Source organism: Tachyglossus aculeatus, chromosome 2 (assembly GCF_015852505.1).
Source record: "Tachyglossus aculeatus isolate mTacAcu1 chromosome 2, mTacAcu1.pri, whole genome shotgun sequence".
Taxonomy (NCBI): Eukaryota; Metazoa; Chordata; class Mammalia; order Monotremata; family Tachyglossidae; genus Tachyglossus; species Tachyglossus aculeatus.
This window is the reverse complement of record NC_052067.1, coordinates 4,436,015-4,946,837: the sequence shown is the minus strand read 5'-3', so window position 1 is coordinate 4,946,837 and position 510,823 is coordinate 4,436,015. Positions and strand designations below refer to the sequence as shown.

Sequence of the window (510,823 nt, the reverse complement as noted above, 5' to 3'; positions counted from 1 at the left end):
ACAAAATGATTGTGATGATGAAAGCCATTCATTCAGTTGTAATTCTTGAGCACTTACAGTGTGCAGAACACTGTACTAAGTGCTTTGGAGAGGGCAATACAACAATAAACAGTCACATTCCTTGCCCACAAAGAGCTTACAGTTGGGGAGACAGACATCAATACAAATAAATAAATTACAGATGTGAACAAAGTGCTGTGGGGTTGGGTGGGGGGAGAGAGGAAAGGGAGCAAGTCAGGGCAAAGCAGAAGGGCGGGGGAGATGAGGAAAAGTGGGGTTTAGTCTGGGAAGGCCTCTTGGAGGAGATGGGCCTTCAATAAGAAGTGGGGAGAAAGCAAATGTATTGATTTCTATTGGTGTCTGTCTCGCCCCGCTAGACTGTAAGCTCGCTTTTGGCAGGGAATGTGTCAGTTTACTGTTGTATTGTTCTGTTCCGAGTGCTTGGTACAGTGCTCTGCACACAGTCAGCACTCAGTAAATACATTTGAAATGGAGCTCACTGTTGGGTAGGGACTGTCTTTATATGTTGCCAATTTGTACTTCCCAAGCGCTTAGTACAGTGCTCTGCGCATAGTAAGCGCTCAATAAATACGATTGATGATGATGATGAATGAAGGAAGGACTGCAGCTAGAGAAAGCAGCTGCCTGGTGAAGTGCTGGTTATTCTCCTCAATGCCACAAGATGATGCTAAAAAGCTTTCAAAGCGGGTTTTAGGCCCAGATCAGTGAAGCCTCTAATAGAAAATAAAGATAAAAAGGATAGGTGCTGGTAATTCCCCTCCATGCCACAATAATAATAATTGTGGTATTTGTTAAGCACTTACTTGGTGACGCTACAAAGCCTCTGTGCTGGATTTTGGGGTGAGATCAGTGAAAGATGATAATAATAATAATGATGATGGCATTTATTAAGCACTTACTATGTGCAAAGCACTGTTCTTAAGTGCTGGGGAGGTTACAAGGTGATCAGGTTGTCCCATGGGGGGGGCTCACAGTCAAACCCCATTTTACAGATGAGGTAACTGAGGCCCAGAGAAGTGGTGACTTGCCCAAAGTCACACAGCAGACAGTGGCGGAGCCGGGATTTGAACCCATGACTCCAAAGCCTGGGCTCTTTCCACTGAGCCACGCTGCTTCTCGCAGTGAAGCCTCTAACGGAAAATAATGATAAAAAGGATAGGTGCTGGTAATTCCCCTTCATGCCACAATAATAATAATTGCGGTATTTGTTAAGCACTTACTTGGAGAGGCTACAAGCCTCTGTGCTGGATTTTGGGGTGAGATCAGTGAAAGATAATAATAATAATAATGGCATTTATTAAGCACTTACTGTGTGCAAAGCACTATTCTAAGTGCTGGGGAGGTTATAAGGTGATCAGGTTGTCCCATGGGGGGCTCACGGCCAATCCCCATTTTACAGATGAGGTAACTGAGGCAGAGAGAAGTGAAGTGACTTGCCCAAAGTCACACAGCTGAGAATTGGCAGAGCCTGGGATTCAAACCCATGACCACTGACTCCAAAGCCTAGGCCCTTTCCATTGAGCCATGCTGTTTCTTGCAGTGAAGCCTCTAATGGAAAATAATGATAAAAAGGTTAGGTGCTGGTAATTCCCCTCCATGCCACAATAATAATAATTGTGGTATTTATTAAGCACTTACTTGGTGATGCTACAAAGCCTCTGCGCTGGATTTTAGCGTGCGATCGGTGAAAGATCTATCTGAAAATAATAGCAAGGAGAGGAGGAGAGAAGCAACGTGGCCTACTGGAAAGAGCACAGACCTGGAAGTTAGAGGATCTGGGATCTAATCCCGGCTCTGCCAATTGCCAGCAAGTCACTTAATTTCTCTGTGCCTCAGTTACCTCATCTGTAAAATGGGGATGAAGACTCTGAGCCCCACGTGGGACAACCCGATCACCTTGTATCCTCCCCAGCGCTTAGAACATTGCTTTGCACATAGTAAGCGCTTAACAAATGCCATCGTTATTATTTCACTTATCTGGACCTCAGCTTCCTCACCTGTATAATGGGGATTAAGTACCTGTTCTCCCCCTCCTACTTTGACTGCGGGACAAGGGACTGTGTCCAACCTGATGATGAGGATGATGGTATTTGTTAAGCACTTACTATGTGCCAAGCACTGTTCTAAGCGCTGAGGTAGATACAAGGTAGATAAAGGTTGTCATTCATTCATTCATTCATTCAACCGTATTTATTAATAATAATAATAATAATGGCATTTATTAAGCACTTACTATGTGCAAAGCACAGTTCTAAGCGCTGGGAAGGTTACAAGGTGATCAGGTTGTCCCAAGGAGGGCTTACAGTCTTAATCCCCATTTTACAGATGAGGTAATTGAGGCACAGAGAAGTTAAGTGACTTGCCCAAAGTCACATAGCTGACAATTGGCGGAGCTGGGATATGAACCCATGTCCTCCGACTCCAAAGTCCAGGCTCTTTCCACTGAGCCACGCTGCTTCTCTAATACTTATTGAGCACTTACTGTGTGCAGAGCACTGTACTAAGCGCTTGGGAAGTCCAAGTTGGCAACATATAGAGACGGTCCCTACCCAACGGTGGGCTCACAGTCTAGAACTGGGGCTCGCAGTCTTCATCCCCATTTTACAGATGAGGGAACTGAGGCACAGAGAAGTTAAGTCTCTTGCCCAAAGTCACACAGCTGACAAGCGGTCGAGTCAGGATTAGAACCCACAACCTCTGACTCCCAAGCCCATGCTCTCGCCACTAAGCCACGCTGCTTTTTCGCATCTACCCCAAAACTTAAAACAGTGCTTGACACATAGTAAGCACTTAACAGTGCCATAGCAATAAGAATAATATTTAAGTGCTTACTCTGTGCCAAGCACTGTTCTAAGCACTGCGGTACATATAAAAGAATCAGGTAGGACACAGAGGCAGTGTGTATGTTGAAAGATCCAATTAAACTTGCACAACTTCAACACAACTGCCATCAACTAGCACTGAGACACACGTCACACACACTTCCAGCGCTTAGAACAGTGCTTTGCACAGAGTAAGCGCTTAATAAATGCCATCATTATTATTATTATCTAAGAGAAAGGTCAAACAACCAGAAGGAGAAAACAGAGGGCTGTACAAATGAGAAACGAAGCTTCTCTGGGCCTTAGTTCCCTCATCTGTAAAATGGGGTTTCAGACTGTAAGCCCCATATGTGGCATGGACTGTGTCCAACCTGATTGCCTTGCATTTACCGCAGCGTTTATAACAGTGCCTGGCACATAGTAAGCACTTGATAAATACCATAAAAAAATCCTGAGTCTCAAAATCCATGTATTGTCATCCGTGTGATTGCCAGCAAACCCAACATGGCTCGGTGTGGGGGTAGAATTGTTTCCACTCCATCATCATCATCATCATCAATCGTATTTATTGAGCGCTTACTATGTGCAGAGCACTGTACTAAGCGCTTGGGAAGTACAAATTGGCAACATATAGAGACAGTCCCTACCCAACAGTGGGCTCACAGTCTAAAAGGGGGAGACAGAGAACACTCCAGGCAAGTTGAGAAGTACCGTGGCCTAATGGTTAGAGCCTGGGCCTGGAAATCAGAAGGATCTGGGTTCTACTCCTGCCTCCACCACTTGTCCGCCATGTGGCCTTGGGCAAGTCACTTCACTTTTAGTACACAGCCTGGCACATAGCAAGCCCTTAACAGAGAAGCAGCGTGGCTCAGTGGAAAGAGCAGGGGTTTTGGAGTTAGAGGTCATGGGTTCAAATCCCGGCTCCATCAGCTGTGTGACTTTGGGCAAGTCACTGGACTTCTCTGCGCCTCAGTTACCTCCCCTGTTAAATGGGGATTAAAACTGTGAGCCCCCCGTGGGACAACTGAATCACCTTGTAACCTCCCCAGTGCTTAGAACAGTGCTTTGCACATAGTAAGCGCTTAACAAATACCATTATTATTATTATTATTATTATTATTATTATTATTATTATTAACAAATACTATAATTATTATTCTCTGTGCCTCCGACCTGTAAAACGGGGATTAAGACTGTGAGCCCCATGTGGGACAGGGACTGTGTCCAACCGGATTGTCCTGTATCACCTGTACATATTTATGCTATTCTACTTATTTTATTTTATTAATATGTTTGGTTTTGTTGTCCGTCTCCCCCTTCTAGACGGTGAGCCCGCTGTTGGGTAGGGACCGTCTCTAGATGTGGCCAACTTGGACTTCCCAAGCGCTTAGTACAGTGCTCTGCACACAGTAAGTGCTCAATAAATACGACTGATTGATTGATTGTCTCCCCCTTCTAGACGGTGAGCCCGCTGTTGGGTAGGGACCGTCTCTATATGTGGCCAACGTGTACTTCCCAAGCGCTTAGTACAGTGCTCTGCACACAGTAAGTGCTCAATAAATACGATTGATTGATTGATTGTCTCCCCCTTCTAGACGGTGAGCCCGCTGTTGGGTCGGGACCGTCTCTAGATGTGGCCAACTTGGACTTCCCAAGCGCTTAGTACAGTGCTCTGCACACAGTAAGTGCTCAATAAATACGATTGATTGATTGATTGTCTCCCCCTTCTAGACGGTGAGCCCGCTGTTGGGTCGGGACCGTCTCTAGATGTGGCCAACTTGGACTTCCCAAGCGCTTAGTACAGTGCTCTGCACACAGTGAGTGCTCAATAAATACGATTGAATGAATGAATGAATAGTACAGTGCTTGGTATATAGTAAGCACTTAACAAACACCACATTTACCACAATTATTATAGATGAGGAAAGGACTTTCTCTGGAAGACTACCCACTATCGCTTCTTGACTCCAAGAGATGGCAGTAAGCCCTCAGTTTTGGAGGAATCCCACTTGCCAGCTTCAATTTCACTCTCCTTTCCTCCTCTTTAATGTCTTTTCGAGGCAAACAGCTGATGGCTGCAAAGAGTTTTCACCGCCGTTAGCAGACGGTCAGGCACACAACAAATTTTGCAGGCGTGAACCCGAATTAACCCTCTGCCCAGCTGACATGACAACCCCAAGGCGATATAAATAAGGACCGGGCCCACTCCTGAAAGAGGTGAATAGCAGTCTGATCAAGCAATCAATCAATCAATTGTATTTATTAAGCGCTTATTGTGTGCAGAGGAAGCGCTTGGGAAAGTACAATATAGGAGAGTTGGTGGACACGTTCCCTGACTAGAATGAGCCCTGGGCTCTTATCCTAACTCTGCTGCTTGTCTGCTATGTGATCTGGGGCAAGTCACTTCAATACTACTAATAATAATGGCATTTATTATTTATATTATATTTATATTATATTTATATTATTTATTCTCAGCAGGGCATTTATTGGCCCTGCTGAGACCTCACCTCCTCCAGGAGGCCTTCCCAGACTGAGCCACTTCCTTCTTCTCCCCCTCGTCCCCCTCTCCATTCCCCCCATCTTACCTCCTTCCCTTTCCCACAGCACCTGTATATATGTATATATGTTTGTACATATTTTTTACTCTATTTATTTATTTATTTTATTTGTACATATCTATTCTATTTATTTTATTTTGTTAGTATGTTTGGTTTTGTTCTCTGTCTCCCCCTTTTAGACCGTGAGCCCACTGTTGGGTAGGGACTGTCTCTATATGTTGCCAATTTGTACTTGCCAAGCGCTTAGTACAGTGTTCTGCACATAGTAAGCGCTCAATAAATACGATTGATGATGGTGATGATTTATTAAGTGCTTACTATGTGCAAAGCACTGTTCTAAGTGCTGGGGACATTACAGGGTGATTACAGTCCTAATCCCCATTTTACAGGTGAGTCTCTGATCCTCAGTTTCCGGATCTGTAAAATGGTAATTAAGACTGTGAATCCCATGTGGGCCGGGGACTGTTCCCAACCTGATTAACGTGTATCTCCCCCAGCGCTTAGGGAAGCAGCGTGGCTTAGTGGAAAGAGCACAGGCTTTGGAGTCAGAGGTCATGGGTTCGAATTCCGCTCCTCCACATGTCTGCTGTGTGACACTGGGTAGTTAGAGAAGCAGCGTGGCTCAGCAGAAAAGAGCCCAGGCTTTGGAGTCGGAGGTCATTGGTTCAAATCCCGGCTCTGCCAATTGCCAGTTGTGTGACTGTGGGCAAGTCACTTCACTTCTCTGTTCCTCAGTTACCTCATCTGTAAAATGGGGATTAAGACTGTGAGCCCCCCGTGGGACAACCTGACCACCTTGTAACCTCCCCAGCGCTTAGAACAGTGCTTTGCACATAGCAAGTACTTAATAAATACCATAAAAAAGTCACTTAACTTCTCTGAGCCTCAGTTACCTCATCTGTAAAATGGGGATTAAGACTGTGAGCTCCACGTGGGACAACCCGTTCACCTTATATTCCCCCCAGCGCTTAGAACAGTGCCTTGCACATAGTAAGTGCTCAACAAATGCCATCATTATTATTATTATTATTAAAACAATGCCTGGCACATGGTAAGCACTGTGAGCCCATTGTTGGGTAGGGACCGTCTCTACATGTTGCCAACTTGTACTTCCCAAGCGCTTAATACAGTGCCCTGCACACAGTAAGTGCTCACTAAATACGATTGAATGAATGAATGAATAAATGAACAAATGCCATTTTAAAAAATATGAGCCAACAGTTTATACTTTAAGCTGTAGGAATTTCAAAGTGTATTGTATAGCTTCTCAAACAATCAATCAGTGGTATTTATTGAGTGCTTACTCCACACTGTCCCAAGATCTTGGGAAAGTACAGTAAAATAGAGTTGGTAAACCAATCTCTACCCACAGGGAGTTTACAATCTACAGAGTTTGGGAGGATTTAATGTGCTTCATGTAAGTTCATTGTGGGCAGGGAATGTGTCTGTTTATTGTTAAATTTTCCTCTCTCAAGTGCTTAGCACAGTGCTCTGCTCACAGTAAGCGCTCAATAAATACAACTGAATGAAGGAAGGGAAGCTACTCCGTTCTTTTGCACTGGTAAATATTCATTAAATCCTGTTAAAAGAAGTGCATCACCCCCCTGGCAGAGTCACTTGATAGCTGTGTGACCTTGGGTAAGTCACCTCTCTTCTCTGTGCCTCAGTTCCCTCATGTGGAAAATGGGGATGAAGACTGTGAGCCCCACACTGGGCCCAACCTGATTATCTTGTATCTACCCCAGTGCTTAGTACAATGCCTGGCATTTATTCACTCACATATATATTGAACACTTATTGTGTGCACAGCACTGTACTAAGTGCTTGGGAGAGTACAGTATAACAATAAACAGAACCATTCCCTGCCCACAAGGAGGATATAGTCTAGAGGAGCTCTTAACAAATATCATAAAAAATAAAAGAACAGATCATCCATCATCTAACAAAGAAAGAGTTTCAGAGCTCTGCAGCCTCTTGCTGTGAATTAACATTTATTGAGCTCAAACCAGAGGCTGGAGCCCTTCTGAAGCGAAGCATTAGATGAAATACGCTTGGACTTTCACTTCCTTGGGCAGGATCATTTGTTCATTTCCAAATCCTCCCTCCACCCCTCAGCCGGGTGACATTTCAGAAGAAATTTCGCCAAATGTTTTTAACCCCAGAAAATTTGATCCTAGGGTCACGGTGTGGTTTCTTCACCACACAAGAAAAACGGACTGTTTGGTATCTAAAGACTTTGATCCCCCTGTGCCACGAAAACATTCTCCTAAGAAAAAGCGTTTTTATCTTCCACTAGTTGGGAGATAAAGATTTTCTTCCAGGATTTTCCCCAAGCTTGGACTGTCATCCTCCTTCCCCTCCCCACAGCACCTGTATATATGTTTGTACAGATTTATTACTCTATTTATTTTACTTGTACATATTTACTATTCTATTTATTTTGTTAGTTACGTGCATTTAGCTTTAATTCTGTTTGTTCTGCAGATGACACCTGTCCACATGTTTTGTTTTGTTGTCTGTCTCCCCCTTCTAGACTGTGAGCCCGTTGTTGGGTAGGGACGGTCTCTATATGTTGCCGACTTGTACTTCCCAAGCGGTTAGTACAGTGCTCTGCACACAGTAAACGCTCAATAAATACAATTGAATGAATGAATGAATGAATGTGAGCCCCTTGTTGGGTAGGGACTGTCTCTATATGTTGCCAACTTGTACATCCCAAGCACTTAGTACAGTGCTCTGCACACAGTAAGTGCTCAATAAATATGATTGAATGAATGAATGAATGAAAGCCCATTAGCTGGGAGGTGGAAATTTCATCTGGGATTTTTCTCAGGTTTGGGCTGTTGTAAGAGCAAATGGGGACAGATATGGAGTTTTTTTGTTTTGCTTTTTTCCCCGTGAAACTTCTACACCCTCAGCTTCTCTCTCTTGATCTTGAGATGCAGCATAGCCTAATGGAAAGATCACGGACGAAGAACCTGGGTTGTAATCTCGGCTCCTCCAATGGCCTGTTGTATGTCCTTAGGTAAGTCACTTCACTTCTCTGGGCCTCAGTTTCCTCATCTTTAAAATGAGGGTTCAATGTCTAGTCTTCCATCCTACTTGGATCAGGGACTGTGTCCAAACTGACTAACTTGTATCTGCCCTGGTGCTCAGAACAGTGCTGTAAATACAAATACAATAATAGTAATCAATCAATTGTATTTATTGAGTGCTTACTGTGTGCAGAGGACTGTACTAGCGCTTGGGAGAGGACAATGTAACAGAGTTGGTAGGAACGTTCCCTGCCCACAATGAGCTTGCTGTCTAGAGGAGGAGACAGACATTAATAGAAATGAATAATAATAATAAAAATAACGGTATTTATTAAGCACTTACTATATGCAAAGCACTGTTCTAAGCGCTGGGGAGGTTACAAGGTGATCAGGTTGTCCCACGGGGGGCTCACAGTCTTAATCCCCATTTTACAGATGAGGGAACTGAGGCACAGAGAAGTTAAGTGACTTACCCAAAGTCACACAGCTGACAATTGGCGGAGCCAGTATTTGAACCCATGACCTCTGACTCCAAAGCCCGTACTTTTTTCCACTGAGCCAGGCTACTTCTCTAGAAATAAATTACAGACATGTCCACAAGTGCTTTGGAGCTGAGGGAGGAGTGAATAAAGGGAGCAAATCCAAGTGCAAGGATGACACAGAAGGGAATGGGCCAAGAGGAAATGAGGACTTAGTCAGGGAAGGTTTTTGGAAGAGTTGTACCTTCAATTAGGAGAAGCAGCGTGGCTCAGTGGAAAGAGCCCAGGTTTTGGAGTCAGATGTCATGGGTTCAAATTCTGGCTCCACCAATTATCAGCTGTGTGACTTCGGGCAAGTCACTTAACTTCTCTGTGCCTCAGTTCCCTCATCTGTAAAATAGGGATTAAGACTGTGAACCCCTCTTGGGACAACCTGATCACCTTGTAACCTCCCCAGCACTTAGAACAGTGCTTTGCACATAGTAAGGCTTAATAAATGCCATAATAGTATCAGTATAGTATCATAGTATCATAAGAATAATCAGTACAGTGCTCTGCACACAGTAAGCGCTCAATAAATATGATTGATTGATTGATAATAATAATAATAAGGCTTTGAAGAAAAATAGTATTCTCCACCTCTCACAGCTGATTTCTGATCCTTGCTGTACGAAGAGTGGTGTAAAAGGACCAGGATCAGCTTGCTAAGCTCACCTATGCACACATTTCAAATTTTCCTTTTCCCACCCTCTCGACAACCAGAATGTAGAATCCTCGAATCCCTCCAAAGCACAAGCATTTTATCCCCACGTTACAGATGAGGAAACTGAGTCCCAGAGCAGTTGATTGCCGTGCCAAGGAGAGGGAGGGATCCAGACCAAAACCATATCTCACAACTCCCAGTTTCAGGCACTTTCCATTAGGCCACACTGTTTTCTCCTTTCCCTTTCTCCTTCTCCCTTCTGCTTCATCTATTCATTTAGATCTGCCCCCCTTACGCACTTGATATTCACCCCACAGTGCTAATGTACATATCCAGAATCTCTTTTATAATTTGTGTCCCCCTCTAGATTGTAAGCTCCTTATAGGCAGGGAATGTGTCAACCAATTCTGTTATATTGTACTCTCCTAAGCCCTTAGTACAGTGCTCTGCATATAGTAAGTGCTTAATAAAGGAACGTGACTACCAACTCTGTTGCATTGTATTCTCCAAAGCACTTAGAACAGTTCTGTACATGGTAAGTGCTCAATAAATATTGTTGATGATGAATAAATATGACGGATGGGTGGATGGATGGATGGATGGATGGGTGGATGGGTGGACAGGTCAGCTTGAATCAAATATCACCTCTCACTGAGACACCGAGACTCTTCCCCACCCCAGGATCATTCAGTCTTGTCCGAAAGGGACTGATCCTACTGTGACCAGGACCAGAGAGACCCCTCTGGTTAGCCCTGGACCAGGCCGGCTGCCCAGAAATGCTTCTGGCAATTTACCGTCGCAGGTTTGACTGCTCCGAATGTGTGGCGTCACCAGTCCACTGGCAAAAATCCATGGAGGGCTTGGGGCCCTTATTAAGAGATGTGGCGTCTGTCAGTGGAGCCCGCATCTATAATCTAACCCTCCCAGGGAGCAGATCCAGGCTTCTGGAAGGAAACAAATGGTCACATTTAATGCGCTAGGCCTCCAGAAGGATTAGTCCAGTGACAGGAAAAGTTGATTCTGCTGAGGTTAGACTTTAATAGGCTCCTGGCCTTCTTAGAATATTCACGCAGACCTATAGATCAACAGCCGCCTCTCTGTAGCTCCTTCCTCCCTCTTCTCTCTTTCTCCTTACCACCCCCCTTCCTCGTTCTCCATCCTCCCTCTCTCCTTCTCCCACTCTCTCCTCTTCTCCGTCTCTCTCCACCTTTCTCACCCTCCCCGCTTCTTCCCCTTTCCCACTCTCTCTCACTCTCTCTCTTCTTTCCCAATTTCCTTCTACCCCTTCTCCCATTCTCCCACTCTTCCCCTTCTCTCTCTCTCCCACTCTCCTGCTCTTCCTCTCGCCTCTTTAACTCACCCCCTTTTTTTTGTCTTCCACTTCTGCCTCTCCATCTGTCCACCTTCTCTCCCCCTTCTCACCCGCTCTCCACCTTCTCTCCCTCTCCCAAATATTCGGTCAGAGTTTAATGGCCTTTGTCCTGGTTTTTGACCCTCTTCCACTAACCCCAAGAGGGTGAGGGAGGAAAAAGGAAGGCAAGGAAGCAGGCAGCCAGTCAGCAGAAAAAATGGGCTCGGTCGCCCCAGGACAGGACTCACTTTTAACCACACTCTGGATATCAGGACATCTCCACAGCAGTTTTGGCGACGTCCTCTGTCTCTCGGGGAGAGAGTCCACCTCCGCTCAGCCCCGGATCCTTCCCCAACACTAATTGTGTTCCCAGGTGCCCTAAAAGAGGGACGGGAACTTTTTTCCCAATTTAGGGCCTTATGAGATAGCCTGGCCTAGAGGAAAGAAGCCGGGCCTGAGAGTCAGAGGACCAGAGTTCTAAACCCGGCTCTCTCACTTGCCTGCTGGGTGACTTCACTTCTCTGTGCCTTAGTTCCCTCATCTGTAAAATGGAAATTCAATCTCTGTTCTCCTCCTATGTAGATTGTGAGCCCCATGTTCAATCATTCAATCTCATTTATTGAGAACTTATGGTGTGCAACACACTATACTAAGTGCTTGGGAGAGTGCAATAGAACAATACACAGACACATTCCCTGTCCACAGTGAGCTCACAGTCTAGAGGGGGAGACAGACATTAATATAAATAAATAGACAGATGGATAAATAAATTACAGATATATACAGATATATGTGAAACATGTGATGGTGAGACATATCAGACAGGAGTGGTGTCCAAACTGATTATAATACTAATAATAATGATGGTATATGTTAAGTGTTTACTATTAGCAGCGTGGCCCAGTGGAAAGAGCACGGGCTTGGGAGTCAGAGGTCATGGGTTCAAATCCCGGCTCTGCCACTTATCAGCTGTGTGACTTTGGGCAAGTCACTTCACTTCTCTGTGTCTCAGTTCCCTCATCTGTAAAATGGGGATGAAGACTGTGAGCTCCACGTGGGACAACCTTATCACCTTGTAACCTCCCCAGCACTTAGAACAGTGCTTTGCACATAGTAAGCACTTAATAAATGCCATTATTATTATTAGCACTGTTCTAAGCACTGGGGCAGCAGTCTTAATTCCCATTTTACAGATGATGTAACTGAGACACAGAGAAGTTAAATGACTTGCCCAAAGTCACACAGCTGACAAGCGGCAGAGGTGGGATTAGAACCCATGACCTCTGACTCCCAAGCCTGGACTCTTTCCACTGAGCCACGCTGCTTAACCCTACCCCAGCGCTCATTACAGTGATTGGCACATCAACGCTTAACAAACAGACTGTGAGCCCATTGTTGGGTAGGAACCATCTCTATATGTTGCCGTGCGAAACACTTTTCTAAGGTTGTCCCACGTGGGGCTCACAGTCTTAATCCCCATTTTACAGATGAGGTAACTGAGGCACAGAGATGTTAACAGACTTGCCCAAAGTCACACAGCTGACAAGTGGCGGAGCCGGGATTAGAACCCAGGGCATTCCAGGCCAGTATGTAATAGTATATAAATTAAGATCTACTCCAGAACTTCTGGAAAATAACGGGGAATTCCTTTGTGTGCTCAGTGCTGTAAGGATACACTCCACTAGACTATTGTTTGATGTTAAGAAGATAGCATGATATCAGAACCCTCACTTTATGAATAAGTAAGAAATTGTAATCTGTGAGCCTGAGAGAACTGATGGGGAGATGACGAGTCTTAAGGAAGGAAAGATACTGTGCTCTTGGTTCAACCGGCAAGCCGTCAGCATCCTGAACTGAGTTCAGTTATCTTGACCCTCGGGGTCACCTCTGGAGAATCCCACAACTGAATTGGCAACTAAATTCCTCCTTCAAGTCCCCCATCTCCAGCCTGCATGCCTCCCCTCTGCCTCTCCAAATCCACGTGCCTCTGAAAAGCATCATGAAAAGCAGCATGGACTAATGGATAGAGCCCCAGCCTGGGAATGAGAGGACCTGAGTTCCAATTCAGGCTCCATCGCTTGTCCCCGGGGTGACCTTGGGCAAGTCACTTCAATTCCCTATCGCTCAGTTACCTCATCGGTAAAATGAGGAGGAAGACTGTGAGCCCCTAATGTGGGATATGGGCAGTGTGATATGGACAGTGTCCAACCCGGTTAGCTTTTATCTACCCTGAGCACTTAGTACAGTGTCTGGCACGTAGTAAGCACTTAACAAATACCGTTTAAAAAAATCATTAGACACAAGGTGGAATAGCGGCGAAGAAGAATTTTCCGCTTGGGCGAACGCTGACCTTTCATCAATATGCTAGGGGAACTCTGGGATGCCAATATCCCCTACAGTAGAGCATGGCTGCAGATGAAGGGCAATCATCTCTCTGATTTACGGGGAGGGTAAGCAGATGGTTTTTTGAATATCTGGCCTTTTTCCCCAAACCCGCATGCAAGCTGGGCTGTCGTTTCTCCTTGCACGAGAAGGCGGAGGTGTGGGTATCGGCGGCCTCCTTCCGAGAGCCGAGATCGAACAGCTGGGAGAGAAATGGTTCCAACGATCTCCGCAAAGCCAAAAGTTGCTCTTCCTTCCCAACGGCCAGTGGAAGACAGCCAATGCTTAGGTTGGAAATATAGAGACGTCCACTCTGTCCCCCACCCCCCATCAGCCTTAGCTATCGATCAGATTACTGATTTTCCCTCCTTGTGAGTGTGGAGCTTGTGGGGGTGGTGAAATTTATGGTACTTGTTAAGTGCTTACTATGTGCCAAACCCTGTCCAAGCGCTGGAATAGACACAAGTTAATCAGCTGGATGAAGTCCCTGTCCCACACGGGGCTCACACTCTTAATCCCCATAGTACAGATGAGGTAACTGAGGCACAGAGAAATTAAATGACTTGCCCAAAGTTACACAGCAGACATGTGGCAGAATTGGAACCCAGGTCCTTCTGTCTTCCAGGCCTGAGCTCTATCCACTGAGTCGTGCTGCCTCTCAAAGATTAAGGTGACTCTCAAAGAGTTGATGTCTGCTGGGACGAGCTGAACGAAAAGAAAAGAATCATTCCATCCACTGAGCGCTTATTGTGTGCAGAGCACTATACTAAGCTCTTGGGAGAGGACACTACCACAGAGGAGGTTGACATGTTCCCTGCCCACAAGGAGCTTATGGTCTAGAGGAAGTTGCTGTCTACACCTGCTACCTCCACTTCCTCTCCTTGAAATCTGTCCTTGACCCCTTCCAATCTGAGTTCCACTTGTTTTGGTCAGCTGAAAAGCCCTTCTCTAAGGTTACCAATGACCTCGTTCTTGCCAAATCCGGCAGCCTCTACTCCATCCTAATCCTCCTCGACCTCTCAGCTGCTTTCAGTACTATGGACCACCCCCTTCTCCTGGAAACATTATCCAACCTTGGCTTCACTGACATCATTCTCTCCCGGTTCTCCTCCCATCTCTCTGAACGTTCATTCTCAGTGTCCTGTGCGGGCTCCTCCTCTGCCTCCCACCCCCTAACTGTGGGAGTCCCTCAAGGTTCAGATCTGGGCCCTCTTCTATTCTCCATCTACCCCCCACTCCCTTGGAGACCTCAATCGCTCCCATGGTCTCAGCCACCATCTCTACACAGGTGATTCTCAAATCTACCTCTCCAGCCCTGACTTCCCTCCTTCTCTGCAATCTCCTATTTCCTCCTTCCTTCAGGACATCTCTACAGGAACATCTAACATCTGGCCAATACCTCCAATTTAATATGTCAAAAACAGAACTCCTTCTCTCCCAACCCAAACCCTGTCCTCCCCCTGACTTTCCCAACACCGTAAAAAGCTCCACCATCCTCCTTGCCTCAGAAGCCTGTAACTCTGGCATTATCCTTAACTCACCTCTCTCCTTCAAGCCATAAATCCCATCACTCACCAAAGCCTGTCACACCTCTAGAATCCACCCTTTCCTCAACATACAAACATGACCATTCTATTTATTTTGTTAATGATGTGCATCTAGCTTTATTTCTATTTATTCTGATGACTTGACACCTGTCCACATGTTTTGTTCTGTTGTCTGTCTCCCCCTTCTAGACTGTGAGCCCGTTGTTGGGTAGGGACCGTCTCTATATATTGCCAACTTGTACTTCCCAAGTGCTTAGTACAGTGCTCTGCACACAGGAAGTGCTCAATAAATATGATTGAATGAATGAATGACAAGAGGCAGAGGCCGGATTAGAACCCATGACCTCTGACTCCCAAGTCTGGGCTCTTTCCATGAAGTCATGCTACTTCTCTACTGTACTCTTCAAATACCAATTATTCGCCCCACTCTCAGCCCCACAGCATCCATGTACATTTCCTTACAGTCTGCCATTTCATTCATTCACTCATTCATTCAATCCTATTTACTGAGCGTTTACTATGTGCAGAGCACTGCACGAAGCACATGGGAAAGTGCAGTACAACAATAAACAGATGCATTCCCTGTCCACAATGACCTCTCTGTTATTTATTTTCATGCCCACCTCCTCCTCCAGACTGTAAGCTCCTCGTGGGCAGGAAGCATGTCTACCAACTCTATTATATCGTACTCTCCCAAGCTTTTAGTACAGTGCTCTGCACACCTTAAGTGCTCAATGCATAACACTGATTGATTACAACCTACTTCTAGATTGTGAGCCCGTTGTTGGGTAGGGATTGTCTCTATCTGTTGCCGAATTGTACTTTCCAAGCGATTAGTACAGTCTCTGCACACAGTAAGCACTCAATAAATACGATTGAATGAATGAATGAATACATAGAGCACTGAACTCAGTGCTTGGGAGGGTGTGATGGAATTTAGTAAAAGCAATTCCTGACTTCTAAGAGCTTATAATAATGATGGCGTTTATTAAGCACTTACTATGTGCAAAGCACTGTTCTAAGCGCTGGGGAGATTACAAGGTGATCAGGTTGTCCCACGGGGGCCTCACAATCTTAATCCCCGTTTTACAGATGAGGGAACTGAGGCACAGAGAAGTTAAGTGACTTGCCCAAAGTCACATAGCTGACAATTGGCAGAGCTGGGATTTGAACCCATGAACTCTGACTCCAAAGCCCGGGCTCTTTCCACTGAGCCACGCTGCTTATGACTCCAGAAATGGGCCACGTGCTCTGACTAGTCTCAATCTCCTCCTTTATTCCCTTTTTTTTCTTTTTCTCCTTTTCCTCTCTCCTTTTTCTCTGGGTGGAACCCTTCTTTAATTTCCCATTGCCAGGGAGATGTAATGAGAAATGCAGGTATGCAAAGTAAACCACTGAGAATGTCTCTAATCAAATCTGATATGTTTTTTCATCCCATCGTGGACTTAAAGTTTAACTTGTCAAATTAATTTAAAATTGTGAGCACAGATTGATTAAACGCTGACTTTCAGGACCCTGGATTTTTGGATCTTAGTCTCTTGTAGTGAGGTTTCTTTGAACTTGCCCCACCATCATTACCACCTCATTGATCAGCCCAGTGGGTTCATTTTGTGTGAATATCATTCCACTTCTTGACGACTATTTGGAGATGCACTGCGGGCCTCGTTGGTAGTTCATGGACAGAATAAATAGAGATACGTGGCCTTGTGGATAGAGCATGGCCCTGGGAGTCCCAAGGACCTGAGTTTGAATCCTAGCTCCTCTCTATGTCTGCTGAGCACGTCACTTCACTTTTCTGAGCCTGTTACCTCATCTGTAAAATGGGTGTTAAGCCTGTGAGCCCCATGTGAGACAGGGACTGTGTCCAACCTGATTAGCTTGTAATCTACCCCGAGTGCTTAGAACAGTGCCTGGCACATAGTAAGCGTTTTATAAATGCCATAAAAAACATCTTTTAATAATAGTAATACTAATGATGACATTTGCTAAGAGCTTACTATGTGTGAAGCACTGTTCTAAGCACTGGAGGGGATACAAGGTGATCAGGTTGTCCTGCGTGGGATTCACAGTCTTCATCCTCATTTTACAGATGAGGTAACTGAGGCACAGAGAAGTTAAGTGACTTGTCCAAGGTCACACATCAAACATATGGTGGAGCAGGGATTAGAACCCATGACTTCTGACTCCCAAGCCCGTGCTCTTTCCACTGAGCCACACTGCTTCTCTAACTTTTATGTTCTCTAGCTTTTATGATAATGATGGCATTTATTAAGTGCTTACTATGTGCAAAGCCCTGTTCTAAGCGCTGAGGAGATTACAAGGTGATCAGGTTGTCCCACATGGGGCTCACAGTCTTAATCCCCATTTTACAGGTAAGGTAACCGAGGCACAGAGAAGTTAAGTGACTTGCCCAAAGTCAAACAGCAGGCAAGTGGCGGAGCCGGGATTTGAACCCACGACCTCTGACTCCAAAGCCCGGGCTCTTTCCACTGAACCATGCTGCTTCCTCTCATCTGCAGTACATATTATTCATTCATTCATTCACTCAATCGTATTTACTGAGCGCTTACTGTGTGCAGAGCACTGGACTAAGCGCTTGGGAGTACAAGTTGGCAATATATAGAGATGGTCCCTACCCAACAGAAGGCTCACGGTCTAGAAGGGGGAGACAGACAACAAAAAACGAAATATATTAACAAAATAAAATAAATAGAATAGTAAATATGTACAAGTAAAATAGAGTAATAAATCTGTACAAACATATATACAGGTGCTGTGGAGAGGGGAAGGAGGTAGGGCTGGAGAGATGGGGAGGGGGAGAGGAAGGAGGGGGTTCAGTCTGGGAAGGCCTCCTGGAGGAGGTGAGCTCTAGTGCCTATTGCGGTCAGGGCATATTAAAGGTATTTGTTAAGCACTACTAGGGGCTGTGAAGTGACCTGCCCAAGGTCACACAGCAGAACCTATTATATTATACAGTGCTCTGTCCACAACAAGCGCTCAATACAACTGATTGAAGTGGTAGAGCTGGGATGACCTACATAACAATCTTCAGTTAACCAATGGTATTTATTGAGCATTTCTCACGTGCAGAGCACTGTACTAAGTGTTGGGGGAGAGGACATCGCCATAGAGGTGCTCTTTTTCTTAAGCCTCCCTTGCTCAATGTTCTGGTCCTATTTGCTCTGGTAATTTGGCAGAATACCTGTAGTATTTAAGTGCTTACTACATGCCAACCACTGTACTGAGCGTTGGGGAGCTCAAAGAGGGAGAACAGGTACTGAATCCCCATCTTGCAGACAATGGAACTGAGGCCCAGAGAAGTGAGGCTTAGTCACACAGCCAGTAAGCGGTGGAAACGGGATTAGAACCCAGTTCCACCGACTCTGTGCCCAAAATCTTTCCACTAGGCCACACTGCTGCCCTATCTGAGTTTATGATTCAATGTGGAGAATAAGGAGGACCATTTTATTCTAGTGAAGAGAACCCAGAGAATAAATAAAAATGACTAGACCTAGGGGATAATTTATCAGTGTGAGGAATACCATGTAGCAGGTTGTCATCACCTCTGCACTGAGGCATTGTACATTTCATCCTTGAGTTATATCTTACAACATTCTGGGTGATGTGCATATAGCTATATTTCTATTTGTTCTGACGATTTTGACACCTGTCTGCATGTTTTGTTTTGTTGTCTGTCTCCCCCTTCTAGACTGTGAGCCCGGTGTTGGGTAGGGACCGTCTCTATATGTTGCTGACTTGTACTTCCCAAGCGCTTAGTACAGTGCTCTGCACACAGTAAGCGCTCAATAAATATGATTGAATGAATGAATGAATGTTGAGAGCCCTTAATCATAGGGGCAAAAATGGAATCAGACCTGCCTGAGAGATACACAAGCTGTTGGGTAGGGACCGTCTCTATATGTTGCCAACTTGTACTTCCCAAGCACTTAGTACAGTGCTCTGCGCACAGTAAGTGCTCAATAAATACGACTGAATGAATGAATGAATGAAATTTAGCGTGGCTCAGTGGAAAGAGCACACGCTTTGGAGTCAGAGGCCATGGGTTCAAATCCCGTCTCCACCAATTGCCAGCTGTGTGACTTCGGGCAAGTCACTTAACTTCTCTGGACCTCAGTTACCTCATCTGTAAAATGGGGATTAAAACGGTGAGCCCCCCCCCCATGGGACAACCGGATCACCTTGTAACCTCTCCAGCGCTTAGAACAGTGCTTTGCACATAGTAAGCACTTAATAAATGCTACCATTATTATCATTATTATTAAATTTATAGAATTTCCTGAGTCTTAAGGGCCTATGATTTCATTAGCTAGGACACTATGGGAGGTGGGTGGAGAATTAATTGGTAGTAGCTCATTGTCATATCTCAGCACAGGAGGGATAAAAAATAATAGACTAGGAGAAGAAGAGGTGTTAGCATTAGTTTGAGTGCAGGGGAATCTCCTAATTGACCCAGGAGACCATGAGATCGATAGCTGCTGCCCAGGGATACTAACACATCAACAACAACCTCTTGCCTCGTCACATCCCTTCTCCCTTTTTAATCTGGAGACTTAATAATAATAATAATAATGGCATTTGTTAAGCACTTACTGTGTGCAAAGCACTGTTCTAAGTGCTGGGGGGGACACAAGGTGATCACATGGGGCTCACAGTCGTAATCCCCATTTTACAGATGAGGTAACTGAGGCTCAGAGAAGTTAAGTGACTTGCCCAAGGTCACACAGCAGACATATGTTGGAGTCAGGATTCGAATCCATGACCTCTGACTCCAAAGCCCGTGCTCTTACCACTGAGCCACTGCTTCTTCCAGTGGTCGTGGGGGCGTGGATGGGAATTGAAGGCTGAAATGGAATCTGCCAATTCAAGTGCTTAGTACAGTGCTCTGCACACGGTAAGCGATCAATAAATATGAATGAATGATTGACAATGTGTCAACATCCCAGTACCTGAAATGGGTCATTTATTCAATCGCATTCATTGAGTGCTTACTGTGTGCAGAGCACTGTGCTAAGCACTTGAGCACTGTACTAAGCACTTGGCACTGTACTTAGGTCCTGAAGTGAGACGTGTAGTACACATCTCCCAAATCCACTGCCCAGATCGTCTTTGTGCAGAAATGCTCTGGGCATGTCACTCCCCTCCTCAAAAATCTCCAGTGGCTACCAATCAACCTACGCAACAGGCAAAAACTCCTCACCCTGGGCTTCCAGGCTGTCCATCCATCCCCTCGCCCCCTCCTACCTCACCTCCCTTCTCTCCTTCTCCAGCCCAGCCCGCATCCTCCGCTCCTCTGCCGCTCACCTCCTCACCGTACCTCGTTCTCACCTGTCCTGCCGTCGACCCCCGGCCCACGTCCTCCCCCTAACCTGGAATGCCCTCCCTCCGCACATCCGCCAAGCTAGCTCTCTTCCTCCCTTCAAAGCCCTGCTGAGAGCTCACCTCCTCCAGGAGGCCTTCCCACACTGACCCCCTCCTTCCTCTCCCCCCTCCCCATCCCCCCGCCTTACCTCCTTCCCCTCCCCACAGCACCTGTATATATGTATATATGTTTGCACATATTTATTACTCTATTTATTTATATATTTTATTTGTACATATTTATTCTATTTATTTTATTTTGTTAATATGTTTTGTTTTGTTTTCTGTCCCCCCCCACCCCTTCTAGACTGTGAGCCCGCTGTCGGGTAGGGACCATCTCTATATGTTGCAAATTTGTACTTCCCAAGCGCTTAGTACAGTGCTCTGTACACAGTAAGTGCTCAATAAATATGATTGAATGAATGAATGAATAAACACTTAACAAATGCCATCATTATTAGTAGTAGCAGTAGACAAATGGAAGAGCCAGGATGAGCACTTGTATATATATGTACATATCTATCCTCTCTCCTTCCTCCCCCTCCCCATCCCCTTGCCTTCCCTCCTTCCCCTCCCCACAGCACCTGTATATATGCATATATGTTTGTACGTATTTATTACTCTATTTATTTATTTTATTTGTACATATTTATTCTATTTATTTTATTTTGTTAATATGTTTTGTTTTGTTGTCTGTCTCCCCCTTCAAGACTGTGAGCCCACTGTTGAGTAGGTACCATCTCTATATGTTGCCAACTTGGACTTCCCAAGCGCTTAGTCCAGTGCTCTGAACACAGTAAGCACTCAATAAATACGATTGAATGAATGAATGAATCTATCATTGCATTTATTTATATTGATGTCTGTTTATTTGTTTTGATGTGTATGTATCTATAATGCTATTTATTTTGATGCCTGTATACTTGTTTTGTTGTCTGTCTCCCCCCTTCTAGACTGTGAGCCCAGTGTGGGCAGGGACTGTCTCTATTGCTGAATTCTACCTTCCAAGCGCTTAGTACAGTGCTCTGCACACAGTAAGTGTTCAAAAAATACGATTGAATGAATGAATGAATAAGAAAGCAGACATTCTTATTATTTCTCCAATCACTGTTCTCTGAACTGGTCCACTGCCACCATTCCCTCCCTAGCAACCTGCCGGTTACAGACTGTGAGCCCACTGTTGGGTAGGGACTGTCTCTATATGTTGCCAACTTGTACTTCCCAAGCGCTTAGTACAGTGCTCTGCACACAGTAAGCGCTCAGTAAATACGATTGATTGATTGATTGATTGATTGATTATCCCACCTGTTCCCACTGATGACAAATATTCCTCCCATCTCCTCACCCCTCCCACTCAGCAATGGACAGCCCTGTTCAAGAATCGGCTTGGATGATGGAGCCCGGTTTGAGAACCCGAGGATCTGAGTACTAATCCCGGCTCCGCCTGCCGTGTGACCTTGGGCAACTCACTTCACTTCTCTGCGTCTCCGTTTCCTCAACTGTAAAATGAGGATTCAATACCTGGCCTCCCTCCTACTGTGAGGCTCATGGGATAGCGGATAAAGCACAGGCCTGGGGGTCGGAAGGTCACGGGTTCTAATTCCGGCTCCGCCACTCATCTGCTGTGTGACCTCGAGCGAGTCTCTTTACTTCTCTGGGCCTCGGTTATCTCAGCTGTAAATTGGGGATTAAGACTGTGAGTCCCACATGAGACAGGGACTATGTCCACCCTGACTTGCTTGTATCCACACCAGTGCTTAGTACAGTGTCTGGCACATGTAAGCGCTTAACAAATACCACAATTATTATTTTATTATTATTAACATAAGCTCCTTGTGGGCAGAGAGAGTGTCTTTTCATTCTGTTGTATTTTCCCTGTGGATGTTCAACTTATAAGTAGGGCTTTACAGAGCCAAGAAGATGCTCTGAAATTTACAATTACAGGAAACTTTTCTAGAGAAAAGCAATGTTTGATCCATGATTTAAATGCATAATAATACCCACATCTTGAGTAAATTCTATAGTTAGGTGGTGGCTTTGATGTGGCTTTTTTGGAGGTACATTTGTTAAAAAATAAAGCCCGGGGTGTAATGGTTGCTTTTCTTCTCTGACTACATCTCTCCATTTCTCTGGGTGCCTGCTATTGTTTACCTCTGTGATTGTGTTTCAGAACTGAGTAAAAGCCCATTACCTAAGAAAAGAGCCATTTACAGAATAAAGTGGTCTGTTACAGACCGCCTGGCTCATCCAAACAGATGGGAGATCAGGTTCTTTTGGGAAAAAATGAGAATGGAGTCAGGGTTCATTCATTCAAGCATATTTATTGAGCCCTAACTGCATGCAAAGCACTGCAGTAAGTGCTTCGGAGAGTACAACATGACAATAAACAGACACTTTTAAAGCAACAGACAACCCACCACCACCACCGGCATCGCTAATAATAATAATAATAACTGCATTTATTAAGCGCTTACTATGTGCAAAGCACTGTTCTAAGCGCTGGGAAGGTTACAAAGTGATCAGGATCAAACATTGCTTTTCTCTAGAAAAGTTTCCTGTAATTGTAAATTTCAGAGCATCTTCTTGGCTCTGTAAAACCCTACTTATAAGTTGAACATCCACAGGGAAAATACAACAGAAAGAAAAGACGCCCTCTCTGCCCACAAGGAGCTTATGTTAATAATAATAAAATAATAATTGTGGTATTTGTCCCACAAGGGGCTCACAGTCTTAATCCCCATTTTACAGATGAGGTAACTAGGCCCAGACAAGTGAAGCAACTTGCCCAAAGTCACACAGCTGACAAATGGCAGAGCCGGGATTTGAACCCTCAACCTCTGACCGCTACCGCCACATCTCAATCAATCATTTTTATTGAGCGCTTACTGTGTGCGGCACACTGTACTAAGCACTTGGGAGAGTACAATACAACAATAAGCAGACACAGTCCCTGCCAACAACAAGCTTACAAGTCTAGATGGTGGCAGATAGACATCAATACAAATAAATAGATTATGGATATGAACATAAGTGGTGGGGGACTGGGAGGGGGGAAGAACCAAGGGAGAGAGTCAGGGAGGGTCAGAAGAGGAGAAGAGGAAACGAGGGGTTTAGTCTGGGAAGACCTCTTGGAGGAGACGGGCCTTCGATTAGGCTTTGAAGGAGGGGAGAGTCATTGTCTGTCGGATCTGAAGAGAGAGAAATTTCCAGGCCAGAGGCAGGACGTGGGCGAGGGGTCCGCGGCGAGATAGGTGATCTTTCTGGACACATCCATCTTGCAGAAATAAAAGCAGAATCCAGAAAAGATATTAAAAAAAAACACCCGCGAATTAACGTGGCTCTGTTATTTTTGCCCCTGTTGGAACTCCATGGGGATGGACTCCTTTAGTGCCTTTCTATCTGACGACGTTTCAGGTAAACCTCCCTTTATCAAATTTAACTTTGAAAGACACGGGTCTCGCGTCCTCTCAGTAATTCCCCGTGGATCTCTCCTGGGCGGAGAGAATTATGACCAAAGCATATCTTTAAAGTCAGTCTGTTGGCTTAAGCACTGGCTAGATTCGGCACAAAGGTTCTTTATGACTCATAAATCAAGTGAAGAGCATAATAAAATCCCACATCTTTGGGCGGATCCATAGAATGCATTTTCCTGAGAAAGAATCTCCAGTCTCTTTCCCCTTTGGAAACCAAGGAAGTAAAAGAAAAATAGGTCCTATTTATCCAAATCCAGACGGTCTGTCCCTTTTTTCTTTTAAATGAAAAAGTAAAGGAAAGGGGGAACGTTATTTATTCACAATGTGTTCTCCAGAGACCAGCCTTCTGGGAGGCGACATCTTGCTTTCACAGCTCTCTCTTGGGATTGCAGGTATATAAGCAGGCATTCCGCAAGCCATTCCAATTGAAACAAAACAACACTTGATCATACAAATCAAACAGAGGTAATGGAAAAAGTATCCCTAGATGGGAAGGTTAAAAGAAACCACAAAGGGTCATTCACAAAAGTTGCCTAAGTGTATCTCAAAGTGCTTTGGCATGAGAATGGTTAGTGGTTTTCCTCGGAGAGTTTTTTCCAAGATTAAGGAGATGGAGAACAGAGCAGATTTCCAATCCCCCTGAATTTCCCACCACCCTTTTTCATGCTTGCGACTCTCAGAGTTGGGAAAAGAGATGGGAAGCCTTCGAAGAAAGGGAAGCAGCATGGCCTAGTGGAGCATGGGCCTGGAAATCACAAGGACCTGGGTTCTAACCCCGGCTCTGCCACATGTCGGCTGTGTGACCTTGGGCAAGCCACTTCAATACCTCTGTGCCTCAGTTATCCCATCTGGAAAATGAAGATTAAGACTGTGAGCCCCACGCACGACAGGGTCTGTGTCCAACCTGCTTCTCTAATGGGGGGCCAGGAGTGGGGGAAAAGGGGTAATGACCTCCAGCTAAAGTAAAAATAATAATAATAATGATAATGGCATTTGTTAAGTGCTTACTCTGCGACAAGCACTGTTCTAATTGCTGGAGTAGATACAAGGTAATCAGGTTGCCCCATGTGAGGCTCACAGTCTTAATCCCCATTTTACAGATGAGGGAACTGAGGCAGAAGAAGTTAAGTGACTTGTCCAGAGCCACAACCTGACAAGTGGCAGAGCAGGATTAGAACCCACAACCTATGACTCCCAAGCCCATGCTCTGTCCACTAAGAAGTACCCACTGTGATGCCGGGTTGGGAGTGGGAAGGGAAACGACAGGAAGCTCTTCGTAGCGCACACCTCTGCCGACTTTCGTGACTTTTCTTTTTTAATGGTATTCGTTCAGTACTTACTAGATCATCCAGACGGTCAATCAATCACATTTATTGGGCGCTTACTGAATGCAGTGAACTGTACTAAGAGCTTGGGAGAGTATGGTATAACATTATAACAGACACCTTCCCTGCCCACAATGACATTAATAGAAATAAATGACAGATATGTACATAAATGGTGTAGGGCTGGAAGGGGAATGAATAAAGGGAGCAAGTCAGGGCGAAGCAGAAGGGAGTGGGAGAAGAGAAAAGGAGGGTTTAGTCAGGGAAGGCCTCTTGGAGGAGATGGGTCTTCAATAATGCTTTGAATTGGGGGAGAGAATCTGTTGGAAAGGAGGAGGGAGGATGATCCAGGCCGGGGGCAGGTTGTGGGCAAGAGGTTACTAAGGTAATCAGGTCAGATGCAATTCCTGTCCAACATGGGGCTCACAATCTAAGTAGGAGGGAGAACAGGTATTGAATCCCCACTTTACAGCTGAGGAAACTGAGGCCCAGAGCTGTTGTGACTTGCCCAGGGTCACCCCGCAAACAAATGGCAGAGCCGGGATTAGAACCCAGACCTGTGCTCTTGACACTAGGCCACCCTGCTCCTCTAAACATTGCCCCCACATCCTCTAAGGTCATTCTGCCCAGTTGGAGAACGCAAAGCTTTAAGCTTCCTCATGGTTTCAATACACGGTAACTCCTGGGTGGTAAAAATAATGAGGCGATAAAACCGCCCTGCTCCTCTTTAGAAACACGACAGTAGGTCTTGTAGACAAGAATCTCAGAAGTCAAAAAATGGGGATTTCAACAGGATGAGAAAAATGGAGGAGCAGTGTAGCCCAGTGGACAGAGCATAGGTCTAAGAAGTCAAAAGGACCTGATTTCTAGACCTGGCTCCATGACTTGTCTTAGGGAAGCAGCATGGCTCAGTGGAGAGAGCCCGGGCTTTGGAGTCAGAGGTCATGGGTTCAAATCCCACCTCCACCAATTGTCAGCTGTGTGACTTTGGGCAAGTCACTTAACTTCTCTGTGCCTCAGGTACTTCATCTATAAAATGGGGATTTAGACTGTGAGCCCCCCATGGGACCTGATCACCTTGTAACCTCCCCAGCGCTTTGAACAGTGCTTTGTACATAGTAAGCACTTAATAAATGCCATCATTATTATTATTATTGTCTGCTGGGTGACCTTGGGCAAGTCACTTCACTTCTCTATGCCTCAATTACCTCATCTGGAAAGTGATGATGATGATGGTATTTGTTAAGTGCTTACTATGTGCAAAGCACTGTTCTAAGCGCTGGGGGGATATAAGATGATCAGGTTGTCCCACATGGGGCTCACAGTCTTCATCCCCATTTTACAGATGAGGGAACTGAGGCATAGAGAAGTTAAGTGACCTGCCCAGAGTCACACAGCTGACAACTGGCGGAGCTGGGATTTGAACCCATGACCTCTGACTCCAAAGCCCTGGCTCTTTCCATTGAGCCACGCTGATTCTCTAAAAGTAGTACAGAAGGCCCTAGTGAGATTTGAACTCACGACCCCTGGCTTACAGGACCAGTGATCTAAACCTTGTGCTATAGGGCCACTTACAAAATGAGGATTATGACCATGAGCCCCAGGTGGGACACAGCCTGTGTCCAACCCGATTATTTTATCAGTGCTCAGAAAGGTGCCTGGCACATAGTAAGTGCTTAATTGTCTTTTATGCCCTGGAGTCAAATCCAACCTATAGCGATTTAATGGATACATCTCTCCCAGCCTTCCCAGACTGAGCCCCTTCCTTCCTCTCCCCCTCGTCCCCCTCACCATCCCCCCATCTTACCTCCTTCCCTTCCCCACAGCACCTGTATATATGTATATATGTTTGTACATATTTATTACTCTATTTATTGATTGATTTATTTTACTCGTACATATCGATTCTATTTATTTTATTTTGTGAGTATGTTTGGTTTTGTTCTCTGTCTCCCCCTTCTAGACTGTGAGCCCACTGTTGGGTAGGGACCGTCTCTATATGTTGCCAACTTGGACTTCCCAAGCGCTTAGTACAGTGCTCTGCACACAGTAAGCGCTCAATAAATACGATTGATTGATTGATTGATTGATCTCTCCCAGAAAGCCTCACTTTCCCTCTGCGATCGTTCTGGTAGTGAATCCATAGAGTTTTCTTGGTAAAAATCTGGAAGTGGTTTACCATCTCCGCCTTCCGTGCAGTCAACTCGAATCTCCACCCTAGACTCTTTATAATAATGGCATTTATTAAGCGCTGACTATGTGCAAAGCACTGTTCTAAACGCTAAGAGTCTATAGACTCTTTCCCATGCTGCTGTTGCCCAGCACAGGTGGGTTTTGAGTTGGAGCAGATGGTCTGTCACACACTAGCCACTGCCCAAGCTAGGAATGGAATGGGAAGGCCTCGTCTTGACTCTCCCTCCCGGGAGACTGGTAGAGGACCAGAAAATCTCCAGGTGACATCCTAAGAGGGGAAGCGCTTAATAAATACCACACACACAAACACACACACATCCCACCCGAGTGGGTCATTCCGTGTAGTTTCATGAAAATAGAGTGTTAACTGAAAGGATGCTAGATGAAGGGTAGTTTCCCCTGGGAAATAACGTCAAGTGAATTCACACATTCCCAAGAACCACAAAATGTACCTAAACAATATAAAAAATACCCAAAAAAACAGTGACAAAATATGTAAGAAACACAGCTACGTGGTCAAATAACCGTTCAATATGTACCGTTAGTGAAAGATTTTGAATTTCATTACTTTGTGGATATGTTTAGACACAGTACTTAATTTTCGGTCATCTTTCACATCCCATTCAGCAAAATGGCAGTGTTCTCACGAGAGACCTAATTACTCTTTTCAAGTCAGACAAAGGACTTTAAAAACGAAGGGGAAGACAAAGTAAATTACACAGCAGAGGACTCTAAGTACTTCTAGAATTTAAATCAATTGGCCAATCAGTGGCATTTATTGGGCACTTACTATGTGCTTAAACACTGTACTAGGTGCTTGGAGAGAACAATATGGAAGAGTTTATAGACACATTCCAATCTGTTAATCACTCGTATTTATTGAACACTTACTATATGCAGATCACTGTATTAAGCGCTTGGGAGAGTAGTGACACAGTTGATAGACACATTCCCTGCCCACATCAAGCTTATAGTCTACAGGCCTTGCCCACAAGGCACTTAAAATTCAGTGTTATCTTATATTCACCTCTGTTCAGCCCAGCACATGGTACAGAGTAAACCCTTCAAAAATACCATAATTATCAAAAGAGATTCTCCTGCTCAAAGAAGATTATAATGGGGGATGACCATTAACAGGTTTAACTGCTTAACCAGCACAATTATTTTAAAGTTTCACTTAGATTGCCACCAAAGTAGGAACAGCACCGAACCTACAGCTTCCTTTCGAACAATTCCCGGAGTTTTTTTTATTTTGTCCAAAACCAGAAGGCGGCATCACGCCAGCGTTTTTGTCCCTTTGGCAAATGGCTGTTTACTTTGAAAACTCATCCGATCCCTTTCTTCACTTCGGGAAGCTCCAAAATCTGGCACTGGGATGGAGAGAGCCCAGTCTCCACGCTTGAACTGCCTCCAGGAAATAAGGTGGGAACTTTGGATGCACAGGAATAAAACAATTCAGAGAAGCTGGCTGTCTGAATGGTTAAGAAGGAGAGTAATGACTAAATCCCACTGCTACTCCTGTGGAAGCAGCATGGCTCAGTGGAAAGAGCCCGGGCTTTGGAGTCAGAGGTCATGGGTTCAAGTCCTGGCTCCGCCAATTGTCAGCTGTGTGACTTTGGGCAAGTCACAACTTCTCTGTGCCTCAGTTCCCTCATCTGTAAAATGGGATTAAGACTGAGCCCCCCATGGGACAACCTGATCACCTTGTAACCTCCCCAGCCCTTAGAACAGTGCTTTGCACATAGTAAGCACTTAATAAATGCCATTCTCATTCTTCGTATTATTAGACTATTATTATCAGCGCCTAGAACAGCGCTTTGCACATAGTAGGGGCTTAACAAATGCCATTATTATTATTGTTATTAGACTGTAAGCTCCTTGTGGGCAAGGATCAGGCCTACCAAACTTTATCATACTGTTCTTTCTGAAGCGGTTAGTACAGTGCCTTGCCCTCAGTAAACACTCAGTGAATACCATTGATTAATTAAACCATTGCCACAAATACACTATCAACCCTTGCCCTAAAGGGTGAAATTGAAATCAACTTGCAGGGATGTTTGTGCTGCTCCTTTCTTCTACAGAACAGCTCAGGCGCGGCGGCTGAGAAGAAATCAGCTTAACGCTAAAGATTCTATCTAATTTATTGGCCACTCTTCCATCTCAAAGGCCATTTCTCCTCTTGCTGTTAAGTTTAAACTGGGGCCGGGACCGGGGTCTGACACGGAGGCGGAATGAAAATAATGTCACCGTTCTTCAGCTAACATCTGGTCTCTAACATTTGGGTCGGTGTTGTGGAGAATACTGTTTTCCATCTGCAGTGACCAGCCACATTTGAGAGGAGATTAAATGAGAAGTCGTCGTCAGAACAGCTGTTCATTTGATTCGCTTTGTTTTATTTCGTACTGTCATTTAACCTCCACGTAAATTCTCGGGTGACCAAGAGAGCAGAATTTGCATTTTGTGTGTGTGTGTGTGTGTGTGTGACTAGATGTTTGTAAATTAGGGGAGAGTGCGAGAGACTGGAAATTTTATTCCTTAATATGGAGGACAGAGGATAGAAAAACCTTGTTGGCTTGAGGGGTCTATAACTCTATAGCCTCATCTGCTCCCATCTATTACCATTTAGTAGCTACTGGGAGTCATATTTTGTTTTACACCATTTTCATCCAATTAATGTGTCGTCCTTGTTTGAAGATGCATGAGTCCATCAGCTCTTTAAAAACACATTTTAAGACACCGCAGCTCACATTTCAATAACACCTTGCATATTTTCAAAGGCTCCTCTTTTTGTCCTACTCAAAAAAGAAAATTCCCCAAAGCAGGGAATCATATTTTTGGCTCAAAGCGGAGGTAACTTCAAAGGAACCTGCTAACAAAGAGCGGCTTGCAAATGTCGGTGATATTTTTCACAGATCTTCACCAAAAGAACCTGTGAGGGTCCAGGAGACTGGGGGAAGGGAAGAGAGATGGGGGCTTATTGGATGTTTTATATCCTGAGGAGAAAACCAGCAAGATTTTAAAACAACTAACAACCTGTATACATCTTGGGAAAAGCCTTTGCGTTAGAAAACCAAGCGGAACTGCATTTCTACATTTCTTCAAGAATTCTCCCAACCGCACAGTGAGGGTTCAATAAATTCCACTGATTGATTGACTGATTGATTGATTCAAGGCCCCTACTATATTTGCTACTTACCGTCAAAGCAGTGAAGTGAAGAGAAGCAGCGTGGCCTAGGGGAAACAGCACAGGCCTGTGAGTCAGAGGACCTGAGTTCTAATGCTGAACTTGCTTGCTCTGTGACCCTGGGCAAGTCACTTAACTTTTCTGGGCCTCAGTTTCCTCACTGTAAAATGGAATTCCACATCTGTTCCTCCTCTTAGACTGTGAGTTCCATGCGGTGCAGGAACTGTGTGGGACTTGCTTAATTTGTATTTATCCCAGTGCTTAGAACAGTGCTCTTAAATACAATAGTAAATAAATGCAGCAACAAAAAGATGAATTGTTTTTGAGGGGTGCATGGGTGGAATTCGTAGAAGACTATCCAAAGCACCAGAAAAGCAGTAAGATGACAGATCCATTTCCTGCACAATTCTATTTAACTCTATTAAATAATTGAGTTAATTCTTTTTAACGAGCTCTACACTGTAAGCTCCTTATGGGCAGGGAAGCATCTGCTAATACTGTCATTTTGTACTCTCCCCAGTGCTTAATACAATGCTCTGCACACAGTAAACAATACCACTGATTGATTGATAATAATAATAATAGTGGTCTTTGTTAAGCCCTTACTATGTGCCTAGCACTGTACTAAATGGGGTGGATTCAGTGCTTGGAACATAGTAAAGTGCTTAACAAATAGTATCATCATTATTACAAATCACAATCAAATCAAACCAAATCGATAATCAAATCGGGGAAGCAGCATGGCTCAGTGGAAAGAGCACTGGCTTTGGAGTCAAAGGTCATGGGTTCGTATCCTGACTCTGTCATTTGTCAGCTGTGTGACTTTGGGCAAGTCACTTAACTTCTCTGGGCCTCAGTTACCTCATCTGTAAAATGGGGATTAAGACTGTGAGCCCCCCGTGGGACAACCTGATCACCTTGTAACCTCCCCAGCGCTTAGAACGGTGCTTTGCACATAGTAAGCGCTTAATAAATGCCATTATTATTATTATTATTATTACAGACAGAGTTAGATACAGTCCCTGTCCCACGTAGGGCTCACAGTCTCAATCCCCATTTCACAGATGAGGTAACTGAGGCACAGAGAATTAAAGTGACTTGCCCCAAGTCACCCAGCAGACAAGCGGCAGAGTCGGAATTAGAACCCATGACCCTCTGTCTCCCAGCCCTGGGCTCTGTCCACTAGACCACGCTGCTTTTTAGACTGTGAGCCCACTGTTGGGTAGGGACTGTCTCTATGTGATGCCAATTTGTACTTCCCAAGCGCTTAGTACAGTGCTCTGCATATAGTAAGCGCTCAATAAATACGATTGATTGATTCTCCGGTAGTTCTACTATTTTTCACTCCGGCCCTGTATTTGCCATTTCTCCACCGCCCTTCCCGCAACAAAACATCTGCTAGTGATGACCGCTGGTTCTGGGAAGGAGGAGGCATGTTTAAACCAACTAAGCAACCTCTCAGAAGAGCTGAATGATTTGTAATACAATCTATCATTCGTCTAGCCGGGCATTATCGGCAGGGAAAAAAACCAACCTGTCAGCCTTTCCAAAGTCTCAGCTTCTTTGTCCTAAGGGTAAAGCCTACTTGAGTAGAAGCAATCTGTGCTTCTCTTCTACTTCTCCAAGCGCCTAGTACGGTGTGTGCAATTTGATGGGCTCTCAAATTATCTGGTCTTTGAGTACAGCCTCGCCATGTTCCTAGTTCACCTGAACAAGGAAGCGCTCATCTCTGCATTTTTGGATTATTCGGGGGATCTACTGAATGGATTTTTCAAATGTTTCCCGCACATCTCTCCTTCACTGAAAGTAATTTCAGGTCTGGGTGTCATGTCCCTTCAAGGCCCTGCTGAGAGCTCACCTCCTCCAGGAGGCCTTCCCAGACTGAGCCCCTTCCTTCCTCTCCCCCTCATCCCCCTCTCCATCCCCCCATCTTACCTCCTTCCCTTCCCCACAGCACCTGTATATATGTATATATGCTTGTACATATTTATTACTCTATTTATTTATTTATTTTACTTGTACATATCTATCCTATTTATTTTATTTTGTTAGCATGTTTGGTTTTATTCTCTGTCTCCCCCTTTTAGACTGTGAGCCCACTGTTGGGTAGGGACTGTCTCTATATGTTGCCAATTTGTACTTCCCAAGTGCTTAGTACAGTGCTCTGCACATAGTAAGTGCTCAATAAATACGATTGATTGATTGATTGATTGATTGATTGATGAAAGAGAGCTTTTTAATCGTTCAGCGAATCGGTCAATCGATGGTATTTATTGAGCACTTAGGATGTGCAGGGCTTGGGAGAGTACACTAGGAGCAGTATGGCTCAGTGGAAAGAGCCCGGGCTTTGGAGTCGGAGGTCATGGGTTCGAATCCCAACTCCACCACATGTCTGCTGTGTGACCTTGGGCAAGTCACTTCACTTCTCTGAGCCTCAGTTACCTCATCTGTAAAATGCGGATTAAGACTGTGAGCCCCACGTGGGACAACCTGATCACCCTGTAACCCCCCCAGCGCTTAGAACAGTGCTCTGCACATAGTAAGTGCTTAACAAATGCCATCATTATTATTATTATCATTACAAAAAAGTCCATAGGCACATTCCCTGCCCTCTAGGAGCTGACAGTCCAGAAGGGAAGACAGACATTGGCATAAAAAATATGGATATGTACATAAGTGTTATAAATCCGTATAAACCTGAAACTTCTCTCAGGATCCTAATGATGATTTGAGAATTATGGCATTAAGCAACTATTATTGTGCTAAACCCTGGCTTTACCTCAGTTTCCCAGATGGGAACTCCCCAAATACTCTGCAGTCTTGAGAAGCGGCGCGGTCTAGTGGAAAAAGCACCGGCCTGGGACTTGGAAGGATCTGGGTTTTAATCCCAGCTCTGTCACCTGTCTGATGGGTGACCTTGGACAAGTCACTTCACTTCTCTCAGCCTCAGTTACCTCATCTGTAAACTGGGGATTAAGACTGGGGATAAACGCTTAGTACAGTGCTCTACACACAGTAAGCGCTCAATAAGTACGATTGAATGAACTGAATGACTGTGAGCCCCATATGGGACATGGACTATGTCCAACCTGATTAGTTTGTATCTACCTGAGTGCTTAGTACAGTGCATGATGCATAGTAGGTACTTAACAAATACCATTAAAGGAAAAAAAAATATTCTCCTTACTGGAGGAAGGTAACTGAGCAATCGGAATCCTGAACAAGAAATTGGGGTTTGAACTAATACAACTCCAGCAATGAAAGAAGTGAAAAAACATGATGTTCAGAAGTAATACCAGGTGGGTTTGGGGAGTTTTTTTTGTTTTGTTTTCTTTTTTATGGGATTTGTCAAGGGCTTACTATGTGACTGGAACTGTTCTAAGCACTGGGGTAGATACAAGTTAATCAGGTTGGACACAGTCCCTGTCCCAGATAAGGCTCACAGTTTTAATTCTCATTTTACAGATGAGGTAACTGAGGCACAGAGAAATGACTTGTCCAAGGTCACACAGACAAGTCGCGGAGCTGGAATCAAAACCCGTGTCCTTCTGACCCAGGTTCTATCTACTAGGACATCCTGCTCCTCTATTTCTGGTTTGTTTTAACTGAGAATTTTGGTCTAAGCTCCAGGAAAATGAAATATACAAAGGGGAGAAGGCAAAGGCATTCAAGCATGTCACTAGTCTTTTAAAAACAAAATTAACCCAGAGAATAAAGTTTGAAATGGTTCTTTGTGCATTTCCTATTTCTAGGACTTGCTTTAATATGGTTGGGACTGACTGTTTGAGGGCGGTGGAGAACAGTTTGTGTCATTCAAGCCGTAATCGGAAGAGATAGACGTTTGAAGGGTATTGGTTTCTCTCCCGACAGCCAATTTAGCTGTCTTTTGTAACAGCCAATAAATATCAGCAACGATGGAGGCAGACAAAGTGACCTTCTCTTAAACTTAGTCGAACACATCACCACATTTCCCGCTTGACATACTCAGTCCTTTGATGAGAGGGTATGAGAATCAGCGAGGGCTAATGGAAAGAGTCCTGGCGAGGCGTCAGAGGACCTGGGTTCAAATCCTGTCTCCTCCACTTACTTTCCGTGTGACCTTGGGCAAATCACTTCACTTCTCTGGCTCTCAGTTCCCTCATCTGCAAAATGGGGATTCAATTCTCCCTCCTATTTTGACTGTGAGCCCCTTGCGAGGCCTGCTTAACTTGTATCCACCCCAGCACTTAGTACAGTGCTTGGCACATAATAAGTGCTTAACAAATACCACAGTTTATTTTATTTTATTGATGTGGTGATTAAGCTTGCATTTTGTCCAAACCAAACATTGAGGAAGGTCATCTGTAAGCACCCCCATTTGGGGGGATCAGACCACCATCATCATCATCAATGCTATTTATTGAGCACTTACTGTGTGCACAGCACTGGACTGAGTGCTTGGAAGAGGATGACACAGCAATAAACAGACACAATCCCTGCCCACGATGAGCTTATGGTCTAGAGGGGGAGACAGACACTATATATATATAATTTATAGTGTATAATTTATAGATATATACATAAATGTTGTGGGATTGAGGGTGGAGCGAATATCGAATGCCCAAAGGTCGCATATCAGTTACCCTTCCAACCTAGTAGCCACAGAGGACTCTGGAGCCTTGATTCAGGCTGGGACTTTGTCTGAGATGAGTGCACTCTATCTACCCCAGTGTTTAATTATTATTATTATTATTATTATTTATTATTAATACTACTACTACTATTACCACATCTTTAAATTGGAGATTAAGACTGTGAGCCCCATGTGGGACATGGACTGTGTCCAACTTGATTAACTTTTATCAATCAATCAATCTATCGTAGTTATTGAGCGCTTACTGTGTGCAGAGCACTGTACTAAGCGCTTGGGAAGTACAAGTTGGCAACATATAGACACCGTCCCTACCCAACAGTGGGCTCACAGTCTAAAAGGGGGAGACAGAGAACAAAACCAAACATACTAACAAAATAAAATAAATAGAATAGATATGTACAAGTAAATCAATAAATCAATCAATCGTATTCATTGAATGTTTACTGTGTGCACAGCACTGTACTAGAGCCCATTGTTGGGTTGGGATTGTCTCTATCTGTTGCCGAATTGTACTTTCCAAGCGCTTAGTACAGTGCTGTACTGTACTTACTGTACTTAGTAAGTGCTCAATAAATATGATTGAATGAATGAGAAGCAGCATGGCTTAGTGGAAAAAGCCTGGACTTGGGAGTCAAAGGTCATGGGTTCTAATTCCGGCTCTGCCACTTGTCAGCTGGGTGACTTTGGGCAAGTCACTTCACTTCTCTGGGCCTCAGTTACCTCATCTGTAAAATAGAGATTAAGACTGTGAGCCCCACATGGGACAACCTGGTAAATTTGTATCTCCTCCAGCGCTTAGAACAGTGCTTGGTACATAGTAAGCACTTAACAAATACCATCATTATTATTACTAATGAATGAATGAGTGTGCAATATAAAAGAGTCGATAGACACATTCCCTGCTCACCAAGTGCTCAGAACAGCTCTTGGCACATAGTAAGCACTTTAACAAATGCCCTAAAGCATGTCATATTAATAGTAATTATGGTATTTGTTAAGTGCTTACTATGTGCTAAGGACTGTTCTAAACACTTGGGTAGATACAGAGTCATCAGGTTGTCCCACATGGGGCTCACACTTTTTTCCCCATTTTACAGATGAGGTAACTGAGGCACAGAGAAGTTAAGTGACTTGCTCAGGGTCACACAGCAAACAAGTGGTAGAGGTGGGATTAATAATAATAATAATGGCATTTATTAAGCACTTACTGTGTGCAAAGCACCGTTCTAAGCTCTGGGGAGGTTACAAGGTGATCAAGTTGTCCCACCGGGGGTTCACAGTCTTAATCTCCATTTTACAGATGAGGTAACTGAGGCACAGAGAAGTTAAGTGATTTGTCCAAAGTCACACAGCTAACAATTGGCGGAGCTGGGATTTGAACCCATGACCTCTGACTCCAAAGCCCGGGCTCTTTCCACTGAGCCATGCTGCTTTTATCATTATTATTATTATTACTGTTATTATGGAGAGAATCCACTGGACTCCCAAGTTTCTCACTCCAGCTTTCTGGCTTCTCCAGGACGCTCTGAACGTGCTTTGACAAACAGGACTTTGGCAGCGGGAGGAGGGAGAGATCACCGATGTTTTAGAAAGGCTACTGTCGAAACGGTCCAGGTGCGGCCTCGTGCTGGGATCGGAAGGCCTCCGCCAACACAATTTCCACTCGACGAGGGTCACCGATCCTCCGTGCCCTTGACGGACTGAGGGAGCCGCTTTTGGCCAAATATCCCCGAACCCTTCCGCCCCACGACCTGCCCATTTGATCGATGGAGACGAGGCCAACGGACGTGACCCCAGCCCGCCCGGGCCAGCTCCGGCCTAGCGGAAAGACTCTCCAACGGAGCCATGCTGAACGCCCCCCGCCATCCAGTACGGTCACCCCGCCCCCCCACCGCCCCCCGATTTTTCTCCGCTGAAGAGAGCCGCTATTAAGGAAGGAGATCGCTGTGCAGGTAAGTGTGGCAGATGGCATCTAGGAGTGAGCGGTGAGCAATTTACAGTAAACAAATCCTTTATCTCTGACGGGTCGCGGGGAGAACGGAAAGGAAAATCGGAGACCGCGGGAGGAGACTCTGACGTGCGGATTTGCTAATTATAGTGAAATATGTTGGAAAAATCTGAGTCGTCCCCCCCACCAACACACTCACACATACACACAAAAACACACACACAGAGGAAGGGCCTAGTCCCCATGGGAGACGGGGGCCGAGAAAAGGCAGAGACCCGGGCTTGTTGGTCTGATGGCGGGGGGTGATTTTTTGGAGAAGCGGCGTGACTCAGTGGACAAGAGCACGGGCTTTGGAGTCAGAGGTCATGGGTTCAAATCCCGGCTCCAACAATTGTCAGCTGTGTGACTTTGGGCAAGTCACTTCACTTCTCTGGGCCTCAGTTACCTCATCTGTAAAATAGGGATTAAGACTGTGAGCCCCCAGCACTTAGAACAGTGCTTTGCACATAGTAAGCACTTAATAAATGCTATCATCATCATCATTATTATTATTAGAGGCTCGCTTCAGGCTGGTGGGCGTCGGGTCAGAGGAGATCCCTGCCGAGGCTTTGGGGAGCTCAGACGTGGTCCGGGAGCTATCCGGGCACTTTGGGAGCGAGATATGGACCGAAACTCCAGTCCATCGCTCTCTGGGCCTTGGCTCGGAAGCAGAGAAAAACAGCCTCGTTTCCCCTAAAAAGCAGGAGACCAGAGGTCTGTCTGCGGAAGATGAGGGAAGCAGCGTGGCTTAGTGGATAGAGCCCGGGGCTGGGAGTCAAAAGGTCACGGGTTCAAATCCCGGCTCCACCAATTGTCAGCTGTGTGACTTCGGGCAAGTCATTTCACTTCTCTGGGCCTCAGTGATCTCATCTGTAAAATGGAGATTAAGACTGTGAGCCCCACCTGGGACAACCTGACCACCTTTTTATCAACCCCAGAGTTTAGAACGGTGCTTGGCATGTAGTAAGCACTTAACAAATACCGTAATCATTATTATCATTATTTCTGCCATTTTTCGGGAGTTTCGGCTCCGTGGCTGAATAATGCTAATAATAATAATAATAATGGCATTTATTAAGCACTTACTATGTGCAAAGCACTGTTCTAAGCGCAGGGGAGGTTACAAGGCCATCAGGTTGTCCCTCGGGGGACTCACAGTCTTAATCCCCATTTTACAGATGAGGTAACTGAGGCCCAGAGAAGTGAAGTGACTTGCCCAAAGTCACACAGCTGACAAGTGGAGGAGCCGGGATTTGAACCCATGACCTCTGACTCCGAAGCCCGGGCTCTTTTCCACTGAGCCACGCTGCTTCTCTAAGTGAGGGTGGTATTTGTAAAATGCTTACTATGGGCTGAGCACTGCTTTAAGCTCTGGGGTGGGTACAAGCTAATCAGGTTGGACACAGCCCCTGTCCCACATGGAGCTCACAGTCTCAATTCCCATTTTACAGATGAGGTAACTGAGGCACGGAAAAGTGTTGGCTCCCTCCCTACGGGGAAAAGAGAAAAAGGAGGTCCAGGGAAGGGAAGTGACTATCCAAGGTCACCCAGCAGGTGGAGGGGGAAGAGGGAAAGGGAAAAGGAAGCCAGAATAGCAGGCCAGATGCAAAATGGAATTATAGTCCCAGTCTCCTGATTTCCAAACCCATGCTGCCTTCCAGCCAATTCATGCAGGATTAGACTGTAAACTCCCTTCTAGGGTCTAAGCCCCTTGGGGAAGGGAAAGTGTCTCGCAAATCTGTTCTATGTCCTCTCCCAAGCACTTAGTACAGTGTTCTGCCCACAATAAGCCCCCCTACACACACACAAAATACCACCAGTTGATTAATTAATGAGAGGAAAAAAATGGCAAGGGAGAAATAGTCCAAAGGCAGAGGAGCCATTTGCTCCAATTACTGCTGCTCTCACCATTCAGAATCATTAGTATCATTTTGAATTAGCATTATTTATATTTTTTAGACCCTTCTTAAAGGGTCAACTTTCAAGGGAACCATTAAAGGCCCCGATCTTCCCTATGGTGCAGATGGATTTGGGAAAATCCATATCTCCCTTTGTTACAATCCTTTCCTTTTACCCACCAAAGAAGAGAGAGAAGCTAAACTAGGCAGAACAAATAGAACTTCTTTGACTTCTCCGGCAGAAAATTCCCTCAGGTGGAATCTTCTAACGGCTACAATAAATCTTGATTTATAGAGGCATAATATTTCATGAGAGCAGATATTTCATTTTATTAAACCGCAGCATCGCCTATGTCTACAAGAACACACGCCAAAAAAAATGTAAATTTCAAACGGCTGTTGGAGCCGAGCAGGGAGCTGCGTAGATTTTTTAAGAGGGTAGAATCCCACACAACAAAGTGAAACGGGATGGATTAAACTGTGCAATAGATTTTTTAAAAGCTTGCATTTACAGAGAAAATTTCATCTCGACTCAAAATCACTATTTTTCACTCTTTCCTGCTAGTTTCAGTCTCACCTAGAAAACCCCGGTAGACCGTAGGTGTTCGATCAGAAGTATTTATTGGGTGTTTATTTTGTGCACGGCACTAAACTAGGCACTTAGGAAAGTACAATAGAATTAGTAGAGACAAACCTGCCTGATGAGGTTACTGAGGCACAGAGAAGTCAAGTGACTTGACCAAGGTCACACAGCAGACAAGTGGCAGAGTTGCGATTAGAATCTGGGGCCTCTGATTCCCTGGCCTGGGCTATTTTTACGATGCCACGCTGATTCTCCTTTATCTACCCCAGCGCTTAGAACAGCACTTGACACATAGTAAGGGCTTAATAAATACCACAATCATTATTATTCACTGCTTAAAGTACGCCAAGCACTATAATAAACACTGAGGCACATATAAGATCTGTTACAACAGAGTCCACGTCTCACACTCTAATGGGGAGACGGACTTAAAAGATTTACACAGAGCTGAAAGCATAATCAGCAACTGACTGAAAATTCAATATGCACCTATCATCATCAATGGTATTTGAGTGCTTACTGTGTACACAGCTACAAAGTTCTAAGTGCTTTTGGAGAACATTCCTTCATTCATTTAATCATATTTATTGAGCGCTTACTGTTTGCAGAGCAGTGTACTACGTGCTTGGGAGAAATATGCATTTATGTATATATAAGAGAATGTATGTATATGTAAGAGAAGCAGTGTGAGAAATATGCATTTATGTATATATGAGAATGTATGTATATATTAGAGAAGCAGTGTGAGAAATATGCATTTGTGTATATATGAGAATGTATGCATATATTAGAGAAGCAGTGTGAGAAATATGCATTTGTGTATATATAAGAGAATGTATGTATATATTAGAGAAGCAGTGTGGCTCAATGGAAAGAGCCCGGGCTTTGGAGTCAGAGGTCACGGGTTCAAATCCCGCTCCGCCAGTTGTCAGCTGTGTGACTTTGGGCAAGTCACTTAACTTCTCTGTTAACAACCTGATCACTTTGTTAATAATAATAATAATGGCATTTATTAAGTGCTTACTATGTGCAAAGCACTGTTCTAAGCTCTGAGGGGATACAATGTGATCAGGTTGTCCCACGTGGGGCTCACAGTCTTCATCCCCATTTTACAGACGAGGGAACTGAAGCACAGAGAAGTTAAGTGACTTGCCCAAAGTCACACAGCTGACAATTGGAGAAGCAGGGATTTGAACCCGTGACCTCTGACTCCAAAGCCCAGGCTCTTTCCACTGAACCACATATGTGTATGTATGTGTATATATATATATACATATATAATTTATCATTTATTATAGCTAATATATATATCACATATCACATATATCACATATCACATATATCACATATCACATATATCAATCAATCAATCAATCAATCATATTTATTGAGCGCTTACTGTGTGCAGAGCACTGTACTAAGCGCTTGTACTAAGCGATATATATATCACATATATATATGAGTGTGTGTATATATATTTATATATAATCCATGTCTCAATATTCCAGGAAAAGAGAGATACTAAGTTCACACTGATAAACTGAAGGTTCAGTCAATTGATTGCATTTATTCAGAACTTACTGTGTGCAGAGTACTGTAGTAAGCTCTTTAGAGAGTCCAGTATAACAGAGTAGGTAGACACGTTGCCTGCCCACAAGGACCGTACAGTCTAGAAGGGGAGTCAGACGTGGACATAAATAAATCAATTACAGATGTGGACATAAGTGCCGTGGGGCTGAGGGCGGGGTGAATAAAGGGTGCAAATCCAAATGTAAGGATGAGCAACAGAAATCACCCTTTCAGGGGCGGCAAGAATACAGTTGCAATTTAAGAATCAAGAAAAGCTCCATCTGTGCAGAAACGGGCAGTTTCTCTCAGGAATTGCCGTTCTGTCCCTTGCTAGAATTTTCAAAGGAAGTGCAAAACTCCCTTTGGTGAAAGCAAAGACATCCCCCCCCCCACCCCTTTTAGACTGTGAGCCCACTGTTGGGTAGGGACTGTCTCTATATGTTGCCAATTTGTACTTCCCAAGCGCTTAGTACAGTGCTCTGCACATAGTAAGCGCTCAATAAATACGATTGATGATGATGATCTCACAGCCTATAAAAGCGTGGGATAAACATCGCTCAGAACTATTAGCAAGTTCCCAGAATTCCAGGCTGAGTAATAATAATAATAATAATAATAATAATAATAATAATAATAATGGCATTTGTTAAGCACTTACTATGTGCAAAGCACTGTTCTAAGCGCTGGGTACAAGGTGATCAGATTGTCCCATGTGGGGCTCACATCCCCATTTTGCAGATGAGGTAACTGAGCCCCAGAGAAGTTAAGTGACTTGCCCAAAGTCACACAGCGGACACTTGGCGGAGCCGGGATTTGAACCCACGACCTCTGACTCCCAAGCCCGGGCAATTTAATAATAATAGCATTTGTTAAGCACTTACTATGTGCAAAGCACTGTTCTAAGTGCTGGGGAGGTTACAAGGTGATCAGGTTGTCCCATGGGGGGCTCACAGTTTTAATCCCCATTTTACAGATGAGGGAACTGAGGCACAGAGAAGTGAACTGCCTTGCCCAAAGTCACACAGCTGACGGAGCTGGGATTTGAACCCATGACCTCTGACTCCCAAGCCTGGGCTATTTCCATTAAGCCATGCTGCTTCTCACTTGTCTGCGCCTCTAGTCTTCAGATCTTAGAGGTGGCATTTGTTAGGGGCTTACTATATGCCCGGCACTATACTAAGCGCTGGGGCGGTCACAAGTAAATCGGGTTGGACGCGGTCCCTGTCCCACATGGGGCTCACAGTCCCAATCCCCATTTTACAGATGAGGTAACTGAGGCCCAGAGAAGGGAAATGACTTGCCTAAGGTCGCAGAGCAGACAAGTGGCGGAGCCGGGATTAGGTCCTTCCAACTCCCAGGCCTGGGATCTATCTACTAGGCTGTTAGGTTTCGCTGTTCCCAGTGCTTTGCACATAGTAAGCGCTTAACAAATTCATTCATTCATTCATTCATTCAATCGTATTTATTGAGCGCTTACTGTGTGCAGAGCACTGTACTAAGCGCTTGGGAAGTCCAAGTCGGCAACATATAGAGATGGCTCCTACCCAACAGCGGGTTCACAGTCTAGAAGGGGGAGACAGACAACAAAACAGAACATATTAACAAAATAAAATAAATAGAATAAATGCCATCATTATTATTATTATTACCGAGTGAGGCCTAATGCTTTCCCAGGACAGGGTCGGCACGCTACATCTCAGAAGGAAGGAGAGTTGCATCCGGGAGCCCACTGTTGGGTAGGGACTGTCTCTATATGTTGCCAATTTGTACTTCCCAAGCGCTTAGTACAGTGCTCTGCACACAGTAAGCACTCAATAAATACGATAAATATGATTGATGAATAGCAGCTGAGAAACAGGGGTCTGACCCTCAGAAAACCAAGACTTTCAATAGCATGTCATCTAGCTTTCATTCGGCTGTTACCATCCCCGGAACCAAACCGATAATCATAACGGATTCGTGCCTTCTAGCGTAATCAGAGTGACCGCTAATGAAATACGCTTCCCCATTTGGAGGCATAACGCCCCGAGCTTCCCGGATTAAAAAAATAATAAACCCCAAGCAAGTCCAATTCTTTCTAGTTCAGAGACTCCTGATTGTATTCAAGTCCGTGATCCCTAAATACAGGTCTGAAAATTCTCACCTCCCCACCCCTCTCCTCTTTCCCATTTGGAAAGACAATTTTGGATCCGTCCCGCTGAGTCCCATCGCCCTTCAGAGCTCTCCGCTCGAAAACTGTGGGACAGACAGACTCAGCTTGCGAATTCATTTTCATAATGTTCCGATAGCCTCATCATGGCTCTGTGCCTGACGAGTGGGGCTTTAAAAAAAAGAATAAGCACATTATAAGCCAGCAGGAGTCATTGTGCTAGTTACATTTTTATGCAAGGATTCGATATTAGGAAATTCCTAGGTCGGTCTAATCAAGGAGTGATTTTGGCAAAAATGTAGGGCTGTCAGCTTTTAAAGAAACACGGCACTTAGTGTTGCATTGCAAGTCTTTAATATTGGCCTTCTTTAGGCACTTTTCTCCAGGATCTACTCATGGGTCATTCCAGTCCAGTGCTCTGCACACAGTAAGCGTTCAATAAATAGGATTGAATGAATGAATGAATGAACTCATCTTCTATTTCGCTCCCTCTCGTCTCTTGGCTTCGGCATAGAACTCACTCCCCAGGCCCAGATTCAAAGACCACAGCTCTCCTCACATTCATCACCACCACCCCCGCCCTACCTCCTTCCCCTCCCCACAGCACCTGTCAATCTGTTTGTACAGATTGATTACTCTATTTATTTTACTTGTACATATTTACTATTCTATTTATTTTGTTAATGATGTGCATCTAGCTTTATTTCTATTTATTCCGATGACTTGACACCTGTCCACGTGTTTAGTTTTGTTGTCTGTCTCCCCCTTCTAGACTGTGAGCCCGTTGTTGGGTAGGGACCGTTTCTATATGTTGCCGACTTGTACTTCCCAAGCGCTTAGTCCAGTGCTCCGCACACGGTAAGTGCTTAATAAATACGATTGAATGAATGAATGAATGACAGAATTAGCCGACATGGTCCAGCAGCCTTATTTGTAACGACATTAAATCATGTCCAAACACTCAGAAAATCTTCCCCATCCATCAAAACTTTCATTTCCCAGGGCCCCTAAGCCAAAGAAACCCATCAGTCATCTCTCACACTTTTGAACATATCCCTACCCCTATCTTCAACACTTTTGACTATAGGTTTAATCAACTGGACAATTAATTAATTCATTCATTCAATCGTATTTATTGAGCACTTACTGTATGCAGAGCACTGTACTAAGTGCTTGGGAAGTACAAGTTGGCAACATATAGAGACAGTCCCTACCCAACAGTGGGCTCACAGTCTAGAAGGGGGAGACAGACAACAAAACAAAACATATTAATGATTTATTTTAGTTACTCTGTAAATAATTTTACCTCTGTGTCTCCTCTTAGGAATGTAAGCTTATTATGGAGAAGAAATAGGTCACATTGCACGAAGAGGGCAGCCAATCAATCGATTGATTGATGGTATTTATTGAGCCTTTACTACGTGCAGAACACTGTACTAGGAGCTTGGGAGAGTACAACGGAGCTAGCAGACACATTCCCTGCCCATAATGAGCTTACAGTCTAGAGGACAAACTTACAGTTTACACTCATAAATACAAGAATGTACAAGTATCTACTTGTTTTGTTATCCGTCTCCCCCCTTCTAGATCATGAGCCCGTTGTTGGGTAGGGATTGTCTCTATCTGTCGCTGAACTGTAATTTCCAAGCACTTAGTACAGTGCTCTGCACACAGTAGGCGCTCAATAAATACGATTGAATGAATGAAAGTATTCCTATATTTCCCTTGAGAAGGCCCCTGCCTAATTTCCATCTATGTACTCTATCCCAGCACTTATATATGTTTGTACATATTTATTACTCTATTTTACTTGTACATATTTATTCTATTTATTTTATTTTGTTAATGTGCTTTGTTTTGTTGTGTGTCTCCCCCTTCTAGACTGTGATCCCACTGTTGGGTAGGGACTGTCTCTATACGTTGCCAACTTGGACTTCCCAAGCGCTTAGTACAGTGCTCTGCACATAGTAAGAGCTCAATAAATACGATCGAATGAATGAATGAATGAATGAATGAAAGAAATCTGGGCCTGGGCTCTTTCCGCTAGGCCACAGTGCTACTAGCACACTTTTTCCCCTTCAAAGCCCTACTGAAAGTTCACCTCCTCCAGGAGGCCTTCCCAGACTGAGCCCCCCTTTTCTTCTGCTCCTCTTTCCCTCCCCATCGCCCCCATTCCCCCCCTCTGCTCTTCCCCCCTTCCCACCCCACAGCACTTGTGTATATATGTGCATATATATAATTCTATTTATTTTATTAATAATGTTCATTCATTCAGTCGTATTTATTGAATGAATACGTCTCCCCCTTTTAGACTGTGAGCCCACTGTTGGGTAGGGACTGTCTCTATATGTTGCCAACTTGTACTTCCCAAGCGCTTAGTCCAGTGCTCTGCACACGGTAAGCGCTCAATAAATACGATTGATTGAATGATTGATTGATTGATTGAGTGCTTATAATATAATATGCATATTATATTATAATTCTATTCATTTTCTATTGATGCTATTGATGCCTGTTGACTTGTTCTGATGTCTGCCTTCCCCCTTCTAGACTGCGAGCCCACTGTGGGCAGGGATTGTCTCTGTTGCTGAAGTGTATTTCCCAAGCGCTTAGTACAGTGCTCTGCACACATTAAGCACTCAATAAATATGATTGAATGAATGAATGAATGAATGCTCCCCTCCAAGGATTCATCGTTCAGCGGAATGCAATCATCTTACCCAGAAGGAGGCCCACTGCCTTGCTTTGACTTGCCTTTGAGTGGAACTAGAGTAAAGGAATCAAAGACTAAGTCATCATCAATCGTATTTATTGAGCACTTACTATGTGCAGAGCACTGTACTAAGCGCTTGGGAAGTCCAATTTGGCATAACACAGCCGATTTTTATAAGCTCCGATCTCTGCTCGGTAGTCTATAAACTGAGTAAAGTGAAGATGCCACTTTGCTGAGACCATCTTTTTTACAAAGAAGTCAGTGCATGAGCAGAGAAATGAGATGTTTCTATATAGAGGACCCCTCCTGTACTGTTTGACCCACAACAGAGATCAGAAGTATTAATAATAATTATTATTATGGTATCTGTTAAGCGCTTACTATGCGCCAAGCACTGTTCTAAGTGCTGGGGTAGATACAAGGTTATCAGCTTGTCCTACATGGGGCTCACAGTCTTCATCCCCATTTTACAGAGGAGGTCACTGAGGGCACAGAGAAGTGAAGTGACTCGCCCAGAGTCACACAGCTGACGAGTGGTGGAGGCGGGATTAGAACCCATGATCTCTGACGCCAAAGCCCGTTGCTCTTTCCATTGAGCCACGCTGCTTCTTTTAATAGCTTACTGTGTGCCCGGCACTGTTCTAAACACTGGGGTAGATCCAAGCTAATGAGGTTGGACACAGTCCCTGTCCTCCACGGGACTCACAATCTAAATAGGAGGGCAAACAGGAGAAAACACAGGCACAGAGAAATTCAGTCAGTCAGTCAGACAATTGTATTTATTGATGATGATGAAGATGGTATTTGTTAAGCGTTTCCCATGTGCTGCGCACTGTGCTAATCGCCGGGGTGGATTTGAGCGAATCAAGGTGGACACAGACCCTAACCTATTTGGGACTCACAGTCTATCCCCATTTTACAGATGAGGGAACTGAGGCCCAGAGAAGTCCGATGGGGAGGGGAGGAGGAGCGGAGGAAAAGGGGGGGCTCAGTCTGGGAAGGCCTCCTGGAGGAGGTGAGCTCTCGGGAGGGCTTTGAAGGGGGGGAAGAGAGCTAGTTTGGCGGATGTGAGGATTGATTGATTGAATCAATCAATCAATCAATGGTATGGATTGAGCACTTTCTGGTGCAGAGCAATACACCACGGTTGGTAGACACGTTCCCGGCCCCCGGCGGAGAATTACACTAGTAATTCTAACCAGGCTGCCTTATCTTCCGAGTCTTTCCCCTGATCCTCGGTGACTTTTCCGAAATCACTATCATTCCATCTTCATTAGCACGTTGATTTTCTTTCTCTCCAAGCTGGTCCGCGACCCAGAGAAGGCCTTAATTCCATTCCCCGCGCAGACCTCTCAGGGAATCGATAGCTTATTGTTTTCGACCAACTCCAGGCAGTCAATGAGGCTCGGTAATTTTGTCCGCAGACCAGATATTTCGAGAAGCAAAAAAGTTCCCACTGCTGTGTTTGCGAGCGATCAACCCTCCAAGACTTTAATTGCTGCGATGAGCTGGGTTTCTTGCTGAGAGTCTTATCCGTTGTCCATCTCAGCCCGTTGTTGGGAAGGGATTGTCTCTATGTGTTGCCGATTTGTACCTTCCAAGTGCTTAGTACAATGCTCTGCACACAGTAAGTGCTCAATAAATATGAGTGGATTAATGAATAAATGAATGATCACACCTCACCCCCTCCACATTGCCAAACCCTTCCCTCATCACAGCTTTCTCCTCCCATAGCCTTTCCTTCATAAACATAATCATCATCATCAATCGTATTTATTGAGCGCTTACTGTGTGCAGAGCACTGTACTAAGCGCTTGGGAAGTACAAGTTGAAATCATAATAATCATAACAGCAGTTAATAATAATGGCATTTATTAAGCACTTACTATGTACAAAGCGCTGTTCTAAGTGCTGGGGAAGTTACAAGGTGATCAGGTTGTCCCACGGGGGCTCACAGTCAATCCCCATTTTACAGATGAGGTAAGTGAGGCCCAGAGAAGTCACACAGCTGACAAGTGGCAGAGCCGGGATTTGAACCCATGACCTCTGACTCCCAAGCCCGGGCTCTTTCCATTGAACCACGCTGCTTCTCTTAATAGCTTAATAGCTTAGCAGTAGTGTTACTACTCTTAAGCACTTAGCACAGTACTCTGCATACAGTAAGCGCTCAATAAATATGATTGAATGAATGAATACTCCTGCTGGTACTACTACCAGTGGTGTTACTACTCCTAAGCGCTTCGAACAGTACTCTGCACACAGTAAGCACTCAATAAATACGACCGAATGAATGAATACTCCTGCCGGTACTACTACCAGTAGTGTTACTACTCCTAAGTGCTTAGTACAGTACTCTGCACACAGTAAGCGCTCAGTAAATATGATTGAATGAATGAATACTCTTGCTGGTACTACTACCAGTAGTGTTACTACTCCTACGCTCTTAGTACAGTACTCTGCACACAGTAAGCGCTCAATAAATACGATCAAATGAATGAATACTCCTGCTGGTACTACTACCAGTAGCGTTACTACTCCTAAGCGCTTAGTACAGTACTCTGCACACAATAAGCACTCAGTGAATACGATTGAATGAATGAGTACTCCTGCTGGTACTGCTACCAGTAGTGTTACTACTTCTAAGCGCTAGTACAGTACCCTGCGTACAGTAAGCATTCAATAAATACGATCGAATGAATGAATACTCCTGCTGGTACTACTACCAGTAGTGTTACTACTCCTAAGCGCTTAGTACAGTACTCTGCACACAGTTAGTGCTCAGTAAACACGATCGAATGAATGAATACTCCTGCCGGTACTACTACCAGTACTGTTACTACTCCTAAGCGCTAGTACAGTACTCTGCGCACAGTAAGCACTCAATAAATACGATTGAATGAATGAATACTCCTGCTGGTACTACTACCAGTAGTGTTACTACTCCTAAGCGCTTAGTACAGTACTCTGCACACAGTTAGTGCTCAGTAAATACGATCGAATGAATGAATACTCCTGCTGGTACTACTACCAGTAGTGTTACTACTCCTAAGCGCTTAGTACAGTGTATGCAGATCACTGTACTAAGCACTGGAAAAGATTATACAATTAGACACAATCGCGATCCCTCTGGGGTCACACAACCTAAGCATTTACTTGGGGAACAGGGATGGGAGACAGATACAGCCTGTTGTTGTGTAGGGACCGTCTCTATATGTTGCCGACTTGTACTTTCCAAGCGCTTAGTCCAGCGCTCTGCACACAGTAAGCGCTCACTAAATACGATGAATGAATGAATGAATACATCAGGGGAGACCCATTCATTCATTCAATCGTATTTACTGAGCGCTTACTGTGTGCAGAGCGCTGGACTAAGCGCTTGGGAAGCACAAGTCGGCAACAGATAGAGACGGTCTATTAAACCACAACTCCAAATAATATACAAAAATAGTAATATCAGTATTAGTCATACAAAGGGTTCTTTCATTGTGTTCTGGAAGAACCTTGTGTTATGAGGAAATCACGGTAGAATAACTACTGATTCCACTGGAATTAATGATCTAGGTGTTGATTGATTGAAGATGCCCCCACAGTCAACCAAGTTCACAGCACAGGCCGGGGTCGAGTATAGAACCCAGGCCTCCTAACTCCCAGAGTGTAGCTCTTCCCACTGAGCCACACTTCCCCTAGTCTTCCCTACTTCCTTACTCTATTTATTTATTTATTTTACTTGTACATATCTATTCTATTTATTTTATTTTGTTAGTATGTTTGGTTTTGTTCTCTGTCTCCCCCTTTTAGACTGTGAGCCCACTGTTGGGTAGGGACTGTCTCTATATGTTGCCAACTTGTAATTCCCAAGCACTTAGTACAGTGCTCTGTACACAGTAAGTGCTCAATAAATATGATTGATTGATTGATTGATTGATTGATTCCCTGGCAGAACAATAATAATGGTATTCGCTAAGCACTTCCTATGGACCGGGCACTGCATTAAGCACTGGGGTGGATACAAGCCAATCGGGTTGGACACAGTCCCTGTCCCACGTGGGGCTCACGGTCTCAATCCCCACTTTCCAGATGAGGGAACTGAGGCCCAGAGAATCAATCAATCAATCAATCGTATTTATTGAGCGCTTACTGTGTGCAGAGCACTGTACTAAGTGCTTGGGAAGAACAAGCTGGCAACATATAGAGACAGTCCTTACCCAACAGTGGGCTCACAGTCTAGAAGGGGGAGACAGAGAACAAAACCAAACTTACTAACAAAATAAAATAAATAGAATAGATAGGTACAAGTAAAATAAATAAATAGAGTAATAAATATGTACAGACATATATACATATATACAGGTGCTGTGGGGAAGGGAAGGAGGTAAGGCGAGGGGAATGGAGAGGGGGACGAGGGGGAGAGGAAGGAAGGGGCTCAGTCTGGGAAGGCCTCCTGGAGGAGATGAGCTCTCAGTAAGGCCTTGAGAAGTGAAGTGACTTGCCCACGGTAACACAGCAGACAAATGGTGGAGCCAGGATTAGAACCCATGACCTTCTGATTCCCGGGCTCTAGCCTCTATGCCATAATAATAATAATAATAATGGTATTTGTTGAGCGCTTACTATGTGCAAAGCACTGTTCTAAGCGCTGGGGGGATACAAGGTGATCAGGTTGTCCCACGTGGGGCTCACAGTCTTAATCCCCATTTTACAGATGAGGGAACTGAGGCACGGAGAAGTGAAGCGACTTGCCCAAAGTCACCCAGCTGACAAGTGGCGGAGCCGGGATTTGAACCCGTGACCTCTGACTCCAAAGCCCGGGCTCTTTCCACTGAGCTGCTTCTCGCCATGTCCGTGCTCTTCCGCTAATTTATAATCAGAGGAAGGCTGACCTCACCCGGGGAAGCTGCCCTTCCGAAGATCCGGAGAACCGCACTCGGAACGAAAACAATTCCCTCAGACTCGGTAAAAAAGCAAATTTCCAGCTACTGGCCACACGATTTGTCAGTTTCTCACTTCATCCCAAGCGTAAGGATGGAACCAGGAGAAGGTCACTGTTAATTGGAGTGAGTTGTTTAAAGGGTAAATGGTTATAAACGACTCCTTTTGGGCCTCATTTTCTATTGTTCTAGCAGAGAAAAATGCCACGTAGTTTCTTTACAATTTGCGACTTAAATTATGCACAACAAAACTTTCCTTAATTCGCTTCCTACTGTTCATCGCAGCCTTCCACGAAGGGAGTTTATTTGCAGCAATTAAACGTTTTACTCGGAATGTCGCTACGCACGCATCAGGTCTGGCCTCTCATCCCCCTCAAATGTTAGATTCCTAGAAATCAAAAATAAACATGCCATTTAGGAAAACCTTCTGTTTAATGAAGCCAAGGACCCCGGAGACCCCGAACATCTCTGCATACAAATGGCCCCCATAATCCAGAGGGAACACGCGTGTCTCACAACCTATCAGACGTATTAATCCACCGAAACCATCTGGGAAGCTGAGGATTTTGGAATGCCTCTGTGGTGGAAATATTTAAATTGTATAACTGCACATTCAATGGATTGGGATAATGACTCAACATCTTAAATAGATTCCACCACCTAAAGCTTTAGTGGCAAACGTAGCTTTTAACTGCCTCTGAAAATCTCTTTTAATTCACCACGTCGGGCTTTTTACGTCAACACGAATGGGGTGGCTCAGTGGAAAGAGCCCGGGCTTTGGAGTCAGAGGTCACGGGTTCAAATCCCAGCTCTGCCAACTGTCAGCTGTGTGACTTTGGGCAAGTCACTTAACTTCTCTGTGCCTCGGTTACCTCATCTGTAAAATGGGGATTAAAATTGTGAGCCCCCCATGGGACAACCAACCTGATCACTTTGTAACCTCCCCAGCGCTTAGAACAGTGCTTTGCACATAGTAAGCGCTTAACAAATACCAATTATATATATATCTGGGTGTAATTGGTCCCCAGACACTTGTTTGGAGTGTTAAAGACAGTTTCAGACAAGTCACAAAGCATCGTTTAACAAATTCTGGACTCTGGGTGAAGGTATGGGTGGAGTTGGGGTGTAAAAACTCATCCCACAGCACTGAGGCTGCAGCAACCCCGGCTAAGAGGAAAGATCACGGGCATAGTTGTTGAGAGGTTCAAATCCCAGCGATACCACCTGCCTGCTGTGCGATTTTGGGCAAATCACGTCCCATCGCAGGATATCGGTTTCCTGTTCTCCCTCCCCCTTAGACTCTGAGCCCCAAGTGGGATGGTGTCCTATCTATCATATCTATTCTATTTATTTTATTTTGTGAGTATGTTTGGTTTTGTTGTCTGTCTCCCCCTTTTAGACTGTGAGCCCACTGTTGGGTAGGGACTGTCTCTATCTGTTGCCAACTTGGACTTCCCAAGCGCTTAGTACCGTGCTCTGCACACAGTAAGCACTCAATACGATCGATTGATTGATCTGATTGGATTGTATGGACCCCAGCCCCCATTCTAGTGCTTAGCACCTTCTAGGCGCTAAATAAACAGTGCTATCCTAAGAAGATTCAGTTCCGCCAACAAAGTCTGGTCTTCCTCACGAAGCGTCACCCAGACCAAGCAGCCTATGCCCAAAATAGCCTATGCCCAAAATTCAATGTGACCCTTTATTACCAACTGTATTTATGACCAACCATATGTATATATGTTTGTACATATTTATTACTCTATTTATTTATTTATTTATTTTACTTGTACATATCTTTTCTATTTATTTTATTTTGTTAATATGCTTGGTTTTGTTCTCTGTCTCCCCCTTCTAGACTGTGAGCCCACTGTTGGGTAGGGACTGTCTCTATATGTTGCCAACTTGGACTTCCCAAGCGCTTAGCACAGTGCTCTGCACACAGTAAGTGTTCAATAAATACGATTGATTGATTGATTGATTGATTCCTCACAAAGTGTCCCCCAGACCAAGCAGCCTATGCCCAAAATAGCCTATGCCCAAAATTCAATGTGACCCTTTATGACCAACTGTATTTATGACCAACCATATGTATATATGTTTGTACATATTTATTACTCTGTTTATTTATTTATTTATTTTACTTGTACATATCTATTCTATTTATTTTATTTTGTTAATATGTTTGGTTTTGTTCTCTGTCTCCCCCTTCTAGACTGTGAGCCCACTGTTGGGTAGGGACCGTCTCTATATGCTGCCAACTTGTACTTCCCAAGTGCTTAGTACAGTGCTCTGCACACAGTAAGCGCTCAATAAATACAATTGATTGATTGATTGATTCTGCGATAAAAAGGAGTCAGAAGGATCTTGGTTCTAATCCCGGCTCTGCCACTTGTCTGCCGTGTGACCTTGGGCAAATCAATTCACTTCTCTGGGCCTCAGTTCCCTCATCTGTAAAATGGAGATTGAGACTGTGAGCCCCATTTGGGATGGGTAATAATAATAATAATAATAATGATGATGATGATGATGGCATTTGTTAAGCGCTTAACTATGTGCAAAGCACTGTTCTAAGTGCTGGGGAGGTTACAAGGTGATCAGGTTGTCCCTCTTGGGGCTCACAGTCTTAATCCCCATTTTACAGATGAGGTAACTGAGGCCCAGAGAAGTTAAGTGACTTGCCCAAAGTCACACAGCCGACAAGTGGCAGAGTCAGGATTAGAACCCATGACCTCTGGCTCCCAAACCCGGGTTCTTTCCACTGAGCCATGCTGCTTCCCCAATAATGGCATTTATTAAGCGCTTACTATGTGCAAAGCACTGTTCTAAGCGCTGGGGAGGTTACAAGGTGATCAGGTTGTCCCACAGGGGGCTCACAGTCTTAATCCTGAGGGCACTGAGGCCCGGAGAAGTTAAGTGACTTGCCCAAAGTCACACAGCTGACAATTGGTGGAGCTGGGATTTGAACCCATGATCTCTGACTCCAAAGTCCGGGCTCCTTCCACTGAGCCACGCTGTACTGTGTCCAAACTGATTATCTCGTATCTGCTCCGGTGCTTAGTACAGTGCCTGGCAGAGAGAAAGAGCTTAATAAATATAATTTTTAAAAAAGGTGTCAGAGAACCTGGGTTCTAATCCCGGCTCTGCCATGTACCTGTTGTGTGACCTTGGTTAAGTCATTTCACTTCTCTGAGCCTCAGTCCCCATCTGTAAAATGGGGATTAAGACTGTGAGCCCCATGTGGGACAGGAACTGTGTCCAACCTGATTAGTTTGCGTCTATCCCAGAGATTAGTATGGGGCCTAGTACATAATAAGTGCTTAACTAATACAGTTTATATTATCACTGTGTATATATAAAATTACGTATTGTACAAATATATATTATATACCATTGATAATGACAATGATAATAATAAAAGAGAAGGGAAATATGAACTAATTAGCAGATGGTCTCAAAAATCCAACCGATAATGGAAGGACCATTATGGGACGGAATAGCCAGCCTCACTTCTATTTCCAATAAGGAAGTGTTTTCTGGACACTCCTTTAAATCAGCAGAAATAATAATAATGATAATAATGATTATAATGATAATAATGATAATAATAATAATAATACTGGTATTTGTTAAGTGCTTACCATGTGTCAAGCACTGTTCAGGTTAGGGTAGATACAAGGTAATCTGGTTGTCCCACGTGGAGCTCACAGTCTTAATCCCCATTTTACAGATGAGGTAACTGAGGCCCAGAGAAATGAAGTGACTTGCCCAAAGTCACAGAACAGACAAGTGGCTATTGACCCTGAGGAATAAAATAGGAAATCTCATTATCCACTGCCAGCAACGTGGATCATTCTATATCTTCAGATGAGACACCTACTAACCCAATTGTGATATTACGATTCTAATAACGAGGTGGAGAATATCACCCCGCAACTAATTACGAAAGTGGATCAGTGACACACGAAGGTTTCATGTTGGAGAAGAATTGTCTTTGGAGAAACGTAAAACACCGTCATGATTTTTTGATCTTTATTGATCTTTTTCCACCAGGGTCCCGGTCTCGGAGGTGTTTTCCATAATTGGTGGGATTTGGAGAGATGGGTTTACAGCATGGCTCAGCAGAAAGAGCACGGGCTTTGGAGACAGAGGTCACGGGTTCAAATCCCTGCTCCGCCAATCGTCAGCTGTGTGACTTTGGGCAAGTCACTTCACTTCTCTGTGCCTGTTACCTCATCTGTAAAATGGGGATTAAGACTGTGCCGTGGGACAACCAACCTGATCACCTTGTAACCTCCCCAGCGCTTAGTACAGTGCTTTGCACATAGTAAGCGCTTAATAAATGCCATCATTATTATTTACCCCTCCTACCCTCCCGCCCCGGACCCTGTGGGCAATTGTCAAATGCTTGAATTTGGTCCATTTTTGGTTTCCTTATTCCTACCCCATCCCATCAGACTAGACCCCCTCAGAGACAACATTTCACTGTGGGCAGGGAAGGCGTCTCTTTATCTTTCTATGGCACTCTCCCAAGCACTCAATACAGTGCTCTGCGCAGAGTAAGCGTTCAATAAATGTGATTGCACGAATGAACATTTAAAAAGCAAAAAAAAAGTCAGGGAATTTTGTCCCCTTTAAAAAAAGACTAGCAGACCTGAAACAGCTAGGAGCTGTGCCAATAGGACCTCACCCCTGCTGAGAAGCAGCATGGGCTAACGGTTAGAGCACGGGCCTGGAATTCAGAAGGACCTGGATTCTAATCCCGGCTTTGCCACTTGTCTGCCAGGTGGGCTCCGGCAAATCAGTTCACTTCTCAGGGCCTCAGTTACCTCATCTGTAAAATGGAGATTAAGACCGTGGGCCCCAAGTGGGATACGGACTGTGTCCAACCTTAATTAACTTGTATCTACCCCACCACTTAGTACACAGAGTAAGTGTTTAACGTGTGCCATTTAAAAAAAAATAGAATTTGACAACCTGCCATTTCGACTTGTATCATCTGGCAACTTGGGCAAGGCGTTAGGTTACAAGAATCAACTTAAAGTCTCTTGAATCACCTAATTATGTTCATTTTTGTACACATCTATGAAAGATGTACTATAAATTATCTAATAATAATAATAATGGTATTTGTTAAGCGCTTACTATATGCCAAGCACTGTTCTAAGCGTTGGGGCAGATACAAGCTTATCATGTTGACCCACGTGGGGCTTACAGTCTTAGTCCCCATTTTACAGATGAGGTAACTGAGTCACAGAGAAGTGAAGTGACTTGTCCAAAGTCACACAGCTGAGGAGCGGTGGAGCCGGGATTAGAACCCACGACCTCTGGCTTCCAAGCTCGGGCTCTTTCCACTAAGCCACGCTGCTTCTCTATACTGATGCCTGTCTCCCCTTCTAATAATAATAATAATAATAATGGCATTTATTAAGTGCTTACTCTGTGCAAAGCACTGTTCTAAGCGCTGGGAAGGTTACAAGGTGATCAGGTTGTCCCACAGGGGGCTCACAGTCTTAATCCCCATTTTACAGATGAAGGAACTGAGACACAGAGAAGTGAAATGACTTGCCCAAAGTCACCCAGCTGGCAGTTGGCGGAGCCGGGATTTGAACCCATGACCTCTGACTGCAAAGCCCGTGCTCTTTCCACTGAGCCATGCTGCTTCTAGACCCTAAGGTCATTGTGGGCAGGGAATGTATTTACCAACTCTGCTGGATTCTACTCTCCCAAGTGCTTAGTACAGTGCTCTGTATACTGTAAGCGCTCAATGATACTATGGATGATGACGATGATGATGATCTTTTGAGGCAGCTCTATCCACCAAGCCGTGCTGATTTAGGACCTGCTTCCCACACAAACAGCACTTGAATAGCCTCCAAGCTGCTCAATAAATACGACTGAATAAACAGGTTTAGTCTAGAGGACCTTAATGACATCAAACCCCCTCCTTTCACCAATCCTCAAAAACCATAAACCTGAAAGGCAGCATGGATCTTTCTACTCTACTTCTTCCTCCTATCTGTAATTTATTTTAGTGTCTACTTCACTCGCTGGTAAAATCCTTGAGGACAGGGATCATACCCAGCGCTTAGAACAGTGCTCTGCACATAGTAAGCGCTTAACAAATGCCATTATTATTATTATCTACCAATTTTATTTCCCTCCCCAAGCGTTTAGTGAAGTGCACCGCGAAGACTAAGCACTCGATAAATGCTACTGATTGACTGCGGAATGATTCGGTCGTATGTAGTGAGCACTTACCGTGTGCAGGGCACTGTACTAAGGGCTTGGGGGAGGAAAATATAACAACAAACAGACGCAACCCCTGCCCACAACGAGCTCACAGTCTAGAGGGGGATGATAACCGTCAACTGTGAACCCCTATGGGACCCGATTATCTTGTATTCATTCATTCATTCATTCATTCATTCAATCGTATTTATTGAGCGCTTACTGTGTGCAGAGCACTGTACTAAGCGCTTGGGAAGTCCAAGTTGGCAACATATAGAGACGGTATCTACTCCAGTACTTAGTACCAGGCTTGAGAAGTAGCGTGGCCTAGAGGAAAGAGCCCGGGCCTGGAAGTTGGAGGTTGTCGGTTCTTACCCCGACTCCACCACCTGTCTGCTGTGTGACCCTGGGTAAGTCACTTCACTTCTCTGGGCCTCAATTACCTCATCTGTAAAATGGGGATGAAGAATGTGAGCCCCATGTGAGACAGGGACTGTATCCGACCTGCTTAGAACAGTGTTTGGCACATAGTAAGCACTTAGCAAATGCCAAAATTAATATTATTATTATTACTCGGAACCAAGCAAGCGCTCGACAAACAGCATAATTATGTTTTATTGTTATTGACAGGAAGTATGGGAAGAGCGTGTCCATGGCAATAATGCTTACTATGATGTGGGACTTTATTGCACCGTCTCCGATTCCCCACCACTCTCCCAAGGGAGGGGCAGGAATTTCATAATCCTTTGGAAAGTTGCCCAGGGCTGCTTGGATCGCGGGCTCTTGTTAGTGAATTTTCCAACACATCAACTGCTCTCTTCTTCTCCCCAGCTGCACCAACTATCGGATTTCTTCCTTTTTTTTCCTCCCATCAGACGTCCAGAAGACAGACAGATGTCTGGAGGTCATTTCTAATAGGGCGGATCTTTAAGCAAAAAAGAGATGAGGACAGAAGTTCCATCCGCACACGCGGGGCCGGGCGGGAAGACGTGTTCTGGCCGCCTCCGTCTCTCCTGTCGTCCGCAGCTGTCGAAGCAGGCGACCCCGACGACAGACATGAATAAACGCTAGATTTAACACATCTTCCCGGGAACGAGCAATCTTGCAGAACAACGGGGCGGAGAGCTGTCAGTTTGGCAATTCCCCCGTTCCTGGACCTTTCCTCTTCTCCGGTACGGTATTCCCATCCAGAGATGGCCCCCGACCCTCAGGAGGAGGAACGTCGATCGCTGTCTGCCTCCAGCTCATCCGTGATTGAGTGCGGAGGGACTTGGGCTTTCCGAAGGCTTTCTCTTGGAGAGGGAGGGTGGATGGTTGGAGAAGAAATGAGCAGATTGAGCTCAAACAGCTGCGGTGACCCTTGGTGACCTCAAAATGCTCAATGACAGCACTCAACAATCAGCAACCACATCGACGGCTACGCCTCCGCTTGGCTCTGTGTGAAAAGAAGCGGCGTGGCCTAGCGGTTAGAGCCTGGGCCCGGGATTCAAAAGGACCTGGGTTCTAATCCTACCTCCTCCACGCTTCTGCTGGGTCACCTTGGACAGTCATTTCACTTAATAATAATAATAATAATGATGCAAAGCACTGTTCTAAGTGCTGGGGAGGTTACAAGGAGATCAGGATGTCCCACGGGGGCGGGGGGGAGGGGGGTCACAGTCTTAATCCCCAGTTTACAGATGAGGGAACTGAGGCACAGAAAAGTGAAGTGACTTGCCCAAAGTCACACAGCGGACAATTGGCAGAGCTGGGATTTGAACCCAAGACCCCTGACTCCATAGCCCGGGCTCTTTCCACTGAGCCACGCTGCTTCTCTGAGCCACAGTGACCGCATCTGTAAAATGGGCATTCAGACTGTGAGCCCCATGTGGAACGGGAACTGCGTCCAACCTGATTTTCTTGTATCCATCCCAGTGCTTAGTACAGTGCCTGGCATATAATAAGCGCTTAACGAATACCACGATTATTATGATTATTATTATTAAGTATTTACTATGTTCCCAGTACTGAACTTAGCAGGAAAAAAGTATGGGAGTCAGACCGGATATGATCTCTGTCCCACAGAGGGCTCACAATCGGAGAGAAGAGGGGGATATCTTTTCCCCATTTGACAAATGAGGAAACTGAGGTCCCCAAGAAGTAAAATGACTTCTCCGAGGTCATACGACCCGGCTGGGTTTAGAACCCGTGTCTTCTTACTCTCGGCTCCATGATCTTTCCACCAGGCCAGGCTGATGCTCTTGGCTGAAGGGAAAGTGGCTGACTCTTTATTCAAATTTTCAAGTGGCAATTTTAAAGGGTGGTAAAAGGGTCAATCTCGACTAGTAACATGATTGTCATCATTATGGTACTCACTGACAGAAAATAATAATAATAATAATAATAATAATAATAATAATAATAATAATAATAATGGCATTTGTTTAAGCGCTTACTATGTGCAAAGCACTGTTCTAAGCGCTGGGAAGGATACAAGGTGATCAGGTTGTCCCATGTGGGGCTTACAGTCTTAATCCCCATTTTACAGATGAGGTAACTGAGGCACAGAGAAGTTAAGTGACTTGCCCAAAGTCACACAGCTGACAATTGGTAGAGCAGGGATTTGAACCCATGACCTCTGACTCCGAAGCCCATGCTCTTTCCATTGAGCCACTCTGCTTCTCTAACTTGGTAATGGTACTTTCCCAAGAGCTCAGTACAGTGCTCTGCATGTAGTAAGCATTGAAACTTGTACTTCCCAAGCGCTTAGTACAGTGCTCTGCACACAGTAAGCGCTCAATAAATACAATTGAATGAATGAATAAATACCACTGATTGCTTGATTGACTGAGCGAATGAAAAGAGGAGCCGCGTGGCCTAGTGGAAAAAAGCACAGGCCTCAGAGGATCCGGGTTCTAATCCCAGCCACACTATTCGCCTTCTATATCACTTTGGGAAGGTCACTTAACTTTGTGCCTCGGTTTCCTCTACTGGAAAATGGGAATTTGATGCCCATTCTCCCCCTACTTAGACGGTGAGCCCGACTTTGGATAGGGAGTGTGTTCCAACTTTATGATCTTGCAACTACTCCAGTGCTTAGAACACTGTTGACCCATTGGAAGCGCTTAACAAATTAAAGAATAATAATAAAAGGTGGAAGAGAATGTCCCCTGCCCACAAGAGGACTTAACCTCTAGGGTGGGAGGCCAGTGAATGATGTCAAATAGTTAGGCTGAAAGTAGCCAGGGGAGTTAGACTGTGAGCCCGTTGTTGGGAAGGGACTGTCTCTATATGTTGGCGATTTGTAATTCCCAAGCGCTTAGTACAGTGCCTGCACATAGTAAGCGCTCAATAAATAGGATTGAATAGATGAATGAATGAGCTTACTCTGTAAGGCGGGAGAGCACTGAGTGACAACAAACAGAGCACACGCTTGGGAGTCCGAGGACGTGAGTTAGAATCCCGGCCCCACCACTTATCTGCTGTGTGACCGTGGGCAAGTCACTTCACTTCTCTGTGCCTCAGTTACCTCATCTGTAAAATGGGACTATGAGCCCCATGTGAGACAGGGCTGTTTCTAAACTGATTGAATCTATGCCAGCGCTTAGAAGAGTGCTTGTCACAGAGTAAGTGCTTAACAAATACCATAACAAACAGCTACGCTGAAAGTAGCCAGGGGAGCCAACTCTCTAAGGCGGGAGAGCACTGAATGACATCAAACAGGGCACAAGCTTGGGAGTCAGAGGATGTGGGTTCGAATCCCGGCTCCACCACCTGTCTGCTGTGTGACCGTGGGCAAGTCACTTCACTTCTCTGTGCCTCAGTTACCTCATCTGTAAAATGGCGGGTTAAGACTGTGAGCCCCATGTGGGACAGGGACTGTGTCCAAACTGGTTGTATCTATGCCAGCGCTTAGAACAGTGCTTGTCACAGAGTAAGTGCTTAACAGATACCATAACAAACAGCGATGCTGAAAGTAGTCAGGGGAGCTGACTCTCTAAGGGGGAGAGCATTGAGTGACGACAAACAGCTACTTTGAAAGTAGCAAGGGAAGCTTTTTCTCTAAGGTGGGAGAGCATTGAGCAAAAGCAAACAGCTAGGCTAAAAGTAATCATCATCATCATCATCAATCGTATTTATTGAGCACTTACTATGTGCAGAGCACTGTACTAAGCACTTGGGAAGTACAAATTGGCAACATATAGAGACAGTCCCTACCCAACAGTGGGCTCACAGTCTAAAAGGGGGAGACAGAGAACAAAACCAAACATACTAACAAAATAAAATAAATAGAATAGATATGTACAAATAAAATAAATAAATAAATAAATAGAGTAAAAAAATATGTACAAACATATATACATATATACAGGTGCTGTGGGGAAGGGAAGGAGGTAAGATGGGGGGGATGGAGAGGGGGACGAGGGGGAGAGGAAGGAAGGGGCTCAGTCTGGGAAGGCCTCCTGGAGGAGTAATAATAATGATGGTATTTGTTAAACGCTTACTATGTGCAAAGCACTGTTCCAAGCGCTGGGGAGGTTACAAGGTGATCAGGCTGTCCGGGGGGGCTTACGCTCTAAGGTGAAAGGCCACTGAATGATGTTAAAAAAGCTATGGTGAAAGTAGCAAGGGGGCATCGGTCTTTGCATATTCATCCCTGCTGATAAGAAACAGTGCTTGGCACATAGTAAGCGCTTAACAAACACCAACATGATTACTATTCCCCCTCGTCCCCCTCTCCATCCCCCCCATCTTACCTCCTTCCCTTCCCCACAGCACCTGTATATATGTATATATGTTTGTACATATTTATTACTCTATTTATTTATTTATTTTACTTGTACATATCTATTCTATTTATTTTATTTTGTTAGTATGTTTGGTTTTGTTCTCTGTCTCCCCCCTTTTAGACTGTGAGCCCACTGTTGGGTAGGGACTGTCTCTATATGTTGCCAATTTGTACTTCCCAAGCGCTTAATACAGTGCTCTGCACATAGTAAGCGCTCAATAAATACGATTGATGATGATGATGATGATGATATTATTACTATTAAGAAACAGGCCTTGGAAACCTTCTGTTGAGTGCCATCTTCCCTGAGGAGATGGGACGGTGATAATAACAATAATAATAGTGGTATTTTTTAAGCGCTTACTATGTGCCAAGCCCTGTTCTAAGCACTGGGGTAGATACAAGGTCATCAGGTTGTCCCACGTGGGGCTCACAGTCTTCATCCCCATTTTACAGACGAGGGAACTGAAGCACAGAGAAGTTAAGGGACTTGCCCGAAGTCACCCAGCTGACAAGTGGCAGAGCCGGGATTAGAACCCACCACCTCTGACTCTCAAGCCCGGGCTCTTGCCACTGAGCCACGCTGCCTCTCATTATCATGAAATCATGATAATGATAGCGATCATAAAAATAATAATAATTATGGTATTTGCTAAACGCTTACTGGGTACCGCCCACTGTTGGGTAGGGACCGTCTCTACATGTTGCCAACTTGTACTTCCCAAGCGCTTAGTACAGTGCTCTGCACACAGTAAGCACTCAATAAATACGATTGAATGAATGAATGAATGAAAAGCACTGTACTAAGTGCTGGGATAGATACAAGCGAATCAGGTTGGACACAGTCGTGGGGCTTACAGAATTAATCCCCAGTTTTGCAGATGAGGTAACTGAGGCACAGAGAAGTTAAGTGACTTGCCCAAGGTCACACAGCAGATGAACGGCAGAGCCGGGATTAGAATGCGGGTCCTTCCGGCTCCCAGGACCGGCATCAATTCACAAGGCCACGCTGCTTTTGTAATCAATGGTAATTATTGAGGATTTAAAATGTGCACAGCACTATACTAAGTGCTTGGGAGGCGACATTACAACCAAGTTGGTAGAAACGTTCCCTGCCCACAACTAGCTTACAGCATAGAGCGGGAGACAGCCGTTAAGATAATTAACTTACAGATCTGTCCATAAAAAACTGTCAGAGACTCAAAGCCGAACAGAACAGTTTAATAATGCACACTATCAAATTCTGCTCTCTCCATAATCTGCTACATCTGTTTGTCTTCCTAGGTGTAATTAGCATTCACGGATCAATCGCATTTGGTTTGTTGGGTTTAGTCAGAGTGGGATAATTAGAAGTAAATTGAAGCACAAGTACTGAATAAATTTGTTTCTGAAGAGAAATCACGAATCAAGCGGCCTCTCTGGCAAGCTAGAGCTTTGCTATTTGCTCCCTACTGTAGTAATGCTGTAATACTGTAGTAATACTGCAGTATTTTCTCCCTACTGAGAGCTCACCTCCTCCAGGAGGCCTTCCCAGACTGAGCCCCTTCCTTCTTCTCCCCCTCGTCCCCCTCTCCATCCCCCCATCTTACCTCCTTCCCTTCCCCACAGCACCTGTATATATATATATATATATATATATGTTTGTACATATTTATTACTCTATTTATGTACTTTTATTTATTTTACTTGTACATATCTATTCTATTTATTTTATTTTGTTAGTATGTTTGGTTTTGTCTCCCCCTTTTAGACTGTGAGCCCACTGTTGGGTAGGGACTGTATCTATATGTTGCCAATTTGTATTTCCCAAGCGCTTAGTACAGTGCTCTGCACACAGTAAGCACTCAATAAATACGATTGATGATGATGACGATGCTATTCGTCCTTTAAGCGCTCTGACACTCTCTGCCCTATACCTCCTCAAGAAATCGGTGACAGCGCAACTGATCTCCGGTTTCCTGTAAATTACCCAAAAGGAGACTTCTTTTTTTCTCCGTTTGCTGAATTAAGTCTCTTAATAGGTCCTGAATCAATCATTCATCGAATCAACTGTATTCATTTAAGATTAATTCCGTGTAGATTGATGGACCAGTGATATTTATTGAGCACTTACTGTGTTCGGAGCACTGCAATAAGTGCTTGGGAGAGTACAATACAGTTAATAGATATGATACCTGACCTCAAGAAGCTTACAGTCTATGGGGGAAGCAGATTCTAAAATAAATTCTAGGTAGGAGGAAGCCACAGATTTGAAATATAAGAAACTACATGTAAATATATGTAAAATATATGATGTCAAGTAGCTACGCTGAAATTAGCCAGGGGAGCTTACTCTCTAAGCCAGGAGAGCACTGAATGACAACAAACAGAGCACACGCTTGGGAGTCAGAGGACGTGGGTTCTAATCCTGGCTCCACCACTTGTCTGCTGTGTGACCGTGGGCAAATCACTTCACTTCTCTGTGCCTCAGTTACCTCATCTGTAAAATGGGGATGAAGACTGTGCCAAGCACTGTTCTAAGCACTGGGGTGGATGCAAGGTAATCACGTTGTCCCACGTGGGACTCCCAGTCTTCATCCCCATTTTACAGATGAGGAAACTGAGGCCCAGAGAAGTCAAGTGATTTGCCCAAAGTCACACAGCTGATAAGTGGCAGAGCCAGGATTAGAACCCACAATCTCTGAACTCCCAAGCCCATGATCTTTCCACAAAGCCACGCTGCTTCTCTATGCTTCTCTATATATCTTCTCTGCTTCTCTCTCTATATAATAATAATAATAATAATAATAATAATGGCATTTGTTAAGCGCTTACTATGTGCAAAGCACTGTTCCAAGTGCTGGGGAGGATACAAGGTGATCAGGTTGTCAGAAGTACAAGTCGGCAACATATAGAGACGGTCCCTAACCGACAACTGGGGCACAGTCTAGAAGGGGGAGACAGACAACAAAACGAAACATGCGGACAGGTGTCAAGTCGTCAGAACAAACAGAATTAAAGCTAAATGCACCTCATTAACAAAATAGAGTAGTAGATATGTACAAGTAAAATAAATAGAATAATAAATCTGTACAAACAGATATACAGGTGCTGTGGGGAGGGGAAGGGGGTAGGGCAGGGGGGATGGAGAGGAGGAGAGGAAAAAGGGGGCTCAGTCTGATGTGGGCCAGGGGCTGTGTACCATCTGACTATCTTGTATTTCCAGTGCTTAGTACAGTGCTTGGCACATAGTAAGCACATACCAAATACCATAATTACCATTATTATTATTATTAGACTGTCAGCGACCCACAAGAGGTCATCTGGTCCATACTCTTTACAATCACTGATATTTATTGAGCACTTATTGTGCACAGAGAGCACTGTGATAAGCACTTGGGTGAGTACGATAGAGCAGAGTTGGTAGACATGCCACCCAAATGACAAGTCTGGAAAGAATCGGGACATTTCCCACATACAGTCAATCAATCCATCACTCAATGGTATTTACTGCATGCTTATTGGAACTGTACTTCCCAAGTGCTTACTACAGTGCTCTGCACACAGTAAGCACTCAATAAATATGATTGAATGAATGAATGAACGTTGCAGTAAGCGCTTGGGAGAGTACATCCAACAGAGTTGGCCGACACATTCTCTGCCCACAGTGAGCTTCCAGTCTAGAGGGAGAGACAGATCTATCGTTCAATCAATCAACGGTATTTATTGAATGCTTACTTTGTGCAGAGCACTGTACTAAGCACTTGGGAGAGTCTGAGAGAACAGGATCTGTAGACAGGCTCCTCACATGACGGGGGGGAAAGAATTAGGACATTCTCAGCACAGAGTCAATTAATCGGTCAATCGGTGGTATTTATTGAGTGCACAGCACTGTACTAAGCACTTGAAAGAGTCCATTATACGGGGAGAATCTGCATTTTCCCTTGATGAAAGTGCTCTATTTTGAGATAGAAGATGCAGATTCAGTGGCTCAGACCAGAGAAAAGACTAATTTTCCCCAATTCCCTACAACGGCGCTCTCTCTCTCTCTCTCGAAGATGAGCTAATGGCACCGCCATAAATCTACATGTTGAACTCCACAACGATGGGGAATAAGTTTGGGAGGCAAAACAGAGTAGCTCAGCCCGTAATCGATCGGTGGGATGGATGGTGATAACCGCAGGAAGTAGAAGACGCTGTATTTGGGTGAATCTTGGAGACCTTGCTTATTTTTCCTTTCTATCACCCTCCTTCCTGGTCACTACGGCGGGATCTATGGAACTTCACTTTCAGACATTACTCTCCCACCTCCTCCACCTTTCATTACCTTTCCTCCGTATAATTCACGTCCCCGCAGCTATCAGGGTTGAATAAGCAGCTCCTTTCCCCGACGCGATCGATATACCTCCTCCTCAGAGAGAAGCCAGTCAGTCAACAAAGGGTTGGAGGAGCGTAAGGTGAACCACCGCTTCTTTCTGAGATGGAGGATGTCATTTTTTCCGACGCATTTAGTCTCTGAGTCTTCAGAGAGTTGTTAGCTGAAGCGCGGATTAACGCGGCGTCCCTTGACTCTAGGGGCCATTCGGTCTAAAATCTGTTGAAGCTTGTTGGCTGGATGGCAGTCTTGATATTTGCCAAAAAAAAAAATGGTATTTGTCAAAAAAAAATGGTATTTGTTAAGCGCTTCCTTGCGTCAAGCACTGTTCTAAGCGCTGGGGTAGACACAAGCTTATGAAGAAGCAGCGTGGCTCAGTGGAAAGAGCCCGGGCTTGGGAATCAGAGGTGGTGGATTCTAATTCCGGCTCCGCCACTTGTCTGCTTGGTGACTTTGGGCAAGTCGCTTCACTTCTCTGGGCCTCAGTTACCTCATCTGTAAAATGGGGATTAATCAATCAATCAATCAATCAATCAATCGTATTTATTGAGCGCTTACTGTGTGCAGAGCACTGTACTAAGCACTTGGGAAGTCCAAGTTGGCAACATATAGAGACGGTCCCTACCCAACAGCGGGCTCACAGTCTAAAAGGGGGAGACAGAGAACAAAACCAAACATACTAACAAAATAAAATAAATAGAATAGATATGTACAAGTAAAATAAATAAATAAATAAATAGAGTAATAAATATGTACAAACATATGTACATATATACAGGTGCTGTGGGGAAGGGAAGGAGGTAAGATGGGGGGGATGGAGAAGACTGTGAGCCCCCCGTGGGACAACCTGATCACCTTGTAACCTCCCCAGCGCTTAGAACAGTGCTTTGCACATAGTAAGCGCTTAATAAATGCCATGAATGCTTGCCGTTCATTCATTCAATCGCATTTATTGAGCGCTTACTGTGTGCAGTGCACTGGGAAGTACAAGTCGGCAACATATAGAGACGGTCCCTACCCAACAAGGGGCTCACAGTCTAGAAGGGGAAGATGGACAACAAAACATACAAGTAGACAGGTGGCACATAGTAAACACTTAACAAATACTATTATTATTATTTTTTATTTCTATTATTATTATTAGACACAGTCTCTGTCCCACATGGGGCTCACAGTCTTAATCCCCAATTTACATAAGAGGTAACTGAGGCACAGAGAAATGAAATGACTCGCTCAAGGTCGCACGGCAGATGTGGCAGAGCCGGGAAGTAATATTATCTAGAAATAATTGTACCTACTAAACGTTTACTATGTGCAAAGAACTGTGTTAAGTGCTGGGAAAGAATATAAGGATGAGAATTAGATAGGATTCTTAGTCCTCAAGGACTCACGAACGATAGTCTGAGGAGATTAATGGTGTTTATTGAGCATTTACTGTGTGCCAAGCACTGTACTAAGAGTTGGTAGACACATTCCCTGACCATGAGAAGCTTACAATCTAGAGGTAATGACTGTGGTATTTGCTAAGCGCTTCCTATGTGTCAAGCACTGTACTGAGCACTGGGGTAGGTGCAAGATCATCATTCATTCATTCATTCATTCGTATTTACTGAGCACTTTCTGTGTGCAGAGCACTGTACTAAGCACTGGGGAAGTTCAAGTCGGCAACATATAGAGATGGTCCCTAACTCATTAGGTCCCACAGAGGCTCATAGCCCAGGTAGGAGAGAGAAGGGATATTAAATCTCCATTTTACAGACGAGGTATTTGTATTTGTATGAATCTTGGAGACTTTGCTTATTTTTTTCTTGATGCCTCTCTCCTTTCTGGTCGCTAGAGAATGGTCTATCCAGCTTCATTTTCAGACATTACTCTCCCACCTCCTCCACCTGTCATTACCTTTCCCCCATATAATTCACGTCCCCATGGCTATCAGCATTGGTTAATAATAATAATAATTGTGGTATTTGTTAAGCTCTTACTATGTGCCAGACACTGTGCTAAGCAGTGCGGTGGATACAATCAAATAGGATTAGACACAGTCCCTTTCCCGTGTGGGGCTCACAGTCTCAATCCCCATTTTACAGATGAGGTAACTGAGGCCCAGAGAACTGAAGTGACTTGCCCAAGGTCACACAGCAGACAAGTGGCAGAGTCGGGATTAGAACCCATGACCTTCTGATAATAATAATGATGGTATTTGTTAAGTGCTATTTGCCAAGTACTGTTCTGCTATTGAGAGCTCACCTCCTCCATTCATTCATTCATTCAATCATATTTATTGAGCGCTTACTGTGTGCAGAACACTGTACTAAGCGCTTGGGAAGTACAAGTTGGCAACATATAGAGACGGTCCCTGCCCAACAACGGGTTCCAGGAGGCCTTCCCAGACTGAGCCCCCTTTTGGCTTTGAAGGTGGGGAGAGTCATTGTCCGTGGGATGTGACAATGACAAGACGATGACAACGTGATGAGAGGGCGTTTCGGGCCAGATGCGGGATGTGAGCCAGGGGTCGGCACGGAGACAGGTGAGCTGGACGCCCAGGGAGAAGGTTAGAGGCACTGGAGGAGCGGAGGGAGAAAGAGAGAAGCAAGGTGAGGTAGGAGGGGGAAGGCGGTGGACTGCTTTAACGCCGATGGTGCGGACTTTCTGATGGATGCAGAGGTAGATGGGCAACCACTGGAGTTTTTGGAGAAGCGGGGTGACATGTCCTGAACAGTCTGGAGAAAAAGGATCCGGGCAGCAGACTGAAGTTTGGACTGGATTGGGGAGAGACAGGAGGCAGGGAGGTCACCAAGGAGGTCTGAGGCAGTAATCCAGGAACGATGGGATGAGTGATTGTATTAATGGGGTTACACAACCTCACTGCACTGCACAGATGGAGAAAACCATTTATTTTCCCCAGAATTCCTCTCTTCGCAGCATCCCAAACCAGAGTCCCACCTCCGGCTTACAAAATCGCCCCACTGTGATTCTGCATAAACCTCTTCGCCATTCCATCACACTTTCTCCACTCCCCGGTTATAATAATAATAATAATAATAATAATAATAATAATAATAATGGCATTTATTAAGCGCTTACTATGTGTAAAGCACTGTTCTAAGTGCTGGGGAGGTTACAAGGTGATCAGGTTGTCCCACAGGGGGCTCACAGTCTTGATCCCCATTTTACAGATGAGGTAACTGAGGCCCAGAGAATAATAATAATAATAATAATGGCATTTATTAAGCGCTTACTATGTGCAAAGCACTGTTCTAAGCGCTGGAGAGGTTACAAGGTGATCAGGTTGTCCCACAGGGGGCTCACAGTCTTAATCCCCATTTTACAGATGAGGTAACTGAGGCCCAGAGAATAATAATAATAATAATAATGGCATTTATTAAGCACTTACTATGTGCAAAGCACTGTTCTAAGCGCTGGGGAGGTTACAAGGTGATCAGGTTGTCCCACGGGGGGCTCACAGTCTTCATCCCCATTTTACAGATGAGAGAACTGAGGCCCAGAGAAGTGAAGTGACTTGTCCAAAGTCACACAGCTGACAAGTGGCGGAGCTGGAATTCGAACTCATAACCTCTGACTCCAAAGCCCGGGCTCTTTCCACTGAGCCACGCTGCTTCTCAGCGTAGTTATCCTCCTGCATATGCTTAAATTATCCTCCTGCATATGCTTAATCTCCCCCACCTCATCCCGGGGAAGGAAAGCAAATATTTGGAGATTAAAAGAGAACCCCTTCCTCATCCTTCCCAGCTGCTGGCAGAGGAGCCGTTAAGAACAGAAAGTTGAATTAATGGATAGATAGCATTAGAGAAACAGCTGGACTTGCATTCCGATGAGTTGGGGGAGAAGGCCGGAGAAGAGGAAGAGGGTAGGTTAGGAGGCGAATCTCGATTTGAAACTGTTTAGAAAATAGGCCGCCAACGGTCAGCGGTGCGGCCCAAACTGGAGATAAAGAGAAACTATTCAAGGCAATTGGGAAGTGATTCCCGAGGGAAAAGGAAGCTTCCATTGTTTAATTCATTTTCTTTCGGGGAGCGGTGTGCGCCTGATAAGGAAATAGATTTAAAAAATCAAGCTTTTGGAAAAGGGCTGTGGAGTCTTGAGGCTTGAACTGTTATCTACCTGATTAGCAGCCCCTTCGACCCGCCCGCCCCCACCCCAATCCTGCCAATGTGCACATGGAATAAAAGGGCTGTGTGCAATCCGATTGTCTTTTATCTAGCCCAGCGTTTAGTACAGTGCCAGCACACGTTAAGTGTCTAACATATACCATAAAAAAAGCAAAGGCCTGCAAGTCAGAGGACCTGACTTTTAATTCCAGCTCCATCATTTTCTTTCCAGGTGATTCTGGACAATAATAATAATGATGATGATAGCATTTATGAAGTGCTTACTATGTGCAAAGCACTGTTCTAAGCACTGGGGAGGTTACAAGGTAGTCCCAGGTGGGGCTCACAGTCTTAATCCCCATTTTACAGATGAGGGAATTGAGGCCCAGAGAAGTTAAGTGACTTGTCCAAAGTCACACAGCTGGCAAGTGGTGGAGCCGGGATTTGAACCCATGGCCTCTGACTCCAAAGCCCGGGCTCTTTCCAATGACCCACTCTGCTTCTCACGCTGCTTGGATGACTAGTTCAAAGTCACAAGATGACTAATTCCTCATCCCCAAAAGCTATGATAACAATAATTATGGTACTTTGTGTAAGTGCTTAGCATGTGCCAAGCACTGTTCTAAGCGCTGGGGTAGATAATAATAATAGTGGTATTTGTTAAATGCTTACTATGTGCCAGGCACTCTTCTAAGCGCTAGGGTAGATATGAGTTAATCAGGTTGGACAGAGTCCCTGTCCCACATGGAGCTCACAGTCTTAATTCCCATTTTACAATGTTGGGTAGGGACTGTCTCTATATGTTGCAAATTTGTACTTCCCAAGCGCTTAGTACAGTGCTCTGCACACAGTAAGCGCTCAATAAATACAACTGATGATGATGAGGGAACTGTAAAAGTCACCTGGGGCTCACAGTCTTCATCCCCATTTTCCAGATGAGGTAACTGAGGCCCAGAGAAGTGAAGTGACTTGCCCAAAGTCACACAGCTGACAAGTGGCGGAGCCAGGATTTGAACCCATGACCTCCGACTCCAAAGCCTGTGCCCTTTCAATAAATATGTACAAATATACACAAGTGTTGTGGGGCAAGGAGGGGAGGAAAAGGGGGCTCAGTCACTATACTAAGAGCTGGGGTAGATACAAGGTAACTGGGTTGCACACACTCCACGTCCCACATGGGGTTCACAGTTTTAATCCCCATTTTACAGGCGAGGTAACTGAGACACAGAGAAGTGAAGTGACCAGCCCAATGTCACACAGCAGACATGTGGCGGAGCCGGAACCCAGATCCTTCTGACTCCTAGGGCTGTGTTGGGTGTGGTGACATGATACATTTTTTTTTTGCTTTTCCCCTTCTCATCTGAATCTTGGGTTTTTCCTTCACTGGCGCTCAACAAAAACTTCATATTTTTTACATTAAGTCTAAAAAGTCTGACAGGAAGTAATTGCTTTTAAGACTGGGAAGCGCTGGGCTGGAGTGGAATGTCTTTGTCTTCCCCGGAGGAAGACTGATAGGCTCGAGGAGTGAAATTATTTATCGCTCTCCTCTTCTTATTAAGCCTGATGATTAATTAGGTCTTTTCCGGCTTTCTAATGCCAAAATGGTTCTGAACGGTGTCTTCGGAAGACACTTTTGGAGATAGCTAGAAAGTTGAGAAAGACTCAAACCCAGATGATAATGATAGTGGTATTTGTTATGTGTGCTTACTATGCGCCAAGCACTGTACTAAGTACTGGAGTAGATACAAAATCATCAGGTTCCTCATAGGGCTCAGAGTCTAAGTAGGAGGGACAGCAGGGATGGAATCCCCATTTTGCAGAAGAGGAAACTGAGGCACAGAGAAGGAAGTGACTTGCCCAAGGTCACACAGCAGGGAAGTGGCAGAACGCAGATGCTCTGACACACAGGTCAGTGGTCTTTACATTAACCACGTATCTCTATCGAAACCCATTAATTAACCCATTATCAATTAATCAAATGTATTTATTGAGCACCCTTTGAGGGCTAAACATTGTACTGAGTGCCTGGGTGAGTAGAAGAGAAGCAGGAGCTTACAAGCTGATGAAGGAGAGAGTGGTTATTTAAAGCCAGAGAAAGCTGGGAGTAATAATAATAACAATAATAATAATGGCATTTATTAAGCACTTACTATGTGCAAAGCACTGTTCTAAGCGCTGGGGGATACATGGTAATCAGGTTGTCCCACATGGGGCTCACAGTCTTCATCCCCATTTTACAGATGAGGGAACTGAGGCCCAGAGAAGTGAAGCAACTTGCCCAAAGTCACACAGCTGACAAGTGGCGGAGCCGGGATTTGAACCCATGACCTCCGACTCCAAAGTCCGTGCTCTTTCCACCGAGCCACACTGGGAGTAATGAAGACGGTGATAATAATAATAAGCAGCGAAGCAGCATGGTTCAGTGGAAAGAGAATGGGCTTTAGAGTCAGGTCTTGGGTTCAAATCCCAGCTCTGCCAATTGTCAGCTGACTTTGGGCAAGTCACTTAACTTCTCTGTGCCTCAGTGACCTCATCTATAAAATGAGGATTAAGACTGTGAGCCCCCCGTGGGACAACCTGATCACCTTGTAACCTTCCCAGCACTTAGAACAGTGCTGTGCACATAGTAAGCGCTTAATAAATGCCATCATTATATTATTATTATAATCCAGCCCCACATGGGGCTCGCATTTTAAGTAGGAGGGAGAAAAGATATTCACTCCCTATTTTGCAGATGAGCAAACTGAGGCACAGAGAAGTGAAGTGACTTGCCCAAGGTCACATAGCAGACAAGTGGTGGAGCCGGGATTAGACTACAGAACCTCTGACTCCCGAGCCCATGCTCTTTCCACTAGGCCATACTGCTTCTCAAGAGAATAACAATAATAATAATAATAATAATAATAATGATGATGGTATTTGTTAAGCTCTTACAATGTGCCAAGCACTGTTCTAAGCACTGGGGTAGATACAAGGCAATCAGGTTGTCCCATATGGGGCTCACAGCCTTAATCCCCATTTTACAGATGAGGGAACTGACGTACAGAGAAGTTAAGTGACTTGCCCAAAGTCTCACAGCTGAAAAGGGTTGGAGCCAGAATTAGAACCCATGACCTTCGACTCCCAAGCCCGGGCTCTTTCCACTAAGCCAACAAGAAGTAGTACAAACGTTATCTTTTAACTCTTCATGATGAGTTGATTTGGCAGTTGCTTAATCCACTGTCATCGGTTAAAGTGGTGTTACAACTAATGGGTGATGATATTTATGAAGTGGTTTCTATAGGCTAAGCATCACTCTAAGCCTGGGATAATTCCAAGATTATCCCACCAGACGCAGTTCCTATTGCACATGGGTCTCCTAGTCCAAGAGGCAGGGATGGCAGTTATTTTTATCTCCATTTTACAGATGGAGAAACTAAGACCTCAGAGTACTAAAGTGACTTGCCCAAGGTCACAAAGCAGGTCATTGATAGAACTAATACTAGAACCTCGTGCTCTTGATTCCCATCTGGTGCTCTTTCCACTAGACCGCAAATTTTGGTTAAATTAAGAACCTGCCTTTTGGATTGAGATTAGGGGAATTTAAATAGATTTTTTAAAAAAACTACCTATATGCAGCATCGACTACTTTCTTTCTCTCTGCCTGTCTTTTTTTTAATTCTTTGCCCTGCCTTTGTCTCTCTCAATTTTTCTCTGTTTTCCTCCTTTAGAGGCAGAGGGAGGAAAGAATCGGTCCATTCTCACTCTACCTCTTTCTCTCACTCTCTTCCTAACTCTCTATTACTGGGTCCTCCTTTCCTCCTGCTCCTTTTTGGATAACTAGGAGCACATCATATCATCAGGAAGGTTCTTCTGTTAACATTTCCAGCCCTAGCAAAAAAGTGCCATAATCTCTAGAGACAGGCTATGCTACATTTTCTCCACAAAGGGCTGGCCTAAATCTCCCTGGATTAAACCTTCAGAGCAGCAGTTGACTACTCTTCCAGATGGAACCTCCTAGTTCTTTGACATGACTTCCCCCCCTAATTGATATACTTTTTGAAACGCTCCACGTCAGCCGTCTCAGCATAAAAAGGATTGTAGGTCACTTTTGGAAAGGCTGAGACCCGTTTCTAATCTCTCAGACAGCATCGAAAAACTCGGCTTCTGCAGTATTCTACACTCACTCCTTGACTGCTGTTCGCAAACTGGATCTTTGGAATGAGAAAACTGAAGGGGAAATGTGCCATTTCCTAGCTTGGGAACTCAAAGGAGGAAATCTTCAAAAATTCAAATTTACCTGTGATTGAATCTCCTAAGGAGGGTCTTCACTTGGAAGGGGAAAAATGTGCTAAGGTTTCAGATTACTTCTGAGGACTTGGTGATTTTCTCTCGCACTTTTCTTTTAAAGACATGTGAGAACTATACAGCTCTTTCCTGTTAAGAGGGAAGTGAGGCTTCTTGAATCAGAGATCTGGGTTCTAATCCTGACTCCACCACTTGTCCACTGCGTGATCTTGGGCAAATCACTTCACTTGTCTGTGGCTCGGTTCCCTCATTTACAAAAATGAGGATTCAATACCCGTTCTCCCTCTTACTTGGACTGTAAGCCCCATTTGGTTTCAGTTATCTGAAGCCGAAGTACATTTTTCCCCTTCCAAGTGAAGACCCTCCCTAGATTTAATCAAAGGTAAATTTGAATTTTGAAGATTTCCACCTTTGAGTTACTGAGCTAGGAAATAGCACATTTCCCCTTCAGTTTTCTCATTATTTTATATCTACCCCAGAGCTTGGTACAGTGCTTGACACAGAGTAACACAATTTATTTTTATTTTTGTGTGTCGCTTAGAAATGGCAAAAAAAATTCACACAGAAGCAATGCACAATTCAACTTCTGGATTCCTCAGTGACCTAATCTGTAAAATGGGGATTAAGAGTGTGAGCCCTACGTTGGACAGGGACTGTGTCCAACCTGATTAACTTATTAACTTGTATCTACTCCAGTGCTTAGTACAGTGCCCTGGCACATAGTAAATGCTTAAAAAATACCATAAAAAATACAGTGAATCATTTGAGGGAATTAAAATTTTCTCTCTTCCTCCTCTCAAGACTGTAAGTAAACTCGTGAGCTGGAACGTTTCTTCCAACTCCACCTCCAATGTCCAACGTCCTCCACCTCCAACGTCCACCTCCCTCACTAGATTGGAAACTCTTTGAGGGCAGGGCTCATGTAAACTAATTCTACTGACTCTCCCAATTGTTTATTACAACAGGATTCTGAACACAGTAGGCACTCAATAAATAGTATTGATTCTAGTATCAGTGCTGCCACTGGCCTGCTAGGAGCCCTTGGGCAAGTCACTTAACCTCTCTGGGCCTCTGTTTCTTCATCTGTAAAATGGGGGATATGCTTGGCGTAGTGGCTAGAGCCCAGGCCTAGGAATCAGAAGGTCATGGGTTCTAATCCCTGCTCTGCCACTTGTCTGCAAGTCACTTCACTTACCTGTGCCTCAGTTACCTCATCTGTAAAATGGGGATTAAGACCATGAGCACCATGTGGGACAGGGACTGCATCCAACTTGATTTGCTTGTATCCACCCCAGCGCTTAGTACTGTGCCTGGCACACAGTAAGCACTTAACAAATATCACAATTATTATTCATTCATTCAATCGTATTTATTGAGCGCTTACTGTGTGCAGAGCACTGTACTAAGCGCTTGGGAAGTACAAGTTGGAAACATATAGAGACGGTCCTCACCCAACAGCGGTCTCACAGTCTAGAAGGGGGAGACAGACAACAAAACATATTAACAAAATAAAATAAATATGTACAAGAATATAATAAATATGTGCAAGAATTATTATGTATTATAAGCCCTGTGTAGGACAGGGGCTGTGTTTGATCTGCCCTAGTGCTTAAGCACATAGTAAGTGTTTATTTAATGCCACAATTATGTAGCCACACCTATGAAAATGGTCATCTTTCCAAGGGAGTAGGCAAAACAGAGAGAATATATAAAGTTTTCTTCTGTTATAGTGTGCCTCCCCCGTTATAACGCAAGTTCACTGAAACCTTATCTGATGGACACCACCCTCAAAGCCTTATCAAAGGCTCATCACCTCCAAGAGGCCTTCCCTAAGCCCTCTTTTCCTCTTCTCCCGCTCCCTTCCGCGTCTCCCTGATTTGCTCCCTTCATTCACCCTCCCCATTTTACAGATGAGGTAACTGAGGCGCGGAGAAGTGAAGTGACTTGCTGTAGGTCACACAGCAGACCCTGGGGCCGGGATTTGAACCCATGACCACAGGAGTCCCATCAGGAATCGGTGCCCAAGAGAGTAACAGTCTAGTTTCAGCAACGATACCTAACAGGCCTGTCAACAAGTTGATGGAGCGCGTCATGGAAGCTGACATTCTTTTGAGGCGCCACCAGGAAGACTACATCTAGTTTGGCCAGCATTCAATTCATTCATTCATTCATTCAATCATATTTATTGAGCGCTTACTGTGTGCAGAGCACTGTACTAAGCGCTTGGGAAGTACAAGTTGGGACTCAGACAACCAAACAAGTAGACAAAATATTTGTTAAGCGCTTACTACGTGCCAAGCACTGGTCTAAGTGCTAGGGGAGATACAAGGTAATCAGGTTGTCCCACGTGGGGCTCACAGTCTTAAATCCCCATTTTACAGATGAGGGAACCGAGGCACAGAGAAGTTAAGTGACTTGCCCAAAGTCACACAGCTGACAAGTGGTGGCGCTGGGATTAGAACCCATGACCTCTGACTCCCAAGCCCTGAGGAGTGATAAATTCTAAAATCAACCCTAACAAGTCCATTAAATACCTCCAAGATAAATACCCCCATCCCAGATAATAATAATAATAATAATAATAATAATAATAATAATAATAATAATAACGGCATTTGTTAAGCGCTTACTACGTGCACAGCACTGTTCTAAGTGCTGAGGGGGAGTACAAGGTGATCAAGTTGTCCCACGGGGGGCTCACAGTCTTAGTCCCCATTTTACAGATGAGGTAGCTGAGGCTCAGAGAAGTTAAGTGCCTTGCCCAAGGGCACACAGCAGACATGTGGCGGAGTCACGATTCGAACCCATGACCTCTGATTCCGAAGCCCGTGCTCATTCCACTGAGCCACGCTGCTTATTATCAATAATAATCGTGGTATCTGTTAAGTACTTACTATGTGCCAGGCACTGTACCAAGTGTTGGGGTAGATACAACCAAATCGGGTTAGACCCAATCCCCGTCTCAATCCCCATTTTACAGATGAGGTAACTGATCTCCTCAAACGATTCAAACGATTCTCCTTCAAATGATCTCCTCCTCAGTCCTCTCTCGAAGGAACCTCCGAGAACGAATCGTAAGAGAAAGGGCACCAAAGGAGGTCCGAGAGTCGGTGAGACGCTCACAGCTCAGGAGTAGAGTAGATTTCCGAGAGGTAGTTAGCATGCCGTAGGTGTCAACGGAAGACGGAATCCAAGCGTCAAAAGTGAACCTACCAAACGTTAATGTGACAATAGCTGGGCTCTTATGAGGCTAATGATATCGAGCGCACACCACAATCCACAGGAGCCATGCTGGGAAGCCAATGAAGTGGGTCTCATTTTGACTGCGGGCAAAGAATATCTCATCAGAGCTATCAATTTCACGAGCCCGCTCCCCGATTTAAAACCCTTCAGGAAATGGCTTGCACGGTTCGATAGTTTTAAAGGGTTGCTCTTACTTGGCTCTGTAACGAGGAAATTAATAGTTCTTCCCAAACAAATCAGAATTATGCCAGAGACGCATGCATTGCCACGCTGTTGTCTTTCGCACTTAACTTTTCCTCTGGAGAACTTCACTGTCGAATCCACATTGAAGTCGCCGTGGGGAAACGTTCGTTGCCTGTTCCGACTGCTCAGCCTGGCCTACCAAAGGTGCCGCAACCTGCTCGTTCATTGCTGTGGAAAAATCACTTTCTTTAGGTTGGTCTCCCCTAATCCTTCACTTTACTCAGAGAGGAACCGAGTCCAGGGCACATTTCATCTCTCCAGGCTGGCCGGGATCAAACAAATTACCGGCGGGAATCCGGACCTGGGAATCAGAAGAACTGGGTTCTAATCCCGGCTCTGTCACCCGTCTGCTGCGTCACTTCACTTGTCTGTGCCTCAGTTCCCTTGTCTACAAAATGGGGTTTCAATACTCGTTCTCTCTCCTAATCGGACTGTGAGCCCCAGGTGGGACCTGATGAGGGGGGCATCTGCCCCAGCGCTTAGGACAGCGGTTGGCACAGAATAAGCCCTTAACTAATACCACAATTACACAATGATTATTATTACTAGGAGAGTACAATGGAGCAGAGTTGGTAGACACGCGCCCTGCTCATAACGAGCTTACAGTTTAGAGAGGGAGACAGACCCTAAATAAATAATTTACAATGGATAATTTGTAGAGATCCTAACGACCAAATGTGAGAACAGAAATGCCGTAGCAGCTAATGGTGAACTTTTCGAGTCCCCCTCCCAATCCCAACTATTACGAGGAGAGAGATTCATTGCGGAGAAGGGTATTCTTGTATTTAAAGAAAAGTTACCTAAAGGATAATCATAAGTGTGGTATCAGTTAGGCACTTACTATGTGCCGAGCCCTTTTAGACTGTGAGCCCACTGTTGGGTAGGGACTGTCTCTATGTGTTGCCAACTTGTACTTCCCAAGCGCTTAGTACAGTGCTCTGCACACAGTAAGTGCTCAATAAATACAATTGATTGATTGATTACTAGCCATTGGGATAGGTTCAAGACAATCAGATCAGATATTGCCCCATAACTATATGGAACTCACGGACAAGGTAGGAGGGAGAACAGGTACTGAATCCTCATTCTACTTTTGTGGAAATGGAGGCCCGGATAAGTGAAGCGACTTGTCAAAGGTCACACAGTAGAGCCGGGATTAGAACCCAGGTCCTCTGACTCCCAGGCACGGGCTCTTTTTACTAGCCCACGCTGCTTTTGATGATAGCATACGACGTCAATAGCAAACTCTAAAAAGCTTGAGTGAAAGGTAGACACACAAAAACAATTCTTCTCTAACATGGGGAGATTGCATATTCTTGTGGGTAAATCTACGTTGCAGTATTTACCTGTCTCCTCCATGTAGACACAGCGTGACTGCTTACATTGCAAGAGTGGATTCATTCATTCATTCAATCGTATTTATTGAGTGCTTACTGTGTGCAGAGCACTGGACTAAGTGCTTGGGAAGTACAAGTTGGCAGCATCTAGAGACGGTCCCTACCCAACAGCGGGCTCCCAGTCTAGAAGCGAGAGACAGACAACAAAGCAAAACATATTAACAAAATAAAATAAATAGAATAATAAATATGTACAAGTAAAGTAGGGTAATAGTAAAATAGAGTAATAAAGGTTAAAGGTACAGCTCTTCTAGAAACATCCCACATGCCCCCTCTCTACAGTATAGCAGAGGGGACTTCTCTGGGCCTCAGTTTCCTCATCTGCAAAATGGATATTCAGTCTCTCTCCTTAGACTGTGAGCTCCACGTGGGACTTGACTATTTTGTATCTACCTCAGTGCTTAGGACAGTGCTCGACACATAGTAAGCGCTTAATGAAGGCCCCAAGTATTAGTATTATTATTAGTATTGTTATGGTTCTAAAAACTGGGGAAAACCTCTGGTTTGGCGAGAGGGAGAAATCTGGGATTGAAACTTCAAAGCAGGTTTAAAATTTCTTCTTAAGGGGGATCTATTACCAAAACCTTAGCAGTTGTTCATTAGTTTTTGTAGTTGAATAACAACAATGGCTGTTACCACATAGGACCAAATAGTTAATCTTCTGACTCAAATAAATACATCCATGGATTCCAGGACACGCAAGAAAGACTACAAATAAGACGAAGTTCCGAATTGAGTGGGGGGCGAGATGAGGCACTCTCTTTTTGTTACCAATTAAAGGTTTGTTGGACAGCTACAGGGGAAGCAGGGGAAGCAGCGTGGCTCAGTGGAAAGAGCCCGGGCTTTGGGGTCAGAGGTCATCGGTTCAAATCCCGGCTCCACCAATTGTCAGCTGTGTGACTTTGGGCAAGTCACTTCACTTCTCTGTGCCTCAGTTCCCTCATCTGTAAAATGGGGATGAAGCCTGTGAGCCCCAGGTGGGACAACCTGATCACCTTGTAAACTCCCCAGTGATTAGAACAGTGCTTTGCACATAGTGAGTGCTTAATAAATGCCATTATTATTAACTAAATATCATCATCATCAATCGTATTTATTGAGCGCTTACTATGTGCCGAGCACTGTACTAAGCGCTTGGGAAGTACAAATTGGCAACATATAGAGACAGTCCCTACCCAACAGTGGGCTCACAGTCTAAAATATAATAAAAACATGTTAGCACTGACCCATCATGTTTTGAGAACCAGCTGAAGAACAGTCGACTCTCCTTACCTTACCATAAAAAGAAAAAAAAAAGAATTACGAGTAGGCGTTAAGAGAACGATTGCAGTCGGAGGTGGGGCGTTCTGGGGGAATTGGGTCCATGGAGTCGCTGTGGGTCGGAGGCGACTCGACGGTATAAAACAAGATAAGACAAGTTAAGAGTCTTGCTATCCGGCAGGCCGGTGGTGAAGCGGGGTTTGGCTCAGTTAAAAGTGTTGGATAAACAAGAGGCAAAGCTGACCACAAAAGGGACATTCACAATCAGACCCTGCAGATCTGTGAGGCGGGGAGAAAAATCTTTCCCGATTGGATTAGGCGACTCTTACCTGAAGCTGAGAGAATGGATGAGAAGCAGTTTGGCCTAATGGATAGAGCACGGCCCTGGGTGTCAGAAGGTTGTGGGTTCTAATCCCTGCCCTGCCACTAGCCTGCTATGTGAACTGGAGCAGGTCGCTTCACTTCTCTGTGCCTCAGTTTCCTCATCTGTTCATTCATTCAATCGTATTTATTGAGCGCTTACTGTGTGCAGAGCACTGTACGAAGCGCTTGGGCAGCGCAAGTCGGCGACATATAGAGACGGTCCCTACCCGACAACGGGCTCACAGTCTAGAAGGGGGAGACAGACTACAGAACAAAACATGTGGACAGGTGTCAAGTCGTCAGAATAAATAGAATTAAAGCTAAATGCACATCATTAACAAAATAAATAGAATAGTAAATATGTACAAGTAAAATAGAGTAATAAATCTGTACAAACATATATACAGGTGCTGTGGGGAGGGGAAGGAGTTAGGGCGGGGGGATGGGGAGGAGGAGAGGATAAAGGGGGCTCAGTCTGGGAAGGCCTCCTGGAGGAGGTGAGCGCTCAGTAGGGCTTTGAAGGGAGGAAGAGAGCGAGCTTGGCGGATGTTCGGAGGGAGGGCGTTCCAGGCCAGTGGGAGGACGTGGGCTGGGGGTTGACGGCGGGACAATGGGGATAATAATAATAATAATAATAATGGCATTTGTTAAGCACTTACTATGTGCAGAGCACTGTTCTAAGCGCTGGGGGGGGATACAAGGTGATCAAGTTGTCCCACGTGGGGCTCACAGTCTTAATCCCCATTTTACAGATGAGGGAACTGAGGCTCAGAGAAGTTAAGTGACTTGCCCAAGTCACACAGCAGACATGTGGCAGAGCCAGGATTCAAACCCATGACCTCTGACTCCAAAGCCCGGGCTCTTTCCACTGAGCCACGCTGGGGATGGGGATAATGGGGGTAATGTAAAATGGGGATGAAGACTGTGGGCCCCATGTGGCGCTTAAACTGTACGCTGTAAGCGCTTAATCAATCAATCAATCAATCATATTTGTTGAGCGCTATGTGCAGAGCACCGTACTAAGCGCTTGGGAAGTACTGTCCCGGGTGCTGGGGGTAGATATAAGCTAATCAGATTGGACACAGTCCCACATGGGGGTCACAGTCTTCACCCCCAGATCCTAATTATTAATCAAATAATTCTTCTTCTACAGGAGGTTCGGGAAATTCATTATGCCGGTAGTGAAGATGAGTTTTGAATAGTCACAGACCAACCTGGCCTTTTCCAACTCCACAGCGTTTGTTTTCTACACGTGAAGATGCTTGTCTGACTAGCTGAACTCTGCCCCAAAGTACCCTCAGCACCAGCTAATATGGGGGTTCTTATTAATAATAATAATAATAATAATGGCATTTATTAAGCACTTACTATGTGCAAAGCACTGTTCAGGTTACAGGGTGATCAGGTTGTCCCTCGGGGGGCTCACAGTCTTAATCCCCATTTTACAGATGAGGCAACTGAGGCACAGAGAAGTGAAGTGACTTGCCCAAAGTCACACAGCTGACATTTGGCGGAGTTGGGATTTGAACCCATGACCTCTGACTCCAAAGCCCATGCTCTTTTCCACTGAGCCACGCTGCTTCCAATGCTTATTACAAGCTTATGTTCTGTTTAGCAGTGAGGTTTACATAAGGTTATGAGATCAGGCAAAGTCTTTGTCCCGAACAGGCCTCCCAATAATCACAATAATCATAATAATAATGATGGCATTTATTAAGCGCTTACTATGTGCAAAGCACTGTTCTAAGCGCTGGGGAGGTTACAAGGTGATCAGGTTGTCCCACGGGGGGTTCACAGTCTTAATCCCCATTTTACAGATGAGGTAGTTGAGGCACAGAGAAGTGAAGTGACTTGCCCAAAGTCACACAGCTGACAAGTGGCGGAGCCGGGATTTGAACCCATGACCTCTGACTCCATGCTCTTTTCCACTGAGCCACACTGCTTCCAATGCTTATTACATGCTTACGTCCTGTTAAGCGGTGAGGTTTACATAAGGTTATGAGATCAGACCAAGTCTTTGTCCCAAACAGGCCTCCCAGTTGACCTTACCTCCATTTTACAGATGAGAGCTCTGCATAGCGCTTTGAAAAAAAGCTGTCTCTGAAGCACTTTCTCATCTCATTTTCTCCTCACAACATCCCAGAGCAGTAGTGAGAAGTGGACATTATTATTCCCACTTTATAGATGAGGAAACTAAGGCCCAGAGAGGTTGAGTGATTTGCCCAAGGTCACGGAGCAGTCCAGATGCAGCGCTAGGATTTGACCCGGTTCTCTTTTTTTAAAATGGTATTTGTTAAACACATACTGTGTAATAATAATGATGACGATATTTGTTAAATGCTTATATGTGTCAAGAACTGTTCTAAGAGCTGGGGTCGATACGAGCTCATCAGGTTGGACACAGTTCCTGTTCCACACGGGGCTCACAGTCTCCATTCCCATTTTTCAGATGAGGTAACTGAGGCCCAGAGAAGTGAAGTGGCTTGCCCGAGCTCCTAGGAGGCAGGGATTTCTCAGCAGAACCGGGGGAATTTTCACCTCTCCACACACTCCCGATCTTGAAAGAGAATCAACGGCATTGACCGAACACTTATCGTGTACAAAACACTGTACTAAGCGTTGGGAGAGTCCAATATAATGGAGTTGGTAGTCACGTTTCCTGCCCCCAGTGAGCTTACAGTCTAGAGGGGACTTGGGAAGTTGAATTTTGTCCAAGAAAACTCTGTGCCATAGAAGAAGTACTAAAGGCATTTAACAATGTATATTCCTCTGCTCAATGAAGCCAGGGAGGGAGGGAGGTTCAGGGATGTTGAGTTTAGTAGTAGTAGTGATAATAATAATAATAATAATAATAATAAGAATGGCATTTGTTAAGTGCTTACTATGTGCAAAGCACTGTTCTATGTGCTGGGGAGGCTACAAGGTGATCAGGTTGTCCCATGGGGGCTCACAGTCTTCACCCCCATTTTACAGATGAGGTAACTGAGGCCCAAAGAAGTGAAGTGACTGGCCCAAAGTCACACAGCTGACAACTGGCGGAGCCGGGATTTGAACCCATGACCACTGACTCGAAAGCCTGTGCTCTTTCCACCGAACCACGCTGCTTCTCTAGTAGGAGCAGTAGTAGTAGTAGTAATAGCAGCAGTAGCATTTCCCAAACAGATAATAATGATGATGACAATAATAATGATGATAATAGTAGTATTTGATGAGCACTATATGCCAGGCACTGCTCTGAGCGCTGGGGTAGATACAAAATAACCCAAATTGGACACAGGCCCTGTCCCATGTGGGGAACTGAGGCACAGAGAAGTGAAGTGACTCTCCCAAGGTCACACAGCAGACAAGTGGAGAAGCAGGATTAGAACCCAGGTCCTTCTGAGTCCTAGGCCCGTGCCCTATCAACTTGTGAGCCCCTCATGGGACAACCTGATTACCTTGTATTTACCCCAGCGCTTAGAACAGTGCTTTACACATAGTAAGCGCTTAACAAATACCAACATTATTATTATTATTATTATTAACTAGGCCAGGCTGCTTCTCAGCTGGCACGGGACGCTACGCCAGTCATTTGGGAAATAAAAAGAATGAAGAAGAGACCTCTTCCCTAACCACAAAGACCTTACACTCTAAGGGGAGAGATGAACATAAAAAATATTTATAATACTAATAATAGTACTTGTTAAGTGCTTACTATGTGCCAAGCACTGTTGTAAACACTGGGGTAGATATAAGTTAATCGGGTTCGTCACAGTCCCTGTCCCACATGGGGCTCACCCTCTTTATCCCATTTTACAGATGAGGTAACTGAGGCCTAGAGAAGTAAAGTCAAGAACTTACTCTAGACGGTCAGCTAGTTGTGGGCAGGGAATATGTCTGTTTATTGATGTACTCTACTCTCCCAAGCGCTTAGTATAGTGCTCTGCACACAGTAATAATAATAATGAACCCCTCTCCATCCCCCCATCTTACCTCCTTCCCTTCCCCACAGCACCTGTATATATGTATATATGTTTGTACATATTTATTACTCTATTTATTTATTTATTTATTTTACTTGTACATATCTATTCTATTTATTTTATTTTGTTAGTATGTTTGGTTTTGTTCTCTGTCTCCCCCTTTTAGACTGGGAGCCCACTGTTGGGTAGGGACTGTCTCTATATGTTGCCAACTTGTACTTCCCAAGCGCTTAGTACAGTGCTCTGCACACGGTAAGCGCTCAATAAATATGATTGATTGATTGATTGAGATTGATTGATTGTTAAGTGTGTACTATGTGCCAAGCACTGGGCTAATCCCCATTTTCCAGATGAGATGACTGTAGTCCCGAGAAGTGAAGTGATTTGTCCAAGGTCATGGAGCAGACAAGTGGCGGAGCCGGGATTAATTAATTAATTAATGATGGCATTTGTTATGCACTTACTATGTGCCAAGTACTATGTTCTAAGCGCTGGGGTAGATACAAGGTGATCAGGTTGTCCCACGTGGGGCTCACAGTCTTAATCCCCAATTTACAGATGAGGGAACTGAGGCACAGAGAAGTGAAGTGACTTGCCCAACGATACACAACTGATAAGTGGAAGAGCCGGGATTAGAACCCACAGCTTCTGACTCTCAAGTCCGTGCTCTTTCCTCTAAACCACACTGGGATTAGAACTCAGGGCCGGGCTCTACCCATTAGGCCACGCTGTTACCACGCACCAGGCATGGTATTTAAGGCTGGGGTAGAAACAAGCTTAGCCAGGTTCATTCATTCATTCAATCGTATTTATTGAGCGCTTACTGTGTGCAGAGCACTGTACTAAGCGCTTGGGAAGTCCAAGTTGGCAACATAACTTGCGTCCAACTGAGGTTGGACACAGTCTCTGCCCACATGGGGCCCACAGTCTGGAACCCCATTTTACAGATGAATCAACTGAGGCACAGCGCATGCTCCATGCATTAAACCTATGCGACTGAAAGGGGCATTTCGGCTTAGCGGAAAATTTGCGGGAGAGTCAAGGATCACGAAGTGCGGCTTTGGATTTTATTTCTAACAACTTTATTGAGAATGGTCTATGAATTGTACAATGAGAGAGTTTGCTGGCTGTTCCGTGAGTTACCCCCATGCCAGCCCGGTGGGACTCCTTTATTTCTTGGGATTTTTCTGTTCCGCGCTAAGCTCTTGTGATCCATCTTTTCTATCGCCTTCGTTTTCATCTTCCTGAGAAAAGAAGTACAGGACACAATGACTACGCATGCTTTGGAACAATTGACTAAGGACGCCAAAACTCTACGGAAAGGAAACTTGGAAATTCTTCACTTGGAATCAGGTCTGTAAACTGCTGGTCCCTGAAAGTCAGCTCACGTAGTTCAATCTGAAGCAATCTCGCTTTTTATGCCATTCCCTGGCCGGACAATGTTCCCATTCCTTACCCTGGTCTTCAGAATTTCTCCCCAAAAGCAGCTGCCACAGAAAAACGTCCCGTTTGGAGGACACTGGCTACTTTTACTTCCCTGCCTGATAGGAGGCAATGAATTTTGACTTCAGAGACACGTGACGTGCTGCAGTGTAGTACTCCGGGCCCGTCGAGCGTATTTTCCGGACGGGACTGCCGATTTTCCAGTTATTCGTCCCGCCGTATGTTATTCGAGGCTCGGTCGGGTCTAAAATGGGCCACGCGAGATGGTCGGCCAACAGGCGCGCTTCTCATCGGCCCCGGGCTTTCCGCTCTCCGATCTGGATTCGTAACTCACGGCAGGATCCGGGCGCAGCCGGGGAATCGATGAGGTGACATCGCAGTCCTCACCCTCCCGGATCCTCTCTCCCCCAGAGCCCCTCCGCTGCCGTCTTCCCGCTTGTGGGAATGGTGGAAGACAATTTCGAGGTATGACTGGCAAGATCCCGCCTCATCAACCGTGAGCCCATTGTTGGGTACGGACTGTCTCTGTTACCAAATTGTACTTTCCAATAATAATAATGATGGCATTTATCAAGCGCTTACTATGTGCAAAGCACTTTTCTAAGCACTGGGGAGGTTACAAGGTGATCAGGTTGTCCCACAGGGGGCTCATCCCCATTTTACAGATGAGGTCACTGACGCACAGAGAAGTTAAGTGACTTGCCCAGAGTCACACAGCTAAGGGGCGGAGCTGGAATTTGAACCCATGGCCTCTGACTTCAAAGCCCGGGCTCTTTCCACGGAGCCACTTCTGCTTCTGAGCCAATTGCTGCTTCTCGACCAATTAGAACAAGCACTAAGCACTTCCGCGTGCTTCCAAGCACTTAGTACAGTGCTCTGCACACAGTAAGCGCTCAATACATACGACTGAATGAATGAATGAATAAATAAATGAATGAATTGACGGTCAGTCGGTCCGTGGTATTTATTGAGCGCTCACTGCGTGCAGAGCACTGCACTCAGCACGGCCCAGTGGAAAGAATGGGGGCCCAGGAGTCGAAAGACCTGAGTTCTAACACCGGCTCCGCCGGTTGCTCGGTGTGGGACCTTGGGCACGTGACCACTTCTCCGTGCCTCAGTTTCCTCATCTGTGAAATGGGGATTCAGGGCCTGTTTCCCCTCCTACTTAGACTTTGTGTGGATAGGGCCCGGGCCAGGGAATCAGAAGGTCCTGGGTTCTAAATCCGGCTCTGCCACTGGTCTGCTGTGGGACCTCGGCTGAGTCACTTGTACTTCCCAAGTGCTTAGTGCAGTGCTCTGCACGCAGTAAGCGCTCAATAAATACAATTGAATGAATGAATCCCAGAAATGCCTGGCTGTCGCATATGCCCTCAGCAATTTCTGGCCTGTAAACTCCTTGTGGACGGGGACCGGCGTCTGCTAAGTCTGCATTTCTGTTGCATCGTACTCTCCCAAGCGCTTAGTGCAGGTGCTGTGCACATACTGAGCGCTCAAATCACACCCACTGACTGATTTCTGGGCCCCGTTTACTTGCCGGCTGCGCTGGGAAGATTTCCTCCTCCGCCCCACCTGGTCTTTCTCCCTTGACGTAGCCCTTCGTGGTGAACTGGTCTGTGAGCCCACTGTTGGGTAGGGCCCGTCTCTATATGTTGCCAACTTGGACTTCCCAAGCGCTTAGTACAGTGCTCTGCACACAGTAAGCGCTCAATAAATATGATTGAATGAATTTCACTTCTCTGGCCCTCAGTTCCCTCATCTGCAAAATGGGGATGAAGACTGTGAGCCTCGTGTGGGACGGGGGCTGTGTCCAACCTGATTAGCTTGTATCTACCACAGTGCTGGGCACGCAGTAAGTGGTTAACAAATACCACAATTATTATTATTATGAAGTAAAAGGGAGAACAGGTAGTGAATCTTCACAGATGAAGAAACTGAGGGGCAGAGAAATAAAGTGATCTGTTCAACATCATGCAGCAGGCAAGTGGCGGAGCCGCTGTTGGGCGGGGACCGTCTCTATATGTTGTCAACTTGGACTTCCCAAGCGCTTAGTACAGTGCTCTGCACATAGTAAGCGCTCAATAAATACGATTGATGATGACCGTCTCTATATGTTGCCAACTTGGACTTCCCAAGCGCTTAGTACAGTGCTCTGCGCACAGTAAGCGCTCAATAAATACGATTGAATGAATGAATGAATTAGGACCCAGGTGCTGAGATTCCCAGGCCACTGCTCTTTCCCCTGGGTTGCGCTGAATGAGGTGCTCAATAAATACCCCAGATGGAGAGTCGATGAGGCGACACCTTGACAACTGTACCTGAAATGGATTTTGGCCACTCCCACGGTGCGAAGAAAGCTGAGGCCCGGACTCCAGGCTCTTTCCCCCGGGCCAAACTCCGCAGGCAAACGCTGTGCTGAGCGTGTACTGTGAGCACAACGCTGTGAGCCTTTGACAACACAAACGCAAGCCAACGCCCGGAACTTCCTTGCCCTTTATCAGTAGGCTATTTTACAGAACGTTCAATGACAGTGTGGGAAAGCTAAGGAATGAATATGTATATAAAATGAAACCAGGATTTATCTTGGCAAGAAAGTTGTACTCGGAGAGTGCAGAACAATGGAGAATCAAGCGTTCTAAATCAATTAAATGGCTCTTTGATTTATTAAACAATCCCGTAACCTGAATGCCTCTGGGTATATGGAGAAAAATGTGTCTGAAGAATGTTAAATAATCAGGGAACGAAAGGCAGAAAGAGGGAATTAAAAGATCTGCCCGGTGTGTATTTCCAAATCCCACCGATATTGGCTGCATACTGAAACAGAACAAGCTGCACCCAAAATTCCCAAGTTCCCAAATTTATCCCCCAGGAATCTGACTGCTGGTCCCCAGAAAGCTGGTATCGCTGGCACCGTGTACCTACTATGTGCCAAGAACAGGACTAAGTAATGGGGCAGATTCAATAAGGATCAGATCGACACAGTCGCTATATTTATATCTAACCATGAGAAGCAGCGTGGCTCAGTGGAAAGAGCCCGGGGTTGGGAGTCAGAGGTCATGGGTTCTAATCCCAGCTCTGCCACTTGTCCGCTGTGTGACTTTGGGCAAGTCACTTCACTTCTCTAGGCCTCAGTTCCCTCATCTGTATAATGGGGATGAAGACTGTGAGCCCCACGTGGGACAACCTGATCACCTTGTATCCCCCCAGCGCGTAGAACAGGGCTTGGCACATAGCAAGCACTTAACAAATACCATTTTTATTATTATTACACATATCTATATCTCTATTTGTATATCTATCCTCAGTTTCCACACCTGTAAAATGGGGATTTGCTACTTGTATATATGCTTGTATGTATTTATTACTCTATTTATTTATTTATTTATTTTATTTGTACATATTTATTCTATTTATTTTATTTTGTTACTATGTTTTGTTTTGTTCTCTGTCTCCCCATTCTAGGCTGTGAACCCACTGTTGGGTAGGGACCGTCTCTATATGTTGCCAACTTGGACTTCCCAAGCGCTTAGTACAGTGCTCTGCACACAGTAAGTGCTCAATAAATACGATTGAATGAATGAATGAATGAATGCTTTTTTTTTACTGGTATTCGTCAAAGTGCTTACTCTGTGCCAGGCAATGTACTAAGCACTGGGTAAGAAACAAGCTAATTAGGTTGGACACAGTCCCTGTCCCATATGGTGCTCATGGTCTTAATCCCCATTTTCCAGGTGAGGTTGCTGAGGCACAGAGAAGCAAAGTGACTTGCCCCAAGTCACACAGCAGACAAGTGGTGGAGCCGGAATTAGAACTCAGGTTTTCTGACTCCCTTTTCACTAGGCCACACTGCTTCTCCCTCCTCCTTAGACAGCGAGCCCCATGAGGGACCTGATTACCTTGTATCTACCCCAGCACTTAGCACAGGAGCATAGTAAGCGCCTAACAATTACCACAATTACTATAATTATTATAACATAATCTGTACCTCCACATGCATATCTATCATCTATCTCTCAGTGCCCAGCACACAGTAAGTGCTTAACAAGTACCATAATTATTATTACTATATATGTATAAATGGATTTTAAAGCAAATTAAACCACTGTGGTCTTTGGAAGACCAAATGACTCGACTTAGATGAGCATATTTTGGACACATCGTCCGGAGGATGGATTCTCTGGAGAAGACACTAATGCTAGGAAAAGTCCCGGGAAAACATGGAAGAGGCAGCCTGGCAGCTAGATGGATAGAGACCATAACAAGGATAATGGAAGAACCTTTAGAAACGTTGCGAATTGTGGCAGAGGACAGGACGTTATGGAGAAAGTATCATCATCATCATCGATCGTATTTATTGAGCGCTTACTGTGTGCAGAGCACTGTACTAAGCGCTTGGGAAGTACAAGTTGGCAACATATAGAGACAGTCCCTACCCAACAGTGGGCTCACAGTCTAAAAGGGGTAGACAGAGAACAAAACCAAACATACTAACAAAATAAAATAAATAGAATATATATGTACAAAGTATCATCATCATCATCAATCGTATTTATTGAGCGCTTACTGTGGGCAGAGCACTGTACTAAGCGCTTGGGAAGTACAAGTTGGCAACATATAGAGACAGTCCCTACCCAACAGTGGGCTCACAGTCTAAAAGGGGGAGACGGAGAACACAACCAAACATACTAACAACATAAAATAGAATAGATATGTACAAGTAAAATAAATAAATAAATAAATAAAGTAATAAATATGTACAAACATATATACATATATACAGGTGCATATAAAGTGCATAAAGTATATCCAAGGAGTCACTATGAATCGGAAACGACTTGACGGCACTTAGTAATAATAATAAACATATATCACATGGGACAACTTGATCACCTTGTAAATTCCCCAGCGCTTAGAGCAGTGCTTTGCACATAGTAAGCGCTTAATAAATGCCATCATTATTATTATTATATCTCTATACATGTATGGTTATCAATTACCCACCAGTATACATATATATGTATGATAATATTACTGTCTATATATTATTATTATATCTACCACAATTATCATATATATATTTTGTATATATATACACAAATCTACATATCTACCTATATATCCATCACCTATCTATTTATCTATATATCAATCTGTCTGTCCACTATACTCAAAGTACTTGTTACTGGGAAGCAGCGTGGCTCAGTGGAAAGAGCCCGGGCTTTGGAGTCAGAGGTCACAGGTTCAAATCCCTGCTTCTCCAACTGTCAGCTGTGTGACTTTGGGCAAGTCACTTAGCTTCTCTGTGCCTCAGTTCCCTCATCTGTAAAATGGGGGTGAAGACTGAAAGCCCCCCGTGGGACAACCTGATCACCTTGTATCCTCCCCAGCGCTTAGAACAGTGCTTTGCACATGGGAAGCGCTTAACAAATGCCATCGTTATTATTATTGCTGACAGTGAAATTCACCCATCGGTGGATGTGTGACCAAAAAGACTAATACTGGACAACTTTTGTGGTTATTATTATTAGTAATGAATAGATTATCACTAATAATAAGAAGGATAATAACAACAACCACGGTATTTGTTAAGTATCTGCTATGTGGCAAGAACTGGGCTAAGCACTGGGGCAGATATAATAGGATCAGATCAGACAGAGTCACTATCCCACAAGGGGCCGAGAGGGCGGAACTGTGCCTCAGTTCCCTCATCTGTAAAATGGGGATGAAGACTGTGAGCCCCACGTGGGACAGGGACTGTGTCCAACCCGATTAGCTTGTATCTGACCCAGCACTTGGAATAATAATAATAATAATAATAATAATAATAATAATGGCATTTATTAAGCGCTTACTATGTGCAAAGCACTGTTCTAAGCGCTGGGGAGGTTACAAGGTGATCAGGTTGTCCCACAGGGGGCTCACAGTCTTAGTCCCCATTTTACAGATGAGGTAACTGAGGCACAGAAAAGTTAAGTGACTTGCCCAAAGTCACACAGCTGACAATTGGCGGAGCCGGGGTTTGAACCCATGACCTCTGACTCCAAAGCCCAGGCTCTTTTCCACTGAGCCACGCTGCTTCTCTAGTGTCTGGCACAGAGTAAGTGCTTAACAAATACCAAAATCCGGGGAAGCAGCATAGTATAGTGGATAGAGCTCGGGCCTGGGTGTCAGAAGGTCTTGGATTCTAATCTTGGCTCCACTACTTGTCTGCCGTGTGGTCCTGGGCAAGTCACTTCACTTCTCTGGGCCTCAGTTACGTCATCCGGAAAATGGAGATCGAGACCGTGAGCCCCACGTGGGACAGGGACCGTGTCCAACCCAATTTGCTTGTATCCACCCCAGGGCTTAGTGCAGTGCCTGGCACATAGTAAGCACTTAACTAAAACCACAATTATTACAATTATTATATTGTTCTATTGTGTTCTATTGTTCTATCGTGAGAAGCAGCGTGGCTCAGTGGAAAGAGCCCGGGCTGTGGAGTCGGAGTTCATGGGTTCAAATCCCGGCTCTGCCAATTGTCAGCTGTGTGACTTTGGGCAAGTCATTTAACTTCTCTGTGCCTCAGTTCCCTCATCTGTAAAAGGGGGATGAAGACTGTGAGCCCCCCGTGGGACACTCTGATCACCTTGTAACCTCCCCAGCGCTTAGAACACTGCTTTGCACAAAGTAAGTGCTTAATAAATGCCATCTATTGTACCCTCCCAAGCTCTTAGTACAGTGCTCTGCACACAGTAAGTGCTCAGTAAATAACACTGACTGACTGATTGAAACGTTCATGTCCAAAGCAACCTTCGCCATCCAACAGCCCCCTGCCCCGGCCACACCTAGGCCTGTGGCAGGATTTTCCTGCAGAGGAGACCGAAGATGGAGTATCTAGATGGTTCACGTGGCTTTTCCAGAACATCATCATCATCATCATCATCAATCGTATTTATTGAGTGCTTACTATGTGCAGAGCACTGTACTAAGCGCTTGGGAAGTACAAATTGGCAACATATAGAGACAGTCCCTACCCAACAGTGGGCTCACAGTCTAAAATGGGGAGACAGAGAACAAAACCAAACATACAGTGGGATAGTCCTCATGTGGCCTAGTGGGAAGAGCACAGACTTGGAAATCACAGGACCTGGGTTCTAATTCTGGCTCCACAACTTGTCTGCAGAGTGACCTCGGGAAAATGACTTAAATTCTCTGTGCCTTAGCCGTAAAACGGGGGTGAATACTGTGAACCCCACGTGGGACGGGGACGGTGTTCCACTTGATTAGCTTTATCTACCTCAGCGCTTAGAAAAGTGCTTGACGCAGAGTAAGCGCTTAACAAACACCACCATTATTATTATTGTCTACCAATTCTACCATTCTCTCAATCGATCGAAATTATTACCGTGCACTTAATGTGTGCAGAGCACTGTACTGAGTGTTTGGGAGAGTACAATACAACAGAGTTGATATGCATCATTCCCTGCTCTCCCAAGCACTCATCACAGTGCTCTGTACGGGTAAGACAGCAACCTCCGAGCCCCATGTGGGACAGGGACGGTGTTCCACTTGATTAGCTTTAACTACCTCAGCGCTTAGAAAAGTGCTTGACGCAGAGTAAACGCTTAACAAACACCACTATTATTATTATTGCCTACCAATTCTACCACTCTCTCAATCGATCAAAATTATTAGCGTGCACTTAATGTGTGCAGAGCACTGTACTCAGTGTTTGGGAGAGTACAATGCAACAGAGTTGATAGGCATCATTCCCTGCTCTCCCAAGCACTCGTTACTGTGCTCTGTACGGGTAAAACGGCAACCTCCGAGCCCCATGTGGGACAGGGACGGTGTTCCACTTGATTAGCTTTAACTACCTCAGCGCTTAGAAAAGTGCTTGACGCAGAGTAAACGCTTAACAAACACCACTATTATTATTATTGCCTACCAATTCTACCACTCTCTCAATCGATCAAAATTATTAGCGTGCACTTAATGTGTGCAGAGCACTGTACTCAGTGTTTGGGAGAGTACAATGCAACAGAGTTGATAGGCATCATTCCCTGCTCTCCCAAGCACTCGTTACTGTGCTCTGTACGGGTAAAACGGCAACCTCCGAGCCCCATGTGGGACAGGGACGGTGTTCCACTTGATTAGCTTTATCTACCTCAGCGCTTAGAAAAGTGTCTGACACAGAGTAAGCGCTTAACAAACACCACCATTATTATTATTGTCTACCAGTTCTACCATTCTCTCAATCGATCGATCGATTGAAATTATTACCGCGCACTTAATGTGTGCAGAGCACTGTACTGAGTGTTTGGGAGAGTACAATGCAACAGAGTTGATAGGCACCGTTCCCTGCTCTCCCAAGCACTCGTCACAGTGCTCTGTACGGGTAAGACGGCAACCTCCGAGCCCCATGTGGGACATGGACGGTGTTCCACTTGATTAGCTTTATCTACCTCAGCGCTTAGAAAAGTGCTTGACGCAGAGTAAGCGCTTAACAAACACCACCATTATTATCCCAGCTCTGCCAACTGTCAGCTGTGTGACTTTGGGCAAGTCACTTCACTTCTCTGGGCCTCAGTTCCCTCATCTGGAAAAGGGGGAGTAAGACTGTGAGCCCCCCCCGTGGGACAACCTGACCTCCTTGTAATCTCCCCAGTGCTTAGTACAGTTCTTTGCACATTGTAAGCGCTTAATAAATGCCATCATTATTATTATTATTGTCTACCAACTCTACCATTCTCTCAATCGATCGATCGATCGAAATTATTACCGTGCACTTAATGTGCGCAGAGCACTGTACTGAGTGTTTGGGAGAGTACAATGCAACAGAGGTGAAAGGCACCGTTCCCTGCTCTCCCAAGCACTCGTCACTGTGCTCTGTACGGATAAGACAGGAACCCCGGGATGGTAGAGATTGAGAGGCACCATGGGGTAGTGGATGGGGCAATGGCCGGAGAATCAGAAGGTCATTTGTTGACTCATTTATTCATTCATTCTTTCAATCACGTTTCTTGAGCGTTTACTGTGTGCAGAGCACTGTACTAAGCGCTTGGAGAGTACAATTCGGCAACAAATAGAGACAATCCCTACCCAACAACGGCCTCGCAGTCTAGAAGGGGGGAGACAGACAACAAAACAAGGAAACAATCCTGGCTCCACCACTTGTCTGCTGTGTGACCTTGGGCAAGACACTTCACTTCTCTGGATCTCAGTTCCCTCATCTGGAAAATGGGGATTAAGAGTGTGAGCCCCACATGGGAAGGGGACTGTGTCCAACCCGATTTGCTTCTATCCACCCCGGCGCTTAGTACAATGCTTGGCACATAGTGCTTAGCAAATACTGTCATTATTATTATTATTATTATTATTAACTCTAATGTACTCCCCCAAGCACAGTGCTCTGTGAGCCCCACATGGGAAGGGGACTGTGTCCAACCTGATTTGCTTCTATCCACCCCGGCGCTTAGTACAATGCTTGGCACATAGCGCTTAGCAAATACTATCATCATCATCATCATCATTATTATTATTATTGTTAACTCTAATGTACTCCCCAAGCACAGTGCTCTGCACATAATAAGTGCTTACGAGATACGATGGATCGATTGACAAATCGAACCGATTCATGTTGTCAGATGAGCATTCCTTAATTCCCTCTCAGCCTTCCAAATCTACGTCATGACAGAAGCGAGTGCATTCCAAAACCACAGCAGGGGGGTCTTTTTAACGAGCGAAAGACAGGTACTTAGAGGCCCAGAGACCGTGGAAGGAAAGGATTATAATTGGAGTCGCGCCTGACGGCGCATTTTCCCCACTATGACAGAGTGACAATGCACATCGATCTCCCCCCCTGAGCTTTCCTGGGGTGCCCGGGGTCTTCCATGAAACCACGGGCCTATTTACTGGGGCTTCTCTTCAGGGTGGCCGTGCTGCCTAGTGGATAGAACATGCACCTCTGGTGCTTTCCTACAAAAATGTTCAGGAAACTTTCCCCCCACCCTCGAGAACCTCCAGCAGTCGCCCAGCCACCTCCGCATCAAACAGAAACTCCTCACCGTCGGCTTTAAAGCCCTCGATCCCCTTGCCCTCTTCTACCTCACCTCGCTACTCTCCTACTCCAACCCAGCCCACATACTTCATTCCTCTAATTCATTCATTCATTCAATCGTATTTATTGAGCGCTTACTGTGTGCAGAGCACTGTACTAAGCGCTTGGGAAGTACAAGTTGACTAATGCCAACCTACTCACTGTACCTTAATCTCGTCTATCTCGCCGCCAACCTCTCGCCCAGGTCCTGCCTCTGGCCTGGAACGCCCTCCCTCCTCAAATCCCATAGATGATGACTCTCCCCACCTTCAAAGCCTTAATGAAGGCCCATCTCCTCCAAGAGGCCTTCCCTGACTGCGCCCTCCTTTCCTCTTCTCCCATTCCCTTCGGCGTCGCCCCGACTTGCTCCCTTTATTCATCCCCCTCCCAGCCCCACACCACTTATGTCCACATCTGTCATTTATGGTTGTCCGTCTCCCCTTCTAGCCTGTGGTGGGCAGGGAATGTGTCTATTTTCTGTTGTACTGCACTTCCTTCAAGCACTTAGTACAGTGCTCTACACTCAATAAATATGACTGAATGCATGAGTGAATGAATGAAAGGGCCTGAGAGTCAGAAGGACCTGGGTTCTAATCCCAGCTCTGTCACGTCTCGGCCTTGTGACCTGGGGCAAGTCACTTCGCCTCTCTGCATCTCAGTTACCCCATTGGTAAAATGTGGATGAAGACCTTCCCAGACTGAGCCCCTTCCTTCCTCTCCCCCTCGTCCCCCTCTCCATCCCCCCATCTTACCTCCTTCCCTTCCCCACAGCACCTGTATATATGTATATATGTTTGTACATATTTATTACTCTATTTATTTATTTTACTTGTACATATCTATTCTGTTTATTTTATTTTGTTAGTATGTTTGGTTTTGTTCTCTGTCTCCCCCTTTTAGACTGTGAGCCCACTGTTGGGTAGGGACTGCCTCTATATGTTGCCAACTTGTCCTTCCCAAGCACTTAGTACAGTGCTCTGCACACAGTAAGCGCTCAATAAATACAATTGATTGATTGATTGATTGATTGATTGAGAGTAGGGAGAGGCTGGGTTTTGTCGCTCCAATATGTTCTATCTCCCTGACGTGCCTCCGAGAACTACAAGCAGTGTGGCTCAGTGGAAAGTCTTCTAGACTGTGAGCCCACTGTTGGGTTTGGACTGTCTCTACATGTTGCCAACTTGTACTTCCCAAGCGCTTAGTACAGTGCTCTGCACACAGTATGCGCTCAATAAATACGATTGATTGATTGATTGATTGATTGAAAGAGCCCGGGCTTGGAAGTCAGAGGTCATGGGTTCAAATCAGAGCTTAGAACAGTGCTTTGCACATAGTAAGTGCTTGACAAATGCCATCATTATTATTATTATTATCCCGGATCCGCCACTTGTAAGCTGTGTGACTTTGGGAGAGTCACTTCGCTTCTCTGGGCCTCAGTTCCCTCATCTGTAAAATGGGATGAAGACTGTGAGCCCCACAGGGGACAACCTGATCACCTTGTATCCTCCCCAGCACTTAGAACAGGGCTTTGCACATAGTAAGCACTTAACAAATGCCATCATTATCATCATCATCACTTAACAAATACCACCATCATCCTTATTTTATTATTATTAATAAGTAAACACTCCCCCGCCCGCTGTACTAAGTGCTAGGGTGCATACAAGCAAATCGAGTTGGACACAGTTCCTGTCCCACATGGGTCTTAATAGAGCTCGGGCTTGGGAGTTAGAGGACTTGGGTTCTAATCCCAGCTCTGCCACTTGCCTGCTGTGTGACCTTGGACAAGCCATTTAACTTCTCTGTGCCTCAGTTACCTCATCTACGAAAAGGGCATTAGAACTGTGAGCCCCACGTGGGACAACTGACTACCTTTTATCTACCCCAGTGCTTAGAACAGTGCTTGGCACATAGTAAGCGCTTAACAAGACTGCAGACTGTAAGCCCAGTGTGGCTTTTATTGCTGAATTGTACTTTCCAAGTGCTTAGTACAGTGCTCTGCACACAGTACGCGCTCAATAAATACGACTGAATGAATGGATGAACAAATACCATAATTACTATTATTACTCATATCCACTAGGCCATGCTGCTATTTTTCGTAGACTCTGTCCTACTGTCCTCTCCCAAAGTTTTAGTATAGTGCTCTGCACACAGTAAGGGCTCAATAAATATGATTGTTGGATTGCTGGATTCTCAGATGCAGGATTTTCTATGCAGGGTTTTCTTCTTCCCTGTTTCTTCCAGCTGAGCAGAGAGGCTGAAATCAAGCCTTACCTCCTTCCCCTCCCCACAGCACCTGTATATATATATTTATATATGTTTGTAATAATAATAATAATAATGGCCTTTATTAAGCACTTAATATGTGCAAAGCACTGTTCTAAGCACTGGGGAGGATATAAGGTGATCAGGTTGTCCACAGGGGGCTCACAGTCTTCATCCCCATTTTACAGATGAGGTAACTGAGGCCCAGAGAAGTGAAGTGACTTGCCCAAAGTCACACAGTTGACAAGTGGTAGAGCCGGAATTTGAACCCGTGACCTCTGACTCCAAAGCCCGTGCTCTTTCCATTGAGCCACACTCCTTCCCCTCCCCACAGCACCTGCATATATGTATATATGTTTGTACAGATTTATTACTCTATTTTACTTGTACATATTTATTCATTTTATTGTGTTATTATGTTGTGTTTTGTTGTCTGTCTCCCCCTTCTAAACTGTGAGCCCGCTGCTGGATAGGGACCGTCTCTGTATGTTGCCAACTTGGACTTCCCAAGCGCTTAGTACAGTGCTCTGCACACAGTAAGCGCTCAATAAATACGATTGATTGAATGAATGAATGAATGAACCCTGGGAGTGTGCAGTTTTCCCGGAATCCTCTAGATGGAAATCAAAGAGCGGATTTTCACATCAGCAGGCGGGGATTTTGGCTTATCCTCCTTTACCTTAGGACTTTTAGGGATTTCCCTCTCATCCGTAAAACGCTATTCCCACCGAATGGAAGGCTCTTGGGCAGGACCCTGTGAGAGGCCAACTTGGGGAGAGATAATCCCCGGTGAGTGTGTCAGAGACAAAGTGGCGTCCCCCCCGGTTCCCCGCGTGGCTTAGTGGAAAGAGCCCAGGCTTGGGAGTCCGAGGTCGCGGGTTCTAATCCCGCTTGGGGCAAGTCACTTCACTTCTCTGCGCCTCAGTTCCCTCATCTGGAAAATGGGGATTAAGACTGTGAGTCCCACATGGGGCAACCTGAGTACATTGTATCTCCCCCAGGGCTTAGAACAGTGCTTGGTACATGGTAAGCGCTTAACAAATACCATCATCATTATTATTATAAGTAATCACGCTGAAGATTGAACCCCTGGATGGTTCCTAATGCAGGAAAGTTTGTTCAGGTGACAAGAAGCGGTGCGACCTAGTGGGTACAGCCCCAGCTGGGGGGGGGCGGAGGACCTGGGTTCTAATTCCGGTTCTGCCGATTTACCTGCTCTGTCACCTGGGGGCAAGTCACTTCACTTCTCTGGGTCTCAGTTCCCTCATGTGTAAAATCATCATCAATCGTATTTATTGAGCGCTTACTGTGTGCAGAGCACTGTACTAAGTGCTTGGGAAGTCCAAGTTGGCTACATATAGAGACAGTCCCTACCTAACAGTGGGCTCACAGTCTAAAAGGGGGAGAGAGAGAACAAAACCAAACACACTAACAAAATAAAATAAATAGAATAGATATGTACAAGTAAAATAAATAAATAAATAGAGTGACAAATATGTACAAACATATATACATATATACAGGTGCAGTGGGGAAGGGAAGGAGGTAAGATGGGGGGATGGAGAGGGGGACGAGAGGGAGAGGAAGGAAGGGGCTCAGTCTGGGAAGGCCTCCTGGAGGAGGTGAGCTCTCAGTAGGGCCTTGAAAATGAGGATTAAGACTGTGAGCCCTATGTGAGACTGGAACTGTTCCCTACCTGATTAACTTGTATCTACCCCTGCGCTTAGTATAGTGCCTGGCTCATAGTTAGCGCCTAACAAATAACAACAAAAAAAGAAAAAAGGAAGAAAGGAGAGGATTGTAGTAACCGCTGGGGCAGATACAACCTAATCAGGTTGGACACAGTCCCTGTCCCACATGGGGTTCACACTCTATGAAGTATGCAGTGAATGCTTAATAAATACCCTAATTAATATGTCTCCTTGGTTTGCCGGTGAATTTTCCCCTTTGGAAGATTTCTGGATTACACAAAGGACGCCCACGAACACCTTCTCAAGCGTGTCTCGGAAGCTTTAGTACAGCTGTTTCACCACAGGCACGGTTCTCTCTGTGTAAACAAAACATGCCAGGGAAATGGCACCATAATTTAGCTACACCGAAAGGCCGCGGTGATAAAAAAAAATCCCTCCTTTAAATACGCCTGGTGGTTGGGGACGGGGATTTTTGTTCAGAACAGAAGCAGCCTCCTGGTTACCGGCACAGGAGGGCAGTGGGAATGACCCTTCTGACTGCCCCTCACTGCCAGACGGTAACTAACTTTTTCTCATATCGATCAATCCATCAGTCGATCGATCAATCTCCTACTACAACCCAGCCCACACAACCCATTCATTCATTCAATCGTATTTATTGAGCGCTTACTGTGTGCAGAACACCGTACTAAGCGCTTGGGAAGTACAAGTTGGCAACATATAGAGACGGTCCCTACCCAACAGCGGGCTCACAGTCTAGAAGGGGGAGACAGAGAACAAAACAAAACATATTAACAAAATAAAATAAATATGTACAAATAAAATGAATAGAGTAATAAATACATACAGAGCTAGCTCTCTTCCTCCCTTCAAGGCCCTGCTGAAAGCTCACCTCCTCCAGGAGGCCTTCCCAGACTGAGCCCCTTCCTTCCTCTCCCCCTCGTCCCCCCTCCATCCCCCCATCTTACCTCCTTCCCTTCCCCATAGCACCTGTATATATGTATATATGTTTGTACATATTTATTACTCTATTTATTTATTTATTTATTTATTTATTTATTTATTTATTTATTTATTTTACTTGTACATATCTATCCTATTTATTTTATTTTGTTAGTATGTTTGGTTTTGTTCTCTGTCTCTCCCTTTTAGGCTGTGAGCCCACTGTGGGGTAGGGACTGTCTCTATATGTTGCCAATTTGTACTTCCCAAGCGCTTAGTACAGTGCTCTGCACACAGTAAGCGCTCAATAAATACGATTGATGATGATGATGATACAAATATATATATAGGTGCTATGGGGAGGGGAAGGAGGTAAGGGGGGGGATTCATTCAATCGTATTTATTGAGCGCTTACTGTGTGCAGAGCACTGCACTAAGCGCTTGGGAAGTCCAAGTTGGCAACACACAAAGATGGTCCCTACCCAACAGTGGGCCCACAGTCTAGAAGGGGGAGACAAAGAACAAAACCAAACACATCAACAAAATAAAATAAATAGAATAAATATATACAAATAAAACAGAGCAATAAATACACACAAATATATACACATATACACAGGTATACACAGGTATATACACAGGTATACACGTACCCCACTCCTCTGACACCAAAGGAGGGCAGTCGGTTTGACCCCTTCTGCCTGATCCATACTGCTAGATGGTAACTCTTTCTTATAATCAGCCAATCAATCAATCAATCAATCAATCTCATACTACAACCCCTGCGGCACACTTCTCTCCTTGTAACACCAACCCACTCTCTGTAATAATAATAATGGCATTTATTAAGCGCTTACAATGTGCAGAGCACTGTTCTAAGCGCTGGGGAATTTACAAGGTGATCAGCTTGCCCCATGCGGGGCTCCCAGTCTTCATCCCCATTTTACAGATGCGGTAACTGAGGCCCAGAGAAGTGAAGTGACTTGCCCAAAGTCACACAGCTGACGAGTGGTGGATCCAGGATTTGAACTCATGACCTCTGACTCCAAAGCCCGGGCTCTTTCCACTGAGCCACGCTGCTTCCTGGTGGATAAAGCCCAGGCCTGGGACCTGGGTTCTAATTCCAGCTCCGCCACTTTCATTCATTCATTCAATCGTATTTATTGAGCGCTTACTGTGTGCAGAGCACTGTTTGTTGGGTGACCTTGGGCAAGTCACTTCACTTCTCTGAGCCTCAGTTCCCTCACCTGTAAAATGGGGATCAAGACCGGGAGCCCCATGTGGGACAGGGACTGTGCCCGACCTGATTACTTTGTATCTACTCCAGTGCTCAGAACAGTGCTTGGCACATAATAAGGGCTTAACACATACCACAATTATTATTATTATTAATAATATTATTGTTAATAATAATAATAATAGATAGTCTAGAGACTTACTCTATGAAACGGGGAATATGACTGTGAGCCCCATGGGGGACAGGAGCTGTGTCCAACCTGATTAGACTGTGAGCCCACTGTTGGGTAGGGACTGTCTCTATATGTTGCCAACTTGTACTTCCCAAGCGCTTAGTACAGTGCTCTGCACATAGTAAGCGCTCAATAAATACGATTGATGATGATGATGATGATTAGCTTCTATCTACTCCAGTGCTTAGTACAGAGCCTGGCATATAGTAAGCACTTAACAAATGCCGTAAAAAAATCCAACAACAACAAAAAACAAACCAACAAAACACTCGTTACTCATATTCTCCCCAGGGCATGTAACTTTCTCTCTCTTCTAACCCCAACCCCCAGATATCTGACAGTCCCCCATTCTCCCCACCTTCAAAACCCTCCTAAAATCCCATCTCCTCCAAGAAGCCTTCCCAGACTAAGCTCACATTTCCCTCTCTGCCCTCATTCATTCATTCAATCATATTTATTGAGCGCTTACTGTGTGCTCTTTTAGACTGTGAGCCCACTGTTGGGTAGGGACTGTCTCTATATGTTGCCAACTTGTACTTCCCAAGTGCTTAGTACAGTGCTCTGCACACAGTAAGCGCTCAATAAATACGATTGATTGATTGATTGATTGATTGCAGAGCACTGTACTAAGCGGTTGGAAAGTACAATGAGAAGCAGCGTAGCTCAGTGGAAATAGCACAGGCTTTGGAGTCAGAGTTAATGGGTTCTAATCCCGGTTGCGCCAATTATCAGCTGTGTGACTTTGGGAAAGTCACTTAACTTCTCTGGGCCTCAGTTACCTCATCTGTAAAAGGGGGGTTAAGACTGTGAGCCCCTGGTGGGACAACCTGATAATAATAATAATAATGTTGGTATTTGTTAAGCACTTACTATGTGCAAAGCACTGTTCTAAGCGCTGGGGGGAACACGAGGAGATGAGGTTGTCCCGTGTGGGGCTCACAGTCTTAATCCCCATTTTACAGATGAGGGAACTGAGGCACAGAGAAGTGAAGTGACTTGCCCAAGGTCACACACCAGACATGTGGGGGAGGTGGGATTCGAACCCATGACCTCTACCTCCCAAGCCCACGCTCTTTCCTCTGAGCCACGCTGCTTCTCAGCCCTTGTAACCTCTCCAGCGCTTAGAACAGTGCTTTGCACATAGTAAGCGCTTAATAAATGCCATTATTATTATTATTATTATTTATTATTACGATTCAGCAACAAATAGAGACAATCCCTGCCCACAACAGGCTCACAGTCTAGAAGCAGGGAGAAAGGCATCCAAACAAGAGGGCAGGAAACATGTCTGTTACATTGTTTTCTCCCAAGTGCTTAGTACAGTTCTCTGCACACAGTAGGTGCTCAATAAATATGACTCCCCTATGCATCAATGGCCCTGTTTATTTCCTGGGCCTTTCCAGACACACAAGCACTAAAGACGCAAGGTTGTCTATCTGAATCGGCAGGTGATGCGAATGTCAGGCTCTCAATCAATCAACCAATCAATCGTATTTATTAAACACTTATCGTGTACAGGGCACCGTACTAAACGCTTGGGAGAGTCCAACGGAATATAACGGACACATTCCCTGCCCACCACGAGCTTACAGCATGGCCTAGAGGATACGGCATGAGAGTCAGGAGGTCCTGGGTTCTAATCCTGGCTCCGCCGGGTGTCTGCTGTGTGACTTTGGGCAAGTCACTTAACTTCTCTGGGACTGGGTTATCTCATTTGTAAAACAGGGATTAAGAGTGTGAGTCCCATGGGATATAGTTAACTTCTATCTACCCCAGTGCTTGGCAGATAGTAAGCGCTATCAAGTACCATAATTATTATTATAGTCTAGAGGGGATCAATCAATCAATCAATCAATCAATCAATTGTATTTATTGAGCACTTACTGTGTGCAGAGCACTATACTAAGCGCTTGGGAAGTACAAGTTGGCAACATATAGAGACAGTCCCTACCCAACAGTGGGCTCACAGTCTAAAAGGGGGAGCACTTAAGGGGGATGACAGGTGTTAATAGAAATAAATAAAAATATGGAAATGGACGTAATTTTCAGGGAGCTGGGCGATGCAGAAGGGAGAGAGGAAAGAGGAAATGACGCTTTAATTGGGGAAGGCTTCTCTTAAGCATTTCCACACATGAGCTCATGAATGGCCTTATATACTCTTCCCAAAAGCTTAGTACAGGGCTGGATGCAGACTATGCGCTCAATAAGTACTACTGATTGATCTGGCCTGAGTTTAGCAATCACTAGTTTATTTAAAAAAAAATCCTCTTGGGCAGGGACCTTGTCTCCCTCTCTTGAACTCCTCCAAGAGTTTAGTATCCTGCTTTGAATCAATCTTTTTTTTTTAATGGGGTTTGTTAAGAGCTTACAATGTGCCAGACACTGTACTAAGCCCTACTACCCCTACTATGGGGTAGAAGCAAGCTAATCAGGATGGACCCTGTCTCTGTGCCCTGTGGGACTCACAGTCTTAATCCCTATTTTACAGATGAGGGAACTGAAGCACAGAGCAGTGAAGTGACTTGTCCAAGGTCACACAGCGGACGAGTGGCAGAGCTGGGATTAGAACCCAGGTCCTTCTCACTCCTAAGCTCGTGCTCTTTCCACTAGGCCGCACTGCTTCTCAATCAATCAATCACTGGCATTTAATGAGCACTTACTGCGAGCAGAGCACTGTACTAAGTGTTTGGGAGAGAACAAGAGAACAGAGTTGGTAGATAGATTCCCTGCCCACAAGGAGCTACTCTGCATGGACTAAGCACTCTATAAATACTACTGATTGAATAAGTCAGACTGGATTCAAAATATCAGTCCAGTAAATCAATAATGTTTTCATTCATTCATTCATTCAATCGTATTTATTGAGTGCTTACTGTGTGCAGAGCACTGTACTAAGCGCTTGGGAAGTACAAGTTGGTAACATATAGAGATGGTCCCTACCCAACAGCGGTCTCACAGTCTAGAAGGAGGAGGTTTTAAATGCTTAAGGCGGGCAGAGCACTGTGAGCCCACTGTTGGGTAGGGACTGGCTCTATATGTTGCCAACTTGTACTTCCCAAGCGCTTAGTACAGTGCTCTGCACACAGTAAGCGCTCAATAAATACGATTGATGATGATGATGATGATTTGGGAGAGTATGACAGAGCTAACAGACATGCTCCTTGCCCGCGATGCACTTACAATCTAACATTGTGTGTAAAACACTGTACTAAGCGCTTGGCAGAGTATGATAGTTGGTAGACCCTCTCCCCGTCCTCAAGGGCTTACCCCCAACCATGTGCACAGCAGTGTGCTAAGCACTTGGGAGAGCGCAACAGAGCTAGTACGCAGGATCCTTCTCTTCTTTTAGACCGTGAGCCCACTGTTGGGTAGGGACTGTCTCTATATGTTGCCAATTTGTACTTCCCAAGCGCTTAGTACAGTGCTCTGCACATAGTAAGCGCTCAATAAATACGATCGATTGATTGATTCGAGGGATTTATATTCCAGCGGGGGAGATGGACACGAAATACTGTTCAAATGGGAGGAGAAATGGAACGGAAAACGAGTGTGAGCCCGTTGTTGGGTAGGGACCGCCCCATATGTTGCCAACTTGTACTTCCCAAGCGCTTAGTACAGTGCTCTGCACACAGTAAGCGCTCAATCAATAGATACAAGAGATTGAGTGATTTGTTCATGGTCGCAAAGCAGACAAGTGGTCATGGTTCGAATCCTGGCTCCGCCACTTGTCGGCTGTGTGACTGTGGGCAGGTCACTTGGCTTCTCTGTGTCTCGGTTGCCTCATCTGTAAGATGGGGACGAAGACTGTGAGCCCCCCGTGGGACAACCTGATCACCTTGTAGCCCCCCAGCGCTTAGAACAGTGCTTGGCACAGAGTAAGCGCTTAATAAATGCCATTAAAAAAAATACAATTGAATGAATGAACGAAATGAGGGGGCGAATGAATAAGTGCTTAAATAATAGAGTGCTTAAATCAATATATACACAGGTGCTGTGTGCGAGGGCCTAATCTCTGGGAGGAAGGAAATTCAATCAAAGAAGGCTTCTTGGAGGAGAGGTGGCATTTCAGTGCTCTGTACCCAGTTGGCGCTCAATAAATACGACCGCAGGATGGAAAGAATGATCCGGGTGGATCTAAAGGGGGATAAAACGGCCACTTCTGACTTGACTGGCCTGAAGAATCGGCCGATTTCACCGGAGGAAAGCGCTCTCACCCTTGGTGACACCTTAGGGTCGCGCTTTTTAACCCTCAAAATATGCTGCTGCTGCAGCTTGCCGGCGGAACCTCGAGCGTAATGAAAACGTTTTAGATCAAACGAGCCCGCTGCACGCTTCTGACCAAAATTAATTAGAGTTTTTAATGTTTTACCATTCCACCGTAATTCTTTAAATGGCGCGTTTATTTCATAGTAATAAACACTTGGTTCATTAAGTAAAGTTCAAAACGCGTGTTAACGCGCTACGTTTAACAACCTTCGGCCCTCTCCTTCTGTACTTCGGGATTTCGGTTTTCCGACGCATTGAAGAAGCAATTGAGGGACGCGGTTAAATTTCCTGACTCGGCATATTTGGGCTTCTGATTTCATTTAATACAAAAGGCAATTAATTTGCCGTTTTACCACCGAATCCCAGCTTTAGTGGGGCATGATAGAAACGGAAATGAACTTACAAGAAATGCTTAATTAAATTCACTGTAGAAAAGCCCAAGTGAAGGTTTTTTTTTAGAATGTGACAGGATTCCTATCTAATTAGAAGAATGCTGAATTATAGAATCAAAGTCACTTGAGAAGCCTGGGTGAGGCCGGATGAAACACGAGCAAATATAGACATGTTCGAGAGTCTGATCTGAACCGTTCCTCTTTCCTCTAAACTAAAGCAGACGCTTTCGGCTCGTCGGCTGGACATTTGCTCAACGTCCAAGGGATGTACTAGCCCCAGACTGACATGATGCGTTCAGATATTTCCCAGTCCCTATAAACCCAACGGGAGATAGGGCAACTATGAAAACTCACTTTTCTGCATTTAAGAGCAGCTGAATGTAGGTTATCCAAGGACCGATTATTTGGTTTATGGATCGGTGTCTACGCCCTGTAAACGGAGGTAAATTCTAGTGCAGTTTTCTCTGCCGTGTTTCATTCCCTAATCGTTTGGTGGTATTTCTTGAGGGCTTACTGTGTGCAGAGCACCGTGCTAAGCGTTTGGGAGGTTACAACATAAAAATAATCACGATGATGGGATTTGTTAATTGCTTACTATGTGTCAAGCACTGTTCTACGCGCTGCGGTAGATACAAGCTAATCAGGTTGGGTACAGTCCCACATTAGACTGTGAGACCCCCGTGGGACAACCTGATCACCTTGCAACCTCCCCAGAGCTTAGAACAGTGCTTTGCACATAGTAAGCGCTTAATAAATGCCGTTATTATCATTATTGTGGGGTGCACACTTTTAATCCCCAATTTACAGATGAGGGAACTGAGGTCCAGAGAAGTGATTTGCCCGAGGTCACACAGCAGACAAGTAGTGGAGCCGGGATTGGAACTCAGGTCCTTCCCAGGCCTGTGTTCAATCCACTAGGCCGTGCTGCTTCCCTATATCGGAGTCAGAAGACACGTTCCCTGTCCACAATGGGCTTACAGTTTAGAGAACTACTCCCAACTAGACTGTAAACTTGATGCGGACAGGGAACGTCCTCTCCCAAGAGCTCAGTACAGTGCTCTAAGCGCTCTGTTGGGTAGGGACTGTCTCTAAATGTTGCCAACTTGTACTTCCCAAGCGCTTAGTACAGTGCTCTGCACACAGTAAGCGCTCAATAAATACGACTGAATGAATGAATGAATGAATATGATTGAGTGAATGAATGATATCATCCACTGGGTCACCCCTAAGTGTGGTGCTGCCTAATAATGATAATAATAATTGTGGTATTTGTTAAGCTTCTAGACTGTGAGCCCACTGTTGGGTAGGGACCGTCTCTATATGTTGCCAACTTGTACTTCCCAAGCGCTTAGTACAGTGCTCTGCATACAGTAAGTGCTCAATAAATACGATTGATTGATTGATTGATTGATTAAGCGCTTCTTTGTGCCAAGCACTGTACAAAGTGCTGGGGTGGATACAAGCAAATCGGGTTAGACACAGTCCCTGTCCCACAATCAATCAATCAATCAATCAATCGTATTTATTGAGTGCTTACTAGGGCGCTCACAGTCTTAATCCTCATTTACAGATGAGGAAACTGAGGCTCAGAGAGGTGACTTGGCCAAGGTCACCCAGCAGACAAGTGGCAGAGTCAAGATTAGAGGAGCAGCGTGGCTCAGTGGAGAAGAGCATGGGCTTTGGAGTCAGAGGTCATGGGTTCGAGTCCTGGCTCTGCCACATGTCTGCTGTGTGACCTTGGGCAAGTCACTTAACTTCTCTGAGCCTCAGTTACCTCATCTGTAAAATGGGGATTAAGACTGTGAGCCCCATGTGGGACAACTTGATCACCTTGTATTCACCCCCAGCGCTTAGTACAGTGCTCTGCACATAGTAAGCGCTTAGCAAATGCCATTATTATTAGTATTATTATTATTATTAGACTCCCAAGCCTGGGCACTATCCACTAAGCCACGCTGCTTCTGCCCAGTGGAGACAGTGGGAACCAGAGGACCTGGGTTCTAATCCCGGCTCTGCCCCTTGTCTGCTGTGTGACCTTGGCCAAGTTGCTTCGCTCCTCTGGGTCTCGGTTTCCTCATCTGTAAAACGGGGACTCGAAGCAAGAGAGAAGTGGGATGGAGTGGTGACTGACTGGGCTCTGAGCCTGTCGGAGAAGCCAGGACTCTGAGTCACAGGACAGCCCCTCACCCGATCCCTGTGGGAATGAGAAAAAAACAAAGATACAACAAAGTACAAGTTGCAAACTTGTACTTCCGAAGCGCTTAGTACAGTGCTCTGCACACAGTAAGTGCTCAATAAATACGATTGATTGATTGATACAACGAGGATAATGGAGAAGGAAATAACAGAAGGACCCACTGTCAGAATACTGAATACAGAAGCAGCGTGGCTCAGTGGAAAGAGCACGGCCTTTGGAGTCAGAGGTCATGGGTTCGAATACCGGCTCCGCTACATGTCTGCTGTGTCACCTTGGGCAAGTCACTTCACTTCTCTGAGCCTCAGTTCCCTCATCTGTAAAATGGGGATTACGACTGTGAGCCCCACATGGGACAACCTGATCACCTTGTATCCCCCCAGCGCTTAGAACAGGGCTTTGCACATAGTAAGCGCTTAACAAATGCCATCATTATTATTATTTATCAATCAATCAATCGTATTTATTGAGTGCTTACTGTGTGCAGAGCACTGTACTAAGCGCTTGGGAAGTACAAGTTGGCAACATACAGAGACGGTCCCTACCCAACAGTGGGCTCACAGTCTAGAAGGGTTCACAGTCTAGAAGAAATTGAAGAATGCGGGCATCGATCCCGCTACCTCTCGCCTGCTAAGCGAGTGATCTACCATCTGAGCTCATTCCCCTACTGGTACTGGTTCATTGGAAAAAGAGCCCGAGAGGCAGTGTGGCCTAGTGGAAAGAGCCTGGGCCTGGACGTCAGAAGACCTGGGTTCTAATCCCAGTTCTGTCACTTTTTTTTTTCCTATGGTATTTGTTAAGCGATTACTATGTGGCAGGCACTGTACTACGGGATAGACACAGGCTAATCGGGTTGGACACACTCCACGTCCTGGCGCTCGCAGTTTTAATCCCCATTTGACAGACGAGGGACCTGAGGCCCAGAGAAGTGAAGTGACTTACCCAAGGTCACCCAGCGGACGAGTGGCGGAGCCGATATCGGAAGCCGGGTCCTTCCAACTCCCACGCCCGGGCTTTATCCATTAGGCCTTGCTGCTTCTGGTGACAGACCGCCACTTCATCATCATCAATCGTATTTATTGAGCGCTTACTGTGTGCAGAGCACTGTACTAAGTGCTTGGGAAGTACAAATTGGCAACATATAGAGACAGTCCCTACCCAACAGTGGGCTCACAGTCTAAAAGAACAGCGCCACTTGTCCGCTGTGCGACCTTGGGCGAATCCCTCAACCTCTCTGGACCTCAGCTACCTCACCTGTAAAATGGGGGGCTAAGACCGCGTGCCCCATGTGGGACGTGGACTGTGTCCAACCAGATCATCTTGTATCTATCCCGGGGCTTTGGACAGTGCCTGGCACATGTAAGCATTCAACGGATACCATTGTTCAAAAGAAGCGTACACCAACCTCTTTGTTAATTTCTGAGCGTGCACTCCTTTCCTTGAACAGTTCCGGATTTAGTCAGGGTGGGCTGGAGGAGAAAAGCAAAAAGGATGCCCATCTCTTCTCTCAGATAAGTCCGAATCGATAAGGTCACGGCGGCCCTTCCCCACAACACCGCAAGATTGATCTATCTTGCAATAGGCCGGGGTTGACATCAACGCCGCCGATGAAAAAGATTTATAATCCGGCTTTAGTTTTTATCCCTGGCCACAATGACGGTGAGGGAAACAGCTCAGGAACAACAAAGAAGATTCTTGATTTCTTTTTTTGTTCCTTTCAGCAAAAAGAAGTGTGGCCTAAAGGGAACTGACGCCGCTCACTGGTGTCAAAATCCAGCCGGTATCTTCATAGTAATAATAATAATAATGATGGCATTTGTTAAGCGCTTACTATATGCAAAGCACTGTTCTAAGCGCTGGGGAGGATACAAAGTGATCAGGTTGTCCCACGTGGGGCTCCCAGTCTTAATCCCCCTTTTACAGATGAAGTAACCGAGGCACAGCGAAGTGAAGTGACTTGCCCAAAGTCACACAGCTGACAACTGGTGGAGCTGGGATTTGAACCCATGAGCTCTGGCTCCCAAGCCCGTGCTCTTTCCAAAACAAGGAATACCACTTTGGAAGTATATGTACTGTGGTTAATTCTAACGAACTGTACTCTGCAAGCGCTCAGTCTGGTGCTCTGCACACAGTAAGCGCTCCATCAATACCTTACACTGACTGCTTGATTTTTACGATCTTGGTATTTTTCTAGCGAGGTGAAGTGTGCGTTCGGACTGTGCGCCGTGCACCGATTAGGTGGTATTTTGGACGACTACATTCCATACTTCATACTTACTTCATGCTGCTGCCCGGATTATCTTTGTCCAGAAACGCTCTGGGCATATTACTCCCCTCCTCAAAAACCTCCAATGGCTACCGATCAATCTGCGCATCAGGCAGAAACTCCTCACCCTGAGCTTCCAGGCTGCCCATCCCCTCGCCCCCTCCTACCTCACCTCCCTTCTGTCCTTCTCCAGCCCAGCCCGCACCCTCCGCTCCTCCACCGCTAATCTCCTCACTGTACCTCGCTCTCGCCTGTCCCGCCATCGACCCCCGGCCCACGTCATCCCCCGGGCCTGGAATGCCCCCAATCCCTCTGCCCCTCCGCCAAGCTAGCTCTCTTCCTCCCTTCAAGGCCCTGCTGAGAGCTCACCTCCTCCAGGAGGCCTTCCCAGACTGAGCCCCTTCCTTCCTCTCCCCCTCGCCCCCCTCTCCATCCCCCCGTCTTACCTCCTTCCCTTCCCCACAGCACCTGTATATATGTATATATGGTTGTACATATTTATTACTCTATTTATTTATTTATTTATTTATTTATTTTACTTGTACATTTCTATCCTATTTATTTTATTTTGTTGGTATGTTTGGTTCTGTTCTCTGTCTCCCCCTTTAAGACTGTGAGCCCACTGCTGGGTAGGGACTGTCTCTATGTGTTGCCAATTTGTACTTCCCAAGCGCTTAGTACAGTGCTCTGCACATAGTAAGCGCTCAATAAATACGATTGATTGATTGATTGATTGATTCCCTTCCCTCCTTGGGATGGAGGGTGCAGCCGTGAGTTCCCCCCCACATCGCTTCCCTGACAGTTGTCCAATTCGGAACCGATGGGAAACGATCCGGAATCCAAACACTGAGAAGCAGCATGGCTTAGTGGAAAGAGCCCGGGCTTGGGTTCTAATCCCGGCTCCGCCACTTGTCAGCTGGGTGACTTTGGGCAAATCACTTAACTTCTCTCTGCCTCAGTTACCAGTGACCTCATCTGTAAAATGGGGATTAAGACTGTGAGCCCCATGTGGGACAATCTGATAACCTGGCATCTATTCCAGCGCTTAGAACAGTGCTCGGCACATAGTAAGCGCTTAACAAATACATTATTATTGTTATTCTTACTGCACTTATTGTTCACGTTTAATTTGGGAAACTCAGGGGCATTGCCCAAAGAGGGCCTTGGTGCTTAAGCTATAGTACTCTCGTAGAACTATCACCTGTCAAGAACGTCATGGACTGGGGCTATTTATTGTTCTACTGGACTCAGTACAGTGCTCTGCATTCATTCATTCAATTGTATTTAGTGAGCTCTGCATTCACTCAATCGTATTTATCGAGCGCTTACTGTGTGCAGAGCACTGTACTAAGTGCTTGGGAAGTACAAGTTGGCAACATATAGAGATAGTGCAGAGCACTGGACTAAGCGCTTGGGAGAGTCCAGTAAGCACTCGATAAATTTGACTGACTGACTGAATTCATTCATTCAGTCACATTTATTGAGCACTTACTGTGTGCAGAGCACTGTACTAAGCACTTGGGAAGTACAAGTTGGATGTTAGGTGAAATTCAAAGGGTGACTTTTGGTCGGATCTGGGCAATGGGGAGCAATTTCACTTTATTCTCCCAGATGATTTGCTACAATGTCTACAGTAAGCCGCGTGGCTCAGTAGAAAGATCCCGGGCTTTGGAGTCGGAGGTCATGGGTTCAAATCCTGGCTCCACCACTTATCAGCTGTGTGACTTTGAGCAAATCACTTAACTTCTCTGGGCCTCAGTTACCTCATCTGTAAATCAATCAATCAATCAATCAATCGTATTTATTGAGCACTTACTGTGTGCAGAGCACTGAACTAAGCGCTTGGGGATGGGGATGAAGACTGTGAGCCCCCTGTGGGACAACCTCATCACCTTGTTAACCTCCCCAGCGCTTAGAACAGTGCTTTGTACACAGTAAGCGCTTAATAAATGCTATCATTATTATTATTCTTACAGGCCCGCCCTCCCCAAATCCGGCTCCGGAGGAATTTCAGCTTCGCCTCAAAAAACAACAACGAAAAATAAATAAATAAAAAGAGGTTGTTTGGAAGATTTTCTGGGAAAGACTCACGCCGAAGCAATTCATTCCGTCCCTGCCAAGCTCCGCGTGAAGGAGATATGCCCGCGTAGTCGCAGTCGGACCAGAACTAATTAGAGTTCTGCGGCCCTTCAGGGGCGACATCGTATGAGGGGGCTGACGTTATAAATCACTATTTCCCTCTCCGCACTAACCCTCTGCAACCATTTAGTACCATTAGCCGAAGGAGGTGACGTCGACGTCACCATCATCATCATCAATCGTATTTATTGAGCGCTGACTGTGTGCAGAGCACTGTACTAAGCGCTTGGGAAGTCCAAGTTGGCAACATATAGAGACAGTCCCTACCCAACAGTGGGCTCACAGTCTAAAAGGGGGAGACCGAGAACAAAACGTCCACCTTGATCGCACCTTGCCGGTCCCTTCATTCCACGTGGGCTCTGGGGGGCTTCGCGGAAGGGTTACCTTACGGCAGGCGAAAACCGGGCTGAGAACTCACTGCAAGCTCCACAAAATAATCATAACGACTGAGATAACCGCTAACCGCTTACTGAGTGCCAGGCACTGTTCTCAGAGCTGGGGTAGATACAAGCTAATCGGGTTTGGACACAATCCCTGCCCCACATGGGGCTCCAAGTCTCTTAATCCCCATTTTACAGATGAGGGAACGAAGGCACAGAGAAGTGACTTGCACAAGGACATGCATCAGACGGGTGGAGGAGCCGGGATTAGAACCCAGGGCCTTCTGACGCCCAGGCCCAGGCTCTATCAATCAATCAATCAATCAATCATATTTATTGAGCGCTTACTACGTGCAGAGCACTGTACTAAGCGGTTGGAAAGTACAAATTGGCAACATAGAGAGACAGTCAATCAATCAATCAATCAATCGTATTTATTGAGCGCTTACTACGTGCAGAGCACTGTACTAAGCGCTTGGGAAGTACAAATTGGCAACATATAGAGACAGTCCCTACCCAACATTGGGCTCACAGTCTAAAAGGGGGAGACAGAGAACAAAACCAAACATACTAACAAAATAAAATAAATAGAATAGATATGTACAAGTAAAATAAATAAATAAATAAATACATAGAGTAATAAATATGTACAAACATATATACATATATCCACTGGGCCATGTTGCTTCTCACGTCGTCCTAAGCGCCTGAGAGAGTACACCATGACAGAGACGGTAGACCCGTTCCCCGCCCACAAGGAACAAAGTCAATCAATGGTGTTTATATCCTTATCATCAACGGTATTTATTGGGTGCTTACTATGTGCAGGGCACTGCACTAAGCACTTGGGAGAGTACAACATAACCGAGTTATACCGCTGTGACTGAAAGCTCGTTGTGGGCATGGAATGTGTCTGTTAAATTAATGATAGTAATGATGGGACTTCATCATCATCATCATCAATCGTATTTATTGAGCGCTTACTATGTGCAGAGCACTGTACTAAGCGCTTGGGAAGTACAAGTTGGCAACATATAGAGACAGTCCCTACCCAACAGAGGGGTTACAGTCTAAAAGGGGGAGACAGAGAACAAAACCAAGCATACTAACAAAATAAAATAAATAGAATAGATATGTACAAATAAAATAAATAAATAAATAGAGTAATAAATATGTACAAACATATATACATATATACAGGTGCTGTGGGAAAGGGAAGGAGGTAAGATGGGGGGATGGAGAGGGGGACGAGGGGGAGAGGAAGGAAGGGGCTCAGTCTGGGAAGGCCTCCTGGAGGAGGTGAGCTTGTTGAGCTTGTTAAGTGCTAAGTGCCAGGCATTGTTCTAAGCACTGGGGCTGATATAAGATAATTGGATTGGACACAGTCCCTGACCCCGTGGGGCTCACAGTCTCAATCCCCATTTTACAGGTGAGGTAACTGAGGCCCAGAGAAGTGATGTGACTTGCCCAAGGCCACACAGCAGACAGGTGGCGGAGCCGGGATTAGAACCCATGACCTTCTGACTCCCAGGTGCTTAGTACAGTGCTCTGCACATGGTAAGCGCTCGATAAATACATTTGACTGACTGACTGATACTGTCCAGGTTCCTTTCAAAGATCGGGATTCACGGACTTCGGAGGGAGATAGGGAAGGGAGGGAATCAGAAAAGGTGGCCGCGATCAGCTCCTGAGCCATGTAAAGTTCCGGTAATGCCTTGGGTGGATCGTCCTTTTATCCTCAAATAAGCGGATGGTACAGAGGATTTATCATCGAGGCCCCTCAATCCTTGACAGCAGCTCGTGGATAAACGCACTTTCCAAGTGAGGTCTGCCAGCTTCCTATCTATCTGACGGAAACCAAGGGGGCGGAAACTTCTATATAGCCAGCGTCAAGTAGGACTCCAAAAGCTTTTTGTGCTTTGGGAGATGCTTTGGCTACAAAAGTCTTAGTGGGAAAATGCGCCAGGAAGATGCGATTCAAAGCTGGACAACGATACAAGGGAACAAACAAACCGAAGAGCAGTATGCATTTAAAAACATAAGCCTGGGGGTAAAATAATAACAATTGTGATGTTTGTTAAGCACTTATTACGTGTCAGGCGCTGTACTAAGTGTTAGAGTGGATAATAATAATAATAATAATTGGCATTTGTTAAGCGCTTACTATGTGCAAAGCACCGTTCTAAGCGCTGGGGAGGATACAGGGTGATCAGGTTGTCCCACGTGGGGCTCACAGTCTTAATCCCCATTTTACAGATGAGGTAACTGAGGCCCAGAGAGAAGTTAAGTGACTTGCCCAAGATCACACAGCTGACGTGCGGCGGAGTCGGAATTCGAACCCATGACCTCTGACTCCAAAGCCCGGGCTCTTTCCACTGAGCCACGCTGCTTCTCTAAGCAATCGGGTTGGATGCAGTCCTTCGTCCCATATGGGGCTCACAGTGTTAATCCCCATTTTACAGATGAGGGAACTGGGGCACAGAGACGTGAAGTGACTTGCCCCACGTGCCCCGGCAGACAAATGACAGAGCCGAGATTAGAACCCAGGTCCTCTGATTCCCAGGCCCGGGCTCTTTCCAAGCCGCTTCCCAAAATACCCACTACAAAAGTTAACAATTCCATAGGTGCATGAAGCCAACTACACTGAACGGTGGGAAGTTATACATTGAAATGCCCTGAATCCCCGGAAGACAGATGTTCAATAATCAACTTAGTCCATTTCAACTCCACTGATAGCGTGTAACTACGGATTTGATCTACAATTTCTAGGACTTTATCTTCATTTTCCTCTCTTCTCCTTATGGGTTCAGCAGCTAAGCCCTGGGGGAAACACGTAAATTTACCAATGCCAATCACTGTTTTACCGGGGCATCACTGATCTCGGACACAGATTCTCTTCCGTATTTGAGCCTGAAATGTTTTTCTTCTGTCTGATTTGGGAATGCCTTTTTGATACGGAATTTTCAAGGTCCCTAGGATACTTGAGGATATTAAGCGACACACACATACACACAAAATCTACTCTTGGCACAGAAATCTCAGGTACTGAAACTACTTGGCAGGTTCTTCCAGTTCATCTGCCATCACTTCTGGAGAGAGAATCCATGGCATTCAGAAGAAAATCATTTTCTAAGAGTGGTTTTTATAAGGTGGTTTTGTTTCCATATAATGTGGACTGGATGGCTACACAGCATGGCTTAGGAGTAAGATCAGAGAAGCAGCGTGGCTCAGTGGAAAGAGCCCGGGCTTGGGAGTCAGAGGTTGTGGGTTCTAATCCCGACTCCGCCACTTGGCTGTGTGACTTCGGGCAAGCCACTTGACTTCTCTGTGCCTCAGTTACCTCATCTGGAAAATGGGGATTAAGACTGTGAGCTCCATGTGGGACAACCCGATTACCTTGTAGCCCCCCTCAGCGCTTAGAACAGAGCTTGGCACATAGTAAGCGCTTAACAAATGCCATCATTATTATTATTACTATTAAGATTAGGCGCCTGGGAATCAGAGGACCTGGGTTCTCATCCCGGCTCTGCCATGTGCCTGCTGTCACTCAGATCTCTGGGCCTCAGTTTCTGCATCTGTAAAACGGGGATTCAATACCTGTCATCCCTCCTGTTCAGACTGTTGGCCCTATAATGCAAAGGGGCTGGGTCTGACGACTATGTTGTCTCTACCCCACCACTAGGTACAGTGAGAAGCAGCGTGGCTCAGTGGAAAGAGCACGGGCTTTGGAGTCCGGGGTCATGGGTTCGAATCCTGGCTCTGCCATATGTCCGCTGTGTGACCTTGAGCAAGTCACTTAACTTCCCTGAGCCTCAGTTACCTCATCTGTAAAATGGGGATTAAGACTGTGAGCCCCACTTGGGACAACCTGATCACCTTGTATCCCTTCCAGTGCTTAGAACAGTGCTTTGCACATAGTAAGCGCTTAACAAATGCCATTATTATTATTATTATTACAGTGCTTGGCACAGAGTAAAGCACTTAACAAATACTGATTTGTTATTCTTTTGATCAACCCAGCCCAAATAATAATAATAAAAATAATAATTTTGGCATTTGTTAAGTGCTTATTATGTGCGAAGCACTGTTCTAAGCCCTGGGGAGGATACAAGGTGATCAGGTTGTCCCATGCGGGGTTCACAATCTTAATCCCCATTTTACAGATGAGGGAACTGAGGCACAGAGAAGTTAAGTGACTCGCCCAAAGTCACACAGCTGACAATTGGTGGAGCCGGGATTCGAACCCATGAACTCTGACTCCAAAGCCCGGGCTCTTTCCACTGAGCCACAAATTACTCATCCTCCACTGGGGCCCTGGGTAGAACTAGGCCAATCAGTCAATTGATCTTTGGTATTTATTGAGCACTTACTGTGTGCAGAGCACTTTACAAAGTGCTTGGGAGAGTGTGATATAATAGACACAATCTATTTTATTTTGTTTTGTTAATATGTTTTGTTTTGTTGTCTGTCTCCCCCTTCTAGACTGTGAACCCGCTGTTGGGTAGGGACCGTCTTTATGTGTTGCCAACTTGTACTTCCCAAGTGCTTAATACAGTGCTCTGCACACAGTAAGCGCTCAATAAATACGATTGAATGAATGAATGAATGAGGAACTGGAAGAGGCCAGTGATAGTGAATGAAAACACTGGGCCAAGATCCTTCAGCTTCGCAATACTCTACTCTAGAAACGCCGTATGCCACTTTAAAAAACACCCCAACTCCCCAGCTCAGAATCTTAGAAATGCTCTAGACTCAAATGGGGAGTCGGGCAGATCTATATAATCCGTCTGGCTAAGATAAAGAAAGCTGAGATAGCTCCCTAATCTAATGACTTTCTGACCGATTTAATGTTATTTGATTAACTTTCCATTTGATCTGGCCTTCCAAGTGAGCGGTTAAATGGAGTCGAAGGAATTCACCCCTCAAAAGAGAAGGGCTTTATTGAGCCACAACTTTCTTCTGGCTCTCAGAGCGGGGCCTGGAAGAAAGAGTGGGGGTCTGGGAGTGAAGAGAGCTGGATTTTACCGTATTAGATGTTGTCAATTTGCAGAAACAGAAAGTCCCACCCATTGGCATATGTTGCCAATTTGTACTTCCCAAGCGCTTAGTACAGTGCTCTGCACATAGTAAGCGCTCAATAAATACGATTGATGATGATGATGATTGCGAAGCAGGGGCTGGGAAGAATTGCAGCCACAATAATAATAATAATAATAATAATGGTACTTGTGAAGTGCCTATTACGTGCCAAGCCCTGTTATAAGAACTGGGGGTGGATACAAGTTAATCAAGTTGGACACAGTCCTGGTCCCACTTGGGGTGCACAGTCTTCATCCCCATTTTCCAGCTGAGGTAGCTGAGGCCCAGGGAAGTGAAGTGACTTGCCCAAGGTCACACAGCAGACACGCGGTGGAGCCGGAATTAGAACCTGGGTCCTCCCGGCACCCGGGCCCCAAGCCACGACCGACATCTCCCACCTGTGCATGACGGCTTCCCCCCCCGCCAACGGATCTCCTTCTGTCCACGAGTGGATCGTGTTCCAGCGATCAATCGATTGATTGCTGGTGCAGAGCACTGTACTAAGCACCTAGGAGAGTACAATACGATAGGAGTCGGCAGATGTGGTCCCTGTCCACAAGCAGCTTACAGTCTAGAGGGGGACACAGACTTTGAAATACAATATGGATATGGATATAAGTGAGGTGGAGCTGAGGGCAGGTGAATTTCAAGGGCTTAAAGAGCCAAGTGCTCAGATAGTAATCATAATAATAATGACAGTATTTGTTAAGCGCTCACTATCTGCCAAGCACTGTTCATTCATTCATTCATTCATTCAATCGTATTTATTGAGCGCTTACTGTGTGCAGAGCACTGTACTAAGAGCTTGGGAAGTACAAGTTGGCAACGTCTAGAGACGGTCCCTACCCAACAGCGGGCTCACAGATGCAGGGGTAATAATAATCATCATCATAATAGCATTGTTAAGCGCTTACTATGTGCAAAGCACTGTTCTAAGCGCTGGGGGGAATACAAGGTGATCAGGTTGTCCCACGTGGGGCTCACAATCTTAATCCCCATTTTACAGATGAGGGAGCTGAGGCACAGAGAAGTTAGGTGACTTGCCCGAGGTAGATACAAGGTAATCAGGTGGTCCCACGAGGGGCTCCCAGTCTTCATCCCCATTTTACAGATGAGGGAACTGAGGGGCAGAGAAGTGAAGTGACTTGCCCAAAGTCACACAGCCGACCAGAGGCAGAGCCGGGATTAGAATCCACGACTTCAGACTGTGAGCCCACTGTTGGGTAGGGACTGTCTCTATATGTTGCCAATTTGTACTTCCCAAGCGCTTAGTACAGTGCTCTGCACATAGTAAGCGCTCAATAAATACGATTGATGATGATGATGATGATGACTTCTGACTCCCAAGCCCGAGCTCTTTCCACTAAGCGACGTTGCTTCTCAGATGACGCAGAAGGGAGTGGGACTAAGGGAGAGAAGGCCTCTCGGAGGAGACAGGACTTTAGTAAGGCTTTGGAGGTGGGGAGAGTCGTTGTCTGTGGGATTTGAGGAGGGAGGGCGGTCCGGGCCAGAGGCAGGACGTAGCGGGTCGAGAGTGAGATAGACGGGATCGGGATGTGGTGAGTAGGTTGGCGTTAAGAGGAGTGACGCGTGTGGGCTGGGCTCCAGTAGATCGGACAAATCAGCCAAGAGAGGGACAGCCGATCCACTACCTTAGAGCAGATGGTAAGGAGGCTTACCTGCCACCCATTCACTCATTCAATCGTATTTATTGAGCGCTTACTGTGTGCAGAGCTCTGTACTAAGCGCTTGGAAAGTACAATTCGGTAATAGGTAGAGACAATCCCCACCCAACAACAGGCTCACGGTCGAGAAGCGGGGAGACAGACAACAAAACGAAAACTGAAAATGCTCATTTGGATAGGGACCGTCTCTGTATGTTGCCGACTTGTGCTCCCCAAGCGCTTAGTACAGTGCTCTGCACACAGTAAGCGCTCAATAAATACAACTGAATGAATGAATGAATTACTTAGCACTGTGCTAAGCGCTTAACTCAAACGACTTCTTCGCCACCTCATTACTCTATTTATTTATTATTACTCTATTTATTTATTTGACTTGTACATATTTATTCTATTTATTTCATTTTGTTAATATGTTCTGTTTTGTTGTCTGTCTCCCCCTTCTAGACTGTGAGCCCACTGTTGGGTAGGGACCGTCTCAATATGTTGCCAACTTGTACTTCCCAAGTGCTTAGTAGAGTGCTCTGCACACAGTAAGCGCTCAATAAATACGATTGAATGAATGAACGAATGAATGAATTTAACCATAAGAATGGGAGAATTCTTTTCAAAAAAATTGGAGACTGATTCCCCCTAAGAGCATAAATTGGAATGTATGTTGGGAGTTTATTTTTAAGTCGCTGGCCGGGTGCTATTAAATGTATTTCCTTGCCTTATCTCCCAGTAATTAATTTCTTGAATCACGCTAATGACATTCTTATCATCAGTAACATGCTAATGCAATTTGAATATACCACATGATCAATTAGTTGATTCATGTCACTTTCCAAACAAACTGCATGAGTGGCACATAATTATTTGAAAATAGATCACTTCCAAAAGTACAATCGTCCATCTTGTGGAAGCTATTTCAGCCTAAGCGATTCTCACCCGAATCAAATATTATTTTCATGTCCCTTGAACATCATCTATGCCAAGATCCAGGGAACCCATGCATTCTGACGAGGTCACCGTGAGCTCGATTTCTTCTTCATCAAAGCCACTACCCTTGATGAACTTTAGTCTGTTATTTTTCTCCATTAAATCAGAAACCGCTAATAAACCCTTCGAGGGAAACGGGTCGGACTCCAAAAACGGCTTCCCGTTTTTGTTCTTTATTTGGTCTAGGTTTAAAACAAATGAGTACGATGTTGATGCATGGCTGTTGACTCATCCCCTTCCCCCTGCAAACATTTAATCTATCCGGAATCAGGTATTTAATGCGAGGAAGCCGAGATGATGTATGGCTTATTTCAAAAGCAAATTCCTCCAAGAACCAAGTGGTTCCAACAAGAGTAGAGGTTCTTTGGTCCCCTATTCCATATGTTTATCATTCTTTTCTAGAAAAGCCTTTAATAGTTCCGCTACGTAAGTACTTTAATGATAATAATAATAACTACGGTATTTTTCAAGCGCTTACTTTGTGCCGAGCACTGTTTGGGGGAACAAGGTATCAGGTTGTCCCACGTGGGGCTCACAGTCTTCATCCCCATTTTACAGATGAGGTAACTGAGGCACAGGGAACTCGAGTGACTTCCCAAAGTCACACAGCTGATCAGTGGCGGGGTCAGGATTAGAACCCACGACCTCTGACTCCCAAGCCTGGGCTCTTTCCGCTAAGCCACGCTACTTGGTAGATACCACGGAGATTGCTACTTTCTTGGGAGTGGGTGAGTTTCTCTGCCATTCACAAATTGTGGATTGAGAGACAGAGTGTGTGTGTGCATATTCAAACTCTGGTTAACTGATCTAATGGGGGAAAAAATGAGGTTTAAAAACAGGCATTGGAGGCGTATAAAAATATTCTCATTAAATTGTACCGGAGACAAGTAAAAAATGGGATCATCATGCTCTCAGTTCAAACAATCTAAACGCTTAGAACAGTGCTCTGCCCAAAGCAGGCCCTCAACGTGTACAACAGATCGACTCAACACCTAGTAAATAAAAATAATCTGCAGTATGTCCATCACCAACATGGCATTTGGGCTATGAAGTAGACCCTAGTCCTTCTAGACTGTGAGCCCACTGTTGGGTAGGGACCGTCTCTATATGTTGCCAACTTGGACTTCCCAAGCGCTTAGTACAGTGCTCTGCACACAGTGAGCGCTCAATAAATACGATTGATTGATTGACCCTGTAGAGTGATAATAATAATAATAATTATGGTACTTGTTAATCCCTTGCCAGGTGCCAGGCACTGTACTAAGCGCTGGGGTGGATACAAGCAAGCCAAGTTGGACGCAGTCCAGATCCCACGTGAGGCTCACAGTCTCAATCCCCATTTTATAGATGAGGGAACTGAGGCACAGAAAAAAAAAATGACTTGCCCAAGGTCACACAGCAGACATGTGGCGGAGCTGAGATTAGAACCCATAACTTGTATCCCCCCCAGTGCTTAGAACAGTGCTTGGCACATTGTAAGTGCTTAACAAATATCATCATTAGTATTATTATTACTCTTATAACATCCTTAGAACAGCGCTTATCACATAGTAAGCCCTTAACAAACACCATAATTATTATTTACTCCTGAGAAGACTGAAAATCCCTGCCCAAATAATCCCAACTAAGATAAATGTTTGAGAAAGAGTCATGAGACAATTAGGCAAAATTGACATCGCTAAATACGTATAATCCATTCGATTACAAGAAAAAGCAGACTAAAATATATAAATTAATCAGGTATTTCATTTGGGGAGCAAAATATTCATATTTTAAAATGAATCCGGTCAGTGTTTGTTTTCCATCAACTTCGTATCAATTTGTAGAGGCATATGATTTCTAATTTTTTTCTCATTTTCCTATTCCATAAAAATACCATTAAAAACAGGAATTGGGGCAGGAAGGTAAACAAAACAGAAAACCCTTCTGCTGTTGCATTCTCATTCTATCACTGAAGTCATTGATCCACTAGTTGCTAACACAATAAGGCTTTTTAACATGAGGAATACTGAAATGAATTGTGACTCCTTTAGCATATCCCCTCTATCAACGGTACGGACGATTCTCTCCGTTTGCCCGCCGTCCAAAAAAAATTCGGTAAACCCACAGAATTAACATTTGTGAATAATGAAATTCTCTACAGGAAACATCGGGAAAAACTAATTACTTGATGGGGTTGAACCGATTCTTATCTCTGGGATAAAATGCTTATAAACAGTGTAAGGACTTGATTAACATCTCTAGCATGATAACAACTGTACGTTATTGCAAAAACCAATCTGGAAATAATGGGCTTTTATCTCCTGGTGCCTTGATGTTGTTGGGGGTGGGAGGAAGGGGGAGATGTCAGAGATGGAGAAGGAGCATATTAAGTGTCCCATGACCGACAAGTAGCATTTTTTTAAAAAAAGTGGTATTTTTTAAGCACTTTACAATGTGCCAGGCACTGTACAAAGCGCTGGGGTAGATACAATTATCCAACAGACAATGACTCTCTCCAGCTTCAAAGCCTTACTGAAGGCCCATCTCCTCCAATCAATCAATCAATCAATCAATCAATCAATCGTATTTATTGAGCGCTTACTGTGTGCAGAGCACTGTAATAAGCACTTGGGAAGTACAAGTTGGCAACATATAGACAGTCCCTACCCAACAGTGGGCCCCTTTCCTCTTTTCCCGCTCTCTCCTGCTTTTCCCTGACTTGCTCCCTTCATTCATCATCAATCGTATTTATTGAGTGCTTACTATGTGCAGAGCACTGTACTAAGCGCTTGGGAAGTACAAATTGGCAACATATAGAGACAGTCCCTACCCAACAGTGGGCTCACAGTCTAAAATACCTTATTAAATTCATTCAATTCAATTCAATTCATTCATTCAAGTATTAAATTCATCCCCCACTCCCAGCCCCTCACCACTTATGTCCACATCTGTCGTTTTTTTATTGATACTAATGTCTGTCTCCCCCCCTGCTCATTGTGGGCAGGGAATGTGTCTGCTTATTGTACTCTCCCAAGTGCTTAGTACAGTGCTCTGCACACAGTAAGTGCTCAAAAACACATCTGAATGAATGAATATAAGCTAATCAGGTTGGACACGGTCCTTGTCCCACATGGGGTTCACAGCCTTTAACCCCATTTTACAGATGAGGGAACTGAGGCCCGGAGAAGCGAAGTGACTTGCCCAAGGCCACGGAGAAGAGCCAGGGTGGAGCCTGAATTAGAACCCAGGTCCTCTGATTGAGTCACTGAGAACACAATTGGAGACAGGTTAACCATCTCAGCGGTCAACGCGGCTCTCACTGACCACGCCAATCACCTTCCTCCAGGATTCAAATTAACAACTGTCCAATTTGTTGAGCGCTTATTATGTCAAACACTGTACTAAGCGCAGGCGTTGGACACAGTCCCTGTCCCCCACGGGGCTCACAGTCTGAATCCCCATTTTACAGATGAGCTAATGAAGCCCAGAGAATTGAAGTGATTTTACCAAGGTCACACAGCAGACAAGTGGTGGAGCCTGGATTAGAACCCACATCCTCTGACTCCCAAGCCTGGGCTCTTTCCACCAGGCCACACTGCCTCATGCTGAGCCTCTCCTTCCTTCGGAAGCCCTGGGAATTTCTTTGGTCCAGAACCTTCCCTGCTCTTTCCCCTGGGACCGATTGCTCTGCGTGCAATAAGTTACCCCCGAAAACGGAACTGAAAGATCAGAGTAGGTACTAAGCGCTTAATAAATAATAATTAATAATAATTACGGTATTTATTAAGCGCTTACTATGTTCTAAGCGCAGGGGAGGATACAAGGCGATCAGCTTGTCCCACGGTGGGCTCACAGTCTTCATCCCCATTTTACAGATGAGGGAACTGAGGCCCGGAGAAGTGAAGTGACTTGCCCAAAGTCACACGGCTGACAAGTGGCGGAGCTGGAATTTGAACCCATGACCTCAGACTCCAAAGCCCGTGCTCTTTCCACTGAGCCACGCTGCTTCTATTATTATTACTGTTATTATTAAGTTGACAAGAACACTCTTCCAAGGGGAAGAGAAGATTCAGTCTGGAGTTGGAGCCTTTTAAAACAATTGGGAATTGAGGAACTGGGAATTGAATCCCTGCTTCTAACCCTCTTAAGGTTGGAATGACATAATTGTGACAGAGGCAGGTATAATTCCGCGGGACAGATAGGCAGTGGGTAGGATTGGGTGACGCAGCATGGCTGAATGGATAGAGCATGGGCCTGGGAGTAACAAAGACCTGGGTTCTAATCCTGACTCCGTTACCTGTCTGTTGTGTGCTCTTGGTCAAGTCACTGGTGTAGTGGAGGTGCAGTGTACTCTATTTATTTATTTATTTTACTTGCACATATTTATTCTATTTATTTTATTTTGTTAATCTGTTTTGTTTTGTTGCTTGTCTCCCCCTTCTAGACTGTGAGCCCGCTGTTGGGTAGGGACCGTCTCTAGATGTTGCCAATTTGTCCTTCCCAAGCGCTTAGTACAGTGCTCTGCACACAGTAAGCGCTCAATAAATACGACTGAATGAATGAATGAATGAAAGAGAATCCGCAGGTGGAATTAGGCATGGTCCCTGTAATTATTATTATTACTGATGATGATGATGGCATTTATTAAGTGCTTACTATGTGCAAAGCACTGTTATAAGCACTGGGGAGGTTACAAGGTGATCCAGTTGTCCCACGGGGGGCTCACAGTCTTAATCCCCATTTTACAGATGAGGGAATTGAGGCATAGAGAAGTTAAGTGACTTGCCCAAAGTCACACAGCTGACAATTGGCAAAGCTGGGATTTGAACCCATGACTCCTGACTCCAAAGCCCATGCTCTTTCCACTGAGCCATGCTGCTTCCCAATAATTTGTGTTAATATTAATTTGTATTAATATTAATAAGTTGTATTAAAATACAACTGAATGAATAATAGTAATCATTATTAATATTACTATTATTCATTCAGTTGTATTTTTGAGCACTTACCGTCCCGTGGGGGGCTCAAAATCTAACAACCATTGTCATCTAAAACTCGGTAAAACTAGGAAGGGAATTTGATTTCTCCTTCTCCAAAATAAGGTAGAGCTGAAACTATCTGAAGATCAAAAATTCCTCCAACGACCCAGCGGGCAAGTGGCGGAACCGGGATTAGAACCCATGACCTTCTGATTCCCAGGCTCACGCTCTATCCAGTATGCCACAGCAGTAGCAGTGTAGTAGCCGCCACAGTAGTAGCAGCAGTAGTAGAAGTACTTATTGAGTACTCCCTGGGGATGGTGGACTATACTACATGGAACTTGAGAAGAAGAAAGTGACACATTCCCTGTCCACAAAAGGCTTCCGCTCTAAAGGGGGAGGCAGACATACACATGAGAGGCAGCGTGGCTCAGTGGACAGAGCCCGGGGTTGGGAGTCGGAGGTCATGGGTTCTAATCCCGGCTCCACTTGTCAGCTGTGTAACTTTGGGCAAGCCACTTGACTTCTCTGTGCCTCAGTTACTTCATCTGTAAAATGGGGATTAAGACTGTGAGCCCCATGTGGGACAACCGGATTACCTTGTATCTACCCCAGCGCTTAGAACAGTGCTTGGCAAATACCATCATCATTATTATTATTATATTTACAACTAGAGTGCTCAAAATACTGACTTCTCTGTGCCTCAGTTACCTCATCTGTAAAATGGGGATTAAGACTGTGAGCCCCATGGGGGACAAGCGGATTACTTTGTATCTACCCCAGCGCTTAGAACAGTGCTTGGCAAATACCATCATCATTATTATTATTATTATTATTATTATTATATTTACATCTAGAGTGCTCAAAATACTGACTTCTCTGTGCCTCCGTTATCTCATCTGTAAAATGGGGATTAAGACTGTGAGCCCCATGTGGGACAACCTGATTACCTTGTATCTACCCCAGCGCTTAGAACAGTGCTCAGCAAATACCATCATCATTATTATTATTATTGTATTTACATCTAGAGTGCTCAAAATACTGACTTCTCTGTGCCTCTGTTCCCTCATCTGTAAAATGGGGATTAAGACTGTGAGCCCCATGGGGGACAACCTGATTACCTTGTATCTACCCCAGCGCTTAGAACAGTGCTCGGCAAATACCATCATCATTATTATTATTATTACATTTACAACTAGAGTGCTCAAAATACTTGCTCGAGTAGCCATATGCACCTCTTGTGTGGAAGAGAAGTATGAGAAGTATTAGCCCCCTCCTTCCTCTCCCCCTCCTCATCCCCCTAGCCTTACCTCCTCCCCTCCCCACAGCACCTGTATATATGTATATATGTTTGTACGTATTTATTACTCTATTTATTTATTTATTTTATTTGTACATATTTATTCTATTTATTTTATTTTGTTAATGTTTTGTTTTGTTGTCTGTCTCCCACTTCTAGACTGTGAGCCCACTGTTGGGTAGGGACCGTCTCTAGATGTTGCCGACTTGTACTTCCCAAGCGCTTAGTCCAGTGCTCTGCACACAGTAAGCGCTCAATAAATACGATTGAATGAATGAATGAATGAATGAATGAGGGGCAAAAAACAGGCTCGTACTTTTACTTCATTTTGGTATGACCACTGAACAGATCGCCGAGTGTGATTTCTAGTAACGGTGACCAGTTATGAACTTGGGAGTATCCCGGTCTCTCCGGAGATACTACTAGACATTCAATCGTGGACTATTGTTTATTGAGTTCCTATCAGGAGCAAAACAACGTTCTGGGCCGTAGGGGAAAATACGAGCCGAATCCTGACCTGAGACGCGTTCGATCGAGATCGGGCCCGTTTCCATTTCAGACTTTGCCTGAATTCTCGCCGAATGAACACGAGGGTGAAGCCGACACCTTTCAGCCGCCCTTTTCATTCACTCATTCAATCGTATTTATTGAGCGCTTACTGTGTGCAGAGCACTGTTCTAAGCGCTTGGGAAGTACAAGTCGGCGACACATAGTGACGGTCCCTACCCGACAACGGTCTAGAAGGGGTAGACAGACAACAAAACATGCCCTTCTCTCTAAGAGGAGTTTCTTGGGATGAAGAGGAGGACGGGGCTCTGCCTGACACCGGCATTTTAATATAATACTGAAGCCCGCCTTCAATTTATGGCAGATATATTTTCGAAAAGGAAAATGCTGATGTTATCTTGGTTATAAGCTTGCCGCCCACATGATTTAGATACTTTCCCCCCTTCCCCACAGTATCAGCCGAAAACCTTTCTCTGCTGGCAATGAATTACGCTTGACACTTCCAGCCTATTCTCTCTGTATCTTCCTAGTTTGGAAAAATGAGAAAACATAAATATTTATTCTCGCTCTACAGAATGGGCGCAGGAAGCAGATAATAATGATCCATTATGGGGTGCTGAGTGATGGTTACCTGTTTTACGGTGAGAACGGCGAAGGGCAGAAGGGTTTTTCCCGACTTTTAATTGGAGAACATCTGAGACGGGCGCGTAAACAGAGATGCCGTCATTCGATGTCTTTGGGGACCGGGTCTGGCTTGATTATCTTGTCCCTACCCTAGCGCTTAGCACAGTGTTTGGCACCCGATCAGCGCTTAACAAACACCGTAGTATTATTACTATCTGGGCCCGGGATTTCAGGAGCGGGAGCTTCGATATGGGCAGAGAATGTGTCCGTTTGTTGTTCCATTGTCCTCTCCCAAGTGCTCTGCACAAAGTAAGCGCTCGATAAATACGACTGCATGAATGAATGACGGAAAGAACATTCCACCCCGATAAAACCAATAATAGTCATTATAATGATAGAGGAGCGGCGTGGCTCGGTGGAAAGAGCCGGGGCTTTGGAGTCAGAGGTTGTGGGTTCAAATCCTGGCTCCGCCAATTGTCAGCTGTGTGACTTTGGGCAAGTCACTTAACTTCTCTGTGCCTCAGTGACCTCATCTGTAAAATGGGGATTAAGACTGGGAGCCCCCCGTGGGACAACCTCATCACCTTGTAACCTCCCCAGCGCTTAGAACAGTGCTTTGCACATAGTAAGCGCTTAATAAATGCTATTATTATTATTATTATTATTATTATTATTATTACTATGACGACAATCATCGCAGTACTTGTTAAGAGCTTACTATAAGCCCAACGCTGCCCTACGTACTGGGGAAGAAAAGAGATGACCAGGTCTCACACGGGACTCACAGAAAAAGGAGGAGGGAGAACAGGTGGCAATCTCAGGTGATGTAGCTGAGGCCCAGAAAAGTGAAGTGACTTACCCAAGGTCACACAGCAGCAGGTGGCAGAGCCGGGATTAGCACCCAGGTCCTGTGTTGGGTAGGGACTGTCTCTATATGTTGCCAATTTGTACTTCCCAATCGCTTAGTACAGTGCTCTGCACATAGTAAGCGCTCAATAAATACGATTGATGACTCCCAGTCTGGAGTCTTGCCACTAGGCCAAACTGCTTCTCGACTGTGGAGGATCTTCAGCAGACCCATTTCCAGTTGGGAGATGTTCATATAGTCCAGGGACACATTCTTCCCGTTTTCTCTGCTAGTACATCCGTTATCCCCATAATAATTATAATAATAACAATAATAATAATAATAATCACTGTGGTATTTGTTAAGTGCTCCCTATGTGGCAGACACTGTACTAAGCAGTGGGGCAGACACAGCATAATTGATTTAGACACAGTCCCTGTCCCACATAGCTAAAAGTGACCCGAGCTCTTTGCCACCAAGTCACGCTGCTTCTCTAAGAGTGCCATATAACACATATTCAGTTCCAATGTATTAAGTGTTTACTGTGTGCAGGGTACTGTACTAAGTGCTTATTATTCTATTTTACTAATGATGTGTATATAGCTATAATCCTACTTATTCTGATGGTATTGACACCTGTCTACTTGTTTTGGCCTCTTTCTCCCCCTTCTAGACTGTGAGCCCGCTGCTGGATAGGGACCGTCTCTACATGTTGCCGATTTGTACTTCCCAAGCGCTTAGTACAGTGCTCTGCACACAGTAAGCGCTCAATAAATACGATTGAATGAATGAATGAATGAACATAGGGCTCACACTCTTCACCTTCATTTTACAGATGAGGTAACTGAGGCCCAGAGAAGCTAAGTGACTTTCCCAAGGTCAAACAGCAGATAAGTGCCCGTTGTTGGGTAGCTATTGCCTCCATGTGTTGCCAACTTATACTTCCCAAGCGCTTAGGACAGTGCTCTGCACACAGTAAGCGCTCAATAAATATGATTGAATGAATAAATGAGTGAAAGTGGCAGAGCCAGGATTAGAACCCAGGTCCTCTGACTCTAGGCCGGTGCTCTATATATGTATATATGTTTGTACATATTTTTTTACTCTATTTATTTATTTATTTAATTTATTTGTGCATATCTATTCTATTTTATTTTGTTAGTATGTTTGGTTTTGTTCTCTGTCTCCCCCTTTTAGACTGTGAGCCCACTGTTGGGTAGGGACTGTCTCTATATATTGCCAATTTGTACTTCCCAAGCGCTTAGTACAGTGCTCTGCACATAGTAAGCGCTCAATAAATACAATTGATGATGATGATGATGATGCTCTTTCTACTATGCCGCGCTGCTTCCCTCCACGGGGAGCTATTTGTGCTAATGAAAGTCTTACTTTTCCTGACGCCGTTTACCGTTTTTCACGCAAACTCGCAAACCCGGCACCCAAACGATAATGGTGGCCGTTATCGGATTTGGGAATAAATAGGCCCCTCCCCCAATAATGGAGAATGCGCACCTATTTTTCCTCTGGTAAAACAGAGTTGTGGGAGAATCAATCAATCAATCAATCAATCGTATTTATTGAGCGCTTACTGTGTGCAGAGCACTGTACTAAGCGCTTGGGAAGTACAAGTTGGCAACATATAGAGACAGTCCCTACCCAACAGTGGGCTCACAGTCTAAAAGGGGGTGACAGAGAACAAAACCAAACATACTAACAAAATAAAATAGAGAAAGAGAAATAAATAGAGAAATAGAGAAATAAAAGAGAAATAAATAGAGAAAGGAGGGAGGTTGCAGTATTCTTATAAAGCAGGTGAAGAGCATCGGGAAAGAAATCCTAAGCGAAAGGATGAGAAGCAGCGTGGCCTAGTGGAAAGCGAGCGGGCATGGGAGACAGAGGACCTGGGTTCTAATTCATTCATTCATTCAATCGTATTTATTGAGCGCTTACTGTGTGCAGAGCACTGTACTAAGCGCTTGGGAAGTACAAGTCGGCAATATATAGAGGAGACGGTCCCTACCCAACAGTGGGCTCACAGTCTAGAAGTTCTGGCTCCGCCACTTGTCTGTTGTGTACTCTTGGGTATGTCACGCCTCTGAGCCTCAGTTACCTCATCTGTAAAATGGGGATTAAGACTGTGAGCCACTTGATTATCTTGTATCTACCCCAGCACCTAATACAGCGTCTGGCACAGGGTAGATGCGTAACAAATACCATTAAAAAAATCACAATAAGGCGTCATATCAGTGCATACCTTAACCACCCGAATAGTCCAGGAGTCTTATCTTTTGGATGTGTGTAAACTTCTGGAGAAAACAAACGTTGTAGATCTGAAATCCAACCGTGGGTTTCATGCAAATTTTTAAGTTTAATCATGCCACTGCTCTGTGTGATTCTACATATAAAGAAATACACTGGATGTTGAATGCAATCAGAACTTTGGGACTTCGTAAGAAACTGATACCTCTTCTGGGTAAATTTATACGAGAAAATAATAATAATAATAATGGCATTTATTAAGTGCTTACTATGTGCAAAGCACTGTTCTAAGCGCTGGGGTAGATACAAGTTGATCAGGTTGTCCCACGGAGGGCTCACAGTCTTACTCCCCATTTTACAAATGAGGTAACTGAGGCACAGAGAAGTTAAGTGACTTGCCCAAGGTCACACAGCACACCTGGGATTCGAACCCACGACCTCTGACTCCAAAGCCCGTGCTCTTTCCACTGAGCCACGCTGCTTCTCTAGGCTATAAGCTCCTTGTGGGCAGGGAGCGTGCCTATCACCTGTTCTACTGTACTCTCCCAAGCGCTTAGTACACTCTGCACACAACAAGCGCTCAAAAAATACCATTCATCAGTTGATAGGTGAATAAACTTACAGATGCGCACGAACTATAACCGTACTCTTGAAAGGAGCAACTTTTAGAGCTTTCACCTTTTGACAAGAATACTACTACTACTACTAATGGTATTTATTAAGCACTTACTATGTGCAAAGCACTGTTCTGAGCGCTGGGGAGGTTACAAGGTGATCAGGTTGTCCCATGGGGGGGCTCACAGGTTTAATCCCCATTTTCCAGATGAGGGAACTGAGGTACAGAGAACTGAAGTGACTTGCCCAAAGTCACACAGCTGACAATAGCCCACTGTTGGGTAGGGACTGTCTCTATATGTTGCCAACTTGTACTTCCCAAGCTCTTAGTACAGTGCTCTGCACACAGTAAGCGCTCAATAAATACGATTGATTGATTGATTGACAATTGGCGGAGCCGGGATTTGAACCCATGACCTCTGACTCCAAAGCCCGGGCTCTTTCCACTGAGCCACGCTGCTTCTCTAAATACTCGAAATAGTAAATCATCAATCGTATTTATTGAGCGCTTACTATGTGCAGGGTAGTAAATACAGCTAATGGTATTTATTAAGTGCTTATTATTAGCCAAGCAGTGGGCTAAATTCGGGGGATAGATTCAAGAAATCAGACAGGTCCCTGACCCACCCGGGCTCTGACCCAACCCAGAGTCGCCACCAAAGATGACGCTGCTTTTAGCAAAATGTCACTTTGGGACGCCTCAAAAATACGTGGTGGAAAGGGGATTTCTTTCTTTTTCAACTAAGCAAACTGTCCCAGAACTGAAGAACCGACGCAGAAGTTAATCTGTTCGGTTCGACTGAGAAAAAATGACCAAATGAGACACCTCAGTCCTAAACAGCCCCGTACAAGCAGTGTGGCCTAATGGCTATTGTCCGGGCCCGAGAGTCAGGAGGACCTGGCTTCTAATCCCGGCTCCACCACGTGTCTGCTGTGTGACCTTGGGCAAGTCGCTTCCCTTCTCTGGGCCTCAGTTCCCTCATCCGTAAAATGGGGATCAAAACCAACTCTTTCCTACTTAGTCTGTGAGCCCCATGTGGACGGAGACTATGTCCAACCTGATGAGCAATCCATCAATCAATCAATCAATCGTATTTATTGAGCGCTTAGGGCCTCAGTTCCCTCATCTGTAAAATGGGGATCAAAACCAACTCTTTCCCACTTAGTCTGTGAGCCCCATGTGGACGGAGACTATGTCCAACCTGATGAGCAATCCATCAATCAATCAATCAGTCGTATTTATTGAGCGCTTACTGTGTGCAGAGCACTGTACTAAGCGCTTGGGAAGTACAAGTCGGCAACATATAGAGACGGTCCCTACCCAACAGTGGGCTCACAGTCTAAAAGGGAGAGACAGAGAACAAAATCAAACATACTAACAAAATAAAATAAATAGAATAGATACAAGTAAAATAAATAAATAAATAAATAGAGTAATAAATATGTACAAACAGTGCTTGGCACACAGTGAGCACTTAGCAGATCCCGCCATTATCATTGTCACTATTAATAATAATAAAGGCATTTATTAAGCACTTACTATGGGCAAAGCACTGTTCTAAGCGCTGCGGAGGTTACAAGGTGATCAGGTGGTCCCACGGGGGGCTCACAGTTTTAATCCCCATTTTACAGATGAAGTAACTGAGGCACGGAGAAGCGAAGTGATTTCATCATCAATCGTATTTATTGAGCGCTTACTATGTGCAGAGCACTGTACTAAGCGCTTGATTTTTTAATGATGGCATTTATTAAGCGCTTACTATGTGCAAAGCATAGTGATCACGGAGAAGCGAAGTGATTTGCCCAAAGTCGCACAGCTGACAAGTGGCGGAGCCGGGATTTGAACCCATGACTTCTGACTCCAAAGCCCATGCTCTTTCCACTGAGCCACGCTGCTTCTCTGCAATAATAATGGTACTTGTTAAGCGCTTACTACTACAATTAAACAACCATCACCCACGCCAAAGTATTTGAAAGAATTTAAGAGGCAGCCTTGGTATCCTACTTAGTTGATCAAATTGTATTCCGGTGGCACCGGAGTGTGTTTGCAATTCCAAGATAACCCTGAAAGAAGGAGGAGGGGGGAGAAAAAAAATCTATATAACGACATTATTAATGACTACAGTTTGACCTGTTCTTATCTTCACTAACTTAAAGATGACATTGAATTTTTCAATAACGTTCCAGCACTTTTGCCTGACAATGGGATCTTAATGATTTACAGGCTGTTCCGGAGATAGCTTCAAAGCTCCTTTCCGATTTAACGTGCGGAATGAAAACACCTTCCCGTCGGTCCCTACCCAACAGCGGGCTCACAGTCTAGAAGGGGGGGACGGACAACAAAACAAAAACATATTAACAAAATAAAATAAATAGAATAACTATGTACAAATAAAATAAATAAATAATAGCGGAAAAGGGAATGGGAAAACAGGGCTCGGGGCCGCCTCGAGAACAGAGGGAACGGGTGAGAGGGCTCTTCTTAAAATTCAAGGAACCGAAAAGTTTTGCCGTCGGGCCCGGCGAATCCCTGTCAAGTCCGGTGACGTCCAAGCTGTGTTGGGGCTGAGAATGGCTTGATACCTGCTCTTATCACATTCATTCAATCGTATTTATTGAGCGCTTACGGTGTGCAGAGCACTGTACTAAGCGCTTGGGAAGTCCAAGTTGGCAACGTATAGAGACAGTCCCTACCCAACAGCGGGCTCACAGTCTAGAAGGGGGGACGGACAATGAAACAAAACAGATTAACAAAATAAAATAAATAGAATAACTATGTACAAATAAAATAAATTAATAAATAGAGTAATAAATCCGTACAAACATATATACAGGTGGTGTGGAGAGGGGAAGGAGGTAAGGCGGGGGGGATGGGGAGGGGGAAGAGGTGGAGAGGAAGGAGGGGGCTCAGTCTGGGAAGGCCCCTTTGCGGCTGGGGTATTCAATTGTTCAATAATAGTACTTATTGAGCGCTTACTGTGTGCAGAGCACTGTACTGAGCACTTGGGCCAGTACAGAGCAACAATAAATGGACACATTCCCAGTCCACAATGGGCAGAAACACAATCCCTGCCTATGTGAACCTTAACAGAAAGTTCTGCTAGACTGTAAACCCTCAAGGGCAGGGATGAGTCCAAATCAATTATAATAATAATAATGGCATTTGTTAAGCATTTACTATGTGCAAAGCACTGTTCTAAGCGCTGGGGAGGATACAAGGTGATCAGGCTGTCCCACGCGGAGCTCACAGTCTTAATCCCCGTTCTGCAGATGAGGTAACCGAGGCACAGCGAAGTGACTTCATTCATTCATTCATTCATTCAATCGTGTTTATTGAGCACTTACTGTGTGCAGAGTACTGTACTAAGCGCTTGGGAAGTACAAGTTGGCACTGCTCAAAGTCACACAGCTGACAGGCGTTGCACAGTACAGTGCTCTGTACGGAGTAAGCACTCGCATCTAACGTGCGCTCGCACCAAGATGGTAACCCCACGTTCAAATACATGCGGCGATGCCATCTCGGTATCAGAATGAATGGCACCCATTGAGCGCTTCCTGGATTTGGGGTACTGTACTAGCCAGGCACTGTACTAGTCACTCGGGGAACACTCAGGAAACGACAAGACGGTGCGGCCCCCTCCCTGAGAAGCTGGAAAATCAACCCAATGGGGGAAACAGCAGCCGGGTGACGTGTCTGTCTTGGTCAGTCGGTCAGGCAATTGTATTTATTGAGCACTTACTGTGTACAGAGCACTGAACTGAGCGCTTGGGAGAGGACAATAGAACAATATAGCAGACACATTCCCTGCCCACAACGAACTTACAGTCTAGAGGGGGAGTCTGGGTTCACTGTCAGGTATATAATAATAATAATAATAATAATAATAATAATAATAATAATAATAATAATAATGGCATTTATTAAGTGCTTACTATGTGCAAAGCACTGTTCTAAGCACTGGGGAGGTTACAAGGTGATCAGGTTGTTCCACGGGGGGCTCACAGTCTTCATCCCCATTTTACAGATGAGGGAACTGAGGCCCAGAGAAGTGAAGTGACTTGCCCAAAGTCACACAGCTGACAATTGGCGGAGCCGGGATTTGAACCCATGACCTCTGACTCCAAAGCCCGGACTCTTTCCACTGAGCCATGCTGCTACTCATTTGTTATTTGTAAGGTGTCTACTGTGTGCCGAGCATACTATTAAGCGCTTGGGAGAATACGAGGGGAGTAGAAGGCCAAACTAAAGATTTTTAACTTAATAAATTTAATAATAATAATAACAATGGCATTTATTAAGTGCTTACTAGGTGCAAAGCACTGTTCTAAGCACTGGGGAGGTTACAAGGTGATCAGGTTGTCCCATGTGGGGCTCACAGTCTTAATCCCCATTTTCCAGAAGAGGTAACTGAGGCACAGAGAAGTTAAGTGACTTGCCCAAAGCCACACAGCTGACAATTGGCGGAGCAGGGATTTGAACCCATGACCTCTGACTCCCAAGCCCGTACTCTTTCCACTGAGCCACGCTGCACCTTGGGCAAGTCACTTCACTTCTCTGTGCCTCAGTTGCCTCATCAGTAAAATGGGGATGAAGACTGTGAGCCCCACGTAGGAGAACCTGATCACCTTGTATCCTCCCCAGTGCTTAGAACAGTGCTTGGCACATAGTAAGCGCTTAACAAATGCCATCATTATTATTATTATTATTATTATGGCCTCTGGAGGGCAGATCCTGGCACATCGTAAGCACTCAACAAATACCATTATTATTATCAACCAATCAATCAATCAATCGTATTTATTGAGTGCTTACTGTGTGCAGAGCACTGTACTAAGTGCTTGGGAAGTACAAGTTGGCAACATATAGAGACGGTCCCTACCCAACAGTGGGTTCATTATTATTATTATTATTATTACAGGAAATCACGTGGCCTACTATAAAGAGCCCATGTCTCGGAGTCAGAAGGACCTAGGTTCGGATCCCGGCTCCACCACTTGTCTGCTGGGTGACCTTGGGCAAGTTGCTTCACTTCTCTGGGCTTCAATTCCCTCACCTGCAAAATGGAGCTTCAATACCTGTGCTCACTCCTATTCCGAAGGAGAGCCCCATCTGGGACCTGTTGATTGCACATCTACCTCAGCGCTTAGTACAGTTCCCGGAAAATGGTAGGCAAATGGAAGCAGCGTGGTGCAGTGGAAAGAGCTCGGGCTTTGGAGTCAGAGGTCATGGGTTCAAATCCCGGCTCCAAAAATTGTCTGCTGTGTGACTTTAGGCAAGTCACTTCACTTCTCTGGGCCTCCGTTACCACATCTGCAAAATGGGGATTAAGACTGTGAGCCCCCCCCCCCATGGGACAACCTGATCACCTTGTAACCTCCCCAGCGCTTAGTACAGTGCTTTGCACATAGTAAGCGCTTAATAAATGCCATCATCATCATCATCATTAACAAGTACCAACTATTATTTTTCTTTATGGTATTTCTTAAACACTAACTATGAGCCAGGCATTGTTCTAAGTGCTGGAGTAGATGCAAAGTAATAAGGTTGGATAGAGTCCCTGCCCCACATGGGGCTCACAGTCTTAATCCCCATTTTACAGATGAGGGAACTGAGGCATAGGGAAGGGAAGTGACTTGCCCACAGTCACACAGCAGGCAAGTAGCAGAGCCAGACTAAGAACCCAAGTCTTCTGACTCCCAAGCCTGGACTCTATCCTCTAGGCCATACAGTGTCAAGCACTGTACTAAGCGCTGGGTGGATACAAGATCATCAGGTCCTTTATGAGGCTCGCAGTCTAAGTAGGGGGGAGAATAGGAATTGAATCTCCATCTTGCAGGTGAGGAAACTGAGGCGCGGAAGTTGGGTGACTTACCCAAGGTCACACAGCAGACAAGTGGCAGAGCCGCGATTAGAAACCAGCTCCTCTGACTCCCATGCTAGGCTGCTTCCCAAGGTCGCGCCACAGGGGACGACCTGATCACTCTGTAACCTCCCCAGCGCTTAGAACAGTGCTTTGCACATAGTAAGCGCTTAACAAAGGCTGACCACCCGAGGCTGGGGGGAACAAGGAGGCCGACCATCCAAGGCCTGGGCTCTTTCCACTTAGCCACGCTGCTACTCATATATATGTATATGTGTGTATGTGTACATATATGTATGTTTATTTGTATATATGTGTACATGTGTGTATATGTATTTGTATATATATATATATATATATATATATATATATATATATACACACATATATGTGTGTGTGTGTGTGTGCATTTGTATATATATATCTGTGTGTATATGTACATAGACTTCTTGACTGTGAGCCCGTTGTCTGGTAGGGACCGTCTCTATATGTTGCCAACTTGTACTTCCCAAGCGCTTAGTACAGTGCTCTGCACACAGTAAGCGCTCAATAAATACGATTGAATGAATGAATGAATGAATCATCATCATCTGTGACCATTGGGCATTTGATATTCGCCCCACCCTCAGCCCCACAGCACATAGTACAAATCTATAAATTATATACCATGAATTAATTGTTCATATTCATGCCTGTCTCCCCCTTAACGTCTGTCTCCCCCTCTAGACTGTAAGCTCGTCGTGGACAGGGAATGTGTCTACCAACTTTGTCATAGTGTACTCGCCCAAGCGTTCAGTACAGTGCTCTGCACACAGTAAGTGCTCAATAAATACCATTGATAATAATAATAATGGCATTCGTGAAGCGCTTATCTATGTGCCAGGCACTGTACTAAGCACTGGGGTGGATACAAGCAGGTTGGGTTGAACCCGGTCCCTGTCCCACGTGGGGCTCACAGCCTCAATCCCCATTTTACAGATGAGGGAACCGAGGCCCAGAGAAGTGAAGTGACTTGCCCAAGGTCACACAGCAGACAAGTGGTGGAGCCGGGATTAGAACCCGTGACCTTCCGATTCCCGGGCTCGGGCTCTATCCACTATGGCAGGCTGCTTCTTATTGATGATACCCACTGTTGGGTAGGGACCGTCTCTATATGTTGCCAACCTGTACTTCCCAAGCGCTTAGTGCAGTGCTCTGCACACAGTAAGCGCTCAATAAATACGATTGAATGAATGAATGAAGAGAAACACGTTCCCTGCCCTCAGAGAGCTAACACTCTAATGGGGAAGGCAGGGGTAAAAATAAAATAAAATAAAAATGCCTAGAAACAGAATTCATAGAGCCAAGGGCATCAGACGGGAATGAGGAGAAATCCAGGGACACAGTATTGATAAAAGTTCCCTTCTCTACTCCTTCAGCTGGTACTCACATAGGAACAGAAACACGTTTTTCAGTTCTGTGGATGCTAAATTGATCGCTTGTGAAATTAATTTTTCCGGTCTTCGAAACTTTTTTTCTCTCTTCGGGATCAAATCCAAATGCCAAGCAGTAAGGTTGACTACCCCATGAGCGCTCATTATTTAGCTTTTTTCATTTTCTATACCGTGGTCATTACCCCACGCTATTTTCTTCCCCTAAATACAATGATCTTTGTAAATCCTTCAAACTGTGATTCCAAATCAATGGCTGCTCATGTCTATTTGCCTTTCATTTCCTCTCAATACACAATTCACCCGAGTGTGACAATTAATTAACTTAATTAGGCCAACTTAATTATGCTCTTTCATAGGTCAATATGGAGAGCTATTCAGATTAACTGCCGAGCTCGGGAAGTTCATCTCCTTGAGCCGCGTATTAAATACCTTCCACCGAACAAAGAAATCTGAGCGGAGAGGACTTAAAGGGGAGCAGTCAATAGGAAAAGGTTAAATAAAGACAAATGGCCCAAACGGATGAAAATCTAAAACCTAACCTTCCTTTTGGTAAGATAAAATGGATGGCGCTCTTTCAAAATGTCCAGATGGATAATTCGGAAAGCCGAGGACAGACCCCGCATTCGGGTATTGGAAAACAGCCACTGCCGGTGTCAGAGAAAATCCATCAGAACTTGGCGCTCAGAACAGTGGCTGATATATCATAAGCGCTTAACCGATACCAAGGCAGGAACCGCTTCATGTCCTACCCACGGGGAGTTTACAGTCTAGAAGGGGATAGATAATAAATGATATTAATGATATTAAATGATAATAATAATTACTATAATCATGATACTTGTTAAGTGTTTACTATATGCCAAGCACTGTTCTAAGCACCGGGGTAGATACAAGCTCATTCATTCATTCATTCATCCGTTCGTATTTATTGAGTGCTTACTGTATGCAGACCACTGTACTAAGCGCTTGGGAGAGTACAACAATAAACAGTCACATTCCCTGACCAAAATGAAGAGTAAGAAACAAAAAACAAAAAAAAAATGCTTACTATGTGCCAGGCACTGTACTAAGCTTTGGGGTAGATACAAGCAAATCGAATTGCACCCAATCCCTGTCCCACATGGGGCTCACAGTCTTCATCTCCATTTTACAGATGAGGTAACTGAGGCACAGAGAAGTGAAGTGACTTGCCCAAGGGCACACAGCAGATATGTGACCGAGCTGGGATTAGAACCCAGATCCTTTTAACTCCCAGGCCCATGCTCTAGAAGCCAGTCTTCTAGACTGTAACCTCTTTGAGGGCAGGGAATCTGTCGATCACCTCTATTATATTCTACTCCCCCAGTCAATCAATCAGTGGTATTTATTGAGCTCATACAATGTGCACAGCACCATGTAAAGCGCTTGGGAGAGCACACAATCCAAAAGGATTAGCAGACCCGTTCCCTGCCCACAACGAGCTTCCAGGCTAGCGGGGGAGACAGACATTAATATGACTAATGTCCTCGAGCGCTTAGTACAGTGCTCTGTACACAGTAAGCAGTCAATCGATACCACTGATGGGGTGACCGACTGATGGATCCCAAAGTCCTCTAGGTCTGAGGATGGGTAGAATATCAAGGGCTTTAAATATACAGATCCAATCAATCAATCAAATCGTATTTATTGAGCGCTTACTCAAATCCAAATGCGCAGGCGATGCACATGAGAGAGGGAATTGGGAAAGGGTCGTCTATTTTGCACCCAGAAAGCTACGTGGCCAGAAGCCGCCAGATTAAAGAAGGATCCGGCGGCCACAATGGCTCCTAATCCCTGCCACTTGTCTGCTTGTGTGGCCTTGGGCAAGTCATTCATTCATTCAATCGTATTTACTGAGAGCTTACTGTGTGCAGAGCACTGTACTAAACACTTGGGAAGTACAAATGGGCAACATCTAGAGACGGTCCCTACCCAACAACGGGCTCACAGTCTAGAAGGGGGAGACAGACAACAAAACAAAACCAGTAGACAGGTGTCAATACCATCAGAATAAATAGAATTATACATCATCATCAATCGTCATCATCGATCGTATTTATTGAGCGCTTACTGTGTGCAGAGCACTGTACTAAGCGCTTGGGAAGTACAAATTGGCAACATATAGAGACAGTCCCTACCCAACAGTGGGCTCACAGTCTAAAAGGGGGAGACAAAACCAAACATACTAACAAAATAAAATAGAATAGATATGTAGAAGTAAAATAAATAGAGTAATAAATATGTACAAACATATATACATATATACATCATTAATAAAATAGAGTAATAAATATGTATAAAGTCACTTCACACTTCTGTGTCCCTCATTTCCCTCATCTGTAAAGCGCTCAGGGACTGTAAGTTCCTCTCGACTGTAAGCTTGTTGTGGGCAGGGAATGTGTCTGTTTACAGTGTGGCTCAGTGGAAGGAGCCCAGGCTTGGGAGTCAGAGGTCATGGGTTCTAATCCCGGCTCAGCTGCTTGTCAGCTGTGTGGCTTTGGGCAAGTCACTTCACTTCTCTGAGCCTCAGTTAGCTCATCTGTAAAATGGGGATGAAGACTGTGAGCCCCACGTGGGACAACCTCATCACCTTGTATCCCCCCAGCACTTAGAACAGTGCTTTGCACATAGGAAGCGCTTAACAAATGCCATTATTATTATTATTATTGTCCTCTCCCAAGCGCTTAGTACAGTGCTCTGCACACAGAAAGCGCTCAATAAATACGACTGAATGAATGAATGTAAAATGGGAATGAAGACTGTGAGCCCACGCAGGACAGACACGGTGTCCAAATCCCAACAGCTATTCCGCCCAAAACCTACCCCAATCCCCCGCCCGATTCCAACCCGCCTCAGATATGCCTTCACATCCAACAAAGACCTGCTTCTCCCAAACACATTTAAAACACACACACACATACACACACAAACACCACACACAACATGGAAATTGTTCACGCCTCCCAAGAACCCACAGAATGAGCCCGGGCACCCGACGATTGGAAATTTAAACTGCAGTTTCAAAGCCATCGTATTCACCTCCCCACAAAGCTTTACCAATTATTTTTCTGCCACTTCTGCTCCCCTCCCACCCCGCTTTTTTTCCTTTTTATACCCGTTGACTTCAACATGACAGATCTGAATATATTATGTTAACTCTGTATCGGTTTTCATACATCATCCTTTACTCTGGTCCAGTTGGAAATTATGCCAGCCATAAATTAGTTTTAAACAAGCTTTGAATCAGGCTAGAACTGGTTTTCAAATTAAAGAGCCGTCAGTATATTACAAGGTGCTGTCATTTTATTACCCCAATCAATTCTCGGTGGCCCGAGGTGAAAGTAAAATGGATGCTGTCTTCATTTGCAGCGGGTTTTTATCTCTTGCAACAGGCTCTGAAAACCTGACTGTCGTAATGAATCGGAAGCCGAAGTTCCTAACAATGACTTCTCACGGTGGCGAGGAGGGAAGGAGTCGCTTCCCATTTGAGGCTGGGCTTTCTTTTCCAACATTCGACTCATTTCTTAAACCTTCGGGACACTGGAAATGAAGCGGACGCCTGTTTCATTAAGTTCAGCTTAGCTTCCCATAAAAGCCTATTTCGGATGGTCCGATTACCTCCAACGCTGTATCAAGGCCAATTAAAACTGCCTTCTTTTGAAATACCGAAAAAACAAAAAACCCGGCATTGCAGATGGATTCATTTCTGTGGTTGAGGCGGGGGGGAAATAATAAAAAAAATACTAATGAGAGCAAAATGTTTTCTACTTCCATCACACAGAGTCTGTTTCATTTCCTCACTGCTGTCATATTCCATCTTTTCTTTTGAATCTGACACAGTTGTTTCTAAAGTGGTTTCCGGTATACCATATGCTCGTACTTTAATAATAATAATTGCGGTATCTGTTAAGCCCTTACTGTGTGTCAGGCCCGGTCAGAGATGCGGTACGCTCAAGATCGGATACAGTCCACGTCCCGCTTGGGCTTCACAATCCAAGAGGGAGGGAGAACTGGTAACGAATTACTGGTAACGAATTCCATTTTACCGATGCGGTCATTGAGGCACAGAGAAGCTAAGTGCCTTGCTCAAGGTCACACTGCAGACCGAGTGGCAGAGCCGGGATTAGGACCCAGATTCCCAGGCCCGTATTCATCATCATCATCATCATCAATCGTATTTATTGAGCGCTTACTATGTGCAGAGCACTGTACTAAGCGCTTGGGAATTACAAATTGGCAACATACAGAGACAGTCCCTACCCAACGGTGGGCTCACAGTCTAAAAGGGGGAGACATCATCATCATCAATCGTATTTATTGAGCGCTAACTATGTGCAGAGCACTGTACTAAGTGCTTGGGAAGTACAAATTGGCAACATATAGAGACAGTCCCTACCCAACGGTGGGCTCACAGTCTAAAAGGGGGAGACAGAGAACAAAACCAAACATACTAACAAAATAAAATAAATAGAATAGATATGTACAAGTAAAATAAATAAATAAATAAATAGAGTAATAAATATGTACAAACATATATACATATATATCGTCTAGGCCACACTGTTATTTTCACTGTCCTATTTTCACGCTTTCCCACCACAACCCAGACGGCACGCTTTGCTCCTCTAATTCCAACCTACTCGTTGTCCTTCCATCTCATCTCTCTTGACGCCGAGCTTTCGCCCGCATTCAGTCATTCATTCAATCCTATTTATTGAGCGCTTACTGTGTGCAGAGCACCGTACTAAGCGCTTGGGAAGTACAAATCGGCATTACATAGAGGCGGTCATTCATTCATTCAATCGTATTTGGTGAGCGCTTACTGTGTGCAGAGCACTGTACTAAGCGCTCGGGAAGCACAAGTCGGCAACGCACGGAGACGGACCCTACCCAACAGTGGGCTCACAGTCTAGAAAGGGGAGACAGACAACAAAACAAAACGTATTAACAAAATAAAATGATAGAATAAATATATACAAGCTGGGACACCCTCCCTCTTCACATCCGACAGACGAAGACTCTCCCCCACTTCAAAGCCTTATTGAAGGCCCACCTCCTCCAAGAGGCCTTCTCCGACTAAGCCCTCCGGTTCCTCTTCTCTCACTCCCTTCTGCATCACCCTTACATTTGGATTTGCACGAGAAGCGAAAGAGACCGGGCTTTGGAGTCAGAGGTCATGGGTTCAAATCCCGGCTGCGCCAGTTGTCAGCTGTGTGACTTTGGTCAAGTCACTTCACTTCTCTGGGCCTCAGTTCCCTCATCTGTAAAATGGGGATGAAGACTGTGAGCCCCCCGTGGGACAACTTGATGACCTTGTAACCTCCCCAACGCTTAGAACGGTGCTTTGCACATAGTAAGCGCTTAATAAATGCCATCATTATCATTATTATTTGCATCCTTTATTCACCCCCACTCTCAACCCCACAGCAATTCCGTATATACCTGTAATTTATTTTATCGTATGTCATCCCCTTTAGCCTGAAAGCTCTTTGCGGGAAGAAACCGTGTCCACCAACTCCGCTGTATTGTTGTACTATCTCAAGTATGAGCTGCACACAGTAAGCATTCACTAAATACCACTGATGGATCGCTTGGTCGATGCCTCTTTTGATCAAATCTACCTAACAGCTCTGGGATTCAGGAAATCACTGAGACACCACCCATTATTACACGTCTGCTAATTCTGTTGGACTGTATTTGCCCAAGTGCTTAGTACAGTGATGATGATGATGATGATGGCATTTATTAAGCGCTTACTATGTGCAATGCACCATTCTAAGCGCTGGGGAGGTTACAAGGTGATCAGGTATTCCCACGGGGGGCTCACAGTCTTCATCCCCACTTTACAGATGAGGTAACTGAGGCCCAGGGAATAATAATAATAATGATGGCATTTATTAAGCGCTTACTACGTGCAAAGCACTGTTCTAAGTGCTGGGGAGGTTAAAAGGTGATCAGGTTGTCCCACGGGGGGCTCACAGTCTTAATCTCCATTTTAGAGATGAGGAAAGTGAGGCACAGAGAAGTGAAGTGACTTGCCCAAAGTCACACAGCTGACAGGTGGAGGAGCCGGGATTTGAACCCGTGACCTCTGACTCCAAAGCCTGGGCTCTTTCCACTGAGCCACGCTGCTTCTCTGTGCCATTCATCTGCTGTGTGACACTGGGCAGATCACTTCACTTCTTCAGGCCTCAGTTGTCCTGTTCTGCCTCCTACTTAAGACTGGGAGCCCCTTGAAGGAAGAGGACTGTGTCCAACCTAATTCAGATGTACCTACCCAGCACCTAGACTGTGAGCCCACTGTGGGAATACCTGTTCACCTTGTAACCTCCCCAGCGCTTAGAACAGTGCATTGCACATAGTAAGCGCTTAATAAATGCCATCATCATCATCATCATCACTGTACTAAGCACTTGGGCAAATACAATTTGCCCAATTGGGTAGGGACAGTCTCTATATGTTGCCAACTTGGACTTCCCAAGCGCTTAGTACAGTGCTCTGCACACAGTAAGCGCTCAATAAATACGATTGATTGATTGATTGATGTTTGACACATAGTAAGGTCTTAACAAATACCATTAAGCAAAGAAACAAACAAAAAAGACCAGTACAACCTCCCTGTTCTCTCCGTCTTAAGGACGGATGGATCTTCCCCGTGCTTTCTCCCTGGTTACTTTTTCATCCCCACAAATTGCAATCCCCTACCACCTAAATCTTTTCACACGGCCTCAACGCAGCGTGGTCAAGCGGATAGAGCGCGTAGCTGGGAGTCGGAAGGCACTGGGTTCTAATCCCGGCTCCGCCCCTGTCATTCAATCGCATTTACTGAGCGCTTACTGTGTGTAGAGCACTGCTCTAAGCGCTTGGGAAAGTACAATACAACAATAAACAGATACATTGCCTGCCCATGATCATCATCATCATCAATCGTATTTATTGAGCGCTTACTGTGTGCAGAGCACTGTACTAAGCGCTTGGGAAGTACAAATTGGCAACATATAGAGACAGTCCTACCCAACAGTGGGCTCACATGATGAGCTTATAGTCTAGTCAGGGGAGACAGATATTAATAGACAGATATGGACATGAGTGTTTTATTTATTTTACTTGTACATATTTATGCTATTTATTTTATTAATATGTTTTGTTTTGTTGTCTGTCTCCCCCTTCTAAACTGTGAGCCCACTGTTGGGTACGGACCATCTCTAGATGTTGCCAACTTGGACTTCCCAAGCGCTTAGTACAGTGCTCTGCACACAGTAAGTGCTCAATAAATACGATCGAATGAATTCTGTGGGGCTGGGAGGAGGGAAGAACAAAGGGAGCAAGTCAGGGGGATGCAGAAGGGAGGGAGAGAAGAGGAAATAATAATGATAATAATAATGGCATTTATTAAGCGCTTACTATGTGCAAAGCACTGTTCTAAGTGCTGGGGAAGTTACAAGGCAATCAGGTTGTCCCACCAGGGGCTCACAGTCTTAATCCCCATCTTACAGATGAGGGAACTGAGGCACAGAGAAGTTAAGTGACTTGACCAAAGCCACACAGCTTACAATTGGCAGAGCCAGGATTTGAACCCATGACCTCTGATTCCAAAGCCCGGGCTCTTTCCACTGGGCCACGCTAGTGGGGGGCTTAGTCAGGGAATGCCTCCTGGAGGAGATGTCATCTGCTGGGTGACCCTGGGCAAGTCACTTCACTTCTCTGGGCTTCAGCTGCCTCATCTGGAAAATGGGGATTAATGATGATGGCATTTATTAAGTGCTTACAATGTGCAAAGCACTGGTCTAAGCACTGGGGAGGTTACAAGGTGATCAGGTTGTCCCATGGGGGGCTCGATTGTGAGCCCCATCTGGGACGTGGACTGTGTCCAATCCGATCAGCTTGTATCTACCCCAGTGCTTAGTACAGTGTCTGGCACATACTAAACGCTTAACAAATACCATAAAAATATGTATTGACGTAAATATTTTACTACTTAAGCACATCCACATTCCAACCTTTCCATTCTCTCTTTCCCTCCTTTCGGGAAAATTATTTTGTTTCTTTGTCCCCTGCTATATTGTATGCTTCTTCAAGACGGGGATCACACCTGCTATCTTTACTGTACTCTCTGAAATGCTCAGTACAGTGATCTGCCGGTGCTCAATAGCAACTGTTTGTTGGAATGAGAAGGACTCCACGGGAATGGAGTCGCTCCTGTCCCGGGAGAGCCCAGAAAGTCTGAGACTTTTCGGACTGAGATGGACAGGGCGCGTTCTGAGATGATTTAAATTGGCTGTGCATGTCTTAATTCCACCCAGATATTCTTCAGACAAGTTTGATACTGTAAAATGTTTGTCGGAGAACTCTGAGTCATGTAGAGTTAAAAATGTCCCCCCTCGTTCCATGATTTAAAATCTGCTCCACAACTATTTTCCTCTGTCTCTCTCTCCCTTTCAGCAGACTAAGACCCTGCTAGGGGGAAAGGTACAATTTTGATGCCCTGTGTCGCCTTAACTCCAGCCCTTCAAGGCAAGAAACAGACCTGGCGTGGCTTTCAGTGCCCAACTCGGCAGAATTTCAGCTCCGAAATATAACTCAGTACTAAAGTAGCACAGATACGGAGGGGCCGAAGAGGCCTGTCGGCGAAAGCTGTGAGACTTTACGAGGAAAAATAAAAACGAAGCTGGAAAATAGATCGCGTCGAAGCAGTTTGGGAAGGCTAGAAGTGTGCCTGAGAGCACGTTGGCTCTTAATGAGAAGGAGCACGGTGTAGTGGATGGACTGTGAGCCTGTTATTGGGTAGGGACCGTCTCTATATGTTGCCGACTTGTACTTCCCAAGCGCTTAGTACAGTGCTCTGTGCACAGTAAGCGCTCAGTAAATACGATTGAATGAATTGAAGCTCAGAAGGTCTTGGGTTCTAATCTCGATTCCGCCGCTTAATAATAAAAATAATAATAATGATGGCATTTGTTAAGCGCTTACTATGTGCAAAGCACTGTTCTAAGCGCTGAGGAGGATATAAGGTGATCAGGTTGTCCCATGTGGGGCTCACAGTCTTAATCTCCATTTTACAGATGAGGGAACTGAGGCCCAGCGAAGCTACGTGACTTGCCCAAGGTCACACAGCTGACAATTGCTGTCTGCTGTGTGAACTTGGGCTAGTCAGTTCACTTTGCTGGGCCTCAGTTCCCTCATCTGCAAAATGGGGATTAAGACTGCAAGCCTCATGTGGGACAGGGACTGTGTGTCCAACCTGATTAGCTTGTATCTTCCCCAGCGCTGAGTACAGTGCCTAGAACCCAGAGAAGCAGCAGGGCGCAGTGGACAGAGCATGGACCTAGGAACCAGAAGGTCATGGGTTTTAATCTCAGCGCTGCCACTTGTCTGCTGTGCGACTTTGGCCAGGTCACTTCATTTCTCTGGGCCTTTGTTACCTCATCTGTAAAATGGGGATGAAGACTGTGAGATTCACGTGGGATAGGGACTGTGTCCAACCTTCTAGACTGTGAGCACACTGTTGGGTAGGGGCCGTCTCTATATGTTGCCAACTTGGACTTCCCAAGCGCTTAGTACAGTGCTCTGCACACAGTAAGCGCTCAATAAATACGATTGAATGAATGAATGAACCCGGTTACCTTGTATCTCCTCCAGTGCTCAGAACTTGGTGCATAGTAAAATGGGGATTAAGACTGTGAGATTCATGTGGGACAGGGACTGTGTCCAACCTTCTAGACTGTGAGCCCACTGTTGGGTAGGGACCGTCTCTATATGTTGCCAACTTGTACTTCCCAGGCGCTTAGTACAGTGCTCTGCACACAGTAAGCTCTCAATAAATACGATGATTGAATGAATGAATGAATGCCGGTTACCTTGTATCTCCTCCAGTGCTCAGAACTTGGTGCATAGTAAGCGCCTAACAAACATCATCATCATCGTTATTACTATTATTATAGGAAGCACTTAACAAGAACCATGAAAAAAAACCAGATTGCTTATTCCTTTTCCTAGCCTCTCCTACTGCCCTAATCAATCAATCGTATTTATTGAGCGCTTACTATGTGCAGAGCACTGTACTAAGCGCTTAATCAATCAATCCTACTTATTGAGTGCTGTGGGCAGAGCACTGTATTAAATTCATTCAGTCGTATTTATTGAGCTCTTACTGTGTGCAGAGCACTGTACTAAGCGCTTGGGAATGCTTGGAAGGTACGACAGAACAGAGTCGGGAGACACGTTCCCTGCCCACAAGGAGCTTACAGTCTGGAGGGAATGGCAGAGTGCAGCCGATCCTCTCAGAAAGCAGAACAATCTTTCATGGCTTCCAACACCTTTCACTGCTATTTCTCTTTCTCTTCGATTCCGTCTGATGTGGGACAGGGAACCTCATCTATTCTGATGCTCTTGTCTCCACCTCCGTGCTTAGCAATCTGTGGAAGCACTTCGTATCCTGATTATTATCGAGCCACATCGTATCACCGTAATTCCTTAAAACTTTCTGCATCGGGTCTACTCTCTGGCCCTTTGTTTGTTCGCGTCGCTCTCATAAATATGAACGAGGTGCATAGGTTAAAAAAACCCACTGAAACCAACAAAAACAAACAGTTTCCTCAAGGCCTCACGGCTCATGTTTGAATTTACTTTATCTCTTCTTTGTAATTCTACTTTCGTGTGGAAATGGAAAAGTTGGAAAAATCCAAGCCTTGGGAGAATACACTATAACTAGTGGAGAGAACACAGGCATGGGAGTCAAAAGGACCTGGGTTCTGATCCCGGCTCTGCCACTTGTCTGCTGTGTGACCTTGGGCAAGTCACTTAACAGAACAGAACAGTGCTCTGCACATAGTAAGCGCTTAACAAATGCCATTATTATTATTATTATTATTATTATTATTATTATTATCATTATTACTTAACTTCTCTGTGCCTCAGTTGCCTCATCTGTAAAACGGGGATGAAGACCAGGAGCCCCATGTGAGACACGGACTGTGCCCAACCTGACTACCTTGTATCTACCCCAGCGCTCAGTACAGTGCTTGGCGCAAAGTAAAAGCTTAACAAATACCATAAATAAAAACGCTCCTGTGGGCAGGGACCATTTCCGTTATATTATACTCCCTCAAGTTCACAGTGCGGTGCTCTGCACACAGTAAGCGCTTAATAAATATAATTGATCGATTCCTTTCCCACGTGCACAGTGCTCTGCGCAGAGTAAGCACTCAATCGACACCGTTAATTGATCCAAGTAGTCAGGGAATCTCCCAAATAACCCTCAATTATTTCGAGTTAAAAGTGGCTGCATTAGAAATGATCGTGTTTAGGATAAAGGAATGAAAGGCTGATCTGGAGTGGATTAAGGTACGCTATTTATCAGCCGCCTTCTGCTGAGTCCACAGGAAGTGAAAGGTCAAAAACCGATATTGCTGTGCAGAGGATTACTTGAAAATTCTTCATATCTCAATAAATTAAGGACAAGGAAGATAGTGCCCAGACCTTGATCGCTTGTACCATTTGCCACAAACATGGATTTTTAAAAACGGAATATTCCCTCATCTTTTCTAATCTACCTCGAATCTATAACAAACTAATAACACAGACTTCACTGAGATTTTTATTTACAACGATTTATGATCTTGCACATTGCAGAGTTTAATTTGAGCTCAAAATAGAGTACTGGAAGACAGCGATGTGCAGTACACGTAATGCTCATTTATTCAGCATACGCATTCTCTCATAACTTTTTTGTTCTGAATGAACTCATTGTGTGATAATAATAATAGCATTATTACTAGTGAGCACTTATTATGTACTAATTGCTGGGATAGATGAACGACTGTGAGATCAGACACAGTCCCTCATGGGGCACACAGTTTTTCTTATTCCCATTTTCCAGATGAGGAAACTGAGGTCCACTACACCAGAACAGGGGGACTCACTGACACTTGAAAATGTAGATTCATAACGAACACGAGGAAACACTTCACACGGAGAAGGATCGAACGATCGATCAAATGTATTGAGCGCATACTGTGCTCACTGCACTAAGCGCTGGGGAAGCAGCGTGGCTCAGTGGGAAGAGCCCGGGCTTTGAAGTCAGAGGTCATGGGTTCAAATACCGGCTCTGCCACTTGTCAGCTGTGTGACTTTGGGCAAGTCACTTAACTTCTCTGTGTCTCAGCTACCTCATCTATAAAATGGGGACTGTGAGCCCCACGTGGGACAACCTGATCACCTTGTAACCTCCCCAGCGCTTAGAACAGTGCTTTGCACGTAGTAAGCGCTTAATAAATGCCATTATCATTATTTTTATTATAACAGAGTTGGTAGACACTTTCCCTGCCCACATTGAGCTTTTTCAGTCTAAAGGACGAGGTTACACTCTAAGGAAATAGTGATGACAGAAATGGAATTAATTTTTTATTCATTTGGCTTCTTCTTCCTATAATAACAAATAGTATTTGTTAAGCGCTTACTATGTTCCAGGTAACTGTGGTGTTTGCTAAGCACATACTGTATACCAGGCACTGTACTAAGCACTGGGGTGGATCCGAGCAAATAGAATTGGACACAGTCCCTGTCCCACATGGGGCTCACACTCTTTTTTAGGGTCTGTCTCCTCCCGCTAAATTGTAAGCTCCTCGTGGGGTGGGGTTACGTCTACGAATTCTCTTGAATTGTACTCTCATTCATTCAGTCGTATTTATCGAGCGCTTCCTGTGTGCAGAGCACTGTACTAAGTGCTTGGAAAGTACAATTCGGCAACAGAGACAATCCCTACCCAACAACAGGCTCACAGTCTAGAAGGCGGTAGACAGACAACAAAACAGAGACGCAGCGTGGCTCAGTGGAAAGAGCCCGGGCTTTGGAGTCAGAGGTCATGGGTTCAAATCCCGGCTCCACCACTTGTCAGCTGTGTGACTTTGGGCCAGTCACTTCACTTCTCTGGGCCTCAGTTACCTCATCTGTAGAATGGGGGTGAAGACTGTGAGCCCCCCGTGGGACAACCTGATCACCTTGTAACTTCCCCAGAGCTTAGAACAGTGCTTTGCACATAGTGAGCGCTTAATTAATGCCATCATCATCATCATCAAAACAAAACCAGTAGACAGGCATCCATGGCATCAATATCAATGAATAGAATTATAGATATATACACATTATTAATAAAATAAATAGAGTAATAAATATCATCATCATCATCAATCATCATCATCAATCGTATTTATTGAGCGCTTACTATGTGCAGAGCACTGTACGAAGCGCTTGGGAAGTACAAATTGGCAACATATAGAGACAGTCCCTACCCAACAGTGGGCTCACAGTCTAAAAGGGGGAGACAGAGAACAAAACCAAACATACTAACAAAATAATCGTATTTATTGAGCACTTACTGTGTGCAGAGCACTGTACTAAGCGCTTGGGAAGTACAAATTGGCAACATATAGAGACAGTCCCTATATAAACAAGTGCTACGGGGCGGAGAGGGGGTAGAGCAGAGGGAGTGGGGTGAGGGGGAGGAGAGGAGGAGCAGAGGAAAAGGGGGGCATTGTCCAGTGCTCTGCGTACAGTAGAATGCACACTCCTTGAGGGCAGGGATCATGTCTATAACTCTGTTCTCAAGCAAAATAGTAGACTGGAAGCTTCTTGAGGGCAGCGATTGTGTCTACTAATTCGTTTTTACTCTCCCCAGCACTTAATATACCGCTCACTCCCCAGCAGGCACTCAATCAACATGCTTGATTGACTGGATTTGTAATCTTAGGAAGCTGTGTGGGACTGAATTATTAGGCATCTGGAGAGGGGCTGGATAAAGTCACAGAGGAGAAGAGGCTATTCAGAGGGGAAGTTAGGTATGTAAGGGAGAGAGTAACAGGGCCATACAAAAATAACGGGAATATGAGAAGGGAAACTTCACACCCTGAAGGGAAAACTCTGGACACCTACCGACCGAATTTATCCTGGACGGAGAATAACTCCAAATCCACGCTAGCCTCACCGCGTCGAGCGGCTGCAAGATAGCGGCTTATGCCCAGATAACCGAGCAACTATTTCTCAAACCATATTTCATTCCTGTTCCGTGGCGAGAAAAACGACTTAATGGAATCGGGAGATCAGATGGAGCCTTTAATTGGATTTGGGTTGTGAGCATTCACCACCTTCCTCGCTGGTTTGTGAGGGGAAGTGTCTTTCCCGGCAGGGAGACAATAAAAATAAAAAGGGAGACAACAACCTGTACTGGTCAGTAAGGCAGACAATCAATCAATCAATTAATGGTATGTACAGAGTGCTTACTGTGTGCAGAACACTGTACTACGCGCTTGGGAGCATACAGTCAATCGAAGATATTTACTGAGCGCTTACTGTGTGGAAAGCACTGCACTGAGAGCTTGGGAGAATACAATATTGCAATATATCAGACACATTCCCTTCCCACAATGAGCTGACAGTACAATAGAGTTGGTAGACATGTTAATAATAATAATGGTAGTAATAATGGCATTTGTTAGGTACTTACTATGTGCTAAGCACTGTACTGAGTGCTGGGGTGGATACAAGCAAATCGGACTGGAAACAGTCCCTGTCATGCGTGGACTCACTGTCACAATCCCCATTTCACAGCTGAGGTAACTGAGGTCCAGAGAAGTGAAGGGACTTGCCCAAGGCCACACGGCGGACAAGAGGCAGAATCAGGATTAGAACCCATGACCTTCTGATTCCCAGGCCCGTGCTCTATCCACTACAGCATGCTGCTTCTCAATCCATCGTGTTTGTTGAGCGTTTACTTGGTGCAGAGCATTCATTCATTCATTCAATCGCATTTATTCATTCATTCATTCAATCGTATTTATTGAGCGCTTACTGAGGGCAGAGCACTGTACTAAGCACTTGGGAAGTACAAGTTGGACATATAGAGACGGTCCCTACCCAACAGCGGGCTCACAGTCTAGAAGGGGGAGACAGACAACAAAACAAAACATATTAACAAAATAAAATAAATAGAATAAATATGTACAGATAAAATAAATGGAGTAATAAATATATGTACAGACGTATATACATCTATACAGGTGCTGTGGGGAGGGGAAGGAGGTAAGGCGGGGGGATGGGGAGGGGGAAGAGGGGGAGAGGAAAGAGGGGGCTCAGTCTGGAAAGGCCTCCAGAGCACTGTAGTAAGCACTTGGGCGAATCATCATCATCATCATCAATCGTATTTATTGAGAGCCTACTGTGTGCGGAGCACTGTATTAAGCGCTTGGGAAGTACAAGTTGGCAACATATAGAGACAGTCCCCACCCAACAGTGGGCTCACAGTCTAAAAGAATCAGAATGAATTGCTGGGGCACGTTTAAGGGCATTAGATTATCCTGAAATACGATTAGAAGCGAGCACCGCATGGGCGAATCCAATACAAAAGAGTTGGTAGACACGTTCCCTGCCCACAGCGAGCTTCCAGTCTACAGATGAGTTTCCAGTGGTCCTGGCTGTGAGAGCGGGTCAGAGGGAGCTGAGGTCAGGAATGTCCCGGCTTTTCCGGAGAGCATGGAAGAAAGGGAGAGGGGAAGGGGGAGGGCGATGGACAGGGCTTAGTAGCCTGGAAATGTTTCGGGTCAGAGTTCAAGGGACACTTCCTTCTGCCCTATCAATCAATAAATGATATTCATTGAAGAAGAAGAATAATCATGGTATTTGCTAAGCGCTTACTTTGTACTAGTCACTGTACTAAGCGACTAATACAAGCAAATCGGGTTGGACACAGTCCCTGTCCCGCGCGGGGCTCCCGGTCTCGATCCCCATTTTACAGATGAGGTCACTGAGGCACAGACTAATAACAATAATAATAATGATGGCATTTATTAAGTGCTTACTATGTGCAAAGCACTGTTCTAAGCGCTGGGGAGGATACAGGGTGATCAGGTTGTCCCACATGGAGCTCACAGGGACCGTCTCTATATGTTGCCAACTTGTACTTCCCAAGCGCTTAGTACAGTGCTCTGCACACAGTAAGCGCTCAATAAATACGATTCATTGATTGATTGATTAATCCCCATTTTACAGATGAGGTAACTGAGGCACGGAGAAGTTAAGTGGCATGCCCAAAGTCACACAGCTGACAATTGGTGGAGCCGGGATTTGAACCCATGACCTCTGACTCTCAAGCCCATGCTCTTTCCATTGAGCCACACCGCTTCTCTAAGTAGTAGTAGTAAAGCGAGTAGTAAAGTGACTTAATTAATTAATTAATTAATTAATGATGGCATTTGTTAAGCGCTTACTATGTGCAAAGCACTGTTCTAGGCACTGGGGGGGCGGGATACAAGGTGATCAGGTTGTCCCATGTGGGGCTCACAGTCGTAATCCCCATTTTACAGATGAGGTAACTGAGGCTCAGAGAAGTTAAGTGACTTGCCCAAGGTCTCACAGCAGACAAGCGACGGAGCCGGGATAAGAACCCACGACCTACTGATTCCCTAGCCCGGGCTCTATCCACTGTGCCACGCTGCTTCTCTTCTCTCATTAACTCTTACTGTGTGAGGAGCACTGTTCCATGTTCATTCATTCGTTCAATCGTATTTATTGAGTGCTTACTGTGTGCAGAGCACTGCACTAAGTGCTTGAACTCCCAAGTGCTTGGGAGCGTCTAATAAAGCAGACGTGATCCTTGGCATCAGGGAATGTGTCTGTTTATTGTTCTACTGTACTCTCCCAAGTGCTCAGTACAGTGCTCTGTACATAGCGAGTGCTCAATAAACACAAATGGTTATTGACTGGTTACGCAGAAGCACTTGCTTCTGAAGAATCAGGGACATCAGAAAAAGCCATGGGCGGAATGCCCAATTTTGAAAATTTTGATTGCTCTGGGACAATCAGAATTCATTCAATCGTATTTATTGAGCGCTTACTGTGTGCAGAGCACTGTACTAAGTGCTTCGGAAGTACAAGTTGGCAACATATAGAGACGGTCCCTACCCAACAGCGGACTCACAGTCTGCACTAAGTGCTTGAACTCCCAAGTGCTTGGGCGCATCTAATAAAGTAGACATGATCTTTGGCATCAGGGAATGTGTCTGTTTATTGTTCTATTGTACTCTCCCAAGTGCTCAGTACAGTGCTCTGTACATGGCGAGTGCTCAATAAATACAAATGGTTATTGACTGGTTACGCAGAAGCACTTGCTTCAGAAGAATCAGGGACATCAGAAAAAGCCATGGGCGGAATGCCCAATTTTGAAAATTTTGATTGCTCTGGGACAATCAGAATTCATTCAATCGTATTTATTGAGCGCTTACTGTGTGCAGAGCACTGTACTAAGCGCTTCGGAAGTACAAGTTGGCAACATATAGAGACGGTCCCTACCCAACAGCGGACTCACAGTCTGCACTAAGTGCTTGAACTCCCAAGTGCTTGGGCGCATCTAATAAAGTAGACATGATCTTTGGCATCAGGGAATGTGTCTGTTTATTGTTCTACTGTACTCTCCCAAGTGCTCAGTACAGTGCTCTGTACATAGCGAGTGCTCAATAAACACAAATGGTTATTGACTGGTTACGCAGAAGCACTTGCTTCTGAAGAATCAGGGACATCAGAAAAAGCCATGGGCGGAATGCCCAATTTTGAAAATTTTGATTGCTCTGGGACAATCAGAATTCATTCAATCGTATTTATTGAGCGCTTACTGTGTGCAGAGCACTGTACTAAGCGCTTCGGAAGTACAAGTTGGCAACATATAGAGACGGTCCCTACCCAACAGCGGACTCACAGTCTGCACTAAGTGCTTGAACTCCCAAGTGCTTGGGCGCATCTAATAAAGTAGACATGATCTTTGGCATCAGGGAATGTGTCTGTTTATTGTTCTACTGTACTCTCCCAAGTGCTCAGTACAGTGCTCTGTACATAGCGAGTGCTCAATAAACACAAATGGTTATTGACTGGTTACGCAGAAGCACTTGCTTCAGAAGAATTAGGGACATCAGAAAAAGCCATGGGCGGAATGCCCAATTTTGAAAATTTTGATTGCTCTGGGACAATCAGAATTCATTCAATCGTATTTATTGAGCGCTTACTGTGTGCAGAGCACTGTACTAAGCGCTTCGGAAGTACAAGTTGGCAACATATAGAGACGGTCCCTACCCAACAGCGGACTCACAGTCTGCACTAAGTGCTTGAACTCCCAAGTGCTTGGGCGCAACTAATAAAGTAGACATGATCTTTGGCATCAGGGAATGTGTCTGTTTATTGTTCTATTGTACTCTCCCAAGTGCTCAGTACAGTGCTCTGTACATAGCGAGTGCTCAATAAACACAAATGGTTATTGACTGGTTACGCAGAAGCACTTGCTTCAGAAGAATTAGGGACATCAGAAAAAGCCATGGGCGGAATGCCCAATTTTGAAAATTTTGATTGCTCTGGGACAATCAGAATTCATTCAATCGTATTTATTGAGCGCTTACTGTGTGCAGAGCACTGTACTAAGCGCTTCGGAAGTACAAGTTGGCAACATATAGAGACGGTCCCTACCCAACAGCGGGCTCACAGTCTGCACTAAGTGCTTGAACTCCCAAGTGCTTGGGCGCATCTAATAAAGTAGACATGATCTTTGGCATCAGGGAATGTGTCTGTTTATTGTTCTATTGTACTCTCCCAAGTGCTCAGTACAGTGCTCTGTACATGGCGAGTGCTCAATAAATACAAATGGTTACTGACTGGTTACGCAGAAGCACTTGCTTCTGAAGAATTAGGGACATCAGAAAAAGCCATGGGCGGAATGCCCAATTTTGAAAATTTTGATTGCTCTGGGACAATCAGAATTCATTCAATCGTATTTATTGAGCGCTTACTGTGTGCAGAGCACTGTACTAAGCGCTTCGGAAGTACAAGTTGGCAACATATAGAGACGGTCCCTACCCAACAGCGGACGCACATTCTGCACTAAGTGCTTGAACTCCCAAGTGCTTGGGCGCATCTAATAAAGTAGACATGATCTTTGGCATCAGGGAATGTGTCTGTTTATTGTTCTACTGTACTCTCCCAAGTGCTCAGTACAGTGCTCTGTACATGGCGAGTGCTCAATAAATACAAATGGTTATTGACTGGTTACGCAGAAGCACTTGCTTCAGAAGAATTAGGGACATCAGAAAAAGCCATGGTCGGAATGCCCAATTTTGAAAATTTTGACTGCTCTGGGACAATCAGAACTCATTCATTCATTCATTCAATCGTATTTACTGAGCGCTTACTGTGGGCAGAGCACTGTACTAAGCGCTTGGGAAGTACAAGTAGGCAACATATAGAGACGGTCCCTACCCAACAGTGGGCTCACAGTCTAGAAGAATCAGAATGAATTGTTGGGGCATCATCATCATCATCATCAATCGTATTTATTGAGCGCTTACTATGTGCACAGCACTGTACTAAGCGCTTGGGAAGTACAAGTTGGCAACATATAGAGACGGTCCCTACCCAACAGTGGGCTCACAGTCTAGAAGAATCAGAATGAATTGTTGGGGCATGTTTAAGGGCATTAGATTATCCTGAAATACGATTAGAAACGAGCACCGCATGCGACTCTATTTATTTATTTTACTTGTACCTATCTATTCTATTTATTTTATTTTGTTACTATGTTTGGTCTTGTTCCCTGTCTCCCCCTTTTAGACTGTGAGCCCACTGTTGGGTAGGGACTGTCTCTATATGTTGCCAACTTGTACTTCCCAAGCGCTTAGTCCAGTGCTCTGCACACAGTAAGTGCTCAATAAATACGATTGATGATGATGATGACGAAAACTCAACGGTTTTTAAGGATGACATTACGCTTTTAGCCATTTTTGGTCTCCTTTCCAACTGCTTCTTGTGAGGTGTCTTCAGGACAAGCTGAGAATCACAACTGCTCGATATTTTAAAGTTTTGGTGAATGGCAGGTTTTGAGACGATCTGTCTTTGAACTTTTCAAACTGACTGCAAAGAAATGTTAACCTTTTAAGGGCTTCCTAGCCGCTGAACCGGATAATCATTTGCAACTATTAACCAAAGGCATGTTTCATAAAAAGTCTAAATTTACTGTGGGCGGAATTTCACGGCGCGACATAAATCTTTCGGGAGCCCTGCCGAGAACATTAAGGGGGCCTGCACGGAGGGTGATTAGATATTTTATTCCAACACGTTCAGATGGTTTCAGGGGAAGGTGCAGGAAGGTTCAAAAGTCAGGAGCAACTTTTTGAAGATGGAAACCACGGCGAACTTTCTTTGTGACTCAAGTCTGCGGTCAGTGTGGGAAGCTTAATCATTTGCTCCAGAAGGTAGGGGGAAATATATTATATATTTATAATATATATATATATATATTATATATTTTATATTCTCTCCCAAGCGCTTTGAACAGTGCTCTGCATGCAGTAAGCGCTCAGGAAATAAGAATCGATCAATGCAACCATCACTGGCATTTATTGAGCGCGTACTGTACTATTTATTTATTTATTTAATTTATTTGTACATATCTATTCTATTTATTTCATTTTGTTAGTATGTTTGGTCTCTGTCTCCCCCTTTTAGACTGTGAGCCCACTGTTGGGTAGGGACTGTCTCTATATGTTGCCAATTTGTACTTCCCAAGCGCTTAGTACAGTGCTCTGCACATAGTAAGCGCTCAATAAATACGATTGATGATGATGATGATGATGATGTGTGCAAAGCGCTGTAAGCGCTGTATGTTGCCAACTTGTACTTCCCAAGCGCTTAGTACAGTGCTCTGCACACAGTAAGCGCTCAATAAATACGACTGATGGACTGATTGACTATTATGCACTTACGAGAAAACAATTCAGCAGAGGTTTGGTTGGTTTTTTGAATGGTATTTATTAAGCACTTACTATGTGCCAGGCACTCTACTAAGCGCTGGGATAGATACAAGTTAATCAGTTTGGACACAGTCCCCATCCCACATGGGGATCACAGTCTTAATCCTCATTTTACAGATGAGGCAACCGAGGCACGGAGAAGTGAAGTGACTTACCCAAGGTCACTCATGAGGCAAGTGAAGCAGCGTGGCTCCATGGAAAGAGCCCGGGCTTTGGAGTCAGAGGTCATGGGTTCAAATCCCGGCTCCGCCAGTTGTCAGCTGTGTGACTTTGGGCAAGTCACTTCACTTCTCTGGGCCTCAGTTTAAAATGGGGATTAAGACTGTGAGCCCCACGTGGGACAACCTGATTGCCTTTGTAACCTCCCCAGTGCTTAGAACAGTGCTTTGCACATAGTGAGTGCTTAATAAATGCCATTATTATTATTATTATTATTATTATTATTATTATTATTTTAAGACACGTGACGTTTACGGTGTCGCGGAGACATCCAAGTAGAGATGCTTTGATGTCCTGCTATGCACTTTTTTGCGGTATTTGTTAAGCACGGACTATATGCCAAGCACTAACTGTACTAAGCGCTGGGGTACAGGCTGGACACAGTCCCTGTCTCACACAGGGCTCACCGTCTGCATTCGACTAATTTTATTTCACGTGTTTCTCTGGAGCAGATTGTCTGGACACAGTGAGATTAAAATCATGGACCAAAATCTCAGGAGGCTGAGTGGCTATCAGAATCAGCATCTAAAATATCGGGGAGAAGTTTCGAATTGTTTGTTGCCTGTCTCCCCCTTCTAGACTGTGAGCCCGTTGTTGGGTAGGGACTGTCTCTAAAATGTGAATCAAGACTCAAAAGGCAGGAGCCGAAAATTCAATAAGAAGCTCTTCATTTAGGCCTAGTGAATAGAGTAGGGCCTGGAGTCAGAAGGACCTGCCTTATTATTTTTATTATTATTAATAAATGTATTTATTGAGCACTTACTGTGTGCGAGGCACTGTACTAAGCATTTGGGAGAGTACAATATAACATCAAACACATTCGCTGCCCACAACGAGCTCCTTCTAATCCCAGCTCCACCACCTGTCTGTTGTGTGACTTTGGGCAAGTCACTTCACTTCTCTGTGCCTCAGTTACCTCATCTGTAAAATGGGGATGAAGACTGTGAGCCCCACATGGGACAGGGACCGTGTCCAACCTGATTTGCTTGAATCAACCCCAGCACTTAGAAAGGTGCCTGGCACATGGTAAGTGTTTAAAGAACACCGTTAAAAAAATAAAATAAAATAAAAAAATCTGTGAGCACGGGATAGGTCTATTTGGCTACTCAGACTCCCTTTCTACTCCAGGAATGGAATCAACCCCATTCACAATTTCCTAATCGCAGGCCGATAATACTAAGTAGTTAACGGTCCATTACAGTGCATTAATACATTTGTTTACGGTTCCATTGTCAGCATGGAATCCCTAATTACTGGAAACATGAGCATTTTCAAAGGCACTTGAGTTCTTTTATTTTGAGAAATGCGAGAAAGCAGAAAAAGCTATCAAAAAAGCCGTGTTTCTCCAAACCCCCAGATTTTCCAGGGAGTCAACATTTTGACAAATCTGATATTTTAAGTGATTACACAATTATTATGCTCATTCAGAAGAGGAACAGACATTTTAATTCAAGACTCAAAGATGGTTTACCCGGCTTTTATTTTTAGCACATTGAAGATAGAAACGAGCCCAAGTTTACTTCAAGGATATCTGGAAAAAAGGAGAAATTTTCTTTTCACAATAATGCTAATAATAGTGATATTTGTTAATCACAACAATAATGCTAATAATAGTGAAAATGCTGTGATTTCTCACACATTCACAATGTGTGACTCAGAGAGCTCTCTCAAATCACAATGTGTGATTTCTCACACATTTCTCTCAATCAATCTTATTTATTGAGCGCTTACTGTGTGCAGAGCACTGTACTAAGTGCTCACAAATGCAGAGAATCACTATAATAATAGTGATAATGATAATAATAGTGATATTTATTAAGTGCTTACTATGTGCTGGGAGCTGTACTAAGCACTGGGGTGGATACGAGGTAACTGGGGTCGACACAGTCCCTGTCCCATATAGGGCTCACAGTTTCAATCCTCATCGTCACAGACGAGGTAACTGAGGCACAGAGAAGTGAAGCGACTTGTTCGCGGTCACGTGGCAGGTAAGTGGCGGAGGCAGGATTCGAACCCAGGTCCTCCCGATTCCCAGGCCCGCGCTCTATCCATTAGGCCACCCGGCTTCCCACAGTGCTTCCCACTACTCCTCCGGCTGATAGATGCTCAAGTAACATATTGACCATCCTAGAACCTTTATGGCTTAGGAAGACACTATCAATAATAATAATAATTGTGGTATTTATTAAGCGCTTCCTATATGCCACAGTAATAAGCACTTAACAAATATCACTCCGTCCGCCCTGCCCCACTTGGGGCTCACAGTTTCGACCCCCGTTTTATAGAAGAAGGCTTATGAGCGGAGAATTGGACCAACAATTCACAACAATAATCAGACACAGTCCCTGCACACAACGAGCTCACAGTCTCTCGACTGTAAGCTCCTTGGGGGAAGTTCATTCATTCATTCAATCGTATTTATTGAGCGCTTACTGTGTGCAGAGCACTGTACTAAGCGCTTGGGAAGTCCAAGTTGGCAACGTATAGAGACGGTCCCTACCCAACAGCGGGCTCACAGTCTAGAATTGTTATAGAACAGTTGTAGAAGCCCGTTGGGAAGAAGCGTGGCCTAACGGATAGAGCTCGGGCCTGGGAGTTAGAAAGATCTGGATTCCAATCCCGGCTCCACCACTCGTCTGCTGTGTGACCTTGGGCAAGGCACTTTACTTCTCTGGGCCTCAGAAGTTCCCTCATCTGTAAAATGGGGACTTCTAGACTGTGAGCCCGCTGTTGGGTAGGGACTGTCTCTATATGTTGCCAACTTGGACTTCCCAAGCGCTTAGTACAGTGCTCTGCACACAGTAAGCGCTCAATAAATACGATTGATTGATTGATTGACTGAGACTGTGAGCCCCATGTGGGACGGGGGCTGTGTCCAACCTGATTAGTTGTATCTACCCAGCGCTTAGAACAGTGCCTGGCACATAGTAAGCACTAAACAAATATCATCGTGAACATGGGAAGCAGCATGGCACAGTGGAGAGAGCCCGGGCCCAAGAGTCAGAAGGTCATGGGTTCTAATTCCGGCTCCGCCACTCGTCTGCTGTGTGGCCTTGGGCCAGTCACTTCACTTCTCTGGGCCTCGGTTACCTCATCTTTAAATGGGGATTAAGACGGTGGGCTCCACAGGGGACAGGGGCTGTGTCCAACCCTATCTGCCTGTATCCACCCCAGCGCTTAGCACAGTGCCTGGCACATAGAAAGCACTTAACAAATACCACAATTATCATTATCACCGTAATCACTTCTTTCTTTTCATTCATTCATTCATTCATTCATTCAAGCGTATTTATTGAGCGCTTACTGTGTGCAGAGCACTGTACTAAGCGCTTGGGAAGTACAAGCTGGCAACATCTAGAGACGGTCCCTACCCAACAGTGGGCTCACGGTCTAGAATGGGGAGACAGACAACAAAACATAACATATTAACAAAACTTTTGTGCATATCAATCGCTTAGCACAGTGCACTGTGCCAAGTGGACACTCAATGGATTGAGCGCTTACTGTGTGCAGAGCACTGTGCAATTTGGCAACAGATAGAGACAGCCCCTACCCAACGACGAGCATAGTCTAGAAGTCTACTACCACAGGTTATTCTGAAGCGGCGAACTGTTATACCATGAGGAAATGTTCAAGATCCCTTCATTAGTTCTGTAAATAGCTAGGCTTCTCTCACAGAGGCCTGTTCAGTAGGCCTCTGTTAGAAAGAGATTTCAGAGAATTTGATCAATTCCCCGTTGGTGACTTAAAAAATGAATTTGTGAAAAAAAAAACATAAGCACTTCACAAACGAGCACCATTTTTCATGCCTACTACCCATAACATCCATGGTAACAAATAAATTAATTGATGAATTACCTGGCCATAAAATCCACAGTAAAAATAAATTAATTGCTGAACCATATATTTTTGATTCCTTCCTGGCATTTCTTAGCAATGAACTGAAATGATTTTAAAAAAACCTATCCTTCCCAATTTTTCCACTCAAATTACACACAGGTCTGTGGGCATTACTACCGATTGAAGTCAACATTGTATTACTGCTTCCACTATTTTTTTGTTACTTAAATACATCCAATTGTGGAAAGAAAATATTTAATCAGTTTCTCTCGCACTTTGTCTTCAAACCCTAATCTGTTGTTTCTTTCCAGAGTTACCTTTCAGATACAGGCCTGGTAATTACTTTCTCAGAAAGGCGAGATTTAGATCTTAAATCCTAAACTCTTTCAGAACTCTATTAATTATCTTGGCTCCTCAACGTGTATTTGTCTGAGGGGATTTTTATTAATAATGTCTCTGGCGGGACAGAACAGAAGATACTTTAAAAATTGCTCTGCTTAGGTAAAAAAAAAAAACTGGCCCTCCCTGGGGATTTACCTAAAACTGATTTTGGGGGAAACTTTCAGCAGGAAAAAATGAACTCGGCTCCTTTGCACCACACAGCCCTGTCAAGCGACTCAGTCTTAAATGGAGGAGGGTCGGAGAAGTGGAATGGACAGAGGAAACTGGGCAGGAGGGGGGTGATATTGTTTTTGGGGTGGGGGGCAGAAGAAGTAGCAGTTGATTGTCACCAGGTTATGTTCTTCCAAGCAAAGGCCATGTCTCCCCCCTTCAACTGTATCTATCAATCGATCGTCTTCATTCAGTCGCATTTATGGAGCGCTTACCGTGTGCAAAGCGCTGTCCTAAGCACTTGGGAGAGGATAATACAACAGTAAACTGATACATTCCCTACCCACAGCGAGGTTCCAGTCTAGAGGAGTTTACAGTCCCTGAGCGCATGCTGTGTGTAATAATAATAATGATGGTATTTAAGTGCTTACTATGTGCCACGCACTGTTCTACGCTTTGGGTACTAAGAACTTGGGAGAGTATGGTGGAAAGAGTTGATAGACACATCTTCAGTCCTCAACGAGCTTCCTGTCTGTTCTATTGTACTCTCCCAACGGATCTTTTTAATACTCTTCATAACACATACAGCAGAAACATTCAATTTCCAACAATATTAATCCATCCATCGACTAGTCAATCGAATTTACTTAGTGCTTACTGTTTTCGGTTCCTGTTCCAAGCACCTGGGAGGGTGAGATATAACAGAGTTGGCAGACGTGTTCCCTGCCCACAAAACATTTGTAGTCTAGAGGAGAACACGAGTAATTTGAGTAAATTAATAACGGATATGTACATGAGTGTTTGGGGGCAGAGGGAGTGGTGAATAAAGGGAACAAATCGGGGCGACGCAGACGGGACTGGGAAAAGAGGCAATGAGAGCTAAGTCAGGGAAGGCTTCTTGGAGGAGAGGTGCCTTCAAGAGTGGGCAATTCAGTGAGGCAAGTTTTTCTGGTTTTGTTTTGTTTTTCACCAGTGGTAATTTGTTCAGCGCTTACTAAGTTCCAGGCACTGTTCGAAATGCTGGGGTAGACATAGATGGTCAGGTTGGACACAGTCCCCGTCCCCCAGAGGGATCCCAATCTTAGCCCCCATTTTACAGTTGCGGGAACTGAGGAACGGAAAAGTGCAGTCACTTGCCCAAGGTCACGCAGCAATCAGTCGATCAATCAACTGTATTTATTGAGTGCTGACTGTGTGCAGAGCACTGTATATTCAGTACTTGGGAGAGAACAATACAAGAGAATTAGCAAACAGGTGGCGGAGCCGGGATTAGAACTCAGGTCCCCCGACTCTCAGGCCCGGGCTCTTTCCACTAGGCCACGCTGCTTTTTGTCACAGCCTCTGCTGGGAGCTGCGACTCAGAGAAGCCACCCTCCGAGGAAATCGGAGACCGAAGGAAATCGTGGTGGATTTTTCCCTCCTCCAGATGAAAGACCATTTTGCCCCAGGTGGTGTGTTCTGAATATCTAGTCCCGGAAAATTTTCCGGGGGGGGATTTAGATGAGCACCCGATGCATATGCATTCCCCACAAATCACCGCCGAAGATATATGGTTCAGAAGAAAAATGGATAAAGAGGGAACTGATTGGAAGTCTCCGGCCTAAGGCAGCTCATCTTATAGCAGTCAGATAATGATCTGTCATGTATACTCCATTGCTCTGCAAGAAATAGATCTTAAATCGGGATGAAGGACTAGAGAAGACCCCTGGCTGGCCACCTAAACCAACGTGATGCACACTTTAACCCTTACCTACACCTAGGGGATGGATTTATAAAAAGAACATCCCTACCTCCATCTTAAATTAGAAGAAAACATTTATAAACACAGATTTACTACATGTTGGCTAAGGAACTGTGGGAAAAGTCGACCTGCCAACAGCATTTAGAGAGTACCTACTCTGTACTGGGCACTGGACAAATAATAATGATAATAATAATGTTGGCATTTGTTAAGCGCTTACTATGCGCCAAGCTTGTCCCATGTGGGGCTCACAGTCTTCATCCCCATTTTACAGATGAGGTAACTGAGGCACCGAGAAGTTAAGTGACTTGCCCAAGGTCACACAGCTGACAAGTGGCGGAGGCGGAATTAGAATCCACGTCCTCTGACTCCCAAGCCTGGGCTCTTTCCACTAAGCCATTTTGCTTCTCAAAGGGCTTGAAAGTCTAGAAAAGTCTATTGATGGTATTTATTGAGCACTCACAATGTGCAGAGCACTGCTGTCAGGTGACCGTGGGCAAGTCACTTCACTTTACCGGGCCGCGGTTCCCTCATCCGGTTTATTCCAACATCCGTGTGCAGTCACGAAAGGCTCTGTGGCTTTGTGAGGTGAAATGATAATAGTGATAACTGTGGTATTTGCTAAGCTCTTACTCTGTACTAAGTGCTGGGGGCGGGGGGGGGGCATGTACAAACAAATCAGGTTGGACACAGTCCCTGTCCTATAAGAGGCTCACGGTCTCCATCCCCGTTTTACAGAGGAGGTAATTGAGGCCCAGAGAAGTGAGGTGACTTGCCCAAGGTCACAGCAATTAAGAAATCATGTCAGAAGTAGATGGCGGGCAGCCCCATACTCCCGAAACTGACAAGCAGGAATTCCGCCGGCTAAGACGTTGCCCTCCCGGCCTGCAGTGAAGACACTATCTGTCTCTGATTTGACAGACACGGTAACGTGGGAATATGTAGCCGCAGTGGGTAGTAGAAAAAAGACCATTTTCAAGAGCACCTGTGGCATACTTTGAGGAGAAATTTAAGTGGTCCCTAAAAAAAACGGTGAAAAAATAGGCTGCTTTTCCACGTTAAGTGGGGAAATCACACTATTGCTGGCTTGTTGCATTGTTACACCTTCAGAAAAGAAGACCTGAGAAGTCACCTACATTTCTGACAAGCCCCAGAGAGTTCAGATAAGAAGCAGGCCCATCTGGTTGTCCACCAGGGTTGAACAGACGTTCCTTCCTTCTCAGTGCCTCTTCCCTCCATCTCCCTGGAGTTTCCCTCCCATCAATTCTTCTCCCTCCTAGTTTCTCAACTCTTTTGTAGGGTGTCTCTTTTCTCCTCTCCTGTCTTCCTCAAATTTGTCCCTCTCTCTCCCATTTCACCTTGACACCTCTCCTCATTCGCCCTTTCCATTCTCCTTTCCACAGACCTGTATATATGTATATATGTTTGTACATATTTATTACTCTATTTATTAATTTATTTTACTTGTACATATCTATTCTATTTATTTAATTTTGTTAGTATGCTTGGTTTTGTTCTCTGTCTCCCCCTTTTAGACTGTGAGCCCACTGTTGGGTAGGGACTGTCTCTATATGTTGCCAATTTGTACTTCCCAAGCGCTTAGTACAGTGCTCTGCACACAGTAAGCGCTCAATAAATACGACTGATTGATTGATTGATTCTCCTTTTCCTCTGCTCTTCAATATATTGCTAGGGTGTTCCCTGGGACTGAGAGTCCTTCAATCCTTTCTGAACTCTTTGTTTCCACTTCCACTGTTTCTATTGTACCGGATGTCTCTTTTTCCCGTTTCATTGCATAATGTACTCTCTGACAGGCTTTTCAGTCATTTCTTCTCCTTTCTTCCTTCCCAATGGTCTCCTCTCTCTTTCTCTCTCTCTCTCTCTCTCTCTCCCTCTTCGCTCCCATGGTATTTGTTAAGCGCTTACCATGTGCCAGCCTCTACATGTTGCCGACTTGTACTTCCCAAGTGCTTAGTACAGTGCTCTGCACACAGTAAGCGCTCAATAAATACAATTGATTGATTGATTGATTGATTCTAAGCACTGGGTTAGATACAAGATCATCAGGATGGACACAGTCCATGTCCCACGTGGGGCTCATGGTTGCAGTCCCCATTTAACAGATGAGGGAACTGAGGCCTAGAGAAGTGAAGTGACTTGCCCGAGGTCACCAAGCAGACGAGTAGTAGAGCTGGGATTAGAACCCAGATCCTTCCTTACTCCCAGGACCAGGCTCTATCCACTAGGAAACACTATTTCTCTTCCTCTCTCCATTATCATATTTCCCCAATTTCTCTGCTCGCAAGGTTCCCTAAGGTGTTCCTCTGCTCTGGCAATGGGGTGCGAGAGCGCAGTCATCGACTCCCAAAGAAGCCCAGAGGTCTGTTGTTGAAGGGGAGTTGCCCGGCAAATGATCAGTGGTATTTACTCTGATCTCCCATCCTCCTGTCTCTCCCCGCTTCAGTCTATACTTCACTCTGCTGCCCCGATCATCTCTGTAGAGAAATGCTCTGGGCATGTCACTCCCCTCCTCAAAAATCTCCAGTGGCTACCAATCAACCTACGCATCAGGCAGAAACTCCTCACCCTGGGCTTCAAGGCTGTCCATCACCTCGCCCCCTCCTACCTCCCCTCCCTTCTCTCCTTCTCCAGCCCAGCCCGCACCCTCCGCTCCTCTGCCGCTAATCTCCTCACTGTACCTCCTTCTCGCCTGTCCCGCCGTCGACCCCCGGCCCACGTCCTTCCCCTGGCCTGGAATGCCCTCCCTCCCAACATCTGCCAAGCTGGCTCTCTTCCTCCCTTCAAAGCCCTACTGAGAGCTCACCTCCTCCAGGAGGCCTTCCCAGACTGAGCCCCCTTTTTCCTCTCCTCCTCCCTATCCCCGCTGCCCTACCCCCTTCCCCTCCCCATAGCACTTGGATATATTTGTACAGATTTATTACTCTATTTATTTTACTTGTACATATTTACTATTCTATTTATTTTGTTAATGACGTGCATATAGCTGTAATTCTATTTCATTCATTCATTCAATTCATTCAATCGTATTTACTGAGCGCTTACTGTGTGCAGAGCACTGTACTAAGCGCTTGGGAAGTCCAAGTCGGCAACATATAGAGACGGCCCCTACCCAACAGCGGGTTCACAGTCTAGAAGGGGGAGACAGACAACAAAACAAAACATAATAATAAAATAAAATAAATAGAATAAATATGTACAAGTAAAATAGAGTAATAAATATGCACAAACATATATACATATATATATATAGGTGATGTGGGGAGGGGAAGGAGGTAAGGCGGGGGGATGGGGAGGGGGAGGAGGGGGAGAGGACAGTTTTATTCTGACGGTTTTGACACCTGTCTACATGTTTTGTTTTGTTTTGTTTTGTTGTCTGTCTCCCCCTTCTAGACTGTGAGCCCACTGCTGGGTAGAGACCGTCTCTACATGTTGCCAACTTGTACTTCCCAAGCGCTTAGTACAGTGCTCTTCACACTGTAAGCACTCAATAAATACGACTGAATGAATGAATTTACTGAGTGCATCCCATGTGCAGAATGCTGTAGAAAACGCTTGGGAGAAGTATGACAGATTGTACTTCCCAAGAGCTTAGTACAGTGCTCTGCACACAGTAAGCGCTCAATAAATACGACTGAATGAATTAAGCAGATGTGATCCTTGCCCTAAGATCTTACAATCGAGAAGATTGCGTATCTACCCCTCTAGCTGTTAGCTCACTGTGGGCAGAGAATGTGTCTGTTATTATATGGAACTTGTCCATGAGCCTAATACAGTGCTCTGTTTGCAGTAAGCAGCATGCCTCAGTGGAAAGAACACGGGCCTGGGAAGCAGAAGGTCATGGGTTTTAATCCCAGCTCTGCCCTTTGCCTGCTGTGCGACACTGGGCAAGTCACTTTGCTTCTCTGGGCCTCCATTTCTTCATCTGTAAAATGGGGATTAAGGCTGTGAGCTCCATGGGGGACAGAGACGGCGTTCAACCCGATTTGCTTGTATCCACTCCAGTGCTTCGAACAGTGTCCCGCACATAATTACACGCTTAACAAAAATCGTAATTATTATTATTATTGTTATTGAGAGGCTCCTTTTCGATCTCCCCCGGATTCCTCCCAGCCCAGCCTCATTTCCTTTGGGAACTGACCGTTTGCAAAGGCTGTTCTCCAGATTTATAAGCCTGTCTTATCTCTTTACTGGACCGGCAAACATGACAACACCTCACTCTGTCCCTCAGACCAATTTTACCCCAAACCACTCAGCTCGCTGCTGCCAGAGCCAATTTACTCCACTGGCCGGCACTTACATTCCAGCGCCGACGATGACCACGACGGGATCGAGACAGCAAAACAGCCGAGAGAATAAATTAAAGCCCCCCCCCCCGATTAATTTCCCGTTTAAAATACTACATTCAATTTGACTTTTCCCATCCAAGGGAGTGCGGCGGCGAGGATAGTCATCTCAGCCTAAACGAAAAATGAAATCCCATTTTCGCTGCGGTAATCCTTACGGGAAACTCGGCTGTGACATCCCAAAAATTGGATTTTGTGTTTGTGTGAGAGATTGGAAGTGTCGGCCGCTCACATCTGCTATCCATCCACGGGTCAGACGGAGGGCGGCCAACCCAGAGCGAGAATCCCGACCATCTTCCTTCTCGGTGTCTGTCGGGTCCGTCCTATTGTACTCGCCCGAGGGCTCCGTGTAGTGCTCTGCACGCGCTCAGCGCTCAATACGTAGCATTAATCGATGGATTCACTGAGCCGCTCACGGCTCAGAACACACCCTCTGGAAGCGGTTGAGCGATCCCCTTCTTTGGGAAACACACAGTGTGTGCGAATATAAGAGTGAGAAGAGGAGTAAACAAGTTGGCACGGTCTTCTAGACTGCGAGCCCGTTGTGGGCAGGGATTTGTTGCTGAACTGTACTTCCCAAGCGCTTAGTACAGTGCTCAGCACACAGTAAGTGCTCAATAAATATGACAATGAATGAATGGCATATTTCAAATACTATTCAGAGCTTGGAAAATGATGAGGTTCACACAACTGACGTTACGTCACCCGTGTTCAACATACATCTGTGCAGAAGCAGCGTGGCTCAGTGGAAAGAGCCCGGGCTTGGCAGTCAGAGGTCGTGGGTTCTAATCCCGGCTCCGCCAATTGTCAGCTGTGTGACTCTGGGCAGGTCACTTCACTTCTCTGGGCCTCAGTTCCATCATCTGTAAAGAATGGGGATTGACTGTGAGCCCCACATGGGGCAACCTGATCACCTTGTATCCCCCTCAGTGCTTAGAACAGTGCTTTGCACATAGTAAGTGCTTAACAAATGCCATCATTACTATTACTATTGTTATTATGTTCATGCGTACATATATACACATGCATTACACGTGTATATATGTATGCAGTCACATACATGCACTTATATACAGATACCTGCCTACATACATAATATACATGCATATATAATAATGACATTTGTTAAGCTCTAACCACTCATTCAATTGTATCTATTGAGCACTTACTGTGTGCAAGGCACTGTACTAAGCGCTTGGGAAGTACAAGTCGGCAACATCTAGAGACGGTCCCTACCCAACAATGGGGTCACAGTCTAGAAGGGGAGACAGACAACAAAACAAAACATGTGTGTGCCAAGCACTGTTCTAAGCACTGGGGAGGTTACAAGGTGATCAGGTTGTCCCACGGGGGGCTCACACTCTTAATCCCCATTTTACAGATGGGGTAACAGAGGCACAGAGAAGTTAGGTGACTTGCCCAAGGTCACACAGCAGACAAGTGGCGGAGCCAAGATTAGAACCCACGACCTCTGATTCCCAAGCCCAGAATCGTGCCACTAGGCTACGTGTGTGCATGTGTGTGTGTGAGAAAATGTGTATGTGTATATATATATATACACATATATGTATACACACATATATATACATATATATATATACATATATACACACACATATATGTATATGTATACATGTGTGTATATATATATATACACACATATATGTATATGTATACATGTGTATGTGTGTATATATATTCACACATACATATATACAAGCATATACACATACAAACACAAACACACGTATGTGTGTATATTACTGAATTGTCCAGCGCTTAGAACAGTGCTTTGCACATAGTAAGTGCTTCACAAATGCCACCGTTATTATTATTATCACTACTTTCCAAGCACTTAGTACAGTGTTCTGCATACAGCAAGCGCTGACTAAATACGATTGAATGAATATACAGATATATGGAAATGCTAAAGTAAAAGCAAATTTTAAAAAAAGGTTAAAATTAGAGGCCGGCCAGAAACGGGCTGAAATCGACATTACTAGGTTGGCTTTTTTATATTACTGCGCTCGGCTTTCCTTGCAGGGGATTTAAAGAAGGAAAATAAAACTTACTGAGGAACTGTACAAAGCCACAGGGAGGCCCCATAAGACAAGACTTTCATCGTGCCTCATTCTCCACTTTTTCCTCATTGAAGTATAATTACAGCGGGCTAGCTCTTCTTTAAATTGTGTAATAAATCTTTTCAATGATAAATACGTTGGCTGCTAAACCCGAGTCTTTAGAAAATGACGAGCAAATCCTTCTTGAAAATAACATAGGTTGCTTCCTTTAACATGCAGCGGCTGCCAGAGCCAAAGTCTTTGGACCGTGTTTAGAAAACGAGAAAAATCGGAGTATTGTTCTCTCCCACAGATCCTCCCTGGACTAGAAAAGGGAAACCATTCTAACATAATTATTTTTGGTAGCAAAGGGGTCACCGAAGATGGCACCAGTTTGCGGTGGAAACCTAAACTTGCTAAATATTACGTTTTATCCGCGTACCACTCCGGCCTTTGAAATCCAAATCCGAATGTAGTTTGCAAAAAAAGAAAAAGAGGTTTTGGCAGTACCTCCCCAATCATCGCCGGAGCAGATCATTTTAACTAATGATAAAAGAACCCTGACAGGTATTCGATATCAATTTTAATTCACTCCAGGAGTGACCATTGTATTTAAGTGGTATTGAAGAAAGATTGCTTGATGTCCAAACTACAGTAGACAGCTAATTTCCGATGTCTATCTTCGAGTCTTCTCGAGGAAAAAGAATTTGATTAACCCATGGCAGCCTGGAGTCCCTTACTCTTCCCGGTTTATGGGGTTTGGGGGCTCGCGGTAACCTTGCCCACAAAACAGGGACTCACCACATAAACACACACAATGACACACAGCACAACGCGCAATTCGATCTTTCATTAAAAAACATTTTCTGCAACGCTTAGAAGGCTCACGACAATGCATCTTCCACAGTGCATGACCCCTGCACTCGACGCCAAACACACGATCGTCCCTCTAACTTGATGCGGGTGAGATGTGAAATTAGTTCCGTAGCAGTGGAGAAGAGCCCAAATAATTGAGCTTAATTTCTCCATGTTCGAAGGATCGGCCCTGGGGGTTAGGTTGGATCGACTGTGCCCAGAGGAGAGGGAAGAGTATAATAGTAAACAATAGATAATCATTTCCAGACCTCATTAGTATCGCAGAACGGAGCTATTTTTTCGAGGGGGGAAAAAAGAATAGTGGTATCTGATACGAACACCTGGGTTTCCTATTTATCATTCCTCCTTTTACAACTGCTGACACTCCCTCGGCCCCTTTTGGTTCATTTCATTAGAGCGGAAGCTCGAAGCAGATGCGATAGGTGGCCTTCATTCTCCCACGTTCAAGAATGGAAGAATGCCGCTAATACCCGGAGAATTAGCGTGGCTCAGTGGAAAGAGGCTTGGGAGTCAGAGGTTGTGGGTTCTAATCCCGGCTCCGCCACTTGTCCGCTGTGTGACCTTGGGCAAGGCACTTAACTGCTCTGGGCCTCAGTGACCTCATCTGTAAAATGGGGATTAAGACCGTGAGCCCCATGTGGGGCAACCTGATTACCTTGCATCTCCCCCAGTGCTTAGAACAGTGCTTGGCACATAGTAAGCGCTTAACAACTACCATCATTATTATTATTATAACCAACCCGTTAAACAATGGTATTTGTTGGGTAGGGACCTTCTCTATAATGTGCCGAATTCTATTTTCCAAGCACTTAGTCCAGTGCTCTGCCCACAGTAAGTGCTCAATAAATACGACTGAATGAATGAATGAATGAATGAATGAATGAATGAATGAACTGACAAAGACTGCAAGCCCCACGTGGGACAGGGACTGAATCCAACCCAATCTGCTTGATTCCGCCCCAGTGCTTAGTACAGTGCCTGGACTATACTAAGCACTTAACCAATGCCACAGGTATTAATAATAATAATAATAATAATAATGGCATTTGTTAAGCGCTTACTACGTGCAAAGCATTGCTCCAAGCGCTGGGGGGGGATACAAGGTGATCAGGTTGCCCCACATGGGGCTCACAGTCTTCATCCCCATTTTACAGACGAGGTAACTGAGGCTCAGAGAAGTGAAGCGACTTCCCCAAAGTCACACGGCTGACAAGTGGCAGAGCCGGGATTAGAACCCACGCCCTCTGACTCCCGAAGCCCGGGCTCTTTCCACGGAGCCAGGCCGCTTCTCTAATAGCGATACTATTATTACTATTATTGAGCGCTTACAGCGAGCAGAGCCCTGGGCTAAGCGCTGGGGAGAGGCCGCTCTAACGCTGTTGACGGACGCGTCCTTGGAAAGGGAAGGCCTCTCTCCTCTGATCCCAGGAGGGGTTGGACTTACTTTGGAGGATGAGGAGTCGCACTCCTGGCAGATCCAGCCGTAGCCTGTTTGTTTGGGAGACTTTTTCAAGGGAGGGTCCAGGCAGCCGAAATGATAGCAGAGTCGACATTCATCGCACCTACAAAGGGAACAGGTAGATGGAGTTTGGGCAGAAAGGCAGGGCCGATCAGTTCATCCAGCCGGCGAACGGTGGCACTTGCGCTTAGAACAGTGCTTTGCACATAGTAAGCGCTTAATAAATGCCATCATTCCTTACGGAGCGTCTACTGGGTACGGAGCACTGTACCGGGCTTTCTGTACACAGAAAGCGCTCAGGAAATACGATTTAACGAATGAGCTACAGCACTTTCTGTATCTTTGTCCTCAGTTGGTTCAACTAAGCGCTTAATAAATGCCATCATTCCTTACGGAGCGTCTACTGGGTACGGAGCACTGTACCGGGCTTTCTGTACACAGAAAGCGCTCCGGAAATACGATTTAACGAATGAGCTACAGCACTTTCTGTATCTTTGTCCTCAGTTGGTTCAACTAAGCGCTTAATAAATGCCATCATTACTTACGGAGCGTCTACTGGGTACGGAGCACTGTACCGGGCGCCTGGGGGAGGTCAGAGCTTAGAATGGTGCTTGGCACGTGGTAAGCGCTTAACGAATACCATCGTTTTTATTCTTATTGGTTCCACAGAATTGGTGGACTCGTTCCCTGCCCACGACGAGCTTCCAGTCTAGAGAGGGAGACATCGATCGGTGGTGTTTACTGAGCGCTTACTATGATAATGATGGCATTTATTAAGCGCTTACTATGTGCAAAGCACTGTTCGAAGCGCTGGGGGAGATGCAAGGCGATCAGGTGGTCCCACGGTGGGCTCCCAGTCTTAATCCCCATTTTACAGATGAGGGAACTGAGGCCCAGAGAAGTGAAGTGACTTGCCCAAAGCCACAGGGCTGACAAGTGGCGGAGCCGGGATTTGAACCCGTGACCTCTGACTCCAAAGCCCGGGCTCTTTCCATTGAGCCACGCTGCCTCTGTACAGTGCTGTACAGAGCACTGAACTAAGCGCTTGGGAGAGGACAAATTTAAGGGTTGGTGGACTCGTTCCCGGCCCATGACAACCTTACATGCCAGGGGGGAGACAGACAGTGATACAAATGAGCAATTGAAAATATATAACATATAGATAAGGATGCAAGAGCGCATATTTTGTGCAGAGAGAAGCAGTGTGGCGTAGTGGCTAGGAGTCAGAAGGTCATGGGTTCCAATCTCGGCTCTGAAACTTGTCTGCTGTGTGACCGTGGGCAAGTCACTTCACTTCTCTGGGCCTCAGTTCCCTCATCTGGAAAATGGGGATGAAGACTGTGAGCCCCACATGGGACAACCTGATCACCTTATCATCATCATCAATTGTATTTATTGAGCGCTTACTATGTGCAGAGCACTGTACTAAGCGCTTGGGAAGTACAAATTGGCAACATATAGAGACAGTCCCTACCCAACAGTGGGCTCACAGTCTAAGGCTCACCTTATATCTACCCCAGCGCTTAGACTAGGGCTTGGCATGTAGTAAGCGCTTAACAAATACTAGATTTTCCCTCCTAGAGTGTGAGCCCGTTGTTGGGTAGGGATTGTCTCTATCTGTTGCCGAATTGTACTTTCCAAGCGCTTAGTAATAGTAATAATGATGGCATTTATTAAGCGCTTACTATGTGCAAAGCACTGTTCTAAGCGCTGAGCACTGTTCTAGTACAGTGTTCTGCACACAGGAAGCGCTCAATAAATACGATTGAGTGAATGAATTAATGGCGAGCATTTGGGGGTTCAATGGACACAATTCCTGTCTTGAAGGCGTTTCCCCACCTACCACCCTCACAACACATGGAAAACATCTTCCCATCTTTACGAACTCTATGCTCGTCTGGCCTTTCCCATACGGAATCACCAAAACCGAACATTTGACTTAGGGAAATGATTTGAACGCTTTCTATTTAATTAAGAGATTATGGTGGAGAAAATTTTGACGTAGTGAAGACTTAATCCTCATCACTTATTCCTACACATTCATTTCTCTAGTCTGTAAGCTCGCTGTGGGCAGGTAATGTGCTCGTTTATTGTTCTATTGTACTCTCCCAAGCGCTTAATTCAGTGCTCTGTACACAGAAAGCGCTCAGTAAATACGATTTAACGAATGAACTACAGCATTTTCTGTATCTTTGTCCTCAGTTGGTTCAACTACCTGGAATTTATTTTGATGTCGGTTTCCCTCATAGAATTGTCAACTCCTTGTGGGCAGGGATCATGTCTGCCCACTCTACTGGGCTCTCCCTAGCATTTTGAACAGTGCTTTGCACAGATAAGCACTCAGTATATACCACTGATTGAGTGGGCTCACAGTCTAGAAGGGGGAGACAGAGAACAAAACAAAACATATTAACAAAATAAAATAAGTAAAATAAATATGTACAAGTAAAATAAATAAACAGAGTAATAAATAGAGCAAACCAGGCTGTCTCAAGTGAGGTCCTCATCTCCCTCTTCTCATCTTAGAGAAGCAGCGTGGCTCAGTGGCTTTGGAGTCAGGGATCATGGGTTCAAATCTCGCCTCTGCCAGTTGTCAGCTGTGTGACTTCGGGCAAGTCACTTAACTTCTCTGTGCCTCAGTTCCCTCATCTGTAAACTGGGGATTAAGACTGTGAGCCCCCCATGGAACAACCTGATTTCCTTGTAACCTCCCCAGCGCTTAGAACAGTGCTTTGCACATAGTAAGCGCTTAATACATGCCATCATCATCATCATTTATTCAACTGTACAGTTGAGCACAATTCTATTCCTGCTACCCAATGCTCGCTCCTCTCCTACTCCAACCTAGCCAACATACTTTGCTCTTTCAACGCTAACCTTCTCACTGTCCCTCCGTCTCGTCTAATCTCGCCGCCGACCTCTCGCCCACGTCCTGCCTCTGGCCTGGAATGCCTTCCCTCCTCATATTCATTCATTCAGTCGTATTTATTGAGCGCTTACTGTGTGCAGAGCACTGTACTAAGCGCTCGGGAAGTACAAGTTGGCAACTTATAGAGACGGTACCTACCCAACAGTGGGCTCACAGTCAATTAGAGAAGCAGCGTGGCTCAGTAGAAAGAGCACGGGCTTTGGAGTCAGAGGTCATGGGTTCGAGTGCCAGCTCCGCCACACGTCTGCTGTGTGACCTTGGGCAAGTCACTTAGCTTCTAGGAGCCTCAGTTACCCCATCTGTAAAATGGGGATGATGACTGTGAGCCCCACGTGGGACAACCTGATCACCTTGTATCCACCCCCAGCGCTTAGAACAGTGCTCTGCACATAGTAAGCACTTAACAAATGCCATCATTATTATATCAGACAGATAATTGCTCTCCCTCATTTCGAATCCTTACTGAAGGCCCGTCTCCTCCAAGGAGCCTTCCCTGACTGAGCCCTCCTCTCCTCTTCTGCCTCGCTCTTCTGCGCCGCTCTTAATTGCTCCTTCATTCATCCTCCCTCCCATTCCCAAAGCACATATGCATAGGTCTGTTCTTTATTTATTCATTTATTTTAATATCTGTTCCCCCTCTAAACTGTGAGCTCGCTGTGGGCAGGGAATGTCTTTTCGTTGCTATACTGTACTCTCGCAAGCGGTCAGTACAGTGCTTTGCACATAGTAAGTGCCCAATAAATACGACCGGATGCACGAATGAATAAATGAATGAACGTATACATGCACACATGCCAAAATATTCCTCTCATCCACCTTTTCCCTATGAACATCCGTATAAAAAAATCTGTCTAAACACTTCTCAGTTTCCTGTACAATTGAGCACACTTTCTACCACTGAATGAAATGAATGTTCATTCATTCAATCGTATTTATTGAGCGCTTACTGTGTGCAGAGCACTGTACTAAGCGCTTGGAAAGTCCAAGGTGGCAACACACAGAGACGGTCCCTACCCAACAGCGGGCTCACAGTTTAGAAGGGGGAGACAGACAACAAAACAGAACACATTAACAAAATAAAAGAAATAGAATAAACCGTGTAAATATTTATTAGACACTTCATTCATTCAATCATATTTATTGTTCATGCAACTGATTTTGTTTCAACTAATCAGTGGTATTTACTGAGCGCTTTCTGCAGGTGATGCACTGTACTAAGCACTTAGGAGAGGACGATTAAACCAAGTTGGTAGACACAATCTGGAGGGAACTGCACAACTCTGGAGAATATCCAGACCTTTCTCTGCTGAGTTTCTTATGGGTGTCCACATCGAATACTTTACAAAGGTATCCCTGGCAGTCATTTACCTTCGAACATCGCTAACATCCCTTTGTTCCTGTTTTAAAAATCCAGAATGGAGAAACACACAAGTAGGCAACACCCTTTTCTGGAAGATGTTGAATGGGCCATGCACTTGAAAACCCTCTGGCGTCACAGAATATTTCCACTCCACACACACCATTCCCAACCGGTTGATAAGTCGTTTGAAAACGATGATAGTGGTATTCATTAAGCACTTAGCACTGTACTAAGAGCTGGGGTTGGGGGGTGCGGCATGCCTTAGTGGAAAGAGCCCGAGCTCTTGAGTTTTAATCCCGGCTCCGCCTCTCGTCAGCTGTGCGTCCTTGGCAAGTCACTTAACCTCTCTGTGCCTCGGTTACCTCACCTGCAAAATGGGGATGAAGACTGTGAGCCCCACGTGGGAAAACCTAATTACCCTGTATCTACCCCAGCGCTCAGAACAGTGCTTAACAAAGACCACATTATTATAATTATTAAACAAGATGACCAGATCCCACATGGGGGTCACGGTCTAAGCAGGAGGGAGAACAAGAAATGAGTCCCCATTGTGCAGATTCATTCATTCATTCATTCAATCGTATTTACAGAGCGCTTACTGTGTGCAGAGCACTGTACTAAGCGCTTGGGAAGTACAAGTTGGCAACGTATAGAGCCGGTCCCTACCCAACAGTGGGCTCACAGTCTAAAGGGAAATATGGCAGAGAGAAGGGAAATAATAATAGTAACGATAATGATAATTAGGGTGTTGATGGAGTCTGTTAACAGGCGCTGGAGTAGATACAAGCGAATCGGGCTGGACACAGTCCCTATCCCACATGGGGCTTAAAGATGAGGAAATCGAGGCCCAGAAGTGAAGTGACTTGCCCAAGGTCACACAGCAGACAGGCGGCAGAGCCGGGATTAGGATCGGGTCCTTCGGATTCCCAGGCCCGGGCTCTAGCCGCTGCTTCTCTAATGCTGTGGTCGGGAGACGGCCCAGACAATCTAAAATATCTCTCAAAACCAATTCTTTTCCCCCTCATCACTTTAACTCTCTGCCAACGAACAACATCTGCCACACTGCAATGTTTTGTTAAAAGAATTTTCGTCTGACAAGAAAACGGGGAAAAAAAAAAGAATTTCTCTGCAAGTAACGGAGATTCATACATCTTATTGAGGGACTTGTATCCCTTGCTTTATTTACATACACCGGGTGTTATTTTGTAGTGAAAGGAATTCTCTCTCAGAACCAATTCTGTCAGATTCTGTTTATTTGTTCTGGTCTCTTGACTATGTGAATTAAAGTCTTTGGAGGCCAGAAATCCACACATAAGAAACCAGAGAGGAAAAAAAAATCTATCAGAAGACATATTACTAGCGAGGTACAGAATGCAAAATTATTAGTCGACAGGCAAATGAGCTACCTAGATAAGAAAAAAAAAAGACTTTGTGTTGCTAGAAACGATTCAGAGAGGAGAGACAGAAAATGTGTAAATAATGACAATCCCTGTAAGAAACAGGGGAAAGCATAACCCATTTTTCCAAGTTCGGGCCGTAACCTCCCCCATTTGAAATCAAATTCATAAGTACCCCCTACCTCCCAATAGACAATAATTCAAGTATTTCCAACAAGAATTTGGGCCACATGAAAATCACAATCATTTTCTTAGCGTACAAGCCGAAGTTGGCTTGAAACTTCTTCATTGCTAGTAATAACGGTAATGATACGCACTGAATCCCTATTTTGCAGATGAGAAAACCGAGGCCCAGAGAATAACGAGAATAATAATTACGGTATTTGTTAAGTGTTTGTTATGCGCCAGTCACCGTACTTAGCGCTGGGGCGGATTCGAGAAAATCGGATTGGACGCGGTCCCTGTCGCACGTGGGGCTCACGGTCTCGATGCCCCTTTTAGAGATGAGGTCACCGAGGCCCAGAGAAGTGAAGTGATTTGCCCAAGGCCACGCAGCAGACAAGTGACAGAGCGGGGATTCCAACCCAGGTCCTCTGACTTCCCAGGCCCTTCTCTTTCCTTCTTTTTTAGACTGTGAGCCCACTGTTGGGTAGGGACTGTCTCTATATGTTGCCAACTTGTACTTCCCAAGCACTTAGTACAGTGCTCTGCACACAGTAAGCGCTCAATAAATACGATTGATTGATTGATTTCCTCTAGGCCAGGCTGCTTACCTTGGAAAACATCCCCAACAGTTGAGTTAAGCTTTGATTGGAAAGAGAGACGTGAGAGAGAAAGCTTACAACTATTTAGTCTACCAGATATGCAGCTAGTAGCTAATTTGCTCAACCTCACTATCATCCAAATTTACCGTTCTTCAAGCGATCCCCCAACCTTCATCCTCCCATCCTGCTCCTCTCCATGACGCCAATGGACTCTTTCGAGCATTAAGAATAAATATAATAATAATAATAATAATAATAATAATAATAATAATAATAATAATAATAATGTTGGCATTTGCTAAGCGCTTACTGTGTTTCAAGCACTGTTCTAAGCGCTGGGTGGGGGGGGGGAATACAAGGTGATCAGGTTGTCCCCCGTGGGGATCCCAGGCTTCATCCCCATTTTACAGATGAGGGAGCTGAGGCCCAGAGAAGTTAAGTGAGTCGCCCAAAGTCACACGGCAGACAAGTGGTGGAGCCGGGATTAGAACCCACGACCTCTGCCTCCCAAGCCCGGGCTCTTTCCACTGAGCCATGCTGCTTCTCTAATATAGGCTAATATGTAATATTTAAAATATCTAATATACAATATCAAATGCGTTACCTCCCCTGCCCTTGGATGACGGGTCTGAGAAAGAATATGTCTGATTTTATTTCGTTAGTATGTTTGGTTTTGTTCTCTGTCTCCCCCTTTTAGACTGTAAGCCCACTGTTGGGTAGGGACTGTCTCTATATGTTGCCAATTTGTACTTCCCAAGCGCTTAGTACAGTGCTCTGCACATAGTAAGCGCTCAATAAATACGATTGATGATGATGATGGGTAAGACTTTCTGAGTTTTACTTCCAAATCTAGACTGTAAGCTTGTTACGGGCGGGGAACGTGTCTCCCAACTTTGTTCTAGTGTACTCTCCCAAGAGCTCAGTGCAGTGCTCCGAACGCAGTAAGCGCTCAGTAAATACCACCGACTGAAACTGGGCCCCGACGCACTGTGGGTCTAGGCGAGAGCCAGAAATGTGTGTGTCGATGTCCTAAGGAATAACGGCAATCCTACTGTTTTATTTCACTCTTCAGGACTGCGTTGACTTTACTGGCGAGGTTTCCTCAGGTGAACGTCCAGACAGAACAGACAGCAACTGCGCATAGGAAACTTGTTCTATCATCTTAACGACGACTGAGGAATTTGTTCAGTGCTTACTAAGTGCCGAGGACTGTCCTATGAAGTGAGGTAGATACAAGAAAATCAGCACTACATGGGGCTCACAGTGGAGAAGCGGTGTTGAATCCCCATTTTGTAGATGAGGGAACTGAAGCACAGAGATGTGAAGTGACTTACCCAAGGTCACACGGCAGACACGTGGCGAATCGGGGATTAGAACCCAGGACTCCCAGCCTGGTGTTCTTTCCACTAAGTCTAGCTGCTTCCTAAATTTGGTATTTTTCACGTTTTCCCTAGCACCCACTCTGGTGTCCTGAACTCAATAAGGACCCCAATAAGTACCGCTACTATGACTATGTAGTCATAGCGCTTAGTAAAGTGCTCTGCACACAGTACACAGTACTGCACAATTATGTGATGCCAATTTGTACTTCCCAAGCGCTTAGTACAGTGCTCTGCACATAGTAAGCGCTCAATAAATACGATTGATTGATTGATTGATTGATTGCACACACTTGTTCTACACTTTAGCGCACAGTAAGCCCTCAATAAATACGATTGATGATCATATGTATATAACAACTTCTGTCTCCCCCTTTTAGACTGTGAGCCCACTGTTGGGTAGGGACTGTCTCTATATGTTGCCAATTTGTACTTCCCAAGCGCTTAGTACAGTGCTCTGCACATAGTAAGCGCTCAATAAATACGATTGATGATGATAACAACTTGTGTTAAATATAGTTTCTCCTAAAGCCTGGAGCAAAATGAAATGGGCCGCTAAGAGCCACAATGTTGCTTCAATGGCTATCGATCGAACAGTCCATCAGTGGTATTTATTGAGCATTTACTGTGTGCAGAGCACTGTACTAAGATCAATCAATCAATCGTACTTATTGAGCGCTTACTGTGTGCAGAGCACTGTACTAAGCAGGAGTTGATAGACACGATCCAAGCCCAAGACGTGTTTATTGTCTAGATGGGGAGTAATAAAAGAAAAGCCCCAGTCGCAGCTTGGTTTTCTCTGGGTCCCTCAATTTCCCGCTGGGAGAGAGTCAGGTATTTTTTGAGACACTGGAATGGTCGTAGTTTCCATGTTTTTTGACACTGGGTAGCAAGACACTGTGACCCATCTTCTCCCCAAATACTTGCTTCTTCACGAAGGACGGATTTCAGCCCGGGAGAAAAGGTGAAGAAAAGTCTCTCAAAAATGAGCAGAATGACTGAAATTACAAACTGTTTTAGATCGAAGGGGGGGGGGGGGGGAAGCATCCCAAACACTTGATCTATGGAAGTGTCCTTTCCGCTCAAAAGGCAAATTGCACCCTGATGTGAAATGATGATAAATGATTGGGTTTTAAGTGGGTGTAACAAACCCCGGGGATCGATCAATCAATCATATTTATTGAGCGCTTACTGTGTGCAGAGCACTGCACTAAGCGCTTGGGAAGTACAAGTTGGCGACATATAGAGACGGTCCCTACCCAACAGTGGGCTCACAGTCTAGAAGGGGGAGACAGAGAACAAAAGAAAACATACTAACAAAATAAAATAAAGAGAATAGATATGTACAAGTAAAATAAATAAATAAATAGAGTCTCTTATTCACTATCCACCCACAGCGTCCCGGCACTTACACATGAATCTGTAATTTATTTTAATGTCTGTCTCTCTAGACTGTAAGCTTCTCGTGGGCAGGGAACAAGTCTACCAACTCTGCTGGATTGGACTCTCCCGGAGGCTTAGTACAGTGCTCTGCTCCCAGTAAGCACTCACTAAATACCATTGATTGACGGATTGAAGAGGGACATGGAATTTTATCTCCAGCAAATGTTATGACAGGTCTGATCCCTTCTACATGGAAATATCCGAGTCATTCCTTCAGGGTAGTGCAATGGGGTTTGTGCAAGGAGGAACATGGAACTAGAAGAATGGTCACTCAATCAATCCATCATAATTATTTAGCGCTTACTGTGTGCAGGCACTGTACTAAGTGCTCGGGAGAGTATAATATAACCGAGTTAGTAGACGTGTTCCCTGCCCACAGTGAAATTACAGTCTCGAGGGGGGAGACGGACATTAATAGGAAATAAATTATGGATGCGTACTCAAGTGATGTGGGGGAGGGTGCAAATCTAAGCGCAAGGATGATGCAGAAGGGAGTGGGAGAAGAGGAAAGGAGGGCTTAGTCAGGGAAGGCCTCTTGGAGGAGGTGGGCCTTCAATAAGATTTTGAAGGCGGGGAGAGTCACTGTCTGTCGGATTTGAGGAGGGAGGGCGTTCCAGGCCAGGGGTGGGCCGTGAGCGAGAGGTCGGCGGCCAGATGGACAAGATCGGGGTAGACTACAAATCAATCCATCAATGGTATTGAGCGCTTACTGTGTACCGAGCACTGTACTGAACGCTTGGGAGCAAGCCGTATGCTGGGCAGACACAATCCCTGCCCTTAGGGAGCTTACAATCTGATGGGGGAAACCGGCATCACAATAAATTATCGGTAGGGAAGGCAGTCTAGTATAAGGAAATGTAAATGAGCGCTGTTTGGGGCGGGAGGTAGGGTGAGTTGTCCAAGTGCTTAAAAACTACAGACCCAACTGCGCAGGCGACTTAGAATGGGAGGGCGAACACAGAGGGGAAATGGGAAGTTGGTCAAGGATCTGATTCCCAGAGCGAATATGGCAAATCTTTTCAGAGGGCTCCCTGGCCCACCGTCCGTCAAGGCTACGGAGGGCGCCGATGATCGAATGAGATTAAGGTCCTGGAACAAAGCGACGTTCTGAAGTTCACGCCTCGCCTCCCCCGAAGCCGACTGGCGTTGAAAAGAACGGGACAAAACACAACGCTCATTCAAGAAATTCTCAGTTTAATGGGTGGTACACGAAACACCTATTGGGGAAAAAGAAGAACCGAGGCAGCTTTCTCTCCGGACCCCAATTTCCATCCTGCTTCTAAGCATCGGGGGCCGGGAGGGCGGGGGGGTCCTCCTCGGGAGATGACCTTTAACCTTTCCCGGCCATTACAGTGCCAATGGCTGAATTGCTACAGCACTAAGAGCCTCTACTTAGTGATAGTAATAATAATAACAATAATTGCAGCATCTGTTAAGCATTTAAAACTTAGAACAGTGCTTTGCACATAGTAAGCGCTTCATAAATGCCATCATTATTATTATTATTATTTGTTACTACGTGTCAAGCACTGTTCTAAGCCCTGGGGAAGGAAAAGGACAGTCCTTATCCCAAGCACAGTTCACAATCTAAATAAGAGGGAGAAAAGGTCCTGGATCTCCATTTTACAGATGAGGTAACTAGGGGCCGTGCAAGTGAAGTGACTTGCCCAAGGTCACGCAGCAGACAAGTGGCGGAGCCGGAATTAGAACCCGGACCTTCTGATGCCCAGGCCCGGGCTCTTTCCACTACCTGTTCCTCTAGTGATAAACATCCACTGAGCGCTGTGAGCCCACTGTTGGGTAGGGACCGTCTCTACATGTTGCCAACTTGTACTTCCCAAGCGCTTAGTACAGTGCTCTGCACACAGTAAGCGCTCAATAAATACGACTGAATGAATGAATATACCTGTATATATGCTTGTACAAATTTATTACTCTGTTTATTTATTTATTTATTTTACTTGTACATATCTATTCTATTTATTTTATTTTGTTAGTATGTTTGGTTTTGTCCCCCCCTTTTAGACTGTGAGCCCACTATTGGGTAGGGACTGTCTCTATATGTTGCCAATTTGTACTTCCCAAGTGCTTAGTACAGTGCTCTGCACACAGTAAGCGCTCAATAAATATGACTGATAATGATGATGATGATGATGATGAATGAATATGGATTTACAGAGTGAAAGCACAGTTCTTAAGAAACATCAGCAGAATGTGACGTAGCCCCTGGTAAACAGAGAGCCTGGTATGTTAGGATGGCATTACATTTGCGGGAACTTATCTGTATGAAATAAATTCCGTGCTCTCCCCCATCTAAGCCCTTAATTTTCCAGCTTTCTGATCTCCTTTTCCTTCCTATCTGCAAATTATTTTGGGACTGCAAGTCGGCCTCATTAGATCGTAAGCTCCTTAAGGGCAGAGGTGGGATCTTTAGCCTTTATGGTATTTCCTCAAGCGCTCAGTACAGTGCTCTTCCTACGGACGTCCCGTCAGTGAGCCTTGCCGATCGACTCTTCTGCCAGACTTTAACTTCTCAAGGTCATCTCCATCCGGTGTTCCTTAAGAGGAGGCATCTGGTAACCTCATTCATCATCATCATCAATCGTATTTATTGAGTGCTTACTATGTGCAGAGCACTGTACTAAGCGCTTGGGAAGTACAAATTGGCAACATATAGAGACAGTCCCTACCCAACAGTGGGCTCACAACCTCATTCAGGCTGAGGAGAATGAACCTTAGATTTAGTTTTAGGATGAACCTAATTTTGTGATTCTTGCGGGCACAGAATGTGTCTGTTTATTGTTAGATTGTACTCTCCCAAGCGCGTAGTACAGTGCTCTGCACACAGTAGACGCTCAATAAATAACACTGAATGATTGATTTCATATCGGGAATCGAAAAGTTGCTTGTGTATATGAACCACTGAAGCGGGGGGAGAGAGAAGAGAGAGGGAGGGGGTCGCTGACCTTTGAAACTTCAGTGAGCATAGGAAGCTGCTAGGTCTCCTAAGTGTTTCAAAGGGAAGAAATTAATGACCCCGGTCTTCGTATTTAAAGTGGAATCTCGATGGCGACTCGAACAGTTCATCATCATCATCATCATCAATCGTATTTATTGAGCGCTTACTGTGTGCAGAGCACTGTACTAAGCGCTTGGGAAGTACAAGTTGGGAACATATAGAGACAGTCCCTACCCAATAGTGGGCTCACAGTCTAAAAGTCTAAAAGATATCTGAACGGTTATTCAGATATCGCTTGAGAGTACAGTAAAATCTCATTTCCTCAGTCAGAGGAGGGTGCAGCCTAAATAAAAACATTTAGGAACTGCACAAGACCTTTTGAAATTCGATTTAGCGGGATGACCGCCCACATTTCTGGGTGTCTGTGGCAAGCACGGGATTTTTTTAAAAACGGTATTTATTAAGTGCTTATTATACACCAGGCGCTGCACTAAGCACTGGGGTAGATACAAACTAATCGGGGTGGATACGGTCCCTGTCCCACATGGGGCCCCCGGTCTTAATCCCCATTTTACAGATGAGGAAACTGAAGGCCAGAGAAATGAAGTCTCTAGACTGTAAGCTCTTTGTGTCTGTTTACTGTTCTATTGTACTCTCCCAAGAGCTTAGAACAGGGCTGTGCACACATTAGGAGCTCAATAAATTCAAAAGAATGAATGAATGAAAAGTGACTTGCTCAAGGTCCCACGGCAGAAAGGAGCAAAGCCGGAATTAGAACCCAGGTCCTCTGCCTCCCACGGGAGAAGCAGCGTGGCTCAGTGGAAAGAGCCCGGGCTCTGGAGTCAGAGGTCATAGGTTCAAATCCCAGCTCTGCCAATTGTTAGCTGTGTAACTTTGGGGAAGTCACTTCACTTCTCTGGGTATCAGTTACCTCATCTGTAAAATAGGGATGAAGACTGTGAGCCCGCCGTGGGACAACCTGATCACCTTGTAACCTCCCCAGCGCTTAGAACAGTGCTCTGCACATAGTAATAATAATAATAATGGTATTTATTAAGCGCTTACTATGTGCAAAGCACTGTTCTAAGCGCTGGGGAGGTGACAAGGTGATCAGGTTGTCCCCCGGGGGGCTTACAGCTTTAATCCCCATTTTACAGATGAGGGAACTGAGGCCCAGAAGTGACTTGCCCAAAGTCACACAGCTGACAGTTGGTGGAGCTGGTATTTGAACCCATGACCTCTGACTCCAAAGCCCGTGCTCTTTCCACTGGGCCACGGTAAGTGCTTAATAAATGCCATCATTATTATTATTATTATTATTACCTGGGATCTTTCTGTTAAGCCAAGCTACTTCTCCAGTGGGGCTTAGTTGTCTCGATGAGAAGCAGCACAGTGCGGTGGAAAGAGCACAGGCCACGGAATCAGAAGGTCACGGGTTCTAATCTTGGGTCCGGCACTGGTCTGCTGTGTGACCGAGGGCAAGTCACTTCACTTCTCTGGGCCTCAGTTACCTCATCTGTAAAATGGGGATTAAGATGGTGAGCCCCTCTTGGGACACGGGCTGTGTCCAACCCGATTTACTTGTAATACTACTACTAATAATAATCGCATTTATTAAGCACTTACTATATGCAAAGCACCATTCTAAGCGCTGGGGAGGTTACAAAGTGATCAGGTTGTCCCATGGGGGGCTCACGGTCTTAATCCCCATTTTACAGATGAGGTAACTGAGGCCCAGAGAATTGAAGCGACTTGCCCAAATTCACACAGCGGACAATTGGTGGAGCCGGGATTTGAACCCATGACCTCTGACTCCAGAGCCCATTCTCTTTCCACTGAGCAACACTTGTATCCACCCCAGCGCTTAGTACGGTGCTTGGTACAAAGTAAGCACTTAACAAATATCACAATTATTATCATTATTATTATTATTGTTATTACCAGTGCTCCGCTTACAGTAGACTGTAAGCTCTTTGAGGGCAGGGATCATGTTTCTTAGCTCATTATGGGCATGGAATCTGTCTACCAACTCTGCTGTGCTATTATAATAATAATAATGATGATGATAATAATGATCGTGATATTTGTTATGTGATTAGTACGTGCCGGGCACTGTATTAAGCACTGGCAGAGGTGAGACAATTGGATTGGACACAGTCCGGGACCCACGTAGGGCTCTGAGTCTCAATCCCCATTTCACAGATGAGAGAACTGAGGCCCAGAGAATTAAACTGCCCTGCCCACGGTCACACAGCATACTCACACAAGTGCTTAGTACAGTGCCCTCCATTCAACAAGCGCTCAAAAGATACCAATGACTCTACTGTGCTCTCCCAAGTGCTTAGCACAGTGCTCTTAACTGACTGATTTGGAGCCACCTTGATGTCTGGGAACAGCAACCGACCAAACAACCAACGTTTCCGCCACCGAAGACGAAAGAAGCTGGATGGTTTGTGACTTTTTTAAAAAAATGGCATTTGTTGAGCGCTCATCTACATGCCGGGCACTGTATTTAGCGCTGTGATAGATACAATATACTCAGGTGGGACGCAGGCCCTATCCCGTATGGGCTCACAGTCTAAATCGGGGGAGGGACGATTCAATCCCCATTTTACAGATGAGGTAACTGAGTTCAAGCGACTTGCCCAAGGTCAATCAGCAGACAAGTGTCGGGGCCAGGATTAGAACCCAGGTCCTGACACCCAGGCCTGTGTTCTTTCCTCTAGGCCACGCTGCTTCCCAGTTAGGGCACACACTCGGATTACTTGATAAACTGCAGAATTGGGCCATTCAGAGAAGTTTGTTGATGGACTGTGGTATCTCTTCACTGCCTGACACTGAATACGGATTTGCTTGGAATTTTGTCCAGTCTACGGGTTCATGACTACAGTCTGTCAACACGAGAGTGGTGCTTCTAAAACCACTTCCAAATTCTTTCCTCGGGACTGTAAGATCGTTGGGGGCCGGCAATGTGTCTTTGTGGTGTTGTGTTGTACTCTCCCGAGCGCTTACTACGGTGTTCTGCACCCAGTAACTGCTCAATAAATACGACGGACTGATTGACTTTCCCGGCATGGAATCCAGTGTTCTGCACGTTGTGGAAATTTTTAATTAGGCATCATCAGTAATAATAATAATAATAGTGATAGCATTTATTAAGCGCTTACTATGTGCAAAGCACTGTTCTAAGCGCTGGGGAGGTTACAAGGTGATCAGGCTGTCCCACGGGGGGCTCACAGTCTTAATCCCACTGTTGGGTAGGGACAGTACTCCCTTTGTTTATGCCGGGGAGGGGAAAACAAAAGGAGGAAAAACCCAACTTTGAATCCAGTGCTTAGAACAGTGCTTTGCACATAGTAAGCGCTTAACAAATGCCATCATTGTTATTATATTATTATTATTATTATTATCACACTGCTAAATCTTTGGGCCCCCTGGTACCTCTCCTCACTGCTGTCCCATTCCCAGACTGAGCCCCCTCCTTCCTCTCCCCCTCCTCCCCATCCCCCCCACCTCACCTCCTTCCCCTCCCTACAGCACCTGTATATATGTACATATTTGTTACTCTCTTTATTTTACTTGTACATATTTATTCTATTTATTTTATTTTGTTAATATGTTTTGTTCAGTTGTCTGTCTCCCCCTTCTAGACTGTGAGTCCGCAGTCGGGCAGGGACCGTCTCTCTATGTTGCCGACTTGGACTTCCCAAGCGCTTAGTACAGTGCTCTGCACACAGTAAGCGCTCAGTAAATACAATTGAATGAATGAATCAACCGGGTCAGAATGAAAGAGGTCTTTCCGTACCACAGGCCCTGCTGTGGAACGACCGTCCTAGAGGCAAAAAAGGTTTTTGAATGTAAACTTTTGTTCCTCCTATTACCTTTCCCAAGATCCAAACTGTACAGGACTATAAAGGTGAAAACAACCCATTTCTTCTTTATATAAGGCTTCACTGACACGACGCGTTGACGAGCGAGGCGGGAAATAGTTTTATCCTTTCTTCTGTTTATACGTCACGACCGTGTGAGCAGTGAAAAGAGCACAGGGGTGGGAGTCAGAGGACCCGGGTTCTAATCCCGGCTACGCCACTTACCAACTGTGTTGACCTTGGGGATGTCGCTTATCGGAGCCTCAGGTTCCTCGTCTGTAAAATGGGGACTGCACTGGGGAAGCAGCGTGGCTCAGGGGAAAGAGCCCGGGCTTTGGATTCAGAGGTCATGGGTTCAAATCCCGGCTCTGCCAATTGTCAGCTGTGTGATTTTGGGCAAGTCACTTCACGGCTCTGGGCCTCGGTTACCTCATCTCTAAAATAGGGATTAAGATTGTGAGCCCCCCGTGGGACAACCTGATCACCTTGTAACCTCCCCAGCTCTTAGAACAGTGCTTTGCACATAGTAAGTGCTTAATAAATGCTATTATTATTATTATTATTATTATCGGAGCCACAGGTTCCTCGTCCGTAAAATGGGGATTGCATTGGGGAAGCAACATGGCTCAGTGGAAAGAGCCTGGGCTTTGGAGTCAGAGGTCATGGGTTCAAATCCCAGCTCCGCCACTTGTCAGCTGTGTGACTTTGGGCAAGTCACTTCACTTCTCTGTGCCTCGGTTCCCTCATCTGTAAAATGGGGATGAAGACTGTGATCCCCCGGTGGGACAACCTGATCACCTTGTACCTCCAGTGCTTTGCACATAGTAAGCGCTTAATAAATGCCATCATTATTATTATTATTTTTATTACTTAGACTGTGAGCCCCCGGTGGGACAAGCTGATCACCTTGTATCTCCAGTGCTTTGCACATAGTAAGCGCTTAATAAATGTCATCATTATTATTATTATTTTTATTACTTAGACTGTGAGCCCCTTGTGGGTAGGGACTACGTCCAACCTGATTACCTCGTATCTCCCCCAGTGCTTAGTATGGTGTCTGGCACATAATAGTTGCTTAATGAATTCCATAAAAAAAGGGGGACATTGCAACCCGTCCATTTTCTCTTACGGAATATTTTTCCAGGACGGGTTTTATAAAAGGAGCTAGAGAAGAGGCACGGCGTAGTCGATAGAGCCCAGGCCTGGGAGCCAAACGGTCATGGGTTCTATTCCTGGATCCACCAACTGTCTGCTGTGTGACCTCGGGCAAGTCACTTCACTTCTCTGGGCCTCAGTTACCTCATCTGGAAAATGGGGATTCAAACAGTGAGCCCCACGTGGGACAGAGACCGTGTTCAACCCAATTTGCTTGTATAACCCCTGCGCTTAGTAATAGTAATAATAATAATAATAATAATAATGGCATTTATTAAGCACTTACTATGTGCAAAGCACTGTTCTAAGCACTGGGGAGGTTACAAGTACAGTGCCTGGCACATAATAAGCACTCAGCAAAGACCAACACCATTATTATTATTACCCTTTCGGGCGTAAAATGCATTTGAAATTTCTTTTTAGGGGAACAAATGGGCCAGCTGGATAAAAACGAGCATTTTCAACCGTGAGTCGATGAAACGCCGCGGATAAATCCGCAGTACCTGCAATAGGCAGGTTACCGGCTTCAGCTCGGCACCGAAATTCCATCCCCAAGAAAGAAACTATTCACGTGGATGAAATGTAGAATTGGGTCAAGTATTCTCCTCCCAAGCAGTGGGTCTCTTAGGCCCTTTCAGACCTGAAACACATCCGTTTCGTTCTTTAATAATGGGATTTCCATCTGCTTTCGCCCTTGGAGATTTTGCAGCAGACTCTGCTTCTCGGCCCCGCCTAGGTCTGTATTTTCCGGCTCGTAATGAGCTAATTCTGCCCTGATCAATCGGGTAGATCCTGATTTTTACCATGTAAATCGGATCAATGAGATAAAGGCCAAGCGGGGAGGGGAGAGAAGGGTTCCGTGGTGGGGGGTCAACCTTTTTTTATTTAGAAAACCCAGCACACACATCCAATTTCCTTCTCGGGGCAGGGGTCTACCTCCGCAGCAGTGAGCCTTTATCAGTTGGGCTGCAGAAATCTCAGTGTGAACCCAGCGGGGCGAAGAGGACTGCGTTTTCATAAAAGAACAGGAGATGCAAAGCGTTCCCATCACAGAAACATTTGTAAGTCGACAGAGTTGATCTCGTGTAAATTCTCAAAAAGCTGACTCAGGGGGAGTGGGGAAAACTACTTTGTATTCATAAGGCAGAAGTGAGCCTCAGTAGCTGGAAAAGTAATTACCTACAAGTCCCCGAAACACAACATTAATAAGCTAATCTTTAAATACAACTTCACAGCTACAGCTTTGGAGACTAAGCCCCCCCCCACCAGCAGCCCAAGCCCCCCAACCTCAACACACACACACACAAAAAAAATTCTCTTCGCTCTGATATACACCACGGCACACAGAGTCGCTTAAAAAAACCCAAAACACTGTGCAATGGCCGAGATACAATTAAGAACGGAAAATTCGATACGAGGGAGCTCCGTGGATCTGACTAGGCTTGGAGGGAAAATTCTAATTTATAGCATGAGGAGTTTCGGCAGATGGATTTATCTTCGGTAGGGTAGCTCTCACCCCCAGGTCAGAGATGTCTGGCCCGGCGTGGACGGATATTTTCTGTTTACGGAAAGGAGGGACTGCAAATTTAGGCCTCCATGGTGGGAATCGAGTACGGTTGTCGAAATTTCCACAGAGCATGCACAAACCCAACCCGTCTATCCATTTCTGGACTTGAAAGGGCCGGGGACCAAGATGCCCTTTCTGAATTCCTATTTTTCGCGTACAAACCCAGTGGACTTCTGGGCTTTTCCAGAAATGGGTGGGGGACTTAGGCTCCGCTTTTGGGATGTTTTGATGGTTTTCAAGACGGTGCCCGCTATACCGCTCTGTCGAGCGGGGGTGAAGTTTTGCCTTTAGGATGACGAGGATTCCTCGACACCGATACGGACCGAAGGCGTTGGATCCGTTTGGGAACCTGTGGTTTCTTTAGCTCCAGAAACGGCGGATTCCCATCGAGCGCTTGACTGAGGATGGGCCGGCAATGTCGTCCAACGTGTACGACTACGTTGGGGCACCGGCAATAAAATCTGAGCCACCGTGGCCCCTCTGAGGCTGGGTTTGTTACTCATCCATACCCACCTCGTTCCTCTCCCTCTCCACACCAGTCCCAGTTTTCACCTTTCAGTTTTCCCTTTTCCCCACCGAATGATAAATGCACATCACCTTCATGACGTGCAATTTTCCCCAGCATATTAGCACATATTAATATCAGCCGGGAGCACTGAAGTCTTTTTTTAGTATTTAAGAGCACATTAATGTCCTCTCTGAGGAGCAGCAGGCCCCAACACGGACAAGGTCGGTTTTACAGGGTGGAAAATTGAAGGGTTTTCGGGGCGCTCGAATGGTACGGAAGAGCTTCTCCCCACCCCCTCCATCGCTTTGGCAAGAATCCCTCATCTCGTGAATTACACAGTTTATCTTTTATGGGTTGGTCAGGGACTCCTAATATCTGCCAGGCTGAGCCAGGCAGCGAGGCCGGCTCCCTCACTCTTGGAAAGAGAGAATGGAAACCCCAAGGTGTCCTCCGGGAACTGGAGTCGGAGCGCTTCGGCCCTAAGTCATGGGAAGGGAAGTTTCCTGGAAGGAATGCCGATCGAATGCCCGCTCCGCTCACTCGTTAAGGAAGGGCCGAGGAGGAGAGCGCTAGCACTTTTCTCCTTTGCAAAATGGCCACTGGGTTTCCAAAAGACAGTCGGATCCTGACGAGGGTAAAAGAAGGTTGCCCCTTCTCTCCCCATATCCTGAAAACAGCCTAAATATTGGAAATCTGGAACTCCGACAGGAGACGGGATAAGAGGAGTGGGGCAGACGGGGCGGTGTGGGGGGGAGGCCGGATTTTTCATGATCCCGCAAAGTATCGAACCTTTCCCGAAAAGCCATTCCTAACGGATCTTTTCGACACCCTGGTTATCAGACGAGTACACCATTTTAGACAGTTGATTATGTTTCTTTTATTGAGTGTCTTATCTAAACACGAAGCCCTACTTCCTATGGCTTTAATATATTCGCATAGACCCATTTGCATTTATATTCTTTTTCAACACTTAAAACACCTCTACCTCTCTTTCCACATGCCAGTTCCGGGAAGGGCGAGAGGCAGGTTACGCCGATGCTGGCGTTTTGGCCAAAAAAAAAGAAAGAAGAAAAGAAAAGAAAAAGTTTCTTCCAAGCAAGCTCGACTGAGGGTGAAAGCGCCGGGGTGTTCCCGCCGTTGATTTAAAAACTTGACCAGAAAGGCTTGGAGATCAGAATGGTATTTCTGTATCTCTCCGAACGGGCCGTCTCTGTAGAAGAAGTTCTGTCAGCTGCTCGCTGTAGAGTCAATGGGGTCGCAGACATTGCCTTTCATCCGGAATAGTCATTATTTTTACGTGTGGGGTTTAAAAAAAATCGAAAAAAACCCACGACCACACTGGCTGTCGCGGCTCAAATCGGCCATCAGAGACCACCGATAAGTCCCGATTTTCCTCAACGGACGTGCGCAGATACCGTAAGGGAAATGGTTCTGCCCAAAAGGAGTCCCCCTCTTGCAGAAGTAAACAATGAGTGAATCTTAATAGGCACAAAATCAATTCTTCAAAAAACACGGCTACAGGTTCAGAACCGAAGTGACCGCAACGCCCGGCAGGTCTCCCGCGGCCGCTGAACTCAACGTTTTTATTAGCGACAATCCTTGTAGACAGACTTCTAGGTTTACTCCACAACACAGTAGCATATTTTTGATACGGATACACTTCTCAAGCTGCGTCAAAAGGATCGGCAAACCCATCGGTAGCCGTTGCCTTTTTCATTCTACGACACACGACAACACACTGCATTCCATTTTTCCCTTAGGTTTCTGTCAGTCTTCAGCGAATCCAAGCACTAGATATCATCATTTGCCAGGGAAGCACAAGGGAAAAAGACATTACTTAATAGGACAATTCTGACAAGACATTTTTCCAGCACTTTCCAACAATGTGCATATCAAATGTTTCCGATTAGTGCAAAGAGAAAGACAAAAAAAAAAAAAAAAGAGAAAGAAACAAAATAAAATCGCAGGCAAATTAACTGCCGCGTCGGCCCGGGGAACGAACCGATCGATCGCTTTCTATCCAAACCTGACTCGCAAACCCGCCTTTCGGTTGTGAGGAGCTTATGGGGAGGACAAGGTAGTTGTTCTCCTTTTACTTTTGGGTACTCTATCGAGGGTTTTATCCGCGTTTTTAAATCACATCTATAAAAGAGTTTTCCAGGCCTGTCTCCAAGGCTGAGTGCTGTCTGGTGTGGCAGACTGGTGTCTCATGATGGGAATCTATACAGTAAAGTGATAAGAAAAGAATATTAACATTCGAAAGATCAGAGCAGCTCTGCACTACGTCTTGCGGAGGAAAAAAAAAAACATTCCAATAACATCGAAGCAGATTCGAACAGGATGTGTGAGGGAGTCCTGATGGGGAGGGCCTAACCTATCCCCTTCAGGATTTGCCGGGATCCAGGTTAAACGGTCCGAGCTGCCTCCTGAGAAACGGTCTTCTCGGATCCAGAGTGTGTCTCCCCCCACACCTCGGCCCCTCTCGAAAACGGTCCTGACGGTAGCTAGGCGAGGCGTCCCTTCCAATCGCACGGAGGGGCAGAAAAGAACGGACTCGGGAGGCGGAAGGTTTGAAAAAGGCATGGTCCGAGTGGCCCGCGAGAGATCTCCGCGCCAGGGAGATCCGGCGGGGCGGAGGGGGCCGGAGGTATCCGATCCCCCGGGGAATGCGAAGAGGGTTGGATGGATGCCGCAGCTCGCCTACTTTCCAAAAACCCCTCCAGGGCCAAAAGGTCCAGCGGCCCGTGCTGCTTGCAGGACGTCGGGCTGGAACCCGGTAAGCGTGCGTGGCGTGGGGCGGAATCCACTCTAAGGTTCGTGCGGGGGACCCTGCTGGACTTCCCGGACAACCGTGGCCCTGACTACCTCCAAGAGGGGAGTGTCTTTTAAAAAGACAGGCTCTTGAAGCAGCGTGTGGCTCAGTGGAAAGAGCACGGGCTTTGGAGTCGGAGGTCGCGGGTTCGAATCCCGGCTCTGCCACATGTCTGCTGTGTGACCTTGGACAAGTCACTTCTCTGAGCCGCCGGTATCTGCTGTGTGACCTTAACTTCTCTGAGCCGCCGGTACCTCATCTGTAAAACGGGGATTACGACTGTGAGCCCCCCATGGGGCAACCTGATCACCTTGTATCCTCCCCCGGCGCTTAGAACAGTGCTTTGCACATAATAAGCGCTTAACAAATGCCATCATTATTACTATTATTATTATTATTCCCAATGCGGGGGGGCCTTCCGTTCTGCCCATCATTCTGGCCCACGCCTCAAGGTGACCCCTGTTAAATCCGCACTTCTCTCGCCCAGATCCGTTACACCCCATTTCCACGTCGGGGTCTTTTTGTTTCTGTGCGTGAGATTTCAAGGCCTCGGTAATTTCCCCTCACAACTCCCCGGGTTATGGTAAATTGACTCTGACGGGCAAAAGGCCATCGGCTGGCTCCCTGGGAACGGTAGCCCATAGCCGGGACAGAGCATACGCCCGCCCGGCTCTCCGCGCTCACGGTTTTTTGGTGAGGAAACGAGACTCGAGATGTGTTTAATGCTTCGGATTTTCCCTGAGAGAAAGAAAGGGAAAAGTGGCACAGACGCAGATAGAGTGCTACTGAGAAGAGCTGCTGCAAGCCCATGTCAAAGACTATTCGCCCAAAATAAAAGAACAGAAAAGAAAAAACAACAACAAAAAAGGACTGAAAAGGAAAGAAAAGACGGACAATGACCCACAGCGCTGAGTGGCCGTTGGCCCAGGGGAAAAGTCCTGAGGGTCCTGAATGTTAGTGGAACCAAACTGGAGGGATTTAATCCCCACTCAACCCCCTATCACCTGCTAGGGATCCAAAAATTGCACTGGAGCCCTGAAGGAAAGCACTGAGCGACCCCAGGGCTGTGATTACGGGGGAGCCGCTCACGGAGAAATCACGGAGTGCTCCGGAGAACCAGGAGAGTGCCAAGAAAGCAGAGTTGTGAGGCAGAAGGGAAAGACCGAGAAACATGCGATGCCAGACCGTTTAGTGGAAAGAGCCCAGGCCTGGAGTCGGAGGACCTGGGTTCTAATCCCTGCTCTGCCGCTTAACTGCTGGGTGACCCTGGGCAAGTCATTTCACATCCTTCTGCCTCCGTTCCCTCAACCGTGAAGTGGGGATTAAAGCTGCGAGCCCCATGTGAGACCTGGACTGCGTCCAGCCTGACTTTCTTGCGTCTACCCCAGTGCTCGGTATAGTGCTCGGCACTTAGCGCTGAACAAATATTGCTCAAAAAAAAAAAAAGTCTGGCCGCATTTATTAATAATAATAATAATAATATTTCTTAAGCACTTGCTATGTGCAAAGCACTGTTCTAAGCACTGGGGTGGCTACAAGATGACCAGGCTGTCCCATGGGGGGCTCACAGTCTTCATCCCCATTTTGCAGATGAGGTAACTGAGGCACAGAGAAGTGAAGTGCCTTGCCCAAAGTCACACAGCTGACAGTTGGCGGAGCCGGAATTTGAACCCTTGACCTCTGACTCCAAAGCCCGGGCTCTTTTCCACTGAGCCAATCTATTCCACCGCTTAGACACATAGTAACTGCTTAACAAATACCATTATAATCTTCATCATTATTCTTATATTATGAAGATCTCTCAGTCAGACCCCCTTCCACAAGGTCCAGGGGGGTTAGGCCAGGAAGCCCTTTCCAAGGACTGGTCTACCTTCCTTTTCCCTCTCGGCGGACATGAGGGTGGGAAGAAGAGTTGAGTTATTCAAGTCCCGCCAATCAACGAATAAATCAAAATCAAAAATATTTACTGAGTGCCTACTGTGCGCAGAATGCCATGCTAAGCATTTGGGAGGGTCTAGTAGTTAACAGACACGATCCCAATGCTTAGAACAGTGCTTGGCACACAGTAAGTGCTTAACAAATGCCATCACTATTATTATTATCCCTGCCCTCAAGGAGTTTACAGTCGACTGTGCGCAGAGCACTGGACTAAGCGCTTGGGAGAGGACACTAGTAGATCCCTGCTCTCTAAGAGTTTATATTCTTGCGGGGCAGGCGGATACAAAAATAAATTGCACAGGAGAAGGTAAGAGATGTTTAAGGTGTGGACCTCTGGCATTTCTTAGTAATAGCCCAAGTCAGTCAGTCAGTCAGAATCCTATTTATTGAGCACTTACTGCCCATGGTTGGGTAGGGACTGTCTCTATATGTTGCCAATTTGTACTTCCCAAGCGCTTAGTACAGTGCTCTGCACATAGTAAGCGCTCAATAAATACGATTGATGATGATGATGATGCAGAACACTGTACTAAGTGATGGGAGAGGACGATGTAACAGACGCCTCCCCCGCCCACGACAAGTTTATGCTCTAGAGAGAAGTCCCAGAATGCTGAGGGAGCCACTCTAATAATAATAATAATAATAATAATAACAATAATAATAATAATAATAATAATAATGGTTTTTGTTAAGCGCTTACTACATGCCAAGCACTGTGCTAAGCACTGGGGAAGATACAAGGTCATCGGGTTGTCCCACGTGGGGCTCACAGTCTTAATCCCCTTGTTACAGATGAGGTAACTGAGGCTCAGAGAAGTGAAGTGACTTGCCCAAAGTCACACAGCAGACAAGAGGCGGAGCAGGGATTAGAACCCACGACCTCTGGCCCCCAATCGCAGGCTCTTTCCACTAAGCCACGCTGCTTCTCATAAGCACACACTGAGCGTAACCAGGAGCAGAGGATTAGCCAAACAATAATAATAATGATGGCATTTGTTAAGCGCTTACTATGTGCAAAGCACTGTTCTAAGCGCTGGGGGGGATACAAGGTGATCAGGTTGTCCCACTTGGGGCTCTCAGTCTTAATCCCCATTTTACAGGTGAGGTAACTGAGGCCCAGAGAAGTGAAGTGACTTGCCCAAAGTCACACAGCTGACAATTGGCGGAGCCAGGATTTGAACCCATGACTTCTGACTCCAAAGCCCGGGCTCTTTCCAATGAGCCACGCTGCTTCGGGTGTGGCCCCAATCCCACGCCTGGAGCCTGTCGTTTCATTCGCCCCCAGCGTTCCCGGACCCTCCCGGTTGTGGGACGGACAGAGTCACTCACGGATTCCACGCATCACACGCTCTACCGGGGGCCGGTTCGGAAAACGGCAAACGTCATTCGGGAGTCGCTTAGGATTCACAGCGGCAGCCTGCCGCAGGACGATAACCCGAGTCACACCGACCGGATGGCCAACGCTTCCGTCGGAACGATGTCCTGTTTGCCGTTTTTGCGGTGCCTTTCTGGTGCTTTGAGGGTGACTATTTCAAAGCTTACAAGCAACCACGGAGGCTGATAACGGAAACTTTTTCTACCTGATACTTGTTTCGATCATTGCGGAGATTCTACTATTCAAATCGATGGGGAGCGTTACGGGTCCCATTTGGCTTTACTAACGCTCGTTTTCATTATACTTCCTCGCTTCACGTCAGTTATTGCACTTACTTAACGGAGCGGTAAGCCCCTCGTGGACAGGCAACGTGTCACTAGTTTGGCACCCTGGCCACCCACGTGCACGGCAGAGAGAAGGGCGGCAGCCACTCTACTGCCATGACCGCTGGCTTTCAAGCCGTCCATCCCCTCGCCCCCTCCTACCTCACCTCGCTGCTCTCCTCAATCAATCAATCAATCAATCATATTTATTGAGCGCTTACTATGTGCAGAGCACTGTACTAAGCGCTCGGGAAGTACAAATTGGCAACACATAGAGACAGTCCCTACCCAACAGCGGGCTCACAGTCTAAAAGGGGGAGACAGAGAACAGAACCAAACATACCAACAAAATAAAATAAATAGGATAGAAATGTACAAGTAAAATAAATAAATAAATAAATAAATGAATAGAGTAATAAATATGTACAAATAAATATGTAATAAATATGTCCTCCAGCCCACACACTCCAATTCTTTGACGCCAGCTTATTCAACGGGCCCCAATCTCGTCTATCTCGCCGCCAACCCCTTTCCCACGTCCTCCCGCTCCACAGACGCCAGACCCCCACTCTCTCCACCTTCAAAGCATCATTAAGGTCACACCTCCTCCAAGAGGCCTTCCCCCGATGAAGCCCTCTTTCCCTCATTTCCCTCTTCCTTCTGCCTCACCTATGGCCAGAGGTCCTGGCAGAAATCCACTTCCACGTGGGAAAATTGACGATGGAAATGGTGGGGGGGGTCAAGCGTCGGCTTGGTGCTTTCATTGAATTAGCTCTGCTCAAGCCAGACAGTGTCTCCCGTTTCTGTGGGTCCTGTTCTCCCATTCTCCAAACCCCAAGGGAACAGAGTATCCAGAGTGTATCCAGAGGACAGTGGGGTATCATCTGCACATAGTAAGCGCTCAATAAATACGATTGATGATGATGATGATGATGATCTGGAGAACGGTCAATGAATTAAGACCGTGAACCCGTCGTTGGGTAAGGGCTGTCTCTATATGTTGCCGATTTGTACTTCCCAAGCGCTTAGTACAGTGCTCTGCACGCAGTAAGTGCTCAATAAATGCTTTGCACATAGTAAGCTCTTAATGAATGCCATCATTATTATTATTAATAATAAATACGATTGAATGAATGAATGAATGAATCTGTACCCTTTGGACACTTGCTATTCGCCCCAACCCTACAGCGCTTCTTTAAATTATATACGATAAATTACTTATTCGTTCCTATTAATGTCTGTCTCCCACTAGGCTGTAAGCTCGTTGTGGGCTGGGAACATATCTGCTTAATTCTGTTGTACCATACTCTCCCAAGATCTTAGCACAGTGCTCTGCACATAGTAAGCGCTCAATAAATACGATTGACTGATTACCACCACTCTTCCCTTCTGAACTGTAAACTCCCTGTGGGCAGGGAACGTGGCACTAGTTTTGCACCGCCACCCAAGCAGTCAGTATTGCAGCGTGAGAAGCAGCATGGCTCAGTGGAAAGAGCCCGGGCTTGGGAGTCAGAGGTCATGGGTTTTAATCCTGACTCCGCCACTTGTCTGCTGTGTGACTTTGGGCAAGTCACTTAACTTCTCTGGGCCTCAGTTACCTCATCTGTAAAATGGGGATGAAGACTGTAAGCCCCATATGGGACAACCTCATTACCTTGTATCCCCCGCAACGCTTAGAACAGTGCTTGGCACATAGTAAGCACTTGACAAATGCCATTATTATTATTATTATTATTATTATTATTGCCATTCGCTCAGTCAGTGGTATTTACTATTCTATTTATTTTATTTTGTTAATATGAGTTGATTTGTTGTCTGTCTCCCCCTTCTAGACTGTGAGCCCGCTACTGGGTAGGGACCTTCTCTATATGTTACCAACTTGTACTTCCCAAGCGCTTAGTACAGTGCTCTGCACAAAGTAAGCGCTCAATAAATTCGATTGAATGAATGAATGAACTTGTACTTCCCAAGCGCTTAGTACGGTGCTCTGCACAGTAAGCGCTCAATAAATACGACAATGAATGAATGAATTTACTGAGCACATACTGTGTGCAGAGCACTGTACTAAGCACTTGGGAAAATATAACAAGAAACAGACAATATAACAGAAACACTTCTTGCCCACAATAAGCTTACAGCCTAGAGAGGGAGACAGACATTAATATGAATGAACAGGTAATTTATAATATCTACTTTAAAATGCGCACATAAGTACAGCAAGTTGCACCCACTGGGTTGCCAAGACCATTACTCTCGACCTCTAGCCTGTATGTTCCTTGTAGGCAGGGACTCGATCGATTCATCAATTAATGATATTTATTAATCTTATTTAAGAGAAGCAGCGTGGCTCGGTGGAAAGAGCCCGGGCTTTGGAGCCAGAGGTCATGGGTTCAAATCCTGGCTCCGCCAACTGTCAGCTGTGTGACTTTGGGCAAGTCACTTCACTTCTCTGTGCCTCAGTTCCCTCATCTGTAAAATGGGGATTAAAACTGTGAGCCCCCCGGGGGACAACCTGATCACCTTGTCACTCCCCAGTGTTTAGAACAATGCTTTGCACATAGTAAGCGCTTAATACCATTATTATTTATTTATTATTATTATTATTATTACTGATATTTATTTATTATTACCACCGATGACTACAATCTGATCCGTAGATATGACACGCTCATTGAATCAACAACTGCTCACCACCAGTTCTTAGGAAATGGGTTTGGGAAAACCGGCCTTTTTTTTTCCCCCTCCCACAAGTAGTATGAAATTATCTTTTTGATCTTAAAATCCTGAGGTCAGTTCCCAGCTCTGGATGTTCTGTCTCACGTTTAAGGACTCAAAGCACCGTGGCCCGGTGGCTACAGCCTTAGGCAGGTCACACATCACTTCTTTAGGACTCGGTTACCTCATGTGTGAAATGGGGATTGAGACTGTGAGCCCCACGTGGGACGGGGACGGTGTCCCACTTGATTTGCTTGTATCCACCCCACTGCTTAGTACAGTGTCAGGGACACAGTCAGTTCTTAAAAATTCCCATTATTATTATAATTCTTCTCTGGGCCTCAGTTCCCTCCTCTAGAAAATGGGGACTGAGACTGTAAGCCCCATGTGGGACGGTGATTTTTGTCCAATCCAATTTGCTTGCTGGCATCTACCCCAGCGCTTAGTACAGTGTCTGGCACTGACACGTGGACTGTGTCCAACCTGATTAGCTTGGATCTACCCCATCACTTAGTACACTGCCTGCCACATAGTAAGCGCTTAACGAATACCACAATGACTATTATTACCATCATCATCGTGGAGACCCTGAGGACTGCACGGATCAAAGAAACAACCCAAAAGGACCTAATGACATCCAACTGTCGTTTTGATTTTACGGTTTCGGAGGCGCCAAAGACAAAAATCACCTGAGGTGAGCCCACAACACGCTGCCTGAGAAGCAGCGTGGCTCAGCGGGAGGAGCCCGGGCTTTGGAGTCAGAGGTCATGGGTTCGAATCCCAGCTCCACCACAAGTCTGCTGTGTGACCTTGGGCAAGTCACTTAACTTCTCTGAGCCTCAGTTACCTCATCTGTAAAAATGGGGATTAAGACTGTGAGCCCCCCGTGGGACAACGTGATCACATTGTATCCCCCAAGCGCTTAGAACAGTGCTTTGCACATAGTAAGCGCTTAACAAATGCCATCATCATCAGTGGAAAGAGCCCGGGCTTTGGAGTCAGAGGTCATGGGTTCAAATCCCGGCTCCGCCACTTGTCAGCTGGGTGACTTTGGGCAAGTCACGTAACGTCGCTGGGCTTCAGTTACCTCATCTGTAAAATGGGGATTAAGACTGTGAGCCCCACGTGGGACAACCTGATCACCTTGTAAACTCCCGGGTGCTTACAACAGTGCTTTGCACATAGTAAGTGCTTAATAAATGCCATTATTATTATTATTATTATTATTATTATTATTATTAGTGACTGTCTGTGATCCCGCGAACAACAAAAAGGAAGAGATTGGCAAAGGTGCTAACGGGCTCTACCTGGGGCAGGTGAGTGGGGGTCTGCGGGGGGCAGAGCGTGAAGGGAGGCAAGGCTCTCTCTCCCTGTTCTACCCGGTAACGGGGCTGGACCAATCACTTCACTTCTCTGTGCCTCAGTTCCCTCACCTGTAAAATGGGGATTAAGACTGTGAGCCCCACGTGGGACAACCTGATCGCCTTGTAATCTCTCCGGCGCTTAGAAAAGTGCTTTGCACACAGTAAGCGCTTAATAAATGCTATCACGATTATTCATTCATTCAATCGCATTTATTATTATATTGTATTATTATTATATTCTATTATTATAATATTATTATTAATGACTGCCATGTAGAGCCCCAGCCGACCCACGTAGGGCAGGGAGAGAAAAGGCGGTGGCATTGAAGGGCGAAGGGGCATCTGGAGACACACAGAGGGCACGCAGATTGGAAGGAGAAAGAAGCAGCATCGGCAGAACGGGCTGCTTTGACCGCAGACTGGTATTGGACCCTGGGTGGAGTGGAGTCAGTGAATTGCGTATCAATCAATCAATCAATTGTATTTATTGAGCGCTTACTATGTGCAGAGCACTGTACTAAGCGCTTGGGAAGTACAAACTGGCAACACATAGAGACAGTCCCTACCCAACAGTGGGCTCACAGTCTAAAAGGGGGAGACAGAGAACAAAACCAAACATACCAACAAAATAAAACAAATAGGATAGATATGTACAAGTAAAATAAATAAATAAATAAATAAATAAATAAATAAATAAATAAATAAATAAATAAATAGAGTAATAAATATGTACAACCATATATACATATATACAGGTGCTGTGGGGAAGGGAAGGAGGTAAGATGCGGGGGATGGAGAGGGGGACGAGGGGAAGGAAGGGGCTCAGTCTGGGAAGGCCTCCTGGAGGAGGTGAGCTCTCAGCAGGGCCTTGAAGGGAGTGAATTGCGTATGTGTCCCTTGTCCGCTGGTACAACTAAGGAAAAACTTTCCACATTAACCTTGGCGATCAGAGGTGCGTTTTGACTTCTACTACGTGTCACCGAGGCTCCCCGGGGACACGAAGGTCCTGGAGACGGGGGGGAGTTTCCGCGACATCGCCAATAGCGACATTTGAGGAAGACTAACCTTCCAGCCCTTGTATAAGTGCTCTGCACAGAGTAAGCGCTCAATGAATATGACTGAGTGATTGATGCGAACTTTGGTGCACCGTACTGGTCTGGTATTTTACACATTTTCAATTACTTCATTATCAATCAATCGTATTTATTGAGCGCTTACTATGTGCACAGCACTGTACTATCACTAGCATTATCATTTTGCAGGCCCCAAATAATAATAATAATAATAATGATGGCATTTGTTAAGCGCTTACTATGTGCAAAGCACTGTTCTAGGCACTGGGGGGACACGAGGTGATCGAGGGGTCCCACGGGGGGCTCACAGTCTTAATCCCCATTTTACAGATGAGGCAACTGAGGCTCAGAGAAGTTAAGTGACTTGCCCAAGGTCGCACAGCAGACATGTGTGAGCCCACAGTTGGGTAGGGACTGTCTCTATATGTTGCCAATTTGTACTTCCCAAGCGCTTAGTACAGTGCTCTGCACATAGTAAGCTCTCAATAAATACGATTGATGATGTGGCAGAGCCGGGATTCGAACCCATGACCTCTGACTCCAAAGCCCGTGCTTTTTCCACTGAATTCACCAAATGGACACAAAGCAAAGACATGGGATCAAGCCATGAGGGCAAGGAGCTTAAAAGCAATGTCCTGTGCCAATGGGATAAAAAAAAAGCAACTCAGCATGATGTTTATTTGAATTCTTGGGTTTGGTTTTTTTTTTTTTTTTGCAATTGGCACTGGCTCTGTTATTTCAAATGAATGTGCTGCGTTATTGAAACAACAAATAACTTCGTCTCGTAGAGTGCTTCCCGCCAATTTGATTTCCCTACATTTCTTGTAGTGATCTTTACAAAGCGATTATTTATGTATAGATGTCCACTATGACCGTACATTTCATAGACGGGCATAATTAACTCCCTCTTGATAGAAAGCAACCAACTGCAACAAAAGCAAATTCACAGACATGTAGAGAAAATGGATGAAATTCCACAGCGGTGAGATACAAATTTTATCTACTCTGCGACAAATGGCACGTTCTACAAACACTCACACGCCGATGTGTAATACACTTGACACCCAGGCTATTATTTTTATTTAATTAGACAATATTTGCATTCTCTATGCAAATATTCTCAGAGAAGCAGCGTGGCTCAGTGGGAAGGGCCCGGGCTTTGGAGTCCGAGGTCAGGGGTTCAAATCCCGGCTCTGCCAATTGCCAGCTGTGTGACTTTGGGCAAGTCACTTCACTTCTCCGGGCCTCAGTTCCCTCATCTGTAAAATGGGGATGAAGACTGGGAGCCCCCTCTGGGACAACCTGATCACCTTGTAATCTCCCCAGCGCTTAGAACGGCGCTTTGCACACAGTAAGCGCTTAATAAATGCTATTATTATTATTATTATTATAATTATTATTATTATTATTCATTACTTTCATTTGGGGGAAGCCTGAAAAAGTCAAATGAATATCTTTCCAGCGGTTCAAAATCAAAAAAAAAAAAAAGCCAACAGATTTTGAGTACAGACAAAAACTCTGCACTTCGAAGGTGCCCACGACATTACAAATAAGGCTGCTGGACCATGTCGTCTAATTCTGTCACTCATTCGTCCATTCAATCGCATTTATTGAGCGCTTACTGTGTGCAGAGCACTGTACTAAGCGCTTGGGAAGTCCAAGTCGGCAATGTACAGAGACGGTCCCTACTCAACAACGGGCTCACAGTCTAGAAGGGGGAAGACAGACAACGAAACAAAACACATAGACAGGTGTACTGTACTCTCAAGCGCTTAGTACAGTGCTCTGCACACAACACTCAATACGATTGATTTTATACATAACGATTAAGTCACTGGGCATCATTGGTCCGAAAAAAAAGTCAGAAATTTGTCTGTAAACCCGTCCTACCGTCTCCATCACATTCAAGATGACTGTGGGGATGTCAAATTTAGAAACCGCCCCTTTACGATCCATCAATCGATTGTATTTATTGAGCGTTTTTTTTAAGGTACTTAGGAAGCGTTTACTATGTGCCGAGCACACACGTGAGAAGCAGCGTGGCCTCGCGGACAGAGCCCGGGGCCTGGGAGTGAAAAGGACCTGGGTTCTAATCCCGCCACTTGTCCGCTGTGTGATCGTTGGCGAGTCAGTTCGCTTCTCTGGGCCTCAGTTCCCTCATCTGTAAAGTGGGGATTAAGAATGTGAGCCCCAATTTGGGACAGGAACTGTGTCCAACCTGATTATTTTGTGTCTACTATGGCGCATGGTACAGTTCCTGGCATATTCATTCATTCATTCAATCGTATTTATTGAGCACTTACTGTGTGCAGAGCACTGTACTAAGCGCTTGGGAAGTACAAGTTGGCAACATATAGAGACGGTCCCTACCCAACAGTGGGCTCACAGTCTATAGTAAGTCATTAACCTATTTATTTTATTTTGTTAGTATGTTTGGTTTTGTTCTCTGTCTCCCCCTTTTAGACTGTGAGCCCACTGTTGGGTAGGGACTGTCTCTATATGTTGTCAATTTGGACTTCCCAAGCGCTTAGTACAGTGTTCTGCACATAGTAAGCACTCAATAAATACGATTGATGATGATGATGATTAACCAATACCATAAAAAAAAAAATTAAGGGAGTAGAATAGATTCCACTAGAGTAGTAGAGAATTGGTGGATACATTCCCCACCCACCATGAGCTTTTGATGAGGTTGTCCGAAGAATGGGGGAGAGGAGAAGATCCCCCCCGCCGAAGTAAACTGAGTGTCCTCAGTTAGAAGCAGCGTGGCTCGGTGGAAAGAGCCCGGGCTTGGGAGTCCGAGGTCATGGGTTCAAATCCCCAGCTCCGCCGCTTGTAGGCTGCGTGACTCTGGGCAAGTCACTTCACTTCTCCGCGCTTCAGTTGCCTCATCTGTAAAATGGGGATGAAGACTGCGAGCCCTATGTGGGACAACCTGATCATCTTGTATCCGCCCCAGCGCTTAGAACGGTGCTTTGACAGATAGCAAGCGCTTAACAAATGCCATCGTTATTATTATTCTCTGAACGGGGACACTTTCCAAGCCTGCGTCTTCTTTCTCAATCACCGACGTCTACGACTAACTCAACTTCAAGACCCAAGTAACGACTGAATCTCTGAATCTCTGTCTCCCCCTTTTAGACTGTGAGCCCACTGTTGGGTAGGGACTGTCTCTATATGTTGCCAATCTGTATTTCCCAAACGCTTAGTACAGTGCTCTGCACATAGTAAGCGCTCAATAAATACGATTGATGATGATGATGACTGAGTTTAAGAGCGCGCTCTACCTCGTCTTTGACCCCCAGAGGAGCAGTAGTGGTATGTGTTGAATACCCCCGAGTGTGGAGCCCTCGACTTGGCTGGGAGTGAGGGGGAAGACAGTCATTAGCAGAGTTTTTGAAGGGAATTCAAGAAGATGGAGTTTTCCCGAAGTGTGTCATTTGAATCTCATATCTTAATTTTTCTATTCTTGAACAGTTAATTCTCCTGGGGCTTTAAAAAATTTTGGTATTCTTTCCAGTGATCTTCTTTCTGAGGTATTAAGGGCATATTTGCATACACTGTGTTTCATGCTTGGCAGTTACTTGAACTGAATGTAACATGGAGATCCAGGTAGTGGCAGATAAATATTTAATCTTTTTTGTGGATAACCCATATCACGAATGAAAAAAGGACTATGATTCGTTTCAGTGAATTCCATTTTTCCTGTTTTATTCTGTTTCAGATTTTTACAGAGCATATAGACACGCAATTTTTAAAACTCCTTTTTGACCTCAGAATTCATGAGGACTATCAACAGCGCTTAGAACAGTGCTTTGCACGTAGTAAGCGCTTAACAAATGCCATTATTATTATTATTATTATTATTATTACTTATGAAGCACTTGGGAGGAAAGCAAACACAAAGTGCTGTGTTCCCTACAGAGACCCATGGATGCATCGGGGGAATTAACTGAGCCCTCGCTGTGTGCCGAGCACTGCAGCGAAGCGGTATGGCGGAGTGGACGGGAGACAGAAGGTTATGGGTTCTAATTCCCCAGGTCTGCCACTTGTCTGCTGCGTGACCTCGGCCGAGTCACTTTACTTCTCTGGGCCTCGGTTGCTTCGTCTGGAAAATGGGGACCGCGACTGTGAGCCCCGCGTGGGACAGGGACCGTGTCCAGCCCAATTTTTGCATCCGCCCCGGCGCTTAGTAGAGTGCCTGGTACGTAAAAAGTGCTTAACAAATGCCACGATAATTATTACTATGAGGAGAAGCAGTGTGGCCTAGTGGATAGAGAACAGGCCTGAGAGTCAGAAGGTCCTGGGTTCTAATCCCAGCTCAGCCACGTGTCTGCTAGGCACGACACTTCACTTCACTTAAACGGGGATTAAGACTGTGATCCCTGTGTGGGACAACCTGATCACTTTGCATCCACCCCAGTGCTTAGAACAGTGCTTTGCACATAGTAAGCGCTTAACAAATGCCATTATTATTATTATTATTATTTTCTGTGCCTCAGTTCCCCCATCATCATCAATCGTATTTATTGAGCGCTTACTGTGTGCAGAGCACTGTACTAAGCGCTTGGGAAGTACAAATTGGCAACATACAGAGACAGTCCCTACCCAACAGTGGGCTCACAGTCTAAAAGGGGGAGACAAAACCAGACATACTACAAAATAAAATCTGTAAAAGGGGGATTAAGACTGTGAGTCCCATGAGGGACAGGGACTGTGTCCAACCCGATCTGCTTGTATTCACCTCAGCGCTTAGTGCGTGCCTTTGCATATAGTAAGTGCTTAACAAATACCATAATTACTTACTTTTATTACTGAGTGCTTGGGGGAGGACAGTCCTACGGAGTCGGTGGACATGATCCCCGTCCTCAAGGAGCTGGGGCTTGTATTCTCTAGCCCGAAAAGTTTAAAAGTTGTTCGTGAGTGTAACCCCAATGTACCTGAGGCTCCCTGTCCCGGAGCGAAGAGGCATCCGGGATTTTCCTTCTCCATATTACCTACTTAGACGGGCAGTGTTGCCCAGTGGAAAGAGTCAGAACATCTGAGTTTTAATCCCGGCTCTGCCCCTTGCCTGCTGGGTGACCTTGGGCAAGTCACTTCCCTTCTCTGGGCCTCGGTTACCTCATCCGCAAAATGGGGACTAAATCCTCCTCCCTCCAACTGTGACTGTGAATCCCTTGTGGGACAGGGACTGTGTCCAACCTAATAAACCCAGACAATAATTATGGCATCTGTTAAGTGCTTACTATGTACCAGGCCCTGTACTAAGTTCTGGGGTTGATACATGCAAAACTGCTTAAAACATTCCTTGACACACAGAAAGTTAGAGAAGCAGCATGGCACAGTGGGTAATAATAATAATAATAATAATAATAATAATAATAATAATAATGGCATTTATTAAGCGCTTACTATGTGCAAAGCACTGTTCTAAGCGCTGGGGAGGTTACAAGGTGAGCAAGTTGTCCTACGGAGGGCTCACAGTCTTAATCCCCATTTTACAGATGAGGCAACTGAGGCCCAGAGAAGTTAAGTGCCTTGCCCAGAGTCACACAACTGACAGTTGGTGGACCCTGGATTTGAACCCATGACCTCTGACTCCAAAGCCTGTGCTTTTTCCCCTGAGCCATGCTGCTTCTCTAAGCAGAGCCCGGGCTTGGGAGTCAGCGGTCGTGGGTTCGAATCCCAGCTCCGCCGCTTGTCAGCTTGTGGCTTTAGGCAAGTCACTTCGTTTCTCTGGGCCTCAGTTCACTCATCTGCAAAATGGGGACGAAGACTATGAGCCCCACGTGGGACAACCTAATCACCTTGTATCCCCCCCAGCGCTTAGAACAGTGCTTGATACGTAGTAAGCGCTTAACAAATACCATCATTTATTTCAGTGCTTAGAACAGTGCTTGGCACATAGTAAGCGCTTAATAAATGCCATTATTACTATCAAAGTCTGTCTTCCTGCTCTAGACGGCAAGCTCGTTGTGGTAAGGCAATGTGAATGTGTCTGTTGTACTCTCCCACGTGTTCAGTACTGTGCTCTGCACACAGCTGGCGCTCAATAAGTACGAACGAATGAAGTGTACAGCAAATACCATAAAAAAGGTAAAACAAAGCACAATTCCCAGCCCTGGATTCTTTCCCCCGGGCAACCGGTCTCTGGGACCAACCAAGTCACGGGGCTCCGTCTGCCCTCCCGCCCCTGCAGCCCGCCCTGGCCGGGGCGAGTGGGGGACAGGGGGTCGCGTCCGGAGACCGGCGAGCCGGATTTTGGTCGACGGGTCCCCATCCTCTACAGGAAACCGGGGTTTTCTTCGGAGAGACTGCGTTTCCCGACCGTGTCACGACAAAGTCCTCAAGCTAAAAAATTTCTGAGACGCTTTTAATCACTGAGACCCAAATGGATGACCTGAAAAGAGAAACTGGGGCCCGGGAGATTCCCGGCCCTTGCAAGGGAGCTTATTGACCTGGGGAATTACATCGGGTTCGGCCGGCATCGGATGGACGGGGGGGATTCGGGCAAGGCGAGCCCTATCTCCGCGCTGCAGCTCATCCCGTTCGATTCCATCCGATCCCCCGAAAGATTCCGGCTTCCCCGCGCCGTTATTATTATTTCCAACGGACGCACGTAAAGGATGGCTTGCATCTAGCTGCTTGGGCCGTGAGGGAAAGCTGATTGCCTCTTTATGAACTGAACCAATTTGGGCTCCGTTTATGACGTTCGTTACTGAAAATGACGAGCGGCGAGCGTGGGAATGATTTTTCACCGCGATCTCGTCGTAGGACTAGGGAAGCCTTTTCCGGGGAGTCTGAAGGCAGGAGATAACATTCAAAGGGTTTTTCACCGCCCTTTCTGGGCTCGCCGCTTCGGGCCGGGGGGATTCGACGGGAACAAAATTCGTAATGACGGCCGGGCTGCTGAAGAGCTCGCCTCGGTGAGTGTCGACAGCCCCTTGAACCCCCTAAAAGCCGGGGATTTCAGCTAATTCTCACAGGGCGGGGGGATAATTTCCTAGTGTGCACAGTAAATGTCTGAGTAATAATATTAATAACAATAATGACGATAAAGTCACTTGTTCAGCACATCTCATGTGCCAAGCACTGTGGTAGATACGAGTTAATCAGGTCAGACGCGATCCCTGCCCCACACGGGGCTCACAGTCTAAGTAGCATTACTATTATGACTAAATACTCTTACTACTAATGGTTCCGTTGGATTTTCCCCGAGTGCTTAGCACAGGGCTCTGCACCCAGCGGGCGCTCAATACGTCCCGTTCGTGTCCGTCACGACTATTTATGGGGGCTAACGTGGCACAGTTGGTCCTTGAGGGGCGTGAGCTGAGCCCGCTCTTGGGTAGGGACCGTCTCTCTATGTTGCCAACTTGTACTTCCCAAGCGCTTAGTACAGTGCTCTGCACACAGTAAGCGCTCAATAAATACGATTGAATGAATGAAAGAATGAATGAGACCTCGGGATTTCCCAGAAAGGCTGAGGAGACCGAAAATGGTGGCTTTCAAGTCTGTTTGTCCCTCCAAGACTGTTTCCTTCCGTGCTCCAATCAATCAATCGTATTTATTGAGTGCTTACTGTGTGCAGAGCACTGTACTAAGCGCTTGGGAAGTACAAGTTGGCAACATATAGAGACAGTCCCTACCCAACAGTGGGCTCACAGTCTAAAATGGGGAGACGGAGAACAAAACCAAACATACTAACAAAATAAAATAAATAGAATAGATATGTACAAGTAAAATAAATAAATAGAGTAATAAATAAGTACAAACATATATACATGTGCTGTGGGGAAGGGATGGAGGTAAGATGGGGGGGGATGGAGAGGGGGACTTTGTTTATTGTTGTATTATACTCTGCCAAGTGCTGAGTACAGTGCTCTGCACAGAGTAAGAGCTCAATAAAGACGACTGACTGGCTGACTGACTGAAGGTAAACTGAAGAGAAGCAGTGTGGCTCAGTGGAACGAGCCCGGGCTTTGGAGTCAGGGGTCATGGGTTCGAACCCGGCTCCACCAGTTGTCAGCTGTGTGACTTTTTAGACTGTGAGCCCACTGTTGGGTAGGGACTGTCTCTATGTGTTGCCAATTTGTACTTCCCAAGCGCTTAGTACAGTGCTCTGCACATAGTAAGCGCTCAATAAATATGATTGATTGATTGATTGATTGACTTGGGGCAAGTCACTTCACTGTGCCTCAGTTCCCTCATCTGTAAAATGAGGATTAGGACTGTGAGCCCCCCGTGGGACAACCTGATCACCTTGTAACCTCCCCAGTGCTTAGAACAGGGCTTGGCACATAGCAAGCGCTTAAGAAATGTCATTATTAGTATTATTATTAAACTCCTTGCAGACAGCCTTCAGTAGGCTGCATCCCCGCCCGCCGACTGGCTTGTCGCACCTCCTTTATTATAATAATAATAAGAATGATGGCATTTATTAAGCGCTTACTATGTGCCAAGCACTGTTCTAAGTGCTTAATAAATGCTATTATTATTATTATTATTATTATTATTATTGTTATTATTCGGTGCCTCGGTGAACAATGTGACCGCGATCCACTCCTTCATGCTGGTTCTCAAGCCTGATATCTCCGAGACTGGATAGAGGCCCAGCTGGCATTTATGATAATGATAATAATAATAATAATAATGGCATTTATTGAGCGCTTACTATGCGCAGAGCACTGTTCTAAGCGCTGGGGAGGTTACAAGGTGATCAGATTGTCCCATGTGGGGCTCACAGTCTTCATCCCCATTTGACAGATGAGGTAACTGAGGTCCAGAGAAGTGAAGTGACTTGCCCAGAGTCACACAGCTGACAAGTGGCGGAGCCGGGATTTGAACCCATGACCTCTGACTCCAAAGCCCACTGAGCCATGATGGGACACTACACTCATTCACTCATCAACCATCCACTCATCCATCCTTTTGCCAATCAATCCATCCATCCACCAATCCCATCTGACCATTTGCCCACCCAATATAAATATAAATATTTGTGTATATTAATGTCTGCCTCCCGTTCTAGAGTGTAAGGTCATTGTGGGCAGGGAATTTGTCTGTCTTTTGTTTTATTGTACTCTCCCATGCCCTTAGTACAGTGCTCTGCACACAGTAGATGCTTAAAAATACGACTGACCCAACCATCCAACCATCCGTCCATCCACCCAAGTTCAGCCACATGATTCCTTTTAGACTGTGAGCCCACTGTTGGGTAGGGACTGTCTCTATGTGTTGCCAATTTGTACTTCCCAAGCGCTTAGTACAGTGCTCTGCACATAGTAAGCGCTCAATAAATACGATTGATTGATTGACTGATTGATTGTGGTATTTGCTAAGTGCTTACTATGTGCCAGGGACTGTACTAAGTGGTGAGGCATAGATACAAGCTACTAGTCCATGTCCCACAGTCTTAATCCCCATTTTCCAGATGAGGTAACTGAGGCACAGAGTAGCAAAGTGACTTGCCCGAGGTCACACGGCAGGCAAGTGGCGGAACAGGGATTTGAACCCAGGTCTTTCTGACTCCCAAGCCCGGGCTCTAGCCACCAGGCCACACTATAGAAGCCATATAAGGAGAACAGCATGAAACACAATATATTGAAATATTGTTGGGAATTCGACTGTGCTTCCAACCTGTGTATCCCAAGCAATCCTTGGGTGCGGGATTTATAGTCATCAAAAAGGGAGGAAAAAAGTGAACATTATTTTCCCATTAAGAATCTCATTCACTTGCGCTCTTAAGGTGAACTCAATCAACCAGTGGTATTTATTGAGCATTTAGTGTACACAGAGCACTGTACTAAGTGCTTGGGAGAGTACAATATTCATTCATTCAATCGTATTTATTGAGCGCTTACTGTGTGCAGAGCACTGTACTAAGTGCTTGGGAAGTACAAGTTGGCAACATATAGATCAATCAATCAATCAACTGTATTTATTGAGCACTTACTGTGTGCAGAGCACTGTACTAAGCGCTTGGGAAGTCCAAGTTGGCAACATACAGAGACAGTCCCTACCCAACAGTGGGCTCACAGTCTAAAAGGGGGAGACAGAGAACAAAACCAAACATACTAACAAAATAAAATAAATAAATTCATTTATTCATTCAATTGTATTTATTGAGCGCTTACTGTGTGCAGAGCACTGGACTAAGCGCTTGGGAAGTCCAAGTTGGCAACATCAATCCATCAATCATATTTACTGAGTGCTTACCGTGTGCAGAGCGCTGTACTAAGCGCTTGGGAAGTCCAAGTTGGCAACATACAGAGACAGTCCCTACCCAACAGTGGGCTCACAGTCTAAAAGGGGGAGACAGAGAACAAAACCAAACATACTAACAAAATAAAATAAATAAATTCATTTATTCATTCAATCGTATTTATTGAGCGCTTACTGTGTGCAGAGCACTGGACTACGTGCTTGGGAAGTCCAAGTTGGCAACATCAATCCATCAATCGTATTTATTGAGCGCTTACCGTGTGCAGAGCGCTGTACTAAGCGCTTGGGAAGTACAAGTTGGCAACACATAGAGACGGTCCCTACCCAACAGCGGGCTACGATATAACAATAAACAGACGCATTCCTTGCCCACAAGGAGCTTACAGTCTACAGGGTGATAGAGACACTGAAATAAATCACAAGATAAAGGAAATAGGGGAACATAAAAAAATATATCCAAGTGCCGTAGGCCTGAGGATGGGGTGCATGGAAGACTGAAGCACTGGATTAACAATGCTTATTGTGTGCAGAGCACTGTACTAAGAGAAGCAGCGGGGCTCAGTGGAAAGGGAGTCAGGTCATGGGTTCTAATCCCGGCTCCGCCACCTGTCAGCTGTGTACCTTTGGGCAAGTCACTTCACTTCTCTGGGCCTCAGTTCCCTCATCTGGAAAATGGGGATGAAGACTGTGAGCCCCACGCGGGACAATCTGATCACCTTGCATCCTCCGCAGCGCTTAGAACAGCGCTTTGCACCTAGTAAGCGCTTAACGAATGCCATCGTTAATTAATTAATTACTGAGCCCTTGGGAGAGGCACAAGAATCAGTCCACAAAAATCCCTGCGCTCGAGAAGCTTACCATTTAGCCGGGGAGACAGAAGCTAAGATCGATTCCAGATACGAGGAGCTGAGAAGAGTAAATCGGAATGGAGGTTCGTTCATTCATTTACTGAAACATATTTATTGAGCGCTTACGGTGTGCGGAGTGCTTGGAGAGTCCACTACAACCACAAACGGACACATTTCTTTTAGACTGTGAGCCCACTGTTGGGTAGGGATTGTCTCTATATGTTGCCAATTTGTACTTCCCAAGCGCTTAGTACAGTGCTCTGCACATAGTAAGCGCTCAATAAATACGATTGATGATGATGATGATGATTTCCTGCCCACAACAAGCTGACAGTCTAGAGGAGATACCAGATGAGATACCAGAAACACTCAGTAACACTCCATCTCGTCCACCTCGACGCCGACCCCTCGCCCACGTCCTCCCTCCGGCCCTTCGTATCAGACAGACCCCGGCTCTCCCCCCCAAACCACACCTCCTCCAAGAGGTCTTCCCAGATTAAGTCCTCACTTTCCCCAATTTCTTCCCTCCCCCTTCCGCATCACCTGTACGCTCCATAACCGCCCGACCTTCAGCCCCACAGCCCTTATGCGTGGCTCAGTGGAAAGAGCCCCGGCTTTGGAGTCAGAGGTCATGGGTTCAAATCCAGCTCCACCCATTGTCCACTGTGTGACTTTGGGTAAGTCACTTCTCTGGGCCTCAGTTACCTCATCTGAAAAATGGGGATTAAGACTGTGAGCCCCCCTCGGGACAACTTGATCACCTTGCAACCTCTCCAGCGCTTAGAACAGTGCTTTGCACATAGTAAGCACTTAACAGGTGCTATTATTATTATTATTACAATACATCACCTACATACATCACCGCATCACCTACATACTCCATAACCGCCCTACCTTCAGCCCCACAGCCCTTATGCGTGGTTTAATGGAAAGAGCCCGGGCTTGAGAGTCAGAGGTTGTGGGTTCTAATCCCAGCTCTGCCACTTGTCTACTGTGTGACCTTGGGCAAGCCACTTCACTTCTCTGTGCCTCAGTTACCTCATCTGGAAAAGGGGGATTAAGACCGTGAGGGACAACCTAAGTACCTTATATCTACCCCAGTGCTTAGAACAGTGCCTGGCGCATAGTAAGCACTTAATAAATACCATTATTATTATTACTATGACCATCTCCTTGCCCTCCGCCATTTCCCCTCTCTAATTAATTTTAATGTCTGTTTCTCCCTATAGACTGTAAGCTCTTCATGGGCAGGAGTATTATCTTCCAACTCTACTGCACTGTACCCTCCCAAGCGCTTAGTACACTGTCCTGAACACAATAGCGCTCCAATGAATAATGTTAAAGAGAGTATACCAAAAAGTCATCAGGGTAATCATAAGGGAATGTCTGTGTATGTATATGTATGTTGATGTATATATCTGCAATTTATTTTATTTTTTATCTATTTATTTACTTCTATTCATGGCTGTCACCCCCTCTAGACTGTGAGGTCGTTGTGGGCAGGAATGTATCTGTTTGTTGCTATATTGTACTCCCCCAAGCGCCTAGTATAGTGGTTGGCCGTCTCCCCCTCTAGACTGTAAGCTCGTTGTGGGCAGGAATGTGTCTGTTTATTGCTATATTGTACTCTCCCAAGCACCTAGTTTAGTGGTTTGCACACAGTAAACAGTGTTCAATAAATATGATTGACTGAATGAATGTTTACTGTTCTATGGTCTCTCCCAAGCGCTCAGTATAGCGCTTTGCACACAGTAAGTGCTCAATAAATACGATGGACTGAATGAAATCTCAGGTTTCTCCGAGTTATCGGAATCGAAGCAGTCTGGAGTTGTCTTGGAGCCGGGTTCTGCGAACGCGTCTCTCCCGATATTCTCCTCCCCGATCTTCTGTTCCTGATTGCCTTCTCCGGCTCTCAGATAACAGCACAGATTCATCACGGCAGCGGAAATATAATTAAGCCAAGAGCAGCCCCGTGATACAAGTCAGTAAGACAAAATGCAGCTATAAATTAATTCGTAGGAACAGAAGTTAGACACTTACAAGTGTCCTCCGTAATATAAAGTCTAGCGGGTTCCTGCGGCAGTTGCAATTGGCTCTAGTTATTTAATTTTAATAAACAACATGACGCGGAAGTCATCCATCCTTTGGAAAGAGCTAGTCAGCTTAACAGCTCCTGTTGGTTATTTTAGTCATTCTGACAGTCTGGCACCGTGGCATCTCATCATCAATCGTATTTATTGAGCGCTTACTATGTGCAGAGCACTGTACTAATCTCATTCGTTCCTCTTCGCGGACAAATTGGATTCACTGTATTTGTTAAGCGCTTACTATGTGCCAGGCACTGTACGAAGCGCTGGGGTAGATACAAGCTAATCAGGTTGGACGCGGTCCCTGCCCCCATGGTGTTCATAGTCTCATTTTGCAAAGGAGGTCACTGAGACACAGAGAAGCTAGATAATAATAATAATAATAATAATAATAATAATAATAGCACCTATTAAGTGCTTACTATATGCCAAGCACGGTTCTAAGCACTAGGGTAATCAGGTTGTCCCACGTGGGGCTCACGGTCTCCACCCCCATTTTACAGATGAGGTAACTGAGGTATAGAGAAGTTATGTTGCCAACTTGTACTTCCCAAGCGCTTAGTACAGTGCTCTGCACACAGTAAGCGCTCAATAAATACGATTGAATGAATAAAGCGGCTTGCCCAAGATCGCACGGCAGACCAGCTTACTATGTGCCAAGCACCGTTCTAAGCACTGGGGTAATCAGGTTGCCCCACGTGGGGCTCACGGTCTCCACCCCCATTTTACAGATGAGGTAACTGAGGTATAGAGAAGTTATGTTGCCAACTTGTACTTCCCAAGCGCTTAGTACAGTGCTCTGCACACAGTAAGAGCTCAATAAATACGATTGAATGAATAAAGCGGCTTGTCCAAGATCACACGGCAGACCAGCTTACTATGTGCCAAGCACCGCTCTAAGCACTGGGGTAATCAGGTTGTCCCACGTGGGGCTCACGGTCTCCACCCCCATTTTACAGATGAGGTAACTGAGGTATAGAGAAGTTATGTTGCCAACTTGTACTTCCCAAGCGCTTAGTACAGTGCTCTGCACACAGTAAGTGCTCAATAAATACGACTGAATGAATAAAGCGGCTTGTCCAAGATCACATGGCAGACCAGCTTACTATGAGCCAAGCACTGTTCTAAGCACTGGGGTAATCAGGTTGTCCCACGTGGGGCTCACGGTCTCCACCCCCATTTTACAGATGAGGTAACTGAGGTATAGAGAAGTTATGTTGCCAACTTGTTCTTCCCAAGCGCTTAGTACAGTGCTCTGCACACAGTAAGCGCTCAATAAATACGATTGAATGAATAAAGCGGCTTGTCCAAGATCACACGGCAGACCAGCTTACTATGTGCCAAGCACTGCTCTAAGCACTGGGGTAATCAGGTTGTCCCACGTGGGGCTCACGGTCTCTACCCCCATTTTACAGATGAGGTAACTGAGGTATAGAGAAGTTATGTTGCCAACTTGTTCTTCCCAAGCGCTTAGTACAGTGCTCTGCACACAGTAAGCGCTCAATAAATACGATTGAATGAATAAAGCGGCTTGCCCAAGATCGCACGGCAGACCAGCTTACTATGTGCCAAGCACCGCTCTAAGCACTGGGGTAATCAGGTTGTCCCACGTGGGGCTCACGGTCTCCACCCCCATTTTACAGATGAGGTAACTGAGGTATAGAGAAGTTATGTTGCCAACTTGTTCTTCCCAAGCGCTTAGTACAGTGCTCTGCACACAGTTAGCGCTCAATACATACGACTGAATGAATAAAGCGGCTTGTCCAAGATCACCCGGCAGACCAGCTTACTATGTGCCAAGCACCGCTCTAAGCACTGGGGTAATCAGGTTGTCCCACGTGGGGCTCACGGTCTCCACCCCCATTTTACAGATGAGGTAACTGAGGTATAGAGAAGTTATGTTGCCAACTTGTACTTCCCAAGCGCTTACTACAGTCCTCTACACAAAGTAAGTGCTCAATACATATGACTGAATGAATAAAGCGGCTAGTCCAAGATCACACAGCAGACCAGCTTACTATGTGCCAAGCACCGCGCTAAGCACTGGGGTAATCAGGTTGTCCCACGTGGGGCTCACGGTCTCCACCCCCATTTTACAGATGAGGTAACTGAGGTATAGAGAAGTTATGTTGCCAACTTGTACTTCCCAAGCGCTTAGTACAGTGCTCTGCACACAGTAAGCGCTCAATAAATACGACTGAATGAATAAAGCGGCTTGCCCAAGATCACGCAGCGGACCAGCGTGGATTAGAACCCAGGTCCTTCTGATTCCCACGCCTGGGTTCTTCTCTTCACTAGGCCACACTGTTTCCCTCATCTAAACTCGAACCCCTCCCGGGCTGCAGAGACACAAATTGGTGCCTTTCTTGGCTTCTTCTAAAGTATTTATTCGTCACTTACTAGGTACCAGGCACTGTGCTAAGCGCTGGGGTAGATCCAAGCTAATCAGATTGGATACGGTCCCTGTCCCACATGGGGCGCGTAGTCTTAATCCCCATTTTACATTTAAAGGAACTGAGGGCCCGAGAAGGGCCCAAAGTCACACAGCAGGCAGGGGGCAGAGCCGGGATTAGAACCCAGATCCTCCCGATTCCCAGGCCCGGGCTCTAGCCACGAGGCCGTACTGCGTCATCATCATCATCAATCGTATTTATTGAGCGCTTACTATGTGCAGAGCACTGTACTAAGCGCTTGGGAAGTACAAATTGGCAACACATAGAGACAGTCCCTACCCAACAGTGGGCTCACAGTCTAAAAGCATCTCACCTCCTTCCCTTCCCCAGAGCACCTGTATATATGTATATATGTTTGTACATATTTATTACTCCATTTATTTATTTATTTTACTTGTACATATCTATTCTATTTATTTTATTTTGTTAGTATGTTTGGTTTTGTTCTCTGTCTTGCTCTTTTAGACTGTGAGCCCACTGTTGGGTAGGGACCGTCTCTATATGTTGCCAACTTGTACTTCCCAAGCGCTTAGTACAGTGCTCTGCACACAGTAAGCGCTCAATAAATACGATTGATGATGATGACGATGATCTCACTGCATCTTTTAGACTGTGAGCCCACTGTTGGGTAGGGACCGTCTCTATATGTTGCCAACTTGTACTTCCCAAGCGCTTAGTACAGTGCTCTGCACACAGTAAGTGCTCAATAAATACGATTGATTGATGGATTGATCTCAACTTAAGGACCACGGAAAATACACTAAGGTCAATGATAATGGGCAGCATGAATGCAATGCCCTCGCTCACTTACTGGACTGATTTCCGGTAATGGCCGCGTTAGAGCGAGCGGAAACCACGGCTCCGTCAACCCTCACGGCCTCTTTCAATCAATCAATCAATCGTATTTATTGAGCGCTTACTGTGTGCAGAGCACTGTACTAAGCGCCTGGGAAGTACAAGTTGGCAACATATAGAGACAGTCCCTACAGGCCGAACAAATCCAGCCACATTTTCTGGCTCAACAGTATTTTGCTATTCATTGGCCTCCTCCTTCTCCGGTCGGTATCTAGGAATCCCAATTATTCCAGCAAAGACGCCTTTCGGCTTCCTTTAAAACCTTCTCGTTTCCCACCTTGCCTCCGAGCCAACGTGCTCATAATAATAACGGTGGTATTTGTTAAGCGCTTACTATCCTAGTTCCAACTGTGTGAACTTGGGCAAGCCACTTCACTTCTCTTGGCCTCAGTTCCCCCATCCGTAAAATGGGGATGAAGACTGTGAGCCCCACGTGAGACAACCTGCTGATCTTGTATCTACTCCCGCGCTTGGCTCAGTGGAAAAGAGCATGGGCTTTGGAGTCAGAGGCCATGGGTTCAAATCCCCGCTCTGCCAATTGTCAGCTGTGTGACTTTGGGCAAGTCACTTCACTTCTCTGGGCCTCAGTTACCTCATCTGTAAAATGGGGATTAAGACTGTGAGCCCCCCGTGGGACAACCTGATCACCTTGTAACCTCCCCAGCGCTTAGAACAGTGCTTTGCATATAGAAAGCACTTAATAAATGCCACTATTATTATTATTAGAACAGTGCTTGGAACATAGTAAGCGCTGAACAAATACCATTATTATTATTATTATTATTATTATTATTATTATTATTATTATATAGTAGGGGCTGAATAAATACCACAGTAATAATCATAATTAAGCACTTGGGAAAGTACAAGACAACAATAAACAGTGACAATCCCTGCCCACAACGTACTTACAGTCTAGAGGGGGGAGAGGGGGAAGATGAGACCCAGCTTTCCCGAGACTGTGAGCCCGCATGGGTCACGGAGGGTCTGATCTGATGAGCTCAGCGCAAGGCTTGGCACAGAGTAAGCACTTAATAATAATAATAATGGCATTTATTAAGCACTTACTATGTGCAAAGCGCTGTTCTAAGCACTGGGGAGGTCACACGGTGATCAGGTTGTCCCACGGGGGGCTCACAGTCTTAATACCCATTTTACAGATGAGGTACTGAGGCACAGAGAAGTTAAGTGTCTTGCCCAAAGTCACCCAGCTGACAACTGGCGGAGACGGGGTTTGAACCCATGACCTCTGACTCCAAAGCCCGGGCTCTTTCCACTGAGCCAACTTAATAAATACCCCAATATATTTAGAACTGCTGACATAACACCGGCTGATTTGGAGATGATCTCCTTTCCGTCTAGAATGCCCCCGTCCACCGTTTGCCGGGGACGGAGCTGATACCGTTTAAGCTATTTTAAAAAAAAAAGTTCCAACTCCATCAGCAGCGTGGCTCAGTGGAAAGAGCCCGGGCTTTGGCGTCAGAGGTCATGGGTTCGAATCCCGGCTCCGGCAACTGTCAGCTGGGTGACTTTGGGCAAGTCACTTCACTTCTCTGGGCCTCAGTTACCTCATCTGCAAAATGGGGATTAAGACGGTGAACCCCACGTGGGACTACCTGATCACCTTGTAACAAATGGTGGAGCCGGGATTTGAACCCACGACCTCCGACTCCGAAGCCCGGGCTCTTTCCTACTGAGCCACGCTGCTTCTCCAAATCCTGACCCATTAGAGGCTGAGCACCGGGCTCTTTCCAAGAGGAAATCAAAGTTCGGGCTCCGGAGTTACAGGCTGTACCTCTCGGGGCTTTACGGCCCTCTTAAATTTCCCACGGAAACAGCTAATGGCTGCCAAATCCACTCCACCACACCTCCTTAATTTTTAAGACCGCAGGGAAAGAAGCGGCTCGCGGTCGTCACTCGTATATCACTGGCGGGTAAAAGTCAACAAATTGTGTCGCTCGGGTGGCTGCCAAGAGGGCTTCCTCAGTTATTTGTACATATTTATTACTCTATTTATTTAACTTGTACATATCTATTCTATTTATTTCATTTTGTTAGTATGTTTGGTTTTGTTCTCTGTCTCCCGCTTTTAGACTGTGAGCCCGCAGTTGGGTAGGGACTGTCTCTACATGTTGCCAATTTGTCCTTCCCAAGCGCTTAGTACAGTGCTCTGCACACAGTAAGCGCTCAATAAATACGATTGATGATAAGTGCTTAGTCCAGTGCTCTGCACACAGTAAGCGCCCAATAAATACGATTGATGATATGTATATGTATATATGTATGTATATATGTTTGTACTTCCCAAGCGCTTAGTACAGTGCTCTGCACACAGTAAGCGCTCAATAAATACGATTGATTGATTGATATGATTGTACATATTTATTACTCTGTTTATGTATTTATTTATCTTGTACCTATCTATTCTATTTATTTTATTTTGTTAGTATGTTTGGTTTTGTTGTCTGTCTCCCCCGTCTAGACTGTGAGCCCACTGTTGGGTAGGGACTGTCACTCTACGTTGCCAGTTTGTACTTCCCAAGCGCTTAGTACAGTGCTGTGCACACAGTAAGCACTCAATAAATACGATTGATGATGATGATGATGATGATTTGGAAACTTTACTGGAAGACGAGACTATTTTAAACCGCTTTCCGACTCAGTCGTCTGCCCACCTCAGAGCTCTCTGGAGGCTCGGGGCGAGGTCGAATTTCCCCTTTTGGCTTTTCGGGAGCTCTCCGGAGGGCCTTTCACCGCCTCACTTGGTTGAATTTAATAACAATGATGGCACTTATTAAGCGCTGACTATGTGCAAAGCACTGTTCTAAGCGCTGTGGAGTTTACAAGATGATCAGGTTGCCCCACATGGGGCGCGCAGTCTTCATCCCCATTTGACAGATGAGGGAACTGAGGCCCAGAGAATCAATCAATCAATCGTATTTATTGAGCGCTTACTGTGTGCAGAGCACTGTACTAGGCGCTTGGGAAGTCCAAGTTGGCAACATAGAGAGACAGTCCCTACCCAACAGTGGGCTCACAGTCTAAAAGGGGGAGACAGACAACAAAACCAAACATACTAACAAAATAAAATAAATAAATAAATAGAATAGAATAGAATAGATACGTAGTGACTTGCCCAAAGTCACACAGCTGACAAGTGGCAGAGCCGGGATTTGAACCCACGACCTCTGACTCCAAAGCCCGGGCTCTTTCCGCTGAGCCCCGCTGAATTTGATCATCGACAGCTGTTGGGTAGGGACCGTCTCTATCTGTTGCCAAATTGTACTTTCCAAGCGCTTAGTACAGTGCTCTGCACACAGTAAGGGCTCAATGAATACGATTGATTGATTCGGCCCCCGGTTCGCAGCCCTTGCAAAGTCGGAAGGATGCGTTTTCCTGTATGTATGTTCGTACATATTTATTACTCTATTTATTTATTTATTTTACTTGTACATATCTATTCTATTCATTTTATTTTGTTAATACGTTTGGTTTTGTTCTCTGTCTCCCCCTTCTAGACTGTAAGCCCACTGTTGGGTAGGGACTGTCTCTAGATGTTGCCGACTTGTACATCCCAAGCGCTTAGTACAGTGCTCTGCACACAGTGAGCGCTCAATAAATACGACTGATGATTGATTGATTCGGCCCCCGGTTCGCGGCCCTTGCAAAGTCGGAAGGATGCGTTTTCCTATACATATTCATATATGTTTGTACATATTGTACACACAGTAAGCGCTCAATAAATACGATTGATTGATTCAGCCCCCAGTTCGCAGGCCTTGCAAAGTCGGAAAGATGCGTTTTCCTGTATATATGTTTGTACATATTTATTACTCTATTTATTTATTTATTTATTTATTTATTTTATTTATTTTACTTGTACATATCTATTCTATCTATTCTATTTTATTTTGTTAATGTGGTTGGTTTGTTCTCTCCCCCTTCTAGACTGTGAGCCCACTGTTGGGTAGGGACTGTCTCTATATGTTGCCAACTTGTACTTCCCAAGCGCTTAGTACAGTGCTCTGCACACAGTAAGCGCTCAATAAATACGATTGATCGATCTGCACACTGTAAGCGCTCAACAAATATGACCGACTGATTGAATGCATGAATCCGGCAGGCAGGAGAAAATCTGGATTCTATAGAGACTGTAATCACTAGACCGCAAGCTCCTTGCGGGCAGGGAATGTGCCTACCGATTCTACTGTGTTGTCCTCGCCCAAGCGCTCAGTACGGCGCTCCGCACACAGTAAGCGCTCAATAAATATCCCTGACTGACTGTGGCTCCTGGCAGTAAGAGGTGAGAAAGAAAATGGACTATTTTCATACAGAGGCATCCAGATTCTCCACCAAATCATGGGCCCTTACCCAGGTCTATTCATTCAATCGTATTTATTGAGCGCTTACTGTGTGCAGAGCACTGTACTCTGCTACCTTCCCCCCGTCAGTCAGTTGATTGTATTTACTGAGCGCTTACAGAGTGCAGACCCCTTGGGACACTACGATACAACTATAAACAGTGACATTCCCTGACCACAACGAGCTTACAGTCTTGGGGTGGGGTGGAGTGATAAGGGTCCTTGCTAAACTCTTATTATAATAGTAATCATTATGGTACATGTTAATAATAATACTAATGATGATGATGGCATTTATTAAGCGCTTACTATGTGCAAAGCACTGTTCTAAGCGCTGGGGAGGTTACAAGGTGAGCAGGTTGTCCCATGGGGGGCTCACAGTCTTAATTCCCATTTTACAGATGAGGTAACTGAGGCACAGAGAAGTTGCCCAAAGTCACACAGCTGACAACTGGCGGAGCCAGGATTTGAACCCATGACCCCTGACTCCCAAGCCCTTGCTCTTTCCACTGAGCCACGCTGCTTCTCTAAGCACTTACTATAAGAATAATAATAATAATAATGATAATAATGGCATTTATTAAGCGCTTACTATGTGCAAAGCACTGTTCTAAGCGCTGGGGAGGTTACAAAGTGAGCAGGTTGTCCCATGGGGAGCTCACAATCTTAATTCCCATTTTACAGATGAGGTAACTGAGGCACAGAGAAGTTGCCCAAAGTCACACAGCTGACAACTGGCAGAGCCAGGATTTGAACCCATGACCCCTGACTCCCAAGCCCAGGCTCTTTCCACTGAGCCACGCTGCTTCTCTAAGCACTTACTATAATAATAATAATAATAATAATGGCATTTATTAACTGCTTACTATGTGCAAAGCACTGTTCTAAGCACTGGGGAGGTTACAAGGTGATTGGGTTGTCCCATAGGGGGCTCACAATCTTAATAATAATAATAACAATAATAATAATAATAATGATAATAATAATAATAATAATAATAATAATAATAATAATAATAATAATAATAATGGTATTTCTTAAACGCTTACTATTTGCAAAGCACTGTTTTAAGCGCTGGGGAGATTACAAGTTGATCAGGTTGTCCCAAGGGGGGGCTCACAGTTTTTCATCCCTATTTTCCAGATGAGGGAACTGAGGCACAGAGAAGTGAAGTGACTTGCCCAAAGTCACACAGCTGACAATTGGCGGAGCCGGGACTTGAACCCATGACCTCTGACTCCAAAGCCCGGGCTCTTTCCACTGAGCCATGCTACTTCCCATTTTATAAATGAGGTAACTGAGGCACAGAGAAGTTGCCCCAAAGTCACACAGCTGACAATTGACGGAGCCGGGACTTGAACCCATGACCCCTGCTCTGCACACAGTAAGCATTCAATAAATACGATTGAATGAATGAATGAATGTCTAACATGCTTATAATGCATCTCCCCAAGCGCTGAGTGCCACGCTTAACAAGTACCATTATTACTGTCATTCTCATCTCTAGGCCTCGGTTTCCCCATCCGTACAATGGGGTTACAATATGGCTTGCCCTTTTTTTAATGGTATTTGTTAAGCACTTACTATGTCACCAGGGACTGTATTAGGGTAGATACAAACTAATCGGGTTGGACACAATCCACATCCCACACAGGGTTCAGTCTTCACCCCCATTTTCCAGATGAGGTAACTGCGACCCAGAGAAGTAATAATAATAATAATAATGATAATAATAATAATAATAATAATAATAACGATGGGATTTGTTAAGCGCTTACTATGTGCCAAGCGCTGTTCTAAGCGCTGAGGTAGATACAAGGTAATCGGGTTGTCCTACATGAGGCTCACAATAATAATAATAATAATAATAATGATGGGATTTGTTAAGCATTTACTATGTGCCAAGCACTGTTCTAAGCGCTGAGGTAGATACAAGGTAATCTCACAGTCTTAACCCTCATTTTACAGATGAGGTAACTGAGGCCCAGAGACGTTAAGTGACTTGCCCAGGGTCACACAGCAGACAAGTGGCAGTCAGGATTAGAACCCATGACCTCGGACTCCCAAGCCCATATTCTTTCCACTGAGCGACTGTGAGCCCCAAGCCCCCACCACTTGTCATTCATTCAATCGTATTTATTGAGCGCTTACTGTGTGCACAGCGCTGTACTTGTCGGCTGTGTGACTTTGGGCAAGTCACTTCACTTCTCTGTGCCTCAGTTCCTTCATCTGTAAAATGGAGATTAATACTGTGAGCCCCACATGGGGCAACCTGATCACCTTGCATCTCCCCCAGCGCTCAGAACAGTGCTTGGCACATAGTAAGCACTTAACAAATACCAAAATTATTATAATAATGCTGATGATTATGATATTTATTAAGGGCTTACTACAAAATAATAATAATAACAATAATAATAATAATTATCCTTCCCTTCCCCACAGCACCTGCATATATGTATATATGTTTGTACATATTTATTACTCTATTTATTTATTTTACTTGTACATATCTATTCTATTTATTTTATTTTGTTAATATATTTGATTTTGTTCTCTATCTCCCCCTTGTAGACTGTGAGCCCGCTGTTGGGTAGGGACCGTCTCTATATGTTGCCACCTTGTACTTCCCAAGCGCTTAGTACAGTGCTCTGCACGCAGTAAGCACTCAATAAATACGATTGATTGATTGATTGATTAATAATAATAATAATACATGCCAGGCACTGTACTAAGCGCCGGGGTGGATGCAAGCAAATTAGGTTGGACACAATCCCTGTCCCACATGGGGCTCACAGTCTTAATCCCCATTTTCCAGATGAGGGAACTGAGGCCAAAAAAAGTGAAGTGACTTGTCCAAGGCCACACGGCAGGAACGTGGCGGAGCCGGGATTAGAACCCACGACCTTCTGACTCCCGGGCCTGGGCTCTATAATAATAATAATAATGATGGCATTTGTTAAGCGCTTACTACGTACAAAGCACTGTTCTAAGCACTCGGGGAGACAAGGTGACCAGGTTGTCCCACGTGGGGCTCCCAGTCTTCATCCCCGTTTTACAGATGAGGGAACTGAGGCTCAGAGAAGTCAAGTGACTTGCCCAATGTCACACAGCAGACATGTGGCAAAGCCAGGATTCGAACCCATGACCTCTGACTCCAAAGCCCGGGCTCTTTCCACTGAGCCACGCTGCTTCTCTATCCGCGAGGTCCCCTCTTAGAGATGACCTCACATCTCCCCAAACGCTAAGTTCGGGCTTGGGCTCGGAGTAAGCGCTTATTAAGCATCATCCATCGTTCCTTCAGATGTAGTAAGCTCTATTTCGCTGTAACGTGGGAGAACTTCTAAACCTTCACCCTCCCTGGAAATTCATCTTTTTCTGAGTGACAGACGGCTGAGGAGAAAACTAACCCGAGTCCCCTTTCCTTGTCCTCTCTTCCCCGTTATAAAAATGCTCTCCTTTCAGGCCTTTCTCATGGCAGGGCTCCTGAATTTTACTGCCAATAAAGCTGCGGCTGATGCTTTGCTTCCAACCGCTCTCTTCTTCCCTTTCTCCACCTCTGAAGTATTTTGACAGACTTGATAATATACAATTACGAGAATGATAACCATGGTCTTTGTTAATAATAATGATGGCATTTATTAAGCGCTTACTATGCGCAAAGCACTGTTTCACTTGACTCCCCTTTCCTTGTCCTTTCTTCTGACATGGTAATCCCCGTTATAAAAATGCTCTCCTTTCAGGCCTTTCTCGTGGCAGGGCTCCTGAATTTTACTGCCAATAAAGCTGCGACCGATGCTTTGCTTCCAACCGCTCTCTTCTTCCCTTTCTCCACCTCTGAAGTATTTTGACGGATTTGATAATATACAATTATAATAATGATAACCATGGTCTTTGTTAATAATAATGATGGCATTTATTAAGCGCTTACTATGCGCAAAGCACTGTTTCACTTGACTCCCCTTTCCTTGTCCTTTCTTCCGACACGGTAATCCCCGTTATAAAAATGCTCTCCTTTCAGGCCTGTCTGGTGGCAGGGCTCCTGAATTTTACTGCCAATAAAGCTGTGACCGATGCTTTGCTTCAAACCGCTCTCTTCTTCCCTTTCTCCACCTCTGAAGTATTTTGACGGACTTGATAATATACAATTACGAGAATGATAACCATGGTATTTGCTGATAATAATGATGGCATTTATTAAGCGCTTACTATGCGCAAAGCACTGTTCTGAGTGCTGGGGAGCTTACCAGGTGATCAGGTTGTCCCCCGGCGGGGCTCACAGTCTTAATCCCCATTTACAGATGAGGGAACTGAGGCCCAGAGAAGTGAAGTGACTTGCCCGAAGTCACACAGCTGACAATTGGTGGAGCTGGGATTTGAACCCATGACCTCTGACTCCAAAGCCCGTGTTCTTTAACTTGCTATGTGCCAAGCACCGTCCCGAGTGCTGGGGTAGAAACAAGATGAACAGATTCCACGCGGGGCTCACGGTCCAAGGAGGAGGGGGAACAGGGAATGACTCCCCATTCCGTAGATGAGGGGGGGAACCGAGGCAGAGACAAGTGAAGCGACTTGCCCAAGGCCACACGGGAGATAAGCAGTGCTGTCGGCATTAGAACCCAGGTCTTCCCACTCCCTCTTCCAGGGTCTTTCCCCTAAACTCGCTACCTGCTGAGTAGCGATTAAACCCACTTCCATTTAGCAATAGGCAACAGAGGCTCTATTTAAGAGAGAATATCGGGGTAAAAGGTCACGCTCGTTTTTAAACAATAATAATCATAATTATGGTATTTGTTAAGTACTTACTATGTGCTGAGCACTGCTCTAAGCGCTGGGATAGAATACAAGGTTATCAGGCTGTCCCATGGGGGGCTCACAGTCTTAATCCCCATTTTCCAGATGAGGGAACTGAGGAAGAGAAGTGACTCGCCCAGAGTCACCCAGCTGACGAGTGGCGGAGCCGGGATTAGAACCCACGACCTCTGACTCCCAAGCCCGGGCTCTTTCCACTGAGCCACGCTGCTGCCCTTGAAACCACAAGCGGCTTTTGGCAGTTTAGGGTGGGAGCTCTCCAGACTGTGAGCTCACTGGGGATACTGTCCTCTCCCAAACACTTAGTACAGAGCTTTACACACAATAGTACACCAATCAATCAATCAATCAATCAATCAATCGTATTTATTGAGCGCTTACTGTGTGCAGAGCACTGTACTAAGCGCTTGGGAAGTCCAAGTTGGCAACATCTAGAGACGGTCCCTACCCAACAGTGGGCTCACAGTCTAGAAGGGGGAGACAGAGAACAAAACCAAACATATTAACAAAATAAAATAAATAGAATAGAATCCTGGCCTGGAATGCCCTCCCTCCGCACATCCGCCAAGCTAGCTCTCTTCCTCCCTTCAAAGCCCTACTGCGAGCTCACCTCCTCCAGGAGGCCTTCCCACACTCAGCCCCCTTTTTCCTCTCCTCCTCCCCACCCCTCCGCCCTACCTCCTTCCCCTCCCCACAGCACCTGTCTATATGTCTGTACAGATTTGTTACTCTATTTATTTTACTTGTACATATTTACTATTCTATTTATTTTGTTAATGATGCACATCTAAACTTGAGTAGGGACCGTCTCTATATGTTGCCAACTTGTACTTCCCAAGCACTTAGTACAGTGCTCTAAGTGCTCAATAAATACGATTAGAATGAATGACTGCTGGGTAGGGACCGTCTCTATATGTTGCCAACCTGTACTTCCCAAGCGCTTAGTACAGTGCTCTGCACACAGTAAGCGCTCAATAAATACGATTGATTGATTGAATGAATCTAGCTTTATTTCTATTTATTCTGATGACTTGACACCTGTCCATACGCTTTGCTTTGTTGTCTGTCTCCCCCTTCTAGACTGTGAGCCCACTGCTGGGTAGGGACCGTCTCTATATATTGCCAACTTGTACTTCCCATGCGCTTAGTACAGTGCTCTTCTCCGGCCCTCGGAGCGAAAAGATGGCTCCTCTCGGGGCCAAGACGGGAAAACTGTTCTAATTTACCAAAGCTCAGTGCCATTGGTAAAGGAGGGAACAGGGAAGGGAGTGGGGATGAGGCAGTGCAAGCCACCTCCGCTACTGGAAAAAAAAGAAACAAAAAAACCAAAAAACACCCAAGTGCATATCATCATCATCATCATCATCATCATCATCAATCGTATTTATTGAGCGCTTACTGTGTGCATATCCCGCTAGCAGGAAGGATGGTCTCCCCGGCTCGAGGAGTCGGAGCAAACCTCACCTCAAACGACACGAGCCAGAATGGGCGCACGAGTGAGTCAATTCCCCCGGACTTCTCGTTCGCGTCTGCAAGGGATTAGGATTAGTGCTTAGAACAGTGTGTTGCACATAGTAAGCGCTTAGCAAATGCCATCATTATTATTATTATTAGGAGTGTGACACTCGCCCTCGAAAGGCAACCCCACCCGGTCTTAGCCACGTTTCCTTGATCGGGGTTAAATGGAGTATTTTTTTCAGAGAAAATGACCTGCTTCTCTACGACCGCTTTTCTGAGCAATGACTTTTCGCTGCCTCAATCACCATCGGTTAAGGGATCGATTTATATATATGTATATATATATAAATATACATATATGTATGTATATATGTGTATATATATAAATATACATATATATGTATATATGTTTGTACATATTTATTACTCTATTTATTTATTTATTTGACTTGTACATATCTATTCTATTTATTTTATTTTGTTAGTATGTTTGGTTTTGTTCTCTGTCTCCCCCTTTCAGACTGTGAGCCCACTGTTGGGTAGGGACTGTCTCTATATGTTGCCAATTTGTACTTCCCAAGCGCTTAGTACAGTGCTCTGCACATAGTAAGCGCTCAATAAATACGATTGATGATGATGATGATGATGATGATTTCAGATCCGCCTTCTCAGGGCCACGTGGATTCTGCAGAATCCTCCTTGACGGGTCCAACTTGGACTTCCCAAGCGCTTAGTACAGTGCTCTGCACACAGTAAGCGCTCAATAAATACGACTGAATGAATGAATGAATCTGTTCTCTGATGCTGATCGCAGAGATGTAACCCGTTAATACGATTAAATCTTCCTGCTTTCATCAGAAAAATACTATAGGTAAGGCATCACCCCTGACTGAAATGATCAGAGCATTAAGGCATGGAGTGCTGTGTACACAAATCCATTTTGAGATAACGATAATGAGAAAAAAGTAAATGGCGATATTCATTGAGGGCTTACTATTTTCCAAGTACCGTTCCTCGTGCTGGGCTTCGAAGGAGATAATGGAGCCCCTGTCCCAGGTGGGGTTCATAGTCAAAAAGATGTGGATGGAAAAAGAGATTTTAACCCCATTTTACAGAAGAGGAAACTGAGCCTTAGGGAGAAGCAGCGTGGCCTTAGTGGAAAGAACATTGGCCTGCAGTCCGAGGTCGTGGGTTCTAATCCCAACTCCGCCGCTTGTTTCCTGTGCGACAGTGGGCAAGTCGCTTAGCTTCCCTGTGCCTCAGTTGCCTCATATGTAAAATGGGGATGATGACCGTGATCTCCACGTGGGACAGGGACCATGTCTGACTTTATTCATTCATTCGGCTGTATTTATTGAGCGCTTACTGTGTGCAGGGCAATGGACTAAGCGCTTGGAAAGTACAATTCAGCAACCAAGAGAGACTATCCCTGGGCTCAGACCTTGTATCTATTCTAGATTGGTTGTGGGCAAGGAATGTTGCCTGTTTACTGATGCATAATAATAGTAATAATATTTGTTAAGCACTTACTATGTGCCAGGCACTGTACTAAGCGCTGGACTGGATATAAAATAATCAGGTTGGACACAGTCCCTGTCCCACGTGGGGCTCACAGTCTTAATCCCATTTTAACAGATGAGGGAATTGAGCGAAGCAGCGTGGCTCAGTGGAAAGAGCCCGGGCTTTGGAGTCAGAGGTTGTGTGTTCAAATCCCGGCTCCGCCAATTGTCAGCTGTGTGACTTTGGGCAAGTCACTTCACTTCCCTGTGCCTCAGTTCCCTCATCTGTAAAATGAGGACTAAGACTGTGAGCCCCCCGTGGGACAACCTGATCTCCTTGTAACCTCCCCAGCATTTAGAACAGTGCTTTGCACATAGTAAGCGCTTAATAAATGCCATCAGTATTATCATTACTAACTGAGGCCCTGAGAAGAGAAGTGACTGGCCCAAGGTCACACAGCAGACAAGTGGCAGAGCTGGGATTAGAACCCAGGACCTTCTGAGTCCCAGACCCGGGCTCTATCCACTATCCCATGGATTCTCCCAAGCGCTTAATGAAGTGCTCCACATGTATCAATAAATACGGCTGAATGGATATCTCAGGGGTTACCACGATGGTTTGCATCTGGTAAACGCTCAATAAATACCTTACAAAAATGCACACATACACAAAAGAAATTTAAGGGAGAGGACAGAGTTTGGATGGCAAGATGCTAATATTACTGCTATGGCTGCCGATCATCATCATCATCAATCGTATTTATTGAGCGCTTACAGTGTGCAGAGCACTGTACTAAGCGCTTGGGAAGTACAAATTGGCAACATATAGAGACAGTCCCTACCCAACAGTGGGCTCACAGCCGATACTATTGTTGCTACAACTACTGCTAGAGCTCCTCCACCTCCTCCTCTCCCAGGTGCTTAATTTAGCCCCTGTGGGCACTCAACAATAACAGCATGAAAGCATTACTAATCGATCACATTTATTGAGCGCTTACTGTGGGCCGAGCACTCTACTAAGCGCTTGGGAAAGTACACTACAACACAGTTGGTAGACACATCCCTTGCCCACAGCGAGTTTACAGTCTAGAGGGAGAGATAGACATTAATGCAAATTATTAATTTACATTAATAATTTAATATAGCGTGGCTCAGTGGAAAGAGCCCGGGCTTTGGAGTCAGGGGTCCTGGGTTCAAATCCTGGCTCTGCCAACTGTCAGCTGTGTGACTTCGGGCAAGTCACTTCACTTCTTTGTGCCTCAGTGACCTCATCTGTAAAATGGGAATCAAGACTGTGAGCCCCCTGTGGGACAACCTGGTTGCCCTGTAACCTCCCCAGCATTTAGAACAGTGCTTTGCACATAGTAAGCACTTAATAAATGCTATTATTATTATCATTATTAATATTAATATTATGATAATATATAATATAATATATAATGATACAGTATTATATTATTATTGTTAATTATTATTATTATTGATAATAATAATAAATGAAATAAATTATAGATATGGACATCATCCGACATCAGACCTTATCAGACATTAAGCACCTGTCTCACTGAAGAACACGCTGGGAAGGAAAACAGAGGGGACGATTGAACGGGGTCTCCACAGTCTGTCTGTTTATTGCTACACTGTACTCTCCTAAGAGCTCAGTACAGTGCTCTGTAAATACGATCGAATAAGCGAATGAATGATGAAGCATCAGCGATCGAGGAGACTGATGGTTTGTGAGGACATGATGATGAGGCTGATGATGGTATTTGTTAAGTGCTTACTATGTGCAAAGCACTGTTCTAATCAATTCAATCAAGCAATCATATTTATTGAGCGCTTACTATGTGCAGAGCACTGTACTAAGCGCTTGGGAAGTACAAATTGGCAACATATAGAGACAGTCCCTACCCAACAGTGGGCTCACAGTCTAAAAGGCTGTGTTCTAAGCACTGGGGGGGATACAAGGTGATCAGGTTGTCCCACGTGGGGCTCACAGTCTTCATCCCCCTTTTAAAGATGAGGTAACTGAGGCCCAGAGAAGTGAAGTCACTTGCCCAATCACACAGCTGACAATTGCCGGAGCCGGGATTTGAACCCGTGACCTCTGACTCCAAAAGCCAGGCTCTTTCCACTGAGCCACGGCCCCCCGGATCCGAGGAGATACCACCAAGGGAGAGAGGGTGTCGCGGTTCTGAAAAATCACCTGTGCCCCATCAGGCCGGGTTTCGGGGCCGCCTCGTAAGCGTCAGCGTCCACCTCGCCACGGCACTTCCAGCTGCCTCTCGCCGTCCGTTTCCCAGACTCTGTCGCGCGATTTTACCGGCGGAACGAGAACACTTTAAGGTTATGCCGTTCGGAGGTAATAGATTCCCCGAGGGTAAATGCTTCGTGGAGGCTAAAAGGAGTGGATTGGCTTAATGATGCCCGTCTTTGGAACTGATGAAGAACTTGACATTTGTTTTATGAAGATCCCGTACTATCAAATGCTCTTGTTCGCTAAGCTCGCTGCGTTTCCGACGATTGAAACCATTCCCTTAGAATCACCCGCTGTTCCGTCTGCTCGAATGTCCGGGAAATTGGATTCCCGGGGGAACGGGCCGGTGGTTGAAGAGCTTTGTCCGGGATGACCCGCTTTTGTGCCCAGCAAGGCTGACCTTTATTTACTCCATCGTACTAATAAAAATGATGATGATGATGATAATCATCGGGGTATCTGTCAAGCGCTTACTGTGTGCCAGGCACTGTACTAAGCACTAGGGTAGACAGGAGAAAATCGGGTTGGACGCAGTCCCTGTCCCACGTGGGGCTCGCGGTCTCCATCCCCATTTTTACAGATGAGGGAACGGAGGTAGAGAAGTGAAGTGACTTGCCCAAGGTCATACAGCAGATAAGGGACGGGGACGAGATTAGAACCCACGACCTTCTGACTCTCAGGCCCATCTTTATCCCCAAGGCCAGGCACTTTCTGCTCCAAACTTTGGTATAAAGGGTGCTACCTAGTCCACATTCATTCATTCAATCGTATTTATTGAGCACTTACTGTGTGCAGAGCACTGTATTAAGCACTTGGGACGTACAAGTTGGCAACATAAGTGGTTCGAGGACCACTTTGGATTTGGCCAATTTCCCCAACTGGGAAGGAATGATAATAATGGTGGTATTTGTTAAGTACTTACTATGTGCCCAAGCACTGCTCTAAGCACTAGGGTAGATACAAGGTAATCAGGTCAGACACGGTCCCTGCCCCCCATGGACCTCAGAGTCTTAATTCCCATTTTACAGATGAGGTAGAGAAAATAATAATGGTGGCATTTGTTAAGTACTTACTATGTGCCCAAGCACTGCTCTAAGCACTAGGGTAGATACAAGGTAATCAGGTCAGACACGGTCCCTGTCCCCCATGGACCTCAGAGTCTTAATTCCCATTTTACAGATGAGGTAGAGAAAATAATAATGGTGGCATTTGTTAAGTACTCACTATGTGCCCAAGCACTGCTCTAAGCACTAGGGTAGATACAAGGTAATCAGGTCAGACACGGTCCCTGTCTCCCATGGACCTAAGAGTCTTAATTCCCATTTTACAGATGAGGTTGAGAAAATAATAATGGTGGCATTTGTTAAGTACTTACTATGTGCCCAAGCACTGCTCTAAGCACTAGGGCAGATACAAGGTAATCAGGTCAGACACGGTCCCTGTCCCCCGTGGACTTCAGAGTCTAAATCCCCATTTTACAGATCAATCAATCGTATTTATTGAGTGCTTACTGTGTGCAGAGCACTGTACAGATGAGGGAGAGAGAATAATAATGATGGTATTTGTTATGCGCTTACTATGTGCCAAGCACTGTTCCAAGTGCAGGGGCAGAAGCAAGGTAATCAGGTAGTTCCACTTAGGGCTCAGTCTTAATCCCCATTTCAGCGCTTAGAACAGTGCTTTGCACATAGTAAGCGCTTAATAAATGCCATTATTATTATTATTACAGAGGAGGTAACTGAGGCACAGAGAAGTGAAGTGACTTGCCCGAGGTCACACGACATGTGGCCTTACCGCCTTACCTCCTTCCCCTCCCCACAGCACCTGTATATATTTTTGTACATATTTATTACTCTATTTTACTTGTACATATTTACTATTCTATTTATTTTATTTTGTTAATATGTTTTGTTTTGTTGTCTGTTTCCCCCTTCTAGACTGTGAGCCCGCTATTGGGTAAGGGACCGTCTCTAGATGTTGCCAACTTGGACTTCCCAAGCGCTTAGTACAGTGCTCTGCACACAGCAAGCGCTCAATAAATACGATTGAATGGATGAATGAATGAATGGTGGAGCCGGGATTGGAATCTCTACACGGTAAACTCGCCCTCTAGACTGTAAGCTCGTTGCGGGTAGGGAATGGGTCTGTCTATTGGAGAAGTAGCGTGGCTCAGTGGAAAGAGCCCGGGCTTTGGAGTCAGAGGTCATGGGTTCAGATCCCAGCTCCGCCAACTGTCAGCTGTGTAACTTTGGGCAAGTCACTTCACTTCTCTGTGCCTTAGTTACCTCATCTGTAAAATGGGGATGAAGACTGTGAGCCCCGCGTGGGACAACCTGATCACCTTGTAACCTCTCCAGCGCTTAGAACAGTGCTTTGCACACAGTAAGCGCTTAATAAATGCTATCATTATTATTACTATTACTATTGTTGTATTGAACTCTCCCAAGCACTCAGTCCACTGCTCTGCACGCAGTAAACGCTCAACAAACACGACTGAATGAATGAGCGAATGAATGAATGAACCCGTGTCCTCTGGCTTGAAGGCCCGGGCTCAAGGATGGCCGCTGGCACAAGTCCCGTCAGCCCAAAAAGGCACAGACTTACGGATGGGAAGCCCAGACTTTTGGGGCCAACAGGAACCCCAGAAGGGAGCGGCGGGGGCGGTGAATCCATAGGATTTCTTGGGAGCAATTCATTCATTCATTAATTCATTCATTCAATCGTATTTATTGAGCGCTTACTGTGTGCAGAGCACTGTTCTAAGCGCTTGGGAAGTCCAGGTTGGCAACATATAGAGACGGTCCCTACCCAACAGTGGGCTCACAGTCTAGGAAGGGGAGACAGACAACAAAACAAAACATATTAACAAAATAAAATAGAGTTTGTACAAGTAAAATCAATTAGTAAATAGAGCAATAAATATGTACAAACATATATCAGGTACAGTACAATATAGTAAGTAAAGTCCAGTAGAGTGAATCCAATATGAAAAGTCCAGTATAGTGAGTATAGTACAATATAGTAAGTAAAGTCCAGTAGAGTAAGTAAAGTCCAATATAAAAAGTCCAGTATAGTAAGTATAGTACAGTATAGTAAGTAAAGCCCAGGAGAGTGAGTAAAGTCTAATACAACAAGTCCAGTACAGTACAGTATAGTAAGTGAAGTCCAGTAAAGTAAAGTCCAATATAAAAAGTCCGGTATAGTAAGTATAGTACAATATAGTAAGAAAGTCCAGTAGAGTAAGTAAAGTCTAATATAAAAAGTCCAGTATAGGACAGTATAGTACAGTATAGTAAGTAAAGTCCAGTAAAGTCCAATATAAAAAGTCCAGTATAATAAGTATAGTACAATATAGTAAGTAAAGTCCAGTAGAATAGGTAAAGTCCAATATAAAAAGTCCAGTATAGTAAGTAAAGTCCAGTAAAGTCCAATATAAAAAGTCCAGTATAGTAAGTATAGTAAGTAAAGTCCAGTAAAGTCCAATATAAAAAGTCCAGTATAGTAAGTATAGTACAATATAGTAAAGTCCAGTAGAGTAAGTCTAATATAAAAAGTCCAGTATAGTATAGTATAGTAAGTAAAGTCCAGTAAAGTCCAATATAAAAAGTCCAGTATAATAAGTATAGTACAATATAGTAAGTAAAGTCCAGTAGAGTAGGTAAAGTCCAATATAAAAAGTCCAGTATAGTCCAGTACAGTAAGCAAATCAATCAGTCAATCATATTTATTGAGTATAAAGTATAAAAGTCTAAAGTAAAGTCCAATATAAAAAGTCCAGTATAGTAAGTATAGTACAACATAGTAAGTAAAGTCCAGTAGAGTAAGTAAAGTCTCTAAAAGTAAAACTTACTCTAAAAGTAAGTACTTTTAGACTGTGAGCCCACTGTTGGGTAGGGACTGTCTCTATATTTTGCCAACTTGGACTTCCCAAGCACTTAGTACAGTGCTCTGCACACAGTAAGCGCTCAATAAATACGATTGATGATTGAGGGCTTACTCTAGACGAGACTCATATTCTCGCCCCGAGAAGACGCGGCCCTTTCGAAGCGCATCATTCGGAGCCGACGGATGGACGTTCGTCTCATCACCGCCGCCAACGCTCCCCGCTACTTAGTTCTTCGATGGGACCTGGGACCGGGTCCAATTCAATCAACCAATCAATCAATCAATCGTATTTATTAAGCGCTTACTGTGTGCAGAGCACTGTACTAAGCGCTTGGGAAGTACAAGTTGGCAACATATAGAGACAGTCCCTACCCAGCAGTGGGCTCACAGTCTAAAAGGGGGAGACAGAGAACAAAACCAAACATACTAACAAAATAAAATAAATAGAATAGGTATGTACAAGTAAAATAAATAGAGTAATAAATATGTACAAACATATATACATATATACAGGTGCTGTGGGGAAGGGAAGGAGGTAAGATGGGGGGATGGAGAGGGGGATGAGGGGGAGAGGAAGGAAGGGGCTCAGTCTGGGAAGGCCTCCTGGAGGAGGTGAGCTCTCAGCAGGGCCTTGAATTCGGATTTCTCCCACTCTGCGGGCAAAAGCACGCCAGGGGTATTTACCAAGTGCTCGCCGCGTGTGCAATGCTGTACTGACCGTTCGGGAGAATACGCTACGACAGAGCTGGTAGACGCGGATTGGAAATGAATGGGTTTCCCCAGCCCGGGCCTAAAAAAAAAAAAAGTCATTTTTGGAGAATCCCATCATTCGGCGGCAGCGGCTGAGGGCGGGGTGGGTCGGCTGTGCCTCCGGGACTCTGTAGAAGATGTGAAATCCATCTGCCCAGACTTTGGCTGAAAATAATGTTCACTGATTTACAGACAAGACGTCTTGGCAGAGCCCTCTGGATGCTGTCAAGTTTTGCATCGAAACTGACAGCGTCAATCCATCAATCAGTGGAGTGCATTAAGCCCTCACTATTTGTAGAGCACTTAAGAGAGCACAGCACCTGTATATATGTTTGTACATATTTATTACTCTATTTATTTTACTTGTGCATATTTATCCTATTTATTTTACTTTGCTAATATGTTTTGTTTTGTTGTCTGTCTCCTTTTTCTAGACTGTGAGCCCGCTGTTGGGTAGGAACCGTCTCTAGATGTTGCCAACTTGTACTTCCCAAGCGCTTAGTACAGTGCTCTGCACACAGTAGGTGCTCAATAAATACAATTGAATGAATGAATGAATGAATAAGCAGACATTCCCTGCTCCTAACAACCTGACAGTTTAGAGGATGAGTTTACAGTCAAGAGGAGCTGAGCCCTGTACTAAGCACTTGAGAGAATCTAATAGAGCAGAATTAGCAGACATGTTTCCTGTCCGTAACAAGCTTACAGTCTAGAGGGGCAGAGCACTGTACTAAGCACTTGGGAGAGTCCAATACAGTAGAACAAGCAGAGACAGTCCCTGCCCGTAGCAACCTGACAGTTCATTCATTCATTCAATCGTATTTATTAATAATAATAATGTTGGCATTTGTTAAGCGCTTACTATGTGCAAAGCACTGTTCTAAGCACTTGGGGGATACAAAGTGATCAGGTTGTCCCACGTGGGGCTCACAGTCTTAATCCCCATTTTACAGATGAGGTAACTGAAGCTCAGAGAAGTTAAGTGACTTGCCCGAGGTTACACAGCAGACATGTGGCGGAGCCGGGATTCGAACCCATGACCTCTGACTCCAAAGCCCGTGCTCTTTCCACTGAGCCACGCTGCTTATTGAGCGCTTACTGTGTGCAGAGCGCTGTACTAAGTGCTTGGGAAGAACAAGCTGGCAACATATAGAGAAGGTCCCTACCCACCAACGGGCTCATTCATTCAATCATATTAATTGAGCGCTTACTGTGTGCAGAGCACTGTACTAAGCGCTTGGGAAGTACAAGTTGGCAACACATAGAGAAGGTCCCTACCCAACAACGGGCTCATTCATTCAATGGTATTAATTGTGTGCTTACTGTGTGCAGAGCACTGTACTAAGCGCTTGGGAAGTACAAGTTGGCAACAGTGGGCTCATAGTTTAGAGGACAGTTTAATGGGTTTACAGTCAAGAGGAGCAGAGCCCTGTACTAAGCGCTTAGGAGAGACCTAGAATTAGCAGACGTGTTCCCTGCCCATACTGAGTTTACAGTCTAGAGGACAAGCTTGGAGTCTAGAAGAGCAGAGCACTGAACTAAGCGCCTGGGAGAGTCAAATACAGCAGAATTAGCAGTTACGTTCCCTGCCCATAATGAGCTTACAGTCTAGAGGAGCAGAGCCCTGTACTAAGCGCTTAGGAGAGACCTAGAATTAGCAGACGTGTTCCCTGCCCATACTGAGTTTACAGTCTAGAGGACAAGCTTGGAGTCTAGAAGAGCAGAGCTCTGAACTAAGCGCCTGGGAGAGTCAAATACAGCAGAATTAGCAGTTATGTTCCCTGCCCATAACGAGCTTACAGTCTAGAGGAGCAGAGCCCTGTACTAAGCGATTAGGAGAGACATAGAATTAGCAGACGTGTTCCCTGCCCATACTGAGTTTACAGTCTAGAGGACAAGCTTGGAGTCTAGAAGAGCAGAGCACTGAACTAAGCGCTTGGGAGAGTCAAATACGGCAGAATTAGCAGTTACGTTCCTGCCCATAACGAGCTTACAGTCTAGAGGAGCACAGCACCGCACTAAACCCTTGGGAGAGAATTAGGAGACAAATAGAAGCAGCGTGGTTTAGTGGATTGAGCCCGGGGCCTGGGAGTTGGAAGAACTTGGGTTCTAATCCCAGCTCCACCGCTTGTCTGCTGTGTGCCCTTGGGCAAGTTACTTCACTTCTCTGGGCCTCAGTGACCTCATCTGCAAAATGAGGGTGAGGACGGTGAGCCCCGCGTGGGACAGGGCCCATGTCCGACCTGATGAGCTTGGGACTACGCCAGCGCTCAGAACAGTGCCTGGCACCTAGTAAGTACTTAACGGATACCAAAAAGTTCCCTGGCCATAAAGAGAGGCCAGTCTAGTGACAACACCGTTCCTTTTAGACTGTGAGCCCACTGATGGGTAGGGACTGTCTCTATATGTTGCCAACTTGTACTTCCCAAGCGCTTAGTACACTGCTCTGCACACAGTAAGCGCTCAATAAATACGATTGATTGATTGATTGATTGACACCAGTTCCTTGCGGACGGACGGACAGCTGCTCCTTCCGCCCATCTTCCCCTTCCAGATCCCCAAACCCCCAGATTGGCGGGCACGGCAGACGCCAGCCTGCAAATATCATCATCATCATCATCATCATTATCATCAATCATATTTATTGAGTGCTTACTGTGTGCACAGCACTGTACTAAGCACTTGGGAAGTACAAATTGGCAACACATAGAGACAGTCCCTACCCAACAGTGGGCTCACAGTCTAAAAGGGGGAGACAGAGAACAAAACCAAACGTACCAACAAAATAAAATAAATAGGATAGATTTGTACAAGTAAAATAAATAAATAAATAAATAGAGTAATAAATATGTACAACCATATATATATATATATATACAGGTGCTGTGGGGAAGGGAAGGAGGTAAGATGGGGAAACATCCTCGGATCCATCATTTTTCCTTGGGAACCGGGAGCCGGCTCCTCCGCTGGATGGGGGGGGGAAGATGGTACGGAGGATAAGCTCCGTGAAGATTGCTGCGGGCACGGAGCGTCTGCTAATTCTGTTGGATTGGGCTCTTCCAGGCTCTCACTACAGTGCTCTGCACACAGTAAGCGCACAATAAATAACACCGATGGATTATTATTATGCTATTATTATGGCAATTGTTAAGCACTTACTATGCACCAGGCATTGTACTCGGAGCTGGGGTGGATGCAGGCAAATCGGGTTGGACACAGTCTCTGTCCCACGTGGGACTCACAGTCTCAAATCCCATTTTACGGATGAGATAACTGAGATTTACTAAAGGCGATGATAATAACCGTGGGATTTTTTTAAGCGTTTCCTATGAGCCAAGCACTGTTCTAAGCGCGGGAGTAGATACAACTTGTACTTCCCAAGCACTTAGTACGGTGCTCTGCACACAGTAAGCGCTCAATAAATGCGATTGATGATGATGATGATACAAGGTAATCGGGTTGGACACGAGTCCCTGCCCCACTGGGGGCTCCCGGGTTTCATCCCCATTTTCCAGATGAGGGAACTGAGGCCCAGAGAAGTGAAGCGACTTGCCCAGGGTCACACAGCAGATATGGGAAAGAGCCGCAATCAGAACCCAGGCCCCGTCTCTTTCTCTGCTCCTACACTGGCCCTTCGGATATTACTAGAGAAGGAGCGTGGCTCAGTGGAAAGAGCCCGGGCTTGGGAGTCAGAGGTCATGGGTTCTAATCCCGGCTCCGCCACTTGTCAGCTGTGTGACTTTGGGCAAGTCACTTCACTTCTCTGGGCCTCAGTTACCTCATCTGTAAAACGGGGATTAAGACCGTGAGCCCCACGTGGGACAACCTGATCACCTTGTATCCCTCCCAGTGCTTAGAACAGTGCTTGACACATAGTAAGCGCTTAACAAATACCATCATTATTATTATTGTTGTTGTTTTATTATTATTATTATTATTATTATTATTAGCAGTACTAGTAGTATTACTGGATGCCATCTGGAATGTTCCACCAGTACACTCGTCTTTGATGACGTACCCGGCTGAAAGGACCTTGGTTTATCCCCCCTCCACCACCTCCTCGAAAACTAATTTCAATGAACTCTACCTTTCGAGAGAACCCAGTTAAAAAAAAAAAAAAAATCCCATTCAGTTATTGTTAGCTATGATGATATCAACCTGGAAATACACGGCTAGGAGTTGTGACCTTATAAAACAGATAAGGACACAGTTACGATTCAGGCAGTTTCTCCCCAGCATATCCTCGGTTCTCAATGATTCATAAAATCTAAGATCATAACGAAGCAATACCAGACAACCACCCGCAATTAAAGAAACAGATGAACTTTACAGTCCGCGTCAGCCGCACAAATTGAGAGGTGTTGAAAACACGTTACCCAAGGATGGCAGACAAGTCTTGAATGTGGAACTCAGATTTTCAGAGCTTACGCTAATCGATTCCTTTTCCTTTTCTTTGTTTTAGGCAACCATGCGATAACTGTCATCTACAAAACATTTGCTATTCCAGGGCTTTGAAGAAAGGGGATTTGTTTCAAATCCCTTACTGGCTTGGGTGGGAAAAGCCTATTGTCTGGGGATAAGTATCGCCTCAAAGCTTGATGTTCCGGACCGGACCGATATCTTTTTTTGAATGGGAAGTTTACCCAATCACTCGATTAAGGTTACAGCTTTCCCAAAGGTACTGTACCATGAATTTTGTCTAAAACGGCGATGCCAAATTTCTCTTCACGACGACTTTTGTCACGGGGGAGGCATGCAACGCGAAACCGTACAGCGGCGAGTGGGATTCAGAAGCTTTAAACTTCCGCTGGGAAACTCATCAATGAGGCCCCGCGGCCTCGTGGAGTCAGGAAAACCCGCGTGACCTTGGACAAGTCACTCAACGTCTTGGTGCCTCAGTTTCCTCACTTGCAAGACGGAGATCATCATCATCATCACCATCAATCGTATTTATTGAGCGCTTACTATGTGCAGAGCACTGTACTAAGCGCTTGGGAAGTACAAATTGGCAACATATAGAGACAGTCCCTACCCAACAGTGGGCTCACAGTCTAAAAGGGGGAGACAGAGATCAAAACCAAACATACTAACAAAATAAAATAAAAAGAATAGCCATGTACAAGTAAAATAAATAGAGTAATAAATATGTACAAACATATATACATATATACAGGTATGAATGCAGGAGATGAATGCAGGAGAGGTTCCCCTCCTGATGAGACAATGAATGGGATCACTTCGAATCCACTCCAGGGCTTAGCGCAGGGTAAACGCTTGATGAGAACCATCTTCACTATTATCACGTGTGGAGGCTTATTCTATCCTCTGGTTTCTGTCCCTAATCACAATAATAATAACTGTGATATCTGTTAAGCGCTTACTATGTGCCGGGCACTGTACTAAGCGTTAGGGTAGAGTCAAGCTAATCGGGCTGGACGCAGTCCCCGTCCTGCAGAGGGTTTGCAGTTTTTATTTCCTTTTTTTTCCTCTTTTTTTCTGGGAGAATAACCCTATCCAAAGGTTCTTTTTAAGCAGATTACCTCCCATTCTCCACTGCTACTTAATGATTCCACACCCCGTTTTAGAGGCTCCGAATGCTTTGGATCTTTTACTAATCATTATGATCTACTAATATTTGTTACTGTTATTATTCTTATTGCTTCCCGGTCTGGGAAACTGAGGTGTGGAGAAGCAGCACGGTCTAGTAGCTTCAGCCCGCGCCTGGGGGTCAGAGGGACCTGGGTTCTAATCCCACCTCCACCAATCGTCTTTCGTGTGACCTTGGGCAAGTCGCGTCACTCCTCTGGGCCTCAGTTTCCTCTTTTGTAAAATGGGGGTGAAGACTGTGAGCCTCATGTGGGACAACCTGATAACCTAGAATCTACCCCAGCACTTAGAACGGTGCTTGGCACATAGCAAGCGCTTAACAAATACTATTATTATTATTATTACTATTATTATTATTATTATTACTCCCAGACTGAGCCTCCTCCTCCCAGACTGAACCCCTTCCTTTCTCTCCCCCTCGTCCCCCTCCCCATCCCCCCGCCTTACCTCCTTCCCCTCCCCACAGCACCTGTATATATGTATATATGTTTGTACGGATTTATTATTCTATTTTATTTGTACACATTTATTTTATTTTGTTAATATATTTTGTTTTGTTGTCTGTCTCCCCCTTCTAGACTGTGAGCCCACTGTTGGGTAGGGACCTTCTCTATATGTTGCCAACTTGTACTTCCCAAGCGCTTAGTACAGTGCTCTGCACACAGTAAGCGCTCAATAAATACGACTGCATGAATGAATGAATATTATTATTTTCCAAGCGCTTAGTACAGTGCTCTGCACACAGTAAGTGCTCAATAAATACGACTGCATGAATGAGTGAATGACATTCTACCCCATTCCTTAATACAGTGCCTGACACGTAGTAAGCGCTGAACGAATACCACAATTATTATAAACATAAAAATATTTCTACAATAATTAATAAATGCAATCGATTGGTTGACTGATCACTACTCAGAGAGCCTCAAAGGCTAGCCTCAGGCACAGAGTGGAAACATCCGAAGGCAAAACCCCTGACAACCTTTTTGTTCACGCCCAAAGGGTTGCCAGCTTTTTTTTTTTGAGCCACAGGAAAGGGAATCTGAGCAGCCGGACACATTCACGGAGCAAACGTGAGGGGGAAACTGAGGCCAGGTCGACGACCACATTCAGGCCGAGAACTGCCTCCAGTGGACTCTCAGTACAGTGATCTGCACTCTGCGGGGTCCTCCTCTCCCTCCCATCCCTTTACTGTGTAGGGGTTCCTCAAGGGTCAGTTCTTGGTCCCCTTCTGTTCTCCATCTACACTCACTCCCTTGGTGACCTCATTCGCTCCCACGGCTTCAACTACCATCTCTATGCAGATGACACCCAAATCTCCATCTCCTCCCCTGTTCTCTCTCCTTCCCTCCAGGCTCTTGTCTCCTCCTGCCTTCAGGACATCTCCACCTGGATCATCATCATCATCAATCGTATTTATTGAGCGCTTACTATGTGCAGAGCCCTGTACTAAGCGCTTGGGAAGTACAAGTTGGCAACATATAGAGACGGTCCCTACCCACCAGTGGGCTCACAGTCTAAAAGGGGGAGACGGAGAACAAAACCAAACATACTAACAAAATAAAATAAATAGAATAGATATGCACAAGTAAAATAGAGTAATAAATCTGTACAAACATATATACATATATACAGGTGCTGTGGGGAAGGGAAGGAGGTAAGATGGGGGGATGGAGAGGGGGACGAGGGGGAGAGGAAGGAAGGGGCTCAGTCTGGGAAGGCCTCCTGAAGGAGGTGAGCTCTCAGCAGGACCTGGATGTCCTCCTACCAACCAAAACTCAACATGTCTAAGACTGACCTCCTTATCTTCCCTCCCAAACCCTGCCCTCTCCCTGACTTTCCCATCACTGTTGACGGCACTACCATCCTTCCCGTTCCACAAGCCCGCAACCTCGGTGTCACCCTCGACTCCGCTCTCTCGTTCACCCCTCACATCCAAGCCGTCACCAAAACCTGCCGGTCTCACCTCCACAACATCGCCAAGATGCGCCCTTTCCTCTCCATCCGAACCGCTACCTTGCTGGTTCAGTCTCTCATCCTATCCCGACTGGATTACTGCATCAGCCTCCTTTCTGATCTGCCATCCTCCTGTGTCTCCGACTGTGAGCCCATTGTGGGCAGGGATTGTCTCTATTGGTTGCTGAATTGTACTTCCCAAGCGCTTAGTACAGTGCTCTGCACACCGCAATTGCTCAATAAACACAACTGAATGATTGAATGAACGGTAGTGCTCAATAAGTACCACTGATTAATTCTTTCATTTTGTTTCTTTTCTTTAATCAATACATGTAGTCAAATTGGACGCTCTGCAGGCATTTGGGACCGGGGGGATGAAGGATTGGTGAACGGGCAGGCCAAGTCCGTGAGGAGGATGGGGGATCCCACTGTTGGGTAGGGACTGTCTCTATATGTTGCCAATTTGTACTTCCCAAGCGCTTAGTACAGTGCTCTGCACATAGTAAGCGCTCAATAAATACGATTGACGATGATGATCTTCCTCCGGAGAGCCCGGATTACAGAGACGCGGGAGGATTTCATGGGTGGGATTGTGAAGCGGCAACTGCCGCAGACTTGGAAATCCATTCGCAGAACCACCGCCCGCCCGGACAACTGGAGCGTGGATGGAACAGGGACATTATTGAGAGGGAATTCACTTTCACAAGTCTACGAGGTGGCCTTAATGGGCCGTAGACCCTTCTCCTACCACTCAAACAGGCTTGCAGAGCCGACCGGAGCGGACATTTGGGAAGCCTCATTATTAAGCTCTTCTATCCCCGGGCCCTGTTCTAAGCGCGGAGGTAGATGGGAGTTAATCAGGTCGGACACAATCCCTGTCGCCCCCGGGGCTGGAAGACCAAGGAGCAGCGTGGCCTAGTGGAAAGGGCACAGGCTTGGCAGTCAGAAGGACCTATTTACTACTATTACTACACTACTATTACTTTTATTACTATTTCCTATTTATTTTACTCGTACACATTTCCTATTCTATTTATTTTGTTAATGAGGTGCATCTAGCTTTATTTCTATTTATTCTGACGACTTGACACCAGTCCACATCTTTAGTTTTGTTGTCTGTCTCCCCCTTCTAGACTGTGAGCCCGTTGTTGGGTAGGGACCGTCTCTATATGTTGCCGACTTGTACTTCCCAAGCGCTTAGTCCAGTGCTCTGCACACAGTAGAGCAACTGAATAAATGCAACTGAATGAATGAATGAATGAATGAATGACCTGGGTTCTAATCCCGGCTCCGCCACTTGTCTGCTTTGTGACCTTGGGCAACTCACTTCACTTCTCCGAGCCTTAGTTACCTCATCTGTACAATGGGGATTAAGACTGTGAGCCTCATGACAGGGACTCTGTCCAGCTTAATTTTCCTAGACCTACCCCAGCGCTTAGAACAGTGCTTGGCACATAAGAAGCGCTTTACAAATTCCACAATTATTATTAGCATCATCCCAGCTCCGCCACTTTACTGCTGTGTGACCGTGGGTGAGTTACTTCACTTCTCCGGGCCTCAGTCGCCTCATCTGTAAAATGGGGATAAAGACCAGAAGTCCCAGGTGGGACATGGACCGTGTCCAACCTGAGTAGCTTGCATCTTGAGAAGCAGCATGGCTTAATGGTAACAGCCCGGGCTCGGGAGTCAGAGGACCTGGGTTCTAATCCCTGCTCCGCCACTTGTCTGCTGTTTGACCTTGGGCAAGCTGCTTAACTTCTCTGTGCCTCAGTTCCCTCATCTGCAAAATGGGGATTGAGACTGGGAGCCCCACACGGGACAGCGACGGTGTCCAACCCAATTTGCTTGTATCTGCCCCAGCGCTTAGTACAGCGCCTGGCACAAAGTAAGCGCTTAACAAAAACCATCCTTCTTATTAAACCAGCAAGGTGAGCTGTCTAGTGGCATCTCCTGTCTTTGTGTCTATGTACACAAAACTTATGTCCGAATCTGAAATTTATCTCTATCAATGTCTGACTCCCCCTTCTAGCCTGTAAGCTCTCTGGGGGAAGGGAATTTGTCTTCCTATCGTTCTACTGTCCTCTCCCAAGTGCTTAGGACAGTGCTCCGCACCCATTAGGTGTTCAATAAATACAACTGAGTGAATGAATACACGGGTCCGCCCGTGGTCGCTAGAGTGGGCAGAAAGGGGCCGAGGTGGGAAGGTGCCCAGGAGAGCTCTGGGGGGGAGAGGGGGAGAGAAGGGAGGAGGAGGAAGGGAGGGGTGGCCAGCAAAACTAGGCCACTGATGGCCCAGTCCTTGCACCAATCGGACAGCTCCTGTTTGATATTCACCCGAGCCCCCCCGCCCCCTCAGCCACGTCTCCTGATTCAATTTTCAATTCAATTCAATCATATTTATTGAGCGCTCACTGTGTGCAGAGCACTGCACTAAGCGCTTGGGAAGTACAAGTTGGCAACATATAGAGACGGTCCCTACCCAACAGTGGGCTCACAGTCTAGAAGAATGCCACCTGATGCCAGCCAGCCCCCCAAAAACTGCTACCCGTCTCCCCCAAACTACAATCCCAGTCCACCCAAACTGCTACTCCAGTACCTCCAAATTGCTACCCCAGTCCCCCGCAACGGCTACCCCAGTAAACCCAAAACTGCCATCCCAATCCACCCAAATCGTATCTCCTGATGCTACCCAGCTCCCCAAAACTGCCATCCCCTCCCCCCAAATTGCTACTGCAGTCCCACCCCCTCCGCACGCCGCCAGTCTGCCGGGCGGAGTTGGTCGTCATTCGCTCTCCCGCCCCGGTCCAACGGGCCACGGATCCTGCCGGACCTTGGCCGAGGACGGGGTGTTCGCCAGAGATTCCGGCACATCCATTTCCGAGACGGTTCGCCCCGAGCCGAGAGCCGAAACGTTCTTCTGGCCAAGAGACGGAAACGCCTTCTCTTTGGGGCTGGAATCGTGCGTCTGTCATGGTTACCCTCCCCTCCTTTCGCATTAAGGACGGTCACACGGCCGAGCACAGAATGCTCCAAACTCTCAACACAAAACTCAAAAATGCCGTAAATTATATTTACGAAAGAAAAGAAAACATTTGGCACCTTTTGAACGTTGAAAAAAAATCGTTTTACGATCCATCGGGGGACCAATCGGAGGAAACCTTTGATGATCCTGAGCCCTTATTCAGTAGCACAAAATCTTCGTCTCCCGCATTCCCGTCAAACCCGGCCCTGCCTGGAGGTGAAGTCTTCCCAATGGTGGGAATGAACCCGGGAGGCTAAGGTGGTGCGTTCTCGTGAAGCGTCGAGAAACGTCCTGTTACTGTGCCGCCCCTCTGGGTCCTCTCCTCTGAATGAAATGGGTCTGGGGTCTGCGAGTCTGCAGTCTCCTCAACGGGCCCAACTGAGGCCTGAAGGGCCACGTCACAGCGGGACAGCGCCTGTCGGCCCCTGGTTGAGGGGGGGATGAGGGGTCTACCCTCCTCAAAGCATCGTGTGAGAAGCCAAAGAGCCCCCCATTCCGCCGGTCCCTGCCCCGAGGGCCGGATAGGCCCTCGGCGGAGACTTGTACACAAAGACAGTCACCGTCCTTGTCCTTCTCATCCTCTCGGCTCCAACCCCTGAAAACTCACTGGGGGCGTTTCTCTCCTTGCCAGTTTCCATGCTTTGAGATTTTTTTCCCCTCCTGGCTTTGGGTGGATGGGGCTGGGTTCGGGTAACACTACTTCCTGAACTTGGGCCTTGGGTTGAGGGAATATTAAGGAGATTGCGGGGCTTCAGATGTATTTTATCCCGGTAAGATTTCGAATTAATTCCATCGCACCTGGCATCAGGCACGGGAAAGCGCTAGGTCGAAGCCACGGCCTCTTACGTAACACTAAGTCGATCGGGAGTAAATTCCGACTCCCCAGACGGGGCCCGGGACCACCTCTATCTTAATCGGCTTCTACCGCCTTCCCTGAAAGTTGGGATGTTTTTTGGAATCTATAGAGATCCTTAAATGGTGTGGAACCTACGTCTTGCTAAAACGGCCTCCTATCGAGAGTTGCCGATCCAGCGTGGACTACGTTTTAGTTGAAAGGGTTCCCCATCGAAGGCATTGCTAACTTTACATTCTTCTCTCCAATGAGGCTGCTCATTTTCCTTATCTTGGCCAAGGAGAGAGCCCATAATATCACGTACTGACTCGGGGCGACGACGGAAGTCGTCGTTAAGGGATGCCGTTCACCGATCCGTCATCCCCTCCTGGCCCCAAACGCCTGGGAGCGTCCAGTTTGACTACACGTATAGATTAAAGAAAAATAACGAAACGAAACAAAACAAAACAAAAAAACCAGGCCAGCTTTTCACCTTTCTTTGTTTCAGAAGAAAAGAAGCATTTAACACATGCGTTAGCACGTTCCACCCAGAGCGTGGAAAACGTATAGGGGGAAACCGTGTCCCGTGTGCTAATTCAAACGAATCCGCTCTGCGATCGTTTCGGTGGCAGCGCTCGCCGGTTTTAAGTCTTTCCGGCCGAAAGCCCCGAGAGTGTGATACTGATACTGATCCCTGAAGGAGATTGTCCAGCTGTGGACGAGGGGCCCTGACAATCGCCATTCCCTCTGCGTTGGGTGAGAAAAAACCAGGGGACTCCGGTTATTTGCCACCTAAGAGCCCGGTGTCAACGTGTCCGTGTCTGATCTGCGGATCGCACGTCGATTCCCAAAAGACGGTCTCCCCTCCCTCGGATTTTTTTCCCCCCTGGTTTTCGGGACGGTGGCGGTGAATGTGCGTGCACGGCTTTGGCCTACCTGACTAGGTTTTCGTTGTCTCCGGTTCCCTTACAGGTGGCACATTCAGTTCTCAAATCCTCGGCCTTGGGCTTCTTTTGGAGCACCGACTGCCTCTGTCTTCTCTCCCTAGGAACCCGCTCCTGCCCCAACACAGAGGGAATAGCGGGGGGGGGGCGGGCCGGGGGTGAGGAGGAGAGAGAACAGAGTTTTAATGGACGCCCGGAAGCCACATTTCACATTTAAAGGTCGGTTTCTGTGAATGCTGGTGAAAATAAGCGGACGTTCCAACCTCGGGTTTCTCTTCCTCAGGAACGAAGCTTCGTTTTCGCCCCCTGGTTCTCTGAAAGGAAAAAAAAAAAAATAGGAAATGTGAAAATCAATAGGTGAAACAAATTTCCTTTTTTTTTCCCTTAAAGGTAACATCCTGGAAAATGCACTACAGTGTAATATTGAGAGGTGATAATAATAATAATAATGGCATTTATTTAGCGCTTACTATGTGCAAAGCACTGTTCTAAGCGCTGGGGAGGATACAAGGTGATCAGGTTGTCCCACGGGGGGCTCACAGTCTTCATCTCCATTTTCCAGATGAGGGAACTGAGGCACAGAGAAGTGAAGTAACTTGCCCAAAGTCACCCAGCTGACAATTGGCAGAGCCGGGATTTGAACCCATGACCTCTGACTCCAAAGCCCGGGCTCTTTTCCACTGAGCCACGCCGCTTCTCTGATGTTTATTGAGCGCCTTTACTATGTGAGAGCACTATACTAAGCACTTGGAAGAACTGGTAGATACAATCCCTGCTTACTAGACTTCTAGACTGGGAGCCCGCTGTTGGGTAGGGACCGTCTCTATATGTTGCAAACTTGCACTTCCCAAGCGCTTAGTACAGTGCTCTGCACACAGTAAGCGCTCAATAACTACGATCGAATGAATGAATGAATGAATGAATGCTTACAAGGAGCTTACAGTCTTGACTACTCGTACTACTAATACAGTGGCACTTGTTAAGCGCTTATTATGTGCCAAGCGCTGTTCTAAGCGCTGGGGGAGATGCAAGATAATTGGGTTGGACACAGTCCCTGTCCCGCATAGGGCTCACACCCTTAATCCCCATTTTACAGATGAGGCAACTGAGGTGCAGAGGAAGTGAAGTGAATCGCCCAAGGTGATGTAGCAGACAAGTGACGGAGCCGGGATTAGAGCCCATTGACCTTCCGACTCCCAGGACTGCACCCAGTTAGGCCAGGCGGCTTCCTTCCAATGGACCCAAATACCTACGGAATACCCGGGCCCATCTCTTTTGGAATTACGGGAAAGGGCGCTGAAGACAAACGGCGGCCTAAACCCCCTCGGAACATTTAAAGAGGGGGGGAAAAAAGCCCACGGCCCAGATTCCTCCGGCGACTCACTGCAAGCCATCTGTGTCGGTTGGCCGCAGGCAGCGGACAGATGGAACGGTTATCGCTGAAAGCGAAAACCCGTTCCGAGGCAGGGCCAATTGGCTGTAGAGTTTATTTTACCTAATTTAATTTGGACTCAGTGTCAGGGAGCGTACAGTAAGGAAATAAAAGAGGCTCCTCGGAACGGAGGCTACGTATTGAGGCTTCGAATGACAGAGAGAGGCCAAATGGAACCATTAGAAATCGCCATTGTCTCGTTTCCTCTCTATTAACAGCCATTTTTAAGATCCGTTCATTTCCACTCAATCAACAGGTGCTCTGGACCCTTTCCTCTTCTCTCCCTCCCTTCTGAGTCTCCCAGACTTGCTCCCTTTTGTTCTTCCCTCCTCCCAGCCCCACACCACTTAGGTCCCCATCTGTCACTGATTGACTTCTATTAAAGTCTGTCTCCCCCTTTAGACTCTAAAGAGCTGGGAAAGCGTGTATCAGTAATAACTGTGGCATTTGTTAAGCACTTAATCATCAATCGCATTTAATAACAATAATAATAATAAATAATATAATACTAAATATTAATAACAATAAATAAAATAAAATATATTTTATTAATAATATAATAATAAATTATAATTTATAATAAATAAAATAATGATGGCATTTATTAAGCGCTTACTATGTGCAAAGCACTGTTCTAAGCCCTGGGGAGGTTACAAGGTGATCAGGTTGTCCCATGTGGGGCTCACAGTCTTAATCCCCATTCTATAGATGAGATAACCGAGGCACAGAGAAGTGAAGTGACTTGCCCAAAGTCACACAGCTGACAAGTGGCGGAGCCGGGATTTGAACCCATGACTTCTGACTCCAAAGCCTGGGCTCTTTCCACTGAGCCACACTCCTTCTCTGTGCACTTACTTCAAGCACTTACTATGTGTCAGGATGTACTAAGCGCTGGGGTGGAATCAAGCAAATCGGGTGGATCTCACTGTCACTGTCCCACAGGGGGCTCACCGTCTCAATCCCCATTTTACAGATGAGGGAACTGAGGCCCAGAGAAGTGAAGTGACTTGCCCAAGGTCACAGAGTGGCTCAATGGAAAGAGCACGGGCTTTGGAGTCCGAGGTCATGGGTTCAAATCCCGGCTCTGCCAACTGTCAGCTGTGTGACTTTGGGCAAGTCACTTCACTTCTCTGGGCCTCAGTTCCCTCATCTGTAAAATGGGGATGAAGACTGTGAGCCCCCCGTGGGACGACCTGATCACCTTGTATCCCCAGCGCTTAGAACAGTGCTTTGGACATAGTAAGCGCTTAACAAATACCATCATCATCACCATCATCATCATCACACAGCGGACAAGTGGCGGAGCCGGGATAAGAACCCATGACCACCTGAATCCCAGGCCCAGGCTCTATCCGCTATGTCACGCTGCTTTTCCATTCTGTATTCTAATGTGCCAAGCGCTTAGTATAGTGTTCTGCAATCAATCAATCAATCAACCGTATTTATTGAGCGCTTACTGTGCGCAGAGCACTGTACTAAGCACTTGGGAAGTACAAGTCGGCAACACATAGAGACGGTCCCTACCCAACAGCGGGCTCACAGTCTAGAAGGGGGAGACAGAGAACAAAACCAAACATACTAACAAAATAAAATAAATAGAATAGATATGCACAAGTAAGATAAATAAATAGAGTAATAAATACGTACAAACATATATACATATATACAGGTGCTGTGGGGAAGGGAAGGAGGTAAGATGGGGGGGAAGGAGAGGGGGACGAGGGGGAGAGGAAGGAAGGGGCTCAGTGTGGGAAGGCCTCCTGGAGGAGGTGAGCTCTCAGCAGGGCCTTGAAGGGAGGAAGAGTGCTGCACACAGTAAGCGCTCAATATATACCATCGATTGACAGGCTATATACACTTGATATTCACCCCACCCCCAACCCCACAGCACCTATGGACTTATCTCTGAATTAGATGTTATCGATGACTTATTTTATCATATTAACATCTGTCTCCCCCCTTAACGAATACCAGAACCATAATTCCTAGCCTGCTTCTCGGACCTCCAGCAGGTTTTACGAACTGAAGAATCTCCTGCTTCTTGTATCCAAATATTTCAGACGGCGAGGACGTTCGCCGTGTGGACGCCACACGCCCGTTTCGGCCCCTGATTATTATTTTGGTATTTGTTAAGCGCTTACTATGTGCCAAGCACTGTTCTAAGCGCTGGGTAGACACAGGGTAATCACGTTGTCCCACATGGGGCTCACAGTCTTAATCCCCATTTTCCAGATGAGGTAACTGAGGCACAGAGAAGTTAAGTGACTTGCCCAAAGTCACACAGCTGATAAGTGGCGGAGCTGGGATTAGAACCCACGGCCTCTGACTCCCAAGCCCGGGCTCCTTCCACTAAGCCACGCTGCTCCCAAAAGCCCCGAGGTCCGTCCCGACCGCTCAGGGAGCGAAACGCAGAACCAGGGGCCGCGGATTCATTTCAGATTATTTATTCTCCAAGCGGGCCTACTTTCCCTTCGTCCTCGATCGTCATTTCCTGGTGCTCTTTCGTTAATTCTAACCAGGATGAGTTTTAACGGGCGTTTTCTGCCGCTGAGAAGCCGGCAGTTCGGCCACGTGCAGGGCAGTCGTCCGATCCCAGCTCCGCCACTTCATCATCAATCGTATTTATTGAGCGCTTACTACGTGCAGAGCACTGTACTAAGCGCTTGGGAAGTACAAGAATAATAATGGCATTTATTAAGCGCTTAGTATGAAAGCACTGTTCTAAGCGCTGGGGAGGTTACAAGGTGATCAGGTCGTCCCACGGGGGGCTCACAGTCTTAATCCCCATTTTACAGATGAGGGAACTGAGGCGCAGAGAAATTAGGTGACTTGCCCAAAGTCACACAGCTAAGTGGCGGAGCCGAGATTTGAACCCCTGACCTCTGACTCCAAAGCCCGGGCTCTTTCCACTGAGCCACTTGCCTGCCGGCTGACCTTGGGCGAATCATTTCACTTCCTTGTGCCTCAGTTACTTCAACTGTAAAATGGGGGTGACGACTGTGAACCCCACGTGGGACAGGGACTGTGTCCAACCCAATTTCCTGGCATCCACCCCGGTGCTTAGTAAAGTGCCTGGCACACAGTAAGCACTTAGCAAATACTACAAATATGATTACTATTATTATCTAGACTGTGAGCCCACTGTTGGGCAGGGCCCGTCTCTATATGTCGCCAACTTGGACTTCCCAAGCGCTTAGTACAGTGCTCTGCACAAAATAAGCGCTCAATAAATACGAATGAATTAATAACATGCATATATGTAGCTTCCTCTCTGAATCAATCACTCAATCAATGGCATTTCTTGAGCACTCACTATGTACCTCCGTACGTCGTGAGCCCCGCGTGGGACAACCTGATGACCTTGTATCCACCCCAGCGCTTAGAACAGTATTTAGCACAAAGTAAATGCTTAACAAATACAATAATTATAATAATAATAATAATGGCATTTATTAAGCGCTTACTATGTGCAAAGCACTGTTCTAAGCACTGGGGAGGTTACAAGGAGATCAGGTTGTCCCACGTGGGGCTGACAGTCTTAATCCCCATTTTACAGATGAGGGAACTGAGGCTCAGAGAAGTTAAGTGACTTGCCCAAGGTCACACAGCAGACATGTGGCGGAGCCGGGACTATTATTATTAGTCTCATTACTAAGTGCTTGGGAGAGCACACTACAATTTCCTGCCCACAACTAGCTTACAGTCTAGAGGGGGTCAGACATTAATATAAACAATCAATCAGCGGCATTGCTTGGGCACTTACTATGTGCAGAACACTGTACTAAGTGCTTGGGAGAGTGTGCTGCAACAGAATCAGCGGACGCGTTCACCGCCCACAACGGGCCAGGTTATCCCTGTTCACCTGTTCTTGAGGGGAGACACCTTCACCCTTCAAGCCTCACCCCACTCCCAATCCATTCAGTCAGTCAGTCCGGTTGACTGAGCGCTTACAGCGCGCAGAGCACTGTACTAAGCGCTGGGGAGAGGACACTACGACAGTAAACCGACACATACCCCGCCAAGCCTCCTCGGCACCTCGAAGGAACGGGCCTCCCTTTCAGTGCCCTCATGAGAGAGATAGAGAGAGACAGCGGGAGAGAGACACAGCAAATAATAATAATAATGATGGTATTTGTTAAGCGCTTACTATGTGCAAAGCACTGTTCTAAGCGCTGGGGGGGTAACAAGGTGATCAGGTTGTCCCACGGGGGGCTCACAGTTTTAATCCCCATTTTACAGATGAGGCAACTGGGGCCCAGAGAAGTGAAGTGACTTGCCCAAAGCCACCCAGCTGACAGACGGCGGAGCCGGGACTTGAACCCGTGACCTCTGACTCCAAAGCCCGGGCTCTTTCCACTGAGCCAGCAAATGGCTTGCTGGAAGGGAGCGGGGCGGCTGACAGGATTTTTGTCAGGCAAGATTAATTAAATATAATCCCTCTTTTCGCAAATTAGAATGTAGGTACTTATTAAGAAGGACCAGGTGTTAAAACCCGACCTTTCGGAGAACATCCGAACGACAGAATAAACATCGGGCTGATGAATTTGAAGAGATGGGGAGGAGGAGAGACCTCGAGGCCAAGCCGCAAACAGCCCCGTGTCCAGTACCAGACGGGGGACGACGGGGCATGGAGCCGTCCAACATTAAATAGCCAAACTCAGATGCTCCCGTGGAGGAAAAAAATACGATTTAGGACAAAATGAACTTGAGGCTCCGTTACCAGATGCAAGAACGGTGAAAACCCACCTGAACGTTATTTATAACATCCCCATCCTGCCTCTGATCGGGAATGCCCTCCCTCCTCAGATCCCACAGGCAATGACTCTTCCCCCTTCAAAGCCTTCCCGAAGGCCCACCTCCTCCAAGAGGCCTTCCCAGACTAAGCCTCGCTTTTCCTCTTCTCCCCCTCCCTTCTGCGTCACTTGCTCTCTTCGCTCTTCCCTGCTCCCAGCCCCACACCACTTACGTCCCGATCTGTAAATAATTTATTTCTATTAATGTCCGTCTCCCCGTCTGGATCGTAAGCTCGTTGTGGGCGGGGAACGTCTCTCCCATCTCTGTTATTTTGTACTCTCAATCAATCATATTTATTGAGCGCTTACTGTGTGCAGAGCACTGTACCAAACGCTCGGGAAGTCCAAGTTGGCAACATCTAGAGACGGTCCCTACCCAACAGTGGGCTCACAGTCTAGAAGATTTTCTAGATTTTCTAGATTTGCAGAGCGGGCATCTGGCCTTCTGGCCACTTAATCCATCAATCAATCAATCATATTTATTGAGCGCTTATTCTGTGCAGCTCTCCCATGCACCCAGTATATTCATTCATTCAATCATATTTATTGAGCGCTCACCTCCTCCAGGAGGCCTTCCCAGACTGAGCCCCCTCCTTCCTCTTCCCCTCCTCCCCCTCTTCACCCCCCCACCTTACCTCCTTCCCTTCCCCACAGCACCTGTATACATGTATATATGTTTGTACGTATTTATTACTCTATTTATTTATTTATTTTACTTGTACATATCTATCCTATTTATTTTATTTTGTTAATATGTTTTGTTTTGTTCTCTGTCTCCCCCTTCTAGGCTGTGAGCCCACTGTTGGGGAGGGACCGTCTCTATATGTTGCCAACTTGTACTTCCCAAGCGCTTAGTATAGTACTCTGCACTCAGTAAGCGCTCCATAAATGATTGATTGACTGATTACTGTATATATGTATATATATGTTTGTAGGCATTTATTACTCTATTTATTTATTTAATTTGTACATATTTATTCTATTTATTTTATTTTGTTAATATGTTTTGTTTGTTCTGTCTCCCCCTTCTAGACTGTGAGCCCACTGGTGGGTAGGGACTGTCTCTATGTGTTGCCAACTTGGACTTCCTAAGCACTCAGTACAGTGCTCTGCACACAGTAAGCACTCAATAAATACGACTGAATGAATGAATGAATGAATACAGTGCTCTGCACATAGGCAGCGTTTGATACGTACGATTACTTGACGGACTGAACTAAAACCGCACAGGCAAAGAGCTTAACCATTAGAGAAGCAGCGTGGCTCAGTAGAAAGAGCCTGGGCTTGGGAGTCAGAGGTCACGGGTTCTAATCCCACCTCCGCCACTTATCAGCTGGGTGACTTTGGGCAAGTCACAAGTTCTCTGTGCCTCCGTTACCTCATCGGTAAAATGGGGATGAAGACTGTGAGCCCCACGTGGGACAACCTGATGGCCTTGCATCCCCCACCCCTCCCCAGCGCTTAGAACAGTGCTTGGCATACAGTAAGTGCTTAACAAATATTCATTCATTCATTCATTTATTCATTCAATCGTATTTATTGAGCGTTTACTGTGTGCAGAGCACTGTACTAAGCGCTTGGGAAGTCCAAGTTGGTAATATAATTATTAATATTATTATTAAGGGGCTATTACTAATAAAAAAGACAGAGACAACGCCGATGTCTTGGATGGCCACCTCCAGGAGGCCTTCCCAGACTGAGCCCCTTCCTTCATCTCCCCCTGAATCCCCCCCTTCTTACCTCCTTCCCTTCTCCGCAGCACCTGTATATATGTATAGGTGTTTGTACATATTTATTACTCTATTTATTTTACTTGTACATATCTATTCTATTTATTTTATTTTGTTAGTATGTTTGGTTTTGTTCTCTGTCTTCCCCTTTTAGACCGTGAGCCCACTGTTGGGTAGGGACTGTCTCTATATGTTGCCAACTTGTACTTCCCTAGCGCTTAGTACAGTGCTCTGCAAATAGTAAGCGCTCAATAAATACGATTGATGATGATGATGATGATGTTGGTGCCAACGTGTACTTCCCAAGCGCTTAGTACAGTGCTCTGCACACAGTAAACGCTCAATAAATACGATTGATTGATTGATTGAGGAGTGATGCGAAAGCACTGGGGAAAAATCCAAAGGGCTCCCCAGGTTCCACGCGTCATTGAGGCAAGCGCTCGCTGCTTTCTCCCGATCCGGGTGTTTGGAAGCTTTCGCCCGGAGAGACGGGACAAGGGTCGTGCCCAAAAGAAAGGGCAGGGATCGTCCGCCCATGCTGGTGAAGGAGGATGGAGCAGAAACCCGCAGAGGAAAGCCCGAGTGGGCGGCTCAGCGATAAAAATCACAGTGACCGTCGTATGGGGCGAGCGCTTACGAGAGCCTGGGCTTCGGAGTCAGGAGGTCATGGGTTCAAATCCCAGCTCCGCCACTTATAAGCTGTGTGACTCTGGGCAAGTCATTTAACTTCTCTGGGCCTCAATTACCTCATCTGCAAAATGGGGATGAAGACTGTGAGCCCCCCGTGGGACAACCTGATCACCTTGCAACCTCCTCAGCGCTTAAAACAGTGCTTTGCACATAGTAAGCACTTAATAAATGCCATCATTATTATTATTACATGCCAAGCACGCACCTAAGCACCTGTATATATGTATAAATGTTTGTACATATTTATTACTCTATTTATTTTACTTGGACATATTTATTCTATTTATTGTATTTTGTTAATATGCTTTGTTTTGTTGTCTGTCTCCCCCTTCTAGACTGTGAGCCCGCCGTTGGGTAGGGACCGTCTCTACATGTTGCCAGCCTGGACTTCCCAAGCGCTTAGTACAGTGCTCTGCACACAGTAAGTGTTCAATAAATACGATTGAATGAATGAATGAATGGGGTAGGCGTGCGTTCTTTAGGTCGGACCCAGTCCCTGTCCCACATGGGGCTCACGGTCTAAGCGGGGAGGGAGAACAGGGGTCTAATCCCCATTTTATAGCGGAGGCGTGAAGAAGTCACTTCGACCCAGCAGTCAATTATTGAGTGCTTACTGCGTGCAGAACACTGTACTAAGCACTTGAGAGAATATGGTATAACAACAGAACAGACACATTCCCTGCCCGCAATGCGCTTCCAGTCTAGAGGTGGAGACAGATATCAATAGAAATCAATCAATCACGGACATAGCTGCTGGGGGGCTGAGGGAGCGGGGAATAAAGAGAATAGAGTCACTTGCCCGAGATCACACCCACGACGAGTGAATAATAATAATGATGGCATTTGCTAAGCGCTTACTATATGCCAAGCACTGTTCTAAGCGCTGGGGGAGATACAAGATCAGCAGGTTGTCCCACATGGGGCTCATAGGCTTAATCCCCATTTTACAGAGGAGGTAACTGAGGCACAGAGAAGTTAAGTGACAAGCCCAGAGTCACACAGCTGACAAGCGGCGGAGGCGGGATTGGAACCCACGACCTCTGGCTCCCAAGCCCGGGCTCTTTCCACTGAGCCACGCTGCTTCTCAAGCTGTTCTAAGCGCTGGGAGAGGTAGAAGGCTGTCGGAGAAGCCGCGCTCTGAAGGGAATCACAGAAACGATTCCACTGTCAGTTTGCCCCAGGACTAGATTAGAACACAATCCAGTCTCTAGGCCATAATAATAGTAATAATAATGATGGCATTTATTAAGCGCTCACTATGTGCAAAGCACTGCTCTAAGCGCTGGGGAGGATACAAGGTGATCAGGTGGTCCTGCGGGGGGCTCACAGTCTTAATCCCCATGTTACAGATGAGGTCACTGAGGCCCGGAGAAGTGACTTGCCCGAAGTCACGGAGCTGACAATGGAAGGAGCAGGGATCTGAACCCATGACCTCTGACTCCAAAGCCCGGGCTCTTTCCACTGAGCCACGCTGCTTCATAAACCCACTGTGGGCATGGAATCAATCAATCAATCAATTGTATTTATTGAGCGCTTACTGTGTGCAGAGCACTGTACTAAGCGCTTGGGAAGTACAAGTTGGCAACATATAGAGACGGTCCCTACCCAACAGTGGGCTCACAGTCTAAAAGAATGCGTCTACCGACACGTTGTATGTTCCCAAGTGCTTACGACAGTGTTGTGCCCAGAGGAAGTGTTCAGTATGTACCACTGGTTGACAGACTGATGGATGACTGGAGGCTTCCCTTTTGTGATCTGGCCACGTGATCATTTCATGATGTCTCTCTCCCTTGTTCTAGACCGTAAACCCGCTGTGGGCAGGGAAGCAGCGTGGCTCAGTGGAAAGGGCCCGGGCTTTGGAGTCAGGGGTCATGGGTTCAAGTCCCGGCTCCGCCACTTGTCAGCTGGGTGACTTTGGGCAATCACTTCACTTCTATGGGCCTCAGTTCCCTCACCTGGAAAATGGGGATTAAGACTGTGAGCCCCCCGTGGGACAACCTGATCACCTTGTAACCTCCCCGGCGCTTAGAACAGTGCTTTGCACATAGTAAGTGCTTAATAAATGCCATCATTATTATTATTATTGTAACCTCCCCAGCGCTTAGAACAGTGCTTTGCACATAGTGAGCGCTTAATATACGCTATCATCATCATCAATATCACCGCTTACTGTTCTTTCGTATTCGCCCTAGCACTCCGTACGATATTCTGCACACCCTAAGTGCTCAATAAATACTATTTAAAGAATTTCTCCGCCCCTAGCACTTTCTGCTCTTCAAAACCCTCCCCAAATCCCACCTCCTCTCGCAGGCCTTCTAGGCTGCGAAGCAGTGTGGCCTAGTGGGTACAGGCCGGGCCTCGGAGTCGGAGGGACCTGGGTTCTAATCCCGGCTCCACCACTTGTCTGCTGGGTGACCTTGGGCAAGTTGATTCACTTCACCGTATCTCTGTTCTCTCAACTGTCAAATGGGGATTAAGACCGTGAGTCCCAGAGAAGCAGCGTGGCTCAGGGGAAAGAGCCCGGGCTTTGGAGTCAGAGGTCATGGGTTCAAATCCCGGCCCCGCCAATTGTCAGCTGGGTGACTTTGGGCAAGTTACTTGACTTCTCTGGGCCTCAGTTCCCTCTTCTGTAAAATGGGGATTAAGACCGTGAGTCCCAGAGAAGCAGCGTGGCTCAGGGGAAAGAGCCCGGGCTTTGGAGGCAGAGGTCATGGGTTCAAATCCCGGCCCCGCCAATTGTCAGCTGTGTGACTTTGGGCAGGTTACTTGACTTCTCTGGGCCTCAGTTCCCTCATCTGTAAAATGTGGAACAAGACTGTGAGCCCCCCCACGGGACAAGCTGATCACCTTGTATCCTCCCTAGTGCTTAAACAGTGCTTTGCATGTAGTAAGAGCTTAATAAATGCCATCATCATTATTATTATTATTAGAGACTGAGTTCAATCCCATTTGCTCATATCCACCCCAGGGCCAAGTGTGTGGTACACAGTGAGCACTTAACAAACACCACAACTGGATAGAACCCGGGCATGGGAGTCAGGAGGTCATGGGTTCTAATCTTGGCTCTGCCACCTGTCCGCTGTGTGACCTTGGCAAGTCCCTTCACTTCTCTGGGCCTCAGTAACCTCATCTGTAAAATGGGGGTGAAGACTGTGAGCCCAATGCAGGACAGGCACTGCGTCCAACCCGATTTGCTTGCAGCCGCCCCAGCGCTTACTATGGTGCCTGGCACATAGTAAGCGCTTAACTCAGTGGAAAGAGCCCGGGCTTTGGAGTCAGAGGTCGTGGGTTCAAATCCCGGCTTTGCCAACTGTCAGCCGTGTGGCTTTGGGCAAGTCACTTGACTTCTCTGTGCCTCGGTTCCCTCATCTGTAAAATTGGGGATTAAGACTGTGAGCCCTCCGTGGGACAACCTGATCACCTTGTAACCTCCCCAGCGCTAAGAACAGTGCTTTGCACAGAGTAAGCGCTTAATAAATGTCATCATCATTATTATTATTATTATTATTATTAACAAATGCCATAGCTACTATCATCATCATTACTATTATTATCTATTTAAATCTGTTTATTTATTTTGCTTGTACATGTCTATTCTATTTATTTTATTTTGTTAGCATGTTTGGTTTTGTTCTCTGTCTCCCCCTTTTAGTCTGTGAGCCCACTGTTGGGTAGGGACCGTCTCTATATGTTGCCAATTTGTACTTCCCAAGCGCTTAGTACAGTGCCCTGCCCATAGTAAGCGCTCAATAAATTCGATTGATTGATGATTATCTGGGGTAAGAGCCTAGGTGCCAGAGGCCAAGTCGCTTGACCTGTCTGTGCCTCAGCTTCCTCAACTGAAAAGGAGAGCTCCGCCACTTATTCCTTCTCTTAGACTGCGGGAGCCGGCGGGGGGGGGGACCCGGGCGCTTAGCACAGCGCTGGGCGCGGAGCCGGCGGTACCGTGTTGCGGATGGGGATCTTCTTGGGTTCCGGCTGCACGTCCTGGGGGACGAACTTGACCGGTTCCTTGATCTGCCTCCTGGATCGCTTGGTCCCGTCGGGGAGGGTTTCCATGGCGACGTCCGTCTCCAGGTCGCTGCTTCCCGCCTGGTCGCACTCGGAGCATTGCCTGGGGAGAGAACAGGGCGGGCTCCGTTAGCTCCCCCCCGGCGTCCCCGCATTCGACAGATCCCACCCTCCGCCGCTCTCCCCGCCTTCAAACCACATCTCCTCCGAGAGGCCTTCCCTGACTAAGCCCTTGTTTCTCCTCTCCACCCTCCCTTCCGCACTGAATGCCCATCCGCCAAGCTCGCTCAATTCCTCCCTTCAAGGCCCTCCTGAGAGCTCACCTCCTCCAGGAGGCCTTCCCAGACTGAGCCCCCTCCTTCCTCTCCCCCTCACCCCCCTCCCCATCCTTTTAGACTGTGAGCCCACTGTTGGGTAGGGACCGTCTCTCTATGTTCCCGACTTGTACTTCCCAAGCGCTCACTAAATACAACTGAACGAATGAATGGTGGTCTACAGGGAGCAGAAAGCCGGAGAGGGGGTTGGATTTGGGAGGGAAGCGGAGAAGCAGCGTGGCTCAGTGGAGCGGGCCCAGGCTTCGGAGTCAGAGGTCATGGATTTGAATCCCACTCCGCCACATAATAGTAAAAATAATAAAGATGGCATTTATTAAGCGCTTCCTATGTGCAAAGCGCCGGGGGGATTCAAGGTGATCACGCAGTCCCACTGGGGGCTCACAGTCAATCCCCATTTGACAGATGAGGTCACCGAGGCCCAGAGAAGTGAAGTGACTTGCCCAAAGTCACACAGCTGACAGTTGGCAGAGCCGGGATTTGAACCCACGACCACTCACTCCAAAGCCACACGTCTGCTGTGTGACCTTGGGCAAGTCACTTCACTTCCCTGAGCCTCACTTCCTTCATCTGTAAAACGGGGATTAAGACTGTGACCCCCATGTGGGACAACCTGATCACCTTGTATCCCCCCCCGCCCCCCGCCAGCGCTTAGCACGGTTCTTTGCACATAGTAAGCGCTCAACAAATTTCATCATTAAATTAAAATTAGGGAAGAGAAGGAGCTCCGTTCTGGACACGGTACATTTGAGGTGGCGGGTGGCTATCCAGGTGGAGGAAGGGGGAACTGAGGCACGGCAGTGAAGAAGAGGGATTGGGGCGGCAGGTAATCTACCCATCTACCCATCCGGCACTCAAATTGATCCTACCCTCTGAGCACTTACAGTGGGCAGGGCAATGTATTACTAGTGCTTGCTTAGAACAGTGCTTTGCACATAGTAAGCGCTTAACAAATACCATCACTATTATTACGACTCAATAAATACGATTGAATGAATGAATGAATGAATATGAGCTCACTGGACCCAATCCGTATCCCACATGGGGCTCACGGGCTGATCCCCATTTTACAGATTCATTCATTCCTTCATTTATTGAGCGCTTACTGTGTGCGGAGCACTGTACTAGGCGCTTGGGAAGCACAAGTTGGCAACATAGAGAGACGGTTCCTTACCCAACAGTGGGCTACAGATGAGATGACCGGGACGCAGTGAAGTGACAGGCCCATAGTCACAGTAGGCGAGTGGCGGAATTGGGATTAGAACTCAGGTCCTTCTGACTCTCTGGCCCTGGGATCGATCTATTATTATTATCATCCTTTCCATCCCTAAGCTACACTGTTTTTCTATTTTGTATCTACCCCAATCCTCAGAACAGTGCTTGACACACACCAAGGGCCTGCCCCAGACTGAGCCCCCTCCTTCCTCTCCTACCTCCTTCCCTTCCCCACAGCCCCTGTATATATATGTTTGTACAGATTTATTACTCTATTTTATTTGTACACATTTATTCTATTTATTTTATTTTGTTAATATGTTTTGTTTTGTTCTCTGTCTCCCCCTCCTAGATTGTGAGTCGGCTGTTGGGTAGGGACCGTCTCTATATGCTGCCGACTTGTACTTCCCAAGCACTTAGCAGAGTGCTCCACACACAGTAAGCGCTCAATAAATACAATTGAATGAATGAATGAATATTACTAATAATAATGATGGTATTTGTTAAGCACTTACTATGTGCAAAGCACTGTTCTAAGTGCTGGGGAGGTTACCAGGTGATCAGGTTGTCCCACGGCGGGCTCAGTCTTAATCCCCATTTTACGGATGAGGTAGCTGAGGCCTAGTGAAGTGATTTGCCCTAAGTCACACAGCTGACAAGTGGTGGAGGCGGGATTTGAACCCATGACCTCTGACTCCAAAGCCCGGGCTCTTTCCATGGAGCCACGCTGCTTCCCCTGCTACTAGATGGCACCGTACTAGGCGGAATGCCCTCCAAGAGCTTACAACCCAATGGGGAAGACAGACACGAAAATGAATTGGAGCCCCAACTACCGTACGGCGCTCAGCGGGCGGAAGGACTAAGCTCCTAGAGGGCAGGTGTCACGTCTGCTAACGCTACTGTCCTCTCCCAGGTGCTTACTACAGTGCTCTGCGCACAAAACTAAGCTCCTGGATTAGGGGCGTGAGTTCAGCAGGAGCCGGAATGGTGAAAGCGACCTGAGGAAGGAGGGGGGGCTTGGCTTGGGAAGCAGCGTGGCTTAGTGGATACAGCACAGGCCAGAGCGTCAGAAGGCCCTGGGTTCTAATCCTGACTCCACCACACGCCTTGCTGTGTGACCTTGGGCGAGCCGCTTAACTTCTCTGGGCCTCAGGCACCTCACCTGTAAAATGGGGATTAAGAGCGTGAGCCCCATGGACAGGTACTGATTAACTTGTATCTACTCAGTGGCTCAGTGGAAAGGGCCCGGGCTTTGGAGTCAGAGGTCATGGGTTCAAATCCCGGCTCCGCCACGTGTCTGCTGTGTGACCTTGGGCAAGTCACTTCACTTCTCTGAGCCTCAGTGCTCTCAACTGTAAAATGGGAATTAAGACTGTGAGCCCCACGTGGGACAACCTGATCACCTTGTATCCCCCCCAGCGCTTAGAACACTGCTTTGCACATAGTAAGCGCTTAACAAATACCATCATTATTATTATTATTACTCCAGTGCTTAAAACAGTGCTTTGCACAAAGTGCTTAACAAATACCATCATTATTATTATTATTATTATTATTACTCCAGTGCTTAGAACAGTACTTGGCACATAGTAAGCACTTAACAAGTATTACCGTTATTATTATTGGTCTCAGGTAGCATGGCTCAGTGGAAAGAGAACAGGCTTTGGAGTCAGAGGTCTTGGGTCCTCAAAAATCTCCAGTGGCTACCAATCTGCGCATCAGGCAGAAACTCCTCACCCTGGGCTTCAAGGCTGTCCATCCATCCCCTCACCACCTCCTACCTCACCTCCCTTCTCTCCTTCTCCAGCCCAGCCCGCACCCTCCGCTCCTCCGCCGCTCACCTCCTCACCGTACCTCGTTCTCGCCTGTCCCGCCATCGACCCCCGGCCCACGTCCTCCCCCGGGCCTGGAATGCCCCCAGTCCCTCTGCCCATCCGCCAAGCTAGCTCTCTTCCTCCCTTCAAGGCCCTACTGAGAGCTCACCTCCTCCAGGAGGCCTTCCCACACTGAGCCCCCTCCTTCCTCTCCCCCTCGTCCCCCTCCATTCCCCCCGTCTTACCTCCTTCCCTTCCCCACAGCACCTGTATATATGTAAATATTTTTGTACATATTTATTACTCTATTTATTTATTTATTTTACTTATACCTATCTATTCTATATATTCTATTTTGTTAATATGTTTGGTTTTGTTCTCTGTCTCCCCCTTCCAGACTGTGAGCCCACTGTTGGGTAGGGACTGTCTCTATATGCTGCCAACTTGTACTTCCCAAGCGCTTAGTCCAGTGCTCCGCACACAGTAAGCGCTCAATGAATACGATTGATTGATTGATTCAAATCCCAGCTCTGCCAATTGTCAGCTGCGTGACTTTGGGCGAGTCACTTCACTTCTCTGGGCCTCAGTTCCCTCATCTGGAAAATGGGGATGAAGACTGTGAGCCCCCCGTGGGACAACCTGATCACCTTGTGTCCTCCCCAGCGCTTGGAACGGTGCTTTGCATATAGTAAGCGCTTAATAAATGCCATCATTATCATTATTCCCTCCCCCTCCCCCGCCCAACTCCCGGCATCCTCTGCTCCCTCGGGCTGCCCGCCTCCGGCTCCCACTTTCACTCATTCGATCGCATAAAATCTATAAAATAAATACAATAAAAACTAAAAAATAAACGACAGCCATTACCCTTCCCTTCCCCGCCCGGTCACCCCCGCTACCCCCTGCTCTCTCCCGCTGCCCTCTCCGGCTCCAAATGGACCGCTTCCTTCCCCCTCCCCCGTCCAACTCCCAGCATCTTCTGCTCCCATTCCCGGCTCCAACATCCCGCGACGCCCACCGGCCTTCCCTCCCGGCCCCGTCCGGTCGCGGCCGCCGCGGTTACCAGTAGCTGTTCTTGGTCTTGCGGGGCATGCGGGTGAGGGGCGGATCCAGGCAGCCCAGGTGGTAGTGGAGCTTGCAGGTGTCGCAGAGCAGGAGGAGATGCTGGTCGTGGTTCTTCTTACAGATCCCGCAGCTGGCAACGCGGGCACCGACGAAAAAAAACACAAAACGTTAAAATCCCCCACTGCTCGCCCCCATTCCCTCCGAGCAGCCCAAATCCGCTCCAAACTGGCCCCCAAATGGACAGGGGGCACCGGGAAGATCCCCGGGATGTGCGATCGCCAGCTAGGCTGGGGCTCGGAAGACCCGGGTTCTAAGCCCGTTTCGGCCACTTTTAATTCATCTGGTCGCGTTTATTGAGCGCTTACTGTGTGCTGTGCGAGGCGCTTGGGAGAGGACACATTCCCTCCACACAACGAGCTTAAGGTCTTGCTTGCTGTATAACCTTGGGCCAGTCACTTTTTTATGATGGCATTTGTTAAGCGCTTACTATGTGCCCAGCACTGTTGTAAGCACTGAGAAGCCCTTTACTTCTCTGGGCCTCGTTTACCCTCATCTATAAAATGGGGATTAAAATCGTGAGCCCCAGGTGGGACACGGCCTGCGTCCAGGCTGATTGGTTTGTTAATAATAATAATAATGATAATAATGGCATTTGTTAAGCGCTTACTATGTGCAGAGCACTGTTCTAAGGGCTGAGAGGGAATACAAGATGATCAACTTGTCCCACGCGGGGCTCACAGTCTGAATCCCCATTTTACTGATGAGGTAACTGAGGCTCAGAGAAGTTAAGTGACTTGCCCAAGGTCACACAGCAGATATGTGGCGGAGTCGGGATTCGAACCCATGACCTCTGACTCCAAAGCCCGCACTCTTTCCACTGAGCCACGCTGCTTCTCTTATTCCCTCCAGACTGGAAGCTCATTATGGGCAGGGAACATGTCAGCTAATTCTGTTGTACGGCACTCTCCCAAGCACTTGGTACGCTGCTCTCTACGCAGTAAGCACTCAATAGGTCGCACTGATCGGTTGATCTCCCCCAGCGCTCAGCACAGCGCTCTGCACACAGTAAGTGCTTGAGAAATACCATACCAAAAATAACCAAAAAAAAAAAAAAAAAAAACACGGAGTGACTGATGAAACCACGGGAAGGAGAAGACATCACAGATCCCCAGAGGCGTAAGGGTGTGCCTGGCTTGTCTCAGAATAATAATAATAATATTAATAATAATAATAATAATACATGTTAAGGGCTTACTAGGTGCTAAGCACTGTTCTAAGAACTGAGATAGATCCAAGTTAATTAGGAATGTGCCAAAAGGAAAAATGGTGGACCAGGGCTCGGACGGACCCAAAATCTGGCCGGGGCAGAGACCCCCCCCCCCCCCCCACCCCAGAGCCTCAAAAGCCTCAGCCTGTCCCTGGGGCTCCTCTGGGGCCCACTCTCCTGGACCCCACCCAATAATAATAATAATAATAATAATAATAATAATAATAATAATAATTACGGTATTAAGTGCTTACTTTGTGCCAGGCACTGTACTAAGTGATGGGGTGGATACAGGCCAATCGGGTTGGACACAGTCCCTTTCCCACGTCTCAATCCTCATTTTACAGATGAGGGAACTGAGGTCCAGAATAATAATGATAATGATGGCATGTTATTAAGCGCTTACTATGTGCAAGGGCGGGGGGGGGGGGGGGTCCGTACTCGCCTGTAGAGGACGGCCGGGAGCGCCGAGGTCTTCTGGACGCCTCCTTCCTTTTTACTGGGCTTTTTCTCCTTGGGCGCTCGCAGGATGGCCGGCACGTTCAACTTCTAGTGGTGCGAACAGACGCCGTTGACGGGGTTTGAGGAAAGGCCCCGACGAGCGCCGCGGCGGCGGCGGGGTCCCGGCCGGCCGGGTGAGGGGGAGCTCCGCGCCAGGGGCGGACACAAGGGCTGTGTGAGAGACCCCTCCCCGCCGCCCGCCCACCCTTCCCGGACCCCCGGGGACGACGGGAGAGCGGGATTCTCGGCGCGACTCCTGTCGAGGCCTAAATGACTGCTCCAGCGCTTAAAACAGTGCTGTGCACATAGTAAGCGCTTAATAAACGCCATTATTATTATATCCACGGCGACCTCCGATAGCGGCGAGAGGCGGGAAGTCCCGCTCCCGTCCTTTCTCTTCTCCTCTGAGCGTAAAACGGCGACCGACAAGGACCCGTCGGTTCGGGAGCTCCGAGAGGCGGTGGGAGGGTGAGGGAGACAGAGAGAAGGCGGCGAGAGACAAAGAAAGAACAAGAAGGGGAAAAAGGGGAAGAAAGATGGAGTGAGAGACACAGAGATGGAGAGGGGCTGAGGGAATCAGAGCGCTGCAAGAGACGGAGGTGGTGAGGCGGCGCTTCATACGGTGCCCTGCCCACGGTAAGCGCCCAAATTCCACTGAAGGATTGATGAGACAAGAGAGAGATGCAGAGAACAAAGAACAGAGAAGGCTAGAGCCAGACAGCAGCAGAGACGCAGAAGGGGAGACGTAGAGTGAGAGAGAGCCAGGATGAGAGAGACGAAAAGGGCAAGAGAGACGCAGCTTCAGAAACAGGGTGAGAGACACAGGAAGTGAGAAAGCAGAGTGAGATGTAGAGAGCAAGACAGACAGCGCAAGAGACTGAGGGTAAAAGCCAAAGAGAGTGAGACGGAGTGAGAGACACAGCTTCAGAAAGAGAGTGAGAGACACAGAAAGTGAGGAAGCAGAGTGAGATGTAGAGAGCAAGACAGACAGCGCAAGAGACTGAGGGTAAAAGCCAAAGAGAGTAAGACAGAGTGAGAGAGACACAGAAAGCGTAAGAGACATAAAGAGAGAACACAGAGAGCAAAACAGAGCTAGACAGACAGTAAAAAGCAACAGAGTGAGATGCAGACAGCAAGAGAGACATAGAGCGAGAGACAGTCAGTCAGTCAATCATATTTACTGAGGGCTTACCATATGCACAGCACTGAACTAAGCACTTGGGAGAGGACGCTATAATGCTATGACACATTCCCTGCCCAAAATGAGCAAGAGAGACACAGAGAATGAGACAAAACGAGACCCAGGGAATAAAAGAGATGTAGGAAGTAAGGCACCACCAGGGCGAGAAACAGAGCAGAACGGAGATAGACAGTGACGAACGCAGACAGATGGAGCGAGACAGTCAGTCAAATACAAGGAAAGAGGGAGAGAGAGCGAGAGAGAGAGAGAGAGAGAGAGAGAGAGAGAGAAAGAGAGAGGTGGGGGAGAGACAGATAGAAGAGAGAAAGAGAGGGGGGAGAGAAAAGGAAAGGGGGTGGGGGAGAGAGAGGAGAGAGAGAGAGGGGGGACAGAGAGAAAGGAGAGGAGAGAGGAAAGAGAAAGGAAGGGGGAGAGAGAGAAGAGAGGAGTGATGGGTAGAAGGGACAGAGGAAAGAGAGGAGACAGAGGAAAGAAAGGAAAGGGGAGAGAAAGAGAGAGGAGAGAGATGGGAGGGAGGAGAAAGAGAGAGGAAAGAGGAGAGAAAGGGGAGAGAGAGAGGAGAGAGATGGGAGGGAGGAGAGAGAGGAAAGAGGAGAGAGAGGGGAGAGAAAGAAAGGAAAGAAAGGAAAGGGGGAGAGAAAAAGAGGAGAGAGATGGGAGGGAGGAGAGAGGAAAGAGAGGAAAGGGGGGAGAGCGAGAAAAGAAAGAAAGGAGAGAGGAAAGAAAGGAAGGGAGAGAGAGGAAAGAGGGGTAAGGGAGAGAGAGGAAAGAGAGGAGGGGGAAGGAAAAAGGAAAGAGAGAGGGGGAGAGAGAGAAGAGGGAGAGAGGAAAAAGAGAGAGAAAAAGGAGTGAGAGAAAGAGAGAAAGAGACAGGGCGCATGCCCAGAGACGGCAGTGTAGTTGAACAAAGCCAAATGAGAGGTAGTTTTTCTCCCACCATTTCCCCTGGTCCCCGGTGGCCCCCGGAAGGCCTCTACGGGTTCCTAACAACCCTATCCGGATGGAGCGGCGGGCGGGCCAACTGGGCCAGCTTCTGTTGGACCGTGGGCTCCCACCCGCTTCCCGCAAACGGCCGTGCTCTGCCCCGGTCCCTCGTGGTTGCCCTGGGGGGGCCAAACCTCCGCCCACACCTTGGTCCCGGCCTTTTTGCAGCAGGCCTCTCCGTGCCCTAGCCCATATCCGGGAAGCCTCGATCCCGCTGAGAGGGCGGTGAGGAAAAGCCCGGCTGAACCAGCTCTCACCAGGCCGAGGAGGAAAGAGGTGAGAGGAAGGGGGTGGAGAGAGGAGGGCTAGAAGACGGTCTTGGGGTGAGGCCCGAGCCTCCCGCCGGCCCAGAGGCAGCCCGACATCCCCGAGGATTTTTCCTCCAAAGGAGCATGTGAAGGCAGGCGGCCAGGACCGCCGGGATCTCGTGTTTCCAGCGTTCCCCAGACAACCAGGATCGGGGCTGCGGCCTGAAGGGGGGCCGACACGGACCTTCGACCCCCTCCCATGCCCGGCTTCTGTGGGCCCACGCGCCTCCAACTGCCACGGGCCACCCGCCACAGAAGCCGCAGGGATAACGAGGGTGGTGGAGGGGGTTTCTCTGCCCGGCCTCCCTCACCGGAGGGGAACGACCGGGATGGGGCATTGATGGCGGGGGCAGCCTCTCTGTCCGGCCACCCTCAGCGGCGGCGAGAAGGCCTCCCGGCCCAGTCTCTCTCCAACCACCCACACCGATGGGTCCCCTGAGCCCATGACGGACGCCCCCGCCGAGGCCAAGGATGGCACCTCGTCTCCTGTCCTGGACCAACTGATCGCCCGCGGCTTCCTCGGGAACCGGCCTCCCTCCCTGGCCGGCGCACAGCCCAGGCTAAAAGCCCGCCTGCCTGCCACGAGCAGCCCACTCAGCTCGGCTCAGCCGGACCACTGGTGGAAACCACCCCTGGCCGGTCGCCTCCGGCTCCTCGGAACGGCGGGATCACTCGGTAACCACCCACCTCTCATCCCACCCGGAAACACGGCAGGGCCGGGGACCTCGAAAACCTTTCTTCCCAGCAATGTGCTCCTCTCCGCCCCCCGCTCCCAACCGCCTCGTTCTTCCGGAACCGACGCGCCCCAGCCGGAAAATCCCGGGTGGGATCGCGCCGTCTCCTTGCCCCGGCAGCGTGGCGGTTCGTCATCTCCACGGGCGGCCGGACCCTTTTGTCAGCCCGGCCCGGGGTCAACCCCGAGGATGGGGGTCGAAAGACGGGGGGCTCCGTGCCCCCGTGAGGCATTTTCCTATACGGGGGACGGGTGGTGAGCGGAGTTACCCGCCAAACCCGCACTGGCGTGTATATGAGTGGGGGGCCAGGCTTGCCGGTGGGAAAGGGGAGAAGAGCCTGGGCGATGACCCTGGATTTCACCTTGGCTGAAACCAGATGACTTTGGATTTCCCCCCACAGTCTACTCAGTCCCAGCCAGCGGAAGAGGCGTTTGCCCACGAGAGAGTGGGGACAGCTCCAAAATCGGGTGGGCAGGAGGTGGCTGGCCATGGGGGTCTCTCGCTCTCCCCTCTCCCCCCAGAGCCCAGTGGGGCCGGACGCCCCGTCCGATAGATCCCTTTCTCCCTGTGAGGCGGCGGCGGCGGAGGGCGCTTCGCCCGCTGTCTGCCCACTGACCTGCCCGGCAATCCGGCCCAGGAGGGACCACATGCCCTGGCCTTCGTGGCGAAGCTTCCCGTTCAGGTTCTGCAGCTCCTCCAGGGACTCGCACAGCTGAGGAAACCAAAGGAGGAAGGAAAAGATCCCGGAAAGGAGTCAAACTCATCGATCGAGCGCTTAGCGTGTGCGGAGCGCTGGACCGAGCGCTCGGAGGAAGACTGTGAGCCCGTTGCTGGGTAAGGCCCGTCTCTATATGTTGCCGACTTGTACTTCCCAAGCCTTCAGTACAGTGCTCTGCACACAATAAGCGCTCAATAAATACAAATGAATGAACGAACGAATGGGACAATACCGCAGACGTGCATCCTGCACTCAACTGGCTCAGTCTAGAGGAGGAGACAAACATGAACCCACACAGAGGTCTTAAAAGTTCAGTCCCTCAGAGACCCTACTTTATCAGAAACGTGCCACCCTGACGCTCCGCTCACCTTATTGTACTCCACGTGAAGCTTTTCTTGTTCATTTTCCAGTTTATCTTTGATATTCTTCTGCTCGGCCATATTTTCCTGGATTTGCATCATGCGCATGTTCCTCTCTATTGAAAAAAAAAAGTTCCACTGGCTGGCTTCGGTGGAAAAGGCAAAGACTTCAGACCGACAGCCAAACGCGCCCCCCGGGAGATGAAAATCCAGATAACTCACCGACAAGATAGGTTTTATGCAATGTACCCGGGAATTTCTTGGGTCAAGGTACAAGCAACCGACATACTTACAGTATTCAGGGTACAACCTAATTTTGGCTGAGTTCAAAGCCACATAAAACTACTCCTTATCCGCTGTTTTCTCTCCGTGTCTGCTGCCTCTGGCTTATCCGTGTGTTTGTTTGTTTCGTCCTCTGCTGTGCTTGCTAATAGCAGAGAGTAGCGCCCGCTCCTCGGCCTCTTTTCTTTCCATTCTTCGCCCCCTCCTCCCAAGTTTGCCCCCCCTGCTTTGCCTGTTTTGCCCCACCTCCAGGAGATCCCTATCTCTCTCTCTCCTGTCAATGGATGGTATTTACTGAGTGCTTCTTAAGTGCAGAGCACTGTAACGACGATGATGGTGGCAGACTGAGCCCCTTCCTCCCAGACTGAGCCCCTTCCTTCCTCTCCCCCTCGTCCCCCTCTCCATCCCCCCATCTTACCTTCTTCCCTTCCCCACAGCACCTGTATATATGTATATATGGTTGTACATATTTATTACTCTATTTATTTATTATTTATTTATTTATTTATTTTACTTGTACATTTCTATCCTATTTATTTTATTTTGTTGGTATGTTTGGTTCTGTTCTCTGTCTCCCCCTTTTAGACTGTGAGCCCACTGCTGGGTAGGGACTGTCTCTATGTGTTGCCAATTTGTACTTCCCAAGCGCTTAGTACAGTACTCTGCACATAGTAAGCACATAGTAAGCGCTCAATAAATACGATTGATTGATTGATTGATTGATTTGTTCGGCGCTTCCTACGTACCAAGCACTGTTCTAAGCACTGGGGCAGATAGGAGGTAATCAGATTGTCCCACCTGGGGCTCACAGTCTTGATCCCCCCTTGATCCCCCCTTTTACAGATGAGGTAACTGAGGGTGCGGAGAGGTGAAGTGACTTGCCCAAAGTCACACAGCTGACCGGGGACGGAGCCGGAATTAGAACCCACGACCTCAGACTCCCAAGCCCGGGCTATTTGTCAGCTGTGTGACCTTGGGCAAGCCACTTCTGTGTGCCTCAGTTACCTCATCTGTAAAACGGGGTTTAAGACTGTGAGCCCCACATGAGACAACCTGATAGCCTGGTATCCCCCCCCCCAGCGCTTAGAACAGTGCTTTGCACGTAATAAGCGCTTAACAAATAGCATCATTATTATTAGAGAAGCAGGGTGGCTCAGTGGAAAGGGCACGGGCTTTGGAGTCACAGGTCATGGGTTCAAATCCCAACTCCGCCACTTGTCAGCTGTGTGACTTTGGGCAAGTCACTTCACTTCTCTGGGCCTCAGTTCCCTCATCTGTAAAATGGGGATTAAGACTGTGAGCCCCCCGCGGGACAACCTGATCACCTTGTATCCTCCCCAGCGCTTAGAACAGTGCTTTGCACATAGTAAACGCTTAAGAAATGCCATTATAATAATAATAATAATAACTAAGCCACGCTGTTTCTCTTCACTGTACTGTACTGCGCTTGGGAAAGTACAATCCAACAAAATTAGCAGACACGTTCCCTGCCCACAGATGAGTTTACGGCCTAGAGATAATAATAATAATATTGATGGTACTTGTTAAGCGCTTACTATGTGCTAAGTGCCGCTCTTCTAGTCTAGGAACCGTTTGCTTCAGATCCTCCCCTCAACCATCCCGGTTTGATCTTTCTTCACCTCCCAGTCAAGACTATTTATTTATTTATTTATTTATTTTACTTGTACATATCTATTCTATTTATTCTATTTTGTTAGTATGTTTGGTTTCGTTCTCTGTCTCCCCCTTTTAGACTGTGAGCCCACTGTTGGGTAGGGACCGTCTCTATATGTTGCCAATTTGTACTTCCCAAGCGCTTAGTACAGTGCTCTGCACATAGTAAGCGCTCAATAAATACGATTGATGATGATGATGACGATGATGACTAACGGCTTCCTGACTGATCCCCCTTCTCCGGGCCCCTTTTCTCTCAAGTTTAGCCTCTGAAGAGAAGCGGCGCGGCCCAGGGAAAAGAGCCGGGGCCTGGGTCTGCCGCTTGCCTGCCGTGTGACCTTGGACAAGTCACTTACCTTCTTTAGTGTCCTCATCTGAAAAATGGGGATACAACGTTCTCCCTCCAACTCAGACTGCCCGCCCCAAGCGGGATGGTGACCGTCCAACCTAATTAACTTGCATCCTGCCCGGCACTTAGAACGATACTTGACACGTAGTGAATGCTTAACGAAGACCACAACTACGTGGCTCAGTGGAAAGAGCCCGGGCTTTGGAGTCGGAGGTCATGGGTTCAAGTCCCGGCTCCGCCAGCTGTCAGTTGTGTGACTTTGGGCAAGTCACTTCACTTCTCTGGGCCTCAGTTCCCTCATCAGCAAAATGGGGATTAAAACTGTGAGCCCCCCGTGGGACAACCTGATCAACTTGTAACCTCCCCAGCGCTTAGAACAGTGCTTTCCATATAGTAAGCGCTTAACAAATGCCATCATTATCACTATCATATTAATATTCATAATAATAATATTGTTACCCCTCTAAACTATCAGCTTGTTATGCTTACTTGTGCTACTAATAACGTTATTATCCCTCCAGACTATAAGATCGTCGCCGTGCAGGGAACGTGTCTGCTAATTCTGTTGAACTGCATGTTTCCAAGCACTTAGTACAGTGCTCGGCACATAGTAAGCACTCATTTAAGAAGCAACACGGCCTGGCGGATAGAGCTCGGGCCTGGAAGACAGAAGGACCTGGGTTCTACTCCTGGCTCCGCCACTCGTCGGCTGTGTGACCCTGGGCGAGTCACTTCACTTCTCTGGGCCTCAGCTCCTTCATCCGTAAAACGGGGACGGAGACTGCGAGCCCCTTGTCGGGCAGGAACGGCATCCCACCCATTATCTCGTATCTACCCCAGCGTTTAGTACGGTGCCTGGCATATAGTAAGCGCTTAACAAGAGCCATTAAAAAAAATAATAATAATAATACCATTGATTGACCGACTAATCATTATTGTTGTACGCGGTTGCTACCACCCCAAATCATTCCGAGGGTCCCAAACTCCAGAGCCGGGCGCTTAGTACAGCCCTCAGCGTGGCTCAATGGAAAGAGCCCGGGCTTGGGGGGTCAGAGGTCACGGGTTCAAATCCCGGCTCCGCCAACTGTCAGCTGTGTGACCTTGGGCAGGTCACTTAGCTTCGCTGTGCCTCAGCGACCTCATCTGTAAAGCGGGGATTAATAATAATAATAATGATGGCGTTTGTTAAGCGCTTACTATGTGCAAAGCACTGTTCTGAGCGCTGGGGAGGTAACAAGGTGATCAGGTTGTCCCACGGGGGGGCTCACGGTCTTAATTCCCATTTTACAGACTGCGTAAGACTGTGAGCCCCCCCGTGGGACAACCTGATCACCTTGGATCCCCCTCCAGCGCTCCGAACAGTGCTTTGCACATAGCAAGCGCTTAACAAACGCCACCATTATTATTATTATTATTTTTCCGGCGCTTGACGAACAGGGCCCTCACCGAAGTAGTAATTGACGAAGTCGGCGGTGAGGGCGGGCTGCTTGTGCTTCCTGCGGCCGTCCACGCTGGAGCTGGTGTCGGAGGTGTCCACGGGGAAGATGTCCGTGCTGATGCCCATGAGCTCCGCCTTGCGCATGAGCTTGCGGATGGCCGAGGCACTGCTGGTCAGGGGCCTGGGCAGCTTCTCGCGGGGCACCCAGGCCTGGGGCCGGCTGCACCGCGCCACTTCCGCCTTGGCTCGGTACTGCTGCAGCCTGGCGTTGATCCGGGCCTGCCCGGGAAGGACGGACGGACGGACGGAGGGACGGGAAGAGAGGACGAGAAGCGGAGGGAGAAAGGGACGGAGGGAGGAGGGTCACCCGCCTGAGCCACGCGGGCCCGGCTGCTGGCCGGCTGGCTCCTCCGGGGCCACCCCGCCTCGGCTTCTACCCCATCTAGACTGTGAGCCCGCTGTTGGGTAGCCACTGTCTCTATATGTCGCCCACTTGGACTTCCCAAGCGCTTAGTACGGTGCTCTGCACACAGGAAGCGCTCAATAAATACGACAATGAATGAATGAATGAATGTCGCTGTTTTAACTACTCTTTACAGCATTTCTTAAGCACTGGGGTAGATAAGAGGTAATCAGGTTGTCCCACATGGGGCTCTCAGTCTTGATAATGATAATAATAAGAAGAATGATGGCTCATTGTTTTAACTACTTGGGTTGGTCGTTTTACGGCATTTCTTCAGCACTGGGGTAGATAAGAGGTAATCAGGTTGTCCCGCATGGGGCTCTCAGTCTTGATGATAATAATAATAAGAATGATGGCTCATTGTTTTAACTACTCGAGTTGGTCGCTTTACAGCATTTCTTAAGCACTGGGGTAGATAAGAGGTAATCAGGTTGTCCCACATGGGGCTCTCAGTCTTGATAATAATAATAAGAAGAAGACTGATGGCTCATTGTTTTAACTACTGTGTTGGTTGTTTTAGGGCATTTCTTCAGCACTGGGGTAGATAAGAGGTAATCAGGTTGTCCCACATGGGGCTCTCAGTCTTGATGATGATAATAATAATAATAATAATAATAATAATAATAATAATAATGATGGGTCATTGTTTTAACTACCCGCATTGTTTGTTTTACGGCATTTCTTCAGCACTGGGGTAGATAAGAGGTAATCAGGTTGTCCCACATGGGGCTCTCAGTCTTGATAATAATACTAAGAAGACGACTGATGGCTCATTGTTTTAACTACTCGTGTTGGTTGTTTTAGGGCATTTCTTCAGCACTGGGGTAGATAAGAGGTAATCAGGTTGTCCCACATGGGGCCCTCAGTCTTGATAATAATAATAAGAAGAAGACTGATGGCTCATTGTTTTAACTACTCCTGTTGGTTGTTTTAGGGCATTTCTTCAGCATTGGGGTAGATAAGAGGTAATCAGGTTGTCCCACCTGGGGCTCTCAGTCTTGATGATGATAATAATAATAATAATAATAATAACAATAATAATAATAATAATGATGGCTCATTGTTTTAACTACCCGCATTGTTTGTTTTATAGCATTTCTTAAGCACTGGGGTAGATAAGAGGTAATCAGGTTGTCCCACATGGGGCTCTCAGTCTTGATAATAATAATAATAAGAAGAATGATGGCTCATTGTTTAAACTACTCGGGTTGGTAGTTTTACGGCATTTCTTAAGCACTGGGGTAGATAAGAGGTAATCAGGTTGTCCCACATGGGGCTCTCAGTCTTGATAATAATAATAAGAAGAAGAATGATGGCTCATTGTTTTAACTACTCGTGTTGGTTGTTTTAGGGCATTTCTTCAGCACTGGGGTAGATAAGAGGTAATCAGGTTGTCCCACATGGGGCTCTCAGTCTTGATGATAATAATAAGAAGAAGACTGATGGCTCATTGTTTTAACTACTCCTGTTGGTTGTTTTAGGGCATTTCTTCAGCACTGGGGTAGATAAGAGGTAATCAGGTTGTCCCACATGGGGCTCTCAGTCTTGATAATAATAATAATGATAATAATAATAATAATAATAATAATAATGGCTCATTGTTTTAACTACCCACATTGTTTGTTTTACGACATTTCTTAAGCACTGGGGTAGATAAGAGGTTATCAGGTTGTCCCACATGGGGCTCTCAGTCTTGATGATGATAATAATAATAATAATAATAATAATAATAATGATGGCTCATTGTTTTAACTACCCGCATTGTTTTACAGCATTTCTTAAGCACTGGGGTAGAGAAGAGGTAATCAGGTTGTCCCACATGGGGCTCTCAGTCTTGATAATAATAATAAGAAGAAGAATGATGGCTCATTGTTTTAACTACTGGCTTGGTCGTTTTACGGCATTTCTTCAGCACTGGGGTAGATAAGAGGTAATCAGGTTGTCCCACATGGGGCTCTCAGTCTTGATAATAATAAGAAGAAGACTGATGGCTGATTGTTTTAACTACTCGTGTTGGTTGTTTTAGGGCATTTCTTCAGCACTGGGGTAGAAAAGAGGTAATCAGGTTGTCCCACATGGGGCTCTCAGTCTTGATGATAATAATAATAAGAAGAATGATAGCTCATTGTTTTAACTACTCCGTTGGTCGTTTTGCGGCATTTCTTAAGCACTGGGGTAGATAAGAGGTTATCAGGTTGTCCCACATGGGGCTCTCAGTCTTGGTGATAATAATAATAATAATAATAATAATAATAATAATAATAATAATAATAATAATAATAGCTCATTGTTTTAACTACCCGCATTGTTTGTTTTATGGCATTTCTTAAGCACTGGGGTAGATAAGAGGTAATCAGGTTGTCCCACATGGGGCTCTCAGTCTTGATAATAATAATAAGAAGAATGATGGCTCCTTGTTTTAACTACTCGTGTTGGTTGTTTTAGGGCATTTCTTCAGCACTGGGGTAGATAAGAGGTAATCAGGTTGTCCCACATGGGGCTCTCAGTCTTGATGATAATAATAATAAGAAGAATGATGGCTCATTGTTTTAACTACTCGAGTTGGTCGTTTTACGGCATTTCTTAAGCACTGGGGTAGATAAGAGGTTATCAGGTTGTCCCACATGGGGCTCTCAGTCTTGATGATAATAATAATAATAATAATAATAATAATAATAATGGCTCATTGTTTTAACTACTTGAGTTGGTCGTTTTACGGCATTTCTTAAGCACTGGGGTAGATAAGAGGTAATCAGGTTGTCCCACATGGGGCTCTCAGTCTTGATAATAATAATAAGAAGAAGAATGATGGCTCATTGTTTTAACTACTCGGGTTGGTCGTTTTATGGCATTTCTTAAGCACTGGGGTAGATAAGAGGTAATCAGGTTGTCCCACATGGGGCTCTCAGTCTTGATAATAATAATAAGAAGAAGAATGATGGCTCATTGTTTTAACTACTCGGGTTGGTCGTTTTATGGCATTTCTTAAGCACTGGGGTAGATAAGAGGTAATCAGGTTGTCCCACATGGGGCTCTCAGTCTTGATAATAATAATAAGAAGAAGAATGATGGCTCATTGTTTTAACTACTCGAGTTGTTTGTTTTACGGCATTTCTTAAGGCCTGTTAAGTTCTTAAGAACTGTCAGCTCCTGTAGGGCAGTAACCGTGTCCACTGACCTATTGTTCTCTCCCAAACGTTTAGTACAGTGCTCTGCACAGAACGGACTGAGAGCTCCCTGAGGGCAGGGATCACGTCTACTAACCCTATTGTCCTCTTACTGTGTGCAAAGCACCGTGCTGAGCGCTTGAGGGAGAATACAACTATAAACAGACACATTCCCGGCCCAAAATGAGCTTACAGTCTACAGTGCGGCTTAGCGGAAAGAGCCCGGGCTTGGGAGTCAGAGGATGTTGGTTCTAATCCCGGCTCCGCCACGCGTCTGCTGTGCAACCTCGGAAGAGCCGCTTAAGTTCTCTGTGCCTCAGTGACCTCATCTGTAAAACGGGGATGAAGCCTGCTAGCCGCCCCCCATGGGACAACCTGTGAGCCCATTGTTGGGTAGGGACCGTCTCTAGCTGTTGCCAACTTGGACTTCCCAAGCGCTTAGTCCAGTGCTCTGCACACAGTAAGCGCTCAATAAATACGACTGAATGAATGAATGATGACCTTGTACCTACCCCAGCGCGTAGAACAGTGCTTAGCACATAGCAAACGCTTACCAAATGCCATCATCATTAGTATTATTACTGTCGTAGCGAGGGAGACAGGCATTAATAGGAATAAGTTACGGATACGGACGTTAAGTGCTGCGGGGCTGGGAGGGGGCCCAAACCCAACCGGCCCAAAAGCCATCATTAGTATTATTACTATCGTAAAGAGGGAGACAGGCATTAATAGGAATAAATAACGGATATGGACGTTAAGTGCTGTGGGGCTGAAGCATTAACAGGAATAAATAACGGATGCGGACGTTACGCGCTGCGGGGCTGGGAGGGGGCCCAAACCCAACCGGCCCAAAAGCCATCATTAGCATTACTATTATCGTAAAGAGGGAGACAGGCATTAATAGGAATAAATAACGGACGTGGACGTTACGTGCTGCAGGGCTGGGAGGGGGCCCAAACCCAACCGGCCCAAAAGCCATCATTAGTATTATTACTATCGTAAAGAGGGAGACAGGCATTAATAGGAATAAATAACGGATGCGGACGTTACGTGCTGTGGGGCTGGGAGGGGGCCCAAACCCAAGCGGCCCAAAAACCCATCATTAGTATTATTATTATCGTAAAGAGGGAGACAGGCATTAATAGGAATAAATAATGGATGCGGATGTTACGCGCTGTGGGGCTGGGAGGGGGCCCAAACCCAACCGGCCCAAAAGCCATCATTAGTATTATTATTATTATCATAAAGAGGGAGACAGGCATTAATAGGAATACATGACGGATGCGGACGTTACGTGCGGCAGGGCTGGGAGGGGGCCCAAACCCAACCGGCCCAAAAAGCCATCATTAGTATTATTATTATCGTAAAGAGGGAGACAGGCGTTAATAGGAATAAATAACGGATGCGGACGTTACGCGCTGCGGGGCTGGGAGGGGGCCCAAACCCAACCGGCCCAAAAAGCCATCATTAGTATTATTATTATCATAAAGAGGGAGACAGGCATTAATAGGAATAAAAAACGGATGCGGATGTTACGTGCTGCGGGGCTGGGAGGGGGCCCAAACCCAACCGGCCCAAAGGGGAGAGTCCCCCGCCCACCCCACGGGAGGTGGGACCAAACGCAAGGGATTTGGGGTCCCGTGGTCACCCCGCGTCACCTGGGCTTCCGGGGACAGCTGCTTCTCCCGCTCCTGCAGTGACATCTTGCAGTAGGACTGCAGGGCCAGGTAGTTCTTGCGCTTCCACTTCCTGTCCAGCCGGTCCGCGTGCTGCTTGCAGTACGCAAAGAACGGGTCCGCGATGTCCTGACGTCAGACCGGGGCGGGGGGGGAAACGAAGACAAAATAATCATAATGATAATTGTTAAGCGCTTACTATGTGCCAAGCACCGTTCTAAGCACTGGGGTAGATACAAGGTAATCAGGTCGTCCCACGGGGGGCTCCAGTCTTCATCCCCATTTTCCAGATGAGGTCACTGAGGCCCAGAGAAGCGAAGTGACTTGCCTAAGGTCACACGGCTGGCGAGTGGCGGAGCCGGGATTAGAACCCACGACCGCTGACTGCCAAGCCCGGGCTCTTTCCACTAAACCTTAGTACAGTGCTCTGCACGCAGTAAGCTCTCAATAAATGTGCCTGAATGAATGAATAAATCATGGTGCTTTGCCCACAGACTGAGCCCCTTCCTTCCTCTCCCCCTCGTCTCCCTCTCCATCCCCCCCATTTTACCTCCTTCCCTTCCCCACAGCACCTGTATATATGGATATATGTTTGTACATATTTATTACTCTATTTATATTTATTTATCTTACTTGTACATATCTATTCTATTTATTTTATTTTGTTAGTGTTTGGTTTTGTTCTCTGTCTCCCCCTTTTAGACTGTGAGCCCACTGTTGGGCAGGGACCATCTCTACATGATGCCGACTTGTACTTCCCAAGCGCTTAGTCCAGTGCTCTGCACACCGTAAGCAGACAATAAATACGACTGAATGAATGAATACAGTGCTCTGCACATAGGCAGCGTTTGATACGTACGATTAGCCGATGGACTGAACTAATCAGGCTAATCAGGTTGGACACCGTCCCTGTCCCTCATGGGGTTTCCACTCTTAATCCCCATTGTTCTGACAACTTGACACCCGTCCACATGTTCTGTTTTGTTGTCCGTCTCCCCCTTCTAGACCGTGAGCCCGCTGTTGGGTAGGGACCGTCTCTATGTGTTGCCGACTTGTACTTCCCAAGCCCTTAGTCCAGTGCTCCACACACCGTAAGCTCTCAATAAATACGATTGATTGATTGATTACTCAAGAAATTACGACAGAGGGAACGAACTTGTCCTGTCTCCGTCCACCCAGCTTGTCCGTTCGGGGCTCCCCGGGGGTTGGGTGGAAGGGGGCGTCCACCTGGGGAGGGTCCGGGGGGGGGGGGGGGGGGGGGGGGGGAGGCCGTACCTCTTCGGCGGCGGCTTCGGAGAGCAGCCCCTCCTTCTGGGCGCAGGTGACGTGGAAATAGGCTCGGCACATGCCGGCGTCGCAGCTGATGCAGACGCCCGTCCGCGCGAAGCGCGCGTCCTCGCAGAAGCTGCATTCCTGGGGGGCGGCCGCCGGACAGACGGACATAGGGGGGACACCGGCACCCGATCAACGGCCTCCCGGCCGGGGGATCCACATCCCCTCCCCCCGGCCCTGACCCGCACACGAAGAACCCGCCAAAACGTTAAGGACCCAGAAAAGGAATCGAAAGGACGCGGCCCGAAGCTGATCCTCTGCGGCTAATCTCCTCACCGGGCCTCGTTCTCGCCTGTCCCGCCATCGACCCCCGGCCCACGTCCTCCCCCAGGCCTGGAATGCCCCCAATCCCTCTGCCCATCCGCCAAACTAGCTCTCTTCCTCCCTTCAAGGCCCTACTGAGAGCTCACCTCCTCCAGGAGGCCTTCCCACACTGAGCCCCTTCCTTCCTCTCCCCCTCGTCCCCCTCTCCATCCCCCCCCCCTTACCTCCTTCCCTTCCCCACAGCCCCTGTACATACGTATATGTTTGTACATATTTATTACTCTATTTATTTATTTATTTTACTTGTACATAGTATAGATGTTTGTACATATTTACTACTCTATTTATTTATTTATTTATTTTACTTGTACATATCTATTCTATTTATTTTATTTTGTTAGTATGTTTGGTTTTGTTCTCCGTCTCTCCCTTTTAGACTGTGAGCCCACTGTTGGGTAGGGACTGTATATGTTGCCAATTTGTACTACCCAAGCGCTTAGTACAGTGCTCTGCACATAGTAAGCGCTCAATAAATATGATTGATGATGATGATGATGATGGTGAGCGCTCAGTAAATAGGATTGAATGCATGAGAGAACGAATGAGCGAACGGCGCCTTACCTTGGCTCCGTACTTGGAGTAGTTCATCTCGGTGAGGGTGACGGGGCGCAGCTTGTCAATGTCCCCGAAGGCCACGCCGGGCACGTAGAGGGCACAGACGATGTGAACCCACCTGGCGCGGGGGGGACGGAAGACCTTGTTGGACGCCCATCTTCCCCTCGCCCCGCCCGCCCCCAGACCCGAAGCTCCTTGTGGACCCCGAATTCCTGCCCCGCCGCAATCTAGCTTCACTAGGAGCTCGTTGTGGGCAGGGAATTTCATCATCATCATCATCATCAATCGTATTTATTGAGCGCTTACTGTGTGCACAGCACTGTACTAAGCGCTTGGGAAGTACAGGTTGGCAACATATAGAGACGGTCCCGACCCGACAGTGGGCTCACAGTCTAAAAGATTTGTCTGTCGGCTGTCGTGTTGGACAGTCCTCAGCGCTCGGTACAGTGCTCTGCACGTAGTAAGCGCTCAGTAGATACGACTGAATGGACTGAACGAATCTACGCCTCAGGGCAGCGTGCGAGAGCCGAGGGTCTCTCCGCGGCCCGGCCGTCGAGGCCCACGGGCCGGCCGGACACCCGGGACTCCGTTCCCCCACCTCACCCCAAGAAAATAATACTAATTATCATTATTATGGTATTTGTTAAGCGTTTACTACTCGCCAAGCACTGTTCTAAGCGCTGGGGTAGATACAAGGTAATCCCGTTGTCCCCCGTGGGGCTCACGGTCTTCATCCCCATTTTACAGATGAGGCCACTGAGGCCCAGAGAAGCAGAGTGACGACTTGCCCAGGGTCACGCAGCTGATGAGCGCCGGGGCCGGGATTAGAGCCCACGACCTCTGACTCCCAAGCCGCTCTTGCCACCAAGCCACACTTGTTGATGTGGCTATGTACTATGTGCCAAGCATTGTTCTAAGCACCGGGGCAGATACAAGGTAGTAAGGTTGGACTCGGTCCCCGTCCCACGTGGGGTTCACAGGCTTCATCCCCATTTGACGGATGAGGGAACGGAGGCCCAGAGAAGGGAAGTCGCTTGCCCAAAATCACCCGGCAGACGCGTGTAATTTATTTATCGCTATCAATGTCTGCCTTCTCCCCTCTAGACTGTAAGCTCCTTGAGGGCAGGGAACGTGTCGGTTTCTCAGACGGTGAGCCCACTGTTGGGTAGGGACTGTCTCTATATGTTGCCAACTTGTACTTCCCAAGCGCTTAGTACGGTGCTCTGCACACAGTAAGCGCTCAATAAATATGATTGATTGATTGATTGATTATATCGTTCTGTTGTCCTCTCCCAAGAGCTCAGCAGCGTGGCTTAGTGGGAAGAGCCCCGGCTTGAGAGTCAGAGGATGTGGGTTCTAATCCCGGCACCTGATTAGTTTGCATTTACCCTAGTGCTTAGAACAGTGCTCGACACATCGTAAGCGCTTAACGAATATCATCATCATCACCAATTTTCCAAGGGCTTCGCGGCTAGGAGGAACGCTAACTGCCTTGGGTTTCTTCGCCTCTTGTTTCTTTAGGAGGCCTTCCCAGACTGAGCCCCTTCCTTCCTCTCCCCTTCGTCCCCCTCATCTTACCTCCTTCCCTTCCCCACAGCCCCTGCACATATGTATATATGTTTGTACATATTTATTACCTATTTATTTATTTATTTTACTTGTACATATCTATTCTATTTATTTTATTTTGTTAGTATGTTTGGTTTTGTTCTCTGTCTCTCCCTTTTAGACTGTGAGCCCACTGTTGGGTAGGGACCGTCTCTGTATGTTGCCAACTTGGACTTCCCAAGCGCTTAGTACAGTGCTCTGCACACAGTAAGCGCTCAATAAATACGATTGATTGATTGATTGATTTCATTTTGAGACCTATTAGGCGTCAGTGTTCACCTGGAAATGCTCTTGTGCGGACTGATCAGACGGGCCTCCCTATCCCAGGTGGGCACAGAGAAGGAAAACCCCCTTCCCTTTCCAATCTGTAAAAGCAAATCTTCCTTTCGCTCACTACCATCTTCAGCGCGCACCCCTTCCACCCCCTTTCCCGTATATTTTATTGCGCTTAGAGAATGTGCTACAGGAATAACAGCAGGCCCTAAGTCCTAGGCAAAACTAAGGGAAGCATCATTCTAATTTACATTTTTTTAAACCCCTCTCTGCATGTCTGGGCTTTGTTTTGGGAATACTGACCCCTCTTTCCTTGCCTGCTCCCAAGCAGACACCCAATGCTCCCAATGTCAGACACGCTGACATTTCCGCACCTACGACTACCCGCCGGGAAATTTAAAAAACGCAGCTCCTCCGCTTAAGCCAAGCGTAAAAGGAGAGAAGTGGGAAACCACGATTGACTACGGCCAGCGTCCTTAACCTCCTTTAGCCCAGCAGTGAAAATTTCAGCGTCACCGGGAACAAAAACGCTCGTCGGTTCTAAACCACCTCCGCTCGTGGTCACACGAGGCGGCCGGTTTTGCCGGAATAAGACTGAGAGCCTTTTTTTTATAGGGACAATTGAAGGAAATAGTTCCACGGCATTATAGTCCTCTGGGAGGAAGAGAAACAAACAAAAAAGGACACGGGGGGATTGTTTCTTAAGATTTCCAAGAGCACGTTTTATGGTGCCCCTTGAATACTTCCTGCGGGGTGTGATATAAAGATAACACGTCTTAAATAAGCAGTCGCTTGGCACTTTAATTTGCACTTTTTTTTTTGTTTTATACTCTGCTGGTGTAAATGTTGCCGTCGTCCGTAGGAGTTTATCCCCGCCGATCCAACAGCCGGATGCTTACGTCATACTAACCTCCTTAAAATGTTTTAATACCTGCCACTCAAGTACCGCCGATTTAAACTGCCATTTCAGGGTGACTGGCATCTAAGTAGCTCATCTCCACCAACACAAATCGGCCCGAATAAACCATAAAAACCGTACAACAGAAAGGCCAGCTCTACAGAGACGCATCCTCCGTGGCTTTTCATTTCACTTCTACACGCTTTCTGTGTTGGGCCGGGCGGGCTCTGGAACCTTGTAATTAAGACGAATTGGGTAATCAAAGAAGAATAATCTTCCGTGCTACTTTACCAGTTGTTTTGCTCGGAGCGCTGATGACAGATGTTGATTAAGGGACCAAAAAAAAAAAGCAAGAGAAGAGGGGACACGGAAAAACCCGCAAGACACACAAAATTTCAAGCCCTAACCTAGTTAAGAATTATGCTAAGTTGGGTGCTCGTTTTTTTATTCCTGAGTTGCTCATTCTTTAACTACTGCCAGCTCCAAAGAGGATTCAAAGAACTAACCCATCAAATAGTATTTATTGAGCACTTGCTCTGTGCAGAACACTGTACTAAGCACATGGGGGAGTCTACTACAACGGGGTGGGTAGACACATTCCCTGCCCCACGGCACCTGTATATATGTATATATGTTTGTACATATTAATTACTCTATTTATTTTTTTTCCTTGTACATATCTATTCTATTTATTTTGTTAGTATGTTTGGTTTCGTCTCCCCCTTTTAGACTGTGAGCCCACTGTTGGGTAGGGACTGTCTCTTTATGTTGCCAATTTGTACTTCCCAAGCGCTTAGTACAGTGCTCTGCACACAGTAAGCGTTCAATAAATACGATTGACGATGATGATGATTCCCTGCCCGCAAGAAGCAAGATCAGCCAACTGTATTTACGTCCTTGTCATCTATGGCATTTATCAAGCGCTTACTGTGTGCAGAACACCGTACTAAGCGCTTGGGAGTCAGTTGTCGCGTTTAGCACCCGTATCCCTCCGACGCCCAGGCCCGTACTCTAACCATTAGGCAAGGGTGAGAAAAACCAAAGTCAAAAGGCACCACATTACGTTCATGCATTCATTCATTCAATCGTATTTATTGAGCGCTTCCTGTGTGCAGAGCACTGTACTAAGCGCTTGGGAAGTCCAAGTTGGCATCATATAGAGACGGTCCCTACCCAACAGTGGGCTCACAGTCTAGAAGGGGGAGACAGAGGACAAAACCAAACATATTACATGACTCGGAAACGAATCAGGACGACACGAGGTGGGACTTTTCACCGCAAAGTTCCCCTAGAGTCCTACTGCAGACTGTCAGCTCACTGTGGGCAGGGAGTGTGTCTGTTTATTGTACTGTCCTCTCCCAAGCGTTTAGTACAGTGTTTTGCCTACAGTGAGTGTTCGAAGAGCATGACAACAAATGAATGAGTGAATTAGAATCTGCTAATCCCTCCTCCCCCTCCCCACAGCACCTGTATATATGTATATATGTTTGTACGGATTTATTACTTTATTTATTTGTACATATTTATTCTATTTTATTTTGTTAATGTGCTTTGTTTTGTCGTCCGTCTCCCCCTTCTAGACTGTGAGCCTGTTGTTGGGTAGGGACCGTCTCTATACATTGCCAACTTGGACTTTCCAAGTGCTTAGCCCAGTGCTCTGCACACAGTAAGCGCTCAATAAATACGACTGAATGAATGAATGAATGAATATAGGTTTGTACAGATTTATTCCTTTATTTATTTTACTTGTACATATTTACTACTCTATTTATTTTATTTTGTTAATGTGTTCTGTTTTGTCGTCCGTCTCCCCCTTCTAGACTGTGAGCCCGTTGTTGGGTAGGGACCGTCTCTATACGTTGCCAACTTGGACTTCCCAAGCGCTTAGTCCAGTGCTCTGCACACGGTAAGCGCTCAATAAATGCAATTGAATGAATGAATAAATGAATGAATATATGTTTGTACAGATTTATTCCTTTATTTATTTTACTTGTACATATTTACTATTCTATTTATTTTATTTTGTTAATGTGTTTTGTTTAGTCGTCCGTCTCCCCCTTCCAGACTGTGAGCCCGCTGTTGGGTAGGGACCGTCTCTATACGTTGCCAACTTGGACTTCCCAAGCGCTTAGTCCAGTGCTCTGCACACGGTAAGCGCTCAATAAATACAATTGAATGAATGAATGAATGAATGAATATATGTTTGGACAGATTCATTCCTCTATTTTACTTGTACATATTTACTATTCTATTTATTTTACTTTGTTAATGTGCTTTGTTTTGTCGTCCGTCTCCCCCTTCTAGACCGTGAGCCCGCTGGTGGGTAGGGACCGTCTCTATACGTTGCCAACTTGGACTTCCCAAACGCTTAGCCCAGTGCTCTGCACATGGTAAGCGCTCAATAAATACGATTGAATGAATGAATGAATGAATATATGTTTGTACAGATTCATTCCTCTATTTTACTTGTACATATTTACTATTCTATTTATTTTATTTTGTTAATATGTTTTGCTTTGTCCTCCGTCTCCCCCTTCTAGACTGTGAGCCTGTTGTTGGGTAGGGACCGTCTCTATACGTTGCCAACTTGGACTTCCCAAGCGCTTAGTCCAGTGCTCTGCACACGGTAAGCGCTCAATAAATACAATTGAATGAATGAATGAATGAATATATGTTTGGACAGATTCATTCCTCTATTTTACTTGTACATATTTACTATTCTATTTATTTTACTTTGTTAATGTGCTTTGTTTTGTCGCCCGTCTCCCCCTTCCAGACTGTGAGCCCGCTGCTGGGTAGGGACCGTCTCTATACGTTGGCAACTTGGACTTCCCAAGCGCTTAGTCCGGTGCTCCGCACACGGTAAGCGCTCAATAAATACGACTGGATGGATGAATGCTACAAGGGGAGGAGACGATTTGAACGCCCGCCCGGCCTCCCGCCCGTCTTTCCACCCACCAGACCGTCCGCCTGGCCGTCCCCCCGGCCCGTCCACGTGGCCGCCCGCCCGCTGACCTGCCGGCGTCGGTCTCCTTGAAGATGCCGTCCTGGTTGGGGCAGAGCTCGCAGCTGGGGGAGACGCCACACTTGCAGGCGTCGCAGAACCAGGGCTCCGTGGAGTTCTCCGAGGCCGAGCTCATGATGGAGTCGCTCTCGCCGTCCACGCCGTAGCAGCCTGCGGGCGGACGCGCCCAGGGGGCCGGCTCAGGACCCCAGGCCCCCAGGCCCCCGAGACCGGACCCCCCGTTCCCGAGCCCCGGCCTCCCCGTCGGAACTGGGCAGCGTGGCTCAGTGGAAAGAGCCCCGGCTTTGGAGTCAGGGGTCGTTGGGTAGGGACCGTCTCTATGTGTGGCCAACTTGTACTTCCCAAGCGCTTAGTACAGTGCTCTGCACACAGCAAGCGCTTAATAAATACGATCGAATGAATGAATGAATCCCGGCTCTGCCGCTTGTCAGCTGTGTGACTTTGGGCAAGTCGCTTCATGCCAATTTGTACTTCCCAAGCGCTTAGTACAGTGCTCTGCACATAGTAAGCACTCAATAAATACGATTGATTGATTGATTGATTGATTGATTCTCTGGGCCTCGGTTCCCTCATCTGGAAAATAGGGATGAAGACTGTGAGCCCCCCGTGGGACAACCTGATCTAACCGTAACCTCCCCAGCGCTTAGAACAGTGCTTGGCACATAGGAAGCGCTTAATAAATGCCATCATTATTATTATTATTATCCTGGCTGAGACCACCAGCCCCACGTGGGGCGGGGACCGGGTCCAACCCGATTTGCTTGGCTCCACCCCAGCGCTTAGTTCAGTGCCTGGCACCTAGTAAGCGCTCAATCAACACCACAATCGCTGTTGCTGTTTTGCACGAGGGGAGGAGATAGGTCTGGGCCGTCAGGAACAACATCAATCAATCAATCAATCGCATTTGTTGAGCGCTTACTGTGTGCAGAGCACTGTACTAAGCGCTTGGGAAGTACAAGCTGGCAACATATAGAGACGGTCCCTACCCAACAGCGGGCTCACAGTCTAGAAGGGGGAGACAGAGAACAAAACCAAACATACTGACAAAATAAAATAGAATGGATAGGTACAAGTAAAACAAATGAATAAATAGAGTAATAAATATGTACAAACATATATACATATATACAGGTGCGGTGGGGAAGGGAAGGAGGTAAGATGGGGGGAAGGGAGAGGGGGACGAGGGGGACAGGAAGGAAGGGGCTCATCAAAAACAGAAAGGAAGAGCCCAAAGTTACAAGCCAAAGTGTAGAAAAGATGACATCCTAGAAGGTGACGGATCCCATCAGAGCCAAAGCAGAAATTAAAACAGCCCAAAATGTAAGACTGGAAGCTTGTTGTGGGCAGGGAACGTGTCTGCTTATTGGTCAATTGGACTCTTCCAAGCGCTCAGTACAGCGCTCTGCACACGGTAAGCGCTCAGTAAATATGACCGAATGTACTGAATGGAACCCATCTGACCTCTCCCATCTGACCTCAATAATAATAATGATGGCATTTATTAAGAGCTTACTATGTGCTAAGCACTGTTCGAAGCGCTGGGGAGTTTGCAAGGTGATCAGATTGTCCCACGTGGGGCTCACAGGCTTACTCCCCATTTTACAGATGGGGTAACTGAGGCACGGAGAATAATAATAATAATAACAATAATGGCATTTGTTAAGCGCTTACTATGTGCAAACCACTGTTCTAAGTGCTGGGGAGGATACAAAGTGATCAGGTTGTCCCATGTGGGGCTCACAGTCTTCATCCCCATTTTACAGATGAGGTAACTGAGGCTCAGAGAAGTTAAGTGACTTGCCCAAGGTCACACAGCAGACACGTGGCGGAGCCGGGATTCGAACCCACAACCTCTAACTCCAAAGCCCACGCTCTTTCCACTGAGCCACGCTGCTTCTCTGCCAATTCCGCTGAGGTACTTTATTACCCGACCGCCATTCAGCGTGGCTCAGTGGAAAGAGCCCAGGCTTGGGAGTCAGAGGTCACGGGTTCAAATCCCGGCTCCGCCACCTGTCGGCTGGGTGACTTCGGGCCAGTCACTTCACATCTCTGGGCCTCGGTTCCCTCATCTGGCAAATGGGGATGAGGACTGTGAGCCACCCGCGGGACAACCTGATCACCTTGTGTCCTCCCCGGCGCTTAGAACGGTGCTTTGCGCATAGTAAGCGCTTAATACCGTCATTATTATCATATTTATGGCTCGCTTAGAGAGTGCAAAGCATTATACTGAGCGCTTGGGAGAGTTGTGGGCGTTCCCTGCCCACAAGAAGCTCACAATCTGGAGGGGGAGACAGACATGCACATACACAAATAAATTACAGCTAAATAATAATAATAACAATATTGGCATTTGTTAATCAATCAATCAATCAATCATATTTATTGAGCGCTTACTATGTGCAGAGCACTGTACTAAACGCTTGGGAAGTACAAATTGGCAACATAAGACCAAGGTCAAATTGTTAAGCGCTTACTACGTGCAAAGCACTGTTCTAAATACAGATATACACATGCACTTGGGGCTCGAGGGGGGAGAGATAATAATAATAATAATAATAATAATAATAATAATAATAATGGCATTTATTAAGTGCTTATTATGTGCAAAGCACTGTTCTAAGCGCTGGGGAGGTTACAGGGTGATCAGGTTGTCCCACGGGGGGCTCCCAGTCTTAACCCCCATTTTACAGATGAGGTAACTGAGGCCCAGAGAAGTGAAGTGACTTGCCCAAAGTCACACAGCTGACAATTGGTGGAGCCGGGACTTGAACCCATGACCTCTGACTCCAAAGCCCGGGGGCTCTTTTCCATCGAGCCACGCCGCTTCTTAAATGATGAATCAAAGGAGCGAGTCAGGGCGAAGCAGAAGGGAGCGGGAGAAGAGGAGAGGAGCGCTTAGTCGGGGAAGGCTTCTTGGAGGAGACGGGCCTTCGATAAGGCTTGAAAATGGAGGGCGGCCTTTCAGATCTGTTTCAAACTCTCCTCGGGGGTGGTCACGTTAAACCCTGAGCAAACCCCCCCAAAACACCCCTGCATTTTCGCCCCCAACTACAAATCCTTTACCGCCCGGCCAAAATAGCCCGCAGACCCCAAAATGGAACTCAACTGGCACGATTTCCTGTATATATGTATATATGTTTGTACATATTTATTACTCTATTTATTTATTTATTTTATTTGTACGTATCCTATTTATTTTATTTTGTTAGTATGTTTGGTTTTGTTCTCTGTCTCCCCCTTTTAGACTGTGAGCCCACTGTTGGGTAGGGACTGTCTCTACATGCTGCCAATTTGTAACAGTGCTCTGCACATAGTAAGCGCTCAATAAATACGATTGATGATGATGATGATGATTTCGCGATGAAACACAACGCGAAAAAACAGGACTCCAATAACGGGCGTTTTTCAAGTTTGTTTTGAGTTCCGCTCTGGAGAAACACATGAAGATGTAAAAAAAAAAAAGTAAAAATAAAGCGCACAAATAACTCGGCTAAGACGCTCGGGGCCGCACGGAATATAAATAGAGTGCGTTTGGGGACATTAATATCACGACAAAGACCCAGTGAGGTGTTTTCCATAGGTTACGGAATGATTTTTCTTCCCAGAAGGGGAACCTATGTTCTTCCGCGGACAAAGGATGCGGGTTTGAGTTTTGCGGGGAGGAGGGTCAAACGGGAGCCGGAAGACATCTTTGAGGAAGCTGGCGGACAGTGTCCATGGAGCAGAGAGGCAAGGGTTATATAAACTAGGTGAGTCAGAGGTCATGGGTTCAAATCAATCAATCAATCGTATTTATTGAGCGCTTACTGTGTGCAGAGCACTGTACTACGCACTTGGGAAGTACAAGTTGGCAACATAAATCCCGGCTCCGCCAACCGTCAGCTGTGTGACTTTGGGAAAGTCGCTTAACTTCCCTGTGCCTCAGTTACCTCATCTGGAAATTGGGGATGAAGACTGTGAGCCCCCTGTGGGACAATCTGATCACCTTGTAACCTCCCCAGCACTTAGAACAGTGCTCTGCACATAGTAAGTGCTTAATAAATGCCATCATTATTATTATTTACCTATAAGACCGTGACTGTGAGCCCGCTGTTGGGGACTGCCTCCTATTTGTTGCCAAAGTGGACTTTCCAAGCGCTCAGTAGTGCTCTGCACACTGAGCGCTCAATAAATTCATTCATTCGCATTTATTGAGTGCTTACTGTGTGCAGAGCACTGTACTAAGCGCTTGAGTACGATTGAATGAATGAAAATGACCTCAAGAACCACCAACAAGGGCTTAAAGCAGCCACCAAACTTACTGTGGGCAGACCCGATCCTCACTCATTCATTCATTCGATCGTATTTACTGAGCGCTTACTGTGTGCAGAGCGCTGTACTAAGCGTTTGGGAGGGTCCAATACAAGAATAAACAGATGCACTTTTAGACTGTGAGCCCACTGTTGGGTAGGGACTGTCTCTTTATGTTGCCAACTTGTACTTCCCAAGCGCTTCGTACAGTGCTCTGCACACAGTAAGCGCTCAATAAGTACGACTGATGATGATGATGATGATGATACATTCCCTGTCCAGTCTCTGAGGGGGAGACTGTACATTCACGACTGTAACATCAATGAACGGAAGTCAGTAAATGACAGATCCGGACCTAAGTGATGTGGGATGATGATGGGAGCGGGGATGAAAAAAGGGAAAGAGTCGGGGGTGACGCAGAAGAGAGGAGGAGAAGGAGAAAGGCCGGGGGGTGGGGGTTAGTCAGGGAAGACCTCTTGGAGGCGGCGTGGATTTACCTTCGTGAACGGTGATCCCGCAGTTGTCGCACTGGATGATCTCGTCGGCGTCTTCGCTGTTGTCGCCCAGACAAACGCAGCAGATGAGGATGTGGTCCATTTTCTGGGCGCTCCAGTTCTGACTCTTCTCAAGAATCAGCGAGTCCTGGCGGAAAACAGCGACACGCTATTTGACGCGGGACCCGCCGGGCGGCTGCTCACGGAGGGCGGCGTCCTCCTTCTTTTTCCAATCGCCGGCGGGGAAAAAATAAGAAAGATCCCTTTCGCCAAACACCGGGCCCGAGGCCCACCCCGGGGAGTGGGATTTTGGTGGCTTCGAAACGAGTTTCATCTGAAGACGGGAGGGCTGATGCTTCCCTGGAGCTGGCTTAGCTCCCTTTGGGCCCCGCGAACACCCGTCTTTCCGGGATCCTCCGGGCCCTGGGCAATCAGCCCCCTCCTACCTCAGTATATCATCATCATCATCATCATCAATCGTATTTATTGAGCGCTTACTATGTGCAGAGCACTGTACTAAGTGCTTGGGAAGTACAAATTGGCAACCTATAGAGACAGTCCCTACCCAACAGTGGGCTCACAGTCTAAAAGGGGGAGACAGAGAACAGAACCAAACATACTAACAAAATAAAATCAATAGAATAGATAGGTACGAGTAAAATAAATAAATAAATAAATAGAGTAATAAATATGTACAAACATATATACATCTATACAGGTGCTGTGGGGAAGGGAAGGAGGTAAGATGGGGGGATGGAGGGGGGGACGAGGGGGAGAGGAAGGAAGGGGCTCAATGTGGGAAGGCCTCCTGGAGGAGGTGAGCTCTCAGCAGGGCCTTGAAGGGAGGAAGAGAGCGAGCTTGGCGGATGGGCAGAGGGATTGGGGGCATTCCAGGCCCGGGGGATATCCAACTTTCTTTTTTCACAGGACAGAAAGCCGGCAGGTATCCGTCACCCCGCATCATCCCTGCGCATCCTTTCCCCTTGCTGAGCGCTAATTTCCTCCCACCCGCCTGAAGCCAATTAATCCACGGTATTTATTAAGCGCCGACTGTGAGCAGAGCACTGTACTAGGAGCTTGGGAGAGGACGGTACACAGTTGATATTCCCCCTTCACCTCGGCTGCTCTCCCCATCTTCAAAGCCCTTCTGAAATCACCGCTCTTCCGGAAGGCCTTCCCGAGAAAAGCAGCGAGGCCTAGTGGGCAAAGCCCGGGCCTGGGAATCAGAAGGTCTTGGGTTCTAATCCCACCACGGTCCGTTGGGTGACCTCGGGCAAGTCACTTCACTTCTCTGGGCCTCGGTTCCCTCATCTGGAAAATGGGGATTAAGAACGTGAGGAATAGTCATAGTAATGATGTCATCTGTTAAGCGCTTACTACGTGCAGAGCACTGTTCTAAGCGCTGGGGGGGGATACAAGGTGATCAAGTTGCCCCACGTGGGGCTCACAATCAATCCCCATTTTACAGATGAGGTAACTGAGGCTCAGAGAAGTGACTTGCCCAAGATCACACAGCCGTCATACGGTGGAGTCGGGATTCGAACCCATGACCTCTGACTCCAAAGCCCGTGCTCTTTTCACTGAGCCACGCTGCTTTTCGAAGTGGGACACGGATGTGTCCAACCCGACGTGCTCGTATTCCCCTGGCACACAGAGAGCGCTTAACAAATACCAACAATTATTATAATTATTACCACTATTAGCATTAAGATTCATCTCGCCTATTAATCCCTGGCATTTACTGAGTGCTTGCTGCGGGCAGAGCACTGTACCAAGCGCTGGGGAGAGTTTACCGTAACAGAGTCGGTAGATCCGTTCCCTGCCCACAACGAGCTTTCAATCTGGGGTCGGGGAGCTGGGGGGGACAGACCTGAATAGAAATAAGCTACAGATATGGACAAACCCCCCACTTCTTCTAATTTTATCCCATTGACCCCCCCCCCCGACATTCAATCAATCAATTAATCGTATTTATTGAGCGCTTACTGTGTGCAGAGCACTGGACTAAGCGCTTGGGAAGTCCAAGTTGGCAACATCTAGAGACGGTCCCTACCCAACAGCGGGCTCACAGTCTAGAAGGGGGAGACAGAACAAAACATATTAATAAAATAAAATAACTAGGATATGTACAAGTAAAATAGAGTAATACGTACAAACATATATACATATATAGTCTGCACCAAATCCACACTCACCACCACCTGTACCACTTGAGCAGTCACTAAAATAAACATTTTTCTTCTTTCCCCTGGGGGGGAAATGATTTTAATCCCTTCTTCCTCCTCGAGATTGTCCTCTCGTCGCGGGGATGGTGTCTTCTACCTCTACTGTACCCTCCCGAGCGCTCAGTGCAGTACAACGGGCGCTCAATAAATATCACCCATCAACTCTCCTATCTGTGCCCTCCTCTCCTCCTCTCCCACTCCCTTCTGCGCCGCTCTGACTTGCTCCTTCATTCACCCTCCCTCCCGCCCCCACGGCACATCATACACGGTGGAGAAGCAGCGTGGGAGTCGGAGGTCATGGGTTCAAATCCCGGCTCCGCCACTTGTCAGCTGGGTGACTTTGGGCAAGTCACTTCTCTGAGCCTCAGTGACCTCATCTGTAAAACGGGGATGGAGACTGTGAGCCCCCCGTGGGACAACCCGATCACCTTGTAACCTCCCCAGAGCTTAGAACAGGGCTTTGCACATAGTAAGCGCTTACTAAACGCCATCATTATTATTATTATATGTATAGATCTGTACAGATCATTTATTTATTTATGTATTTATTTATCTTAGTGCCCGTCTCCCCCTCTAGACTGTGAGCTCGTGGTGGGCAGGGATGTGTCTGTCCGTTGTTCTACCGTCCTCTCCCAAGCGCTCAGTCCGGCGCTCTGCCCACGGTAAGCGCTCAATAAATACGACTGAAGGAATGAATGAGCTGCCACTCGCCCACACATCCCTGACGATTTTCTGGCAGGGGATGCCGGGCAGGGAAAGAGACGGGTGGGAGGAGGGAGAAGACGGAAGCGGGATTGGGGTTTGATGCGGGAAAGGGGATGGGCTTGACCGCTTGGGCTCGGGAGGGAGCGGAGGGCCGTCGATCCCAACGGCCAAGCCCGCCTGGGTCCCGGCTCAGCCACTTGTCATTCATTCATTCATTCATTCATTCATTCATTCATTCATTCAATCGCCTACTGTGAGCACATTCACTCAATCGTATTTATTGAGCGCTTCCTCTGTGCAGGGCACTGTCAGCTGTGTGACCCTGGGCAAGTCGCTTCTCTTCTCTGGGCCTCAGTTCCCTCATCTGGAAAATGGGGATTAAGACTGGGAGCCCCCCGTGGGACAACCTGATCACCTTGCGTCCCCCCCACAGCGCTTAGAACAGTGCTTCGCACATAATAAGCGCTTAACAAATACCACCATTATCATCCCCATTTTACAGAGGGGTGAACTGAGGCCCAGAAGGTGGTCACACAGCAGACACGGGGCAGATATGGGATTAATGTTAAGCGCTCCCCCCCGCCACAGTGCTTAGAACAGTGCTTCGCACATAATAAGCGCTTAACAAATACCACCATTATTATCATCCCCATTTTACAGAGGGGTGAACTGAGGCCCAGAAGGTGGTCACACAGCAGACACGGGGCAGATATGGGATTAATGTTAAGCGCTCACTATGTGCCGAACACTGTTCTAAGCGCAGGGGCAGATACAAGGTCATTCATTCATTCATTCAATTGCATTTATTGAGCGCTTACTGTGTGCAGAGCACTGGGAAGTCCAACTCGGCAACATCTAGAGACGGTCCCTACCCGACAGCGGGCTCACAGTCTAGAAGGGGGAGACAGACAACAAAACCAAACCTATAAACCAAATAAAATAAAGGTAATCAGGCGGTCCCATGGAGGGGGCTCACCGTCTTAATCCCCATTTTACAGAGGGGGTCACTGAGGCCCAGAGAAGCGAAGTGACTTACAGGTGTCCTGTATCCAAGGCCCGTGATTCTTTCACGAGGCCACCCTGCTCTCTCTCTCCCCACTCATCATCATCATCGATCGTATTTATTGAGCGCTTGCTGTGTGCAGAGCACTGGACTAAGCGCTTGGGAAGTACAAATTGGCACTCCGGTCCGTACTTCACCCGGCTCGTTTGTCGACAACAACTTTGGGGCCCCGTTTCCCCCGGCTCCTCAAGAAACTCCAGCGGTCGCCCACGCATCTCCGCACGGGACAGAAACTCCTCACCGCCGGCTTGAAACCCGCCCATCCCCTCGCCCCCCGCTCTCCTGCTCCATCCCAGCCCCAGCGTTTGGCACATCCTCTACCGCCAACCTACTCACCTGCGCCCGTCGTCATCATCAATCGTATTTATTGAGCGCTTACTATGTGCAGAGCACTGTACTAAGCACTTGGGAAGTACAAACTGGCAACGTATAGAGACAGTCCCTACCCAGCAGTGGGCTCACAGTCTAAAAGGGGGAGACAGAGAACAAAACCAAACATACTAACAAAATAAAATAAGGACCTTAAGCTCTTGCTAATGCTAATAACAATGACGACGATGGCCTTTGTTAGGCGCTTACTATGTGCCAAGCGCTGGGGGAGATACCAGGTCATCAGGTGGTCCCACGGGGGGCTCAAAGCCTCCATCCCCGTTTGACGGAGGAGGGAACCGAGGCCCGGAGAAGTGAAGCGACTTGCCCAGGGCCGCCCGGCGGACGGGTGGCGGGGCCAGGATTAGAACCCAGGACCTCTGACTCCCAAGTCCGGGCTCCTTCTCCCAGCGCTGATCACTCTGCCCTCACTCCCACGGCACTGATGTACACCCCCATCACGTACTTTCGCATCTAGCTCTCCATACGGAATCTAAGATCGCCTGCTCTGGCCAATTTTGCTGTACTAAACTCTCCCACGTGTTTAACGCCGTGCTCCGCGCACAGTAGGCGCTCAACAAATAAACGCTGGACTGAACGGTCGAGAGGCGAGCCCCCGAACGGCCTCAAGAGGAAACCCTCGATTCCCCCTCTTCCTGACCTCCACCGCTGAACCGACTTCATCGTCGTCTTCACCATCGATGGCACTTATTGAGCACCTCCTGGGTGCGCAGCGCCGAACTGAGCGCTTCGGAGAACACAGCTGGCACTCGGTCGTTCATTCAGTCGTATTTAGTGAGCGCTTCCTGTGTGCGGAGCACTGTACTAAGCGCCCGGGAGAGGATGCTACGACACTAAGCAGCCACATTCCCTGCCCGCAACGAGCTTACGGTCTAGGCGGTGGGGACAGACGTTCAGAGAAATAAACCATTAGCAGAGAGGGGCATTTTAACGCCGCGGGACAGCGGGCGGGGCGGATACCAAGCGCCCAGAGGGGACGGATCCGAGCGCGCGGACGACGCCGGAGAGCGAGGGAGCCGCGGGAACGGACGGACGGACGGCTTCACCGGGGAAGGCCCGCCGGAGGAGACGGGATCCCCGCCACGCCCACCGCTTCTAAAATCTCACGCTCCCCGGCCGGACGGCGGCCGGGCTCGAGGATCGCATCGACCGCAACGCGGACCCGAACCTGCCCCCCGCCCCGGGAAGGATGAACCTGAGTGACGCCAAAAGCGGTGATGGAGACACATGGACAGACTCTCTGCCACACGGGACACACGGCGGCGCACCACGTGACCCCCGGACTCGTCCCTTCCCGCCCGGGGGCCGGAAACGCCGGCAGGGGAACCCCGGGGGCGGTGGGCGGAGAGGGGTCGAGGGTCACCTTAGTCGGGGGCAGGGGGAGCGGGGGCTGCGTCTCCGCTAATGCCGCCCCCAGTTCTCCGTGCCTCCCGAAGGACCGGGCCTCGGAGCGATTCCATCGACCGGAACGCCGGCCAGGGGACATCCTGGAGCCGTCCGGAGGATGCGCGACCCCGACGACCCATCGGTGGGGCGAAACCTTCCGGCGGGCACCCTCCTGATAATGGGAGGCGGGGGGCCCGCTTGCACCGGCTCTCCGTCTGCGGGGGGGGAGCGGGTGGGCGACGGTGGGCTCGGGCCGGCCACGGATCAACAGCTGGAGGAGACTCCCAGCTCTGGGAGGGGAATTCCGGGCCCTCGGGGTCCTGTGCGGGGCCCTCGACGTCCTAACCACCCCCAGGGGCATGAAGGTCCTCGGGACCGGCGTGGCCGTGGGCCCGGGCGCCTCGCCCACGGTTCTTCAAGGACAGTACCGGGGAAGCCGGAAGCCCCGTCGGAAGGGATCCCGGGGCCACCCGCCGGGAAACCCTTCAGTAGGACGGAAAAACGTGGCTGCCGTCAGCTCCACTGATCCGCGTCCCATCGCCGGCCCGCCGGATGCCGAAGCACCGAGCGGCCACGACCCCGCCGGGCTGTCCCCCGTGGCCGGCCCTCCCATCCCCCCTATCCCCCATGTCGCTCCCAGGGTGGTGGCGGAGGCTCGGCCGGGCCCTGGGGGGACCCTCCACCCCAACCCCACCCCCTCCCAGGTCCCGGGACCGCGGGCACCGTGGGCACTGCTCCCGAGCCGCGGCGCTCGGCGGCAGGAGGCGGGGGAGGAGGGGCCGAGCTGGAAACGGAGGGCGCGGATCGGGGGGTCCGCTCGGGACCCCGGCCGCCCGCCCTTGCACCCCACTCCCCCCCAGTCCCCCCCGCCGGACGGAGAGATAGGAGAGAAAGGCGGAGCCTCTACCTCGTTACTCTTGCTGTGGGACAGGGCCAGGCTATCATTGGTCAGTTCCTCGTCGTCCGCACCGTTCCCCCCGGGCGCCTTGGCCTTCTTCCTGCGTCCGGCCGGGGGGCCGCCGCCGTTGCGGGGGTCGCGGGGCTCCCGCCGCTGCCGCCCCTCCTCCTCCTCCTCCCGGTCCTCGCGCTCCTCCGGCGGCGGCGGCGGCGGCGGCGGCGGCGGCGCCACCTCCTCGTCCTCCTCCTCCTCCTCCTCCTCCTCCTCGCTGACGTCGTCGTCGTCGTCCTCGTCCTCCTCGTCGTCGTCGTCTTCGCCCTCGTCGCGGCCGTCCCCGTCGGCGCCCTGCCGCTGGGCGGCCGCCCGCCCCTTGCGCCGGGCCGCCGCGGGCCGCCAGTCGTTGTCGTCTTCGCTGTCGTAGTCGTCCATGTCGTTCAGCTCCTCCATGGACACGAAGTCCAGCAGGGGCCGGTTGCGCCGCAGGTTCCACTTCTTGGGCTCGTGGGCCTGGTCCTCAGGGGCCGGGCCGCCGGGCGCCGCCTCGCCGGGCGCCGCCCGCTCCTTCTCCTTCTTCCTCTTGGGCTTCTCTTGGCCGTCCTCCTCTCCCCGCCCGCCGCCCACCTCCCCGGCCTCCCTCGCCTCCTCCTCCTCCTCCTCCTCCTCCGCCGCCGCCGCCGCCTCCTCCTCCTCCTCCTCGCGCCTCAACGGCGGCTGCCGTTCCCGCTCCTCCTCCTCCTCCTCCTCCTCCTCCGCCTCCTCCTGGTCCTCCTCCCGGGCCTCCTCGCCGCGCTGACTCCCGTCCGGCCGCTTCCCCCCGGGCGGCATCTCCCGGGCGGGCGGGCCGGGCCCCGGGGCCCCTGTCCCTCCCGGCGGGGCCTCCTCCTCTACGGGGTTGTCTTCGGCGGAGCCCTCGCTGCTGTCCTTCGAAGGGTCGTCGCTGCCGTTCCCGCTGCCGTCGGAATCTGTCGGGGACACGAGAGACGGGGCGGGGGAAGAAGAGAAAACAGAAACCACACGGATGTATGCACAGACACACGCCCTCGCACGCACGCACACGCAGAGACGCACACGGGACGCCGGCCGCGCCGCCGGGAGCCGAGGGAGCGCGTTCCTCCGGCCGGGCCGCTCTTCCCCGGGCCGCCGCGGACCAAGGGTGCCTCTCCCTAGGCTCGTGAAGGGCTGAAAAGAGTCAGGAGGAAGAGCTGGGGGGCTGCAGGCATCACCGATTCCTCCCCCCACCCCGGGGCAGAGGGAGGAACGCCCGAGACGGAGCGCGACGGTCCGAGGCCCTGGGGAAACTGAGGAACGGGGAGCGCGGGAACCAGGAGAGACGATGATGAGCTTCAGTGGGGAGAGGGGGCTGCCCCTGGCGGGGCTCAGCCTGCCTTCCCTTCATTCCTTCATTCACTCATTCAACCGTACTTATTGAGCGCTTACCGTGTGCAGAGCACTGTACTAAGCGCTTGGGAAGGACAAGCCGGCGACGTATCCGAGGCCCTGGGGAAACTGAGGAAAGGGGAGCGCGGGAACCAGGAGAGACGACGATGAGCTTCGGCGGGGAGAGAGGGCTGCCCCTGGGCGGGGCTCAGCCTGCCTTCCCTTCGTTCCTTCATTCACTCATTCAACCGGATTTATTGAGCGCTTACCGTGTGCAGAGCACTGTACTAAGCGCTTGGGAAGTACAAGCCGGCGACGTATCCGAGGCCCTGGGGAAACTGAGGAACGGGGAGCGCAGGAACCAGGAGACACCATGAGCTTCGGCGGGGAGAGGGGGCTGCCCCTGGCGGGGCTCAGCCTGCCTTCCCTTCGTTCCTTCATTCACTCATTCAACCGTACTTATTGAGCGCTTACCGTGTGCAGAGCACTGTACTAAGCGCTTGGGAAGGACAAGCCGGCGACGTATCCGAGGCCCTGGGGAAACTGAGGAACGGGGAGCGCGGGAACCAGGAGACACCATGAGCTTCAGTGGGGAGAGGGGGCTGCCCCTGGCGGGGCTCAGCCTGCCTTCCCTTCGTTCCTTCATTCACTCATTCAACCAGATTTATTGAGCGCTTACCGTGTGCAGAGCACGTACTAAGCGCTTGGGAAGGACAAGCCGGTGACGTATCCGAGGCCCTGGGGAAACTGAGGAACGGGGAGCGCGGGAACCAGGAGAGACGATGAGCTTCGGCGGGGAGAGGGGGCAGCCCCTGGGAGGGGCTCAGCCCGCCTTCCCTTCGTTCCTTCATTCACTCATTCAACCGGACTTATTGAGCGCTTACCGTGTGCAGAGCACTGTACTAAGCGCTTGGGAAGGACAAGCCGGCGACATATCCGAGGCCCTGGGGAAACTGAGGAACGGGGAGTGCGGGAACCAGGAGACACCATGAGCTTCGGCGGGGAGAGGGGGCAGCCCCTGGGCGGGGCTCAGCCTGCCTTCCCTTCGTTCCTTCATTCATTCAACCGGACTTATTGAGCGCTTACCGTGTGCAGAGCACTGTACTAAGCGCTTGGGAAGTACAAGTCGGCGACGTATCCGAGGCCCTGGGGAAACTGAGGAAAGGGGAGCGCGGGAACCAGGAGAGACGACGATGAGCTTCGGCGGGGAGAGGGGGCTGCCCCTGGGCGGGGCTCAGCCTGCCTTCCCTTCGTTCCTTCATTCACTCATTCAACCGGATTTATTGAGCGCTTACCGTGTGCAGAGCACTGTACTAAGCGCTTGGGAAGGACAAGCCGGCGACGTATCCAAGGCCCTGGGGAAACTGAGGAAAGGGGAGCGCGGGAACCAGGAGAGACGACGATGAGCTTCGGCGGGGAGAGGGGGCTGCCCCCCGGCGGGGCTCAGCCTGCCTTCCTTTCGTTCCTTCATTCACTCATTCAACCGGATTTATTGAGCGCTTACCGTGTGCAGAGCACTGTACTAAGCGCTTGGGAAGTACAAGCCGGCGACAGATAGAGACGGCCCCTAATAATAATAATAATAATAATAATGATGATGGCATTTGTTAAGCGCTTACTATTCTAAGACCTGGGGTAGATACGAGTCTGTCAGTTTGGACGCAGTCCCTGACCTGAGTGGGGCTCACAATCTGAGTAATAATAATAATAATGGCATTTATTAAGCACTTACTATGTGCAAAGCACTGTTCTAAGCGCTGGGGGGGATACAAGAGGATCAGGTTGGCCCATGTGGGGTTCACAGCGTTAATACCCGTTTTACAGATGAGGCCACTGAGGCTCAGAGAAGTTAAGTGACTTGCCCAAGGTCACACAGCGGACACGTGGCGGAGTCCCTACCCAACAACGGGCTCACAGTCTAGAAGGAAAATCTGTTAAGCGTTTGCTATGTGCAAACCTCTGTTCTAAGCGCCGGGGCTTCATTCGGACTGATTGAGCGTGGACGGTGTGCCAAGCGCTTCCCCTTCCCCATAGCACCTGTATATATGTATATATGTTTGTACATATTTATCACTCTATTTATTTATTTATTTTACTTGTACATATCTATTCTATTTATTTTATTTTGTTAGTATGTTTGGTTTTGTTCTCTGTCTCCCCCTTTTAGACCGTGAGCCCACTGTTGGGTAGGGACTGTCTCTATATGTTGCCAATTTGTACTTCCCAAGCGCTTAGTCCAGTGCTCTGCACACAGTAAGCGCTCAATAAATACGATTGATGATGAAGCGCTGGGACAGATGCGAGGTCATCAAGTTGTGCCGTGGCGGGGGGGGGCTCACACTTTTAATCCCCATTTTCCAGATGAGGTAGCTGAGGCCCAGAGAAGTGAAGTGGTTTGCCAACTTGCACTTCCCAAGCGCTTAGTACAGCGCTCTGCACAGAGTAAGCGCTCAACAAATACGATTGAATGAATGAATGAAATGGTTTGCCCAAGGTCACACGCAGACAAGTGGCGGAGCCGGGATTAGAACCCACGTCCTCCGACTCCCAAGCCTGGGCTCTTTCCACTGAGCCACGCTGCTTCTCCTGTCTGCCGTGTGACCTTGGGCAAGCCACTTCACTTTGCCTCGGTGACCTCATGTTTGTACATATTTATTACTCTATTTATTTATTTTACTTGTACCTATCTATTCTATTTATTTTATTTTGTTAGTATGTTTGGTTTTGTTCTCTGTCTCCCCCCTTTTAGACTGTGAGCCCAATGTTGGGTAGGGACTGTCTCTAGATGTTGCCAACTTGTACTTCCCAAGCGCTTAGTCCAGTGCTCTGCACACAGTAAGTGCTCCATAAATACAACTGATTGACTGATTGATTGATTGATTGAAGTGACTTGCTTAGAGAAGCAGCGTGGCTCAGGGGAAAGAGCCCGGGCTTTGGAGTCAGAGGTCAAGGGTTCAAATCCCGGCTCCGCCACTTGTCAGCTGAGTGGCTTTGGGCAAGTCACTTCACTGGGCCTCAGTTCCCTCATCTGTAAAATGGGGATGAAGACTGTGAGCCCCCCGTGGGACAACCTGATCACCTTGTAACCTCCCCGGCGCTTAGAACAGTGCTTTGCACATAGTAAGCACTTAATAAATGCCATCATTAATTAATTAACAACCATCCTCACTCTAGGCATTTACTAAGTGCCGACCGGGGGAGCAGAGCACGGGACTGAGCGTCGCGGAGACCACGCCACCCACCAGTCATTCTTTCATTCATTCAATCGCATTTATTTAGCACTTACTGTGTACAGAGCACTGTACTAAGCGCTTGGGAAGTACAAGTTGGCAACATACAGAGACGGTCCCTTCCCAACAGCATCAGATATGATCCCCGCCCACAACCAACTCTCTGTCTAGACTGAGCCCCCTCCTTCCTCTCCCCCTCCGCCTTCCCTCCTTCCCCTCCCCACAGCACCTGTATATACGTATATATGTTTGTACGGATTTATTACTCTATTTTATTTGTGCATATTTATTCTAATTATTTTATTTTGTTAATATGTTTTGTTTTGTTCTCTGTCTCCCCTTTCTAGACTGTGAGCCCGCTGTTGGGGAGGGACCGTCTCTAGATGTTGCCAACTGGGACTTCCCAAGTGCTGCTTAGTACAGTGCTCTGCACACAGTAAGCGCTCAATAAATACGATTGAATGAATTAATGAATGAATATCTGTTTGTACAGATTTATTCCTCTGTTTATTTTACTATTGTATTCATTTTATTTTGTTAATATGTTTTGTTTTGTTGTCTGTCTCCCCCTTCTAGACTGTGAGCCCGCTATCGGGGAGGGACCGTCTCTCTACGTTGCCAACTTGGACTTCCCAAGCGCTGCTTAGTACAGTGCTCTGCACACAGTAAGCGCTCAATAACTACGATTGAATGAATTAATGAATGAATATCTGTTTGTACAGATTTATTCCTCTATTTATTTTACTATGGTATTCATTTTATTTTGTTAATATGTTTTGTTTTGTTGTCTGTCTCCCCCTTCTAGACTGTGAGCCCGCTGTTGGGGAGGGACCGTCTCTATACGTTGCCAACTTGGACTTCCCAAGCGCTGCTTAGTACAGTGCTCTGAACACAGTAAGCGCTCAATAAATACGATTGAATGAATTAATGAATGAATATCTGTTTGTACAGATTTATTCCTCTATTTATTTTACTATGGTATTCATTTTATTTTGTTAATATGTTTTGTTTTGTTGTCTGTCTCCCCCTTCTAGACTGTGAGCCCGCTGTTGGGGAGGGACCGTCTCTATATGTTGCCAACTTGGACTTCCCAAGCGCTGCTTAGTACAGTGCTCTGCACACAGTAAGCACTCAATAAATACGACTGAATGAATTAATGAATGAATATCTGTTTGTACAGATTTATTCCTCTATTTATTTTACTATTGTATTCATTTTATTTTGTTAATATGTTTTGTTTTGTTGTCTGTCTCCTCCTTCTAGACTGTGAGCCCGCTGTTGGGTAGGGACCGTCTTTATATGTTGCCAACTTGGACTTCCCAAGAGCTACTTAGTACAGTGCTCTGAACACAGTAAGCGCTCAATAAATACGACTGAATGAATGAGTGAATGAATGAATGAAAAGGAAACCTCAGGGGCGCACGAGGAATCTGAACAGAGTCTCCAGACCCCAACCTTGGGAGCCTCCCCTTTATTTCTGATAGTGTTTGATACGCGCTAACAAGACGGACGAGAAGCAGTGTGGCCCAGAGAAGTGATGTGACTTGCCCAGAGTCACCCAGCTGACAGTTGGCCGAGCCGGGATTTGAACTCACGACCTGTGACTCCAAAGCCCGGGCTCTTGCCACCGAGCCACGCTGCTCATCTTTCACTCCCTTGCAGCGATGTCTGTCTCCCCGGCTCTAGACCGTGAGCTCGTTGTGGGCAGGGAATAGGACTGTTTCTTGTTGCGCTGTACTCTCCCAAGCGCTTAGTACAGCGGACAGCATATAGGAAAAGTGCTTAGTACACGAAAAGGGGAAGCAGCGTGGCTTGGTGGAAAGAGCACTAGAGGCTTAGGCCTTCCCAGACTGAGCCCCCTCCTTCCTCTCCCCTTCCTTCCCCTCCCCACAGCACCTGTATATATGTTTGTACAGATTTAGTACTCTATTTATTTATTTTACTTGTACACATTTATTCTATTTATTTTATTTTGTTCATATGGCTTGTTTTGTTATCTGTCTCCCCCTACTAGACTGTGAGCCCACTGCTGGGTAGGGACCGTCTCTATATGTCGCCGACTTGTACTTCCCAAGCGCTTAGTACAGTGCTCTGCACACAGTTAAGCGCTCAATAAATACGATTGAATGAATGAATCCCCCCCCCGCCTTACCTCCTTCCCCTCCCCACTGCACCTGTATATCTGTTTGTACAGATTTATTACTCTATTTATTTATTTTACTTGTACGTATTTATTCTATTTATTTTATTTGGTTAATATGTCTTGTTTTGTTGTCTGTCTTCCCCTTCTAGACTGTGAGCCCACTGTTGGGTAGGGACCGTCTCTATATGTTGCCAACTTGGACTTCCCAAGCGCTTAGTACAGTGCTCTGCACACAGTAAGTGCTCCCTAATACGATTGAATGAATGAATCCCCCCACACCTTACCTCCTTCCCCTCCCCACCCTACTTGTATATGTGTTTGTACAGATTTATTACTCTATTACTCTTTTATTTTAACATATTTATTCTATTCATTTTATTTTGTTAATATGTCTTGTTTTGTTGTGTCTCCCCCCTCTAGACTGTGAGCCTGCCGTTGTGTAGGGACCGTCTCTAGATGTTGCCGACTTGGACTTCCCAAGCGCTTAGTCCAGTGCTCTGCACACAGTAAGCGCTCAATAAATACGACTGAATGACTGAATAAGTGCTGGGGGGAGTTCAAGACAGAAATAACACAGACACAGTCCCCTCCCACCACGAGCTGACAGTCTAGAGGGGATTTCACATCTTCCTCCTCAGTGTGCAGAAGCAGCGTGGCTCAGTGGAAAGAGCCCGGGCTTTGGAGTCAGAGGTCATGGGTTCAAATCCCGACTCCGCCACTTGTCTGCCGTGTGACCTTGGGCAAGTCACTTCACTTCTCTGAGCCTCAGTTACCTCATCCGTAAAATGGGGATTAAGACTGTCAGCCCTGTGCGGGACAACCTGATCACCTTGTATTCCCCCCCAGCGCTTAGAACAGTGCTTTGCACATAGTAAGCGCTTAATAAATGTCATTATTATTATTATTATTATTATTATTATTATCATTATTATTATTATCAACCTCCCCTCTGGCCCCCGATACCGACGTGAGCACGCGTGCTACCGAAAACAACATACCCTCTCACCCATGGGGAGTGGAAATCCACAGAAGGTACAAGCTACCCTGGAGTGGGGGGGGGGGGGGATCCCTTTTTTAAAGGCCGTCCTGATCAGAGTCCCCTTACTGCCTCTCATTCATTCATTCAATCGTATTTATTGAGCGCTTACTGTGTGCAGAGCACTGGACTAAGCACTTGGGAAGTCCAAGTTGGCAACATCTAGAGACGGTCCCTACCCAACAGAGGGCTCACAGTCTAGAAGGGGGAGACAGACAACAAAACCAAACATATTAACAAAATAAAATAAATAGAATAGATAGGTACAAGTAAAATAAATAGAGTAATAAATATGTACAAGCATATATACATATCTACAGGTGCTGTGGGGAAGGGAAGGAGGTAAGATGGGGGGGATGGAGAGGGGGACGAGGGGGAGAGGAAGGATAGGGCTCAGTGTGGGAGGGCCTCCTGGAGGAGGTGAGCTCTCAGTAGGGCTTTGAAGGGAGGAAGAGAGCGAGCTTGGCGGATGGACAGAGGGATTGGGGGCATTCCAGGCCCGGGGGACGACGTGGGCCGGGGGTCGACGGTGGGATGGGCAAGAACGAGGTACGGTGAGGAGATTAGCGGCAGAGGAGCGGAGGGTGCGGGCTGGGCTGGAGAAGGACAGAAGGGAGGGGAGGTAGGAGCGGGCCAGGGGATGGACAGCCTAGTCCAGGGCACAGCAGGCGCTCAATAAATACGATTGGATGAATGAAGGAACGGGCTTGGGGACACCCAGGATCCGGGCCCGGGGGTTGGCGGTGTCAGCGGAGGTGGTTTCGGGCCAGAGAGCGGCCCGGGGGGGCCTCCTTGGCATAGGCAGGAGCGACCGTGCCCCCCTCCGGGCCGCCCCCGGGCCTGCTCGTGCCAACGCCCTCCCTGCGTCCCCCCGGGGGAGGGAGAGGCCGAGAGCCGAGGGGCTCCCCCGACCACCGGCCGACACTGAAAATTAGCAAAGCCCACCCACGGCATCCGGCTGGCGGGCACAGGTCCGGGAACCGGGGGCCTTCATTTCTTCGGCAGCGGGCGGATGAGCGGGGCGCCTCCCCCAAAAACCACTCTTTCAATCAATCAATCGTATTTATTGAGCGCTTACTGTGTGCAGAGCACCCCAGGGGGACGGACGGACGGACGGACGGACAGCACCCGTGACCTCGCTAAACCACACCCCGCCCCGGGACACCGCTACATTTTAAACCCCAATTTAGCCGACAACCACGACGATCCTTCCGTTTCCCCGGAACGCGTTTCTTCACCCTTACCCGCTCGACTGGAAAAGTCATTCCCATTCATTCATTCATTCAATCGTATTTATTGAGCGCTTACTGTGTGCAGGGCACTGTGCTAAGCGCTTGGGAAGCCCAAGTCGGCAACATATAGAGACGGTCCCTACCCAACAGCGGGCTCAAAGTCTAGAAGCAGCGTGGCTCAGTGGAAAGAGCCCGGGCTTGGGAGTCAGAGGTCATGGGTTCTAATCCCGGCTCCGCTGCTTGTCAGCTGTGTGACTTTGGGCAAGTCACTTCACTTCTCTGGGCCTCAGTTTCCTCATCTGGAAAATGGGGATAAAGACGGTGAGTCCCCCATGGGACAACCTGATCACCTTGTATCCTCCCCTGCGCTTAGAACAGTGCTTTGCACATAGTAAGCGCTTAGCAAGTGCCATTATTATTATTATTATAGAAGGGGGAGACAGACAACAAAACAAAACATATCAACAAAATAAAACAAATAGAATAAATATGTACAAGTAAAATAAATACATAAATGGAGTAATAAATACGTACAAACATATATACATGTACACAGGTGCTGTGGGGAGGGGAAGGAGGTAAGGCAGGGGGTTGGGGAGGGGGAGGAGGGGGAGAGGAAGGAAGGGGCTTGGTTCATTCATTCAATCGTATTTATTGAGCGCTTACTGTGTGCAGAGCACTGTACTACGTGCTTGGGAAGTACAAGTTGGCAATACATAGAGATCACTGGTAACACTCCATTTCCTAGGCTCCACTTGGGAATTTTGAAGAATCTGCTCACCTAGATATTCACTCAATCGCATTTATTGGGTGCTTACTGTGTGCAAAGCACTGTAATAATAATAATAATAATAATAATAATAATAATAATAATAATAATAATAATAATGGTATTTGTTAAGCGCTTACTGTGTGCAAAGCACTGTTCTAAGCACTGGGGTGGTTACAAGCTGATGAGGTCGTTCCACGGGGGGGCTCAGTCTTCATCTCCATTTTCCAGATGAGGGAACTGAGGCCCAGAGAAGTGAAGTGACTTGCCCAAACTCACCCAGCTGACCAGTGGCAGAGCCGGAATTTGAACCCATGACCTCTGACTCCCAAGCCCGGGCTCTTCCCGCTGAGCCCCGCTGCTTGTCCCGCTTAGGCCTAAGACGATGGCTCGCACGTTTCGGGTTATATTCCCTGCAAGTACCTCCTTCTCTCGGAACAGTCAGACGGACAGTCCCATCCGTTACCTGTAGATACGTATATATGTTTGTACATATTTATTACTCTATTTATTTATTTATTTTACTTGTACATATCTATTCTATTTTTATTTTATTTTGTTAGTATGTTTGGTTTTGTTCTCTGTCTCCCCCTTTTAGACTGTGAGCCCGCTGTTGGGTAGGGACTGTCTCTAGATGTTGCCAATTTGTACTTCCCAAGCGCTTAGTACAGTGCTCTGCACATAGGAAGCGCTCAATAAATACGGTTGATGATGATGATGATGACTACCGTCCCGCGGAAGGTCCTCCCCAGTCCCAAACGCCGACACGGGCCTGGCCCGGCGGGATTCCTTCCAAGGACCTAAATTATTTCATTCATTCATTCAATCCTATTTATTGAGCACTTACTGTGTGCAGAGCACTGTACTAAGCGCTTGGGAAGTACAAGTTGGCAACATATAGGGATGGTCCCTACCCAACAGCGGGCTCACAGTCTTGAGGGGGGAGACAGTCTATTTGGGGGAAACTGGCCCTAATTCACCTTGAGCGGCCGAACACCCGGAAGGTGAACAATCGACCTCTCTGAACTTGGCCCCTTCTAGACTGTGAGCCCGCTGTTGGTCTCTAGATGTTGCCGACTTGGACTTCCCAAGCGCTTAGTACAGTGCTCTGCACATAGTAAGCACTCAATAAATACGATTGAATGAATGAACGAATTTCATTAAAATGTTTGGTTTTGTTCTCTGTCTCCCCCTTCTAGACTGTGAACCCACTGTTGGGTAGGGACCATCTATATGTGTTGCCGACTTGGACTTCCCAAGCGCTCAGTACAGTGCTCTACACACAGTAGGCACTCAATAAATACGCTTGAATGAATGAATGAATTTTTTTCAAATGTTTTGTTTTGTTGTCTGTCTCCCCCTTGTAGACTGTGAGCCCACTGTTGGGTAGGGCCCGCCTCTAGATGTTGCCGACTTGGACTTCCCAAGCGCTCAGTACAGTGCTCTGCACACAGTAAGTGCTCAATCAATACGACTGAATGAATGAATGAATTTTGTTCAAATGTTTTGTTTTGTTGTCTGTCTCCCCCTTGTAGACTGTGAGCCCGCTGTTGGGTAGGGACCGTCTCTACGTGTTGCCAACTTGGGCTTCCCAAGCGCTCAGTACAGTGCTCTGCACACAGTAAGCGCTCAATAAATACGATTGAATGAATGAATTTTGTTAAAATGTTTTGTTGTCTGTCTCCCCCTTCTAGACTGTGAACCCACTGTTGGGTAGGGACCGTCTATATGTGTTGCCGACTTGGACTTCCCAAGCGCTCAGTACGGTGCTCTGCACACAGTAAGCGCTCAATAAATACGACTGAATGAAGGAATGAATGGTTCTACAGGCTTTCCCCGAGGAATCTCGCCACCCGTTCGACTTCTCAGAGCAACCGAGGTCAAGCGAATCTGCCCGTCGCGCCGGACCGTCGCGTGCCGGCGGGGCTCGTCGTGCCGTCTGTGGATGGAGTAGACTGGATGCCTAGCGGGGGCGGAGCAGGATCAAAACGCAGCCCCGGCGGGGAACGTCTACTTGGCACCGCGAATCTCTCCGGACGAAGCGGGATGGAAGGAGCGGCAAAACGGACGCGGGGAACTCAGCTCACACCTTCCATTCCTTCGATGGTTTTTATTGGCCAACTTGGACTTCCCAAGCACTTAGTACAGTGCTCTGCACACAGTAAGCGCTCAATAAAGACGATTGATTGATTGATTGATTGGGCGTTCATTCATTCAATCGTACTTATTGAGCGCTTACTGTGTGCAGAGCACCGTACTAAGTGCCTGATCATAATAATGGCATTTATTAAGTGCTTTCTATGTGCAAAGCACTGTTCTAAGCGCTGGGGGGGATACAAGGTGATCAGGTCGTCCCACAGGGGGCTCACAGTCTTCATCCCCATTTTACAGATGAGGGAACTGAGGCGCAGAGAAGTGAAGTGACTTGTCCAAAGTCACACAGCTAACTGTGTCTAATCGTCTAGACTGTGAGCCCACTGTTGGGTAGGGACCGTTTCTGTATGTTGCCAACTTGTACTTCCCTAAGCACTTAGTACAGTGCTCTGCACACAGTAAGCGCTCTGTAAAGACGATTGATTGATTGAATGATTGGGCGTTCATTCATTCAATCGTATTTATTGAGCGCTTACAGTGTGCAGAGCACCGTACTAAGCGCCTGATCATAATAATGGCATTTATTAAGTGCTTTCTACGTGCTGAGCACTGTTCTAAGCGCTGGGGAGGATACAAGGTGATCAGGTCGTCCCACGGGGGGCTCACAGTCTTCATCCCCATTTTACAGATGGGGTCACTGAGGCACAGAGAAGTGAAGCGACTTGCCCAAAGTCACACAGCTGACTGTGTCTAGTCTTCTAGACTGTGAGCCCACTGTTAGGTAGGGACCGTTTCTATATGCTGCCAACTTGTACTTCCCAAGCGCTTAGTACAGTGCTCTGCACACAGTAAGCGCTCAATAAGTACGATTGATTGACTGATTGTTTGATAACTGACAGAGCCCAGATTCGAACCCATGAACTCTGACTTCAAAGCCCATGCTCTTTCCTCTGAGCCACGCTGAGCACTTACTGAGAACAGAGCACTGTACTAAGCGCTTGATAATAACAACGATGGCATTTATTAAGCGCTTTCTATGTGCAAAGCACTGTTCTAAGCACTGGGGAGGTTACGAGGTGATCAGGTTGTCTTGATTCTAATGCCCCTTTTACAGATGAGGGAACTGAGGCCCAGAGAAGTGAAGTGACTTGCCCCAAGTCACACAGCTGACAACTGACAGAGCCAAGATTCGAACCCATGAACTCTGACTTCAAAGCGCATCCTCTTTCCGCTGAGCACTTACTGAGAACAGAGCACTGTACTAAGCGCTTGATAATAATAATAATGGCATTTATTAAGTGCTTTCTATGTGCAAAGCACTGTTCTAAGCACTGGGGAGGTTACGAGGTGATCAGGTTGTCTTGATCCTAATGCCCATTTTACAGATGAGGGAACTGAGGCCCAGAGAAGTGAAGTGACTTGCCCCAAGTCACACAGCTGACAACTGACAGAGCCAAAATTCAAACCCATGAACTCTGACTTCAAAGCCCATCCTCTTTCCGCTGAGCAGTTACTGAGAACAGAGCACTGTACTAAGCGCTTGATAATAATAATAATGGCATTTATTAAGGGCTTTCTATGTGCAAAGCACTGTTCTAAGCACTGGGGAGGTTACGAGGTGATCAGGTTGTCTTGATCTTAAGGCCCATTTTACAGATGAGGGAACTGAGGCCCAGAGAAGTGAAGTGACTTGCCCCAAGTCACACAGCTGACAGAGCCCAGATTCGAACCCATGAACTCTGACTTCAAAGCCCATGCTCTTTCCACTGGGTCACGCTGAGCACTTACTGAGAACAGAGCACTGTACTAAACGCTTGATAATAATAATGGCAGCATTTATTAAGGGCTTTCTATGTGCAAAGCACTGTTCTAAGCACTGGGGAGGTTACGAGGTGATCAGGTTGTCTTGATCTTAATGCCCATTTTACAGATGAGGGAACTGAGGCCCAGAGAAGTGAAGTGACTTGCCCCAAGTCACACAGCTGACATCTGACAGAGCCCAGATTCGAACCCACGAACTCTGACTCCAAAGCCCATGCTCTTTCCACTGAGTCACGCTGAGCACTTACTGAGAACAGAGCACTGTACTAAGCGCTTGGGAGAGGACAACAATAAGCAGGCACGTTTTCCTGCCCGCAGCCAGCTTACACCATCAGAAGCGGGGATAGTTCAGACGGATGGAATCCATTCCCGTCCGAGCCACAAATCCCGGCTCCACCAACTGTCAGCTGTGTGACTTTGGGCAAGTCACTTCGCCTCTCTGGGTCTCAGTTCCCTCATCTGGAAAATGGGGAGGCCCAGAGAATAATAATAATAATAATAATAATAATAATAATAATAATAATACCCTACTGAGAGCTCACCTCCTCCAGGAGGCCTTCCCAGACTGAGCCCCCTCCTTCCTCTCCCCCTCGTCCCCCTCTCCATCCCCCCCATCTTACCTCCTTCCCTTCCCCACAGCACCTGTATATATGTATAGATGTTTGTACATATTTATCACTCCATTTATTTATTTATTTTACTTGTACCTATCTATTCTATTTATTTTATTTTGTTAATATGTTTGGTTTTGTTGTCTGTCTCCCCCTTCTAGACTGTGAGCCCGCTGTTGGGTAGGGACTGTCTCTATATGTCACCAACTTGGACTTCCCAAGCGCTTAGTACAGTGCTCTGCACACAGTAAGCACTCAATAAATACGATTGATGATGATGATGATGACTGTGAGCCCCCTGGGCGACAACCTGATCACCTTGTAACCTCCCCAGCGCTTAGAACTGTGCTTTGCACATAGTAAGCGCTTAACAAATGCCATCAAAAAAAAAAAAAAATGCCACCTCAACTCATTCATTCATTCAATCGTATTTACTGGGCACTTGCTGTGTGCAGAGCACTGTACTAAGCGCTCGGTCGAGTAAAAGTCTTCTAGACTGTGAGCCCGCTGTTGGGTAGGGACCGTCTCTAGATGTTGCCAACTTGGACTTCCCAAGCGCTTAGTACAGTGCTCCGCACACAGTAAGCGCTCAATAAATGCCATTGAATGAATGAATGAATTTATTTTATTTGTACATATTTTTCTATTTATTTTATTTTGTTAATATGTTTTGTTTTGTCCTCCGTCTCCCCCTTCTAGACTGTGAGCCCACTGTTGGGTAGGGACCGTCTCTAGATGTTGCCAACTTGGACTTCCCAAGCGCTTAGTACAGCGCTCCGCACACAGTAAGCGCTCAATAAATGCGACTGAATGAATGAATAAAAGAATCAAACTCAACCTTCTTCTTCATCATCCGCTGCCGCTCTCCTCCGGTGCCGCTGGGTACCCTTATCCAACGTCACTCGGTACCGACTGAGCGCTTCCTGCCCGCAGAGCACTGTGCTAAGCGCCTCGGAGAGCACAGTACGAAAGAGTGGGTACCCACGTGCCCTGCCCCCGAGGAGCGCTTCGGACAGCGCAAAAGGATCAGGGAGAGAATTCGGTGTCGGCTAGTGGATAGAGCACGGATTTGGGAGTCAGCGGGTGATGGGTTCGAATCCCGACTCCGCCGCCTGACGGCTGTGTGGCCTCTGACAAGCCACTTGGCTTCTCTGGACCTCGGTTCCCTCTTCTGTAAAATGGGGATTAAGACTGTGAGCCCCGCGTGAGTCAGGGACCGCGTCCAACCCCATTTATTCGCCTCCACCCCAGCGCTTAGCAGAGTGCCTGGCACATAATGAACGCCTAAAAAATACCACAATTATTCCTCATTTGCAAGATGGGGATTGAAACGGGGAGCCCTAAGTAGGGCAGCAACTGTGTCCAAACTGATTATCTTGTACAGACCCCAGCGCTTCGTAATAATTCATTCGATCATATTTATTGAGCGCTTACTGTGTGCGGAGCACTGTACTAAGCGCTTGGGAAGTCCAAGTTGGCAACACTTAGAGACGGTCCCTACCCAACAGTGGGCTCACAGTCTAGAAGGGGGAGCCAGAGAACAAAACATATTAACAAAATAAAATAAATGGAATATGTACAAATAAAATGAATAGAGTAATAAATACGTACAAACATATAATATATAATATATATAATAATAATAATGGCATTTATTAAGCGCTTACTATGTGCAAAGCACTGTTCTAAGCGCTGGGGAGGTTACCAGGCGATCGGGTTGTCCCACGGGGGGCTCACAGTCTTCATCCCCATTTTACAGATGAGGGAACTGAGGCCCAGAGAAGTGAAGTGACTTTCCCAAAGTCACCCAGCTGACAACCGGCGGAGCCGGGATTTGAATAATAATAATAATAACGGCATTTGTTAAGCGCTTACTATGTGCAAAGCACTGTTCTAAGCGCTGGGGAGGTTACAAGGTGATCGGGTTGTCCCACGTGGAGCTCACAGTCTTCATCCCCATTTTACAGATGAGGGAAATGAGGCTCAGAGAAGTGAAGCGACTTGCCCAAGGTCACCCAGCAGACTTGTGGTGGAGCCAGGATTCGAACCCATGACCTCTGACTCCAAAGCCCGGGTTTTTTTCCACTGAGCCACACCGCTTCCAGTGTGGCGGCACTTCACAAATACCGCTATTCCTCCAATCTGTAAAATGGGGATGGAGACTGTGAGCCCCACGTGGGACAGGGACCGTGTCCAACCCCACGGGCTTGGATCTACCCCAGTGCTTACTACAGTGCCGGGCGCACGATAAGCGCTCAGCAAACACCACAGTTATCATTATTATTTTTTGCGATAATCCCTGCCCGGCCTCAACGCACAGACGATGGGTCAGAGGAACCGGACGCTAAAAGAAGGTCCAGGGAGGAAAAAGAAATAAAGCAGAAAGCTGGGGCCATCCTGGTTTTCCTTGTTAGTACAGTGGTGAGTAGCCCCGCCTGTCACGCGGGAGACCGGGGTTCGATTCCCCGACGGGGAGACGACGAACATATTAATCAATCAATCAATCGATCGTATTTATTGAGCGCTTACTGTGTGCAGAGCACTGTACTAAGCGCTTGGGAAGTCCAAGTTGGCAACATCTAGAGACAGTCCCTACCCAACAGTGGGCTCACGGTCTAAAAGGGGGAGACGGACGACAAAACCAAACATACTAACAAGATAAAATAAATAGAATAGATACGTACAAGTAAAATAGAGTAATAAATATGTACAAACATATATACAGGGGCTGTAGGGAAGCGTTTAACAGATACCACAATCATTAATACGATTATTAGTACATCCACACAGACCACCACTTCCAAAGCCTTTTTAAAATCACATCTTCAACCAGGAGGTGCTACCCAATTCAGCCTTCATCTTCTCTCCCCCCCATTCTGTGTCACGTACTTTGAACTTTACCCAAATATATTAAGCGCTTAGTACAGTGCTCTGCACACAGTAAGCGCTCAATAAATACGATTGATTGATTGATCCGAGCGAGACAGACTCTGAAATCCCGACTGGGACCGGTTTGGCCTTTCCCCTCCTGGAGCCGTTCAAGTACCACTCCTTCATTCGTTCCAGCGGATTTACTGAGCGCTTACTGGGGAGCCAAGCATTCATTCATTCATTCAATCGTATTTATTGAGCGCTTACTGTGTGCAGAGCACTGTGCTAAGCGCTTGGGAAGTACAAATCGGCAACATATAGGCACGGTCCCTCCCCAACAGTGGGCTCACAGTCTAGAAGAATGTGTCTAAGGAATGTGACAACTGTGTTGCCTTCTCCCAAACACTTAGCACAGTGCTCCACCTACACTGAGCACTCCATTCCTTCATTCATTCATTCAATCGCATTTATTGAGCACTTACCCTGTGCAGAGCACTGTCCTAAGCACTTGGGAAGTACAAATCGGCAACATATAGGGACGGTCCCTCCCCAACAGCGGGCTCACAGTCTAGAAGAACGTGTCTAGGGAATGTGACAACTGTGTTGCCTTCTCTCAAGCGCTTAGCACAGTGCTCTGCGCACAGTGAGCACTCCATTCCTTCATTCATTCATTCGTACTTACTGAGCACTTACTGTGTGCACGGCACTGTGCTAAGCGCTTGGGAAATACAAATCGGCAACATATAGAGACGGTCCCTCCCCAACAGCGGGCTCACAGTCTAGAAGAATGTGTCTAGGGAACGTGACAGCTGTGTTGCCTTCTCTCAAGCACTTAGCACAGTGCTCCGCCCACACTGAGCACTCCATTCCTTCATTCACTCATTCAATCGTATTTATTGAGCACTTACTGTGTGCAGAGCACTGTCCTAAGCGCTTGGGAAGTACAAGTTGGCAACATATAGGGACGGTCCCTCCCCAACAGCAGGCTCACGGGCTAGAAGAATGTGTCTAGGGAATGTGACAACTGTGTTGCCTTCTCCCGAGCGCTTAGCACAGTGCTCTGCCCACAGTGAGCACTCCATTCATTCATTCATTTATATTTATTGAGCGCTTACTGTGTGCAGAGCACTGTGCTAAGCGCTTGGGAAATACAAATCGGTAACATACAGAGACGGTCCCTCCCCAACAGCGGGCTCACAGTCTAGAAGAATGTGTCTAGGGAATGTGACAACTGTGTTGCCTTCTCTCAAGCACTTAGCACAGTGCTCCACCCACATTGAGCACTCCATTCATTCATTCATTCATTCATTCAATCGTATTTATTGAGCGCTTCCTGTGTGCAAAGCACTGTGCTAAGCGCTTGGGAAATACAAATCGGCAACATATAGAGACGGTCCCTCCCCAACAGCGGGCTCACAGTCTAGAAGAGTGTGTCTAGGGAATGTGACAGCTGTGTTGCCTTCTCTCAAGCGCTTAGCACAGTGCTCCGCCCACACTGAGCACTCCATTCCTTCATTCACTCATTCAATCGTATTTACTGAGCACTTACTGTGTGCAGAGCACTGTCCTAAGCGCTTGGGAAGTACAAGTTGGAAACACATAGAGACGGTCCCTCCCCAACAGCGGGCTCACGGGCTAGAAGAATGTGTCTAGGGAATGTGACAACTGTGTTGCCTTCTCCCGAGCGCTTAGCACAGTGCTCTGCCCACAGTGAGCACTCCATTCATTCATTCATTTATATTTATTGAGCGCTTCCTGTGTGCAGAGCACTGTGCTAAGCGCTTGGGAAGTACAAATCGGCAACATACAGAGACGGTCCCTCCCCGACAGTGGGCTCACAGTCTAGAAGAATGTGCCCAGGGAATGTGACAACTGTGTTGCCTTCTCAATCAATCAATCAATCTATTTATTGAGTGCTTACTGTGTGCAGAGCACTGTACCAAGCGCTTGGGAAGTCCAAGTTGGCAACATAGAGAGACGGTCCCTATCCAACAGCGGGCTCACAGTCTAGAAGGGCCTAGCGCTCTACTGAGCGCTTCGCGGAGAACAAGAGAAGCAGCGTGGCTCAGGGGAAAGAGCCCGGGCTTTGGAGTCAGAGGTCATGGGTTCAAATCCCGGCTCCGCCACTTGTCAGCTGTGTGACTGTGGGCAAGTCACTTCACTTCTCTGGGCCTCTGTTCCCTCATCTGTAAAATGGGGATTAAGCCTGTGAGCCCCACCCGTGGGACAAGCCGATCACCTTGTAATCTCCCCAGCGCTTAGAACAGTGCTTTGCACATAGTAAGCACTTAATAAATGCCATCATTATTATGATTATTATTATTATTAACAATGGAACAAGCAACAGACCCAATCCTGCCCACAACAACCTCACAGTCTAGAGTCTAGTACAAGTTGTTACCGGCTTGTACTTCCCAAGCGCTTAGTACAGTGCTCTGCACACAGTAAGCGCTCAATAAGTACGACTGAATGAATGAATGAACAGAGGGGAAGACAGACAATGTACATAAATAAATATCAGTGGGATTTATTGAGTTTGGCTTTAAAGCCGTCCATCCCCTCGCCCCCGCGTTGCGGGCAGGGATTGTCACTCTTTATTGCTGTGTTGTCCTTTCCCAAGCACTTAGTACAGTATTCTTCACACAGTGAGCACTTAAAAAATACAACGGACTGAACGGAGCGCTTAATTCATTCATTCATTCATTCATTCAATCGTATTTATTGTGCCAGTAGCCGGAACGGTTATAAGCACCCGTTTCTCCTGCTAGATTGCCGGCTCACCGAGGCCACGGATCGTGCCATTCAGTCGTATTTATTGAGCGCTCACTGTGCGCACGGCTCTGTATTAAGAGCTCGGGAGACTACAATAGGGACGTTAAACACACACATTTCCACCCCGCGAGGAGCTTACGGTCTAGACGGGGAGACGGACCTGAACAGAAATCAATAAATGACCGACGTGGACATGAGCGGCGTGGGGCTGGAAGGGGGGGGGGAAGAAGAAAGGGAGAGAGTCAGGGTGTCTCAGAAGGGAGTGGGAAAAGAGGGAATCAATCAATCAATCGTATTTATTGAGCGCTCACTGTGTGCAGAGCACTGTACTAAGCGCTTGGGAAGTACAAGTTGGCAGCATATAGAGACGGTCCCTACCCAGCAGTGGGCTCACAAAGGAGAGCTTACTATCCCAGATGTGTCCCCACCAAACGCAGGACTCACCCCACAGCACTTATTTACTACTCTCTATTTATTTATTTTATTTGTACATATTTATTCTATTTATTTTATTTTAATATGTTTTGTTGTCTGTCTCCCCCTTCTAGACTGTGAGCCCGCTGTTGGGTAGGGAGCCCCACATGGGATGACCTGATCACCTGTGTCCTCCCCAGTGCTTAGAACGGTGCTTTGCACATAGTAAGCACTTAACAAATGCCATTATTATTATTATTATTATTATTATTATTATCTCTTCCTCCCTTCAAAGCCCTACTGAGAGCTCACCTCCCCCAGGAGGCCTTCCCACACTCAGCCCCCTCCTGCCTCTCCCCTTTCTTCCCCTCGCCATCCCCCTACCTTACCTCCTTCTCCTCCCCACAGCACCTGTATATATGTATATATGTTTGTACGTATTTATTACTCTATTTATTTTATTTGTACATATTTATTCTATTTATTTTATTTTGTTAACATGTTTTGTTGTCTCTCTCCCCCTTCTAGACTGTGAGCCCGCTGTTGGGTAGGGACCGTCTCTAGATGTTGCCAACTTGTACTTCCCAAGTGCTTAGTACAGTGCTCTGCAGACAGTAAGCGCTCAATAAATACGACTGAGTGAATGAATGAATGAATAGGGACCATCTCTAGATGGTGCCGACTTGGACTTCCCAAGCGCTTAGTACAGTGCTCTGCACGCCGTAAGCGCTCAATAAATATGATTGAATGAATGAATCTCCAATTCAATCGTATTTATTGAGCGCTTACTGTGTGCAGAGCACTGTAATAGGTGCTTAATACGCCCACCCTCGTTTCTAGACAGTAAGCCCCATTTGGTGTGGCAACTGAACTTTCCCAAACACCAGGTACGGCGCTCTGAGCGCGGTAAGCGCTCCAAACACACTCCCGATTGATGGGGTGAGCGCTCAGTACAGCGTCCTGCACACACAGAAGGGGGGGGGAGGGGGAATGGTATTTGTTAAGCGCTTACTATGTGCAAAGCGCTGTTCTAAGCGCTGGGGGGAATACAAGGTAATCAGGTTGTCCCACGGGGGGCTCACGGTCTTCATCCCCGTTTTACAGACAAGGTCACCGAGGCACAGAGAAGTTAAGTGACTTGCCCATGGTCACACGGCAGACATGTGGTGGAGCCAGGATTCGAACCCAAGACCTCTGACTCCAAAGCCCATGCTCTTCCCACTGAGCCATGCTGCTTCTCAAGAAGGGACTCGATAAATAGAAATCCACGGCCCAGTTAATCCGTAAACGGGCTTCGTCCCTGTAGGAATTTCTGGGGGTCGGAAGAGGGGAGGGAGACTGCCCCGCCCTGCAGAACTCCACTCAGTCCGGTGCTCTGCACACAGTTAAGCGCTCAATAAATACGACTGAATGAGCGCCAACCTCCGAGAGGAAACACGCCCCAAAACGCTCAGGTTGGCCCAAGTTATCCGGGAGTGGAGCGCGTCCCTGGGGTCCCGGGGGGGTGGGCGGGAGCCGGAGAGGGGCCCGACATCACCCTGCACGTTGCGTTTCCCTGCCAGGTTCCGGTAAGCCCCGGGCTCCGCTTCCACGTTAAGGAACTTGGCATGCCGGGGCCGGGAGGGAGAGGCGGGAAGCAGGGAGGAAAGCAGGGAGGGAGAAAAGGGAGGGAAAGGGAGGGAAAGGGAGGGAGGGAGGGGAAGAGGAAGGGGAAGGAAGAGGAAGGGGAAGGGGAAGGAAGGGGAAGGAAGGGGAAGGAAGGGGAAGGAAGGGGAAGGAAGGAAGGAAGGAAGGAAGGAAGGAAGGAAGGAAGGAAGGAAGGAAGGAAGGAAGGGAGAGAAAGGAAGGAAGAGAAAGGAAGGAAGAGAGAGAAAGAGAGAAAGGGAGGGAGGAACAGAGGAAGGAAGACAGGGAGGGAGGAAAGGAGGAAGGAAGGAAGGAAGGAAGGAAGGAAGGAAGGAAGGGAGGGAGGGAGGGAGGGAGGGAGGGAGGGAGGGAAGGGAAAGGAAAGGAAAGGAAAGGAAAGGAAAGGAAAGGAAAGGAAAGGAAAGGAAAGGAAAGGAAGGGAAGGGAAGGGAAGGGAAGGAAGGGAAGGAAGGAAGGGAAGGAAGGAAGGAAGGAAGGAAGGAAGGGAAGGAAGGAAGGAAAGGAAAGGAAAGGAAAGGAAAGGAAAGGAAAGGAGTAAGGAAAGGAAGGAAGGAAAGGAAGAAAGGAAGGAAAGGAAGGTCCTGAAAAAAAGAGGTTCCACACTTCACCATTCCCTCTACATGGAACCTCCTCCTTCAACAACATCACCACCACCACCATCACCGTCATCAGCCCAAGAAATATGATTGAATGAATGAGTGTATATCTGTTTGTACATATTTATTATTCATTCATTCAATCGTATTTATTGAGCGCTTGCTGTGTGCAGAGCACTGGATTAAAGCTACATTCATTCATTCAATCGTGTTTATTGTGCACTTGCTGTGTGCAGAGCACCAGACTAGGCGCTTGGGAAGTACAAGTTGGCAACATATTTATTACTCTATTTTACTTGTACATATTTATTTTATTTTGTTAATTTGTTTTGTTTTGCTGTCTGTCTCCCCCTTGTAGACTGTGAGCCCACTGTTAGGTAGGGACCATCTCTATATGATGCCAACTTGGACTTCCCAAGCACTTGGTACAGTGCTCTGCACACAATAAGCGCTCAATAAATAAGACTGAATGGATGAATGTATATATGTTTGTACATGTTTATTACTCCATTTTACTTTTACATATTTATTCTATTTATTTTATTTTGTTAATACGTCTTGTTTTGTTGTCTGTCTCCCCCTTCTAGACGGTGAGCCCGCTGTTGGGTAGGGACTGTCTCTAGATGTTGCCAACTTGGGCTTCCCAAGCGCTTAGTACAGTGCTCTGCACACAGTAAGCACTCAATAAATGCGATTGAATGAATGAATGTATATATGTTTGTACATATTTATTACTCTATCTATTTTACTTGTACATATTTATTCTATTTATTTTATTTTGTTAATATGTCTTCTTTTGTTGTCTGTCTCCCCCTTCTAGACTCTGAGCCCACCGTTGGGTAGGGACCGTCTCTAGATATTGCCAACCTGTACTTCCCAAGCGCTTAGTCCAGTGCTCTGCACACAGTAAGCGCTCAATAAGTACGACTGAATGAATGAATGTATGTTTGTACATATTTATCACTCTATTTTGCTTGTACATATTTATTCTATTTATTTTATTTTGTTAATATGTCTTGTTATGTTGTCTGTCTCCCCCTTCTAGACTGTGAGCCCGCCGCTGGGTAGGGACCGTCACTAGATGTTGCCGACTTGTACTTCCCAAGCGCTTAGCCCAGTGCTCTGCACACCGTAAGCGCTCAATAAATACGATCGAATGAATGAATCCCCATCAGTGGTGCCGCTGGAAACAGAGAGGGCAGACTTAACTGTTCCCTGTACACTGGAACCTCCTTCTCCATCATTATCATCATCATCCCTCGCCAACCTCAGCGGTGCTGCTGAAAGGGGAGAGAGCAGACTTAGCCATTTTCCCTCTAGCGGGAAGCTCCTCCTTCATCTTCGCCATCACCATCGTCGCCACTACCGCCACGGGGGCCCTTCCTGGGGGCTCGCCGCGGGCAGGGTCCGATCCAACCCCGCGTCCCCTGCCCGCAGCGAGATTCCGGTCCCCGGGGGGGAGGCAGGCATCGACCAAGGTAACTCGGAAGGGACATCACTTGGAGAGAATAAGAGCCGTGGGGCGGAGGGTGGGGTGAAGAGCGGATGGCTTGGGGCCCGGAGTCCCCCCAAATCCAAATACGCTGGATCGGACTCTCCCAAGCGCTCGGTCCGGCGTTCGGACACCCAGGAAGAGCTCCCTGGTAGGGAGCGGCCCGGGGAAAACGGGACTCTGGACGGGAACCAGACCCGAGCCGTCGACCGAGAACCTCCTCGGGCCCGTCCGCCGCGCCCGGCCCTGGGGGAGAGACAAGGCGGCGGGATGGGAGGCGGCTGGCGGTCAAAGCGGGAGGAGGAGCCGACATTTCACCCCCACTCGACGGACGAGGGAGCCGGGGCTCGGAGGAGTCAAGCCACCCGTCCCCGTGGTCTCGCGTCGGAGCGGGGGGATCGCAACCCGGGTCTCCCGCCTCCCGGCCCGGGCTCTCCGGGGCGGGGTTTCAGGGCAGACCCACCGTCCGTCCGACCGCCTTCCCGATGGTATTCGTTAAGCAGACGCCGTCCTAAGCGCTGGGGTAGAAACCGGCGAATCGGGTTAGATACGGTCCCCGTCTCCCACGGGGCTCACGGTCTAATTAGGAGGGAGGACAGGAGAGGCGAGGCAGGGCAGGGAGAAGTGAAGTGGCTTGTCCAAGGCCCCCCGGCAGACAGGAGGCAGAGTCAGCGTGAGAAGCCGGGTCCTCTGACCTCCCCTCCACCCCCCGGGGCCACGTTCTTTCCACCGGGCTGCTCGTCCCTCGAACTCGAGTCCTCCGGGCCTGAGGAGTCCCGGCGCTTCTGTGGCAGGGCGGGCGGGCGGGCGGGCGGCCGGGCAGACGGTGCCCGCTCCGTGTCGCCTCCACGGCGGCTGGCCCCCTCAGAAGAAGCTGCACCGGAATTCATTCATTCAATCGTATTTATTGAGCGCTTACTGTGTGCAGAGCAATGTACTAAGCACTCGGCGCTGTACTAAATCCCCGGTCCCCGCAGAGAGCACTGCACGGGAAGTCCCGGCCCCCTCAGAGAGCGCTGCACTGGGAAGGCCCGGCCCCCTCGGCATCTGACCCCCTCAGACGGCACTGCACGGGAAGCCCCGGCCCCCCCAGGCGGCACTGCATGGGAAGCCCCGGCCCCCCCAGACGGCACTGCATGGGAAGCCCCGGCCCCCCCAGAGAGCACTGCATGGGAAGCCCCGGCCCCCTCAGACGACACTGCACGGGAAGCCCCGGCCCCCCCAGACGACACTGCACGGGAAGCCCCGGCCCCCCCAGACAGCACTGCACGGGAAGCCCCGGCCCCCCCAGACGACACTGCACGGGAAGCCCCGGCCCCCCCAGACGACACTGCACGGGAAGCCCCGGCCCCCCCAGACAGCACTGCACGGGAAGCTCCGGCCCCCCTCAGACGGCACTGCACGGGGAGCCCCAGCCCTCTCAGCGTCCGACCCCCTCAAAGGCACTGCACTGGAATCCCCGGCCCCCTCAGACGGCACTGCAGAGGAAGCCCCGGCCCCTTGGGCATCTGACCCCCACCCCCTCCCCCGCAGACGGCACTGCACCGGAAGCCCCGGCCCCCTCAGACGGCACTGCAGAGGAAGCCCCGGCCCCCCTGAGAGAGCGCTGCACCGGAAGGCCGGACCCCCTCGGCATCTGACCCCCTCGGACAGCACTGCACCAGAAGCCTCAGACCCCTCAGACGGCACTGCAGAGGAAGCCCCGGCCCCCTGAGAGAGCGCTGCACTGGAAGGCCCGGCCCCCTCAGCATCCGACCCCCTCAGACGGCAGGGCAGGGCACGGCACGGGAAGAGCCGGCCCGCCGGGCATTGGGGCAGACTGACTTGGGCCGCTCGAGGCCCGTGCGGCCTCAGGGTCCCCCCCCCAACCCCGCGCCCCCCTCTACCCCAAAACTAAGCCTCCGAAACGCCCCTCTCTACCGCTGGGTTCTCGCCTCTCACTCCCGCCTTTCCCCATCTCCTGAGCCCTTCTGAGATCCCGCCTCCTCCCGGAGGCCTTCCGTGATTTAATCGCTCATCTTCCTGCCATCCCTCCATCCTCCCCCCGGCCACCAAAACTCGCCAAACGTACCTCATGAGCCCTAACCCTCCCTCCTAGCCGTAACAGACTTCGCCGTCGGCCTTCCCCGCTAGACCGGGAGCCGGGATCGGATCTCCCCACCCCGTCGGACTCTCCCGGGCGCTCGGCAGGCTCCCTGAGGGCGGGGACCCCGTTTAGTGAATATCGCACCTCCCAGGCTCCTGGTACAGTGCTCTGCACATGGCGGGTACTTAATAAATACTTCGGGTGAACCACCAGGCACGAAGAAAACGCCTGCCAGGAGAAAGGTCCAAAAAGCCCACTAGCAGAGACCCCCCCCCCCCACCAAGCGGATCCTAACCCTAGGCCCTCCAGGGTCAGCCGAGGCCGGGCAACTCGTCTCTGGGATCGGGAGACGTGGGAACCGGGGTAAGAGGGAGGAAAACCCAGGTGTGGGCGAAACCGCCGCCGGGGGTTCGGCTTTTCGTTCCCCGCCGATCGTTCCTTCGGAGGGGAGCCCGGGATCCCCGCGCCCTGTCGAGGGGGAGCGAGGGAGAAGAGGAGGAAAGAGGGGAGGGAGGAGGGCGTCAATTTACCTGAAGCATCTCCAACTTTAAAATCACTGTCATCGGAACTATCATAATCTAGAGCTTCTAGCAGGGAGGCTGCCAGGGTCTTCACTTGCCTCCGCTTCGAGCTGCGATCCACTGTGGAGGAGAAACACAACACCCGGTCGGTCGGTCGGGATGAAACCCGCACCCGGCCGTGACGGAAGGGTAGGGGAAGCAATTCTGCGGTAGGGTCCTCTCCCGGGCACTCAGTACAGAGCTCCGCACCGAGGAAGCGCTCGGTAAGTACCGTCGATCGGGTGACTGGGTGGGGCGCTTTGGTCTGCAAAATTCCCTGGGAAGTGGGAAGATGCACCCGGAGAAGGCCAGCTCATGCACCAAGCGGCATGTAAAGGGAACGTGAGGACCAACCCTAATGTACCGGACTCTCCCAAGTGCTCGGCACAGTGTTCGGCTCCCATGATTGTCAGGCTGCAGGTCGGGGTGCGCTTTTCCCAGGTTTTCCTCTCCCCAGCCCACCCAAGGCACGGCCCTCCACTGTCAACCAGTAGTATTTATTGAGAGCTTGCTGCGCGCAGAGCACTGTGCTGAGCGTTTGAGAGAGTCTGACTGAACCGAGTGGGCCCCAAGCCATCGCCTCAGCCGGCCCTCGAGGATGCGGAACCAAGAGCGCCAACGAGGGCATCGACTGGACTCTCCCAATCGCCCTGTCCAGTGCTCTGCACGCAGTAAGCGCTCAATGAATACGGCTCGAGGAATGACCGGATGGACGAAAGTCACGTGCTGCAGAGGGGAGGAGGAGGAGGAGAAGCAGGAGAAGGAGGAGAAGCAGCAAGAGAGGGAGGAGGAGGAGGAGGGAAGGAGGAAAGAAGGTGGAGGAGAAGAAGGAGGAGAAGAGGAAGAAGGAGGAGGAGAAGTAAAAGAAGGAGGAGAAGGGGGAGCAGGAGGAGGAGGAGAAGCAAGAGAAGGAGGAGGAGAGAAGGAGGAGGAGGAGAAGCAGAAGAAGGATGATGAGGAGAGGACAAGGAGGAGAAGCAGAATAAGGAGGAGCAGGAGAAGTGAAGGAGGAGGAGATGGAAAAGCAGAGGGAAGAGGAGGAGAAAAGGCGGAGAAGGAGAAGCAGAAGGAGAACAATAATAATAATGATAATGGCATCTGTTAAGCGCTTACTATGTTCTAAGAGCTGGAAGGAGGAAGAGAGAAGAAGGAAGAAGGAGGAGGAGAAGGAGGAGGAGAAAAGGAGAATTAGCAGAAGCAGGAGAAGGAGGACAGAAAAAGGAAGAGAAGAAGGAGGGGAGAAGTGGCAGAAGGAGGAGAAGCAGGAGGAGGAGGAGAAGCAAGAGGAGGAGAAGGAGGAGAAGGCGGAAAAGGAGAAGAAGCAGGAGGAGGAGAAGAAGCAGAAGGAGGAAAAGGAGAAGCAGGAGGAGGGGAAGCAAAAGAAGGAGGAGGAGGAGGAGGAGAGAGGTGGAAAAGGAGGAGAAGAAGGAGGAGGAGGAGGAGGAGGAGAGAGGCGGAAAAGGAGAAGAAGGAGGAGAAGGAGAGAGGCGGAAAAGGAGAAGAAGGAGGAGAAGGAGGCAGAGAAGAGGAAGGAGGAGATGCAAAAGAGGAAGGAGAAGGAGGAGAGAAGAAGCACGAGGAGGAAGAGAAGGAGGAGAAGCAGAATAAGGAGCAGAAGAAGCAAAACAAGAAGAAGAAGCAAAAGGAGGAGCAGGAGGAGAAGCGAAGAAGGAAGATGAGGAGGAAGAGAAACAGAATAAGGAGGAACAGGAGAGAAAAAGAAGAAGCAAAAGGAAGACGAGGAGGCAAGGCGGAGAAGAAGAGAAGAAGGAGGAGAGGAAGGAGGAGGAGAAGCAGAAGGAAGAGCAGGAGAGAAGGAGGAGGAGGGGAAGCAAAAGAAGGAGGAGGAGGAGGAGGAGGAGAGGGGTGGAAAAGGAGAAGAAGAAAGAGGAGAAGGAGGTGAGGCAAAAGGAGGAGGAGGAGAAGCAAAATAAGGAGGAGCAGGAGAAGAGAAGAAGGAGGAGGAGACGGAGAAGCAGGAGGAGGAGGAAGAGAAGGCAGAGAAAGAGGAAGAGGAGAAGTGGAAGGAGGAGGAAGAGAAGCAAAAGAAGGAGGGGGAGTGGAGGAGAAGCAGGAGGAGGAGAAGCAGAATAAGAAGCAGAAGAAGCAAAACAAGGAGAAGAAGCAAAAAGAGGAGCAGGAGGAGAAGCGAAGAAGGAGGAGGAGGAGGAGGAGAAGCAGAACAAGGAGGAACAGGAGAGAAGGAGAAGCAGAAGGAAGAGGAGGAGAGAAGGAGGAGAAGAGAAGGAGGAGGAGGAGAGGAAGAGGAAGAAGCAGCAAAAGAAGAAGGAAAAGAAGAGGGAGGAGAGAAGCGGAATGAGGAGGAAGAGAAGGAAGAGAAGCAGAATAAGGAGGCGGAGAAGAAACCAAAGGCAGAGCAAAAGGAGGAGAAGCAGAAGACGGAGGAGGAGAACAGGAGAAGTAAAAAGAGGAGAGAGAGGAACAGAAGACTTTCTAAGAGCTAAGTACAGGCGCTCAATAAATACAACTGAATGAAGATGGAGGAGGGGAACAGAAGGAGAAGAAGAAGATGAGGAAGGAGGAGGGGGAACAGAAGCGGGAGGAGAAGAGGGGAGTGAGAAGCTAAAGGAGGAGGAGAAGCAAAAGGAGTAGCAGGAGGAGACGGAGGAGGAGAGGAGAAGCAGGGGGAGAAGAAAAGGAGTAGCAGGAAGAGACGGAGGAGGAGAGAGAAGAAGCAGGAGGAGAAGAGGAGAAGGAGAAGGAAAAGGAGCAGCAGAAGGAGATGGAGGAAGAGAAAAGAATCAGAAGGAGGAGGAGAGGAGAAGCAGGGGGAGGAGAGAAGAAGGAAAAGGAGTAGCAGAAGCAGGGGGAGAGGAGAGGCAGAAGCAGCGTGGCTCAGTGGAAAGAGCCCGGGCTTGGGAGTCAGAGGTCACGGGTTCAAATCCCGGCTCCGCCAATTGTCAGTTGCGTGACTTTGGGCAAGTCACTTCACTTCTCTGTGCCTCAGTTCCCTCATCCGTAAAATGGGGGTGAAGACTGTGAGGCCCCCGTGGGACAACCCGATCACCTCGTAACCTCCCCAGTGCTTCGAATGGTGCTTTGCACATGGTAAGCACTTAATAAACGCCATCGTTATTATTAAGTAGGAGAGAAGAAGCAGAAGGAGGAGGGGAGAAACAAAAGGAGGGGGGAAAAGGGAGGAGAGGAGAAGAGAGAGGGAGAAGCAGGAGGAGGAGAAGCAAAAGGAAGAGGAGGAGGAGGAAAAGGAGAGCAGCAGGAGAAGACCAGGAGGAGGAGCAGCAGGAGGAGAAGACCAGGAGGAGGAGGAGGAAAAGGAGAGGAAGAGGAGCAAGAAAAGGAGAGCAGCAGGAGGAGAAGACCAGGAGGAGGAGGAGGAAAAGGAGAGACGCAGGAGGAGGAAGAAACGGAGAGCCGCAGGAGAAGACGACCAGGAGGAGAAGGAGGAAAAGGAGAGCAGCAGGAGGAGAAGATCAGGAGGAGGAGGAGGAGGAAAAGGAGAGAAGCAGGAGGAGCAAGAAAAGGAGAGCAGCAGGAGGAGAAGACCAGGAGGAGGAGGAGGAAGAGGAGAGAAGCAGGAGGAGAAGACCAGGAGGAGGAAAAGGAGAGAAGCAGGAGGAGCAAGAAAAGGAGAGCAGCAGGAGGAGAAGACCAGGAGGAGGAGGAAGAAAAGGAGAGCAGCAGGAGGAGGGGGAGAAAAAGGAGAGCAGGAGGAGGAGAAGACCAGGAGGGGGAAAAGGAGAGAAGCAGGAGGAGGAGGAGAAGGAGAGCGGCAGGGGAAGGAGACCAGGAGGAGGAAAAGGAGAGCAGCAGGAGGAGGAGGAGAAAAAGGAGAGAAGCAGGAGGAGGACGAAAAGGAGAGCAGTAGGAGGAGAGGACCAGGAGGAGGAGGAGGAAAAGGAGGGAAGCAGGAGGAGAAGACAAGGAGGAGGAGGGGGAAAGGAGGGAAGCAGGAGGAGGAGGAAAAGGAGGGAAGCAGGAGGAGGAGGAAAAGGAGGGAAGGAGGAGGAAAAGGGGAGGAGGAGGAGGAGGCGGGCGAGGTGCACGTGTGCGGGTCACTTACTAAATTCTCCGGGTGGTCGGCGGGCGGGCGGGGGGACGGACGGGCGGACCCACGGAGGGACGGACGGAGGGAAAGGAGTCCGGAGACCTCCCCACCCGGGAAAACAACCGTCGTGTGGGGCCCGCCCGGCGGGGAGGGCCCGGGCCCGGGGACAATGGGGAGGCGACGGGCGGCCACGGGACCCGGAAGCGCTGACACGGAAACCGGAAGCGCGGGACGGGCCGGGGCGGGGCGGGGCGGGGCGGGGCGGGGCGCTGCGGCGGTGCGGGACGGGGACGGGCAGTGCGGGGCCGGGCGGTGCGGGCCTGGGCTGGGCAGTGCGCGGCGACGGGCCGCCGACAGCCCGGGGCCCGAGGGCGCGCATGCGCCACAGCGCGGCGGGGGGGGAGGGGGCAGCCGGCCCAGCGCCAGGGGCCCCGCCCACCGCTCTCCGCCAATCCCGGACCACCGCCCCCCTCCTAAGCCCCGCCCACCGCTCTCCGCCTAATGCCGGCTCACCGCCCCCTAAGCCCCGCCCACCGCTCTCCGCCAATCCCCGCCCACCGCCCCATAAAAGCCCCGCCCACCTCTATCCGCCAATCCCCGCCCACCGCCCCATAAAAGCCCCGCCCACCGCTCTCCGCCAATCCCCGCTCACCGCTCCCTCCTAAGCTCCGCCCACCGCTCCCTCCTAAGCCCCGCCCACCACAGTGTTCGTAATGATAATAATAGTAATAATAATAATAACAATAATGGCATTTATTAAGCGCCTACTATGTGCAAAGCGCTGTTCTAAGCGCTGGAGGGGGGGGGATACAAGGTGACCAGGCTGTCCCACGAGGGGCTCCCAGTCTTCATCCCCATTTTACAGATGAGGTCACTGAGGCCCAGAGAATAATAATAATCATGACGGCACTTATTAAGCGCTTATTATGTGCAAAGCACTGTTCTAAGCGCTGAGGAGGTTGTACTCTCCAAGCGCTCAGTCCAGTGCTCTGCACACAGCAAGCGCTCAATAAATACAATTGAATGATTGATTGACTGATTGACTGAATGAAATGAATGAGTGAATAACAGGCGCAGTGTCCAATCTGACCGGCTTGTATCTCCTCCGGCGCTTAGTACAGGGCCTTAAGCGCTTAGTCCAGTGCTCTGCACACAGTAAGCGCTCAATAAATACGATTGAATGAATGAATGAATGGTGCATAGCAAGCGCTGAACAAGTACCAAAAGTCAGACAGTCACGCACTCACTCATTCACTCACTCATTCATTCACTCTCTCACTCATTCATTCACTCACTCATTCATTCATTCATTCACGCACTCACTCATTCACGCACTCATTCATTCATTCACTCACTCATTCATTCACTCACTCATTCACTCACTCACTCCCTCACTCATTCATTCACTCACTCATTCATTTACTCACTCATTCACTCACTCACTCATTCATTCACTCATTCATTCATTCACTCACTCACTCATTCATTCATTCATTCCCCCTCGTCCCCCTCTCCATCCCCCCCATCTTACCTCCTTCCCTTCCCCACAACACCTGTATATATGTATATATGTTTGTACAGATTTATTACTCTATTTATTTATTTATTTTACTTGTACATATCAGGTCTATTTATTTTATTTTGTTAGTATGTTTGGTTTTGTTCTGTGAGCCCACTGTTGGGTAGGGACTGTCTCTATATGTTGCCAATTTGTACTTCCCAAGCGCTTAGTACAGTGCTCTGCACATAGTGAGCGCTCAATAAATACGACTGATGATGATAATTATTCTGTGCTTCTGTTTCTGAAGTTCACAGCCATTTATAGAGAGAAACAGCATGGCTCAAGGGAAAGAGCCCGGGCTTTGGAGTCAGGGGTCATGGGTTCAAATCCCGCTCTGCCAATTGTCAGCTGTGTGACTTTGGGCAAGTCATTTAACTTCTCCAGGCCTCAGTTCCCTCATCTGTAAAATGGGGATGAAGACTGTGAGCCCCACGTGGGACAGTCTGATCACCTTGCAAACTCCCCAGCGCTTAGAACAGTGCTTTGCACATAATAATAACAATAATAATAATAATAATAATAATAATGACGGCATTTGTTAAGCGCTTACTATGTGCAAAGCACTGTTCTAAGCGTAAGCGCTTAATAAATGCCATCATTATTACTATTATTATTAGAACAGTGCTTTGCACATAGTAAGGGCTTAATAAATGCCATTATTATTATTATTATTATTATTATTATTATCATTATTATTTATTCACGCTCTTTTGGATTTCCACACTGTGGATTTCCACAAGTCCTTTTGGATTTCCACATTGTGAGCGTTCAGGCTCTCCTCTCTCCTCTTCATCACAATTCCTTTCTGCCTCACATCCCAAATGAAAAGTCAGGAACCCCGAAAAGCGGGAGTGGCGACGTCAGGAAGGGGTGAAGTTTCGGGGAGGACGACGAAGAGTTCAAGATTTTTATGTTCAGCATCATAGGCTTCAATCCAATTAATCAGTGGTAATGACTGAGTGCTGACTATGTGCAGAGCACTGTACTAAGCGCTTGGGAGAGTAAAATAAAACAGAATTAGCGGACACGTTCCCTTGTCCCTAACAAGCTGACAGTCTAGAGGGAGAGACGGACATAACTATGAATATTGGAAGAGAATTAATAATAATAATAATAATAATAATAATAATAATAAAGAAGCAGCGGGGCTCAGGGGAAAGAGCCCGGGCTTGGGCGTCAGAAGACGTGGGTTCTAATCCCAGCTCCGCCACTTGTCTGCTGTGTGACCTTGGGCAAGCCACTTCACTCCCCAGCGCTTACAACAGTGCTTGGCACATAGTAAGCGCTTAACAAATACCATCATTATCATTACCGAAGCAGCGTGGCTCAGTGGAAAGAGCCCGGGCTCTGGAGTCAGAGGGCGTGGGTTCAAATCCCCGCTCCGCCACTTGTCAGCTGGGTGACTCTGGGCAAGTCACTTCACTTCTCTGAGCCTCAGTTCCCTCATCTGGAAAATGGGGATGAGGACTGTGAGCCCCCCGTGAGACAACCTGATCACCTTGTAACCTCCCCAGCGCTTAGAACAGTACTTTGCACATAGTAAGCATTTAATAAATACCATTATTATTATTATTATTATTATTATTATTCTCTGGGCCTCTGTTACCTCATCTGTAAAAATGGGGATTAAGACTGTGAGTCCCACATGGGACAACCTGATCACCTTGTAACCTTCCCAGCACTTAGAACAGTGCTTGGTACAAAGTAAGCCCTTAACAAATACCATCATTATTATTATTATTATGAATAAATAAGAAGTAATTCTTCTTTACTTATTTACTTTATTTACTTATTTACTTTATTTACTTATTTACTTTATTTACTTATTTACTTTATTACAGAGAAGCAGCATGGCTCAGTGGAAAGAGCCCGGGCTTTGGAGTCAGAGGTCATGGGCTCGAATCCCGGCTCCGCCACAGGTCTGCTGTGTGACCTTGGGCAAGTCACTTCGCTTCTCTGAGCCTCAGTTCCCTCATCTGGAAAATGGGAATGAAGACTGTGAGCCCCCCATGGGACAGCCTGATCACCCTGTAACAATCAATCAATCAATCGTATTTATTGAGCGCTTACTGTGTGCTGAGGACTCTACTAAGCGCTTGGGAAGTACAAGTTGGCAACATATAGAGACGGTCCCTACCCAACAGTGGGCTCACAGTCTAGAAGGGGGAGACAGACAACAAAATCAAACATATTAACAAAATAAAATAAATAGGATAGATATGTGCAAGTAAAATAAATAAATAAATATCATCATCAATCGTATTTATTGAGCGCTTACTGTGTGCAGAGCACTGTACTAAGCGCTTGGGAAGTCCAAGTTGGCAACATATAGAGACAGTCCCTACCCAACAGCGGGCTCACAGTCTAGAAGGGGGAGACAGACAACAAAACCAAACATATTAACAAAATAAAATAAATAGAATAGATAGGTACAAGTAAAATAAATAAATAGAGTGATAAATATGTACAAACATCTATACATATATACAGGTGCTGTGGGGAAGGGAAGGAGGTAAGATGGGGGGGGTGGAGAGGGGGAGGAGGGGGAGAGGAAGGAGGGGCCTCAGTCTGGGAAGGCCTCCTAAAGGAGGTGAGCTCTCAGTAGGGTATTATTATTATTATCATTATTATTATTATTATTATTATTATTATTATTCTCTGGGCCTCTGTTACTCATCTGTAAAAATGGGAATGAAGACTGTGAGCTCCACAAGGGACAACCTGATTACCTTGCATCTACCCCAGTGCTTGGTACAAAGTAAGCCCTTAACAAATACCATCATTATTATTACTACTATTATTATTATTATTATTATTGTTATTGTTATTATTCATTATTATTATGAATAATGTCTTCTAGACTGTGAGCCCACTGTTGGGTAGGGACTGTCTCTATCTCTTGCTAACTTGTACTTCCCAAGTGCTTCGTACAGTGCTCTGCACACAGTAAGTGCTCAATAAATACAATCGATTGATTGATTGATTGGTTGATTGATTGATTATTATGGATAAATAAGAAGTCATTCATAGTATATGATTTAAAGGTACGGACACACGTGCTTTGGGGTTGCGGGTGGAGGGACCATCGAACGCCCGCAGGTCGCAGATCCAAGTGCACAGATGAGGCAGAAGGGAGAGCGAGCTGGGGAAAGGGGGGCTTAATTGGGGAGGGCTTCTTGGAGGAGGTGTGACCTTAATGAACGTTTGAAGGTGGAGAGAGTGGGGGTCCGGCGCCTGTGGAGCGGGAGGGGGTTCCCGGCTATGGGGAGGACGTGGGAGGAGGTGAAATAGACGAAATCGGGGCCCGGGTTAGAGAAGCAGCATGGCTCAATGGAAAGAACCCGGGCTTTGGAGTCACAGGTCATGGGTTCGAATCCCGGCTCCCCCAACTGTCGGCTGGGTGACTCTGGGCAAGTCACTTCACTTCTCTGGGCCTCAGTTCCCTCATCTGTCAAATGGGGATGAAGACTGCGAGCCCCACATGGGACAACCTGATCACCATGTATCCTCCCCAATCAATCAATCAATCAATCGTATTTATTGAGCGCTTACTGTGTGCAGAGCACTGGACTAAGCGCTCGGGAAGTCCAAGTTGGCAACATATAGAGACGGTCCCTACCCAACAATCAATCAATCGTATTTATTGAGCGCTTACTGTGTGCAGAGCACTGGACTAAGCGCTCGGGAAGTCCAAGCTGGCAACATAGAGAGACGGTCCCTACCCAACAATCAATCAATCAATCGTATTTATTGAGCGCTTACTGTGTGCAGAGCACTGGACTAAGCGCTTGGGAAGTCCAAGTTGGCAACATAGAGAGACGGTCCCTACCCAACCGTGGGCTCACGGTCTAGAAGGGGGAGACAGACAACGAAACAAAACATATTAACAAAATCGAATAAATAGAATAAACATGTACAAATAAAATAGAGTAATAAATACATACAAACATATATACACATATACAGCTTCCACGTAGAATGCTCTGGCTTTGAGTATCGAGCGCCGTACGTACATATTCTGCCCCAAAATAGGCTTAACCAGAGGGTTTAGGTGGAAAAAGTAAGCAAGTGAATTTAAAATTATTCAAATTATTTACCAAGTTAATTTAAAAGGACTAAAATTATTTTGCTTCTGGTCAGGCAGTCTCTGCATTCCCCATGTGAAATATTTGAGGCCCTTAAGATCATCATCATCATCATCAATTGTATTTATTGAGCACTTACTGTGTGCAGAGCACTGTACTAAGCGCTTGGGAAGTACAACTTGGCAACATACAGAGACAGTCCCTACCCAACAGTGGGCTCACAGTCTAAAAGGGGGAGACAGAGAACAAAACCAAACATACTAACAAAATAAAATAAATAGAATAGATACGGACAAGTAAAATAAATAAATAAATATGTACAAACATATCTACATATATACAGGTTCTGTGGGGAAGGGAAGGAGGTAACTTCCACTGACCACATACTTCATCAACAAAATTGAAACCATCAGGCATGACTCCCTAAAATCTCCCCTGCTCCTCTCTGATCTCTCCCTCCTCTTCTGCTTAATAAATGCCATTATTATCATTACTATTATTAATAGGTATCTGATAATTTTTTTTTGGTCAGGGGAAGTGTCTTTCTATAGTATAAATCACAGAGATCCGCATGTCTGTGACATCTTAATAATAATGATGGCATTTATTAAGCACTTACTATGTGCAAAGCACTGTTCTAATAATAATAATAATAATGATGGCATATAAGCGCTTACTATGTGCAAAGCACTGTTCTAAGCACTGGGGAGGTTACAGGGAGATCAGGTTGTCCCACGGGGGGCTCATAGTCTTCATCCCCATTTTACAGATGAGGGAACTGACTCCAAAGCCCGGGCTCTTTCCACTGAACCACGCTGCTTCTCTCTATAAATGGCTGTGAATTTCAGAAACAGAAGCACAGAATAATTATTACTCTTATGGTACTTGTTCAGCGCTTGCTATGCACCATTCGTTCATTAATTCAATCGTATTTATTGAGCGCTTACTGTGTGCAGAGCACTGGACTGAGCACTTAAGGCCCTGTACCAAGCGCCGGAGCAGATACAAGCCGGTCAGATTGGACACTGCCCCTGTTATTCACTCATTCATTCATTCATTCAATCAATCAATCAATCAATCATTCAATTGTATTTATTGAACCCATGACCTCTGACTCCAAAGCCCGGGCTTTTTCCACTGAGCCACGCTGCTTTTCATATTAATTAAATACAGGTTGGGTTAAATACCCACAGTTCTACCCAAACACTCTATTTACTTTTTAACCTAAAAATAAACCTCCTGTTTCTAATAGCAAGAAGGTATAATTTCTGTTTGTATCATCAGAGGAACAACTTTAGTTGTCAATTAATCTCACAGAAAAATAATTATACGGCTAAAGGCAAACATAGTTAAAGAAAAACACAAGACCGTCTTCAATTTGCGTGAATATAATTGTATTCCACGGCTCACTTACCAAATTGCTCCACTCTGAAAGAGCGATTTCTTTTCTGTCACACATTAATAGTATTCATTCATTCATTCAATCGTATTTATTGAGCGCTTACGGTGTGCAGAGCACTGTACTAAGCGCTTGGGAAGTACAATTTGGCAACATATAGAGATGGTCCCTACCCAACAATGGGCTCAGTCTAGAAGTTGGTAATAGTAATAGTATTCATTCATTCATTCATTCAATCGTATTCATTCATTCAATCGTATTTATTGAGCGCTTACTGTGTGCAGAGCACTGTACTAAGCGCTTGGGAAGTCCAAGTCGGCAACATCTAGAGACGGTCCCTACCCAACAGCGGGCTCACAGTGTAGAAGGGGGAGCCAGACAAAATAAAACATATAAACCAAATGAAATAAATAGAATAAATATGGACAAGTAAAATAAATAGAGTATTTGAGCACTTACTGTGTGCAGAGCACTGTACTAAGCGCTTGGGAAGTCCAAGTTGGCAACATAGAGAGACAGTCCCTACCCAACAGCGGGCTCACAGTCTAGAAGGGGGAGACAGACAACAAAACAAAACATATAAACCAAATGAAATAAATAGAATAAATATGTACAAGTAAAATAAATAAATAAATAAATAAATAGAGTATTTGAGCGCTTACTGTGTGCAGAGCACTTTACTAAGCGCTTGGGAAGTCCAAGTTGGCAACATAGAGAGACGGTCCCTACCCAACAGCGGGCTCACAGGCTAGAAGGGGGAGATGAACAACAAAACAAAACATGTGGTCAGGTGTCAAGTCATCAGAATAAATAGAATTAGAGCTAGATTCATTCATTCATTCATTAAATCGCATTTATTGAGCGCTTACTGTGTGCAGAGCACTGTACGAAGTGCTTGGGAAGCACAAGTCAGCGACATATAGAGACGGTCCCTACCCGACAACGGGCTCACAGTCTAGAAGGGGGAGACAGACAACAGAACAAAACATGTAGACGGGTTTCAAAATCGTCAGAACAAATAGAATTAGAGCTAGATGCACATCATTAACAAAATAAATAGAATAGTTAATATGTACAATTAAAATAAATAGAGTTATAAACCTGTACAAATATATAAAGAGCTGCTGTGGGGAGGGGAAGGAGGTAGGGCGATGTGAGGCCTTTCAACTTGGCCTCACAGCGAACAGAAAATGCCAGTACATTAATTCATTCAGTCGTATTTATTGAGCGCTTACTGTGTGCAGAGCACTGTACTAAGCGCTTGGGAAGTACAAGTCGGCAACATATAGAGACGGTCCCTACCCAACAGCGGGCTCACGGTCTAGAAGGGGGAGACAGACAACAAAGCAAAACGTGGAGACGGGTGTCAAAATCGTCAGAACAAATAGAATTAAAGCTAGATGCACATCATTAACAAAATAAATAGAATAATACATATGTACAAGTAAAATAAATTGAGTGATAAATCCATACAAACATATATAATAATAATAATGATGGCATTTATTAAGCACTTACTATGTGCAAAGCACTGTTCTAAGCGCTGGAGATGTTACAAGGTGATCAGGTTGTCCCACGAGGGGCTCACAGTCTTCATCCCCATTTTATTATTATTATGGCATTTATTAAGCGCTTACTATGTGCAAAGCACTGTTCTAAGCGCTGGAGATGTTACAAGGTGATCAGGTTGTCCCACAGGGGGCTCACAGTCTTCATGCCCATTTTACAGATGAGGGAACTGAGGCCCAGAGAAGTGAAGTGACTTGCCCAAAGTCACACAGCTGACAAGTGGCAGAGCCGGGATTTGAACCCATGACCTCTGACTCCAAAGCCCGGGCTCTTTCCACTGAGCCACGCTGCTTCTCTGGAACCCAGGACCTCGGACTCCCAAGTCCGGGCTCCTTCTCCAATCGCTAATTATTAATCCCGGCTCCGCCACCCGTCCGCCGGGTGGCCTTGGGCGAGTCGCATCACTTCTCTGGGCCTCAGTTCCCTCATCCGTAAAATGGGGATGGAGACTGTGAGCCCCACGTGGGGCCACCTGATGACCTGGTACCTCCCCCAGCGCTCAAAACAGTGGTTGGCACATAGTAAGCGCTTAACACATACCATTATACCATTGAGGCAGCGTGGCTCAGTGGAAAGAGCCCAGGCTTTGGAGTCAGAGGTCACGGGTTCATATCCCGGCTCCGCCAATTGTCAGCTGTGTGACTGTGGGCAAGTCACTTCACTTCTCTTGGCCTCAGTTACCTCATCTGGAAAACGGGGATGAATGAATCAATCAATCGTATTTATTGAGCGCTTACTGTGCGCAGAGCACTGTCCTAAGCGCTTGGGAAGTCCAAGTTGGCAACATATAGAGACAGTCCCTACCCAACAGTGGGCTCACAGTCTAAAAGGGGGGAGACAGAGAACAAAACCATACTAACAAAATAAAATAAATAGAATAGATATGTACAAGTGAAATAAATAAATAAATAAATAAATAAATAAATAAATAAATAAATAAATAAATAGATAGATAGAGTATTAATAGGGATTTAGACTGTGAGCCCCCCGTGGGACAACCTGATCACCTTGTAACCTCCCCAGCACTTAGAACAGTGCTTTGCACATAGTAAGAGCTTAATAAATGGTATAATAATAATAAAATGGGGATGAAGACAGTGAGCCCCCCGTGGGACAACCTGATCACCTTGTATCCCCCCAGTGCTTAGAACAGTGCTTTGCACATAGTAAGTGCTTAATAAAAGCCATAATAATAATAAAATGGGGATGAAGACTGTGAGCCCCTCGTGGGACAACCTGATCACCTTGTAACCTCCCCAGCGCTTAGAACAGTGCTTTGCACATAGTAAGTGCTTAATAAATGCCATAACAATAATAATAATAAAATGGGGGTGAAGACTGTGAGCCCCCCGTGGGACAACCTGATCACCTTGTAACCTCCCCAGCGCTTAGAACAGTGCTTTGCACATAGTAAGTGCTTAATAAATGCCATAATAAAATGGGGATGAAGACTGTGAGCCCCCCGTGGGACAACCTGATCACCTTGTAATCTCCCCAGTGCTTAGAACAGTGCTTCGCATATAGTAAGTGCTTAATAAATGCCATTATTATTATTATTATTATTATTCCATTTTTTTCTCCCACCACGTTCCACTTGTCTCCCACAGCCCCTGTGTTTACTCTGCCCTCTTTCTCCCTCTGCTCACCTCCTCCCTGAACCTGAACCCATCTCACAGTTCTCCTCCTTCCCTTCCCACCTTTTCATTCATTCATTCCTTTGTTCATTCAATTCATTCATTCATTCGTATTTATTGAGCACTTTCTGTGCGCAGAGCACTGTACTAAGCGCTTGGGAAGTCCAAGTCGGCGACATATGGAGACGGTCCCTACCCAACAACGGGCTCACAGCCTAGAAAGAGACAGACAACAAAACAAAACATGTGGACAGGTGTCAAGTCGTCAACTGTATCGATAACTGCGAGCACAGCACTAAACTAAGCACTTAGGAGAGGACAATACGACGCGGCTCAGTTAGAAAGAGCCCGGGCTTTGGAGTCAGAGGTCATGGGTTCGAATCCCGGCTCTGCCACATGTCTGCTGTGTGACCTTGGGCAAGTCGCTTAGCTTCTCTGAGCCTCAGTTCCCTCATCTGGAAAATGGGGATGAAGACGGTGAGCCCCACGTGGGACAACCAGATCACCATGTATTCCCCCAGTGCTTAGAACAGTGCTTTGCACATAGTAAGCGCTTAACAAATGCCACCATTATTATTATTATTAATAATAAGCACACACATTCGCTGCCCACAAGGAGCTGACGTGCCCCCTCCTCCCCTCAATAATAAATTATGATACATAATAATAATAATAATGACATTTATTAAGCGCTTACTATGTGCAAAGCACTGTTCTAAGCCCTGGGGAGGTTACAAGGTGTTCAGGTCGTCTCACCGGGGGGCTCGCAATCTTAGTCCCCATTTTCCAGATGAGGGAACTGAGGCCCAGAGAAGTTAAGCGACCTGTCCAAAGTCACAGAGCTAACAAGTGGCGGAGCCGGGATTTGAACCCATGATCTCGGACTCCAAAGCCCGTGCTCTTTCCACTGAGCCACGCTGCTTCTCTAATCACTTATTAATCACTTACTATGAGCCAACCCAAGTAAGAGAAGCAGCGTGGCTCAGTGGAAAGATCCCGGACTTGGGAGTCAGAGGTCGTGGGTTCAAATCCCGGCTCTGCCAACTGTCAGCTGTGTGACTTTGGGCGAGTCACTTCGCTTCTCTGTCCCTCAGTTTCCTCATCTGTCAAATGGGGATGAAGACTGTGAGCCCCCCGTGGGACAACCTGATCACCTTGTGACCACCCCAGCGCTTAGAACAGTGCTTTGCACATAGTAAGCGCTTAATAAATGCCATGATGATGATGTAAGCACTGCAGTAGATAGAAGGTCGTCGGGTTGGTCACAGTCCCTGTCCCACAGAGGCCCCTGTCCCATTCTACAGATGAGGAAACTGAGGTCCAGGGAAGTGACCTGCCCAAGGCCGCCGAGCATCCCTCTCTTGAGGAGAAGGCTGCTGCTTGCGGGCCACCTCCTTCGCCCGCCCAATTGATGAATTGACTGCTGGATCCTTTTGGGCCTCTGTTTCCCCCCACGGGTTCTTCAGGTTCAACGCTGCTGTGAGGCAGCGTGGCTCAGTGGAAATCAATCAATCAATCAATCGTATTTATTGAGCGCTTACTATGTGCAGAGCACTGTACTAAGCGCTTGGGAAGTACAAATTGGCAACATAAGAGCCCGGGCTTGGGAGTCAGAGGGCACGGGTTCTAATCCCACCTCCGCTGGGTGACCTTGGGCAAGCTGCTTCGCTCCTCTGGGCCTCAGTTCCCTCATCTGTAAAATGGGGATGAAGACTGCGAGCCCCATGTGGGACCACCTGATTACCTTGTATGTACCCCGGCACTTAGAACAGGGCTGGGCACATAGTAAGCGCTTAACAAGTACTATTATTATATTTTTTTTTAAATGGGGCTGAAAATTATTTTTAAAATGGGGATGAAGACTGTTAGCCCCATGTGGAAAGGGACTTAACACATGTGGAGTTTTGTTGTCTGTCTCCTCCTTCTAGACTGTGAGCCCGTTGTTGGGTAGGGACCGTCTCTACATGTTGCCCACTTGGACTTCCCAAGTGCTTAGTCCAGTGCTCTGCACACAGTAAGCGCTCAATAAATATTATTGAATGAATGAATACAGAGAAGCAGCGTGGCTCAGTGGAAAGAGCTCGGGCTTTGGAGTCAGAGGTCATGGCTTCAAATCCCAACCCTGCCAATTGTCAGCTGTGTGACTTTGGGCAAGCCACTTAACTTCTCTGGGCCTCAGTTCCCTCATCTGTAAAATGGGGATTAAGACTGTGAGCCCCACGTGGCACAACCTGATCACCTTGTATCTCCCCCAGCGCTTAGAATAGTGCTTTGCACATAGTAAGCGCTTAATAGATACCATCATTATTATTATTATTATCCTGACTCCGCCAACTGTCAGCTGTGTGAATTTGGGCAAGTCACTTCACTTCTCTAGGCCTAAATTCCCTCATCTGTAAAATGGGGATGAAGACTGTGAGCTCCACGTGGGACAACCTGATCACCTTGTATCCCCCCAGCGCTTAGAACAGTGCTTGGCACATAGTAAGAACTTAACAAATGCCATCATCATCATTATTATTATTATTAGGTAGGGACCGTCTCTATATGTTGCCAACTTCTACTTCCCAAGCGCTTAGTACAGTGCTCTGCACACAGTAAGCGCTCGATAAATATGAATGAATGAATGAAGATGATGAAGCAGCGTGGCTCAATGGAAAGAGCCCGGGCTTTGGAGTCGGAGGTCATGGGTTCAAATCCCGGCTCCGCCAACTGTCAGCTGGGTGACTTTGGGAAAGTCAATTCACTGGGCCTCAGTTACCTCATCTGTCAAATGGGGATTAAAACTGTGAGCCCCCCCGTGGGACAACCTGATCACCTTGTAACCTCCCCAGTGCTTAGAACAGAGCTTTGCACATAGTAAGCGCTTAACAAATACCGTCATTATAATAATAATAATAATGATGGCATTATGATGATGATGATGATGAAAAGCATGGCTGTCTCCAAGGGCTGTTTTCCCCTACCGAGCTGCCCATTTCCTCCCCTCCACCTGCCCCACCTGGCCCGAAAGCCACCATGTCAATACATAGTAAGCGCTTAACAAATACCATTATTATTACAATTAATGTCATTATTAGTTGCCAAACCGTGGGGGAGGGGGGGTCCTACATACCATAGTTACCGTCTGTCCCTGCTCATTTCGCTGGGAAAAAAATAAAATACAATCAAATCACGCCCCTTCCTAGCAACCTTTGAGGGCTGGGCGCCCCTTCCTCCCTCCCCTCCTTCCTTCCTTCCTTCCTTTGCCACCTGACTTCCTACCCCGGATGCGTGAGGAGAGGGGGGAAGGGAGGCCATTGGGAAGCGGGGGATGAGGGGCAGGATGTCGTGCTTGGTGCTACTGTTTGGACGAACGGGGGGCTGAGCAGGACGGTTGGGGCCCTAGCGTTGCCAGGCAACAGTGGGCAACCCTGCCAACAACTAGGCCTGCCAAGGGGCAAGGCCTGACGCACGCTGACGCACGCACGCACGCTGACGCACGCTCGCCTCGCCCCCGAGGGACCGCATCGCGCATGCGCTCTTCCTCCCTCGCCCGCCGGACAAGCTTGCGCATGCGTACTGCCCCCAATCTCCCAGCCCACCCGCCCCTGAAGAACCGCTTCACGCACGCGCGCTCTCCCCCCGCGGGACCGGTTCGCGCATGCACGCTAATACCCTCCCGCCGGACTGGCTCGCGCATGCGCCTCGGCCGCTTCTCATCATCCTCAATCGTATTTATTGAGCGCTTACTATGTGCAGAGCACTGTACTAAGCGCTTGGGAAGTACAAATTGGCAACATGTAGAGACAGTCCCTACCCAACAGTGGGCTCACAGTCTAAAAGGGGGAGACAGAGAACAAAACCAAACATACCAACAAAATAAAATAAATAGAATAGATATGTACAAGTAAAATCAATCGATCAGTCGTATTTATTGAGCCCTTACTATGTGCAGAGCACTGTACTAAGCGCTTGGGAAGTACAAATTGGCAACATATAGAGACAGTCCCTACCCAACAGTGGGCTCACAGTCTAAAAGGGGGAGACAGAGAACAAGACCAAACATACTAACAAAATAAAATAAATAGAATAGATATGGACAAGTAAAATAAATAAATAAATAGAGTAATAAATATGTACAAACATATATACATATATACAGGTGATGTGGGGAAGGGAAGGAGGTAAGATGGGGGGAAGGAGAGGGGGACGAGGGGGAGAGGAAGGAAGGGGCTCAGTGTGGGAAGGCCTCCTGGAGGAGGTGAGCTCTCAGTAGGGCCTTGAAGGGAGGAAGAGAGCTAGCTTGGCGGATGGGCAGAGGGATGCTATTCCAGGCCCGGGGGAGGACGTGGGCCGGGGGTCGATGGCGGGACAAGCGAGAACGAGGCCTAACGGTGAGGAGATTAGCGGCGGAGGAGCGGAGGGTGCGGGCTGGGCTGTAGAAGAATAAATGAAGATGAGAAGAAGAAGAAGAAAATGAGAATAAATAAATAGAGTAATAAATATGTACAAACATATATACATATATACAGGTGCTGTGGGGAAGGGAAGGAGGTAAGATGGGGGATGGAGGGGGGACAAGGGGGAGAGGGAGGATGGGGCTCAGTCTGGGAAGGCCTCCTGGAGGAGGTGAGCTCTCAGCAGGGCCTTGAAGGGAGGAAGAGAGCTAGCTTGGCGGGTGGGCAGAGGGATTGGGGGCATTCCAGGCCCGGGGGATGACGTGGGCCGGGGGTCGATGGCGGGACAGGCGAGAACGAGGCCTAACGGGGAGGAGATTAGCGGCAGAGGAGCGGAGGGTGAGGGCTGGGCTGGAGAAGGAGAGAAGGGACGTGAGGTAGGAGGGGGCGAGGGGATGGACAGCCTTGAAGCCCAGGGTGAGGAGTTTCTGCCTGATGCGCAGGTTGATTGGTAGCCACTGGAGATTATTGAGGAGGGGAGTAACATGCCCAGAGTGTTTCTGGACAAAGATAATCCGGGCAGCAGCATGAAGTATGGATTGAAGTGGAGAGAGACACGAGGATGGGAGATCAGAGAGAATGAATGAATGAATGAATGAATAAAACCACGCTCCTCAGCCCACCCCCGAGGGACTGCTAAACACATGTGCGTTTTCCTCCACGCCCGCGAGGGACTCCTTCGCGCACGCGCGCTCTCCCCGCCCTCCCCCGCCCCCTAGAGACTGCTTCGCGCATGCGCACCCCTCTCGCCCTCGCGGGACTGGTACGCGCATGCGCCCCGGCCGGCCGTCTCTCCCCACCCCTCCCCGCCACCGATGGACTGGTTGGCGCAGGCGCCGTAGCTTCTCGGCCTGCGCGCGCCTGTCAGGCAGGCAATCAATCAATCGTATTTATTGAGCGCTTACTGCGTGCAGAGCACTGTGCTAAGCGCTTGGGAAGTACAAGTTGGCAACATATAGATACAGTCCCTACCCAACAGTGGGCTCACAGTCTAAAAGGGGGAGACAGAGAACAACTGTGTGCAGAGCACTGTACTAAGCACTTGGGAAATACAAGTTGGCAACATATAGAGACGGTCCCTACCCAACAGTGGGCCCGCAGTAACTGAGGCCCAGAGAAGTGAAGTGACTTGCCCAAAGTCACACAGCTGACAAGTGGCGGAGCTGGGATTCAAACCCATGACCTCTGACTCTCAAGCCCGGGCTCTTTCCACTGAGCCATGCTGCTTCGCTAATGATAATGATGGCATTTACTAAGCGCTTACTATGTGCCAAGCACTGTTCTAAGCACTGGAGAGGTTACAAGGGGATCAGGTTGTCCCACGGGGGACTCACAGTCTTCATCCCCATTTTACAGTTGAGGTCATTGAGGCAGTGTTGCTCAATGGAAAGAGCCCGGGCTTTGGAATCAGAGGTCATGCGTTCAAATCCCGACTCTGCCACTTGTCAGCTGTGTGACTCTGGGCAAGTCATTTCAATCAATCAATCGCATTTATTGAGCACTTACTGTGTGCATTGCACTATACCAAGCGCTAGGGAAGTACAAGTTGGCAACATATAGAGACAGTCCTTACCCAACTGTGGGCTCACAGTCTAAAAAGGGGAGACATCACTTCTCTGGGCCTCAGTTCCCTCATCTGGAAAATGGGGGTGAAGACTGTGAGCCCCCCGTGGGACAACCTGATCACCTTGTAACCTCCCCAGCGCTTAGAACAGTGCTTTGCACATAGTAAGCACTTAATAAATGTTATTATTATTATTATTATTACTAGGCGCTTTGGAAGTACAAAGCACTGTTCTAAGCGCTAGGGCGGATACGAGATAAACAGGTTGCCCCACACGGGGCTCACGGGCTTCACCCCCATTTTCCAGATGAGGGAACTGAGGACCAGAGAAGTGACTTGCCCAAGGTCCCACAGCAGACAGATGGCGGAGTCGGGATTAGAACCCACGACCTCTGACTCCAAAGCCCGGGCTCTTTCCACTGAGCCACGCTGCCCCTTCTAGACTGTGAGCCCGCTGTTGGGTAGGGACCGTACCTGTGTGTCACCAACTTGTATTTCCCAAGCGCTTAGTACAGTGCTCTGCACACCGTAAGCGCTCAATAAATACGATTGATTGATTGATTGATGGAATGAATGAATGAATGAATGAATGAATGAACGAAGCTCTGCCAATTGTCAGCTGGGTGACTTTGGGCAAGTCACTTCATCATCAATCGTATTTATTGAGCGCTTACTGTGTGCAGAGCACTGTACCAAGCGCTTGGGAAGTACAAATTGGCAACATATAGAGACGGTCCCTACCCAACAGTGGGCTCACTTAACTTCTCTGGGCCTCAGTTACCTCATCTGTATAATGGGGCTAAAACTGTGAGCCCCCTGTGGGACAACCTGATCACCTTGTAACCTCCCCAGCGCTTAGAACAGTGCTTTGCAAACAGTAAGCGCTTAATAAATGCCATTAAAAAAAAGTGAATGAATGAATGAATGAATGAATGAATGAATGAATGAATGAATGAATGAATGAATGAATGAATGAATGAATGAATGAATGAATGAATGAATGCTTCCCCCGCTCTCCTCAGATTCCGCCTAATGGCGGCCCGTCCCCAACCGGGCCCCGCCCATTTCTCGTCAGCCCGCGCCCAATGGCGGCCCGTCTCCGGGCAGGCCCCGCCCCCCACCCCTCTGACCAATGGCGTCCCGAGCCCTCCCGGGAGGCATCCAATCACGGCCCGTCTCTTCCCGGGCGCCGCCCAATCCGGGTCTGTCTCAGGTTCGTCCCCGCCCCCTTCCCCCCCTCAGCTCCCGCCCAATCACGGCCCGCCCCGCCCTCTCCCCTCAGCGCCCGCCCAATCACGGCCCGTCCCCTGCCGGGCGGCGTCCAATCACGACCCGTCCCCACACGGGCGCCGTCCAATCCGGACCCGTCTCCGGGCCGGCCCCGCCCCTCTCCCGTCCGCCCAATGGCGGGCCGAGTCCTCCCGGGCGGCGCCCAATCAGGGCCCGTTTCCCCCCGGGAGCCGACCAATGGCGGCCCGTCTCCTCCCGGGCAGGCCCCGCCCCTCGCGCCGTCCTCGGGCCTCAGTGACATTGGGCGCCCAGAGGAGGACGGAGGAGAAGGTGAAGGAGACCCCGCCGCCATCATGTTCCGTCTGATGGTCACTCAGGCCAAGAAGCACCCCAGTGTGAGTGACCCCTGACCCCCCCATGACCTCTGACCCCCCGGGCAACCCCCAGGGCCCGTCATGGTGGCGCCCGCCATGTGACCTTGGCCTACTCACCTCACAGCCTTCATCCCCCTTTTATTATTATTATTATTATTATTATTATTATTATGGCATTTATTAAGCGCCTACTACGTGCCCAGCACTGTTCTAAGCGCTGGGATGGTTCCATTGTAATAATCAGAATCATAATGATGGCATTTATTAAGCGCTCACCACGTGCCCAGCGCTGGGATGGTTCCATTGTAACAATAATCATAATAATGGCATGGATTAAGCGCTTACTATGTGCCCAGCACTGTTCTAAGCGCTGGGGAGGTTATATTGTAATAATAATAATAATAGTCACAGTGGTGGCATTTATTAAGCGCTCACTATGTGCCCCGCACTGTTTTAAGCGCTGGGGTGGTTATATCGTAGTAATAATCATCATAAAAGTGATGGTATTAAGCGCTCACTATGTGCCCAGCCCTGCTCTAAGCGCTGGGGTGGCTCCATTGTAATAATCATCATCATAATAATAATGGTATTAAGCGCTCACTAGGTGCCCAGCACTGTTCTAAGCGCTGGGGTGGTTCCATTGTAGTAATAATCATCATCATAATAATGGTAGTAAGCGCTCACTATGTGCCCAGCACTGTGCTAAGCGCTGGGGTGGTTCCATTGTAATAATCATCATCATCATAATAATGGTATTAAGCGCTATGTGCCCAGCAGTGTTCTAAGCGCCGGGGTGGTTCCATTGTAATAATAATCATCATAGTAATAATGGTATTAAGCGCTCACTATGTGCCCAGCACTGTTCTAAGCGCTGGGGTGGCTCCATTGTAATAATAATAATCATCATAATAATGGTATTAGGCGCTCACTATGTGCTCAGCACTGTTCTGAGCGCTGGGGTGGTTCCATTGTAATAATAATCATCATCATAATAATGGTATTAAGCGCTCACTATGTGCCCAGCACTGTCCTAAGCGCCGGGGTGGTTCCATTGTAATAATAATCATCATCATAATAATGGTATTAGGCGCTCACTATGTGCTCAGCACTGTTCTAAGCGCCGGGGTGGTTCCATTGTAATAATCATCATCATAATAATAATGGTAGTAAGCGCTCACTATGTGCCCAGCACTGTTCTAAGCGCTGGGGTGGCCCCATTGTAATAATAATCATCATGATAATAATGGTATTAAGTGCTCACTATGTGCCCAGCACTGTTCTAAGCGCTGGGGTGGCTCTATTGTAATAATCATCATCATAATAATAATGGTATTAAGCGCTCACTATGTGCCCAGCACTGTTCTAAGCGCTGGGGTGGTTATATTGTAATAATAATAATAATAGTCATAATGATGGTATTAAGCGCTCACTATGTGCCCAGCACTGTTCTAAGCGCTGGGGTGGTTCCATTGTAATAATAATCATAATAATAATCGTAATGATGGCATTTATTAAGCACTTACTACGTGCCAAGCACTGTTCTAAGCGCCGGGATGGTTCCATTGTAATAATAATCATAATGATGACATTTATTAAGCGCTTACTACGTGCCAAGCACTGTTCTAAGCGCCGGGATGGTTCCATTGTAATAATAATAATAATGATGACATTTATTAAGCGCTTACTACGTGCCAAGCACTGTTCTAAGCGCTGGGATGGTTCCATTGTTATAATAATCGTCATAATAATCATAATGATGGCATTTATTTAGTGCTTACTATATGCCAAGCACTGTTCTAAGCGCTGGGAAGCTTACAAGGTGATCAGGTTGCCCCACGTGGGGCTCACAGTCTCAATCCCCATTTTAGAGATGAGGGAACTGAGGCCCAGAGAAGTAAAAGGTGGGCCCTTGGGAGGCGCTTACTATGTGCCCAAACTTGTACTCCCCAAGCGCTTACTACAGTGCTCTGCACACAGTAAGCGCTCAATGAATACGATTGAATGAACGAATGAATGAATGTGCCCTGCACTGCTCTAAGCCCTGGGGAGTTTACAAGGTGATCAGGGTGTCCCACGTGGGGCTCACAGTCTCAATCCCCATTTTCCAGATGAGGGAACTGAGGCCCAGAGACGTGAAGGGACTTGTCCAAGGTCACCCATCTGACAGTTGGCGGAGTCGGGATTCGAACCCACGATCTCTGACTCCAATCACAGAGCCACGCTGCTGCTCAGTGACTTGCCCAAGGTCACACAGCAGAGAAGTGGAGGAGCTGGGATTAGAACCCAGGACCCTCTGCCAGGCTGAGGCCTCCGTGACACGCCACCCCTCCCAAGGGCCTGGCTGAGCACTCCTGATGTCCGGCTGTCCCCTCCCGCCCCCACCCCCCCCCCCGTGTCATCATCATTATCATCAATCATATTTATTGAGCGCTTACTATGTGCAGAGCACTGTACTAAGCGCTTGGGAAGTACAAATTGGCAACACATAGAGACAGTCCCTACCCAACAGTGGGCTTTCCCTCCATGGGGGGCCCCTTCCCCATCAACTTTACTTCCCAAGCGCTTAGTACAGTGCTCTGCACACAGTAAGCGCTCAATAAATATGACTGAATGAATGAATGAATTCCCCTCCTCGACACCCGAGCCGCAGCTGCACCCAGAAACGGCACACCCCACCCACCCACTTTCATCCGTTCATTCGATCATATTTATTGAGCGCTTACTGTGTGCAGAGCGCTGTACTAAGCGCTTGGGAAGTCCAAGTTGGCAACATCTAGAGACGGTCCCTACCCAACAGCGGGCTCACGGGCTAGAAGGGGGAGACAGACAACAAAACAAAACATGTTAACAAGATAAAATAAATAGAATAAATACGTACAAGTAAAATAAATAAATAAATAGAGTAATAAATATGTACAAACAGATATACAAATTCAGTCATATTGAGCGCTTACTGTGTGCAGAGCACTGCACTAAGCACTTGGGAAATACAAGTCAACGACATACGGACACGGTCCCTACCCAACAGCGGGCTCACAGTCTAGAAGGGGGAGACAGACGACAAAAGAAAACAGATTAACAAGATAAAATAAATAGAATTAATATGTACAAGTAAAATAAATAAACAGAGTGATAAACATGTACAAACATATAGAGGTATTCATTCGATCGTATTTATTGAGCGCTTACGGTGTGCAGAGCACTGGACTAAGCGCTCGGGAAGCGCAAGTCGGCAACACACAGAGACGGTCCCTACCCAACAGCGGGCTCGCGGTCTAGAAGGGGGAGACAGACAACAAAACAACACATGGTAACAAAATAAAATAAATAGAATAAATACGTACAAATAAAATAAATAAATAAATAGAGTAATAAGTATGTACAAACAGATATACAGGTTTACACACCCACCCAGCCACCCACATACTAGGTGGAGCCCGGGCCTGCAGGCCGTCCGCCCGCATTCTCCTCCGGCCTGCTGTGTGACCCCGGGCAAGTCACTTCACTTCTCTGGGCTTCATTACAGTAAGCGCTCAATAAATACGATTGAATGAATGAGTGAATTACTGCTCCCCCCCCCCACCCCCGGGGCCCTGAGCTCCGCATGGGACAAGGACCGTAGACAACGCCAATCTCGTGTATTCATAATAATTATAATAATAATGATGGCATTTGTTAAGCGCTTACTATGTGCAAAGCACTGTTCTAAGCGCTGGGGAGGTTACAAGGTGATCAGGTTGTCCCACGGGGGCTCACAGTCTTCACCCCCATTTTAACGATAATGATGGCATTTATTAAGCGCTTGCTGTGTGCAAAGCACTGTTCTAAGCGCTGGGGAGGTTACAGTGTGATCAGGTTGTCCCATGGGGGGGGGGCTCACAGTCCTAATCCCCATTTTAATAGTAATGATGGCATTTATTAAGCGCTTACTGTGTGCAAAGCACTGTTTTAAGCGCTGGGGGGATACAAGGTGATCAGGTTGTCCCACTTGGGGCTCACAGTCATCAGCCCCATTTTACAGATGAGGGAACTGAGGCCCAGAGAAGTGAAGTGACTTGCCCAAAGTCACACAGCGGACATGTGGCGGAGCTGGGATTCGAACCCACGACCTCTGTCTCCAAAGCCCGTGCTCTTTCCACTGAGCCACATATTGAGCGCTTACTGTGTGCCGAGCACTGTACTAAGCGCTTGGAAAGTACAATTCGGCAACAAGTAGGGACAATTCGTTCATGTATTCGTTCGATCGTATTTATTGAGCACTTACTGTGTGCGGAGCACTGTACTAAGCGCTTGGGAAGTCCAAGTCGGCAACATCTAGAGGCGGTCCCTCCCCAACAGCGGGCTCACAGTCTAGAAGGGGGAGACAGGCGGCAAAACAAAACGTGTAGACGGGTGTCACAATCGTCAGAACAAATCCTTACGCAACAGGCTCACAGTCTAGAGATTCATTCATTCAGTCGTATTTATTGAGCGCTTACTGTGTGCAGAGCACTGTACTAAGCGCTTGGGAAGTCCAAGTTGGCAACATCTAGAGACGGTCCCTACCCGACAACGGGCTCACAGTCTAGCAGGGGGAGACAGGCAACAAAACAAAACGTGTAGACGGGTGTCAAAATAGAACAAATCCTTACACAACAACAGGCTCACAATCCAGAAATTCATTCATTGATTCAATCGTATTTATTGAGCGCTTACTGTGTGCAGAGCACTGTACTAAGCACTTGGGAAGTCCAAGTTGGCAACATATAGAGACGGTCCCCACCCAACAGCGGGCTCACAGTCTAGAAGATGAATTCATCCATCCTTCAACATTGACGTGGGAGGGAAGAGGTGGGAATTGAATTGTGCCACCACACCCTGCCAACTTCACTCCCTGTTTTATCGCTGCGGACTACTTAGGAATCGTTTCCTTCCACTTCCCGAGGGCGGGAGACGACCCGTGATCCGGCTCTGCCGCAATCGGACAGTGGTGTCGGGGCGTCAACCCGTGCAAGAGCGCTCTGTTGAGAATTTAGTAAACACTGATCGGTATTCAAACCACTGTAATGATAATAATACCGATGATGGCATTTATGAAGCTCTTACTATGTGCAAAGCACTGTTCTAAGCGCCGGGGAGGTTACAGGGTGATCAGGATGTCCCACGAGGGGCTCATGGTCTTCATTCCCCTTCCTTCCTCTCCCCCTCGTCCCCCTCTCCATCCCCCCATCTTACCTCCTTCCCTTCCCCACAGCACCTGTATATATGTATATTTGGTTGTACATATTTATTACTCTATTTATTTATTTTACTTGTACATTTCTATCCTGTTTATTTTATTTTGTTGGTATGTTTGGTTTTGTTCTCTGTCTCCCCCTTTTAGACTGTGAGCCCACTGTTGGGTAGGGACTGTCTCTATGTGTTGCCAATTTGTACTTCCCAAGCGCTTAGTACAGTGCTCTGCACATAGTAAGCGCTCAGTAAATACGATTGATTGATTGATTGATTCATCCCCATTTGACAGATGAGGGAACTGAGGCCCAGAGAAGCGAAATGACTTGCCCAAAGTCACACAGCTGACAACTTATGTTGCCAACTTGTATTTCCCATTCATTCATTCATTCATTCAATCGTATTTATGGAGCGCTTACTGTGTGCAGAGCACTGTACTAAGCGCTTGGGAAGCACAAGTTGGCAACATATAGAGATGGTCCCTACCCAACAGTGGGCTCACAGTCTGGAGCCCAAGCGCTTAGTACAGTGCTCTGCACACAGTAAGCACTCAATAAATACGATTGATGATGATGATGTTGCCAACTTGTACTTCCCATTCATTCATTCATTCAATCATATTTATTAAGCGCTTACTGTGTGCAGAGCACTGTACTAAGCGCTTGGGAAGTGCAAGTTGGCAGCATATAGAGACGGTCCCTACCCAACAGTGGGCTCACGGTCTAGAGCCCAAGCGCTTAGTACAGTGCTCTGCACACAGTAAGTGCTCACTAAATACGATTGAATGAATGAATGACAGTTGGCGGAGCCGGGATTCGAACCCACGACTTCGGACTCCAAAGCCCGTCCTCTTTCCACTGAGCCACGCTGCTTCTCTTGGGAGAGGACACCTATAAGTCCGAGTCGGTAGCTACACTCCCTTTCGGGGGGAGACGGCCGTTAAGAGAAATAAATTGCAGATGTGTACGTAAGCGCTGGAGGGGTGAATAAAGGGAGCAAATCCAAGGCGACGAAGCAGAAGGGAGGGGGAGAAGAGGAAGTGAGGGATTTGTCGGGGAAGGGCGTGGCTTTGGAGTCAGAGGTCAGGGATTCAAATTCCGGCTCCACCAATCGTCAGCTGTGTGACTTTTGGCAAGCCACTTCACTTCTCTGAGCCTCAGTTACCTCATCTGGAAGATGGGGATGAAGACCGTGAGCCCCCCGTGGGACAACCTGATCACCTTGTAACCTCCCCAGCGCTTAGAACAGTGCCTGGAATGCCCTCCATCCCTCTGCCCATCCGCCAAGCTAGCTCTCTTCCTCCCTTCAAGGCCCTGCTGAGAGCTCACCTCCTCCAGGAGGCCTTCCCAGACTGAGCCCCTTACTTCCTCTCCCCCTCGTCCCCCTCTCCATCCCCCCGTCTTACCTCCTTCCCTTCCCCACAGCACCTGTATAGATGTATATATGTTTGTACGTATCTATTACTCTATTTATTTTACTTGTCCATCTCTATCCTATTTATTTTATTTTGTTAGTATGTTTGGTTTTGTTCTCTGTCTCCCCCTTTTAGACTGTGAGCCCACTGTTGGGTAGGGACTGTCTCTAGATGTTGCCAATTTGGACTTCCCAAGCGCTTAGTACAGTGCTCTGCACATAGTAAGCGCTCAATAAATACGATTGATGATGATGATGATGACTGTATATGTTGCCAATTTGTACTTCCCAAGCGCTTAGTACAGTGCTCTGCACATAGTAAGCGCTCAATAAATACGATTGATGATGATGATGATGATGCTTTGCACCTAGTTAGCGCTTAATAAGTGCTATTATTATTATTATTATTATTATTATTATTAAGGGACCCGCTCCCCTCCCCTTTTCTCCAATCGTCCGTCTTCTTCCTCTCGTCCTAGTTGATCCCCCTGTTCCTGTTCATCGGAGCCGGGGGCACCGGAGCCGCTCTGTACGTCATGCGCCTCGCCCTGTTCAACCCCGATGTCAGGTAAGAGCCGACTGGCCACCAAACCCGCTAGCCACACATATTTGTACATATTTATTACTCTATTTATTTATTTATTTATTTATTTTACTTGTACATTTCTATCCTATTTATTTTATTTTGTTGGTATGTTTGGTTCTGTTCTCTGTCTCCCCCTTTTAGACTGTGAGCCCACTGTTGGGTAGGGACTGCCTCTATGTGTTGCCAATTTGTACTTCCCAAGCGCTTAGTACAGTGCTCTGCACATAGTAAGCGCTCAATAAATACGATTGATTGATTGATTGATTGATTGATAGCCACACGGGGTTCCTCGTCGGGTGAAATCCCGGCTCAGCTGGGCAAGTGACTTTGGGCAAGTGACTTCACTTCCCTGGGCCTCAGTTCCCTCATCTGTAAAATGGGGATGAAGCCTGTGAGCCCCCCGTGGGACAACCTGATCACCTTGGAACCTCCCCAGCGCTTAGAACGGTGCTTTGCACCTAGTAAGCGCTTAACAAATGCCATTGCTAATTAATTACTTAAATGAGGATCTGGGTAGGGGACCGTCTCTATAAGTTGCCAACTTGGACTTCCCAAGCGCTTAGTACAGTGCTCTGCACACAGTAAGCGCTCAATAAGTACAATTGATTGATTGAAATGACTTGCCCAAAGTCACACAGGGGGGCTCACAGTCTTCATCCCCATTTTCCAGATGAGGGAACTGAGGCCCAGAGAAGTGAAGTGACTTGCCCAAAGTCACCCAGCTGACAAGGGGCGGAGCCGGGATTTGAACCCATGACCTCTGACTCCAAAGCCCGGGCTCTTTCCACTGAGCCACGCTGCCTTTTCGTTTGAAATAGGGACTGTCTCTATATGTTGCCAACTTGTACTTCCCAAGCGCTTAGCACAGTGCTCTGCACACAGTAAGCGCTCAATAAATACGATTGATGGTGATGATTTGGCTCTCCTCCAGCGTAAAGGGGGCAGGCAAATGCCATCTGCCGTCCATTCATTCATTCATTCATTCAATTGTATTTAGTGAGCGCTTACCGTGTGCAGAGCACTGTAGTAATAATAATAATAATAATGGCATTTATTAAGCGCTTACTATGTGCAAAGCACTGTTCTAAGCGCTGGGGAGGTTACAAGGTGATCAGGCGGATGCGAGACTGTGACACCAGAAAGTTGAATGCCTAATCAATCAATCAATCGTATTTATTGAGCACCCACCACGTGCAGAGCACTGGACCAAGCGCTTGGGAAGTCCAAGTCGGCACCATCTAGAGACGGTCCCTCCCCAACAGCGGGTTCACAGTCTAGAAGGGGGAGACGGACAACAAAGTGAAACATATTAAAATAAAATAAATAGAATAAATAAATAACGTCTTCGTGCCTTCTCTCTTAAAAGCTGGGACAGAAAGAACAACCCCGAACCTTGGAACAAGCTGAGACCCACGGACCAGTACAAGGTAAAGCTGCCCAACTTGGGAGTCGGGGTGGAAAATACACGGAGTCGGGGTGGAAAAATACACCGTGTTCAACCGCGGGCAAGGGACGCGGCTTCTCTGGGCTTCACGCCTCCTCGTCTGCCAAAAAATAAAATAAAAACGGGCAGGACACCCGGCCTCTGACCTCCTAGACCGCAAGCACCGTGTGGTTCGGGTGTCAGTCGATCAATCGTATCTATTGAGCGCTAAAAAATAAAATAAAAACGGGCGGGACACCCGGCCCCTGACCTCCTAGACCGCAAGCACCGTGTGGTTCGGGCGTCAATCAATCAATCGTATTTATTGAGCGCTAAAAAATAAAATAAAAACGGGCAGGACACCCGGCCCCTGACCTCCTAGACCGCAAGCACCGTGTGGTTCGGGCGTCAACCAATCAATCGTATTTATTGAGCGCTAAAAAATAAAATAAAAACGGGCAGGACACCCGGCCTCTGACCTCCTAGACCGCAAGCACCGTGTGGTTCGGGCGTCAATCAATCAATCGTATTTATTGAGCGCTTACTGGGTGCAGAGCACTGTACTAAGCGCTTGGGAAGTCCAAGTTGGCAACATAGAGAGACGGTCCCTACCCAACAGTGGGCTCACAGGCTGGCGTCATGTCCAGTCTGTTGTCTCGTGGCATTTAACAAGCACTGTTAATTAGCGAATTAGTACGAATTTTGGTATTTGTTAAGCGCTTACTATGTGCCAAGCACCGTTCTAATCAATGGGGGAGATACAAGGTCATCAGGTTGTCCCACGTGGGGCTCACAGTCTTCATCCCCATTTTCCAGATGAGGGAACTGAGGCCCAGAGAAGTGAAGGGACTTGCCCAATGGCGGAGCCGGGATTAGAACCCGTGACTCCCAAACCCGAGCTCTTTCCCACTGAGCCACGCTGTGGTATTTATTGAGCGCTTGGGAGCGGCTGCTCGGTCGGGCCGAAGGGTGGGTAATAAACCGAAGACGCGACCCTTAATAAAAATAAGAACCGTGCAGTTGATTAAGTGCCCGTCTCTATATGTTGCCAACTTGTACTTCCCAAGCGCTTAGTACGGTGCTCTGCACACAGTAAGCGCTCAATAAATGCGACTGATTGATTGATGACGAGACGGGATGGTGGAGCTCGCCTGGGGCTCGCAGAGTAAGAGGGAGGAACTGGTATCCAGTCCCCATTTTGCAGAGGAGCAGACTGAGGCCCAGTGAGGTGACTTGCCCGCGGTCACGCAGCCGGTCGAGAAGCAGCGCGGCTTAGTGGGAAAAGGACGGGCTTTGGAGTCACAGGTCGTGGGTTCGAATCCCGGCTCCGCCGCTTGTCAGCCGTGGGACTTTGGGCGAGTCGCTTCTCTGTGCCTCGGTCACTTCATCTGGAAAATGACGATGAATAATAATGGCATTTGTTAAGCGCTTACTACGTGCAAAGCACTGTTCTAAGCGCTGGGGAGGACACAAGGTGATCGGGTTGTCCCACGGGGGGCTCCCAGTCTTCATCCCCACTTTACAGATGAAGGAACTGAGGCCCAGAGAAGTGAAGTGACTTGCCCAGAGTCACACAGCTGACCATTGGCGGAGCCAGGATTCGAACCCACGACCTCTAACTCCTAATCCTGGGCTCTTTCATTTATTCATTCATTCAATTGCATTTATTGAGCGCTTACTGTGTGCAGAGCACTGTACTAAGCGCTTGGGAAGTACAAGTTTGGTAACATATAGGGACGTATATACCCAACAGTGGGCTTACAGTCTAGAAGGTGCAAAGCTCAGTGCTAAGCGCTAGGGTGGTTGCAAGATGATCAGGTTGTCCCAGGTGGGGTCTCCCAGTCTTAATCCCCATTTTCCAGATGAGGGAACTGAGGCCCAGAGAAGTGAAGTGACTTGCCCAAAGTCATACAGCTGACAATTGGCGGAGCTGGGATTTGAACCCACGACCTCTAACTCCTAAGCCCGAGCTCTTTCATTCATTCATTCATTCAGTTGCATTTATTGAGCGCTTACTGTGTGCGGAGCACTGGACTGAGCGCTGGGGAAGTACAAGTTTGGTAACATATAGAGACATATATACCCAACAGTGGGCTTACAGTCTAGAAGGTGCAAAGCTCAGTGCTAAGCGCTAGGGAGGTTGCAAGATGATCAAGTTGTCCCACATGTGGGGCTCCCAGCCTTAATCCCCATTTTCCAGATGAGGGAACTGAGGCCCAGAGAAGTGAAGTGACTTGCCCAAAGTCACACAGCTGACAATTGGTGGAGCTGGGATTCGAACCCACGACCTCTAACTCCTAAGCCTGGGCTCATTCATTCATTCATTTATTCATCCAATTGCATTTATTGAGCGCTTACTGTGTGCAGAGCACTGTACTAAGCGCTTGGGAAGTGCAAGTTTGGTAACATATAGAGACGTATATACCCAACAGTGGGCTTACAGTCTAGAAGGTGCCAAGCACAGTGGTAAGCGCTAGGGAGATGAGGCCCAGAGAATAATAATAATAATAATAATAATAATAATAATAATAATGGCATTTATTAAGCGCTTACTATGTGCAAAGCACTGTTCTAAGCGCTGGGGCAGTTACAAGGTGATGAGGTTGTCATCATCATCATCAATCGTATTTATTGAGCGCTTACTGTGTGCAGAGCACTGTACTAAGCGCTTGGGAAGTACAAATTGGCAACATAGAGAGACAGTCCCTGCCCAACAGTGGGCTCACAGTCTAAAAAGGGGAGACCACTTGGGGCTCCCAGTCTTCATCCCCATTTTCCAGATGAGGGAACTGAGGCCCAGAGAAGTGAAGCGACTTGCCCAAAGTCGCACAGCTGACAACTGGCGGAGCCGGGATTTGAACCCACCACCTCTGACCCCTAAGCCCGTGTTCTTTCCATTGAGTCACGCTGGATGAAGACCGTGAGCCCCCCGGGGGACAGCCTGATCACCTCGTACCTCCCCCGGCGCTCAGAACAGCGCCTGGCACGGAGTAAGCGCTTAACAAATACCGTTGTCGTCATCATCATCAATCGTATTTATTGAGCGCTTACTGTGTGCAGAGCGCTGTACTAAGCGCTTGGGTCATCGTTTTTATTAAGCGACGGAGCCGGAGTGAGAGCGGAGGTCCTCTGGGGCCCGGCCGCGCCGCTCCCGCTCGGCCCGGAGGGAGCCTGGGGGGCGGACGGGTCGCGTCGGCGCTCTTTTTGGACCGAAAGGGGACTGGGCTGGACGCCTCGGAAGAGTTCCCTGGGCAGCCGGGGTCACGTTCCCCGCCTCCTGGGGCCCCCACGGCGGCGGCACGTGGGCCTGACCCCCCTGTCGTCGGCTGGACCGTTTCCCAGCCTCCGCTGGCGGCCTCCTCCTCCTCCTCATCAATTGTATTTATTGAGCGCTTACTATGTGCAGAGCACCGTACTAAGCGCTTGGGAAGTCCAAGTTGGCAACATATAGAGACAGTCCCTACCCAACAGTGGGCTCACAGTCTAAAAGGGGGAGACAGAGAACAAAACCAAACATACTAACAAAATAAAATAAATAGAATAGATATGTACAAGTAAATTAAATAAATAAATAGAGTAAAAAAATCTGTACAAACATCTATCCATATATACAGGTGCTGTGGGGAAGGGAAGGAGGTAAGATGGGGGGGATGGAGAGGGGGACGAGGGGGAGAGGAAGGAAGGGGCTCAGTGTGGGAAGGCCTCCTGGAGGAGGTGAGCTCTCAGCAGGGCCTTGAAGGGAGGAAGAGAGCGAGCTTGGCGGAGGGGCAGAGGGATTGGGGGCATTCCAGGCCCGGGGGATGACGTGGGCCGGGGGTCGACGGCGGGACGGGCGAGAACGAGGCCTAACGGTGAGGAGATTAGCGGCGGAGGAGCGGAGGGTGCGGGCTGGGCTGGAGAAGGAGAGAAGGGAGGTGAGGTAGGAGGGGGCGAGGTGATGGACGGCCTTGAAGCCCAGGGTGAGGAGTTTCTGCCTGATGCGCAGGTTGATCGGTAGCCATTGGAGGTTTTTGAGGAGGGGAGTGATATGCCCAGAGCGTTTCTGGACAAAGATAATCCGGGCAGCAGCATGAAGTATGGATTGAAGTGGAGAGAGAGACACGAGGATGGGAGATCAGGGAGAAGGCTGGTGCTGTAGTCCAGACGGGATAGGATGAGAGCTTGAATGAGCAGGGGAGCGGTTGGGATGGAGAGGAAAGGGCGGATCTTGGCAATGTTGCGCAGCTGAGACCGGCAGGTTTTGGTCACGGCTTGGACACCCCCCGCTCCGGGGGCTGGGAGGACGGGACGTGGGAATCGCATCCCAAATAGTCGGCCCGCCGGAGAGGGGCCTGGCCACCGCTTTTAGGAAGCGCTTTGAGGAATCTCGGGGAAACGATCGACTTTTCCAGGGGGCTCGGTCGGATGAGCCCTCTCCGCCCAACCACCTCCCCTGTTTTCTTTTTGGGGGCCTATTAATAATAACGATAGCATTTGTTAAGCGCTTACTATGTGCAGAGCGCTGTTCTAAGCGCTGGGGGGGGGATACAAGGTGATCAAGTTGTCCCACGTGGGGCTCATAGTCTTAAGCCCCATTTTGCAGGTGAGGGAACTGAGGCTCAGAGAAGTGAAGTGACTTGCCCAAGGTCACACAGCAGACAGGTGGCTGAGGCGGGATTCGAACCCATGACCTCTGACTCCAAAGCCCGGGCTCTTTCCGCTGAGCCACGCTGCTTGTTAAGCCCTTAGTATGTACCCAGCCCTGTACCGAGCACTGCTGGGGTACATCCAAGCTGATCGATCAATCAATCGTATTTATTGAGCGCTTACTGTGTGCAGAGCACCGTACTAAGCGCTTGGGAAGGACAACACTGTCCTTCCCAAGACTGGGAAGGACTATAGACTGTCTCTATATGTTGCCAACTTGTACTTCCCAAGCGCTTAGTACAGTGCTCTGCACACAGTAAGCGCTCAATAAATACGATTGAATGAATGAATGAATGAAATGGGGACTCTGAGCCTGTTGTTGGGACCATCTCTATCTGTTGCCAACTTGTACTTTGGCATTTATTAAGCGCTTACTATGTGCAAAGCACTGTTCTAAGCACTGGGGAGGTTACAAGGTGATCAGGTTGTCCCTCGGGGGGCTCACAGTCTTAGTCCCCATTTTCCAGATGAGGGAACTGAGGCCCAGAGAAGTGAAGCGACTTGCCCAAAGTCACACAGCTGACAATTGGTGGAGCCGGGATTTGAACCCGTGACCTCTGACTCCAAAGCCCGGGCTCTTTCCACTGAGCCACGCTGCGCTTAGTAGAGTGCTCCGCACACTGTAAGTGCTCAATAAATACAGTTGAATGAATGAATGAAATGCAGACTCTAAGCCCGTTGTTGGGTAGGGACCGTCTCTATCTGTTGCCAACGTGGACTTCCCAAGCGCTTAGTACAGTGCTCTGCACACTGTAAGCGCTCAATAAATGTGATTGAGTGAATGAATGAATGAAATGCAGACTCTGAGCCCGTTGTCGGGTAGGGACCGTCTTTATCTGTTGCCAACTTGGACTCTCCCAAGTGTTTAGGACACAGTAAGCGCTCAATAAATACAATTGAATGAATGAATGAAATTCGGACTCTGAGCCCGTTGTCGGGTAGGGACCGTCTCTATCCGTTGCCAACTTGGACTCTCCCAAGTGTTTAGCACACAGTAAGCGCTCAATAAATACGATTGAATGAATGAATGAGGCCAAGCGGCTCTCTCGGGCCCCGCGCGTCCGTGGGCTGGGGAACAAACCCTCGCCAGACTTCATTTAATCCGCCTTAATCGGCCGGACGGAGCCGAATTAAAAATTTATTTCTACCTCACGGTGCAGAGGAGGGTGCAGATTTCTGGTCCTCTTAGGAGCCCGTGCCGCGGGTTTTCCCGGGAAGTTCCCTGTGACGATCCCTCCACTCTGCTTTCCCGTTTGCTTTTCTCTTCCAGTTCGTGGCCGTGAATACGGACTACAGCAAGCTGAAGAAGGAAGGCCCGGACTTCTGAACGGGGCCGGGGCCTCCCCGTTACAAGGCGCACAATACGAGGGTCTTCAGGAAGCCATCCGCACAACGTCCAGCCAGGAAAGAGCCCGGTTCCCCCGGGGGCCGCGCAAGATCGTGTCGGCGCCCGAGCTCGCCGGGGGTCTAACGGGACAAATAAATATTTAAAATTTGGAAGGCGTCCCGGGCGCTGCTTCTTCTAAACGTCCACCCCAAGTGGGCTCGGGTGCGGACGCGGGGGACGGAGCGCTGGAGCCTACTGGGAAAAGAAAGCTAGCTTGGGGTCATCATCGGTGGTGCTGATGGACTCAATCAATCAATCAGTCGTATTTATTGAGCGCTTACTGTGTGCAGAGCACTGTACTAAGCGCTTGGGAAGTGACTCACAGTGAGCCCATCGTTGGGGAGGGACCGTCTCTATGTGTTGCCAATTTGTACTTCCCAAGCGCGTAGTACGGTGCTCTGCACACAGTAAGCGCTCAATAAATACGATTGAATGAATGAATGACTGGAGTGCTCACTGTGGGCGGAGCACTGTGCTAAGCGCTTGGGAGAAGGCAACACAGTTGTCACATTCCCTAGAAACGTTCTTCTAGACTGTGAGCCCGCTGTTGGGGAGGGACTGTCCCTATATGTTGCCAACTTGGACTTCCCTAGCGCTTAGTACAGTGCTGTGCACACAGTAACCGCTCAATAAATACGATTGAATGAATGAATGAATGGATGGAGTGCTCACTGTGGGCGGAGCACTGTGCTAAGCGCTTGGGAGAAGGCAACACAGTTGTCACATTCCCTAGACACGTTCTTCTAGCCCGTGAGCCCGCTGTTGGGGAGGGACCGTCCCTATATGTTGCCGATTTATACTTCCCAAGCACTTAGTACAGTGCTCTGCACACAGTAAGCGCTCAATAAATTTGATTGATTGATTGAGAAGGCAGCACAGTTGTCACATTCTGTAGACACATTCTTCTAGCCTGTGAGCCCACTGTTGGGGAGGGACCGTCTCTATATGTTGCCAATATGTACTTCCCAAGCGCTTAGTATGGTGCTCTGCACACGGTAAGCGCTCAGTAAATGTAAATGAATGAATGAATGAATGGCGTGCTCACTGTGGGCGGAGCACTGTGCTAAGCGCTTGGGAGAAGGCAACACAGTTGTCACATTCCCTAGACACGTTCTTCTAGACTGTGAGCCCACTGTTGGGGAGGGACCATCTCTATGTGTTGCCGATTTATACTTTCCAAGCGCTTAGTACAGTGCTCTGCACACAGTAAGTGCTCAATAAATACGATTGATGGATTGATTGATTGAGAAGGCAACACAGTTGTCACATTCCCTAGACACCTTCTTCTAGACTGTGAGCCCACTGTTGGGGAGGGACCATCTCTATGTGTTGCCGATTTGTACTTCCCAAGCGCTTAGTACGGTGCTCTGCACACAGTAAGCGCTCAATAAAAATGAATGAATGAATGAATGGAGTGCTCACTGTGGGCGGAGCACTGTGCTAAGCGCTGGGGAGAAGGCAACACAGTTGTCACATTCCCTAGACACATTCTTCTAGACTGTGAGCCCACTGTTGGGGAGGGACCGTCCCTATATGTTGCCGATTTGTACTTCCCAAGCTCTGAGCACGGTGCTCTGCACACAGTAAGTGCTCAATAAATATGACTGAATGAATTTAATGGAGTGCTCATTGTGGGCGGAGCACTGTACTAAGCGCTTGAGAGAAGGCAACACAGTTGTCACATTCCCTAGACACATTCTTCTAGACTGTAAGCCCACTGTTGGGGAGGGACCGTCTCTATATGTTGCAGATTTATACTTCCCAAGTGCTTAATACAGTGCTCTGCACACAGTAAGCGCTCAATAAATATGATTGAATGAATGAATGGAGTGCTCACCGAGGGCAGAGCACTGTGCTAAGCGCTCGGGAGAAGGCAACACAGTTGTCACATTCCCTAGACACATTCTTCTAGCCCGTGAGCCCGCTGTTGGGGAGGGACCGTCTCTGTGAAGACTGTGAGCCCCCCGTGGGACAACCTGCTGACCTTGTATCCCCCCCCCCCCCCAGGGCTTAGAACAGTGCTTGGCACATAGTAAGCGCTTAATAAATACCCTCATCATCGTGACCTTCTAACTTCCAGGCCCGGGCTCTACCCACTAGGCAACAGTGCTCTGGGCCTCAGTTCCCTCATCTGGAAAATGGGGATGAAGACTGTGAGCCCCACATAGGACAACCCGATCACCTTGTATCCCCCCCCCCAGCGCTTAGAACAGTGCTTGGCACATAGTAAGCGCTTAATAAATACCCTCATCATCATCATCATCATCATTTTGACCCTCTAACTCCCAGGCCCGGGCTCTACCCACTAGGCAACAGTGCTCTGGGCCTCAGTTCCCTCATCTGGAAAATGGGGATGAAGACTGTGAGCCCCACATAGGACAACCCGATCACCTTGTATCCCCCCCCCCCAGCGCTTAGAACAGTGCTTGGCACATAGTAAGCGCTTAATAAATACCCTCATCATCATCATCATCATCATTTTGACCCTCTAACTCCCAGGCCCGGGCTCTACCCACTAGGCAACAGTGCTCTGGGCCTCAGTTCCCTCATCTGGAAAATGGGGATGAAGATTGTGAGCCCCACGTGGGACAACCTGAGCACCTTGTATCCCCCACCCCAGTGCTTTGAACAATGCTTGGCACATAGTAAGCGCTTAATAAATACCCTCATCATCATCGTCATCATCATTGTGACCCTTTAACTCCGAGGCCCGGGCTCTACCCACTAGGCAACAGTGCTTCTCTCCGCTCTCGAGAGAGGACATTACAACGATAAACTGACACACTCCCGTCCCACCCCGGGGCTCACAAGACGAGTTTATCGCACACAAATGGACCATGGATAAAATAATAATAATAGTAATGATAGCATTTATTAATGATAGCATTTATTAAGCGCTTACTATGTGCAAAGCACTGTTCTAAGCGCTGGGGAGGTTACAAGGTGATTAGGTTGGCCCACGAAGGGCTCACAGTCTTAATCCTCATTTTACAGATGAGATAACTGAGGCTCAGAGAAGTTAAGTGACTTGCCCAAAGTCACACAGCTGACAAGTGAGGGAGCTGGGATTTGAACCCATGACCTCTGACTCCAAAGCCCAGGCTCTTTCCACTGAGCCACACTAATAATAATAATAATAATAATAATAATAATAATAATGGCATTTATTAAGCGCTTACTATGTGCCAACCACTGTTCTGAGCGCCGGGGAGGTTACGAGGTGATCAGGTTGTCCCACGGGGGGCTCACACTCTTCATCCCCATTTCACAGCTGAGGGAACTGAGGCCCAGAGAAGTGAAGCGACTTTCCCAAAGTCACACAGCTAAGTGTATATACGTTTGTACGTATTTATTACTCTATTTTACTTGTACATATCCTATTTATTTTATTTTGTTAATATGTTTTGTTGCCTGTCTCCCCCTTCTAGACTGCGAGCCCGCCGTTGGGTGGGGACCGTCTCTAGGTGTTGCCAACTTGGACTTCCCAAGCGCTTAGTACAGTGCTCTGCACACAGAAAGCGCTCAATAAACACGATCGATTGATTGGCAGAGCCGGAATTCGAACCCATGACCTCTGACTCCCAAGCCAGGCTGCTTCCCCTGCTGGAAATGAATTCGACCGCCGGGCCTGGAAGAAATGCCTTTTTCATGCCCGACGGGATCCTGGCCAACTGTCACCTGGAAAAATCAATCTCCCATCTCTTCCCGGCCCGCACCTGGAAAAATCGATCGTCCTCCCATCTCTTCCCGGCCCATTTTATTTTTTTTTTTTTATCTTAAGAGGCAGCGGGGCAGCTAATGAGCTGGGAAACGGAGAGATATCTCTCCATTTAATTCTCTTTTTAATTCTGACTGGAATCCGGGAGAGCCAGGAAGGATGGCTGGGAGTCTCCCAGGCTTTTTATAAAAGTGTATCTTAATTGCGGACGTTTAATCAATCAATCAATCAATCAATCAATCGTATTTATTGAGCGCTTACTATGTGCAGAGCACTGTACTAAGCGCTTGGGAAGTACAAATTGGCATCACATAGAGACAGTCCCTACCCAACAGTGGGCTCACAGTCTAAAAGACTGTAAGGAGGAGAAGTTTTCAATAAGGGAGAGAGACGGGTTTTATCCTTCTTGGTGAAGGATATGCAGGCCACCCAAGTTCAGGAGGGAAAGCGCTGCTCCCGGGAGAGAAGGTGGCTGAGGGGTTTCAGAAGAACGGGCAAAACAGGCGCTTAGTACAGTGCTCTGCACACAGTAATAATAATAATAATAATGATGGTATTTGTTACCATTTGGTTTGGTATGTGCCAAGCACTGTTCTAAGCGCTGGGGAGGTTACAAGGTGATCAGGTTGTCCCACGTGGGACTCACAGTCTTCATCCCCATTTTACAGATGAGGGAACTGAGGCCCAGAGACTAATAATAATAATGATGGCATTTATTAAGCGCTTAATCCCGGCTCTGCCAATTGTCAGCTGTGTGACTTTGGCTAAGTCACTTCACTTCTCTGGGCCTCAGTTGCCTCATCTGTAAAATGGGGATGAAGACTGTGAGCCCCCCGTGGGACAACCGGATCACCTTGTATCTCCCCAGCGTTTTGAACAGTGCTTTGCACATAGTAAGAGCTTAACAAATACCATCATTAGAACAGGGCCTCAGTTACCTCATGTGTAAAATGGGGATTAAGACTGTGAGCCCCCCGTGGGACAACCGGATCACCTTGTATCCTCCCCGGCACTTAGAACAGTGCTTGGCACATAGTAAGCACTTAATAAATGCCATCATTATTATTATTATTCTCTGGGCCTCAGTGACCTCATCTGTAAAATGGGGATGAAGATTGTGAGCCCCACGTGGGACAACCTGATCACCTTGTATCCTCCCCGGTGCTTAGAACAGTGCTTGGCACATAGGAAGCGCTCAATAAATGCCATCATTATTATTATTCTCTGGGCCTCAGTGACCTCATCTGTAAAATGGGGAATAAGATTGTGAGTCCCACGTGGGACAACCTGATCACTTTGTATCCTCCCTGGTGCTTAGAACAGTGCTTGGCACATAGTAAGCGCTTAATAAATACCATCATTATTATTATTATTCTCTGGGCCTCAGTGACCTCATCTGTAAAATGGGGAATAAGATTGTGAGTCCCACATGGGGCAACCTGATCACCTTGTATCCTCCCCGGCGCTTAGAACAGTGCTTTGCACATAGTAAGTGCTTAATAAATGCCATCGTTATTATTATTATTCTCTGGGCCTCAGTGACCTCATCTGTAAAATGGGGATGAAGATTGTGAGTCCCACATGGGACAACCTGATCACCTTGTATCCTTCCCAGTGCTTAGAACGGTGCTTGGCACATAGTAAGTGCTTAATAAATGCTATCATTATTATTATTATTCTCTGGGCCTCAGTGCCCTCATCTGTAAAATGGGGATTAAAATGCTGAGTCCCACATGGGACAACTTGATCACCTTGTATCCTCCCCAGTGCTTAGAACAGTGCTTGGCACATAGGAAGTGCTTTACGAATACCAAAATTATTATTATTATTTAATGAGGAGGAAGGGCGTTCCGGGTGAGAGGTCGGCGGTGAAATAGACATGAAGGAGGCCCAGGGAGAAGGTTGCCAGTAATAATAATAATGGCTTTTATTAAGCGCTTACTATGTGCAAAGCACTGTTCTAAGCGCTGGGGCAGTTACAAGGTGATCAGGTTGTCCCACGGGGGGCTCACTTTCATCATCCCCATTTTACAGATGAGGGAACTGAGGCCCAGAGAAGTGAAGTGACTTGGCCAAAGTCACACAGCTGGCGATTGGCGGAGCTGGGATTCGAACCCACGACTTCTGACTCCAAAGCCCGGGCTCTTTCCACTGAGCCACGCTGCTTCTCTAAGCAGTAGAGGAGCAAAGTGTGGGCTGGGCTGGAGGAGGTAGGACTGTGAGCCCACTGTTGGGTAGGGACCGTCTCTATATGTTGCCAACTTGTAGTTCCCAAGCGCTTAGTACGGTGCTCTGCACACAGTAAGCGCTCAATAAATACAATTGAATGAATTGTACATATTTATTCTATTCATTTTATCCTGTTAATATGTTTTGTTTCATTGTCTGTCTCCTCCTTTTAGACTGTGAGCCCACTGTTGGGTAGGGACCGTCTCTATATATTGCCAACTTGGACTTCCCAAGCGCTTAGTACAGTGCTCTGCACACAGTATGCGCTCAATACATACAATTGAATGAATTGTACATCTTTATTCTATTCATTTTATCCTGTTAATTTGTTTTGTTTCGTTGTCTGTCTCCCCCTTTTAGACTGTGAGCCCGCTGTTGGGTAGGGACCGTCTCTCTATGTTGCCAACTTGGACTTCCCAAGCGCTTAGTACAGTGCTCTGCACACAGTAAGCGCTCAAATACTCTATTTTACTTGTACATATTTATTCTATTTATTTCATTTGGTTTATATGTTTTGTTGTCTGTCTCCCCCCTCTAGACTGTGAGCCCGCTTTTGGGTCGGGACCGTCTCTATATATTGCCAACTTGGACTTCCCAAGCGCTTAGTACAGTGCTCTGCACACAGTAAGCGCTCAATAAATACAATTGAATGAATTGTATGTTTTTATGCTATTCATTTTATCCTGTTAATATGTTTTGTTTCGTTGTCTGTCTCCCGCTTCTAGACTGTGAGCCCGCTGTTGGGTAGGGACCGTCCCTATATATTGCCAACTTGGACTTCCCAAGCGCTTAGTACAGTGCTGTGCACACAGTAAGCGCTCAATAAATACGATTGATGATGATTGATGATGATTGAATGAATGAATGAATGCACTAAGCGGTTGGAAAGTACAATTCGGCAACATTTATAAAAAACCATTTTAAAAATCCCAATTCCTGCCCACGAATGGCTAATTGTTCACAATCCTTTACCCCGTAAACACTTCCCGTGATGCTCTTAGACGTCAGCGATCAATTTGAATTATTCCGGGATAAAAATGATACCTATAACCATTTATAGTTCGTCACGGTAACGCGGGGATTTTTTTCTCTCCTCTGGAATCCTCCGAAGCTTGACACAGCCTTGGACAAATTTATCAACTTGTTTTTCACACTGGAAGCAGAATAACAGGGGACATGAAATGTTTTCTCAATTTAGTTTTCTCGCTGCATGGAAATGCAACAAAGCCCTGCCAGGTAATGAGAATAAATTACTCCACGGACAGGAAAGGCATGCGCTTTTTACGTGTCTGTGACTCCAGAAGAGAAAGGGTTTGGGAGGGGGGTGACTCTTTTCCGAGGTAGACTATTAGGTGGTAAAATTGGATTTCCACCCAGGCCCAGAATAGTAGTAAGGTTAGGAGTATAATAACAATAATAATAATAATAATAATGGTATTTGTTAAGCGCTTATTATGTGATGATGATGATGATGATGATGGTATTTGTTAAGTGCTTACTATGTGCAAAGCACTGTTCTAAGCGCTGGGGAGGTTACAAGGTGATCAGGTTGTCCCACGGGGGGCTCTCGGTTTTCATCCCCATTTTCCAGATGAGGGAACTGAGGCCCAGAGAAGTTGGGTGACTTGCCCAAGGTCACCCAGCTGACAATTGGCAGAGCCGGGATTTGAACCCATGACCTCTGATTCCAAAGCCCGGGCTCTTTCCACTGAGCCATGCTAGTTGTGAGGCCCAGAGAATAATAATAATAATAATAATAATAATAATAATAATAATAATAATAATATTGATGGCATTTATTAAGCGCTTACTATGTACAAAGCACTGTTCCAAGTGCTGGGGTGGCTACAAGCTGATCAGGTTGTCCCAAGGGGCCACTGCTCTAATAATAATAATAATAATAATAATAATAATAATAATAATTGTATTTAAGTGCTTACTATGTGCAAAGCACTGTTCTAAGCTCTGGAAGAAGAAGTAGTAGTAATAATAATAATGGCATTTATTAAGCGCTTACTATGTGCAAAGCACTGTTCTAAGCACTGGGGAGGTTATAAGGTGATCAGGTTGTCCCATGGAGGGGATCCCAGTCTTCATCCCCATTTTCCAGATGAGGTAACCGAGGCCCAGAGAAGTGAAGTGACTTGCCCAAAGTCACACAGCTGACAATTGGCGGAGCCGGAGTTTGAACCCATGACCTCTGACTCCAAAGCCCGGGCTCTTTCCACTGAGCCACGCTGCTTCCCTAATGATGATGATGAAGCAGCATGGCGGAGTGAATAGAACACTGGCCTGGAAGTTAATCATTCAGTCGTATTTATTGAGCGCTTACTGTGTGCAGAGCACTGTACTAAGCGCTTGGGAAGTCCAAGTTGGCAACATATAGAGATGGTCCCTACCCAACAGTGGGCTCACAGGCTAGAATTTAAGGGTTCTAATCCCATCTCCACCACTTACTTGTCTGCTGGGTGACCTTGGGCACGTCACTTCACTTCTCTAGAGAAGCAGCGTGGCTCAATGGAAAGATCACGGGCTTTGGAGTCAGAGGTCATGGGTTCGAATCCCGGCTCCACCACATCTGCTGTGTGACCTTGGGACAGTCACCTAACTTCTCTGAGCCTCAGTTACCCCATCTGCAAAAATGGCGATTAAGACTGTGAGCCCCATATGGGAAAACCTGATCACCTTGTATTCCCCAGTGTTTAGAACAGTGCTTTGCACATAGTAAGTGCTTAACAAATGCCCTTATTGTTATTATTGTTGTTATTATTATTATTATTATTATTCTCTGGGCCTCAGTTCCCTCATCTGTAAAATGAGGATCAAGACAGTGAGCCCCACGTGGGACAGGGACTGTGTCCAACCCGATTTGCTTGTATCCACCCCAGCGCTTAGTACAGTGCCCAGCACATAATAATAATAATGATAATGGCATTTATTAAGTGCTTACTATGTGCAAAGCACTGTTCTAAGCACTGGGGACGTTACAAGGTGATCAGGTTGTCCCATGGGGGGCTCACAGTCTTAATCCCCATTTTCCAGATGAGGGAACTGAGGCCTAGAGAAGTGAAGTGACTTGCCCAAAGTCACACAGCTGACAAATGGCAGAGCCAAGATTTGAACCCATGACCTCTGACTCCAAAGCCCGGTCTCTTTCCACTGAGCCGTGCTGCTTCTCTAACAAGCGCTTAACAAATACCACGATTTTTATCATTAGTATTGAGTTGCTTTCCAAAAGGTGCTCTGCCGTGTTTAGTTGGTTTTTTTTTTAATGGCATTTATTAAGCGCTTACTATGTGCAAAGCACTGTTCTAAGAACTGGGGGATACAAGGTGATCAGGTTGTCCCACGGGGGGCTCACAGTCTTAATCCCATTTTCCAGATGAGGTAACTGAGGCACAGAGAAGTTAAGTGGCTTGCCCAAGGCCCTACAGCTGACAAGTGGAGGAGCCGGTATTCGAACCCATGACCTCTGACTCCAAAGCCCGGGCTCTTTCCACTGAGCCATGCTGCTTTATTTAGGGTTCCCGGGTAAAATAGCGTGGCCCAGTGGGAAGAAACCGGGCTTTGGAGTCAGAGGTCATGGGTTGTATTATATTCTCCCGGGTGCTTAAGTATTATCGATCGAAGGATTCACCCCATTTCTTTGACGGAAGTTTGGTTCATCGGGGAGATAACGGGGCTGGTGGTTGTATTATATTCTCCCAAGTGCTCAGTACTCTCGATCGAAGGATTCACCACATCTCTTTGATGGAAATTTGGTTCATCGGGGAGATAACGGGGCTGGTGGTTGTATTATATTCTCCCAGGTGCTCAGTACTATCGATCGAAGGATCCACCGCATCTCTTTGACGGTAGTTTGGTTCATCGGAGAGATAACGGGGCTGGTGGTTGTATTATATTCTCCCAGGTGCTTAGTACTATCGATCGAAGGATTCACTGCATCTCTTTGACGGAAGTTTCGTTCATCGGGGAGATAACGGGGCTGGTGGTTGTATTATATTCTCCCAGGTGCTCAGTACTATCGATCGAAGGATTCACCACATCTCTTTAACGGAAGTTTGGTTCATCGGGGAGATAACGGGGCTGGTGGTTGTATTATATTCTCCCAGGTGCTCAGTACTATCGATCGAAGGATTCACCGCATCTCTTTGACGGAAGTTTGGTTCATCGGGGAGATAACGGGGCTGGTGGTTGTATTATATTCTCCCAGGTGCTCAGTACTATCGATCGAAGGATTCACCACATCTCTTTGACGGACGTTTGGTTCATCGGGGAGATAACGGGGCTGGTGGTTGTATTATATTCTCCCAGGTGCTCAGTACTATCGATCGAAGGATTCACCACATCTCTTTGATGGAAGTTTGGTTCATCGGGGAGATAACGGGGCTTGTGGTTGTATTATATTCTCCCAGGTGCTCAGTACTATCGATCGAAGGATTCACCACATCTCTTTAACGGAAGTTTGGTTCATCGGGGAGATAACGGGGCTGGTGGTTGTATTATATTCTCCCAGGTGCTCAGTACTATCGATCGAAGGATTCACCGCATCTCTTTGACGGAAGTTTGGTTCATCGGGGAGATAACGGGGCTGGTGGTTGTATTATATTCTCCCAGGTGCTCAGTACTATCGATCGAAGGATTCACCACATCTCTTTGACGGACGTTTGGTTCATCGGGGAGATAACGGGGCTGGTGGTTGTATTATATTCTCCCAGGTGCTTAGTACTATCGATCGAAGGATTCACCACATCTCTTTGATGGAAGTTTAGTACATCGGGGAGATAACGGGGCTGGTGGTTGTATTATATTCTCCCAGGTGCTCAGTACTATCGATTGAAGGATTCACCGCATCTCTTTGACGGAAGTTTGGTTCATCGGGGAGATAACTGGGCTGGTGATGGGAGACCTGAGTTCTCTTCCCAGCTCTGCCAGTAGCCTACTGTGTGACCTAGGGCAAGCACCTAACCTCTCTGGGCCCCAACTTCCTCATCTGGAGACGGGGGCGAGTAATGCCCATCTCTCCCCACCTCCCGGAGATTTTATAATGATGATAATCGTGGTGTTAGTGAAGCACTATCACTGAATGCTGGGGTAAGACGCAGGATAATCGAGTCCCAGGAGGGGCTCACATCTAAATAGGAGGGAGAACCAGGGACTGAAACCCCCTTCTGTGGAGGAGGGAACTGAGACAGAGAGGAGAGAAGCGAGTTGCCCAAGGTCACAAGGCAGACGCGTGGCAGAGTTGGGATTTGAACCCAGGTCCTCGGGCTCCCCGGCCCGGGCTCTAGCCACTAGGCCACGCTGCTTCTCCTCCAGTTCGGCCAAAAGGAGATCATCGTTGCGGAAGCGCTCTCAGGGAGCGACTTAGACATGGGAAATTTAAACCCTCTGGAACCAATTATCACCCGAAAATCCGTTCCAGGCAATATTTACTCCTCTCATCAATCTTCCACTTGATCTTTACAAATCCGTCTTGTTGCCGTGGTCTTGACAGCTTGTGGCCATTTCACCTTTTCTGGAAACTCATTTCTACTTTTACAAAGAGCAGATGCAACAGGACTTGATGTATCACATTGTTATTCCCATAAAAGGGACCGGAGATAATATTTTCCCGTCTTTCTTTGAGGTGGCTTAAAAAGAGGTAGGCTATAATGTCCTCGACACGGCTGCGTCCTCCCAATTTCAATTGTCACTCGTCTTCCTTTCTCGAGCCTTTCGGTCATTCATTAGAAAGGCTCTCAAGGATCTTCGAAGTCTTTGAATTCTTTCCCAGCCAGAGGTCAGGGCCACGAGTTAAAAGACCAGGAATAATGTTATCCATCACTGCCAGAATCTCCATAATTTTTATTTCCCAGACTGTTGAAGTGTAACCTCGGATGGCTCCCTGTTGGGTTGGAATTTATTTCGTACTTTTTAAGAATCTTGAAAATGTGTTTACCGTTTGAAAGAAAGAATTACCAGTGAATTTTAACCCTCGCCCCCCAAACTCTTGCCAAACGCACACACCCACTCTTAATGGTTCACATCTTTCCATCTCCTCTAGACTGTAAGCTCCTTATGGGCAGGGAATATGTCTCTCAACTCTGTTCTATTGTATTCTTCCAATCCCCTAGTCCAGGGCTCAGCACACTGTCAGCGCTCAATAAATATCATCGACTGACTGACCATTCCAGGAGGAATGATGATGATGATGATGATGGCATTTGTTAAGCGCTTACTATGCCCAAAGCACTGTTCTAAGCGCTGGGGGGGATACAAGGTGATCAGGTTGTCCCGCGTGGGGCTCACAGTCATCATCCCCATTTTACAGGTGAGGTAACTGAGGCTCCGAGAAGTTAAGTGACTTGCCAATGGTCACGCAGCAGACATGTGGCGGAGTCGGGATTCGAACCCATGACCTCTGATTCCAAAGCCCGGGCTCTTTCCACTGAGCCACGCTGCTTCTCAGAGGAATGAAGCAGACAGCACTGAGAAGCAGCGTGGCCTAGTGGCTCGAGCCCCGGGCCTGAGTTCTAATCCCAACTCTGCCATTTATCTGCCGCGTGACCTTGGCCAAGTCACTTCACTTCTCCGGCCCTCAGTTCCCTCCTCTATGAAACGGGGATGAAGAGTGTGAACCCCATCTGGGACAGGGACCGTGTCCAACTCGATTCACTTGTATCCGCCCCAGTGCTTAGTACGGTGCCTGGCACATAGTCAGCGCTTAACAAATACCATTAACAACAACAATGATGCAACCTCTCTGGGGCTCGGTTTCCCCATCTGTGAAATGGGGACTGGACACCTGTTTTCGCCCTCCCTCTTAGACTGTGAGCCAGGCGGCGGCGTGTCTGATCTGATTAACTGGGTTCTACCCCAGCTAGAAACGAGTAGGACGTGGCCTTTATGTTGTCACAAACGCCGTTTGGCACAAAAAGGGAAAGATGATACGTAGCATCTATCTCGGGGTGAGTCAGTGACGAGGCATTCACTAGGGGAGGGAATTGAAGTCCGGAGAAGGCTGTTTTCAACTCAGAGTGGTCGCACACTGGCTTTCTATTGAACTGATCTCTTTGGGTCCAATTTTGTCCTCAAATGAGTCATTTGCTGCCTTTAGAACCTACGTCTCAAAGGCTTCCTACCTCCTCCTGGTAGGGACAGAAACTAAATTTGAAAACTCCTAGATTAGACGGTTCCCATTTCATCCCCACTGATCCTCACAGTTCTTCTATTTGGTCTGTTCTTCTATCCGCTGGACTTGTTTTTCCACGTAAATCGACAAAGCCCCGGGACGAACACGGGCTTCGCTTGCGCTGGCCTGAGAGTCAGAGGACGTGGGTTCTAATTCCTGCTCTGCCACCTGTCTGCCCCGTGACCTTGGGCAAGACACTTCACTTCTCTGGGCCTCAGTTACCTCCTCTGCAAAATGGGGATTGAGACTGTGAGCCCCGTGTGGGACAGGGACTGGGTCCCACCCGATTGGGTTGTATCCACCCCTAAGTACTAAATACTATGTGCTTAGAACAGTGTTTGACACATAGTAAGTGCTTAACAAATACATCAATTATTATTATTAATAACAGACTGAGAGAATGGCCAAAGGAGATGACCCTTCCTCCTCAGGCGTACCGAGATTTCTTAGTAATCAGATCCACACTCGATGCCTAATAGCTGGGTGCCTGGGTTAAAAAAAGGATCTCTCAGCAAGGCTGACTGAATGCCTCCACACTTTAAACCCAGAGAGGCTTTTCTCCTCAGAGTCAGCCAAGCAATCAATGACTTTATTGATTACCTACTGAGTGCAGAGCATTGTACCAACAGCTTGGGAGAGGACATCTTTCTGCAGAAACGTTCAAGAAACTCCTCAAGAGTGGTTGCCCATCCACCTCTTCATCAAAGAAAAATTCCTCACCATTGGCTTTAAAGCCCTCAATCACCTTGCCCCCTCCTACCTCACCTTGCTACTCTACTTCTCCAACGCAGCCCACGCACTTCACTCTCCAGCGTTTAGAACAGTGCTTTGCACATAGTAAGCACTTAACAAATGCTATTATTATTATTATTATTTTATTATTATTAATGCCAACCTTCTCACCGGGCCTCCATCTCGTGAATCTCGCCACCCCATATCCTGCCTCTGGCCTGAAACACCCGCCCTCCTCAAATCCAACAATGACTCTCCCCCTCTTCAAAGCCTTATTGAAGGCCCATCTCCTCCAAGAGGCCTTCATTCAATTCAATCGTATTTATTGACCACTTACTGAGTGCAGAGCACTGTACTAAGCGCTTGGGCCTTCCCAGACTAAGCCCCCCTTTCCTCATCTCCCACTCCCTTCCGCGTCGCCCTGACTTGCTCCCTTTTCTCTTCCCCCCTCCAAGCTCCGCACCATGTCCAGATCTGTCTTTTCTTTAGTTAGATTGGTGTCTGTCTCCCCCTCTAGACTGTGAGCTCGTTGTGGGCAGGGAATGTGTCTGATTATTGTTATATTATACGCTCCTAAGCGCTTAGTAACATGAATGAATGAATGACAATATAACAAAGTTGGGAGACATGTTCTCTGCCCACAAGGAGCCTACAGTCTATGGGGGAAACATCAATCAGTGGTATTTATTGAGCAAAGGTACTGTGCTAAGTGCTTGAGAGAGTGGGTAGACTAATAATAATAATAATGATGGTATTTGTTAAGCGCTTACTATGTGCCAAGCACTGTTCTAAGCGCTGGGGGGATGCAAGGTGATCAGGTTGTCCCACAGGGGGGCTCACAGTCTTAATCCCCATTTTACAGATGAGGGAACTGAGGCACAGAGAAGTTAAGTGACTTGCCCAAAGTCACACAGCTGACAATTGGCAGAGCTGGGATTTGAACCCATGACCTCTGACTCCCCTCCTTCCTCTCCCCCTCCACCCCCCCGCCTTACCTCCTTCCCTTCCCCACAGCACCTGTATATATGTATATATGTTTGTACGGATTTATTACTCTATTTATTTACTTATTTATTTAACTTGTACATATCTATTCTATTTATTTTATTTTGTTAATATGTTTTGTTTTGTTGTCTGTCTCCCCCTTCTAGACTGTGAGCCCACTGTTGGGTAGGGGCCACCTCTATATGTTGCCAACTTGGACTTCCCAAGGGCTTAGTACAGTGCTCTGCATACAGTAAGTGCTCAATAAATACGATTGATTGATTGATTGATTGACTCCAAAACCCGTGCTCTTTCCACTGAGCCACGCCGCTCCTCAATAAATACCACCGCTGATGACGATAACGTTTGACATCGGGGGCTGCATCTGATCCATTTCCCCTCACCCCCTTCTCCATCCCCCGCATCTTACCTGCTTCCCTTCCCCACAGCACCTGTATATATGTATATATATTTGTACATATTTATTACTCTATTTATTTATTTATTTTACTTGTACATATCTATTCTATTTATTTTATTTTGTTAGTATGTTTGATTTTGTTCTCTGTGTCCCCCTTCTAGACTGTGAGACCACTGTTGGGTAGGGACAGTCTCTGTATGTTGCCAACTTGTACTTCCCAAGCTCTTAGTACAGTGCTCTGCACACAGTAAGCGCTCAATAAATACGATTGATTGATTGATTGATTGATTGATTCCCCGCCTTCGGAAGCTTTCCTTTCAGGCAAGATTGCCTTCGTGCTCGTTCCCTTAATTTCAAGAGAAACGTGAAGGGGAAAGAGGCACTAATTATCATTTAATTGGAACGCCAAATAGCTTGGAAGACCACAGAGGAGCAACGGCCTTTGGAAAATGATAATCATCATCATCAATCGTATTTATTGAGCGCTTACTATGTGCAGAGCACCGTACTAAGCGCTTGGGAAGTACAAATTGGCAACATATAGAGACAGTCCCTACCCAACGGTGGGCTCACAGTCTAAACGGGGGAGACGGAGAACAAAACCAAACATACTAACAAAATAAAAGAAATAATGTGATAATAATAAGATAATGTGACGATGGCGACCGCAGATGGAGTAGTCTTCATCAGCCCCCTCCTGCAGGCTCTGTGAGGAGCGGTTTGCTCTGCCCTGACTCCCCCTCACTAGTGGCCCAGAATTTCCTTTCCCATTAGGGAAGGTGCTCACTTTTTATCTTGGTTTCCCGAGACAGCGATTTCATTTTCCTGATAGATGTTGTGTCTTCCCGTGGCAAATCTAGTGCTGCTTTCACTGCGGGATGGTCGTCGCCTACCTATTTTCATTTCCGTCCTTGTCTTCCCACATAAAAGATGGGTTCTTTAGAAGTTTTTGTTTTTTTTTTTACTCTATGTATTTATTTAATTTATTTGTACATATCTATTCTATTGATTTTATTTTGTTAGTATGTTTGGTTTTGTTCTCTGTCTCCCCCTTTTAGTCTGTGAGCCCACTGTTGGGTAGGGACTGTCTCTATATGTTGCCAATTTGTACTTCCCAAGCACTCAGTACAGTGCTCTGCACATAGTAAGCGCTCAATAAATACGATTGATGATGATGATGATGAAGTTCACTAAAGCGATTGGATACGGTGGATCAAGAAGGGGCCTGCCGCCCTTCTCCCGCCTTGCTCGCTTTCGCCTTTCGACCTTAGGACCGAAGGGGACCGTTGGTCTGGCTTTGCACCCGTTAGTTTGGTGTCCAGCAGGTCAATTCATTCATTCGATCGTATGTATTAAGCGCTTACTGTCTGCGGAGCACTGTACTGAGCTCTGGTGAAAGTACAGTGTAACAGTAGAGTGACAATCCCTGCTCATGGTCTAGAGGAAAGCAGCGTGGCTCAGTGGAAAGAGCCCGGGCTTTGGAGTCAGAGGTCGCGGGTTCAAATCCCGGCTCTGCCAGTTGCCTGCTGTGTGGCCTTGGGCAAGTGACTTAACTTCTCTGGGCCTCAGTTCCTTCATCTGTAAAATGGGGGTTAAGACTGTGAGTCCCCCGTGAGATAACCTGATCACCTTGTAACCTCCCCAGTGCTTAGAACAGTGCTTTGCACATAGTAAGCGCTTAATAAATGCCATTATTATTATTATTATTATAGAGGGGTCAATTCCCTGTCCGGTATGGCTATCGATTGATGGTATTCATTTATCAAGTGCTTAATACAGTGCTTTGCCCACGGTAAGCACTCAATAAATAAAAGCAGCGTGGCTCAGTGGAAAGAGCATGGGCTTTGGAGTCAGAGGTCATGGGTTCGAATCCCGGCTCTACCAGTTGCCAGCTGTGTGACTTTGGGCAGGTCACTTCACTTCTCCATGCCTCAGTTACCTCATCTGTCAAATGGGGATTAAGATTGTGAGCCCCCTGTGGGACAACCTGATCACCTTGTATCCTCCCCAGCACTTTGTGCTTTGCTTTGTTCAATCAATCAATCATATTTATTGAGCGCTTATTGTGTGCAGAGCACTGTACTAAGCGCTTGGGAAGTACAAGTCTTATGTTTGCTTATGTGCTTTGCACATAGTAAGTGCTTAATAAATACTATCATTATTATTATTATTAATGAATGAATATAAGCAGCTTGGCTCAGTGGAAAGAGCACGGGCTTTGGAGTCAGAGGTCATGGGTTCAAATCCCAGCTCCGCCAATTGTCAGCTGTGTGACTTTGGGCAAATCACTTAACTTCTCTGTGCCTCAGTTACCTCATCTGTAAAATGGGGATTAAGACTGCGAGCCCCATGTGGGACAACCTGATCACCTTGTAACCTCCCCAGTGCTTAGAGCAGTGCTTTGCACATAGTAAGCGCTTAATAAATGCCATTATTATTATTATTATTATTGAGTGCTTACTATGGGCGGAGTACTGTGCTAAGCATTTGGGAATGTCCAATAATAATAATAATAATAATAATTTTGGTATTTGTTCAGTGCTTACTATGTGCAAAGCACTGTTCTAAGAGCTGGGGAGGATACAAGGTGATCAGGTTGTCCCATGTGGGGCTCACAACCTTAATCCCCATTTTACAGATGAGGTAACTGAGGCTCAGAGAAGTTAACTGACTTGCCCAAGGTCACACAGCAGACATGTGGGGGAGCCGGGATTAGAACCCATGACCTCTGACTCCCAAGGCCGGGCTCTTCCCACTGAGCCACGCTGCTTCTCTAATGGAATGGAACAGAGTGGGTAGGCGTGTTCCCTGCCCATAAGGAGCTTCCAGTCTGGAGAAGCAGTGTGGCTCGGTGGAAAGAGCCCAGGCTTTGGAGTCAGAGGTCATGCGTTCAAATCCCGGCTCCGCAAATTGTCAGCTGCGTGACTTTGGGCAAGTCACTTCACTTCTCTGGGCCTCAGTTCCCTCATCTGTAAAATGGGGATTAAGACTGTGAGCCCCCCATGGGACAACCTAATCACCTTGTAACCTCCCCAGCGCTTAGAATGGTGCTTTGCACATAGTAAGCGCTTAATAAATGCCATTATCATTATTATTAGGCCACATTGTTTCCTCAGTTTTCGGTTCTATCACCACAAATGATTTCAGTGAGTTGAACTGTAGGATTCCCTGTTTAAGAGGCAATAAGAAAAACCGCCTCGCCTCTACCGAACGCTGTTTTCAATTTGGTTCCCTTCTGTAATACCGATGAGTAGTTGTCGCTGAAGTGTATTAATCTGCGCAATTTAAGCTTTAATGGGCTAGTAAACATGTTTTTACATTAATGTGATTTAAACCTTAAACACGGAGGTTCTATTAGAAAATAAATCAGCCTCCACATGGTTCTTCGGAAGATCAGAATTTCTCCCAATTTACGGCCCCTTCGAATCACGGCGAGAGAGGTGTTACGAGAAGCAAACCTCAGAAAACATAAAGCAGACGGCCCCTTTCCGATGGAGGCCGAGATATACGTCCGTATGAGCCACGGCCTAATATACGTCAGGTAAGACGGGAGCGGGTGAGCGCGTATCTGAATCACTTGTGGAGTCGAGAAAAATGGGCTTTGGGGGAGATGTAAATTTTTTTCTAATGGATATTTTATTTCTCTCCTTTAATTAAAGCACGCGGTAATGCTGAGATACTTTACGACATTCATTAGCATTCTACGCCGGTAAGACCGAGATCCAAAATGTAGAGAGTGCAGTCACTTGAGAAGGAAGAAAATGTATTTTTCACCTCAGACGTGGGTATGTATCCACAAACACACACACACACGGAAAACACAAACTTTTCTCTCCAAGTTCCAAAGAATCGGATGACTTGGCGAATCTTTTTTTCTTTCCCTTCTATTTTGGCATCCCTGGAGCAATTTGGAGCCAGCAGTGAAAGGGGCCAAATAATAATAATAATAATAATAATGACATTTATTAAGCGCTTACTATGTGCACCCCCGGCCCACGTCATCCCCCGGGCCTGGAATGCCCTCCCTCTGCCCCTCCGCCAAGCTCGCTCTCTTCCTCCCTTCAAGGCCCTGCTGAGAGCTCACCTCCTCCAGGAGGCCTTCCCAGACTGAGCCCCTTCCTTCCTCTCCCCCTCGTCCCCCTCTCCATCCCCCCCCATCTTACCTCCTTCCCTTCCCCACAGCACCTGTATATATGTATATATGTTTGTACAGATTTATTACTCTATTTATTTTACTTGTACATATCTATTCTATTTATTTTATTTTGTTAGTATGTTTGGTTTTGTTCTCCGTCTCCCCCTTTTAGACTGTGAGCCCACTGTTGGGTAGGGACCGTCTCTATGTGTTGCCAACTTGTACTTCCCAAACGCTTAGTACAGTGCTCTGCACACAGTAAGCGCTCAATAAATACGACTGATGATGATGATGATGCAAAGCACTGTTCTAAGCGCTGAAGTCCAAATCTGAATTTCGGTTCGGGTTTTGTGATTTTTCCTTTTTTTTTTCCGTCTGGAAATAGTTTCCGTCGCTTTTCCTCCCCGTGAGATAGCATATTCTAGCAGTGGCACTGTTCCAGACAGGAGTCCTATTTGCTGGTTGGCGTAGACGGGGTCGTGGTACACGGTGTGGTTATTCTTGGAACCAGAGACAGTTGATGATCTGGACTATTGGGGAATCTTTAAATCCACCCCCACCCAGAGAGGTGTCAGTTAATTCATTCAGTTGTATTTATTGAGCGCTTACTGTGTGCAGAGCATTGTACTAAGCTAGAATGTGAGCCCGCCGTTGGGTAGGGACCGTCTCTATGTGTTGCCAACTTGGACTTCCCAAGCGCTTAGTCCAGTGCTCTGCACACAGTAAGCGCTCAATAAATACGATTGAATGAATGAATAAATAGAATAAACATGTACAAGTAAAATAAATAAATAGAGTAATAAATTCATTCATTCATTCGGCCCAGAGGGGCCGGGGAGGGGGGAGCAAGCTGTCATCGCTACTTCTGCCTCTGTGAAGGAGGTCGTCTTCACCACTTACAAGAAAGAACTGAAACGCTCCCAATAAACGCGATTGAATGAATGAATTTATTACTCTATTTATTTATTTTACTTGTACAGGTTTGTTCTATTTATTTTATTTTGTTAATCTGTTTTGTTTTGTTCTCTGTTTCCCCCTTCTAGATTGTGAGCCCGCTGTTGGGTAGGGACCGTCTCTATGTGTTGCCAACTTGGACTTCCCAAGCGCTTAGTACAGTGCTCTGCACACAGTAAGCGCTCAATAAATACGATTGAATGAATGAATGAATAAGCGCTTGGGAGAGGACGGTACAACAATAAACAGACACGTGATCGATTGATTAGTTGATTGGAGGCCTTCCCAGACTGAGCCCCCTCCTTCCTCTCCCCCTCCTCCCCATCTCCAGCCCCCCCACCTTACCTCCTTCCCTTCCCCTCAGCACCTGTATATATGTATATATGTTTGTACAGATTTATTACTCTATTTATTTATTTATTTTACTTGTACATATCTATTCTATTTATTTTATTTTGTTAATATGTTTGGTTTAGTTCTCTGTCTCCCCCTTCTAGACTGTAAGCCCACTGTTGGGTAGGGACCGTCTCTATATGTTGCCAACTTGTACTTCCCAAGCGCTTAGTACAGTGCTCTGCACACAGTAAGCACTCAATAAATACGATTGATTGATTGATTGATTGACTGATAGGAATTCAGTGGAGGGCAGCCATTTCACGGTTAATAAAAGCAGGAGCCGCAGCAAGAAGCAACGTGGCCTAGTGGATAGATCCCAGGCCTGAGAGTCACAAGGATCTGGGTTCTAATCCTGACTCCGCCACTTGTCTTGTGTGACCCTGGGCAAGTCACTCAGCTTCTCAGAGGCCTCGGCTACCTCATCTGTAAAATGGGAATCCCCGTGTGGGAAAGGGATTGTGTCCAACCTGATTAGCTTGTATGAGAGAAGCAGCGTGGCTCAGTGGAAAGAGCCCGGGCTTTGGAGTCAGAGGTCATGAGTTCAAATTCCGACTCTACCACTTGTCAGCTGTGTGACTTTGGGCAAGTCACTTAACTTCTCTGTGCCTCAGTTACCTCATCTGTAAAATGGGGATGAAGACTGTGAACGCCACGTGGGACAACCTGATCACCTTGTAACCTCCCCAGCGCTTAGAACAGTGCTTGGCACATAGTAAGCGCTTAGTAAATGCTATTATTATTATTATTATTATTATTATTATTATTATCTACACCAGCACTTAGTACGGTGCCAGATTCGTAGTATGCGCTTCACAGTTACCATTAAAAATAAAATGTAGTCACAGGATGTGTCAGGTGGCTTTTTAATAATCATGGTAAACATTAAAATATCACTATGTGTCAAAACGCAGTGTAAACATTAAGGTAGATATAAAGTAATTGGTCTCTGCCTCATAAAAGGCTTGTAATCTAATGATGATAATTTTGGTATTTATTAGGTATTTACTATGAACCTTGTACTGTGCTAAACTCTTGCTCAGATAGATGATCAGATCGGGCACGGTCCCCGTCCCACCCCCGCGGGGTTCAGAGTCTAAGAGTTGGGGAGAACAGATATCCGAACTACATTTTACAGACGAGGAAACTAAAGCCCAGAGGAGTAAAGCGACTTGCCTAAGGTCACACAGTCAGCCAGTGGCAGAGCTGGGATTCGAGCCTGTGTCTCCCGAGTCTCAGTCAGGCCGTCCTGACTTTCCACTGTGCCACCGAAAAGGTGGCTCAGGCGGAAATATAAAGAATATTTAGACATTTTTGCCCAACTTAGTTTGTAACCATGTTGAAAAATGGCTGAGTGGGGTTCTTTATATTGCCCTCCTTGGTAAAGGCAGAGGGTGAGCTGAAAGTTAATAAATGAGACTTTTATTTTTTTTTAACTGCTGCTTTATTTTTGGATGGAGAAGCTGAGTCCACGCGGCCCAGAATTCTAAAGTCTCTTGAATTCCTTCCTGACGGTACCCCGGATCTCCCCGTGAGACCCCCAGGATTTGCCTGGAGCCCCCAAATTCCCATTCTTTTGTGCAGAAATGAAAATCTGTAAACCTGAGATTAGGGAGAACCTATTATCGTAGGCCCAAGCACTTAGTCACATTAGAGTTGCTTTGGAAGCGTCTGCTTTGGTAAACAAAATGAGCTTGTGAACAAAGGGAGTTTGTAAGAACCGCAGCCAAAAGGAACCTCGGAGGAAAAAATAGTCAAACTGAGGAAGAGGGTTGAATTCCATCCATATTGAGTTGGGGCTTCCCTAAAATCAATCAATCAATTGGTGGTATTTATTGAGCGCTTAGTCTGTGCAGAGCGATGTACTAAGCGCTTGGGAGAGCAAAGGGGTCACATTCCTTGCCTAGAGAAGCAGCGTGGCTCAGTGGGAAAGGCACGGGCTTTGGAGTCAGAGGTCATGGGTTCAAATTCCGGCTCCGCCACCTGTCAGCTGTGTGACTTTGGGCAAGTCACTTCACTTCTCTAGGCCTCAGTTCCCTCATCTGGAAAGTGGGGATGAAGACTGTGAGCCCCCCGTGGGACAACCTGATCATCTTGTAACCTCCCCAGCACATAGAACGGTGCTTTGCACATAGTAAAAGCGCTTAATAAATGCCACTATTATTATTATTATAATGAGGGGTGGGGTGGGGCCATACACTGGGAGAAATTCTGATCTTTTAAAGGACCATGTGGAGGCTGATTTATTTTCAAATAGCACCTCACTGTGTAAGGTTGAAATCTAAGTGTGTTGAGTACCCAAAACCGACCTTAAAAATCCCGACTACCAGGATCTCCATCTTCCCTTTTCCCTGCTGGCATTGTGCTTCGCTTTGAGAGTAAGCGAAATAAAGCCATGCCGCCTCAACCAGACCCACTTCTGAGTGCTTTAAATCTCTAGCAATAATAAGCACACACCGCAAGAGAACTAATTTCACACCTTCAGCATTAAAACCTGGAATCTATATTCATGCGTTTATTTTACATAATGTGGTTAAGCACTGTCTGGAGGGTGATATATGATCCAATGGATGGCTGAGATTAGGAGAAAAACAGGATCATTTGAAACTCACACCTGGGAAGTGACATCTTGGAAATTGATGCTGATGTGACAGAAATGATGATTTCTCCATCAACTGTGGCCTTTTGTTACCATAACAATAATAATAAAAAAAGAATATCTGTTAAGCACTGAGTGACAGAGTTGGGATGTTCCAGACCCAAGTTCTTCGACCGACTTCGGCTTGTCGGAACCACCAATCTGGATACAATCTGTTTCATTTTGTTTTTTTTTTTTCCTTCCATGGATTATCCCTCTTGTTTGCAAAAGTCGCCCCAAATCACCAACTCACTGGGCATCTTAGACTTTGGTCAGGGCCAAACAATCGATCAATTGTATTTATTGAGAGCTCACCTGGTGCAAAGCACTGTACTAAGGGCTTGGAAGAGCCCCGTATTGCGAAGGTGGTAGACACGTTCCCTGCCCACAATGAGTTTAAAGTCTAGAAGAGATTAGACTGCAATCAGAATCAGACGCGATAATAATAATAATAAAAATACCTGTTAAAGTCTCACCATATGCCAAGTACTATTCTAGAGAAGCTAGAGAATCAGAGAAGCAGCGTGGCTCAGTGGAAAGAGCCCGGGTTTAGGAGTCAGAGGTCATGGGTTCAAATCCCAGCTCTACCACTTGTCAGCTGTGTGACTGGGCAAGTCACTTCCCTTCTCTGTGCCTCCGTCACCTCATCTGTAAAATGGGGATTAAGACTGGGAGCCCCCCATGGGACAACCTGATCAACTTGTATCCTCCCCAGCGCTTAGAACAGTGCTTTGCACATAGTAAGCGCTTAACAAATACCAAAATTAGTATTATTATTCTAAGTTCTGGAGGCTATACAAGCTTATCAGGTTGGGCACAGTCCCTGTCCACCCCATGGGGCTCACAGTCTTAATCCCCATTTTACAGATGAGGTAACTTGAGGCCCTCCTCCCCCTCCCCATCCCCCCCACCTTACCTCCTTCCCCTCCCCACAGCACCTGTATATATGTATATATGTTTGTATGTATTCATTACTCTATTTTATTTGTACATATTTATTCTATTTTATTTTGTTAATATGTTTTGTTTTGTTGTCTGTCTCCCCCTTCTAGACTGCGATCCCGCTGTTGGGTAGGGACCGTCTCTAGATGTTGCCAACTTGGACTTCCCAAGCGCTTAGTCCAGTGCTCTGCACACAGTAAGCGCTCAATAAATACGATTGAATGAATGAATGAATGAATAATACTAATTGTGGTATTTGTTAAGACCTCACCATGTGCCAGGTACTGTACTAAGCGCGGGTGGAGATACAAGCAAATCGAGTTGGACACAATCCCTGTCCCACATGGGGGCTCGCAGTCTCAATCCCCATTTTACAGACGAGGTAACTGAGGCCCAGAAGTAACTGACATCACCCAGCAGACATGTGGCGGAACCGGGATTAGAACCCAGATCCTTCAGACTTCCAGCCCCCCCCCCCATCCACTAAGCCACGCTGCTTCTCAGCAGACTGCCCCCTAAATTTCCTTATTTCTAGAGGAGAAAACGGAGCCCGGAATGGTGAGGTGAGGGAATTTCTTTCCTTACGGCGTTTTCTTCTGGGATCCTTGCTCCGGCCCTTTCTCTCCTCCCCCAAATTCCTGTCTGCGTCCCACCATGTGAACCGCATCGATAATTTCCGCCACTTCCATCCAGCGCGTGACGGTTTCTCTGTTGCGGAATTCATTTCACATTCCATCAGCCCCCTTCAGATTGATGGAGTGCGATCATTTAGCTGAAGTTTGTATTTTTTTTTTTTGATGGTCACTTCTATTCTCCTTCTGTAAAATGAGAGAAGACCCTGGAAAATGTATCTCCATGTTTACTAGAATTAGACGCCGCTGGTTCTCGATCCACTGTAGCGTGGCCCACTGGGTAGAGCACAGGCCCTGGAGTCAGAAAGATCTGGGTTCTAATCCAGCTCCTCCGTCTGTCTGCTGGGTGACCTTGAGCAAGTCACTTCACTTCTCTGGGCCTCAGTCACCTCATCAGTAAAATGGGGACTAAGACTGTGGGCTCCATGTGGGGCAGGGACCGTGTTTTTAGACCGTGAGCCCACTGTTGGGTAGGGACTGTCTCTATATCATCATCATCATCAATCGTATTTATTGAGCGCTTACTGTGTGCAGAGCACTGTACTAAGCGCTTGGGAAGTGCAAATTGGCAACATATAGAGACAGTCCCTACCCAACAGTGGGCTCACAGTCTAAAAGGGGGAGACAGAGAACAGAACCAAACATACCAACAAAATAAAATAAATAGAATAGATATGTACAAGTAAAATAAATAAATAGAGTAATAAATATGTACAAACATATATACATATATACAGGTGCTGTGGGGAAGGGAAGGAAGTAAGATGGGGGGGATGGAGAGGGGGATGAGGGGGAGAGGAAGGAAGGGGCTCAGTCTGGGAAGGCCTCCTGGAGGAGGTGAGCCCTATATGTTGCCAAGCGCTTAGTACAGTGCTCTGCACACAGTAAGCGCTCAATAAATACGATTGATGATGATGATGATGATTAAACTGTATCTACCCCAGCGCTTAGAACAGTTCTTGGTACATAGTAAGTGCTTAACAAGTACTGCAATTACTATCAATCAATCAATCGTATTTATTGAGCGCTTACTATGTGCAGAGCACTGTACTAAGCGCTTGGGAAGTACAAATTGGCATCACATAGAGACAGTCCCTACCCGATAGTGGGCTCACAGTCTAAAAGGGGGAGACAGAGAACAGAACCAAACATACCAACAAAATAAAATAAGTAGGATAGAAATGTACAAGTAAAATAAATAAATAAACAGAGTAATAAATATGTACAACCATATATACATATATACAGGTGCTGTGGGGAGGGGAAGGCGGTAAGGCGGGGGGATGGAGAGGGGGACGAGGGGGAGAGGAAAGAAGGGGCTCAGTCTGGGAAGGCCTCCTGGAGGAGGTGAGCTCTCAGCAGGGCCTTGAAGGAAGGAAGAGAGCTAGCTTGGCGGATGGGCAGAGGGAGGGCATTCCAGGCCCGGGGGATGACGTGGGCCGGGGGTCGATGGCGGGACAGGCGAGAGCGAGGTACAGTGAGGAGATTAGTGGTGGAGGAGCGGAGGGTGCGGGCTGGGCAGTAGAAGGAGAGAAGGGAGGTGAGGTAGGAGGGGGCGAGGTGATGGACAGCCTTGAAGCCCAGGGTGAGGAGTTTCTGCCTGATGCGCAGATTGATCGGTAGCCATTGGAGGTTTTTGAGGAGGGGAGTGATATGTCCAGAGCGTTTCTGGACAAAGATAATCCGGGCAGCAGCATGAAGTATGGATTGAAGTGGAGAGAGACACGAGGATGGGAGATCAGAGAGAAGGCTGATGCAGTAGTCCAGACGGGATAGGATGAGAGCTTGAATGAGCAGGGGAGCGGTTTGGATGGAGAGGAAAGGGCGGATCTTGGCAATGTTGCGGAGCTGAGACCGGCAGGTTTTGGTGACGGCTTGGATGTGAATAATTACTATTATTATTATTACTGGAGAAACAGTGTGGCTTAGTGGAAAGAGCCCGGGCTTGGGAGTCAAAGGACGTGGGTTCTAATGCCACCTCAGCTATGTGACCTTGGGCAAGCCACTTAACGTCTCTGTGCCTCAGTCCCCTCATCTGTCAAATGGGGATTAAGACTGTGAGCCCCATGGAGGACGGGGATCGTGTCCAACCTGATTAGCTTATATCTCCACCGGCGCTTAGAACAGTGCTTGACGCATAGTAAGCACTTAACAAATACCATCATCATCATTATTATTAACATGGTCGTATAGACTGCCCCTGATGTCATCAATGGACACAGAGCGGGACCTGATAATGAGAATGATGGTACTTTCATTCATTCAATCTTGTTCAGCGCTTACTATGTGCCAAGCACTGTTCTAAGCGCTGGGGTTGTTACAAGGTAATCGGGTTGTCCCACATGGAGCTCATTCATTCATTCATTCATTCATTCATTCAATTGTATTTATTGAGCGCTTACTGTGCTTACTGCGCTTACTGTGTGCAGAGCACTGTTCCAGCTCATGCTGGGAAGCAGTGTGGCTCAGTGGAAAGAGTATGGACTTTGGAGTTAGAGGTCATGGGTTCAAATCCCGGCTCCGCCAATTGTCAGCTGTGTGACTTTGGGCAAGTCACTTCACTTCTCCGGGCCTCAGTGACCTCATCTGTAAAATGGGGATGAAGACTGTGAGGCCCCCCGTGCAACAACCTGATCACCTTGTATCCTCCCCAGTGCTTAGAACAGTGCTTTGCACATAGTAAGTGCTTAATAAATGCCATTATTATTATTATTATTATTTTTATCCCCATTTTACAAATGAGGGAACTGAGGCACGGAGAAGTTAAGTGGCTTGCCCCAGGTCACACAGCAGACAAGTGGCAGGGCCGGGATTAGAACCCACGTCCTCTGACTCCCAAGCCCGGGCTCTTTCCATTAAACCACACTGCTTCTCCTATTGTACTCTCCCAAGCGCTTAGTACAGTGCTCTGCACACAGAAAGAGCTCAGGAGATACAATTGACAGACTGAGTGAAGAGCCTTCCTTCCTCTCCCCCTCGTCCCCCTCGTCATCCCCCCCATTTTACCTCCTTCCCTTCCCCATTGCACCTGTATATATGTATATTTGTTTGTGCATATTTATTACTCTATTTATTTATTTTACCTGTACATATCTATTCTATTTATTTTATTTTATTAGTATGTTTGGTTTTGTTCTCTGTCTCCCCCTTTTAGACTGTGAGCCCACTGTTGGGTAGGGACCGTCTCTATATGTTGCCCACTTGTACTTCCCAAGCGCTTAGTACAGTGCTCTGCACACAGTAAGTGCTCAATAAATACAATTGATGATGATGATGATGATGATGATGATGAGCCCTAACTAAGTCTCTCGAGGTCTCTTTCGACAGACATTTCTCTATCCTCCTGTTCCTCTTGATTTCCCTCCTCTGCTCCTTCTCCACCTCTAATGGGTCCTTCCCGAGACGCGTCGACCGGAACTGCAATCTATCCACTAATGCTGTTTATTGAGCGTCTACTGCATGCAAAGCACTGTACTAAGCGCTTGGGAGAGTACAATATGTAGAGCCGGTAGACGAGCCTTAGTGGAAAGAGCCCGGGCTTCAGAGTCAGAAGGACCTGGGTTCTAATCCCAGCTCCACCACTAGTCTCCTGTGTGACTTTGGGCAAGTCACTTAACTTCTCTGGGCCTCAGTTACCTCATCTGTCAAATGGGGATAAAGATTGTGAGCCCCGCGTGGGACCACCTGATTACCTTGTATCTACCCCAGCATTTAGAACAGTGCTTGGCACATAGTAAGTGCTTAACAAATACCGTTATTATAATTATTAGTGTGCAACAAATACCATTATCATCAATTAATTATTGATTAATTATTATTATTAATTATTAATGATCATTATTATTAATAATAATAATGAGAAGCAGCGTGGCTCAGTGGAAAGAGCCCGGGCTTTGGAGTCAGGGGTCATGGGTTCAAATCCCAGCTCTGCCAATTGTCAGCTGTGTGACTTTGGGCAAGTCACTTAACTTCTCTGTGCCTCAGTTACCTCATCTGGAAAATGGGGGTTAAGACTGTGAGCCCCCCATGGAACAACCTGATCACCTTGTAACCTCCCCAGGGCTTAGAACAGTGCTTTGCACATAGTAAGCACTTAATATATGCCATTATTATTATTATTATTATTATTATTATTATTATTACATTCCCTGTCCATAAAGGGTTTAGTAGCCTGAGGCACTATAGGAAACACCATGGACAAGTGGAAAGAACCCGGGCCTGGGCATCAGAAGGTCCTGGGTTCAAATCCCAGTTCCACCACCTTGTCGGCTTTGTGAACTTGAGTGAGTCACCTCACTTCTCTGGGCATCAGTTCCCTCATCTATAAAATGGGAATTAAGATGGTGAGCCTAATAGTAATAATACTAATACTACTACTACTAATAATAATAATGGTATGTGTTTTCAATCATATTTATTGACCACTTACTGTGTGCAGAGCACCGTACTAAGCGCTTGGGAAGTACAAGTTGGCAACATCTAGAGACGGTCCCTACCCAACAGTGGGCTCACAGTCTAGAAGGGGGAGACAGAGAACAAAACATATTAACAAAATAAAATAAATAGAATATGTACAAATAAAATAAATAAATAAATACAGTAATAGGAGAGTACAATATAAAAGAGTTGGTATTTAATACAACTCGTCATTCTCACAGCAGCAAATTTTCTAGAATACCAAGATTTTTTTTGTTATGCAAATTATGTTATGCAAACGTGTTAAGCACTTACTTTGGGTCAGGCACCATACTAAGCGCTGGGGTGGATACAATTGAGTTGGACACAGTCTCTGTCCCATGTGGGGCTCACGGTCTTAATCATTTTACAGACGAGGTCACTGGGGCCCAGAGAAGAGAAGCGACTTGCCCAAGGTCACACAGCAGACAAATGGCAGAGGCGGGATTTGAACCCATGACCTTCTGACTCGCAGGCCTGGGCTCTAGCCACTGCGCCATGCTGCTTCTCTACTAGACTTTCTGGACTGTAAGTTCGTGGCTTCAGGGAATGTGTCTACCAACTCGGTTATAGTGTACTCTCCCAAACGCTTAGCACAGTGCTCTGCACACGGTAAGTGCTCATCAAATGCCACTGATTGATTGATTCCTCCTACTTGGAGACTGTAAGCCCAGCGTGGGCAGGGATTGTCTCTATTGCCGAACTGTACTTTCCCAGTGCTTAGTACAGTGCTCTGCACATAGTAAGCGCTCAATAAATACGATTGAATGAATGAATGAATTGATTTCTCATCTGTCTCCCTCACTCGATCGTTAGTTCCTTATTGGTGGGGATGGTGTCTTTTTTTGTTCACTCCCAAGTGCTTAAGGCGGTGTTCCCAATACAAATTAATCAATCAATACATCTGTTGATCTATTGAGCACTTACGTCGTGCAGAGCACTGTACCAAACATCAGGGAGAGTACAATCCGTTAGAGTTGGGAAACATAATCCCTGCCCTCAAGGATTTTATAATCTGGTGTGGGGAGACAGGCATTAAGATCAAACTATCAATCAAATCTACTTTCTTTTCTTTCTTTCAATTATATTTATTATTATTATTAATAATGACAATGATGACGGTATTTATTAAGCGCTTATTATGTGCCTAGCACCGTTCTAAGCGCTGGGGTAGATACAAGGTGATCAGGTTGTCCCACGTGGGGCTCACAGTCTTCATCCCCATTTTACAGATGAGGTCACCGAGGCGCAGAGAAGTAAAGTGACTTGCCCAAGGTCACACAGCGGACAAGTAGCAGAGCCGGGATCGGAGAAGCAGCGTGGCTTGGGAGTCAGAGATCATGGGTTCAAATCCCGTCTCCGCCAACTGTCAGCAGTGTGACTTTGGGGAAGTCACTTCACTTCTCCCCCTTTTAGACTGTGAGCCCACTGTTGGGTAGGGACTGCCTCTATATGTTGCCAACTTGTACTTCCCAAGCGCTTAGTACAGTGCTCTGCATACAGTAAGCGCTCAATAAATACGATTGATTGATTGATTGATTGATTCTCTGGGCCTCAGGGACCTCATCTGGAAAATGGGGATGAAGAATATGAGCCCCATGTGGGACAGCCTGATCACCTTGTAATCTCCCCAGCGCTTAGAACAGTGCTTTGCACATAGTAAGTGCTTAAAAAATGCCATTATTATTATTATTATTATTATTATTATGAGCCCCACGTGGTACAGCCTGATCACCTTGTAATCTCCCCAGCGCTTAGAACTGTGCTTTGCACATAGTAAGCGCTTAATAAATGCCATTATTATTATTATTAAGTGCTTCTGACTTAAAGGGGCTCTAACCACTAGGCAAAACTGCTCCTCACTCCCTGTTTTTTCCTGGCTTCCTTTCAGACTGGCTGTTTTTCTGGAGGAGACCGAAAAGAACATTCTCATAGCCTTCGCCCAGTCATGTTTTTCAGCCTGGCGAAGTCTTCGACTAACAGCCACCATGGTAACATGTGACAATAAATTGGAGAATTCGTTCCTAAGAGACAGTCTGCTCTGAAGCCAACAAAGTATCCTTTTTTTTTTTCTTTTGGTGTTTGATTTTTCAGACAAGATGTTAACTGACTGCGATAAAAGTCAAGAGTTTTCCCAGTTAAATGGGGTTCTCACAGTGGCACGTTTTTAAGATGGAAAATTCTTTGTCCTGCTTCTCCGTCGTGATTGCTTTGATATATTCTCCCTGCCATTAGGATTTTTTTTTTTTTAAAATCTAACCTATGTAAACGGAAAAAAAAAAGCGGGCAAAGTGTGACAATGAGTAATACTCAATTGTGTGGTCATTGTAGCATTTTAGAATGGTACAAATAATGACTTTTGAAGGAAGATCCTCAGATTCTCTTCATTTTGTGGGCCTGAAAATGACCAACACTCTGCTCCTTCTTGACACATACTGTTAAAAGATCTAAAAGGCTTTAAAAAAGGCAGCAGTGTGGTCTAATGGAAAGGGCTTCTGTCTGGGAGATAGGGTCCCGAGTTCTAATCCCAGCTCTGTCTGGCCTTGGGCAAGTCACTTAGCCTCTCTGGGCATCGGTTTCCACACCTATAAAATGAGGATTTATTCATTTTACAGATTGGCTATACGTCAGGACCTTTTTAAACATGACTGAGATAGAAACGGTGTGGACTAGTGGAAAGAGCGCAAGCTTGGGAGCCAGACAATCTGGGTTCTAATCCGGACTCTATCTCTTGCAAGTCATTTTGCTTCTATATGTGCCTCAGTTTCCTCATCTGTAAAATGGCGCATCAATAACTGTTCTTCCCCCTATTTAGATTGTGAGCTCCGTGTGGGACAGGGACAGAGTCCAACCTGATTATCTGATTAGAGAAGCAGTGTGGCTCGGTAGAAAGAGCCCGGGCTTTGGAGTCAGAGGTCATGGGTTCAAATCCCCGCTCCGCCACTTGTCAGCTGTGTGACTTTGGGCAAGTCAGTTCACTTCCCTGTGCCTCAGTTACCTCATCTGTAAAATGGGGATAAAGACTGTGAGCCCCCTGTGGGACAACCTGGTCACCTTGTAATCTCCCCAGTGCTTAGAACAGTGCTTGGCACATAGTAAGCACTTAATAAATGCCATTATTATTATTATCATTATCTAATTCACCCAACATATCCAATCTGTCACCAAAAACCTGTCAGTCTCACCTTCATTCATTCATTTATTCATTCAATCGTATTTATTGAGCGCTTACTGTGTGCAGAGCACTGTACTAAGCGCTTGGGAAGTCCAAGTTGGCAACATATAGAGACGGTCCCTAGCCAACAGCGGGCTCACAGTCTAGAAAACAGTCTTAATCCGCACTTTACAGATGAGGGAACTGAGGCCCAGAGAAGTGAAGCGACTTGCCCAAAGTCACACAGCTGACAATTGGCGGAGCTGCGATTTGAACCCATGACCTCTGACTCCAAAGCCTGTGCTCTTTCCACTTTCCCTTTCCTCTCCATCCAAACCGCCACCGTGTGAGTACAATCACTCATCCTATCCCGTCTGGACTACTGCATCAGCCTTCTCTCTGATCTCCCATTCTCCTGTCTGTCCCCACTCCAGTCCATACTTCACTCTGCTGCCCGGATTATCTTTGTCCAGAAACGCTCTGGGCATATCACTCCCCTCCTCAAAAATCTCCAGTGGCTACCGATCAATCTGCGCATCAGGCAGAAACTCCTCACCCTGGGCTTCAAGGCTGTCCATCCATCCCCTCGCCCCCTCCTACCTCACCTCCCTTCTCTCCTTCTCCAGCCCAGCCCGCACCCTCCGCTCCTCCGCCGCTAATCTCCTCCCCGTTAGGCCTCGTTCTGGCCTGTCCCGCCATCGACCCCCCGGCCCCCGTCCTCCCCCGGGCCTGGAATGCCCCCAATCCCTCTGCCCCTCCGCCCAGCTAGCTCTCTTCCTCCCTTCAAGGCCCTGCTGAGAGCTCACCTCCTCCAGGAGGCCTTCCCAGACTGAGCCCCTTCCTTCCTCTCCCCCTCGTCCCCCTCTCCATCCCCCCCATCTTACCTCCTTCCCTTCCCCACAGCACCTGGATATATGTATATATGGTTGTACATATTTATTACTCTATTTATTTTACTTGTACATATCTATTCTATTTATTTTATTTTGTTAGTATGTTTGGTTTTGTTCTCCATCTCCCCCCTTTTAGACTGTGAGCCCACTGTTGGGTAGGGACTGTCTCTAGATGTTGCCAATTTGTACTTCCCAAGCTCTTAGTACAGTGCTCTGCACATAGTAAGTGCTCAATAAATACGATTGATTGATTGATTGATTGAAGGTGCACCTCCTCCAGGAGGCCTTCCCTTTTCCTTGACTCACTCCGTTTGCTCTTCCCCCCTTCTGCCCCACAGCATTTATATATATATATATGTATATATATAAAAATATATATACTGTATATATATATACTGTATACTGTAAATATATATATATGTATATATATATGTATATATATTTGTAAATATATATAATTTATATATATATAAATATATATACTTTTAGACTGTGAACCTACTGTTGGGTAGGGACTGTCTCTATGTGTTGCCAATTTGTACTTCCCAAGCGCTTAGTACAGTGCTCTGCACATAGTAAGCGCTCAATAAATACGATTGATGATGATGACGATATGTATATATCTTTACTTCTACTTCCCAAGCGCTTAGTACAGTGCTCTGCACACAGTAAGCACTCAATAAATGCAATTGAATGAATGAATGAATGAATGAATAGATGCCCGTTTACTTGTTTTGATGTCAGTCTCTGCCCCTCCAGACTGTAAGCCTGGTGTGGGCAGGGATTGTCTCTATTGCTGAATTGTACTTTCCAAGCACTTAGTACAGTGCTCTGCACACAGTAAGCGCTCAAGAAGCGTGGCTCAGTGGAAAGAGCCCGGGCTTTGGAGTCAGAGGTCGTGGGTTCAAATCCCGGCTCCGCTAATTGTCAGCTGTGTGCCTTTGGGCAAGTCACTTAATAATAATAATAATGTTGGTATTTGTTAAGCACTTACTATGTGCCGAGCACTAACTTAACTTCTCTGTGCCTCAGTTTCCTCATCTGTAAAATGGGGATGAAGACTGTGAGCCCTCCGTGGGACAACCAGTGCTTTACACATAGTAAGCACTTAATAAATGCCATCATTGTTATTATTCATAAATACAATTGAATGAATGAAGGAATGAATGATCTTGCACCTAAACTGCAAGCGTGTTGTGGGCAGGGAACGTGTCTACCAACTCTATAGTATTGTACTCTCCCAAGTGTTTAGTACAGTGCTCTGCACTCAATAAGTGCTCAATGAATTCATTCATTCCTTCATTCAATCGTATTTATTGAACACTTACTGTGTGCAGAGCACTGGACTTAGCACTTGGGAAGTACAAGTCAGCAACATATAGAGACGGTCCCTACCCAACAGTGGGCTCACAGTCTAAAAGGGGGAGACAGAGAACAAAACCAAACATACTAACAAAATAAAATAAATAGAATAGATATGTACAAATAAAATAAATAAATAAATAAATAGAGTAAAAAAAATATGTACAAACATATATACATATATACAGGTGCTGTGGGGAAGGGAAGGAGGTAAGATGGGGGGATGGAGAGGGGGACGAGGGGGAGAGGAAGGAAGGGGCTCAGTCTGGGAAGGCCTCTTGGAGGAGGTGAGCTCTCAATCAATCAATCAATCATATTTATTGAGCGCTTACTATGTGCAGAGCACTGTACTAAGCGCTTGGGAAGTACAAATTGGCAACATATAGAGACAGTCCCTACCCAACATTGGGCTCACAGTCTAAAAGGGGGAGACAAATAGTATGGTCAGTCTTTCTGTTCTATTTTTGTAACATCTTGGCGAGACTTAACCAGGACCGGCTATGGTCTCAGGCCTAAGTATTCTCAGTATTATTACATCATTATCATTATTACATCATTATTGCCATTATGATAAGGAGCTGCGAAAATATTGTGTGGGGGTGGTCACTTTGCTCAGAGAGGTGTTTTTTTGAAAGCGTTGGGTCTGGGGAGCGATCTCAGCCCCTCTCCACCGAACAACAGAAAGTACCACTGCCTTCGGCTAATCCATCAGGAAGCTTTCGGGGATTTTTCTTGTCTGAAATATTCATAGACAGCAAAATGTCCCGAATGCCCTCCAGAATTTGTGCGGAGCCAGCCCGATGATGGATCGCGCCTCTCCGTTCCGAGGCGCTCCCAATATGTAATTCTATTTGTCTTGTCAAATACTAAAGAGCAAGCGACTCGTAAAAGGTAAAGGCGGCAGGCGGATTTTCCCACCTTTCCGAAAGGGCCCGCTACCGTCTCCGACTCAGTGTTCTCCGCTGGATGGAACCAATTTCCGGTAAATCACCAATGGAGAGGCGCATCCTTCTGTGTGGAGCTCCAAAAAGATGAACGGGAACTACTTGTTATCCTGTAGACGGTTCGATCAATCCGCCAGTGGTAGTCTCTGAGCGCTTACTGTGTGCTGAGCACTGTTCTCCCCTTCTAGACTATGAGCCCACTGTTGGGTAGGGACCGTCTCTATATGCTGCCGACTTGTACTTCCCAAGCGCTTAGTACAGTGCTCTGCACACAGTAAGCGCTCAATAAATACGATTGAATGAATGAATGAATTTACTGAGCACTTACTGTGCGCAAAGCACTCTCCTAAGCCCTTGGGAGAATACAACAGGGGAAGCAATGAGTCAATCAATGGTGCTTTTTGAGCGCTTAGTATGTGCAGAGCACTATACCAAGTGCTTGGGAGAGTACAACGTGGTTCAGTGGAAAGAGCCCGGGCTTTGGAGTCAGAGGTCATGGGTTCAAATTCCGGCTCCGCCACTTGTCAGCTGTGCGACTTTGGGCAAGTCGCTTCACTTCTGCGCCTCAGTTCCCTCATCTGTAAAATGGGGATTAAGACTGTGAGCCCCCCGTGGGACAACCTCATCACCTTGTAACCTCCCCAGTGCTTAGGACAGTGCTTTGCGCATAGTAAGGACTTAATAAATGCCATCATTATCATTATTATTACAAGAGTACAAGTGTTTGAGATGCAGCGTGGCTCAGTGGAAAGAGCCCGGGCTTGGGAGTCAGAGGTCATGGGTTCAAATCCCGGCTCCGCCAATTGTCAGCTGGGTGACTCTGGGCAAGTCACTTCACTTATCTGGGCCTCATCTGTAAAATGGGGATTAAGACTTTGAGCCCCTGTGGGACAACCTGATCACCTTGTATCCTCCCCAGCGTTTAGAACAGTGCTTTGCTTATAGTAAGCGCTTAATAAATGCCATTATTATTATTATTATTACAACAGTCGGTCAGTCAGTGGTATTTGTTGAGCACTTACAGTGCGCAGTGCACTGTACTGAGTGCTTGGGAGCACTGAATGGGCCAAAGTTGGTAGACACGTTCCCTGCCCCCAGAGACGCCCTTGCAGTAGTGTGAGACGTCCCGGCGTCCATCCCCGGGCCCAAAGAGACTCCACTGGACGCCACTCAGACTGCAACACTCATTTTCACGACGGAACTCTGCCAGCCCTTCCCAGACTAAGCCCCACTTTTCCTCATCTCCCCTTCCCTTCGGCGTCACCCCGACTTGCTCCCTCTCTTCATCCCCTCTCCCAGCCCCACACCACTTATGTCCACATCTCTCATTTATTGATTTCTATTCATGCCCGTCCCCCTCCCCTCCCACTGTAAGCTCGATGTGGGCAGGGAATGTGTCCGTTTATTGTTGTGTTGTACTTTTCCAAGCGTTTAGTACAGTGCTCCGCACGCAGTAAGTGCTCAATAAATATGATTGAATGAGTGGGACAGATAGCATTCATTCTCCCCCTCTCCCCGTCCCCATCCCCCCCGCCTTACCTCCTTCCCCACAGCACATATGTATATATGTTTGTACGGATTTATTACTCTATTTATTTTATTTGTACATATTTATTATATTTATTTTATTTTGTTAATATGTTTTGTTTTGTTGTCTGTCTCCTCCTTCTAGACTGTGAGCCCACTGTTGAGTAGGGACCGTCTCTAGATGTTGCCAACTTGGACTTCCGAAGCGCTTAGTACAGTGCTCTGCACACAGGAAGCGCTCAATAAATATGATTGAATGAATGAATGAATAGCAGCGGAGGGAAATGTTGATTTCCTTGGAGAACCATTGGACCGCTTTCAGGAATGAGGAGAAGATGAAGTCATGTGCATAGCACACGCACACACACATACGCACATCATAATAATAATTATGGTATTTGTTAAGCACTTACTATGTGCCAAGCACTGTTCTAAGCGCTGGGGTAGATACAAGACAATCAGGTTGTCCCCCGTGGGGCTCACAGTCTTCTTCCCCATTTTACAGATGAGGTCACTGAGGCCCAGAGAAGTGAAGTGACTTGCCCAAAGTCACACGAAGTCACACATACACACACACCTGTACACTTGAAGCCATGTGGCTGAGTGGATAAAAGCACGGGCCTGGGAATCAGAAGGTCGTGAGTTCTAATCCGGTCTCCTTCATTTGCCTGCTGGGTGACCTTGGGCAAGTCACTGCACTTCTCTGGGCCTCAGTTACCTCATCTGGAAAATGGCGATGAAGACCGTGAGCCCCATGTGGGATAGGGACGGTGTCCAAACTGATGATCTTGTATCTACTGCAGCGCTTAGAACAGTGCTTGACGCATAGTAAGTGCTCAACAAGTACCATCATTATTATTGTTATTGTTACATATGTATATGTGCATATACATATATGCATGCCTATATATATATATATATGCACACACATATATATATATATCTAGATAGGTAGATATAGATACATAGATAGTTAGATAGAAGCATAGATAGATATAATTTGTTAAGGGCTTACTATGTTCCAGGCACTTTACTGAGGTAGATGTTTACTAGATGTTGCTTAGAACGGTGCTTGACACATAGTAAGTGCTTTACAAATACCACCATTATTATTGTTATTGTTATATATGTATATGTGCATATACACATATGCACATATGTATATGTATATCTAGATAGGTAGATATAGATACATAGATAGATAGAAGCATAGACAGATAGATAAAATTTGTTAAGGGTTTACTATGTTCCAGGCACTTTACTAAGCTGGATGCTTAGAACAGTGCTTGACACATAGTAAGTGCTTAACAAATACCATCATTATTATTGTTATTGTTATATATGTATATATGTTCATATACACATATGCACATATATATATATCTAGGTAGGTAGATATAGATACATAGATAGATAGAAGCACAGACAGATATAATTTGTTAAGGGCTTACTATATTCCAGGCACTTTACCAAGCTTTGGGATAGAAACAAGCTAATCAGATTTGATACAGTCTCTGCCCAATGTGGGGCTCACAGTCTTCATCCCCATTTTACAGAGAAGCAAAGTGACTTGCTCAAGGTCACACAGCAGGCAAGTGACAGATCCAGGCTATTTTTATGTTTGTCTTCCCCATTAGCAGGCCCTTGCAGGCAAGGAAAGGGTCGCTACTTAATTCTGTTCTTCCCAAGCGTTTAGTACAGTGCTTGGCACATAGTAAGCGCTTAACAAGTACCATAGTCATCATCACTGCATCAGCGGGCGCTCAGTAAATATGGCTGCTCCAACACGACTCCCCAGTTAATACGCGACAGTTTCCTTGTGCTTCTGTTTCATTTCTAAATATCAAATGTGACGCTCCACTCTCCCATGGCTGGAGATGCCGCTTAATTAACAGGAGGCGTGAGGGGCCTTTCGAGGTTTGCAAGCGATTAATCTTTTGTTATTGTTTTCCCGGTTTTATTTTGGAGCGAATTGTCTTTTCCCATTTTTCCGCCTTTGTGCTGTGATTAGAGCCGAAATTCTCTGGAGGGAAATGATTTCTGTGGCTCTGAGTCTGTCTGTCTCCCGTGGCCTAAAGGCTCAAACACACAATTACCACAGAGTTGGCAGGCGTCGGACACCGAAAACCTTTTATGCAAAAAGGCCAGAATTAGCATAGTTGCCTCCAAAGAATGACACAAATTCAGCTCCGTAACAGAGGGGGGATCTTTAGGGGGAAGATCTATTTGGGTCACGGGTATTCCAGACCAGATTTTCATTCATTCAATCGTATTTATTGAGTGCTTACGGTGTGCAGAGCACTGTACTGAGCGCTTGGGAAGTACAAGTTGGCAACATATAGAGACGGTCCCTACCCAACAACAGGCTCTGAGTATCCAGTTGGGGCCACTTGCCTTTATTTATTTTTAAAAATTTTTCATGGTACTTGTTCAGCGCTTACTATGTGCCAGACACTGTACTAAACACTGGGGTAGATCCAAGCTAATAATAATAACAATAATAATGGCATTTATTAAGCGCTTACTATGTGCCAAGCACTGTTCTAAGCGCTGGGGAGGTTACAAGGTGATCAGGTTGTCCCGCGGGGGGCTCACATTAATCCTCATTTTACATATGAGGAAACTGAGGCCCCGAGAAGTGAAGTGACTTGCCCAAAGTCACACAGCTGACAACTGGCAGCGCCGGGATTTGAACCCACAACCTCTGACTCCAAAGCCCGGGCTCTTTCCACTGAGCCACGCTGCTTATCAGGTTGGGCACTGTCCCTGTCCCATGTGGTGTTCACAGTCTTAATCCCCCTTTTACAGGTGAGGTCACTGAGGCTCAGAGAAGTGAAGTGACTCACCCAAGGTCACGCAGCAGAAAAATGACAGAGCGGGAATTAGAACCCAGGTCCTTTGGACACTGCTTTTCATTGGATTTGGGGAATGCTGGTGAAGTCTATCTTTTGAAAATATTTCTGAGGGAAAAGTCTTCCTGTCCAAAATATAATTGGCTCTGAGTTTGCAAAGACACCTCCCTATAATAATAATAATAATAATATTTGTTAAGCACTTACTATGTGCAAAGCACTGTTCTAAGTGCTGCGGTTTGCCACCAAGTGAAGTGATTCATTCATTCATTTAATTGTATTTATTGAGCACTCCCTGTGTGCAGAGCACTGTACTAAGCGCTTGGGAAAGTACGATACAACAATAAATGGCGATATTCCCTGGCCACAAGGAGTTTACGGTCTAGAGGGGGAGAAAAACATTAGTAGAAATCAATAGTAGAAATCATTAGTAGAAATCAATAAATGACAGATGTGGACGTAAGTGCTGTGGGGCTGGGAAGACGGGTGAAGAGAAAAGGGAGACGCAGAAGGGAGTGGGAGATGAGGAAAGTGGGGCTGAGTCTGGGAAGGCCTCGGGTGAGCCCCCTTTTTCCTCTCCGCCTCCCCATCCCCCCCGTCTTTCCTCCTTCCCCTCCCCACAGCACCTGTATATATGTATATATGTTTGTACGGATTTATTACTCTATTTATTTTACTTGTACATATTTATTCTATTTATTTTATTTTGTTAATATGTTTTGTTTTGTTTCTGTCTCCCCCTTCTAGACTGTGAGCCCGCTGTTGGGTAGGGACCGTCTCTATATGTTGCCAACTTGGACTTCCCAAGTGCTTAGTACGGTGCTCTGCACACAGTAAGAGCTTAATAAATATGATTGAATGAGTGAATGAATGAAAAGAGGAAGACAGACACTAAAATCAATTGTAGCTAATAATACTAATTAGCGGGGTACAAGGAGATGCCCCTCTTAGGGTGGCATCTGGAGGGTTTCCAGTCATCTACCGGTCTTGGCTACAGGAGGGAGAGGCAAGCAGAGGCCTGTCCTGTCCATTCCTCGCTTGGGCAGTGGATAGTGAGTGAAAACTCCCCCGTGCTGGGCAGCAGCGGCCCGGGGGAAAGTCGAGGGTGGACACTCAAATTTACTGCTGGGAAGGAGGCGATGGTCAACCGCTAGTTTGACCAAACTAGGAGAGCTAGTTTGGCAGATCAATCAATCAATCAATCGTATTTATTGAGCGCTTACTGTGTGCAGAGCACTGTACTAAGCACTTGGGAAGTACAAGTTGGCAACAATGTGCGGAGGGAGGGCATTCCAGGCCAGAGGTAGGACATGGGCCGGGGGTCAACGGCGGGACAGGCGAGAACGAAGCTCAGTGAGGAGGTTAATGGTGAGCCCACTTCTAGACTGTGAGCCCACTGTTGGGTGGGGACTGTCTCTATTTGTTGCCAACTTGTACTTCCCAAGCGCTTAGTACAGTGCTCTGCACATGGTAAGCACTCTATAAATATGATTGATTGATTGATTGATTGGGCTGGAGAAAGACAGAAGGGAGGGGAGGTAGGAGGGGGCCAGGGGATGGACAGCCTTGAAGCCCAGAGTGAGGAGTTTTTGCTTCATGCCAAGGTTGATAGGCAACCATGGGAGATTTTTGAGGAGGGGAGTGGCATGCCCAGAGCGCTTCTGTACAAAGAGAATCCGGGCAGCAGAGTGAAGTATAGACGGAAGTGAGGAGAGACAGGAGGATGGGAGATCAGAGAGGAGGCTGATTCAGGCAACTCCTCACCCCCGTCCTCCATCGGGCCCGGAACTCCATCCCTATTAAAATCTGACAGTCCACCGCTCCCCCGCACCTTCACAGCCTTCCTAAAATCACACCTCCTCCAAGAGGCTTTCCCCCACTACACCCTCATTTTCATTCATTCAATCGTATTTATTGAGCACTTACTGTGTGCAGAGCACTGTACTAAGCGCTTGGGAAGTACAAGTTGACAACATCTAGAGACACTCCCTACCCAACAGTGGGCTCAGAGTCTAGAAGGGGCTCATTTCCCTTCTCCGTCCCTACTCCTGTCCCTTTAGTACAGTGCCTGGCTCATAGTAAGAGCTTAACAAATGCCACCATTATTATTTTTATTATTTTTAGCTTTTAAGCACTTGCTATTTCTCCCACCCCACAGCATTTATGTACATCTCCTTGTCTTGTCTTATACCGGGGAGTCGTTTCCCCACCCATAGCGACACCAAGGACACATCTCCTTGAGAAACAGTGTGGCTCAGTGGAAAGAGCACGGGCTTTGGAATCAGAGGTCACGGGTTCACATTCCGCCTCTGCCACTTGTCAGCTGGGTGACTTTGGGCAAGTCACTTCACTTCTCTGGACCTCAGTTCCCTCATCTGTACAATGGGAATTAAGACTGTGAGCCCCACGTGGGACAACCTGATCACCTTGTAACCTCCCCAGCATTTAGAGCAGTGCTTTGCACATGGTAAGCACTTAATAAATGCCATTATTATTATTATTGTTATCTCTCCCAGGACGCCCCACCTCCAACTGCCATCATTCTGGTAGTGGATCCACAGAGTTTTCTTGGTAAAAATACCCTTATGCAGCGTGGCTCAGTGGAAAGAGCCTGGGCTTTGGAGTCAGAGGTCATGGCTTCAAATCCCAGCTCCGCCACTTGTCTGCTGTGTGACTTTGGGCAAGTCACTTCACTTCTCTGGGCCTCAGTTCCCTCATCTGTAAAATGGGGGTTAAGACTGTGAGCCGCCTGTGGGACAACCTCGTCACCTTGTATCCTCCCCAGCGCTTAAAACAGTGCTTTACACATAGTAAGCGCTTAGTAAATGCCATTATTATTATTATTATCTCTCCCAGGACGCCCCACCTCCAACTGCCATCATTCTGGTAGTGGATCCACAGAGTTTTCTTGGTAAAAATGCCCTTATTATCATTATTGTTATTATTATTTTTATTCATAAAGACCACCAATTATTTGTTATTATTATTATTTTTATTCATAATTGATGGATGTTTTCAGCCACCTGCCCAGCTAGGCCCCTGGTCCTCTGAAGAAATATCTGAGAAGCTGAAGGGCAACGGCTTCCCATCCTACTCCACCCTTCCAGTCTGCCAAGGCGGGAAAGCCACTGGGCTCATCCGGCTGAGCTCTTGGCTTCCTCCCCATCCGTACCCATCTGGTCCGGGGGCCGTGTGCCCGCCCTCGCGACCCTGGCCGCAGATGCCCAGCTGTTGGGGCAGTCCAGATCTTGCTTTCCGGGCATCGTGCCCACCGAGAATCCCTTCTCTGAGGCGGCACCTGCTTCTCCAGATGACGAGAGGCTCGTCTCCAACCCCGTTGGCCACCCGGCGCCAGAACTGCCCTTCCAGAAGGGGTAAGATGAGGATGGAGGGGAAAGGGGGGCAGCTGGCACTCCTGGGAAAGTGGAGGGATGAGAGCCCGCAGGTGGGAAAGGCAGCAGGATAAACGTAGATGCTCCATGGGGCTTAGTGAGCTATCGGGATCTGGAGGAATAGAAACATCAATATTGACCGAGCGCTCACAGTGTGCAGAACACTAAGCTAGGTGCTTGGGAGAGTACAACTTATTTATTCATTTGTATTGATGTCAGCTTCCCCCCTTCTAGACTCTAAACTCGTTGTGGGAGGGGAACGTCACTGTTGATTGCTGTGGTGTAATAATAATAATGATAATGATAATAATGATGGTATTTGTTAAGCGCTTACTATGTGCCAAGCACTGTTCTAAGCACTGGGGGCATACAAGGTGATCAGGTTGTCCCCCGTGGGGCTCACAGTCTTAATCCCCATTTTATAGATGAGGTCACTGAGGCCCAGAGAAGTTAAGTGACTTCCCCAAGGTCACACAGCTGACAATAGGCAGAGCCGGGATTTGAACCCATGACCTCTGACTCCAAAGCCCGGGCTGTTTCCACTGAGCCACGTTGCTTACTTGCCCTAGCGCTTAGTACAGTGCTCCGCACACAAAAAGTACTCAATAATTACGATTGCATTCATTCATTCATTCAATTGTATTTATTGAGTGCTTGCTGTGTGCAGAGCATTGTACTAAGCGCCTGGGAAGTACAAGATGGAAACACATAGAGATGGTCCCTATTCATTCATTCAATCATATTTATTGAGCGCTTACTGTGTGCAGAGCACTGTACTAAGCGCTTGGGAAGTACAAGTTGGCAACATATAGAGACGGTCCCTACCCAACAGCGGGCTCACAGTCTACAGGGGGGACAGGTGTCAAAACATGTGGACAGATTGAATGAATACTACACGACAGAGTTGGCAGACATTATTTCTGCCCACAAAGGGCTTACAGTCCACTTTCATTCAGTCAGTTCATTGCATTTATTGAACGCTTACTGTGTGCAGAGCACTGTACTGAGCAGTTGGGAGAGTGTCACAGTGACAGAGTTGGTAGACTCGATCCCTGCCCACAAGCAGCTTACTGTCTACTGTGTTCAGAGCACTGTACTAAGCGCTTGGGAGAGCATAACACAACAGAGTTGTTAGAAGCAGTGTGGCTTAATTGATAGAGCCTGCATCTGGGAGTCAGAAGGACCTGGGTTCTAAACCCAGCTCTTTCATTCATTCATTCAATAGTATTTCTTGAGCGCTTACTGTGTGCAGAGCACTGTACTAAGCGCTTGGGAAGTACCAGTCGGCAACATATAGAGACGGTCCCTACCCGACAACGGGCTCACAGTCTAGAAGGGGGAGACAGATATCAAAACAAAACATGTAGACAGGTGTCAGAATCATCAGAACGAATAGAATTATAGCTAGATGCACATCATCGACAAAATAAATGGAATAGTAAATATGGACAGGTAAAATAAATAGAGTAATGAATCTGTACAAATATATACAAATGAGATGGGGAGGGGAAGGAGGTAGGGTGGGGGGGATGGGGAGGAGGAGAGGAAGGAGGGGGCTCAGTGTGGGAAGGCCTCCGGGAGGAGGTGAGCTCTCAGTAGGGCTTTGAAGGGAGGAAGAGAGCGAGCTTGGTGGATGTGGGGAGGGAGGGCATTCCGGGCCAGGGGGAGGACGTGGGCCGGGGGTTGACAGTGGGACAGGTGAGAACGAGGCCCGGTGAGGAGGTTAGTGGTGACAGAGGAGTGGAGGGTGTGGGTTGGGCTGGAGAAGGACAGAAGGGAGGTGAGGTAGGAGGGGGCCAGCTCTACCATGTGTCTGCTGTGCAACCTTAGGTAAGTCACTTAGAGAAGCAGCGTGGCTCAGTGGAAAGAGCCCGGGTTTGGGAGTCCGAGGTCATGGATTCTAATCCCAGCTCCGCCACTGGTCAGCCGTGTGACTTGGGGCGAGTCTTCCTCCCTTCAAGGCCCTACTGAGAGCTCACCTCCTCAAGGAGGCTTTCCTAGACTGAGCCCCCTCTTTCCTCTCCCCCTCCTCCCCCCTCCATGCCCCACCTTACTTCCTTCCCTTCCCCACAGCACCTGTATATATGTATATATGTTTGTACATATTTATTACTCTATTTATTCATTTACTTTACTTGTACACATTTATTCTACTTATTTTATTTTGTTAATATGTTTTGTTTTGTTCTCTGTCTCCCCCTTTTAGACTGTGAGCCCACTGTTGGGTAGGGACTGTCTCTATATGTTGCCACCTTGTACTTCCCAAGCACTTAGTACAGTGCTCTGCACACAGTAAGTGCTCAATAAATACGATTGATGATGATGATGTTTTGTTTTGTTCTCTGTCTCCCCCTTCTAGACTGTGAGCCCACTGTTGGGTAGGGACCGTCTCTATATGTTGCCAACTTGGACTTCCCAAGCGCTTAGTACAGTGCTCTGCACACAGTAAGCGCTCAATAAATACGATTGAATGAATGAATGAGTCACATCACTTCTCGGTGCCTCAGTTACCTCCTCTGTAAAATGGGGGAGAAGAGACCTGCCTCTCCCTTCTCAGACCGTGAACACTGCACCAAAGTGTGGTGAAGGGAAATAGAAGCAGGTCAGAACCATGAGAAGGAATGGTCAAAATGAATTTTTTTGGCCTTTCGAAATAATGAATTGTTCGGAGATGCTGCTAAATTATGCTCTTCTCCTCCCATTTGCTCCCTGGAGCCTCAGACGGTCAACCCTCTAGGAGCAGTTGGTATACAGCAGTTTCTAATTTATCGTACCCGCTGGATTCTCTTTTATGTTTACAAGGAGTAGTCAAACGGAATCTAAATAGCCTGATCCTTTGCCTCTCCGGGGACGTTTGCATTTTGACTCGAAAATAATAAAACTCTTTCTCGTTAACATCCCTAATAAGGTCACTTAAAGGAAAATAATATCTCCTGCGTCCAGAAGTCATTAACCCTCGAAAGGCTGTCATGGCTAATAAATGAGAGAGCAGATGATGGAGGAAATCGCCTCGTCTCCTTCCAACCCCACCGTCCTGACGAGGGATTGGGGCTTGGCTTCTTTAACGGCAATTATCCTCTCCACGGGTTCTGGCCAACGGGAGTCCAATTCATCGATGTTTAACGCGGGACGCTCTTGAAAGCTCTCTTTCAAAGCACCCCGACTTTCTCCCAGCGAGGCCACAACCGTCCCCCGTCCCCCGTCCCCGCTCCGTATTTCGAAGCCTCGGCTCGAAAATATTCCCGAAGATGACCGCGTATTCGGAAAAAGAGATAAACAAAACAAAGGCAAATTAAAGGGAAAAAAAAGGCAACAGGGGATCCTTTTTGGATTTTTTAAACCGGGTTTTCCGTGTCAGTGGTCTGAGGGAAAGCAACACATTTCAACCCCATTCCCAGAAGGACCCCGGTTAAGATTCTGTGGAAGTTGGCACATGGAGAAAGATATGGGCCTGTGGATCGTCCTGCAGATAGGGTGATGTGGAGCGTGGATTCTTTGGGCCAATGGGATCCTGTCGTCTTAACAAATCTCATCATGCCGGGAGCGCTACAACTACAGACCGGCTTATCAGCTTCTGCCAGGGCCCGCGGCTTTCCCACTTGCTCCTTCCTTCACCGCCTGAGGTAAATAAATAGGACCCCGAGAAGTTATTAATAAGAACGGGCTCCTCTGAGGGAGACGCGCGCCATTTTGAGAGCATGGGATGGTTTACGGGCTCGGTGTCGATCTCCGAAAAAACAAAAGGACAAACAAGAAAAAGACAGGCCGATATTTCCTCAGGGTGTAATGTGCCGGAAAGACTCGCTTCTAAGCATTCTCCCTGGTGCGCTCTCCTTGGGGAAGTGATCATTATAATCACGGCGGTATTTGTTAAGCGCTTACTATGTGCCGGGCACTGCTCTAAGCGCTGGGGTGGATACGAGCTAATCAGGTTGGACGCGGTCCCTGTCCCAAGTGGGGCTCATGGTCTTAATCCCCATTTTACAGATGAAATGATCGAGGAACAGAGAAGCCAAGTGACTTGCCTGAGGTCGCCTGACAGACAAGAGGCGGAGCTGGGATTGGAACCCAGGTCCTTCTGATTCTCAAGCCCTTGCTCTATCCACTAAGCCATAATAATAATAATGATGGTATTTATTAAGCACTTACTATGTGCTTACTATATAATATAATATATTATTATAATAATATATAATAATAAAATATATAACAATATATATAATTATAATGTGCTTGTGAAATGTGTACTATTCATTCATTCAATCGTATTTATTGAGAGCTTACTGTGTGCAGAGCACCATACTAAGCGCTTGGAAAGTACAATTCGGCAACAAAGAGACACAATCCCTGCCCAACAACGGGCTCACAGTCTAGAAGGGGGGGAAACGGACATCAAAACAGCGTGGCTCAGTGGAAAGAGCCCAGGCTTTGGAGTCCGAGGTCATGAGTTCAAATCCTGACTCCACCAACTGTCAGCTGTGTGACTTTGGGCAAGTCACTTAACTTCTCTGGGCCTCAGTTACCTCATCTGTAAAATGGGGATTAAAAGTGTGAGCCCCCTGTGGGACGGCCTGATCACCTGTAACCTCCCCAGCGCTGAGAATGGTGCTTTGCACATAGTAAGTGCTTAACAAATACCAACATTATTATTATTATTAAAACAAGCCAGCAGGCAACTATGCAACAAGCACTGAGATAGATACAATTTAATTAGGTCAGACACAGTCCCTGTCCCACGTGGGGCTCTCAGTCTAAGTAGAAGGGAGAGCAGGTATTGAATTCCCATTTTACTAAGAGAAAACTGAGGCACAGAGAAATCACTCAATCAACGGTATTCGTTGAGTACTTATTGAATTCCCATTTTACTAAGAGAAAACTGAGGCACAGAGAAATCAATCAATGGTATTCGTTGAGTACTTACTGTGTAAAAAGCACTGTTCTAAGTGTTTGGGAGAATAAAATAGTACAGAGTTGGTAGACGCATTCCCCGACTGCAATGGATTTATGGTCTAGAGGGGAAAATGAATTAGGGATAGCGAAGTGATTTGGTCAAAGTCACACAGGAGGCGAGTGACAGAGCCAGGATTTGAACTCAGGATCAGAGACAGACTCAAGCTCTTTTCCTCTAGGCCTCCAGGTGAGTTGATGAGTTTTGTTTCCTCCGTCTTTATGGTGTTTGTTAAACGCTGACTATCCTACGTGCTGGGGTAGATACAAGCTAATCAAGTTGGACTCAGTCCGTGTCCCACATGGGGCCCACGGTCTTAATCCCCATTTTACAGATGAAGTAACTGAGGCACGGAGAAGTAAAGTGACTTGCCCAAAGTCACCCAGCAGACAAGTGGCGGATCCAGGATTAGAACCCAGATCCCTCTGACTCTCAGGCCTGGGCTGTAGCCACCAGGATACGCTGCTTCAGATGAGACGAGTACCTCGGTTTGGAGGCACGGCGGAAAATGAAAACGTTGTAAGGGAAGAGAAAGGGTGTCTGTCGGAGTAAATGGAATTCCAAGACTGCAACCAGAGTAGGTTTGAAAGGTTAGGAGAGTTAAGACGGAGATTTATGCATTCAGTCCATTGCGACGGCCCCGTAGGGCTTGGCATTGTGGCAGGATTATTAAGTAGCTTTCAGGGTGTTTTTTTTTTTTAACAGGTAGTTTTTCCTCTCTGACTAAAGTCCCAACTCTGCTCTATAATCTTCTCCTTTCTTCGTATAATTTGTGCTTGAGAAATGACAGAAGTTCCGTTTGAAACTGATGGCATCTCCAACTCAGCGGTGGTGCCTGGTTTCCATGACTTGCTGATTTATTTGTATTAAATCTCTCTTCCCCTCTAGACTGCAACTTCTTTTTTTTTTTTAAAGATGGTATTTGTTAAGCGCTTACTATGCCAAACACTGTTCTAAGCGCTGGGGGAGAAACAAGCTAGTCAGGTTGGACACAGTCCATGTCCCACATGGGGCTCCCAGCCTTAATCCCCTTTACACTAGTGTAGCCTAGCTGATAGAGCTGGGTTTGGGAGTCAGAAGGACCTGGGTTCTAAACCTGCCTCAGCCCCTTATAATAATAATAATAATAATTGGCATTTGTTAAGCGCTTACTATGTGCAAAGCACTGTTCTAAGCGCTGGGGAGGATACAGGGTGATCAGGTTGTCCCATGTGGGGCTCACAGTCTTAATCCTCATTTTACAGACAAGGTAACTGAGGCCCAGAGAAGTTAAGTGACTTGCCCCAGATCACACAGCAGACATGTGGTGGAGTCGGGATTCGAACCCATGACCTCTGACTCCAAAGCCCGGGCTCTTTCCACTGAGCCACGCTGCTTCTCTGTTGTGTGGCCTTGGACAAGTCCCTTTACTTCTCTGTGCCTCAGTTCCCTCATCTGCAAACTGGATATTTAGACTGTGGGACAGGGACTCTGTCCAACTTCTAGACTGTGAGCCCGCTGTTGGGTAGGGACCGTCTCTATATGTTGCCAACTTGTACTTCCCAAGCGCTTAGTACAGTGCTCTGCACACAGTAAGTGCTCAATAAATACGATTGAATGAATGAATGAATGAATTTGATTGGCTTGTAAGTACCCCATTTCTTAGAACTGTGCCTGACACACACAAGTGCTTAACAAATACCGTAAAAAAATTCCCAGTCATAAGTTCAATGTGGGTAGGGAACATGTCTACCAACTGTTTTACTGTACTCCCCTAAGCGCTTAGTACAGTACCCTGTGCTCAATAAGTGCTCAATAAATACCACTGATTGAATTAGGGAACATTCTACCAACAGCACACATCTGCTCGGATGCATCGCATCCAAGATTTGCATTTGACTGTGAGAAGCAGCGTGGTTCAGTGGAAAGAGCACGGGCTTTGGAGTCAGAGGTCATGGGTTCGAATCCCAGCTCCACCATCTGTCTGCTGTGTAACCTTGGGCTAGTCACTTAACTTCTCGGAGCCTTAGTTACCTCATCTGTAAAATGGGGATGATGACTGTAAGCCCCACGCGGGACAACCCGATCACCTTGTATCCCCCCCAGCACTTAGAACAGTGCGCTTAGTAAGCGCTTAACAAATGCCATCATTATTATTATTATTATTATCGCAGCACGTTGTCAGAAGACGGACTGTAAGCTCCTTGTGGGCAGGGAACATGTCTACCAACTCTGTTGGATTGTGCTCTCCCAAGTGCTTCGTACAGTGCTCTGCACACTGAAAGCGCTCAATAAATACCACTGACCGTGAGGAGGAGGATGAGCAGACTGCGAACTGAGAGTATTTCTAAACCTTCTTCCAACTTCTCCCAACCAGTCAGAGCTGGAAGCAGAAAGAAGACCTTCCTAGGATTCTCCCAGACAGCGATCCCTGTTTTCTCAGGGGGCAGAAATAGAGAGAAGCCCCCCGCCCCCCCCCGGAACGTGATACTGCTATAACAGTAATAATTATAATAATAACTGTGGTATTGGTTAAGTTCCAGACTATGAGCCAGGTGCTGTACTAAGCGGTAGGGTGGGTACAAGAGAAGCAACATGGCTTAGTGGAGAGAGTATGGGTTTGGGAGTCAGAAGACGGGGATTCTAATGATGGCTCCGCCACTTGTCTGTTGTATGACCTTGGGCAAGCCACTAAGCTTCTCTGTGCCTCAGTTGCCTCATCTGCAAAATGGGGATGGAGACTGTAAGCCCCACGTGGGACAACCTGATGACCTTGCACCTAATAATAATGATGATATTTGTTAAGCACTTACTATGTGCAAAGCACTGTTCTAAGCGCTGGGGGATACAAGCTGATCAGGTTGTCCCACGTGGGGCTCACGGTATTAATCCCCATTTTCCGGATGAGGGAACTGAGGTCCAGAGAAGTGAAGTGACTTGCCCAAAGTCACACAGCTGACAATTGGTGGAGCCGGAATTTGAACCCATGACCTCTGACTCCAAAGCCCTTGCTCTGTCCACTGAGCCACCCTGCTTCTCTGGAGCTTTGCTTTGCACATAGTAAGCCTTTAACAAATACCATTATTATTATAATTATCATTATTATGACGAACAAATCAGGCTGGACAGACTCCCTGTTCCACACGGGGCTCACAGTTTTAATCCCCTTTTTACAGATGCGGTCACCGAGGCCCAGATAAGTGAAGTGACTTGCCCAGGGTCACACAGCAGACAAGTGGCAGATCCAGGATTAAGAACCAAGATCCCTCCGACTTCCAGGCTGCTGCTCTAACCATTAGGCCGTGCTGCTTCTCTTTCATCGTTCAATCTCTGCTCTTCTCTTCTGTGATTCTGTCTTCTAGACTGTGAGCCCATTGTTGGGTAGGGGCCGTCTCTATATGTTGCCAACTTGTACTTCCCAAGCGCTTAGTACAGTGCTCTGCACACAGTAAGCGCTCAATAATAATAATAATGATTATAATGACGGCATTTATTAAGCGCTTACTATGTGCAAAGCACTGTTCTAAGCGCTGGGGAGGTGACAAGGTGATCAGGTTGTCCCACGGGGGCTCACAGTCTTAATCCCCATTAAATATTAAACAAATATTAAACAAATGCCATTATTATTATACTTATTATTATTACCAACAAATCAGGCTGGACAGAGTCCCTGTTCCACATGGGGCTCACAGTTTTAATCCCCTTTTTACAGATGCGGTCACCGAGGCCCAGATAAGTGAAGTGACTTGCCCAGGGTCACACAGCAGACAATAAATATCCCCAATAAATATGATTGAATGAATGATTCAATACCGGGTCCCGTTTGAAGAGTAACTGGGGAAGGAAGACGGCCTTGTTATGGTGGGAACATTGGAAATGAGGATGACGCCTCTTCTCGCATAGATAAAACAGAGATGAATTCTCATTCCGTTTTTCCAGAGGCATCTTTCCAAAGATCCATATCACCCAAGATGAAGTACTGAGTTCTTGGTTTCACGTTGGTTTATTTGCCCTTGCGTTAGTGCTTTGGAAATGCAATAAGTACATTTGATTTTGTATTTGGGGGCGTCGAGACTCTGGAGGAGGGGTGCTGAACCCCTCAAGAAAGGAGGCTGAAAATGATGAAAATGATGAGAAGCAGTGGACAGAGCCCAGGCTTTGGAGTCAGAGGTCACGGGTTCAAATCCCAGCTCCGCCAGTTGTCAGCTGGGTGACTTTGGGCAAGTCACTTCACTTCTCTGTGCCTCAGTGACCTCATCTGGAAAATGGGGATGAAGACTGTGAGCCCCCCCGTGGGACAACCTCATCACCTTGTAACCTCCCCAGCGCTGAGAACAGTGCTTTGCACATAGTAAGCGCTTAATAAATGCCATTATTACTGTTATCATTATTCTCGTTTTATTGGAAATCCAAAGCAAACTTACCTGTGGGATCGGACAGGTAGAGGAGGAGCAGAAGCAGCATGGCTTAATGGTTAGAGCCCGTGCTTGGGAGTCAGAAGGACTTGGGTTCCAATGCTGGCTCCGCCACCTCATTCATTCGTTCATGCATTCATTCATTCAGTTGTATTATCAGTCACACAGCAGACAAGTGGAGGAGCCGGGATTAGAAAAGTCTGGAAAAGACTGAGAAGCAGCCTGGCCTAGCCTACAAGGAATTCCGGCCTGGGAGTCAAACGACCTGGGTTCTATTCCTGGATCTATCACTTCATCATCAATCGTATTTATTGAGCGCTTACTGTGTGCAGAGCACTGTACTAAGCGCCTGACTGTTGTGTGACCTTGGGCAAGTCACTTCACTTCTCTGGGCCTCAGTTCCCTCATCTGTAAAATGGGGATTAAGACTGGGAGCCCAATCAGGGACAGGGACTAGGCCCAACCTGATTACCTTGTTTCTATCCTAGTAATTAGTACAGTGCCTGGCAAACATTAAGCACTTCACAAATGCCACGTTAAAAAAAAAAAAAAAAGACAATTCAAATCCAAGTCACATTTGAGCTCAAAGGTTTGCAATTCAGCTTTTCCGTAAATGTGTTAAAAATCAGGATGGGACTTGTTCTAACCTTTTTGGGACTTGTTCTGACCTTTTTTACCTAGAGAATCAATCAATCAATCAATCAATCATATTTATTGAGCGCTTACTGTGTGCAGAGCACTGTACTAAGCGCTTGGGAAGTCCAAGTTCGCAACATCTAGAGACAGTCCCTACCCAACAGTGGGCTCACAGTCTAAAAGGGGGGGACAGAGAACAAAACCAAACATACTAACAAAATAAAATAAATAGAATAGATATGTACAGGTAAAATAAATAAATAGAGTAATAAATATGTACAAACATATATACATATGTACAGGTGCTGTGGGGAAGAGAAGGAGGTAAGATGGGGGGATGGAGAGGGGGACGAGGGGGAGAGGAAGGAAGGGGCTCAGTCTGGGAAGGCCTCCTGGAGGAGGTGAGCTCTCAGAGACAGTCTAGAGAACTTCTCTGAGCCTCAGTTATCTCATCTGTAAAATGGGGATTAAGACTGTGAGCCCCACGTGGGACAACTTGATCACCATGTACCCCCCCCCCCCGCCCCAGCGCTTAGAAAAGTGCTCTGCACATAGAGAAGACCTAGGAAAGTTGATGGAGTGACTTATTTAGATCTAAACTGATTTCTGTGGGCACAACGGGACAGGAAAAATGGTAAAACGGTCCAGAGTAGAGGGCCCGTGATTCCGGCAAATTCTTTAGCGAGGAATCCAGCGGTAACAGCTTGAAGAGCTGGACGTTTCCCCGCTTGGTATGAGTTGCCCCCGTCCAACGGAACCACACTGTCGAATACAAGGCCCTGCCTGCTTTGGGAGACAACAAACTAGGGGGAGGGAAACGATTGTTGATTGAAAGACCCTGCAAGCGCTTGAGAAAGTAGCAGTGTGGGCTAGTGGATAGAGCGTGGGCCTGGAGGTTGAAGCAGCGTGGCTCAGTGGAAAGAGCCCGGGCTTTGGAGTCAGAGGTCATGGGTTCGAATCCCGCTCCGCCACATGTCTGCTGTGTGACCTTGGGCAAATCAGTTAACGTCTCTGACCCTCAGTTATCTCATCTGGAAAATGGGGATTAAGACTGTGAGCCCCACGTGGGACAACCTAATCACCTTGTATCCGCCCCAGCGCTTAGAACAGTGCTTTGCACATAGTTTTTTTCCATTTAGACTGTGAGCCCACTGTTGGGTAGGGACTGTCTCTATATGTTGCCAATTTGTACTTCCCAAGCGCTTGGTACAGTGGTCTGCACATAGTAAGCGCTCAATAAATACGATTGATGATGATGTACCCCCCCACAGTGCTTAGAAAAGTGCTCTGCACATAGTAAGCGCTTAATAAATGCCATTATTATTATTATTATTATTATTATTATTAATATAGAAGGATCTGGGTTCTAATCCCCATTCTGCCAGTTGTCTGCGGTGTCTGACCTCGGGTAAGTCACTTCACTTCTCCGGGCCTCAGTTATTTCATCTGTCAAATGGGGTAAGACTTTGGGCCCCATGTAGGATGTGGACAATGTCCAACCTTATCAGCTTGTACCTACCGGAGAAGCAGCGTGGCTCAGTGGAAAGAGCACGGGCTTGGGAGTCAGAGGTCATGGGTTCGAATCCTGACTCAGCCACTTGTCAGCTGTATGGCTTTGGGCAAGTCACTTAACTTCTCTGGGCCTCAGTTACCTCATCTGTAAAATGGGGATTAAGACTGTGAGTCCCACGTGGAACAACTTAATCACCATGTACCCGCCCCCCCAGCGCTTAGAAAAGTGCTCTGCACATAGTAAGCGCTTAACAAATGCCATTATTACTATTATTATAGAAGGACCTGGGTTCTAATCCCCGTTCTGCCAGTTGTCTGCGGTGTCTGACCTTGGGTAAGTCACTTCACTTCTCCGGGCCTCAGTTATTTCATCTGTCAAATGGGGTGAGACTTTGGGCCCCGTGTAGGACGTGGACAATGTCCAACCTGATCAGCTCGTACCTACCAGAGAAGCAGCGTGGCTCAGTGGAAAGAGCGCGGGCTTGGGAGTCAGAGGTCATGGGTTCAAATCCTGACTCAGCCACTTGTCAGCTGTATGGCTTTGGGCAACTCACTGAACTTCTCTGTGTCTCAGTTCCCTCATCTGTAAAATGGGGATTAAGACTGTGAGCCCAACGTGGGACAACCTGATCACCTTGTATCCCCTCAACGCTTAGAACAGTGCTTCACACATAGCAAGCACTTAACAAATACCATTATTATTATTATTATTTCTCCAGTGCATAATACAGTGCCTGACATGTAATTACCTTGTACTTCCCAAGCGCTTAGTACAGTGCTCTGCACACGGTAAGTGCTCAATAAATATGATTGAATGAATGAATGAATTAAAGTAAGTAAAACTAATTGATTGATTAATAAGTCCACCTAAAGCTCAGACACGTTCCCTGTCTACAAGGAGCTTCCAGTCTGATGGGGTACACTACCTTAAACATATTTATACATAAGGTGATTAGAATAAGTAATTCAGTTTACAGCTGATTATACATGTACCCAAAATTGTCTATACCTTGACAGCTAAACTAAAAACTCCTTGTGGGCAGGGAGCATGTCTACCAACTGTGTTGTTACTCCAGCACTCAGTACAGGGTCTGACACTTAGTAAGCACTTAATAAGTACCACAATTATCTCTAATAATAATAACAGTGGTATTTATTAAGCACTTACTATGTGTCAAGCACTGTTCTAAGCACTGGGGTGGATACAAGGTAATCAGGTTGTCCCACGTGGGGCTCACAGTCTTCATCCCCATTTTACAGATGAGGGAACTGAGGCCCAGAGAAGTGAAGTGATTAGAGCCTGTGATTAGAACCCACGACCTCTGACTCCCGAGCCCGGGCTCTTTCCACTAAGCCACGTTGCTTCTCTGCTTATCTCTAGACTGTAAGATCATTGTGGGCAGGGAATGTGTCTGTTTATTGTTATATTGTACTCTCCCAAGCGTTTAGTACAGAGCTCTGCCCACAGTAAGCGCTCACTAAGTACGATTTAATCATCATCATCATCATCAATCGTATTTATTGAGCGCTTACTGTGTGCAGAGCACTGGACTAAGCGCTTGGGAAGTCCAAGTTGGCAACATATAGAGACAGTCCCGACCCAACAGTGGGCTCACAGTCTAAAAGGGGGTGAATTTAATGAACGAGTGGATGTCAGAAGACCCGGATTCTAGTCCCGACCCTGCCACTAGCTCGCTGTGTGGCCTTGGGCAGGTCTCTTAACCTCTCTGGGCCTCAGTTTCTTAATCTGTTCAATGGGGCTAAAATACCAGTTCTCCTTTCATCCTAGTCTGTGAGCCCCGTGGAACAGGGGCTATGTCCCATCTCATTCAATCGTATTTACTGAGCGCTTACTGTGTGTAAAGCACTGTACTAAGCACTTGGGAGAGTACAATATAATAACAGATACATTCCTGTCCACAGTGAGCCGACAATCTGATAATCTCATACCCACCTCACAGTTTAGCACAGTGCTTGCCTCACAGTAAGAAGAAGTGTAGTTTAGTGGATTCATTCATTCATTCAATCGTATTTATTGAGCGCTTACTGTGTGCAGAGCACTGTACTAAGCGCTTGGGAAGTACAAGTTGGCAACATATAGAGACGGTCCCTACCCCACAGTCTAGAAGGGGAGAGCACGAGCCTGGGAGCCAGAAGGATCTGGGTTCTAGTCCCAGCTCATGTCTACTGTGTGACCTTGGATGAGTCACTTTGCTTCTCTGGGCCTCAACTACCTCATCTGTAAAATGGGGATTAAATGTGAGCCTCGTGTCGGACAGGGATTGTGTCCAACCTGATCAAACCCCAGTGTTTAGAACAGTGCTTGCAACACAATGAGAACTTAACAAGTACTATTATTAGTAGTAGCACTAGTAGTAAGGGTTTAATAAATACCGCAGTGATGAATATCATAAAGATTGTAGATAAGCCACCGATCTTTCATTAATATGCGAGTCCTACAGAATCAGTAATTGCCTGACTCTAAGGACCTGCCCCATTTCAGAGATTTCAGGTCTCACAGCCTGACAGTGAGACAGCCCGGTGAGGTGGTTCAGACCGTGAATACATCCAGAATATATCATTAGATTCATTAGGGATGTGCCGCATTTCTCTCCGAGGTTCTCTGTGCCGGCTAAAACCGGAGCCTGAAATCCAGACAAGATGGGCCCGTTCTGGAATTTTCATTCCTGTTACTGTCCCAGGAAAATTCCAGATCCCAATAATACTAGCGGTATTTGTTAAACACTTGTTGTGGGCCGAGAACTGTAACCCTCTAGACCAGAAGCTCCTTGTAGAAGGGAAAGGCTTTCTACCAACTCTGGCTTATTGTATCCTTCCAAGTGTTTAGAAAAATGTTTTGCACACAGTGAGCGCTCAATAAACACCGTTGATAGATCGATTGGGGTAATCGGGATTGACACAGTCTCTGTCCCACAGTGTTGCTCAGTGGAAAGAGCCCAGGCTTTGGAGTCAGCGGTCATGAGTTCAAATCCCAGCTCCACCACTTGTCAGCTGTGTGACTTTGGGCAAGTCACTTAACTTCTCTGTGCCTCAGTTCCCTCATCTGTCAAATGGGGATTGAGACTGTGAGCCCGCCGTGGGACAACCTGATCACCTTGTAACCTCCCCAGCGCTTAGAACAGTGCTTTGCACATAGTAAGCGCTTAATAAAAGCTATCATTATTATTATTATTATTATTATTATTATTATCTAAGTTTGAGGGAGAACGGGTATTGATTCCCCACTTTACAGGTGAGGAACCTGAGGCCCAGAGAATCAATCCATCGGTGATATTTATTGAGCACTTACCATGTGCAGAGCACTGTACTAATCAAAATTGTCAGCTGTGTGACTTTGGGCAAGTCACTTGACTTCTCTGGGCCTCAGTTCCCTCATCTGTAAAATGGGGATGAAGACTGTGAGCCCCCCGCGGGACAACCTGATCACCTTGTAACCTCCCCAGCGCTTAGAACAGTGCTTTGCATATAGTAAGCGCTTAATAAATGCCATTATTATTATTATATTATTATTATTATTTGGGACTGACTGACTCATCCCAGACTGAGTCCCCTCCTTCCTCTCCCCTCCTCCCTCTCCCCATCCCCCTGCCTTACCTCTTTCCCCTCCCCACAGCACCTGTATATATGTTTGTACAGATTTATTACTCTATTTATTTTACTTGTACATATTTACCGTTCTATTTATTTTATTTTGTTAATATGTTTTCTTTTGTTGTCTGTCTCCCCCTTCTAGACTGTGAGCCCACTGTTGGGTAGGGACCGTCTCTATATGGTGCCAACTTGTACTTCCCAAGCGCTTAGTACAGTGCTCTGCACACCGTAAGCACTCAATAAATGCGATTGAATGAATGAATGAATAGGAGAGTAGACTACAACAAAATTAGCGGACCTGTTCCCTGCCCATTACAAGCTTGCCGTCTAGAGGGACAGACTGAGTCATCATCAATCCTATTTATTGAGCGCTTACTGTGTGCAGAGCACTGTACTAAGCGCTTGGGAAGTACAAATTGGCAACATATAGAGGCAGTCCCTGCCCAACAGTGGGCTCACAGTCTAAAAGTCTGAGTCTGAGTCAATCAGTCAGTAGCATTTGAGGAAGAAAGTGGACAGGATTGGAGTAGGAGAGCAGCGAGGTGAGGTAGGAGGGGGCGATTGAGGGATTTAAAGATGATGGTGAGGATTTTCTGTTTGACACGGAGTGGAAAGGCAACCCCTGGAGGTTCTTGAGGAGGGGGGAAACATGGCCTGAACTATCTGTAGAAAAAGCATCCAGGTAGCAGAGTGATGTATGGACTGGAGTAGGGAGAGACAGGAGGCAGGGAGGACAGCGAGGAGGCTGATGCAGTAATCCAGGCGGGAGAGGATAAATGCTTGGATTAATGTGATAGCAGTTTGGGTGGAGAGGAAAGGGTGGAGTGATGGCCCAAGGACATACAGCAAGTAAGTGATGGAGATGGGATTAGAACCCAGATCTTCTGTCTCCCAGGCTCGGGCTTTATCCGCTAGGCCATGTGACTTTTCCAAATGGGAAGGCATCCCAATGTATAAATTTGAGAAAAGAATGGTCCCACTGGGGAAGTGGAAAGGATCGAGAGGGAGGGGAATAGTTAGTCAAAGAGGATAGAGTGAAGGTCTCAAAGTGAACCAAAGATAACAATAATAATAATAATTATGGTATTTGTTAAGCATTTATTATGTGCCAAGCACTGGGGTAGATAGCAGGTAATCAGGTTGTCCCACATGGAACTCACAGTCTTCATCCCCATTTTCCAGATGAGGTGACTGAGGCACAGAGAGTGAAGTGGCTTACCCAAGGTCACACAGCAAGTAGGTGATGGAGATGGGATTAGAACCCAGGTCTTCTGTCTCCCAGGCCCGAGCTTTATCCACCAGGCCATGTGACTTTTCCAAATGGGAAGGCATCCCAATGTATAAATTTGAGGAAAGAATGGTCCCATTGGGGAAGTGGAAAGGATCGAGAGGGAGGGGAGTAGTTAGTTAAAGAGGATAGAGTGAAAGTCTCAAAGTGAACCGAAGATAATAATAATAATAATAATAATAATTATGGTATTTGTTAAGCATTTACTATGTGCCAAGCACTGGGGTAGATAGCAGGTAATCCGGTTGTCCCACATGGAGCTCACGGTCTTCATCCCCATTTTCCAGATGAGGTGACTGAGGCACAGAGAGTGAAGCGGCTTACCCAAGGTCACACAGCAGACATGTGACAGAGCCGGGATTAGGACCCACGTCCTCTGACTCCTCTGACTCCTAAACCCGGGCTCTTTCAGCTAAGCCTGAGAAGCAGTGCGGCCTAGTGAGAAGAACACAGGCTGGGAGTCAGAAGGACCTGGGTTCTAATCCTGCCTCTGCCACTTGTCTGCTGTGTGCTCTTGGGCCAGTCACCTAATAATAATAATAACAAAAATTATGATGGCATTTGTTAAGCGCTTCCAATGTGCCAAGCTCTGTTCTAAGCGCTGGGGAAGATACAAAGTGATCAGGTTGTCCCACGTGGGGCTCACAGTCTTAACCCCCATTTTACAGATGAGGTAACCGAGGCACAGAGAAGTTAAGTGACTTGCCCAAAGTCACACAGCTGACAATGAGCGAGTGTTCGGCAGATCAGCGAGGTTCAGTGAACCCCAGCCACAGCCTGGTGTCTCTGGGTCCCTTTCTCCATCCAGCCCCCTGACACTGAACACAAAATGTAGTTCAGCCTCCTTGTTCCATGACTTACGATTTTTAATAATAATGCTAATTGTAGTATTTGTTAAGTGCTTCCTATCAGCCAAATGCTGCGGTAGATACCAAGCGCTTAGTACAGTGCTCTGCACACAGTAAGCACTCAATAAATACGATTGATGACAAGCGGCAGGGCGGGATTAGAACCCATGACCTCTGACTCCCAAGCCCGGGCTCTTTCCACTGAGCCACGCTGCTTCCCTAACTTTACTTATGTGCGTCTCAGTTACCTCATCTGTAAAATGGGGATGAAGACTGTGAGCCCCATGTGAGACAGGGACTGTGCCCATCTTGACATGGTGGCATATAGGAACATGCTATGTCACAGAGTAAGCACTTAACCAATACCACTATAATAATAATAATAATAACAATAATGATAACAATAATAATAATAATTATTATTATTATAAACCCTTAGGTCTGATGGCCATAGACATGAACATTTGCTTACCCTCTGCAGAGAAATATTATGTCTGATCTAATGCAAGTTGCCCACTTAAATCTCAGTAGAACCCCTGATGTTTTTTTAATGGTATTTGTTAAGTGCCCACTAAATGTCTAATAAAAATGCCATTATCATTACTATGTGCCAAGCACTGTTCTAAGCGCTGAGGTAGATCCACGATAATCGGGTCGGACACGGCCCCTGTCCCATACGGGGCTCACGATCTTCACTCCCATTTTCCCGATGAGGTAGCTGAGGCCCAGAGAAGTGAAGTGACTTGCCCAAGATCACACAGCAGACAAGTGGAGGACCAAGGATTAGAGCCCAGGCCCTGGGCGCTACCCACTGGGTTATGCTGCTTCCCCTAATATTCAAATGACTAATCAGTTAAATCAACATTCCCTTTTATGACCGTTGTTATCTGCCTTTCTCCAAGTTGGGTCAGTATCGCCTGGGATTTGAAAGACTGGCAGGCCTTCAAGAAGCCCCAGTCTTTAAGTAATGAATATTAACTCTCTAAATCACATTGTTTGGGCAGGATTTAGCGCTGCTGATTTGTGTAAATAATAGGATAATCTCCTTGCTACTGGGAGACCAGGGGCTAGAATTAGAAGGGAATTTCTTTGTCTAAAAGACATCAAAAGGATTAATGGAGAATGGGGAAGAGAAAAGGAATGGCAGATGGTTCTATTTCTCTTCCTCATCTTCTCCCTCTCCTCCACCTCTCTTTTTGTCTCCATCTGTCCCTTCCTTTCTCCCTCCCTCTCCTTCCCCTTCCCTTCATCTCTTCCCCCTCCTTCATTTCTCTTTTTCTCCTCCCTGTCCCTTCCTTTCTCCCTCCCTCTCCTTCCCCTTCCCTTCATCTCTTCCCCCCCTTCATTTCTCTTTTTCTCCTCCCTGACCCTTCCTTTCTCCTTCTCTCTCCTTCCCTTCATCTTCTCCCTCCCCTCCATCTCTCTTTTTCCCTCCCTCGATCTCTCAATCCTTCCCTTTCTCCTTCTCTCTCCTTCCCCTTCAACTTCTCCCTCCCCTCCATCCATCAAACAATCAACGGCATTTATAAGATGCCATTATTTTGTGCAGAGCACTGTAGTAAGCACTTGGGAGAGCACAATATACTTGGTAGACAGATTCTCTGCCCTCAAGGAGCTTGCGATCTAGTGGGCTACACCTCTCCCTTTTTTTCCTTTCCTACTCTGTCCCTCCCTTCTCCCTTCCTTTTCTCTCTTCCTTCCTCTCCTCTCCTCCTTCCCTGACTCCCTCTCTTCTTCTTTTCATAATAATAATGATAATAATGAGAAGCAGAGTGGCCTAGTGGACACACCGCGGGCCTGTGATAGTCAGAAGGATCTGGGTTCTAATCCCGGTTTTGCCACTTGTCTGATGTGTCACCTTGGGCAAGTCATTTCACATCTCTGGGCCTCAGTTCCCTCACCTGTAAAATGGGGATTAACAACGGTAAGCCCTATTATCTTGTACCTACTCCAGTGCTTATAACAGTGCTTGGCACATAGTAAGAGCTTAACAAATACCACAACCATCATCTTCATCATCATAATGATGGCATTTGTCAAGTGCTTACTATGTGCCAAGCACTGTTCTAACCACTGGGATAGATACAGGTGATCAGGTTGTCCCACAGTCTTAATACCCATTTTACAGATGAGGGAACTGAGGCACAGAGAAGTTAAGTGACTTGCCCAAAGTCATACAGCTGATGAGTGGCAGAGCCGGGATTAGAACCGGGCTCTTTCCACTAAGCCATGTACTTCGTCATCATTATCTTCATCATCAACATCGATGAGGGTTTTTGTTTAGTGCTTACTATGCACCAAGTACTGTTCTAAGCCCTGGGGTAGATACGAGTTTGTCAGTTTGGACGCAGTCCCTGACCTGAGTGGGGCTCACAATCTGGGTAATAATAATAATAATAATAATAATAATAATAATAATAATAGTAATGACATTTGTTAAGTGCTTAATATGTGCCAAGCACTGTTCTAAGTGCTGGGGGGCATACATAATAATAATAATAAAAATAATAATAATAATAATAATAATGGCATTTGTTAAGCGCTTACTATGTGCCAAGCACTGTTCTAAGTGCTGGGGGGCATACAAGGTAATCAGGTTGTCCCACGGGAGCCCACTGTTGGGTAGGGACTGTCTCTATGTGTTGCCAATTTGTACTTCCCAAGCGCTTAGTACAGTGCTCTGCACATAGTATGCGCTCAATAAATACGATTGATTGATTGATTGATTAATCCCCATTTTACAGATGAGGTAACTGAGGCCCAGAGAAGTTAAGTGACTTGCCCAAGGTCACACAGCTGACGAGAGGCAGAGTCGGGATTAGAACCTACGATCTCTGACTCCCAAGCCCGGGCTCTTGCCACTAAGCCACGCTGCTTCTCAAAGCACAGAGAAGTGAAGTGACTTGCCCAAGATCACACAGCAGATGAGCGGCGGAGCCGGGATTAGAACCCAGGCTCTTCTGACTCTAGGCCCGGGCTCTATCCACTAGTCCACACTGTCTCCGCTTTCTGTATGTAGTACACTATACTGAACATTTGGGAGAGTAGAATAGAATTGGTAGACTTGATCCTTGCCCTGAATAATACTACTACTAATAATGACATTTGTTAAGCGCTTACTATGTGCCAAGCACTGTTCTAAGCGCTGGGGTAGATACAAGGTGATCAGGTTGTCCCACGTGGGGCTCACAGTCTCCATCCCCATTTTCCAGATGAGGGAACTGAGGCCCAGAGAAGTGAAGACTGTGCGCCTGTTGTTGGGTAGGGACCGTCTCTATATGTTACCAACTTGAACTTCCCAAGCGCTTAGTCCAGTGCTCTGCACACAGTAAGAGCTCAATAAATACGATTGAATGAATGAATGAAGTGACTTGCCCAGGGTCACACAGGATTTGAACCCATGACCTCTGACTCCCAAGCCTGGGCTCTTTCCATTGAGCCACGCTGCTTCTCATCAGAAGCTGACAGTCTGCTGTATGCAGAGCATTGGAATGACAACTTGGAAGAGGAGAAGATGCAACTGTCTTATCTTATATCTTATCTTATCTTTTAACTATCTTATAGTAAGGAGGAGCAGCGTGGCTCAGTGGAAAAAGCCCGGGCTTTGGAGTCAGAGGTCATGGGTTCGAATTCCAACTCCGCCACGTGTCTGCTGTGTGACTTTGGGCAAGTCACTTAACTTCTCTGAGCCTCAGTTACCTTATCTGTAAAATGGGGATTAAGACTGTGAGCCCCACGTGGGACAACCTGATCACCTTGTATCCCCCCCAGTGCTTAGAACAGTGCTTTGCACATAGTAAGCGCTTAACAAATGCCATTTTTTAAAGCGCTTAGTACAGTGCTCTGCACATAGTAAGCGCTCAATAAATATGATTGATGATCTTATAACTATCTTATAGTAAGGAGGAGCAGTGTGGCTCAGTGGAAAGAGCGCGGGCTTTGGAGTCAGAGGTCATGGGTTCGAATGCCGACTCCACCACGTGTCTGCTGTGTGACTTTGGGCAAGTCACTTAACTTTTCTGGGCCTCAGATACCTTATCTGTAAAATGGGGATTAAGACTGTGAGCCCCACGTGGGACAACTTGATCACCTTGTAACCCCCCAGCGCTTAGAACAGTGCTCTGCACATAGTAAGCGCTTAACAAATGCCATTATTATTATTATTATTATTATTATTAACTATCTGGCCGCCAACCTCTTGCCCTGTCTTGCCTCTGGCCTGGAACGCCGTCCCTCCTCAGATCCCACAGACGATGACTCTCCCTCCCTTCAAAGCCTTACTGAAGGCCCATCTCCTCCCAGAGGCCTTCCCTGATTAAACCCTCCTTTCTTCTTCTCCCACTCCCTTTCTTCATCCCCCTTCCCAGCCCCACGCCACTTACATACCTATCTGTCATTTATTTATCTGCCTTCATGTCTGTCTCCCCTTCTAGACCGTAAGCTCACTGTGGGCAGGGAACGTGCCTGCCTATTGCAGGGAACGTGTCTGCTTATTGTTCTATTGAAGCAGTGTGGCTCAACAGAAAGAGCCCGGGCTTGGGAGTTGGAAGTCACGGGTTCAAATCCCGGCTCCGCCCATTGTCAGCTGTGTGACCTTGGGCAAGTCACTTAATCAATCAAGCAATCATATTTGTTGAGCGCTTACTCATCATCATCATCAATCGTATTTATTGAGCGCTTACTGTGTGCAGAGCACTGGACTAAGCGCTTGGAAAGTACAAGTTGGCAACATCTAGAGACAGTCCCTACCCAATAGTGGGCTCACAGTCTAAAAGGGGGAGGCAGAGAACAAAACCAAACATACTAGCAAAATAAAATAAATAGAATAGATATGTACAAGTAAAATAAATAAATAAATAGAGTAATAAGTGCTTGGGAAGTACAAGGGAAGTACAAGTACAAGTTAACTTCTCTGTGCCTCGGTTACCTCATCTGTAAAATGGGGATTAAGACTGTGAGCCCCACGTGGGACAACCTGATCACCTTGTATCCTCCCCAACGCTTAGAACAGTGCTTTGCACATAGTAAGTGTTCAATAAATGCCATTATTATTATTATTATTATTATTATTTTCTGGGCCTCAGTTACCTCATCTGCAAAATAGGGATTAAGACTGTGAGCCCCACGTGGGACAACCCGATCACCTTGTATCCTCCCCAGCGCTTAGAACAGTGCTTTGCATGTAATAAGTGCTTAACAAATGCCATCATTATTAATACTGTTGCCCTCTCCCAAGCACTCAGTACAGTGCTCTGCACACAATAAGCACTCAGTAAATACGATCGACTGGCTCACTGAAGAGTGCAATAGAGTGGTAGGACATAATCCCTGCCCTCAAGGAGCTTAGAGGAGCTCTCCACTGTTTCATTCAATATTTTTATTTTCAAGGGTTGGCATGAAATCTCTCTTTCAAACACCCAAATAATAATAATAATAATGGGATTTATTAAGCACTTACTATGTGCAAAGCACTGTTCTAAGCTCTGGGGGCCAACTTGTACTTCCCAAGCGCTTAGTACAGTGCTCTGCACACAGTAAGCACTCAATAAATACGATTGATTGATTGTGGGGGGGTTATAAGGTGATCAGATTGTCCCTCGTGGGGCTCACAGTCTTAATCCCCATTTTACAGATGAGGGAACTGAGGCCCAGAGAAGTTAAGTGACTTGCCCAAAGTCACCCAGCTGACAACTGGCGGAGCCAGGATTTGAACCCACGACCTCTGACTCCAAAGCCCGAGCTCTTTCCACTGAGCCGTGCTGCTTCTCTGAGAAGCGAGAAGCCTTGCCTCCTCTATCATCATCATCATCATCATCATCATCATCATCATCATCAATCGTATTTATTGAGCGCTTACTATGTGCAGAGCACTGTACTAAGCGCTTGGGAAGTACAAATTGGCAACATATAGAGACAGTCCCTACCCAACAGTGGGCTCACAGTCTAAAAGGGGGAGACAGAGAACAAAACAAAATCAATCAATCAATCAATCAATGATTTTCACTGAGCACTTATTGTGTTCAAGGCGCTGCATTAAGCGCTTGAGAGACTACCAAGTTTCACTGAGCCTCCTCCGCTCAGCATCAGCCCAAAGACATGGAAGGATGCTATGTCGGCTTTCCAGTGGCTTCCTTTCACGCATTCGGTAATCATTTCCGTGTTCAAAGCACCTTGTAAACAGAATAATCCTTTCTAATTTCTCTGTTGTGACTTGGCTGGTTGGCACCTAAATCGTACCCCGTTGGAAATCCGTATTCGTCTTGCGTAAAATGGAATCAGAAGATGTTAGACCCTCATTTGTTTAGAGATCTGCGGCAGCTTTCATGATCTCTTTTTCTTCAAGGGAGGCATCAAAGGAAACCTCTCCAAGTGGCGAAGCCATCGGAGGTGGTGGAGGAGGGCGGAGAAGAGGAATCCAGATTGCTTTTAGATCATGTTGCATTTCATGATCCTTCCTCCTCCAGGAGGCCTTCCCAGACTGAGCCCCTTCCTTCCTCTCCCCCTCGTGCCCCTCTCCATCCCCCCATCTTACCTCCTTCCCTTCCCCACAGCACCTGTATATATGTATATATGGTTGTACATATTTATTACTCTATTTATTTATTTATTTTACTTGTACATATCTATCCTATTTATTTTATTTTGTTGGTATGTTTGGTTCTGTTCTCTGTCTCCCCCTTTTAGACTGTGAGCCCACTGTTGGGTAGGGACTGTCTCTATGTGTTGCCAATTTGTACTTCCCAAGCGCTTAGTACAGTGCTCTGCACATAGTAAGCGCTCAATAAATACGATTGATGATGATGATGATGATTTCAGGGAAAAGTAAGGTTTAGTGGTTAGAGCCCGGGCCTGGGAACTCGAAGACCCTGGGTTCTCATCCCGACTCTGAGCCTCCTGTTGGGTAGGGACCGTCTCTATATGTTGCCAACTTGTACTTCCCCAGCGCTTAGTCCAGTGCTCTGCACACAGTAAGCGCTCAATAAATACGATTGAATGAATGAATAATAATACTGGCATTTATTAAGCGCTTACGATGTGCAAAGCACTGTTCTAAGCGCTGGGGAGGCTACAAGGTGATCAGGTTGTCCCACATGGGGCTCACAATCTTAATCCCCATTTTACAGCATGAATGAATGCTGCATGACCTCGGGCAGGTCACTTCACTGCTCTGGGCCTCAGTTCCCTCATCTTTAAAATGGGGATGAAGACTGGGAGCCCCGTGTGGGATGGAGACCGTGTCCAACCCATATTTGCTTGCATCCACCCCGGCGCTTAGTACGGGACCCATGATGATGATGATGGTATTTGTTAAGCGCTTACTATGTGCCGAGCACTGTTCTAAGCACCGAGGTAGAGATCAGGTAATCAGATTGTCCCATAATAATAATAATAATAATGATGATAGCATTTGTTAAGCGCTTACTATGTGCAAAGCACTGTTCTAAGCGTTGGGGAGGATACAAGGTGATCAGGTTGTCCCACGTGGGGCTCACAGTCTTAATCCCCATTTTGCAGATGAGGTAACTGAGGCCCAGAGAATAATAATAATAATAATGATGGCATTTATTAAGCGCTTACTATGTGCCAAGCACTGTTCTAAGCGTTGGGGAGGATACAAGGTGATCGGGTTGTCCCACGTGGGGCTCACAGTCTTAATCCCCATTTTGCAGATGAGGTAACTGAGGCCCAGAGAATAATAATAATAATAATGATGGCATTTATTAAGCACTTACTATGTGCAAAGCACTGTTCTAAGAGCTGGGGAGGTTACAAGGTGATCAGGTTGTCCCATGTGGGCCTCACAGTCTTAATCCCCATTTTGCAGATGAGGTCACTGAGGCTCAGAGAATAATAATAGTAATAATAATGACATTTATTAAGCGCTTACTATGTGCAAAGCACTGTTCTGAGCGTTGGGGAGGATACAAGGTTATCAGGTTGTCCCACGTGGGACTCACAGTCAATCCCCATTTTGCAGATGAGGGAACTAAGGCCCAGAGAAGTGAAGTGACTTGCCCAAGGTCACACAGCTGACAATTGGTGGAGCCAGGATTTGAACCTATGACCTCTGACTCCAAGCCCGGGCTCTTTCCATTGGGCCACGCTGACTATCCCTACCCCTATGCCTATCCCCATGTGATTTTAAAGTCTTAATCCCCATTTTACAGATGAGGTAACTGAGGCCCAGAGAAGTTAAGTGACTCGCCCAAAGTCACATGGCTGAAAAGTGGCACAGCCGGGATTAGAACCCACAACCTCCGACTCCCAAGCCCGGGCCCTTTCCGCTAAGCCGTGCTGCTTCTCATAGTAAGCACTTAATAAATACCACAATTATTATTGTTATTATTCTCATTCCGGCTCTGCCACTTGTCTGCTGTGGGCCCTTGGGCAAGTCGCTTCACTTCTCTAGGCCTCAGTTATTTCATCTGTAAAATGGGGATTAAGACCGTGACCTCAGTGCTTAGCACAGTACCAGGTATGTAGTAAGCCCTTAACAAATACTACTAAAAAACGACCACAACAAAATGGCTTATCTTCTAGACTGTGAGCCCACTGTTGGGTAGGGACCGTCTCTATACTTTGCCAACTTGTACTTCCCAAGCGCTTAGTACAGTGCTCTGCACACAGTAAGCGCTCAATAAATATGATTGCTTGATTGATTATCTTCTTGTTGGCACACGAATTCCACAGAGGCAACCCAACCAAGGCGAGAAGCAGCGAGGAGACTCAGAGGCCCTTCCTGCTGTGTGACCTTGGTCAAGTCACTACTCTGTGCCTCAATCATTCAATCCATTGCATTTATTGAGCGTTTTTTGGGTGCAGTGCTTGGGAGAGGACAATACAACAGAGTCGGTAGCTACAAACCCTGCCCACAGTGAGCGTACGATCTACAATCAGCGTCCTCATCTGTAAAATGGGTGTTCAATACCTATTCTTCCTCTCCTTTTTACCGCGAGCCCTATGTGGGGCAGGGACTGGGTTCGGACTGACGATCTTGTACCTACCCCAGCGCTTAGAACGGTGTTTGGCACATAGTAAGCGCCTAATAACTGCCACAGTCATCGTCCTTTACGGGGCCTACAAGGATCTCACCCCAGCGTCCCGGGATTTACCTTGGAACAAAAGCACCCATCTCTCCGAGCGGAGAAAAGCTCCTTATTTCATCGTTTGGCTCGGCTTTCGGGAAGCGAATAAATAAATAAAGTTGAAATGGACTAGTGTGCCATTTCAGGGAAGGATTCTTTAAAAAAGGTGTCAGAGTGGCTTAGAGTGATTTAAAACCCGTAAAATAGGAGGCTATTTTCTGTGGTATTTCGGCGGGATGATAGCTTTATGTCTCTCTCGGCCTCTCTCATTTATTTAACCAAAAGATGGCAGTGCTTCATGCAAAATATCTTCATAGGAAACCAATTCTCTACCTTTCTCCCTACTCCTTGGCCAGCGGGAAACATTTTGTCCCTGATGTCTGGGTTTAAGGAAGAGTGGAATCTTTCGGGATATCACCCGGAAACTTTCCTTAGAGCCACAGTGAATAATAATAATAATAATAATAATAATAATAATAATAATAATAATAATATCTGCGGGATTTGTTACGTGCTTACGATGAGAAACAGCGTGGCTTAGGGGAAAGAGCCCGGGCTTGGGAGCCACAGGACGTGGGATCTAATCCTGGCTCTGCCACTTAATCATAATAATGGCATTTTATTAAGCGCTTACTACATGCAAATTTTATTTTGTTAGTATGTTTGGTTTTGTTCTCTGTCTCCCCCTTTTAGACTGTGAGCCCACTGTTGGGTAGGGACTGTCTCTATATGTTGCCAATTTGTACTTCCCAAGCGCTTAGTACAGTGCTCTGCACATAGTAAGCGCTCAATAAATGCGATTGATGATGATGATGATGCAAAGCACTGTTCTAAGCGCTGGGGAGGTTACAAGGTGATCAGGTTGTCCCACGGGGGGCTCACGGTCTTAACCCCCATTTTACAGATGAGGTGACTGAGGCCCGGAGAAGTGAAGTGACTTGCCCAAAGTCACCCAGCTGACAATTGGCGGAGTCGGGATTTGAACCCATGACCTCTGACTCCAAAGCCCGGGCTCTTTCCACTGAGTCACTCGTCTGCTGTGTGATTTTGGGCAAGTCACTTCACTGCTCTGGGCCTCAGTTACAGCGTGGCTCGCTGGAAAGAGCACAGGCTTTGGAGTCAGAGGTCGTGGGTTCAAATCCCGCCTCTGCCAATTGTCAGCTGTGTGACTTTGGGCAAGTCACTTCACTTCTCTGGGCCTCAGTTCCCTCATCTGTAAAATGGGGATTAAGACTGTGAGCCCCTCGTGGGACGACCTGATCACCTTGTATCCCCCCAGTGCTTAGAACAGTGCTTGGCACATAGTGAGCGCCTAACAAATGCCATCATTATTATTATCAGCGCTTAGAACAGTGCTTTGCACATAATAAGTGCTTAATAAATGCCATTATTATTATTATTATTATTATTACCTCATCTGGAAAATGGGGATTAATTAATTCATTCAATCATATTTATTGAGCGCTTACTGTGTGCAGAGCACTGTACTTAGCACTTGGGAAGTACAAGTCGGCAACATATAGAGACTGTGAGCCCCATGTGGAACAACCTGATGTCCTTTTATCTACCCCAGCGCTTAGAACAGTGCATGCCAACTTGTACTTCCCAAGTGCTTAGTACAGTGCTCTGCACACAGTAAGCGCTCAATAAATACGATTGAATGAATGAATAATAATTATGGCATCTGTTAAGTTCTTACTATGTGCCAAGCACTGTTCTAAGCGCGAGGTGGGGGGATATTCTATTTACTATTCTATTTATTTTGTTAATGATGTGCCTCTAGCTTTACTTCTGTTTATTCTGATGACTTGATACCTGTCCACATGTTTTGTTTTGTTGTCTGTCTCCCCCTTCTAGACTGTGAGCCCGTTGGTGGGTAGGGACCGTCTCTGTATGTTGCCAACTTGGACTTCCCAAGCGCTTAGTACAGTGCTCTGCACACAGTAAGCGCTCAATAAATACGATTGAATGAATGAATGAATGGCACATAGTAAGCCCTTAACAAATACCATTATTATTATTTTGATACAGTCTGATCAGACCCAATCTCTGTCCCACGTGGTACTCACAGTTTAAAGGGGAGGGAGAACAGAAATCCTCTCTCCATTTCACAGACGAGGGAACCGAGGCACAGAGAAAGAGAAGCAGCGTGGCTCAGTGGAGAAGAGCCCGGGCTTTGGAGTCAGAGGTCATGGGTTCAAACCCCGGCTCCGCCAACTGTCAGCTGTGTGACTTTGGACAAGTCACTTCACTTCTCTGGGCCTCAGTTACCTCATCTGTAAAATGGGGATTGAGACTGTGAGCCCCACGTGGGACAACCTGATCACCTTGTAACCTCCCCAGCGCTTAGAACAGTGCTTTGCACATAGTAAGCGCTTAATAAATGCCATCATTAAATGCCATCATTAGAGAAGCAAAGTGACTTGGCCGAAGTCACGCAGCAGGCGAGTGGCGGAGCTGGGATCAGATCCCAGGCGTCCTGAATTCCAATCCTGCCCTCTGATGAATGTTTCTTCTTCTGGCCCAGGAGGGCAAAAGTATCCTGGGGTTCCAACTACAGCTCCGTAACTTGCTTGCTGTGCGATCGGGGCTAGTCACTTACCTTCTCTGAGCCTCGATTAAGATCCCTGCTCTTCTACCTTCTTAGACTGTGAGCCCCATGTAGGTAAGGAATCAGCGCTTAGAACAGTGCTTTGCAATCAATCAATCAATCATATTTATTGAGTGCTTACTGTGTGCAGAGCACTGTACTAAGCGCTTGGGAAGTACAAGTTGGCAACATATAGAGACAGTCCCCACCCAACAATGGGCTCACAGTCTAGAAGTTGCACATAGTAAGCGCTTAACAAATACCATTATTATTATTAAGGAACAGGTCGAGTCCAATTTTAACTATCCTGGGAAGCAGCCTGGCCTAGTGGCTTAATGGAAAGAGCCCGGGCTTGGAAGTCAGAGGTTATGGGTTCTAATCCCGGCACCGCCATTTGCCTGCCATTTGACCTTGGGCAAATCACTTCACTTCTCGGGGCCTCAGTTCCCTCATCTGTAAAATGAGGATTAAGACAGGGAGCCCCCCTGCTGTGGGACAGGATCCAACCTGAATATCTTGTAACTACCCCAGGGCTTAGAACAGCGCTTGGCACATAGTAAGTGCTTAACAAATACCATAATTATTATCAGCGCTTAGAACAGTGCTTGGCACATAGTAAGCGCTTAACAAATGCCAAAAAAACCAAATACCATAATTATTATCAGCGCTTAGAACAGTGCTTGGTACATAGGTAGCGCTTAACAAATACCATAATTATTGTCAGCGCTTAGGCCAGTGCTTTGCACATAGTAAGTGCTTAATAAATGCCATTATTATTATTATTATTACTCGGAGTGCGCTTTGTACTGTACTTAAAAGTGCTGGTATAGTACAATTCAGAAGCAGCGTGGCTCAGTGGAAAGAGCACGTGCTTTGGAGTCGGAGGTCATGGGTTCAAATCCCGGCTCTGCCACTTGTCAGCTGTGTGCCTTTGGGCTAGTCACTTAACTTCTCTGGGCCTCAGTTCCCTCATCTGTAAAATGGGGATTAAGACTGTGAGCCCCCCGTGGGACAACCTGATCACCTTGTAACCTCCCCAGCGCTTAGAACAGTGCTTTGCACATAGTAAGCGCTTAATAAATGCCCCAAAAAAACAAATACCATAATTATTATCAGCGCTTAGAACAGTGCTTGGCACATAGGTAGCGCTTAACAAATACCATAATCATTGTCAGCACTTAGAACAGTGCTTGTCACATAGCAAGCTTTTAACAAATACCATTATTATTATTATTGTTAAAGAGCACAAGCTAATCATGACTCTGCCACTTGCCTGCCATATCATCTTGAGTGGCTTTCTTTCTCTGTGCCTTAGTTTCCTCTACTGTAAAATGGGGATTCAATACTTCTTCTCCACTGTTTATTATTGTATTGTACTTCCCCAAGTGCTTAGTGCAGTGCTCTGCCTACAGTAAAACACTCAATAAATACGATCGGATGAATGCTCAGACTGTGAACCCCATTTGGGACACGAACTGCGTCTAACCTGATTAACTTGTCTCCCCCAGTGCTTAGAACAGTGCTCGACTTATTTTCAGCACTTAATGAATCCCAACGTTTTAATTATCGTCGCCTGAGCAAATCTCCCCCTCTCAGGGTGGCACTCGGAGAGTTTCCAGTCCTCTACCAGTCTCGGCTAGGGGAGGGAGAGTGAAGCAGAGGCCTGTCATCATCATCATCATCAATCGTATTTATTGAGCGCTTACTATGTGCAGAGCACTGTACTAAGCGCTTGGGAAGTACAAATTGGCAACATATAGAGACAGTCCCTACCCAACAGTGGGCTCACAGTCTGAAAGGGGGAGACAGAGAACAAAACCAAACATACTAACAAAATAAAATAAATAGAAGAGATATGTACAAGTAAAATAAATAAATAGAGTAATAAATATGTACAAACATATGTACATATATACAGGTGCTGTGGGGAAGGGAAGGAGGTAAGATGGGGGGATGGCAGTGGCTAGCGAGGGGCAGGCCATCTGCTACAAGTCAAAACTCCCCCGTGCTGGGCAGCAGCGGCACGGAAAAGAGTAGAAGGCGGAGACTCGAGTCAACTGCGCGGAAAGCAGAAATAGTCAACCACTTCCATATTTTTACCAAGAAAACTCTGTGGATCCACTACTACAAAGATGGCAGATGGAGAGAGGGGCGTTCTGGGAGAGACGTGTCCGCGGTGTCGCTATGGGTCAGAGACGACTCCACGGCAAAAGACAAGGCAAGAGCAAATCTCTCTAACCGAGTCATCAGGCCTCACTCTCTTCTCTCCTGCCTCCAACACTTTGCCCGTTTTCTTTCTCCAGCCTGGATCGCCCTCATCCTCCATATCAATCAATCAATCGGATTTATTGAGCGCTTACTGTGTGCAGAGCACTGGACTAAGCGCTTGGGAAGTCCAAGTTGGCAACATATAGAGACAGTCCCTACCCAACAGTGGGCTCACAGTCTAAAATCCAGTCTAAATTCCATGTCTTCCCAACCACCACTCTCCCAGTTTCCTGATTAAGTTATCCATCCATCCATCGATCCATCAATGTTATTTTTTGAGCGCTCACCATTTGCAGAGCGCTGTGCTAAATGCTTGGGAGAGCACGATGCAACAAAGTTGGCAGACTTTCCTCTTCTCCCACTCCCTTCTGCATCTTCCTGACTTGCTCCCGTTCTTCATCCTCCCTCCCAGCCCCACACCACGAAGCAGCTTGGCTCAGTGGAAAGAACCCAGGCTTTAGAGTCAGAGGTCATGGGTTCGAATCCCAGCTCCACCACATGTCTGCTGTGTGACCTTGGGCAAGTCACTTCACTTCTCTGAGCCTCAGTTCCCTCATCTGGAAAATGGGGATGAAGACTGTGAGCCCCACGTGGGACAACCTGATCACCTTGTATCCCCCCCAGTGCTTAGAACAGTGCTTTGCACATAGTAAGCACTTAACAAATGCCATTATTATTTATTATTTATTTATTCTCTGTCATTTATTAATGTATATTAATGTCTGTCTTCCCATCTAGACTGTAAGCTCTTTGTGGGCAGGGAATGTGTCCATTTATTGTTCTATTGTCATCATCAATCGTATTTATTGAGCGCTTACTATGTGCAGAGCACTGTACTAAGCGCTTGGGAAGTACAAATTGGCAACATATTGTCCTATTGTCCTCTCCCAAGTGCTTAAATAAGTGCTCTGCACACAATAAGTACTTAATAAATACTACTGATGGGCTAAATGAATTATTATTAATAATCAATAGGTATAATTATATAGTAATAATTATAGTTAACAATAATAATTTGGGTATTTAGTGCATATCATGTACCAAACACTGTTCTAAGCACTGGGGTACATTCAGTCCAATCACTATCCCTGTGAGCCCGCTGTTGAGTAGAGACCGTCTCTATATGTTGCGGACTTGTACTTCCCAAGTGCTTCGTACAGTGCTCTGCACACAGTAAGCACTCAATAAATACGATTGCATGAACGAATGAATGTCCCAGTAGTCACACCTTGGCTACCACCCTTTTTATCTCCTCGGGTCACTTTCTCAGCTCACTAACAAATTGGGAATATCACTCTGCAAACTGAAGGTCTCCTCAAGAGAACAGAAGCCTTGCTCTCCTCCCTCCTCCACGCTAATCACTGTGCATGGGTTTCCGTAGGTCTGATTCAGGCTCGTAACTAACTCTCTCGCACGGGCGCACACAAGCGCTCAGCACAACACTCCGCACTCGGGAAGCGCTCCGTAAACACCGTCGAATGATTGGGGCGGAGAAACGTAGTCCTTGTTGCCTGTCCGTCAGTCTGGTTTTCTGCTGGACAACCTTTAAAAGCCGCACGGCCCAGTAGATAGAGCCCAGGCCTGGGTGTCAGAAGGTCATGGGTTCTAATCCCAGCTCTGCCACTTGTCTGCTGTGTGACCTTGGGTGAATCATTTCACTTCTCTGGGCCTCAGTTCCCTCATCTGTAAAACGGGGATTAAGATCGTGAGCCTGATATGGGAAACTGTGTCCATCCTGATTATCACACATCTACCCCAGCGGTTAGAACAGTGCCTGATGCAGAGTAACCACTTAACCAACACCATAATTATTATTATTCAATTCATTCATTTCATTTCATTTATTTCATTTAACAGTATTTATTGAGCGCTTACTGTGTGCAGAGCACTGTACTAAGTGCTTTGGAAGTACAAGTTGGCAACATATAGAGACGGTCCCTACCCAACAGTGGGCTCACAGTCTAGAAGGGGGAGACAGAGAACAAAACAAGACATATTAACAAAATAAAATAAATAGAATAAATGTACAAATAAAATAGAGTAATAAATACATACAAACATATATACAGGTGCTGTGGGGAGGGGAAGGAGGTAAGGCCGGGGGGATGGCATCCGGGGGGATGAATGAATTCATTCATTCAATCATATCTATTGAGCATTTATTGTGTGAAGTTGCCTGTCTCCCCCTTCTAGACTGTGAGCCTGTTGTTGGGTAGGAATTGTCTGTCTATGTTGCCAACTTGTTCTTCCCAAGCGCTTAGTACAGTGCTCTGCACACAGTAAGCGCTCAATAAATACGATTGAATGAATGAAAGAGCAGTAAGCACTTAACCAACACCAAAATTATTATTATTCAATTCATTCATTCAATTATCTCTACCCAGCACTTAGAACAGTGCTTTGCACATGGTAAGCGCTTAACAAATGCCATCATTATTATTATTATCTATTGAGCACTTATTGTATGAAGAGCACTGTACTAAGTGCTTGGAAGAGTACAATACAACAATAATAATGTAATAATAATAATAATAATGATATAATAATAAACTGGGCAGTCCAGTTTCCCACTGGTCTGTCCCCTCTCTCTGTGTATATGTGTGCATTTGTGGGCGTGTGATCAGCCAAAGGATTCCCCGTATTCTCAGTCGAGGATATGACTCCCCCGTGTTCTTTAGGAGATTGTCTATGGCAAATGGGAGACTTTTCTGAAAAGAGAAATGTGATCTGGAGCGAACGGGGATTAACAGCAGCTGCTGCTGTTTGGCGTTTGGTGAACACAATCCACAATAGATTGTCTACTTGCTGCTAAGTTTCTTTTGAGGCTGCCGGGTTTTTATTCCAGACCCCGAAACAACCTCTGAAATCTATGCTCCAGGTGGCACCCCGGTTTAGTCTAAGCCTCTGGGATATCTCCGACCTTGGAGAAAAAGGAATAGGAAAATTTCCAGCTCTGGGATAGGCAATAAACTTTTCTTCGGGAGGCCTGTCTCTCTTGGCGGTTACACTGAGTTCTGATAGGGAAGGTGATCAGTAATTCTTTGGATAGCCCATCTCTCCTATTTGCTACTATAGTCCTGACAGGACTGGGATCAAAACTTCTTTGGGTAGCCTGTTTCTCCTATTGCTGCTGCAGTTGGTTTTGATAGTCAATCAATCAATCAATCATATTGATTGAGCACTTACTGTTTGCAGAGCACTGGACTAAGAGCTTGGGAAGTACAAGTTGGCAACATATAGAGACGGTCCATACCCAACAGTGTGGATGGGATCGATGCTACCCCAAGAAGTATTGATCCCAGTTCTTATCAAAACCAACTGCAGCAGCAATAGGAGAGAAAGGCTAACTAAAGAAGTTTTCATAGGGGCTGGGATCAGTGCTTCTTCGGGTAGCCTGTCTCTCCTTTGTGGTTATACTAGTTCTGACAGGGATTGTGATCGTTAATTGTTTGGGTAGCCTTTCTTTTCTTTTGTGGTTATGCTTAGTTTTCTTTGACACCTTGATCAATCAACCAATCAAATTTATTCAATAATAATAATAATAATGGTATTTGTTAAGTGCTTACTACGTGCCAAGCACTGTTCTAAGCACTGGCTATTTTCTTGGGTGGTCTGTCGTCCCATTGTTGCTACATTCAGTTCTGTTAGCGATGAAGACCAATAATTCTTTGGGTTAAAAAAAAATAAATGTGTTAAATACCATACTAATAATAGCCATTATCATTATTATACATCTGCCAAGTAGGACGATGTTGGATGGGGCTCTCCGTAATAATAATAATAATAACAGTAGCAATTATTTTGGTATTTGTAAAGGGCTTGTTATGCACCAGACATTGTACTAAGTGCTCGCATAAATGTAAGATAATCAGGTCTCACCTGGCTCTCAAAGGCTAAGTAGGAGGGAGAGCAAATATTGAAATCCCCGTTTTGCAGGTGTGGAAACTGAGGCTCAGAGAAGTGACTTGTCCAGTGGTGCAGCCGGGATTAGAACCCAGGTCCTCTGACTCGTAGGCCTGTGCTCTGGCTGCGCTGCTTCTCAATTCAGAAGCTCCGCCCGGAATTGGCTATTTATTCCTGGCTCTGGATCTTGGTTGCCATGTGACCTTGGGCCAGTCACTTCTCCGTGCCTCAGAGGGAGATGGGGCGATAACCGGAGGGAGCCATGGGGTCAAGGGAGGGTTTTTTAGGATAGGGAAGGCCTGGGCATGTTTGAAAGCAGTGGGGGGAAAGCCACTGGAGAGCAAATAGTTGTGGATGGCAGTCAGAGAAGGGGAAAGTGTTTTGATAAAATCGTAAAAGGGGTAGGGTCAGTGATGCAGGTGGAGGGGGTGGATATTGAGATTAAATAACTGCCCTCCCTCCCTCTTAGACTGTGAGCTTCGTGCGGGACAAGGATTGCATCCCACCCGATTGTCTGGTATCTACCACAGTGCTTAGCACAAAGTAAGCCCTTACATGCCATGATATCAGTAGCCATATTGGGTTTAAGCACCTTACTCTGGGGATAGGAAAAGTAAAATCCAACAGTGACAGAGTGCCTGGACAAGTCACAGCAAGCCCAGGCCATCCAGCTGTCATTAGCTAGCGACAGGTTCTCTCCCCGGGCTGGGGATGGGGATGTTTATGGAAGCTGGGTTGGAACATCAAAGGGGAGAGATTTTCCTCTGTGGGAACATTTCATCGCGTTTCCACACCATTAGGGTGTCAGGATCAGAGCATCCCTCTCGAAGAAGGACCGGATTTTCGCTTTGTGCGTGAAGTCCACTTAGGCGAACAGCGTGATTTGAAATTGCACATGGTTTAAACGCCGCAAAATGATGCCTATTTAGAACCTTATTAACATTTTCCAGGAGATCCAAGCCCCCATAAATTTCACTCCCTTTTAATGAATCGTGATATCCGCTACCTGGACATGTCAGCGTTTAATCTGCTGCCTTTTTTAAAAATGACATTCCCTTGGGAGCTTGAAACATTCTTACTAACAGCATCATAAATGTCAGCCTCAGCAATTATTAACGCATGGGACTTTGGATCATTTAATCTCCCCTCCAACCCGGTGCTAGATGCAAAAGAAAACCCTGCTATGACTACTATCGACCCCCGGCCCATGTCCTCCCCCTGGCCTGGAATGCCCTCCCTCTGCACATCCGCCAAGCTAGTTCTCTTCCTCCCTTCAAAGCCCTACTGAGAGCTCACCTCCTCCCGGAGGACTTCCCAGACTGAGCCCCCTTTTTCCTCTCCTCCTCCCCATCCCCCCTGCCCTACCTCCCTCCCCTCCCCATGACACCTGTATATATGTTTGTACAGATTTATTACTCTATTTTACTTGCACCTATTTACTATTCTATTTATTTTGTTAATGATGCGCATTTAGCTTTAATTCTGTTTGTTCTGATGACTTGACATCTGTCCACATGCTTTGTTTTGTTGTCTGTCTCCCCCTTCTAGACCGTGAGCCCGTTGTTGGGTAGGGACTGTCTCTATATGTCGCCAACTTGTAATTCCTAAGCGCTTAGTACAGTGCTCTGCACACAGTAAGCGCTCAATAAATATGATTGAATGAAATTCGGCTGCTCTGTGATTGGCCAAAATCCCCCAACCCCCTGCCCTCTCCCACGCAGCCAAGGTTAACAGCCATATTTGACCTTTGGGCCCCACCAGAACCAGTAATTAAACCCAAGCTCGTCATTAGTGGGACGAAAATAAGAGCATCAGCGGAGGACATTTTGCTTTTAATAACGAAAGCATCGGCCCCTCCGTGACATTGATTTTCCCAAAATAACTCCGATCGGGCTCAAGATTTATTTCGCAGCAGGAAACCATTATTCTGTGACAAGGATCTCTTCCTCTGACGTTATCTATTAATTAATTACCTCAACCCAGCTCCCTACAGTGACTTGCTCACGTGGGGTATTGTGGTACTGGAAACGCTGGCTTTCTGTTCCGGCATTGATACCCAGGTTTAATAGTAATAATAATAATAATAACAATAATAATAATAATAATAATAATGATGATGATGACGATATTTGTTAAGCGCTTACTGTATGTCAAGCACTGTTCTAAGCACTTGGGGTAGATACAAGGTTGGATACGTTCCCTGCCCCAGATGGGGCTCACAGTCTTAATCCCCATTTTACAGATGAGGGAACTGAGGCCCAGAGGAGTCAAGTGACTTGCTCAAGGTTACACAGCAGACAAGTGGCGGAGTTGGGGTTAATCCCCCGTGATTCTCGCTGTGTCACTTCAACCCAGTCTACACAGTCAGAATCACGTAGAGCCATTATCTGGTGAAGTCTGGAGTCTTGCAGTGTAGACGGGCGATACAGATCGTGTGGGCCCCAGAATTTGGATCTCTCTAGATTGTGTTTGAGATGGCGAAGGGATGGGTGACAGGGGTTAGTGTACTAAGCGCTGGAAGCGTGGCTCAGTGGAAAGAACTTGGGCTTTGGAGTCAGAGGTCATGGGTTCAAATCCCTACTCCACCAATTGACAGCTGGATGACTTTGGGCAAGTCACTTAACTTCTCTGCGCCTCAGTTGCCTCATCTGTAAAATGGGGATTAAGACCACGAGCCCCCTGTGGGACAACCTGATCACCTTGTAACCTCCCCAGCGCTTAGAACAGAGCTTGGCACCTACTAAGCACTTAATAAATGCCATTATTATTATTATTATTCAAGATAATCAGTCCTGTATGGGACAAGAACTGTGTCTTTTCCAATTGTCTTGTATCTTCTCTAGTGCTTTGCACAGAGCCTGGTGTAAAATAAATGCTTATTGATACCTGTATTTTTTGTATTTCCCATTTATACTTTTTTTCTGGGATTATATTCGTTTTTATCCCCGAGTTCCTTTCTTTCCGCCTGTAAATTAAATTGCAATGAAAAAGTTTTTTGCAGGCGGGAGAGAGAGGATCTCAATAGGATTATGAGGTTTTGATGTGGATGTTTATATGCAATCTGTTTTTCCAGGTATAAGGCTATTTGCAAAACTCTGGATAGTTTCTAAATGGATGGTGGAGTGAAAGTTCCAAGACTTTAAGTTCCGAGCTTCCCTCTTGAGGATTATTGTAGTATTTTCCAGCTGTTTCTGCTGTACCATTAAGTTTTTTAAACAGAATTCACTGTCTGTGGATCTTTCCTCTCAGTGGAGTTTAACTCAGCTAAGATCTAAGATGCTTTCTGGTGGCTGATAGCAGGATGGCCATTCAATCGATCGTATTTATTGAGCGCTTACTGTGTATGGAGTGCTGGACTAAGCGCTTGGGAGAGTCCAATAGAACAATAAGCAGACACATTCCCTGCCCACAATGAGTTTACAGTCTAGGATACCCAAGTAGCTGCTCCTCTGGGCAGATTTGGGGCCTCGGGGCATCCGAGCGGGCTGGGCTGGAGAAGGAGAGAAGGGAGGTGAAGTAGGAGGGGGCGAGGGGATGGAGAGCCTTGAAGCCGCGAGGGAGAGTTTTTGCTTCATGCAAAGGTTGACAGGCGACCGCTGGAGATTTTTGAGGAGGAAGTGACATGCCCAGAGCAGGGTTCTAATCCCTGCTCTGTCACACGTTGGCTGTGTGACCTTAGACAAGTCACCTCACTTCTCTGGGCCTCAGTGACCTCATCTGGAAAATGAGGATCAAGACTGTGAGCCCCATGTGGGCAGGGGCCATGTCCAGCCCGATTTACTTGCATCCACCCCAATGCTTAGTAATAATAATGATAATGATGGCATTTGTTAAGCACTTATTATGTGCCAAGCAGCGCTGCCTGGCACAGAGTAAGCGCTTAACAAATACCGCAATTATAATTATTATTATTGATGGATTGATTGGGCAGCTTGATTAATTGATTGATTAACAAAGGGCAGCTTTCACTGTGGCTTTCTCTTTGACTGTTCTCCTCTTCCCACCAACCTGATTATTGAGAAAGAACCCATATCTAATAATAATAATAATAATTATGGTATTTGTTAAGAGCCTACTATGCTCCAAGCACTGGTTTGAGTGCTTAGGTAGATACAAGGTAATCAGGTTGTCCCACGTGGGACTCACAGTCTTAAACCCCATTTTCCAGATGAGGAAACTGAGGCACAGAGAAGCTAAGTGGCTTACCTTAATCCCCATTTTCCAGATGAGGGAACTGAGGCACAGAGAAGTTAAGTGACTTACCCAAGGTCACACAGCAGAGAAGTAGAGGAGCTGGGATTAGAACCCCCCATCCTCTGACTCCCAAGACTCTTTCCACTAAGCCATGCTGCTTCTATCGGCAATTTTCACATGCCAAATCGCAGCCCTGACATTTTCCCCTGCCATGCTCTAGACTATAAGCTCATTGTGGGCGGGGAACATGTCTGCTTACTGTTGTATTGTACTTTCCCAAGCGCTTAGTACAGTGCTCTGCACACAGTAAGCGCTCAATAAACACGATCGAATGAATGAACGAATAAATGGATGCTCACCTTCCAACAGTGCCCATTTTCCCACTTCCACCCTCTTGATAATAACAGTGGTGGCATTTGTTAAGTTCTGGATCGGAACTATACATTTTTCTTTCTTAGGAGCTTATTATGTACCAAGCATTGTACTAAGCTTTGGGGTAGGAACAAGCTAATCAGGTTGGACACAGTCTTAATCCCCATTTTACAGATGAGGTAACTGAGGCACAGAGAAGTGAAGTGACTTGCCCAAGGTCACACAGCAGACATGTGGCGAAGACGCTATTAGAACCCACGACCTCTGGAATTCCAAGTCCGGGCTCTTTCCACTGAGTTATGCTGCGAGTCCCTTGTGGGACAGGGATTATGTCCAACCTGATTATCTTGCATCTACCCCAGGGTTTAGAACAGTGCCTGGCATATAGTAAACCCTTAAAAAGTACCCATACATACCTGTATATATGTATATATGTTTGTACATATTTATTACTCTATTTATTTATTTATTTTACTCTTACATATTTATTCTATTTATTTTATTTCATTAATATGTTTTGTTTTGTTGTCTGTCTCCCCCTTCTAGACTGTGAGCCCGCTGTTGGGTAGGGCCCGTCTCTATATATTGCCGACTTGTACTTCCCAAGCGCTTAGCGCAGTGCTCTGCACACAGTAAGCACTCAATAAATACGATTGAATGAACGAATGAAAGTACCCTCCATGACAAGGTTACAACTTGGATATCAGTAGGTCACCCGTGGCTGACTCCCCTTTATCAACCTGCTCTAAAGAGTCACTCCCCATAATGGAGATAATCAGAAATTGAAGCTGCTACTGGGTTTGGGAAAAGAATAATCAAAATGGAAACCATTTCCTTGGATATTCACACTATTGTTCTGTAAATGAGTCCCCCTCACGGCTAACAAGCGAAGCCATTTGACTCGGAGCCCAGAAGTGGAAAATGGATCAAAAACATCCTATGCTGACTACACACACCAGAGAAAAGAGACCCTCAACATGCAATTTATTTCCCTCCACTTGTGTTTCAAGGTACAGGTTTCGGAATTGCAGCGCGTCGGCTCTATTTATCAGCGCAAGGTCGAGATTCCTTGCGACCGCCTCTCTCTCGTGCAATAAAATCACTTTCTCATGGGTGAGAGCAGTTTTTAGAAACTCCCATGAGTTTTTGCCCACGTCCTACCTTTACACTGTTTGGGATACATGAAAACATCAGTGTATCAGTCGGTCATATGTCACAGTGGATAGAGCACGGGCCTGGGAATCAGGTCATGGGTTCTAATCCTGGCTCTGCCACTTGTCTTCTATGTGGCCTTGGGCAACCCATTTCATTTCTCTGGGCCTCAGTTACCTCATCTGCAAAATGAGGATTAAGCCCATTTTAATTAAGGATTAAAATGAGGAGGGTTTAATTCCCAGTTTGTAAATGAGGTAACTGAGGCACAGAGAAGTGAAGTGTCTTTTCCGAGGTCATGTTTCAGGCAGGTGGTGGAACCGGGATTAGAACCCAGGCCTGAAAATTCCTAGGCCTGTGCTCTTTCCACTCTTCTTCTTCTTCTCTTTCGCTTTCCTAGTCTCCATTTTTTTTCTTGTTTTTTTTTTTTTTTTTTGGAGGGGTGGTTTGAAATTTGTTAAACGCTTACCAAGGGCCAGACACTACGCTCTCTGGCCCTTGTGTACACTACACTACCATGAGAAGCAGCATGGTTTAGTGGAAAGAGCCCGAGCTTGGGAGTCACAGGTCGTGGGTTCTAATTCCGGCTCTGCCACTTATCAGCTGCGTGACTTTGGCAAATCACTTCACTTCTCTGCCCCTCAGTGACCTCGTCTGTAAAATGGGGATTAAGACAGTGAGCCCCAAGTGGGGCAAAACCGCTACCCTGCTGGTTCAATCTCTCATCCTATCCTGACTGGATCACTGCATCAGCCTCTTCTCTGATCTCCCATCCTCCTGTCTCTCCCCACTTCAATCCATACTTCACGCCGCTGCCCGGATCATGTTTGTGCAGAAACGCTCTGGGCATGTTACTGCCCTCCTCAAAAATCTCCAGTGGCTACCAATCAACCTACGCATCAGGCAAAAACTCCTCACTCTCGGCTTCAAGGCTGTCCATCCCCTCGCTCCCTTCTACCTCACCTCCCTTCTCTCCTTGTCCAGCCCAGCTCGCACCCTCCACTCCTCTGCCGCTCACCTCCTCAATGGGCCTCGTTCTCGCCTGTCCTGCCGTCGACCCCCAGCCCACGTCCTCCCCCTGGCCCGGAATGCCCTCCCTCCACACATCCGCCAAGCTAGCTCTCTTCCTCCCTTCAAAGCCCTATCGAGAGCTCACCTCCTCCAGGAGGCCTTCCCAGACTGAGCCCTCTCCTTCCTCTCCCCCTCCCCATCCCCCCGCCCTACCTCCTTCCCCTCCCCACAGCACCTGTATATATGTTTGTACAGATTTAGTACTCTATTGATTTTACTTGTACATATTTACTATTCTATTTATTTTATTTTGTTAGTATGTTTTGCTTTGTTGTCTGTCTCCCCCTTCTAGATTGTGAGCCTGCTGTTGGGTAGGGACTGTCTCTATATGTTGCCAACTTGTACTTCCCAAGCGCTTAGTACAGTGCTCTGCACACAGTAAGTGCCCAATAATTATGATTGAATGAATGAATGAATGACAACCTGATTACCTCGTATCCAGCCCAGCACTTAGAAGAGTTCTTGGTACATAGTAAGCACTTAACAAATACCATCATTATTACACTAAGTGCGGGGTAGACACAAGCTTATCGATCAGGTTAGACACGGTCCCTGTCCCCCATGGGGCTCACAGTCTTATTCCCATTTTTCCAGATGAGGGAACTGAGGCCCAGAGAGGTGAAGTGACTTACCCAAGGTCACCTGGCAGACTAAGTAAACCAGGATTAGAACTCAGGCCCTTGCTCTTTCCACTTGTTCACCCTGCTTTCTTTTCCTGGCCTTTCCTTTTTCAAATCTCTCATCGCTTCCATTGCCACGTTCAGCCTCTTCCCCTGTGAAGACAGATTTAAGGCAGAGCCAGTGGGAGTATCCAATATCTGGAAGCCATGGATACTGGCTCACGGTGGGTGGGAAATATGTTGGCTTATTCCTATTTTGTACTCTTCCAACCACTTAGTGCAGTGGTTTGCTCAAAGCAAGCCCTCAATAAATAAGATTGAAAGAATGAGTATCCAACCATCATTCAATCAATGCTATTTACAGAGAAGCAGCGTGGCTCAGTGGAAAGAGCACAGGTTTTGGAGTCAGAGGTCATAGGTTCAAATCCCGGCTCCGCCAACTGTCAGCTGTGTGACTTGGGGCAAGTCACTTAACTTCTCTGGGCTTCAGTGACCTCATCTGGAAAATGGGGATTAAGACTGTGAGCCCCCGCTGGGACAACCTGATCACCTTGTAACTGACAGTCTCTCTTTAGTGCTGTATTGTATTTTCCCAAGTGCTTAGTAAAGTGCTCTGCCCACAGTAGGTGCTCAATAAATACGATTGAATGAATGAATGAATGAATCCAACTGCGAAGGTGACACAGTGGGAGAAAAGAAGATTTAATCAAGAGGGAAGGTCTCTCTGAGGAGACGGGATTTTAACAAGGCTTTGAAGGAGGGGAGAGCGGGGGTCTTTTGGATATGAAGGGGGAGGGACAGAGGCAGGACTTGGGCGAGAGATCGGCAGTTAGAAAATAGATTCTCCTGGACATTTTTTGGGGTGTCCAAGATGAGTGGGGGGAGTGGAGGGGGCAGAGGAGCAATCACACTCAGACATGGCCCTTCGCTCCCCCATCCCAGCCCCTTCATCTCTCCCATCCCAGCCCCTTCATCTCTCCCCTCCCTTTTTTTTAATGGTATTTGTTAAGCACTGACTATGTGCTAAGCCCAGCACTAAGTGCCTTTCCCCCACGGGGCTCACAGTCCTAGTCCCCATTTTATAGAGGAGGTAACCAAAGCCCAGAGAAACGAAATGACTTGACTAAGGTCATGCAGCAGACAAGTGGCGGAGCCAGGATTAGAACGCAGGTCCTTGTGACTGCCAGGCCGGGGTTCTATCCACTGGGGAATACTGTTTTTTTTCCCTCCACCTCACTTTCCATCTCCTCTTCCACTCTGTCACCTCCGCTATCCATCCCATCTCCCCTCCATTCCTCATCCTTGCCCCGTAACCACTTCCCCACCCCCCAGCTCCAACCCCCAAACCCTTCAAACCATCTCCTTGCTTCCATCAGGAGCTCCCTCCCACCTCCCCTCTCCCCTGCCATCAGCCAAATGGGTTTCCTTTCTTTCCCCAATTAATGGACTTTCCTCTGACAAGCCCCAGTTTAGTCTCTGACATTTGCTTCCCCCCCTTTTCCTCTCCCTCTTCCCGCTCGCTCCCTTCCCAAATCATTCTGTTAGAAAAAGCCAGGCCCCAATTAGGAAACATTTTCTGGGTTTCAGAGAAGGTGATGGCATTTTCAAAGCTCCGAGCGGGGCCCCTTAAAGAGTTTGGACAGAGAGGAGTTCCCGATGCCTATAATTACGCTGGTTGGGTATGCATTTTCTGACAGGTGTGGGCAAGGAAAATCGAATAATGAGCGAGTCGGCAAAACAGTTGCGTTTCCCGGCACCTCCCCGGTCAGTAGGTAACAACCGTGAGGAAAATGTAACAACAGGTCTTTTGGGGGGACGAGCCACAGCTCTGAATTCCGAGCTTGATTTTCCACCGGGATTTCCAGAGGCTTTTTGAAATCCACTGGAATCAGGGCTTCACGCCACCTCCCTCTTGGGAATTAAGTCCGAGGGCTCTGCCAGTCTCTCGGGCCAGACGAGGACTTTTCAGATCGATGCGGGCCAGCCTGCCTGGTGACTGCGGGCAAGTCGCTTAACTTCTCTGTACCTCAGTTTCCCCATCTGCAAAGAAGGAATAATGATACCTGCCTCTCCTACCTACATTACAGGGTTGTTGTGAGGGCAACACGGAGCTGATTAATACACGAGAGAGATTCAGGAATAAACGTGCTGTAATAATAATAATAATTATTATGGCATTTGTTAAGTGCTTACTATGTGCAAAGCATTGTTCTGAGCACTGGGGAAGATAATAATAATAACAATGATGACATTTATTAAGCACTTACTATGTGCAAAGCACTGTTCTAAGCGTTGGATTCAAGGTGATCAGGTTGTCCCACGTGGTGCTCACAGCCTTCATCCCCATTTTTACAGATGAGGGAACTGAGGCCCAGAGAAGTGAAGTGACTTGCGCAAAGTCACACAGCTGACAAGTGGTGGAGCCGGAATTGGAACCCGTGACCTCTGACTTTCATGCCCGGGCTCTTTCCAATGAGCCATGCAGCTGCTGTAAAAACCAAAGCACTATGATTCTTTTCCTCTAGAATGTAAGCTCGCTGTGGGCAGGGAATGGGTCTACCAACTCTGTTATATTCACCTGAGCGCTGGGTACAGTGCTCTGCACATAATACTAATAATACTAATGCTACTACTACTAATAATAATGGTATTTTTAAAGTGCTTACAATGTGCAAAGGTCCAAGAGAAAATATTTTCTAACTGCCGATCTCTCGCCCAAGTCCTGCCTCTGTCCCTCCCCCTTCTTATCCAAAAGACCCCTGCTCTCGCCTCCTTCAAAGCCTTGTTAAAATCCCATCTTCTCAGAGAGACCTTCCTTCTTGACTAAATCCTCGTTTCTCCTACTGTGTCACCTTCGCAGTTGGATTAATTAATTAATTAATTCTTTCAATTGTATTTATTGAGCACCTACTGTGTGCAGAGCACTGTAATAAGCACTTGGGAAAATACAATGCAGCATTAAAGAGACACAATCGCTACCCACAACGAGCTCAGTCTAGAAGACCCTTCAAGTACTCGATGTTCACACAACCATCAGCTCTTGTGGATAGCACTTATGTCCATATCCATCATTTATTTTACCCTCAGCCTCCCCCTGTAATGATAATAATAATAATAATTATAACAATAATTATGGTATTGTTAAGCACTGTTATGTGCCAAGCACTGTTCTAAGCACTGGGACAGATACAGGGTAATCAGGTTGTCCCATGTGCGGCTCACAGTTTTAATCCCCATTTTCCAGATAAGGTAACTGAGGCACAGATAAGTTAAGTGGCTTGCCCGAGGTCACACAGCAGACAAGTGGCGGAGCCTGGATTAGAACCCATGTCTTCTGACTTTCGAGCCTGGGTTCTTTCCACTAAGCCACGTAAGTTCCTCGTGGGCAGGGATCATGTCTTCCAACCCTTCTGTTTTCCTGGATTCTAATTCTGACCCCACCACTTGTCTGCAGTGAGACCTTGGGCAAGTCACTTAACTTCCCTGTGCCTCGGTTACCTCATCGATAAAATGGGGATAAAGATCGTGAGTCCCATGTGGGACATGGATTTAACTGATTCCCTTCTATCTACCTCAGTGCTTAGAACGGTGCCTGGCACATAGTAAGAGCTTAACAAACACCACCAAACAAGCAAAGTGCTTAGTCCAGTGCTTTGCACTCAGTATGCACTCAAACAGTACCCTTTTTTAATTGATATATATATATATATATGTATGCATATGTATGATATATTCATTTTGAAAAAAGGAACAAATTATTGAACTGCTAAGGAACAGATGGATGATCAAACCTCGTAATAATAATAATAATAATGATAATAATAATAATAATGGCAGTTATTAAGCGCTTACTATGTGCAAAGCACTGTTCTAAGCGCTGGGGAGGTTACAAGCTAATCAGGTTGTCCCACGTGGGGCTCACAGTCTTAATCCCCATTTTACAGATGAGGTAACTGAGGCCCAGAGAAGTGAAGTGACTTGCCCAAAGTCACACAGCTGACAATTGGTGGAGCCGACATTCGAACCCATGACCTCTGACTCCAAAGCCCGGGCTCTTTCCACTGAGCCATGCTGCTTCTTGTAGTGTTGAGGACTAATCAGGGAAGGCTTCCTGGGGGAGGTGGGCTTTTAGGAGGATTTTGGAGCTGGATTTGACGACCGCCCTTCTGGAGAGACTGAGGATTTAGTCCGGGCCCGAAGTTTGAAACGGAGAAATAACAAAGGCTTTTATTCATTCATTCAATTGTATTTATTGAGCGCTTACTGTGTGCAGAGCACTGTACTAAGCGCTTGGGAAGTACAAGTTGGCTACTTTTAGCGGCCGTTGACGTGATAAACACTCCCCTTTGGGCGAGGATGTCATGGGAATATTTCGTGGAGCTCGGAAGTATTTTCATCATGGCCTTTGACCCCAGAGTTGGAAAAGAGCGTGTTTCCCTGCGGTCCTTACATTATCATCTTTCATGGCTAACGAGGTGTCCCTCCTCGTTTTAAGGATGCGTTCTGGAAGTGCTTAGGAATGCCTACAGGCCCACTGGAGTCTCTGTCTCCTGCTAGAAAAAAGGAAAGTGAAGTCAGGTGAGAATCCTCCCACAGATATTTTCAGTCAGAGAGAGAGAGAGAAAGAGGGCCTATAAAAGCCTTTGCACCGGATTTTGTCAGCTTTGTTTTTCTCTAGACTTCCTACCTGCCTCGAGCAACCCAGAGGATTAATTCCGCGGAGTTATTTAAATGGAATTACTGGCTACAAAAATCCGCTGCCACGATCAGAGCAAGGGGATTAGGATTAAGCGGTTCTAGTAAAGAACATTCTGTCACAAGCCTTTTCAGGAAAACAACTAGTCGAGCGGAGACAGCAGCGGCAGGCTGAGCTATCAGTGGTAATAAATATTTACTTTTGTTTATCTACAACTTCTGACTCTGGGGAGAGATTGAGAAAGGGTGACATAAATAAGCCAGCTTTTGTGTGAGTCCTTATTCTGGATATTGAAGGAATCCGCCTTTCTCCGCTCCTGCCCCAGCTAATTCTCCTGAGACATAAAAATATGTCCCTGGAAGCAATTGGTACCTGGAGTTTCCACTGTTGCATGGTGTAAGTGTCCCAGCGCTCAGTATAGTGCCTGGCACATAGTAAGTACTTAACAAATACCATTATTATTATTATTAAATGTCCCTATGGGCTAGTTAACCTATCAAAGTGGAGAGTTTACTAACTACCTGAATCATTTTCAATTCTTCCCAGATAATGCTCATATTTACATTCCTCAAGGATTGTGTCTATCAACTCTAGGTTTCTCTCCCAAACACTCAGTACAGTGCTCTGCGCACAGGAGACGGCAAGGTCTTTATGGGCAGGGATTCATTCATTCATTCAATTGTATTTCTTGAGCGCTTACTGTGTGCAGAGCACTGTACTAAGCGCTTGGGAAGTCCAAGTTGGCAACATATAGAGACGGTCCCTACCCAACAGTGGGATCACAGTCTAGAAGGGGGGAGACAGAGAACAAAACAAAACATATTAACAAAATAAAATAAGTAGAATAAATATGTACAAATAAAATAAATAAATAGAGTAATAAATACATACAAACATATATACGTATATACAGGTGCTGTGGGGAGGGGATCATGTCTACTAATTACTACTTTCCCAAACGCTCAGTACAGTACCCTGCACACAGTAGACTGTAAGCTTTTTAAGGGCAGGGTTCGTGTCTAACTCTCCCAAGCACTTAATACAGTGCTCTGCAACAGTAATTTTCAGTAATTTATTTATTGAATCTGGAAAAAATAATCAACGGAACTTGGCATAGGGAGCTAACACACTGCTATGTCTCCCTGAAGGTACTCCATAATAATAATAATAATAATAATGCTGGCATTTATTAAGCGCTTACTATGTGCAAAGCACTGTTCTAAGCGCTGGGGTGGTTACAAGGTGATCAGGTTGTCCCATGGGGGCTCACAGTCTTCTTCCCCATTGTCAAGATGAGGGAACTGAGGCCCAGAGAAGTGAAGTGACTAGCCCAAAGTCACCCAGCTGACAATTGGCGGAGCTGGGATTTGAACCCATGACCTTTATTTTATTTTATAAATATTTATATTTATTTTATTTTGTTAGTATGTTTGGTTTTGTTCTCCGTCTCCCCCTGTTAGACTGTGAGCCCACTGTTGGGTAGGGACTGTCTCTATATGTTGCCAACTTGTACTTCCCAAGCGCTTAGTACAGTGCTCTGCACACAGTAAGCGCTCAATAAATACGATTGATGATGATGATGATGATGATGACCTCTGACTCCAAAGCCGGGGCTCTTTCCACTGAGCCACGCTGCTTCTCCATAATAATGATGGTATTTGTTAAGTGCTTACTTAAGTGCTAAGCACTGTTCTTCAATTAATCGATTTTCCTTGGTACTATATAACGATACCTAACCCCTTTATAACCGCACTCTATCTTTAGTTTCTGCCACCCACCATTTAAAACCCCAGGCAACAAAATCCTTCTTGTGACTGTAAACTCATTTTGGGCAGTGAATGTGTCTGCTTATTCGTGACTCAGTGGAAAAGAGCATGGGCTTTGGAGCCAGAAGTCATGGGTTCGAATCCCAGCTCTGCCACATGTCTGCTGTGTGATCTTGGGCAACTCACTTAACTTCTCGTAGCCTCAGTTCCCTCAACTGTAAAATGGGGATTAAGACTGTGAGCCCCACGTGGGACAACCTGATCACCTTGTATCCTCCCCCAGCGCTTAGAACAGTGCTTTGCACATAGTAAGCGCTTAACAAATGCCATCATCATCATCATTATTGTACTCTCCCAAGTGCTTAGTACATGAGGAAAGGAAGTGAAGTCAGGTGAGGATCCTTCCACTGATATTTTCAGTCAGAGAGGAGAGAGACGGAGTGAGTCTCTAAAATCCTTGGCACCTGATTTTGTCGGCTTTGTTTTTCTCTAGACTTCCTGCCTGCCCTGGACAACCTCGGAGGGTTAATTCTGTGGAGTTATTTAAATGGAAAAAAATGGAAAAAAAATCCATGATCCCTACCCACAAGGAGCTTACAGTCTAGAGGGGGAGACAGACATTAATAGAAATATATGAATTATGGTTATGAACATAAATGCCGTGGGGCTTAGGGTAGGGTGAATATCAAGCACTTTAAAGGGGACAGATCCAAGTGCATAAGCGATGGAGAAGGGGAAAAGAGGGCTTAGTCATGGAAGACTTCTTTCATTCATTCATTCATTCAATCGTACTTATTGAGCGCTTACTGTGTGCAGAGCACTGTACTAAGCGCTTGGGAATCAATCAATCAATCAATCGTATTGAGCACTTACTGTGTGCAGAGCACTGTACTAAGCACTTGGGAAGTACAAGTTGTCAACATATAGGGACGGTCCCTACCCAACAGCGGGCTCACAATCTAGAAGGGGGAGACAGACAACAAAACAAAACATATTAACAAAATAAAATAAATAGAATAAATATGTACAAGTAAAATAAGTTCTTGGAGGCAATGTGCTTTTGAGATGGCTACAAAGTGGATGGCTACAAAGTGGAGAGGGTCTTCCCAGATTAGGCCCCCGCTTTTTCCTCTCCCACTCCCTTCTGCGTCTCCCTGACTCGCTCCCTTTTTTCTTTCCCCCTCCCAGCCCCACACCACTTCTGTCCACAGCTGTCATTTATTGATTTCAATTAATTTCTCTCTCCCCTCCTCTGGGCTGTAAATTAGTTGTGGGTAGGGTATGTCAGTGTTTATTGTTCTATTGTACTTTCCAAGCACTTAATACAGTGCTCTGTACACAGTAAGTGCTCAATAAATACAATCGAATGAATGATCAACCCGAAGCACTTTTGCGTCAGCGTATATCCAGCCCTGGGCAGGGAATGTGTCTGTTATATTGTTCTATCGTCCCCTCCCAAGCACTTAGTACATTGCTCCGAGGCACACGGTAAACCCTCGATAAATATGATTGATTGACTGACTCTTTCTCCGACAGTGGCACCATGACTTTGGCAATATTTTCAGTAGTATTTATTGAGCTCTTGTTATTCACAGAGCAGTCTCCTAAGTGCTTGGAAAGAACAAGAGGCCATAAGCACAATTTCTGACTCAAAAGTATTTTGCAATCTATGGTGTGCAAAGCTCTGTACTAAACGCTTGGAGATTACAGTGGAGTTAGTAGACCTGATTCCTTTCCTCAAAGATGCAATCTACTGCATGGACAGCACTGAACTAGTTACTAGGGAGAGGACACTAGAGTCGGACAGTCTACTGTGTGCAGAGCACTGTACTAAACACTTGGGAGAGGACAATAGAGTTAGATGATAAGATCCCTGACTTCATCATCATCATCACCATCAATCGTATTTATTGAGTGCTTACTGTGTGCAGAGCACTGTATTAACTGCTTGGGAAGTACAAATTGGCAACACATATAGAGACAGTCCCTACCCAACAGTGGGCTCACAGTCTAAAAGCTTCAATGAGCTGACAGTCTATTGTGTGCGGAGCACTGTACTAAACGCTTGGGGGAGGGAGATATACTTAGTAGACACAATCCCTGCTCTCAAGGAACTGACAGTCTACTGGGTGTGGAGCACTGTACTAAATGCTCGGAGAGGACAATAGAATTAGGGACACCATCACTACCATCCCTGCTCTCAAGGAACTGACAGTCTACTGGGTGTGGAGCACTGTACTAAATGCTTGGAGAGGACAATAGAATTAGGGACACTATCACTGGCATCCCTGCTCTCAAAGAACTGACAGTCTACTGGGTGTGGAGCACTGTACTAAACGCTTGGAGAGGACAATAGAATTAGGGACACTATCACTGCCATCCCTGCTCTCAAGGAACTGACAGTCTACTGGGTGTGGAGCAGTGTACTAAACGCTTGGAGAGGACAAAAGAATTAGGGACACTATCACTGCCCTCAAAGAGCTGACAGGCTATTGGGTGCAGAGCACCGTACTAAATGCTTGGGAAAAGACAATAGAGGTAGGAGACACTATCTCTGATCTCAAGGAGCTGACAGTCCACTGGGAGCAGAGCACTGTACTAAACGCTTAGGAAAGGATGACTAAGGAGATACGACCCTGCCCTCCAGGAGCTGACAGTTGCCCCAGTGGACTTCCAAACCAAAGGCACCCCTGGTCTCAGTGAGCCCCACATGGGACAACCTGATGACCTTGTATCTACCCCAGCACTTAGCACAGTGCTCAGCGCATTGTAAGCGCTTAACAAATACCATCATCATGATCATCATCAGCTTCATCATCTCAGCTTCATTTTGTGATCCCAATGGCAACCCTTCTCCACCTCCAAAACCATCCTTTATCTTCCAGATTCTGCTCTGTGCGCCCCGAAGGCCGCCTACCTCCCAGCGAGGCCAGGGCCAGGCAATTTCAAGTCAGTCTGCAGATTTCCAAGTGCGGAAACTCAAGGAGGAAGCATTAACGGTCACACCAGACGTCTAATGTTTCAATTATGAACTTTTTTTAATTAGATACATTTTTTTCTCTCATCAAATTATTTTTCACATTATGCCGTCCCATTAGTTCCATATAAAGTGTAGGCCTGTACGCTGCACTCAAAGATGATGGAAAATAAATCTTCCCATTAAATGACCTGCTTCCTCCTTGCTGTAGAGAAACCAAAATACCGACCCTATCCAGGGACCCAAACTCTCATAGTCTCATTTAAGACTACCCAGACTCCCTTGTTTTTTTTTTTTTTTTTTGCTTGTTCTAACGGTATTTGTTAGGTGCTTATTATGTGCCAGACACTGTTCTAAGCACTGGGATAGATACAAGCTAATAATACTACTACTAATAATTGAGATATTTGCTAAGCGCTTGCTATGTGCCAATCACTGTTCTAAGTGCTTGGGTAGATACAATAATAATAATAATAATAGTCATAATGATGGTATTTGTTAAGCACTTACTATATGCCAAGCACAGTTCTAAACGCTGGGGTAGATACAAGGTAATCAGGTTGTCCCTCTTGAGGTCCGTAGTCTTAATCCCCATTTTACAGATGAGAGAACTGAGGCACAGAGAAGTTAAATGACTTACCCAAGGTCACACAGCAGACAAGTGGCGGAGCCGGGATTAGAACCCATGACCTCTGACTCCCAAGCTCAGGCTCTTTCCACTAAGCCACACTGCTTCTCTAAGTCAAGGCAAACTGGTTGGACACAGTCCCTGTCCCACAAGGGGTCCACAGTCTTCATCCCCATTTTATAGGTGAGATCACTGAAACTTGAAGTGAAGTGACTTGGCCAAGGTCACACAGCAAACAAGTGGAGGAGCTAGAATCAGAACTCAGATCCTTCTGATTTCCAGGCCTGGACCCTATCCACTAGGCCATGCTGCTTCTCTCTATAATTAATAATAATAATAATGATGGCATTTATTAAGTGCTTACTATGTGCAAAGCACTGTTCAAAGCTCTGGGGAGGTTACAAGTTGATCAGGTTGTCCCAAGTGAGGCTCACAGTCTTCATCCCCATTTTACAGATGAGGTAACTGAGGCACAGAGAAGTGAAGTGACTTGCCCAAAGTCACCCAGCTGACAGTTGGCAGAGCCAAGATTTGAACCCATGACCTCTGACTCCAAAGCCCGGGCTCTTTCCACTGAACCACGCTGCTTCTCCACGCTCCACGCTGCTGAATAATAATAATAATAATGTTGGTATTTATTAAGCGCTTAGTATGTGCAAAGCACTGTTCTAAGCGCTGGGGTAGATACAAGGTAATCAGGTTGTCCCATGTGGGGCTCACAGTCTTCATCCCTATTTTCCAGAAGAGGGAACTGAGGCCCAGAGAAGTGAAGTGACTTGCCCAAAGTCACACAGCTGACAAGGCCTTCCCAGACTGAAGGAGGCCTTCCCAGACTGAGCCCCTTCCCTCCTCTCCCCCTCGTCCCCCTCTCCATCCCCCCCATCTTACCTCCTTCCCTTCCCCACAGCGCCTGTATATATGTATAGATGTTTGTACATATTTATTACTCTATTTATGTATTTTACTTGTACATATCTATTCTATTTATTTTATTTTGTTAGTATGTTTGGTTTTGTTCTCTGTCTCCCCCTTTTAGACTGTGAGCCCACTGTTGGGCAGGGACTGTCTCTGTATGTTGCCAATTTGTACTTCCCAAGCGCTTAGTACAGTGCTCTGCACACAGTAAGCGCTCAATAAGTACGATTGATGATGAAGTGGCGGAGCCGGCATTTGAACCCACGACCTCTGACTCCAAAGCCCGGGCTCTTTCCAGTGAGCCATGCTGCTTCTCTGAATGAATGACAGGGGCTCTGTCCCCAGTAAGCGCTCACTAAATACGAATGATTGATCGATTGATTGGTGGAACAATTGATCCCAAGCTTCCTGGTGGGCCCCGGACCTGGGGCCAGACTTCCGAGCCTGACTGAAAAGTCCTCGCCAGCCGAAGAGACGGACCCAGATGGCATTGCCAAAGGCGGCAGCCAGCGAAGATGCCAGGGCAGATCGGGGCAGACTGCCACCGGCCGGCCCATCTGACGTGCCCAGGTGGGCGCCGAGGACGGGATCAGGCCACCGGAGTGGCTCACGTCATCCCCTCAGCCGGAGAAGGAACATGTCCCAGTGGCTAGAGCCAGGCCCTGGCCGTCAGAAGGTCACGGGTTCTAATCCCGGCTCTGCCACCTGTCTGCTGGGTGACCTTGGGGAAGTCACTTCACTTGAAGCAGCGTGGCTTAGTGGAAAGAGCCCGAGCCCGGCCTTCCCAGACTGAGCCCCTTCCTTCCTCTCCCCCTCGTCCCCCTCTCCATCCCCTCCACCTTACCTCCTTCCCTTCCCCACAGCACCTGTATATATGTACATATGTTTGAACATATTTATTACTCTATTTATTTATTTTACTTCTACATATCTATTCTATTTATTTTATTTTGTTAGTATGTTTGGTTTTGTTCTCTGTCTCCCCCTTTTAGACTGTGTGCCCACTGTTGGGTAGGGACTGTCTCTATATGTTGCCAATTTGTACTTCCCAAGTGCTTAGTACAGTGCTCTGCACATAGTAAGCGCTCAATAAAGATGATTGATGATGATGATGATGATGATTGGGCAAGTCGCTTCACTTCTCTGTGCCTCAGTTCCCTCATCTGTCAAATGGGGATTAAGACTGTGAGCCCCACATGGGACAACCTCATTACCTTGTATCTACCCCAGCGCTTAGAACAGTGCCCCTTCTTCCTTATCCCCCTGCCTTACCTCCTTCCCCTCCCCACAGCACCTGTATAATATGTATATATGTTTATACGGATTTATTACTTTGTTGATTTTATTTGTACATATTTATTCTATTTATTTTATTTTGTTAATATGTTTCGTTTTGTTCTCTGTCTCCCTCTTCTAGACTGTGAGCCCACTGTTGGGTAGGGACCGTCTCTATATGTTGCCAACTTGTACTTGCCAAGCGCTTAGTACAGTGCTCTGCACACAATAAGTGCTCAGTAAATACGACTGAATGAATGAATGAATGCTTGGCACATAGAAGCACAGAGAATCAGCGTGGCTCAGTGGAAAGCGCACGGGCTTTGGAGTCAGAGGTCAGGGGTTCAAATTCCGGCTCCGCCAACTGTCAGCTGTGTGACTTAGGGCAAGCCACTTAACTTCTCTGTGCCTCAGTGACCTCATCTGTAAAATGGGGATTGAGACTGTGAGCCCCACGTGGGACAACATGATCACCTTGTAACCTCCCCAGTGCTTAGAACAGTGCTTTGCACATAGTAAGCGCTTAATAAAGCCATTATTATTATTAAATAGTAAGTGCTTAACAAATATCATCATCATCATCATTATTATTCTTATTATTATTCTCTAGGCCTTCGTTCCCTCATCTGGAAAATGGGGATTAAGATGGTGAGCCCCATGTGGGACAGCGACTATGTCCAACCCTGTTTACTCGTATCCACCCCAGCGGTTAATACAGTGCCTGGCACGTGGTAAGTACTTAATAGCTACCACAATTATGATTATTAATATTATCATCCGACACAGGCATGGGGTTACGATCGGACTTTGGTATTTAGCCGAGACGGGGACTCGGATCTCTGCGGAAGGAGAAACTTTGGATGCCTCTGAGACGCACCATGATCCATTCGGTGTCGGCGAAGGTCCCTGGTTGGGGGGCAGGGGCACAGAGCAAACTCCCAAATCAGGAATGTTTTTGTAACTGAAAACTTGATACGGTGTTTGTTCAAATAACAATTTGGAATGTAGGCTTATTCTCCAAGGAACAGATCGACATACGATAGCCACTGTATCCTATGAGCCTGGGAGGACTGTGTTCTAATCCAGGGTCCCCAGTGTGTCTGCTGTGTGACCTTGGGAAAGTCACTTCACTTCTTTAGGTCTCAATTTTCTCATCTGTAAAATGGAGATTTAATTTAATGCCCTCTTTCCTATACCTGTCTCCTAATCCGGAGTCCACAGTATGTCTGCTGTGTGACCTTGGGCGATTCACTTCACTTTTCTGTGCTTCAGTGACTTCATTTGTAGAATGGGGAAGAAGACTGTGAGCCTTATGTGGGACAGAGACTGTGTCCAACCCAATTACCTAGATAACAATAATGGTACTTGTTGAGTGCTTACTATGTACCAAACACTGTTCTAAGCTCTGCGGAGGATACAACGTGATCAGGTTGTCCCGCATGGGGCTCACAGTCTTAATCCCCATTTTACAGATGAGGTAACTGAGGTCCAGAGAAGTTAAGTGACTTGCCCAAAGTCACACAGCTGACGAGCGGCGGAGCTGGGATTTGAACCCATGACCTCTGACTCCAAAGCCTGGGCTCTTTCTGCTGAGCCATGCTGCTTCTCTATCTACCCAAGCGCTTAGTACAGTGCCTGACACAGAGTAAGTGCTTAACAAATACCATTATTTTTGTATTATCATTATCATTATGTGGGACAGGGACTGTGTCCATCCTGATGATCTTATATCTACCAAGCCACTTAGTAATATGCTTGCACATAGTTGGTATGTAACAACTACCACAATTACTATTATTATTATATCACAGATCTGAAAACAACCACACAGTCCTATACAGACACATACGGCCCCAGTCAGGTACACAAAACACCACACAGACCACAAAGCTATAGACAAGCACACAGAGTCACACACACTGTGGCTCAGTGGAAAAAGCCAGGGCTTGGGAGTAAGAGGTCATGGGTTTGAATCCCAGCTCCACCACATGTCTGCTGTGGGACTTTGGGCCAATCACTTCACTTCTCTGGGCCTCAGTGACCTCATCTGTCAAATGGGGATGAAGACTGTGAGCCCCCCGTGGGACAACCTGATCACCTTGTATCCCCCCCAGTGCTTAGAACAGTGCTTTGCACATAGTAAGAGCTTAACAAATGCTATTATTATTATTATTATTATTATTATTATTATTATTATTATTTTACAGGCATGCATGGACCCATACGGAGCCACCTAGGAAACCATCAAATGAATCCAGATAGATTCTCTCCTACAAACACAAACAGGCTCCCACGTTAAGACATCACCCCAAAGAGACTCCCCATACCCTCTAGACAGTAAGCTCCCCGAGGAGAGGAATTGTATCTACTCACTGTATTGGATTGTATTCTTTCTGGCACTCAGTACAGTGGCTTGCAAACACCCTTAAACACCCTGATATACACATTCTCAGGTGATAAATATATATATTTATACATATGTATTTATAACAACTGTGGTATTTGTTAAGTGCTTACTATGTGCCAGGCACTGTACTAAGTGTTGGGATGGATACAAGCCACTAAACTGTGAGCCCGTTGTTGGGTAGGGACCATCTCTATATGTTGCCGACTTGTACTTCCCAAGCACTTAGTACAGTGCTCTGCACACCGTAAGCGCTCAATAAATATGAATGAATGAATGAATACAAGCCAGTCGGGTTGGACACAGTCCCTGTCCCATGTAGGGCTCACTGTCTCAATCCCCATTTTCCAGATGAGGTCACTGAGGCACAGAGAAGTACCGTGACTTTCCCAATAGAAAAATGGCAGACCTGGGATTAGAACCCGTGACCTTCTGATTCCCAGGCTCGGGCTCTATCTGCTATGCCATCCTGCTTCCCAGTATCTATCTATCTATCTATCTATCTATCTATCTATCTATCTATCTATCTATCTATCATCTCTATCTATATCTATCTATCTATCTATCTATCTATCTATCATCTATCTATCTCTCTCTCTCTCTCTCTATCTTATCTATCTATCTGTCATCTATCTAATCTATCTATCTAATGTAGCTTTATGCATCTATATATGTATCTATATATATAGATATACACACACATATATATCTCTATATAGACACACCATTCATTCATTCATTCAATTGTATTTATTGAGTGCTTACTGTGTGCAGGACACTGGACTAAGCGCTTGGAAAGTACAATTCAGCCACAAATAGAGACAATCCCTACCCAACAACGGCCTCACAGTCTAGCACACATACACACTCATATAACCAACCTAATCCCATTCTCAGACACCCCTCTCCCCACGCAAATACACACATTGACAACACACTCAGATAGGCACCCACAAACACATTCTCCCGGACACATATATGACCACCCTACACACATATTCTCAAGCCCCCAGACACACGCAACCAGGCATCCATCATCATCAATCGTATTTATTGAGCGCTTACTGTGTGCAGAGCATCCAGATACACAGATGCAGACACATAGATGCAGCTGTACAATGACACACAAGGAGAGCAACAATTATAAGATTTTAATAAATGCAATCTACTAAGCACCGGGGTAGATCACATTAGGCACAATATCAGTCCCACACCCGGGTCGTAATCTAAGCGGTAAGGTGAACCAACAGGCACTTTATTAGCACTTTATAGAAGAGGAAATGGAAGCAAAGAGAAGTAAAGTGGCTCGCCCAAAGTCACTCGGCAGGCAAATGGCAGAGCTGGAACTCGAATCCGGGACTCCTGACTCCAGACCTGTGCATTTTCCTTCAGACCGCCCTGCCTCTCTTGCCTAGTATAACACCCAACTGAATTGTAGCATCCCGCTAAGAAAGAATGGGAAAAAAATGAGGAAAAAGGGAATGCAGAAACTCAATTTATATTAAGCAATTGGCCACTTGTGTTTTTGTAATCTGAAACCCACTTCCCTTGCCTTTATGCATTACTAAAAAAGCCCCCCTTGATTTTGTGAAGCAAAGAAATAATGACAGCAAACAGGGATTTTTTATTTGTTCTTTGGTGTGAATTGGCACAGGCATTATGATGAAGTTAAAACGCAGAGGTTAATTGAAAAATGAGATAAACAAAGCCCCTTGAAGGTCTCTGAATAATTTTGCCAAGCAACACTGACAACCTCCAGCCATCAGGCAGTAAAACCTACTCCAAACTGCTGGAGATTAAAAAAAAAGGCGAAAGTTAATTGTCTTTCTGTTCCTTCCACCTCATTTCAGCCCAATTATAACTGGGGAAAGTCATTCTGTCTAATTTGCATTAATGCACCTCCATGGAAAAATAGCTTCCACAGTAAATTTGATCTTTTTTGTAGTTTCTTATGGACACATTTAAAACCCCACAACAACATCCCGTGGAAAATGGCTTAGGAAAACCTGGATTTGTTCCTCTGTTTTTGTTGGTTTTTTTTCTTAGTGATTAAGGTCAGGTCTTTGTCCTGGTTAACAGAAGGAATTCTGTGGCATTCTAGAAGATAAGGCACTGCTCCCAAAGCCAATGAGTCATTAAGGAAGAATCTCCACATCTTTATTACCTCCAATGTCAGTGTCTTCCCTTTTATTTTTTTATGGCATTTGTTATGTGCTTACTATATGTCAAGCACTGTTCTAAGCACCGGGATAGATACAAATTAATCAAATTGGGAACAGTTCCTGCCTCATATAGGGCTCACGGTGTAAGTAACGAGGGAGAACAGGTATCAAATCCCTATTTTACAGTCGAAGAAACTGAGGCACAGAAAAGTGAAGTGACTTGCCCAGGATCACACAGCAGACAAGTGACAGTGCTGGGATTAGAATCCAGGGCCTCTGACTCCCAAGCCCACACTCTTTTTTTTCAATGCCATTTGTGAAGCACTTATTATGTGCCAGGCATTCATTCATTCTTTCGATCTTATTTATTGAGCACTTACTGTATTCAGAGCAGTGTACTAAGCGCTTGGGAGAGGACAATTCAACAATAGACACATTCCTTGTCCACCACGAGCGGGGAGATTCATTCATTCATTCAATCGTATTTATTGAGCGCTTGCTGTGTGCAGAGCACTGGACTAAGCACTTGGGAAGTACAAGTTGGCAACATATAGAGATGGTCCCTACACAACAGTGGGCTCACAGTCTAGATACGGGTTAATCAGGTTGGATGCTGTCCGTGTTCCATGTGAGGTTCACAGTCTTAATCCCCATTTTACAGATGAGGGAACTGAGGCACAGAGAAGTGAAGTGACTTGCCCAAGGTCACACAGCAGACAAGGGGTGGATCCGGGATTAGAACCCAGATCCTATGACTCCTAGGCCTGGGTTCTATTCACTAGGCAACACTGCTTCCTGATGGTACAACGGGCAGCCTGGAGAGCTTTTTTTCTACAAAAACATTGAGGCCATGTTTCCCCACTCCTCAAGAACAACCCGTGGCTGCCCATCCATCTCTGCGTCAAACGGAAACTCATCACCATCGACTTTAAAGCCGTCAAACCCCTCGCCCCCTCCTACCTCACTTTGCTACTCTCCTACTCAAACGCAGCCCACGTGCTTTGCTCTTCTAACGCCAACCTTCTCACTGTCCCTCCATCTCGTCTATCTCACTGCCGAGCCCTCACCCAAGTCCCGCTTCTGGTCTGGAACACCCTCCTTCCTCACATCCGACAGATAATGACTCTCCCGCTCCTCAAAGTCTTTCATTCATTCATTCATTCAATCGTATTTATTGAGCGCTTACTGTGTGCAGAGCACTGTACTAAGCGCTTGGGAAGTACAAGTTGGCAACATATAGAGACGGCCCCTACCCAACAGTGGGCTCACAGTCTAGGAGGGGGAAGGCCCATCTCCTCCAAGAGGCCTTCCCTGACTAAACTCCCCTTTCCTCTTCTCCCACTCTCTTCTGAGTCACCCTGACTGTCTCCCTTTATTCATCCCCCCCTCCCAGCCCCACAGCACTCATGTCCAGATCTGTCATTTATTGATTTCTACTAATGTCTGTCTCCCCCTCTAGACTGTAAGCTCACTGTGGGAAGGCAGTGTGTCCATGTACTATTTTATTGTACTCTCCCAAGCGCTTAGCACAGTGTTCTGCACACAGTAAGTGCTCAATAAATATGATTGACTGACTGACAGACTCTTTTTTATCATTACTGGAGACCAGCGCAGACCAATTCCCCTTCACCCAGACGTCTCAGAGATCCAGGATTCAGAGGAAAATTCCTTCCCTTTGTGCTTTTCCAGAAGTGTGTCCCAATAGATTGTCAGCTCTTTGACGGCAGAGATTGTTTCTACCAACTTTATCAATCAGTCAATCGGTCAGTGGTATTTATTGAGTGCTTACTTTGTGCAGAATTCTGTACTAAGCGCTTGGGAGAGTACAGTGCAGTAGAGTTGGTAGACACAATTCCTCTAGCAATCATATTTATTAATAATAATAATTGTTATTGCGATAGATGGTACTTGTTAAGCGCTTAGTATGTGCCAAGCACTCTTCTAAGTGCTGGGGTAGATCCAAGGTCATCAGGGCTCACAGTCTTAATCCCCATTTTACAGATGAGGTAACTGAGGCCCAGAAGCACTGTTCTAAGCACTGGGGTAGATACAAGCTAATCAGGGTGGACACAATCCCTGTCCCGCGTGGGGCTCACAGTCAATCCGCATTTTACAGATGAGGGAACTGAGGCCCAGAGAAGTGAAGTGACTTGCCAAAGGTCACACAGCAGACAAGTGGCCAAGGCGGAATTAGAACCCATGACTTTCTGATTCCCAGGCCCGGGCTCTAGCCACCACACCAGGCTGCCCCTCCCTTCTCTTCCTTCCTCTCTCCTTTCCTCCCCCTTTCTCCTCCTTCCCTCCTTCCCTCTCTCTGTCTCTCCCTCCTTCCCTCCCTTCCTTCCTCCTTTCCTCTATTCCTCCCTTCCTCCATCCCCGCCGCCTTCTATCCCTTCCCTCCTTCCTTCCTTCCTCCCTCCTCCTCCCCACTGGGCACTGCTATTTGTAGATCTCTTTCCTGTCTTACTTGAACTCCCTGTTGAGGGAAAAAGGCAAAGCCTGGAGCTTTCTTGTCAGAAAACTGTCAGAAATCAGGCCACACAAGAGAAGACTTTATTTTAAGACCCCACACAAGCCAACTAATAAAACAAACCCTTTTGAACTCTGCCGGTGGGAACAATGACTGATTTCTTATGTCACTCCTGGACAGCCTCGATCCTCAAGAGAAATCTCTGGAACGCCCACTGAGTCCTAATATTAATAATAACAGTTGGAAATTATCGAGCACTTATATTTTTTCAGAGCAGCTTTCATCAACTCATCTCATTTTGTCCTCTAACATTCTTCTTTCTTTTTAATGATATCTGTTAACCACTTATTATGTGCTGGGAACTGTCTAATGCTGGGGTAGATACAAAGTTAATCAGGTCGGACCCAATCCCTGTCCCAATACGGGACTCACAGTCTTAATCCCCATTTTACAGATGAGGGAACTAGAGAAGTGTAGCGACTTGTGCAAAGGACACACATCACACAGTGGAGCTGAGATTTAATAAATACTACTACTACTACTACTAATGGCATTTATTAAGCGCTTACTATGTGCAGAGCACTGTTCTAAGCACTGGGGAGGTTACAAGGTGATCAGGTTGTCCCACGGGGGGCTCACAGTCTTAACCACCATTTTACCGATGAGGTAACTGAGGCACAGAGAAGTTAAGTGACTTGCCCAAAGTCACACAGCTGACAATTGGCGGAGTCGGGATTTGAACTCATGACCTCTGAGTCCCAGGCCGGTGCTCTTTCCACGAGGCCATGGTGCTTCTCTTGTGAGGTAGAGGGAGCGAGTAGCAGCTCTGTTTTACTGATGAGGAAGCAGAGCCCCAGGGAGGTTAAATGATCTGCCCAAGGGCCCCCAACAAACTTATGGAAGAGCTGGGATAAGAACCCAGGACATCCAACTTCCATCAATGAACAGTTACCACGAGTCAGTCAGTCAGTTGTTTTTATTGAGCACTTACTGGCCATAAAGCACTGTACTAAGAGCTTAGGAGAATACACGGCTATGCACTTAAGTGCTGTGGGGTTGAGGGAGGGGGGAATACATCTCTCTGAGAGACAAAAAAAAGCCCACTTTTTTTTCTGTAGGGGAGAAAATGTGTTAATAAACTCTCTCTGGTCACCTCGCTGTTTGTTTTTGAAGCCAGGAGATTTACAGAGAGCTATTCTAAGGATCTAATTGAATTTCACATACCTAGCCCCGGTGTGACCCAAAATGGGAAAGAAATAAAAGAGGGACCGAAATCTACCAAACTAATACCAATCCAGCATCAAGTAAGTCTGTGGAATTGTTGATTTCAAATGTTAAATGGGAAAAGGAGGGCTGGGTTTAAAGCCCAAAGCAACGCCAGTTATCGGAAACTTCGGAGACCTGGAGAGCTAACTTTGATCCGGTCAAGGGTCAGAGGGTGGGGAGAAAGACCGACGGCTACAAAAGAAAAGTGTTTATTAAAACACCTTTTAGAACTCCACAGGACACAATGCTGCCTGCCTTGAAAGGAACCTATTAAAATAAATCCTAGATGAATTAGATGATCTTGCCACCTGCAGCTTTTAACATAACTTTATTTTTTAGCTCCTGTTAAAAGCTTTGGGGAAACTTTTAATGTTCATTCTAGGCCTTCGTTGACTTGCGATTTTTTTAACGGGTGGGTGAACCCAAGGTGAATACTGAATGTAAAGCACTTGACAAATTCCCAGAAATGATAACGATAATAATAGTAATAATAATCATTACTGTGGTATTTGTTAAGCGCTTACTGTGTGCCAGACTCAGTACTAAGTGCTGGGGTGGATACAAGCAATTCAGGTTAGACACGGTCACTGTCCCACGTGGGGCTCATGGTCTCAATTTCCATTTTACAGGTGAGGTAACTGAGGCAAAGAGAAGTGAAATGACTTGTCCAAGATCACACAGCAGACAAGTGGCGGAGCCGGGATTAGAACCCATGACCTTCTGATGTCCAGGCCCGTGCTCTAGTCACTAGGCCATGCTGCTTCTCGAGTGGATACTAAGAATTTGGGAAAATGCAAAAGAGGAAGTAATAGTAGTAGAAGTGTTATTTACATTCAGTCATTCAATCATATTTATTGAGCGCTTACTGTGTGCAGAGCACTGTACTAAGTGCTTGGGAAGTACAAGTTGGCAACATATAGAGACGGTCACTACCCAACAATGGCCTCACAGTGCCTGCTGAGTACAATGCACTGTACTAAGTGCTTGGGAAGAACAACAGAAGAACAAGAACAGAATCTCCCCTGCCCCTCTCCACTCCCTCCCCTCTTCTGCCCCTTCTTCAACTCTCCCATCTTTCCCAGCAGCACCTCTAGAGGGGATTTCCTGCCTTCTCTCAAACTCCAGCCCCTCCACCTGAGCATCCGACCCCATTCCTTCGCACCTCATCTGAACACTTGCCCCCTCCCTTCTTCTCTCCCTAACAGCCATTTTCAACTGTTCACTCTCCAGTGACTTCTTCCCCACTGCTTTTAAACATACCCATAGCTCCTCTCTCCCAAAAAACCCTCCTTTGACCCTCCTGGCTCTCTCCAGTTATCACCCCATCTCCCTCCCACCATTCTTCTCCAAAATCCTTGAGCGAGCTGTCTACTTCCTCATGCCTCGTTCCTCTCCTCTAATTCTCCCTTTGACCCGTCCAATCTGGCTTCCATCCTCTTCACTCCACCCTCTCCAAGGACACCAAAGACTTCCTTCTTGCCAAACCCAACAGCATCTCACTCCATTCTAATCCTCCTCGACTGCTCAGCTGCCTTGGACACTGTGGACCACTCCCTTTTCCTGGAAACGTTAGCCAACCTCGGCTTCACTGACACCATCCTCTCCTGTTTCTCCTCCTACCTCTCTGGCTGCTCATTCTCAGTCTCCTTCGCAGGATTTTCCTTTGCCTCCCACCCCTCAACTGTTGGGGTCCCTCAAGACTCATTTCTGAGTTTCCTTCTTTTCTCCATCTACACCCTCTCCCTTGGAAAAATTATTCTCTCACACGACTTCAACTCCCACCTCTAAGTTGATGACACCCAAATCTCCATCTCCACCCTGATCTCTCTCCCTCTTTGCGGTTGTCACATTTCCTCCTGCCTTCAAGACATCTCTACTTGGATGTCCTCCCATCATCTCAAACTTAATATAGCTAAAACTGAACTTATCTTCCCACCCAAACCCTGTCCTCCCACTCACTTTCCCATCACTGTAGACAGCACTACCATCCTTTCTGTCTCACAAGTCCTTAACCGTGGCGTTATCCTTGACTCCTCTCTCTCGTTCAACCCACATATTCAAGCTGCTACTAAATCCTGTTGGTTCTACCTTCATAATGTCACTAAAATCTGCCCTTTCCTCTCCATACAAACTACTATCACTTTAATGCAAGCACTTATCCTATTATTATTATTGTATCATCCTCCTTAGAGAAGCAGCGTGGCTCAGTGGAAAGAGCCCGGGCTTGGGAGTCAGAGGTCATGAGTTCAGATCCTGGCTCTGCCAATTGTCAGCTGTGTGACTTTGGGCAAGTCACTTAACTTCTCTGTACCTCAGTTCCCTCATCTGTAAAATGGGGATTAAGACTGTGAACCCCCTGTGGGACAACCTGATTACCTTGTAACCTTCCCAGCACTTAGAACAGTGCTTTGCACATGGTAAGTGCCTAATAAATGCCATTATTATTATTATTGGGATGAGTTTGAATCCCGGCTCTGCCAATTGTCAGCTATGTGACTTTGGGCAAGTCACTTAACTTCTCTGTACCTCAGTTACTTCATCTGTAAAATGGGGATTAAGACTGTGAGCCCCACGTGAGACAACCTGATCACCTTATATCCCCCTGCACTTAGTACAATGCTTTGCACATAGTAAGCGCTTAACAAATGCCATCATTATTATTATTGCTGACCTCCCTGCCTTCTGTCTCCCCCCACTGAAGGCCATACTCCATTCTGTTTTCCAGATCATTTTCCTTCAAAAACGTTCAGACCATGTTTGCCAACTTCTCGAGAAACTCCAGGGGTTGCCCATCACCTTGGCGTCCAACAAAAACTCCTCACCATTGACTTTAAAGCACTTAATCACCTTGCCCCCTCCTTATGCACCTCGCTATTCTACTCCAACCCGGTCCGCATACTTCGTTCCCCTAAAGCCAACCTTTTCACTGTGCCTCCATCTTGTCCATCTCGTTGCCGACCTCTAGCCCACATCCTACCTCTGGCCTGGGGCTCTCTCCCTCCTCATATCAGAAAGTTAGCTCCTTTAGGGAAGGGATCATGTATACTAATTCTATTGTAACCCTGAAGTGTTCAGTACAGTGTTCTGCACACAGAGGACTGTAAGCTTCTAGAGGGCAAAGATCATGTTTGCTACTCCAACCCAGCCCACATACTTCGTTCCCCTAAAGCCAACCTTCTCACTGTGCCTCCATCTTGTCGCTGACCTCTCGCCTATATTCATTTATTCATTCCAACGTATTTATTGAGCGCTTACTTTGTGCAGGGCACTGTACTAAGCACTTGGAAAGTACAATTCAGCAACAATAGAGACAATCCCTAACCAACAACGGGCTCACAGTCTAGAAGGGGGGAGACAGACAACAAAACAAAACAAAGCAATTGGGCAGGCATCAATTGCATCAATGTAAATAAATAGAATTATAGATATATACATGTCATTAAACTCCTCTAGAGCAGGGATCATGTATAGTAATTCTATTATAACGCTGAAGTGTTCAGTACAGTGTTCTGCAAACAGAGGACTCTAAGCTTCTAGAGGGCAGGAATCATGTCTGCTACTTCTACTGGATGCTGTCTAATGCTCATCACAGTGCTCTGCACATGGTGGTATTTATGAGTTCTTACTGTGTACAGCGCTTAGAATAGTGCCCAGCGCTTAGGACAGTGCTTGGCACATAGTAAGCACTTAACAAATACTAACATTATTATTATTATTACTACAGAGCATTGTACTCAGTGCTTGGGAGAGTCCAAAACAACAGAGTTGGTAGGGAGGTTCCCTGCCCACAGCGAGCTTGCAGTCTAGAGGGGGAGACAGACATTAATATGATATATAATTAAGATGGGCTCTGCCTCATCTACCCAGCTTTCCTCATCCCAAAAGCGGAGTTTAACCAACAGTCTTCTCCTCCTAAGTGGTTCGGGGGATCCATGTGGGCTTCGGTGACAAATTAAGTTTTCTTCAAAAACTTCAATGACTCGCCATTTTCCTTGGAGCTGACAGGGTTCACAGGTCTGAAGGGACCAAATATCCCGGGTTGGACAAGATGGCCACATATTCTGGACTTCCTTCCAGGCACATAAGGCAGGACGAAGCAGCATGTCTTAGTGAATAGAGCCAGGCCTGAGATTCAGAAGGACCTGGGTTCTAATTTCACCTCTGTCACTTGTCTGCTGTGTGACTTTGGGCCGGTCACTTCATATCTCTTTGACTCAGTTCCCTCGTCTGTAAAGTGGAGATTGAGACTGTAAACCCCACTGTGTCCAACCTTGTATCTATTCCGCTGCTTAGTACAGTATCTGGAACATGGCAAGCACTTAACAAATAGCATAAAAAAGTCTAGGGCAGAGACTGTGCTTTTAACAGAGATAATAATCATAATAATAATAATAGCAGTGCTATATTTATTAAGCCCTTAATCTCTACTCCACGGATCACTTCTTGAAGCATTGCTCGGCTCACATCTCTCCTCTCTTTTAAACCCTCCACTGACTCCATGTATTTCTTCGCTTCAGAAAAACGCCTCCTGACCAGCTTAAGGCTCTCCATCTGGCCCCACCAGACCTTTCCGTTCTTTTCTCCTGCTGTCTTTGCTCCTCCTAAGCCAAACCTCCTAGCCGTCCCTGGCTCCTGACGGCTCCATCCCATTTTCCACCCCATTCCCCCGGCTTGGAACTCCCTCCCTCCCAACATCAGAAGGGTCTATGGCTCTTCCCACCTTCAAATCCCCCACCCTCCCAAATCCCACATCCTCCAACTAACTTTCCCCAATTAATTTCCCAGTCCCCTGAGCCATATCATCCTTTTGGTTCACTCTAGCACTTATGAATTTGTCTAAACCCTCCTTAGCACTCATGTTTAGAAGTCTATTTTATTTATCTTTGACCTTTCTGGTTGTAAATTTCCTATTTCTCTTCCTCCTCTTCCTCCTTCTCTTCCCCCTCCTCCTTCTCCCCCTCCTCCTTTTTTTCCCTTTCCTCCTCGTCCTCCTTCTCTTCCTCATCATCCTTTTCCTCCTCCCCTTCCTCTTCCCCAGGATGGAGACCACAAAGTTCCATGATATTCCCTCCTCTCTGGAGGGTGAGTGGAGACGAGGTGTGAAGAAGGTTGAGGACTTTTCTCTCTCTGCACATGACCTGGGGAAAGGGAGGGAGAAAAAGCAGATGTATTGCATCAGTGAGTAAAAAATCAGAAATTAAAATACTCCCAAGCACCAAAGGAATTTTTTCAGTCTCTCGGTCAGGGAGACCAAATGAGTCTGATTTTTGTTCATTAAAAAAGAGATTCATTAACAATCTTTATGGGCATTTAGTAATCACGTTAATTGATGGATCATTTTCCCCCTGGCTCTTGTTATACTCCAGTGGAATACCAAGTTGGATTCTGAAAAGTAGATTCAGCTTTCATGCATTGTTCCAGCCATGTTGAGCAAATAAAGATAGCAATCAGGGTTTCTGATGAATGGATTCATCTCAGAAAAGCTTTTGTAGAAGCCGACAGAATCCCAAGACTTGAGAATTTTTCTCATTAACTAAAGTGCCAGTTAAAATATTTTCTCACTTCTTGTAATTCAAAACATCAATGCCAGTTAGGGGAAAGATAAAGAAACTATTCACCTTGCTGAACTAGTCTGAGGTAGATTGCCAGCTTCTTGAGGACAGGAAACATGAGTCTAAGCACTCACAAGTGCTTAGTGCACTTGTATAATAATAGTAATGATTATGATATCTGTTAAGCACTTACTATGTGCCCGGCACTGTACTAAGTGCTGGGGTGGTTATGAGCAAATTGGGTTGGACACAGTCCCTGTCCCACGTGGGGCTCACAGTCTCAATCCCCATTTTATAGATGAGGTGACTGAGGCCCAGAGAAGTGAAGTGACTTGCCCAAGGTCACATAAAAGATGTGGCGGTGCCTGGATTGGAACCCATGACCTTCGTATTCCCAGTCCCGTGCTTTATCTACGTTTTATCCACTACACTGTGCTGCTTCTCCATATGTATACAACCACATCAATCAATCAGTGGCATTTAGTTGTCCACCAATTGTCAGCTGTGTGACTTTGGGCAAGTCACTTAACTTCTCTGTGCCTCAGTTACCTCATCTGTAAAATGGGGATTGAGACTGTGAGACCCCGTGGGACAACCTAATCACTTTGTAACCTCCCCAGCGCTTAGAACAGTGCTTTGCACATAGTAAGCGCTTAATAAATGCCATCATCATCATCATCATGATCATCATCACCACCGTACAATTAAGGTTGATCGATCAGGGGTAATCCAAAGCTAAAGTGTGTGTTGCAGCTTTTATACGGTCAGCCAGTCAGTGAATTGTATTTACTGAGTGCTTACTGTGTGCATAGCACTGTACTAAGCGCTTGGGAGAGTACAATAGAACAAAAACCACACATTCCCTGCCGAAGACGAGCTTACAGTCCAGAGGACGGTTTAGTATCAAATGCCTTTTCATGTTACAGATCAGTCTGTCAATCGTATTTATTGAGTGCTTTCTGTGTACAGACCACTCTACTAAGCGCTTGGGAGAATACAGTAGAACAACAGACACATTTCCTGCGCTTGAAGAGTTTACAGTTTAGAGGGGGAGACAGACTTTAATAGAAATAAATAAATGGCAGATAAGGGCGTAAGGGCTGTGGGGCTGGGAGGGAGGATGAATAAAGGGAGCAAGTAAGGCTGAGGCAGAAGGGAGTGGGAGAAGAGAAAAGTTAGGGAAGACCTCTTGGAGGAGATGGGCCTTCGATAAGGCTTTTAAGGCAAAGTCATTGTCTTTCAGATAGTAATTGTCCCCCGTTAGCTCGTGGAAGTTACAGGGGGATTAAAGAGTGTAGAGAATTTCTGTCTTGTTTCCGATGGTCAGAGAAGGAGGAAAACCAATGGATCATTTTCCATTCCTGAGCCCCGAAAAGAAACGGGGAGTTGGGTGTAGGCTGCAGATCTAGCAGCACCTAATCATCCCCCTGAGGTTATCAGGTCTGGGGGGACCTATTGAAATCAACTTTGATAGCCCAGCAGGTGTCTTTGCCGAAAACGCGCTCTCTAGCATTACCCGGCGAAAAAAGGACCTGATTTGATTCACAGCTATCAAAACTCACGCTCAGACAGCTCATTTGCAGACATTTGACTGAGGCAGAGATTTGACCTTATTTCCACAAAAGGAGTCAGCATAAAAGAAATCAATAAAGAAAATGTCCTACCCTGGAGTTTCTACTCAAGCGGACCAAAATATGGGAATCAGAGAATCGAGATGGGAAAATTAACTTCTCGGGAAAGTGGTTTTTGCACACTTCAAAACAGCAGGAAATCTCCCTATTTTTGTCTATGATTATTCTTGGACACTTACTAAAACCAAAATATAAGTGACATGCATCTGACACAATTGAAAGCGTCCAGATTCTTTAATGATTAAATCACGACTGGATTCTCCTAGTTTCCATAATAAACTCACTCTGCCTGTTTCTCTCTCTGATTTCCGAAGGCATTTACCACTCTGGTAGAGATATACTGGGACAGATACGTGTCTATTACAGCTCAGTATAAGACTGTGAGACACGCTCCCTTGACACAGTATTATTCATTAAGCAATTACAGCCATGAAATCTATGGAATTGACATTTAAAGTTTTCGTAGTTGTTATTGCCTCATGGCTACAGCCTGATCTTTGTAGCATGTTATTTTTAATGAAAAAGAAGATAATGTAATAAAATGTGTGAACAGTACTATTTGCTTTTGATAGACAGATATTTAACCAAAGAAAAGAAAGGCGGGAGAGCTGTTAGCCGATTTCTGAGACCCCAGGTTTTCAGGGGCGTAGATGTTTTCCGTGAACCTTGGTCAGTAGCCAGCCTGTGAATTTTTTTTTTAATAATGGTATTTGTTAAAGTGCTTATTATATGCCAGACACTGTACTAAACTCTGGGGCAGACACAGGCTAATCAGATTAGACACAGTCCATGTCCCACGTGGGGCTCACAGTCTTAATCCCTGTTTTATAGATGATGTAACTGAGACCTAGAAAAGAATAATAATAATGACAATGGCATTTGTTAAGCACTTACTATGTGCAAAGCACTGTACAAGATGATCAGGTTGTCCCACGGGGGCTCACAGTCTTAATCCCCATTTTAGAGATGAGGTAACTGAGGCACAGGGAAGTGAAGTGTCTTGCCCAAAGTCACACAGCTGACGAATGGGGGATCCGGCATTAGAACCCACGACCTCTGACTCCCAAGCCCGGGCTCTTTCCACTGAGCCACGCTGCTTCTCTTGATTGAATGATGATTCATTCATTCAGTCGTATTTATTGAGCGCTTACTGTGTGCAGAGCACTGTACTAAGCGCTTGAGAAGTACAAATCAGCAACATATAGAGACGGTCCCTATCCAACATCGATCGATTGATCTTGATTGATTGAGAAACAGCATGGCGTATGGATAGAGCTTGGGTTTAAGAGTCGGAAAATCATGGGTTCTACTCCTGGCTCTGCCACTTGTCTTCTGTGTGACTTTGGGTAAGTCACTTCTCTTCTCTGGGCCTCAGTTATCTCATCTGTAAAATGGGGATAAAGACCGTGAAGCCCTCTTGGGACAGGGGCTGCATCCAACCCGATTTGCTTGTATCCACCCCAGAGCTTAGTACAGTGCCTGGCACCCAGCAAACACTTAACAAATGCCACAATTATTATTACTAGGACACATGAGCATACAGTACCATCACAATGAACCAAGTGAGAACCTAGTGTTTCTCCAGGGGGGTGCCCTGCCTCTCGCATAGCCCCCAACTCTTCCTCTAGAGCCATTCATTCAATCATTCATTCAATCGTATTTATTGAGCACTCACTGTGTGCAGAGCACTGGACTAAGCGCTTGGGAAGTAAAAGTTGGCAACATATGGAGACGGTCCCTACCCAACAGTGGGCTCACAGTCTAGAAGACAGTCTAGAAGGGATCTTGCTACTAGGCTACACTACTTCTTTATTCATCCCCCTCCTCAAGCCCCACACCATTTAAGTCCCCATCTGTCGTTTTGTTTATTGATATAAATGTCTGTTTCCCCCTCTAGACTCCCAGCTCGTTGTGGGCAGGGAATGTGCCTGTTGTATTGTTATAGCATACTCTCCCAAGCACTTAGTACAGTGCACACAGTAAGCGTTCAATAAATACAGTTGACTGACTGGACTGACTGACTCCTGTTTCCAATCTTGTAACACTTGGGTCCCTAACTTTGTGTTCTAGTGCTTCCTCTTTTTTTATGGTACTTGATAAGTTCTTATTATGTGCCAGGGGCTGTAATTAGAATATTAATAATGGTATTTGTTAAGCACTCACTATGTGCCAAGCACTGTTCTAAGCGCTGGGGGGATGCAAGGTGATCAGGTTGTCCCACGTGGGGCTCACAGTCTTAATCCCCATTTTACAAATGAGGGAACTGAGGCACAGAGAAGTGACTTGCCCAAGGTCACACAGCTGACAAGTGGCGGAGCCGGGATTTGAACCCATGTCCTCTGACTCCAAAGCCCGTACTCTTTCCACTGAGCCACGTGGCTTCTCTAAGCACTGTACTAAGCGCCGGTCTAGATGCAAGAAAATCAGATTGGACACAGTCCCTAATAATAATAATAATAACAGTGATAATAATGATATTTGTTAAGTGCTTACTATGCACCAGGGATCGTACCAAGCACTGGGGTGGATACAAGTAAATCAGGTTGGACACAGTCCCTATTCATTCATTCATTCAATCGTATTTATCGAGAGCTTACTGTGTGCAGAGCACTGTGCTAAGTGCTTGGAAAGTACAATTCAGCAACAAATTAGAGACAATCCCTGCCCCTCTTCCATGCAGGGTTCGCAGTCTCAATCCCCCTGTTACAGATGAGGGAACTGAGGCCCAGAGAAGTGAAGTGACTTGCCCAAGGTCACACAGCAGACAAGTGACGGAGATGGGATTAGAACCCATGACCTTCTCACTCTCAGGCCCGGCTCTATCCACTTTGCCATACTGCTTACAGACCCAATAGGAAAGGAGAACAGGTATTGAACCCCATTTTACCTCTGAGGAAACTGAGGCACAGTGAAGTTAAGTGACTTACCCAAGGTCACACAACAGGCAAGTGGTGGAGCAGAGATTAGAACTCAGATCCTCTGACTCCCAGCCCTGGTTTCTTTCCACTAGTCTCTGCAGCTCTGTTTTCCCAGTTCTGCAAATATAAGCACAAACGTTGTAATTAACTGCAAAGAGTTGAAATGCCTATTGTTATAGCACTGCACACCCACTTAAATCAGCCAGCAAACACATAAAAACCAAGAGGAAAACAGAAGACTGCAGGTGATTTTTAGAAACTTTAATTACCAAGCCATCCCATGCTACTTACACCCGTGAAATTCCTTCTTGAAAAGAGATCCATAGCCTTCTGGTTCAGTCCCATTCTCTCAATTATAAATTCTCCAGTACATGATTTTTCTAATTGTGTGGTATTAATTATAGAGCTTAATCCATATTACATACAATTCTAAACAATTAATCCAATTAAACTAATCAGACTAAATAGAAAAGATCCTTAATAGGGTCTCATGCTCAAGGACTTGAGACTTCTGACATCTTCAGATTAAAGAAACAAAGTGAAAGCAGGAAGAGCAGTTTGATGGAATGTAGTAATTTAGCACTAATGATCTTCCCAATCTAGTGGAGCTTTGCTGAAATAGCCATTTGGGAGGTGGTTTGGAGTTGACCGACAATGAGAGGAGTTTTCAGGGATGTTTTTCAGTATGGCTGAGCCGGTTTGTCCCCTCTCATGATGTTTTTCAGTACTCTACCAGTCTTGACTACAAGAGGGAGAGTCAAGCCGATGCAGAACCATTCCATTCCTACATTAATAATAATAATAATAATAATAATAGTATTTGTAAAGTGCTTAATATGTGCCAAGCACTGTTCTAAGCACTGGAATAGATACAAGGTAATCACGTTGTCCCACTTGAGGCTCACAGTCTCATCTACATCTCTGCCCCTGCTCTCTCTCCCTCCCTCCAGGCTCATATCTCCTCTTGTCTTCAGGACATCTCCATCTGGATGTCTGCCCGCCATCTAAAACGTAATATGTTCAAGACTGAACTCCTTATCTTTCCTCCCAAACCCTGCCCTCTCCCTGACTTTCCTGTCACTGTAGACGGCACTACCATCCTTCCTGTCTCACAAGCCCACAACCTTGGTGTCATCCTCGACTCTGCTCTCTCGTTCACCCTTCACATCCAATCTGTCACCTAAACCTGCCGGTCTCACCTCCGCAACCTTGCCAAGATTTGCCCTTTCCTCTCTATCTGAACTGCTACCTTGCTGGTTCAATCTGGCATCCTATCCTGACTGGATAACTGCATCAGCCTCCTCTCTGATCTCCCGTCCTCCTGTCTCTCCCCACTTCAGCCTATACTTCACTTTGCTGCCCGGATTATCTTTGTACAGAAACACTCTGGGTATGTTACTCCCTGCCTCAAAAATCTCCAGTGGCTGCCTGTCAACCACGAGTCAAGCAAAAACTCCTCACTCTCAATTTCAAGGCTGTCCATCCCCTCACCCCCTCCTACCTCACCTCCCTTTTCTCCTTCTCCAGTCCAGCCCGCACCCTCCGCTCCTCTGCCCCTGCTAACCTCCTCACTGTACCTCGTTCTCGCCTGTCCCGCCGTCGACCCCCGGCCCACGTCCTCCCCCTGGCCTGGAATGCCCTCCCTCCGCACATCCACTAAGCTAGCTCTCTTCCTCCCTTCAAAGCCCTACTGAGAGCTCACCTCCTCCAGGAGGCCTTCCCAGACTAAGCCCCCTTTTTCATCTCCTCCTCTCCATCCGCCGCCCCCCCAGCCCTACCTCCTTCCCCTCCCCACGGCACTTGTATATATTTGTACAGATTTATTACTCTATTTATTTTACATGTATATATTTACTATTCTATTCATTTTGTTGATGATGTACATCTAGCTATAATTCTATTTGTTCTGACAATTTTGACACCTGTCTCCATGTTTTGTTTTGTTGTCTGTCTCCCCCTTCTAGACTGTGAGCCCGTTGTTGGGTAGGGACCATCTCTAAATGTTGCTGACTTGTACTTCCCAAGCACTTGGTATAGTGCTCTGCACACAGTAAGTGCTCAATAAATACGATTAAATGAATGAATGAATGAATGAATGACCCGTACAGCCCGATCGTACTTAAAATGAACACGAGGACCCAACGAGAAAGCACCAGGCATTAGTCGGGAAGTGTGACATCACCTCTTCCCTTCAAAGCATGGCCAGACTTCGACTCTCAGCTTTGGAGTCAGAAGCCATGGGTTCAAATGCCGGCTCCGCCACATGTCAGCTGTGTGACTTTGGGCAAGTCATTTCACTTCTCTGGGCCACAGTTCCCTCATCTGTAAAATGGGGAAGAAGACTGTGAGCCCCTCGTGGGACAACCTGATTACCTTGTATCTACCCCAGCGCTTAGAACAGTGCTTTGCACATAGTAAGGGCTTAACAAATACCAGTATTATTATTATTATTATTATTATCTTGAGATTGAAAGACTCCCAGATCAGCATGAAACAAATGTCTCGAGCGAACAAGGTTAATCAATCAATCAATGGTATTTATTGAAAGCTGATGGTGTGGAAGCACTGTACTAAGTGTTTGGGAAAGCTCAGTCCAGTTGGTATTCATTTATTCATTCATTCAATCATATTTATTGATAATAATGATAATAATGATGGCATTTATTAAGCACTTACTATGTGGAAAGTACTGTTCTAAGTGCTAGGGAGGTTGCCATGTGATCAGGTTGTCCCACGGGTGGCTCACAGTCTTAATCCCCATTTTTACAGATGAGGGAACTGAGGCACCAGAGAAGTTGTGACTTGCCCAAAGTCACACAGCCGACACTTGGCGGAGTTGGGATTTGAACCCATGATCTCTGACACCAAAGCCCAGGCTCTTTCCACTGAGCCATGCTGCTTCTCACATTTATTGAGTGCTTACTATGTGCAGAGCACTGTACTAAGCACTTGGAAAGTACAATTCAACAACAAAGAGGGACAATCCCTGCCCACAAAGGGCTTACAGACTAGAAGCGGGAGGTTGGTAGACAATTCTTGCCTTCAAGGAGCTTACGGTCTTAACAGGAGGTTGCAGTCTAAGGCTGTTCTTCATTTATTTGTTCAATTGTATGTATTGAGCGCTTGCAAAGCACTGTACTAAGCACTTGGGAGAGTGCAGTATAACGGTAAACAGACACATTCCCTGCCCACAGATATAAACCCATCTCTCCAGGTGTTGGTTTGCTGCTGAAAGGACAGTATTTCTTTGTCTGTTTGTTAGTATTAATCGATCAATCAATCATATTTTCTGAGCACCTACTGCATATGGAGCACTGTACTAAGCACTTGGGAGAGTGCGATTCAATAGTATCACGTTGCCTTCCCACAGTGAGAGCAGTAAGACCGAGCAGATGGAACACAGACCTGGGAGACAGAAGGACCTGGGTTCTAATTCCGGCTCTGTCACATCTGTCATGTGACCATGAGCAAGTCACTTCACTTCTCTGGGCCTCAGTTCCCTCATCTGTAAAATGGGGATGAAGACGTGAGCCCCAAGTGGGACAGGGACTGTGTCCAACCTGATTTTCTTGTAACTACCCTGAGCTTTAGAACAGTCCCAGTGCTTAATAAATATTATAAAAAGCCCTTACTATGCTTTCAAAACCCAGATAACTTCCTTTCAGAGTATTTGATGATGTGTTTTCTACCACAGTCAGAAGGGGGAAACATGCGACATTTTTATTCCTATCTTTTGGGTAGAAATGAGGGACTATTTATTCTTTGATCTTTGGATCACATAGTACCGTGAATGTAATAACATTAATTGAAAAAAGTTCAGTGGTTTAAGTCTGCAGGAAAAAAGAAAAACAACCAAACCCATGTATTTCTTGTAAACTACCGCAAATTTTATTTGAATGGGGAGAAGCCGACGGTTTCTAAAATGTGCAGACCAAATTAAATATAATTAAATCGTATCTGTAAATTAGAGAAACAGCTAGGAGATTGAATTCTGCAGTGGATCAGTGGTTCCAAACCACAGAATTCTACCTTGGGCTAAACTCAAAAGGAACTTAGTGTTTTTGACATCTCATTAGTAGAAACTTGCATTACCAGAAAGGAGGAGGCCTGATACTAGGAAAGGAGCGTATGCAGAATCTAGGTAGAAGGCTAGCATGACAGTTGAAGAAATCATTTTGAAGCAATAATGTTGTCGGCGGCGATACTTAGGTCACTGAAATCTAGCTGGATTTCTACATGATGAGGCTACCGAATTTGCTACTAAAAGAAACTCAGGATTTTGAGAGCCTTTTGGCTTCATAGGATCTTGTTTGTGCTGTGGAAACAACTCAAGGTGTTTTCAATAAGCGTCTTGACTGTCTGTGTATGGAATTTCAAAACTCCCGGGGGCAGGGAAAGTGAGGGAGGAAAGAGCGGAGAAAATGCACCTCCTGCCAATGGATTTTTCCCTTATTTTCATTTTAGGATCTCTCAGAATTAAAGGAATTCAAGGTAACACTTCCTTCTCCTTCAACAACAACTCTCTCCTCGACCCCCTCCAGTCTGGCTTCCGTCCCCTTCATTCCACGGAAACTGCGCTCTCAAAGGTCACCAATGACCTCCTGCTTGCCAAATTCAACGGCTCATATTCTGTCCTAATCCTCCTCGACCTCTCAGCTGCCTTTGACACTGTGGACCACCCCCTTCTCCTCAACACATTATCTGACCTTGGCTTCACAGACTCCGTCCTCTCCTGGTTCTCCTCTTATCTCTCCGGTCGTTCTTTCTCAGTCTCTTTTGCAGGCACCTCCTCCCGCTCCCATCCTCTTACTGTGGGGGTTCCCCAAGGTTCAGTGCTTGGTCCCCTTCTGTTCTCAATCTACACTCACTCCCTTGGTGACCTCATTCGCTCCCACGGCTTCAACTATCATCTCTACGCTGATGACACCCAGATCTACATCTCTGCCCCTGCCCTCTCCCCCTCCCTCCAGGCTCGCATCTCCTCCTGCCTTCAGGACATCTCCATCTGGATGTCCGCCCGCCACCTAAAGCTCAACATGTCGAAGACTGAGCTCCTTGTCTTCCCTCCCAAACCTTGTCCTCTCCCTGACTTTCCCATCTCTGTTGACGGCACTACCATCCTTCCCGTCTCACAAGCCCGCAACCTTGGTGTCATCCTCGACTCCGCTCTCTCATTCACCCCTCACATCCAAGCCGTCACCAAAACCTGCCGGTCTCAGCTCCGCAACATTGCCAAGATCCGCCCTTTCCTCTCCATCCAAACCGCTACCCTGCTAATTCAAGCTCTCATCCTATCCCGTCTGGACTACTGCACTAGCCTTCTCTCTGATCTCCCATCCTCGTGTCTCTCTCCACTTCAATCCATACTTCATGCTGCTGCCCGGATTATCTTTGTCCAGAAACGCTCTGGACATATTACTCCCCTCCTCAAAAACCTCCAATGGCTACCGATCAATCTGCGCATCAGGCAGAAACTCCTCACCCTGGGCTTCAAGGCTGTCCATCACCTCGCCCCCTCCTACCTCACCTCCCTTCTGTCCTTCTCCAGCCCAGCCCGCACCCTCCGCTCCTCCACCACTAATCTCCTCACTGTACCTCGCTCTCGCCTGTCCCGCCATCGACCCCCGGCCCACGTCATCCCCCGGGCCTGGAATGCCCTCCCTCTGCCCATCCGCCGCGCTAGCTCTCTTCCTCCCTTCAAGGCCCTGCTGAGAGCTCACCTCCTCCAGGAGGCCTTCCCAGACTGAGCCCCTTCTTTCCTCTCCCCCTCGTCCCCCTCTCCATCCCCCCGTCTTACCTCCTTCCCTTCCCCACAGCACCTGTATATATGTACATATGGTTGTACATATTTATTACTCTATTTATTTATTTATTTATTTATTTTACTTGTACATTTCTATCCTACTTATTTTATTTTGTTGGTATGTTTGGTTCTGTTCTCTGTCTCCCCCTTTTAGACTGTGAGCCCACTGTTGGGTAGGGACTGTCTCTATGTGATGCCAATTTGTACTTCCCAAGCGCTTAGTACAGTGCTCTGCACATAGTAAGCGCTCAATAAATACGATTGATTGATTGATTGATTGATTGACTTCTTCAGATCACGGAGGGGACAAGTATTCCAGAAGCCCATTTCAATGAGCTGTGCAAAGATTTCAACCGTGGTTCGAAATCTGAAAATTCTGGTCTGTTTCCGTTGCCCAGTGCATTGTTCCATTTCTTCATATATCCCTCCCCCATTCTAGGGCACAATCCTCGTGGTCAGGGAACAAGTTGCTTCATTCTTTCGTGCTAACCCAAGCCCTTATTGTGATCAAGCAATCAGCGGTATTTATTGAGTGCTTTCTATGTGCAGAATAATGTACTAAGTGCTCGGGAGCTTAGTCACTCCCAATATATACAATAGAGTTGATAGGCATTATCCCTGTCCAAGGACGTTAGAATCTAGAAGGGGAGATGGATGTTAAATTACAAAAGGGGAAATAGAGTATAAAAGTGTTTCAGTTCAATTCAATTTAGTTGTATTTATGCATTCATTCATTCAACTGTATTTATTGAGCATTTACTATGTGCAGAGCACTGTACTAAGTGCTTGGGAAAGTACAATTCAGCAACAAATAGAGAAAATCCCTGCCCAGCAACGGGCTCACAGACTAGAAGGGGGGAGACAGACATCAAAACAAGTAAACAGGAATCAATAGCATCAATACAAATAAATAGAATTATAGATAAATACACATGATTAATAAAATAAATAAGGTAATAAATATGTACATATATATACAAATGCTGTGGGGTGAGGGAGGGGGGTAGAGCAGAGGGAGGGAGTGGGGGCAATGGGGAGGGGAAGAAGAGGAGAGGAAAAGGGGGGCTCAGTCTGGGAAGGCCTCCTGGAGGAGGTGAGCCTTCAGTAGGGCTTTAAAGGGGGGAAGTGTGATTGGTGGTTGTGAGGAGGGAGGGCATTCCTGGCCAGAGATAGGACGTGGGCCAGGAGTCGACAGCGGGACAGGTGAGGACGAGACACAGTGAGAAGGTTATTTATTGAGCACCTACTATATGCAAAGCACTGTGTACATAGCAAATAATAATACTAATAATGATGGTATTTGTTAAGCGCTGACTACATGGAGGCACAGTTCTAAGCGCTGGGGTGGATACAAGCTAATCATGTTGGACACGGTCCCTGTCCCACATGGGGTTCACAGTCTTAATCTCCATTTTACAGAAGAGGTAATTGAGGACCAGAGAAGTGACTTGACCAAGGTCACACACAAAGCAAAGTGTTGTGGGGCTGAGGTTGAGGTGAATGTAATAATAGTAATAATGGTAATTGTTAAGCATTTACTATGTGCAAAGCACTGTTCTAAGTGCTTGGGGGGATACAAGGTGATCAGGTTGTCCCACATGGGGCTCACAGTCTTAATCCCTATTTTACAGATGAGGTAACTGAGACACGGAGAAGTGAAGTGACTCACCCAAAGTTACACAGTGACAGTTGGCGGTTGGGATTTGAACCCATGACCTCTGACTCCAAAGCCTTTCCACTGAGCCACGCTACCTCTCGAGTGCTTAAGGACCACAGTTCCAAATGCATAGGTCTAGATAGTAAGATTGTTGTGGACGGGGAATATTTCTCTTCTACTGTCTCTCTCAAGCGCTTAGTACATTGTTCTACACAGAGTAAGCACTCAGTACTCTCCCAAGCACTTGGTACAGTGCTCTGCACACAGTAAGCACTCAATAAATATGATTGAATGAATAAATGAATATGATTAAATGATTGCATAGATGATGCAGAAGGGAGAGGGAATAGGGGAAATGAGAGTTATTTTTGGGGAAGGCCTCTTGGAGGAGAGGGTGTGATTTTAGTAGCATTTTAGTAGGGCTTCAATCCACCACCAATCAGTAGCATTTACTGAGCTCCCGCTGTGTGCAGGGAACTGTACAAATGTCTGGAAGTGTTCACTAGAATTAATAATAGATATGTAGTCAATCAGTAGAAATTAAATGCCATCTCTGCCCCCGAGAGGTTTTTTTTTATTACTGTGGTATTTGTGAATCGCTACGCGCCTGGAATTGTACTGGCTTACAATGCCTTACAGGCTCTGGGGTAGATCAATCAATCAATCAATCAATCGTATTTATTGAGTGCTTACTGTGTGCAGATCACTGTACTAAGTGCTTGGGAAGTACAAGTTGGCAACATATAGAGACAGTCCCTACCCAACAGTGGGCTCACAGTCTAAAAGGGGGAGACAGAGAACAAAACCAAACATACTAACAAAATAAAATAAATAGAATAGATATGTACAAGAATAGAATAGATCTGTACAAGTAGATCCAACCTAATCAGGTTGGACACAGTCCCTGTCCCACGTGGAGCTCAGAGTCTTCACCCCCATTTTACAGATGAGGTCACTGAGGTCCAGAGAAGGGTAGCGACTTGCCCAAGGTCACCCAACAGACAAGTGGCAGAGCCGAGGATTAGAACCCAGGTCCTTCTGACTCCCAAGCCCGGGCTTAGAAGCAGCGTGGCTCAGTGAAAAGAGCCCGGGCTTTGGAGTCAGAAGTCATGGGTTCAAATCTTGACTCCGCCACTTGTCAGCTGTGTGACTTTGGGCAAGTCACTTAACTTCTCTGTGCCTCAGTGACCTCATCTGTAAAATGGGGATTAAAACTGTGAGCCCCCTGTGGGACAACCTGATCACCTTGTAGCCTCAGTGCTTGCATCATCATCATCATCATCATCAATCGTATTTATTGAGCGCTTACTATGTGCAGAGCACTGTACTAAGCGCTTGGGAAGTACAAATTGGCAACATATAGAGACAGTCCCTACCCAACAGTGGGCTCACAGTCTAAAAGGGGAAGACAGAGAACAAAACCAAACATACTAACAAAATAAAATAAATAGAATAGATATGTACAAGTAAAATAAATAAATAAATAGAGTAATAAATATGTACAAACATGTTTATGTACTTGCACATAGTAAGCGCTTAATAAATACCATTATTATTATTATTATTATGATCAATTGTTTAGCCTAGAACACGGATGTCAGCTGAGAATGCCATCACAGGGGTCTTTCAAGCCTCCTTTGTTGAAGGCAGGATTCTTGGTAGGTGGAATATTAATCTAAACTAGCCCCTCACCAATTCTGTCCAGATCTGTCATTTATCTACTTGTACTGTTGCCTGTCTCCCTGCCTCTGGACTGTAAGCTCACTGTGGGCAGGGAATGTCACTGTCTATTGTTATATTGTACTTTCCCTATATATATGTATATATGTATATATGTTTGTACATAGTTTTTTACTCTATTTATTTATTTATTTAATTTATTTGTACATATCTATTCTATTTATTTTATTTTGTTAGTATGTTTGGTTTTGTTCTCTGTCTCCCCCTTTTAGACTGTGAGCCCACTGTTGGGTAGGGACTGTCTCTATATGTTGCCAATTTGTACTTCCCAAGCGCTTAGTACAGTGCTCTGCACATAGTAAGCGCTCAATAAATACGATTGATGATGATGATGATATGTCTGTACGTATTTATTACTCTATTTATTTATTTATTTATTTTATCTATTTATTTAATTTTGTTAGTATGTTTGCTTTTGTTCTCTGTCTCCCCCTTTTAGACTGTGAGCCCACTATTGGGTAGGGACTGTCTCTATATGTTGCCAACTTGTACTTCCCAAGCGCTTAGTACAGTGCTCTGCACACAGTAAGTGCTCAATAAATACGATTGATTGACTGATTGATTTCCCAAGTGCTTAGTACAGTCCTCTGCACCGAGTAAGCGCTCAATAAATACGACCGAATGAATGAATTTTCTCATTTTCCTCTGCTCTCAGTTAATGCCTCATCTATTCTATGATCATAAATCTAAGAAGTATTTTGAAAGGATTCTAGCAAGGCACTTCCGTACTTAAGCTAGCTTTTCAGTTGACGTAAAAGTGGCTTCAGAATTTACATGCTATAGACGATTCTTTATGATATCTATTACCTGCTGCTCCACTCCCGACGGGTATAACGATAAATTGTCAGAACAGTTCGCCCTGGTGATAGAATAGGTTTGGGAAGAATTAAGGTTGATTCAGAAATCGTGATTGAACATTTCGTGACATGGTACCCTACCTAAAACATCGTAAAAACGAATGCGTGTTCATCATATATAATTCCTTAGTGTCTCTAGGCTGTGTGCTCACTTTGGGCAGGGAACATCATCATCATCATCATCAATCGTATTTATTGAGCGCTTACTGTGTGCAGAGCACTGTACTAAGCGCTTGGGAAGTACAAGTTGGCAACATAGAGAGACGGTCCCTACCCAACAGTGGGCTCACAGTCTAAAAGGGGGAGACAGAGAATAAAACCAAGCATACTAACAAAATAAAATAAATAGAATAGATATGTACAAGTAAAATAAATAAATAAATAAATAGAGTAATAAATATGTACAAACATATATACAGGTGCTGTGGGGAGGGGAAGGAGGTAAGATGGGGGGGATGGAGGGGGGACGAGGGGGAGAGGAAGGAAGGGGCTCAGTCTGGGAAGTCCTCCTGGAGGAGGTGAGCTCTCAGCAGGGCCTTGAAGGGAGGAAGAGAGCTAGCTTGGCGGGTGGGCGGAGGGAGGCCATTCCAGGCCCGGGGGATGACGTGGGCCGGGGGTCGATGGCGGGACAGGTGAGAACGAGGTACGGGGAGGAGATTAGAACATGTCTACCGATACTCCCAAGTGCTTTGTACAGTGCTCTGTGCGCAGTAGGGTGTTTGATAAATGCCACTGATTGATTGATTGATTGATTGGTTGTCCAGCTTAGACATTGTCTTGTCTTATGTAGTCGAGTCGTGGAACAATTACTGCCTAAATGAGTAACTCTTGCAGTAAGTCCTATTTAAACCCCATCTCCTCCTGGAAGTCTTCCCTGACTAATCTTTCATTTCCCCACCCAATCTTTCCCCTTACTGCATCACCTTAGTACAGTGCTCTGCACGTAGTAAACACTCAATAAATGTGATTGAATAAACCACCTATACTTGTGTTTCCTAATTCCCTAAGCAACCTAGACAACCCACCCCCATAGCACTTACAGACACATGCAGCATGGCGTAATGGATAGAGTCTTGTCATGGGTTCTAATCCCGTCTCTCCCCCACTTGTCTGCTGAGTGGCCTTGGGCAAGTCATTTCACTTCTCTGGGCCTCAGTTCCCTCATCTGGAAAATGGGGATTTGAGACTGTGAGCCCTATGGGAGTCAGAGACTGTGTCCAACCTGATTTGTTTGTAATAATAATAATAATAATAATAATGGTATTTATTAAGCATTTACTATGTGCAAAGCACTGTTCTAAGTGCTGGGGAGGATACAAGGTGATCAGGTTGTCCCACGGGGGGCTCACAGTCTTAATTCCCATTTTACAGATGAGGTACCTGAAGCACAGAGAAGTTAAGTGACTTGCACAAGGTCACACAGCTGACAGTTGGTGGAGCCGGGATTTGAACCCATGACCTCTGACTCCCAAGCCCATGCTCTTTCCATTGAGCCACACTGCTTCTCTCTTCATCCACCCCAGCACTTAGTGCAGCGAATTGCACATAGTAAGTGCTTAACAAATACCATAATAATAATAATATTAAGTGCTTAATAAATGCCATTATTATTATTATTTAAACTTTGTTGCTTCCCCCTACCCAAAAATTATTTTAATGTCTGTCTCTTTGAGGGCAGGAATTGTGCCCTACTAACTCTTTTATGCTCTCCCAAGTCCTCAGTAAAGGGCCCCACACACAGTAGATTGTAAATTCCTTGAGAGAAGCGATCATGTCTATTCCCTCATCTGTAGTCTCCCAAGCATAAAGCAATAATAATAATTATGGTATTTGCTAAATGCTTACTATATGCCAAGGACTGTTCTAAGCGCCGGAGTAGATACAAGGAATCAGGTTGTCCCACATGGGGCTCACCATCTTAATCTCCATTTTACAGATGAGGTAACTGAGGCCCAGAGAAGTTAAGTATAGTGCTTTGTGTAGAATAAACTCAATAAATACTACTGATGGATTGATCAAATGAATAGGGAAAAGGGATATTTGAAAAGAAACTTTCCCCTCAGAGTTCAACTCAGTGACAATCGCTAGATTTTTCTTGTTGCGCTGGAGAGCTATTGGGAACTGATGAATTCTGCTTGAGAAAATAAAAACGGAATTTTCAGGTAGAATGTTTGGGAAATCGTTCGGGTCTGAGAATCCCACTCGACACCTTTCAAGAAGGGTATGGTCTAACCAATCAATCAATCAATCAATCAATCAACCACAGTTGTAAACTCATAGCCGAGTGGAAAGAGCATGGACCCAGGAGTCAGAGGACATGGGTTCTAATCCTGCTCTGCCTCATGTTTGCTGTGTGACCTTGGGCAAATCACTTAACTTTTCTATGCCTCAGTTATCTCATCTATAAAATGGGGAATAAGACTGTGAGCCCCATTTGGTCAGGGACTGTGTCCAACCTAATTACCTTGTACCTATCCCAGTGATTAGAACAGTGCTTGGGACATAATAAGTGCTAAACAAATACCATAATTATTATTATTACTATTATTATTATTATTATTAAGCTCCTCCTCTAGACTGTAAGCTCCTTGCGTGCAAGGAATGTGTCTTCCAGCTCTGTTGTATTTTACTCTCCCATGTGCTTAGTACAGTGCTCTGGACCCAGTAAGCACTCAGAAAATGCCAGGGATTGGTTAAGCACTTATAATAGTAATAATAATGATGGCATTTATTAAGCGCTTACTATGTACAAAGCACTGTTCTAAGCACTGGGAAGATTACAAGGTGATCAGGTTGTCCCACGTGGGGCTCACAGTCTTCATCCCCATTTTCCAGATGAGGGAACTGAGGCCCAGAGAAGTGAAGTGACGTGCCCAAAGTCACCCAGCTGACAAGGGGCAGAGTCGGGATTTGAACCCATGACCTCTGAGTCCACAGCCCGTGCTCTTTCCACTGAGCCACGCTGCTTCTCAGTCAATTAGTCAATCAATCAATTGATTGAGTTCCTCCTGTGTATGTAGACAACTGTGTTAGGTGCTCATTAATAATAAATTATTATTATTATTATTAATAATAATGGTATTTGTTAAGCACTTACGATTAGAAGCAGTGTGGCTGAGACTGTGAGCCTGCTGTGGGTAGGGACCGTCTCTATGTGTTGCCAACTTGTACTACCCAAGCGCTTAGTACAGTGCTCTGCACACAGTAAGTGCTCAATAAGTACGATTGAATGAATGAATGAATGAATGAGAAGCAGCATGACTCAGTGGAAAGATCACGGGCTTGGGAGTCAGATGTCATGGGTTCAAATCCCGGCTCCACCACTTGTCAACTGTGTGACTTTGGGCAAGGCACTTAACTTCACTGTGCCTCAGTTTCCTCATCTGTAAAATGGGGATTAAGATTGTGCGCCCCACGTGGGACAACCTGATCACCTTGTATCCTCCCCAGCGCTTAGAACAGTGCTTTGCACAAAATAAGCGCTTAACAAATGCCATCATTAATTAATTAATGTGCCAGGCACTGTACTTAGCTCTGGGGTAGGTACAAGCAAATTGGATTGGACACAGTCCCTGTCCCACATGGGGCTCACGGTCTTAATCCCCATTTTAAAGATGAGGTAACCGAGGCCCAGAGAAGCGAAGTGACTGGCCCAAGGTCACACAGCAGACAAATGGCAGGGGCGGGATTAGAACCCGGGTCCTCCCGACTCGTAGGCCCGTGCTCTATCCGCTAAGCCGTGCCGCTTCTCTTAGTAGATAATGATAATAATAATAATAATAATAATAATAATAATGTTGGTATTTGTTAAGCGCTTACTATGTGCAAAGCACTGTTCTAAGCGCTGGGGGGAATACAAGGAGATGAGGTTGTCCCATGTGGGGCTAACAGTCTTAATCCCCATTTTACAGATGAGGGAACTGAGGCACAGAGAAGTTAAGTGACTAGCCCAAGGTCACACAGCAGACATGTGGGGGAGGTGGGATTCGAACCCATGACCTGTGACTCCCAAGCCCGCGCTCTTTCCACTGAGCCACGCTGCTTCTCTAGTAGATGCGATCCCCGACCTCAAGTGCCCCTGGTGAGAAGGGTGAACTCCAAGGTAAACTTTGAATTGTGCCCATTAAGGGTAATTAATGGAGACCAATCAGGAGAGAAGCTAAATCGGTGGTAATTGTAGTGACAGGCAGGACTGGGCTCCAACACTTCATTAAACTTCTATTTTTATGAGGATTTCTTCATTTCCACTGAAACGAGCAAGTCAGCATGCATGACTTCTTCGGCAGTCAACTTTGATGAATTTTTCTAAGTACATTAAACTGAGTTGCATTCTCCTCATAATCCAAAGGGTTTATGCTGGCTTCCTTCCTCCACAGCCCCCCTCCCCTGGTCTTATACATACAGCGATAAACCTTTGATGCTCCTGTTAAGAAGGAAGGATAGCAGGCATATGAAGGACAATCGTATAAAAGTGTATAAAAAAAACTATATTTTTGCTTGTTGGTAATAACTCTGAACTGCCTAGAGTATTCATGGGGCCTCTTAAAAGTCAGGTATTGTATTGAATTGAAAATTCTCTTAGGCTGAGTAGGGAAGGTAAAAAAAAAAAAAAATCAAACGCTTTCTGAATTGGGCCCAAATATCCAAGGTTAATTTTCCGAGAAAGCTGCAGCAGCTAGATAAGACCATCCCCTGAAAATTAGTTTTGCCTGCCTGGATTACAGCTAAATTTATGCAGTGGGGCCTTATCCTTTCGGAAGCGCCTCTGAAGTATCGTAATTAACTGGCACACATAGAGTGAGCACATTTTCTGCTTGGTGGCAGACATTCCTCATTTCATCTCAGTTCTTAACCCAAAAGGCAAAGGCAGTTACTTATTTTTACTGTTAGACACACACACACACGCACAGACACACACCCCCTAACACAATCAACGCCACACACACCTTCCAGGGTTTGGGTCTTTCTAGGAGGTTGAGAGTAAGGAGACAATTACAGGGCAGAACCTGCTGCCCCTAGGATAACGATCTTCAATCAATCAATCGATCAATCAATCGTATTTATTGAGTGCTTATTGTGCGCAGAACACCGTAGTAAGCACTTGGGAGAGTACAATATAACAGAATTAGCAGACATGCTCCCTGCCCACAGTGAGTTCACAGTCTTCCTTGGGAACATCACTTAGTCCGTCTTTTCATCCATCTGTATATATGTATATATGTTTGTACATATATATCACTCTATTTATTTATTTATTTATTTTACTTGTACATATCTATTCTATTTATTTTATTTTGTTAGTGTGTTTGGTTTTGTCTCCCCCTTTTAGACTGTGAGCCCACTGTTGGGTAGGGACTGTCTCTATATGCTGCCAATTTTTACTTCCCAAGCGCTTAGTACAGTGCTCTGCACACAGTAAGCGCTCAATAAATACCATTGGTGATGATGATCTTTTCTCTCCGTGAATTGCTTCTTCTTCTGTTTTTTTTTTAAAGGGTATTTGTTAAACACGTGCCAGACACTGTACTAAACACTGGGGTAGACACAAGATAATCAGGTTGGATACAGTCCACGTTTCTTTTTTTAAAAATGGCATTTGTTAAGCATTTAGGCAATGTACTAAGCGCTGGGGTAGGTAATAATGATGGTATTTATTAAGCGCTTAGTATGTGCCAGGCATCGTTCTAAGTGTGGGGGTATTCATTCATTCATTCAATCGTATTTATTGAGTGCTTACTGTGTGCAGAGCACTGTACTAAGCGCTTGGGAAGTGCAACTTGGCAGCATATAGAGACGGTCCCTACCCAACAGCGGGCTCACAGTCTAGAAGCGGGAGACAGACAACAAAACAAAACATATAAACCAAATAAAATAAATAGAATAAATATGTACAAGTAAAATAAATAGAGTAATAAATATGTACAAACATATATACATATATACAGGTGCTGTGGGGAGGGGAAGGAGGTAAGGCGGGGGAGATGGGGAGGGGGAGGAGAGGGAGAAGAAGGAAGGGGCTCAGTCTGGGAAGGCCTCATTTTACAGATGAGATAACTGAGGCATAGAGAAGTTAAATGATTTGCCCAAAGTCACCCAGCTGATAAGTGGCGGAGTTGGGATTAGAACTCACGACCTGCAAGCTAAAGAGTTTGGACACAGTCTATGTCCCACATGGGTCTCACAGTCTTCAATCCCCATTTTACAGTTAAATGAGGTGCAGAGAAGTAAAGTGACTTGCTTAAGGTCACACAGCAGGCAAGTGGCAGAGCCGAGATTAGAACCCATGACCCTCTGAGCCCCAAGCCCAAGCCCAAGCTCTATCCCTACACCATGCTCTTCTGAATTGAGTGAGTAGTGAGTAGCAGCAGTGAGTATTTGTACTCCAGAGCAATAACTGCTTGTTGAAAACTTTGAATCGATCGATTGATATCGGGTCATTTTTAGCACTGATTAAATTTTAAGCACTCAATAATAGAGCCCCGGCATGGGAGTCAGGGGAACTGGGTTCTAATCCTAGCTCCACCACTTGTCTGCTTTGTTACCTGGGACAAGTCATTTAACACAACACTTACATCCGCATCTGTAATCTCTTTATATTAATGTCTGTCTCCCTGCTAGACTGTAAGCTTGTTGTGGGCAGGGAATGTGTCTGTTATACTGCTGTTTTGCACCTCCCAAGCGCTTAGTCCAGCGCTCTCCCACCTTACCTCCTTCCCTTCCCCACAGCACCTGTATATATGTATATTTGCTTGTACATATTTCTTACTCTATTTATTTATTTATTTATTTATTTACTTGTACATATCTAGTCTATTTATTTTATTTTGTTAGTATGTTTGGTTTTGTCTCCCCGTTTTAAACTGTGAGCCCACTGTTGGGTAGGGACTGTCTCTATATGCTGCCAATTTGTACTTCCCAAGCGCTTAGTACAGTGCTCTGTACACAGTAAGCGCTCAATAAATACGATTGAATGAATGGTCTGCGCACAGTCTTGTCTTATGCCGTCAAGTCGTTTCCGACCCATAGCGACACCACGGACACATCTCTCCCAGGACGCCCCACTCTCCATCTGCAGTCATTCCAGTAGTGGATCCACAGAGTTTCCTCGGGAAAATCCGGAAAGCGGTTGACCATTTCTGCTTACCGCACAGTTGACTCGAGTCTCTGCCCTCGACTCTCTTCAGGACCACTGCTGCCCAGCATGGGGGAGTTTTTCCTTGTAGCAATCAATCAATCGTATTTATTGAGCGCTTACTGTGTGCAGAGCACTGTACTAAGCGCTTAGCTACTGGCCAAGCTAGGAATGGAATGGGTAGGCCTCTTCTTGACTTTCCCTCCCATAGCCGAGACTGGTAGATGACTGAAAACTCTCCAGGTGCCACCCTGAGAGGGGCTGCGCACAGTAAGCGCTCAATAAATACGACTGACTGACTAACTTCTCTGTGCTTCAGTTTCCTCTTCTGTAAAATGGGGATTCAATCCTTATTCTACCTCCTATTCATCTACCCCAGTGCTTAGTACAGCACTTGGCACATAATAAGCGCTTAACAAGTACCACGGCTCTTGGTCATCGTTCAATAAATACTATTGATTGATCCATTGACTTCTAGACTGTGAGCCCACTGTTGGGTAGGGACTGTCTCTATATGTTGCCAACTTGTACTTCCCAAGCGCTTAGTACAGTGCTCTGCACACAGTAAGCGCTCAATAAATACGATTGATGATGATGATGATGATGATGAAGGAATGAAACCCCTGTAAGACCTGGTTACCTCGTGTCTACTCCAGTGCTTAGAAAGGCATGACCACAATTATTTTTATTGTGATGTTGGACTATTTTCTGTTCGGGCCATACTTTGGCCCGAAGTATGGCCAAATCATACTTCAATCATACTTCATATCAATCATACAATTGATGATGATGATGATGATGTTGCCAACTTGTACTTCCCAAGGGCTTGGCAGAGTGCTCTGCACACAGTAAGTGCTCAGTGAATACGATTGATGGATTTAGCAGGGAATTGCCGGATATAATTCTGTGGCAAAAAATGAGCTGGTGTGCCTTCCCAGCAAATACAGTGTTCTAAAGGAATAAATCTAGGACTCTATTTTTAAGGTCCTGATTATGTGGGAGTCGGCTGGTGGGCATATTTACGTGTCAGTTCTTGGAACCCTCCTTCAGTTTGCAGCTGTTTCTCCAGTCCCTAGAATCTGAACTCGGCGGGCGACAGGAAAAGTTGGGCTGCTTGGGGTTTTGGTAATTCTCCGCAGCATGGCATAGTGGTTAATCAATCAATCAATCAATCAATCAATCAATCATATTTATTGAGCACTTACTGTGTGCAGAGCACTGTACTAAGCGCTTGGGAAGTCCAAGTTGGCAACGTATAGAGACAGTCCCTACCCAACAGTGGGCTCACAGTCTAAAAGTGCCCGGGCCTCAGAGTTAGAAGGCTGTGGGTTCTAATCAATCAATCAATCGTATTTATGGAGCGCTTACTATGTGCAGAGCACTGTACTAAGCGCTTGGGAAGTACAAATTGGCACTGCCAATCCTGACTCTGCCACTTGTCTGCTGTGTGACTTTACCTCATCTGTAAAATGGAGATCGAGACTATGAGCCCCACGTGGGACAGAGACTCTCCCCAACCCCATTTGCTTGTATCTGCCCTAGCGCTTAGTACAGTGCTTTTAGACTGTGAGCCCACTGTTGGGTAGGGACTGTCTCTACATGTTGCCAATTTGTACTTCCCAAGCGCTTAGTACAGTGCTCTGCACATAGTAAGCGCTCAATAAATACGATTGATGATGATGATGGCACACAGTAAGAGCTTAAAAAATACCGCAATCATTATTATATATAGTTATATATTATTAGTATTATACTAATAATACTATTCAAGATTCTTTCATTGCCTGAAGGTGAGACAGTGTCAGAGGGGGCCTGCTTTGATACCTGCAAGCTAAAAATCAGTCAATCAATCAGGGTACTCATTGAGCACTTACTGTATGCAGAGTAAGGCCCGTGCTCTTTAGAGAAGCAGCAGGGCTCAGTGGAAAGAGCCCAGGCTTTGGAGTCAGTGGTCAGGGGTTCAAATCCCGGCCCCACCAATTGTCAGCTGTGTGACTTTGGGCAAGTCATTTAACTTCTCTGTGCCTCAGTCACCTCATCTGTAAAATGGGGATTGACTGTGAGCCTCCCATGTGACAACCTGATCACTTTGTAACCTGAACTGTGCTTTGCACATAGTAAGTGCTTAATAAATGCCATCATCATTATTATTATTATAGAGTGCTGTAGAGTGCTTGGGGGAGTATTATAGAGTGCTTGGGGGAGTAGCACAGGGACTGTCTCCAACCCAATTTGCTTGTATCCACCCCAGCGCTTAGTACAGTGCTTGGTACATAGTAAGCCCTTAACAAATACCGCAATTATCATTATTATTAACAAATAACATAAAAAAAGATAATGCAGGGGACAATGTTTCAGTTCATTATAGAATTATCCAGATTAACAGCTGGCCTAGTGGAAACTATAACCATAATCATAATAATCCTCAGTTTCCCTCTCCCCAGCTGCTATTTTCAGATGGGATTTTCCAAAGTATGGCCCGAACAGAAAATAGTCCAACATCACAATAAAAATAATTGTGGTCATGCCTTTCTAAGCACTGGAGTAGACACGAGGTAACCAGGTCCTACAGGGGTTTCATTCATTCATTCATTCAATTGTATTTATTGAGCGCTTACTGTGTGCAGAGCACTGTACTAAGCGTTTGGGAAGTACAAGTTGGCAACATATAGAGATGGTCCCTACCCAACAGTGGGCTCACAGTCTAAAAGGGGGTTTAAGTTGGAGGGAGAACAGGTATCGAATCCCCACTTTGCAGGCGAAGGAACTGGGGCACAGAGAAGTGAAATGACCTGCCCAAAGTCACAAAGCAGACGAGGGGCAGAGCTGGGATTAGAACCCAGCACCTCTGACTCCCAGCCCCGGGGTCTTTCCACAAGGCCATGTTGCTTCCCTGCAGTTCTCTGGTTGCAGGGGGGAGGGTTTGGTTGAGCTGAACTGAGCAGAACTGGGGCTATAGAGAAGCAGCATGGCTCAGTGGAAAGAGCCCGGGCTTTGGAGTCAGAGGTCATGGGTTCAAATTCCGACTCCACCACTTGTCAGCTGTGTGACTTTGGGTAAGTCACTTCACTTCTCTGGGCCTCAGTTCCCTCATCTGTAAAATGGGGATGAAGACTGTGAGTCCGCCACGGGACAACCTGATCACATTGTAACCTCCCCGGAGCTTAGAACAGTGCTTTGCACATAGTAAGCGCTTAATAAAATGCCATCATTATTTATTATAGCAAATTTATTATAGCAAATTACCATTATTCATTGTCATATTTATTGAGTACTTACTGTGCCCAAAACACTGTACTAAGCGCTTGGGAGAGTACAAAATATACAATATATATCAATGTATACCTGTATATATGTATATATGTTTGGACATTTGTATGCTTCCCCCTTCTAGACTGTGAGCCCACTGTTGGGTAGGGACTGTCTGTATATGTTGCCAACTTGTACTTCCCAAGCGCTTAGTATAGTGCTCTGCACACAGTAAGTGCTCAATAAATATGATTGAATGAATTAATGAATGAATGAATGAATGTATCTATTTATGACTCTATTTTACTTGTACATATTTATTCTATTTTTTTAATATGTTTTGTTTTGTTGTCTGTCTCCCCCTTCTAGACTGTGAGCCTGCTGTTGGGTAGGGACCGTCTCTATATGTTTCCAACTTGTACTTCCCAAGCTCTTAGTACAGTGGTCTGCACACAGTAAGCGCTCAATAAATACGATTGAATTAACAAAGAGACACATTCCTGCCCACAATGAGCTCACAGCCAAAAGGGGTGACCGATATTACTATAAATAGATAGATAAATAAATAAATGAATTACAGCTCGAGGGCAGAGACTCAAGCTTGGTCAAGCAGTGGTCAACCACTTCTATATTTTGACCAAGAAAACTGTGGATCCACGACCAGAACGATGGTGGAGGGAGGTGGGTTGTTCTGGGAGAGATGTGTCGGTGGCGTCACTAAGGGTTGGAGACGACTCGATGGCGTAAGACAAGACAAGACATACCGATATATCCGTATTTGCCGTGGGGATGAGAGGGAGGATGAATGAAGGAGCAAACAAGAGCAGCAGGAGCAAGTGAAAGCGGCAACCACTGGGGTGAATGACAGAACACAGATCACCCTGCGGTGAGGTTGAAATCGCCAGAGCCTGGAATTTTATTTGTCTTTTCATTTCTCATCCTCACCTACCATAAATAGCGGCCCACCAAACCTGGAATATTTTATCAATTACTCCCCGAGTGCAAATTAGACTTCACTTTGAGGGTTTTGTGGAAATTCACAAATGTAATTCAGGGGTGGGCGTCCCACAGCTCCGATGACAATAACTCTGTGGTATGAATTTAACCAGTGCCTTTGGAATGTCAGTTTATTCACGATCATAATTCTTCCTCTAATTCTACATAATATCTTAAAGGCTCCCTCACGAAGTCCTTTAAAATGGCGGGCTGGGTACCTGGTGAAACCCCACGGCTCTGGCGATGATTTCCTTACATCTCAAGGGTGTTTTAGGTAAACACCACTTTTTTTAAGTGATCGCGTTTTTCTCTCAGATGGCTGTGAATACCGAGCAAGACTTAATTAACATGAAACGGAAATGTTCTCGCTTTTCATTTCATGCTGATCAACTTCAAACACTGAACACCAGTAGGTGCTTCTTTCGATATAGACAAAGAAGGCTTTGATTGTTCGCTCATCTAGAGCCTCCTTTGAAAGACCAGGGAGGAGGGAATTGCTGGGATTTGACAAGGTTTTTCACTGACTGATTTAGAAAATTGCACCAGAAAACCAAACGGGACAAAATCCCCCCGCAAACACTCTCTTGCTCAGACCACTGACCCAAACACCAAGCCCCGTAGTGAAATCTACTGAACTGTTGTAGTGTAAGAAAGGAAGCTGCGTGGCCTAGCAGAAAGGGCACGGGCCTGGGGCCAAGTGAGCTGGGTTCTAATCCTGACTCTGCCAGTTGCCTGCTGTGTGATCTTGGGCAAGTCACCAAGCTTTTCTGTGCCTTGGATTCCTCATCTGTAAAATGGGGATTCAATAACCATTCTCCCTCCCACTTAGACTCTGAGCCCTGTCAGACAGGGACTGTGTCCGACCTGATTAATTTTCATCTACCCCGGTGCTTAGGGTAGTGCGCTGATGTATAGTAAACACTCAACAAATACCATTATGTTGCCAACTTGTACTTCCCAAGAGCTTAGTACAATCCCAAGAGCTTAGTACAGTACTCTGTACACAGTAAGCGCTCAATAAATATGACTGAATGAATTAATTAATGGTATTTTTTTTCTTAAGTTACTTGTGGGAAGGAAAGATATTTTCTGCCTCTGTTATACTTTTATACAAGAACCTAATATCCAGTGAATATTCAGTAAATAATGTTGTTATCAAGGAATTGCATTTATTGAGCACTTACTGTGTACAGAGCAGTGTATTAAGCTCCTGGGAGAGTACAACATAACAGCTGACAGACATGTTCCCTGTCTACAATGAACTTATAGTTTGGAGGGGAATACAGATGTTAATATAAATACATGAATCACAAATGTATAAGTTTAGGGGCTTAGGGAGGGGTGAATAAAGGGTAGAAAGGCTGACAGAGAAGGGAATGGGAGAAGAGGAAATGAGGACTTATTCAAGGAAGGCCTCTTGGAGGAGATGGGCTTTCAGTGAGACTTTGAAGGTGGGGCGAGTCATTGTCCGTAGGATATGAGGAGGGAGTGTGTTTCAGGCCAGAGGCAGGATGTAGATGAGAGATCAGTGGCAAGATAGATGAGACTGAGGGACAATGAGTAGGTTGGCATTAGAGAAGAGAAGTGTGGGCTGGGTTATAGCAAGAGAGTGGCGAGCTGAGGTAAGAGGGGGCCGGGGGATTAAGGGCTTTTAAACCGATGGTGAGGAGTTTCTGTTGAATTCGGAGGTGGATGGACAACCACCAGAGCTTCATTAGGAATGGAGAATCCATGGACTGAGTGGTTTTGTGGAAAAATGATCTGAGTAGCAGAGTAAAGTATAGACTGGAGTGGGGAGAGATAGGAAGCAGGGAGGTCAGAGAGGGGGCTGGTACAGTAATCAAGGTGAGAGAGAAGTGTTTGAATTAACATGGTATCAGTTTGGATGACGAGGGGAGGGTGGATTTATAGATGTTATGAAGGTTGAACCAACAGGATTTGGTGACAGACCTAATATGTGAGTTAAATAAGAGAGATGAGTCAAGTAAAACACCGAAGTTATGGGCTTGTGAGGTAGGGGAGGATGGTGGTTCTGTATACAGTGATAAGAAAGTCAGGGAGAGGACGAGATTTGGGTAGGAAAATGAGTTTTGTTTTAGACATTATAGATTTGAGGTGTTGGAAGCATATCCAAGTAAATATGTCCTGAAGGA

General features: G+C 46.5%; 2 protein-coding genes and 1 non-coding gene across 3 annotated transcripts; 2 read left to right on the top strand and 1 right to left on the bottom strand.

Annotated features, from left to right (window-relative positions):
* Window positions 1-23,450: 23,450 nt before the first annotated feature.
* On the bottom strand, window positions 23,451-338,117 carry PHF14 (PHD finger protein 14). Its single transcript, XM_038769100.1, has 20 exons — window positions 338,006-338,117; window positions 333,934-334,044; window positions 308,089-308,174; window positions 307,486-308,001; window positions 307,222-307,356; window positions 300,549-300,693; window positions 295,752-295,911; window positions 289,964-290,075; window positions 289,022-289,159; window positions 287,729-287,875; window positions 282,449-282,719; window positions 278,707-278,813; window positions 278,237-278,332; window positions 274,338-274,441; window positions 272,624-272,755; window positions 268,137-268,305; window positions 255,810-255,860; window positions 255,539-255,660; window positions 176,755-176,872; window positions 23,451-23,554 (listed from the first exon to the last, which is right to left on the bottom strand). Coding segments are annotated over exons 1-20 (2,823 nt in total). The 5' UTR covers window positions 338,007-338,117; the 3' UTR covers window positions 23,451-23,452.
* Window positions 323,930-324,001, top strand: TRNAD-GUC. The gene has a single exon. It is a non-coding gene; the product is annotated as a tRNA-Asp (tRNA).
* A 17,647-nt stretch (window positions 338,118-355,764) lies between the features above and the next one.
* NDUFA4 (NDUFA4 mitochondrial complex associated) lies at window positions 355,765-370,664 on the top strand. Its single transcript, XM_038771602.1, has 4 exons — window positions 355,765-355,866; window positions 362,949-363,037; window positions 364,422-364,482; window positions 370,435-370,664. The coding sequence occupies exons 1-4, from the start codon at window positions 355,825-355,827 to the stop codon at window positions 370,489-370,491; spliced, it is 249 nt and encodes an 82-aa protein (XP_038627530.1). The 5' UTR covers window positions 355,765-355,824; the 3' UTR covers window positions 370,492-370,664.
* Window positions 370,665-510,823: the final 140,159 nt, after the last annotated feature.

Bases quoted from the DNA above. Each gene is read 5' to 3' on its own strand.
- NDUFA4 (XM_038771602.1), top strand. From the start codon at position 355,825: ATGTTCCGTCTGATGGTCACTCAGGCCAAGAAGCACCCCAGT. The intron at 363,038-364,421 runs GTAAGAGCCGAC...CTCTCTTAAAAG, and splicing joins CTGTTCAACCCCGATGTCAG to CTGGGACAGAAAGAACAACC. The intron at 364,483-370,434 runs GTAAAGCTGCCC...TTTCTCTTCCAG, and splicing joins GACCCACGGACCAGTACAAG to TTCGTGGCCGTGAATACGGA.
- PHF14 (XM_038769100.1), bottom strand. The intron at 308,002-308,088 runs GCCCCGCCGGGA...GACGGGAGTCAG, and splicing joins ACAACCCCGTAGAGGAGGAG to CGCGGCGAGGAGGCCCGGGA. The intron at 282,720-287,728 runs GTGACGCGGGGT...CTTCCCGGGCAG, and splicing joins AGCTGTCCCCGGAAGCCCAG to GCCCGGATCAACGCCAGGCT.